The sequence below is a fragment of the Myodes glareolus genome, chromosome 5, assembly GCF_982192425.1.
Source record: "Myodes glareolus chromosome 5, mMyoGla1.1, whole genome shotgun sequence".
Classification (NCBI taxonomy): Eukaryota; Metazoa; Chordata; class Mammalia; order Rodentia; family Cricetidae; genus Myodes; species Myodes glareolus.
In genome coordinates, this window is record NC_142030.1 from 65,201,596 (window position 1) to 65,630,902 (window position 429,307).

The following is a 429,307-nucleotide window of genomic DNA, read 5'->3' on the forward strand; positions in this document are numbered from 1 at the left end:
AGAAGGTAACAGCTGATTAGTGCTACTGGAAAAGGAAAAAAGATTAGACTAAGAGGCAGCCTTTGAATTTGGTGACAGAGGAGTCAGCATTTATTTGTTATATTAAGTGTCTACTGAATGCCAAGTAGTATTTAAGGCAGTGGAGAAAAAGATACAAGGAAAAAGCATTTAGAATAAAATGCAATACATTTTTATGAGAGTCACAGCCATAGCGTTTCATAGGGAGAACTATCCTGACCCTATATTTTGAGGTGGGAAGGTGGGACCAAAACCTTCGGAGGTAATGATGCTGATGTAGAGTGTTTGAGTCTAAGAAGGAAGAATGAGTTTGCTTTGTGCAAAGCAATCAATATAGTGGATATATAGAATATGTAGTATAGAATTAAGTAGGAGAGACAGACAGGGACCAGATGAAGAAAATCTGGATCTCCAGCAGGCATTATGTTATGCACGAAGGAGATGACACAAACCTAAAGAGTACCAGAATGGAAGACATGGAAGGAAACCAAGTAAACTTTGGCTATTCGGTGGAAGATATGCTTGTTCATGTCACCTTGGTTTTTGTAGAATCCTGATCAAGGCCACGAGAAGTTGTTTTTGAATCCAAAGTTAGGAAATGGTTTTGTGAACAAAGGTCTCTCTGGACAATGGTTTTTTGGAAAGAGATCACAGGCAGAAAGCTCTGATAGATAAAATGGACATGGAGCCATAGATAACTATATGAGGTTCAAAGGCAGATATTTGTTCCAAACTTATTGGTATAAATTTAAAAATGTAGTATACAAAATATGAACAGGCTACCAGGAACATAATGAAATAATATAGTATAATATAACATATATATAATTAAGAACTTTGTTCTCGGATATGAAATATGTATTTGGCTGGCAAACCACAATGAATATCTTGCTTTAATTAATATAATACTTTAACCTTGCTTTACTAAATAGCAAATATTTTTATTTGATTCCCAATTTGTCACTGTTTTCCTATTTAAGTAAAAATGGTTCAGAAAGATAATTAGATTAAATTTACTCATGAGTTAATAGTAGCACAAAACTTTGAATCCAGACCTAATAAGTTGGAGTTCAACTGATCCTTTTTCTACCAAGAGAGATCCTGAAATAGTTTCCATCTTGGAAGACTTGGGAATTGAATCTAGTTTGAGATGGAGGTGTCAGAGCACAGTGCATACATCTACCACCAGAGGGTGCTCTTACCTCAAGAGAGATTTGATAATCCTTTTCCCCCAGTGAAGCTGCAGCTGGTTTCTTTCCCTGCGATTCTTCCCTCTGAGGCAGGAGGCAGCATGTTAAGAGCTGGGCTGTCTTAGACTAACGTCTGCAAAGCACGGTGACGACATAGCTCCACACAGCTGCGTCAGAGAGGCACATCGGAAATAATCTCAGATTATACTGGACGTAGGAAGAAAGAAAGAGATCCAAACAGCTCAGAAACAAGGTCTTTCAGATGTTCGGAGGTGGAATAAGAATTTCCTGTGATTCCAGCGAAAGCTGTAGTTCACAAAGCATAGGGATTGCCCAGAAATGATTGAGTTGTTTTGTTGGTGCTGCTCTTTATACATACATACATAGATACATACATAGATACATATATATATTACCTTGATAGAGCATAGCTTGTTTTTTTTTTTCTTCAAATTTATTAGCATAGCTTTTCTTTTCCTGAGCATGTTGATTCATTACTTCTCTCACACTTGTTTTGTTCCTTCTTTCCTGGCTTTCTTCTGTTAACAAAGTTATTTCCGCAAGGGACAAAGCCTCATTCACCTCGTGATTAAAGCGGCTCATATTGACCAATATTTAGAAACAATACTGATAACTGAGACAATTTTATCAACATATTCTAAAATAGTCTAAAATAGTTTCTGGAGGGACAAAAACCTGAGGCATATGGGCAGGTGATCATCAGCATATTAGTGACTGTCTCAGTTAGGGTTTCTATTGCTGTGATAAAACAACTTGGGGAGGAAAGGGTTTATTTGGCTTACACCTCCATATGACTGGTCACCAATAAAAGAAGTCAGGACAGGAACTCAAGTAGGGCAAGAACCTGGAGGCAGGAGCTGATGCAGAGGCCATGGAGGGGTGCAGCTTCCTGGCTTGTTCCTTTACGCTTTCTCAGCCTGCTTTCTTTTTTTCTTTTATAAAATATTTTTTATTATTGATTTTTATTGAGCTCCACATTTTTCTCTGCTCCCCTCCCTGCCCCCCCCCCCCCCGCTTCAACCCTCCCCCAAGGTCCCCATGCTCCCAATTTACTCAGGAGATCTTATCTTTTTCTACTTCCTCTGTAGATTAGATCTATGTAAGTCTCTCTTAGTGTCCTCATTGTTGTCTAAATTCTCTGGGATTGTGGTTTGTAGTCTGGTTTTCTTTGCTTTATGTTTAAAATCCACCTGTAAGTGAGTACATGTGATAATTGTCTTTCTGTGTCTGGGTTACCTCACTCAAAATGATGTTTTCTAGCTCCATCCGTTTGCCTGCAAAATTCAAGATGTTGGGTTTTTTTCCTGCTGTGTAGTACTCCATTGTGTAAATGTACCACATTTCCCTTCTGCATTCTTTGGTCGAAGTTGTTTCCAGGTTCTGTCAGCCTTCTGTCTTATAGAACTCAGGACTCCCAGCCCAGGGATGGAACCACCCATAACAGGCGAGGCCTTCCCCACCAATCAATAATCAAGAAAAAGCCGTATAGCTGGATCTGGGAGGCTTTTCTCAGTTGAGGTTCCCTCCTTTCAGATAACTCTAGTTTGTGTGTCAGTTGGTATAAGACTAGCACAGTGACATTAAAATTCACAATAGCACAGATCATCTAGCGATGGCATAAATCCAGGGGAAAAGCTCGAGTCAGAGCTCCAGGTGTGCAGCTTGCAGGACGCCTCGGTTCCTGGGAGCACCTTCACTGAAACAAAACTTTCGGCCTTAAGCCGAGGGGCTAGAATTCTTTCTAAAAGAATTTTAATAATTACTTAAAAATTTTAAAGTGTATTTTTGATCACATTCCTCCTCCCCCAACTCCTGGCATATCCATCCTTTCCCCCACTTACCTTCACCATTCAACTTTGAGCTTGCTTTCTTTTCCTTCCTTCCTTCCTTCCTTCCTTCCTTCCTTCCTTCCTTCCTTCCTTCCTTCCTCTCTCACTTTTTTCTTTCCTCCTCTTCTTCCTCCTCCTTTTTTGTCTCAAGTTTGTGTTGTCCAACTATTCTTGGGAGTGGGGTCTGTCCCGATCAACCTACCAGGGATTGCATCGCTAAGGAAAGCTGACTCTTCCTCTTTCAGCAGTTATAAAATGCCAATGGCACTTCAGATACTAGTGAAATTTTATATCTACCTCCATTGCTCTATGCTGGAGTTTGTCTATAATTAGCTTGCTCATGTCTTGTACAATCAAGCTGTCATAGTTGATGTGAGTTCATATGTACAGCTATCCCATTGCATTTAGAAAGCATTGTTTCCTTGAAGTCATATTTCAACTCTGGCTCTTACAGTCTTTCTTCCCTTTCCTCTGCGAAGTTCCTGGAGTCTCAAAAGGGACAAATATGATGCTTATATTCCATTTAGAGCTGAGTACTTCCTAGTCTCTTATTCTATGCATATTAAACAGTTAAGGATCTCTATATTATCTGTCATCTACTACAAGAAACTTGTGAGTTGAGAAATATTAAATACTACAGCTGTAGCATTAAGTCTTTATAGGTCACTTTATTGCTAAGTCCATATAGCAGAATAATAGTATTAGGTTCTCTTCTGGGGTCTATGACTTATCTAGCTTCATATTCTTGGCTGTTATGTTAACTTATATGTTAACATATATGTTAACAGTGTCAGGAATGGGTTCCATCTCATAAGGAGGTCTTAGATCCAATTATAAAATGGTTGGTAACTCACATAATGTTTGTGCCACCATTGCATTAGTGGGCATATCATGTCAGGCCAGTCGTTATGTAGTTTGCAACATTTACAGGTGGGTGAAAATCATAATTACTTTTCCCATCTAATAGTGAGGATATCATCTTCCAGCACAGTGAAAGCTAGCTGTTGGGGATGAGATGAATACCAGCTTGGCTTCTCTGTGTGCTGTGAGTCTGGTGTGTGGCATCCTCTCACTCGTGCCACAAGGACATGTGCTCAACTCTGTCATTGCCAGAACCTGGAAACAACCTAAATGCCCCTTGACTGAAGAATGGATAAGGAAAATGTGGTACATTTACACAATGGAGTACTACACAGCAGAAAAAAAAAACAATATCTTGAATTTTACAGGAATATGGATGGACCCAGAAAACATCATTTTGAGTGGGGTAACCCAGACACAGAAAGACAATTATCACATAAACTCTCTCATAAGTGGTTTTTAAACATAAAACAAAAAAAAAAAAACCAGCCCACAAATCACAAACCCAGAGAACCTAGACAACAATGAGAACCCTAGGAGAGATGTACATAGATCTAATCTACATAGGAAGTAGAAAAAGACAAGATCTCCTGAGTAAATTGGGAGCCTGGGGACCTTGGGGGAGGTTTGAAGGGGGGAAAAGAGAGGCAGGGAGGGGAGCAGAGAAAAATATAGAGCTCAATAAAAATCAACAAAAGAAACATAAAAATAATAAATTTAAAAAAAAAAACAATAAGAAATGGAGTCTTACCATTGAGTTCAGTAGGAAACTGAATGTATTGGCAGTAGCCTGTAATGCTTTATGGTCTAGCAGGTTCTATTGACCATCAACATACAAAGAGTTAACCCATTCCTGATGCTGAAGTTTTTATTTGACAACATTTGGCAGCTTGTTAGGTTGGGTGGAACGCCCAAGGTGACGGAGGACTTTTAGAGAGAGCAGACTTTTCTACCTGGAGTTTTGTAGAGTCATTTCTTACAAGCAGTCTTCTACATGGCCTCTGCTTTATCCTTGGAAACCTCACTTCAGTATCATTTGTTGTTTTGCAGGATACATGATTTGACCCAGAAATTTTTAAGAAGACGCTCTCCCTTGCTCTTGTCCCCCCCCCCCCAACTCCTTCCCACATGTTTATAGTCAGTTTCTGATACTACAACAGACAGCAGGATCATCTAGGACCGAATAACTGAGACAATTTGTAGCAGACGTTCTCTGTCCAGCTCCCAAATAATGATACAGAAATTTAGTTTTAATTATGAACATTTAGCCTTAATTTAGGCTTGTCCCACTAGCTCTTACAACTTATATTAACCTGTTCCTCTTCAACTATGTTTTTCCTCGGGGCTTTTTACCTTTCTTTAATTTTGTATATCCTGCTTTTCCATTTCCTCTGTGTCTGACTGGCCAGTGACTGCCTGCCTGGCCCCAGAAGTCTCCCTTGTTTTCTCCCTCTTTCTCTCTCCAGCCTGGATTCCCCTTCCTACTTATTCTCCCTGCCCACCAACCCTGTGTATCCCTCCTGTGCCTAGCTATTGGCCATTCAGATTTTTATTAGACCAATCAAGTAACTTAGTCAAACAAGGTGAAAAAGCAACACATCTTTACATAGTTAAACAAATGCAACACATCTTTACTTAGGTAAACAATTCTTCTGCAACACAGCAAATGTAACACATCTTTACTTAGTTAAACAAATATTCTATTCTACAGCAATAACTCTCTACTTTGCCTGCTGCTGCAGTAATGGCCTTGACTTTGGCTGCAGCAAAAGTGACCCTCTTCCAGTCAAGGCTCACTGTCTTTATGCTCTAACAGGACTCAGTCTGAGAGGACAGGCGAACATTGGAGACAGCACATTCACCACGTGTGCTTTTCAAGGGCTTCTCTCTCGAAGGTTTGCCTTAGCTTTTCACTAAAGGAGTAAAAAAAGCTTCAGATCATATACTTCGGATAAAAAGATGTTGTTGATATAAAGCTAGAGGCCTGTCACTATCTGCTGGGTGGACAGTAGATCGAGGTTTTAGTTTTGCTTGGTTAGAGTTGGGAGACATTGCCTCACTCTTCATTGAGTTCCTAACATACTTTTCTTTGGGTCTTGGGCCATAAGATCGATGCCATGGAATTAGATGTTTAACTAGTAGGTGGATTTGGGGCAAGTTCTGTTTTGTGGTTTAGTTCTTATGATTTGAATTCAAGAGGGGCTAGCAACCTTATTGAACAGACCTGAGATGGCATTCCCTTTTTCCGGTGATTCTTGTCCTTTATCTCTCCAATAGTAATTTCAGTAGCAAATCTCAAGGATGGTGTGACATAGAGCCACTGAAACGGGCACGTCCATTAAGTATATCTCTAAATGGCTCACTCCACTTTTGTAGTGTCATCTTTTTAGTATGAAGGATTTGGTTTGTTTTTCAGTCTTCAGGAACCATCTGCAGTAGTTCCAAGATATGTTCTACAAAGCCCCTTAATTTATAGTTAATAATTTAGCAGGGAACAAAGTCAGCAAAGTTTTTCTTTAGAGGATCTTCAGGTGTTAATTTACATATGAAGAAGCTAAGGACCAAAAGAAATTACAAAAACCAACTTAAGCTACATGTCTGGGGGAAAAAAACAGAATCATAACTACAATTGATCCCTTTAACTTGTAGACTTTCTTTTGTGTTATCTGCAAATGAGATTATTATGGGTGTAAAACTGAGAGGGGGAAAGGCCATAAAAGAAGAAATGAATGAAGTAGGTTGGCTATGCAACCTTTGTTTAGAAAATCTGTACTGAGGTAGATACTGAAGACTTAAAGACAAATGCAACATTGTATTCATTTTATAATCCCTGGGATCAAATACTTGACACAAACAGCTTAAAGGAGGAAGGATTTATTTGGGTTCCTGGCTTCACAAGTTTAGTTGCTTGGCCCTGTGTGTTTGGGGAAAGCATCATGGAAATGGGACTATGTGGAGGTAGAAGGCATTCAACTCATGAAGGGCAGGAGACAGAGTAGGGGGAAAAGAGTAATACACAAAAGAGCCAGAGCAAGATACAGCCTCGTGACACAACCCCAGGGGACCTACTCTTCTAACTAGGCCCCACCTCAAAAATTTTCCCAGTGCATCCCAAAATAGCACCAATATTTGGGGACCAATTTGCACCCATGATAGACATTGCATGTTTATGACACATAGTCACTATTCTAAGCTCACAGTCTAGAGGTTGTGATAACAAATCAACAATTAGAGTATGATGACAGAAATAAGAGCCATGGGAAGCTTTGGGAGGAAGGTCTACTGTCAAGATTTTTTTGATTTCAAATGGCAGAAGATTTAAGCCATGTCACTCAGAGAGAGAATTCACTGGTCAATATGACTCAGTTTAGAAGTCATTTCTGGTTAAACAGAGCAGTATTTAGAGTTTCAACAAGTTTTTTCAATGGGGTAATATTCTTCATCTCTTCTTCCTTTGCCTTGATAGCTTATCCTTAACAAAGATTTAAGGCAAAGTCAAGCACCTGTGATTTTATACCTTATCAGTTTACCAACCCTAGTGTAAAGAGGTTTGTTTGTTTTGTTAACCAATCTCATTGGATTTATTGCAATCATTTGCCTAATCCTAAAGCAACTAGAGGAGATAGACTGGAACGGCCAGGATAGGGTCAAATGCTGACCCTGCAATTGAAGAAGAGATTAGTCACACTCACATGACATTGGCTAATTGTTGAGGAAGATTCTTATGGCAAAAATAACACGGAGAATTTTATAACAGCTGTAGGAGAGGTAGTCAGTAGGAATCAGGGAGTCTAGTTACGAGACTCAAGGTAAAGGATGGATCTTTTGACAAATATTTGTATTAATTCTTTGAGAATTTCATGCAATGTTAATTTTATTCATCCTCAACTCTTCACAGACACCCATGTCTCTTACCCTTCTCTACTTCATGCCTTTAAAAAGATAACTTAACTGGTATGAATTTGTGTTGATCATATAACCTCGTTGTGAGCCCATTCTCTGGAGTATGGTTAAAGTATGACCAACTCTCAGAAGCCACACCCTTAAAGAAAACTCAGAACCCATCTACTGTCCATAGAACCTCAGTTAGGGGTAGGAACTCATGAAGCCCCTCCCTCTCCATGCCGAATGCTGACTGGCTGGATCTTGTGCAGATCTGTTATGCAGGTAACTATAGCTGCTGCGGGTTCATGTGGCTCTGGTATGTCCAGAAGATACTGCTTTGCCCCAATTGGACTTTTGGTTCTTACCTTTTCTTTTGTCTTTTTGTTTTATTGTTGTTGCCTCTTGGCTGAGTCTTGAGGAGGGGTGCCATAGAGATGTCCCGTTTGTGGATAAGCACAGCACTAACTTACTCTCCGTACTTTAACTAGTTGTGACTTGCGCTAACCACCACTCACTGCATAAAGAAGTTTCTCTGATGAAGTCTGAGAGCTGCACTAAGTTATTAGCAGTCAGACACCAGCTCAGAGGGCAGTTTGGTACTATGTCCAGGTAGTAAAATGAGTGGTAGGTTCACCCTTGGGCATGGAAGTTTCCCATCTAAGACTGATCTCCTATGAGACTGCTTTTTCCTCAGGTTTACCTGTATTCTGTGGGTCCCCAGGTCATCTATACATCCATCCAAGTATCTATAAATTCTGGGGTCTCTACAATCCCTCAAGTTTGTTATTTTACTGAAACAACTTGAAAATTTATGAAAGTACTATATTTAGAATACTATATTATTATAAAGGGTGTGCTTGGGGGTAAACATTGGCTAGAAGTATCTGGTATCTGGTTCTGGTGGAGCAGTATATATTATCCTGAAACATTGTGATAGCAATCTTGACTGCCAACATGAACGGATTTAGTATTACTCTAGAACAATTTCTGGCAATGTCTTTGTAGGATAATCAAGACTAGGCTAATTGAGATGGGAAGACCCTATCCTAAATTTGGGAAGCACCATTTCATGGTCTGGATCCCAGACTGAATTTAAAGAAGAAAGCAAGCTAAGGACAAGCATTGACAGATCTCTGCTTTCTGGCCATGGATACAATAAGAGCCCCAGCCTCCTTCTCCTGCTGTGGTAACTTTCCTGCCAGGATTGAGTTTATCCTTTAGACTCGTGGGCCAAAATAAAACTTTAATTTCTTAAGTTGCTTTGTTTCAACAACTAGACAACTAACTAAAGCATGCCAGTAACAGAAGCTCTATGAACCTCTGAGTCCAGAGGTTTTTGTTTTGTTTTGTTTTATTTAATTAACTTTTTCTTTGACAATTCTGTTATTGTATACAATTCATGCTAATTGCTCTTATCACCCACTCACTCTCTTTTATCCACCCCATCTCCACTTATCTCTTTCTCACGACTCCCATCTTCCCCCTCCTCCTCATAATTTTTCTCCACATTCATGATTTTGTTTGTTGGTTTTGGTTTGGTTTTGCTTGTGATTCACTGAGTTTAACAAATACTGTCTGTATTTTCCTGGGTCTATAACTATGCTCTGGAGCTTGATGGGGTCGCCATTGGATATACAACTGAAGACAATGACCCTCCATCTCTCAGATTCTACCAGTAGCCAATAGGGTTTTTTTTTTTTAAATGAGATTTTGTGGACTTGACTCATTAAATCATCAGTGATGTGACTGAGCTTGAGCCCCAGTTCTGTTTCCCTTTTGGAAAGCCCACTGAATAAAAGCCCCAACTCCGTTTTCCTGGTCTTCCTCGTCAAGCAGAGATCCACTATGAATCATATCATTAGCGTAGCAAAGGCTTTCTTGTCAGAAAAATTCTAAGAACTCTCAGGTCTGTTTGCCAGAAGTCCAAGACCTGACAACATTTTCCTTTTAATACAGGGTCAAGAAGGCTTCCTAGGGAGGTGGTATTTAGGTGGAGGTTTTACATTGACCACGATCACATTTTTTTCTAAGAAATCACCAATAAACTTTTTAAACCAGTAGTTTTAAGAGACAATAAGTGCAACTCGTGATATAGGAGAGGAAGTTGTAAAGATCAGTGTGTGTCCCCAGCTGGCAATGCTTCACAGGTCTGCTTCCAGCTTGAACAAGCAACGGGGCAGCTACTGAAGCACCGGAATTTTAGCTTAAATCTTTGGTAGTGGTGTGGAGAATAATAGGCGTGTAAACAATACAGAATGAGGTGAGGGCAGTAAGGAGACAGCATTGAGGTTCCAGAAGTCCAGCAGCACCCCTAAGGTATTCTGCCAAGGACCGGCCTTTGTTTTGTGTATCCTAGGGTAGCTGGAACAGATTGCCATAACCAGAGGTTGTTACAGGTTTGGAGGCCAGAAGCTGAAAGTCAAGGTGGTGGATAGATTGGCTCTCCGTGTAAGAGTGTGTGCTCCAAGCCGGTCTCCCAGCTCCTCTGGTTGCCAGGAATTCTTGGCATTCCTTGGCGTTCAGATGCAACGTTCTAATCTCAGTGTTTGTCATCACACAGTGTTCTTGCGTGACTCCGTCTAAGTTTCCTCTTCTTATAAGGACAGCAGTTGCTGGATCAGGGCCCACATTAATCCAGAATGTCTTCGCCTTAATTTGGTTACATCTATGGAGGTGCTATTTTCAAACGAGGTCGTCAGATCCCGGGGACACAATTCAACTGAGTCACATGCCTTCCCGAGGGCAGACGACGAAGTGATGGGTTATCTGCAGTCTCATCGCTTTGCAGCTGCTCTCTTGGCTTCCTGAGCATGAAGCTCGTAGGCTCCAGCAGCACCTTGGGTGGAGCGGCTTTGGCTTTGGCTTTGGTAGTCGGGTTGAACTGAACTGTGGAACAAGGACCGCCTCTGCTACTTTGAAGAAGGAGATGATGGTTGCTTCTTTCTTCCACTTTTATTCAGTGTGGGGGAGGGGTGAAACTCGAGTACAGCCCCTCTCCCCACCCTGCACTAATCTGTAATTCGTGTAGCACTCCACATCTTTCTCTCTCTTGAGAGAGAGAATAAATAATGAATGACTTAAAACCCAATGACTGTTCATCTCTTCCTGGAAGAGGAATGGCTGTATGAGTAATTACAACTACAGTGCCTCTTTTCAACTTCTCTCCCTCCCTTCTCAATTAATACATTGGATGAGCTACCTCTGTCTGGTGTCTTCACTGTGTTGAGATTGTAATCTTCATAATAAAAGTGTTTCACTGATCATGTCTTATCCTAAACGTGTAGTTGTGTACTGGGAGTTGTAAAATTGCTTGTTCAGTATTTATTGAATCTATTTCCAATGTCTAAGCTATGTCCTGGGAATCACTTAAACACATTTAGGGAACCAATTTGTTAAATGGCATGCTATTGCCTTGACAAGACAGGGGCCTCTAGGCAGAAGCTGAGCAGTTGAGGTCATGAATGTTCGGGTGTTTAGCCAAGGGAGCTAACATTTCCTGTCTCTCTGGAGCCAGTGTTCTAAGGACAGACACCACTGACATCTCTGTAGTCTTTGAAAAAAGACTTTGTTCACTTCCTTCTATTGATTATGGATTAAGGCAAGAGGGTTAAAACTCTCAATACATTATTTTATAGTTGGGAGAAATGAAGTATATTTAGATGAAATTAATTTCCCATATTCATATCTTAAAGTAGTTTGTCCTGGGATTTCTTAGGTTTCAAATTAAGAATCCCAGCTCTTGAGGAGCCCCTCAGACACCATATACTTTAAAGAAGAACCCAGATTATTCACTGGCAAAGATTCAACCATGTGTCTTTCATATTTGCCATCTTGTTTCTTTTCTTCATTTTATAATATCCAAGATAAAATTTAACATATATCTTCCATCCAAAAGAATGTCAACTAAGAAATCATGTTTGCAAACAGTAGAGGGAGTTCCTCTAACCTGCAATGTTTGACTTTGTCTCATTAACATCCTGAGAGTTGCAGAGACCAAGGCAGGAGAAAAAGCGCAATGGAGATATAGGATGTGAGCTGAAAATGCTAATTACAGTTTAGGAGAAGTCTTCTGGCTCCTGGCTCTTCTCCAGCAGGCAAACAGCTCCCAAATTCCAGAGGAAACCCTGAGAAAGGAACTTTTTCAGGAGTAATTGCCATGTAAATTTCCCTGATGAGATCAAAGCAAGCATCCCAGGATGATGTTCTGTTCCATTTCCTTTCACCTCTGGGGAGCGTCCCACTGATGCAATTTACGGACTGTGATCAACCAAATACTTGTCATAATTTCATAGTCAAAGTGTATTTACACGCTTGTTGTTATGGTGACCATCAATAATATCAATAAAAGTCTGTCTAGTTGAAACAGATGAATGGAACATGTAAACACAGACAAGAATAATCACCTCGGATGTCAACATAGAAAAACATAAACACAATGGTGTGTTTGCTAGTTTTCACTTCTACTGCACCCAGGCTGCCGCATCTCTGCTCCGTTCCTGACTGAAATTCATTGACTTCTCTAGTGGCTGTACAAATAGGAAAGGAATGGGGGAAGGTTTCTTTTTACCTCAGAAATGAAGAAGAAAAAACCTTACCATGAGTTCAGTATTTGTCAAAACAAGGATCCCCTGTATGATATTAGTACATTGTTCACCAATTAAGGTCATCATGAGCTACATTGTCTACAAAGCTTGTTTTTTATTAAGCATTCATTTTGCACATGTTGATGTTTGAAACAGTCCTTGATTTCAGCTGGAGGGTAAATGGACACAAAGGCCTGGTGATCGCTGCTTTCAATCAGATTCCTTTTTAAAATGGATGACTACCTTAGGGACTGTCCTGGCAATCTAATGAGATAATGTAAGCAAAGTACAATGGTATTGTTAGGCCCAGATCACAGAGTCCCCCAAAACCAACTAGGAGACCGAGTCCTGTATATAAAAGTAGCCTTTACTCTTATTCAAGTTCACACTCGGACTCTCTGTGTGTCCAACATATTGGCGCAATTGGAGAGCTCCAAGCTCAGTTGGGGCCGGTCTTTATAACAGCAGAGGTTAGGGTGAGGGATTTCTAAGGTTCAGGACCCCAACTGGCTGACATTTGTCTAGGGGTGTCCTTCTGAAAAGCGATGGGTGTGTGCTGGCAGTTGATCCTATCTACAGTGGTTGTAACATTAGGAATTTCCTTTGGATGGTCTGTTCCTGGGTAGTGCCTGGGTGGTCTCAGTTTGTGGTCTTTCTGGGAACCAGGTATTGCCTTGGGGCAAACTATTGAGACTCTGGCCTCTACTGAGCTTGCCATGGTTGGGTCCTACAGTATCAGTTCTTAGCAAAAGAGATTCCATCAAAGTCTTTCTCGTCATGTAGTCATGGACTTTGAAGTTAGCGGAAAGGCATTGCTTTCCTCCTCCAGCTACGGAATACTTACAACACTTGCTTGGGCAAGTTTTGTAGCTATTTCTCAGCCTCAAATGAATTTCCTCTTCTGCAGACTGAAGAGATTAACAGTGTCCATGTTTTATGATGATTGTGAGGACTAAATGACACTGTGTACCTACGGTGCTGATCTCAGTCCTTGGCCTTGAACAGGCCTTCACTAAGATACAACAAGCAGTAGTGGTTGCTGCTATTGCTTGTAATGGAGGGTTATACTATCACTTTGGGGTGCTCAGGGTGTGGGAAAATAGGGTATAGTGAAGCATTGGGTGAGAAATGCTGTAGTGACATGTTCTGGTGCTGAACATGGTCGTGCAGCTAAGAAACGATGTACATGCGGCTTTCGCTCATTCAGCTTTAGTCTGCTGCCTCAGCAGATTCTCCGTTTGCAGGCACTAGTTCTTGGAAGGTCTCTCTAGTTCTTAAATCTCACTCTCAAAACGCCACACATGAATGAGTGTTAGAAGTAATCAGATGATCGTATTTGTTTATTTGCTGTGTTTTAATGAAAGCATTGCCTGTGTAGGGATCAGGGAATTTTGGGGTGCTGCTTCTCTTCTCCTATCTTGTTGAGGCTGGGTTTCTCATGTCTCTGTGTGCTCTCTCCATGCTGTGTGACCTGTAAGCTTCCCATTGACTGTCCTGTCTCCTCATCTTGCTGCAGGGGTACTAGGATGACAGTTGTCCCCGAGTGTGCCTGGCTTTTCATGTAGGTTATGGGACTGGAGCTCAAGCCATCCGGCTTGCACTGCAAATGCTGTCAGTCACTGGGTCATATCCTCAGACCTATCTAGCTCTTTGTGAATGAAGTTTTCTCTGAAACATCTCTAGTTTTTAATCGCCTCTTTTTTTTTGTTAAACCAAAGCTTTGCACTGTCTTCCATCAGCTTTGCTCTTTCCCTTTACACACGTCACTCGCTGGAGCCTTTGTTCTAGATGTGTGGCCTGTTTACCAGTCAGAAAACTTTCCTGCTGCAGAGGAGAATGAGATGCTATTCACCTGACAATGTCCAATCATAGTGTTCCATGGTGCGGAGACCTTGATGCTTAATCACCCTTTCTTCTACTTTTCTTTCCTTGATCAAGTAAGAAAACATGTTGGTTTTAAAGATAACCCACTGTTCCTAACTTCTTTTCCTTCTTTTTTTTGACTTCACCAGGAGGTTTATCCAAATCCAAATTTCTCCTAAAAATGCACTTAGAGTAATTTAGGCTTTCTCTTGTGGTCTTCCCAACTCTTTTGATCTCTATCCACTGCCCAGTTCCAAAGCCATTTCCAGATCCTAGGTATTTATTATAGTTAGCTGTATTAGCTATCTGCTCACAGAATTACTCCAGAACTTAATGACTTTGAATAACAAACACTACCATGATTTTTGTGGGTACAGAATCAAAGTGTTGCTTAGCTAGCTATCTCTGTTTCAAGGTCTCCCTCAAACCTGCCAACACATTTCTGGCTAGTGCCTCATCTAATCAGAAAGCTTAGTTGAGGCACAATCCATTCTCAAGCTCACTGTCCTTGTTGACAGAAATTCTTAATGGGCCACTGAACTGAGGGTCCAGTCAGTTTCTTGCTGTATAGGTGTTACCAATGGGTTCAAGTCATAGTATTGGAGCTGGTTTTAGTTCAATTAAATAAAAGAGAACATTGGCTGCAAGGCTCTTATTTTTACCCTATTCTTGAAAGGTATATATTATTATGGGATTTTTTTTCTGGGTTAGCTGTGAATTTCAGAGTCCATCACACACTTAATCCTCCAGATACAAGGAGCTACAACTTCATGAGTATGAAGATGTGGCAGTCCCTAGGTGTCATGTTGGTGTCTGGCTTCCACATACAGTCATCATCTGCTATGAGTCAGGTAGAGGGAATAAAACAGGGTCTACAGATACTTAGAGATAAGTCAACAGTATGCCTTGTTTCCTCGATATGTTTCCAAGACCTAACTGGGGGAGTCAAACGTATTGCTGGCCTCCAGCTTCCATAATACACTCTTACAATCTACGTAATAAATAATTTTTTTCTCTTAAGATATCTTGAATGATTTCTGTCTCCTGTCACTGGAAAAGCCTCAACTGAGGCAGGACTATGCCCATCAACACAAATCTAGGTCCATATTAGAGTCTTATGTAACATGTAGGCCGGCTTGTTGGGGTATCTGTTCCTGCCCGGTACCTCACAGCCGGCAAGTCCCAAACAAAATCAATCACACAGAGATCTCTATAAGTTATAAACTGATTGGCCCATTAGGTCAGGCTTCTTATTAGTCCTTGTAACTTATATTAATCCATTATCATTATCTACATTAGCCACACGGCTCAGTACCTTTCTCAGTGTGACAGCTCACATGTTGCCTCCTGGGTGATCTGGGCAGGAATGGCAGAGGGACTTCCTCCTTCCTGGAATACTCCTGTTCTCATCGCCCCGCCTCTACTTCGGTTGACCTGCCTACACTTCCTTCCTGGCCAATCAGCATTTTATTAAAATACATGATTGACAGAATACAGATAATTCTTCCACACCATTTTCCCTTCTTTTTTTTTTTTCAAAAAAAAAAAAACAAAGGAAAATATCCATAGTCCATTTTTTGGGAATGTGGGCGTAGTATTCCAGGCTACTTCCTGCTGGTTGGGGGCGCTGATTATCTTATGGAAATCTAAAGAAAATTTAGAGTTATATTCATGTCCTGATTGGAGTATCCTGTGAGTCTTGTTCATCTCAGGCAGCATCTTGAATCTGCTCTGGATGTAAAACTCAGACATCTGGGTCATCTTTTCCTGTCGCAGATTTCTTAAGGAGGTCTTCCTTTATCGAACCTGATTTTTCTTAACTCAGAATGAATCCACAGCCTCTCATTTTCTGTGGAAACAAAAGCAAAATCTCTTCTCCAAAGTAGCATACCTTTTGACATCAATTTTGAAGCCAAGGTATTTTCAAAATACCTATCTTGGGTTAGTTCAGCAGCATTTATAACAAAAGTTTTTAGCAGCTGTTGCTCCTTCCTCAGCAATCAAACAATTCAAAGAGATCATAATAGCATACAGTATCAAGATTCTCTGTATATTTTCCATCTTTATGTGGCTTTATTTTAACTTCTATTTCTTTTATTTTTACTTTTTGAGACAGGTTCTCTTTATATCTTTGTCCTGGAATAACTCTGTAGACCAGGCTGTCCTTGAACTCACAGAGATCCCTCTGTCTCTGCCTCCCCAGTGCTGGGATTAAAGGCGTGTGCTACCACACCTTGAACTCACAGAGACCTGTCTGTCTCTGCCTCCCAGGCATTAGGTTTAAAGGTGTGTGCTACCACACCTTGAAGTCACAGAGGTCAATCTACCTCTGCCTCCCAGGCATTGGGATTAAAGGCGTGTACCACCATATCCTACTTCTCTCTTTCTTTCTTTTTTATTTTTAAGAACTTTAACCTTTAGCCTGCATATATTTTTAACACACTGTAAACCATTTACAGGTTTTCTTTCTCTTTGAATCTCTCTTTACTGTATATCTCTCTTTCTGACTACATGAGTCTTTAATTTACTAAGCAATATGGAGAGCCGTGACTTTGACGGCTAGATCCAGCCCATTCCTTAGCTCTCCAGCCTCATGGTGGAGGAACCATCAGAGCCATTTTTGTTGTCACAACTCTACAGTGTTTCAAGGTCCCTGCCAGCAAGCAAGCTGCAGAATTATGCTCACAGACCACATTCAGTCGGACTGCCTGCCTAAAAGAGTCAGAGTTTGCCCTGGGAGGATAGCCCAGAAAGCCGGCATTTTAAAACAGCGTGACTGTTTTCCTGCTACTGCTGAAAACCGTAAAGCACACGTTTAGCTTTTCATCAACACCATTTAAGTATTTCATGGCAGGACCTCTTAATGAGCTGCAGGGTTTGCAGCTAAAGCTGAGTCAGGAAGCCTCTCTTAGATGAGAGCCTTGCTTGCCTCTAGCAAGCAGAGCAGACCTGAGAAATTGCTGCTACCAAGAAAGCATGATTTACTCTATTCCTTCCCAAGCTTTCTCAAGCTTTCTGTGGATTCAGTTATCTATGTGGGTGCCATCTGTAGCAAGGGGGCCTGTGTGTGATTTTCCTTGGGACTTACTGGCTTGTTGGGGTACTGGGCAGGACAGAAACCCCAACAAGCCGGCCCCTCATGTTACAGTCTCAATTATGGTTGAACTAATTTAAAAAATTCTTTTTTTTCTAGGATATTCTTAGGAAGCCAAGGATGGTGACACCTTAAATCTAAGTGAGCACCATCAGGAATAACTTCTGTTTCAATGCGTGGTATCAAGCATAGAATCAATGAAACCAAGAGGTTAGGTCAGACCAGAGGTTACGTTGTGTGAGTTCCTTATTGCTCTGTTTTTGTTCACTTCTCCAGTTTTTGTGTGAGGGAAGAGTAGCTGCTGTGAGCCTCTACATTCCATGCATAGACCACAGTGCTGGGGGAGATGCTGAGGCTGTAATAACCGGGGGAAAGAACAAGAAGCTGCCCACAAAACATTCCTTACTGCAAATAGTCTGAGGCTGAGGCAGGGGCCTTTATCATTTGTCTCAGTTTGGTCCGATGTGTTTGAGAGTTTCATTCTTTGACTTTTCACCACTCCTCCTGTGTTAGGATCTGGCTCTGTGGTCATGTGGACTGACTATGCAGTATTCAAACATTTCATGTTTTTGGCAACATGTGGAAATTCTTTTGAGTACCACTGCGGCTCGTTGTCAAAGATAATCCTTTCAGGAATTCCATGTCTGGCAAACATGGTCTTCAATGTTGGACTCTTGTGGTAAATTGGTATTGTTAAGGCATTCCAGGCCTGCAATTTTTATTGTAGTTATTCCCTTTAATGATATAGTCTCCATTACATTTTCTTCTAGATAAACAAACTGGTGCCAGTGTTCTGTAGTAGTCTGGTTCTAGAGTTTTGAGATGTAATTAATTGATATATATTATATTATTATAGTATGTACATCTTTCCAGTGAAGTTAGAAGTTTGCTGATGTGTTGGTCTATTTACTAATCAAACTGCTGAAATGTAAGAGTTGCCCATTGGTGGTAGCTAACACTCTTCCTTGAAGTGTGGCAGAGCTGGGACACTCCTAGAGAACAGGTCAGTCAGATTTCACCGATCCAGTTCTTGGACAGGATTTGTATTCCTGGCCCTCTACCACACTATTTTTAACTTCAGCTAGTCTCCTATTGTTAAACTGTAGAAGCCAAAAGAAGCGGAACTTAACTTTTCAATGAACATACAAGTACTCTCTTATTTCAACTAATATTTCATTTCCAAAAAAACCCCAAACAAAACAAAAACAAACAAGCCTCCAAAGATATTAAATTCACATTTCCTTAGAAACCAAATGTAACTTAATGTTCCCTAGTTCTCCAGACTAACCAGTCTTGGCATTTCTTTAGCATTTGAATGACAATGATTGGATTCCCTTGAGTTATGTGGCTGTAGGATGTTCAGTGCTTTAAATATTTCTGAGAATGTTTAGATTGCACTAGGAATGACTGGCTATCACATAGTTACTCATTTGCTCTCCCCCATAACACAGACATGCCAGCCAGACCCATTCCACTAGCCTTTCCACCAACAGTGTGATTTGCATTCTCTTTTCCTCCCCTTCGTGTGGTTACGTGACTAGCTAGATACATATTTAGGTTTTTAATTTCATTTTCTTTTTACATTTTTGGAAATGAGTTTTTGAAATTTCTTGCAACTATGTGCATGATCCCAAAGTTGAATCCATAAAACAAGACATATTTAGAGAAGTCCTGAATATCTCCATTCCACAGCATTCTTCCATGTAATTAATTCTGAAAACTATGATTTATCTCTCTGTTTTTCTGCTTGCTTTATGAATCGATGGGTGAGTCTGTTTTGCTATGTATTTTTTAAAGTTAGAATTTTATTATAATTATTGGTAAGTAAATTCATTTTTCATATTTCATTTCTAATGTGGACATGTTGTATTGTTTTCTTGTCGAACTGAAATGTTCAGGAATTCTAATATGAGGTTGCACCAAGTGGCGAGTGTTAAATTTCAAACCCAGGACAAAAAACTGAGGTACCTATGTAACATATCAAGGCAAACTTGTCTGCCTGTTCTTTCAATAGCCTCCGTTTTTATCTATCTGATACAGAGTATGAATCACAGCATCTCCTGCCCTCTACCCTGAATCCCCCAGCCCAGGGGCTGGGCTGCCTTTCCCCCAGAGCTCTTTCCTATATAACCCAGATGTTTGGTTCTTTAAGAGAATGAGGGAGGAAGAGAGGAAGGCTGACATCCTCGGGGCCAGCCAGGCAGACAACTGCCTGTCAGTCAGACATGGAGGAAGAAGGAAAGTAGGACAAACAGAAGGAGAGAAAGGTAAAAAACCCTGAGACAAAGGTAAATGAAGAGAAACCGGTAAATGAAGTTCTCAGAGCTAGGGGGACAAGCATAAGGTAACGGGGAGTATTCATAACTAATAGTAAGTCTCCATGTCATGATGGAGCTCAAGAAAGTGGGCTGACAGTTCGAGAAAGCCTGCTAAAATCTATCGGTAAAGGACATGAGCTGGAATTTCTTCAGTGAAACGATTTTAAGGTATAGATTAAATTTTTAAATTGGCAGCCAAGTGGTAGGGGCACACGCCTTTAATCCCAGGACTCAGGAGGCAGAGGCAGGAGGATTTCTATGAGTTTGAGGCCGGCCTGGGCTACAGAGTGAACAAGAACTGTTATACAGAGAAATCTTGTCTTGAAAAAAAAAGAAAGAAAGAAAGAAAGAAATTGGTTTGTCTTTTTAAAAAAATACCCATTAAGTCCTATTTTACCTGTCCTTGTGTTCTAGGAAGTGTGGCCATCGTAGGGTAGAGAAGAGGAGTGCATATTGGAGAAGTTTGAGCAGGGGTCGATATGATCAAAAATATTATAAAAATTCCCAAAGAATAAAATTATCTACAGTCATGGAGATGACTCTAAAAATAAACATGTATATCCAAATTTTTATTACTTAAGTGAACCTTAAGTTTGTACTTTCCAAGAAAGTACTCTGTAGATCTCTCTTGTGAAACTTTTTTTTAATTTTTTATTTACTTATTTTTTAAAATAATTTATTTACTCTTATTTTATATGCTTTGGTATTTTACCTTCATGTATGTTTGAGTGAGGGTATTGGATCCCCAAAAACCGAAGTCACAGACAGTTTTTAGCTGCCATTTGGGTGCTGGGAATTGAACCCAGGTCCTCTGGAAAATCCGTTAGTGCTCTTAACCACTGAGCCATCTCTCCAGCCCATATTCTGTGAGACTTAATGCTGCTAAGTTACTTATCACATTTCTAGCATCTCTGTGTCTACAGACTCTGTAGTGGTGCCGGCTGTCCCACTTCTAACACTAAGAAATTTTTCCACGTTACTCTTATTTTATTCAACAGTCTGACTAAATGTTTGTAAATTTTGCATATTATCTTGAGCTACTCTTTTATTTAATAATGACTTTTCTCTTATTTATTTCAGTAGTTTTCATTCCATTTTTAAATTATTTATGTTATTAGTCGAATGGGTTTGTTCTTTTCCTTACTGTATGACATGCTGGACTGGAAAATGAGATCATTTAATCTGAACTTTGATATTTTATAATGAAGGTACTCATTTCTATAAAAGTATTTCTGCTTGATTGCATCACATAGGCGTAAAGATTTTTTCCCACTATTACAAAGCTAAAAAACTTCTTAAGTCCTTTTTCAATGTCTTCTTTAGTTCATAGTTTGTTTAGATATATTTTCTGTTGTATAATTTTCCATTATATAGTTTTTGTGTTTCACTTCTAATTTAGTTCTGTTGTGGTTTTAAGCATATTTTGTAAGATTGTAAGCCTCTTAATTTCATTAAACCTATGTTAGTATGTATGTAATATCATATGTACCACTGGATATACATAGAACATATGTGGAGCTGTTTGAAGCATCTTCCCTTTTGAAAAAAACTTTTTGTATGCCCATGGGTCTTTCACCTGTATGTGTAGCTGTGCACTGCATGCATGTTTGGTTTCTGCAGAGGCCAGAAGGAAGTGTCAGAGACGATAACACTGGAGTTACCAAGGGTTGCAAGCTGCTGTGTAGGTTCTGGGAATAAAACCCAGTACTTCTCAAGGGCAGCGAATCCTCTCAACTACCGAGCCATCTCTCTAGCCATGACTGGAGCATCTTCTAAAGGTCAGTTAGGTCAAGTTGGCTCAAATTTTATTTGAGTCTAGTATAAAGTTGTAGATTTCCTTGCTGCATTTCAAATCCATTATTAATACTTGGGTGTTAAAATCTCTGTCTGGTTCATGGTTCTATAACTTTACCATGTCTACTTTAAAGCTGTGTTATTAACATAATCATTTAAACTGTTGTACCCATTTGATAAAATAATCTCTCAATGATTTAAATGAACTTTCTTCCTCTGAAAACAACATTGTGTGATATTAATGTAGCCAGCCATTCCAGCTTTCTTTGATCAGTATTAGTTTCTCCTATTTCCCCCTTTGATTCCTTTATTTTTAAATTTACTGGTGGTTGTGATCTTAAAGCAAATTCTTTTTGTTTGAATATTGGGTCTGATTTTTAAAATCAAATTGTTAATAATTTTCTCTGCTTTGAGTTACTTATACAGTTCACAATTATGATTACTAAGGTAGTTGGGTATGAACTGATGTTGTGTTGTATGGAAACAAAATTTGATTTTTGTTTCCTTTTCTGTCATCTTTTGCATCGGTTGTGGTTTATGATAATATTTAATCTTCCTTGGTAGGTTTTTATCCACAATATCACTTTTCTGATTCTTTTCTATTCTTTTTTCCCCTTTCCTCTTTTCTTCCCATCCCTTATCTTGTTTTGAGACTGGTTCATATTTACAGAACATTCTTTTGAGACTGGTTCACATTTATAGAACATACCTTTAAATTATAACTGTTTCCCTTCAAATGGAAGTATATCACAATTTACAGATTATAAGAACATCATAACTGTATATTTCTATCCCCTTCTAAAGAATTTTGCTATTATTTTACACATTTCATTTCTGTATATAAGTTTTTGGATATACTGCTTTTTTAAGCTTAAATCTTCAATGATGTTTTAAAGGAATTTAAATGAAGTTAAAGGTAACCTTTTATATTTACCCAAGTGCTTACCATTTCTATTATTTCAATTCTTTTAAAAATCTTTGAATTTTAGTTTATTTGTTTGTTTTTTGAGACCGGGTTTCTCTGTGTAGCCCTGGATGTTCTGGAACTCACTCTGTAGACCAGGCTAGCCTCTCATGTGCCTGTTTCTGCCTCCCAAGTGCTGGAATTAAAGGAGTACACTACCACTGCCCAAACAAAACTTTGCATTTTTATTAAATTTCCTTTTTTTACATTTATTTTTGGTTATTATTTTTATTATCTCATTATTATTCTTAGACCTTTTAATTCTTGAATTTTTTATATCACCTGGTTTTCAAACTATCCTTTTACTTTATACAGAACTCTAGATTGAAAGTTGTTCCAGTTCTTTAAACCTGTTGTTCTCCTATTGTTGAGCTTACGTTGTTCCGATGACGTTCCAGTCCTCTGGTTGGCTTTTTAAGGGTGTTTTAGGACTTTGACTCCTCATGGATTTAAGCAATTCCTTTAGCATGTACTTTCATTTAGTTTTCTTACTTTTTCATGTACTTGGAATCATTGGGACTCTGTTATATGTAGTTTTCATTTTTAGTAAATCTGGGCAAATTCTAGAAGATTATTCAAAAATATTTCTTTCATTTGTGTTAATTTCAAAAGTATTTCTTCCTTCTGTAGTTACCTGGAGGCTTTAATTACATGCATATTATGAAAAGAGCCTCTGAACCCTTGTCTGAAAATCTCTACTCTATGTGCTTTATTTTGGTTAATTTCTAGTGTTTGGTTTTCTAGCTCCCCTATGTTTCATTTGAAGTTCATTTTCAAATTCATCTGGTGTAGTCTTTAGCTCATATTCATCTCTAGAAGTTTTATAGTTTAGATTTTCTGCATCTCCACTTAACACATTCCATGATGCCTTTAGTTTCATGAACAAAGAATATCACAATTTTTAGTATGCTAGAAAATGTTTAAGGTCTCTCTTTCTGGAAAAAAAATAACCTTGACTTATCATATTTACTTCAGATGATCCATTGGTCAGTATTTTTAAACTACCAATGCGCCATCAGTAAATGTATATTGGGAAGACATGCACACTGGCAGCACAAATGATTATATAGAATCATCATCTTGTAATAGAATAACAATAAATAACCCCAGGAACACAGGTTACACGAAAATAAAGCAAAAAATAACCAGTAAATGATGAATCTTAGTATATAGTACCTTTCTTCTAAATATAAGCTAACTGTATGTTTATTTGATTTTTAAAAGATGACTATATTAAGAAATTGATTTGTAAACTTCTCAATAATTATGGATACCTGAACAATTGGCTGTATAAGGCTGTGTAGTATAATTCCAGTAGAGCCCTGGATAGTAATTACTTTAGTGTCCTTATTAATTCTCTATAATTGTTGGGTCAGGTTTACCTCATTCCTCCCTCCATCATGGGTTACATTTCTCTCTTGTATCTCCCTAGAAAATTTGAATGAATGGCAGATAGAGTGTTAAGATTACTTTGTTGTATGGTGGGTTTTTTTTAAATATAATTATAAGTAGTATTAACTCTAGTTTTGTGACTCAACTTAATTTCTTCAGAACAGTTTGATCTCATATCATTTTTATTTAATTACATTGTAGAAACAGAGCAACTTTTATTATAGAGTTGATTTTTCTCCAAGAGCATGACAAAAATCTTGTGAGTGCAATACTAAATCTCTGATGTGTTAAGCTCTCCGTGTTGACTGGTGAGACTCAGAGCCATGTCCCCAAAGTCCCAAGAACTATTCCCCCAAGAGGCTTCTACCCCTTTGGGGCCATCTTTGCTTTGGTTCCATGATTAATATGCAGATGAGAACTCATGGGGTACTTTCTGCCCATCTTGAGCTGTAGTAGCATTAATTACTGAAATTATAAATTCTTTTATTTCTAATCCTTTTCTGATTTCTATGTTCTCTTTTTTAAGGCCAGTAATTATGATATATGCTGTTCTCTTAATGCTGCCATTATTTTCTTAATTGATTTCTAGCTCATTTAGAAATATTAGGTTATAGTTTTCTTGTGTTTTATAGGCATGACCTTTTACAGAGCTTTTGTTGCTGGAAGGATTTTATTCTACTCTTTATTTCTTTTCTCTTTAAAAAAAAAAGTATAGCATTTTATGGAATTGGACCACAATCCTTGCTTGTGGCTCACTTTAGGAGAAATGAGTTTGGGGTATTTTCAGAATGGCGGGGCTGGGCTGAGTCGCCTTTTCCAACATCTTGGCTCACCAACTTCCTGTTCTGTTGTTTCCATAACGTGACTAATAGGTGGCCTTAGACTTTCTGAGCTCTTCCTCTTACGTCCGCAGCCCTCTGGTTCCACTTGAATAGGCTCTAAGCGGTGTCTCCTCTTTGTCAGGCATTCAGTTTTAGGAACCTTTCAGCTTCATGAGAACTGGTTTCTTCGTGCCCCGCCCTGGCCTGCTTGTGCTTACTGAGATGGCCTAGTTCAGCTGCTCTTCTCAAGGTGCTCCATTGCCGGAGAGTTTCTAGGGCTGGAATTGTGTGTGGGCCGCTTCTGGAGAGCTGTGCTCCTCGCTCTTAGATGCCATGCTGTTTTTCTCTGTCAGATCCTGCAAAGGCATGAAGGCTTTGCAGCGACTGCTGCTTTTACTCTGTCTCTGCTGCCTCCTTTTCTCTAACTTTGTGTTTGTGACTGTTGTTTTTTATCACTCAATTTTAAGATGTCCATGAGAATTTGTTTTGAGATGTGTGGTAGATAGAATAATATCCTCATTCCCCAATGTGTTCCCAGTCTAATTCCAGGAGCCTGTGCTTATATTACGTTACATGATAAAATGGACTTTGCAGATGCACCTAGAGGTCTTGACAGAAGTAGATTACACTGGATTGTAGTCACATTGTGGACAGAGCCCTCTGTTTCCTATCTCCACGTGGTATGCCCTCCTATACTGCCTTAATTCATTTTGTGCTGTGGCTGCAGAATGCCACAGATAGGCTAATGTATAATCATCAGAAAAATTTGCTTCTTCTAGTTCTGGATGTTGGAAGTTCAGGATCAAGGGGCAAGCATCTGGTGATGGCTTTCTTGTTGCACCATGCCATAATGGAAGTGGGAGGGAGGGGAAGGGAAGGATGCCATGAAGAGACATAAGGCATAGGGAAGGAGGGAGAGAGAGACAGGGAAAGACAGAGAGAGAAAAACAGAGACAAAGTGACAGACAGGGTCAGACAGGTAGAGAGAGAAAGTGAGCACCTGTTGTAATAACCCCTTTAGAGATAATAAATAAGTTCTTGTTTGCTGCTGCGGTGGCAATAATCTATTCACAATCTCATGGCCTAGTTGTTTCACAACCCTGTGCCCTGGAGATTAAGTTTACATATGTGTCTTTTGGAAACACACATTTGAACCGTATCACCCATTATTTACAGCCTCTTCAGAGTGGTACGTTTGCTATAATTGATGGACCTATATAGTATTGTATTGTTATCTCAAGTATTTAAATTAAGGCTCGCTCATGATGACATATATCCATCATGAAAGTGCTCTGATTGCCCATGTCTCTTCTTTTAGCCTATTCCATAGCAAATGTGGATTTGTTCTTACTGGAATGTCATGTGGCTAAAACCATGCAGTACGTAAGGTCTTCCCAGTCGCTCCTTTCACTTAGTAAAATACATTTGAAATTTATCTCATGTCTCTTCATGGCATCATATTTCATATTTTTAAGTACGAAATGATGTTCATATATGGATATTCCACAGTTTACTTACCCATTGTGCCTACTGGAGACCATATCTCACCAGACACATAATATTTCTTTTTATAAGAAACTGTAAAATACTCATGGTTTGACTTGTCTTTTCATTTTTTTTGGAAGTATTTTTTTTGCAGGGTATAAAAGTTAATTTTACATGACATCCAGTTTTTAATTCTTTCCTTCATCTGTAACCCATCACTGTATCTAAGTGGTCTGTTTCTTGCTATGTCATCTTGAGGCATTAAAGTTTAGTATTTTATACATAGGTCTGTGTTACCTTTTTGAGTTAATGCTTGTGTGATGTTTGTATTCAAATTCGTTTGATGTTTAGTTTGAGAGTTACTTACTCAAATACCATTTCTTTTAAAGACTTTCTTTTAAAATTTTCTTTGTTTGAGATGGGTTCTTAATCTGTAGCTAAGACCGATCTAGAGCTTAAATTATCCTTCAAGTGATGGGCACTCCCCACACCTCAGCTTCCTGGGTGGAGGTACTAGAGGCACGGGTCACTACAACTGGTTAAATAATCTATTAAAATATAATACTTTAAATTATCTATGAGTGCATGCAATAAATTTTGATTATATTGACCTTTCTCCAACTCCTCCCAGGTTCACTCCATACCTCTACCAATTTTGTGTCTTCCTTTTTTTTTTAAACCCACCAAGTCCAATCTGAGTCCTCCATACTCCTAAGCATGGGGCATTCATTGGAGAAAGATCAACCTAGTAGGGACCACATTCTTAAAGAAAACTGACTCTCTCAAACCCCCAAATCCAGCAACTGAAAGGCTATGTTTTGTAAATAATTTTTCTATCCTCTTTGCTAATGATCAGTTGACTGTAGTTATGTGGATCTATCTGATTTTTCTTCTGCCAATACTGCATTATCTCTATTACTATAACTTCATGGTAAATCTTGATTTGAGTGGTATCAGTCTTCTTTTTAATATTCTATTGGCTCTTTGAAGTCTTCTGCTCCTCCATCTAAATTTAGATCAGCCCTTCACACTGATATCTATAGAATAACTTGTTGTGATTTTTGAAGGGAGTGGTATTGAATTTGCAAATAAGGTAGGGCAGCCGTGACACCTTGATAATATTGAGTCCTTCTGTCCATGAATGTGCAATATCTTCTTGTGGCTTCATTCTTCACTAATTAGATTTTTGTAATGTTACACACACACACACACACACACACACACACACACACACACACATCCAGGGATTAAAATTTTTGGTTGATGATATAAATGGTATAGTGTTTTACACTTTGATGTTCAATACCAATCTTGCAATTTTGCTGTAATCACTCACTAGATCCAGCAGCAGCAACTACTCCTCCTTGTCAATTCTTTCTGATTTCTATATAGACTATAACGTCATTTGTAAAGAAAGATAGTTTAAGTTTTAAATTCCCAATCAATATACATTTAATTTTCTTTAACTATCTTTTTAGATAAGTCAGAACTTCTAGCATGATGGTGAAAAGCAGAGGTAAGTGGGTACATTTTGCCTTGTTCCCAGTGTAGCAGAAAAGTTATGAGGTTTTCACTATTAGGTTAGCATCAGCTCTAGGGCTTTGTTTTTCTTGTTATTGCTTTTTTCTAATCGTGTAGAAAACATTTGCCTCTATTATTAATTAGCTAGTGTATGTTTCTTTGGTTCCAACAAGCCACATATATTGCTTACTTTTCTCATTATTAAGATCAAATGCCCAACAAAAGCATCTTAGGAAAGGAAGGCTTCATTTGGCTTGCAGTTCTAGGGTATACAGTCCATCACAGGAGCGGTGGAATGGCATCAGGAGGAGGCTGATCACACTGTGCCCACAGTTAGGAAGCAAAGGAAAAGGGGAACACTGATGCTTAGGCCTGCTTTCTCCTTTTATTCTCAGCCTGGGATCTTGGCCCAGGGAATTGTACCACCTGCTCTTAGGCTGCGTCTTCCCTCTCAACCATGGCCAGAGATTTGTTTCTGCAGTATTTCTGGATTCCAGCGAACTGATGAAGATCGACTATTTTACCATCTATTTCAGCTCCCTAAAACTCAGGCTTGAAAGAAGGAAACATCATTTGATTGCTCAATAATGCTTTTGTGCTTTTAAACACTCAGGCTTTGAAATCCAGGTTCTTCTGTACAAATTTGAACTATGCCTAGTGAGTATTGAAAATGATGCTGGGTGTGGTGTCGCATGCCTTTGAGTGCAGCACTCTAGCAGAGGTAGGGGCCAGGGTGGGGCAGGGGACTGGGGGACAGGGGCATCAGTACATTCCAGACCAGCTTGGTCTTCATAGTGAGTTCCAGGGAACCTAATACCTTATTTTAGCTTCTACAGGCACTCATATATATGGGGCATAAATTCACACAAAGACATGCACATAAAAAGGGAAAAAAAAACCCAAAACCAAAAACAAAAAGCAATACAACCAGGCTGGAATGACACATGCCTTTAATTTCAGCACTTGGGAGGCAGAGGCAGGCAGATCTCTATCAATCTGAGGCTGGTCTGGTCTATGGAGTGAGTTCCAGGACAGCCAGGGTAACACAGAGAAACCCTGCCTTGAAAAAGAAAAAAAAAAAAGACATACAAACAACTAAATCTGAAAAAAAGAATCTGCTTACTTTCCTCAGAGTCTAATCATCTGTCATCAGACCCCACTTGATCCATCAGACCCCACTTGATCCATCACTACATTGTGGATCAAGTTTGCAGTCCATGAACTTTGGGGAATATTTTCAAACCATAGCACAGAGCATCGCCAAAACTCAAAGAAAGGCAATACTTCATTTTGTAATGGAAATAGAGATTTCACACATCAGAAACTCTAGTGATGATTCTCTTAGCTGACCAGGACAGGTCTGTCCATGCGCATGTTAAATCATGTAGGGTAAGACTCACCTGCCTCTTCAGAGGAGTGGGCGGAGCTTGTTCCTTAAGGGGCCTGCTGTGCCTGCATACAGAGTAGGGTAATACTTGCCATGTGCACAGCGGTGACACAGTCTGCCAGGTCCCCTAGGGGCAGAGCTAGGTGTGCCTGGATGCTAGCATTTTTCCTTTCTTTCTTTATTAAAAAGGTGAGGAGTTAGGCATGGCAAGTTAAGGGAGCGAGGGTGTTGAGATCTCGACACTGCTTCCTGCTGATCTGGGGGCATCAACCATCTTTGGGGGACCTGAGAAAGTTGGCCATATCCTGACTGTTTCACTGCTGTCCAGGCTATGTAGAACTGTCTGATGTCTCTTGGACCTGGTAAGATGTTGGCAGAGCAGAGGACAAGGTTAACTTTAGGGGAAAAAAAATCCTTTTTCTTAGGTTCTGATAATTGAAGGAGGGGAATGTCAGTACCAGGGAAAGGTGGGGTGGCTTAGGTGCTTAGGTCCCGGTAATTGGAGGGGTACATCTGACCTGTTCTAGGTGAGTCCAAGTTGACTTCCTGGAACTTACAAGAATTCTTTGAGTTTGCAAAAAGATAATTTTTAGACACATTAGCATTCCCACTGTTTATAATCTGTACTGCAATTTATATTGTAGAAATGGCAATATTCTCATGCCAGAAATGATTTTGGTTAAAAGCATTAACCATCTTTCTTGTATCTAAAAATCGGAGACAGCTGTTTTTAGCACAATGAAAAGCATCTTTGAAGTCTATAGTTGGGAAACAACCAAAGGGAATTTGAAATCTTGAGCTTGTGGCCATGATGTTAGTGGTAGTACTTTGCCAGAGCTAGATTAATAGTTTATCAGAACTTTATTGATTAATGTTAAGACAATGAACTTCTGGAGTCTTAATATAACAGTAGCATAATGAGAGAGAGAGAAATCTGGAACATGCTTCTTTCTTTTAAACGTCGCAAATTACTTTCTCTTTATCAGCACTCACGCCTTTCTCCTCAGACTTTATAACTTGTATTTACACACCTCAATATCTTGCATTTGTGTATCATTATGTTGTTCATCCTCGCTTAAAAAGTCATTGGATCTTTCTGCCTCACTCGTGGAAAACAAGCCGACAAAAAAAATAAGCCCATCCACTTCTCTGGGATAATTTTTAGAAAACCTGAAACCCTTACATTTAATGCCATGTGTAAAGGCTTCTAAACTCACTCGCCCCTGTACTAAAGTATGGCCCAAATGTCCCCGAGATAACAACTCAAATTGGCTCTCTAACAGCCCTTTAGAACTCGCTATTTCATGGGGCCTTCACAACTTCTGCCAGCGCTCCAATGGATGGAAAGGGACTCCCACTTTTCCTGTACTCACACTTTCAATTTTCTCTGCCCCAAGCTCCCTCTGTTCTTCCTCACTATCTTTTTTGCCCAAACTCGCTGTTCTCTTTGCCTGCCTGTGTCTGACTCTTGTTCCCTGCATCTTTCACTGGCGACTACACAGCTGCTTCAGTCTCCCGCTGCCTCCCACTGTGGCTAAGGTTTAGCCTGTCTTGTTCTTATGTTTATTCTGTCTCTATTTGCTCCTTCCTCCCTCCTTCCTGCTACCTCTGCCACAGCCACGCCAATACCCAGTGGGGGGGTCTCTCTTTCCTGCCTAGCAGCGCTGCTAATAAAGTTTGTCTACTCAGATATACCCCATAGACAATCTTTGAACGTTCAGAGATCTGCAGAATGTGATATTTAAAACGTTTAATTAAAAGGCTTTTTGTAATAGAGAGACATGCCAGCTCCTGGCACCACCCCCATTTCCTCCAAAGAGTACGGGTTGGTACTAAAGACCCTCCATCAGAGCTTGCTTCATTAGCGGCAGCGCTAGCCACTGGGCAAAACTACCTTTCTCCTCAATTGCTGCAAAACCCTCTTCAGACTGTGGACAACAGGACACTGGGGAATCGATTGCCTCAAGTTGCCTAAGACAAGGGTAAGCTGGTCCTCCCATGACTCCTTACTCTACCAAAGCTTGTGGATCTTCTAGGGCCTGGCAGGCTTACTTTTTCTAGCTGTAAGGTGGATGTTACACTGAGACCTCTGCCCTCAGTGACCATGGAGGACCTGGGGTGGCTGTCTAGGTAGCCAAGTAAGTAAGTCTCTATCATTTTTAAATTGTTAATTAAATTATTAAATTTATTTTATTTATTATTACTAAATAAATAAAATTTATTTTATTTATCTGGTAAAGTTTATCCTTCTCAGGATTCTGATGCTCTTTGATGACTAGTAGCTTTGCCAGCAAAACAGCAGGAACCAAGGCTTCAAATGCCTTCTCCGTTCTCTGTGTGAAAATTCAGGTCACAGGCCTCGCTCTCCTGGAGCTAACACTAAGCCCAGATACAAGCTACCTTGTTACCAGACTCAAAATAGAGTGAAACTCACGAAACAGAATTTTGGCGATGCCATGATCATGATCAAAGGAATAGGTGCTTTAAGGTTTGCTTATGTAAATATAGAAAAGCTTAAGATATGAGGATCTAAGAATGTTTTAGGGTCTAAGAAGGTGTTATGAGGTGTGTCTGGATGCTAACAGTAAGTGGTACCTTAACCTGTGGTAGTTCAGCCCCATCTCAGATCAACAGCAGATTTCCTTTAGTCCAGCAGAGGAAATATAGTTGTAACATTTTAGAATGTTTTATTAAACATTTAGAATGAATTATTAAACAAATAGCTTTAGGGGTTTCGAAAGTATGCTGTGGTTTGAAAGAAAATGCCCCCCACAGACCCATAGGGAGTGGTATTAGGAGGTGTGGCCTTGAAGGAGGTACGTCACTGAGAGTGGGCTTTGAGGTCTCAAAAATCATGCCATGCTCAGTGTCTCTATGCTTGATGTCTGTGGCTCAGTGTAGCATGAGGGCCGGCTTGTTGGGGTTTCTGTCCTGCCCGGTACCCCACAACCGGCAAGTCCCAGAGAATCAGTCACACAGAGATCTCTGTAAGTTATAAAGCTGATTGGCCCATTAGCTCAGGCATCTTGTTAACTCTTATAACTTTTGTTACCCCATTATCCTTATCTACTTTAGCCACACGGCTCAGTACCTTTCTCAGCTGGACAGGTTGCATGCTGCCTCTTCGGTGGTCTGCACAGGAATGGCAGAGGGAGCTTCCTGCTTTCCAAAATATTCCTGTTCTCATCACCCCGCCTCTACTTCCTGTCTGGTTGACCCACCTATACTTCCTGCCTGGCCAATCAGCGTTTTATTAAAATACGTGATTGACAGAATACAGACAATTCTCCCACACCAGTTCAGGATGTAAAGCTCTCAGCGGCTTCCTGAGCACCATGCTTGCCTGCCTGCTTGCCTGTCACCACACTCCCCATCATGATGCTAACAGGCAAACCCTCTGAAACTGTAAGCAAGCCCCTAATTACATGCCTTTCTTTGTAAATTGCCTTGGTCATGGTGTTTTTTCACAGCAACAGAACAGTAACCAAGACAGAAGTTGTTACCAGAAATAGGATACTGCTGTGACAGGCCTAACCATGCTGTTATTTGGAGTAATATGGAAGACTTTGGAATGCTGGGTTAGAACAGCGATTGAGCACTTTAAGCAGGACTTACTGGGGTGTCCTAGCAGCAGAACAGATGACAGTGGTGCTGAAGATAATGTGGATTGTAGGGGCTCAGGGCAAGAAATTTTGGAGGGAAAGAGTAAGGAACTGGCCTAGAGACCTTTCTTACGATATTTTGGCAAAGAATGTGGTACTTTTTGCCCTTGTTCTAAAAATTTGCCATTGGCTAAAGTAAAGATTTTTGGGTTAATGGTATTGACAGAGGAGATGTCAAGACAGCTTGGTATAGACTGACGCATAGCTATTTGTAATCATTCTTATGTAGATCTACAATGAAAACTAGCAAGCAGGGCAAAAAGAATACAAAATGTAGTTTGAGGAGAAAACACACTTCAGGAAATAGAATGGTGGAGTCAAGTCCTGTGCTCAAGGAGATAAAAGCTTAAAGAAAGCCCGATCTGAAATGAATAAAAGGAGCAGTGACCTCAGGGCAGGACATCACCCTGCTAATCCTACAAATCTGTGAAAGGAACAGCATGAGGAATTATCTTTGTTGATGGACAAGCCAAAGCTTATTCAAACAGAAGTCTTCAAGGGACAGGGCAGGTTCCCTCTCAAGCAGGTCAAAGAACTTGGCAGATTCTGCCAAGTGGTTCTGAATTCAGAATGTAGAAGAACACAGAAAAGGAGCTATGGAAGCTTCGTATGTAGTTAAGGAAAGTTGCTAAGGCTAACTTTTAAGCAGGGCAGTTCCTTCATGAAGGTCCAGAGAGGCCATTGTGTGAAGCTGTGAAGTTGAAACCTGGATTGCCTTGGAAAACCCCAAGATGTTGGAGATGCCAGAGGCTTGGGATAAACGCCAGGGAAAACTGCTAACAGGGTGTGGAACCAACCCAAGAGAGAGAAGTGGGTTTTAGTCAACAAAGCCTAAAGGAGTTAGAGATCTGGAGAGCACTTTGACATGGAGATGCAGAGTTCGGAGTTTGCTCTGCTGGGTTATGAACTTGCTTTGGTCCAGTATTTCCTCACTCTGTTCCTTCTCCTCCCTATTGGAATGGTAATGTATATTATGAGCCATTGTACAGTGGAAGTATGCAATCTGCTGCTTTTCACTTCTGATTTTATAGGGGGTTTCAGTTCAGGGAATTTGAGTCTCAGAAGAAACGTTTGTCTTTGGACTTCTAAACAGTGTTGAGACTGTGAAACTGGGCCTTTTGAAATCGGACTAAATGTAGTTTGCATTATGACATGGCTACAAGCCTTTGCGGACCAGAGAGTGGATGTGATGGTTTGAATTACAATGACTCCTATATGCTCAAATATTTGTGTACTTAGTCCCCAGTTAATGAACTGTTTGGAAAGGGTTTAGGTGGTGTGGCCTTGATGAAGGAGGTGTGTCACTGGGAGTGGGATTTGGGGTTTCAAAGACCATGCCAAGCCTGTCTATGTGTATGTCTATGTCTTTGCCTGCTGCCTGTAGACCAGAAAATAAAGCTCTCAGCTCTTTTTCAGCCCCATGCTGCCTACCTGCCTGCATGCTGCCACTAAGACGATAATGGGCCAGTCCTCTGATACTATAAGCAAGCCCCCTAATTAAATGACTTCCTTTTTAAATTGCCTTGATCATGGTATCCCTTCCCAGTAACAGGACAGTAACTAAGACAAACAGGCTTCATAGTTAATTGTGTACCTTTCTTCCTGGGAGGAATCAGAAAAATGTTTGATAAAGCATGTACTCCTATATGGATTTCCAACCCATTTTGATTGCTTACTTCATTATGGAGGAGACTAGTTTGATGTCTTAGCATCTGGGCCACATTTACTTATAGACATGTTATCATATAAAGTTTCCTTTATCAGATTAGTGAGTCAGACAGACAGACTTTCCCTTCAGATGGGGTGGGTCCTCCCAGCACCTGACAGTCTCTAGTTTAAAGGCATATATTGCAGGAACAAAATAGGGGCCCCAATTTGTATGGAACATAAACTGTATTCTCCAATTTAGCTTCGAGGACCTTTGCTCTGGGCGTTCCTGAAAGAATTCCATTAAATCCATGAAGAAGCTATTATGTGGAATAACATTTAACATGAAATTCTATTGCTAGATAGATAGATGTCTGAGCTAGAAGACAGATGAATCACATGTCCATTAATACATAATACAATTGTTGGCTTTTTTTTTATTCAGTAGTATCAGAGAACTAAGATTTGAACTCTAACAGAATCTATATGGCTTTTAGTTGGATTTGGACCATTAGCTCTTGAGTGTTATGGAGGCAGGATGCTCCAAAACCTCATCTATTTGTAGATTTTGTAATATTATTTTAATAACTTTTCTTCAGTCTGTTGATAGTTAATATTCATCTGTCCAATGATTGGATGTCACTCTTATCTTTACTTCATATGCTTTTAGGGAACCTCAGAAAAATATAGTTTCTCACATATAATTCAGAGTTGCTTTTATTTATTTATTTAGCAGATCATGGTCTACACTGTGGTACTCTGACTCCATCCTTCTTTGAGGACGAAAACCATCACTGTTCCAGTTGTTAGGAGTTGGAGGAGCTGTTTGTTTGTCCCGGCCACCCAGAACCAAAATAACCACACAGAAACTATATTAATTAAAACACTGCTTGGCCCATTAGCTCTAGCTTCTTATTGGCTAACTCTTATATTAACTTAACCCATTTCTATTAATCTGTATATCGCCACGTGGCAGTGACTTACTGGCAAAGATTTGGCATGTCTGACTCTGGCGGCTCCGTGGTGTCTCCCTCACTCTGCCTTCATCCTCTCAGCATTCAGTCCAGTCCCCCCCCCACCTCTGCCTACCTAAGTTCTGCCCTATCAACAGGCCAAGGCAGTTTCTTTTCATTAATGGTAATCACAGAAAACGGAGGGAACTCCCACATCAACCGATAGTGAGGTCCTGAATAGCATCTCAACCAAACTGACATGTCTTTCTTGGAGAGAGTCCAAGGGGGGCAAAGCTTATCCTCTTGTATTAACTTGTGACAGTTCTGGAGAAACATTGTAGTACCATATTTTTTTTTTATAAGATACGAACTTTGATGTGACTTGTCATAGACTAATCTCTCTGGTCTGTGTTGTTTATATTTGCATAAATTTGCATACACATAATGTCAGGTGGACTCCCCATGTTCAAGTTATCTAAGAAGTCTTGTTTTTATACACCTTGCGCATGCACACACACACACACACACACACACACTCTTTTCAAGTATAAAGCAAACTGTTTAGTGAATACAATATGACAGGGAGGAAAGCGCCTACAGTAAGGTAGCCTGTCTGTTCCAGCTACCATGCTTATGTGTTGAAACATGACACACATTCCCAGCTTTGCTTTGCTGTTGATCTCTCAGGACACTGCTGCCCTCTATTGTGGATGTATCTTCTGACTTCATATGGCTATAACACTAGTCACAACGTGTTGGTAGAGAGTGATGCTGTTTTTACCCTCCACCTGCATTGATAGGATTATTTTTCCTACTGTTCAAAGGCATTCTTCTCTCTCTGCCCATCCTTCTTTCTCTGGGGGTTTTGCTGGTGGGTGATCATGCTCCCCTTCTCTTGTCTTGTACCTGCAAAGGGATCTTAACCTAACAACTTGGCTCTTCGGTAGTAAAATCTTCCCTGGTTACCATTTGGCCCTTGTTGGAGGTCATTTTTCCTTCAGGAATGCAGGTATATTTGAGAGATTCATTTCTTTCATGTGTTTGTTTTTAAGCAGCTCTCTTCTGCCCTGAATACATAGACATCCCTGGAGACTGGTTGTGGTGTATGGGCAGTGTTTTAAAGAAAGACTCATACTATACCCAGAATAACTTCTCCCTTTCCTACAATCAGTCCTCAGCTCTAATTCTGTCCTTTCTGACTCCATCCCACTTAGAGCAACTTTTCCTTTGGTGGCTTGGTTGTAACTTTTTAGAGCATGGTTTCCCATGAGACTTCCCCAATCTGTCAGAAATGTCTGTATTTGTCTAGACTTCAATTATGGATGCAGTTCAAGTCCTTTCCCTGGGGGTCTCGGGCTCCATACCACTAAGGGGATGCTGTTAGATTCTTATCTAAGTGTCTACAAACATTCCACTGCAGTTACTCTGGATAGCATGGTACACACAGATGACCTCTGGACAGGAGGGTGCCTCATTCCACATGAAAATATATCTGAATCTTAGCCAGAAAGCACCATTTCTGCATACAACTTCCCAGTTCCATGAAGGATAGTGTGTAATGGAGAGGTGGGTGAACTTGCAGATAGGAGATCGAGAGACCGTCCTGTTAATGCTGAAAATAACCTGTAGCTTTATCTCTTAGACCCCAGTTTCCCCAGCTATAAACAGGAGAGTTAGACTAAAGTAGTTCTAACACTCCATGGTACTTTCTAACTAGCTACATTGTCTTTCTACACTCTTTATTACCATGACTTTAATTGGGTTTGGCATGAATTCCTCTGAGGGATGACATTTCCAAAAAAAGTTTGCTGTTGGAACGCAGATGATTCTTTTCCAGGGTTGAGACATATGCATTTCTTCGTATGACCTCTGAAAGCCAGTACAGAATTTTCCATCATTTGGATTAAACAAAATGCCTCACATCCTATTAGGATGTCCTCCCACCCCGCTGAAACAGTCTTAGTAGCAATTGTAAGGTTCACTTTGTGCCCAGAAAATATTGGGAGAATATAGTTGGTCTGTAGCACTATTTAATAGACTTACCACCTTGATAAACTAAACTTAATTCAGCATGTATCAAAGCGCAAAACACAGCAGTGAGTGTATTGTAAACCTATCAGGCATCTCACAAGGAATGTGGTGGTGTGAGTACTCATAAACTAATTTATAGCTCAAATGTCAGGCTATCTTGTGAGTGCTTTAAACAGAGTAGAAAGCCAATGATAGAAAGACTAAAAATAAAAAAAAATAAAAAAAGCCCTGTGTAGTGGCATCTGTGCCCCTCTCCCTATTATTATTATTATTATTATTATTATTATTATTTATAGTCTTCTGGAGGAAGTACTTTATCTTCTTGCTTGTAGTAATTGTTTAGCTAGGAAGTTACTACCACGGTTTCTATTCAAAGGTGATCTCAGAAAGACAACCAACCAGTACAGTAAAGACAGCCTTCTGTGGTGTCCATTATCTATGGCTCCAACCAGGGTTTTTGTTTTTTTTTTTTTTTTAATGTCACTCCAGTGCAGTCTGTTCCCTTTGCACACTTTGTCCGCCCTGGTTTAGAGTGTGAACTTCAGATCCTCATCATTTGTAATCTTCATCCCTATAGTTGTATGTTATTTTAGTAAGCTTCAGGTTAATGGTGCAGGTAGAAAAATGGGACCTAAAACAGTATCTAATATTTCTAGATTTTTGAAGTACATAGCCGAAGTTATTCTGTGAGTATGGAAGAAATGTTAGCCAGCAACTGTCCAATCAGCATGTAAAGGGGAGTTAGAATGGAAACTCATGCAGTGCTGGCTCTGCTAGGACCTTAGAACTATGAACGCTGTGAACTGTATTCCTGGAAGTCACATGTAGTTGAGAAGTAGGTGTGACTTTACCTGGGCCTTGATCAGAGGCTGTGACCCAAATTTGCTGCTGTCTTATGGTACCCTTTCTCCATCTTACTCCCAGTGTTTGGTGTGGCCCTGGGCTTGGGTTGTGCCATTCTGTCATGCTCCTCCATTGCAGATGCATAGGTGCTTTTTCTATTACCTTTTCAACCCACTCTTCTCACGGTTGCCAAAGTGAAGTCTTTCTAAATGCAAATCGTAATATTACTGCTACTCAGTCTACTTGAGTGGCTCCCTGCTGCTTCAAGCGTACAAACTTTGCATTGGTTTGTATAGCAACCTTCGCTGTTTACCCATTGTGGTAAACAATGCTTCCCCTCTGTGGTATCTCCGTGCCTTCATACCTGATGACATCTGGTAACTTACACTTGCTCACTTATCCAGATATACAGTTCCTTTCCTTATTTATGCAGGTTCTCACAGAATCTGGAGCTCGCCTCTGTTGTGACATTCATCACCGTGCATTGCAGCCACCTTTTTGTGTCTGTTCACTCACCTGCCAGGGAGCTTTCAGAGATCTCTGTTTAATTTCTGTTTCTTCTGCTCCGTCACTCAGAGTTCTTCAAAGTATCTGACAAACAGGTAGAGGACTCCCTAACAAGGAAGATTAGATTTGAGATGATTTTATTTTTTAATGAATACAAAATTTAGATATTCACACTCTTAAACTTATCTTAACAGATAGGTATTGGATTTTATGCTATATTGGATATATATATATATACATATATTATATACATAGATACATACATGTATGTATGTATATATATATATATATATATATATATATATATATATATTTGAAAGACGAGAGTCTTAGAAAATATCTCTTTTTATACAATATACATTTTTGTTTTGGGGTGCTATATTTGATAATTTTGATCCTTCTCATGGTTCAGCACAGATGAATCCTCCTTCCAAGATGTTCTAATAACTCAAACATTTTGCTGATATAATGATAATTTAGTTCTGCTATCTCTGTTTAAACAATTGGATCAAATTTATTGCTTCTTATAATTCCTATAGAATCCTAAACATTTCTTAAGTTTTGCTTTAGGAGTTAGCTATGCGTTGAGAAGACTTGCAACAAAGCTAATTCCAAGAATGAGCAGCTCTCAGGACCAGGGAATGTGAAAGGAGGACCAGGGTTTCCAAGGCTATGGAGCCGTCTGTCAGTGCCATGTGTGTCTACATCATAAACATGGTAAGTGTAGAGGGCCGCAACCACACTTTCCACCATAGATGGCGCTGCACCGTCAGGTGAGCTAGAAAGCTCACACGTGTTGGTATTTTTCCACTACTCCCAAGGTTTCACCTGGGACTGGGAGCAGTTGACCAATCCAGGAGAGACACGTCCAGAGCAGGATCTGTTTCCTTTATAAGGGATGGGTTCCATCTTATCTGGGTCTCCGCCATGTGGCTTATGCTCTAGCTCCCAAGAGACATAAAGCTTTTCTGCAGAAGGATCCTATGTGTACCGCGTGGTTCTTGCTGGCGAGACAGTAGCGCGGGACATCTGGTGCCGAAACCCGGGAAAAAGAAGAACTTTGCACCACCGGAGACCCCTTGGACACAAGGAGGATTCAGAACTGCAGGCATGCGTGCTCAGAGAGGTACGTTCTAAAGTCCAGAGAGCATATCAGAAACTGAGCAGCAGTGGGAGGTTGTGCGCGCACCCAGATAAGTTAAAAAGGACCCTCCGGTAAAGAATGGGGGAGACAGAAAAGAAAATAAGTTAAAAAGGACCCCCCAGTGATTTTAAAAGAGAGTGAGGATGGGGGAGAGGGCTGATTTGCAGGGTCAAAAGCTTTATGTTGTGTTGTTCATGTTGTCTTTTGTGTACTGGATGGGAGAGGGATATTTGAACTTGGAGACTGCTAAGGATATGATGTTTTGGGAGGGAGGTTCTGTTTTCGTCTCCATGGAGGGGGAGAGCCTAAGGGTGTACTTGGGATTTACGTGGTTTGAATCACCGAGACCTCCTGAAATGTTGTAGTGTATACCCCTAAGAATGCAACGGCCCAATAACAGCAGGAAGCAGCCAAAGAGACTAAACGACGCCCAAATTCCCTAAAAGATTAAATGAGGTCCTTGCAGAGCAGCAAGCCTGCTTCTCTGAGTTCCGCTTTGCTCCGTACACCGGTTTGGGCTCGGAGTGGGTGCAGCTGGGGCTGGAGGGCAGCTGGAGCGGAGCTTTGCTCTGTGGCTATGGTGGGAGGCATATTGCGCAGGCTCGGTTGGTGCCTGGCCTGGAGGATGTCACAGCAATGCCAAGAGTGAGAGCGGTGCCACAGGCAGCCGGGCCAGAGGGCTTACAATGTACCTGAAACTATGAGGGTCTCTGAGGCTAAAATGGCTCTGGTTCCATTTGGCTACGCTAAACGGTGCTAACTTCAGGCAGGACTGGTCGTATTTATCATAATAAAAGCGCAATTAAGGTTTAGACACAGTAAACAGGCAGTACCATATTACATCTACATAGTGCGACTTAAGTTTTTAAGAACTGCTTAACATTTTAAGAATTCAAGTCCTCCTGAAAGATTGCTGTGTATATGCTTGGCTTGTCTGGTGTTTCAGGATCCACAGGGAGGTAGATGCAAAAAGCCCTTAGATTTTTAAAGTGATTGGGTCGTTGGCTGGGTCTGTGAGAGTTTGTTTACAGCTGCTTTTGCTGTGGCACAGGTGTTGAGAGTTGGCTAGTAGGAAAGCGGCCCTGTTCGCCGCCTCTCCCATTGGCCCCTTGAGCCGCAGCGGCTCTGGCGCGGACCTTGAGATGTTGCCGGCCTGTGCCGCCACGGTCTGAGTGTCGGCTCCCGCCACACTCCCCCACCAACACAGCCGCCGTGGAGGACTAGGCTAGCCCCGCGGAAAAGGCTGGGGCACCTGGGGGTGGAGCCGCCACTTCCTGGCCTGGGACAGGCGGAGCCGCACAGTGGGACACGGGGAGCCGCGCAGCGAGCAGGCCCAGGGCCGCACACGCACACAGCCCTTGGATGGTGGGCGGACTCTGGAGCCCGAGGCCACCGTACCAGCAAGAAATACGGGAGCCAATAAATCTTAAACCTTATATCAACAAACAGGGCCTGGGTTTTTCCTAGGCGCCACTGGGACAGCACGGCCTATACCATGAAAAACAGAGACCCTCAATCAGTTATCTACCACAGTGGCTACAGCCCTGGATCAGCAGGCTACCATAGATACATCTATTAGAGGTGGAATAATGGTTCTTAATTAAAGAATTGACCTAATGCAAGAACAGGTGGATAGCTTATGACAGCTTGCCCAATTGGGCTGTGAATGGAAAACTCCAGCCTTATGTGTGACCAGTATACCATATGAGAACTTTATAAAAGTGGCTAACTTGTCCCGAGAATTGTCTTTGTATCTTGCAGGAGAATTTTGATGATTTGCTGTCCTCCTTGAGATGGTCCATCGTGACAATCAACTCCACGCGAGTGGACATAAGCCTGGCCAAAGGATTCCAGTCCTGGATCGTGTCCTTCATCCCCTACTTCAAAGAATGGGTGGGGGTGGGAGTGTTTTGGAACGGTCCTGCTATGGAATAGTGTTTCTCCTCTGGATGGTCTGCTGACTCTAATCCCAAAGCCATAGGGACAAAGTGGTTTTTACAAGCGCTGGCTGCCCTGGAACAGGGAGCTTCTACTGATATGTGGTTATTTATGTTAAAGCAGTAAGGTTTAAGCCAACCAGCTCCTGCACCCCTAGGACAATGGTCCATTGCACAGGGTGGAGTGCTTGGCTTAGCTAGCCCTGAAGGTTGTCGAGCTTAAAAGCATCGCACAGAGAATGACCCTCTCTGAGAGATAAGTCGCTCTGCTTAAGGGTTTCCTGCCATATATTCCCTTTCCCAGAAAATTGGCAGAGGGCAGGCCGGATAGGTTCCAGGTGTCATGAGCCTAGGGACAGATTCCGTGTAAGCCCATTTTAATGTTTTCATTTTGGGAAGTGCGACCTCTATCTTTACCTTCCTAGGGAGTTGCCTTTCTGCAAAGAAGTAAAATTAGGGGGAGATGTAGAGGGCCGCAACCACACTTTCCACCATAGATGGCGCTGCACCGTCAGGTGTTGGTATTTTTCCACTACTCCCAAGGTTTCACCTGGGACTGGGAGCAGTTGACCAATCCAGGAGAGACACGTCCAGAGCAGGATCTGTTTCCTTTATAAGGGATGGGTTCCATCTTATCTGGGTCTCCGCCATGTGGCTTATGCTCTAGCTCCCAAGAGACATAAAGCTTTTCTGCAGAAGGATCCTATGTGTACCACGTGGTTCTTGCTGGCGAGACGGTAGCGCGGGACAGGTAAGGAAGGGGGATAAATACACTCAAAGAGGGAAAAGTTCAGGAAAGTCAGATAGCACAGACTAGACATAACTGAGGGCCTAAGAACTCGGCAGAATTAAAAAGGGGATGGGAGGGAGAGAAGGGAAAAAAGATGATAGTGTGATGGTTAGTTCTGATCTACAAGGTTCACAGCCAGGATCATCTTAACAGAGGGTCTTGGTGAGGGATTGTGTAGAACATGATGGGCTATGGGCATATCTGTGGGATACGTTCTTCATTACTTTAATTGATGTAGGAACAGCTAGCCTACTAGCTTACTTGAGCCAATCTACTGTGAGAGATACAATTCTCTAGGTAGGGTACCCTAAAGGGTATGCAAATAAAAACACGCCAGCTGAATACTAACCATGCATGCATTTATTCTGTCTTGGCTATGCATGTGAGTGTCTTGGGTTACGATTGCTGTGATGAAACATTATGACCAAATTTCCTGCATTTACTTCCTCACCGTGATGGACTAGAACCTGGAATTTGAGCTAAAATAATTATTTCTTCCATGCATTGCTTTTCATCAGAATATTTTATCACAGCAATGAAACTAAAAAATGCAACTAAGAAAACCAGGCAGAAAATAAGTTAACCAAAGTCGGAGGGGCTAACAAATCATGGAAAGAAGGTTGGCTCTCTCAATATATATTTTTTAATAAAGACTTTTATTTTATTTATTTAACTATTAACATGATATACATGTATATATGTGTATCAGGTGCATATCTGGTGCCTGTGGAAGTCAGAAAAGGTCCTCGGATCTTTTGGAGCAAAGTTGTAGATGGTCAAGTCACCATATGGGTGCTGGGAACTAAACCAGGTCCTGTGCATGAGCAACAGATGCTCTTAACTGCTGAGCTATCACTCTAGCCCCCAAGAACATTGATTTTTTTTCTTTTAGAGTCTGACCTCTTAGAAGATTTTTGATGTTTTTCAAGCAAGTAGATATTAATGTCACTACTAATTCAGTCAAGACTTAAAAGTGATATTTTTTCACTTGGCTGGAGGCAACCTGATTATAGTAAATAAGAGCAAATCCCTATCAGAGTGCGCTGACATTTCTCACAATGCATTCACTTGTTTTATAGTTTCTCCCAAAGCTACCTAATATCTCCTATTAAATAAGTAAATTCCCTCAAAGGATGAGCTGTGGTTTCTATCTTAAACATCCCTGTTTCACTTTCTATATTACATATTTATCTATTTCTACCTGATAATTAAGTCACAAATACTAAACTAAATCAAAACAATGAGATTATAGTATTAATGTTCTCTGTATATAATTGGGAGATTATGTTTGATTGATTAGAAAATGTTTACTTAATTCATATGTAGATTTGTTTGTTTTTATTGTTAGTTGTTGATTGTTTTCTGGATAATTGAATATTTGAGGTCTGCGTAATCCTGGAAAATTTGACATTCTCTGAGGAGATGCCTTGATAGCTTTGATGAATCAAAAACAAAATGAGTTTTGCTGGTACAAGTGTCAGGGCCCGTAGCCCCAACAGAGAAACTATTTTTCCCTAACTGGACTGGTACGGAGGTGCCAGAAATAATAAGACACAGTTCACACCGCCATCTCAGAATGGCATCTCAGGCTTCATCCATCCTGAAGATCTACCCGCGTTTATTATGCGCAACACCTTTTATCAGGTAAACCAAGATGGATACTCATTAATATTCTCCTTCCAGGAGATGCGGGGCTCCTGACACACTTGCAACTTAAGTCACCAGCTTTGGAAACAACACCTCTCCCCAGGCGATCTACATTTTAACAAAGGAGAAGGAGCCATACATCCTGGCCTTTTTCAGGTGGCTAGCTTGTTTTGCAGGATTGCAGCTGCCTTGGAAATTAAGCATGGCCAGAGATCCTGCCTGTAAATATTTTGTATGAAATGTGGGCCCACAGACAAGTTTCTTGCAGAGTGTCTGCTTATTGGGTAAGAATATTAGATTGCATGTTCACAAATGGGTCACCACATGATATCAGTGAAATAATTTTAAGATTCAAATACAAATTCTCATATCAGAGCTAAGAAATCCAGTGCTGAGCACTGCTGAAGCCAATACCTTAGGTTAGTTTTCCCGGTAAAGTATTGCTTTGCCATCAATACTGTGCACCTCTGTAGCCAGTTGCAAATGCTAGAACAATGGTTCTCAACCTGTGGGTCACGGCCCCTTAGGATATGGAACAATCCTTTCACAGGGGTTGCCTAAGACCATTGGAAAGCACAGATATTTATTTACATCATGATTCATAACAGTAGCAAAATTACAGTTAGGAAGAAGCGGCGAATATAATTTTATGCTTGGGGATCGCCACAATATGAGGAACTGTATTAAAGAGTCAGAGCTGTTGGGGGCTGCAGACCCCTGGCCCCTTGACTTTCTTTGCCTGCCTCAGATCCTTTGCCTGCTGGAGTGAACTGAGCAAAACACCTGGGCCTGCAGCCGCTCTAAGCATGAGACCCTCATGAGCTCCTGATGGCAGGGGAGTAAATTCTGGTGGGTTTTACAGCTGGAAATCCCAAGAGCTGGGGCGTGGCTATCAGTTAAGGATCCCTATATAAGCTTCCCTGGAGCACAATAAAGTTGGCATTCAAGAATGACCAGTGTCCCTGTGTCTCTGTCTCTGTATGTGTATGTTTTTAAATCTACAGCCTAGTTCCCAGCTCTCATACCGTCCCACAGTGCAGGCACTACACACAGCATTAGGAAGGTTGAGAAGCACTGTTCTAGAGGGTATAGCCATAGTGGAAGCAATTGCACTTATAATTTAACATTAGATTCTGACAAATGAATTCCAGAACCTTCTAAGGTATACTCATGGTTTTATTTTTCTGAATTTATTTCCACACAAACTGAAATGAAAATATTTTTCTATTTGCTTGGTCTACTTACTTTTAAATTACTTTTAGTTGTTTTCTCTTCCTGCTAAGCCATGAGTGGCTAAAATCTATACTTTCCTAGGTTTGGCATGATATCCCTATATGAAGAGAGAGTTTGAAGCAAAGAAATCTATTTTCAAAAATAGCTTAATTCCATTTTCTTGAGGCTAGTGCTTCTGCTGACTTGCAAGGGGAATTTAATTGGCATGTGGTGGATTTTGATGGTTAACTTTATCCTCCCTCTTGTCAGCAAAATTTCACGTCAATGTGGAGCCTAAAATCATGGGCCAGAGTCCCAGTTGCACACTTCATTAGCTAGATGACTGTGGGGTTGGTTTTGTTATTAGTAAAATAAAAGTAACACCCCTGCTTTATGGAGATTAGAAGACAGACTGAGAGAGCAATCATTATTATTTGACATTTTTTTCTTTATAAACTCTTTGAAGCTTGGTGCCCAAACCACCTTACCTTTCTATGCACAGTCCTTGATGTTAGATGCCATCCACTGTAACGAAAGCCATTCAGAAAATAAAACTTGTCATCAACATTTTCAACACCACAGTACAAGGTATGTAGCAGGAGGGCCTGCGAGATGGATCAGTGGGTGGAAGCACTTGCTGCAAAAGTCTGGGGGTCTGAGGGAAACATAGGTTTGGCCTTCAAGCTACCAACCAAAAGGGTGTACAAGGAGTGGAGGGGATGTGTCAGCAAGGAGTGGGATGTTCAGCTACGTGTCTGCCCTTGTGTCTTCTAGTTCTAATATTCTCTTGTTTTAAACGTCTCTTTAAGAATTTCACAAGCCCATGGAAGTTAGATTACTAGCAGGTACAGTTCAACCATCACATAGCTTTGTCAGATGTCCTGTTTACAGTGATCTTTCTGTGATTGAAAAATCACCTGACAAAATTTTCATGGCCTGTTTCTGGCATCTCCCATCATGGGAGAAGCATGTAACTTCAGAAGGGATTATTTGATGCACTTGATCTAAGTTGTTCATATTTATCTCAGATTTATCTACAATAACAATGATCATCACTAATGTCACTAGTAATTATTCATCTTCATGTCCTTCACTAAAGCCATTTTAGAATTCCCCAGGGAGATTTAGGCATTTTTTCCCCCGTGGTACCCTTTCCTTACCTATTTCCCTTTTATTCTTTTCTTTCCTCCCATCCTTGCTCCCTCCTGACAATACTATTAATTTTCTGTTATCATGTCTTCTGCTTGCCAGTGAGTTCCTCCAGTGCCCAGTCTCCTATTTCTGTAAACACCCTGGCACTTCCTACATGGCTGGGCTCTGAGGAGACATTAAATACACATTCTTTAATTGAAAGAATGAATTTGATTATCTTTACTATAGGTCTTTGAACAATAGGGTTTTTTAAAATAATACTTTCTCATGACCATCCATCCACATTCTGCCTTTAGGTATTTGAGCTGTATTACTGTGTTGGAGGGCTGGTGGACGTTATACATCTGTTTATGTTTAAAGAATGGGACTCTAGCTGGATGCCATTGTACAGACTCTTAAATCTGGCTTCTTTTTGGAAAGGATTTCTTTCTCTTTCTTGAAAGAACCTATTGTCTCCACGACCTGAATTATCCAACTCCCACTTACCCTTCTCCACAGTTCGTTTTGCTTGTATATACACGATGTGGTGGATTTTTGTTTTTTGTTTTTGGACAGAACCTTTTTTGGAGGAGGAAACTGGACCCTTTTAGGTGACAATGAGGTAAAATAAGATCTTACTCTTTTTTTTCTTTCTATTTTGTTTTTCATGAAGACCTTCTGAGAGAGCCTGAATGAAAGGATCTGAATACTGAATTTGGCAGTATGGGATATCCAAGCAGTAGCGGGCAGGAAGAGTGGCTGTGGATATTTACAGAAGAGGTTTGGATCTAGACCCAGCTCTCACTCAGCAACTGACCAGATAGTTCTTTGGTTTCCCAGATGTATTCATGAAATTTGTATCTTTGAGAAAGTTTATTTTGTGTTGGTAGATGTCTAGGTTACTTTTCCATTGTGGTGCTAAAACACCAGGGCCAAGGTGGTTTATGGATGAAGGTTTATGAGGGTTCCTGGTTTCAGAGGGTGAGTCCCCGGCCATCACATCGGTGAGCCTGACAACAGGCTGGCAAGCACGACATTAGAGCAGGAACTGAAAGCTCACATCTCACTCCAGAAACACAAGGTAAAGAGCTAACTGGGAATGACGAAGCCCGCTCTCAGTGATACAGCTCCTCCAAAAAGGCCATAGCCCCTAATCCTTTCCAAATGTCCACACCAACTGGGGCCCAAGCATCCAAATAGAGGAGCCTTCGGATACCATGTTCATTCGAAGCACCTCAGTAGGAAGCATGCTTTATTTCACTGAGTTGAGCTTTTAGTGCTTTGTATTCACTTTCTTCGACACTCTTGCATTTTTCATCAGTCGCTATTTGAAGTATGGAAATACCAAAAAGCCTTCCTGGTTTAATGAGCAGATTCAAGGTTTTCAGAGCACACCAGCCTTACAGTTTCGATCCTTTATATCATGTGGATGTTTTAACTCCCGTAGAGATGAGGAAGCTGTTGTATCAGGTAATTTGCACAAGACCACAGATTAGCAAGTCACAAAGACAGGACATATGCCTTTTTCTTTAAGGATATTGTTCTCATTAGTATTTCAAAAAACACCTGATTCAGGATCGAGTTTCTTTGCTTGCATGCCATTAAACATGACCTCTGCTATTTACTCTATAGGAAATTCTCACAGCTTTACAATTTATACTTATGAATATAATATTTAACTCATATATCTAATGATAAAATTTCAGGTGTTATGCCAGGCTTATTTAATGAACACACCTATATATATTTATTTAATTCCCCACTAAAAATCATGGAAAATATCCCAACTAGGATCCAGAAGCCCAGCATGGTCTACATAGATTTGTTTCATCTCCTCCTTTACAAAACATCCTTGCTCTTGTTTCCCTTCCTCCTTGAAGCATTGTTGTGAGGTTCAAGAACTTACATTCTTTGGATGTCTTTATAAAGCATACATTGCAGTGGGTGCTATTATATTTTGTGGTAATATGGAATATTCATGGAATGTGCCTATTGCCTTAAAGAATTTTTGTTGAAAATAAAGAGTCTAGCTCAGGAGGGTTTGGTGACATGAGTTTTTGTTGTTCAGGTGGTTGGTTGGTCAACTTCCTTTACCTGATTGTGGCATTGTTTGCAAGAAAATGGAAATAATAAATGGCCGTTATGCCTTTAGTGCCAACAAAGAAGAGGAGCTGGAAAACTCTTTGAGGAAGGCTGTGCTGTGGAACTATAAAGACTCTTTCCAGGTTCTTCTTGGTATAAACAGCATGTTTATACCACATTTGAGTTTGAAGGAGAGCTTGGCATCCTCTTCATGATACTGGACAATGAGTTTAGTCCCTGTTCTCCAGGAGACCAGAAGACTCGGGACCTATGTTATGGAGGATGACTCACGAACAGGAACTACATACATGTAGAAGGTTGACATGGAGGCAACAGACTACTTGATTTTCAGACAAGATATGCGAGAAAATAAAATATATAAATGAGACAAAAGTACAAAGAAAATAAACTTAATTCAAGTAGAAGAAATGTTTAGGAGAGGAAATTGCAAAAAAAAAATGTTCTTGGGACTGAATAAAGAGTCTTCAAGTAAAGGAAGTCCCTTCTCACCCTGTGACCATAAGGAAAATGCTCACACAAAAAGGTTCTTTTCCCATTCATTGTTGGTGTCAAAAACAAAACCAAACAACAACAACAACAACAACAACAACAACAACAACAACAACAAAAACCAGACAGTAAAAGCAAAATGAAACGTTAATTCCATTCCAGAGAATGGGAAGTGGAGTCCAGGCTTGAAAATTAACTAACCAACTTTGCCACCTATTGGGTTGGCTGTTGGGGAATATTATTTTAAGGTGTGTGACTTTTGTTTATGCTATATTTGTTTAAATCTGTGAAGCTGTGTTACTGTGCCTGTCTAAAACACCTGATGGCCTAATAAAGAGATGAATGGCCAATAGCGAGGCAGGAGAAAAGGTAGGCAGGGTTTGCAGGCAGAGATGATAAATAGGAGAAAAACCGAGGAGAAGGAGGAGCAAGAGAACAAGGAGAGGAGGACATCAGGGGCCAATCATCCAGCTGTACAGTAAGCCATGGAGAAAGAAATAAAGGTATACAGAAATAGAGAAAGATAAAAGTCCAGAGGCAAAAGGTAGTCAGAATAATTTAAAGTTAAGAAAAGCAGACAAAAAACAAACCAAACTAAGGCCAGGCATTCATTACCAAGAATAAGTCTCTCTGTGTGTTTTACTTGGGAGCTGAGTGGTGGGTTCCTCAAAAACGCAAAAGAGTAAAACATCACTCAACACTAAGCCACAAATATAGAAGAAAGAAATGATGGGGTTGGGAAGAGAGAATGTAGTGACTAAGTGGAAGAATGGTCGTATATTTTCTAGGAATGGTTGGAGATTTTGAAAGAAATATGACGCTGTCTCTTTCTGGTTCCTTGTTGCTCTTCCTGGTTATAGGTCATGTCATGGCCTACCAACTGTCATGATGCTGAGGTGTGTGCCCCCTAGCCTCTAAATGGCATGAGAGTGAGATCTGTGGTCAATTTGAGGTCATGTAGGTGGCAGATTTTGTATTTAGCAGGTGTCCTCTGGTCTAGTCCCTAAGATCTGTGAGCTACAAACATTCTCTTCTTGCAGATAAACAAAGTTGGGGTGAGAAAGAGTTTAAGCAGGCCTTCTAATTATTGTTCCGGTTAACGACAGGGATGGCAAGGAGTTTAAATTAGTTTTGGGAGGCATGAGGAGCTGAGAAAGAGGTTAATTACATTAGCTTAATATAATAACAGAATAATAAGTATAATAAAATGCTGCTTGGTGAAGGGTGGAGGAGAGCAAGTGCGAAGTCTAGCTTATTTCTAGGAAGCTTCAGTTGGTGTTACTGTTTTGTGAAAAGGTGAGTTTTGCTGTCTGTCTGCTGTTTTGTTCTTTTTACTATTTCTTGTCTCCCTCTGCCTGTGAACAAAACTCCATTCAGAAAGTCACCCATAAACACCCCAGCCTGGCAAGTCTTAGGAGAACTGAAAAGGTGGCCCTAGAATAAAAATATTGTACATGTATTTTTTTTTAATTCAGACTAATGTAAAGGAAATGGTGGTGTTTTCAGAAGTGGCAGTTTTGATAGGTCAAAGGGTTGTCTCCCCCCACCCATTTTAACTCCATGTTCATGAGAAAACCAATCAAAATTTCGATGTAGGAATTTTGGGAGGGGCTTATTTAAGCCCAACACTTCCTGTTTCTCTGTCAAAAACCTCAGTTGTCGAACAGCTCTTCTTGTTTGCATTTCTAGGGAAGGCTTCCCCCTTAAGTTCTGCATAGGGTTGCTAGTTCTGGGCCATGGACACCTTGCTGAGGCCACGGGCAGGCCAGACTGTCCTCTTTCCTGCCTCCATAGCCCCTTAGAAGAATGCTGAGGTTTGGGGACTCCACCCTGAGGTACCCATCAGTAACTTCAAGGAGCTAACCAGTAAAGTACAGTTAAAAAGAATTCGTCCCAATGAGCTTGTTAAAAAACTAACCACAGCTTTGGCAAGGGCAGGAACCATTGTCTGGAACTTGTTTGTGGACTCGCAAAGTGTTCTAGGATTTCTCCATCCTTCACCCACCCCTCAGAACAGAGAGATTAGCAACAAAAGATAGATTTTTCAAAGCCCAGCAGAGCTGTGATTTACAGTCTACTTAGAGACTGTCAAGAAGGCTTCTTGGTAGGATGTAAGGGGTAACAGCCAATCGCTGTTCTAATGGTCCTCCTGGGACTTCTGCTGTGGTGTGTGTGGAAAGTGGGGTAGTACTGATCCAATCTCTATCTCTTGCAAAGGCCCTTTTGTAGTTGCTTTTGACTTTGTGGAAACCACCTCCTACCAAAACCAAAATCTGGGTTAACGTGCTATCAACCATCTATCATAGGTCCTAGATCACAGAGTAGAAATGCCCCAAATTGGCCTTTTGAAAAACCTCTCTGGAATGAAGATGATATGTTCAGAACATGTTCAGGAATGAAAGTACTTCTGGGGACCCCAGGAAATTAATGTGATTCAGGGACCTTCCGTCAGCAAAAGAATCGGGTGAAAGCAGGTAGTTCTCCATAAGTTTCTCATTAACACAACTAGGGTGGAGGGTGCAAAACCACAGGTAAAAAGTACAAGGGGCGGGGATCAGGTGTGAAAGTACTGAGGTGCTTGGATTTATCGACTGCAAATTTGAACTTCTAGATATCTACCTCAAAGGAACACAGCAAGCATGGGCACAAAAATGTTTATAATAATATTTTTCATAATAGCCAGATCCTGGAAACAACACTAATGCCCATTGACAGAAGAAAGGATAAATAAATCAGGGCGTTTTTACACAATGGAATAATATACAGCAATTAGAGTCAATGATTTACACCTAAATGCAATGACACGGATGAGTCTCAACAAATAAGGTTGCGCAAATGAAGCCAAGTACAAAAGAACTCACACAGTATGAGTCCATTCATTTAAAACACAAAAACAGGCTAAACTAATCTATGGTGTTAGAAGTCAGTAGAGTTTTAACTCTTGGACTGTGTGTGTGTATGTGCAGTTATTAGACAAGAATACTAAGAAGCCTCCTGCTGTGGCAATTAGACTCAGTTTGCTCATTTAGTTTGTGAAAATTCATTAAGCTTTACAGACTCAGGCATTTTTCTACAATTTCTATAATATATATATATATATTATACACTGGTAAAGAAGAAGCATAAACAAAGGACCGGTCAATTTCATCATATTATGTAATTGTTTTTCAAACTCCAACCTATGAAATGTTACCTAGGAAAGGTATTGCTGTTACTTGTTGGAGCTGGTGGCTAGCTCACAGTGAACCTATCTACACAATCCAAATTAAAAGAATCCAAACAGTATAAAAACTAAAGCTAAAAGTTTAAGCATTCCCATAAGTTAGTAACACCGCTGCTCCTCACTGGGTTATGCCCTTTTGCCCATGCGTGATTTTAGATAACTTTGTAATAAGTCCATTGAGTAGGAAGGTGGTGGACATTAATTTTTTTTTGTAATAATTTTTTTTAAAGTGGATTTTTAAGGAAGAATCGTGTGTAACCCAGACTGGCCTCAGACTTACTATGTAGCTAAGGACAGCCTTGAACTTTCGATCCTGTTATTCTAGTTCCTGAGTGTTGGGATTATAGACATGTGCCACCATATGTACCTTAAAAACAAAAATTAACCCTTTCTTATCGATGCATAATATATGGAAATTAATACTTCTCTTTTGTTAAAAACTGATAAACTGACACATAACACTTTCATCTACTTATGGAACATAGTATATATACAGTATATCACTGTAAGTATAAAATCTCCAATGATTAAGTTAGGATCATCAGCCAAAACAAAACAAGAACATAAAAACAGAAAAACGTAAAGCCATTCCTGTGTTCCATTTGCTTCTCTACTTTTGTTGCCTCTCTTTTTTCTTATGAATGCATACTTTTACATAAAAACTTCCCTGAAGCTCATTGTATCAAAGCAGAAGGTCATACCCTCTTTTGAAATCTCTTCACTGGTTCCCAACTTCCCTTTAGAACTTAGTCTTAACAATTTTCCAAGATCTAGACTTCAGCAGATCCTTTTAGAGGATTCTTTAAGGCTAAAGAAAATGTACTTTTCCAGCTAGAACATCAAATAATATGTATTACTCAAAAGCTATTTATTTGTTTTATTTTGGTTTTACCTGTGTGTGTGTGTGTGTGTGTGTGTGTATGCCACATGTCTGGGGTACTCATGGGGGTCAGAAAAGGGTACTGGATCCCCTGGACCTGGATATACTCACCTTCAACTTTGCTAATTCTTACTCATTTGTTTATTTTTATATAAAAATCATATTGCAACCTTTGTGATACCTTCCCTGCTCATCATGGACTAGGAAATGAACTCAAGGCCTTTGGAAGAGCACCTCAATTACTGGGCTATCTCTCCAGCCTTGGAATATATGCTCTTGTATATAGCAGTAATGTTGTTCTTAGGATTTACTTTTAGGAAACAGTAAGAGTTAGCAGACGGTATTACTAAAACCATTGCTATAGTAGCAGTCACACTTACAGCAAATGACATTTATTAAGAACCACTAACAAGGCCCGGTGTTGGTGGTGCATGCTTTTAATCCCAGGACTTGGGAGGCAGAGGCAGGCGGATCTCTGTGAGTTCGAGGCCGGCCTGATTTACAGGAGCTAGTTCCAAGACAGGCTCAAAGCTACAGAGAAACCCAGTCTCGAAAACAAACAAACAAATAAGCAAAGAACCACTAACAGCTGCCTATCATGAATGTGCCATGTTCTTTCTCAGCTCTGAGGCATCCCACTACCCAGTTCTCTGTCTGAAATCAAGTCCTTTTTAAAACATGCTCACCTTCAGCTTTGCTAATTCTTACTCATTTGTTTTATATAAAAAATATATTGCAACCTTTGGGATACCTTCCCTGCTCATCATGGATTAGATAAGTGTTGCAGTATACGTAACATTCTCTACCTCCTTAACCGTGCATTATGTTTATGGTTTAGTGTTATTGCTTCCCAAATAATTTCTACTTCCCGCAAGATTCTGAGAAATCTGAGAGAAGAGACCTTGCTTGCTTTGTTTCTTTAGAGTCCAAGCACCTTGCCTAGGCCACCACAGAAGCCTAACTGGTCCTCTTTGCTGCTATCATTCTCCTGCAGCACAGTCCCTGACACTGGCTGAAGTGTTTGTGTCTGAGACTGGGTGTCACTGTATTGCCCAGGCTGACTTAGAACTCACAATCCTGCCTCATGCTCCTTAGTACCTGGGACTTCAGGAATGAAGGCTGAGATCTTTAGATTCTTAATTTTTAATTATTATAACAATTCTACAAACTCTACAAATCCTCATGGGCTGGAATGAAATTGTGGCTCTCAGGCCTTCAATGAGGCTAATAGTTAATAAATATCAGGGTTAAGACAGGAACTAAGTCTGATAGACTCTAAAACTCCCAGTTTTTGATACCACTAGAGCAGGAGTTCAGGATATTGGAAAAGGTGGTAGAATTAACTCTTTTTTATGTTAATATGGCAGAGAAATTTTGACTCCATTTCTGAGATTGACGTCTGGGTTTATTAAATCCTAATGTAACAGATATGATGAAGTAGATATTTCTTTTTCTCTCTTTTCAAAATAAAATTATTTTTATTTTATGTGTCTTAGTATTTTGCCTTTGTGTGCATCGCATGCATACCTGACGCTCAGGAGGTCAGAGGAGGGTGTCAAATCTCCTGAATCTAGAGTTACAGAATGTGGGTCCTGGGAACCTAGTCTGGATCTACAAAAGCAGTGAGTGCTCTTAACAGCACAGCCATCTCTCCGGCCCCCCTTTTCCTTTTAAAATATGTATGTATGTCATGGGTGTGTTTCAATGTGTATATGGCTGTGTATGTGTGCTTGAATGTGCATATACACATGTGTGTTTGTGTGTGCATGTGGAAACACAAAGTTGACATCAGGTGTTTTTTCTAACTGCTCTCTGCTTTTATTGAAGCAGCGTCTCACTGAACTCAGAGTTTGTAAATTCTGGCTGGCTTAATTAGCCACTTTGGTGTGAGGATCCTCTATCTTCATGTCTAAAGTCTTGAGATTACAAGCAGCAGGTCTTTTTTAGAGTGGGTTTCTGAGATCCAAACTCTGGTCCTCATGCTTGCAAAATACATACTTTGTCCTCGGAGCCATCCCTGCAGCCTCTCTTTCCTCTTTTACTTTATGAAATCCAGCTCTAGTTGTGGACATCCTTACACCTCTTCCCTTAACCACACACAATAAGTGTTTCTTGAATGCCCTCTATATGACTGCATTGATTAGAAATGGGGGTACCAAAGAGTCATGCAATCTGCCCTCCTGGGGCTTTTTATTCTAGTGGGAGGACCCAGGTGGAAGTCAATAGTGCAGGGCCTTGTCACCAGTGGACAGCTTACTTACGCTGCATCTGCTCTCTCTTCTGGAGGTGGCAGTCCAAGTTTTCTCCCCAAGTGATTCCTTGGCCCTTAGTCTATGTCAGATGGGGACTGGCTGGTCAAGGATCAGGCAGACAAATCGACACAGGTCCTGCTAGGCAGAACCCTTTATCGGCTGGTCACTTGTATTGTCTCTGGAATGCTATGCTTCAGGACAGGACAAGGTAATAAGGTGGGATATGGGTCTGTATTTGAATCCAATACAAGAGCAGTAGCTTCCTTCTGTGTAGATTGTTAGAAAGTAAGATATTGTCGGAGACTTGTTCCGTGAGAACATCTGGGTGAGATGGACGCTGACCCTAAGGGAAGTAATCCCAAGAGGAGGGAAAGAGTCCATGGCATTAGTTGACTGCTTGCTGCTGCATTAGGGGTATTTTCTTACAATGCTTAGAGCTGGACTTCTTATTAAATTAAACACAAGAATAGTTGACACTAAGGGTTAGTGTGCATAAAGGGTTATTTAGGACCATACACGTGCAGGAGGGAAAGGAATAGAAGTCAGGTGGTCTCTCAAGGTCACAGAACTGTAATAAGTTACCCAGGGGTAATCCTGCAGTTCCTAAGGTTTAAAAAAAATGCCCTTGAACTGCTATGCCAAATTTTAAAAAGATGATGATTCAGGGAGAAGTCACTCTATCAGACAGAAAATCGTAACCACAAAACCACAAGCGCACACAGTAGCGAAAACTATGTAACACAAGAAGAATAAGGGAATTGTGTAAAAGAATTATATTCCATGTAATTGTGTAAAAGAATTAAAAGTAGACCATGTTTATCTATGGACCTCACCTCATACAAGATAGTGCTGTGCCACAAATACATGTCAATGGATTATTTGAATATTGCGTAGGAAAATTGGTATAATACAGAGAAAAAATAGATTCTTAGAAGAAACCAATAACATCCTAGCAGAATTAGACATGAATTAGACAGGAACATAAAAGCTCCTGGAAATTTGTGAGCTTGGGGTAAGTGAGGCTGTTTGAAGTACCATTCACACAGCAGCCAGCTCAGGTATTTAGTTACAGCCAAAAGGAGGATTTCTTTTCAGTAAAAGTAGATCAAGTCAATAGACTGACTATAAAACAGTAATTAGTGATTGATATCTCAATAAAATAATGACTGTGAGTGGGAATAAGAAATTTACAGAGGGATATTGAATGACCAGCAAGTACATGAAAATTCACTCAAACTAAGAAATTAAATGAAAATAACAGTGAAATATCGTTTGCACTCATTAGAATGGAAAAGGTTATAAATAGTAAGAGAAGGGCTGAGGACCTAATTCAGGTGCAGAGTGGTTGCTTTGTGTGCAAGACCCTACGTTTTATCTAATCTAAGACGTGGTAGTGAGAACTAGGAGGAATTAGAACTCTTGTCCTCTGCGGGCAAAACACACCTCAGTGTACCCATTCCAGAGAATAATCTGGCAGTAGCCAGCTAACGAGGTGTCTGTAGTAAGCACTATGGGAGCCCCAGGTACAAGAACATATCCTAGATGAATGTTTCACATGTAATCAGAAGGGACATATACATGGCTGATCACCGGAGCATTGTTCATGGAGGCAGGTAATTAGAGTCATGAATGTAGAAAGAAAGAGAGAAAAGAGAAGGAAGTAAAAAACAGAAAAGGAAGTTCACCATGGGATGCCCAGCCTGGTATCATTTCAGTCCATCAAAACATGAACACACACTGTATGATGATTTTTAATGGTAACTGTGTATACTCAGACACACATAAACATATCATACTAGTATGTCAGACACATTAATACAGCAGATGTGGATAGGAGGAAGGGGGATAAAGATAGAGAGACTGAGGGAAATAGAAGTGGAATCAGTTTAAAAGAGAACCCAATAATATGTACAATGACTACACACCAATAAAATGTTTCACTGAGCCTTGTGAAGCGTGATAGTGACAGTGGGTTATGAAACAAAGAGTATATGATCAACCCCACTCTCTACTTTAGTTTTAAAAAGCTACAATTGAGATGAAAGTTTTAAAAGTGCCCCTGAGAATCAAATTGTCAGGAATACAAGCAGTCTAGAACATGCTGATGTGATGTGTGTGGGAAAATCTTATGCATACTGTCAGTCTCCTTTTGCCTGGAAGAGGCATGAAACCCAAAGCTCCTGAACCTGACATGATGGTGCTTCTTCTGGCCTCTCTGTTGGAAGAAGAGTGAAAGTCTATCTCATTTATAATCCATCCTTGGAACAGTAAGGCAATGTGAGGCCGGCAGCTTTGCTTCTGGGGTCAGACAAGAAGCAATTTCTATTTTAGTTTATAAAGCAAACAAGTTGTTTGAAATCAGTTTTCTATTATCTAAAATTGTTGGCTTACAACCAGCGCTTCTGTCTTTGTCGTAACCTTCAGTTGGGAGTTCCTAAAATACTCAGGATTGTGCAAACTTGAGCTGTCTTCACTAGCTTACGCAGACTGTATTGAGTCTGCTTCCAGGTGTGACCTAAAGGGGTATTCCAATTATATCTAACACTTCTTTCTGGAGTTTGGACCCAAGTCAAATGTATTCTTAGAGGGCACAAAAGTCCCTACACAACACAGCTGCTAACATATGGTCTCTGTTCCACTGTGAAGTAAATTCTGCAAACATCCAAGTAGGATGAAGGTCAAAGATTTGAAAAATGTGATTGGAATATCCTAAGGACGTATTTAAGAAGGTGTTCACTGTTTCTCTACACATGTCTTCACACCTAAATCGTAGTGCTGTATAATTGAACACATGCGCACGCGCGCACACACACACACACACATACACACACACACACACACACACGCACACCCATGCTCACACATACAGACACTTTGTGGATCTGGAAGCTGAACCCAGGGCCTTACACATGCTAGACAAAGCCTCTGTCATTGAATTACGCCCCCAGCTTTCTTCCTTTAGTTGAATTAGACAGTCAAGCCAAGAGGGATGGCTGCTGTAATTCCAGCACTCAAAGGGCCAAGGCAAGAGGAGGATCTTGAATTCCAGACCAGCCTCAGCTAAATAGTGAAATCTTGTCTCAAAAACCCAACCCAGTCCAGACTAAACCAAAGCAAAACAAAAACTCCACATTACTAAAAACCAAAAACCATCTCTATCCAAAGAACCCCCATGAAAGTTCGCTGTATTATAATGTTTTTCACTAAAATGCCCTATGTACTAACATCAACGTATGACCTGCAAAAAGTGTAAGAGACAGAAAGAGCAAGAAAGACAGAGAGAGAGAGAGAGAGAGAAAGAGAGAGAGAGAGAGAGAGAGAGAGAGAGAGAGAGAGAGAATAACAAAGAATTAGCAGGGCAAACACAGGGGAGGGAGGCAGAAGAATAAGCCAGTAAACACGTTAGCACCAATAACACTGTTTGACACCTAATAGAGAAAAAGACATAGAGGGTGGGTCGGAAGGAAATGAGGGAACCACCATGCAGCTTGTGGATCCAAAGCTGTGGGCTTCAAGTGCAGCTCAGGGTTTTGAGGGCAGGGTGAGATGGTTGCTGGGAGAGCTGGCCTGGGAAAGAATCCCCCATAAAGTTTTGATGGGGGCACCAGATTCCGAACAAGTCTCAGTGAAGGCCTCCCTGTGCTAAGCAGATGCTAATGGGACGCTGCCACTTCTGTGTTGGAAGAGGCTGCAGGGAGAGCTTCTGTAGAAGCGTCCTGCGCAGAGTGGAAAACTCCATCCCAGACCCAAGGAGGCCAGAAGGATGCTCGTATATGTGAACGAGAAAATTGTGGCCAAAAAACCAATAATACAATGATGGAAATCCACAACCCTGCGTCCAGGGAAGCTTGGTTTAGCAATCATTGTGAGCGAGTGGAACCAGCTCAAACAGCGTCAGCAATTTGAAGACATCTGGTCTTTATTTTTGGACTTTTGTACACTGAAGAGGATTATGGTTATGTGATGGAGGGCCCATTTAGTTTTGTCAATCTACAGAATTTTTTTTTATAATGGAAATCCCTCACACTGAGAATAGAACCATTTTCTCCAGAGTCTCTTTGAGGCATTCAAACATTAACTCTTTATTCCCAACAGTGACTTTCTGACCTCAAGAGAGACTCTGTTAGGAGAGAAGTTGAGTCATTGAGGAGATATTTTTTTCCAAAGGGTAATCTAATAGTTGGTGGGGCCCCCAAGAACTTCCATGTCCATCAACTGCCAAAAGCAAATCTTCTGTTCTTCTTGCTAAACCCCTTGACCTTCATTTCTTTCCTCTTTGCTTTGTCTTCTCTTCTGGCCCCTGTTTTTCTTTAACTCCCTCTAATTGTGCATGTTCTAGGAGACAGTACTCATGGGGTAAAGACATCGGAGACGCAGTATTTCCTGCCCACTCCTGCCCTTCATGTTCTTTGGCTAACTACCTTATGTCTCTCCCTACTCCAGCTATGACCCCGTGTTTCCCCACTTCTTTCACCCTTGTGCTCCTCCATCATTATTGACCTTCCCTGTTTCTGTTATTAATACCTGTGTTAGATTCCATTGCCCAAGGCTCTGCTGGGTTCACTGACTATGTTAGACCACTTTTAGCAGGGCTGATAATGGCCTAAAAATGGTCCAGGAACTTCCCCTTGTCATATAATAATTTCTATTTCTTTCTGGGGTTTCAATGTCAAAGTAGTTCTTTAGGATTCTTGTACCTAAAAGGTGGTCTTTCCTAAGATTCCCTTCTCATCTTTCTGCCCACTGAATTCACTTTTATAGCATCCTGTATCAGGTCATGATTCTTACAGACTGGTTGGGATAATCTGTCTGTCTGTCTATCTGTCTGTCTCTCTCTCTCTCTCTCTCTCTCTCTCTCTCTCTCTCTCCCTCTCCCTCTCTCTCATACAGTTTAGGAGCAAAGGCACAAGAGAAGGCAGGTGACAAGAAAGGAAGGAATGTTGTAAACTGAACTGAGGTACTCGGTCTGTAGAAAGACCCACTGGGCACCAGTGATACTTCTGTGCATTATAGAAAATCCATAGACTTTTAAAAATGTATTTTTACCTTAATATATCAGGAGCAGTCACTTTGTTATGCAATTCCTGAGGCTTTATGGATGGCTGGGGTTAATGGTTTGAGGTGTTATTCTTTTCTATGCTTCATTAATCTCAGGAAGTGCTTATGTTGCGGTGGTTGTTTGGGCCACAGTCCTTGGGCCACAGTCACACCCACCCTTTTTACTCCAGCTCCAACATGGGTAACCAGGCCTGAGATGTGCCAGCTCTCAGCTCTTGCTTAGGATATACCACCTTTCTGGGTGCGTGAGCCTACATATGACAGGATGAGCTCTAGATACAATTTTACAACCTTTTGCTTCCTCTCTTGATCTGACTCCATGGCCTCTGTCTACTCATCACCCACAGTCACAAAAACTTTTGGAGGAAAAGATACAATTGGCTCTGTCTGAGAAGGGATGACAGCAATCTTCCTCATATGGTGAGTGACAGAAGAGCCCTTTAAGGGGCCAGAATCAGGAGAGATGGCATATTCACCCAGGAACACATGTGTTCTGATGATGAAAATGCATACTTTGTCAAGGGTGCTGGCCAACTTTCTGTAACTATCAAATTACTCCAGACAATTGACTTACAGAGAGGAGTTATTAATCTCATATTTTTGGAGACTCCCACTCATGATCAGTTGTCCCTGTTGTTTTAAAAGTTACTTATGAGGCAGCTCACTGTGGGAGTCTGCATAGTAGGGAAAAACTGTCTACCTTATGATGGAAGAAGGGAGAAAGAAAGAAAAAGAACCCCAATGGTGGCATTCTAGGGTACTCCCAGCATCCCAGTGACCCTCAGTAAGCACCAGCATATTCTAACCACAGCAGAGAGGAAAATCATGATTTGATTTCTAAAAGTGCAGTTAGACAATTGATGAAATATAGAAAGATATTCTATATTTCTAAAGAAAGATCTTTCTGGCCCACCTCCCTTCCTTCCATAAACAGCACTGGGTCTGCACTTCCCATGCCGCCTGTGTTCTGAAGACAAAGCTGAGAACAAGGGTTCCTCCAACTTTTCTGAGCTTATATTTGTGGCATCTTTGTGAGCAGGACAGACAAGCATCAAGACACAATTTTATATTTTTAGGTACAACTTTAATATCTGGTTTGCAGGACGACCCTATGGGCAGGGTGCACAGCTCAATGGTAGAGTGCTTGTCTCTTGTGTATGAGACCTTGAGTTCAATGCCCAGTATTAAAATTATGTGACTAGAAAACATCAAAATTAAGCAAAAATAAACAAAACAACCTTTTTATTCCACACAGAAACAGTTGGTTCTCCTCTTGTTTGAGCTAATGACGTTCTAGTTATTCTAACTGTGAATAGAAAAACGCTTCAGAGATTCATTCTTTAGAGCTGCCTTCATCTCTTCTTCCTTCCTGTTTACATCCCCATCTTTAGTGGACCACCATTACTTGGAAACTGTCAAAATCAAGCGTCAACCCCAGCAATGTACAATGAGCCGTTGGACCTAACTCAGGAAACTGTGTGTCTCATACCCAAGATTAGCTAAGATTCTGACCTTGGGTCAGTCATTCATTCTCCTAAAACATAAAGTGGAATTTTAATACTGTCCTGCCTTGTATTGTAAGTCCTTATGAGGGCCACAAAAGATGTGACACGTGGCAGAGGCTTAAAAGTAGCAAAACGCTCTGTGCAAGGGATTAGCATTACCACAATTACGGTGTGCCTGCCCATCGGGGAGATAGTAGGCTCTGCTAACTAGGCTGGTGTGAAGGGATATTAGAATTCTTGCATTCTTTCATCAGAATGTTTATAGGTAGCTCTGGCAACTCAGTCAGGCAACTTTCCTGGGCTTCATACTCCCCATCCAATACTCCTTAAAAACTGGTTCTCCAGACAAACATTGCAGCAAGCAAATCATCTTCTTTGCTTCATAATGACATTCCTCCTGCCTTATTCTTTAATGTTCTGGTGGCTTCTATGAGCAGGTAGACAGTTCTCCTGATCCTAGTCAGGCCTGAGCAGGAAATCTGGGAAGGGAGAAGGATGAGGTTATTCACCTCCTCTGCAGACACCTTCTTTTGCTCCATGTCTGCTTGGCTGGCATATACTGAGGATGGATGTGTGGGGGAGAGAGGGAAGAACAGGCAGGCAAAGGTCTACTGCTGAGCTTAGAGAGCTGTAAGAGGAGAAGTGGGTTGGGGAGGAAAGTCCAGAAGGGAGGATACCCTAGGCAGAGCCAACTGTCTTATTGGAACAGACAGAAAAGATCACATTTACATCTTATATGAGGAGATTGATCATGTTGTCCTGATCAGACGTAGAGACTGTGGATTTAACAGGTGTGTTTATGAGAATAACAGTGGCATACTATCTGAATAAAGTCTGGAAAATTCCTAGAAGTGTGATTTTGTTTTCATGCCCTCTTACTTCAAATCTTGTAAAATCTAGCTTGGCCAATAGACAAAATGGGGAAAGTTGTATTTGGTAACCTTCTACCTACTTACCCCTTCTTTCTGTGCAACAAATAAGTATTGAGTACTTCAGTGTGTGGGCTCAGTGCCAGCTCTGGGGATGCGGGGTTTCTCTTGTAGCGCAGGACTACATGTGGAAGAGGTCTGTGTTGGATAAGTCACGACTGTTACCATCTTGACATTTGTCATATGTCCAGAGCAAGGAATTCTGAATTTTCCTTCTACATTGGGTTCCACCAATTATGAACTCCACTCTGGGTTAGGTGCAAGAGTTACAAAGATGAAAAGACACAGCCTTTTCCTTAAATTTTTTATTTTTGTGTTTGATTTTTGTGTATATGTACGTTGTACAAGTGTGGATTTATGTATATGAGTTCAGAGCATATGAGGATGAAGACTTACATGGAGGCCAGAAGAAGGTATTGGATGCTTTGGAGCTGGAATTGCCAGCAGTGATGTGCTGTGCATAGTGGGCATTGTCAACAGAATTAGAATAGGACACATATTCTTAACTGCTGGTCCATCTCCCTGGCTCACCACAACAGTTTCCTAAAGAAAATCTTCTCTGACTTCTATCTGCCCCTTGCCTAAAAAATATCCCAGATGCTGGCGCTTGCTTTCTGTACAGTCTCTTAACTGGAGGCTTAGATGTTTCATTAGAACTAGTTCACTATAATGCATCACAAATAACACAGGTAACTTCCTTGTTTTGAAAATGCTAAAGAAAATTAGGAATATGTAGAAACACATGCATCTCTCACATGTGCCGCTCACATGCCTCACTCACACGCATGACTCACGTGTACCACTCAGTATCACTCACATTCATGATTCACATGTGCCACTCACATGCATGTCTCACATGTACCACTCACATGCAAGGCTAACTTGTGCCACTCATCTGCATCACTTGCATGTTCCACTCACATGCATGACTCACATGTACCACTCATCGGCATCACTGATATTCGGTGCTTAAATCAGCGTGGGGGGATCCAAAGTTGGTTTCAGTTTTCACTATTTATATTTACATTTTAAAACAAAATTAGAATGCTGTCTTAGTTTGGGTTTCTATTGCTGTGAAGAGACACCATGACCACGGCAACAACTTTTATCAGAAAAACATTTAATTGAGGGGGCTGGCTTACAGTTTCAGAGGTGGAGAGCATGGCAGTGTGCAAGCAGACGTGGTGCTGAGAGCCCCACATCTAGCAGGCAGCAGGAAGTCGACCGACTGTCACACTGAGGGAAGCTTGAGAAAAAGACTTCAAAGCCCACCCCCACAGTGACACACTTCCCCCAAGGCCACACCTCCTAATAGTGCTACTCCCTTTGGTGGCCATTTTTTCAAACCACCACAAATACAAATAAACAAGAATTTTCGTAATCTTGTCTTTTCACTTCAATTTACAAGAGTGTACCAAGATATGGTTTCTTATTTTCTTTCTTTTTGGTACAGTGCTTCATTCATCATTTTCTTTCTCTCTCTCTCTCTCTCTCTCTCTCTCTCTCTCTCTCTCTCTCTCTCTCTCTTTCTGAGACAGGGTTTCTTTGTAGTTTTGGAGCCTGTCCTGGAACTCACTCTAGACCAGGGTGCCCTCGAACTCACAGAGGCCACCTGTCTCTGCCTCCCGAGTACAGGGGTTAAAGGCGTGTGCCACCACTGCCTGGATTCTTTTTTATCATTTTCTTAAGATAAATTTCAACAGACAGAAGCAATTCAGACACTGCTTTCATTAGCAGTGAGAGGACTTTTTCATAAATCTCCATATTTGCATGGGACAATGAACAAATTATCTTGGTTATCACATCAAATGCCTTTGGAAGATGAGAGCAGTAGGAGTAATCTGTAAGTTATTCTTTTTTTTAAAAAAATATTTGTTTATTTATTATGTATGCAATAAATGTCTGTGTGTATGCCTGAAGGCCATAAGAGGGCACCAGACCTCATTACAGATGGTTGTGAGCCACCGTGTGGTTGCTGGGAATTGAACTCAAGACCTTTGGAAGAGCAGGCAATGCTCTTAACCGCTGAGCCATATCTCCAGCTCCCTGTAAGTTATTCTTAAACATGTAATATATGAAGTTTTATGCAACACAGAAATGTCCTCTGTGATCACCATGCTGTGTAATAAAACAGAATTTCCTCCTTCTAAATTTGACTTTGTGCATGTCTCCTGTTTTCATTAGTTTCTGCCTTCACCCTTAGCCTGGGATAACTACCATTCTAACTATGACTTTATTGGAGAATTATTTATTACATGGAAAGCTTTATATAAAAGCTTGGTGTGGCTCTCTTATTGGAACGATTTACTACAGAGTGTGCAAGTCCTGTGACCAGGATTGCCGCCACGACTAAAGCCGGCAGATGAGAGAAAGGGGCTTCATGTATTTGGAAAGAGGTTTAACTAACTGGGTAATGTCGATTTTGACTCTACTGCTCTGATGCTAGTGGTAAAATATCAAGTTAGATTGTGTGACGAGCTGAGGCTCTTGAAATGCTAGTCTACTCTGCACTACTTCTGGGTACATTCAGGAATTCCTAGGTCAAGTATGTTATCCCATTAATAGTGTGTTATGTGAAACCAAATGAGGTTAAGTTCCAACTGGTATGATGAAAAGGACCCTCATAACTTTCACAGGGTTCTCATAGGCGTAGAGAAGGAAGTTTATAGGGGTTGTACAAACCAGGAAAATGCTCAGAGATGAAGTGTGCCTCTGCTTGAGCCTCTGCACAGGAGAGGACCCTCGGGTTTTCTAAATACACACACCAACAATGAGCTTTGTGATTTGTGACTGGAAATGGCCCCACCTATTTGCTGCAGCACAGGCTAAGTTTCAAGTCAAGGCGAAGAGAACTAGTGATTTGGGGAAGCTCACAGTCCTTACATCACAGACAGAGAAGTAACTTGCAGAGCTAAGGGCAACTCTTGCTGGGGACTGTGCAGTGAAATTTTGGTGTTAGGCTCATCTGTTTTGTTTAGAAATCCTATATTGTGTTCTTCATTTCTGAGGCATTGCTGAGGTCCAGCCATCCTGGAGGCAACCCAAAAAGCTGTGGGTTTTCTCTTCTCCATTCTTGGTTGTTTCTCCCCAAGCTTTTATTCTATTTTATTTTTAATTGACATATAATTGTGTATATTTGTGGGGGAATTATGAGATGTTTTGATCTGTGTATATGTTAGAGAAAGATTCAGTCATGCTAATCAAAATATTCATCACTTCACCAATTTATCATTTTTATGTGGTATAAGTGTTAAAATATATTCTAGAAATTTTGAAATATATCATATTTCATTATTAACTGTGGTCACCACACAGTGCAATAGATAGCTAAAATCCAGTCTTCCAGTGTAACTGAAACATTGTAGCCTTTGATCAACAGCTTCCGTTTTTTCTACCAGTTTGCTGTTACTCAGCCTTGGAAAATGCTTTACTCATCTCTATTTCTTCAGGTTCAACTTTTTTTCAAATTAAACCTATACATGAGATCATGTAGCAAGTGTCTTTTTGCATCTGGCTTATTGCACTTAGCAAAATACTCTGCTGTTCCCTGAATATTGTTGAAAATGACCACTTCCTTGCTTTTTAAAGTTATATAATATTTCATTGTGCATCTCTATATACCTCTATCTGATTGTCCTTGGCCATACTTTTATTTTATCTTATGACAGCAAAATATTTGTGTAGTCCTGATTGTCCTGGAACTCACTCTGTAGACCAGGGTGGTATTGAACCCAGAGATCCACCTGCCTCTGCCTCCCTAGTGCTGGGATTAAAGGCATGTGCTACCACCATCCATAGATCATTCATATATTGATGGACACAGGATTATTTTATATCTATTTATATAGCTATTATGAGTAATGTTAAAATAAACACAAGACTGCACACTTCTACATTTTGATCTCAAACAGCAATGAAAAAATTGGAGAAGACATATAAAATTAAAGACTGCCATGCTTATGAACTGCAAGAATTAATGTTTAGAAGATGTTTGCACATCTCAAGGCTATCAACATATATAGTATAGTTCCAATCAAAATTCCAGTGTGACTTTTCATAGAAATAGTTTTACAATTTGTACAGAATTGGAGTCTATCCCAAATAGCTGAAATAATACTTAACAAAGCAAAGAATCACATTACTCGATTTCAAAATGTGTTATAAAACAATTGTAATCAAAGAAATATGATAGTAGCCTTAAAACAGGCACTCTCAAATCAGTCAAGAGAACAGGACAAAAAAATAAAAAATAAACCCAAATATTTACAATAAATTGATTTTCAACAAAGGATCCAAAAAATACATGATGAAGAAAGAATCTTTAATGAATCATTTTTAGAAAACTGAGTATCCATTTGAGAACTAGATAGATCCTTTTCTTATACTACATCCAAAAAAATCATCATGAATAGAAGCATTTCTAACTAGGGGGAAAGCCCTCGTCCCTACGGTGTGCAGACCTCCCAGCGTGGCCAGATTAAGATCACTTATGTTCCTTCCTGTATCCCTTCACCCACTGTTTGAAAGTAACCCTAATAAACTCATTGGTTCCCACAGATGAACTCTGGTGGAATTGAACTTTGTAGAGATTTAGATGTTGCCTAGTCCCTCTGGCCCCAGGTCAAAAACTCTTACAACAAAATGTCAGACTGGAAGCTATACAATTAGTAGAAGAAATCATAGGAAAAAACCTGATGGCACCGTTTCTGATAGTGACTTCCTATATAAGGATTTAGAAGTATAGACAATAATTGATACAACAGCAAAAATAGAAACACAGGATGACAGGGAACTGAAGGGCTCTGCACACCTAATCAAATGGAAAACTAAAGAGACAACCCATGGACAGGCAGAGTGTGTGCTGTGTACTGAACTCTGGTTCTCTGCAAGAGCAACAAGCACTTTTGCCACTGAGCTATCTCTCAGCTCCAGCTGTACTAGTTCTTGGGAACTGATCCAAATGCTAGTACTCATGAGGACATGCTTTAAACTAAAGCCCTGGATGTCTTTAACTAGTCACTCCTCTCAACTCCTGTATGCAGAAGAGCCCCAAGATAATTCACATGTCCCCAGATGTCCAAGTTTGTGATGGTTTGAATGTGAACAACAGGCTCATGTGTCTGAATATCTGATCTTTAGCTGTTTACACTGTTTTTGGAAATTGTAGAATCTTTGGGGTTTGAGGACCTTGATCTCATCTTGGGACTTAAGGGTAGGGTAAGAGGGCTGTATGTTCTGGTCCCACTTTTGGCCTGGGTCTCTCTTCTTGTAACTAGCTGTGCCATTCTTACCTACTGTAGCTATGAGCTGCTCCCAACCTGTGCCATGCTATCTGTGTTTTCTCAAACTATGAGCTGAGACAAACCTCTCCAAACTTAAGTTGCTTCTTGTGAGGTATTGTTGGGGACATGCGAGTCATGCATTCTTGTGTCAAGAGGGCATGGAATGGAACTGGTGTAGTTTTACAAGTGGAGGCCCTCAGTGAGATTGCCTTGGGAAAGGTGAGGGTGGATTAAAGAAGGGTATGTGTGTTGTGTATTTAAGTAAGTCTTTAAAGAGACAGAATATAGATAGTCAGATTATAAGCTACGAAAAGATGGAATGTGCACAAAGAATTTGGATTATGTATACTGTGTTTTCTTTCTTTCTTTCTTTCTTTTTTTCTTTTCTTTTTTTTTTGACTGGAGAAAGACATTTGATTCTGGGAACTGCTAAAAAAGGTATCTTGTCTTTAAAATATGGGTCTAAGGATACGTTGCTTTGGAAAAGAGGATGTGCTTCTGTTTCCACAGTAGATGAGAGCCTGTGGAATCATTTAAGGCTAACATGGTTTTATGAATCAAGACCCCCTGAAATATTGCTGTAAATACCCCCAAAGATACAGTGCTCCCAAATAACAAGAAGGAGTCTGGAGAGAGAGAGAGAGACATGCCCAAATTCCCTCGATGATTGCTTAAGTCGGGTTGTTTTCTATTGTGGGCCTGATGAGTGGCTTGCAGGATATAGGTGGCAAGCTTGGGTCCCTCTATGTTCCTGAGCATGAGCCTGCTTCCTGGAATTCCCATGATTGGAGAGGTGGTGGCTGGAGCAGAGCTTTGTGAGGGATGCAGCTGACTGCTGTAAGTGCACATGGAGAGGCCCAGAGGTGGCTGTGGTTCCCAGATCTGCAGTTCCTGGCTCTGCACACTCAAGGCATGCAAGCAGCAGGCTTTGGAAGGTGCATTGACCAATCCCAGTCAGTGTCTGGCCTGGTGGAGCCATCCTGGCAGAGACTATGGTATCACTGTTGGTGGCTGCTATTGTCACCACTGCAGCCTCCCTCATGACCACTCTGGATTGCCATCAGCCAGATGGCTACTGTGACTATCTTGTCTCTGGTACCAGCATTGAATACATAGAATGAGCATGGTCACTAGGGCATTTTCCAACTGATTGTTATCATATTTGTGCCATTCCCATAATTACATAGAAAAGGGGGATATGCTGGGAACTTTTGACCACCAGACCCTGAATTTCTTGTAAACAACTTGTTTTCCTCTGCTCTGAGCTGCCTGCAGCTGCTCTGAGCACAAGACCCTGAGGGCAGGGGAGTGAGTTCTGATGAGTCTGCAGCTGAAAGAGCCTGAGAGCTGGGGTGTGACCAGAGTCCTATATAAGCTGCCCCTGAGCACAATAAAGTGGGCATTCTCGGCACTCTTGTATCAAGGATGACTTGTGTTCCTGTGTATCTGTCTCTGTGTGTGTGTTTTGAAGTCTCTAGCTTAGTTTCCAGTTCACGTACCATCCCATAGTTCAGGTACCACAAGGTATTTTGTCACAATGATCAGAAAAGTAACTAATATGAGAGTGTCTGTAATCTGGGTTGCAATAGAAGCCTTTCCACAGCCTGCAGAATACATTGCAGGTGTGTGAGCACACAGCTCAATCTCTTCTGTTGTATGTTCATCCTTCTTACTTAGTTCTGTGAAGGAAGCTGACAACTACATGGTAGAAATGCCCCAGGTTTAATGAAATGCTACCCTGAAAACATGCTAGAACCTTTTCTGACATGAAACAAAGTTGAGATTTTAAATTCTGTCAAACAGATGTTAACTGAAATTCACAGTAGTGAGTAAATAATCACAATTTCCCTAACACCTATATCCTGGTTCAATATAGAGATCCGGCCTTGTCAGAAACCCCATACAATCACAGGATTAAGTGAGAAACCAGGAACTTGAGATTTACCAGCTTGTGCTGACTTTTCTCTTAGCCTGGGTGTACATATATTTCCATTCATTTTCTGCCAATGAAGCTACAATAAAGGCATGAAATGTCTCACCATTACCTTCCTTTCTTTAGAATCCCAGGGATGGTGTTTCTGTCCAACTACACTTTGTTCCTGCCCTTTCTATATAGATAATGCAGGAAGGCCGGAGGCATATACTCTACTTCAGGGCGTTTTTTTTTTAACCTAAGGTGGGGCTGTTTAGTATTCTTTGTGGGAGAATCTTCCAATGGTATCTTTTAATAGGCTAAAACTGCTTTTTTTTTTTAAAAAAAACTATACCTTTACAAGAACAGGATAGAGAAAAATTTGCCTTCATGGTGCCTACTTACTAATAATTCTCAGCCTGTTAAAAGATATCATCGGAAGATTCTCCCACTGTAACATGAAGGCCAGCTTGTTTGTGTTTTCTGTCCTGCCCGGTTCCTACAGCTGTTTAGCCCCAAAAGAAAATCACACAGAGATCTCTATAAGTTATAAAGCTGATTGACCATTAGCTCATGCTACTTATTTGCTCTTGTAGCTTATATTAACCCTTTGTTCTTATCTATGCTAACCACATGTTTCAGTGTCTTTCTCAGCAGGGAAGCTCACATCTTGCTTCCTCGGAATCTGGGCAGGAGTGGGAGGAATCAACTTCCTCTTTCCCAGAATTCTCCTGTTCTCTTTGCATCATTTCTATTTCCTGTCTGGTTTTCCCACCTATACTTTATGCCTGGCCAATCAGCATTTATTTAAAACATGATTGACAGATTACAGACAATTCTCCCTCACCACTTCCCCCTCTTTTTTTTTTAAAAAAAAAAAACAAAGAAAAATATCCATCGTCTATTTTTTTGGGAATGTGGGCATAGTATTCCAGGCTACTTCCAGCTGGTTGGGGACACTGATAATCTTATGGGGACCTAAAGAAAATTTAGAGTTATGATCAAGTACTGACTGAAGTATCCTGTGACTCTTGATCATCTCAGGCAGCAGTCTTGAACCTGTTCTGGATGAAGAACTCAGATATCTGGGCCATCTGTTTCTACTGGAGATTTTTAAGGTGGTCTTCCTTGATAAAATTGGATTTTTCTTAACTCTGAATAAATCCAGAGCCTCTCGTTTTCTGTGGAAACAAATGCAAAATCTCTTCTCCAAAGTAACATACCTTTTGATTTCAATTTTGAAGTCAAGGTATTTTCAAAATACCTATCTTGGATTAATTCTGCAACATTTATAAGCAAATATCTTTTAGCAGCTGTTGCTCCTTCCTCGGCATTCAAACAATTTAAAGAGAGCATAATAGCATACAGTATCAAGATTCTCTGTGTATTTTCCATCTTTATGCGGCTTTATTTTAACCTCTATTTCTTTTATTTTTACTTTTAACTTTTGGCTTTTTGAGACAGGTTCTCTGCATATCTTTGCCCTGGAACTCCCTCTGTAGACCAGGCTATCCCTGAACTCCCAGAGATCCGTCTGTCTCTGCCATCCCAGTGTTGGGATTAAAGGTGTCTGCCACCACACTTTGAGTTTACAGAAGTCTGTCTGCCTCTGCCTCCCAAGTCTTTGGATTAAAGGTGTGTACCACAACACCCAACGAATTTTCTTTCTTTCTTTCTTTCTTTCTTTCTTTCTTTCTTTCTTCCTTTCTTTCTTTCTCTCTTTCTTTCTTTCTTTTAACTTTGAGAACTTTAACCTTTAGCCTGTATATATTTTTAACAGACTATAAACCATTGAGAGGTTTTCTTCCTCTTTGAATCTCTCTTTACTGTATATCTCTCTTTTTCTGACCACATGGGTGTTTAATTTGCTAAGGAATATAGAGAAGTTTTTTGCCACAATTTTATGGCATTTCAGGGTCCCTGCCAGGAAGCAAGCTGCAACAATGTTTCCATAAACAACACTCAAAAGCTCCTATAGTGTTTCCTTGCCAGGAAGCAGTCTGCAACAGTGTGTCCATAACTCCATAGTCGGACCACCTGCTTGAAAGAGTCAAGAGTTTTCCCTGGCAGGACGGCCCAGAAAGCTGGCATTTTAAAACAGTGCAGCTTTTTTCCTGCTATGACTGAAAACCGAAATGCTTTACTCTAGTCTTTCCCAAGCTTTCTCAGGCTTTCTGTAGATGCAGTTATCCATGTGGGTGCCATTTTGTAACATGAAGGACGGCCTGCTTGTTGGGGATTTCTGTCCTCTTACCTGGTACCCCACAGCCGGCAAGCCCCAAAGAAAAATCACACAGAGGTCTCCATAAATTATAAACTGGCCCATTAGCTCTTGCCTCTTACTGGCTAACTCTCACATCTTGATTAACCCATTTTTCTGATCTATTTTAGCCATATGTCTTGGTACCTTTTTCAATGGGGCAGATCACATCCTGCTGCTTCAGTGATCTGGGCTCCCATCTTTTGTCAATATTTTGTGTAACAGCTATTAGACCTAATTCATAAATAGTTTCCTCAGTCTATAATTTACCATTATATGGATGATGTCTTATTGGCATATTCAGATACAAATACTTTAGAAAAAATGTTTGAATAAGTAAAGAAAAATTTGCCTTGCTAAGGATAACAAATTACTTCTGAAAAAAAAAACAAAAGAGGAGATTCTATTTTTTTAGGATAAAATATAGGTTTATAGAAACCACAACCACAGAAAATATACAAATCAGAAGAGATCAATTATGAACTCTAAATGATTTTTCAAAAATTGCTGGGAGATATTAATTGGCTATGGCCTGAAATTAGATTAACAACTAAAGAACTGAGTAATTTATTTCAAACTTTACAAGATGATAAGGACTTAAATAGTCCAAGAAAATTATCATCTGAGAGTGAGAGAGAATTGGCTCTGGTAGAAAAGAAATCATAGGATGCACATGTGGATCATTTAGATCCAAAGTTTGATTGTGTTTTAGTTGCTTTGCCTTCTACTCATTCTCCCATAGGAATTCTTATGTAGAGAGAAGATATCTTAAAATGAATATTTTTAACACATAAACAGAGTCAAAAATTAAAGACCTATATAGAGAAGTTTTCTGAATTGATTCTAAAAGTAAAATTGAGATTTTATCAGTTAACAAGAATTGATCCAGCAGAAATTGTGGTGCCTTTTATTTATGCCAAAACTGCCCTATTGTGAGCAGAAAATGAAAATTGGCAAGGAGCTTACAGTATTTTTTTTTGGGGGGGGAGAGATTGGTAGCAAATATCCCCAAAGCAAGAGACTTCTGTTTTAAATTAAAAAACAAAAAAATCTTTAGTTTTTTCATTTTATATACCAAGCCCAATTTCCACTACCTCCCTTCCTTCCATTTCCTCCACCTTCCCCCCACACCACTCTCTATTCACTCCTTGGAGAGGGTAAAGCATATTGCTCTGAGGAAGGACCAAGCCCCCTACCTACTATATCTAGGCTGAACAAGGTATTCCTCCAAAGAGAATAGGTTCCAAAAAGCCAATACAAGCATTAGGGATAAATCCTGGTCCCACTGCCAGTGGTTCCACAGTCTGCCCCAGCCATAAAACTGTTACCCACATCCAAGGGCCCAGTTTGGTCTTAGGTTGGTTCCTTCCATGCCTGACGAGAGTTAGTGAGCTTCCATTAGCTCAGGTAGACAGTTTCGGAGGGTATCAAGACTTCAATTTGTAAAAAGAGCTAATTAGATTCTCCCTCATATAATACAAACACCCCAGTTTCTGGAGCCCCTACAATCTATACCAGTTCAATGAATCAGCAAAAGTTGCTATAAATCAGGAAAAATAAGTAAAGTCGCTCAAAGTCCTTATGATTCAGTTCAGAAATCAGAATTATGTACTATTTTCATGGTACTATTAGATTTTCAGAGCCTCTTAATATAGTTACTGACTCTCAATATGCAGAAAGAGTTATTTTATATAACAAAACTACTGAACTTATTCCAGATGATTCAGAATTAACTTTGCTATTGACTCAATTACAACAAATAATCAGAAATAAAAATTATCTTTTGTATATAACACATATCAGATTCTATATGAGTCTACTAGGCCCTTTAGTAGAAGGTAATGATGAATTGATCAGCTATTGATAGGAAAGAAGTCTCATAATTTCAGAAGAAAAACCATGTTAACAGTAAAGGATTGAAGAAAGTTTTTTTTTTTCCACTTGTAACAAGCCAAGAAAATTATAAGGCAATATCTTACTTGTTCTTTGTGTGTAACCACACTCCAGTACATGAAGAAAGTTACCTGAAATGTACTTAAAGAAATGAATTTGACAAGTAGATGTGTTTCATTTTGCAAAGTTTGGGAAATTAAAATATGTGCAACATGCCATAGATGCATATTTCAGATTTCAATGGGTTACTGCTTTAAATTCTGAAAATGCTGGTTCTGTAACTACACATTTATTTGAAGTCGTGGCTGTCATGAGGATACCTATACAAATTAAGACTGATAGTTCTCCAGCATTTGTCTCTAGTAAAATGAACAGTTTTGAGTATATTAGAACGTAAAACATATTATAAATATATCACACAATCATCCAGGACAAGCAGTTATAAAAAGATCTAATTACACTTTAAAAGATATACTTAATAAACAGAAAGGGGTAACAAAGTCCCCTAGAGATAAATTATATAGTGCTTTATTGACTTTAAAAATTTTTAATGCTAATGAAAAAGGAACAACAGCTGCAGAAGGATGTTGAATAATAGAAAATATTGCTGAATTAAATAGGTCTAACAACAGCTGCAGAGGGACATTGAATAATAGCAAAAAAACTACTGAATTAAATAGGTCTATATATTTTAAAGATGTGTTAACCTCAGAACGGAAACCAGGATATGTATTTCGTTGGGGAAGAGTTTTTTCTTAGATACTGGCAAGATTGATAAAGATTCGATTTAAACCGAAGAGACCTCTTAATTAGGAGAAGCAACAGTTCATAAAACAGCATGGTTATTAAAATACCTTTTATTTGATTAGGTATGAAAAACAGCTTACTAATAAAAAACAATGCTTTTTCTATTGCTACAAAACATTTTGTCTTAGCAAATTGTATAATCTGACAGAAAAAGAACTCTTTAAAGTTAGGGTTGTGACATGGTTTTGTTTTTCCAGGAGAATGAAAGCATCCAATTAAGTAATATAAAAAACACTGGACAAATGAGACATGTGAAGAAGGACAAATTATTCCAAGAAAATGTCCCAAGAAAAAGAGTAAAATTGGCCTAATGGTATAGCACATTTCCAACAGGACAAAATCTCATTACCTCTCCCAAATAGTCTCTGTTGCTCTTTGCAAACATAAAAGTCAAATGGTATTTCTGTGGTTCCATTTCAATTAAAAGTCAAAGCTGGCTTTGGAATTGGACTGTGGCTCTCTCTGTCTCTAAACCTAAGCCTATTTGTTAGGAAAATCCAAAATCTCTGTATCTTGTCAGAAAAGCCACCTGGTATGAGACAGAAGAAAACCAAAAATTAGGAACTGTTCTATTGTCACTAATCTTTAAGGTATAAACATTAGCTCTACAATTATAAGAATATCCATGCATATATTTAAACTTTCTGTTGTGATGTTGATAGTCATACTAACTAATTCTAGATATAGACTTCATCTAGCTTCTTGTACATGATTTTAAATTTGAGTTTGAAGCAGATAACTAGGAATTCAGTTTGTGCACCTGGATATACTTAATGGATTGTGGTCCTTTAGAATTTCTGAGATCTGCTGCATATGACAATTACATTGTTTAAGTTTTTCTGAAGTAAACCGTAACTATTCTTAATATGGACCTTTGAAATCTCTGAAAAGATGATGGGGCCCCACAGTGATGATTCCGTTTAGATTTTGACAATGCTATTAAGCTGACAAACACCACCCAAAGATCAGTTTCAGACTAAAAACTTCTCAGAATAACTTAAAAAGCTATTAGATAGAGGGTCCAGCCTTACAAACCGTTCTAGTCATGGCTTCAGATAAGCCTTGCATTTTCCTATTATACAGAGACTGAACAGAAAATATTATAGCTAGTTTTCCTAGGACTTGACCATTATCTCAATTTTCTCAGGGTGTCCTAAAGTTCTGTCACCCCAGACAACAGGAAGTAATTTTAAGGAAATGATACCAACATTTCCAAGAGGTGGGGTGGGTGGTTCTTGGTCATTCAGTGGGTTATAGATGTTTTTCATCATTTGGGGGGGGTGTTGGTTACAAATTGTTATTGATCATAGTAAGGGAAGAAACTAAGCAAGGGAGATTAGTTTCATGGATCTTTTTCTAAAAAGAAATAGGTGGTATAGGAATAATAGAAAAAAGTATAGATTATTGAATATTAAACTAAAAAGTAACCATTAATCCCAAATATTTAATACCGGTATAAATTTTTGTATATTTATGCAAATTTAAGGTTATTTTTGTTAAAATATATATGTGTGTGTGTCTACTATTGTTTAAGGAACTTTCTGTATATTGATATAAATTTAAGGTTGTATTTGTTATAATACACTGTATATGTGTTTCTACTATTGTTTAAGGAATTTCACCTATGCAATTCATTTAAAAATGTAGGGCAAAGTTCTAGTCCTTGAAAATGATTATTATAAGCCATTTAGGATAATTAAGATATTCAGGTTAGTAGTTAGTCATATATAACAATCAACCTTTTTGTTATGTTAGGTATGTTTTCAAGATTATACAGAGATAAATTTTCAATAGATAGATGGTCTTCAAACACTTGAAAGACCTACAGAATATGACGTTTAAAATTTTTTTGTTAACAGGGATTTTCATGACAGTGAGATACATATGCTCCTGGCAGCACCAATCTACCTTATAAAAGGATGATGGGTATTGAAGAACCCATCAATATGCTTTCAATATAGCAAAACTGGCCATTAGGGCAAGAAACTGTCCTTGCCTCAACTGTTGATAGTATGCTGTACAAACTCGACAAGAAGGACGCAAAGGAAAGCAACTGCTGAAGTTTACCAAAACAAGGTGGGGCAGTCCTTAAAAATCCTTACTTCATAGAAAAGCCTGCCAGATATTCAAGGCCTGTAGGTCAAAGATGAATGTCTCAATGATGCAACTTGGGTGATTGCTCAGGCAGTGAGACATCTCTGTTGTTTCTATAGTTTTGGAAGTTGCTTGCTCTGCACTTTGTGTTTTCTCAGATAATAGTATATCCTTCTGGAGTCTCTGAAGAATTGAAGACAAGAGTTAAAGTTAGAGTTTTCTTTAGTTATAATAGAAGGTAATCTAGGTACAGAGCTTTCTACTCATCAAGATATGATAGATAGTAAAAAGTTTTTTTTGCCAAATTTGCCAAATGCAAAGGGACTGGATTATGTAAATATGACTCTTACTTGATAACTGTTCTTATTGCATATAGTTTTACTACTTTAAAGTTAAAACCTTTTTTATTTAGACAAAAGGGGGAAATGTTGTGGAAAATTTCTTTAACTAGGCAAACCTAGAAAGCCAGTTGCTACTCTAACTCTCTGAGCATGAAGGTTTTCACTCTAGCCTTTGACTCTCAACTTTTATTAGAATGCTAGAGATAAAGCTACCTTTAGTGGCAACAACAGAGTCATAGTCTGGGGAACAGAATCCCCAGGCTAGGGCCTAAATGGCTGGGCCACTGGTAGTTTAAAGTCCAACTACTGTGATGAAAGTAAAGCAGCACTACCCATTTGACTTGAGAACTTTTTTATATGACCCTAGGTACTTAGGTGCATAAAATAGTATGCAAATTAAATATTTACTGACAATAAATCATAGAAGAATTTATTTTAAACTTATTTTGGCATGCATATGATTCTTCCATTTATAGATGACAAATCAAGCACACTAATATGATGCATGCACATGATTATTTTATACAAATAATTTATAATAGTTTAATATTTGATACTACAAATCATAGCATCCTTGTAGGTTCACAGAGCTGGCCAATGCTTTTATTTTTATAATAATTAATTCTGAGAATTAAGTTTTTATTATTATATAGTGGAACATGGCATAAATGTGTTTAGAGTCATTTCAGAAATTGTTAGAAATTCTGTCCATGTCTAAGCCAAAATTCACTTAAGGAATTTTTTTTGTCTGTTTTTGTTTTTTGTTTTTCAAGACAGGGTTTCTCTGTGTAACAGTCCTGGCTGTCCTGCAACTCTCTTTCTAGTTCAGCCTGGCCTCAAACTCACTGAGATCTGCCTGCCTCTTGTAATCCCAAATGCTGGAATTATGGGATTAGGTGTGCATCACCACCACCCGGTCCACTTCAGGAACTTTTAATTAAACTCAAATCAGCAATTCCAACAGCAATTTAAAAAAAGTAAAATAGCCAACACAATATGATCCAAAGATATATTAACTTGACATAGGATAAGGGATGATGGTAGAAAAATATTTAAAATCCTTTCACAATTAAAATCCTATGTCTGTATAAGATTAGAAAACTGTATGCACAGTTTACTGCTGGGCAGTGATGACACACACCTTTAATCCCAGCACTCGGGAGTCAGAGGCAGGTGGATCTCCATGAGTTCAAGGCCAGCCTAGTCTACGGAGCGGGTTCCAGGACTGGCTCCGTAACTACTAAGAAGCCCTGTCTTGAAAAGCCAAAATAGACAAAAACAAAAACAAAAAAAAACCGCATAGTGAAAATACTGCCTTTCATAACAAGTAAGAGCCGCGTGTCTCTTTCAGGCAGGTTGTCTGGGGATGTGGGGAGTGTCTCTATGTACAGTGCAAAGAGTGAAGAGGGTACATTCGGAACCAAGGCTGCACAGGAGTCACATCATGGAACACGGGAGAGAATGTCCAGAAACAAGTATTTGATTTTGAATTAGCTCTTGGTTGTTGCATATTGTGAAATCGTCTGTTGCCAAAGCATTCACTACCAATGTTCAGTTACTATCGCAACTTAAGGCGGCAGAAGTCATCTTCTAAACAAGGTAAATGTGAGGCTGTCCCGTGAGAAAGGGAGGCTGACCCCAGGAGACACGGAGTCCTCTTGGAGAGAGCAAGTGGGTCTGCATTGAGTAAGCAGCACTTGCCTGAAGAAAGACTCCATGTCTCCAAAGAGAATGAAAAAGAAATTCAGAGCAATAGTCAACCCCTGATAAAAATGGACAAGAAGTAACAAAAATGCGAAATGAAAACATGATCATGTTTAAAACAACACAATTCCAAGAATGTTTTGCGCTTATCAGCCTTGCGCCAGCCTTCTCCGAGTGGCGTCTTCTCTAATCGAGGCTGGATCTAGTTTCTAATCTGGGGACCACTGCTTTGGGTCAGTTGATTTTTTTTTTAAACTTTGGATTGAAAGAGAGGAAGAGTTGACCCTGTGGTTGAGTTCGAAGTCCCGATGGGATTCCTGAGTTGTGTAGCACCCCCCGCAGAATATGAGGGGGCGCAAACTCTAGGGTCTAGGTCTTCAGCTTTTGCTGACAGATAGCTTGTGAATGTAGCACTCCTTTGGGGGCAGGGATTACAGCTTCACATGAAAAACATGAGAAAGGAAGTGACTGTTACTTGGCCCAGAGAGAACCTCTTTGAGCAGTGGGAAGTCAGTCAAATGGACGAAGGTAATGATGGATGTTGAACTTGATTGGCTTCGTGAGAGGCATTTAAGGTGCTCCCAAGCACTGGAGCCCAGCTTCTGTAGGGAGTATTCCCTTTGAATGAATTGATTTTCATTCCAACTCCCCTTTGCCCTCCCTTTTGAGATCCTGTTCAGGCTAAACCACTTCCTAAACCTTCTCCAATTCTCTCTGTCTCTCTATGTCTGTCTCTTTGTCTTCCTCCCTCCCTCCCTCCCTCCCTCCCTCCCTCCCTCCCTCCCTCCCTCCCTCCCTCCCTCCTTCCCTCCCTCTTTCACTCTTCCCCGTCTCCCTCTTTCTATCTCTCTTGTATGTTTAATTTTCTAGCCTCTTTAGATGCAATCACCCAGGATGTGACAGAGTTTATCAGGCAAGTAGGGAGCCCTCTGTGAACTTGGCTAACCCCTCGGTGAACCTGGTTGCATTTCAGTAGACCCCCCCCCCTTGGAAACTACTTTACTGATTCATGTAGAAGTCATTTCTATTTATTTTCCTGGAATGTAATTTGGTTTTGTCCATTCTTAAATCTTTGACATATCTTTACTTTAAGATCTCTTTAAACCTATAGTTTTTGCTCTATAATTTTTGTACTGTTTAGCTTGCAGAAGAATGGATTTGACATAACATTTTCTGTAGTCTGGTGTTGTTGACTGTCATGCCAGGCATGGTTCAACACATTCCCTGACACTGACACTCTTTATTTCTAGTGAACCAGTAGCAGGATTCTAGGCTAGAAGAGACTCAGGATCAGTCCTCTCACCTGACAGCAGGTAGATCACTGGGGAGCACACAATGATGTCTTCTTTCTCTGCAGTTGTGACAGCTGTTGGTACTCATTGCCTAGATCCACTTATTTCTTATGGACTGTAGAATACTATGACTCTAAAAAATTAAAATCTTACTTGTATATATGGTATATATATTTGTGTATATGTGTGCATGTTTGCATACATATGTGTATGCTGTTGGTTGCTTTTTACTCTTTTGACTCTTTGGGAGGCCTGCCACCCAGTAAATAAATACTTACACAGTGTCATTTTCTTTCTTATGGATGCCCGGTCTTAGCTTGACTTGTTTCTAGCCAGCTTTTTAAAAATTATCCTGTCTACCTTTTGCCTCTGGGTTTTTATCTTTCTCTATTTCTGTATACCTTTCTTTGCTCTTACTCCATGGTTTGCTGTGTGTCTGTGTGGCTGGCCCAGAGTGTCCTCCTCTCCTTTTTCTCTTGCTCCTCTATCTCCTCCTTCCAGATTTCTCCTCCTGTTTATTCTTTCTGCCTGCCAGTCCTGCCTATCCTTTCTCCTGCTTTGCTATTGACTGTTCTGCTCTTTATTAGACCATCAGGTGTTTTAGACAGGCACAGTAACACAGCTTCATGGAGTTAAACAAATGCAACATAAAAGAATGCAATACATCTTTGCATTTTTAAACAAATATTTCACTATGTAAACGAATGTAATATATCTTAAATTAATATTCCACAACAATGTATATGTACATGGAGAGGCCAGGGGTCAATGTTGGATGTCTTCTTTGTTTTTTGAGACAGAGTCTCTCACTGAATCTCAAGTTTGCTCATTGGGTTGCCTGGTCAGCAAGCCTCAGGGGTCCTCATGCCTCTGCATGCCCAGTGCTAGGGATGTAGACATGCATGACTATGTGGGTGTGTTGGATTGGGACTCAGGGCTGCACTTTACTGACTGAGACATCTCCTCCGTTCCTGGAACATTATAAAAATCTATATTAATAAATTTATTATTAGCCGAGAGTTTCTATCAAAAGATACTTCTCATCTGTTGTTCTATTAATCAGTGCATAAATTTTGAAAGGAAAGCCATGGTAAATCAAGATTCTTTTTATTATCAAAGTAATGAATATTTCTCATCATCCTTCACCAATTATTTTAGTTATTTTCTATCTTTGTATATACATATCTGTCCAACATGTTTGGTACATTTCAGGACATTGTGGTCACCACCATGCATCTTAATGTGTGTCATCCTGTACATAAGTGTGTGTGTGTGTGTGTGTGTGTGTGTGTGTGTGTGTGTGTGTGTGTATGTGTGTGTGTGTGTGGTGTATGTGTGTATGTGTGTGTGTGGTGTATGTATGGTATATTATGTATTCATGTGGTTGTGTGCATGTTCATGTATATGTTGCGATCAGAGTTTACCATCAGGTGTCTTTCCCTAGTCACTCTTATTTCTCTTTCTCTTTCTTTTCCTCCTTTCTCCCCTTCTTTCCTTCCATCTTTTTTTCTTTTCTTCCTCCTTCTCCTTCCTTCCTTCCTTCCTTCCTTCCTTCCTTCCTTCCTTCCTTCCTTCCTCCTAACTTTCTTTTTTTTCTGAGACACGGGTGACTCATTGAACCTGAAGTCAATTATGTTCAGCTAGGCTATCCAGGCATCTTCCTGTCTCCACCCTCCTAGGGCTGGGGTTACAGGTACCCCCTGCTACACTCTGCATTTTACATGGGTTCTGGAGATCCAAACTCGGGTCTTAGGCTTGTGTGGCAGGCACTTCACTGATCCATCTCCCTAGTATGTGTCTCCATCTTTGAGTCTCTTTCACTGGTGGCATGTGAATCCTTTTGATATGACTTGACATGTCTCTTATAGCTTTCTTACTGTCTGATATGACAACATTTGAGGCTTACCGTGTGTATTTCTTGCTCCACACCTATAATCTGCCATTTCTTCTCCAGGAATCAAATGGAAAACACTATTTTAAAACTACTATCTAGGGCTGGAGAAATGGCTCAGAGGTTAAGAGCACTGACTGCTCTTCCAGAAGTCCTGAGTTCAATTCTCAGCAACCACATGGTGGCTCACAACCATCTGTAATGAGATCTGGTGCCCTCTTCTGGTGTGCAGACACACATGCAGGCAGAACACTGCATGCAAACTAAATAAATTAAAAAAAACTACTATCTAGACACAAAGTGTATTTATAACTACTCTGTTGATTATTGTTTCTAAGGCTGCCAGGGCAGAGAGTTAGAAAATACCCCTCAATATTTAAAGAAAATATATCTCATGACCTCACTTTCATACTTCTAATGAAAAGCTTACATTACAGATTTCACATAACCACAACAGGCTTAGAAATATGCCAGCACTGGCATGCCAAGAGGGATTAATAACAGATTTGTTTTATTTTTTCAGACTCTTGCTCTGCGATCCACCTTTGGCTTTGAACTAGGCATCTTCTTGCCTCAGTCTCCACCCTCCACCCTGTGCTGGCAATACACACATGCTCTGCTACACTCAAGAGTAATTAACGCTAAACTTCTCAAGTTTGCTCTGGATTTGCCTCTGTTTTAAAGCAAACTTTATTTTTAGAGCAGTTTTAGATTTATAGCAATATTGAGTAGAAGGTACAAGATTCTCCATTCAATGCTTCCCTCACTATCAAGGAGCCTTCGCTGATGTGGCATTGTCAATCAGGGCATGCAGGTCTGTATAATCTCCAGGGATCGACAAATGCTTGGTATGTGTCTGCCATTACAGCATCATACAGAATAGTTTTCCTGATCTTCTGTAAACTATTCTAGCCACAGAATTCATCCCTTTTAGTTCTTAATTCCTGATATTTCACTGTCTCCATAGTTTTGCTTATATAAGAATGTTGGATTATAATAATGCAATATATAATTTTTTCCAGATTGGTTTATTTAACTTAACAACATAGATTTAACTCTCCTCTGTATGTTTTAGAGCCACACAGTATCCACTGTCTGGATGTACCACAGATGATATTTATCCATCTGCTTATTGAAATGCATTTTGGTTTTCTCTGAATTTCAGCAATAAGTGTGTGTGTGTGTGTGTGTGTGTGTGTGTGCATGCAGGCTTTTGTCTGGATATGTTTTCAATGCTTTTGAGTAAACACCATTTGCTACAATATAGCAAATATAGTTACTTTTATAAGAAACTGCCAAACTATTTTTTTAAAATAGCCATATCACTGAGTTCCCATTATCGACGAATGAGAGTCCCCATTGCCACAATCTTCTCCAGCACTTGGTGCTGTCTGTGTTTTATGTCTTGGCTATTCCAACAGACTGACAACTGGGTCTCACTGATGTTCTAGCCCGTGATTCCTTATATATAGGTACATAGTTAGCCTCTTTTCATGCACATTTCTACCGGTACAACTTCTTAGAAAGCATCTTTGGAGGACTTTTGCCCATCATTGCATCTCATTTTCTTTTCCCTACTTCTGATTATGTCCCATGTTTAACTGACTCAGTACGGACTGACTAGAAGGGGGAGATCAGTCAGCTAATTTAAACTTAAGCCGTGCCCACAATCTTCTTTTGGTATGTGATGGATTGGTGGACAGTTATCTAGAAAGCTGTTAGGATGTTTCTGGGAATAAATTCACGTACAAATGCTCCGAAAGAAGTAGAATGCATGTTTTTATGAACACGGTATTGAAGTAAATAGGAGTAGACATCTGACCGCTATAGGGAGCACTCTGAGCTGCCAATGCCATGCAAACCACTGTGCTGCCAAGACTCAAGATTTAATACTGGTAAACAACATGTTTTGTGTTGATAATTAGTAAAACAAGAAGGACAGAAAATCCTATGTGCAGTATGAACACATAGCTATAACTCTAAGCACAGAAGTATGAGAAAGAAAATGTGATCCAATGAAAATGAGAGTCATGCTTCTTTGATGGTAATAAAAGATATTTTGTTTTCTTTTTTATATTTTCTACATTGAAAACTCTAGTGGAATAAAATTATATAAAATGCAGTGCTTGAATAGCATGCTGCAGGGTTTTTCCCGAGGCACATGGCTCATTTAAAACATGCACAAGATGTTTCATATGGTGAGAAAGCCACACTGTCATTAGCTCTGGGCTGGCATCGAGTAGGTGCTCAATAAATATTTGTCGAATGAATGAATGATTACAGATGCATGTGTATGAGTTGGCTCAAAAATAACTAAAAGTCTAGTATAGGTGAGGAGTTTTTAATGGAGTGTTACTGAAAATGAAAAGCCCAGATTTTCAGTGCTTGGCCCAGCATCCGTTGTTACTGGCCTCAGAGCATCCTTACAGGAGAAAGATCGGTACTGCAGCGAGGTGCTTACTTCTTTAAGCAAGCAGAAAGAACCCATGTGTTGTCATGCTCCGTGGTCCCCCTGATATCCAGAAATAACCCTGGCTAGGGAGTTTCCTGTCCTTATGGTGTTCTTCAGAATGGAAACAGGGGACAAATTGGTCAGCTATATTTACTTTCTAAAAATCCCACCAGACAAGGTAAATGGTTGAAAAGAGCCATCCAATAATATCTTTATTTGGCTAAGAAAATAACCCAACATCTTTCCTTTCTTTTAATAGAGATCCACAATTTTAGTATGTTCTTTCATGTTGTGTTTTGGAGGATGGAAGAAGGATATGGGTTAGGGAGGATGGAAAGAGTCACAGCCACTTAATTTGGAAAGTTTGAACAATTAAATAAAATGTTAAAGGGCTGGGGTGGGGATGCATGCCTGCAAGTCCAGCACTCAGGAGGTGGATACAGGAGGATCAGGAGCTTAAGCACAGCTTTAACTACGTAGGATGTTTCAAGCCAGTCTGGGCAGCATGAGACCTTGTCTCAAAATCCAAGCAAACAAAATTTGAGATATCAAATTGGAACCCACAGTAGAAATGGTATAGAGAAATCAGATAAAATTTTTCAAAGTTAGTGGAATACTGGATTTTCTAAGGCACTGTGACTATTTGATGCTCCAACTTTAAAAGTTTCTAGAGTAAAACCTGCTCTAGAAAGCAAAGACCATTTCTCATGCTCATAGTATCTTTTCTAATAACTAGCCCAACACCCTAGATATAGAAAAGAAAATATTGAAAATCTAGCCTCAAGAAAGGCCTCTAACCAAGCCTGGTGATACAGCACTAAAGACACCACGACAAGAGGGTTACAACTTCAAGGGCTGCCTGGTTGGTTTAAGGTCAGGTCAAGATCAGCCAATTTGGATAATCTAGCTAAACTCTGTCTTAAAAGAAAAGGTATAAAAAGAAGCTGAGCATATAGGTCAGTGGTAGAGCACTTGTCCAGCACATAAAGGACTCTGGGCTCTATCCACAGAATTATAATATCCTCCCCTAAGGCATTTATGTTGATTTTCTCATTACTTCAATATCTGAATTACCTGGTGATAGCAAGTGAAATGTGGTATCAACAATTCTAGCATGCTGACTAGAAGACAGCTCAGATATTAAAGTGCTCACCTGGTGGGCATGTGACCCGAGTTTGACCCCTAAAACCTGCATGAAAAACCAGGCATCTTGAGGGCACTTGTAGTCTCCACCCTGGGAGTGGGAGTTGGAGACGGGCAGCTCCTGAGTGTTCATTGGCCAGCCAACGGAGAGTACTAGAGAAGCTCCAATCAGGAGTCAAGTAGCGCTCAGTTAATTACTAGTGTGTTCCCTCATGGTTTATATATAAGAGGTCTGTTCCCGGCTGATGTGTTTGAGCACAGTCCCCATTTGGTGGCACTCTTCTGGGACGTTGTGGTATCTGTGGAGGAAGGCCCTTCTGGGAGATGAGCCTGAGGTTTACATCCGGGTCCTGTTTCCTATTCCATCTCAGCCTTCCAGTCTGTGGAGATATGAGCCAGCAGCCACGTGTTCCTGCTGCTGATTGTTCCCCTCCACAGTGGACTGTCCTCTGAAATCACAAGCAGAACACATCTTCTCTCTTTCAGGTTGCGTCTTGTCAAGTATTTGGCCACAGTGATGAGAAAAGCAATTAGTGTTTGCTTTGGGTCAAGTTCCTTAACTTTGTGACTTCAGTTGCTTTATCAGGAAAATGTGGAGAAAAATACCAATAGGGATGTTATAAAGATGAAAGCAAAGAACATAAAGTCTTGGCTGGGATACACCCTTCCTGCCGCTTTCTGAGTCACCTTGAATCCCATATACAGATTCACACGGTGAACTTACACAGTGGACATGAAACCTGAGCTTAACCTCCAGGATCACTTCGGTGCCACGTGTGTGGACTGGCCATTCTCCCCAAGCTCGCATTGCCATTGGGGTTCAACGTAAAGAGTCATTTTGCTGAGTCTGTTGAATCAGTCCCTCTGCCCACCCCCCAAGCTGGTCTCAGAGGACCATGTCCTTTATTTGTGATTGCACATTTATATCACATCGTATACAAGCACTTTTATATGACCACTTCTTTATGTCACTGGAGTCGGGCTTCTCGGACCCTTTCTTTGATGGGGTGGGATTAAGTTGGGATGAGATGAGATCTAAAGATGAGGTCGTTACACTGGATGCTCCAATCATCTTCACATTTCTCAACTAATGAGGGTATTTTCTCAGTGAAGATTTGGAGAATTCTATTCAGCTTCATTTTGGAGCCATTAATAATGATAATTGCAGCACAGCATTTATTAGCTAACAACTGTAACTCTTACTATGTTTTGCAAAACATTTCAACATAACAACTCAATTATTATAGCAATCTATGGGAGAGTTCCTATTGTGTTCATTGTGCCTTATTTGAGGATAAGACGCATGAGACCCCCAAGAGGAGTAGTAATTTTCCACAGATCACACAGCTAGCAAACTAATTAAAACAATGCAGATCCTGGGACAGCAGCATTAGAACCACCTCGCTCGGAACCAGCTGGTTTGGGTGGAAAAGTGGTGTCGCGTAGCATCTTCTAAGGACTTAGCAGAGTCACCACAAAGGGAGGTGATGGTTATTCTTTGACCTTTGCAACTGTGGATGTAATCATACAGCAGACTCTGTCCTAGCAAACAAGAATCCTTCAGCATCGCTTGAGAAAAAGAGACGAGCAAATAGGAATTGATGTATTAACTGCTAGGAGCACTCCTAGGATTTCTCCTGAGTAGTTTGGGGTGGACTAGCTCAGCAAAGTATGACACATAGCCTCTTCTGTCCTCTTCATTCATTGCACTTTTTCATTTACCGTTGGTTAACTTAAGTTGTTTAAGACCCAATATGGCTAAGGGTTCTGTAGAGAAGGTCTGGATACCTGCCTGACTCTCCAGCACAGAAAGGTGCTTCCTTCTGCAAGTACAGCAGTCAGGAAGTCTCATCAAGCAAGATGAAATGCAATGTCCTGATAGACAGTCGGTGCTGTATCCCCTACATTTGTGGAACATCCCACTTAAAGCATAGAAAGTTAAAAATAACTTTCCTAAGTTTGGATGTGAAGATTTAGCCTGTAGAAGAGAAAAACTCAGGGTCGTGTCTGTGGCTAGGGACCTCTGTCCGTCTTCCCCTGGTCATAAGGTAGGATTTCCAGCAGACAGACAACCTCTGAGGCCTAACCTCTGGAGCTTGTGCCCACCAGTTCCCACTGGAGAGATGCCAACAGACGAGGGAGGAGCATGAAGTGGGCAGCTGTCTCCCCAGCCCTCCTGCCCACACCTACCTCTCTCAACCTGTAACTGGGCCTCCTTAGTTTCCAGCTTAGCTTGGCAGTACTGCCTTGGGCAATGTCTCCAAGAAGTCTCTATGCCTCCCAGGCTCCTGGGGCACCCAAAAGGGCAGACTGTACTTTGAGAACACAGAGCAGCCCTGGGGAGAGGGTTGCTGCATGGCTCCTGGGCGGGCAGACCTGGAATGAGTTGGCAGGCTTTATTTCAGTCCTGAGGGACTGGTACCCACATCAGGAAACCACTCTCTGAACTGGCCCCATTTTTGGCAGTCTGAACTGAGAGGCTGAAGAAGGGATGGAGAATGTAGAATTCTATCCCACCTTACAGGCGGGTCCCTGGATGATGGGCAGTGAAATGCAGGACCTTGAGGGGCCTGATGGGCCAGGGGACATTTGTGTAGCATTGGACCTGGGTCTGCCTCTGAGGACACTCGTCCTGCCCTCCTCACACCCTTGCAAAGAACACCCAGACAACAGAGAATGGATGAAGGAAAATATTTTTTCTCCAGAAGCAATTTCCTTCCATGACACTGGTTAGGACCTCCCCTTCTCCCTCTTCCTACCCCTCCCTCACGCTCTTGCCAGGAAGGAAAATCCTATGTACACACCTAGAATTGTAGAGCAGACGAAAACAGCAAGACAGTCCCTGGATGGGGCACACATTCTCAGATTTACTAGAGCAGCTGCACCACACGGCTCTCCTGGCTGGACCCGAGACTGTCTGGTCGAGCACCCGCCTCTGCACCGCACTACCCCCCCCCCCCCCTTCTCCTTGTTACCTCACATATACCACCATTTACCCCATTAATAGGGAAGGCTTACGAAATGGTGGAGGGTTGCTCAAAATAAATCTGAACCCTACATGATAAAGGGGAGGAGAAGCTTTCTGAGTATTGGATTAAGACTGGCTCCAAGAATATTGATATTCCCATAAGAAGGTCGTTAGCTTGCCCACTACTTTAGACCTCATAAATATTTCATTGGTTGATTTAAGCACTGAGATTTTAAAACACATGCACACACACACACACACACCCCACATTTGCAGCAACAGTCATGCCATCTTCCTGATTTGGGGGTTCACAAATTGTTCTGAGGTGATGGTATGTGGTGGCTTTGAGGCAGACTCCCTTTTCAGCTCACAGGGATCTAAATTTATATTGAAACAGGACCATCCAGTGTGGCCAGAGCAAGGTTTCCAGAAGGCAAATAAGGTTTTACATGTATTTGTGACTCACCAAAGAGGCTGACTTCCCCAGCTACCCAGTGCTGGAATCACTAGTGGTCCAATTAGCTTTTGGTTTTCAGCTGAGCTAAGGGAGGACAGATCAATTTTCATTATAGTACTTGGGGCCAAATGAGGAATTAAGATGGCGATTTAAGTTATTCAAACCCTGAACCAGGATGGATGTGTCTTTTCTGTTTTCCTAAGATTAGAATAAGGAGTTTTACTGTATGCACAACTGCCTGAGGGCTTAGAAGTTGTCTTTTCTTCGCTATTAATTCTCATGTCACATGGAAAAAGAAAAACCATTCAACACAATCCAGAAAACCCTTCTAGTCCCAATCCTTTCTTTCCTAAATTCCGTGAGACGACTTTAAGAAGTGATATGTACAGAGTCATAACAATGTGGCTATGTTCATCAGAGGAGGGTCAAACAGTGGAGGAGTTCTCACTCAGAGTTGGGAGGACTGGCACGGAGCTTGGTCATGGAGGCTTGGCAAGTCACGTAATTTGTCAATTATTTTACCCTTTATAGTCACCAAACGATGTGGTATTTTGCATCATGGTTGTAAGGGATGAACATTAAATTCTGATTGACATGAAAAGAAACAAAGAATTGATAACCCCAGGTTACTAAAGAGCCCAGAGACAGCTTCAGGCTAACCTAGCTCCAAGGGCTTACACAAATGTCACAAGACTCTCCATGATAGCAAGGTGACTGCCAGCATCGCCTCAGCTTTCTATCTGATAGGGAAGGATTTCCATTTCCTGAGGCCAGCAAATCTTAAGTGCAAATCTTATGGAGCCAATGTGTCCTATACGTTCAGCCTTGAAATCACAGGGACCAGGGGCTGTGCATTCTGGCCAAGCCTAGGTGTCACATAAAGCCCAGAGCTAAATCTCTCCAAATTCCACGTCATGGCAGAAGAGGATAGGCAACATATTAAGGAAACCAAGGCATCTCTACCAAGGTGCTGGGCCGTTATTGCTAACACATGACCTCCCAAGGCACCCGAATGTTCTCCGTATTGCTGAGTACATCAGTCACTTCTTCCTCTTCCTTTTTAAAGTCAGTCAAAGCCACTTGTCTCAGGGACCACTCCCCCTCTTCCTACAACAACACCCTTGCTGTGTGGATTGAATTCTTCCATACCTCTTTGCCTTTGTGCTCCGCTGACTGTCTTTTTGCTGCTGCTTTTTAACTCTCCCTGGTTGGATCAATTAAGGTCCAATCAGAAACCACAGCAGTGATTTGAACAGAAAACACACAATATGAAGAATTGTTTTATGCCAGTGCATTGTTCTTATTAGCACCCTTGTGCAATAGCAAAAAAGTGGTTAAGAGAGAGGGGGTAAAAGAGGACTCTAAAGGACGGAGAAGTAATAAATGAGCAAGCAGCTACATCCAGGGCTGAGGGGAATGAACAAGGAAGGAACCCTTCCCTGGCCCCAGCTGAGGTTTAGATCTCTCTGAAGGAGACCAGGCTGCCCCAGGCAAGGGAAGGCTGCCAGTGGTGGAGAAAATTGACAGACATGAGCAGGCGCTGGAGGATATGGGCTGCAGCTGGCCCAGGAGGGTTGCTGAGGCAAAGGCCTCCCACCCTGTCAGGCCTCAGCCGGTGGTGCCAAGCCAAGCTCACTTGTCAGTAACGGTAGCTCTACCTTGGTGGCTGCTCAGGCTGAAGCCCCAGAGTTGAGCTCTGGTCCCTACTCCACACGTCACTTGGCGGCGGTTACCTTGGTTCTACACAGACTGTGTGGTACCCAGAACTGTACATCGGCCGTGCTCCCCTTCCAGCTCTAAGCCACGGTTCCCTGTCACCGGAACTGTGGTGCTGTCTTGCACCACTTTGGCCCTTTGGTCTTCACACTGAAAGGCTTCACCCTACCATTTCACGGGTCCAGTTTCTTTGAAATGTTGGATGCAATTCCTGTACAGAAAACATTCTTTCCTCCAGCTTCTTTCAGGAATATTTAAAAAAAATTTCTTGATTTTCTGTAGTTTGTAAATGATACCCTTAACTCTAGCTTTTCTGGCTTTTATTCTGCTTAGTGTTTGTTTCCTGACCTTCCTCAATCTGTGGTTTGGCATCTGAAAGCAATTTGGAGACATTTTCAGTCTTATTTGATCAAATGAGTTTCCTGTTCCTCACTCTTTTCCCTCTATTCTGATATTCCCATTATGTACATCATACTTGTTGTTGTCCCATGTTTCTGGAATATTCTGTTAGTGTCTTCCAGTCTTTCCTTACCCATTCTCAAAAGTCCATCAAAGGTGCCCTTCATCCCTGTGACAGTGTTTATGATTGATATCTGGCATTTATTTTTTGATTTCTTAGGGAAGGTATATAGTTTTTATTGTTGATGATATTCTATTTTCTTGGAACTTCGGAGAAAGGTTAAAATCTAAAGATGGCTTAGGAGCTTATCTGCAAAGGGTGATCAGGTTTTGAGAGGTGACAGAGCAAAGGGAAACAGTTTGGGGATTGCAGGGGTGATGCACTGTGGGAAGTTAGTAGAAATGAGAGGGAAATCAATGGAAGTTATATATTATTTTAGAGAGGAGTATTTATGCAGATCCTTTTGAAGTGCATTCCCTTACCAGAGGGCTCCGGCCAACACTGGTAGAATTCAGAAAGCCTATAGCTTCCAAGTCTCTACCTCACCAACTCTCATTCCCAGGCTGCCTCATTACCACGTAGCCCTGACTTCTGAAAGAGCTGATGACTAAGCCAATGCCTCTAGAGCTGTACATTTTACCCATGATAGCCGTACCAGGTAGCCAGAATCTCAGAAGCAAGCTGGTGAGCTTCTAAAGCAAACATTATGAGCAAGGATTAGAAGTCTAGTTATGAGAAAACCTAGAAATGAGAATTGTTTATTATTGTTTCCAATTTTCAGTATCTGTTTTCAGTTTCTGTAACTCCAATTGTGTCAAAGCACAGAGAAGCATAAAGAAACAAGCAAGAAGCAACCCTTGGGGTGGCTGTGGCTAGGGCCAATAGTCCAGAATGAGCATAGCCAGCTCTATACTTCAGGAGCAGGCCTGGTGTGATGGTTAGGATGGGTTCTTTCCCCAGGAGTTCATCATTTCAGTTCTAATAAGCACTTAGAAAGTGGAAGTACATGGAAGGGCTGGTTCTAGGACCTGGTACAGATTGGGCTGCCAAAGGAATAAAATATTGTTCCTGCCCTCAAGGAGTTTCAGATCCAAGTGGGGATCAGATATATGTAATCAACACAGGGGGGTTATAAAAGAGAAAGAGGAGTGGGGATGAAATGTATGGGGACAAGAATGGTGGTGTACAGCCTCGATATTCCGAACTGAAAGAGTAGAGTCTACTTTGTGAGCTGGGGAGATGGTCAGTGTGTAAAGCTCATGCCACTCAAGTAGAGGCCTTGAGTTTGGATCCGAGAGCTCATGTTCAGCCAGGTACTGCAGAGTGTGTCTCGAAGCTAAACGTGTGAAAGGGGAGGAAAATGCAAGTCAGGTAATCCCAAGCTGACTCTGAAGTGGTGCATTCTAAGGCCTTTCTTTATTAAGGGGGAAAACTCATCGAACAGGAATGGGGGTCCAACCTGGAGCATGGACCATGGGGCGTGGAGCATGGGGAGAAGAGAGCGAAAGTTGGGCGGGCCTGCGGCTTTCTCTGGGTGCTCAAAAGTCACACCCCAACCTGGTCCAGCCTCTTAAAGGTCATTGGCTGAAGGAGATTCCCCATCACCTCCTCATCAGCGTATAGAATTTCAGTGCTCCTACAGTGAGTCTGAAGGAAGAGACAAGAGAATTCCCTGAGGCTTGCTGGCCAGCTAGCCTGGTATTGTAGTGGCAAAAAATAAAGAGATCTGGGCTCAAACGTGGAGGCAAAGATCAAAATCTGAGGTTGTCCTCTGCCCGCCATGCACTAACACACACACTAACACACACACACAGTCCACTTTTCAACAAAAGCGATGGAGTTAGTTTAGGCATATGTGTAGAAAAAGTGGACAGTGTTGCTCTTAACTCCTATCTTATAAATGACCATTAAAGGTATATTTGGAGGTATTAATTCCTTATGTTATTATTGCCTTTATTCTTTTCAGCACCATACCACAGTGCTCTTTCTCCAGCTATCATAAGTGAATATAAATATACCCAGGCCACCCTCATTTCTCAGTCAGTGAGCTCCATAGATCTTCTCTGATACTTAAATGGAACAGGAGAGAATGAATGATTACATTTGTGGTATCATAAATGCATAGTTTTATCCTATAATATGTGAATTGAAGTGTAGGGTATGTAAGCTAGAGCTTTTATATATATCACCTATCCATATATATACGCTATATAAGTAGTAGATATAGACACACATATTTGTATACATACTAGCATGCAAGATTTACAAAATTAACAAAAGTGCATATAGAGGAAACATGGTCAAACTATGGGAGCCTCTCGAATCAGAGGTATACCGAAGACTTTAAAGGAGTGATTTTTACAATAATTGAGGTCAAGTTTAACTCAACCCTTGAATAGCTTTGTGACTTTGAGTCATTACCTAATTCTGAGGTTGTTTCCTTGCCTGGATACTTGGGATGACAAGACTGTCTACTCTATACAAGGCAGAAGCATGAAGCTCCTAGCATGGTATAAGGTTCATGATAAACACTTCATAAATAGTTCCAACTATTTCTACTCTTGTAAATGGAACATGGTTGTTTTAGGTCAGGAGAGGTCTAGTAAGGCTGAAAAGGAGATGCCAAGGTTCATTTCCTCTATCCACTCTGCCTTGGTCAGTGTTCTATTTCTGTGAAGAGACACCATGACCATCGCAACTTTTATAAAAGAAAACATTTAATTGGGGCTTGCTTACAGATTCATAGGTTTAGTTCATTGTCACCCTGGTCGGAAGCAAGGTGGCAAGCAGGCAGTCATGGTGCTGGAGGAATAGCTGAGAGTTCTATGTCCAGATCTGCAGGCTTCAGGAAGAGAGAGGCACTGAGCCTGCCTTGGGCTTTTGAAACCTTAAAGCCTGCCACTGATGCGCTTCCTCCAACAAGGCCACACCTCCTAATCCTTCTCAAGTGGTACCCGATGATGAAGCATTTAAATATATGAGCCAATGGGGGCCATTTTTATTCAAACAACCACACACTCTCTCCCTGCCTCTCTTGCTTCCACCCTCTATCATTCCCTTCCTCCTCATGGGAGACCAGTGTGAATTATGCTAGGATTTGGTGGGAAATTTAGTTTTAGCTAAAACACCAGGTTCCAGTTTAACCCCAACACTAATAAACTGAATATATCTGGACAAGTACTTTTTACTTCTCGGGATCTCAATACTTTCCTCTGGACAAGATGGTGACATTTTACATTATGACCAGATGTGTTTGTGTGATGTCTGCACACGTAGAAACGCAACCATCCAGACTCACAAATGTAATGGAAACATCAGTTTCACAAAGCAATGGTCACCATCGCTGTGGGTAGTTTGTTTTAATATTTCTATTCGGTTCCATTTTAATCTCTATCATTAAAATAACATATCCATAGCAGGTTAATTGATTTCATGATCAGCCATGGGAAGGGATTTGAGTTCAAATAACATTGGTATTAACATCACCCCTTCTGGAACATATGGGATTCTAATGCATATTGATGCATCCCAAGGGCTGTCGTCTCCAGAGCCTTGAGCCAAATATCCTTTATGAATACTTTATAGAAAGTAGCTTTCACTCAGAATTAACATACTTTGGAGACGTTACCATATTGATCCCCTTGGATCTCTAGAAAGGCTGGTGACACATTTGGCAGGTAAATGCCTAAGATTGGCAGTGCTTCTACATCTTTTGGGGTCCCATGGCAGAAACTGCAGATGTGGGGGAAGGTCTCTCACTGTATGTATAAGCATTTCTGTCTATCCTCTCTACTGAGGGCAGATCATATAGTCATATTTTCTTTGTAGTTTAAATATATACCACTATTTAAAATATTTTTTGGGGGAGGAAAGGGTTTATTTGGCTTACACTTTTGCATTTAAAATATTTTTAATGTCAAAAGTTGGCCCAGCCTCAAGTCCATTGGTGCTCTATTTATAATCTGAGCCTTGCATTGATCATAGCATTTATGGCATTAAATGACCCATATCAGTTTGTATATATATTTTTTCTTCAACTAAACTACTAATTCCTTAAAAACAGTGACTGATTTTTCATTCAATCATGCATCTACAGATTGTATCAAGGGGTCTAACACACAGCATATATTCAACAAATATTTGCCAAAATTATTAAGTGAATTTATAAATGGTTTTAGGTGATAGCTCCCTCTTTGTCTTGCATCATGCTAACTGGACCATACTCTAGGAGAAAGGGCACACCTATTGTCAAAATAGGCACTGCTTAGGTTATATTGCTTTTAGAATAAATCCTTTGAGTGTCTGGTCCTTTTCCTTTGGTTCTCCTCTTCCACCGATGGTAATCTTTCCTCTGCTGTGATGTCAGGACAAAGGTTCCATCGTCTATCATGGAAAAGGTTTGAAAAATGCATTCATTTTAAGATGAATATGTTTGCCCTCACAAATCCTCTAGTAAAAAATGAGAAGCATCAACTCAGAGTGATAGACTTAATTCTAGCTCTTTAGATGTCAGATAGCTTGATGGTAGAGGAATCTGAGCTATGGCTGGGGAATGGAAAATGGTTTTCTGATTATAGGGAATTTTATAAAATGCCCCCATCATCTCAAACAAACTATCCCCAGTCATATTTTTATGGTACAGAGAGTCATAGTCAAGGTAACCCATTGTCTGTGTGACATAATTTGGTACTTGTTTTTTTGCTATGTATTTTTTCCAAATATTTCACATGTGTTCATGTTTTCTGTTCAGGGATGCAGAAAGTCTCTATTAGTCCTTCAGGATCCATGAATCATGAGGGTTTGTGTTTCTCTGAAGTTCCCAAAGCTCAGAGAAGCCTGTTAAGAGCAAGGAATCAGTGGCTCCATCATGGTTCAATGTTTGTTAGCAAGAACCCTGCACTACGATGGGACAAGTTTGAAGGAAGCAGACCACTGACTACCATGGTTCAGAGTCACTTCTTTGGCAGGACCCCATGGTCTACCCCAACGTCAGGGTTCTCAATATTTCAATTCATTGTTTTTGTTCTTGCTATTTTTAGATGAAAATAGACAGACACAGTGTGCACCTACTGCACACTTTTCTGCTTTTATTCCTTTGATTTTATTGAGGGAGGCAAATAAGATATAGAGATGAGATGACTTAGCAAAGCTTCCATGAGACAGTGATAGAACTGGAGAGGAGCAGAAGTCTTCTGTCCTCTCAATCTAGTACTTTCCTAAGACAGCTAAATAGAGAGTCTTCTTCACACAGGATGCTCTTGAACACCAATAATAGACCCTTGTATCAATGCCAGTTGGTCACATGACTGGGAAATTGCAAGGTGTAAGAATTTGCAAAGGAAGACTGTCTCTACAAGACAAGGGAGCAAGAGAGCAGAGGTGGTGATGCTTCAAGAACATTCCAGAACATTCAAGAACAGAGACTAGTACGATCTCCCGGGACCTCACATAGGTTTTGGCACAATCTTTCTTGTCTCTTCTCCCTCTTCTTAGCCTAGGCAGTATTTCTATTTCCCAATGGCACTACAGGTTCTCCAGGAAAAGTGACGACGTCTGTTTCCTTTTATATATGCAGAGACTGCAACAATAATAGTTGGTTTTGAAGACAATAGTGATGATATTCTGAGGCCGAGAGAAATTAATTAACTTTCCCCAAATCATATTCTCAGTGGCAAAGCTAAATCTGGGTTCCAGCTTCTATAACTCTGTGACATGTTATAATCATTACTTTCCCAGCAGTGCTAAGGTGTTCTCTGTTCAGAATTTGCTTATAAGCTTAACTAACCTCTGACCTCTGACCTCCCAGGTTGGTTGGAACCACTTTCTTTGATGTTGAAGAGCTGTATAGAACTGAACATTGGATGGCTTACATTTCTCATGACCTTGCAGTAGCAGTAATAAAACTAATCATGGCAACGAGATAAACATAGGTTGAGCCTTATGGTTTCCACAGCATTTTTTGCATGACCTCATTTACTACTACTTGGCTTGGTAGATAGAGTAGGTATTAAGGTTCCAGGGACTGAATTTCAGTTTGAAGTTTGAGTAGCATATTTGAAAACAATATAGATTTCAAAAATTTTTATGATGGCCCCACAATAGGAAGGATTTCCTATTGTAAGCCATAGCATATACCCTCTAATCTATTTTATCTTACTTATCAACATGTTTTATTAAGAAAAGTTGGTTATAAACCAGGCGGTTGTGGCGCATGCCTTCCCTCCTAGCACTCAGGAGGCAGAGGCAGACAGATCTCTGTGAGTTCGATGCCAGCCTGGTCTACAAAAGCTAATTCCAGGACATTTAGGACTCTTATACAGAGAAACCCTATCTCGAAACAAGCAAACAAAAATATTAGTTACACTAGATAAATTGATTTCATGACATAACAACCAATGGTTACTGTGAGTTGATAAGATACTGGATAAGAACCTCCTCTAACGTGTCTGGTTCCATAATACAATGAAGTGGGAAATTATGAATTGCTTAGTGACTATCAAAACAGGCTTAAACCATGAATTAGAGTGAGGAGAGTGACCCTCTGTCCTGCTCCATTGTACCTCCACTCCCTGTTTTCAAGGGCAACCACTTTTAAACCCTTCCCATTGGCTGTTAGTCTCTGTCTATTTCTAGATGCTCTCACACTGGCTTTTTATTGTTTGCTTTATTTTGTTTTGTTTTAATCTTCTTTCAAGAATAAGCTGATGATTTCTTGCCCAACCTCAAGTCATTACATTGTTGTGCTAATAGGTAGCAAGACATCCGTTTTATTGCTTCTAAAGCCCTCAGGATGGTGTAGATATAATGAATCCATGAATACTGATCTCCTGAACAAAATAGGTTCCCCAGGTCCCAGTTATGGGCAGAAAAGTTCTCCTTTTCCTGGGTAAAATCCATTGTGTAGAAGCAGAGGTGAATCCCTATTTTCTGAAGACTGGACCATACCCATAGAATGAGGAGGAATAGAGAAGGGCTAGATTCAACATATTTTGTTCTAATTTCCAAATTTACTGCTAATATAATCCACTTCTCCCTTAAGGGTAAGTGAGAAATGAGACCCATCTCAGCAGGCTCCAGCAGGCCTTGTCTCCTGTAGGGAGGCTGGCAGCATAAGTTACGATGAGGCATCCATCTGCTTACGCTCCAAACACCACGGAGATCGAGACCCAAAGCGGCAAAGTCTGAACAGCTGATTAAGGAACCAGAAACAAGATGTTTCATCTCAGCTGGGGTAGTACTTTTTCTTTTTTTCTTTGGCCTGACTCAATATTGCCATTGGCTTGTGTTTCCCTACTTGGACTCTCAGTACCAGATGCTCAGGTCTGGGAGACCCAAGTGTTAACATCATTGCCCAAAATGAAATTAGACTTTAGAAACTACACAAATATTAAGACAAAACTATGGATATGTCTGAGCATAAATTAGACAGGAACCGAAGCCAAGTACTATAAGAATACTAAGCCCCTTGATTTCATTACATCAACGTACCAATCATCTAAGCTGGGGTGTGGAGTCTGCTTGGCACCCTGAGCTTATGTTAACATCATTGTGAATGAATGTCCTTACTAGAAACAGATCTACAACTGACAAGAAATCAGAGTTGTGTGTTAGAATTGTATCTGAAGCTCCAGAATAAATCTTGGAATCACATTTGAAGATCTCTCTGCAATGGGAGGCCACACACAGCACACAGGCACAATAATGTTAAGGGCTTCCAAGTTAGGCTTGAGAAATTTGGTATTCACTTAATTATATGGCCTGTACAACAGATGAGATTGCCAACAGAACAGTATTCTGTTGCATTTCTTTCTAACCCTTGGGGATTTAACTTTGCAACCTGCATCAGCAAAGCGTTTGGCATTTAATTCTATTAAAATCAAAGAGCCAAATTTTTGCCTCCTGTTACATGGGCACAGTTCTTACTGACGTCAATGGAAGCTGTGCATGCATAGCTGAGGGCAGATTTTGGCCTGTGCTACGGACATATGAGAGCTGGCACAGGGCTCACGTCGGAGCTCAGTCCTACCGGCCTTCTGATAACATGACCTCCTCATTCTTAACTTTCTCGCTCCCCTTTGGGAACTCAACCTCAACCCCACACACAAATTAGAAATGCCAACTAATACAGAAACAGAAGACAGAAGCAAATTTATAGTAGATGTGCCCAAGCTACCTGAGTGGATAGCAGCAAATTTCAGATTTAGGGGTGTCTCCCTATAAAGCCGCCTCACTTTGTAATTTATACCCTTAATTAGACAGGTGAAGGAGATCTCCTTTGATTACTTCCTTTCGATTTGGACTTTGCTCTTGAGGATGCTCTGGCTGCATGACATCAGCTTCCTGCCACTGCTATAGTAAATACTGAAAGGATCCCATGTCTGGACAGAGGGAGCCATTTAGTGACGAATTACCGGGAAAAGGAATTCTGGAAGACAAGAGAGGACAGGTCTCAGTTACATAGCGCTCACCGCATGCAGGCACTGTCTGTTAAGTTAGGGCCCTTCCTGTGCACTTCTGCCAGGGCTTATTCTTTTGTAAATGAGATGATGAAGAAGTGAAGGCACTTACCAGCTGGAAGCTGTGGGTCTGGGGTTTGAATCCAGGCCATCTGGCTTGAGATGAGGAGCTGTTATTCACTCCACTAAACTGCCTCTTAGTTCAAATGTACCTATTATTTATCATTAATTAGTTGTAAGTTATAAGTTGAATACTATTTATTGATAGCTGGGCAATCGCACTGAGGCTTGCTGTAAGGTCCTGTGGAGAGCTGTTGGCATGGTCCTCATTGTCTGTGAGGTGCGTCCTCCAAGCCCCCTCTCCACCCCCAGCCAGGCAGATTTTTCTAACGCGGAAAATGGTATACTAACTTCCCAGACTAACCAAACATTTTACTATTGTCATTTTTCAGCACCGAGGGACATGAATTTTGAAGACTAATTTTATACATACCTCATTTAAATAAATTAACTGGGGTTACACTGACCGTTAATTGTCCTCTGCAGTGAACTTCTCTTTGGTCCTTGTTCTTTCCCTTCCTTTTCCTTTTATTTTATTTTTAAATTATAGTCAAGCTATGCATTGGTGGTTTTAGGGAGGTTTCCCAGCTGCTTGTTTGAGAGAGGGTCACTCTGTAGCCTAGGCTAACTTGGAATCCTGCTTCCTCCTCCTGAGTGCTGGGACCTAAACGGAAGTCATCAGTCACGTCTGCTTCAAAATTCTTTGTTATTATAGGTCTTGCTTGCCTTCCTCCTTATATGAATATGTCTGAAGTCATCACAGAGTTTGACAGATGCCTGTGATTAGATACAGAACTGTTGACTTCACTTGGAAGTTGAAGGACACATCTGTAACCAGAAGACGAAACCTTTTCTCTTTGTCCAAAGTCTTACAGACAACAAGGCAAAAAGATTGTCTTTGAGATGTATCTAGTCTCTGTAGAAAATTTCTGAGTTTTGGTTTGGTCTTCCTGTTGGCCAGGGAGGAGATCTTTAGAAGATTTCAGCCACAGACCTTACCTTATTCTGGGCACTTCATCACCTTAGATTTCAGCGGGAAGCCTTACTCCGTCCTTCTAAACCTGGATGGCACATGTTCTGCAGAGCTTCTTGCTCCCAATGCTATCTCACAGATCCCTGCTGGTGGTGGACAAATGAGCCTTCACTTAGAGGAAGGCAGACTTTATTGTTGGGCAGGATATGAAGAATTCAGGCAAGCAAGCATGAGAGGAAGGGAAGGTGCAAAAGGCTATGTTAATTCTTTTAAAGATAGGTTTCAATTCACCTTTCTGAATTTCCAAGGTGATTTAAGTTGTTTGTGGATTGAAGAATATAATCTCTCTTTGGTCACATGACTTGTGAATAACAACAAAGACCAGAGCTATGCTATGCTCACTTCATTCCAAAAAGAGTTAAACAAGGGTCATGAAACCCTCCACCCTGACCCTAGAGGAGATTTGGATTTGTGTCCATTAATATCTCATTCCATTGGCAGAACATGCAACATGTACACCTTGAACATGAACACCATATCTCCATGCCTGTACTTAGAAACAATGTGCTGCTTTAATTTCATTACTGTCAAAATTTCAATTATGTTTTACTGCTCTCATGTACCATCTTTTGCATTAGAAGATTTTTCAGAGCCTAGTATATATTGAGTTTCCTTCAAAAATTTCAGAGTCAGCAGGTATGTCTTCATTCTCTACAACAGCCCATAATGATAACTGTTGGCTTCTAGACTCTGTCTTCTAATGACAGCACACTCGCAATCTCAGAAAGCATCTACTAGATTATGACTGACGAGCTATAGTTATGTGTGCGCGTGCACACACACACACACACACACACACACACACACACACACACACACCCCAAGGGGTGGAAATGTGATCAAGAACTTGTGCTACCAGTTTCAGTTTTGTTTGAACAGAGATTTCAAACTGGGGCCCTATGGTGAGCCCTTCCAAAACTGTGTTTTACTTGGCCCATGTGGCATATTTTTTAAAAAAATTAATAAGGCAACATTGAAGAAACTCTGAGATTCTGCATAAAAGTAAGAGTTTGTGGCTCTCATTGAACAAGAGGATCTCAAAAAGCTGTACCAGGATTTTCACAGGGCAGCACTTAGTCAGTCCTGGGTGGGGCCGCTTCCTTTGCGTTCTCCAGAGACACGCACAACCCAGAGAGTTCCACATCCTGTGAATGAAGTGAATGAATGTCACTGGCCATCGGCTATCAGGCATGCAGGGTTGTTCTCCCGTCACCTGGCTGACTTCATTCCCTTATGTTACTTTCCGATGTCCTGTGTTTATGTTTGTACCCTAGAAGTCAGCGGTCTTGAACAAATATGCTTTATCTTTGACACAAAAAATTTTCATTACTTAAAATCTACCTTTTCTTCAGCTGTAATTCTTTTAAAGATAGGTTTCAATTCCTTCTAGTACTCTCTCTCTCCTCTGGACATTGTTAATATGTCTAGATCCCTTAGTTAATTGATTGGTCCATTTGTGTGCATGCATATGTGGAGGCCAGAAGAGGGCAGCAGATCCCTAGAAGCTGGAATTGTGTTTGTGGGATGATCACCTTGTAATGTCAGTGCTGGAGTCTGAACTCTGGTCCTCATGATTATTCAGCAAGCACTCTGAAACAATTAAGCAACTCCAGCCACTCCAAGTCTCTATTAAAACAACGTATTCAGAGTTGACAGAGAGTTGGAAGCATGGTCTTTCATTATTCCCTGGCAGTTCTTAAGTTCTATGGGTGCTTTTTGAATCTGGAGAACTATGGAAGTTGAGTGGAGAGGGTGGGCATTTTCTAGTCTGTCTGTTTAGCATGGTTCATTATTTCTGAGCATACCCCTTGCTTGCTGATTTGCCCTTCTCTAGGAGCTGTTTGTTGCTCTTGAGACCTTCTCTTCTTAACTACACTGATTCAATATAGAGTAAGTACCTGTCACAAGCCAAAACAATTAAGAGTCTTTCTTCCTTCCTTCCTTCCTTCCTTCCTTCCTTCCTTCCTTCCTTCCTTCCTTCCTTCCTTCCTTCCTTCCTCCTTCCCTCTCTCCCTCCCTCCCTCCCTTTTTAAAATCTTTTTAATGATTTATTTACTTCTACTTTATGTGTATGCTTGCTTTGCTTGCAAGTATGTATACATGTCCATGGAGGTGAGAAGAGGGTATCAGACTCTGTGGAACTGAACGTGGGTCCTTTAAACAAGCAACAATAATAGCTCTTGACCACTAAGCCATCTCTAAAGGTCCTGCCCATGACTTTTCTAATCAGAATGTGCAAGCTTTGTTTCTGATATGGGGAGGGTGTAAGACATAAATCTGAATTTGTGGGTGGTAATCCTTCCTGCTTGCTAGACTTGTCTGTCAGTGATAAATGTCACAAAGAGAGAAGTAGAATAGTCACAAGGAAACAGGACGAGTGGCATCTCTGAGTCCCCAGTGCCTCGCACATAGACTGAGCCCCTGCTTTAGTTAGAGGAGACATCACTCATGTCATATCCTTTTGTTTATTTTCCCCCTTTTCCCATTCCTTCCTTCCTCTCCACTTTTCTTCCTTGCCTTGCTCGCTCTTTTTTCTTTTTAATTTTTTTCTAGTGTTGCTATATATTGCCTTCATCCCAATAGCAGCCAGGAAAATCCTAGTAAGCATATGGGATGCTCTAAGGTGATGTGCCGGACAGGACAAATAACTGTGTAGCTCAATGGGAAACTTGCCCTCACTGGGGTAGGTCATGAGCTTCCTTTGGTTCCTAGTGCACAGTAATTAGTTCAGGGTTGAATAATTTTGGAAAACAGTTATATACTGAAGTGAATTCAATCATATTTTCCTAATCTTTGCTTTTAACGGACAGTAAGTTAGCAGCAAAAGATGGTTTAACTTAAGGGACCAGAGTTTTGGGGCAGGTTACTAGTCTGAAAGTAGATAACAATGGCTTCAATCTCTGTCTTTCAGGGTTCTGTATCAAACTTATTCTCAGAACCCTGAATAGTCTGAGTGGAAGTTCATTACATACATTATAAGTAAGGGGTTGAGAGCCCTGAGACCAGGAGACATTTAAATATGTTCTCACAATGAAAAGGACAGGCCTGTTCAATTGCTCCCATCTCCATTCCCATGGAGTGTGATCCCAAGGCTTGGCATATATCTCAGCTCTGCCGTGTCCTTTGAGAGGGAGGACAGTGGTAGACAGCAGCCACCATCAACTCTCTTGTAGGCGCACAAAGTGTTCTGAGGCTGGCCAAAAGACCTATCGTAAGGAATGAAGCTCACTGAAAGCTGGCCTTATCGTAGTCCACCCTTTCTGGACAATTGTCAACTCATGTTTTAATTTATTGTGTGGTCAGTGACCTTTTGGGTTTGTGAGAAGGTCACTGTCCCTCTCCTAGCTTGTGGTAACTGAACAACTGCTTGCAACATTTCCCTGGACCCGATTTTGTGATGGCTTTCACTGTGTATGTATGTATCTGGAGATCACCATGTTCTTTCAATAATAAATGAGAACACCCTGCTCTAGGTTTGAAATATTTACAGCTCTTTGCAATTTAATAAGAAACAAGACTCCTCAGTGAGTATTTGTATTTAGAGTCACATGAGCAAATAAACATGTTTATATCAAAGTAGAGGCGACACTTTTAAAAAATTTACATGTAGAAATACACAAACATATGTAGAAATTTGAACTTAATTAATCAAGTAAAAATAAATGTCTTCTAGTTATTTTGTTTCCTTTTCCATTCCTGAAATGTGATTTCTTTCCTACATATGTTCCATTTCCAGGTATTTATATTTCAAAAATAACAAAAGAACCTTCAATAGCAATAAAAAATTAGTAATTTTTGTGCCTAAGCAAAATAAAATAATAATGATTTTTTTTCAGTTTCTGATACAATTTATTTCTAAAACATTTTCAAAGATAATAGTTTTAAAAGTTAAATATCCATATATATATAAAATTTTTAAAACTCTCTATATATGTATATCTGGTTATAGTTATATATAACCAGTTAACACTTCATGTTTGATTTTTATGCTTTTTATTGTTTTAAGGTAGTAACTGCAATTAGGCCTCTTTATCACAAATCTCTTTTGACCAACAACACAAATTTACATTTCTGAACGAGTTTAAATGTACATTATATTGTCATCCAATTAAATTAACCATAGCAATTTCTTACCAGAATTAGTCTTTGTTAATGATTCAATATCATTTTCCCCAAGTCTATGTATGTGATAACAAACATAGTAAATCTACACATGGTTACTGTTAATGTCAGCCACACATGTCAGGCAAATGTCCAGCATATCTGCTTTGTATGTCTTTGAGTAATCATCCTAAATAGGCTCATTTCAAATACTTGTCTTATAGTCTGAGCAAATTGGTTTCCTTTAATACAGTAATACCCAGGATACAGCTGCGTTAGCATTAACTAGCTTTCATCAACTTCCCTTGCTTCCAATTGTAAACTACAACATGTACATATAAAGAACTTCACAAACACACTCAACCTCAGAGTTAAAAGCACAGAAATAGAAACTTGAAGGCAAATTCTCAGAGTTGGTGGAAATATTCTTAATTTTTTACTGACCGTTAAAATTTAGTGGCTGGTAGTAGGTGTCTTCCAACTTTTTTCATTGTCCTCCTTAATGTTCAATTCTTACAATTTTGAAAGGTAAATATAATTACACAATTTTTCAGTAAAAAAATTTATTATTACTATATAACTCCTCTTGGTGAAGTTGTCCCATCCCTCTCCATTCCCGTACCCATCCCTCAGTTTACTTTCTCACATACCCCAGATTCAAACTCTCTTCTCCACTCAGACTGATGAAGTAAAATCCATCACATTTCAAAATGGAAGGAAGCAGGCCAACAATGAGCTGCTCTGTCCCACAACCTTTACATCTCACTATTATCATTTTCCAGTGAAAAATGCAGGAAACCTTTCTCAAGGTTATGCCAGTGTGATGGGCCGGAGAAGAGCTGGGAGACGGCATGTCATTCTTTGCAACAGTCTTAGAAGAGTGATTGCTTCCTTGACTTTGTGGCCCTGATCCTCCCTTAAGTGGTTGAGTAAAAACCCACGATGTGTCTCCAGAGGAGAGCTTTCTAATGGGTTTCCTGTGGTCCATTGCCCTTGGGTGCTCCCATCCCAGCAGGTCGCCATGGTGATGCCGCACTCTTCAGCTACTCTCTGAACCTTTTGTGATGGTGACGCCAACATCTCATTTATAAAATTAATGTGTTGTGGTTCGACTCTAAAGTTGCTAATAAAAGACCATCTCCTGTGGATTCAGGAGGGAAAAAGTGACCAACCCAAACTAACGTAATAATGTAACTTCTAGGGTACTTCTCTGTTAAATCTTCATGCAGTTTTCTTAAAAGCAGGACTGTTGCTGATTATTGATTTTAGGGATGAACCATTAATAAAGAAGAAAAACCTTGGGAGTTTTATTTTTCAGGTTTTCCCAAGTTTCTGATTTTAAGACATGCTAGTTGTCTCTGTCATCCTTTCAGAAGTCAGTTTGTTCCCGGCCATTGGAACAGAGTGGAGATGCCTTAGACAGTGTTATAGACCACAGGCCTTTAAACTTAAGTGACATTAGTGGAGTCTCTATGTGGCATTTGATGCAGTGCAGCTGTTACATAGTCATGACAGTGGAGATGGGTTAGTTATATTTTCAGCCATTCTGAAGGACTATCTATCTAGACCCCTCTTCGCGGAAATAATTAATGAAATTGGAATGGCCAATTACAGCTTCATTTTTCTAAGGATCTGTGTTGTTGGATGGTGCCAACTAAGCTTATGTGCATTTTCCTTAAAAGTGTCTTTACTTCTCTAAAACAAATAATGTCTTTGGTCAAACTTGCAAGTGAAAGAGAATACTAGCATATATTTCAGGTGGTATCAGGGAAGTGGTAAGGTAATGTTCCCATCTTATCTGGTAAAGGTAGGTTAGTGATAGAATAGAAAGCTTGTATGTGGCTTTGCAAACTAAACTGATAATTTCTAAACCACTTACTTCATATTGAATCAAAACATTACCTATCGGTGGATCTCATGACGCTAGTTATGTGGCTTGGATGTTTCCCATATTTAACCGTTTTGAGGGAATGATCAGGTACGCGAGGGTTATTCTTTACTGTCAACACAATCTGATTTAGAGTCAGCTAGACGGCATCCACCCACCTGGGCATGTCTGTGGGGGAAATTCCAGAGAAGTTTAGCTGAGGAGGGAAGACTTTTCTTGAGTGGGACTGGTACCATCCAATGGCTGAGGACTGAGACTGTATCAAAAGGAAATCAAGAGAACCAAGCTAGAGACCAGGATTCATTGCTCGTTGATTTGGGGCAAGATGCATGGTGATCAATTGCTTCATATTCCTTCACACTCCTGCTTTGACAGCTACAGCCACTTTTGCAGCTGAGTCTTTCCTCACAATGATGGGCCCTCAAACCATTAGCCAAAGCAAACTGTCTTTCCTTGAGTGACTCTTCTCAGGTATTTTATCACAGCTGTGAGAAAAGTAACCAAAGACAGCTTTCTGTAGAGTCGATGCCACAAGCTTTTCTCCCAGGCCTCCTAATAGAAGGGATTTATGTCCTGAGCTTGAGACTCCACTGACTCCATTTGAGCTACACACTGGGGACTGAACTTACTGTGAACTCTGCTATTGCTGCTGAGGTCAGTTACTTTAAATTTAGTGAGTTATAGGAACCCAAAGTGTAACATGAGGGGCCGGCTTGTTGAGGTATCTGTCCAGCCCAGTACCCCAACAGCCGGCAAGCAACAAAGGAAATCACACACAGGACTCCATAAGGTTATAAACTGATTGGCTCATTAGGTCAGGCTTCTTGTTAACTCTTATAACTTATATTAACCCATTATTCTCATCTATGTTAGCCATAATGGCTCAGTACCTTTTCCAGCAGGGGCAGCTTACATGTTGCTTCTTCAGTGATCTGCGCAGGAAAGGCTGAGAGAGAGCTTCTGCTTCCAGAATACTCCCAGTCTCTTTGCTCCACCCCTACTTCCTGTCTGGCTTTCCCGCCTATACTGCCTGCCTGGCCAATCAGCGTTTTATTAAAATATGATTGACAGAATACAGACAATTCTCCCGCACCACCAAAGTTATTACATCATTATTCTATAGACCAGAAGTCCGACCCAGTTCTCACTGGTCTAACCTGGGTGAAAATTAAGATTTGGGTTGGCCATGCTACTTCTGGAGGCTTTGGGGAGAATTGGTGGCTTTAGCTATTCTAGCTTCTAGAGGCTGCTCCCATTCCTTGGCTGGCGTTCCTTGTCCAGTTTCCCGGCCAGCAGTGGCTAGTCAAGTCTGTCTCGGATTTCACCACCCTGACAGTGACTCCACTTCAGTCTCCCATTTCCACTTTAGAGAACACTTTGATGACACTGGGCTGCCTTGGCTATTTCAGGGGGGAATCTCTCCTTTCGGAGGTCAGCTAATCATTGATGCTAATTCCATTTGTGACTTTCATTCCCACATATCCTAATTTGCTTTTGTAATTTGTCCTATAACACACCACACGGGCAGACTTCAAGGGAAGGATGTGGGTATGTTTGGGTGGTCAATCTTTTGTCTCCCTTATTACCAGGAGTCTCAAGAGATGCTCAGTATCTATTAAAGATTTAAAACATACGTAGGCATAACTGAAACTTTCTGACCCTCAGAACTCAAGAACTCTTAGACAGTGTGTTCCGTGCTATGGGGTATGATTCAACTTAGTCTCCAGTAATGAGACTGCGACTTTGGTAGCATGGTGTACAAGTCTGGAGAAAGTAGTCTGCTTCGTTGTAAAGTTTGAACAAGAAATTGGCTTTTGGCATTCCAGAATGTTCTCTCTGCTTTCATGCACAGGGAGGAGATGCTATAGGATGCCTCTTTAGGATATAGAACCCTGTCTTTGAGGCAGTTTTGTTTTGTTTATTAAGGAATAGAGGTAGGGAATGGACACACTGCAGGGGAGGAATCACACATATAAATACTAAGCTTGGGAGCTAAGCTTCTCTATGTGAGATGAAAGCAAGTCAGTTCCAAGTTTCATTTCATACATTGCTTCACTGTTAGGTTGATGTCTGGAAACTGTGAAGGACTTCTGGATATGACTTTGAAGTGTTCACTATTGATTAAATCTCTAAATCTCTGGTATGCAGTGAAGCCCCGTGTTTACTCTATGACACACTGGCACATTGTTGGTAAAATGGTTGGTAGATAACCAAATTCTCCAGCAAAGTAACCTAAAGAATAGTCAGAGTGTAAATATATTTAACAAAATAGGCTCTTTTCATTGTGAACCAGGCTTCCAGTCGCCTTACTCCTTCTTTCTCAACTCATTAATTCAAACCTGTGGTGTATTTGCTTTATTGCTTACTGTGAACAGTGTCTCTCTTGGGCTGGTGGGTCTTGGGTGCTGTAAGAAAGCAGCTTGGGTGCTGTAAGAAAGCAGCTTGGGTACTGACCAAGCCTTCTGGAGCCAATCAGTAAGCAGCACTCCTCCATGGCTTCTGCTTCAGTTCCTAGCTCCATGTTCCTGTCCTTACTTCCATCCATGATGGATTATAAGCTTCCCCAAGTTCCCTTTGGTCATGGTGTTTTGTTGTAGCAACAGAAACACTAACTAAAATAAGCCCAAGGCACTGAAGTGGAAGGAACCAGGCATAAAGGAATTCACGCATTGTTATTTCATTTATAAGAATGTCAAGACCAGATAAAAATGCATCTATAACAAAAAAATATAGGTCATTGGTCATCTGGAAGAAGAGGTGGAGGGATTGCCTAAAATGAGCAAGAATAGTTTTTCAGGGTGATAAAAACTGTGTCACAGTGTTGACTACACTGGTATCTGTGTAGATGTGTAGACTTAAGGATCTTTTAACTCAAAATGCTTGGGCCCCCAGATATTTCAGAACTTCTTTTAAATTGAGGTTTTGGCATGTTTGTATGTACATGAGACATCTTGAGGTTGCACTCAAGTGTAATCATGCAAATTCATGATTGTTTCGTGTGTATCATATTCACTTAGTCAGAAGGTAATTTTATGGGATATGTTTACTGATTTGCATTTTAACTGTGACTGTCCTGTGAGGTCAGGCGTAGGGATTCTTATTGTTTGTTTTCCTGTTTCTACAAACTTTTATTGGAGCCAGGGTCAGAGTAGAGCTAAATGGATCACGCAAGCCCAGGGTAAGATCACTTTATGTAAAATGTTGACATTTGCTCATCACACATTACTTGCTGAATTAAACATTTTGATGTGCTGAAATATTGTTTATCTTGTTGGATGTTTTTGAGGTCCTCATAAAGTTTGTGCACAAAGGGACTGCTTCACTCGCATGAGGCCCCACCCTACATAAAATCATTCACTCCAGACTTTGCAGGAAGCATGCTCAGCTCCTGCCACATGGAGCCCATTTTTCTTGATGATGTTCTTCTTAGGCTCACTAAATGTGCTTCTGCTTTGACCTCCTTAATTCTAAACCTTCTGTCTGGTCCCACCGAGAATCTTACGCTGGACTCCAAAATGAGGCAGTGCCTTCTGAATTCTATACTGTCTTCTGAGCAGAGAGAACCTCTTGAAATTCTCCTGATGGTCTGAACATGGCCTTTGTCTTGTTCTTCCCTGCTCTGACGATGTGGCCAAGGCAGGGCCACACCCTAGTGTTAAGACCTTCAAGCCTGAACAGCTGAGCCCAGTGCTTTCCAGCACTTGTTAATGCTCCCAGGAAGCTGCTGAGAAGAAATAAGTCTGACTTTTCACTCTGTTCCTGTAACAGCCCTCTCCCTTCCGCATCACTTGTACCAGGTTAGTCTCCTCTCTTACACTCTTCCCACCTCCATGCCCCCCTTTTACTTTTCTGATTCCTATGACTACTCCAAGTTATCTACTCAAATTGGAAAATTTGGAACTATGAGCCACAGATACAAGAGAACATCTGGATCTCAATTATTCACTCCCCCACACATATTAGTGCCATTCATTTAGCTATAATCTGAGTAGTATTCCAGTGTATATATGTGACACAGTTTCATTGTCCATTCATTATTTGAAGGACACTTATGTTATTTTCACTTCCTAGCTACTGTGAGTAAAGCAAATATCTGTGGAGAACGTTGAATCCTTTGGGCAATGCCAAGGAGTAGTACAGCTGGGTCATATAGTAGATCTATTTTTACCTTTTGAAATTGTACACACTGATTTCCAGAGCAGTGGAAGTAGTTTGCAATCTCATGAGCAGTGAACGAGGGCCCAGTTTTCCCATGTCTTGGGCAGCCTTTGTTGTTGGTTATGTTGTTGATCTTAGTCATTCTGACTGGGGTAAGATAAAATCTCAACCTTGTTTTATTCTGGGTTTCTGTAATTATTAAGGGCTATGGACACCTTTTGAGCTATTTCTTAGCCATTTTTAATTCTTCATTTGAAAATTCTCTGTTCAGATTCGTAGACCACTTTAAAAATCAAAGCAGAACATTTGTTTCTTGAGTTCTTTATATATTCTAGATATTAACCCCCCATGAGAAGCATAGCTGACAAAGAATCTCTCCAGTTTTGTGGGGTCTTTTTCATTTGGCTCATTGTTTTCTTAGTTGTGAAGAAACTTTTCAGGTTTATGAGGACCCGTTTGTCAATATTTGGCCTTTAGTTCTGAACAAATGGAGTCCTGTTCAAAATGTCCTTTCCTAGGCTTGGGATTTTTATTTATTTATTTATTTATTTGCTTATGGTATGTGACTATTCAAAATGTTTCAGCTTTTGAGAAAATTCAGCTTTTAAGCTTTGAGATTCGGGACACTCAACCTGCATATAGTCTTCTAAAAAAATGTTAAATTATAATTGTAAAATGAGCAGAAATGTGTAGAAATCATTGTTCAGTAAGGCTAATTCAAATAATATCCCCATTTTTTGTGTGTGTGCTGGGAATCCAAACTAAGACTTTGTAGGTGCTAATATATAGTTTAACAGTGAGATATTCTGCAGCTGATTAAAGTGATTGGAAATATTTAAACATGTATTTAGTTATTCACCTTCCAGCATTTGGGTATCTTAACGAAAGGAATACAATAGGTACAATGACCAGTTCATAAAACAATGCTTTAGATTTTAGATTGAGTTTTGGTCTTACTAGATATTTTTCAAGAGATGGATGGATTTTGGCAAGAAGGCTCAACCTTTCTTTGGCAGTGACACATTAAGTGAAGGACAGAACCTTATACTGTTGTCTCTTTTGCTTCTCAGGATTTCAAATGCAGACTAGTGTATGTGATTGACCCTTGGGTGTGGTTTGCCTATACAGCTGTATGGCTGATTGACTCTGCCCCCCTCTGGTAGAGAACTCTGAACAAAACAGACTTTTCCCTCAATTATTTTCCTCACTTATCTTCTCTAGACTGTTGAATAACTTATTGACTATATCTTCAAAAATTTTTGAATAATATGATCATTTATTGTTCAATTTTAAAGCCTTTATCTGGTTCTTCCTTTTGTCTTACCCACCTCTTCTCTACCTCCCTCCTGCTCACTTAATGAGACAGGTATCAAAAAGTAAAATTCAGCTTTAGTGTTGAGACAGGAAATCACAATCTGATGGGCGGTGGAAGATCTGAGCTTCTACCACCTGATCCAGTTACTAATTCTGCCAACGTTTCCTTAATCTTCTCCCGGTTTCTTCACTTGGAAAACGAGAGTGTTCACTTACTATGCCTGTATAAAAATGGTCTTGTGTGACCCACTATCATGCATTTAAAAAAAATAAACAAAATGAAAAGGTTAAAATTCTCCAACCAGTTCCATTTATTCAATGGCTGCTGGCAAATATCATCATTATCTCTGTGATAGAAGCACTTGGGAACAGTAAAAATATAGGATCTAAGTAGGAGTTGTCAGTTCTGGCTAGGGTGACGGGGTAAATTTCCAGAAGGAAGGACGCTTGAACTGGCCTCAACGATGAGTGAGAATTTGTGAATTGGAAAATTAAAAGAGCATTCTGCTTGTCAACAATGCAGTCCCTATATGATCTCATGCAGGAAGACCAAATAGCCAGACTCTTCGAATTTCAAGAGCCTGAAGCTGACAATGGAGTCGCAGTAGAGAACGGTGGGAGGACTATGAAGCAGTGGCCGGTCCATTCACTTCCTGCTGAACCTGAGCGGATCCTGAGCCAGTGACTCATCGCCAGGACAAAGTACGCACCTGTCGCACAAATCCGGTGCTGGCTGGTGTATTTTTATCTTGCTTCTGTAAACTCTTTTTGTTCCATTATTAATACTCAGTGCACTCGGTGAGACAGGATTAGAGTCGTAAGAAAATCCATTTAGGCTCCCCCGCTCCCCCCCATACACTTGTTACTGGTTTTTGTGGCAAAGGAAGTGAATTCTATGTTATCCTGTATTCCTTTCTTTCTGAAAAATTCTCTCTCTTGAGATACAGACTAGCTGTGCCTTCTGCATTTTGTTCCACAGTAAGTGCACTTAGAGTTTATTGAACCTTGCTCTTCGAGGATTTGATTTAGTCCTTGCCAGCATCCTCTGAAGGAGGCTACTGAGTCCATTCTATGAATGAGACCCAAGGTTGCAATATAAGCTGACCAAAAATTGAACGAGTCTGGATGTGAGGGATTCTTTTTGGTGACTTTCTCGAATAATTCTAGTTTCCATGACAATGTGCTCTCAAGACACTTACACCTAGAAAGAAGCCTTCAGGGGGAAGCAGAGTCCTAAAGACTTTCCTTCTTTTCTCAGCTTAGAACCACAACCCTCAACAAGCTACTGAGTGTCAAGTATCTTTTTTTTTTAAAAGGATTCCCAGATTCCCATTTGTCCCTGGAACTCAAAGACAGCTCAGCTCTCCTGTTTGTAGCAGCCTGTCACACACATAAAGGCAGTTTAATTGAAGATGTCCTCGTCACTCTGCTCCCTCTCTCCTAGGTGTTTTGTTTTCTTCTTAGGGGAAAACATTTTCCATTTGGAGGCAGAGAATCAATGATTGATGTAGTGTCATTGTTTGTGTCTCTCCAAAATTCATATTAAAATCCCATCTTCAAACATTAGTATTAGGCACGAGCCGTTAGGTGGTTGGTGGCCCATGTCTGTAATCCCAGTATTAAGGAGACTGAGACTGAGGGATTGCCATGAGTTCCAAGCCAGCCTGGGCTACATAGTGAGTTTCAGGTTAAACTGGGCTACAGATTGAGTTCCTGTTTCGAAGAAGAAAACAAACAGCAAAGAAAGCAGTGGGATCTTTCCAGATGATGAGTTCCTGAGATCCTGATTTCATGAATGGAATTAGAAAGGGCTTGAAGGGGTCAGTTGGGCTCTACCGTCTTTTCGGCTATGTGAGGATGTTTGGCCACTCTAGGGGTTGGAGCAGCAAGGCACCATCATAGAAGCAGAGAGACAGCCTTACCAGGCACCAAGTCCAGATTTCCTAGCCTGAAGAACTGGAGTTATGTAGTAAGGAGCTGCGGGCAGGCCTGCTTTTCACCTCACCCAGCTCCCGCCCGGCTAGCTCAGTCGGTAGAGCATGAGACTCTTAATCTCAGGGTCGTGGGTTCGAGCCCCACGTTGGGCGCCATACGCCCACGTGGATAACTGCATCCACAGAAAGCCTGAGAAAGTTTGGAAAAGAATAGAGTAAAGCATGTTTTCTTGGTGGCAGCAATTTCTCGGGTCTGCTCTGCTTGCTAGAGACAAGCAAATGCTCTCATCTAAGAGAGGCTTCCTGACTCAGCTTTAGCTGCAAAACTTTGTAGCTCCTTTAAGAGGTCCTGCCGTGAAACACTTTAACAGTGTTGATGAAAAGCTGAACGCATGCTTTTCGGTTTTCAGCCGTAGCAGGAAAAAAGCTGCGCAGTTTTAAAATGCCGGTTTTCTGGGCCGTCCTGCCAGGGCAAACTCTGACTCTTTCAGGCAGGCAGTCCGACTGAGTGTGGTCTGTGAGCAGAATGCTGCAGCTTGCTTGCTGACAAGGACCTTGAAACGCCATAGAGTTGTGGCAGTGAACACAGCTCTGGCTGGTACCTCTACCATGAGTCTGGAAAGCTAAGAAATGGCCTAGATCCAGCTGTCAAAGCCACGGTTTTAGGCTCATGTGGTCAGAAAAAAGGAGAGATATACAGTAAAGAGAGATTCAAAGACGAACAAAACCTCTAAACGGTTTATAGTGTGTTACAAATAAATGCAGGATAAAAGTTAAAGTTCTTAAAGTAAAAAGAGAGTAGTTATGTGTGGTGGTACACACCTTTAATCCCAATGCCTGGGAGGCAGAGGGATATTAACCACTGTGACTTCAAGGGGTAGAGGTAGATTGACCTCTGTGACTTCAAGGTGTGGTAGCACACACCTTTAATCCCAATGCCTGGGAGGCAGAGCCAGAAGGATCTCTGAGTTCAAGGTGTGGTAGCACACGCCTTTAATCCCAGCACTGGGGAGCAGAGACAGACAGGTCTCTGTGAGTTCAAAGGCAGCCTGGTCTACAGTGTTATTCCAGGACAAAGATATACAAAGATCCTGTCTCAAAAAGTAAAAGTAAAAATAAAAGAAATAGAGGTTAAAATAAAGCCTCATAAAGATGGAAAATGCACAGAGAATCTTCATACTGTATGCTATTATGCTCTCTTTAAATTGTTTGATTGCTGAGGAAGGAGCAACAACTGCTAAAAGACTTTTGTTTATAAATGCTGCTGAACTAACCCAAGATAGGAATTTTGAAAATACCTTGGCTTCAAAATTGAAGTCAAAAGGTATGCTACTTTGGAGAAGAGATTCTGCTTTTGTTTCCACAGAAAACGAGAGGCTCTGGATTCATTCAGAGTTAAGAAAAATCACCTTTGACCAAGGGAGGCCACCTGAAAGATCTCCAACAGGAATAGATGGCCCAGATGTCTGAGTTCTTCATCCAGAACAGGTTCAAGACTGCTGCCTGAGATGATCAAGACTCACAGGATACTTCAGTCAGGACTTGATTATAACTCTAAATTTTCTTTAGGTCCCCTTAAGACTATCAGCGCCCCCAACCAGCAGGAAGTAGCCTGAAATACTACGCCCACATTCCCAACAAATGGATTATGGGTATTTTCCTTTGTTTAAAAAAAAAAAAAAGAGGGAAATGGTGCGGGAGAATTATCTGTATTCTGTCAATCATATTTTAATAAAACGCTGATTGGCCAGGCAGGCAGTATAGGCGGGAAAGCCAGACAGGAAGTAGGGGTGGAGCAAAGAGACTGGGAGTATTCTGGAAGCAGAAGCTCTCTCAGCCATTCCTGTACAGACCACCGAAGAGGCAGCATGTAACTTGCCCAGCAGAGAAAGGTACGGAGCCATTATGGCTAACATAGATGAGAATAATGGGATAATATAAGTTATAAGAGTTAACAAGAAGCCTGACCTAATGAGCCAATCAGTTTATAACCTTATGGAGTCTTGTGTGTGATTTTCTTTGTTGCTTGCCGGCTGTTGGGGTACTGGGAGGGACAGAAACCCCAACAAGCCAGCCCTCATGTTACAGAGTTAGTATATTTTTGTTCTTTCTCAGTTGGTATTCTGGTAGAACAATAGAAATGAGGAACAATGACCATGTGACCTAGCTCTAGAAATCAGATTGGTTTTCAAAGGTCCCTTGTAGGTGGATCACATTCATTCATGTGCATGATTTTTCTTAGATTCTGAATATGGACCCCTGCTACTGCTGCTTTCAGCTTTATTTCTTTAAAACATCTCTATTCCCTGCAGTTTCAAGTTTTTGTGCTGTGTTTTCAGCACAAGTACAACGTGAGAACTTCTTTAAGATTAGTACAACTTCAAAATGTGACTGATTTAAGCATTATTCTTCATTCAATTTCTCTAATCTTACTGAATCCCCATATGCATAGAGCCTCTTCCTCAACTGCTCTCAAAAACTAGGGAAAGATTTCCACTAGTTAAAATGTTCTTCTTTCATTAAAAAGACAGCGTTATGGTGGCATTTCTACTTTTTTCCCCTTCCTGCCTTGCTTTGACTGGTGGTGGCATTAATTGGGACATTAAAAGACAGCAAATAGGGAGAGGCAGGTGGAAGGAGCGAAGCATGAATATTAATTAGCTGAGATTCCAAACAGAAGCCTTTTTAATTATATTAAAATGCACAGGCCCGCAGGCAGTGAGATAGTTCCTACTATAAATCTGTCGACAGGCCATTACCTCAGCACCGTCAATGCCTTTTAATGAATGAATATATACATTTCAAATACATTTCAAGTGGAGGAGAGAAAAATACTTCTATGTTTATAAATATTAAAAGAAAACTACCAAAGGACGAGCTATCCATGACAGCTCTTCTTAGGCCAGAGGTGTTTGGGAATGGCTGACACAATTCATCTCCGACTGTGAAACTAAAGCTTGTGGCTAATATGAGGACTGATGCAATTACAAACAAATGACTGAGCCAGGCCAGGCCAGGGGCTCCCCTTCTCCAGGTTGGTGACTGAGGAAGCTGCATTGACTTTTCAGGTCACCTCAGAATCACTAACCATGGGAAACAAGGAAATCAGGTGCCTTTCTTTGGTACTTGTTACCACAAAGAAAACATTTAAAAGTTGAAGGGTGACTGCTCACCATGGTGGAAGGAGCTATAAACTGAGAAAAGCTGAGAATTCCAGGGTAGACCAAGAAAGAAAATAGAAGGACAGACCTTGGTAGGGTTACAGTAACCTTCAAATGACCCCTCGAGGGGAAGCCAGGGAGAGTGTGTAAGGTAGACGGTTGTGGACAGCTAGACTCAGAGAACAAAACGGAACTCAGTAACTAGCCTTACTCTTCTACTAGAGACATAGAAGTGGGGTAGGGGATTCTGATGTTCTGGTTAGCTTCATGACTACTCACCTATCCAAGTACCACACTTTTTTTTTTAAAATCAGGAAATCTGGGGTTTTTAATAAACTTGTGATTCGCAATCTGGAGGCTTTCCTAAGGTATCTGGCCACATTTCTAAGTTGATACATTCCTTGGAGGAAATTAGGAGCACCATGTAGTGTGAGCTGGATCAAAAGGTTCAGCTCAAGTGTGAAGAAGTGATAGTGCCCTTTGGATCAAAGGGAATTGTCAATAAGACTTCGATATCTTGTATGATCATCTTTAATTTTGGAAAATTTGTAAGATGGGAAAGGGAGAATCACCTGAAGACTCCAGAACATACCCTGTCCTTGAAGTTTGACACTGACAACTATAAAAAAAATATAAACAGGAAATTATTTTTTGTTCCAAATGACTTTTTTATATTTATTCATTTATTAAAAAGAAAACAAACTATCTTTTTTTCATTATACATACCAATCCAATTTCCTGCCCCCTCCCCTCCTCCCATTCTCTCCGCATACCCTCCCACCCCACCCCCATCCAATCCTCAGAGAGGCTAAGGCACACTGCTTTGTGGAATGCCCAAGGCCCTCCCTACTTTATCTAGGCTGAGCAAGGTATACATCCAAAGAGAATAGGTTCCCCAAAAGCCAATACATGCAGTAGGGATAAATCCTAGTGCCACCCCTTAGTCTGCCCCAGTCATGGAACTGTCAACCACATTCAGAGGGACTAGTTTGGTCCTATGCTTGTTCCTTCCCAGTCCTGCTGGAGTTGGTGAGCTCCCATTAGCTCAGGCAGACTGTTTCAGTGGGTGAACACATTATGGTCTTGACCTCTTTGCTCATATTCTCATTCCTCCCACTCTTCAACTGGACTTTGGGAGCCCAGTCCAGTGCTCTGATGCAGTTCTCTGCCTCTGTTTCCAACAATTGCTGGATGAAGGTTCTATGATGATATTTAAGATATTCATCAGTCTGAGTACAGGGCAAGTCAAAATTTGGTTCCCTCTCCTCTATTGCTTAGTGTCTTAGCTGAGGTCATCCTTCAGCTAAGGGAAATTTCTCTAGAGTCAGGTTTCTTGCTAATCCTATAATGACTCCCTCAATCAAGATATTTCTTTCTTTACTCTCATCTCTATCCTTCCTCCATCACGACTATCCCATTCCCTCAAGTTCTCCTCACCCCTCTCCTTCCCTCTCCTCTTCTTCTACTTTACTTTCTTTCCCCACCCCCATGCTCTCAATTTTGTCAGACAATCTTGTCCGTTTCAGGAAATCATCTTTTTAAGTGCACTTAAAATTAATTCTAAGCCTTTGATATATACCAGGGTATGTATGGTTTAGAAAAGCTCTGGTGGGGGTTTTCAAGACTAATAAGCTCAAAAATCATCAGTAATCTGGCACACTGTTTGCATTGTGTAGAAGTATGTACGTAAAGAATTAGTAAGGGGAAGGAATAAGTTCATCCCATCAAGCACTGAGACTAGGTTCCAGAATGGATACTCACTCAGTTCATAGACATCTGCCTCAGTAGATGATGTGGATGATTTGGATTTGCTAAAATTCCTTCCCAGAGGGAGATGGAAGCAGAGATTCTTCTTCCTTCTAAGGTTTCAATGGCAAACTGAGCTACAGTTTCACCACTCTGAGAAACCTGGAGAAAAACGAAGATGCTAAATAATACCATAGTATATTAATTATCCATTCAGTTCCATTCAGTGTAGACTCAGTGCCTTCCATGTGTCAGACACGATGCAAAGCAGCAAAAGATGGAAGTCTGTCCACTCAGCCTTTCATCTTGAGAGACACAAACACAAGTAACCTCAACATCATGGGGGAAGTACCACCTTCCAAGTACACAGGGAACAAATGGCCATCAGTGAGCTCTGGTGTCAGTGCAGACTTGTGGAGAAGAAGGAGCCTGAGCATGAATTGAACAAAAAGATTGGGACACGGAGAGGGACAGAAAAAAGGAGGCTGGTAAACATGGATTGTGTTTTTGTGTCTTCCAGAGGAAGGTCCAGGGTAGTTTGAACTAGAAACTGGCTTCTTCATGAGATGATAGGAAACCCCAATTTTAAAACAGCAACAACAACAAAACCCATTTAACAGTATATATACCATTCAGTGTCTTGAGTTTCTCTTGCTTCCGTACTGAGGTGTTTGTAAGATTTCCCTGCTGATAATCTCTGGAGAGTGGAAGAAACATGAATGCCCATCACCTGTCTGGATAATGAATTGCAATTAATCAATATAAGCCAAGATGATGATTTATCACAGGCCACTCTCACGTGCTGACTGATCTTTTCCTTTATAATATCCATAACCAGATAGCCAAGCTGACGGTCAATGGTTGGCTGAGAGCTGCAGCCGGGAGAGATTCTTTCCTTATCCCTTTGGCTCGTCTATAAAGAGTAGAAAGGAAGCTTGGCACCAGACAACTTTATCTTATCTCTCACTCAACTTGCTCAATCAATGACTACTCTTAGGCAGAGTCTCAGCAGCTAGTGAGGTTAGAATCTGGTCACTGGGAGAGGGGTCAGGAAGAAATTCATGCATTTGCATCCTAAATGGAGTCTGTCTTATGTAGACTAGGGCAAGGTGGAAATTAGAAATGTTTCATTCTTCTTCATCTAATTCCATCTCCTAATTGCTACATCTCTAGACCTATTGCTAGTCTTAGATACATATAAGACTTTTTCAGTCTGAAATTACATCTGGGGAAAAGGTTTTACTTTCTTATGTCTCAAGATTACCAGAAAATTCTAGAGCTGATTCAATTAAGTTCAGTTGGAAAACTCGACTCTCTGAAAACAATCTAAGAGTATTCCAAATTCACTTCATTAAGCTACACATCCCCAAACAGGACTGTTGAGCTAGGATTAGAACTGGACAGCTTTCAATAATATATGGTTATTCCTGACACTGAAGATCTCATCACATAGATCTCACTGTTGGAGAAGTAGCAGAGATGAGTCATAGCCTTTTGTCTAAAAGGGAACATTCTTACCTTTCTGCTTATGGTGAACTCATGCTTTTCAGAGTAAACCAATGAAGTCAGAGTTTCAAAGAGACACATGAGTGATAAATGGAATAGTCACAGGAAATGTGGGGAGTTGAAAAGAGAGTTTGGGAAGGAGACTGCTTGGCAGAGAAGGTTGATTTGGCGGGCTGGTCCTGTAACCAGACTCTCCTCAACTTGTTTTTAAGGTTTAGAGAGTTGCCAATGGAAACACACCCACTGGTTCTCATAAGATATTCTCTTTGCAAGGGACTGGCAGGAGAGATACACTCTGTAGCTCACTGTAAGAACACATGCATGCTGGCTGGGCCATAATGGCACATGTCTTTAATCCTAGCACTTGGAAGGCAGAGGCAGACTGATCTCTGTGAGTTCGAGGCCAGCCTGGTCTACAAGAACGAGTTCCAGGACAGGTTCCAAAGCTACATAAAAACCCTGTATTGAAAAAAAAAAACCCAAAATGGATGCATGCATACTTTCCTTTCTTTCCACTTCTCCCTTTCTTCTTCTTTTTTTTTTTCATTTTTCTCCCTTAAAGAAGTAGAGTTTTCTTTCCTTCCTCTGGGATTTTACCAACAGTCTGCAGCAAATAGTGTCATGTACCTCCAGGGGCCTGGCTTGAAGATCTTCACCTTTGATTTCATCTTTTTTGCAATGTTCCACCTGGGAACTTGGTTACCATATTGTGAGGAAGTCCAAGAAACTACACTGTGAAGTTCAAGCCAACAGCCCTGAGCTCACAGCTAACTAGTCAATACTGTCAACCACGTTAACCAAGGGCATGCTAATTCTTCTAGTGCCTTATTTAATATCCGTATTAATTGACAACATGACCACTCCACGGTATGGTTAAAGGGAAAGTTTTTATTTTAGACGAGAGAGAGAGAGAGAGAAAGAGAGAGAGAGAGCGAGAGCAGTCAGAGGCATCTGGAAGAGTCCGTAGCACAGAGTGAAAGAAATAGACTGAACATGGACAGCAGATTGGACATGACCAGGGCTGTCTATAAGAAAGGGAAGAACAGCAGAGGACAGAGAATAGAGAAAACATGGTGAGAGAAGCATGTGTGTGTGTGTGTGTGTGTGTGTGTGTGTGTGTGTGTGTGTGTGTTTGGGTGTGTGTGTGTGTGTGTGTGTGAGAGAGAGAGAGCTATGAGAAAGGGATGACAGAGAGATATGAGAGTGAGAGATAGAGAACATAGCAAGAACAGTAGGGTTATAAAGAAAATAGTAGTTGAGGGAGGAGGTGAGAAGGACTTGGAAGCTAGCATGAACTTTGAAGTGTATAACAGATATTTGTGATACCCCATGAGCTTTGATATGCTGATAGGCATCACAGGTAGCCATGTGTCTCTTCTGCCAGAGGTAAGGGAAATGGCTGCTTTTGGTAGAGGGGAGCAGGATTTGCAGATCCCTGATGAGTGCTAGGTTTCATCCAACCACTAGAATCCTCCTATAGGCCAGGCTGAGCTCATTCTAGTTATTTGGGCTGCTATTTGGAGTTTGGGGAATTGGAGTTTCTTTTGGACCTGACAATACCAAATAAAGAAACAGTCAACATAAAAGATCATTATTCACAATTGTCACTTTCAATAACTGTGTTTTGAGACATTTTGTTATACAGTGATAGATAATCAAAATGTCTAGAATCTTCACATTCTGGAACACATAATTTAGCTGGGCTGATACTTTGGACAGGGCATGGAGGCATCCTATGAAAACTATCCTTGAAGTAAGAATCTATTCAAGTGGCAATAACAAGGTCACTTTCACAGGGCAGATATAGAAGGAAGAAGACAGGACAGTCAAGCGGTGGTTGTTAGTTTATATTCTGGACTACAAGGAAGATCCCAGGAAATGTCAGAAAAGACATTTAAACACTTGGATGGGAGAGATAGTGAGACCCGGAGACACTATATTAATGAGCAGGCACGTGCTACAGCTGTCTGGCTCATGCGCATTGATGCTCCCAGCCTTGTATTGCCCTTAGGAGATGTATTTGAACCTCCAGTTTATATCCTGTGAAAGAATCCCCAAAATTTCCAGGTCTAGAGTAATTCTCTTCTCCTTATTGGCCCTAGATCCAAATTCTTACCTTCTACTTTTACAGATGGTCTCATTGTTTCAAATATCACTTTAAACACAGAACTGAAACCTTCCTTTACTTCCCACAAGTTCTGGATGTAAATGTAGTGATCCATGCAGTTAGGGGATTCAGTGAGGAAGTTTGGCCAAGATTTAAAATTATAGCAAAAATGAACTTCAGGTTGAACCTAAAACTATCCTCATTTTCAATGTTTCTAATTGCCTTGCTGCTGCAGCATTTTCATAAACAAGAACTCACCAGGTATCAACTGAGCCTCATCCTGTGTCATGGCTTTTCTCTCAGTAGTAAAGAAATAAATTTCTCTTTTTTTCTCCAAAGAACAACTGTCTATTTATTATGCTTAGTGTCTTTTATTCCATCTTAAACAGCATATGAGGCATGTTACTCATGACAGTTCCTGTCCAAGAACAATTAAACTGCTGCCTGATGCAGTAATAACATTGTAGTGTCTTAATTTTTGTTGCTGTTGTTGTTTGTTTTGTTTTTTCAAGACAGAGTTTCTCTGTGTAACAGCTCTGGCTATTCTTGAGCTTGATTTGTAACCAGGCTGGCCTCAAACTCACAAAGAACTACCTGCCTCTGCTTCCTAAGTGCTGGGATTAAAGGTGTGCACCACTACCACCTGGCGTGTCTTAATTTCTTCCCTACTCAAATCATTATAGGTTCTTACAGAGATGCCTAGAATGTCTCTGTCTGTATCCCCTTTCTCCCTCTCTCTCTCATGTGTGCCTGTATGTGCTGAGTGAGTAAAGAGCGGAATCAAAATCATTCACAACACATTTGGGCTTGACCTGACTTTGTATTGGGCCTGTTCTGTCTTCCATGAAGAATGTAAACATCCCTGCTAGGTGGTCTTGCATACGTAATTTCACACTAACTCCTGTCCCCAAGAGGAAGGGAGAGTGTTTGACTTTTCCAGCACAGGCTTCATCCCACATCAGTTACTTTTGCTAGATATGGAGACAGAGATTCTTTGAAGGTTCTGGCAAACTGGCGACATAGGTGGGCAGCTTCATAGGCTCAAGTGCAACATCATGTCTTGACAAGAAGTGTCTCTCTCTTTCACTATGCCCAACCCACTAGGCAAGACCTCCCATGTGTGAACTCCCTGTTCCTATGGCTATTCAGTTGTAATTGTAGCTGTCTCTCCATGAGTTGCTCTCAGTGAATCACCACTTCCAGATACCTTATTCAAGGCATAGGCAAATGAAACTGTTCCCGGGAGTTACTGAGTTGGCTGATGGTCCTTGGCAATGTTTTATGAAATCTAAGCCTAGCAGGATCTAACTGCTGCCGTTATCTTGACTAATGGCAGCCTCTTTCCACTCCCCCCATCCCTGTTTCCTCACTGTCAGAAGGTTTCTACTCTCTAGTCCAGACAGAACCACTCTCTTTCGTTGTTGCTATATATCTCTTAATTATTCATCACACAGAAAATTGAACCCATCTGGGAGTCTAGAGACAATTAGTTTATCTCTGCTCCTAATAAAATATTACAAACTTGAGACCGACAGGCTTGAGCCTCTTTATACATCTTAAGCTGGATTCAACACCAGTTGAATGCTATTTATCTTCTTTGGCAAGACCTTGACACTTGGGAAATTTCTAACAACAACAACAACAACAACAACAAAATGATCTGGGCTCAAACTGCTGATTTTTTTCCAATTCTAAGTGACAGGCAAGAGTTGGTGAGTTACTTTTTTATTTATAAATTCATCTATCTTTTTAATTTTGAGAGGGATGACTTTAATATGAACCCAAGATATTACAATGTAAATGAGACATGGACTCTTTTGTTAAAGGGGTTACAGTTCAGCAAGGGCAATAAGATAATCCCATCATTGGCAGCAATGCTCCCTTGTCTGGTGTCTTCTCAACCCCTTCGTGTCTGCAAGGAATCCCACTGGTCTGCCGATTTTTACCTCTATGACCATTTCCACATGAATGGTCTTAAGCCATTCTTAGCATTTTCACATTCAACATGAGCCAAATGTGCTGTCTATTTATTCTCAAAACTCCATTGCCATGTCCTCATAGGCACAGTTGCATTACCTTTACCAACATCTTTGTAGCTAGGCATGGCTACATGACTGGAACAGACCATGGAAAAAAGCGATCCCACATTGTCCTTCCCAGCGTAGTTTGTTAGGAAGTCCCCGTGTAATGTTTTATATGGTTCTTTCTCTCATCTACAGGATAAATATAGTAGATGAAAGAGACACACAAGATGGAAGATAAATATGGAATCAATTTGTCCGGAGTGAGAAGGTTTCTGAAGATTATATGGATATTTGTGAGACAGTCCTGTACTGAGAACTTACTGATTAAAAAGCTGAAATTTCTAGGTGATTTTCTGTAACAACAAGCCTCTGCTCGCCAATGAGGCCTATCTTTCGTTCACAGCTTCAGCATCTGTAATGCTTGCTTTGGATTTGAGAGCCACAAACCACTGGACAAAAAGAAGAAGTCTTTCACAGGAACCGGCAGGAGGGAAGACACAGGATACTCAATTCCAATGTGTTTACAGTCGGTATCAATGAGCCTGTTTCTCTCTGCCTCACTGTGTGACCTGACCCAATAGCTTCTCTTGCTAGAGATTCTTCCATTGTGAGATGGGAAAACATTTGAGAATCATAGCACATTTTTATTCTAAATGCTTTTCAGAAATGCAGTTAGAATGTAGCAAATGTTGAAGGAAGTTTCAAAGAGGAATGGTTTGTAGCTTTAAGTAATAAGTCCAAAAAGCTGGGAGATGCCACTCTGGCTACCTTGAGTCATGAACTCTGTGGTATGTTGTACGTGAGAGCCTTGATGCAGTCATTTGACATTGTAATTCTTTGATGTTTGAATCCTAACCCACACATTGGGCATTGAGGAAACTGAGTTTTATAAAGATTGTTTTTAACTGAGTAATTTTTAGCTTACTTATTTCTTGTTGCCTCTTTCAAAATAGGTAACCAACTCACTCAGTTAATCCCTGGGCCTTCCGGCTTTTTCATTTCATGTCAGAAGCATGAGATCTGAATGAACTTAGACAGTTGGTTACTCTACTACAATATCTGAAGAGCTACCATGAAAAAAATCAGAATTCTGTGCCTGGCCTGGAGGAAGCAGAAACGTTCACATTTGAATGTGAAGTTCAAAAATACTAAAATGTGAAAGAATTAGGTTATCCGAAGCAAACTAAGGAAGGGAGCCTGTACTTGTTAGCTTTGGTCAATGAGACACAAACTAAATCTACTTGGAAATAAGGGACCTTAACTGAATAATTGCTGCAGTCAGACTGGCCTGTGCGCATATCTGCGGGGCACTGTCTTAATTAATGACTGGCCTGGAAGAGCTCAATCCACTCTGGATGGTGCCACCCCTGGAAAGTGATCTTGAATGGTATAACAAAGCTGGGGCTGAGGACTGGAGAGACGGCTCGTGGTTAAGAGCATTGGCTGTTCTTCCAGAGGACTCAGGTTCAATACCCAATAGCCATATGATGGCTCACTGTATGTAACTACAGTTCCAGGGAATCTGACACGCTCTTTTGACCTCTGTGAGCACCAGGCATGTGTGTGGTGCGCAGATATACATGCATGAAAAAAGTATCCATACACATAAAATAGAAACATAATCTAAAAAGGGCAAGACGGCTGGCTGAGTATGTGCAGGAAAGCAAGGTAGTGTTCCCATGTGGTTGCTTCTTTCTGGAAGTCTTAAGTTCCTCCAGGGCCTCCTGTGATGCGGTCGCAGCAGAACCAGTTCTTTCTTTCCCCAGGTTGTTTTGGGTCATGGTGCTTATCACAGCAATGGGAACTAAGACAAAAACTCTTCCCACATCCACAGAACTGCAACACCTGACAAATCTGATCCCTTTTGTGGAGGAGAGCTCAGCCACTCGCCTCTTTCCCTTCGAAACCTAAAGCATCTTGCTTCTTGGTGATGCTCCAGAGCTAATCCACTTTGTTAAAAGAGGACAGTGGAACATTTCTTACACCCAAGGAGGTAAGCAGATTTTCTGTTAACTACTGCAGACTACCCCAGAGGTGCCCATCTAAATAAATCCAGGACTGTCTAGTATAGGTCTCTTTAGTCTAAATGTTAGTTTTTATTTCTCCTGGAAGGCACAATGAATTGAAAGGCAAATGATTGGTTGTTATAGGAGTAACCTATAACAACTTTTTGAATGGATTTAGGGCCACTCGGTGAGATGAAATCTGGCACTGCTAAAGTAACCAAGTATCTGAGACTAGATTAGTAATGAACCTAGGGGAAAACCTACTATAATATTGCTTTAAAAAATAGAAAAACCCCAAAACATTACAACAAAATAACTTCTCATGATGTACCCATAGGTCACTGCACTGCTCAACCCTCATCAGACTAGCTTTTTACAATAGATAAGAATTAACACAGAGACCCAGAATTGGGCAATGTGCAGAGAGTAAAGACTTTGAAGAACTCAGTCCTAAATGGGATGCTTTCATCAGACCCCTCCCTTCAAGGCTCAGGGAATTATGTGGAAGAAGCAGAAAGATTCTAAGAGCCAGAGGTAGCGGGTGACTCCAAGGAAACAGTGTCTTCCAGACACGCAGGACTGATGCACATGTGAACTCACAGAGACTGTGGCAGTACACACGGGACCTCCACAGGTTCAAACCATAGTCCCAGCCAGCTCTGAGAAGGAGAGGCAGACACCAAGTCTCATCCCTAACAAGCTTTTTGCAATAAATGCCTGCTGGCAAAGGGAAAATCAGAGTTCTACAGTGCCTTGTCTCTGGTGTACCAACCATAGTCCAGACCAGGTCCTATGCTCAGAAGTAGTTGGCCACCATATAGTGGACTCCGTGTTTTTTTTTTAATTTAATTTAGTTTTGTTTTGTGATTGTTTTATTATTATTTTTTCATTTGTTTGGTTTTTGTGTGTGCGTATGTGTGTGAGTGAGAGAGAGAGAGACAGAGAGAGACGGAGAGAGGGAGCATGAAGCTTGTTGGGTAGGGAAATGTGTAGGATCTACAAGAAGTTGAAGGATGGGAAATATAATAAAAATAGGCTTTATGAAAAGTTTTTACATAGAAATTAAAAAAGCAAAATGATTTGTCCATTTAGGTGTATTCAGACACTTTCTTCTTCATTATTTCATCTGATGAATTGAATTCATCTAGATTTAGTTTCTCTTCCCTCCAGACTGAAAGATTCAATATGACAAAGCCCTTTTGATTTCAGACTTAAATTTTATGATCTCCTTCATGTTTCCCAGTCTTCAGTCAAGTGGGGATACCTCACACGTTTCTACCTCTGCTGTTTCTCTCTGTCATTCTCTGTCCTCCATACACCCCACCAAGACAGCTTTGTTAGTCAGTGACTGTTCATGATAACAAATTACCTGACAAGGAACTCAAGGTGGATGTTTTAACTCATGCTTTCAGAAGGTTTAGTCCATGTTCATTTAGCCTGTTTCTGGCCCCAACATGAGACAGAATGTCATGCTGCTAGCACCATGTGGAAGGCACTTCTTACCTGACAAGTGATGGGAAGCAGAAGGATGAGAGAAGGCAGGAAGGATGCAGACATAGGATAGACCCTGTGAAGGTGATCTACTTCTTCTAATCAGGCCCTACCTCCACAGTTCCACTATATTCCAATAATCTATCAATAAACCATTGATTAGATAAGAGCTTCCATGAGCTAGGCTTCTTGGGAAAGGCCATCATGGATACACAGAGAGGTGCGCTGTACTGATCTCCTAGCTAAGTCTTGATCCAGTCAAATTGATAATTAAATTAACCATCCATCACATGTATCCCCCTTAAAGTCCTCACAATGTTTTCCTTGCTCCTTCCTTCTTCTGATTGGCTGAATGTAAACATATTCCATTTTCAGTTACTGCTACAGTAACTCAATTCTGTTTACTGGGTTTCTAGGTTCCTCAAGGGAGGAAACAGATCATACACACACTCCATGTTACAGCTTCGAAGTTAACCCAGCACAGGAAAATGCATAGTAGGTACTCTATAGATATTTGTTGATTTGCAGTGGAGGGGATTAAAGGATGAAAGAAGACTTTTGGCTTCTCTTCAGGCTGTGATTTGGAGACAAGGCAAAGGCTAATTTGTTGGCCTGTCTTTGAAGACTCATGATGGAAAACAGGCATAAAGGGCTTCAGCAAGCATGGGGAGTGTGCTTGAACATCTTAGGAGTCAGAGCCCAGACTGTCTTACCTTTAACCAGGTCACAGATCACTGTGGCTTAAGGGCTCCTTGTGGCTCTTTCCAGCCTCCTGGTAATGGATGGAGGCAGCCAGAGACCATGTTCTGGATCTGAACTCTCGGCTGCTCAGAATGACAGTTATGTAAGGTTGCACAGCACCTTCTTTCTTGGGTTGGAGGTGGGAATGATAGGAGGAGAAGTCCTACTGGTTCTGGAGAGGAGAGGCCATCTCTACCTCTCTACCATGTATACCCCTTCCAAATATGCTTCAATATGACATTATCCACCTAATAAAATACCTGGAGAAAAAGAGGTTTTGTGGCTAATTCTGTTTTCAGACTGTAGATCATTTCTTGGCAAGGTGATTCATAACCAGTTTTTTTCCCCTCCCAAATCCTTCAAGATGGATGCTTACTTTTCAAATCTGCATGTTTTATCCATGTTGCTTCTCCCTGCACCCCCATTCCAAGGTATTTTCACAGATTTCTGACATCTGTACCATATTTATTTAGTTTCTTCTCTAATATTTCCATTGATGTCAGGAAACGTAATACCAATGACCTGGAGCAATCCCAAAGCTAGATGCACAAGGACTGACTAAAATAACCTTAACCATATTACTTCACACATATTCTGGAAATTCTTTTTCATATTCTGCAAGAGGACATGAGGCATAGCCATAAATAAAGATAAGACTTAGATTTCAGTCCTACTCAGAGACTGCCTGTTTCTAAGACACGAATCGGATGCCTTATGGCTCCTGCTTCTTTGCCCCTTGTCATGGGAGGTACAAAACCTCTGGTGACTTGAAATGGCTAAGATTACCAACCACAATCTCAAGTAAAAGAAGTAAAATTTCATGTTTTCTTTGAACCTCAGACTCTGTCTGAATTCAGAAGCCATTGGATCTGTGAAGCTTCAGACCCATCTACAACTCAGGAAAGATACAGTATACTATCCATATTACCCACATAACATATTCAACAGGACAAGGCCCATAAGAAATACAGCAAGAGCTACAAAGAAACAAAACACTGAATACAAAAAAGAACAACTAAAGCTCACCGTCATATCGTCTTCAGATCCTGGTTTACAGACCTGGACCAGGAAACTGACATCAGTGTTTTGAAATCTAGTGGGGACTTAGGGTATAGTTCAGTGGTAGAATACATGAATTTGATCCCTAGCAACAAAAGAAAAAAAAAAGTGTAGATGTAGGATACCTAAAGAACACTTGAGTATACATTTAAAATTCTTGCTAAGTTGACAATAAAACAAGGCATCTTTTCTAAATCAGTGAATGCGTATTCACGTCTTGGAAAATATGTTGAAGACGCCCATTTACCCTTAGATTGTGTGGCAGAAAGAGACTGAGACTTGGAGAGTTCCAGGAAATGGATTTGCGGTCTTGAACAAGCCATTTCAACTTTCTGGTTCTTCATTTCTTTGTAAACTGTATGAGCTGAAAAATTACACTACTGCACATTAGAGACATGCATTTCGTGGGATTCTCACAGACTGGCATTGTAGTGATATGGAAAATGGACTAAGAACAAGGACTCGGCATTTTAATGGGCTAAGGAAGTGTGCACATTCTTCTCCGTTTTCTTGCCACTTTTGTACATTTATACTGGGAGACTCAGCTCTCTGACCACATGAAAATCCCATTAGGCCTAATATCTCAGGCTGCCTTGGTGGTTCATGAAGAACAACCAAAGTTTTAGCTTTGTCTACATGAGGCCTCCAGACAAAACTGGAACTAAATGTTCTAATTTGTATTGAATTGTTTGCCAAGCAAATATGGAGTTCTTTTGATACAAGCAAGGGTATTGACACCAACACAGTTCTTAGTAGTAGGCAGGAAAGAAGGTCTAATGTGGATTCTGCCTACTTCCAGTAGCTATGCATTAATCTTAATGTAAGGGCGTCCAACTGCCTCCTGTGGGGTGTTCAGTGCTTTTTGGTGTATGGTATCAAAGGCTGAGGCTGCCAGGCACATGATGCCCTCCAAAAGGGTACGATCTGAGAAAAGGCTGTCTGGGCACTGGGCTATTTAGAATATTTACCTGTCATAAAGAGGAGCACAATTCTGGAATTATCATCACAGAGTCAATCAATATTTATTGAAAACCTATTCTAGGCACAGTGCCAATATTTTCTGAGAATGGTATTTGCCCATTTCTAGGTTCACCACAATGTCTAGATTTCCAATTCGATTTCTCAAGGAAAATGGCCATTGCATAATGTTTGTAAGAGAGAGTAACTCAGCTCTTCCTAGCATTCGTGGGACCCCTTACGATGACGTGTTGAGGTCTCTGAGGCATAGTCATCAATCGATATCTGACTCTTGATGAAAGACTCTGTCAGCGTTCTCTTTAATCTCCAGATTGTCTTTCCCCAGTAAATCAGGACTAGTTCACAGATCAGTTCAAATGTATGAACAGGTCCAAACTGAACAGTTCTTACTACCTTGCCATAGAACTCATGTTGGGCTTGAGTTGACACCTGGCACCTTTGGGTCCTGGCTGATGGCCTCTCTTGCTGGTAGCAAATCTCTGTCTCAGGAATGGGGCTCCCTAGAGAATTCCTGTTCTCAAAGCTGCCTTGAGCTCCAGGTCTGGCCTGACATTTTGGCAGCAAAGCTGAAGAGAAGCTGTCTCTCACTCTGAGGTTTTTCAGTCCATAAAGCAGCAGCAATTTGGTTGTGGAAGACCCCGGCAGAAACACAAGAGAAAATTGAAAACACACAAGCACATTTGCTGGGTTTAATAGCCCTGCTCCTTCTTTCTACCTCCGGTACCTTAGGCATAAATTGCTGACCTCTATTTAATTTTCTGAACTGCAAGAATTATGGCCCCAAAGTTCAGTGAATTGGAAGAGGTAAGCTTTTATGCCTCTGAGCCAGCTTCCCCATAAGCATTAAGTCTACAAATAAAAGCAACATTTCTATTTATACTTCCTGGGGTTTGTGTATTAGGGAAGCCAAGCACGTCCCTGCATCTCTGCGAAGGTGACTGCATGGTCAAATCTGTGCCCAGGTAATGTGACGGAGCCTTCCAAACTGGGCCAGAGGAAACAACCAAAGCAGATGGACAAGAGATATTAAAAACAACACACGCAATTTCATTCGGGAAAGGGCACCTGCTCAAACAGGGTTTGTTTGATTCTCCTTCTGTTCATGGGTGACAAATGTGTACTAGAGGAAGTCCTACGTGCAGAGCCTGGCTACTCACCTCTAATCAGGGCAGGATCCCGAAAGGTCATCCAGCTTCCTCTACCCACATGGCAATGGATCCATGCAGCATTACCCACCTCATTCCAGACACAGCATGTACCAATGTAATCATTCAGTTCCACACACGGGAACAGCCCCTCTCTAGACGCAACTAGACTAGAAGCTTCTCTGCCAGGCTAGCATCCCCCAAGAAAAGGGCACATCCATGTAGATGGTCCTGGATGATGGGAAGTTCATGGTTTACTCTTTACTGTTATCCTCTCTCCTGCCCCTCCCTCTTGCCTACCCTTAGGCCTACGTCTGCTTTCTCCAGACATCCAACCTTCTGCTATTTCTGTCGAAACCTTCGTTTTCCACTCCATTCTTCCTGCATGTGTCCTACAAAGAAAATTTCAATATGGCGTGGGCAAGCCTGTATTAGTCACCCTCTCCAAGGACCAGCTTTGCATGTTTTCAGGGAAATATTTTCAGGAAATATTGCTTAGGTCCAAAGATATGAGTCAGATGGTGAGGACTTTATGTCCCTTGGCAGACTGCAAAGATGGGCAGCGGTTCTTTTTGAAACCTTCTCTGTGGCTCTGTCCAGAGCCTCTGCTTGGCGAAGGGCTAGGTCATAGCAACCCACGTCTTAGCACATTTTGTCAAATCTGAGCCCAAGGCATTGGTCTCTTCAGTCAGCTACTGGAGCAGAGCTGAGACAAGTGATGTTTCTTTAAACCATTCCATTTAGAGCAATTTGGTATTTGACTGTAATTCTGTTGCCTTTCTGTCTTTTTTATTTTTTCTATTTTATTTATTTTTGAGCCAACAGCTAAAGAAAAGTGAGGCCATTTTCCACCCTCTGGTGCCATTTCTGCAGTCAAGTTTACGCTTCCACCAACATTTGTCACTTGAACATCTCTCCCAAGGGTCCTCTGCTTTCACCTACCAGAGCCTGCCTCAAACTCGAATGTGCTCATTTCTTAAGCATCTTGTTAAAAATGAAGACTATGAGTCAGAGGATCTCCCTGAGATTTGACAAGTTCAACTAGATGCCAGGTGGGACTGATGGCACTGCTCTGTGGTCCATACCTGGTCCAGAAAACATCCAGTCTTGAGCTCTCTAGCATAGCTCTCCCTGCATGTAGCTACTGAGCTTGGAAACACAGCTAGTGCCAGTACAGGCTTCCTAAAAGTGTAAAACACACGCTAGATCCCACAGAATTAGCAGGTAAAAATGAATATACAAAATATCTCATGAGCCAGGGTGGTGGTGGAGTGCACCTTTAATCCCAGCTCTTGGGAGGCAGAGGCAGGCGGATCTCTGTGAGTTGGAGGCCAGCCTGGTTTACAGAGTGAGTTCCAGGACAGGTTGCAACACTACAGCAAAACCCTGTCTTGAAAAGTTAAAAAATAAAAAGAGGAAATCTTATGAATAATTAAAAAACACTAATAACATTTAGAAATGATGAAATCTTAAGATAACAGATTAGTTTATATAAAATTCCAATTATATGTTTCAGCTCATTAAATCTAGTACTTAGACTTATTTTACCAGTTTCTTTCTGCTTTGATGCCTGTGGGCTCTCTGCCTGTTTCCTTGGACCCGAATGTCAGACTCTAGGCTGACTGCTGATGTCTGAGTCCTCTCTGAGGCCAGTATGCTCACTCACTTCTACTGCTGATCTCTCTCTCTCCAGCTCTAGGATCCACACAGCCTCTCGTCCTCTTATCTAGACAGCAGCTTGGAGCTGCCAAGGTTGGAAGAGTCACTGAGATGCTGCTTAGAACTGAGAGGGAACAAAATGTGATTATCAAGTTGTCTAGAGATAAGAGAAAAAGGTTAGAAGCAAAACCTCACACATGAAATGGCTGATAATTTAAACAGTAAATTTACCTTGAGAAGGGCGTCATTTTACTGGGGGGAATACTAAGTTCAGGCTAGCCCATTTTAACATCAACCCAGAGTTATCTGAATTGTATATATAAGAGATCTGTGCCTGCACAAATCAGAGCTCCCCTTTTATAACCAGGCACACTGAACTGGTAAATGGAAACTTGTGAAAATTTGTTGTAGGCAAGTGATTGAACTGCAAACTTATCAACGTGTGGTATCCGGAGGGTTTAGAAAGAAAAGCAGAGATGCTGAGCAAATAGTTAGGATGGGAATCATGTGTTCTTTGATAATCACTAAATACCTTGCTAAGCTGGACACAAGAAGACGCCAATTGTGTCTTTCTCATGTCCCTCATGCTCCAGTCTCTATCAAGAATCAGAGGGCGATGTAATAGGAACCCAGAGTGTGGAGAGGAATCCATCAGCTAGCCACCGGGTAGAGAAGCCTCGGAAGGAGGAAATAAAGAACTGGAGAACAGTGAACGACAAAAGCGTTCACAAGTGAGAGAAGCATGGCTCCTTCCATTTCCCTCCTGGCTAAAACACGGGCGTGACTGCTGTGACTCAAGTATCCACCTGGAACTATGAGGCACAAGTATGGTAGGGGCAGAGCAACAAGAGAGAAAGAACAAGATCCCAAGACTGGGGAGCTGGATCTTTCAGTGAAGTGTTAGCTTTGCAAACATGAAGACGTTAACCCAATCCGCAGAACCCACACAGAAATACTGGGTGTGGGGCTGTGCTTCCAGTTCCAGTACTGATGTGGTATAGACAGGTGGCTCACTGGGGTTGTCTGGCCAGCCAGTTTAACCTAATTGGTAAGCTCCAGGCCAGAAAGAGACTCAAAAGATGTTACTAATTCCTAAAGATGACAGCTGAGATTGTCCTCATGTACACACACACACACACACACACACACACACACACACACACCACACACTATACCCAGGAAGCTCGTTTTTCTGCTAATTTTTCTAAATTCTTGATTTAATTCTTCCAAGGGCTAAATGAAAAAAAAAAATCCCAACCTGGTTTTATGTACTCTTCTTGACTTTCTTTCCCTTTACAGTTAAACTACTTCTAGGATATAGACACAGCAAGCAAGCAACCCAAGGAAAGAAACCCAGTGATCTAAAGAGGTGTAAGAGCTAGTATTGGGTTTCCTTGAAGAGCAAGCTTTGACAGGGAGTCTGGCTGAGCATGCCAGTTAGGAGTGAGAGGAAACAGCATCTGTAGCAGTTATGAGAATGTGTCACAGTGGTTTGGGATTTTAATCCCAGCTGTCATGGTACGAACCCATGGCTTGAGCAGAGTTTATGTTATTTCTCTGGGTTCTCTCATATGTTACTGAAAGCTAGTTTATGCCTTTCAGATTTTTTTCTTTTGCAATGCCAACATGCCAAGCAATACTTCAGCAATGCAGAACATGCCACAGTACCTGGCAGGGAGTAAATAGCCCCTGTTAATATTTGAAAGAAAAGGCAGGAAGCCCTGGGGACACATTCCTCCCCACATCTTTGATTTTGACAGGGTCTCCCATAAACGCTTTGTTCGGGGCTCATACCAAAAATCTCTGTGAAAACCCAGAAGTTGATGGGAGGATTCTTCACTAATTAAACTAATTAGCAATTCACTGTGACTGCCTGTGAGGTTACACTGTCATAGCACCACCAGTACAGGAAAAATAAAAGCATCATTAGCAACAATCTGTCAGAAAAACAAAGCAAAACTTTCTGAAGGATCACTTCCTTCCTTGCTTCTTCCCTTTCTCTGGGAAATGGATAGGTGGATGGCTAGCCCGAGCAAGCCTTTCTGTGTTTGCATTCAAAGGATGATTATAACTGTCATAATGACAACAATGACATCCATAAGAGCATTCCCCACAATCAAATGATACAATAAGGAAACTAATGCTACGCAAGGATTTCACCTCGAACAAATCCTTAATAGGAGTCATGGAACGAACACCTGGCTTTACTGATCTTGGCTAGACCAGTTCAAGATGCACAGGTTGGCCCAGTAACCCTGATGCTGTGGATGAGATTTACTAACTTGTTGGTGATTTGGTTAACACTAGCTGATCCAGAAAACCCTCAGCCACGGTGATTGCTATCACTCATCTAACCCTACTTCTCTTCCTAAAACAGTTTAAGCTGGGCATAGGACCAAAAGAAACAGTGCATAAGCCAGTAATTGCTTTCGTCAACAGACAGCAACAAGCAAACAGATCCTCCAGTGTACAGGCATACTGCTAACCTCTGTTCATGTCGTGTGTGCAGGCATACTGCTAACTTCTGTGCATGTCGTGTGTACAGGCATACTCCTAACCTCTGTTCATGTTGTGTGTACAGGCATACTGCTAACCTCTGTTCATGTCGTGTGTACAGGCATACTGCTAAACTCTGTTCATGTCACATAATCTGCTTTGTTCAAAACCCTGCAAGAGAATGATAGTAACCACTCTGTTTTCATAGATAGTGACAGACTTAGTGGGGACATATATTTAAAAAAAAGTGTGTGTGTGTGTGTGTGTGTGTGTGTGTGTGTGTGTGTGTATGCGTGTGTGCGTGTGCATGTGTGTGCTGGAAACCGGCTTCAGTGGGGGTTCACATCCCAAAGAGGATGTTTGGAATGTGTGTGTGGGGAGGTGTGGGGCAGACAAGGTCTGAGAATGAGCTGGGATGGCTGCTGTTAATCCCAACTGTGAGAATAAGACCATTGCCATAATTTGAGTCAAATTTGAAGTGAGCTTGATTTAATATTGGGATGTCCAGGGACTGACTCCTAAGTAGGTTAAAGAGAGCAGCCCCAAATCCACCCCCACTCCCCCCCTTTTATTTCTGAGACGGTGTTTCACTATGTAGCTCTGGTTGTCCGGAACTTACTCTGTAGACCAGGCTGGCCTGGAACTCACAGAGATTCATTTGCCTCTGATTAAAGGCGTGCACCACCACTGTCCAACTTTTTGGGGATCCTTTTTAAAGGAGTAAAATCACGAGTAGTTTTTCTAGAAAGGAGGCAATGGATCAATAAGGAAACACACAAAAAAAAAATCTTAAAAAAAATCATACGGTCACTATGTGATTAGGGAGAGGCCTGGGAGGGTTAGAGAGGGCTAGGAAGGGCAAGAATATTCTCAAAAACAAATCAAGGTTATGGGTTGGGGAATGCCAGGTTCCAGGAAACGGAGCAATTCAACTCTCCCAGTAAATAGAAACTTATTTTAAAAATATAGCATACTGGCTTTTCCTACATTGTGCTCATTTTATGGGCATGGTATCTTAAAGGCTATTGACTGAAGGAACTCCCACAGCACATTTGTGTATGTTTATGTTATGGTAGCAATAAAGATCCAATTAGAAAAAAAACTCATTCTGGTTAAGAGAATAGAATCTCTGGCCTAAATGGAGACCCAAGAGTCTAAATGAGCAGGATCAAGCACTTGGCTGAGAAAAGAAGGTTGGCTCACCTTAAGCTATACTAAAGAGATAGGCAGAAAAATTCTAATCAGTCATTGTACTTCTCCTTCCCAGAATCCTGCCTTACTGCAGTAGCTTACTGGGCCATAGACATGCGGCTTGGCAAGTCTAGCTGCTTTTCTGAATTATTTAGAATAACTTCTCCTTTTTTTCTTTCGATCTTCTTTCCCCTAAGCATGCTTTCCTTAGTTCTCCATGTTTCCCCAACATTTTGGGCTTCTGTAGTCTTTGCCTAAGGTCTTCTACCTGCTTGTGTGCTTGTGTCTACTAGTCAGCTTGAGTCTCTCCTCCATGTCATCCTGCTTCCCCTTCTCCATCCCATGCTCCTCCTTCAGGCAGCTCTGAACTTCTGTACAGTGTGCCCGATGTGGGATGCTTTCTTTCAAACTTTATTAAAATTATCCTTACACTTCCATCTGAGCCATTCTTAAATTGTTTTATTAGTGAGACTAAGAACCCCCAAGAAGGGACACTGATTTCCTCTGTACCACCTGAAGATCATGAAGGGACCCTCCCCCTCTCCAAATTACAGCATGTGCAAATCCAGGTGCCTCATATAAAGAAAAGTACACAGTATTTGTCTCAGAGAGATTGACTCAGTTTGCTAGTATGGTGATCACCAATTGCATTCATTTTTCTGTAAATGATATAACTTCATTCTTTTAAGAAAATGCATTCTCTAAAGACAGTATGGCATTGATACAAAATCAGGATAAAGATACATCAAAAAAGAAAACTACAGACCTATTTCATTGATAAACAGAGGCAAAACTCCAAATAAACGAAAACTTGCAAACTGAGTTCTAGATCACATTAGAAAAATCATACATTATGCCTTACAGAATTAGAAAACAAAAAAATCAAAAATTTTATTTACATACAAAATTCCATGAATAGACAAAGCAAGTCTAAGCAGAAAGCACAGCCAGAGAATTATGTTTTCTGGTCTCCTACTGTACCAAGCACAGCAGTGACCAAGTATAGTGCTGGCACAAAAAGAGATGTGTAGACCAATGGAATGCAACAGAGGCCCAGAAGTAAACACTGGTACGGCTACCCAACTGTTATAAGTGTTTTAGAAATATACACTGGAGAAAAGACAGCCTTTTCATTTAATTTTCCTGGCAAAACTGGATATCTCCCTGCAGAAGAATGGAGGTAGATATTTTACTCTTTACCCTATACAAAAGCCAATTTAAACTTGGTTAAAAACCTTAACTTAAAATGGAAAACACTGAAACTGCTAAAGGAAAATGTAGGAAAATACTTCTGGATATATGCATAGACAAATTCATAAGTAGAACCCCAAGTTTGCGGAATAGTCTCAGAAATTGACAGAATTATATGAAATTAAAAAACTCTTTCACAGCAGAAGAAACTATTATCAGAGTGAATACAAAGTCTATAGAGTGAGAGGAAATTTTACTCTACTTCAGACAAAGGGATAATATCTAGAATATATATATATATATTTATATATATATAAATTTTATACACCTCCAATCCCCTAAACTCTCAATCAATAAATGGTCCAATGAGCTGAACAGATGGTTATCAAAGGAATAAAAATAAATCACCAACAAATAGTTTAAAAAGTGTTCTATATATCTAGCCACCAGATAAATGCAAGTTAAAACTATTTTGAAATTTGATCTCCCTCCAGATAAAATGGCTACCGTAGAGAGAAGAAGTGACAAGTGTGCATGAGGATGTGGGGAAAGAGGACGCTTACCCCCTGTTGCTAGGTTAGTGCGGCAACTATGGAAGTCAGTATGGTAGCATCTCAGCATTATCTAGCTGTTATCACTCCTGGGCATACGCCCAAAGGACTCTAAATACTAGAGAGATACTTTCACACCCATGTTCATGACTGCTCTACTCACAAGAACAAGGAAATGAAACAGCCTAGATGTTCATCAATAAGATGAGTGGATGATGAAAATTCGGTATGTAACAATGAAATTTATTCATTTTTAAAGAAACCTTAAATTGGGAAATTTTCAGGAAAATGGGTGGAATTAGAAAACATATTAAGCAAGGCCAACCCAGGTTCAGAAAGGCAAATGTTATGTTTGCTTTGACAAGCAGGTTCTAGCTTCTAATTACTAAATACATGTACCTAGGTAGGTATAATTTGTAGATAAAAGCCAGAAAATTAGAAAGAGGGCCCTGAGACAGACAACAAAGAAACTCAAACAAACCTTTAAAGGACAGGCAGGGAGAAAATAGAACCATGAGATACTAGTCAAGAAGAAGGGATATTAGGGATCAAAGGGCTCCTCTGGCAAAGGGGTCAGGTAAATGGATAGAGTGAGGAAGAGGAGAAGAATAGACCAAAATGATGCATGGGTAAAAATGCCAAAAGGAAACATGTTACTTTAAAAACTAACTAAAAGGTAATTGAAAAAGTAATTTTGTTCTTATTTATGACTGAATAAAACTCCATTGTGCATACACGCCACATTTTCTTTTTTTTTTCAAAGTTTATTAAAATATAAAAGTTTCCATTTTCGCCCCTCCTCCCAACACCCTCCCACTCCTCCCACTCCCTCTCCTCTTCCCTCTCCCTCCCTAAGAGCAGTCAGGGTTTCCTGCCCTGTGGGTAGTTCAAGTTCCTCCCCGCTCCCTCCAGGACCAGGAAGGTGGGTATCTAATCAGACTGGATCCCCAAAAATCCAGAATATGCAGAGGAAACAAGTCCCAGAGTCATTGTCAATGGCTTTTTAGAAAGACTTCGGGCCAGCCACATTCAGAGAATCCAGCTTTCTCCAGAGAATCTGGTTGGATCAAGCGCTCCTTCAGTCCCAGTCAACTGGCCTTGGTGAACTCTCATTAGATCAGTCGCCTTGTATCAGTGGGTGATCGCTCCCCTTGCCGTTCTGATTTGCTTTTTCATGTTCTTCCTCCTTCTGCTCCTCCTTTGGACCTTGGGGGGCTCAGTCCGGTGCTCCAATGTGGGTCTCCGTCTGCATCGCCATCCATCGCCAGATGAAGGTTCCCTCTGATCTTGCCGTCCCTGCTCACGTTCTTCTTCCTGCTGCTTCTCGGTTGGACCTAGAGAGTTAAGTCCAGTGTTTCAACGTGGGACCCCATCTCTATCTCCATCTATTGCCAGATGAAGGATCTATGGTGATAAGCAAAATATTCATCAGTATGGTTATGGGCCAAGGCCAGTTCAGGCACCCTCTCCTCTGTCCAGAGAACAATCTGGGGATCTCTCCTTGGACCTGGGATCCCATTTACAATCAAGTCTCTAGTAAACCCTAAACTGACTTCCATAGTTGAGATATATTCTTCCCTGAACCCATATCTATCCTTCCTCCCTCCCCCCCTCCCAGTCCCCCGAGCATTTCCCATTCCTCCCCTGCTCCCTTCTCTCTAACCTCCTACCCTTCCAACTACCCTCCCAACCCCCCATGCACCCTTGGTTACCTGGAACTCTTGTCTATTTCCAATCTTCAGGAGGAAAACTACCTGAATTTTCTTCAGGTTCACCTTCTTATTTAGCTTCTCTAGGATCACAAATAATAGGCTCAAAGACCTTTAATTATGGCTAGAATCCACTTATGAGTGAATACATACCTTATTCCTCTTTTTGGGTCTGGCTTACCTGACTCAGTAAAGCGTTTTTCTTTTTTTTTTTTTTTATATTTTTCTTTTTATTTATTTATTTATTTATTTAATTTAATTTTTACTGGGAATCCCTCAAGAATCAAGTCTCTTGCAAACCCTAGAATGGCTCTCTTAGTTGCGATATAAACTTCCCTGCTCCCATAACCATCCTTCCTCCCTCCCCCCTCCCATTCCCCCAAGCCATCCCCAATTCTCACCCTCTCCCCTCACCCTAACCATCTTCACCAACCCCTCATCAGACAAAGGTCTGATCTCCAGAATATACAAAGAACTCAAGAAACTAGACACTAAAACTCTAATTAACCCAATTAAAAAATGGGGGTACTGATCTGAACAGAGAATTCACAACAGATGAACTTTGAATGGCCAGAAGACACTTAAGGTCATGTTCAACCTCCTTAGCGATCAGGGAAATGCAAATCAAAACCACTTTGAGATACCATCTTACACCTGTCAGAATAGCTAAAGTCAAAAACACCAATGATAGCCTATGCTGGAGAGGATGTGGAATGAGGGGAACACTCATCCATTGTTGGTGGGAATGCAAACGTGTGCAGCCACTGTGGAAATCAGTGTGGCGGTTTCTCAGGAAACTGGGAGTCAACGTCCCTCAGGACCCAGCAATTCCACTCTTGGGAATATACCCAAGAGATGCCCTATCATACTACAAAAGTATTTGTTCAACTATGTTCATAGCTGCACTATTTGTAATAACCAGAACCTGGAAACAACCTAGGTGCCCCTCAATAGAAGAATGGTTAAAGAAGGTGTGGAACATATATACATTAGAGTTTTACTCAGCGGTAAAGAACAATGACATCTTGAATTTTGCATGCAAATGGATGGAAATTGAAAACGCTTTACTGAGTGAGGTACCCCAGACCCAAAAAGAGGAATATGGTATGTACTCACTCATAAGTGGATTCTAGCCATAGTTAAAGGTCTTTGGGTCTATAATTAGTGATCCTAGAGAAGATAGATAAGAAGGTGAACCTGAAGAAAATTTATATAGTTATCCTCCTGGATAATAGAACTAGGCAAGATTGCCAAGCAAAGTCAGGTGCATGGGGGGTGGGGGGGTGGAAGTAACGCCACATTTTCTTTATCCATTTATGTTCTGATGGTCACATAGAACTTACCTGTAGCTTGGTTATTGTGGGTATTATAACAAACATGAATGCATACGTGGTTGTATGGTTGGCTGATATAGAATCATTTGGGTCTATTCCTAGGACTGATATATCGAGGTCATAAGATAGTTCTCTTTTTAATTTAATTTTTTTGAGGAAATTTCGCCCTGATTTCTGTAGTGGCTGTACTTGTGTACATTCCCAACAACAGTATAGTGATTTCTCACCCATCTACTGACCTCCAAAGGTTTTGTTTTATTGCAGTGTTTTTAAGACAACATTCATTCTGACTAGGGTATGTTGAAACCTATGAGTCCTTGACTGCTAAGAATGTTGAATATTTTTTCTGTGTATTTATTGGCCATTTCTGCTTTTGAGAAGTATCTGATCATTTAATCTATTTGTTCATTAGGTCATTTGGGGTTTCAGTGTTTAGTTCATTGAGTTAAGAGCCAATGCATTATAGATATCGATCCCCTGAAGATGCATAGTTGGCAAAGTTTTTGTCCTATTATAGGATGATAATTTCTTTGCTGCACACAATCTTTCAATTTCACTAATCCAGCTTTTTAGTTCTTGCCATGATTTTAGTTCCTGAGCCTTTGGAGTGCTTTTCAGCAGGAAAAAGCCCATGACTCCACCTTTGTTTATTTTCCTTTGGCAGTTTCACACTGTTAAGCTTTATATTACGGACTTTGATCCATCTTGAACTGAATTTTTATCTGGACACTAGGCGTCTACATTCATCCTTACACTCATCTCTAATAAGCTTTCCTAGCATCTTGTGTTGAAGAGTGTCTCTTCTACAAAGCTGTCTTTTATATATTTTTGGCACCTTTATCACAAATCAGTTGGATATTTATAGATTTGTGGACTTATTTCTGTGTTTTCTAGTCTATTCCATTGATCTACCTGAAGGTTTTTGTACAAATACAATACTGTGTTTGATACTATGTTCTATAATATAATTTGAAATCAAATATTGCAATACCTCTAGCGTTATTCTTGTTCATAATTGCTTTGGCTATTTGTGTTGTTTGTTTTTTTGTGTATGTGTAAATTGTGTACTTCTATAAGAAATTTAAAATGGGAATTTTGATGGAGATTGCACTGAACCTGAGATTATGTTAGTAGGGCCATTGTCACAACATTAATTCTGTCAAGCCATGAACATAGGAAATCTTTCTGTCTTCTACTGTCTTCTTCAATTTCTTTTCTGTGTTTTTAAGGTTTCATTGTAGAGGTTTATTTTGTTGTTGTTTTGTTCTATTTTGTTTTTAATACCTTAATTAAGTTCAGGTGTTCTAGTCCCCTGCTCTTAGGCTATGTGAATGAGATTGGTTCTCCGACTCTTTCTTAAAGTGTCTATCGTTATCTACAAAACCCATTAACTTTTGCATATTTGTTTTGTGTCATGTTACTTTGCTGAAAATGTTTATCAGAACTAACAGTTTACTGCTAGGTGCATTGGGGTCTTTTAAACATAAGGTCATATTATTTGTGAATAGGGATAATTTTACATATTCATTTCTTAGGTGTATCCGCTCTCTTTCTTTCTCTTGCTTTATTGTTGAGGCTAAAACTTGAAGCATCACATTGAACAAGAGGGGTAAGAATGGGCACCTTTGTCTCATTCCTAGTTTCTTTGAGGGTGTTTACTATAAAGGGACGGCTAAGATGAAGTGTAGCATCTGTTCTTATCAGTTTAATATCTGATACATCCTCTATCTGAGGACAATATATTAAATGGATTTTTGGAAATAGGAGTTGGATTAGGAGCTTGCTCCATCCACTTGACATATTGACCTGGTATTGCAGTACTTTCAGGAATGATACACCCCCTTGGGGAATACACACACACACACACACACACACACACACACACACACACACACGGTATATCTCCAATAGTATTAAGTTTATGAAACTAGATGTATAAACAGTTGGTGAATATATATTTATAAATATTATATTTTCTTGATGAACTGCTTCCTTTATTATTTTTCAGTAACCCTCTTTCCCCTTTGACTAATTTTGTATTGAAGTTTTGTCTGTCAGATATAAAAATGGTTATTGATTCTTTTTTCCTGCTTCAAATTCATTGGTATATATTATGCCATTCTTTGACTTTTAGTCTGTTTCTCTTCCAGTGAGATAAATCTTGCTATCAACAAATATCAGGATCTTATATTTTAATCCAATCAGCTAGTCCACCTCTTAAATATGTTATTTTTTTGAAAATAAAGTGTAACTATATAATTTCCCCCACCTCCTTTCTTCCTTTTCCTTCTGTCCTGGCTGGGTTTATTTATTTATTTATTTTTATTATTATTGGGTTGTTTTTTTTGAGTCAACTTGACTCAAGCTAGAGTCATGGGAGGAAGAAGCCTCTGCTGAGGAAATGCCTTGGTGAGATCCAGTTGTAAGGCATTTTCTCATTTAGCAATCACTGAGGGAAGCTCTAGTCCATGGTGGGTGGTGCCATCCCTGGGCTGCTGGTCCTGGGTTCTGTAAGAGAGTTGGTTGAGCAAGCCATGGGAAGCAAGCCAGTACAAGCTGCTTTTCTCCACGGCCTGGCCTCTACATCGTCTCCTACTTCCAGGATCCTGACCTGCTTGAGTCCTGTACTGACTTCCATCAGTGATGGACAGCAATGCTGAGCGTAAGTCAAGTAAACTCCTCCCCAACTTGCTTTTAGGTCAAGGTGTTTTGTCACAGCAATAGAAACCCTAACTAAGACACCTTCCTTCAATCCCTCCCATGTGCTCTCCTTGCTCTCTCTCAAATTCAAGGATAATTTTTCTTAAATTGTTGATACACACATATACACATTATATAATGCTACATACATAGTGAGATATATAAATTTGGCCTTCTCAGCCTTAATGTCACTTGTATGTATATTATTTCAGGGTTGACTGACTATTTGGTGTTGGATAATCAGTTGCTGCTCTCTTCCCTGGAGAAGACTGCTTCCCCACTCTCAGCGTTCCTTAGTTGTCTGTAGTTCTTTGTCTAGGGTTGAGTCCCTTTTAGTTGGGGATCTTAGACCATTAACATTTCAGACTATTTTAATATCAAGGCTAACATTTTCTAGTACTTAAAATTTTATTGATTGTTGTCCTTGTTTGTTCTCATACTCTATTTTTTTTTCTTTATCCTCTATTTATCATGAGATTCCTAACTTACTGGGTCAGACAGGTTTAATTCTTTCCTAGTTTTCATTTGTTAATCTATTCAGTTTTTGAGACTTACTCTTTTTCCTGCTGTTATGTTCTGATTATCTTTCCTTTCTGAGTAGCAATCCATCCTTAAGGCATCTTCTCCATACTGAATTAGTTTAGTTTATCCATAAATTAAAAAATAAATATTTCTTAGATGTAATGATCTTTTCTAGTAGTTATTTTTATTCAGAATTTAAATATATAATTTCATTCTTTTCCAACATTTATGGTATCACTGAGATATCTGTTGTCATATATAAATATCATTTAACAATGGATGTGTTGGAGAGGCTCTCTTTATGACATGTCTTTTTGAGGTTCTAAATGACTCTTGTATTTGTTCTTATTTTTATATAGACTTATGAGATTTTCTTCTATAATTTCATTGTTTTTTCTTTGTGTCTAATGGTTTATTTATTTATTTTGTTCCTTATCCCTTTCTTTCACTCCATGGATAATTTGGGTTTGTTTCTTCACTGTACTGCAGAATTATTGATTGTCAAGGTCGTGATTCATAATTTTTTTATTGCCGTCTAAATGCAATGGTTCTTGGTCTTGTCTCCCATAGCTGGTACACTTTAATCCACTTGATCCAGTATGTCATTCATGCTTCCAACGGTGCCTTTTACTTGGATGATTGGCTTTTGTTTCCATGATTTCTCTTTGTTTCTTTGTCAGAATGTCAATTTCCTTGCAGAATCCTTCCTCTGTGTTGCTGCATTTCTTCTTGATTCTGCTGACTTTTAAATAATCTAGATTCTAAATTGATTTCCTTATTGCATTTCGAGACTTGTTTCTGCCCTCTTTAAAGTTATTGACCGAAGTTAAAGCAGAACTTTGAATTTTTCTTTTGACATTTCAGGTATTTTATTACTTTTGTTTTCAGTTTTTGGAGAATTATGGAATTTGGGATGTGCTACAGCGACTTACTTGTTCATACCTTTTGTGTTTCTATGTTGTGTTTTTTTATGCATGTTAGGATGGATGTATCTTTCACTTTTATTTTTATAGTTTTCTCTTTGTTTTATTTTATATCAGTCCTTTAGTGGGTAGTCCTCACTTTGGCTTACGTTCCTTACTACTACTTAGAGCGGAGATGAAAGCAGCAGTAAACGACTGGACACACATCCAGCAAAGGAACTAAGATGCAATAAAAATAAATGGGCACTTTAATTACATCTCCAATAAGACTAGGGACAAAAGACCTTGGCTACTGTGATGATGAATGACATTTAAACAATATTAAAGATAAAGGCATTGCAATTAAGAATTTTCAAGGAGGAGGGAATGAGGAAAGGGAAAAGAAGAGTTGGAACGAGAGAAAAGTCCACGTGCTAAGGAAGGGAAGAAAATGAGAGAAGAGAATGGGAAATGACAGGAAAGTGGTAAATCATAAAACCTAATCAAGCCTAAGAACTAAACCAATAAAGCCATCATAAAACCTAAGCAAGCTTAAGACCTAAAAATAATGAAGATTAGTTACACAAAATAGTAAATAGAATAAAAGTGAAAAACTGTGCAACTTTTGCCAGTACTCCTTGCTTTTCTGAAATGAAAGTAAGTTCTGCTAGCAGAATTGGTTTTTGCAGCTAGCTTGGCAGATGAACAAGCTTCTTATCTTTCTAGAGTTCAATCCATCCAGTCCAGAGTAACTTGCATACAATCTGTCTTTCCCCTGTAATTGGATTCCTGAACAGCAGTGAGCTTTCTCTCTGCCCAGCACAGTGATGGTCTCTTCCGTGGTGCTAACCCTGCCAGCTCCTGTGTCCTGTGTGTGCTAGGCAGTCAGGCTTTGTAGCCAGGGATTTCAGTGTTGAAGGTTCTAAAGGTACCACATCCTTGCTTGCGTTTCATTTGGAAATTGGATATTAAAACCTTACTAGGACTCAGGCTGCTTTTCAGCCAGCACTTTACTGTCTGTGCCTGAAGATTGTTCTTGCATTCTGCCCCTATCAGCTCCTGTGCATCTCAGGATTGGTGCTTGTTTAGGCAAAGTAGGAAGAGTCTTTGGTGCTTTTAGATGGTAATACTGCCCACATTTTCTTTCTGCTCTTCCCAGTAAAGCTGTTTGATTGAAGCCCTTCTCTCACTGTTGATTCCCAGCTTTGTCCCACCCTTAATAGGTAAAGTGGTACAAGCCAAACTGTTTTTTTTTAAATTTACTTATTTATTTATTTATAAAAACTTCCACTTCCTCCCTTCCTCCCAATACCCTACCATTCCCCACACTCCCTCTCATCCTCCCTCTCCAGTCCTAAGAGCAGTCAGGGTTTCCTGCCCCGTGGGAAGTTCAAGTTTCTCCTCCCTCCCTTCAGGTCTAGGAAGGTGAGCATCCAAACAGACTAGGATCCCAAAAAGCCAGTACATGCAGATGAAACAAGACCCAGTGCCATTGTCAATGGCTTCTCAGTCAGCCCCCATGTCAGCCACATTCAGAGAATCCGATTTGATCACATGCTCGTTTAGTCCCAGTCCAGCTGGCCTTGGTGAGCTCTCATTAGATCAGTCCCCTTGTATCAGTGGGTGAACGCACCCCTCGCGGTCCTGACTTCTTTTTTCATGTTCTCCCTCCTTCTGCTCCTCATTTGGACCTTGGGGGCTCAGTCCAGTGCTCCAATGTGGGTCTCTGTCTCTATCTCTATCCATCGTCGGATGAAGGTTTCCTCTGATCCTGCCTTCCTTGCTCACATTCTCCCTCCTTCTACTTCTCATTTGGACCTAGGGAGTTAAGTCCAGTGTTCCAATATGTGTCTCTGTCTCTATCTCCATCCATTGCCAGATGAAGGTTCTATGGTGATATGCAAAATATTCATCAGTATGGTTATGGGCCAAGGTCAGTTTAGGCACCCTCTCCTCTGCTGCCCAGGGAACAAACTGGGGACCTCTCCTTGGGCCTGGGAGGCCCTCCAGAATCAAGTCTCTTGCAAACCCTAAAATGGCTCCCTTATTTGAGATATATACCTCCCTGCTCCATATCCATCTTTCCTTCCTCCCCCCATCCCATTCCCCCAAGCCATCCCCAATCCCCCCCTTCTCCCTTTTCTCTAACCATCTCCCCTTACTTCTACCCCCCCCACCCCCATGCACCCAAGTTTGCCTGGCAATCTTGTCTACTTCCAATATCCAGGAGGATAACTATATGATTTTCTTCAGGTTCACCTTCTTATTTAGCTTCTCTAGGATCACGAATTATAGGCTCAAAGACCGTTAATTATGGCTAGAATCCACTTATGAGTGAGTACATAACATATTTCTCTTTTTGGGTCTGAGTTACCTCACTCAGTAAAGTGTTTTCTATTTCCATCCATTTGCATGCAAAATTCAAGATGTCAATGTTTTTTTACCGTTGAGTAAAACTCTAATGTGTATATGTTCCACACCTTTTTTAACCATTCTTCTATTGAGGGACACCTAGATTGTTTCCAGGTTCTGGCTATTACAAATAGTGCAGCTATGAACATAGTTGAACAAATGCTTTTGTGGTATGATAGGGCATCTCCTGGGTATATTCCCAAGAGTGGAATTGCTGGGTCCTGAGGGACGTTGACTCCCAGTTTCCTGAGAAACCGCCACACTGATTTCCACAGTGGCTGCACACGTTTGCATTCCCACCAACAATGGATGAGTGTTCCCCTCACTCCACATCCTCTCCAGCATAGGCTATCATTGGTGTTTGTGAGTTTAGCTATTCTGACAGGTGTAAGATGGTATCTCAAAGTGGTTTTGATTTGCATTTCCCTGATCGCTAAGGAGGTTGAGCATGACCTTAAGTGTCTTCTGGCCATTCAAAGTTCATCTGTTGTGAATTCTCTGTTCAGTTCAGTACCCCATTTTTTAATTGGGTTGTTTAGAGTTTTAGTGTCTAGTTTCTTGAGTTCTTTGTATATTTTGGAGATCAGACCTTTGTCTGATGAGGGGTTGGTGAAGATCTTCTCCCAGTCAGAAGGCAGCCTTTTTGCCTTACTGACAGTGTCCTTTGCTTTACAGAAGCTTCTCAGTTTCAGTAGATCCCATTTATTCATTGATTCTCTTATTGTCTGTGCTGCTGGGGTTCTACTTAGGAAGTGGTCTCCTGTGCCTATATCTTGTAGACTACTTCCCACTTTCTCTTCTATCAGGTTCAAAGTGGTCAGATTAGTGTTGATGTCTTTAATCCATTTGGACTTGAGTTTTGTGCATGGTGATAGATATGGCTCTACTTTCATTCTTCTACAGGTTGACATCCAGTTATGTCAGCACCATTTGTTAAAGATGCTTTCCTACTTCCATTGTATACTTTTAGCTCCCTTGTCGAAAATCAGGTGTTCATAGGTTTGTGGGTTAATATCCGGGTCTTCTATTCGATTCCATAGGTCGACTTCTTTGTTCTTATGCCAATACCAAGCTGTTTTCAATACTGTAGCTCTGTAATAGAGTTTGAAGTCAGGGATGGTAATGCCTCCAGAAGTTCCTTTATTGTATAAGATTGTTTTGGCTATCCTGGTTTTTTTGTTTTTCCATATAAAGTTGATTATTGTTCTCTCAAGGTCTGTGAAGAAGTTTGATGGGATTTTGATGGGAATTGCATTGAATCTATAGATTGCTTTTGGTAGAATTGCCATTTTTACTATGTTGATCCCCCCAATCCATGAGCAAGGGAGATCTTTCTATTTTCTGGTATCTTCCTCAATTTCTTTCTTCAAAGACTTAAAGTTCTTGTCAAATAGGTCTTTCACTTCCTTGGTTAGAGTTACCCCAAGATATTTTATGCTATTTGTGGCTATTGTGAAAGGTGATGTTTCTCTGATTTCCCTCTCTGCTTCTTTATCCTTTGTGTATAGGAGGGCAACTGATTTTTTGGAGTTGATCTTGTATCCTGCCACATTACTAAAGATGTTTATCAGCTGTAGGAGTTCTTTGGTAGAGTTTTGGGGGTCGCTTATGTACACTATCATATCGTCTGCAAATAATGAAAGTTCAGCTTCATCCTTTCCAATTCGATTCCCCTTGATCCCCTTATGTTGTCTTATTGCTATTGCTAGAACTTCAAGCACTATATTGAAGAGGTATGGAGAGAGTGGACAGCCTTGTTGTGTTCCTGATTTTAGTGGAATGGCTTTGAGTTTCTCTCCATTCAATTTGATGTTAGCTGTCGGCTTGCTGTAGATAGCTTTTATTATATTTAGGTATGATCCTTGTATCCCCAATAGCTCCAACACCTATATCATAAAGGGGTGTTGAATTTTGTCAAATGCTTTTTTAGCATCCAATTAAATGATCATATGGTTTTTTTCTTTCAGTTTATTTATATGATGGATTACATTGATAGATTTGCATATGTTGAACCAGCCCTGCATCTCTAGGATGAAGCCTACTTGATCATAATGGATAATTTTTCTAATGTGTTCTTGCATTCGGTTTGCTAGTATTTTATTGAGAATTTTTGCGTCGATGTTCATGAGTGAGATTGGCCTGTAATTCTCTTTCTTGGTTGTGTCTTTGTGTGGTTTTGGTATCAGAGTAACTGTAGCTTCATAAAAGGAGTTTGGCAATGACTCTTTTGTTTCTATATTGTGAAATACATTAAGGAATATGGGCATTAGCTCTTCCTGGAAGTTCTGGTAGAATTCTGCATTGAAACCATCTGGTCCTGGACTTTTTTAGGTAGGGAGATTTTTGATAATAGCTTCTAATTCTTTGCGACTAACAGGTCTATTTAGATTGTTCACCTGTTCTTGGCTCAACTTTGGTATATGGTACTTATCTAAAAAAATGTCCATTTCTTTTACATTTTCCAATTTTGTGGCATACAGGCTTTTGTAGTAAGATCTAATGATTCTCTGAATTTCCTCTGTGTCTGTGGTTATGTTCCCCTTTTCATTTCTGATCTTATTAATTTGTATGTTCTCTCTCTGCCATTTGATTAGTTTGGATAGGGGTTTGTCGGTCTTGTTGATTTTCTCCAAGAACCAGCCTTTTGTTTCATTGATTCTTTGGATTGTTTTCTGTGTTTCTTTTTTGTTGATTTCAGTCCTCAGTCTGATTATTTCCAGTCTTCTACTCCTCCTGGGTGAATCTGCTTCTTTTTTTTCTAGAGCTTTCAGGTGTGCTGTTAAGTCTCCAATGTGTGTTTTCTCTGTTTTCTTTAATTGGGCACTTAGTGTTATGAACTTTCCTCTTAGCACTGCTTTCATAGTGTCCCATAGGTTTGAGTATGTTGTGTCTTTATTTTCATTAAATTCAAGAAAGACTTTAATTTCTTTCTTTATTTCTTCCTTGACCCGGGGGTGATTCAGTAGTTATCTGTTCAGCTTCCATGAGTTTGTTGGCTTCCTGGGGGTAGCATTGTTGTTGAATTCTAACTTTAATTCATGGTGATCTGATAAGACACAGGTGGTTACTAATATTTTTTTGTATCTGTGGAAGTTTGCTTTGTTACTGAGTCTGTGGTCAATTTTCGAGAAGGTTCCATGAGCTGCAGAGAAGAAGGTATATTCTTTCCTATTTGGATGGAATGTTCTATAGATGTCTGTTAAGTCCATTTGATTCAATACTTCCAATAATTCTCTTATTTCTCTGTTAGGTTTCTGTTTGATTGACCTGTCCATTGGTGAGAGAGGAGTGCTGAAGTCTCCTACTATTAGTGTGTGTGATTTGATGACTGCCTTGAGTTCTAGAAGTGTTTCTTTTACATAAGTGGGTGCCTTTATATTAGGGGCATGGATATTCAGGATTGAGACTTCCTCCTGATGAATTGTTCCTGTTATGAGTATGAAATGTCCATCTCCATCTCTTGTGATTGATTTTAGTTTGAAGTAAATTTTGTTGGATATTAGAATGGCCACACCCGCTTGTTTCTTAGGTCTGTTTGCTTGGAAAACCTTTTCCCAACCATTTACTCTGAGTGGGTGTCTGTCTTTGTGGTTGAGGTGTGTTTCTTGTAAACAGCAGAATGTTGGATCCTGCTTTCGTATCCAATCTCTAAGTCTGTGCCTTTTTTATAGGTGAATTGAGTCCATTGATATTAAGTGATATTAATGACCAGTGGTTGTTGACTCTGGATATTTTCCTTTTGGGGGGGGGCGGTAGTTGAGTGTGTGTTTCCCTTCTTTGAGTTGTGCTTGTGAAGGGTCGCTAGCTGTCTGAGTTATTGTAGGCAGTATTGGCAATGTTGGATTCCTTGGGTTGTGATTTTCCTTCTAATACTTTCTGTAAGGCTGGATTTGTGACTACATATTGTTTAAATTTGTTTTCTCCATTGATAGTGAATGATAGCTTGACTGGGTATAGTAGTCTGGGCTTGCATCCATGGTCTCTTAATTTCTGCGGTACCTCTATCCAGGACCTTCTGGCTTTCATGGTTTCCATAGAGAAGTCCGGTGTAAGTCTGATAGGTTTACCTTTATAAGTTACTTGACATTTTTCCTTTGCAGCTCTTAATATTCTTTCTTTAACCTGAATGTTTTGTGTTTTGATTATTATATGGCGAGGGGATTTTTTTTTTTGATCCAGTCTATTCGGTGTTCTGTAAGCTTCTTGAACCTTCATAGGGATATTGTTCTTTAGGTTGGGGAAGTTTTCTTCTATAATTTTGGTGAATGTATTTTCTTGGTCTTAATCTGCAATTCTCCTTCTACCCCTATTATTCTTATATTTGGTTTTTTTTTATTGTGTCCCACATTTGCTGAATGTTTTGTTATGAGAATTTGTTGGATCTGCTGTTTTCTTTCGTCAGAGCATTTATTTTCTCTATAGTGTCTTCAGAGTCTGAGATTCGTTCTTCTATCTCTTGTATTTTATTGGTTATGCTTGTTTCTGAAGTCTCTGTTCATTTGCCTAGATTTTCCATAGCCAGCCGGCCCTCGGTTTATGTTTTCTTCATTGCCTCCATTTCAGTTTTCAAATCTTGAACTGTTTCCATTACCTGTTTGATTGTTTTTTCTTGGTTTCCCAGGGTTTCATTTACGGATTCACTCATTTCTTCAAACTTTTTGTTATACTTCTCTTCCATTTCTTTACTCATTTCTTCAATCCTTTTGTTATACTTCTCTTCCATTTTTTATGGCAGATTTTCACCTTCTGTTTAAGTTCCTCTATTATTTTCATAAAGTTCCACTTAGAGTCGATTTCTTCTATTTCTTCTGGAGTATGGTGTTCAATTCTTCTAGTTTTGTGATCCCTGGATTCTGGTGAAGTCATGTTGCCTTTCAGGTTGTTGGAGGAATTCTTGCATTGGCGCCTGCCCATGTCTTCCTCTCTGGATGGAACTCCTCAGCACTGAAGTAGGGATAGTTGGTATTCCAAAAGCACAGGAGACAGAAGGGCGACCTTGGTGGCAGGGTAGGATGGAGTGGAACACTGAAGATCCTGCAGCATAAGATGAGGGGGGAGGCTGTGCTCTCTTCCGGGACAGTCTGCCCTGGATAGCCCAGACTCAACCCTCTGGATAGAACTTCTCAGCACTGAAATAGGGACAGTTGGTATTCCAAGGACACAGGAGACAAAGGGCAACAGTGGGGGCAGGGAAGAGTCCTGTGGAACACAGAAGACCCGGCCACAGAAGCTGAGTGGGGGGGCTCTGCTCTCTTCCTGGACAGTCTGCCCTGGATAGCCCAGACTCACCCCGAAACTGTTTTTTTTTTATCTGCTTCCCATAGTACACAGATCTAGCATATACAATTTTGGCATTTCACTGTTCCCCCCTCGATCACCTCTTCTCTTGTTTGCATCCCTAGTCAGGTGATACTGATTTTCTTCTTACTGTTTTTTTCGGTGCATTAACTGGAGTCTGTTGTTTTCTTTGTTTATGCAATGTCTCATATTTCTGAATTTGTTGTCATTTATCCACATTGTTTAGTGTGCCCCCCGCCTGCTTTTCCATGTTTTTTTATCCCTTTTGGCAGTCACAGATGGAGGCATAGGAGAGGGTCTCTTGGTGCTTCTCCACCAGCTTGAGAATCAATTCTGTACACAGTTTTGGTCGTGCCCACACCTCTAGCCTTGATGAAATGCTGCCTGCTCAGTCCCAATGAAGGAGTGCAGATATTTTCATTGGGGGTTTGTCTTAAAAAAGATATTTCTTTACAGGTTTGTTGTCATTGGCAATAATAGTGGTAAGCACACTGTAGAAACACAATTTTGTAATTGAATTGTTTCAATTACAATTAAAACAATTATATCATAGTATGGCCTGAGTGACCTCCGGGATCAGGCAAGCAAGGTCTGAGCCATCTCTCTGGGAGCAGGCAGGAAGGCCCCAGTGACCTCTGGGAGTGCTGAGCTTCCTCCAGGAGCTCTGAGCAACTAGAACCATGACCCTGATTCCACTTTGAAGAGTACCATCTGAGTCTTGGACCCACTGGCATCTGGAGGAATGATTACCAGAGACACAGCCCCAGCTAAACCAATTGGAGGAAAAAAAGGATAGATAATTAGGTAAGAACAACTCAAAAACACAAAGAGCAACATGGCACCACCAAAAACTAGTAGTTCTACAACAGCAAGACTTAAACACCCAACAGAGATGAAGCAGAAGAAAATGACCTTAAAAATAATCTTAGAAAAATGTTTGAGGCCTTTAAAGAGGAAATGAAAAATTCCTTCAAAGAAGTAGAGGGAAAGACAAACAAAAATTTAAAAAAATTAACAATTCCTTTAAAGAAATCCCCCTCCCGCCAAAGAAAACAATCAAACAAGTGAAAGAAACAATTCAAAACTCGAAAACTGAAATAGAGACAATAAATAAAACACAAACCAAGGGAATTCTAGAAACAGGAAATATCGGTAAACAATCAAGAACCACAAATGCAAGCATAAACAGTAGAATACAAGAGACTGAGGGAAAATCTCAGGCGTTGAAGACATGATAGAGGAGGGGCTGGAGAGATGGCTCAGAGGTTAAGAGCATTGCCTGCTCTTCCAAAGGTCCTGAGTTCAATTCCTAGCAACCACATGGTAGCTCACAACCATCTGTAATGGGGTCTGATGCTCTCTTCTGGCCTGCAGGCATACACACAGACAGAATATTGTATACATAATAAATAAATAAAAATGTCTTTATATAAAAAAAGACATGATAGAGGAAATAGGTTCATTGGTCAAAGAAAAAACAAAAGTTTAACACAAAATATCCAGGAAATATGGGACACCATAAAAAGACCAAACCTAAGAATAATAGGAATAGAAAAAAGAGAAGTCCATCTCCAATGCACAGAAAATTATATTTGACAAAATCATAGAAGAAAACTTTCTCAATCTAAAAAACTTTCATAGGACATGCCTATGAAAATAAAGAAACTTAAAGATCACCAAATATATTGGACAAAATAGTCTCCTCTCCACATAATAAGCAAAACACTAAATATACAGAATAAAAGAATATTAAGAGCTACAAAGGAAAAAGGCCAAGTAACATATAAAGGCAGACGTATCAGAATTACACCTGACTTCTCAATAAAAACAATGAAAGCCAAAAGGTCCTGATCAAGTGTTATACAGACATTAAGAGACCCCAGATGCCATCCCAGAATACTATGCCCAGCAAAACTTTCATTCACCATAGATGGGGGAAACAAGATATTCCATGACAGAACCAGATTTAAACAATACTTCAGCCACAAACTCAGCCACACATGAAGTACGCAAAGGAAAATCCATCCCAAGGAAATCGGTTACACCTACAAAAACACAGACAATAGATGATCCCACAGCCGTAAATTCCAAAGAAGGGAAAAGCAAACAGAGTCACATCACCACCACCACCAATAAAAAAACTAAAATACAGGAACTAGCAACCACTGGTCATTAATATCCCTTAATATAAATGGACTCAATTCACTTATAAAAAGACACAGGTTAACAGGTTGACTACATAGAAGAAACACACCTCAATGTCAAAGATAGACATCACCTCAGAGTAAAGGGTTGGAAAAAAAGTTTCCAATCAAATGGACTAAGAAACAAGCTGGTGTAGCTATCTTAATATCCAACAAAATAGACTTCAAACTAAAATCAATCGCAAGAGACAAGGACATTTCATATTTGTCACAAGAAAAGTTCATCAAGAGGAAATCTCAATTCTGAACATCTATGCCCCAAATACAAAATATATATGCACCCTCATATGTAAAAGAAACATTACTAAAGCTTCAATCACTCTCACCACTGAACAGATCTGCCAGACAGAAACTTAATGGAGAAATAAGGGAACCAACAGATGTTATGACTCAAATGGACTTAACAAACATCTATAGAAATACCATACAAACATAAAATACCTTCTTTTCAGCACCTCATGGAACCTTCTCAAAAACTGATCACATACTCGGTAACAAATCAAGCCTCAACAGATACAAAATAATTGGAATGATCCCATGTATCTTCCTTAGCAGATCACCATGACTTAAAGTTAGTATTCAACAGCAACACTAATTCCAGAAAGCCCACAAACACATGGAAATTAAACAATGCTCACCTGAATCACCAATGGGTCAAGGAAGAAATAAAGGAAAAAATTAAAAACTTCCTAAAATTCAGTGAAAATGACTGCACAACATACCCAAACTTATGAGACACAGTGAAAGCAGTGTTAAGAGGAAATTTCCTAGCACTAAAAACCTACATAGAGAAGCTTGAAAAATCCCACACTTGTGAGTTAACAGAACATTTGAAAGCTCTAGAACAAAAAGAAGGAAACTCACCCAGGAGGTCTAGATGACAGACAGTAATCAAATTGAGAGATGAAATCAGTAAAATAGAAACAAAGAAAGCAATATAAAGAATCAATGAGACAAAGAGTTGATTCTTCAAGAAAATCAACAAAATGGTAAACCTTTATCCAAACTAACCAAAAGGCAGAGAGAAAATATCCAAATTAACAAAATCAGAAATGAAAAAGAGGACATAAGAAGAGACATGGAAAAAATCCAGAGAATGAATCATCAGGTCAAATTTCAAAAACCTATACTTCACAAAATTGGAAAACGTAAAGATAATGGACAATTTTTTTGATAAATATCACTTACCAAAATTAAATCAAGACTAGATAGGTAAATTAAGTAGACCTATAACCACTAAGGAAATAGTAACAGTCATCAAAAGTCTCCCAACCAAAAAGAGCCCAGGCCTAGTTGGTTACAACTCAGAATTCTACAAGAACTAATACCAATAATCCTCAAATTGTTTCACGCAATAGAAACAGAAGGAGCATTCCCAACATTTTTTTCAAGGCTGCAGTTACCCTGAAACCCAAACCACACAAAGACACTACTAAAAATGAGAATTACAGACCAGTCTCAAGAACAGTGTTGTAGAAATACTTAAAATACACTTAAACTGAATCGAAGAACACATCAGAAAAATCATTCATCATGACCAAGTAGGCAAGGGATGGTTCAACATATGAAAATCTGTCAAAGAAGCCTATCATATATGTAGGTGAATGCAAATAGCATAGTCTCATACTAGCTAAGAATTGATTATTTGCATTCCCCTACACATATATACAAACTAAAAGAAAAGAAATACATGATCATCTAATGTCATTAGATGCTGAAAAAGCCTTCAACAAAATTCATCATCCCTTCATGGTAAAAGACTTGGAGGGAGCAGGAATACAAGTAACATATATAAACATAATAAGGCAATATACAACAAGCCAACAGCCAACATCAATCTAAATGGAGGAAAATTCAAAGCGATGGCATTGAAATCAGGAACAAGACAAGGTTGTCCACTCTCTCCATATCTATTCAATATAGTACTTGAAGTTTTAGCTAAAGCAATAAGAAATCAAAAGGAGATCAAGGGGATGCAAATAAAAAAATGAAATTCAGCTCTCACTATTTGAGAATGATATGACAATATATGTAAGTGACCCCAAAAATTCTACTAAGGAACTCCTATAACTGATAAGCACCTTCGGTAATGTAGCAGGATACAAGATTGACTAAAAGAAAATAGTAGCCCTCCTTTACACAGATGATAAATGGGCTGAGAAAGAAATCAGAGAGACATTATTCTTCACAATAGCCACAAATAACATAAAATATCGTGGGATAACTCTAGCCAAACAAGTGAAAGACCTGTATGACAAGAACTTTAAATCTTTGAAAAAAGAAATTGAAGAAGATACCAGCAAATGGAAAAATCTCCCATTCTCTTGGGTAGGTATAATTAACATAGTAAAAATGGCAATCTTACTAAACGCAACCCACAGATTCAATGCAATGACCATCAAAATCCCAGAAAATTTTTTCACAGACCTCAAATGAACAATACTCAACTTCATATGGAAAAACAAAAAACCCAGGTAGCCAAAACAATCCAGTACAATATAGAAACTTCTGAAAGCATCGCCATCCCTGACTTCATACCCTACTATAGAGCTTTAATAATGAAAACAGTCTGGTTTGGCATAATAACAGACAAGAAGAACAATGGAATTGAATTGAAGACCCAAATACCAATCTACACACCTATGAACACCTGATTTTTGACAAAAAAGTCAAAAATATAAAATGGAAAAAAAGAAAGCATATTTAACAAATGGTGCTGGCATAATTGGATATCAACATGTAGAAGAATGAAAATAGAAATATCTATCACCATGCACAAAACTCAAGTCTAAATGAATCAAAGGCCTCAACATAAACTAACTACGCTGAACCTAATAGAAAAGAAAGTAGGAAGTACACTTGAATGCACTGGCACAGGAGACCACTTTTTAAATATAATCCCAATAGTATAGACACGGAGATCAACACTTAATAAATGGGACCTCCTGAAACTGAAAAGCTTTTGTAAAGCAAAGGACATGGTCAACAAAACTAAACGGCAGCCTACAGACTGGGAAAAGATCTTCACTAATCCATGTTGGACAGAGGACTAATCTCCAAAATATACAAAGAACTCAAAAACTTGACATCCAAAGAACAAATAATCCAATAAAAATGGGGCATAGACCTACATAGAGAACTCTCAACAGACAAATCTCAAATAGCTGAAAGACACTTAAGAAAATGCTCAACATCCTTAGCTGTAGTGAGTTATGTCGGTATGATAAGTAACCAGGCTAGCTCAAGAGTAACAGGAATACTTTACTGGTTAAAGAGGGAAAACTTACACTATAAGAATGGGAGTTCCAAAATTCTATAGGTCCGGTGGGCATCGTGAAGAGAGAGCATGCATCTGCATACCCAGGTTTTTCTACCTGGGTTCTAGGTGGCCACACCCTAACCAGATGTGATTGATTGAAACTATCAGTTGATAGTTTCCCCATCACTTAGCCAATGGAGAAATACGAATCAAAACAACTCTGAGATTCCATCTTCCACCTGCCAGAATGACCAAGATAAAAAACACTGATGACAGCTTATGCTGGAGAGAATGTGGGGTAAGGAGAACACTCCTTCATTGCTGGCAGGAGTGCAAACTTGTCCAGCTGCTTTGGAAATCAGTGTGATGATTTCTCAGAAAATTATGAAACAATCTATCTTAAGACCCAGTAATACCAGTTTTGGGTGTATACCCAAAGAATTCTCAATCACACCACAAGGACATGTGATCAACTATATTCATAGCAACATTATTTGTAATAGCCAGAAACTGGAAATAACCTAGATGTTTCTCAACAGAAGAATGGATAAAGAAAATGTGGTACATTTATGCAATGGAGTACCACTCAGAGGTAAAAAATAATGACATCTTGAAATTTGCAGACAAATGGATGGATTAGAAAAAAGCATAATGAGTTAGGTAAAACAGACCCAGAAAGACAAATATGGTATGTAATCACTCGTAAGTGGATATTAGACATAAAGCAAAGGATAACCAGCCTGTAGTCCACAACTCCAGAGAACCCAGACAACAAAGAGAGCCCTAAGAGAGACATACATGGATCTACATAGGAAGTAGAAAAAGACAAGATCTCCAGAGTAAACTGGGAATATGGAGGTCATGGGAGAGGATTGAAGGAGAGAGGGGAGGGAGAGAGGGGAGCAAAAGAAAAATGTATAGTGAAATAAAAGCTATAAAAAAAGAGTAAAAAAAGCCCAATTGTATCTGAAATTGAATTCTTCCTTTACTCTGAATATTTTGGCCCCCTAGTACTGACTGACTGTGTTCCCATTGGCTAATTCTCCCATTCATTTCCTCTCTAAGGTAAGGGGCAAGTGAATGTACTTACGTGTTGTCATGAGTACCATATATCTTCTTCTTTTGTTAGTGGTTCCCTTGTGACTTGACTGACTCTTCAGTCATTTCATCTGGAATATATTTCATGTGAGTTACTTGAATACAGGAGGTGCTTAATAAATTCTATCTTCTGTTTTATTTAAAAATTCCTCTGTGTCTATTAGATACAGCAGATACTGGTATACTGACTGGATAAAGCCTCTTATCTTAACCATGTATCAAGTTTTTGTTTAGTGCTTAAGAGGTCATATCTTGGTATTTTGCAAACAAGACAAAGAAGTGTGTGTGTGTATGTGTGTATGTGTGTATATGTGTGTGTGTGTGTGTGTGTGTTTGCAATGCATGCATACAAGCTTGCACAATGCAAGTTCTTTCTCTGACACCAATAAATCAATAAGCAAAATTAATGTGGGAAGATGTAAGTACTTCATTTACTTTTCAGTGTAGAAGAAACTGCTCTCCAACTTCCCAGTGGAAGCAGGTCCTGAGAAGGCTTAACCAAGAGTTCTCTCTGCTGCTTTTAGCCACTGTACATTTGAGAAACTGGCCTGTTTGTAGAGCAAGCAGCCTTATCTTAGATGAGCTGTCTTTGATTGTTAATGCTGTGATATCTGAGACTTCAATCTTGTTGTAAACTCATAATTTTATCTGGTTCTTCCTGCCTTTTAACCTCTGGCTGGACCCCTCTGACTCCTTCTCTTCTTCCCAAGCCTGTATAATCTAACCCCAAGTGCTATGAGTTCTTCTGCCTGTCTGAGTTCCATGTCATGAGTTTCACAATTCTGCAGAGATTGATGTCTGCCTCTGTAGCAGGCCTTCTTGGACCACTAGCCCCCAAATCATGGAAGGGAGACTTATTATTAGTTATGAATGCTTAGACATAGTTTAGGCTTGTCTCACTAACACTTATAACTTATTTCATTCCTTTTCTCCTCACCTCGGGCCTCTTTGTCTTTCTTTTTCTTATGTCTCACTTCCTGCTTCCTCCTTATCTGGTTAGTTGGTGACTGCCTGGCTGGCTGACCGGCCCGTGGTGTCTTCCTCTTTCTCTCTCATTCTTTTTTAAGCTTAGATTCTTCCTCCTATTTATTTTCTCTGCCTGCTTGCCCTGCCTAACCCTATATGGCCTTGCTATTGGCCATTCAGCTTTTTATTAGATCAATCATGTGCTTTAGGCTGGCAAGGTGAAACAGCCTTTACATTGTTAAACAAATACAGGGCACCTTTACAAATTCAGAGAAAATGCTCCATTATCTATCCTATCTTGGTGAGTCCAAAGTTTTGCACCTAATTTTCTATTATAACTAAAGAAAACTGTAATTGTAGGTATCTAGTATTCAATTCCATCAAAGACCCTAGAAGGATATAATATTATCTGAGTAAACAAGAAGTGCAGTGTCAACCACTTCCAAAACTATAGAAATGACAGAGACATCTGACTTCTGTACAGTCACCCAAGGTTTTTCTGTAATGTTGGGACATCCATCTTTGGCCTACAGGCCTAGAATATCTGGCAGACTTTTCTATGAAGCAGAAATTTTGAATAACTGTCCTGCTTTATTTCTGCAAAGTTTGGCAGTCTTTTTTTTTGTATCCTGTAGAATATCTGGCAGACTTTTCTTTGAAGCAGGAATTTTGAATCACTCTCCTGCCTTGCTTTGGCAAAGTTCAATGGTCTTTTTCCTTTGTGTGCTGCATGTCCAGTTTGTACAGCTTACTGTCAGCAGTTGTGGCAAGGACAGATTCTTGCCCAAATGGCTAGCTTTGCCATAGTAGAAGCAAATTTCATATGAAGGGTTTTCAATGCCCATCATCCTTTTATGAAGTAGATTGGTGTTGCCAGGAGCAGACATGTCTCATGAAAAGCATTAGATATTAAACATCTTAAATGTTCTATTCTATAGTTCTCAGAAGCATTTGAAGATCGCCTATTTAAAATATATCAATTTAACCTTGAAAACATACTTAGTATAACTAAAAGTTTGATTATTATAGATGGTTAGCTACCAATCTATGTTTCCAAATCATACATCACATATTAAATGAGCTGCATAAAAGCACAATACTCCAAACAAAAGTAGGAACATATATACAGTATAACAAAAATGATTTTAAATTTGTATCAATATTGATACCAAAATCATATATATATATATATACCAAATATATACCAAAATCAATATGGATGTAAAATATTTGAGGTTGATAGTTGTCTTTTTGTCCTATATTCCTGTATCCCCCTAAATGATGACAAACTCTCATATCCCACTGAATGATAAAAAACCATCTACCCTACCTCTTGGGACTGTAGGCATTGTGTTCTCTAGACTGCTTTCTGTTGTCCAAGGTTGATCCCTCTGTGTGGGAAAAGTTCTGAGAGTGGACTAAAAATGTTACAACCACGGCCAAGTTCTGGGAATACTAGTTATACTGGTAAGGTTTCTATGGGTGTCTGTCTCCTTTGGCAATTGCATGGAGTCTCCCTGGTTCTGCCTACTTTCTCCCAACATTCAGTTTAGTTTTCCTGCCTAGTTCTATTCTGCCCTGTCATAGCCCCAAACAGCTTCTTTATTCACTAACCAATAGAAGCAACACATATACAGAAGGACTTCCTACATCATTAACCCATTTTTATTTATCTCTGTGCTGCCCCAAGGCTCATTCACCTCATCTGCATACTATTCATCCTGTTTTCCTGTTTTCTTCATGTCTGACTGGCTGGCTTCCTTTTTCTTTCTGCCTACCAGTCTTGACTCTGTCTAGCTATTGGCCATTCAGGGGTTTGTTTTTTTTTTTTTTTAAGACCAATTAGGTGTCTCGGGCAGACAAGGTGAAACAATAATACATCTTTACATAATTAACCAGATGTTACATAAACAAAAGCAACCACATCTTTACGTAGTTAAAGTAATATTCTGCAACATGCCTGTTTTCCTCCCTTTTTTGTTTTTCTTTATTTCTACCACCTTCTTTCTTCCCTTTCCTCCTAAAGCTTTGACAGAGACTTGTCTCAGTTCTTCACACTCACCATCCCACCTTTGTGACTCTAAGTGCTCCGGATCTTGTTTTGGTCTCAGCATTTCTGACCTCCCTCTCTTCTATTTAGACAAGCCAGAGTGGCAGAACTGCTTCTCTCACCCCACCCCACCTTGATTCACATATCCTTTAGAGCTGCAAGATCCCTAGAATCCACTACTTATATGGCACCAGTTGTGCTAAGTGTCCACAAGAACCTGGGCTTCTCACTCACGATGGGGGATTTCCCTCTGTATGTTGTGATTATCATTGATAAATAAAGAAGCTGCTTTGGGCTTGTTGATAGGGCAGAACTTAGGTAGGCGGGGAAAACTAAGCTGAATTCTGGGAGAAAGAAGGGCAGAAAGAGAGAGAAAGAAGCTATGTAACCCTGCCAGAGACAGATGCCAAAACTTTAGCCGGTAGGTCACAGCCACGTGGTGATATACAGATTAATAGAAATGAATTAAATTAATATGTAAGAGTTAGCCAGTAAGAAGCTAGAGCTAATGGGCCAAGCAGTGATTTAATCAATACAGTTTCTGTGTGATTATTTTGGGGCTAACAGACCGGGAACTAGTGACCTCCTTATTTCACACTCATCTTATTTAATCCTTTCCAAAGTGTGTGGGCCACTGATGAATATCTTGCATACCACTATAGAACCTTCATCTGGCGATGGATGGAGATAGAGACAGAGACCCACATTGGAGCACTGGACTTAGCTCCCAAGGTCCAAATGAGGAGCAAAAGGAGGGAGAACATGAGCAAGGAAGTCAGGACCACGAGGGGTGCGTCCACCCACTGAGACGGTGGGACTGATCTAAGGGAAGCTCACCAAGGCCAGCTGGACTGGGAGTGATGGAGCATGTGGTCAAACTGGACACTCTGAATGTGGCTGGCAATGAAGGCTGACTGAGAAGCCAAGGACAACAGCACTGGGTTTTGATTCTACTGCATGGACTGACTTTGTGGGAACCTGATTTGTTTGGATGCTCACCTTTATAGATCTGGATGGAGGAGGGGAGGACCTTGGACTTCCCACGGGGCAGGGAACCCTGACTGTTCTCAGGACTAGAAAGAAAATGGGAGGTGGGGAGGAGGTGGAAATTTTTAATAAATAAATAAATAAATAAATAAATAAATTTTTTAAAAAAAACAAAGTGTGTGAGCCCATACCATAAGAAGGTAGGGCCACAGTCACAGTGACAGTAAGTGGCAGAACTAGATGTGTCTCCCACACCCAGGCGTGTATTCAAACAATTTTTTTTTCTGAGACCAAAGCCATGTATATATCTCTCTGAACAAACCCTGGTTATTTCTCTTAGAGAGGAGAGGTGAAAAGAAGCTTACAGGCTTGCCACCTTCCTCTTGTGGATCACTTTGCTTTCCTCAGTATCATCCCTTGTGCTTTGCCACACATGGTGGCCTAAATACTCTCTACATAACCCACACTCAGGGCATCTCTTTCCAAAGTCCCTTAACCACACCACTGGACAACCTTTCACTAATTCCAGCCACCTATAAACCTTGTTGCCAGCTGTTCATTCACAGTTCTTTGAAAGGCAGAGTCATAAGAGAGGCCAACTGAGATTCTGGTACTAAAAGTCTCACAGCCTGTTTTTGCTTGGCCTCACAGGTTTAAAAACTTTGGTAAAATTACGACTGTGGACATAACCTTTATGGATTATCCCTCAGATTCTTGAGGCAACTTCAGACATCTTTGAGTCCTTTTCCTTTTCCTTCCATGTTAATGCTTTGGCTTGGGCACCAGACCCCTGTACTGAGTGCGACTGGAATTCAGGTTTGCCAGGTGTCCAGAAAGAGTCTGTCTCGTCCTTCTGAAAACTCTTCTCACAAAATCCTTTCAGATCCAATGCTGGGGTGCTCTTTCTACTAGGCAGGTGGAGATCATCCAGACTTTGGAATTTACATGGCTCATGCCTGTGTCACTTTAGCTGTCGTATGAATCTGCCAGGCTTTGTACAGAGTATAGTGATGGAGGAGGGTTATCTGTCTATTGTTACTTTTATTGGTTAATAAAGAGACTGCCTTGGCCTTTTTGATAGGCCAGCCCTTAGGTAGGTGGAGTAGACAGAACAGAATTATGGGAGAAAGAAAGCAGAGGCAGGCAGTCACCATGACTCTCCTCTCCGAGACAGCTGCAGGTTAGAGTCCTCCCGGTAAGCCACCACCTTGTGGTGCTACACAGATTATTAGAAATGGGTTAATCAAGATGTGAGAGTTAGCCAATAAGAGGCTGAAACTAATGGGCCAAGCAGTGTTTAAAAGAATACAGTTTCCCTGTAATTATTTCGGGTAAAGCTACTTGGGTGGCTAGATGCAGCCCGCTGCTCCTTTTACAGTATAGGGCATGAGTGGGGCTCAGTGCATTGTGCGGCAACCAAGTGGTAGTGAGATTGAGCTGAGAGTGAGCTTATAAGAAAAATAAAATGAAGCTCAGATCATGGTAGCTGGTTCTGTAGCACTGTTGATCTCTATCATGTAGAATCTAGGTATCTTCCGTTCTGTAAGAGCTTATGTCGCTTCTGCTTGATGCTCAAGGTCTGTATTAGGATTTAGGGACACAAAGATGAATGAGTAAGTTTCATGCATTCAAACAACTCACATTCATACACAAGGAAGATCTCTGGGAAGAGAGGACTCCGTAATAAAATGGACTAGTTGAAAGTCAGTGGGCTTTTCTTAACACTTAAAGATAATACACTTTGGACTTACTGAAAGGTTTGTACATCAGGATGTCAATGTTGCTGCTTCCCACAGTAACAATGAGAGGTTTTGAATATCAGATCTCTTGCCTGCCAATCTATTGAATTTCTGTCTAGGGCCCGTTCCATTGTCAAGAGTCCCATGCTGGGCAGGAAGTTACGGAACACTTTGGATGCGGCCATGTTTTTACAGGTCTCGGCTGTACCTGATGTTGGAAGGAGAAATGAAGAACAGATAACCATTTTGTATTTAAATAGTTGCTTTTTCTCTCTTCATAATTCTGCTGGGAAGCTGTGGGGAGTATCCCATGGTCTGTATGCCTGCCCTCAGACCCCGATTGCAGTCTGCAGGGAAAGGATCCAGTCTCTTCAACACGAAGACGAGCAAAGAGAAGGTGATTTGCTTTTCTTTAAAATTGTTTTGTCCCTATGAGAATATTTTCTCTGGTTCTATAACTGAACTTTCTGAGAATACATAGATACGAACAGTCTCTAACCTAGGCTGGCTTTCAGGGTCTCTGGGAAGACACTGTAATAAATGTCATCCTGAAGCCTGAGTAAAGTGGCATTCCTTCCTTATATATGCCTTTCTGTTGACGCCTCATAGATTTCATTAAAAACCTTATTCTCAGGGGAGTCCACGATCACCCCAAAACAATATACATTATTTCCTTTACCTTAGTTGCCTTCGAGAAGTTGGAGCTAAGTCCAGTTTTTGAAGATACCTCATGCTTTGTACATGGGACTCATGCTCAATCTGACCTGAAAATCTCTACCCTGAGGGCCCTCTCACAGTACTGGAAAGTGTCATGCAGGCTGCCAAGGAAGGACCGTAATCACTATTCCTAGCCAGCTGTGATGTCTATGAACCACAGCGATGACCATCATGGAAAGAGATCCTCAAATGTTCAATATTGTCACTTACATCTTGTTGACCAACAGCTCTCTAATGGACCTTAAGTTTCCTTAACAGGAGGGGAAGCATGGCTGGTGGTAGAAATAGTCAGCTACCAGTGCCTAGTCAGGTCATGGTTCTTAGAGGACAAACTCATACTGACACCGTCCCAAACCAGTATAATTCCCAATGGCAAACTAAATACTTACTCTTACACCAGCAGATTAGGTGTAGCTCTCAGTTCTTGTCAAAGAAGCTTCTCCTGGTTACAGACAGAGATCCTTACAGAAAGCCACAAGTGTCAAAATGTAGAGGACAGATGAATATGGGGTGTCCAGCTCCATGGGTATAACTCCAACACCTGAGGTTCATAGAACACCGTGGAAAGGGGGGCAGAAAGACTGTGAGAGTCTGATGATGAGGACATTTGCTGCTGTCTCCTAGAGATGACAAGGTAGCTACACACATGGCACTTCAACAGAACAATACCAACAGATATACTAACATGGAAGGGAAAGTCTCACAAGGCCTCATCCCTAGAGAAAAAGCTATAGAAAATTAGCAGCTGCTGAGAGAGGAGACATTAGTCTTTTCCAGAGCTGAATCCCTAATTGGTTGTCTAATACTGAGTGGCCAGCCCTGGAAAAATGTCTAGATAAGCAACACTATGGCTAACAAGGGGCCAGCCTCCAGTCAGAACCCAGGGTATGCAAAAACATCCATGAATGTGGTGAGAACTGAACTTTTCTCTCTAAATGGAAATAAACACAGGCTTTCTGATGGTAACATTCTCTTTACTTCATCTTGAACAATTCTCTCTGAAAAATCTCTCTTCACAGCTTCCTAATGAGCTCGCCATCCCTTCTCATTGCTCTACTCAGCAGCTTCTTCCTAACTCTCCACAGCCTCCACATCTTTCTCTCTCTACAGCACCACCCTCTGTACCCCATGGGTGCTGCTCTCATAGCCAAACTCTGCACATCTGTATATTTTCAAGGCCTGACCCATTCTTGTAACACATGATAAGTCACATAGTTTCTCTTAGGCTAGGAGTGTCACATTGACCAGTCATTGAGTTGGTCAGGCACATAGCTCTTTGCCAGACCAAGCTGAACCTTGAGTGGTAGGGCGTATGTGCAGAAGGTCTTGCTAGAAAATGGGTTGTGTCTAGTAGAGTTGCTTCAAGCTCTGACCTTGTATCAGCAAATCACCTGAGAATCTGTCTCTAGGGTCAAACAAATGTTTGCGTCCAGGAACAATCAGTTTGCTTTATCTTTGCTAATTGTGTAAAAGGCTCTTTTTGTAGGTGGGAATTCTATGTCAATCTGAGTTATGAAAAATATCCTATTATTATTTCTAGTCATCAAAATTATACAACTTCCAAGTTTGCATTCCTACTTTGCACAGCTGCTTCTGAAATCAGTATGACAGTTTTTCAGACAACTGGGAATCATTCTACCTCAAGACCCAGTAAAACTGCTCTTGGGCATATACTCAAAAGCTACACATTTACACCACAGGGACATTTGCTCAGTTATGTTCAGAGCAGCACTATTTGTAATAGCCAGAACCTGGAAACAACCTAGGTGCCCCTCAACCGAAGAATTGATAAAGAAAATGTGGTACATTTACACAATGGAGTACTACTCAGTGGTAAAAACCAATTATATAACTAAATTTACAGGCAAATGGATGGAACTATAAAAAACAGTATCGAGTGAGGTATCCCAGACCCAGAAAGACAAATATGGTATGTAATCACTCATAAGTGGATATTACACATAAAACAAAGGAAAACCAGCACTATAGAGTCCACAACCCCAGACAAACTAGGAGAGGCCTAAGAGAGACAACCATGGTTCCCCCTGGGAAGGGGAATTAGACAAGATCTTCTGAGAAAATTGGGAGTGTTGTTGGGGGGAGAAGGGAGGTGAAAAAGAAAGGGAAGGAGAGAAAGGGAAGGAAGAGGAGAACTTGTGGGAATGGGATTGTTGAGATGGGGGAAGGACAGAGAGCGAACGAGGAAAGAGATACCTTGATTGAGGGAGCCATTATGGGGCTAACAAGAAATGAGGCACTAGGGAAATTCTCAGGAATCTACAAGGATGACCCCTGCTAAGACCCTAAGCAATAGTGGAGAGGGTGCCTGAACTGGCCTTCCCCTGTAATCAGTTTGATGACTACCTTAATTGTCATCATAGAGCCTTCATCTAGCAACTGAGTGAAGCAGATGCAGAGATCCAAAGCTAAATACTGTGCCAAACTTCTAGAAACTAGTCTGAGAGAGGAAAGAGAGATAATATGAGCAAAGGGGTCATGATCATCATGGAGATACCCACATTAACAGCTGACCTGAGCTAGTGAGAGCTCACTGACTCTGGACTGATAACAGGGGAGCCTGCATAGGACCAAACTAGGCCCTTTGGATGTGGGTGATAGTTGTGTGACTTAGGCAATCTGTGCAGCCACTGGTAGTGTGACCAGGATTTATCACTAGTACTTGAACTGATATTTTGGAGACCATTCTATATAGAGGGATACCTTGCTTAGTCTAGATAGATTGGGAAGGGCCTCATTCCTGCCTCAAATTGATGTGTGAGACTTTGTTGACTCCCCTTGGGGACAAATTAACTTCTCTGAGGAGTGTATGGGGGGCTGGGGTGGGGAAGATAGAGGAAGCAAGAAGAGGGAGGAAGTAGGAATTGGGATAGATATGTAAAATGAGAAGAAATTGTTCAAAAATAAATTTAATAATATAAAAATAAAATAAAAAAGTATAGATTAAGCAGAAATCATCTTCCTGACCCACCACAGCTATATTATGTGCCTAATACATGGAAGATATGCATGAGATAAACACACAAGCCATGGGAAAACACCCATAGCAGTTCTTAGTGAAGAAATACAGTTTTTAAGGAAGAAATACGGTTCTTAGGGAAGAAATGAAGTGGCACATGAGAGAAATGACAGACAGAAAACAACCAGTTTCCACTGCCAGTAACCAGAACAGGGAATCTCTCCTCTGGTGGGTCAGCCTGTTGAACACCAGTTGTCACCTGTTGTATACCCCCATGGCAGCTCTCAGCATAGCACTAAATAGACTCAACAGGTTGTATTTATATATTTGCATATATATGTATATACACACACATATATGTAGATATATGCTTGTATATATGTCACAATAGTAATAAAACAAAAGAAAAGGCCATGGATCTTTGGGGGAGTTGGAGGGGAATGGAAGGGATTGGAGGTAAGAAAGGCAGCAAAACAATATATAGTCATGTTTTTAATTTTAACAATTTTCAAAAGGGAAGCATTGAGCAACAACAGCACCCTGTTCAAGATTGTTTGGTCTACCTGGGAAATCCCAATCACTGTGTGGAGTGTTTGCTGCTTTGTCCTTGGCATCTACTGCCAAGACTTTTCATCCAGACTTTTGAAGAGGCAATAGCAACCTTTTACAGTTCTTTTGTGTGCATAGCTTTCTCCCCAACATGTACACGAAACAGTCTGGGGGAGATTTTTTATGTCACCGCTCTACTCTGCTGCACTGAGAGTACCCAAACTGTCTGAGACTGGGTTGTGCTTTATTTCCTGGAGGAGAAGAAAGGTCATGGTATGGTCCAACTCTTCACTGAAGACCTAGATGAGAGGTCAAAACGTTGCTGAAATAGTAATTAAGATAGGCTCAACACATTCTCTGAAATCTGAGCCACATGTTCAGAGCAGCAGACTCATTCAGTGCAGGCCAAGGGAAGTGAGAACCCAAATAGCATCAACAGAGTGTATCTAGGGTTATATGGAAAAATACCTGTATCCAGCAGCAACTACTACCACCATGGCTTCTAAGGTCTTTCTGCTTAGCTTAGGAACTAACTGCTCAGTGCCTGTGTTAGCAATGGCTCTTTTAGTTGACCCTTTCCAATAAAAATATGAAACTACCCACTTGGCATGGGGTCTGACATGATTTGGATTTTGATAGCTGTAACTTATTTCTGTCCTGGTTGGGATTACTATTGCTGTGATGGAACTCTTTGACCAAAAGCAAATTGAGGGAGACAGAGTTTATTTTGCTAACACTTTCTCATCTGTCATCAAGGGAAGTTGGGACAGGATTTGAAAAAGGGCAGGGGTCTGAAGCCAGGAGCTGATGCACAGGATATAGAGGGTTGCTGCATACTGGCTTACTCCTCATGGCTTGCTTAGCCTCATTTTTAACAGATCCCAGTACTACCAGCCCAGGGATGGCACAATATACAATTGACTTGGCTTCCCCCATCAATCACTAATTAAGAAAATGCTCTAGAAGCATGCCTACAGTCAATGACAATGGAAGCTATTCAGAACAATATCTATCCAGAGGAAGTTTGGAGGAATGGAGTGAAACGCCACTTAATAAGAATGACACGTAGATAGATGTCCACTTGGTAGAAAGGTGTTCTCTGTACATATTTGTGGGTATACCAGACACACATAGTCCAGAAACTATTGGTCTTATGTAGTTCAGTTCTTCGACTCTAAACCATTGAAAGCATGACTAGAATCCTCATTATTTTCTGAATGTGGTTTTGGGCAGTACCTCAAGAACAGATACAGATATTTCCTTACTTACAAAGAGATAACAAAAAATACATTGAATATATCCATTCTAAGCCAACACAGTGGTCATGCTTATAATACCAACTTTTGGGAGATTGAGGCAGCAGGATTACAAGTTTAAAGCCCAGGTGGACTCCCTAGTAATAATTTCCTGCAAACAAAAACACACAGCAATCTAACATCATCTTTTTAAAGATAACTATAGAAAAAACTTTATTTGTCAATTCAGAAAAACCTTTTCTATTGTTGAAAGTCTGATTTAGTATAAACTCAGAGGTTACATACTTGGAGAAAGTGTACATAAAGTACAAATACAACAATGGCCCAGTAACTAAAACACATTATAAACTATCCAAAACCATCAAAAAATATAGTCAAATTATAACCCTACACCATCTTTTTAGCTACTTAGTCTTCTATAGGATGTTTGCTGTTTATCTTTGTAATTATGTTCGGAATATCACAGCCTGACATCAAGAGCAAGTTGTATATATCACTAATACTGTGTATCACTAGTCTAGAAAAAGAGCAAGCTTCACAATTTCAGACAAAATTGTTACTGAAACAACTACCAGTAGCCTTTGTACTGAAGTCTCAAAGAGTTGTGACTCAAACTGGTCTACAGACTGTCTTACAAAAATGAAAGTTCAACCAAAAAGACATGCATGACATTCTCTCTGTAGTTTAGCTGCATGGTTCTCCATGGAGAACCACCCCTAAGAATTTTTTAGAAATTAGTAAGGGATGCTTTGGTGTTACGGTCATTGGTAGTCTCTGTGGATGCGGTATATCCCTGTAGTTCATGGGTCATTCCATCAAATGTTTTCCTGTAATGCATCTTGAATATCCTTCCAGACACATGTGCAGGTATAAAACTCTTTTTTAATGGCTGTGCCTAGGTGCCAGTTCTATTCTAAATAGAAATTTCATGCAAAGTTTGTTTTTTGTTTTTCACATTTTTAGAATATTTGGTTACCATGTTATGAAAACAAAAGTCTCTTATGATTTGTTTACGGATTTTATCAAGAGTCATTTTCCATTTTGGAAAGTCGGACCATTGATGAAAATGTCCCTGGTATTTTAGTCATCCACACCACAGACTTCCAATAACTTACATTTTGAGAGTTTCTGGTTACGAGCTAAGTAATGCATGCTCAGATACTTTATTAACCCTTAAACGAAAGATCAATATTGTACAAAGAAAAATTCCCATACTACTCTTTGAATATTTTACACCTGTCTCTCTTCTTTTTTTCTGCTTTTCATTATGACACATTCCTACATGTAGATAATGTGTTTGGATCATAGTCACCTTGTTAATCTCTCTTTTCTGCTCCTACTCCCATGGATCCCTTCCCTCTTTCCAATCCTTCCTACTTTCATGTCTTTTAGATATTTTTGAGTAACCTAATGAGTTTCATTAGGGTGTTTTACAGGAACATTAGTGAAAGATTGTTTACAGTCGGATATGTCACCTCTGACCACAGCACTAAAGAAAATGCTTCTCCTTCCCTAACAGCCATTAACTGTGTATAAATCATCGAGGAGAGGTGGGGCTTTTGAACTCCTTCCCTATTTATGAAAGTATGCTTGTGTCTCCAATCTTGTGTGGGCAATTACAATTTGTGAGTTTGAGAGTGCAAAGAGCATGTCATGCCCAGAAGTCAGTGTTGTATACCATTTTCCTCTGACTCTTAATATTCTTTCTATCCCTTCTTCTGTGAAATCCCCTGAACCTTGGAAAGGGTAATGCTGCTGTCTCATTCATGACTGCCTTGAACCTCCATTTTGCAGACATGAGCCTCTGCAGTTACCATTACCCACTGCAAAAATGAACTTTCTGACAAAAGTTGACAACAACAGTGATTTATAGGCATAAATACAGTAGGAAATTTGACGGACACATCATACCCATTTAGCAAAACAACACTAAAAGCTTCCCTAATAAGGCCTATGACCTCTTATCCATTGAATTCCAACCAGTATTGTAAGGTTTACAGTATCATACCTGGATTATTTCCTCTTGTGAATTCACATGGTGAATCCAGTCAGAATGGGACTGGTTCCATTTATATCAACTATGTCACTATTCCTCCAGTGGACATTTCTTGTTTGGTCAGTCTGTCATTAATGTTACTCAGGGTCTATGGTCGAGTGAGACTGCTGCTGATAGTTTTCTCCCAGCAGCCTACATTGTCCTTTCTTGTAGCACGAATAATAAAAACCCAGAGACAGATATTGGGGTACAAACTGAAAATCAGGAAAGCAAAGCAGCGAAGCCATTAGAGAGCTCTTACCTCTAAGAAGTGATCAGATTGAAAGAGAACAAGTTCCTGTCTCATCCCACCTTTACATTCCTCTCAAGTGTTGGGGTTAAAGGTGTGTGACTCCCTAGTACTGGAATTAAAGGTCTGAGCTACCTCCACCTGGATTTGTTTCTGCATTGATCTTTTGTAGCCCAGGGTAGTCTTGAACTCACAGAGATCCATCTGCCTCTCTTTCCCAATTCCTGGGATTAAAGGTGTGTGGCACCACTACCTGGCCTCTAGTGGTTTAGTTTTACCTCTTGGTCTTCAGGCAAGCTTTATTTATAAAACATAAATAAAATATCACTATACCTTCCAGAACTATGAGGGTTAGCTAACAGGGAAGATGTGTCCACCCCAGGTTTAGCCTGATGCCCTGTGTCCAGAATATATATTCTGCAATAGGTTCTCTCCATCTAGTTCTTGTGGGTGACAAAAAGCAGTGCCACTAGCCTATATTTTTCTGGGATCCTCAGAGAGCTGCTTAAGTAGTCAATCATAGGAAGGTAGCCCACACCAGATGTTGGAATTTTTTATTTAATATATAATCCTCTGACATCTGAGAGCAGCTTATCTAAAAGTGCAGGGAACATTCATTTTATGTATTTTTAAATTTTTATATTTTAAAGTAGTTTATCAAGTACCAGATTTCCACATGGCATTTTATTACATTGTTAATTTTTATTGGGCTCCACTTTCCAACATTATCTGTGTTTCTTCTTTTTGGAAGCTTTCTGTGGACCCAGAATCTTTCTAACATTTTGATGTGTCTCAATTTTGACTTACTTGAGAAATTGTCTAAAGTCTATTGAACCTTGTGTCCAGTGAGGACTTCCTCTCCTTTCTCTTTCCATCTCCAGAGTCACATCTTGAGGAAATGGCAAGAAAGAGCATGTCTATCTTAGTAGACAAGGAAGGACAGAAATTTAAGTGTAAGAGTTAGCTAGTAATAAGCCTGAGCTATTGCCCAAGCATTTATAATTCATATTCAGCCTCTGAGTTGGTTATTTGGGATCTGGCTGGAGGGAGAACCAATATGGTGTACCAATGTGTGGTCAAAATTTCTACATAGGACCCAACAAAGCTTTAAACAAGGATTCTAAACACACAAAATGGAGTCAAACTCGGCTTCTTGTTACCTGCCTTTTTTCCCCAGTGGACTCTGTTTGCTAGCAGCTAGTAGAGGCAAATCTCCTTTAACAGAGATGGCTTCCTGACTAAGCACTATCAGCAAAACTGTAGAGTTCTTTTCAGAGGCCCTGCTACCAAACACTTAAATGGGGTTTATGAGTAGTGAATGGCACATTACTTGGTAGTATCATGGAACTAGAAACTCCCTACTCCCACTGCTACCTCCACCATGGCTCTCAGTACCAAGAAATGGGACAGATGCAGCTGCCAAATCTGCTGCTTTGGTACAAGCCATGCCACTTAGCAGTTAAAAACTCAAGTGGTCAGAAAAAGATGGAGATATGCAGTAAAGACAGATTCAGACAGAAAAAAATACCTCTAAGTGGGTTATAGAGAGTTTAAAAGCATAAATTGGCTAAGGAGAGAAAAGAAAAAGGGTAGAAAAAGTCCTTCAAAAAGAAATAAAGTAATAAAGATATAGTTACATAAAGATGGAAAATGCAGAGTTTAGACTATGTATGTTATTGTGTTGACTTTCAGTTTTGATTGTTAATGAAAAATAATAATTTCTGAGAGACATTTGATTATGAAAGCTGCTAGATTAAACCACCCTATATATTTTAAAACATCCTGACTTCAAAATTTAAGTCTAAAGAAATGTTCCTTTGGGAAGGAGATTCTGCTTTTATTTCCACAGGAAATGAAAGGCTCTGGACTCATTCTGGGTTAAGAAAAAATAGGTTTGATTGAGGAAGACCCCTGAAAATACTCTGATGGCAATGGATGGCCCACATGATCCACTGTTTCAGAACATCTCTGTTGCAGTTTCTTCTGAGTTCTCACTAAAAACAGCTTCAAGTCTTTTGGCTGCAATGATCCAGCTTCACAGAATACTCCAGTCAGGACTTGACCATAATCTTAAATTTTCTCAGGATCTCTCAAAGATTCTCAGTGCCCCTAACCAACAGAAAGTAGCTAGAGTACTACATCTGCATTACCCAAAATAAATTATAAATGTTTGTCATAGTTTAGGAAGGATTCGTTATAAGTTGTTATAAATAATGGTCAGACAAAAAGCTTACAAAGGAGATTAGAATCAGGAATCTTTTTCTGAAAAGAAAAAGGGAGATATAGAAGTGATAGGATAAAGGAATAGATTATTAAATTTACTTTAACCCAGAAAACAACTATCATTCTTACACATTTTACATTAGTATGGATTTTGGTTTAGTGATACAAATTTAAAGTTAATTTTGTTAAACTGTATGTATATTTCTACTCTTGTTTAGGGTATTATGTTTAAGAAGTTCACTTAAAACTAACAATAAAGAAATATAGATTAATATTAATCTATAATAGCAAATTATAGTCATGTTAGGTATGTTTTCAAGATCATACAGAGAGAGATATATTTCAGATAGATAGGCAATATTCAACAATCTTTAAACACTTCAAAGACCTATAGACTATGACATTTAAAATGTTTTAAGAACTTCAACTTTGCTTGACAGTGAGACATATCTGTTCCTGGCAGCACCAATTACTTCATAGAAGATGATAGGCATTGAAGAAACTCCATATGGAGTTTGCTTTCTTTATGGAAAAAGAAAGTTACATGGTCAAAGTAACTGCCATTGCCTTGATTACTGACAGTTACTGTTCAAACTGTACCAGCAGGATACAAGAAAGGCAACTGTTGAACTTTGCAAAGATAGGATAAGACAGTCCTTTAAAATACCCTGAATCACAGGAATGTTTATCAGATATGCTAGGCCTGCAGACCAGAGTTGGATACCGCAATGTTACAGATGGAACTGTGGGTGATTGTTCAGGCAGTGAGATATTCCTGTTGTTAGGCAATATTTCACCCTTCTGGCATCTTTTATGGAGTTTAAAACTGGATGTAGGTTTTCTTTAGTTATCATAAAAATAAATTAATTATAAAACTTCAGATTCACAAAGATAAGATCAATATTATTTTAATCTAATTTTGCCAAATACAAATAGACTAGAAAATGTACCTGTAACTCCTACTTGATTACTGCTTTTGTTGTATATCATATTACTATGTCAAAGTTAAAACCTTCCTTTTAAACTAGGCAAAAATGGGGAAATGTTGTAAAACAATCCTCCTGTATACTGTAAAGATTTGTTGCTTGATTTGGTTTAATAAAATGTTGATTAGTCAGTAGCCAGACAGGAAGTCTAGGCAGGGTGACCAAACTAAGGATAATGGAAGGAGAAGGGTAGAGAGAGTGTCACCAGCAAGATGCAGAGGTATCAGGAGATGAATGTGCCATGATAATAAAGGTACCACCACGAGGCAGAGTATAAATAGAAATATGGGTTAATTTAAGCATAAGAGTTAGCTAGTAATAAGTCTGATCTACTGGCTGAGCATTTATAATTTATATTTAGCCTCCAAGTCAGTTATTTAGGAGCTGATGGGCAGGAGAGAAACATCTGACTAAAGTCTCTGGTAACAAAAATGGAACTTGATAAATGTATCAATATCTTAGGATTTAGGTACAGTGCCAAATTAAACATTCCTCTTAAAAGTGTATGCGAGGGATACAGCCATCAAAGCTTCACCTGAGATTCTAACCTGAATCCTCTCCAGCCCTTAGGTTTACAAGTCTTGATGGGTGTTAGAGTTTATGGGAGGTAGAAAGTTGTTTGGAAGGGAATGGTGTAGCTTCTTTAGAGTCACCCATGCTCCTGTAACTAAACAGGATAAATTTGGTTTAGCATGGTGGACCTGGATGGAACTGGTACTTTATTCTATTGATGATCTGGGATGAGTAGATATTTGTTTATGTCTTGCAAGGAAAAGTTACCAAACAAGTACCTCAGCAGTTAGTTGATCGATTAAGTGAGATAATTTATGCAGGCTACATAGTAGATCTATAATGATGTTACATTGAGCAAGTAGCATATGCTCAGTAAATGCTGTTAGTCTTCATTTGAAAATAGAGATGGCAGCACTTACCTCACAACATTGTTGTGAAGATTAAATTAATTGACACATACACATAAATCCAAACAGTGCCTAATATATTTTAATAAGTTTTAGCTTTTATTATTGTTAATACTATTACCTTACATGTGAATTTATCAAAACTTTAAATTGAGGCACAGTACCAACTTAAAAAACCTTTCTTATTTAAATATTTTAATGACAAATACTCTCTTTTTAATATTTGATTTGGTAAATATGGAACAATGGCATATATGCACAGAACACCTTAAATAGCTAATCACTGAAACTCTCTACATACTATCTCTGTTTATACATATTAGTCTTTTAGTGCCATTATATTTGAATATGTATCTTTCTTTAAGAACTAAAATAAAGGCTGCAGGTGCTCACTGCTGATGTAACTTAGTTGGTATCTAAATAATTTTAGGAACTGGCCACTGACACACACACACACACACACACACACACAGAGAGAGAGAGAGAGAGAGAGAGAGAGAGAGAGAGAGAGAGAGAGAGAGAGAGAGAGAACTGGGGAGACAGAACCTTAGAAAAATATTGGATTGAAAAATTCTAGGATCTTAGGTGTGAGCTAATAGGGACTTCGTGGTCTTTTCCTTCAATCTCTTAATACAGATAGTTTCTAACTCATTAATGTGTCCAAGGTCAGGCAGCTACTATATGGCAGAGCAGGAGCATAGTCATTAGGTGGTGCTCATTTGGAATTTGGTTCTCTGGTTTACTGATTCTCTGGGTTGGTGAAGCTGTGACTGTAAGTCAGATATCTGTTCTAAGCAGTCTGCATTCACAGGGTCTCTGCAGAGTCTATGTCAGAATGTCAGGGGGAGTTGAGGCAAAGCAGGGCACCTGAGTGTGACTAAAGCGTGCCCCCCTTTTTTGGTCTTTGCCACCTGCAGGATGTTGAGAAAACATGGGTTCTACCACCGGCTCCATTTCCCCTCCCATTATTGAGGTGTAACTAAGATACATTAGCCTTTTCAGCGCACAAGCTCTGAGTTTTAATAAATGTATGCACTCAAGTCTCATCACTACATTCAAGATAGAGAAGAGGCCTTGACTCCCAACTGCTCTGCAGCCTTTGTATCCCTTTCTCCGTAACCCTCAGCTCCCAGCAACCACTTACCTCTTCTCTTTCTCCTGAGTCTTGCCTTCCAGAATCCTACAGTGTACATAGCCTGTTGAGTCTGGCTTCTTTCACTTGGCATAGTATAGTTGTGATTTGTCCTGAATGTGATTTTACAGTCAACATGTTTGTGTCTTAACCTTTTCATCCTCAGGGTCCTAATATGTAAAATGGGCACAAAGTGGGTAAGAAGAAAGAATACACACACATGTGGTTAGGTGGAAAAAGAAGCCACTTTTCAAATGTCATCACTTTTGTTTGGCTATCACCTGTTAAAGATGAAACGGTAGACCTATTGGCAGGACAAACCATGTAAAGCCTTTGTCTGGTGAGCTGAGAAGGACCCAACATTATTTTTGGAGTCTCCATCACCTAAGAGGCTCTAGACGCCAGTTCCAAGACTCAATTCCTATCAAAAGCACTTGCCCAATAGGAACTGTCACTGGAGGATATAGGCCTCTGGCATGCTGCCTCTGTCATACTACTTCCTGAGGATGCTGGAGAAGGTAACCTAAATGTGGAGTTCCTTGATCTATTTGCATGAAGGCAATTTTCAAAACAAAAATCATTTACATCACTGATACTTCATAAGTCATTGTATTGTGGGGGGGGGAAATAGGATTATTTAGTATACGGGGCACCTCACAGTTTTATGAGAAGATAGGGCTCAGAAGGTAAGGGAGGGAAGTGAGGTCTAGCTTAGCATTCCCATCTGAATGTTGTGGACTCTGAACTACAGAACAAGTATGGCTGAAAGACAATGCCTAGTTGCAAAAATTTGCCTAGATGTGAATGAAGCATGGCAGGGAGAAGTCGATCTTCAATTCTCCTGTCTGGTTTCATAACATTTGCCTGATAGACCAGTAAGACAGGCAAAGACAGGGGCACACACTGGGGGAAAAACAACAGCAGAGGAGGGTAAGGGGGCCAGGTGCTACTCTTGACCCTACTACTAATGTGCGCCTTTGCCTTATCTGTGAAAAAGAGGGCCTCCTAGCATGTCACCCCATCAGAAACCCCTGCTGCCCTATGAAGCATAGTGCCACTGACCCCCCAGCTTTGACCCCAGCTCTGAGTCTCGAAGTCAGAAGAGCAGAAAGCAACAATTTTCAACCTTCTAGTGAAGTCTTTCGGAGCCGCTCACTCTTTCCAGGACCAGCTGAAGAGGATTCCAATAAACATATTGCTGAAATGTTTGTTTCCGGGTGTCATTTTAGACTGCAAGTAGCTAAAACAGACCCAGCTCCTATATATAGACTCTGCATTTGGTTGTGCTCTAGGAGGCTTTTATTACTACGCTTCTTGGCCAGCTCCCAGCTGAGCCTTTCCCTCAGATTTTGGAATTAGGAAGTCAAAGAGGATCACTGACCATATTAAGGGTCTCTTTCTCTGTTAATGCTCCGGATGCCAGCTTAGATCGGCTCTTCTCTCTGCTCAGAGCCTCCTAGTATTAATGATGACACTGCTGATGGGAACAGACCAGCCCCACTGTGGCAGTGAATACAAGCTCCCCTGCCATCTGAAGGAAACAATTTGTGTCAAGATGAAGTATCGCACAGCCTAGTCTAGATAAGAGGACCCAGAACCCCTAGTGGATAGAACAAAGGGAGGGATTCCTAAAGGTGTTTTGTTTATTTTTCTTTTTTTTTTCCTATTTTTGTTTTGAGGGTGGGTATTGGAATTTTCCAGGGAGGGGGATTGGTATGCTAGGACCACAAAGGTGAAGAAAGGAAGCTGAGGTGGTGAAAAGCAAGGAGAAACTGTCAGCAGGAGTGGCATAGAAGGGCTTCTTTAAGGAGACAACATTGGACTCTGGTTTTTAAAAATGTGCCCTGTCCCTGAGACAGTCTCTCCACTGTGTGTCCTTTGTTTTCCCGGCCCCATTTTCCAGTGTCTTTCTTTACCTGCCTCTGGGGTCTTGCTGTGTTAATCCAGCATGGATCTAACTGCCTTTCTGGTCTCCATCTTTCATGTCCTCACCACCCCTCCCTCACTTTTCTCCTTCCCTGTTTCCTCCTTCCCTCTTGTGTTCCCCACTTCCCTCTCCCAGTCCTTCGTCCTCCCAGATTCCTCTTTTCCAACCCTCCTGCCCTCCCTCTTCCAGTTCACTTCTTTCTCCTTCTGCCCCCCCCTCCTCCTCACCTTCCCCCTTCCCTTTCCCCTTGCTTTCTTCTCTCCTTCCTTCTCCTCTTCTCTCTGGCCCCCTAACTGCCTTTCATTCTCTCTCCCCTCTCTCCTTCCCCATCTCCCCATCCCTTCTCCTTGCTCCTCTCCCTTCCCTTTCTTCCTCTTTCCCTGCTCTCCCTCTCTGTCCTCTCTCGTCCTCAAACATACAGCTCCAATTTCTTGCCTTCTAGATTTACCTGCAGAGCAAGACACCGCTCCTCTTGCAAGAACTGTTTAAGAAATCCATATCCTCTCCTTTCATTCCTTGGGCATTTCAGAAATGATATTCCTCCCCCAACTACCCCGTCAAAATAAAATGAATTCAGCCAGCCCCTGCTGTGTGTCCTTAGATTCATTCCCTGTAGCTTCGCTGGTTTGAAAGCCTGTACCCTAGAAGGGGCCTCCTGCATTTGCTGGCAACCCTGCTTGAGTCTGATCGCCACAGATAGTGCTTTGGAGTAAAAAAAAGGGGGGAAAAACCCTCTCGTTGGAGATTTCAAAACAGATTCTACCAGCTTTCAAATCTGTGCACTTTGCGGAGTGGCAGGGTTTGAGGGAGAGGGCTTGAAGACTTGGGGTGTGGGTGTCTTTCATAAACAAATAAGCAACAGAATTTATATATGTATAAATTTGGGCTTTCCTTTGGCATGTTTGGTGTCTGTCTCCCTGGCATCAAGGGTGGGTGCTGTGTAAGTCTGACTTCTCTCCCACTTTTGCTCCTGCTTGGGGTATGAGTGTCTGTGTGAGTGTGTGTGACGGAATTGAGGAGGGGGGTGGCTGTGTTTTTGATCCGATTCACTTGACAGATTATTTGAATCCAGCCCACCTTTCCGCACATGTCAAACAGATGGGATCATTGTTAAAAGCCTGGAGAGCCGGGCTGAGCGGTGGGTAAGGCAGGGAGGGGGAGGCAGGAGGGGCACCGAGGGGAAGGAGGGGGCACCTTCCAGGAGCTTTGTGTTTTCACACATTGGAACTGACAGGAGACCTTCTTCTTTGTGGGTGGGGGGGAGTGTTTGGGGGCATGGGGCTGATGAGGGGGGATGGAAAGGGAGAGAGGTGGGGTGTTGGTGGGCAGGGTTATGATGTCACAGCCAAAGTTACAACAGGAGGAAAACACAGAAATGGTTCAACATTTTTTTTTAAACTTTGGACTGCCAAGAGCTGAAGGAGAGTGGTGAGCAAAGGAATGGAGGGGGGAGAGAGAAACTGAACTGGAAGCTTGAGTTTTGTGTTGCCTCTTGAAACCTTATGAATGGATTACTAGCAGCTCAGAGCCAGGAGAGTCCTATAGGGGATGCAAGATCACCCACACACTCAAAGGGGGAGACAAGCAGGCGGAACCCTTCCCTGATGTGCTACCCCCCTTCCTGAAATGAATGGTAGGAGATGTTTTTCTGAGGATCCTTGGGGTGGCAAGGGGGGGATGACTCCTTTTCTTACCTGATTATCTTTTTTTCTCTTAAGCTAAGCTACCTCTTTCTGATATTCTCTCTCTCTCTCTCTCTCTCTCTCTCTCTCTCTCTCTCTCTCTCTGTCTCCCTTTCTCTCTGTGTGTCTCTGTCTCTTTTTCTTCCCTGGCTCCCTCCCTCCTCCTCTCCTCTGCTTTTCTGGCTTTCTTTATTCCCCGCCCCCAGTCTCAATTTCTATTCTTAATCTGCTTCAAGGGGGGAAAACTGAGTCAGGAAAGTGAAGGGAGATAGGGAAGTGATCTAGAAAAAGGGACAATTGAGGACCAAGGGGTATCTGCTCAGCAACATCCACGTGCCTGAACTGGGAGCTTCTTTGGGGACCAGCTTGGAGGCTCTATTCCATGCTACATGGGGAAGCAGGGTGCACAGGACCCCACATCTACAAAGCAGCTAGGTCAGTGCTCAGCTGGAGTAGAGGAGTTCAGAAAGATAAGGAGACGCAGGACGAAGGAAGCACCATGGTCTTACTCCAGAGCATGTGGACTGTGTGATTTAGATATGAGCAGCTGAAGCAGTGATTTTGAAAGTGTAAGTGATTTTTCTTCTTGCTTGAGAGAAAGATTCAGTGCCTATTGCTACCTATTTTATACTACCTGTGGGCCAGCATGCCTGTGTCTGGATTCCAGATCTGTTCTCTGCGTGCGTCCATGTGTCTGTCTGTGTGCTCTGTGCACGTGCATGTTCCTGTAGGGGATGGAAACCCTGTGGGAAAGCTGACATCTCACACCTAGGCAAACAACGCAGAGGTTAAACTCACAGTGTTCACTTCGCCTATCTTGCCCATTCATTTCAAATCAATTAAAAAAATAGCTGCCTCAGTTTAGCTGTTCATTTGTGTAAATTACTTATTTTGAGCACCTCATTTGTTTATTTGTTCACTCGGCATATGGTGACTTTTACTAACTTTAGGCTGAGAAACTTCCGAGAGAAAAAAAGACTGTCTCTATGCTAGGAGTGCATGGTGTTTCCATTTAATGCTTCTCACGGCAGGGTGATTGATTTCTCCTTTTCTCCAGTGTCCAATAGGAAGTGGATTCTGGTATTGTCCTTTTAAATCTGAAATGATAGAGTAAAATAAGAAAAAAAATATAGAAGGCTTGTGATAAATCAAAAGAAAGAGATGTGAATGGTCCCCAAAAGACTAGTGTGTGTTTATTGACCAGGTCCATTCAAAGTGTGTGTGTGTGTGTGTGTGTGTGTGTGCGTGAGAGAGAGAGAGAGAGAGAGAGAGAGAGAGAGAGAGAGAGAGAGAGAGAGAGAGGCTACACACAGAAAGGCACACTCCAAAACAGTATTGATTGTTTTCTATTGATTGTGTAGGCTGCGGCTGCTGAGAGAGAAAGCCCGAGATGTTTACTGGGGAAACCAAGAGGAGCATCTGTCCCCTGTGCCTCTGAGAGGTGGGGGTGGGGGAGCTCAGGAGGAAGGAGGGGACAGGGAGTAGGTGGAGTGATGCACCAAACTTATTAGCTTTGACATCATCATTGTCTTTAAATGAAAACAAAAAAGCAGGAAGATAATTACAGGCAGAGAGAGGGAGAGAGGGAGAGAAAGGGAGCAGGAGAGACAGGAGGGAACGGGTCCCTTGACCTATATGTGGTTCATGTTGCTCTTTTTATTCATCTTTCCAGGGACCCACCAGGCTCCCAGAAGGTGAAACCAAGAGTTCTCAGCCTCATTTGGTCAGGAGAGCAGCAGACTGGCAGCCAGAGAACTTTACAGAGACTTGCAGCATACCAACAAGTTGGACGGGGATAAAAACCTCTCTTCAATAGTCAACAACCCTGAGCGCCAAGCTGAGGGAGTGCTCACCTACCCAGGCAGGCTGGAAGCTGCATGAACACCTGGCTGAGGACATCTGAAGAGCGGAAGTTAAGTACCAGCATCGATTTTTATGCCCCCAGATTATTTTTGCATTTTTAGATAACGAGCATCAAATTGTGTCTCAATCTAAAAGTTATTTTTTGTTGTTGTTGTTTTGTTTTGTTTTGTTTACCTAGCAATTTGCTTTAAGTTGAATATGTTTTGGGCAATGGCCTCAAAAGGAGAATCTAACTCCTAGGGAAGGAAGCAGAGGCAGAAGAGAACATTATAGACTAAGATTATATTGAACAAGCAGTTAGGGTGCTGTGTTTTTGAGAGAATTTGGCTTACGTCATACATACTCTTGTAGTATTAGTGAGGAGGGGCGTGCCTGAAAGAAGAAAAGGAAGCCTGAGGTCTCTGGGAGGAATTTCAAAGTAAGAACAGTTAACTTCATTCTGAAGGACTGAAATCAAGCAAGAAGAGAGGTCAAGGGAGAAGGCAGGAGAAAACCCGGCAGGGCAGCCAGAGGGACAGAAGCCACAGCGGGCTGGCTGAATTCCCAGGACAGGTAGCCAGGTGGGATATATTTTTGGGGCTACTTGAAAAAGTTTGGTTTGTGAATAGTTTCCCTGGTGACTTCAAATCCACTGCTGGTTGTCTTTTTCCTCTTCTCCCCATCATTTTTGTGTGGGACCCAGAAGCTGACCTCTGGTTCTGAGGAGCCAGCTGAGGGAGCTATGATGTGTTGGAAGGTCCTGAGAGTCAGTCTGGTGGTCCTGGCTGGGTGGGCATTCAGTACCACCAACTCAGAGCTGGGCTGGACACGCAAAAAATTCCTGGCCCAGAGGGAACAACTGAACCAGGTGTTGGAAGAGGAACACTGTTGGCTGGGGACTAAGATTCGAAGGCCCAGAACTGCTCCTCAGCATCATCTCTTTGGGGTCTACCCAAGCCGACTCCAAAGCTACCCAAGGCCCTATGCTGTGGGGAAGAAGCAAACCCAGTATGGAGGATGGAGTCAACCAGGCATGGAGAGACAGGCATCAAGCGTGGTTCCCCGAGACCTGACTGAGAACCCAGCAGGAGTGAGGAGGGAGCCTGAGCCGCCTGCTGCCCTGTGGGTAGGGGATGGTCCTATTGGGCAATCAGAGCTGCTGAGAGATGATGACACTTATCTTGGCAACGGAGGATCCAAGGAGGCTCTAGGTGAGCCTGAGACTCGGGGAAGCTCAGAAACTGCTGCCTCCACCATCACCACCTTTGCGTACCAGAAAAGACCCACAGCAGAGACCCGGAGGAAGGGCCAGGCCAGGTCTAGGCTTCCTCGCCAACTGCTGAAGAGGCATGCAGAAGACAGGACCAGAGACCCCCAGAATGCCCCTCTAGATTTCCAGCTCTGGCCTAAGGACCCCCTCAAGCACGGAGTTAGTGACAGTCCATTGGAGGGCACCATCCAAAATGGTGGAGGGGTCTCTGCCTGGGGAGCAGAGACCTTTAACCCTCAAGAAGGACTGCCTGTACTGTACTTCTCTGGGAAGAGGGAGCGGCTGCTGCTGCGTCCAGAAGTGCTGGCTGAGATTCCCCGGGAGGCGTTCACAGTGGAAGCCTGGGTGAGACCAGAGGGAGGACAGAACAACCCAGCCATCATTGCAGGTAATGTCCCACTCTACTCCTGGGCTTTCTCAGGTCCTGGGGGTGTGTGGCCGGCTCCATTTCAGTTGCGGGTAGACATAGAGCACAAGAAGGGGAACAGGATAAAGCAGACAAGCTAGGAAGGCTTGGCCAGAGGGGCTGTGTGGGTGTGGGGTTTATTTATCAGAGCAGAAGTACCACAGGCACCATCAAAGGAAAGATGACTCCTACCCACGACATCATTACCGCTATCGATCTCTTGGAGTTCTATACATTGTGTTTGCACTTAGGAGACTTCAGCTTAGCTCGTCCCCCCCCCCTTTTTTTTAAAGGGAACCGACTTGTATTCTTTGTCAAGGAGAAAGGGGAGTCACACCCTGCTTCTCATAGTCTAGTATGGGATACTCAGGCACCTCTGGAAAGCAGGTGACAGAGCAAGGATGGCAGCAGTGAGTAATGCCCAGCTGGGTCCAAACAGCATTGGAAAAAAGGCTGCCACCCTGGAACTAGGGAGAAAGGCAGCACCTGTTCCACGTCCTGGGGTCCCCTTTGCTTCACCCCAACAGATCTACTGGGCAGATGGGCTCTTCCAGGCCAGGGTCCTGACTTCTATCCATGGTGGTTGTTACATGAAGACCTAACTCTGAAAGTGTTATTTATCATGTCCAATTCTATAATGTTAACCAGAGGCGCTGGCTTGGGCTTGTTACCTGTGTTTATTTTGAATAACAGAGAAACACCTAGAAGGACAAAGAAAAGAGCTTGGTTTGGAGTTCTTGCCGCGAGAGGTTGATTTCTGGCAAGGGGTGAGGGAGGGATTTAACTGTATATTTTATCCTTCGGTGTTTCTTTATTCTTTTAGATATTCCACCAAGGGAGAGTGGGGACAATAAGCACAAAATGTAATGATATGTATGCAAGGGAATGTGACAGTGTGACCAGTTCGTTCATACCCTAACTAAAAAACAATCCGATACTTATCCAAAAAAAAAAAAATAATAATGGCACTAATTTGGATTAGTCAAACCCCCTCTTCTGTCTGTCAGTTCCATTCCATTGATGGAGACACTGAGGCAAAGAGGTTCATGTCAGAGACAGGCTAGGGGGAAAAATGTCAGAATTCCTGAATTTCTAGCCTCTCAAAAAAGCAAAACAAACAAACAAACAAATCCCACTCAGGTTGCCGAGTGCCGCCAAATGAGTTGCAGACTAGGCAAAAAATCTGGAGGGCAGGAGCCTCCTCCAGTGGGGTGTCGCTGGAACATCCTTGTGGACACTCTGTCTCCCCCTCTTTGGCTGTGATTTCTTATTTGGAATCTGGGATTCCCAGACACTGAGCACTCTCCAGTCATGTGGCTTTGCTTTATTTTAGTTTTGGGTGGGAGAGGGGGTGAGAGAAGGGGCCAGGCTGTAACTAGGTGGGGGCAGAGAAAGAATAAGACGGAAATCCTTATTCTGGAGCCAAAATGGAAGAAATAATGAGATGATTATCTGATCGGAGCTGGCAGCTTCACAGTTTCCCCCAGATGACATCTTCCTGCTGCCTAGTCTGGCTTCCTAGTGCCCATCTGCCAGGGAGACTGCGTGCTTGCAGTCTAGATGGAGGCCCACGGCTCTGACTATGCTTCCTCCTGCAGCAGAAACATAGAGACCTGGAATCAGTTCCCTGGCTGGGAAGAGTAAGAGGATCCAAAAGGAATATATGTGGGAGGCTCTGAGGGGTTATTGCTCGGGGTTATTAAAGTCCAATCCTGGAAAACAGGAACACGGCACCCAATCTCTGCATTTACCTCTCTAGTCCTGGATCACATTCTCCAAGGAGAGTGATTTAAGATTTGACTCCAGGTTCAGGATTCTTTGCCTCCCCTCTGGCATGTATACCCTCATCTCCGTGTGCCTCCCTGCCTTGCCTGTCTATCACCAGCAACTGTCTCCATACCACCACAGAACACTTCCAGGTTCTGAGCCCCTCAGAACCCTCTTAGCCTCTAAGCATGCAAAATTGGGAAGGAAATCTTCTTCAGCAATTTGGCTTCCAAAGTTTCCTTTTCCTCAAATCTAACTGGCTCCTGTGACATTTGGGGACTTCCCTCTTAAGTCTGCTTCTAGAAGGTGGAGGGTAGAGCATAATCAGACCTGTCTGTCCCGTGTTCCACCCTCTGTCTTTCTGCAGACTTGTGCATGGTTCAAATTATCCTCGGAAGACTTAGGGTAAAAGGCTGTGGGAGGCAGGGGTTAATAACAGGGTCTCTATTCTTTGAGCCCAGCAAGAAAGTTGCTGAGAACTTAGCATCCAGGTCCACTCATTGTTTCAAATGCTGTTATTTCACCTGCGAACAGCACAGCTAATGACAACGAGGTTGCCAAATCAAATTCTCAGTAGTAAGAGTCTCTACTTTGCATGTGTTTACACACATCTCTCAACAATCCATTTTTTTCTTTCTTCCAATGGCATGAGGACTCAAGACAGTCACTATTTGCTCCTAGTATGGTAGAACTTGAGTTACACAGAGTGACAAGGTAGAATCAAATTTGTGGGAGATACACACACACACAAGCCTGTAGCTGAACTTCTGTTGCTCCTCTGAGGGTGGGCCAGCAAGCTGCAAGACTTGGCTCACACTCTGCCGACAGCTTTCAAACCTCAAGTTCCGCCTACTTAACTCAAACCAGCTTCTAAATCTTCTACCTTCAATGCTTGGGGTATTTTCTCCTCAGCAGAGACCTCAAATAATTCAGTCAACACCAGTCACGGCAGAAGAAGCCCCTACCCACAGCTGTGGAGCCTTAGGGAAGAGTTCCAACACAGAGCACTAGGTGGCAGTCTTGTCTCATGCTCAGGAGACTCGGAAGCCACAAAGTGGGGAATGTCTCTCATTTCCTTGAGGGTTGTCCTGTCCCAGCCTCTGGGCTGTAATTTAATCACCTTCTCCCAAAATGTTGTTGGTAGGCATCCCTCGGGGTCCACTTCATATAAGTCTTTTTTTTTTTTTTGAAAGGCCTGTCTGGAATAGCTTAAGAGCTTTCTTGAGAGTTGTGACTAACTTGTAGTTCTAGCAAGATGTGAAGAAAACAAAATCAGCTAGAATTACCCTCTCCCTGCACTCTAAGTTCCCGCATTCTTCTGAAACAAGTCAGACTCCAGAATGAGTTGCAAGAATGCTTTTCATGAGGGTTGAGGGCAAAGCAGGGCATGCAAACTTCCCGTGCTGAAGACCCCTCCTGGCCACCCTCTGGGCTTTCTTAAACTTCTGAAGTTGCCTGTTTCCCACAGCTGGAGCTGACCTGTGGCAGTGAAGAGAGGACTGCTCCATGGTGGGGTTCTTCACAAAGGTAGCCAGTTAAAGGTCTGGCACACTGACGCTCTGTGGCAAGCTAGAAGAAGCCTGAGGTTAGGAGCCCATTAGGTTGGGCCATTAGAATTTAGTGGTTGAATAAGCCATCTTCTGTCCTATCCTAGTGTGAATTCCTTAAGGTCCAGTACCTAACTCTGAAACCATCTGAGTCTTTCCCGCCCCTTCAACTTCCTTTCCTCTCCTTCAATCCCAACATACACAAAAGAGAACATTTTAATAGGTTCCTCCGCACCCATAATTGATTTCAAATGTTCCCTGAAGTCGCCCAGCTGAGTAACCACCTGCAGCTCTGAGCTACAGGACACTGAGTCATTAAGTCCATGGTAGGTTGGAGCCCAAGCCCAGAATTCTTAATCCAACAAATATTTATTGAGTGCCTTGCCATGAAAAGTGTGGCAAGTCATTGAGGGGGATACAGAGATGTCTGAGAAGCTGTCCTTGACATGAAGGCAAGTGTTGGTCCGCTGAGTGCCCAAACTTTACAACATGTCCCAGTGTAGAGCCTGGGGACATAGAGACTTGGAATTGAATTTGTCTTTGACACGAAACGGGACAATCCTCTCTGGCAATCCATCCAGCTTTTTTTTTCTTTCTGAGCTATTCTTTTCTCACGCTGAAAAATCAAAGGAAAAATAGAGTTACATATATATGATTCCATATATGATTCCATATGAAATGAAGTTGGAAAAAATTCCCAAACAAAAGACAAATAAGGAGACACCCTGAAGAGTGAAGTGTTTCCAGTAAGTTGTGTAGATAAACTTCCCGATGCAAGATTTGGCTGTGGGACTTGAATACTTACCAGAGACATGAAAGGTATTTAGCAGGAGACATCGAAATTAAGTTAATTTCTAATTTAATTCTAATTTTTTCTCAGCAGAGATATTAACATAATTTCCTTAGGAATTTAATTTTATAATCTATGAAACAGGAATGACTGTAAGTAGTTTATTCTTCACAACATGTCTCAAGATAAAAGTGGTATGTCAGGGACTGTAGGCTAAGAAGTCCAAAAGAATCAATTTATTTCATTAAAAACTTTCATCTGATTTTTATATTTGAGCAGCACTATTTCAAATCAGTTGGGCAATGGTGCTAAAATGTTTGTTTTTCTGAGCAATAAGCCTTATTGACTATCACATGAGATCTGAGCTTACTTAATAGAAAAAAAGTACACATTTATCAGAGTTTCCTGATAGCCAGAGACTGCTGACGTCATGTCCCTCTTCAGAGCCTATTGCTAGCCTTTCTGTGTGAGTGACATGTACGGGATGACGTTTTAGGGTAAAGAGTTCCTGATCATCGGGAGTGCAGGGCTTTGAAGAAGGCATGAGGGCATGGATGGAGGAGAATACAAGGAGGCCACGTTGATCCTGCGAACTGACACAGGCAAGGAGCAGGTCTGCTTCTTTCCCAGGGCTCCCCTAAAGACAGGGGTCTCTGCCCTGCCCTTTGATTGCTTTTCTGTAGGCAGCAATGGTCAAGTCAGAGTGTTTGTCCTCACTAGACCCTGGGGAACCACCTAGTTTCTCTCACATCCAACTTCTGGATCAGGACTCTGATTTCCAGGGAAATATGTAGTGACCCTTTTTCTCGCACCCGAGCAGTTCATGTGAGGGTCCATGGTTGTCTCCTGGGGTGGCCCTGCCCTCTCTAGTGACCGGGAGATGCATGAAGGAAGCATATGACTTGATGGTTGTGACTTAACATCCTTGCTTTAGAATTTTCATTGTGAGACTCTATGGCTCCTGGGGAGAAGCATGTGGATGTTGTTTGGTTTGAGTGGCAGCTCTGACCTCTCAAGATCACCTTTGACAGCTCACTCTGGTACCCTCATCCCTAGGAGCCTCGCTGCTGATACGTGTAGAGCGGCCTCTCTTTGTGTGTCTCTCCCTCTGTCTCATCTCCTTCTATAGATCTTCTTGAGTGCTTTCCTGGACTGCACACTCCTTCTTAGGCCTGGCTCTCATTCCTATCAACTGAACATCCCCGAGGAGCAATATGCATAGTCAACTAGTATTTGTCATCCCAAAACACCTACTGGGATGTTAGAATCAGATAATTCTAGAAATTATGTTTGTAGAGTAAACTTGGTTTAGACAATTGAATTCCCATTGGGATGAGAAGAACTTTCTGGAACTGGAGGCTTTTTTTATAGGGATCCAGGGCAATAGCTGTGCTGTTCTGCTATTGCTGCCTACAGAGTGTCTGAAGAGCAGCTGAAGGAAAGGGCTGAGCGCAAGGTTGCCCACTTGCCTTCAGTAGAGGTGCCTCTCTCATCTATCTCATATGAACAAAAGTTTGAATATTTTAAGGGAGTTTCATCCTCATCTATAGACCAAGGGCTGGCATATTATGGCCCTGTGAGCCACATCATCTCCAAAGTTGAAGCTGTTTTTATAAATGAAGTCTGATCAGGCACACCACGCTCATTTGATTATGTGTTCCTTGTGGCTGCTTCCATGGTGAATGGCAGAGTTTAGTGGTTGTGACAGAGACCGCACAGCCTGGAAAGCCTAAAATATGTATGGTCTGGCCCTTCATCACTGAAGTGGGAAGTGTGCCAGTAACTGATCTGGAGCATCGCTTCATGGACTTCAATGTGCACAGAGGCCGGCTGGGATACACCTAGAAGCAGATTCAGAGGGAGTATGTTTTTCAGGGATTCAACACAGGGAGCTCTTTGACCACAGATTGTGTTTGTATGGAGACCACCCCTCCCTGACATGGCAAGGATAAGGGAAGACCAGATCCTCCTACAGTTGATTCTGGCCCAGGTATCATCAAAGGCCTTCCAGAACACTCTTCGATTGCTTATTTCTTCTCTCCTCTTCCTAGGGTCAGACTAATACCATGGGCTGGTGGCTCTCCCAGCTTTCTCTAGCTCTTCCCATCTTTTCTTTCAGAGTTGTTTTTATCTAACAAAATCTTTGCATATTTAACCCCGTTTTGGCATCTGCTCTTATACTCTGCTCCCCAACTGCAGATTTGGGTTCTGTTTATTGGGGAAGACTGGGACTCTGAATGCCTCACAAGCTCCTTTAGGGCTGCTGCTGCTCATGGGGACTGGTAAACGACACTCCACATTTGTGAACAGAGGGTCGTGGGTGGCAGGCTTTTTCTGAAAAAGACCAGATGCTAAATAGTTCAGGCTTTGTAGGCCATACAGCTTATGATGCAACTCCTAAGCTCTGCTCCTAGTAAGTGCTCATCACCGCAGCTGATGCACAACCACACTGGTCGGCTGTGCTCCAATAAAACTTTATCAAAGCAAGTGTCATGCTGGGCTTTGCTCCTCAGTAATTGTTTGCAGAGCTTTGGTGTAGAGGGTTCTTCCGGAAGACCATGCTTCTTCTATATTTCTTCTGGCCTCGTTTTCTCATTCCACATGATCCATGCTAATCCATCACATTCTATTGTGTTCCACCTGGTGAACTCCAAACAACAGGCTTATAGAGAACATCAAGCCACCCAGGAATCACAGGGCATTAGATTCTGAAGCATCATAAAGGAGAGGAAACAGAAAGATAGAGCTGATAGGGCTCCCTTATAATACCATGACATTTCCCTGAGTGCTTGAGCCCAGTCTGGTTAGGGCTTGGCATAAAGTCTTGTAACTTTAGATCCAAGACTTTTGAATCATCTAATTGTCCAGTGTGGGGTCGTTGGCGATGGATTTCCTCTGAGCACGACAGGGTGATCATCCCATTGCTTCACTCCTTCTGCCTTAGTTGCCTTTCCTCTCTTCAGTCCTCCAACCTTGTTAAGGTTCAAGGCTCTTGCAGGACTGTTTGACCTCGGATGCACAATGCACTGAGTGAGGCTTCTGAATTCAGGTGGCATGGTGGGCTCTTGGTGCCTGTCCCTAAGGGGTTTGATCTCTCCCAGTACACAAGGACTAGATGGGAACCCCAGAGGCCTTTGGGTGTCCTTTCAAGCATGGAACACAGGTTGCTAAGAGTGACAAAGGCAGAGCTGTAAAGTGGAAATCACCTTTGGAAGAACAAGCAAATCTGTCTGTTTGCCTGTAACCAGCCACACGTTGTCCTTCCTTGCCTCTTACTTCCTTCCTTCTGTGCTTTTTCCTGTTCCTCTGGGACGGGCCTTCTGATTCATTCAGAATGTGTATGCCAGGAGGTCTGGCTCCCTCTCCTTCCTGTTTAAGTTCAGACCTTGCAGAGGCCAAATAAACACCTTATTTGGCATTTATTAAGGAGAAGGCAACACTTTCATTTGGATCTTGAGGCCATGCACCCTGCAGGTTCAGGAGCTTGAGTTCCTGATGTCACAAATAAGTACATAAATCTCATGCCTCTGCCCATGAGGGCATGGAGCTAGGCTTCTCCAGGGCCTCATTGGATTTGTTTCTGTTCGCATCACATACACCCTTACTCTTGTCCCTGCCAGAGAGCATATTTTATGGCCAAGTATGTGCCCCCCAAATAACAACATTCTTCCCTTCCTGTGTTTGCTACCTGCTTTAAAACAATCTTACTTAAAAAAGAAAGAAAACAGCCAGGAAATAAAACTCAGGGCAAACAAAAACAGTTTTCTCTATGACTCAGAAGTCACTGGTGGAGAAAAGTGGTTCTTCTCAAATATACAATAAAGCAACGGGAAGCCAAGGCTTCAGAGCATTTTGAAGTTGAACTGTTGCCCTGGCAACCAGTTGGGACAGCAAGGGCAGTAGTTGTGGCTCATTGCTAGTTTGGCAGTCCAGTTACCTGACCAGAGGTGAAGTCACAGAGCCTTGAAACACTGATCAGGCCTTCCATTCTTTAGGCACTAACTTAACATTTTCTCTCCTTCATCCAAGTGCTTGTTGTATATCCTGGGCAGGTTATAAAAGTACTTTCGTATTATACATGTTCATTCATTCATTTGCTCAACACTTATTAAGCTTCTATTCGGTGAAGTATCAGACATTATGCCCTCTGTTAGAAAATTAAGAATAACTAAGGGTTGTGCCTACAAGATGTTCACAGTCTGATTAGAGGCTTTTTATAAATGATTATAATCTTTATCAGGGGCATAACTAGCTGTGTGAGGATGAGCCATAAGCAGAGTCAGGTCTGGCTGGTGACAAACTAGGGCAAAAGTGAAAGACAGTGTCAGATGGCACAAGGTGCCAAGAAATCCACTAGGGTGGGGACTGGGACTCAGCAGGTAGGAGTCATAGACTATTTTAAGGAAAACTATTTCACTCCAGTTGGATAGAAGAAACATTCTATTTAGTAGAGTTATTGATAAGAGGAGGAGAATGAAGGATGTTAAGGAAGGTGATGTGGGATGTCCTTCTGTATATGTGTTGCTCTTATTGGTTAATGAATAATGCTGCTTTGGCCTATTGTGGGGAAGAATATAGCCAGGCTGCAAGAGATACATACTGAGAGTAGGCAGAGTCAAGGAGATGCCATGTAGCTGCCAAAGGAGGCAGATGCTATGTAGCCGCCCAAGAAGCAAGAGTTAACAAACCATGAACTTCATGGTAAAATTTAAAATAATAGGAATGGGTTAATTTAAGATGTAAGAGTTAGTTAATAAGAAGCCTGAGCTAATAGGCCAAACAGTGTTGTAATTGATATAGTTTCTGTGAGATTATTTGGGTATGGGCAGCTGGGAAACGAATGAGCAGTCTCCATTTACAGGAAGGATACTGTCAGGAGTAAAGACAAATTCAGGTTGATCTTATTTGTTGTTAACAGAGCTCCAAGACTCAGGGCAAAATGTTAAAGAGCTAGTGATCTCAAGTGAGAGACAGTATAAACATAGGGGAATAATAGGAGATGAATAAGCATAAATATAAAGTGTGCAAAGGTGGACTCAGTTATTGCAAGGGGTTATCACAGTGCTATTTCCTTGGCAACTTCCATAAGGCTGACTTTGTGTCATGCACTACAGTTTAGACTATGCAACTCGAGAGGTCTTCAGGACGGTGTGAATGGCAGAACGGACGGAAAGTGGAGAGCTCAGAAAGCAATAGGACATTGCCTGGGGTCATGTAGCTAGTGCACACTGAGCTGAGAATCTAGCCAGAGTACACAGAGCCAAGGTCACCCACCTGTGGTGGACAGAGCTGAAGTCTGACCTTGAGATCCTGCCTCAGGGGCAACCCCTCTTCTCTCTTTAACTTCTTACCCTCTTCCATTTTCTATGTCAGTGAAGGTCCCATCCACACGGACTGAGCTACTATGTGTGACATTGAAATCATTTTAATTTAATATAATGTAGAACCAGAGGCAGCTCCTAGCTCAGTTTATTTTTTTCGTTCACTCGCTCACTGCTTCATTTATTCAGCAGAAAGTAGGTATTCCATATTTTTTAAACCCCCTACGTCACACAGAACACGTATAAACATGAACCGTAGCAACCGTCTATCTTAGACAATGTTTATTTCAAGGCACATTAATAATTTGAAATAATTGTATAATAGAATATCCCTATAATCCTTATTATCCAGTCCATGGCATTGATCCTGAAGCTAGAGGTAATTTGGAGCAAGATCCTTCCTTGGGTGTGGTGGCCTTAATGGGTCCTTGGACAGAGCATCGGGTATGATTGGCCTGAACTCAACCAGGGGTAGGCCATGACCGAGGAGAGGCCTGAAATGGTAGCCTCACCCTCTTTGTCTCTTTGACTCTGTGCTTTCAGCATTTCTAGGAAATGAGCAGTGTTATATGGCAGTGTGTAGCTCAGACCCTGAAAAGGGAGGCAGCTGTTCCCTTCTGTTCTTGGCAGTTCTTCCAACATGCTCCTTCCTGACCCTGCCTTCTCCTAGCCTGCAACATTCCTCAGAGTTCCAAGTCATAGTCCCAGCAGGTCTACTCAGCAGGTGAGCCTTCTGGTCTCTCATTAGCAAATCCAGACATTTCTGGATCTCAGCTATTGCTGTGTCACCCAGCCTCTGGGCAGATCCTGGGAGAGAGTGGGTACCTTGTTTTAATGAATAGATAGAGAATATTCTGGACCTTGTAGACACAGAGCTTGGTTTCTTCTGACTACTCAATAGGAAGCATATCTCAGAGTTATGGACTATTTGGGAGTTCTTTCTTTCCTCTCCACGTGGTCTACCTGTTCCCTGTTTCTGTGTAAACTATTCCTCCTGTAAATGTACTGCCTATGATTCCTCCTCCAGTGAAGTTTATTACCTCTAACTGTTGAGAAGCTTCACCAACTCTGGGATTTGGACTTCTAGTTTTGAGTCCATTACTCACAATGTGTAATCCGTCACCTGCAAAATTGGAGCTACAGTAATTTTGCTCTAAGAATGCTGTGGGACAATGGTCTTGTACCCTGTAAAGATGTGGTACTTGTATTTTGATAAAATACTGATTGTCCAGTAGCAAGGCAGGAAGTGTACGTGGGTCAACCAGGCAGGAAGTATAGGCAGGATGATCAGAACAGGAGAATTCTGGGAATAGGAAAGACACAGTCTGCAGTCATCACCAGCTGCAGAGGAAGCGAAATGAGAATGCCTCACTGATAAAGGTACCAAACCACATGGCTAGCACAGATAAGATTATAAGCTAATTTAAGATGTAAAAATTAGTTAATAAGAAAGCTTGAGTTACTAGTTCAACCAGTTTATAATTAAGGTAGACCTTTGTGTGTTTCTTTGGGACTGAATGACTATGGGACTGGGTAGGACAGAAACCTCTGTCAATATAAGAATGGTGATTACATTGAACAAACCATGAGTTTGGTGTTATACTTACTTGGCAGGAAGTCCCTGAGTAGTGCTGGTGGCTGTTTCATCTTTGGTGGTGCAGAGAACTCTGCTAGCTAGGTTCTCTGGGTCTGCCTTCTTTGCTTCTCTTCCTCATGGCCTTCCTTACCCATGTTAGTATTTAAAAACTCCTTTGGCTTGAACACTTGCTGCCTGCACATCCACACAGTTCATGGACTTATTAGCAGTGGAACCTCAATTACCTGAGTCCTGGGCAAACAGTATCCTTAACCAGCTAATGGTTTGCCTACTCTGCCTTTTAGGTAAATAGAAGGATGCAATTGTAAGATGAGACTGAAAAAGAAATCTAGTCACTAAAACCCTTCATTAGAACATGGAACAACCTTTCCTCTTTCTATAGCTATATCCACACTCTCAGGTGTGAATAGAGAGAACCAGCTGGGACACTGAGAGATGAAGATTCTAGACATTTGTCTGGGCAAACAGCAGCCTAGTGAGGCACACACAGGGAAAGACATTTTTCCTAGAGTCAAACGGCGGCAGCTTCTAATTTGGTTTCATTTCAGCTCTTCCTGGATGCTTCTGTTTAATTTAAATTTCTCATTGAAAAGTAGAACAAAAGATTTTAGGAAGAATTTTTAGTGAGATATGATTTTCTCTTCTTTTCTATTTTTCAAATGGTTTTAGTCCTTATTTAACCCTAACTATCAGTTCATTAGATGATCACATATTTTTCCTTTGTCCTGTCTCCTCAGAGATCAAGCAGTCAGAGTAATTCCAGGCAGGGGTTTACTCAGAGGTCTGAACTAAGAGAATGCTCTTTGAACACAGGCCTCTGCAGACTCACCTGGGTTCAATTTGAGAACATAAGTCCTGGCTGTCTGACACAGTTGTACAGTTACACAAAACCACTGTGAAAATTTAGGTCTGACGGGCATAGCCTTCAAGTATGTGGTCTGTCTCTCAATGCTTTGTTCCTTGAAAGCAGAGGCCTCTTAGGTGACTTGTGACTACATGGCAGAGGTATGAACATGAACATTTAGGTATTACTAGGTAAATTCAAATAGTGGGTATAACTGAATGATTATAGTAGCCACTGGGCAAATGATTTATAGAGATTAATGTATCACTTTAAGAAATCTTGCTCTGCCGAGTCTATTGTCATCTGACCATAAGTGGTAGGTTATTTGCAAAGCAAAGTCTCTCCTTCAAGCTTGCTTTAATTTATGACTTCTGAATACTGCAGGACCACTGAGTATGCATGGACTATTATTTAAGTATACCTTAGGGTGGTATGGATTCTGTAAATTGACCCCACTAAAGGGCAATTCTAAACAAGTGTCTGAGAGGCTTCTCAAAGTCATTTATCTGATGGAGAAACGAAACAATAGGAAATTGGAATTGGAGCTGTTTCTCAGGTATTAGAGAAGAGTTCACGGGAGGTAGAGGTAGAAGATGGTGGAGAAAGGGGAATACGTGTTGCTGAGGGTACCACTGTGTGTCTATGTCTCTCTGAGGTTTAATGGGCTCTGGAGGTCATGGTATTATGTCAGGATGAATATTTGCCCTATTCTAGACTCTCTCTGGTGTATGACTTTGTCTCCCTCAGAATCTGCATTTCTTGCCTCCTGCATCTGGAGAAGAATTTATGCTGCACTACTGGCCTTCCCATTTTTGTTAAGGGGAGAGATTAGCTTGATTGGAAAGCAAGCTACAGACAGCTTTCAACCTTTGATGAGAAACAGCAGGCTGCTCCACCCCTCTCTCCACTAGAGATGCTCACTGTGCAAACCCTAGGCAGTCAACTTCAAGCTGTTGACTAGCTCTTAAGTGAATTCCTTAGTTACAGAATCACCGTAGCTCACTGAGGCTCAGGAACTTCCATACTGTTTGTTCTGAAAGGCAATTATAAAGGGCTCAAATGACATGTCAATAAATACGCAGATAAATAAATAAATAAATAAACAGAATTCCCCAGGTTTTAAATTGCTCAGACTTTCTTTCCCTTCTCCCCAAAACCCTTCTTGGTAGCAAAAACTACACATAAGAAACACTATGATACTTATTAAACTTCAGTTATTTGCTCAAGTGAGGAAAAACAATTCAGTATTGCTCAAATATACTGAGATGATGGGTGACATCTGGCAAAGCACTGAGTCTGGAGGAAGCTGCCCAGATGAGTTAGAGGGGACAAGGATGAGGAGGGCTCTTTACTCTCCCCTGTCCCCAGTAGTTAATGGAAGAGGAGGTGAGAGTCAACATGCCTCCTTATAGGCCCTGACTCTGGGGCAGAACCAGACTAGGTCAGCTGAGTAGCTACTTCCTCTGTGGGAGTGAGCTGTAGAGGGTGAAAGATTAAATACTATGTTTTAATTAGGGAAAACAGAGTTGTTGTGTGACATGTTTTCAGTTGGGAGGATGCCGTTGACAACTCTGCTAAAAACTTCCTGTGGATCCAAGCTAGTAATGACATTTATTCCTACCATGGGCAAGATTCAGGCCTTGATAAAATGGGAATTGGGGGAACTCTAAGGAAGGATCGTCAGTTCTCAGAGAGCTTGTAAGTTTCTTGAAGAAATGGACCTTCATGTGCTAAATAATGACCTTAGCCACGGGTACACCACAGACTGCTCAATGGGTGCTGATCATTCTTAATAGTTCTACAAGTGTTAGTTAGTGTTTTTCCATCTTCTCTCTCATGCTCTAAGTCAGTACTACTGTATTATCTCCATTTTATGGATCTGGAAGCTAAGGTAAGCAGGACCATCTCATGTTGCTCAGGGTTGTGGTGTTACTCTTTGTCTGATCCAGTTACTCTACTTCATAGTCTGCTTTTTCAAACACACACACAGACACACACACACACACACACACACACACACAATTGCTAAGCAACCTGATTTTTAGCTGACTGATGACCTGGCCTTTCTTGGTCATTTCTTGGTCTCCAAGGCTTGTTGGGAAGATGTAGGGCTCTTGGGATGGGGTAGGGATATCCTAGGGATGCCCTGGAAACTATGAAGGCACTGACCACTTTTCAGCAAGGCACATTACAACTGTAATTTGATTACTCTGATAGCAACTCTGGCCTCCATGGATTAGTGCTCACTTTCATTATATATGTATTATATTCACTTGATGAAATTTCAGCCCAATCAAAATTAATCAACACTTATTCTCCAAGAAACAGTTTGCTCTGACTGACTTGAAATCCTGCTAACTGGGGACTTGGGTGTAGCCTAGTGCGAGCCTGTGGCTTTAATATGTGCACTGTATATTTGATCCCTACTAACATTAGAACAAAACAGATGAAGCTAGAAGTATAGCTCAGTGGTAGAGCACCTACCTAGCACATGGCAGACCGTGATTCCACTTCGGATATGATAACGACAGGCACAACTCCTGTCCTCCTGGGGTCCTGCTACTCATCACATAGTGAGGTTCAACACCTCAGTTTCACTTGCAAGTCTGTCAGAAGGCATGACTTGCAAGGTATTTCTTGCAAGCATTTCTTGAGTTCTGCTGAGTCCAAATCTTTATGTCTCTAGATCAAGTTTCAGCCTGCTGATACCAGGTAGTATGCAGAAGCTGTGATTTGGTTCAGCTTCCTGTGTTACACCATCTCCACCCAGTCACAAGACCAATCCCAAGAGTAGCTAACCTGTACGGACACAGTGCCAGAACCCATGCTATCTACGTTCTCTAGGATCACATTTGAGCCCCCTTTTCTGAGGCTATGCCCCTCTTTAGGTTCTGATATTCCACACCATCATTATTTGCTTCTCCTGTCTGTGCAAGCCTGCCTGGTGGACACCCACTGTATGCCTGGGTGGCCTGTGGAGCGTCGGGGAAATCACCCTTCCTGGCTTCTCTCATCCATGTCTGTGATGAGAGCATGACTGAAATGGAAAGTGTTCTGTAAAGAGAGGCTGAAATGTTTGCTGGAAAGATGCTAGTGAGATGGTCCCCAGGGGACTTTCCCCAACTCTGTGCTGTAATTTGTAAAACGTCGGACTCAGAGATGAAAAGCTGTGCCTGAGCCTGTCTTGAAAGAAAGTTATCTAGAACAGCTGGAAAACACCTCCTCGGGCTCTCTCTGTTTTCCTTTCTACCCAGCTTCCTGCTCACATAGTCCTGTATCTGCCAGGTTGACTGCTCTTTGATGGATAGCCTTTTTCTTTGTTCTCCTTGTCCTTTTTGCCCTTCTTGAAGCTCTCTACTGTGTATGTGTGTGTGGTGAGGAGAGGGTGATGGGTGTTGAGTAAGTACTTCTGCAGAAGGCGTCATATACATGTGTGGGGTAGACCCAGGCATAATTCCCCGAGAAACAACCTTGCCTTCTATTAGGCTGATTTATGATCATGACCTAAACTGCCCCCACCCGTTCCCCCCCTGCTTTTTTCCGTTTCCCTCCTAAAAACAAACTTGCACCATCCGGCATGTTTTTGCAGTTCTCAGAGTTGATGACACTGTGCATGACTCTTCTGTGTTGTTGATCGAAGCCTTACCTTCCTGGAAGCTGATGAAGCTTCTCTGAGAAGCAGGACTCTCGATCCTGATTTTCATCCCCCAGAGGTGCCGAGCAAAAACGCTGCCATGGGGATTTCTTGGAAGTTAGGCTCCTCCGCTGAGTTCTTGCCAAGAGCATCATTTCTGCCCAGACGTCACCTTCCCTCCTGCCTCTCTAGCTTGTTGTTTAGTGAACTCCTCTCTGAGAATCTGTCATGGATGAAGTCTCCAGGGGAGGCTTTGCCTAAGAAAAGCTCTCAACAAATTTCCTCATATGTGCTGTCTTCCAACTGTGTAGGCTCTGAAAGAAAGCAGCTCGTTATAGAACGGCTCGGGAAAAGCACATCGAACATACTGGGGAAAGTCAACAACTAGTTGCACAGCAAGGGGCATGCCTGAGCTCTTTTGGTTCCCTCTGTTCATTCCTATGCACCACATGCAACTTCAGGGTTATTGGGACCGGGCGGGAATACTCTATGTACCAGTCAGTACTTCCACAGCCCAGTTAGATTTCAGAGCAGAACAGATAGGGTGAAGGAACAAAAACCCATCATTTCTTGACCCTATGGGAAATTCAGATATCTAATCTAAAACCCCCTTTTACCAGTGAAGTCCCAAATGACCTAGATGAATAGATTAAAAAAAAAAAAACAGCAGTACAACAAGACTTAGCTGGCTGCCCACTTCAGTGAGGATGGCCAAGATCGAAGACTTCCCATGCTAGATGAAACTTAAGGTAATTTTTGAAGGGCCTCTCAATAGATGGGCAATTTTCAGATAATGTGATGGATATAACATAGTTCGTGGTTCTGGGACCATAGTGGGAATGTTGTTAGGAAAATAGCATGTCTGTGAGGTATGCTTAACTGGGGAGATCCAGGAGAATGAACACAGCTCACCCTCAGCGTTGGGCCTATGTAGCCTCATCACAAGGAACACAAAATCTTCATTTGTCTCAACACTGAAAAAAATCGGCTTACTGTTCCAGAAATACAGACAGGTTTTCTGTTTTATGGAAGTAAAAGGCACAGGATGCCACCTTTACTATTGCTGTAAAATCAGAATTAGAAAGACAATGGCTTCCTGAATGTCAGCAGGTCAGTTTTCTATTTCTTTTCTTTTGTTTTTCATTGACATTTACAATTCCTAGATGATTGTTTTCTTCCTCATTGGGAGCCAGTGTGGAGTTTTCACCTCTGTCTGGTCTTAGTCAAAGCCAATGACAGACGATTCCTAGAGGGAGATGACAGATTGGGAGAGAAGGGAGACAACACTGAACTGGAGAGGTGGGGACAGCTCCTGGCGGGGGTGCTTCCTAGTTTCATTTTCTTCAAGTCTGGGCTCCTCTTTCATCATTACAGATTTAATTGTGAAATAATGGAAGCCACTGTGGTGAAGTCACTTTCCTGCCCTTTGCAATACCTTTCCTCGGCACCCTTCTCTGTGGCCACAGTTCTGGATTCAACAGAACGAGTATCCTTGCTCGGCCTTGGGTCCTTAAGACTTGGTAACTGTTTATCACAGACAAGCCTGTGGACCACCAAGAAATGTTATCAAATATTCAGCAAGTCTGCCTGTCAATGGGGGTTCTGGCTGATGACCTTGCTGGTCACTGACTTTCTCCTCCAAATTATTTCCAGGTGTGGATTTGGGCCTCTGCATTTTCCAGGCGGCACAGAAAAAAGGGCAACCTGTAAATCTATTAATGCCACATTTGTTAGCACATGTCCTTCTTTTTGCTTCCAAGCAATAACATTATTGAAAAAGATTTGAAGTATTTTACTGTAATCGAGAGAATATGGGTGTCTTGGTTGAAAAGACTTGGTTTCGATCTCTGCTTTTGGCACTTGCTAGATGAGAGACTGTGAATCGCTTTCCCCATCTTTCAGTGCTCAGTTTTTGGTCTTCAGGGAAGAATATTTCAATTCGGAGCCTACATTTGTGGAACATTAATAGGGATGGAATACGAACCATGGTTAGAACACAACAAAGCTTTAGTTAAAGGTAGCTCAAGTTTCTTTTATTTCATCTTGGCATAAGGAGCAGCTCTAAGCATAAAGAAAGGATTCACAACATTCAAAGAATCAGGGTAATGTCTATACAGGGACTGCGCTTAAAATTTCCTGACTAACCAGTTGCTCACGACACTCTATCTCTGAGGCTCACATTTTATTAGAATTGTTCATATTGCTCTGAGGATAATTTAGTTTGAAAGAAGGACAATTTTTTTCCCTAAGGGTAACTGATGCTATTAATTTCAAATGCTAGTAATTAATAGTAGTATAGAATTGAAAGCAATTTTTTTCTTGAAGACACTTGAGTGTATGACCTGTTAAGGTCACCACAGCTTCTAAATATATTGTTTTGAGAGTTCAGAACACAAACACAATGACCAAGATATAGATAAACTCCCCAAATTTATTTTATCCCCTTAAACACGCAGTTTAATACAACATAAGGTGTTTAGCCATGTGTAAATTTAGTAAACATCGATATATATATATATATATATATATATATATAACAGAGAGCAGCGGGAAGGGAGCACTGGAAAATTATTATCTAAGTTTTAAGAGGATGTGATTCAAATGTTTGGCTTCAATCCCACCGCCACCCTTTGAGTTACATCACTTGAACTGATTTTTCTAACCATGGGCTATCAGAGTTCATTTTGTTGCTGAGTGACTTCATAAATCATATTCACGATCTGGTCCCTTTGTTCTTCCCAAGAATGTGGCTTTGATGAATAAACACCAGTTATAATGTGTTTGTTTCTATCACATGTACATCCAAAGTTATAAAATCCCACTCTTGCACAAGCTCTGATTTTACCACGTATACTGTGTTGGCTCCCATCATGCTGGTTCTGCCATCCTCTGTGCTAGACTGAGAAGAGAGAGATGTGTCCTCAATATGGTGATTCTGTCATTTTTCTTCCCTGTGAAACAAAATTTAACATGTTTTTGCTTGGTGGGGTCAACTGAGAAGGGCTGAGAGTCTTTCCTAAGGGCACATGGGAAGCTGTGCCAGGCTGCCCCGCAGTTTCATCTTATAATTAAAGGGCCATAAAGAGAAGGCTTGGAATGGACAGATTTTATTCACAGGTACGACTGGTGCACAGGTAGACATCCAATCACTCAAGAACTGGATGGGTGGCAATACTTACCCCCTTCAAACGATGGAAAGTCACATCATCTGCAACACAGCTGAGTCTACTTCAGTCAGAGGGAATGAGAGGGAGACATTTGGCCGCTTAGATCCATGTTCCTTTTCCGTCTGGAGCTTTTGGAACTGTCTCCTACTGGTTCAGCAGAGCCAAGTGTGCACCTCTCTTCCCAATACCATGTGCAGTGACATCATATTAGCAGCCTAAAAGTAGCGCTGTGGGTGTAATTTGCACTACAGAAATTAGCAAACACTGAAAATTAGTAACTTGAGAACTTTATAGCTTCCGGTGAGACAACTAAGCAGAAATAATTTCTGCACTGTTGATCAAATAGCGTTCTGAGGATGGTCGACTAAAATTTTCAAAAAATTGCAACTGGATTAAATTAACAATTTATTAAAAATTATCTAACATATCAATGATCCAATCCTATACACATATCTGTGTGTGGAGCCTTTTGTAAAACAGTCTTTCAATTTTTTAAAAAAATAATCAGCATATAGCTGAGCTATCGGTGACTCTATGGTACTCATATTAAATAATGTGGCACTTTTATTCATAGGACAGAGATTGGACATAATTAAGGTAATACTGTACTTTTCAGAATGTAAAGTAGAAGAAAAGATGAAGCAGGGAACTTAGTATTGGTCATAGTAAGTTTGTCTTCTCTATGAAAATCCACCTGATGCAAGAATTTTTAAAGAAGTAGTTCTTAAACTCTCTTAATAGAAGAATAAAAGTAAAAAACAAAACCAGAAAATAAAGCAAAAAAAAAATCAAAAACCAATACTGCCAAATTGGAATTGCACTGTAGTTAGTCATTACCCATTCTTCAAAATTTAATTGTTATTCTTTACTATATTATATTATAATTACTATGCAATTATCATTCTTCAAAGTTTAACTATTCAGTTGACAAAGCACTATATTGTCTAAAATACATTTGTCCCTCAAATTTCAAGTTATTTTATGTCAGGGACAAGAGAAGATATTCTGCCATTTATGAGAACATAGCTATTTGCTTGCCATAAAAGTGGAAACCTTAACAAAAACATGCTCTCCCAATTTGGAATTGATGTTTTTTTTTTTTTTTCTCAATGAGGATACAAAGTTGGGCAGATGGAGAAGGGGTGTTCTGGGAGGAGTTGGAGGAAGGGATGCATATGATAAAAGTGATATTACATAAAATTCTCAAAGAATTAATCAAAAAGGAAAAAGAATGAGAAGTCTTTTGCTAATAAATCTATACCATCCATAAAAAATATTGTTGGCTTAGATTATACAGGAATTCAGGGAATAGATAAAATGATTGTCTAACAGTCCAGGGGAGAACAACACTCATTTTATTCTCAGGTACCAGATCCTAATACTCTCTATCAATCATTCATCAATGTAGATCATTTATCTTGCTGTGTGTTTCCATTGAAGTGTAATGCTTTCATTGTAGTTTATTAATAAAGATGCTCCTTAGAGTAGTGGTTCTCAATCTTCCACATCCTGTGATCCTTTAATATGTTGTGGTGACCCCCAACCGTAAGATTATTTTTGGTGCTCTTCATAATTGTAATTTGGCAATGATTATGAATTATAATGTAAATATTTTGGAGATAGAGGAGATAGAAGTTTGCCAAGACAGTCTTGACCCACAGGTTGAGAACCTTTGCCTTAGCATATGCAAGAAGCTACTAAGCAGGAGATGGGCATTAACCAGTGTCATGCTGGGGTTCAAGCACTCCCCTCTGCCTGAGGGTTCTTTTCCATCTGTGGCTCTACCACCATGTCCCTAAAATGCTCCTTGCTGCCCCCATTTTCAGAGTTAGTATCCACAGGTATTTTTGTTATTGTTTGTTCTAGTGAATTTATTGGTCTAGTCCTTATTCTGTGCTGGGTAGTGGGACAATGCATGCAAGGATCTCATTTAGTTGGGAAGTCCTGTTTGTGTTCTGTGAAAGAAATCACTGGATAGAAAATGGCATTCTCATAACCGACTTTCTCAATTTTGAGGCTGGGCCCATGGGACCAATGTTATTTTGTATTGTCTGAGAGATAGCTGTTCTTTGTTGCTGACTATTGTACTAGAGGAGCAGTGGGCTTGGAAAGATATTTGGACATTACAAGTGCCTTATTTTCCTCACAAGAAACGTCATTTCAATGTTTAAGAGAGAAAATGAGTGATGACCTTTTTGGTCTCAGAAACTGTGACTGTCCTCAGGGCGTCTGAGAAAGTGAAAAGATTCTAGTGCCAGCCTAGGGAAGGAGGCCCTCAGAGTACCTGAGCATGAAGGATAGTCACAGAGAAGGGTAACCATCATTTGTATTGGAAGTCTACCTCTTGGCTTCTACCTTGGTTATTTTAAAATACCAGAAAGAGCTAAATTGAATGGGATTGTCTTGTTTTTCTTTTTTGTTTGTTTGTTTTGGTGGACAGACACTCATAGTATCTGATGTGGGAGTATGAACAGGCAGCCAGTGTGGGGAACTGAAAACCTACGTTGTTGCTATTGACACGGACTTTCCTCTCCTTTTCTCACTCCCTTTGTATCTGGTCTTTCTCCCTACAACTCTTCCTTCTTTCCCAGGTGTATTTGATAACTGCTCCCACACAGCCAATGACAAGGGCTGGGCCCTGGGGATCCGCTCAGGGAAGGACAAGGAGAGGAGAGATGCTCGCTTCTTCTTTTCTCTCCGCACTGACCGGGTGAAGAAAGCAACAATTGTGACTGGCCACAGCCGCTACCAGCCAGGCACGTGGACTCACGTGGCAGCCACTTACGATGGACAGCATATAGCTCTGTATGTGGATGGCACTCGAGTGGCTAGCAGTCCTGACCAGTCTGGTCCACTGAACAGCCCTTTCATGGCATCCTGCCGCTCTCTTCTCCTGGGAGGGGACAGCTCGGAAGATGGGCATTATTTCCGTGGATATCTGGGTACACTGGTCATCTGGTCGACTGCTCTCTCACAAGCCCACCTCCAGCACAGTCCCCAGCACCCAAGTGGAGCAGATGAGTTGACCACCTTGATCCTGACAGCCACTTTCGACCCTCTGAAGGAACAGTGGGCCCCCTTCAGAGATGAGTCTTATCCCCGGCTTGAGGTTCTCCAGGACTCTGAGTCACAACCTGAGATTCTGTCACCTTTGCAGCCCCCACTTTGTGGGCAAACAGCTTGCGACAATGTGGAACTGATCTTCCAGTACAATAAGCACGGGCCCCTTCGGGGAGAGAAAGTGATTCGCTACCAGGTGGTGAACATCTGTGACGATGAGGGGCTCCATCCCACTGTGAGTGATGACCAGATCCGCCGGCAGCACGTGGCACTGAATGAGGCCTTTAGCCGCTACAACATCAGCTGGCAGCTGAGTGTCCACCGGGTCCACAACTCCACCCTGCGCCACCGGGTCGTGCTCGTTAACTGTGAGCCCAGCAAGATTGGCAATGACCACTGTGACTCCGAGTGTGAGCATCCACTCACCGGCTACGACGGGGGCGATTGCCGCCTTCAGGGCCGCTGCTACTCCTGGAATCGTAGAGATGGACTCTGTCACGTGGAGTGCAACAACATGCTGAATGATTTTGATGACGGGGACTGCTGCGATCCTGAAGTGACTGATGTCCGCAAGACTTGCTTTGACCCGGACTCACCCAAGAGGTAGGGAACTGGGGTTTGGGGTGCTCTTCTTACATTGTGCGTTTCTGAAGCGGCACTACTCTTTGGCTTCCTGGAGACAAAGAGGTTTCACACAGCGCCCAGATAAAATGTTCTTCCCTCCTAGACTCTATTGGGTTTTCAGGAAGCGCTAGGTGTGTGAGGTAGTTGAGGATTTGGAAGTGCCTAATGAGGTACAGCTCTCACAGAGCTCAAAGTCTGTGGAGTGGAGCCAAACACCCACAGAACTTGCCCAGGGTAGAGGAGGCACTGAGGAGCTGGAGAACTATCAGAGGAGCCCAAAGGATCCCCCAAAAGAAACCCAGGATTCCTCAGAGAGAAAGGGAAGTATTTCCCAGTCTCCTAGCTTTGTGAAAAAGCCACTATCTTGAGAGAGTGAGTTGGTGAGTTAGTCAATTCTTTTTTGTCAGTAAAATGATGTACTTGAAGTGAGCTTCTTTGGATTCACTCTTTGGATGCATCAGTTCCAGTCTAGGTAGGCCTGCTGGGCAAAGCAGCCCACGGTGGCAGGAGCAAACTGTTCGCTTTGTGTTTCAGGAAGCAAGAGAAGAGGAGGAAGAGGCCAGGGTCTTGCAGTCCCCACTAAGAGCTCATTCCTGGTGATTCAAGGACCTTCCACTAGACTTGAACTCCTACCTCCATTTCCTGTAGGACTACCTTGACCTTTGAAGGACTCGTTGGTCAGACTCTGTTTGTTGCTGTGACAGATACTTGAGGGAAGTGATTTAAAAGAGGAATCATACATTTCTTTTTTTTAACTTACAGTCTCAGAGGTTTCAGTTTATGTATCGAGACCTACGGTGAGACTCTCCACACAGCGGAGGAAAGCTGTTACTCCATGAAAGCCAGGAAGCAGAGAGAGGCTGAGAGGTGCTAGGAGGCAAGACAGGCACTTTAACAGTATGTGCTGGTGACTCACCCCCTCAGTAAACCCTGCCTTTGAAGTCTCTACGACCTCCCAATAAAGACAGTAAATGAGGAGTCTATTAGTCGATTAATCCATTCATGAGCTCAGGGCTCTCTTCTCAGGATCCATCACTTTCAAAAAGTCTATATATCAGTTAGCAACTAGTGCTTTACCATAGGAGACTTTGGGAGACAACATATCAGATCCAACCATACCAGGAACCCTCATCGAAGTCCCAGTTAACAGTCTTTTAAGGTGTCTGGACAACATTATCCAGAATGGTCCTTTAGCTTTATGCATTTTGGCTGCATTACTTTAGAACTTATTCCTCCACAGTCTCAGAGTTGCTATGGGAACATATCTCTTTCCATTTATTCTCCACACCTATGATGCCCACATACAATATCTGCCTTGTATAACTGCAGGAGATGTTTATACTCTTAGGAGTACAAGCATTAAATCCAGTGCCTTGATCATGCTAAGTACCAGCCCCGTCACGAAGCAAACCTACCAGCCTTGAATATTTGAACATTCTTGATTGTTAAAAATATTTAAATCACAGTGTGTGTGCATGTGACACAACTGTCATTCACACACAGAGGACCTGGTTTGGGCCTATGCAGGTTCCCTTGCTGCCAGTCTGGAGTCAGCGTGCTGTCACTAGCTCAGGTCAGCTATTTCTGTGGGTATCCTCATCATGGTCTTGACTCCTTGCTCATCTTATCGTTCCTCCCTCTCTTCCACTGTACTCTGGGATCTCAGCCCAGTTGTAGCTGTGGATCTCTGCATCTGCTTCCATCAGTTGCTGGATGAAGTTTCTATGTGCGAAGGGGAAATAGACAGGATCTCCAGAGGAAATTGGGAGCATGGGGGTGGGTAAAGGGATAGCAGAAAGGGAGGTGGTGGGGAGACAGGAAGGGGGGAGGAGAACATGAAGGAATGGGTTGACTGAGATGGGGGAAGGACAGAGAGGGAAAGCCAGGAATGAGATATCTTGATTGAGGGAGCCATTATGGGGCTAGTGAGAAACCCGACACTAGGGTAATTCCCAGGAATCCACAAAGATGACCCTAGCTAAGACCCTAAGCAAGAGTGGAGAGGGTACCTGAATTGTCCTTCCCCTGTAATCAGATTGATGACTTATTCTTTCTTATAAATGGCCACCCTTAGTTTGACTTGTTTCTAGCTGTCTTTTCTTTACTTAAATTATCCGGTCTATCGTTTGCCTCTGGTCTTTACCTTTGTCTATACTTTTCTTTACTTCTTACTCTGTGGCTTGCTATTTACCTGGGTGGCTAACCCCTGATATCCTCTTCTCCTTTCTTCTTTTTCCTAGGTCTTCTCATCCCAGAGTTCTCCTCCTATTTTTTCTCTCTGCCTGCCGGCCCCACCTATTCTTTTTCCCACTTATCTATTGGCCACTTAGCTCTTTATTAGACCAATCAGGTGTTTTAGACAGGCAAAGTAACACAGTCTCACAGAGTTAAACAAATGCAACAAAAAAGAATTCAACCCATCTTCACATCATTAAACAAATATTCCACAGCATAAACAAATGTAACATATCTTAATATTCCACAATATATGTTACACTTGATCTTTACTCAAAGAGAAGAAATCATCTTCTATTTCTAATTTTAATATATTTGCTTTATTTAAGATTTTTGTTGTTTAAAGATTTGGTTTTGTTATTTTAAATGTTGTTCTCTCTGTGTGTCTATGTGTGAGTATGTGTGTATATGTGCAGCTATGTGAGGAGGATAGAGGTATTGGATCTCCTGGAGCTAGAGCTAGAAGCAGTTGTGAACCACCAATATGAATTCTAGAAAACAAACTTGGGTCCAGTGGAAACATAGTGTGTTCTGCTACCACTGCACTATTGCTTTTAGCCAGCCATTTTTGTTTGAAGGTGTAAGGTTTTGTTTCTGTTTACTTGTCTCTCTTCTTCACGCTGGTGATTTGTTTCAAAAGTCTAGTGCTTGTTCTCACAGTAGGGAACATAATTTAAAATCTCTATTTATGTTCAATTGTTCCTAAATTTCCCCCTTTGAAAGATGAAACCCAAAATACGTAGTGACAGATAAGAATTTTTCTCTTTCAATCTGCTCATACTTATTCTATGTGTGAAAGTTTCCTTTATCTTCTATCTTATGCTCTTTGTGCTGAATATTTGTTATTAAAACATTGAAATATTTTTTATTGTTGCGGAAAAAGCGGGGACAGTGTCCTTTATCAGGTTCTTATAGAATATCAGAAGCATTAAACTAGGCAGAGGGACAAATAAAGGAATCCCTAAAGAAGAGTGCTAGCAACTTACTGGACAACTTAAAATTCATATCTAAATTCTCTGGATTTAAATACAGGCTGAAGCATGAAAAACAACAAGGCCTATAAATAGTGCCTTTCTGTGCCATGGCTTGGATCACTTGAAAGAACTTTGGATTCATAAGGGACCCTGATCTCTGGGTTTCTATGAGGTTCTTGGGGTTGGTAAAATGAGTGGCCACTTCTGAATTAAATTAGCCATGTACAACACTCTTGATATTACAATTAAATCACAGAGCTCAATCTCACAGTCCCATTATTTTCTGACTCTTAAAGGATCCAACTTCAACAAAGGCTTTGCCAGACACTTATTGAAGGAGTGATTATGTCAGGCACAGAGTCCATCTATTTAGGAATTCATAGTTTAGAGGCAGTAGTGGGAGAATGGGCTCAGATCTATAGATAGACTGCAGAGCAACATTCATTGGTAATTGATGATTGATGCTTGATGATTGCTCTTGCTTTCCAAATCCTATTAAACTTTCCCACCACTCCCATTGAGAAGTCAGAAATGTAGGCCAAAGTAGTTCCTTTCTCAAAGACTCTGGGAGGAGGAGCGAGCCCATGGAATCCAGCATCAAACATCTGTAGCCCAGATGGGGCTATCAAAGGGAAAGCGTTAATAAGGATTGGGACTGGTCAGAGGAGATATGAGTTATAGATATAATACCCAGCCAGTGGATCAGAATTAGTGAGATAGAGAAACTTGGCTGTGGCTAAGGAAGGCTGCCTAAGCCAGATATCCACTTCTGCTTCCTAATTGTCTTTAGGGAGTTCTCAAGAGGTGCAGGAGAGAAGGGGGTTGAGTGCCCACATCAGTACAATCATAATTATCACTGACCATTTACTTAGGGAGCTAAGCCAAGAACATCCCTGTGCCTGAAAGTAAACCTAAGTTTCCCTGGCCTTTTGACTCTTTCAGTGCCCTTTGGTCACTGCTTTCATCATCTTCCTTTCTAACATCGTTCCTCGGCTTCTGTACTTGCTTTCTAGCTATCTGATTTGCTCCTTTTCACAGGAGTTGGATTAAGTATCCAGTCCATTGTGGAACTGTGTACTTGTTTCCCCTTTTGATTCCGTGTCTCAGATTCTTAGTACTGTTGTTGAGGAGAATAATCATTAAATATAAGCAAATGGCTGAGTCCTGTTGAAACAAGAACTTGGTCACTTAGTGTTAGCCCTTGCTAGGGAGCAGGCAGTGGGAAACCAGCCATTTGTATTCTGAAGGCTGTGCTAGGCAAACACCCCTTTTGCTCCCAGCTCTGTTCTCTGCTCCATCCCCTGAGTTTTGTTCAAGGGCAGAAGACTGTACATGGAACGCTAGTATGCGGACCGAGAGGTGTCACCACGGTCAGGGCAAAACACATGTGGTATGTGCTTTGTACCAGGGGAATGGCGCATCTTGGGTCGGGAGGGCTATTGCATATGATATCAAAGGGGATGGGTGGAGAAACTGCTGCCACACTAGCTTGTAGGCCGGGGCTTCCCTGGGATTTGCTCACCCACACACTGTGGCTTTGGAGCCAAAGGAATGGTGGAGCTGGGCTCCTGCAGTGATGGGTCTGTTAAACATCAGCCAGCCTTCATTATACGTTTCTTTTGAAGTCAAGATTCAAAGTTCCCTGAATCAAAAAAAAAAAAAAATCAGGGGAAAATAAGTGTAAGGGGGTAGAAGAGGGCAGGGAGAGAAGAAACCAAGGGAAGGGCTTTAAAACTGAACAGAAAGAATAATCCCTCAATCTGACCACTCCACCACATTTGAACTGAACAGACTAAAGGGACACCCCAGCTTCTCCCGCTAGTGTCACCTGATGAGGAGAATTAGAGAAGAAAAGATAAGCGTGGGCAATTTACCTAGAAACAGAAACCTCTCCTGTTTATTCTCCAACAGGAGAATTTTCCACAGTTGCAATAAATATTATCTTAGAGTAAATAAAATCCAGCTTTTCTCTTCACCTGGCTAAGGACATTTTTCTCTCCAGGTGTGAGAAGAGAGACTGTTTTTCTCCCTTTGTGGTTATTTCTTGGCTCCATATACAGACTTGTGGATGAGCCATGTGGTCTGTCTGGGTTACAAATATTTCCTCTTAGGGAAAATGTTGAGAGACCCCAGTCTCCAACCACATCCAAGTTGTTCAAGGTAGTTGGGTGTTGTCCTAGGAGTTGGGGTGCAGCTCTGGTCCCTTGGCCAGCTGCCTCTTTCTCTCAGCTGATCTGATGTCATTTCAAGATCTCTTCTTGGAATTTAAGCATAAAGGATCTGAAAGACAGCTGCGTACTTACGTTGTCCTTTTTCCTGTTTTCTCTCTAGAAACCTTGTCTGTACCTTTCTTTAATGACTAAATACATATAAAATCTTGTTTTTCCCTAATCCAGACCCGTGTTCTCATGATGTCAGAGATATAGATTGTGGGTAGAACACAGAGTGACTTTCACTCCAGGGCTTTTTCTAAGGCTGTTTAAACTCAGTACCTTCCCCTGGAGGACAATTGCATTTTTGAGTTGCGTACTTTTTTCCCCTTGTCATCTAGGACTTCTTCTAACGGTTGTGGACCTGTTTTCTCAAGCTCAATACTTGGTTAACTAGTTCTAAGCTAGGCTTGACTTCTAAAGGGTACCACTTCTTCGTTCCTGGGAAGCTCCCTTGTCCTGGAACATGACCTTTTAATTGCACTTGTACTGCTTCTCATCTGCTCAGTCTTGACTACCATCTCCTGGCCAGGCCATGCTTTCCCATTGCGAAGGCTTCCCAACTGGTCCCGTGTTTTTTTGTTCTTGTTCTTCCTTCTAACTGAGGTCTATTTTTAATACAGCAGAGTATTTCTGAGATCATAATTCAGATTGTGTGATTCTTCCACAGTAGCCCCTCAGCTCACAAGGAGTCAAGGTTATGGAACAATGCCATTCTGCTCTATGGGACCTCCCTGATCTCCCACTGTCACATTAGGGGCTTCACTTCTTTCTGGACCTACCACCCAATTAAATCCTAGCAACATGGCCTTTCTCCCTGTACTTAGACCTACTGGTTACACTCCTTCAGCAGGGGCGTTCTGCTGGTTTTCACTCCTCTGGAATGCTCTCCTTCAGATTTATGTGTGGTTATCTTTCACCCTTTCCTTTTCTGGTGATTTTTCAATGTCATCTTCGGGTGAGGTCTTCTTTGGTGGCTCCGTATAAAACTTCATCTACTCCCTTGAGTTTTTCTTGTTTTGTTCCTGTTTGAGTTTTCTTTTTAGAATATATCACTAGCCTGTTACTTGGTTCATTCTCCTTAATGTCGATCTTCTCCAGTGGAAAGCAAATTCCATGATGAAGGAATTTTCACATGTTGGTTACTATCATACCCTAGAACCTAGAACAAAAAAAAGAATAAACTAAATATTCAATAAATAATTGCTGAAAAGTCATGTTCTTACTCTAGTACAGTGGTTGGCAAACTGTGATCAGTGAACTAAATTTGGCCAACTATGATTACATAAACAAAGTTTTATTGGAACACAGCCATACCCACTTGTTTGTGTATTATCTATGGGCTGCTTTCATGTGGTAGAGTTTTTTGGCTACAAAGAGACCAGATGGCCCACAATATCTAAAATATTTACTATAAATGTTTGTCCTACTATATATTCATCATAGTATACTATAATTATCCCTTGTTGCCTGTCTCTTACACAAGACTTTTGATTCTTTGTTCATAGTTCTTGGAACAAAAGAAGTACTTAGTTAGTATAGCAAAAACAAAATGATTATATATAAAATATATGCCACGTATATACATGTAACATATATATATTTATATACACATATACATAAAACCAGCATACACACATATACACACATACACACACACACACACACACATGAAAAGCCAATGTAGGGTAAATGACAGTGCAGTAGAGATTCAAAGGCAAAGAATATTATTCTGTGTTGATAAGAGTTTTATTAATTTCATTAATCTTTTCTATTTATCTCATCACAAGTAGAATTGCCACGTTTGGGACAAGCAAAATAACTTAAAAGATAGTTGTGGAGAGAATGGCTTGAAGCCATTTTGTTAACCAACTCAATATTTGGTGAACTGGAGTTCTAGCATGTTCTGAAGGCATGAGACATACATTTTAGGCAACAGAAAAATACTAGTCAACTACAGCATCAGGAAATGAGATGAATTCTCTTTGGAGGGGATGGCAAGTGAGAGCAGATTCCGAAAACTGATACAAGGCACTCAGCATACATAGCGCTGTTCTGAATAGAACGTCTTTGAAATGATGTCATAGATTAGCCAAGACTGTCTTTAAAAGTCTTAGGCTTTTGTGATTAAGCATCAGTGATATACTGAACCAAAGACACTAGATTTATTGAACAATTGCATAGGATTTTGGTGAGGAATACAGGTTCTGAGATGTCATGACTTGCAGCAGTAGCATTTTGCTCGGACAGTTCACCACTCTTGACACTTGTGTCTTGTTCGCAATCCACCAGACCACCATAGTTTCTGCTCCCTACAGCTTTATAAACATTTCTTCAGTTTGCTGTGGCTCCTGTTTCACCTATTTGGGCCTTTTCTTTTAAATTCATTTTTACTACTAATTGCTTCAATCTTTTTTGAAATATTTTGGTTCAAATTATTCAGATAGTCAATGAGAATTGACCTAACTCATTTTTGTGTGTGAGGTCAAAGGCATAGATTTCTGTCAGCGTTTATTTCTATCAACTGTGACCAAAAGACAAATAGTTGGGAAGGTTGCTTAGGGCTCCAGGACTTAGTCTTCTACCAATTGATTCAACATTCTGGGTAGAGTCAGCTGTTTTATTATCTTTTATTTTAGACAACCATAGTCATTTTTATTTTATTTTAGTTTTGCTTAGGTTTTCCTGGTTGTCTGTGATAACCATAGAACATTCATACCAGTTGTGTTCTCAAGACCCCATGATTTAGAATGCAAAATCACTAATTTTATTGTTGGAACAGAACTACATTTATAATGATTGTTGTATTTAATGATGACAGCAACATTTAAGAATTGAATATTTAAATTTCCTATGTTTTCTATGTAAAAATGAGATTTATACAGTGAAGCAACTATCATCATGAAGTGACAGAACAGGAACCTAGCTGACTTTAGAGACAATGCTATAATGGGGATCATGTCCCTAACAGCTAGAAATAATGAACATGCTTTAATTTTAATTATATAATCCTTACACAGAATGTATATGAGGAAATGAAGAAAAGGGAATGGAAATCACTATAGAAGGACTTTATGAAAGAAGCGAGTTTTTCAAGACATGAAGAGTAGAATATAGGAGATATTATGGAAGGGCTAAGATGTAAGTCAAGGCGCATATTGTCAGGTGTAAACATAATAAGGTCACTGTGAAAGGAGATGTTGGGAAGGGCAGTTGCATAGACAAGAGAGAGAAAGGCAAAAAGAGAAAAAGTTGTAGACCTAACAGTTGTTAGAAGTTTGGCTTTGGGAGTTGCACAAGACAGTTCGGTACCATAGAAAATGTATAGAGACAGAAACTTCTGTTTTATTATCTTTTTTTTCAGTAGTTACCATTTAGCTTGAGTTATAGATTTTCCTTTAGAGAAAATGTTTTTAAATATTATTCTATTTTAAATTTTTGTGTGTGCTATGTATGCACACATGCTATGGCACATGCCCATGTGGAGGCCAGAGGACAACTTGGTGGAGCTGATTCTCAACTCAGGTCATCAGCCTTATGCCACAAGCACCTCTACCCTTTGAGCCATCTTGATGCTGTGAGATCAGTTTTCTTATATCCAGAAAATATCATTAGAAATTTCTTTTATGAAGTATTTTCTAGCCTTAAGATTATTGTTTCCACAAAGCATCTTTATCAAACTTTTTCAAAGATATCTTTGTTAGGTGTAAACTGTCAGATTGACTGTTTACTCTTATTAAGGTAGCCCTTTCCAACTCCTAGTGATCTTACAATTTGACTAATTGTTATTGATTTGTGTTTATTATGCTTTTTCTCTTCAGCTGTGTTTTGAGAAAATGTGTCTCTTTGATACGGTATAATTTTATTATGATATATTTGTTGTGATCTTCACTTTTTAAAACTCCACTTGAGGTTTACTGTCATTGACTCTGAGCAATCAGGCCATCATCAACTCAGGAAGGTTATAAACCATAGTTATTCAAATACATCCTCCTCATTTTCCTGGACCTACTATTAAATATCAATTACTCTACTCACCCTCCCCTCCTCTAGCTCTTACCCACAATCTCTCTGTTTTCTCTCTCTAGGTCTTCCTTTTGTTTTTGAGACAAAGTCTCATTACGTGGCTCAGGCTAGCCTCCAGTTTACAATACTCTTGTGTCTTCCTGGATTATAGGCATGCATCCACATATTCAGTCTCTATGTCTGGATATCACAAATGTTTCAGTGTCTTTGCCTTTCTTTGTGAGATTCGAGTAAATGTTGTTGGGTATATTGTCTATTTGTTCCTTCCTTCGGGCTTGGCTAACTTGCTATCTTAAAAATATTATTTCTCTCTCTCTCTCTCTCTCTCTCTCTCTCTCTCTCTCTCTTTCTCTCTCTCTCTCTCTGTATGTATACCAGAGATATATTGGTGTGTATGTCAAAGCATCCAAGAGGGAGCCAGAGGATAACTTTGTGGAGGAGTTTCTCCCCTTTTACCCTTACCTCGATAGGTTCTAGGGATGGAATTCAGGCCCTTTGGTTGAGATTACTCTATGGTTTGTCAAGATGCTATTATCAATGGAACAGGGTGAAGTATATGCAGGATTGCTCTGTAATATAGCTTATATATGAATCTATATGTTATCCCAAAAGGTCCAATTAAAATATTACACCTATTTCTTTTAATTTTTATATAATCTGATTGGGTTCTTGTTGTTTCTGCTTATTCTTCTTCATGGATTTTGTTTCTTCACACTGCCTTGTGATTATTTTTGTTGTAAACCCATTTTCTTACATTGTAGCTATACCCATTTACTTTTGGCAGATGTATTATGGACCTGGCAATATAAAACCATTTTAAAATATATTAACACAGACTATACTTTTGAAAGGCTGTAGGGTATTAGGATTGAGATGAAAATCTCAGAGGATTAGTCTTTAGATACAAATTTTCAGGGGGTATTTTGTCTTTGTTTATTGGTTCACAACCAAGGAACATAAAATTTGTTTTGAGCTTCTTAATAAAGAAGGACTTTTATATTTTTAAAGACTCTATTGAAAATGTAATCTTTGTGAGTCCTGGCTTTTATGTGAGTCTCTCTTATCAAATGTCTTACTTTGAAAAACCCTACATTTTATTTTGCGTTGTATTCAAGGGTCCTATATTGTTATTAAATTGAACTTTGTGAGTACTTGAAATTCCAGGTCCCTTCAGTAAGTCAATAGGTCTTCCTTCCTTCCTTCCTTCCTTCCTTCCTTCCTTCCTTCCTTCCTTCCTTCCTTCTTTCCTTTCTTTGTTTATTGCATCCCACTTTTATTTTATTTCTTGGACATGCCCTTTAATTTCCTTCCATCTTGGCAAGACATTTAAAATTTAAATTGGTTTTGTTATTATTGACTAGTTGTGGCTTTTTTCAAAGTAGCTAATACTGAGGCTTTGGGTTTTCAAATACCCACCCATACCCCCATTTTTAAACCTGAAAGGGATGTCTCAAGTCACTGGTTATTTGAGTGTCTCTTCAGGAAATATACCCAGGGCAGCATGTAGGCTGAATGTGGTAGACTGGTGGGCTGAAGACACTAAGGTGCATTAGTCAGCTTCTGGCACCAAGTGTGACAGATTGAAAATGTCTAGGAAAATTATTGTGTCACAACAAGAACTGGAAAATCAGACATGAAAATATTTGACTCCCAGTCCTTACTCTCATCTGGACACACAATTGTCTGATCAACTGCTTTCCTATTAATTTGTGTCCGACAAATCTTTGTTGAATACCTCCTCTTGGTTGGGAAGGGTGGGTTTTCTAAAAAATCATGGATAATAAAGTCATCTTCCTTCTCAGAGCCTCTAGTCTAGTGTGAGGTGTGACCATCGGCAAATCAACAATTGTGTACATGGTATGTGTATATGTTAAGACCTGGGGCCAGATACTCAGGAGAACAAGAGAGACAGAGAATACTTGCTGTAGAAGAAGCATGGAGGGTGTTTCTGGGGTGACTGACTGAAAAGACAGTGTTTTGGCAAATGTTCAAAACATGCCAGGCTGTGAGCCTGGAGTCTCTGAGATTTATTCCAGGCAAAGGGAGAAGGAAGAAGCTAGTAGGACTGGAATAGAATTCATTGGTAGAGAGAGGCCAAGTAGTGCTGATGGGAACACAGAGTAGATTGTAGCTGTCTTCTCCAGTAGATGGGGGACCATTGATAGAGTTTAAGTGATAGTCCCTTAAAGCAGCAGAATATTAGAGGAGGGTGTAGAAAGAAGTACTTAACTGTTCTGTCTCATGCAAAGTAATATTGTGAAATTCAAGTAAAAAAATGCTTGTTAAGGATGTTCCATAAATTGCGATTATTTCACATATGAAAAATGTTCGGTGAAACATGCATGGTGAGGTTGGAGAGAGAGATATATCTTCAAAGAGACATCAACTGGGTAACTGAAAAATAAATATGAAGAAGCTATCCATCACAGTGTGGAATCTGCCATGGATCATGTCCTATGGGGTATTATAAAGCAGAAGTCAGAGTACCTTGCTCACCCCCAGCCATGGAGTATCCACACCCTACCTCTCTCCTCAAAGGCTGAATACTAAAGTGAAAAGCCAAGCACAATGAATATCTTCTTTCCACCATGGTTATAAAAATGTTACTGTTCAGGAAAGCCTTTGTGTGCGGTGTACTTGGCACAAGTAAGAATTTCCACATGAATATTGCCAAGTGTAGTAAGGGATGGAGGTCAGGACAATGAGAATGAAGGCAAGGAGAGGGATTCAGTTACTTTAAACCAATCAAACGGGCTCAACACAGCATCGTGGAGATGTACATGATGAACTTCAGAGCTTGGGCTATAAAAATATCTAAGTCAAGACAGCCGAGATCTATGTAGCCATGGATGTGGAAATAGCCGTCGGCATGTAAAAGCACGATGTGGCACTAAAACTACGCCGACAGTCCTAGGCTCCGTTAAGGGTAGAGTATCCAGATTACTGGAAGAAATGCTCCCTCTAGGCATCTCCTGGTCAGGGTCTGTCTGGAGCCTGTACCCAGTTCTGGGCAGCAGGTTTTATGAGGAACATCAACTTGAAACATACCCAAGGCTTGAGGGAGAGTGGTGATAATCAGGATGCCAAAATGACCCTGATCTCCTTCAACTATGGAGCTTAATGTCCTTCTTTCTAGTTTGGGGAGCCAATATAAAAGGGAATTTAAAAAGAGTACAATGGCCTCTTTTTTCACTTCTTTAATTTCATCTATCTCCCATTAATTCATTCAGTTTATGACAAACATTATGGAACGCCTACTATGATTTAGACATTAGAGCAGGCACTGCAGCTTCCCTGTTCCTATGGGACAGGCATAAATGCATCCAACTGCAGATCTGAGGAGAATAATGCCAGGGGCTCCCTCTGATTACCAGAGGGTTCTGTTTGAATTTCTATGGTAATTAATGATGCCTTTTGCTTCCCATCTCTCTTCAATCCCAATTTGACTCTAAACATGGTCATCACATTATCCATTCCGAGAATCATTTAATGATCAGTGTTTCCCAGCTGGAAAGAGTCACCTTGAAATGAGCTTTGGGTTGTTCTTGAACGATGAGTAGAGATCAGCAAAGGGAGTTGAAGGAGGAGCACAGGGGAGAGCCACAGTTAACAAACGCAGGCAGTGTGTAACCAAAAGATATAATCAAAATAACTGATGCACATCCAGTGGTGTAACCATCAGCTATGAAAGTGGGACAACACTATGTGGTATTCATAGTGTAACATTAGGACAACTGCTCAAACTGACTCTGTGTGCAACCTAGAATGTTTAGTTAAATGTGTTTTGTAGTTATATCTGATTATTCTGTTCAATAGTTTGATCTACTCCCTTTCGTAGATTTAAATGCAATGAAAGGCATCACCATTCCTAATTCTATTATTCTGCTCCTTTCTATATCATCATAGATCATTAGTCAGAAAATAGATAATGTCACCTACTCGTCTTTTAGGCAGCCTAAGTCACCATAGGTTGTTATGATAGGCATGCAGACTAAAGATGGTATTGCATTAGTGATATTCCTGGGCAGCTAGCACAGCACTTTAATGCAATGATATTGTGAATGATATTGTTTCAGTTGGCAGTAGTAAAATTTAAACTAAATCAGAAGGATCCCTCTAAGACACATGCTGGTGCGTATCTTCATTTTATCTTGTATTTTTGGAATTCCATGGTTTCAACTTTATGTATTTTACATGCGTATTTCTCAATAAGTGGCTCTCTGGAAGAAATTTTTATTCATCAGGTATCAGTTATATCACACTTTATTGCAGGTAGAACTTAAAGCAGTTTTTAAAATATTTTTATATGGTACCACATTTTAAAATAAGAATCATAAGGTCTGGGGATGTAGCTCTGTGATAGAGTTCTTGCCTGGCGTGTATGAGGCCCTGAATTTATGTTCTAGTACCCCCAAAGAAATAAACTAAGAAGCATGAGCAGAAAGAAGGGAACCGGGGGAAACAAGGACAGATTAAAAAGGAGTGACTCAGTGGTGAACGCAGGAAGCTAAATGGTTCACACACATCAGGATGCTAGACCTAGGCCGTAAGTTAGCTATGACTTTCTCAAAGCTTACACAGAGTGGAAGGCAGGATAAATTCACTGTTTTCCACGACTAAGAGATGAAAACACATGACTACTCAAGGGAATAGCTGGCATAGAGTACCACCTTGGGCAGAAATGTACCCTGATGCTACACAGAGAAAGCAATCCAGTATATTGGAGAGCATTTTCAAATAAAACCCTTGTTCGAAAATATTTAAAAAAAACAGTTTGTATTCTGCTTGTAAACACAACAAAAGAATACTCCATGTCCTTAACCTCTCAAAAACAGTTGGCATATTTTTATACTGGGAGAATTTTCAGGAAGAATTGATAATCAGGAGACTAGCCCATCTGTGGAGAGAGGTGGGAGGGGTTTCAACTTCAGGAATGACAGACATCATTCTGTGAAACTGGACAGAAGGACTGGGGTGGATGCAGATGTGTAAAGTGTTGGCAGGTGGATTTCACCTGATGCTTCTGATAAAAACAAGCAGTTACTCTGTGCATGTGCTGCTAGGCGTGGGGTTCCTCACGCGGTCGGAACTGAGGGAGGTCGCTTTCACCCACACTGTCTTCTTTCTAATTAGTCTTCCTGTGTACAGATGTCTGCTGTAAAAGAGCATGGTTCTGGAAACAGCTGCTAGAAACCTCTGAGGGCTAAACTCTGCAATTGCCAGGTGAGCCCTGGAAGAGCAAATAGCCTACTTGGATTGAGATAACTCTCACAGATGGGCCTTACAGCACGTCTTCTTTGCCCTTTTCATTTTCTTTTGTCAATCCTGAAGCTATCTCAAGACCCAGAGCTAGCTCTATAGACTTTTGCTGGTTTCTCTCCGTACCTAACCACGCAAGGTGTTAGGCCTGAGGCTAAATCCCTAGATGCAACTCTCTGCTTTAGTGTCTCAGTTTTATATGTGCCTCTGCTTCGCTCTACCATCTCAAAGCTATTTGTGAGACTTAGAAAAGTTGTGAACTATGGCTTTCTCAGCATCCACCTTGCCCCAAGTGTCATTCTGTTTCTCCAGTGTACCAATTTTACATACTGTAATTTTTAATGGAGTGTATGATACTGGAGAAGGAGAAAAAAAGCAGGACCATTAGAAGAACATATGAGGACTGATTCATAATAAGTGTAAAGCCCAGAACTGCCTGTCACCTTGGTTAACAAGAGTCCTGGGAAAGCTCAATCGGTGACTCTGGTGGCCATAGATGTGGCTCAGGAAGGAAGAGCTGGCTTGGGGACCAAACAGCATCTCTTTGTAGTGAGTACAGAAAGCACATACCCACCCTGATCGAGTCAATTTTGGCCAGTATGATATATAACTGAGTACAAGAAGATGGGTTGGCAAAACATTTTTTAAAAATAGTGGAATCTGTTGATCCCAACAGAGAGACACAGCCAGTGGATACTGAGACTTAATGACTATTCCCATGGAGTCATTTTATCTGACAAGTATCAGGTCATACAGCAGTCTCGTTCACTCAATGAAATGATTCCTGTTAGCCCTCACAACAGGGTGGACTTAACATATGTTCCTAGAAGATTTTTACTGCCATATTTATGAAAATGCTACTTTTGATAGGAAGTTACTCTTGGGAATGGATTTACCCACTTCATCTTTCAGAATTCAAGATAATGTCTGCCTTGTCAAGTTTCTTTAGGCAACAGAAGTCAGTGGGAGGACACTGGAAGGGAGATTCAATTTACAGAAGTTTACTCTATAAGCCAACATTCTTAGAAAAGACTGACTACGAATAGAATTCACATATATTGTCTTACGATAGCCGTTAACCTGATTTATCCTCTGTGTTTTCCCACTAAACTCAAAATAGCATCTTTATGTGCTCGACGGCAGAGGCGCCATCTGCCTCCAGATAGGGAAACACCAACGATGACAAGGTAGAGAGATTCCACAGTAGAGCTGCAGCTGGAAGGAGGCAGAGAGGCGAGGCGACAGTAACTCCAAAGTGGGAGAAAGAGGGGCTGGTGGAGGATGAGGGGATTCGGAGGCTCTTTGAACAGCAAAAAGCCTTGCTTCATAGAAATACTAGCAGCCCAATCTATGCTCTCATGTTAAGCACATCTGCTAATTTTTTGATTGAAAGCTATTTGAGGTCTTGCAAAATATCCTGACTGAGGAGCTGTTTTATTAGTTTAAAAAAAAAAAACTTAACAAGCTTGTGTCACAATGGATGAAGGCAAACCAAAGATCAAGAAAGGTGGTAGGTTCATTAAGGATCCAAGATGAGGCCTTGGGCACATTGATGGACACAGAGACACCCTGCCTAGTGGCCAGAACTGATGTTCTGAGGCATTCCCGTTTCCACTCCGCCTTCCTAACCTGATGTCTAGAATGACTGCCACTTCTCTTAGCTGTAACATGTACTCCACAGTTAAACATCAATCTTGCGAGTAATTTACCACACTGAGTCTTGTATTAAAAACAACCTGAAAAAAAGATGAGACACAATCCAGTATTTCTTGTTCTTGACAAGTGAATTTATTCGGAGTAAAGATTAAAATACTATTCAAAAGGCTGCGACGGACCAGTTGATGGCAATGATTTTTTTCCTTTGGCTCAGGCAGTTCCCATGAGGCACCTGCTCTATTACCAAGGAGTTGAGCCGGGTCAATGGGCTGTCTGTTGTAGTAACTGCCTCTAGTAAACACACCACCTCCTCACGCCAGGAAACTCCTCTCTTTTGCAGTCTTGTAAAGGATAATAATTAAGAGCTCCTTTCTACAAATTGTAAAGCGTGTTCAGCTAGAACTTCGTTCATGTTTACCATCACTGGACAACACCTTCATAGTGTTCTTGTTAGTCAGTTACACTTACACTTAAAGCACTCCATGGGTTTTCTTTTCTCTTATGCCTGAAGGGGTTGATAGAGTCAGGATGGAGCAAGCATCCTATTTATCATGGGGGAGAGAAAGCCCAGGGAATTAGGCTCACACTCAAGTTGAGGAAAGAGTGCCCACAAAGTCCATGAGGGTGGAGTAGCTACAGTTTACCTTCAATTTGTATTACTTCTGGGACACTAGCTGATTTTAGATATAGTACACCCCGATTCTCCTTAAGTACATACTCAGTTTACTACATAAAGTGTTCTAAAATATAAATGTAAATACTGTGATCTAAGGAGACTTAGAGTGACTTCTATTGTCTCTGTGGACCCGAGTGTGATTGGCTTAGGCCAGTAATTACTCACTTAACAGCTACTTCTCTTCAGGTATTTGAAGCAATTGCCATTATCACCATTATTATTAAGGTGATGTTAAGTCATAGAAAGACAAGATTTCATTAGTGGTTGGGATGTTGGCTCGAACACAGCTGAAGAGTTGGTCTAGCATGTTGATATGATTGGTATAATATATAGAGAACCCTGCTATTTTCATAACTTTCAGATATGCCAATTTAAGATGAAGAGAATTAAGATGAGGGAACGTGGCATCTTAGTCTGGTGGGGTTGTTAAAAAATAATAAAATAGACTTGAAAAATTAATAACTACCAGATACTTATTGCTCATAATGCTAGAGATCAGAGTGAGTAAGATCAAAATGCTGACATATTTAGTGTCTGGCCATGTTTCTCATATATGGTATCTTCTCTGCCCTCGGGTGTAGAGGGAACATGCAGATTATGAGCATCCTATTTAGAAGGGTGTCTATTGTATTCATGATAGAACACAGAGGAAGACAGAGCCCTTGTGACTCACTTTCCAAGAACCCCCATTTCTTCTTGCTATGACACCAGGGTGACATTTCAACATAGGAGTTTTGGAGGAACACAAATATTGAGATCAGAGTCAATGGTAAGGAAAGTCACTGAATAAATTATTATCTCTAAGTACTTTTCCCCTGAAACTATAACAATTCTACTTTCGTCCCAAGAATTACCATATTTCTTCTTACTTTCTGCCTCAATTATGTTTCTCCCTTTCACTCTATTCTGAACCGTTATTTCAGCTGGTTGAGTCAGCGTGCCTCTAATTCAGAGAGGTGAGCAGGTCTCTGCGTGTCTCTGATGATTCACTGTTGGCCACAGGGATTGCTGGGCAGTGAAGAGGTTTGGCAGTCAGGAGGCCATTGAAGTGAACATTGTAAACTTCAACAGTGCCAGGAAGGGCTCCAGCCAAACTTCATAATGGTTGGGCCAAAAACTCAGCCAGTCCTTATTTCACCTGGGACTGCCTGTGTTGAGGACCTCGCTCACTGACCAGCTGCCTTTTCTACAGCGGAAGGAGAGACATCTGTACTGAAATCAGAGAAACAGGAAGGAGCCCAAATAAGTCTGGGGAGTTTTCCCAAAGGATCTGTTTGTTTTGAATGCAAATTAAGTACATCCACTTGTCATCGCTGAGCAGCTCCCATAGTCTTTCCTTTTCTTTGTGATCTTTGCCCACCTAATCACTGTGCAGTTGGGCAAGCGCTTCACCTGCTCCGGCTCCCAAACAAGGCCATAGTGTGGCTGGTTTTGGTAGTGCTAAAGAACCTTAGAATTTCTTGAAACCAAGCCTTGTAAATTATGGGGGTGAATGAACCCACACTAATTCCCAAGTGGCGGAATGCGTAGCTTTGTTTCTGACTAGTTACTTCATCATTTTTATATCCAGAATACTTTAAAAGCTTGCCAACTTTGACACATTTTTATTAGTGAAGGATTTAGTCTCTGTGTCCCTCTTATCTGCTGCTCTGCTCTCATCTCTCAGCATCCATGGAATACACAAAACTCATTGTTTTCCCAATGTCTTCGGCTTTTTTTTTCTAATATTTATGCTTTCGAAGAAGTTGTTTCTTCTTGCTAACTCTCTTCCCTTCTCGGTAAATTAAGAAAATAGGTTGTAATGCTTCTTTCAACTCCCCTTTCGAAACTTCCTTTGCTGTTTTGTCTTTTCTCAATATGGGGGACTGAACCCAGGGCCTAACACATGCTTGGCAGGCACTCTACCACTGAGCAATAAACTTTTTTTTTTCCTTTAATAAGCGTTTGCGGGAGAGCCTCATTCTACAGCCCGGGCTGGAGCTACCCTCCTGATTTAAGCCTACCGCGTAGTCAAGGTTGTACCATGGGGCCTGGGTGTGTGTTTGCATCATTCTGTAGACATTTCTACTGTTCATATTTATTATAGTGCCATAATATGTATGATGAAGTTTTATTCAGCTGTAAAGAGAATGCAATTAATAATGAAATCATACAATTTGCCAGTGAATCAAAATTATTAAACTGAATGAGGTTACCCAGATCCAGAAAGATATGAACTCTGTGCTGTCTCTTATTTGGAAATTCTAGCTCAAAATTTGTTTCTCTGAGACAGTGTCTCTCTGTGTAACAGCCCTAGTTGTTGGACCTTGCTTTGTAGACCAGACTGACCTTGAACTCACAGAGATGCGCCTGCCTTTGGTTCCTGAGTGCTGGGATTAAAGACAATCTTTCAATGTGAATATATAATTTGTAGTAATTGCATAATTCAGGAAAGTACAAAGGGACCACGGGAAGAGAGGAAGGGAAGGAGCCCCAGGGAGAACAATAATAGGACACAGTCTCTTTGAAGCGGGAAATGGAAAAAAAGTGAGGTGATTTTAACTGGAGGGGAGCGAGAGCAACACATAGAGAGAGAACAAGGAGAGATAAACAGTGGTAAAGATGATTGGAAAAGCTATATTGAAACATTATTTTGTAATTTTACCTAAAATGCTTATTTAATAACCTTGTGTGTATGTGTACAGATGTGTTTGCTCACATGCATACCTTCCTCTATCTATTGAGACAAAATTTCTCACTGAAGTTGAAATCTACTAGATTATCTAGGCTGACTGATCCATGAACTTCAAGCATCTGCCCCCTCTGCCTCTCCACTCAGTGCATTCTTTCACAGGTATGCATCATGCCTGCCACTTGACTTTTCTTATGTGGTTCTAAGAGGAATCCAAACCCATGTCATCATGATTGTGCAGAAAGCCTGAGCCATCTTCCCATCCTGTTCAAAGTCAATTATTTGTTATATACTAGACCTTTTCTTATAAAGGAATACTCAAGATCTCTTTTGAAGCTGAAAACTGTCATTTTACAGTTTGATCAGCTTTGGGAGGAATTGCTGAGAGCTATCTTCAGCTACATGATAGAGCAGAGGTGCAGGCTACGACAGGAGCTGGCTTTAGAGACTGTCCAGTTCATTCGCAGAGCAGAAAAACAGAGTCGAGGCTCTTGTGTCTAGTGGGTCTGGAAGGTTGAGTCTAGTCATGAGGGTTTGTCTGAATGTTCCTCTCAGTTTCATTTCCTTGTGAAAGGGGCTTCCATGGTTAGTAGAGCTCAGGGCTGTGAGGGCGATGGAAGAACAAAATGGAACTGTGAAACGATCGTAAATGCAGATGAGAAACGAACTGACCTAGGGAAAGGAGGAAGATCTGGACAGTTAAGGGAGCTACTGAAGACTAAGAACCATGTGTTTAATTTGAGTCCAGACAGAATATTTATGTTTTGCTCTGGTCACCATAACCTACATGAGTGTGGACGGTCTTCAAACGAACTTGATTTAAGTAGATTTGGGCCTTTGCCGAGTGAGTAGAAAGAAAGAAGAGCAGAAAAACGTTGTGAGTCCATGTGAAAGAAAGGAAAGGAATAATGACAAATTCAGTGACTTGGTTATCTTCATGTCCTAGAGATTTCCCAGTTCAGAATTCACCTTGGGTGGACACATGGTGGACTGACTATGGAGACTCTGGAATGGATGGTGTTTAATTCATAGGGTATTATTGTCCTCATGTTTGCCATTTTCTCCTTGGAGCAGAGAGGCACTCGGAGTGATATTAAAGATATAGGATATGAATTCTACTCCAACTGATGCCACTGACTAATTGAATGTATGGAGAAATATGACAAAATAGGGAGCTCAATCCTTTTGTGTTTAGATGTTTTATTTTGCCACTATTTATGACTATAGCATTTTGCCATCTCTTAACCATAAGCAAGGACAGATTTATCCCTGGTTGATAAGCCAAGGCGAAATAGAAATGGATATGAAGGGTCTATGTAGGCTGAGCTTTAAGCTTTCTTTTAAAAATATATTTCTGCATTTGCCTTTTCATTTGGTTTATCATCCTGAGTTGAAACTGTCTCCTAGTGTTGAATAAAGATTTGCAATCTCCTATTTTTAAAGGGCTTTGCTTACAGATAAAATTCAATCTTCTTTTCTGTACCAAGACGTAGTACATCTGACAGGTCTTTCACGTTAAGAGCTGAATATGGAATCCCAGGCTGAAGCTGCAATTTATGTTGTCCATAAAACTTAAGGCCTTCACCAGCAAAGGAAAAAAAATCAATCAAGAACTGCTGTAAACAGTCCAACCCGACCCCCATCTGTTGGAGTTTAGTGCTCTTCCCAGAGAGAAGCACGCTCTTCAGTAACTCCCTCTGATGTTAACAGGAGGCTCTACACAGGATCACAGCCAGCTTCCTCTGGAGTAGGTGGGTATAGGCGTTCACACAGGTGGGATGGCTTCAGAGTTGTCAAGAACAGCTTAGTACGTCAAAAGGTGACTCCCCCATCAGATGGATAGCATCTGAAATTTCATGGTTAGAACATTGTTTTTCTAATTTCAGCAAGTTATAATTTTTGCACCCCTCAAAGAAAATATAACCTTTGTTATTTAGTGACAGATTGAGATATTAAATAATGGAGTATCATCCACGTGGGTGACCACAGTGACGTAGGAAAACTCTGGTGTCTAGAGATACCAAATGTACAGGTTGGTGGGTGGCAAAGGCAACAGATGGGTCTGTCAGAGCCTCAGACATCAAGATGGGTTTAGAATTTTGGAGCCTGAAGGAGTCTGTGTGTGAATTAGCCTGGGCTAGAATTCTGCTTAGACTCAGGGTATTCACTGGTGATGAAGAGAAGGAGCATATGGATAATGATGCAGGTACAAGGCCAGCGATCAAGTCTGTGGCATATGGTAGCCTTATAATAGAGGTTTTCATCAATTTATTCTCTAACCAAACAAGTGTGTATTGAACATCTATCATTTTCAATCATCAAAAAAAAAGCACTGGGACTAGCAGTAATTATTATTCGGTATGCCTGACATCATAACGTAATACGTAGTTTACATTGGGAAAGTGCCTGTATGGGTGTCAAGAGTACCACTACGAAGAAGAGAGATGACTTTGTGAGTAATGAAAGATGTAGAATTATCAAAACGTCTTCAAAGATAAAAGGTATGCTAACTAATGTGCGAGGCATTCAGGGACACAAGGTTCATTGGGAGGCAGGTTCTCCCATTGTCACTGATCTGTAGCTAGATTTTACAAATGAGAGGTGTGATAGACAGCAAAGTGAGGGAACTATTCAGTAGATAGTAAATGTTGAGCCATGAGGAGCTGTTTAGCAGTATTTTATATATTAGGCAGAAAGAGAAGCTTAGAGGTGCTAAGTGTCAGTCAAAAGGTGAAGCTGGAGCACGGGGCATATTTGGGGGAAAGTTAGTGACAACTCTAGAGGCTTAAACAATGATAATTAAGAACGTGAGGTGTTAGGCAGGTAAGGGAGGCACTGGAGATTATTTAACTGGATGATGTGATAAGATTAGCATTCTATAGAAAAGTGGAGAATAGGTTACAGGAGTTTATTGTAGAGATAATTTTGGTAATTAATGGAAGAAATGACAAGTGTTTAACAGAAAGCAGTAGCAAAAGAAGTGAAGAAATGGAGTCTGGTATTTGAAGAGCCTTGAGAACTGTCCAGGCTTAGGAGGCTGAGAGAAAATGGGTCAGTAAAGGAGGAGATTCCCAGGGGGTATGCTCTAGATAATGACATTTTAGACACAATTTCCCATAACTGTATGGAAGAGGGCAGTTGGCACATGAAAGAAATCACTTTGAAAGGCTCAGAAATACATCCAGTTTTAAAGGTCCGGAAGAAAGTTGAATGTGTGTTTCAAACATGCAGAATCCATATGTGGATTTGGAGTCACTGAGAACTTTTTAAGAACTGATATAGTAGATCTAAATGTGTTCTTCAGGGAAAACCCATTGAATGTTAAAATCAGACAGTTCAATGATGAGTTGGAAAAGAGATGTTTTGAAAAAAAATTGGAAAAAAGCAGATGTGGAAGAAAATCCATAGAACTGATCATTCCAGCAGCTTAGAAGCAAAGAATCTCTCAAAGGAGTACAGAGATAGAAAACAAAATATGATACAGGTGCAGTAGAATCTTATTCAGAGGCAAGCAACCAGGTGTGCAATGGATGAGGGAGGAACAGAGGCCTCTCTTCTAGCTGAATACCTATTGATATCTGATGGATGGCTTCTAGGGAAAGGAGAGCCATATTTCTTAGTGGGTGGTCCTTGTAGGTTGACCATGCCTGAGAAGATGTGTCATATTCATGCTTATATGGGAAGCACAAATAGGTTCTGTGGGCTACACACACACACACACACACACACACACACACACACACACACACACACATATATGCCTCTGTGTGTTTGTATGTGTGTGTGTGTGTGTGTGTGTGTACATGGTATGGAGAGTTAGGGTGATTTGAAATGCATTGAAGAGGGAGAGTGGGGTGAATATTATCAAAATACATACAATGCATATATGAAGGTTTCAAAGAACAAATAATATATTTAAAATGTGTGTAGTATACACACATCTCAAAACATGGATGAAATTTGTAAAACTTTTGTATTGGGCTTTTTCTTTTGGGCCACCAACCAGCTACTTAATCATAACATTGAGACTTATTATTATTATTTAAATTACCCTGTTTCTTTTTGTCTAGGGCTTTCTGCCTTTTCTTTCTGTATGTCCTACTTTCCTTGTTCCGTGTCCACTGGTTGGCTGGACCCAGGTGTGACCCTCTCTTCCTTGTTTGTTCTCCTTCTCTCTTTCTCCTTGAGCCTAATTTCTCCTCCTACTTCTTCTCTCTGCCTATCATCTCTGCCTATACTTCTCCTGCATAGGTATTGGCCGGTCAGTATTTTATTAGATCAAACAGGTGCCTTGGGATGGCAAGGTAAGACAAATGCAGCCCATCTTTATACAATTAACCTCACATCCTTACATCATTAAACAAATGCAGCATAAACAAATGTAACACATCTCGATATAGTCAAGGTAATATTCCACAGCATAAACAAACTCAACACACCTTTACATCGTTAAATATTCCACAGCAAACTTATACCAAATCCACATGACATGATTCTGTTTATATTAATGGCCAAAATGGGCAGATGAAAATTGAAAGTGGATTAGTAATTTCTTACAGCTGTATAGAATGAAGGAAATAAGTTAATAGTTGAAAGCAAAATGTTCCATGTTGTCTATGGGGATGACTGAACGGGTCATGAATATGTTAAAAATATTGATTTGTACCTTTGAAATGAGGGACTTTTTTATTATATGCCAATGTTCTCTGAAAACTGAAGGAAAAGAAGGCATGGGGCAAAATCACTTAGTGCAGTAGAGAGGTCTGTTCGAACATCTCTGTCAACACTTGGTAATATGGAGTAATCTTTTAAAATGCAGCAGGAATTTTATGCTGGTAGGAAGGTGAGATATGGATGTTCCAGGAGAGAAAATGTGATACAAACTTTCAAGACTCTTGTTTGGAAAGGGGTTGGGAGAGGGGGACGTTAAGGCCTAAGGTAGAGTTTTTTCACAATGAGGAAAGCCTCACCATGTTGATACAGGAAGAGAACCAAGAGGATTTGGAGTTAAAGATTTGTAGGACACAACATGCAATGAGAGCCAGAGACTTAAATACAAAGTTGTATTACTGACCCACATGGAAAGTGGTGTCAAAGGGGACAAAAGAGGAAAACCTACAGCATTGTTGTGGTTTACAGGTGGAAGAAATGGTTGTTTAAACATCATCATGTCAATAGAACTATTTTGCTTAGTGAATCAATTTTATACCCAACTCCCAAAGAAACAAGCAAAACTTTCTTGGTGGAGACAAGACAAGCGATCTGAAGACGTATCCCTCAGCCTGGCTTTTCCCTCCTGCAAAGCCCAAAGTTGCTTCACAGAGTCCGAGGGATATTTGCATAAAATTTAAGAACAACTGGTCTCTAGAAGATATAATAAGGTGGTATAAAAACAATATATGGAGGAAGGGGTGCTGGAGACAAGGCTTAGTGGTTATGCACTGGTTACTCTCCCAGAGAACCCAAGTTCAATTCCCAGCACAGACATGGTGACTCGCAAAGTTTGTCACCCCTTCTCTGGTGTTTTAATGCCCTGTTCTGGTCTCCTTGGACACTGCACATGCATAGTGCACACACATGCTGACAAAACACCCATTCACGTAAAAATAAAATAATTAAAAAAATATATGAGACTGCATGGCTGATACTAACCAATAAGATGAAGGTAGGGAAGAAGCAGATGAGAATCCATAGAAGACAAGATAAGAGATGATACAAGAAGGGGAAGAAGAAAAAGGAAGAAGACAAAGAAAGAAAACAAGGAGAGACGGCACTGTGTAGTCAGATTGTACTAGGTCTTGGCCTAAGTGTTTTACATTAATCTTCACAGTGCATTAAGAACACACAATCTCTATTTTTACACACAAAGGCACTGATAGAGAGAGAGGTGAGTCATTTGCCCCAGGTGTCTGGCTAGCCACCAGAGGACTCTTGGAGAACAGCAGTGACATTTGAAGTGAGTGAACTACTGGCAGAATCTTAGCGTTGGTCCAGAAATGGAAGCTGCAGAGGTGGCTCAGTCTTGAAATGAAATGGTGCCAGCTTTGGAGAGGATGGAGGGCAGAGAGGTTTGGGAGCATGTTGGATCTGATAAGATTAAAAGGGTGCAGTGAGTTACAGGGGCTCAAGAAAGATCCAGGATTGCAGAGTTATTAAAAGAATTTGGGTCCTAGAGAAGTATCACATCTTGGAGAAATTTGGGATTACGGTGAAGGATTTGGCTCCAGAGGGTAAGGAATTGTTAGTTGTCCTTAAATAACTTACAAGTATCAAGAACTATTATAGTAAATAGACATTGTGAAATTTGTTGTAAGATGACTCTGCGATTCACGCTTGAAGAGTGAAGAAACTGTAGATTTTGGAGATCACAAAAGCATTACATAGGAATCAGGCCACAGTGATTTTTGCTGTAGATACATTATTTTCAGAAATGCCAAGGAGCCATTCTCCTGCACACACACACAGCTGACAACAGGTGTTTGAGGCAGAAAAAGATTCAGTTCAGAGGTAGAAGTTTCCTATTTCTACTCAAGAACCAAGCTTTGAGACAATGTCATGTGTTAGAAGACAGTCGGAAAACAAGGAGTAATCTAAGAAGATAGGAGAATTTAAGAAGAAAACTTGTCCTTGGACACAAAAGCTTTCAATCTTAAAAAAAATCCAAACCCTTAGTTTTTTAAAAAAAAAAATTTTGATGTAAACACAGTGCGTGCGTATGTGCTTAAGGGTGTGGGTGACCCAGATGTTTCTGCAGACAATACATAACAGCTCATGATGCATGCTTGCACTTTATATGTTCTTTTCAAAAATACATGTTGCTTAGCAACCCACTAAATTTATTTCATAACTTAATTCTGAGTTAGACGCAGTGTTTGAAAACATTTCCCTATAGTTACCCTCAGAAATCCAGGGTGTCTAAGTGATGCCATGAGTTCTCAGGTTTGACTGGTTGGCTGAGAATAGCAGCAGATGTTAAAAATTCTCCATCGACAGTTTTCTACAACTCACAGAGAGAAATTCTAACAACAGCCCCATCTTCAAGGTTCTCTCTCTTTCCGTTTCCCTGACCCAATATTTGTTTTCTTCTCCCTTAATTTCCTGTTTTGCACTCAACTTTCCTTAGTCCCTTTGGTTTGGAAATTAATTCTTCCTGGGTTTGTTCTTCTTTTTATTGTTTTTTTCTAAATGAATTAAAATAATTTTAAGACTGACCTTTCCATGTCATTTCCAATCTTCCCTTGTGGTTGTTTTATGCCTAAGTATACTGCACCGCAGCATGAGAATGAACATTTTATTGTGTGGTACATAGTTTTCATTATATAATAATTTAATTATATGACAAATGAAGTTGCAAAACTGATGTTACTCACAGCACCTCTCGTGGTGCTGCCAAATGCCCCGAGTTAACCTAACACTACCAGGAATGAATCCTGGAGACCCAGAATCCATGGATCCTGGAATGCCAGATGAAGTTTGACATGAATTCTTAAACCAGAGAATCATATTAAATAATATGACACATCTATGTGTTAACTCTCTCTTGCCCCTCTGTGACATCTACATCCAATGGCTTCCTATGAGTGCATTGTATTATTAAACTTTTGAAATGAGCTCTATCAACAAAGCCCAGCAGTAAAATGACAGTCGTAAATTAACAGAGAATGTGTCTTGAAAGTTTTTCTTTTTATAGTGATTATTTGAGGATTCTAAGAAGTATTGACTTTGGGTTTGGATTTGCTACTGAATTGGAGAAACTGAGGTTTGTGAGTGAAGGTGGCTTAGATTAAGGTTGCCCAGCTACCAGTGCAGGGAGCCAGGACTAGATTTCAGCGTTGGACTTGGATAACCTCTAAATTGAAACATCTGTCAAATCTCTCTGAGCTAATGTTTTCTCAAAAGCGCTGGCGAAAATATGTCAGTCACTGTAGAGTAACCAATTGGATAGAAAGTCTGGGGTGGGAGTACTTTGGGAAAACAGTTTTGATTGTGTTAACATGGTTAGCTGATGGGAAATTCTGTTGAATTACTGAACTGATTTTTCACTTAAGGCTTGAGCCCGTTTGGGATCATTTAAGATCACCAAGTCAAGTTGTTTCCATCACAGTTTTGTGGATTCTTCCCTAGCAAGTTTCATTGTCAACCAGAATAGTTAGCAACCACATCAGCTTAAAAAATTCTTGTCTCTGAACTCTACTCAGATGTATTTTAACCATCTCAGAGATGCTTGTTTTGGAAATGTTGGAAATCTCTGGATTAATAAGTGGCATATTTCTGGCACAGAGAGAACTTGGTTCATTCACTTATAAAATAATAAAAATTTGGATTACAACCTTTTAACACTTTGCTTCTTTGTGGGAGACACAAAACAGTAGGACCTGCAGGTGATGAACTCACAGTGTAGTAGGGGAGTTAGTCCCTAGTGCTAACACAGAATAAGGTAAATATCATGTGTTTAACATGAAGTAAGTGACTTCACTGTAGGAATAGGTTACTGGAATGAGGAAGTAGAAATTAACTTACATTTCTTAAGGAGGTAAAAATCCATTAGTCAATTTGGTAAAGGCGGAGGTGCTCCAAGATGACAGGCGGTAAGAATTGCATGGATGAAACTTGAAGAAATTTTTCATAGGAAGTTATATTCATTAAATCAGAGCACTTGTTGAAGGTGGAAGAAAAGATCATTCATCGTAACATCAAGCTGAAGATTTTATGACTATTTAATGGGCAATAAAGACATGCATTTAAATTTTAAGATGATATTGACAAGACCAGCAATTAATTCTTAAAAAAAAATCTGCTGTAAAATGCATGATGGACTCAAGGGTCAAGCTGCATATGAGCTGTGATTCAGGCCTCAACCTCTGCCATGCTTGGGATCCTCCATTTTCACCAGTAGAGAAACCAACATCAAAAACCCAAAACCAAATATCTGTTCCTTCCCTGCCTTGACAGTCATTGAATCAGTGAGAAAGACTCCATGAGGTCATAGTGCTTACCATGAAGATAGTCCTGAGCCACGGTGAGTGCTAACATAGCTTCTTTGTGTGCTGTGTGCAGTGTGGGAGAACCAGGAGACTCTTATATTGTTAAGAAGATTCCAGTATGGTGCCACTCAACTGCAATCCCAGCACTCAGGAGGCAGAGACAGACAGGTCTCTATGAGTTTGAAGCAAGCTTGGTCAACACAGAGAAACGTAGGTTATCTAGGTTTGCATAGTGAGATCCTATCTCAAGAAAATTATATCAGAAGAAAAAACCATAGTGACAGCATTTATCTTTTTTTGAAGGAATTTGAGGAGGAGTGGGCTCTGATTCTGATTTCAGCTGTTTCTTCAACAAAGGTTAATAAGAATGGTCTTGGTAGACATTATTGTCTCGAGTCAGTAATTGATGGCTCTGTCTTACTGAGAACATTTTAATTTCTGTTCTTTTAGTATAATTTGATCCTTTTCTCAACTTACCTTCTGGTCCCCCCCTTTTTTATCTTTCCAGTTTTCTCCTTTTTTTCTCCTGAATCTTCAACCTCTGCTTTAGGTCTGCTCACAAAGGTCAACATGACCCTTTTTTTCTTGGGAAAAGAGAGGGTGTGGTAACTTGTTAATTATTTTTGGAGTGAATAACTTTTCTTTTTAGTTAAATATCTTAAAAATCTCAGTGTCTCCCCAAGTACCTTTCCCATTGCTAGAAAATAGTAAGTTCCCCTATTATTATTTTGAGAGAAATTGAAATGCAAATTCAAGCATGCTGTATCTTCAGTAATGGAGACTGACTCAACTTTTCAGAACACGCATCTTTTCAAATACATGATCCTACTTATTATAAAATACCATAATACTATAAATGTATGTCCCAACCTTTGAATTAAAAAAAATCTTTGCCATACTCAAGAAAGTTAAATACATATCTATACCCCATAGGTAATACATATTGAAGAGATAAGATTCTTTGGGTTTTTACACATACCTTTTGGAAAAAGCCAAAATGGGGGGGGGGAGAGAGAGAGACAGAGAGAGAGAGAGGGCGCACTTTCAGTGGCAGGGAACAGTCAGTAATAGGTAGAGATTTGGCAGGTTATTTTTTTAAGGTTCTCTGAAACAATTTTCGTTGGCAGGCCCCAGTAGAACCATTAGAGACATTAACGAAGGTATTGTTTTGAGATTTGGTTTTTTTTTTTTTTTGGCTCAATCTCCCCATTATTTAAGGAAAAAGAATTGTATTTTCACAGGGAAGAGAGAAGATTTCATGCCAGTGAACTTGAACCCTCCTCCATGGCACACTGCAGACAAACAGGCTGGAGAACTAAGAAACTGTAGACCCTGCAAATTCTGAGGTGCCAAGTGCTATGTTGGATCGAAACAAGATTCTTTTCTTTCTTCCTTTTTTTTGCTCTTTCTGGTTAAAAAGCAATAAGAACTTTCTGAAAATTCCTCTAATAAATAATACAACTGCCTTTTTATATCTGGCAAGGAAGCTGTTCTAGAAAGTCTTCTCAGAAGGAGAAAGCATTGATCTGGGACACCCAATCTTTTTAGCCTAAAAATAAACCTGGGTTCTAACAACGTGTGTGTGTGCGTGTGTGTGTGTGTGTGTGTGTGTGTGTGTGTGTGTGTGTGTGTAGGAGAGGCAAATAGAAATGCTGAATGTCAAAGATACTTAGCTAGTAGATCCTGGAGTTGGAAATGCTATGTCTTTTAATTTTTTTTAAATAAAGAACGAGTCTAAACAGGATTCAAGAGGACTCATCCACCCATCTGTTTACCTTGTCAAGAGTGTCTTTGGGAGAAGGGCCAGGTTAAAAAGTTAGGATGAACTCATTCGTCTTTTCTCCTGTATGCTGTTATTTTCTGTTAATTATTGTTTCTTGACCCCATATTTCATTCCAAATGCAGACAGAGCTAGAACAGTAGAAGACAACAAAGCCTAAATTTGGCCCCAGGACACCCCTTATACAGAAAACCATGGCCACAGCTTCACCGCAGGCCCATTGCCTCCATCTGCACATCTTAGCCCTTCGACTGTGGAGCTGCACAGTGAAGAGCAGGCATTACAACCCTAATCCAGTCATTGCTTTGTGATTAAAACAGAGAGAGTGGCTCTTCTCAAACAATGCGCTTTCCATCGCTTTTGCAAACAATGACCGGTTCAATCTTCTGTCTGCCTTTCCTTTCCTATTTTCCTCCATCCCCCGACAGTACCTGAAAAGAAGATGAGTTCACATTGTGAAAATACATTTCACGGGATGTTAAGTCACCATGAAGTAGCATTTCCTAGTGTGTTTGATGAGACTGATGAAGCAGTTGTTTTCTACGGATTTGGTGTTCTGTCATGTGCTCACTGTACATGATCGCATCTCATCTGTCAATTTTAGGAATTTGGCACTAGAATTACGCTTTTTATAGGCTTTTTATTGTGTTTTGTTTATTGTTTGGGGGGTATGGAGGGTGTCTGTGGGGATAGGAGGACATGTTTCGAGGCAGGCATGTGGAGGTTGTAGGACAAACTCGGGTCAACAGGCTTGGCAGCTGGTGCCTTTACCAGGGAATAGTCTCACTGCCTCCTTGATCACACCAACTATTTAAAATTATTTCATGTTCACTTCTCAAAAGAGAATCATGATCATTTAAGTAATCAGGAAACTGATTAGTTATATTATATATATATTATATAATTTTATATATAATAAAATTATATTATATAATTAGCTATTATATAATGTCCCCAAGTCATTAAAGGAGAAAATGGCGAAGCCCAGATAGACTTAAGTCATTTAAATTCAGAGCTAACATATTAATCACCATTCACATCATGCCCTTAGAAATCTAAACATATTTTAGGAATTTTTTTTCTTTTTTAGACAGGAGGTCCTAGAATTTGCAGTAATCTACATTTGTAATAAGTCAGGGGAGGTATCTTTTTCATCTGATTTTTTTCCAGGAGATGAGTCTTAAAAAACGTCTTTTTCATAAAACTGAGTAAACTCATCACTGTACTGGAGATTAGGTGTCTTGGTGATGGGAATCAGACTCACCTGGGCATCTGTAGCAGAACCTGGAAAGGTGTCGGAGGACCATGATGGAGACCCAGTTTTACATTGGAGCCAGCTCAAATGTTCCTCTAATTCCTAGAATTGCCTCTTGAAGCAGTAACCATATCAACATTGTTTTTCCCACAAGCAAATGTAGACAAAATTATGAAGTAGGAAGATTTCCTATCCCCAGAATTTCATTTCCTTCGCATTATAAATACTTTGTTTTCCTGGGAAGAACTTAAGTTACCCTTTCTTTTATAAGAATAGATCTGAGTGATTCTAGAAGACAAACCTTGCCTTAAAAAAGTAGATATTAGCCGGAGAGATGGCTCAGGGGGCAGAGCGCCCGACCGCTGCTCCCGAGGACCCGAGTTTGATTCCCGGCCGGTCACTGCATGTAGTTCCATATACCGTCAGTCAGCGCCGCCCTGCGGCCTGCAGAACGATCCCCACACACAACCTCCCACCGTCCACCGTAGATCCGCGTACAGTAGTAGGCAAAAAAAAAAAAAGGAGATATTGCTGGTTATGGTGGTGCACACCCTTAATTTCAGCACTTAGGAGCAGAGGCAGAGGCAGAGGCAGACAGATCTCTGAATTTGAGGTCAACTTGGTCTACATAGTGAACTCCAGACCAACTGGGATAAAATGAGAAACTGTATCAGAAAAAATAGTCCACAGAAGGTATGTTATAATTCTATGCTGTTTGGCTTGTTAAATGCTAATGATTAACATGGATAATTGATTATGTATTTGGTTGAGTTAAACATCTCATGTGAATAAGAAAATGGTAAAATACCAGCAAGTCTAGATTCAAAGAAATAACATGTCTAATCATATAAGTTACTCTGTGTAGTATAAAGTATAAACAATAGAAATAAATACCAAATGTCAGAAATAAGAATCTCCAAGGATTTAGAATGTGTGAATAAACATTAAAAAATTCTCTTGTGTATTCTAAATTGTTGATGATATACATGTAGAATTTTCAAAAGAAAAAGAGAAGGAGCTATGTAGGAAGGGCGACAGAAGTCAAGGGACAAAACTACTCAACAGCATAGTTGAGTTGGAGAGGCTGACTATAAACCACTTGATGTTTCTGGAAGCAGAAGCCCGAATGAGAGAGGGACAAGGGATATGGTTGTAAGCAAAACCCTACCTGGTCAGATTCAAGGCTTGGATGCATCATTTCTGCAGGTACCTGGTAATTGCCCGAGGAAGGTTAAACCATGGGCAAGAAGACAGGAGATCACTACTATAGACTGGGTAAGGGACAAGCATATCAGTGGCACTGGAGTAACGGAGATAGAGATGACATCAATAAATAGGTAAAGTAGGTGCGCTTCAGTTGGGGAGTCTGTATTAGTGGTGATCATGAATGTGGGAGGGAAAACATGGCTCCCATGTTGGAAAGAAAATTGCATTAGATGTGGTGAACAGCTCACACCTGTAATTTCAGTACTGGGGAGCAAGGTAGAAGGAATGCTATTACGATTAGACCAGTCTGGGTTAGATAGTGGGGTCCTGTCTCAATACCAAAACAAAATTTAAAACAGTGAAAAAAGAAAATTACTTTTGGTTAATCCTCTCACCATGACATTCTGGAACCTATACAAGAGCAATTTCTTACCTCTAACACAGAAAGGACCATGGCTATGGCACTCTCTCCCCTACCACAAGAAATACAATCACAGGGTAGTTAAAAGACTTGGCTTACCTACTGGTATGAAAATGCCTTGATTTTATGGGGTATTATGTTTTCTCATATACACACAAAAAGTGTATTAGACCTCACTCAATTAAAAATTAACAAAGACAGTTACTGTTTCCTCTGTCTTTCTTAGGTGCACACCAAGTACATTAAGTAGCATGCCATTTTGCTCACATCGTTCAGGTCTTAGTTATTATTTTGTGTGACAGTGACAGATGTATCAAGGTCACAGAGCTCAACATGGCAGAACTGAATTGTGAATCCTATCTGACTGAACCTAGATCCATGCTCAAAGACACATACCTCAGTATAGAGCCCAATTCTGTCATTTTCTTCTAAGTGGTTAGATAATAAATATTTAGGTTTTTGGGGCACATAAAGCATTTTCTTCTTTGTGTTTTCTTTTTTTATATACAACTTTAAAGAATATAAAACTCAATAGTAGTTTATAGGCCATACAAAAGGTAGCTGCAGGCTGCATTTGGTCCATAGATTTCACTCTCCTTGTCAAGACAAATACACACTCATGCACACACACACACACACACACACACACACACACACACACACCTCTTTTAGAGTACACTGGTGGTGAAAGGGTATGTGGCATGAAAAGAGAAAAATGGAGAAATAGCTTAGCCGTAGGTTTCCAGGGGAAAGGGAAATCCAGCTGGAATCGAATACCCATGGTAAACACAGCGAGACCGCAAGAGCCTGAGTCATCACAAGGCCGTAGTCTGTGTATGATCGCTCAGCCAGCAAATGATCCTCAGATGGCTTCCCAACACTCAAGTCAGGCAGAAGAGAGGAAAGGGCTGAAGAAGGAAATGTGCTCGCTGGTAGAGTGTGGACCCGGACCTTCTAGAAAAGGAAATAGAAAGAATGGCTAGAAGGTGTGCCTTTCTGGGGCCCAACTCTCAGAGGAGACACAAGTCAGGAAAAGGGAAGCGAGTGGGCAGGCTGCTGGGGTTGCTTCTGCGCTCGCCTGCAGAATCCTGACCACCATAACTCTTATAACGTTCGGATGGTTAGAGTTGTTCTGGTGGCTACCAGGCTCTAGAAAGGCTCTGGGAGAGTTGGAGTTTATAAATAGCAGTGTAAAAGGCCAATAGAAATTTTCCCTTCTACCAAGTAACATGGGAACTAAATGTCTCCATGGACTTCATGAATCTGTAAAATGTGTGCCGGAGGGTCCTCTGTCCCTTAACGACAGTGACAAATGAATGTCTGTTGTTGGTTCAAGAAACTTTCGGGGAGGTTGTAGGATCTATCAGAAAGCCCCCACAAGCCTTGAGTACCATGGCTTTGTGTTTTTCATCTCCTTATGCCTAAAAGAACTTGTGCCTATGTATCTGAATGCTGAATATCTTCTTAAATACCCAATTTCTCACTTTTGCACAAATTGTTCCTGCAAAGGGGATCAAATGTAGCTGCAAAATGACTACTTTCTGTATTATAGTCCATAGCATTACACTGGATCTATTGTAACCCCCTTTAAGGACTTATTGTTAAGAAATACATTGCCTATAATTAGGCAAGATGTCCTGTGTCTAGAGAGAGGTGTCTAGAGCCACCCATTCACTATGTAAGCATTGTTCTGGAGGGCAGTGTGCTCAGTGCTTATCAAGGGCTGTGATCAACTGTAGATGCAGACATTGGACTTGACGTCAAAGCAACTCTCCTGGAAAGCGATGATATCTGCACTAACTCTAAAGGAAAAACCAAAAACCCCACAAAACAAAAATCTTATCTTTCTATTTATTTATTATTTAACAGTATTTGTGTATGTGTGTGTGTTTGCATGTGCTCATGCACTTACGTGTGTGTGGTGGGTGTGCAAAGGACAGCTTATGTCAATCGGTTCTCTCTTTCTGTCATGTAGGTTCTGGGGACTGAGGTCAAGGCATTAGGATTGGCACCAAGGACCTTTACCTGGTGACCCATCCTTCCAGTCTTACACTAACTTTTGACAAACAAACAGAAGAAAAACCTCACCAAATGCCATCAATTTAGACATAGGACACGTGCGCTCAGTTTTATTGAATCAGGAGTGAACAGAGCATAGGAACTGAGCAGTAGAATGAGATGCAGAAGGAATAATGACCAGGGATGAAGCTAAACAGGTAGCTTGGGCTTAGATACTGCAAGGCCCTGACATTTCAAGTCATTTTACTTTGTCCCAATACTATCAGAAATATTTTAAGAATAAAAATGAGTTGATTATCTCTCCACATAGGAAATAGAAGAGCATAGGGAAAGGCTGGAAATGGGACAGAAGCAAACTTGTGGCAGTAGGTATGAGAGTTTGAAATAGTGGAGTGGATGGCTGGGGGTAGAAATGCTAGATTTGCTCAGAATGTAGAACTTACTGAATGTGGTGACTGGACGGGGAACTAAAGAAGAAGGAAAGAGCTTAGAACCATTCTCTTCTCGGGCTTGGAATTAGATGTTCATGAGAGTGATGGGGGGGTGGGTCTTTATGAGAGTAAATATTTTGTTCACAGCCTCAGTGAGGTTTCAGACCCTGTGGGGAGGAAGTGTGGTGGGACAGCTCTGATCATAGCAGCAGGAACTTAAGGCGGAGGGTGTTCATGGTCTGGACTAGAAAAGCAGAGAGCAGGCTAGCCCCAAAGGCTGGCATATCCTTCAAAGGCCTTTCCTTACTGACCTACTTCTGCCAGCCAGACCCCGTCTCCTGATTCCAAAGAGTTCCTCAAGCTGGGGACTGAGTGTTCAACACATGAGCCCACTGGGGATAATTTAAGTCATACCAGGGTTTAGTGGTAGCGAGTGTCTCAGAGTGGTACAGCTAGTAATGACACGGGTTCTCAGAGGCTTTCCAGCGGAATTTATAAACGGCTACGAGAGCATGGGGCTATTATCTACAAATCCACTCTGGTCTTAGCCATACTAAATGGCCCTGTGTCCTCTGCGAGCTATTTCCTCGACCTTATTCTCCTGGGTTTCATGCTTTTAAAAAATGGAGATCTCTATGCCTCTAACCTCACTCCTCATCCCTAGGAGATCCCTCACCTTCTACCCCATTAAGGATGCCGCAAAAACCAGAGGAATATTTCTTCTTAAAACCGTCTCCATCCACCACCTCTTTCCCTCCTCCTCTAGTGCATGGGCATGACACGTGTTCTTCTGTGTCCAACATGTGAAGCCTGAGTCAGGGCTTTGGGCTCATGTGATTTACTGAGAGGTTCTTTTTACCACACAGCAGTGAAGGCAGCAGGACAAGCCATGGCAAGGGCCCAGGCAAGGATGCAATTTCACTTGGGGTCTAACCTCGCCAATCTCGGTGAGTTCAGAAGCATGAGTTGCAACATGGATCGAGCCTAAGTCTGGGGCAAAGATCGGCTCTTTGTACCCTTTTGTTAGTGAGTCATTGGCTACAAGCTGCTTCTGGGAGGAGGCAAACATCACCCGTGTTCCAGTGGCTAGCTGCTTGGCTCGGGGAATTCGACAAAGACAGCGCAACTGTTAGTAATTGGCACTGAGAGCAACTGGGGATAGGGGCTTCCGGGTGTGTTGGGCACCAGCCTCACCCACCTGTGTGAGGTGGGTCTCGCTTCCTGGCTTCTGTGTCAAATCTTCTCGATTGTCTCTGCTCCTTTGTCGTTTTTCATCGCCAGGCTTTCTGGCTTCTTTCTCCCCAGGCAATGCCATCATGCCTAGGTCTATGAGAGCGACTTTCCATCCTCCCCTCCACCCTGGTTTATCTCTCCTTCCCTTCTTCAGCATCTTCCTTCAAGGTCAAGATTCTCATCTGTGCCAGCCACTTCCGTCACCATGTCCCCCGCCATCCCACTACTCTCTAACCAACTGCAGTCTGGATTTTGTCTCAGCTGTTGTTCCGAAATTACTTATGTCCAAGCTACCAATCTTCTCCTTATTTCTACTCCCGATAGACACTTTTCCGTTCTTCTTTTATTTCGACTGCCAGGAACATTTGGAATAATCTTCTTCCTCAACACTGAAGAAGCCAGCACTGCTGGATATCTCCCTGCCTCCTCTTTACTTAGCCTCAGGCCTCTCTGCCAGCTTCTACCAACTCTTGAAAATTCACTGTTCCACAGCAATCATCCTGCGTCTCTTCTGTTCATCCCATGTACCTTCCTTTCGGCCAGACTGGGCTCTTTTACGTTATTGAAAAGATTTCCCCTCTGCATTTCATAATGCGTGATTCAAAGGTTGAAAACAGAAACAGAAAAATTAGCATTGTTTCTTTATTGATTTTCAGATTACATGATTCAGAGATTTTTTTTGAGGTCGATCTCTCTCTCCTTCTTGTCTCTCTCTGCTTCAATCTCTGCCTCTCCTATTTCCCTAAACATATGCTGTACTGAGCATTTAGCCATTAGGAATGCAATGTTGGCTACCTCATTCATTTCATACCTTCATTAGAATTTAAATTTTTATGTTCTCCAAGTTCAGGAATATTTTAGAGATTCAGAACCATGTATATATTTCTCTAATACAGATTTCTAGTTTGGTCATCTCAGGGTCCTCAAATTGTCTCTAAATTTGGAACATCTGTGTGACAGAGCTATTTCAATATAAGCTCAGGGAGAAATGTTTTTTAACTAAGTCTCACTGTGTATCCGGGGCTGGCCATGAACTCAGATGCTCCTGACTCAGCTTCCTAGACGCTGGCAAACAGTGCCACCACATCCATCTTAAGGAATCCTTATAAACCTTACTTTCTCTGCCTCATCTAATCAGTTACCAATTTTCATTGGTTCTGTTATATAAATACACCTTAAAATCAATCATACCTTTCTCGTCATCTACATTGCTTCCTGTTTTGCATCTTTGAACTCATTCTCTACATTTTTTCTCAAGGGTGGTCTCTCTAAATAGAAATCTCAATTCTGTTTTATGGTCATCGGTGCTTTGCCTGCATGTACGCCTGTGCAAGGGTGTTAGAGCCTCAGAGGTGGAGTTACAGAGAGGTGTGAGCTGCCATGTGGGTGCTGGGAATTGAATCCAGGACCTCTGGAAGAGCAGCCAGTGCTCTTAACCACTGAGCCAGCTCTCCAGCCCCCTGAAGCAATAAACATTGTAACATGACATGCAAGACCTCCAGGACCTGAGGGCTGTCAGTCATTTTAACATCACCCTTTCCAGTTCCCCACAACTCCTATCAGCTAATTCCTCTCCATCCCAGGTTTTCAGACAATGGCTACCTGTTCTTCCCTTGGCACTTCCTACTATAAGACACCTATTTTCATTTGCTAGGTCAATCCCATGCAAGCATCGCTAATCCCCCAAACCCTATTTAGATGTTCCAGATCTTGGCATCCTACAGCATTTGTTATTTTTCCTAGTGGAGCGCTGCTAAACCCTCTTTCTTATTGGCTCTGTTGTCAGGGCCCAAGTTCTATGAAGGCAGACGTGCTGGCTGGGCTTGTTCAGCATTGAATCTCAGCTAGTGAGCATAACGCCTCATACACCATAGTTCAACAAATTCTTTCTGAATTAAGTGTGCTGCTTAATTTATAAAGTTAATGTATAAATTGGTTTTGGTTATTGGTTTTCTTAAAGAGCTCATTTGTTTCTGCTGTTTCAGTAAAAATGGAAGTTGAGAGTTTAATTTGACATGCTTGTATTTTAAAAAACATCTGACTTCCAGGAAGTGTATATGTGTCTGTGCGTAAGGGTGTGTGTGACGTACTTATAGAATAGTAGTTTACTAGAAAATAGGAATTGAAGAAACACTTTTCAGATGCTCTACAAAGAGGAATGAGCTTCAGGAAGAGAACAAAACGACACCATAACAAGTGACTGCATGCGTTTTCATCATTAGCTGGAATGCATTGTCCATGCTCCAGGTACCCACAAGGACTGCTTTTCCTGGGGGGAGCTTCATAGTTTTAAATCCAATGTGAGGTCTGTGCAATTATACTGCCCATTCCTGCCTAGACTCAAAAGTTGATCAGTGTAGAGTGTTCTCGCCCTTAGTCACCATAGAAACAGTTGTCAAAGACAGAAATGGGAGGTGGCTTTGCATGTACTTATCATTCGCTGTCTACCAGAGAGAGCAAATCCTGCTCTAAACGTTCAAACCTTTTGAAATTTGGCTGAATGCTGTGATTTTGAAGATATTTTATAGTGGACAATATCTGTGTGCTGGGGAGTGGGAGAAAGGATGAAGGATTCTCCATTTTTCATTTGAAGGTCATCTGCAGCATTGGTGCCATCAACTAGTACTTACACACCATTGGCCACTATTGAAAATAATTTTCTCTATTATTTCATTGAGAAAGGCAGGATGTTTGCCTTCTGAGAGCTCTGTCTAGGTAATAAAAAAATGCACACACATACAGCACATAAATGCACCAATATATATGTACATATACATGCATACACCAGTATACACACACACCCCATATACACAAATATACAATATTTTATTTATTTTTATTGCCTCATTTTGTTTGTTTTAGAGAAACTTTCAGAAAACTGCGCAACATCAAACAAAGAAAATACACAAGTGTGCAAAAAGTATTACTTCAAGTCTTCATTTCTATTTTATTTTCTTCTAGAAATATATTATGTACATTAGCATGCATGAGCACTTTTATTTAAATTGTGCAAATAATCTGTTTGTACTGCTAAACAAAATGCCCAGGACTGGGTAATTTACCAAAAGACGATAGAAAAAATTATTTTTCTCAGCTCTGGTATCTTGGAAGTTCACTTCCAAACACTGATATTATATTTCTTTTCCAATGAGGGGTTTTTAAGCTCCTAACATAGCACCTAGTTGCTTTATTCTCTGGGGGGAAAGGAAACTGCCTTCTTATAGGGTTGTCCCAATATTTGGTACAAGTGGTTATAAATCTATAATTATCCACATTTTCCTTCATTTTTATGCAGAGCTCATGAGACATTTATCAAATGCTGTCTTAGTCAAGGTTCTATAGCTGTGGCAAAACATGGTGACAAGAGTCAGGCAGTGGTGGCACACAAATTTAACCCCAGTTCTCAGGAGAAAAAGGCAAGTGGATCTCTGCGAGTTTGTGGCCAGCCTGGTCTACAGAGCACGTTCCAAAATAGTCAGAGTTTTGACACAGAGAAACTCTGTCTCTAAAAACCAACCAACCAACCAACCAACCAACCAACCAAAAACAAAACAAAACAAAACAAAACAAAACAAAGCAAAGCAAAGCAAAGCAAAGCAAAACAAAGCAAAACAAGAACAAAACCCATGGTGACGAAAAGCAACTTGGGACAGAAAATACTGATTTGCTTACACTTGTTTCCATACCATAGTCCTGGAAGTCATGGCAGGAACCCGGAGGCAGGAGTTGAAGCAGAAGCCAAGCTGGAGCGCTGTATAATGGCTTACCTCTCATGGTTGCTCAGCCTGCTTTCTTACAGCACTCAAGACCACCAGTCCAGTGGCGGCACTACCCACTGTGAGCTAGGCCCTCACCAATCAATATTCAATTAAGAAAATGTAGCATAGGCTTTCCCATAGGGCAATGTGGTGGCGGGATTTTCTCAGTTGAGATTCCTGCCACTAATTTATATTGGATTAACCAGCACAATGCCCTCATGGTTTAAGATCTAATAACTCCCAAAGAATTTGCTTGCTTTAGAAGATCTAACTTAATAATCAAAACAAACAAAGAAGTGAAAGAAACATGCAGATTGTTTTCCTGGCCAGCACAGGTATGTTCATCCCAGGAATCACTTTTCTCTTATGTAAGAAAACATACATATTTATCAATATTATGAAAACCTTTCTCAAAACTGACATTTTCTTCTCTGAATAGTAGTATTCAAGTCTTTCCTTTTCTGGCTACAGGAAGTGAAAACATTTTGCCGTCTTCTTCTCCATCAGCAATAAAGAGTAGTGGTGATTCCATAGTCATCAAAGTAGGTCTTTTTGAATTTGGGGAAATACTTTTTCATGGTTCTGGAAACTAACTCATTGAAATGTATCTTGAACTATTTCTTCAACTAACTAGAATTTCTAGTTTTCTTTAGTCATGTGACCATAGGACCTGAATATGTCTCCTTTGACCTTTCTACCTTGAGAGCAAATTAGCTGAAATATAATCTCTGAGTTAGTCAAGATTATAGAAATCAAAAACCACTGTAAGCATTGCAGCAACAGCAACAACAAGAAGGAATTAAATGCAAAAATTGTGTCACTTAAGACATTTTTGAGAAGCACGTGGTGCTGGAGTTCAGGTTGGGCATCAGGAATATGATCCATGGGAGCTGGTGTATGCTTAGGGCTGCAGCTCAGGACACAGATAAGGAGGGCACCCTGCATGCCTGTTAGTACTTGTTTCAAGGACACACTCTCCAGCGGCTGTGGAAAACTCAGAAAGATACTCTTGGCATCAACACGTCATGCTATGTCTACTAGATCCAGGCAGTAAAGTGTGTTTTAAAACTCGCACCTCAGGTACTACACTGTTGGTAGAGATGACAGAATACTATTGTCCTGAATATTTGCAGATAAAGAAATTAAGACAAGGCCTTCAACTCCCGCCTTTTTTCTAGCTCGAACAACGGTCATGGTGATTGGTAGAATCTGCACCCCTTTGATATACCTACATAAAAGCAAATCAGACAAGTACAAAATTTACCACTTATGATCTACAGGACAGTAGGACACACTAGAAGGTATAAACAGAAACTGTACTTTTGTTTCCCAGCCACTCACACACACACAAATCTATATTAATTACAACACTGGCCAACGGCTCAGGCATATTCCTAGATAGGTCTTTTTTTTTTTTTTGAGACAGGGTTTCTCTGTAGCTTTGGAGCTTGTCCTGGAATTAGCTCTTGTAGACCAGGCTGACCTCAAAATCACAGAGATCTGCCTGTTTCTGCCTCCCAAGTGCTGGGATTAAAGGCATGTGCCACCACCACCTGGCAAGCTATTATATTCTAAATTAACCCATTTCTATTAATCTGTGACTTACTGGTAAGGTTCTGGTATTTTTCTCCTTTAACAGCTACATGGCATCAGCCCGACTCTGCCTCTTTTCTCCGTGCATTCAGTTTAGTTTTCCTACCTGCCCTGCCATAGACTAAAACAACTTCTTTACTACCCAATGGTAGTAAAACATATTCACAGCATACAAAGTGGAAACTCATATCAAGAAGGAGATTGAGGAGACAAGCGCAAGCTAATTCATAACATGTACCACCCTCTACCATACTTTACCGACATCCCACTCTCCAAGCAAGGTTTACTTCATCCTCCATTCCTGGATGTAATTGTGTGTGCATGCTTATGATGGTGCCAAATACTGTGCATTATAGTGATTTGTTTACATGATTGTCATAATATATTAAGCTTCTTGAAAGTACAATATATAGTTCACATATCATATCATAATGTATTATATATATCATCATCAGGACCTGACACAGTGAGTGACTCACAGATAATAATAAAAAATTAAGATTATAAGAGAGCATGCTTTATAGTAAGAGATATTTGCAAATGTGTAGTTTTGGGGTAATATTAAATTTCCATAAGCCTTATCTTAATATATTTCTTATCTGTAAAGTGAAATGATTGTGCTAACCTCATAAAGTCACTGTGAGATTTACATGGGAAATTATGTAGAGAGTATATTACATATACTTGGGACAAAATTAATTATGATTACTGTTAGTTAAAAGCAAATAAATGGACGTCAGATTAATGGATTGTTGAATATAATTTAATAATTATTTACACTGATAACAAAGTATACTTTTAAGAGTTCAGGATTTTTGTGTTTTTGCTTTCTCATTATATTTTTGCATTTTGATTAATATTCTAAGAAATAAAAATTTTAAAATTTATCATGCTACATTTTTTCATGTTTGTACTAGTTGCTGGCTTTATTTTTTTGACCTTATTTTTTATGAACTCTTTCTTTCCAAAGTCTACATGTATTCTTATTAAATTTAGTCCAGGAGTTTCCTTCTAACACTTTTTCTCTTTTGATATTTTAATCTACTTTCTAGTTTTGTTAGGATGATCTAAGACTAAATTGATTCTTAAGATTTACCCTTCCACTTACATAGCGCTACTTTCTCCTGGAGAGTTCTCGGCTCTGAAGTCATACCTTATCTTCGGAAATGTACTAGAAATCCAGTCTATTGTTACCAGTCTTGGCTACTGAAAACATTGTCAGTTTCTTCCATCAGAGAATTGCAATCGTCCCGTGTTACCAGGTCTTTTTATTTAGCGCGAAAAACAGACAATCAAGTTATTATACCACTTGATGGTTTCTTAAATTTTAAAGTATTTTTATTATTCATTTGAGAATTTCATGCAAGTATGCAATTATTTATTTGTTTACTTTTATTTTATATATTACAACCTGACAGAAGTTTCTCCTTCTTCCTATCCTCCCAGCCCCCCCCCCCCACAAACCACCTCCTTTCTCCCCAAAATCTACTCTTCTTTCCTTTTCCTTCAGAAAGGGGCCGGCCTTTCAGGCATATCAATCAAAACATGGCATATCAAGTTGCAAGTATATTTTGATCATATACACACCCCATTCTTCCCCCATACCTCTCAACCTCCTAACCTGTAACTCTATGTTCTTTTTCTTTTTCTTTTTTTTCTTTATAACATGCTTGGTCCAAATTGTGCTGCTTATGTAGGCATGGGTATGGGGTCATTCACTGGAGCATGGAGACCTACCAGGGAAGGCATTTCTTTTTCTTTTTTTTTTTTTTTAGTAATTTTATTAAATTATAAAAAGTTTCCATTTACGCCCCTCCTTCCAACGCCCTCCCACTCCCCCCCTCCCTCTCCTCCTCCCTCTTTGTCCCCAAGGGAAGTCAGGGTCTCCTGCCCTGTGGGAAGTCCAAGTTCCTCCCCCCTCACTCCAGGTCCAGGAAGGTGAGCATCCAAACAGACTGGATCCCAAAAATCCAGTATATGCAGAGGAAACCAGTCCCAGTGTCATTGTCAATGGCTTCTCGGAAAGACTGCAGGCCAGCCACATTCAGAAAATCCGGCCACATTCAGAGAATCTGGTTGGATCACATGCTCGTTCAGTCACGGTCCATCTGGCCTTGGTAAACTCTCATTAGATCCGACCCCTTGTATCAGTGGGTGATAGTATCCCTCGCAGTCCTTCGTCATTTTCTTCCTCCTTTTGCTCCTCGTTTGGATCTTGGGGGGTACAGTTCGGTGCTCCAACGCGGGCCTCCATCTGTATCGTCATCCAACGCCAGATGAGGGATCTATGGTGATAAGCAAAATATTCATCAGTATGGTCACGGGCCAAGGCCGGTTCAGGCACCCCCTCCTCTGTCCAAAGAACAATCTGGGGATCTCTCCTTGGACCTGGGATCCCATATATAATCAAGTTTCCTGTAAACTCTAATATGACTCCCTTAGTTGAAATATATTCTTCCCTGATCCCACATTCATCCTTCCTCCCTTCCCCCCATCCCGGTCAACCGAGCTTTCTCCATTCCTCCCCTACTCCCTTCTCTCTAACCCTCTCCCCTTCCATCAACCCTCCCACCCCCCCCCCCATGCACCCAAGGTTACCTGGGACTCTTGATTATTTCCTACCTCCTGGCGGATAGGTAAATAATCTTCATCAGGTTCGTCTTCTTATTTAGCTTCTCTAGGATCACGAATAATAGGCTCAAAGACCTTTAATTATGGTTAGAATCCACTTATGAGTGAATACATACCTTGTTCCTCTTTTTGGGTCTGGCTTACCTCACTCAGTAAAGCGTTTTCTATGTCCATCCATTTGCATGCAAAATTCAAGATGTCATTATTTTTTACCGCTGAGTAAAACTCTAATGTGTATATGTTCCACACCTTTTTTAACCATTCTTCTATTGAGGGACACCTAGGCTGTTTCCAGGTTCTGGCTATTACAAATAGTGCTGCTATGAACATAGTTGAACAAACGCTTTTGTAGTATGTTTGGGCATCTCTAGGGTATATTCCCAAGAGAGGAATTGCTGGGTCCTGAGGGAGGTTGACTCCCAGTTTCCTGAGAAACCGCCACACTGATTTCCAAAGTGGCTGCACAAGTTTGCATTCCCACCAACAATGGATGAGTGTTCCCCTCATTCCACATCCCCTCCAGCATAGGTTATCATTGGTGTTTTTAACTTTAGCTATTCTGACAGGTGTAAGATGGTATCTCAAAGTGGTTTTGATTTGCATTCAGGGAAGGCATTTCTAAAGAAACCCAGCTAAGGCAGATTTTATCTACGAGCTCACTGTCAAGTGTGAAAATGCAGATTGTCTGTGGATGCCCCTTGTATGTGCATAGGTACAGACTGTCTCTATGAAGTCATTAGCATATTCACAGGGACAGACTATCTCTAAATGATTATTGCTATGTACCTACGCATCAGTGAGGTGATTCACATGCACACAGGAACAGACTGTCTCTATGAGATTACTCCAGTGTTAATAAACGTAGACTCTCTTTGTGCGGTCACTTACATGTGTATAGATACAGTCTGTCTCTATGTGTCAGGGTCTCATTTGCATATGGGTATGGACTGCTGTTTCTTTGCAGTTCCTGTGTGTATAAATCTGAAGACTTTATAGACATTAACATGTATACTGGCACAGACTGTCTCTATGTAGTCATTCATGCATGCACAGGTTCTAATTGTCTCTAATGTCATTCGGATGTCCACAGAAAAAAATAGCCTATTTCTACATAGTCATTTTCATGTTCACAAGTGCAGAGTGTCTCAATGAGGTCGTTCATGTGTGCACAAGTGTACATATTCTAGGAGTGGGTAGTAAGTGAATGGCAGTCTCTCACATGTGCACAGAACCAGAATCCTTCATGATGTTTCTCGTGTGTTGTATTAGTTACCTTTGTCTTTGCCGTGATCAAATGTCCAACAAGAACCAAGTTAAGAGAGAGCTTACTTTATTTATGGTTCCAGCAGGAAGACATGGTGGAAGGAACAAGAGCCTGACAGTCATAATGCATTGGTAATCTGGAAGCAGAGAGTGAGCAAGAAGCAGGGTTGAGCTATACACTTGAATTCCTGTCCCCAGTCCTCTAATTCTTACAAGACTCCACCTCCTAAAGGTTCCACAATTTCCCCAACAGCGCTTCACTCACACACGTGCCCCTATGGGAGCGTTTCACATCCAAGCCACATCATTTGTGCATAGATGTAGAGATATCTCTATTTGGTTACTGTGGGTGTGAAAATTCAGACTGTCTCTGCATGGCAATCTTGCACATGTGATCAGATACAGACTATCTATGTAGTCATTCCTGTTTGCACAGGTACACACTACCTGTGTGGTCACTTGAGCGTGTATGAGTTCAGATTGTCTTCCAAGGAGAGCAAATCGTTTGTGTTGATCTTTGCGGGGTTTGTCTTACAAACGCAGGGTGTGTAGTTTATGGTCTGGGCAGTGAGTATTACAACTAACGGTGACTTCCACCTCTAGGGACTGTCAAAGGATGTCAGTAACTGCCCTGGTATGTTTAAGCACTTGCCAGTGCTTACCCATTTTATGGGAGTTACTAAGACTCACTTGGATCTGTGGGTCAAAGCTTTCCACTGTGTGGAACGTGTCGTTCTGACTCCGGGTTTTTCACTTCTAGTTAGAGGTGTTCTTCATGGATTCAGATGGCAGTTCCATAACTCTTGCCACAGCTTCTCAGGCTGAGACCTGCAGGAAAGAATCTTCTCCTCTGGAGTTTCCTTGAAGCTGGCTGGGCAGTAATGTTTTAAAAATGGTTTGTTAGCCTGTTGATGTTGGATACTGAGGGAAGAAGAGCCTTTCCTAGTACCTATATAGCAAGTGAACTAAGATTCTTTTCTTGTGGAATGACAAATTCTACCAGGGATCCACCCTATACTGGTCACTGGTTTTGTGTGTGTGTGTGTGTGTGTGTGTGTGTCTATCTGTCTGTCTGTCTATTTTCTTTTTTGCTTTACCTTTGGTCTCTGCCTGCCCCATACCAGCACATGACACACTGCTTTCATTCACACTTGGACGTGTGCTTTTCACTCTATTAATTATTTGCTATTGAAAGTAGGGTAAGAATTTTAAGTCACTCTTAAGCCAGATTACCCATGTCTTTTATGTGTAACCAAAAATACAACTTTCTGGCAAATCCACACAGAGAGAAAAACTGTTATTAGATTTGCTAGATGTTCCACTAGTTCAGACGCATTTATTTCTTCTGCGCTATTAAAGGGTTACTTTCCACATTGATAGGCTGCTTCCAAGATGTCTGTGGATAAACTAAGGCTAGATGCGCACTTGCTAGAGGGATGCATTGCTCTGAACTTGGGAGGAAATATATGAGCAGCTAAGCAGATAATGTGGGAATCATCTTGACATTGGTGGTGCCTAAAAGCTTAAGAGTGTAGAGTTTCTAAGGATAACAGGGAGAGTGAATAAAGTATGGACAGAATAATTGGGAAGGGTTAGAAGCAGGCAGAGGAACCCACCATGGAGACAGAAAGGAGGTTGGTCAGAAAATAGGAGGAGGTAGAAGAAAATACTTGGCTATCAAGTAAAGGGAGTAGAGGACTTAAAGCAGAAGCAGTGATACAAAATGCAACAATGAGTTCCAATACCACAGTGGCTGGATTTATTTTCAGTGTTGTGGGGAGGAAATAAAGATGCCATTGACAACTCTAAATAAAGCAATCTGATAATGTGATATAGATGAGAGCCAGTTATAATTGGATTATGGGGTACATGGGTGAACAGAAGATGAATAAATACTTTTCTTAGGAAATTTGAATTTGGAAAGGAAGAAGGCAAAAGAAAGGGTGTTAGTTACAGTTGTTGGAGGAAGAGGCTACTTGTTGATTCCTGGCTGCTTAGCCCCGAAATAAGCACACAGATTCTGTATTAATTAAATCACTGCTTGGCCCATTAGCTCTAGCTTCTTATTGGCTAACTCTTACATCTTGAATTTAACCCATTTCTAGTAATCTATGTATTGTCAATTGGCTGTGGCTTACCGGGGAAAGTTCCATCCTGCTCCAGTGGGGCTACATGGCTTCTCTCTGACTCTGCCTCCTTTCTCCCAGCATTCACTTTAGTTTTCCCCACCTATCTCTTTTCGTCTATAGCTTTGCTATAGACCCAAAGCTGTTCCTTTATTGACCAATGATATTCACAGCATACAGAGGGGAATCCCACATCATATAGTTTACTCAGAAAGCCTCATCCTGTGTGATCAAAGTGAGTCAACATCAGTGAGGCAGAAAATGAGTTTAAGTGTGGGTGTGGTGTACGTGGGTGTGAAGGAGTTCATGAGTGGCCTCCATCCTATTATCAAAGGAAGAGGTATGATCAACTACTAAGTCTAATGAATAAAAGATTGGCTATATTAGGACAAGGTAGAGTATTAAAGATTACAAATAATCCTACAGAGGGAACATTTATAAACAAATGAAAGTATGGAGATATGAATGATCTATATGAGGCTAACATTTTTTTTAAAAAGTTAATCTAAATAAAGGAGGTATTGGGAAAGAATAACCAAAGGAGAATGGAGTGTATACCACGAGGGGAGAGGAAGTCAAGAATTATACCTTGTTTTCTGTGGATGTTTCATATAAACGTTGACATTCCCTAACATGAAGAGGAGCTGAGATGAAGGGAAGACTGATCCAGATGCTGTCCCCACCCCCAGATTGTAGAGTAGCAGGAGATGGGGTCATGAACAAATGAGAAAAAGATGTGGTTGCCATGATGGGTACGTAAGAACAGAAGAAACTTGACAGGACAGAAAACTCACTGTAATTGTGCTCATGTGCTGGGGAAATGCTAGTTGATACTTCAAGGGCCTAAATGTCCCAGGAGAAGACTGAATGACAGGAAGGTTTAGACTTACCTACATCCCCAAATCCAAGATTTACACAAGTTCTTTCTCAAGAGGATTTGTCTGAGAGTCCTTGGGACATTTGTGTTTTATTCCCAGATGGAGACTTTCTTCTATACTGTGTACAGTCCTCCTCTTCCAGAGAGATTCACGTTGACTGTGGGAAGAGAGGCTGTGAGTCCCATAGTGAACAGTGGTCTACTGTATCTTCATATTTTGCTTCTTAATATGCCAGTTTCTCATAATGTATGCAGCCCAGGCAGGCCTCAAACTTGAGATTCTCCTGCTTCTGCTTCTCAAGTGCTGGGATTACTGGCTTGAACTACCTCACCTATGAGATGTCTTTATCTAGATCGTGGAGAATGTAGGTAAAGGTAGATTCTGACAGAAACTAAACAAGTAAATGTAGTTCATCTTTTTTTTTTAACACACAGTTCAGATTGATTTATGAACTTTTTGTATTTTCTTATAATTATGTACATCATTTTACCTTCCTTTAAATATTAAATTCATTTATCTCCTTAAAATATATTTAATTACAGTATAATTGTATAACTGTATAACTTTCCTACCCCCCTTTCCTCCTTCCTAGCACTCTAATTTATCCCCCCTTTCAAATTCATGGCCGCTTTATCTTTAATTTTTGATATATAAATAAATAAATATTTACATGTATATACTCCTAATATACATGTTCCTATAATATATATTTCTAAATATATAAATAAAATGTGTTCTGTACAATATTACTTGTAGGTAAATGATTTCAGGGCTGACTATTTGGTATCAGATAGCCAGTGTATGTATGGGATGTTCCCCGGAAAAGGCTATTTCTCTGGCTTTCAGCATTCTGTTGTTGCCTCTAGTTCTTTGTCTAGGCTTGGGGCCCCATGGAATTTCCTCCTTCCATGTTAGTCTATTGGTATCATCCTTATTTAGATTTTGTTGAAGCAGCCATGATGATGTCTCTACATGGCTGTTGTTTCTCTGACATTTCTAGACACAATCTCAAAACCATTTTCCTGTGCCTCTGTGTCTTATAATCTTTCAGCCTCCTCTTCTGCTATGATCCCCAAACCTTAAGTGCAGGGGTTGTGGGCTGGGTACCACATGATCACTTTTTCTCTGCATTTTGGTTATTTGTGGTTTTCTGTAATGGTCTCCATCTGTTGCAAAAAGAAGATTCTTTGATGAAGTGTGAGGCCTATATTTATCTGTGGGTGTAAAAAGAAATATTTAAAATGTAGCTAGAAATTATGCTGTTTTAGAAAAGTGGTTGTTGTAGGTTTTCCTCCAAGAACCCTGACCACTAGCCCCAGGGAGTTGTCTAGGTTTCTTATACCAGACAAGATTTTCCTCTTGTTGAGTGAGCCTTAAGTCCAATTGAAGAACTGTTGGTTACCACCAAGGTACTCATGCCACTATTGCACCCTTAGGGATATTGTGATTTGCTGGTCATTTTTGCAACTCATAAGCTTATCACTGGGTAAAACCATTGGTCTTCTCTTCTTCCTTTGATGTTTACATGGCACCTTCTAGTACTGTGAAGTTAGTCCTAGCAAAGTAGGCTTTTAGGTCACATTCAGCATGGATCATCTGGGTCCTGGGTTGGAAGTAAATGACCTTGTATCTTCAACCTCTGGGAGGCAACCAAAGACAACAGCAATAGTTGATAATGTTGTAGGAGCCTCTTGAATAACCCTGACCACAAATATCATCTATCTCTTAGCAAATCATTTCTGTAGTAAAAAGTTCAGCTTTGAATTTATGAACTACATCCAGTGATGTATCCTTAAATCTGAGCCAAGTTCTGAGCACATTAGTTAGTCCAGAAGCTAAGACATTTATCTTTGTTAGTTCTGAGTAACTTTTAAATTGTTGTGTATGCTATAGAAATCAAGCCATCATACATAGAAAACAGGCACACTGACTTCCACAGTTTGACTCTCTTTGATTTAGATATAGATTAGGACAACAGTCTTTCTCAGCAAAGTAAGTGTGTTTCTCTTATCAGTTCAATTAGGGGCTGTTTCCAACTGTTTCTAGATTTTTAAAAATTTATTAACCTTTAGACTTACTGACCTCTATCTATATTTCTGTGGCGTGCGGGAATCTGAGTAACCACACCCCACTTGCCGTTAGCATGACATCAGCATTCTCATCTGGAAGAGTAATTTATGACTGGGAAAGAATTAGGCAAGAAAGAAAGGGAGATGAGAACAACCAACCCCTGATGCTGTTGCTGGAGGGGAAAGAGGCCTTTTGGAGGATGCTCAGGAGTAATGAATAGAACTGTTGGGTTGTGCTAGGACAGATGGGTAGTGGCCAGGACTGGCAAATGAAAGACAGAGAAGCCAGTAACACACAGATAGCTCAAGGAATTCATGCCAGGAACAAGGGAATTTAGGCAAAGTGAATAAGAAAAGAAAGAGCTAATTGTTCAAGTATCATGTCTCAGTTTTGATGGGAAACCCAAAAGGGGCTCAGAGCAAGAGCTTATCCTGGGTACCCTGTTCTTTTCGTAGGTTGTCTTTAATCCTACCCTTCCCACTCCTTCTCTAGTTTCTTCTCTTCTTCCACAACCCCCACTTACTGAAATATTTCCACATGAAAGGTTTATATGATGTCATCATCACCTCAACCATCAGTAAAAACATAATGCAATTATTTTAATAAACAAGAAAAACAAAGGAAATATGACTAAGTCCAGGGAAAACCAGGCAAGAGCCCAAAACATTGTGTCTCCAGGAAAGCAGCTAAAGGAATATCCCTCTGATCACATCCAACACCACCTCATGGAGCCTGGATGATGTCTTGTAGCTGAAAACTATTTTTCCAAGATATTGCAAGGGAGTGAAAGCACTATTAAAAAAAACCCATTCTCCAAAGCATCTTAAGGTCTACAGCAAGACCTTTTTTTTTATTTCTTTGCTTTCATTCCTTGCTTTAGTTCTGTTCCAAGAAATACAAAAAATTATCTATTGGGATTTCCATTTTCTGAGTGTTTCTTGCCAGCACATTCTACACATGGGTTAAATAAATGGTGTGAGGAGCATGGCTGAGAAGCATTACAAACAATAGAAGAAGGGACATGCTGTCCTAATGTGAGTTGGGAGTTTCTAATGCCTATGGGCTTGTCTAGTAGAACAGCAGCCATGAAACATAATCCTAAAGAAAATTCAAAACCTGTGTCTGCCTGACTTTAGCTGTGAAAAGTTGGCTTTAGTTCTTTCTCTTTGGGGGATGGCACAACATGACCACTGTAGGAAGTCCACATTAAGTTTAAGGACTACTGAGTTCTGGCTTAGTTTCTCCTCTTTAAATTACATAATTACAACATGCTCATTTTGTATAATGTTGCTGTATGTATGTTTTCAGGTCTGACCATTTGGTATTATGTTGGTGTGCTCTTCCCCAGGGAAGACTATTTCTCTTGCTCTCAGCCATCCTAATTTGCTTGTTTTTGCCTACCCTATCCCTCATCCCTGACCCCTGTACATGTTGACATGCCCATTCTTGTCATCCTTGTTCCAGTCATGTTTAATCAGTCATATTGATAAGTCTTTATGTGTGTAACTTCTCTGACATTCCTAGGAGACACACTATCACAATAACTCCTTTGCCTCTGCCTCTTAAAGTCTTTCCATTCCTCTCTTCTGTAATGTCCCTTGATCTCTAAATGCAGGAGTTGTGATGTACATGCATGCCCTAGAACTGGCCCACGCCACACATTAATCCCTGCCTTGTGATCACCTGTGGTTTGGGGAATGGCCTCCATTCACTGTAACGAGGAGCTGCTTTGACAAAAATGGTAGCTACACTTATCTATGGGCATAAGGATAAGATTTAGGATGCCATAAGGAGTTTTGATGAGCTAGAACATGGTGGTAGTAGATTCTTTTCTAAGATCTATGAACTTACCAGCCCCAGGGAAGCTCGCTAAATTTCTAGTACCAAGGATAATTTCCCTCTGGAAGTCCAATTAGACAGCTGTTGATTGCCAATGATATTTAAGTGGCTCTTCTTCTGCCATTTTGTATATCTTGCCAGGCTGGTAGTGGCTGCAATGTTGTAGCTTGGTAGGGCTATTTAATTCAGTGACTCTCAACTTGTGTGTCATGTTCCCATGGGGGTTGAATGAGCCTTTCACAGGGATCACTCAAGACCATCAGAAAGCATAGATATTACATTACAATTAATAACAGTAACAAAATTGCGGTTATGAAGTAGCAACAAAAATAATTTTATGGTTGGGGATCACCACAATATGAACTGTATTAAATTGTCACAGCATTAGGAAGGTCAAGAACCATTGGTTTAATTGCTTTATTTCCTTGGCAGCTTGCATAGTATTCTGGAACCATGGAAGTTAGATCAGAAGGAAGAGGCTTTCAGTACAGATTCAACTTGACTCTTCCAAGTTGTATATCATAGGTGAAGTTCCCTTCATGAATAGGTAACTACATTCTACCCCTGAGTAACAACTAAGGGCTACATCAATAATCTATGATGTCTGGGGAGTCAAGTTTTAACAGACCTTCAATTTGGTGTGCAAGTATATATATAATATTGTTTAGTGATTTGAAGGCAGTGTTTTAGTTAGGGTTTTTATTGCTGTGATGAAACACCATTACCAAAAGCAACTTGGGGAGGAAAGGATTTAGTTTGCTCACACTTTCGTATCACAACTCATCGTCACATGCAGCAGGGCAGGAACTCAAAGCAGGAACCTGGAGGCAGGAGCTGATGCAGAAGCCATGGAGGAGTGCTGCTTATTAGCTTGCTCCTCATGATTCACTCAGCCCACTTATAGAACTCAGAACTGTGAGCCCAGAGGTTGCACCACCCACAGTGGCCTGGCACCATTCCCTTCTATTACTAATTAAAAAAATACTCTACAGTCTTGCCTACAGTTGGATCTTACAGAGTCATTTTATAGACTTTCTTTATAGAGGTTCTTTCCAGTATTTTTTTTTGTCAGATTGACATAAAAATGTCTAGGATGGGCATCAGTCAGATAACCCATATTATCATAAAGATATAGGAGTAGAGAGGGGGATTTTCTATGGATTAAGGGACACAAAAGAGAAATTAATACACACTATCATTTACAGGATCTTTACTATGTCTTCTATCCTCAAAACTCCTTTAACTTTTACTTCTTTTATTAAAATTGTTAATTGATTTTTATTGAGCTCTACGTTTAAACTTGTTTCCTAGCTACCTTTTCACCTTCTCTTTTAAAAATTTGTGGTTGTGATAGATATATGATGAAACATACATAACTGAACTTCCTGCCATCATGAGGACCAGGCAGCCTGGAGACACCTATGAAAAGCTCAGAGGTTCAAAGATTTCTTCACCATTCAGGGCATAACTCTCAAAGCAAAGAACTATCTGCATCAGTGGCTTTATCTTGAAGAAATAGTTCCAGTGAAATTGAAGAAACGAGAATAACATCAACATAGAGGCTTAATGCAAATAGTGTATGTTTTCAAAGCAGTAGGATGTTACTTAATGGCAAAGGTATCTCAAATGTATACTGGTGTCCTTTTGGCAACTGGAAACACCATGATAATACTAAAATCAGTCCCTGCCATTCTTTGCCCTTTGGTGTGACATTCTCTCTTTGTGCTTGCTCTCCAGAGCATACATGAGTGTGAAGGAGCTGAAGGAGGCCTTGCAGCTCAACAGTACTCATTTCCTCAATGTCTACTTCGCCAGCTCAGTTCGGGAGGAACTTGCAGGTGCTGCCACATGGCCTTGGGACAAAGAAGCCGTCAGTCACTTGGGTAAGTGACATGAACTATGATGGATAAAAGCAAGGATATTTGAGAAGGGTGCGTGAAAGTGAGTTGTGGGGGCAAGAAATACGTAGTCAGTGAATGAACGGCTTTATGTTGAGAATGACAGTTGGGTGAGTCTATAGAAATATTTCAAAGCAAAAACTAAGAGGTGATAGATCAAATACCCAGAATGCTCTAAACTGACTCTGTAATCTAGAGGCAGGCCATTCCTGATGGCATGGGCCTTTAATAGTAACTAGTAAGGATATTGGTTCAAAATGATCACATTTCAAGGGCAAACCTGGGCTACTTACAGAGCTTGTATCACCAAATAAAAAGTAAAATGAAAGATCACAATGCATTCATGAACTTTCAGACACTACTCACGACTGCATTGAGTCTGAATAAGAATGGGCTCACAACAGTCATACAAGTCTAGAAGAAGGAATCAGGGGGCTCTATCTTTCACTCTTAGATAGATTCATAGATAGGTGAGTCATTGCCTTCAGTTGTATATTTACTGGTGACACAACCAGGCTCCAATAGGTAGTCACAATCCAATGGTCATGTAGGTAACCATGGTTAAGATAAATGGGTCACAAAACAGTCATAAGTCTGGGATAGGGACAGGTAGTTGGTGGGGCTATTAAGGATCTGAGGGACTTTAGAAAGAGTATGGGGAGTAAGTAGCTAGGATGTAGCATGCACAGGTATAGAATTGCCAAAGAGCTAACTTCATATATTTAAAAAATGAGGGCTTGTTGTCATGATTCATGTGTATGATGCCAGGCATGGATGGTTGAGACAAAAAGTATGAAATATCACTACTTCAATTTTACCTTGGACTACAGGGTGAGATCCATACTCAAAAAACAAATAAAATTTTAAAAAAATCTAAAAACTAAACTGCAGCCACAAAACCCTGCATGCAAATAAATTGCTCAGGTAAGGTCCAATTTGCTGGATCCATTTTTAGTCTTAGATGGGCCTAAAAGGAAAAATACCACTAAGGTGTTCAAACTGTAAAACATGTTTGGTAGTGCTGTGTCAGGAAGCAGACAGGTCTCTTGCTTAGCTCAGACTCTCAAGGAGACTCTAGGAAATTCAGACAGGTTTCAGTCACATTTCCAGGATGGCTAAATAAACTGGAGGGACCCTGTGTTCTTCATGAAAGCCAGTGTGAATTATTGTAACCTTCCTGGTAACAGTGAATGTAGAGTGGATTGTCCTAGTCAAATAATCTAATCAATAGTGAGTTGGAGTGATTTGAATTGCTTCATCTAAAGAACAGTAGCAGAGCGGCCACAGAGCACTGTCACTGTTTTGAGAGATGTGTGAAGGGCTCTAGCAGCAAGGTACACTCAACAGGCTCTGGCTCTCAATCTCAAACCTCAAAAAGTGATTCTTCTGGTCTGTATGGGAATAAATCTGCTCATTTGACAAGAGTTGTTGGGATGGAGTAGATTATTGGTTATCTTTTAATTTTATTAGATATGAAAACAGAGTTAAGATTCATTCAATAATGCAAAAGTAGATAAGCTAACTTAAACATTAACTGCTTGATGACATCAGACCTGGAGTTTGCTTCAGACTCACCAGAAAGACAGAATTCAGGCCCAAGACCCAGGAAAACGGAAAGCTCAGAAGTGGGCCTGATGTCTTATTCATGATTTTTCTCTCAGAATATTTGCTAATTATTTAAGTATGCCTTCTTGGAGCCAAAATCTAGAAACTAAGTTCAAAATAACTTCTAAGAGATTAAAAAGTAGAACAGTGGTTTCAAAAGTCCCATAACAGAAGGAAAAGGAAATGAAGTTGCTGTTCTATCAAGGAGAAGGAGCTGTGAAGATTCTGTACACTGGGATAGAGGGGCCTGGTTATACTGGACTTAAAGTCCAACCAGAAACACTCTCAACTGATGTTTACAGCAAACTCTCCTGCCTATATACTTATTGCCCAACCAAAAGAAAGTATCTTCTGAGGAAGACAATATTATCAGGAGCACCTTATACAATTTTATGTATAATATCCAGCAGTCAATATAAAATCATTTGATTATCTTCAGGAAATGCAGTCAAATGACAGAAAATAAAATCAATTCAACAACAAAAACAAGACAATATGACCCATAGATTATTTAGGTATTAGAGATTTTAGACACTGGACTACTGCTTACACACATAACATAGATATGTGTGTACATATATATGTAATGTATATATATATTATTATATATATATATAATTGGCTAATATGTAAAAATACACAAAAGCTAGGGAGCTGGTTAGGAGATCTGGAATCTAGAGAAAATCATCAAGTGAAAAATTTAGAGCTGGTTTGGGGGAATTGTTTGTATTCTGTCAATCATGTTTTGAATAAATACTGATTGGCCAGGTAGGAAGTATAGGCAGATCAACCAGACAGGAAGTAGAGGTAGGTCAATGAGAACAGAATTCTGGGAAGGAGGAAGCCCATTCCTCCCAGTCCAGCCCAGATCACCGAAGAAGCAAAATGTAATCTGCCTGGATGAAAAAGGTACCGAGCCATGTGGCTAATTTAGATAAGAACAATGGGTTAATATAAGCTACAAAGGCTAATAAGTAGCCAGAGTTAAGGGGCCAATCAGTTTATAACCTATGTAGACCTGTGTGTGATTTTCTTTGGGGCTTGCTGGTTGTGGGAAACTGGATAAGACATAAACCCCAACAAACAGGCCCCCTCATGTCACATAGAGCTAAAAAGTAGCACTTAGTAATTCAAACTTAAAAATTAGTAGAAGGCTAATGATAAAGAATTAAAGACCTAAAAGAAAATTCTATAAATCGAAACTTAGAGAAGAAAATGATAAAAAGATAATAATTAGATTATTTAATTAAAAATTGCTAGAACTAGTGTTCAAAGAGATAATGGTTGACTACTTTCCAAACAGACAAAAGTTATCAATTTGCAGATCAAATATATTTTATAAATTCCCAGCAAAATAGGTTCAAAGAAGATTATGTCTAGGCCATGGAAAAACGATGAAAACCAGAGACAACGAGAAAAACCTTAAAATAAAAGAGTGGAAAAAGATTTGTTAATGAAAGGTATGATAATAAGATGTAATAGCTCATCAGCAAAAATTACATGACAAGAAATGCTGTGTATTATGAGGTCATTTAAATGTTAAGGAAAATAATTAACTTAAAATTCTAAATTTGACAGAAATATCATTTGAAATGAAAAAAATGTAAAATATTTTTAGACAAATAAAATCAGAGCTAACTTATACCAGTGCTGAAAGACATCCTGAAAAAGTTTAGGAAGCAATAGGAAAACAAGTTTGCTTAGAGACAGAGAGATGTAGAAAGTAATGGATGATATTAAAGAAAATAAAATTATCATAAGCATACAGCAATGCCTTTACCTTTATATACATGTAGAATTAAAATATAACAAAAATATTACAAAGGACAAGAAAAGCAGTACAGGAAATTAAGACATTTAAAGACCCCCATTTTTCTTTGTTCAGAAAAAGCACTGATTTTCACACATCATTTTAGGTATAACGCTGAGACCCATGTTGTAATGTATAGATTTTTTTCTGTCTAAAGATTGGTTGATTAGTAAGATAACAATGAATGAACAAAGTGAGGCTGGAGTCATGGCTCAGAGGTTAATAATGCAGACTGCTCCACTGCAGAGCACCCAGGTCCAGTTTCTAGCACTCACGTCCAGTACTATCAACAACCTGTAACTCCAGCTCCTGGGACTCTGACACCCTATTCTGGACTCTGTGGGTACCCACATTCATTTGCAAATAACTACACACACACACACACACACACACACACACACACACACACACACTCTTTCTTTTATCTAAAAGAAAGAAACTTCCTCTGCATATACTGGATTTTTGGGATCCAGTCTGTTTGGATACTCACCTGCCTGGACCTGGAGGGAGGGGGGAGGAACTTGAACTTCCCACAGGGCAGGAAACCCTGACTGTCCTAAGGGACGAAGAGGGAGGAGGAGAGGGAGTGGGGGGAGTGGGAGGGTGTTGGGAAGAGGGGCGGAAATGGAAACTTTTATAATTTAATAAAATTTACTCTAAAAAAAAAAAGAAAGAAACCTCTGAAAAAGAAAACCAAATATAGTGACTACATTAAACATTGAATGGACTTTAGGCTCAAGTTCAGACTAAAAGGTTGTCAGACTCACAATAAACCCTATCACCTGATGTTCCAAAGAAAGAGACAAATGTTAAATATAAGAACACAAATAGTTAAAGTGAAAGTATAGGGAAGTAAAATAAATTCCATGCAAATACCCAAAGGAAAACAGTATTCTGACATCAGATGAAGTGCACTGTTAGATGGTAGTATCAGAAATAAATAAGGCTAGTTTTATGAAGGAGTAAATTCAATTAGAAGAAGTAATTGTGATGGATTTGGATTTGACCATTAACATGCCGTGAAAAAATATTCATCTATATAAACAGACAAATCTACAGTCCTAGCTAGTGGTTTTAAGTAATTTTCTCAGAAAAGATATAACAAATAAATATTCAGTAGACTTAAAGAGATTTGACAGATATAATTAAAACTTTGATTGAATTATCAGAATCAGACTGTGTATTTACACAGAGCATAACACATGATCTTTTCATATGCCGTGGAAAACTTATCAAAGGAGTTCATGACCACAGGGTAATTTCAGAGGATGGAAGTCATAAAACTTTCCTTTCTCATCTCATTGTAAATAAGCTAGAACTTAAATAATAAGGCAATAAAAATGAGGAACCTTCCTGAGTATTTAGAAATTAAGCAATGTACTTCTAATTAAACATAGGCCAAATTATAGTGCTAACAGGAAGCTATTTTAAATGAAATGATTATAACAACATGCTATACAAAATTGCGCATATGGAGACATAAGCAAGGGAAGCTTACAGCTTTGTTTATTAGAAAAGAAGAAAGTCTGCATAACAAGACAGCAAAATGTAGCAAATTCATCTCAAAGAAGGAAGGCATAGGGAAGTATTAAAATCAAGAGAAGAAATAAATTTACTATTTCCAATTGAAAAGAAATTTCTATTTCCATTAGAAAAAAATTAATAGAGCAAAAGGTTTAGAAAAGAAAAAACAAGTCACAGGAGAAGTGGATTAATAAGTTCCTTAAAAGAGGAACTTGTCATTAAAAACAATGACAGAAAGGGAATTTATTGTATCATAAAAAAAAGAAAGTGATGGGCTGGGTGTGATGGTGCACAGAACACTCAGGGAGCAAAGCAAGGCAGATAGATCACTGTGAATTTGAGGCCAGCCCGGCCTACGGAGTAAGTTCCAGGGCAGCTAGAACTGCATATAGCTTTAATAGACAATAATTGTTTTCAATTATTGGAGCAGTTGTCTACCCACAGGGAACCGAAAATGAACCTTAGTCTGAACTTTGTAACTAGGAGAGAAATTAAGTCAAGGTAGAGTGTAAACTTAAGAGTAGAAAGTATAGAACACCTAGTAGAAAATATAGGCAAAAATCACTGTGACAGGGCTAAGCAAAAAGTGCATATATTAGATACTAAAAGCATGGTTTAAAAAAATAAAAACTCACCAGTTAGATTCCAGCAATATAAAAAAAAATTTGGCTGACAAAGAGTCTGCTAATATGCATAGAGAAACACAGGTTTGTATAAAATAATAAAAAACACATCTGGAAAATAACTTCTATTTAGAACACACATATCTCAAAACTCAATAGTAAGATAAAAAAAAGACATGGTATAAGGGATATGCAGAGATAAAGAATAATCACAAGAAATAAAATTTCACCTCTTTAATGAGTAGGGAAATGCAAGTTAAGACTATAATGAGGTATTACTACACAACTTTCTAAAGAACTAAAATGAAAACTTACCATAGTAATACTACATGCTAGTGAGGCTCTAGGAATGATGGGTCTGCCATACTTGCTAGTGGAAAACTGAGAATGACACAGCCATCTTGAATAATTTGCAAATTTCTTATGATTATAAGACTGCTAGGTGGTAGCGCACACCTTTAACACCGACACTTGGGAGGTGGAGGCAGGTGGATCTCTGAGTTTGAGACCAATCTGACTTACAGAAAAAGTTCGTGGTGCTGGGATTAAAGGCATGTGCTACCATGCCCACCAAGGAGGAGGGTTTTAATGGTGCTGGGTCTGTATTTTGAATGTGGTAGTGGTTATATGATTGTATACATGTGATGAGCTTACAGAGAACTGCACATACACACGTACACACACAGGTGTAATAATTTGTCTGTAACATCTACACATAAGGAGAAAACTGGGCATACAGGATGTGTTCTGTGGATGCTACAGGCAGAGGGACAGATAGATAAGTTAGTGGGGAATGGCATTTCAGTGTAGTGACATCAGAAATGTTTGTAATTTAGTGCCTGAAATTTTGACTCACAAGGGATTGCAAAAGCAGCTATGGATATTTCTATTTTGTTCCTAAACCTTGGAGGAACAAGAGTGCTTTCCTGAAATATGGTTTTTCCAATGTGCATTTCAGGACATGGGCTGACTAGTTCACAGCTCTGATTGAGTCTAAATTGTTTGTGTATTTTTTTATGGTTTCCCATTCAATCGTAATTGTGATTTAAAAAGAAAACACCAATGCAGACAGCTGCTATGACCATGGTCAAGGAAGACATTGCAGATTTTCTGAACAGTTTTCCCAAGAGTCTAGGTTGGGTTATGTTCGTGTCAGTGTGCAACAGTGTTGAAGGTGATCGCAGTGACCTACACATTAGCACACCAGCCTTAAAGTTGAAAAACCAAATGCAGTTTCTGACGACCAACTCTTTCATGTACCATCCACCTGTACTACGGGATGGTATGCGAACTGGGAACTAGGCTGGAATTTAAAAACATACACACACACAGACAGAGACACGAGGATATGGGTCATCTTTGAAACAAGAATGCCAGGAATGCCAACTTTATTGTGTTCAGAGGTAGCATATACAATGCTCTGGCCATGCCCCAGCTCTCAGGATCTTTCAGCGGCAGTCACCAGAATTCATTCCCCTGTCTTGTGCTCATATTAGTTGCAAACACAGGAAAACAAGTTGTTTTTCTCAGGGCAACTGCAAGCAAGTTGTTTACAGGAAATTCAGGGATCTGGGGGTCCATAGCCCCCAAACACTTCCACTCTGTGGGAAACCTCAAGGTTCATCCAGCTTTACCATCACCACCAGTTCGACAGTCTACTCAGACTGTCATATCTGAGTATCCCTCAGAGAAAAACTGTGAGGTGTCTTGATGGACAGCTGGCAAATCCTGGCCATACTTAGAAGAGGTGGGATGAACTCTACCTGGCTCCGGCAGTGCTTTCAAAACTTATCTTTTCTTTTTGTGCCCCACAAAGATTTCCAGAAATTTCTGTGCTTCGTCACATGTTCTTAGAGCTACATGAAAAAATTTAATCCACATCCAATTAGTAGCAAGCAGCACAGCACTGATAACTCACTTTAATTATGAAGTGCTGGGTATTTTTTTCAGTCTAATTGCTATTTCAAATGGTTACTTTCTATAATTAGACAAAAATTGCATTGTTTGATCATTAGTGATACAAATACACAGAAAAATATATTTCAGTGAGATAAGTGTGGTTCCATACACCAAGATTAGCTCTTCTGTATGTGGGTAGGTAGTCAATATGACTATAATTTAACATGTTAAATTATCAGTTGTACTGCTTGGTTTATTTACCTTGGCATACTGAGAAATCTTTTCTATAAAGTCCCACTGTTATGGCTGCCCGGATGTGAACTGAACAAGGATGACACCAATGAACATGCCAGAGTGGATGGGGAGAGACCTCGGGGGTGTCAACACTACACAAAGATCTCTAGTGACTGAGGAGAGCTAGGAGTGGATGACGTGTTCTTCCACAGGGAAGAGCACACCAGCTGGTCATCCAGTGCCAAATGACCAGCCCTGAAAACATGCATTATGTACTAGTAACAGAACACAGACTAAACAGGTTAATTTAGGAATATGTATATATGTGTGTGTGTATATTTATGTTTGTGAGTGTATGTACAATAACAATCAGCAAAAAAGAGGTTATTATTTAAAGGACTGCAGCGAGGGATAGATGTGAGAGTTTAGACAGGAAGAAATGTAATTATATTATAATCACAATAAATAAATAAATAAAAGAAATAGACGAGGAAGCAGAAGTTCTGTTTGACTTTGTGAATGGTTGTGTCAAGGCAGAAACTATAGCAAAATCTGCATCAGATAGGAAGCCAGATCAGTTTGGGATGCATTGATTTTGGGGTTTCTCCAAACCTGCCTCCACAAAGGAGGAAGGATACCTTAGGAACGTGTAAGAAAGCAAAGGAGAGAGAGAGTCTTTCTGAGAAGCCACTGTGGTTAACACGCACTCCCACTGCTGAGAGGCAATGTTTGAGTAGCATTCTTGCCCTGTTAGGGGGAGTCTGCCACTGTGTCATAGGCTTCAGAGGGCTGTGTGCCAGTGTCTTCTATAGAACATTCTGAGATTACCAGCGACATACTCCAACGTGAGTGAGGCCCAAGTACCTTGCACCTAGATCATGAGAGTTTCAACAGTAGAGATTTCAAATGAGCCCAGACACTGTGACCTGTAGGAAAAGATGTTTTGAGTGATGAAGGGGGCTTCGACTTCATGGACAAGAAAGCTTCCTTCTATTTATAGGTTTCCTTGTATATAAAATGTGGTAATAACTGAAAAATTACCTAGCCTTTCAAAATAAAATTTTGAAAAATTTAGTAATCAAATTTAAATTTGATAAAATTTAGTGCTCACGGTCAGAGTGGATGTTTCAAATACTGTGTCTGTGGTTGTTTTTATGGTTGTTCCCTAGCTTTTCTACCTCACCTTTAACTGAGATGTCTTTAATGTCCTGGAAAGATGTTTGCTCTTTTTTTAAACAACAAAGTATGTTTGTAGAGGTCCAGCTACTTACAATGGGAGAGCTGTGTATGAGATCAAAGGTAGCTTCCTTCCTAAGTCACAGAACAGGGAAAACGATACAGGAAAGTTTGAGAGAGATGGCTCCTGCCTGGGACATAATGAGAACAAAAGATGTTGGATAGATTTTTCCTCGTACTTCATACCCTGATATTCAAGGGCCCTAAGAGTTTATATGTGTGTGGAATATATGATCATCTTTTCTTCCTTTATTGAAAATAGATTCATTTCTCATGCAATATATCCTGATTAGTTTTCCCTCCCTCTAATCTTCCCAGTTCTTCCCCACATCCCCTCCTATCCAGATCTACTCCCTTTCTAATAAGAAAAGAACAGAATTCTCTGAGATAACAACAAAATATAACAAAATAAAACATAATATGACAAAACGAAAACCATCTCATTGAAGTTGGGCAAGGCAAACCAAAGGAAGGAAAAGAAACCAAGAGAAAGCACAAGAGACAGAGACCCACTTGTTCAAATACTCCGAAGTCTCAAAGACACTAAACTGAAAGCCATAATATATACACAGAGAACCTGATGCAGACCGGTGGAGGCCTCATGATTGCTTCTTCTGTCTCTGTGAGTTCATATGAGGTTTTCTCAGTTGATTTAGAGGTCTTGTTTTCCTGGTGTCCTCCAACCACTCTGGCTCTTACATTCTTTCTGCTTCTTTTCTATAAGGTTCCCTAAGCTTTGAGGGGAAGGATTTGATAGAGGCATCCCATTTTCCCATTTAGAGTTGAGCGTTCCAATCTCTCTCTCTCTCCCTCTCTCTGATGTCAGGTGAGATGACTCATCTGTTAAAGGCTAGGCTCCACAATGAAAAAATATTAATAATCATTTTTAGTGTAAAGTCTTGAAAGGTATTCTCTTTTAAAACATATCTTTGCAATTGTTGAGTCCTTGACTAAAACACACACAAAATGTCTGGCAGAGAAATGATGCTCAGTGCATGCTTAGTGTTTTGCAAGGGAAAGCTTGTTATCCTCCAGTCCCCTGCAAACAACATCTGCAATCTAGACTCATCACATTATTTTTCTCCCGTGAATGCAGAAGTATTTCATAGCCCCCAGTCCATGACAGCTGGGGATAGATAGGTGTAGCAGAAAGGGCATGCAGACAAGTAAAAAATGACGCCACATTCTGTATTGTCTTCACCTACATCTTAAACACACAGTGTTTAAGTCATGTCTGGAACAAAGACTTCTATCCAATGAGAATACAAGCTGCAGAACCAAGACGTCACTACAAGTCTGAGAGATGTGTAGCACCTCACTGGTACTGTAAAGGTCGATGTCTCTTTCTAGATCCCATTGCATTCTTCTCTGGTCCCAGAGTCCCCATTCAGTTCTCCCCCTTTGTCTACCCGCCCACTCTTGTCATTTTCTTCCCCCACCTTTTCCCCAGAACACTGCTTCTTTGTACTCAAAGGCACATTTTTGCAAATTTCTTCCTTTGTTGTGGAGAGTATGTTTGGTGGAAGTGTATGGTAGCCAGTAACTGGAAATGATTATATAGATATCTACGGAGCAGCCCTGATCGCTCTGATTTATAAGCATATAACATCCAGGACTAAAAGTTTTACAGAACCATTTAAAAGCCATTTCAACCAGTGCCCTTTACTTCAATTGCTAAATTTCTTTTTAAATGAAATGGCTTTAGGAGTTCTTTTTTTACCATGAGCTCCTTCGGCGGTCTAGTTTTGGGTCTGGGGAAAACCAGTGAGAACTTGGGAACATAACATCACTCCGGAAGCCTGACTTTCCATGGCTGAGATTTGTCTTTTCATCAGCAACTTCTCTCTCCCTTTTCTCCTTCTGCAACATCCCCGAGACCACACAACAGCTCTGCCTTATTGTTTTAGCTTGTTCCCCATAATCAAAGCTGAAAGGCCTTTCTAGTAGGCACATCTGTATTCCTCCTGTGAGCCCATAAAGGAACAGCTGTGCCACACATGCTCACCAGTTGCTAAATGCAGAGAGCTCCATTCATTCTGTGCCACATTTCCAAGTTTGATTGTACCAGCCCTGCACTGAGTTCAGTTCTCAGTGCACGCATGCAAACATGCAGCACATATAAATGTAATCCAAGATCAGCCTTAATTTCTCTTTTGCACACTTAGTGAAAAGGAGGAATTTACTCAGTTGAGTCTCATTTCGCCTGGAGCTTCATACATTCTGACTGCAGAGGTACCATGGTCTATTTTGTCCTTAGTCACCAGGTGTTGATCACCTGAGATAGCCTCCTCATTCTCCTCACAGGGTCACAGGCTTGCAGACACTCGAGTGACTTAGGTGTCATTTTGTCTCTTTGTGTTACCCCTGCTTCCATTTAGCCTCACTTCCTTTCTATCCAGCCACTCTTCTCTAGGACACTTACTCAGAAATTCACCTCTAGAAAAGGGAAAATCCATCCATCTGCTATCAGATTGCATAAACCTTTCTTCAGTTTTGATACTCAAAAGATAGGGTGATCAGCTTTATTGAAGCCACTGCCTTCTACACATTCTCAACACTTACCTTTTATCTTCTTGCCTTAACTTGTGGGTCTTCTCTAGGCTAATGTGGTGGTGGCAATGTTGGCACTGTGAAGGTCAAGATGATGGTCTTTAGTTAATTTGTCATACTGGTGAGACCATAGTCCCTTCAAGACTTAGGTGACACAGACCCAGGGAAGCCGCACCCAGGAAAGTTTCTTCTACTTCTTTGCTCTCAAAATTCTGTTGTTTACCTCCTTGTAAGCTAAAATATGCAGGAGACTTTGGCATTCTATAATGATAGCAACTGAAAGAAAAATAATGAAGACTTAGGCAAAAATGTTAATGCTTTTAAAACTTTTCTCATCCATTCATACTGTGGTTTCAGTTTTTCCTGGGTCCTGGCATTTATTGGACTCGTTGCCATCTACATCATTCCAATACTTACCCTTTACAGAGTATGGCAAAAGAAAGGCAGGGTTGCATTGCCAGAACACTGGTCATCTGATGTGGGATCTCTTTCTGTATATGTGTTGCTTTTATTGGTTGATAAATAAAGTTGTTTTGACCAATGACTGTTTAGCAGAGTAAAACCAAGCAAGAAATTCTAACACACACACACACACACACACACACACACACACACACACACACACGAGAGTAGGTGGAGTCAAAGAGATGCCATGTAGCTGCATGGAAAAAGACGCTACCAGAACCTTCCCATTAAGTCACAGCTTCCTAGCGATGTACAGATTAATAGGAATGGATATCTTAAGAATGAATATCTTATATCTTAAGATATAAGAGCTAGATAGGAATACACTTAAGCTTTTGGCTAAGCAGTGTTGTAATATAGTTTCTGTGTGATTATTGGGTCTGGGCAGTCGGAAACAAATGAGCAGTCTCTGCTTACAGCCATCTCTAGGAGAAAATCAGTACAGAGAAGACATTACTGTTGGGGACAAAACTAGTCTTGAAATTACACTAAGACATGATCCCAGGGCCAGTCTGAGACTGTATCAAAGGATGACTCTCAACCCCGGAAGGCTGACCCAGGTCTCTTGATATTCTTTTTCTCAGGTACTAGAGACTATACTTAGTCTCGTCTGACAATTTTGAGGTCTAAAGAATGAAGCCAAGTCAAGTGTTTTAGTGATGGGAAAAGGAGGGAAGCAGGGAGTGACCTTTAATAAAGATGGCAGGTAGAAGTTAGGCCACTCAACAATCTTCTTATTTAAATCCAATTCAGAGTGATTTCCTGTTCTCTGAAACACCTGCCTTGGTGTCCTAGAGATATGGGGTGGGGTGAGTGGGAAGTATTGCTAGCTTCATGAGAGTAGGAGAGCTGAATGTAGAAGCAACATTCTTCAAAAAATGTAATATTTTAATAATTCTTTGAGAATCTCACATAATGTATTTTTATCATATTTATTCCCTACCATGCTCCTCCTTCGACCTCCTCCCAGATACAATCTCTATCTTACACTCCTCTTTTTTGTTTTTCTATATATATACACATACATACATACATACATACATACATACATGCATACATATAAAAACATAATTTAACCATCTGACTTCATTTATTGTTGTTCCTATGTATATGTTATCAGAGTTAAATAGTTAGTTTTGAATAGTCAATCAGAAGACTCGTCCCTGAGAAAGATGGATTCTCACTCTCTAAGAAGTTACCAATTGCCTGTACCTTTCCATCTAGGGGTGAAGCTCCATAAAATTTCCCCCACCAGTATTGGCATGTCAACTGGTGTTATCATTTTGCAGGTCTTGTTTAGGCAACCATAATGTTGAGATTTCATGGCTGCAGCTCCCCTGGCTTTTGAAGAAGACACTATATCGCAGCAGCTGTTCAGGTCCTCTGGCTCTTACAGTTTTTCTGCTCTTTCTTTCAAGATGTCCCCTGAGCCTTAGGTATTGCTGTAGATATTTCACATGAGGTTGAGTACTTCATGGTCAGTTTTTCTCTACATTTATGGACAGTTGAGGACAAATAATTATTTCAAATCATTTGTTCAACAGCTAAAGTACATCAAACATTTTTATTTTATTTGCTGTGTATATGTCCACATTCATGTGTAGAAGCCAGAGATTGATGTTGATGTCTTCCTCAATCATTCTTTACCTAAGGTTTTGGGGCAGAATATCTTATCTAACCTGAAACTCACTTCTGCTAGACTAGTTGGCCAACAAACCTTGAGGATTTCCCATCTCTACCTCCCTAACACTGTGCTGCCGCACCAATCTTATTCTCTCTTATGGGTGATGGGGACCCAAATGTAGACCCTCATACTTACAGATCAGACATTTACTGACCGAGTCATAGCCACAGCTCCCAAACACTTCTAAAGCACACCGATGTTAGTGTTATTACCCCTGCTTTACAGAGAGTGAAGCTGAGTTCTGGGAGACCAGATGGCTAATGACAGCTAGAATATAGAAGAGCTCGGTACCTCTCTGGCTGCTTCTCCCTGGATCCCAACTTCATGAGTTTCTGCTGATAATAATGACTCTCTTCCCCAGCTTTTAAAAACTCTACTCCAAAATATTTATATTTATTTTTTGAGGTTAGCATTTATAACTTTATTTTTCACTTCTCAGGGTGATTTAATGTACACCAAGAGCTGAGAATCTTGTCCCTCTCACACAGATATTTCTGGTAACTGGGTCTATAATGACCCATGACAGATATTAGAGAAATGTTTACTAATTAGTTCTGCCGGTATCCATAGAAAGAGGGAAGAACGCTGTTGGATACCACCAAGTCAGTTACAGACTTTTTGTAGAGGCTGAGATGGACTATTTGGGATTTTTGTCAAAGAATAACTAAGGAGGCTGCCATTCATCTCTTTCTCAAAGATGTTTTCCAACCTTCCATTTCAGGTGGTGTTGTCCTCAACCCAGCCTATTACGGCATGCCGGGCCACACCAACACCATGATCCATGAGGTGGGACATGTCCTGGGACTCTACCATGTATTCAAAGGAGTCAGTGAAAAAGAATCCTGTGATGATCCCTGTAGAGAGACAGTGCCATCCATGGAGACAGGAGACCTCTGTGCTGATACTGCTCCTACACCCAAGAGTAGACTGTGTCGGGACCCAGAGCCAGCTAACGACATCTGCGGTCTTACCCACTTCCCAGGGGCTCCATTCAGTAACTACATGAGCTACACAGGTATTAACACAGACTTTATGCTTTGTTTTGTCTTAAGGTCACGTAAGTGTCATTAGGAATTGGGAGGGTGTGTGTAGTTAAAGGGAGTCAGGGAGGTTCATGTCCCAGAAGGATATTTTGTGTTGGATAGTCCTTTATTTTCCATGTGTTTGAAGGATTTGACAAAAATGTTGAGGTATTGTGGTCTTGTTGAGTGGACTCTCTTCCATTAGAGTTTGAAAGTGAAACACATTTGTATCATGCATAGTTAAAATGGGACCAAGTCAAAACAATCCCCTTGAGATCTCTTCCAGGCTTTACAATGTGATCACTTTCATGAAGGCATTTCCCTGAAGACTGTCTAGTCTGACAGTGGTAAGTGACAGGTCTTTGGGTGTAGATGTCCCTTCAGCACTTTTACAGATAGTTAACAAATTGACTTGATTAACTGAGGTGCTTAAAACCTTTTATCTTACACTGTGAAAAAAAATCAGATCCTCTTTTACCAGCACAACATTGAATTCTAGCTTACCCTTCATGTACTTTAACCCAAAATGATTTTTTTTAAAAAAAAATGGGTACATTGTTGGTCCTGAGGAAAACTGTATTGTGTGGTCTTGTCCTTTTTGGGGAATGTCTCCTGGATCATCCACCTTACCAGTGTATCTATCAGACCTTCCTTATTTCTGGCAAAAAGTAACACTAAGTATTCTTCTAATAATGGGCATAATTATAATTAAAATTGACAACTAATTTGATTTGATCACCTATGCCAAGGATGAAGGAATGTTAATTTTTAGTTCCATGCTTTACTAAAAGGCAAATACCAGCCCTGCTCATGACTTTGCAGGTAAGAGAGAACAATGAGCTAGCTGGGTCTCCCTGTGGCCTCTTAAGATGTTTCCCTCCAAATTTCATTGTTGTGAACAATAAATTGAGTTCATCAGCATCAACAGCTCTTTTGCCCTTAGCCAGGACTACGTGGCCTTGGAGATGCAGCGTCTAGGAGCAGAGCCTCCTTAAGTTCCACCTTTAAGTGTGGCAGAGACAGTGTTGAGAAGCAGATGCAGGGTTTTTGGTCTACTCAAAATAGAAAAACATATGAAATAAAGATCACTCCTGTTCAACTTCATGGCTTGAATAATGAATACACTGATTTTGCTAACTCTGAAAGAAAGACTGGAGCCATCATTCCCATCCCTGAAGTTTCCTTGACGGTTCGGCTGCTGCTCCGGAGCAGCTCCAGTGAATATTCCTACGGCATGATGACAGGGTGAAGAGACCCTCTGCTGAAAACTGCCATCTTGTGGTAGACTCAAGACACCTCAAGTGACAAAGCACACTGCAGCTGTCAGTCTGGAACAGTGGCTCTCCAACTGTGGGGTGGTCATATATCAGATACCTTGCCTATCAGTTCTTTACATTATTATTCAAATCAGTAGTAAAAATTACAGTTATACAGTAGCAAAGAAAACAATTTATGGTTGGGGTCCCCACAACATGAGGAACTGTATGAAAGGGTTGTGACATTAGGAAGGTTGAGAACCACTGTCTTCAGACAATCCTATGACTTTATGAGCAGAGTCTCATCCTAGGATAAGCCGAGAATATAGTAATGAGATTGCTTCAGAAAAAAGCAAGTTCTATGTCTCTGCTATTCCTCTCCCTCACCTGACTTTCTAGAGAAGAAAGAATTTCTTTACCGAGTGTAATAAATGCAAAATGTGGGGCACTAGGAATAATGAGAATGGAGTGAGATGTTTGCCTTGCCTTGAGACCCTGGTACAGGTTCAGCCTTTGCATCTTCTTTTGTCTCCACAGATGATGAGTGTACCGACAGCTTCACCCCTAACCAGGTGGCCCGGATGCATTGCTATTTGGACCTTGTATACCAGCAATGGAGCGAAAGCAGAAAGCCCACCCCCATTCCTATCCCACCCATGGTTATTGGGCAAAACCACACGTCCCTCACTATCCACTGGCTGCCTCCTATTAGTGGGGTGGTCTATGACAGGTGAGAGGGGTGCTCCATTGTCTTGGAATCATTGCCAAACAGGGAAAAAAAACTATAAAATGAGGGGAATGCCTATTGGGATGTAAACATGTACAGGGCTGTCCAGGGACACCTCCTGAGCCTGCTCTGGGCTCAGCTCCTTAGCAATGCGCTAAGGGTGTCTCATGGGAGCCAGAGGCTCGTCATGTGTGTTTATACCACACAAGGATGGCCTGGCAGAATTGGCAAAGCATGGTCCATCTGTCTTAACCAGGTGTTCCTCTGCAGGGTAAGGCTTGCTTCTTGGACACTGGTGACTGGGGAAAGGGAAGCAGATCATGTTTCTTCGGTCAGTTCTTGGGTGAAAAGAGAAAGTGTGGGTGTATACAAACTCAACTCAGCATTTCTAATGCTGAATCTGCCTCCAGCTGAACCCTGTGGTCAGCCTGAGGGCCACTGTCTAGAGTGGTTACTCTCTGCTCTTACTTGCCCCCTCTACTGGCAACTAGTGCTTTTGTATTTTCCCCTCTGGGACTGCCATAGTAGACACTTAATACATACTCACCGAAGAAAATCACAGCACCTGAAGCCAGCTGTCATTCTTCTTCTGTTTACTTATAGAACTAAATCTCTGGAATTCTTTATTAGAGAGAGAGAGAGAGAGAGAGAGAGAGAGAGAGAGAGAGAGAGAGAGAGAGAGAGGATGCTGACAATGAGGCATATGGTTGAACTGAAAAGGTTCCTTTGACCCATGTAGATGTGGCTCTATGGAAGCCTATACCCAGATGCTAACTAACAGGAGAGCATCTTTCCCCTGTTACACGGGGACACTGTGAGACATCTGGCTTCACCTGCCTTGTGTAGTCCTCACAAGTGAGTGAGAAACTCCTTTCAAGACCCCACAACAGGTGTTTCTGGGGGAAATCCAGAAATGAGGAACACAGACAGATGAATGTTTGACTTTTATGCTTTCTTTCCCATTTAGCAGGTAAACATCTACTCTTTAATTTTTCTCAATTTAGTGCCTTTACTAATTATTTTAAAATAACCCATTAGGTCCAGTTAGTATTGTCCACATACTCACAAGTGTAGGGCCATAGGACAGTGACTCTTCTTCGTACAACAGTTCACTATGACTATCTGGGTCCAGCGAAGGAACGAATGGCCCTGGAGCATGTCCTCACACACTTTGGATTTAATGAAAGCCTGGGGTTGGGGCAGATAAGGAGAGATGAGGACACAGCGGGTTATTTTTCAAAGTGAGAGTCACAGTTTCTTGAAAGCTTCATTCCGTGACTCGCACTTAGTCATGACATCATTTCTCACTCCCAACACTGCAGAATAGTTTGCACCGTTATCAGCACCCAGGTTCCCGTGGGCCCCCGTCAGTGACTCGGCACGCATCTACGCAATGTGTCTGAGAGTCATCTTCCTGCAAGTGTGACCTTGTGCAGCTCTGGCAGGACCGTCCTGTGTGGGTACATGCAAACCCGAGTTTTACATCAGTTTATGTAACACGTGTAAACAATTTAATCTTTCAATTCTCTCTCTGGTACAAGCCTTACGATAAAGCAGACATCAGAACTGGCTTGCTGAGAGTCTGCTGGCAGCAAAGAGTGCACTTTGCTCCCTTTTCCCACCTAGGTGGGCTAGTTTTGAGGCCTCCTAGCACGTGTGTTGGAGAGACTCACGTCACATGCCCAGCAATTTGTGTCATGCCTAGAGTTATGTTTACTCCACCCTTGTAGGTATTTGGAATCCTTATGTCAGAGAAGAGCCCCAGCTACGCACTCTGCAGCTGCCCCGGAAGGGCAAGTGCATCAGGAAAATGTGGTTTGGAACTGTGTTCACGCTAGAAAAAGTACTGATGGGATCAAAGGGTGGGTCTTAACTCCACCCTTTAGTTGCCAAAATACTGAACACTAACGAGATGCTATTTGGAAACTTGCTCAAAGGGATAAAGCAGCCTGTGACTTTGGGCAACTGACCTCAAGGTTTCTGAGCTCCAGTCTTCTCATTTGTAAGCATGGTGTCCTCACAAGGGTTAGGAAGAAGTTGTGAAAAACACAAGGCCGGGTTATGTAAGGTGCTTCCTGTCAGTATTATTGCCATTGGGTAATAAGATGGTTTTAGTAGTGTATTGTAAGATACTAACCTGCTATTCATATGTTCTGTTGGGATACTGCCTTGATTTTAGGTTAGCATTTCAGATATGCTGTTCACAAGGGGGCTTCTGAAAACATTCCAAGTATGAGAGAGAGAGAGAGAGAGAGAGAGAGAGAGAGAGAGAGAGAGAGAGAGAGAGAGAATGCTCAGAAAGCAGTTGGCCTTGTTACTCAGTATAGTTATCTCTACATAGTCTGGTTACTCCATGTGTGATGCTTGTAAAACCTCTTCATAGACTGAATCATCTCATAGACATCTCCAGAGGGATTGCTGAAGCCAGTCATGTTCTCATTCTTATGGACACAATAAGAATTGAGCAGGCAGGCCCAGATACACTCACAGACCCGGGAGTCGAAAGAGGATGGCTGTCAATTTGCAGCATGACATAGCAGTGTCCTGAGAAAGAGGACAACTATAGGGGTGTGTCTAGAGAAGCAGGGGCCAGAGTCTCAGAGGAGCAAAGGTAGACACCCCGGCAAAAGCCACATCTGAATGTGTAAAGTAGGAGTTTGCAAAGCAAGGATGTTTGAAAAGCCCATTGGATCGTTGAAAGAACACGTGTGCTGTGGAGTTATGTGAAGAGCATGGAGAATTTGAATCATAGTGTGTTGGAACTTGTGCTAGAAATATAAAGTGTATGAAGAAACTGCAGGATGTAAGGCTGGAGCTACTCTGTGATGCCACCCAGTGCTGGTAAGAATTACCATCCATTGCTATGGGCAATGGAGAATCAAGGGGTATTACCCGCCACACTCTACTTTATGCCTGTAAGTAAAAGTAGGGGATTAAAAGATCCAGAACACATAGATAGTGAATTCATCCTGACACCCATTGTTTTATTAGGCAGGTATATTTATTCTGTACCTTTCTTACCATAGAAAGGGGGTTTATATGGTTCAGGAAAATAAGCTTGTTTTTTGGTTAATGATTCTGGGACAAGAGGTCCCTTGCATCTCAGAGGTTTCTTCATGACCCTGTTCAACTTTCTTCTTTTCTGACCTTGAACTTTCTTATGGCTTGTCTAAAAGAAGAACATGAATTGCAATGATAATTGTGCTCTGTTGTCCCCCTGGGTCTGATTCACCAGTGACACCTTTCTTCTCCAGAGTCTTCCTGGTTTCTTTTCCCTAGTTCAACAGAAGAACACTCCCTTCTTCATGCTTCCTCTTCCCAGGGCCCCTGGCAGTACATGTGATGCCTGTACTGAAGATGGGACATTTCATCAGTATGTATACAAGGCTTCCTCGGGGCGGGTGTGTGACTCTTCAGGTTACTGGACTCCAGAGGAGGCTGTAGGTAAAGTACCATGGATTTTTGCATAAATATCTTTGTGTCCACTGAGCATGGGTATTGGATAAATCAATGGTTTATGTTTGTGTGTTTTTGTACATGGGTGAAAGAGGGTTTGCTGAAGATTTCCAAGGTCTTGGAAACACTGCTGGTGCTTCTGCATGCTGAGTGTCCTCTATTGGTATAATATGAACGTCCCATGGCTGTAAGGAATGGAAGACTTAACACAGAAGGACTGAGAAGTCAGTCCTTCTCAAGAGTAACCTCAGGGTGAACTAGGGCCAGAAATGTTGTATGTGTCTCCTAGTCCCCGAAGCAGCTTTGGTGCATGATGCTGCAAGCTAAGTGCTTACTCCTCTTTATCAGAGAGTAATAGAGAACACATTGCAGAGCACACTCATGAGCTGGCTGAGCAAGTCTGGGTGGGGGCAGGGTGGACTAGGTGTTCCACACGGATCGTTCTCATCTACGCTATTTTATGAGTCTATTAATCACTGGTACTGGTTGTGCTGTGAATGTGATCTAAGCTAAGCTCTAGAAGGGAGAAGATGTTTTTCGTTATTTCATTTCCTGTCCCTCCCCTAAATTCTCGAACAGTCACATACTCACTCACATACGTATATCAGGATCCAGAAGACAAATTCCAACAGCAGGCTTTTCCATACCAGTGCAGAAAATGCTATGGACATGGCTTCTAGCCTTTCTCAAGAAAGGCCTTGACTTTTGCCTTCCCCTGTTTTTGTTTGTTTGGTTGATGGATGGGTTTGTTCTGTTGCTGCTGTTTGTTGTTATAGTTAATTTTTTCAAGACAGGGTTTCTTTGTGTAGCCTTGGCTGTCCTAGAAATAGTTCTGTAGGCCATCATGACCTTGAACTCAGGGATCCACCTGCTTATGCCTCCCAAGTTCTGGAATTTAAAAAGAGTGTTTATTATGCCTAACTCCTCAACATCATTTTTGATGCATACCTAATCATAATCTTCTGGTCATCCTCCCCCCCGTAGGTATTAAGATCCACAAAACTGCTGAGAAATGTGTATTAGAAACAGTCGATTTGAATTAACTTTAGTCCTGATTGTGACAAGAAAAACAACAATAATGATATATGAATCTGTAATGATCACCTAATGTCACCTTGGGCTTATAGTCAGTTATTCAAGTGATAGACCCTCAAGGAGAAAGCCAGGTAGAAGTGATTGACAAGACTGGTTATAAATGAATCTTTTCAAAAGAGAGCACTTAAGAGAAAATCCACAAAGTGATGAGCTTTCTGTTAGAATTCTGAAGTCTCCTTCATCCTCTGACTGCTGAGATGGACTGTTCTTTTTCACTCTTTTAATGGTTGTTCCTGACATAACTTTTCTCTCATCTCCCTAGGGCCTCCTGATGTGGATCAACCCTGTGAGCCTAGCTTGCAGGCTTGGAGTCCTGAGCTCCACCTGTACCACATGAATATGACTGTGCCCTGCCCAGCAGAAGGCTGCAGCTTGGAGCTGCTTTTCCAACACCCGGTCCAAGCTGATACCCTCACACTCTGGGTCACTTACCTCTCCATGAACTCTTCCCAGGCACTCTTTGACATAGAGATCTTGCTAGAACTCAAGGAATCTGTACACCTTGGTCCCTTGAACACTTTTTGTGACACGCCGCTCACCATCAAACTCCACGTGGATGGGAAGGTCTTGGGAGTGAAAGTCTACACGTTTGATGAACGAATGGAAATTGATGCTGCTCTCCTGACTTCTCAGCCCCATAGCTCCCTGTGCTCTGGATGCAGGCCTGTGAGTTATCAGGTACTCCGAGAGCCTCCTTTTTCCAGTGGCCTGCCCATGGTGGTGACACACCCACACAGGAAGTTCACAGACATGTAAGTTGGGCAGCAGAATCTCCCAAACCATGGGACTTCCAGGATCTTGTCTTCAATTTGGCTATCTCTTCTTCTGCTCTTTAATATTCTGATATGTATGCTTTTAGAGAAAATATTTCACAGAAAAGGGAAAGCAAGTACTACGACTGCTAAAGTCGTCATTATGCTGATGGAGAAGCTAGTGCGTGAGGGCTTTCAGTTGACCTATTGCTATTGATACTAAAGTTGATCAGAATGACACATTTCTGTCTTGAAGCAATTCTATTCTAGATTCCTTCTTGTAGCTTTCCAATAATATAGCGTAGCTCTCATAATTTCTAAGTTATAGCCAGTTCTTCCATAGCTTCACTAAAAGGTCACAGGTCTCTCAGATGCTAAACACAGCTTCATGATTTATCCATATGTATGTCCACATTTCCTTCCTTTTCTTATTCTCCTTCTCCCTTTCTTCTTTCTTTTGTTTCTAGTTTTCACTTAATTTATTTGACATCTTTCCTTCAACATTTGTTGAGTTCTGCTGTACTCCTGGCACAGTGTGCTTGGTGTTGAAGACACAGTCTAATGTAAAAATTGGGTGCCTGTCTTAGATGCTGGTATAACCAAAGGCAAATCCCCCTACTTCATAGTCTTCTTAGAGACTTCCTAGAGGGCACAACAGGGTACAATAAAGTTTTATCAGAGGAGATCCTATTAGGTGATTTTTCCATCTTAGAAATGATCAGATTACAATAAAAATCTTGATTGCATTGTTCTATGCATGGGCTGGGTAATGTCCTCTTGATTGTTTGCTTAATCCCAGGATGACATCATACATGTACTGGGGTCCTTGTGGAGGCAGTTGACATGACTGGGAATGTGAGGATCCTTTCCCTCACACTCAGTCCTGACCCTGGGCTTCTCATAGATGAAAGGCTATTTCCAGGAGTGTTCCTTGAAACAGGGAGGGCAAATTCCACATCATTTGTCGTTTTCAAGTCTCTGCTGGAAACGACTCTTGGTAATGTTCTGTAAAGTTGCATGAAAAGTTTCAGACTCAAATAATGAACTCTCTTTCTTCAAAAGGAGAGATAGCCATCACACAGACCCTAGATGTATGCATCCTGGCTGAGGTAGACATTCAGCAACCCTCCACTGCTATAAAACCTAGAAAGCTTCCAAATGTCCAGTTCACGCCCCAGTGCATTTTTCTTTTCATGATTGTTTGCATCTTTGCCATCAGAAGATTGAAAAGTGGTTAAAAATAAATGTAAGTTGAAAGCAATAATGAGACAGATTAAAAAGAAAAGCAAAGCATGGTTTCACATCTATAGCCGGGCAGTTGATATGGTGCTTGGAATATAGTTATAGCCACACACAAATGTTTAAGGTCAATAATATCCTGTTTTGTAGACAGAAAATTAAAGCTTGCCCTACCCTTAGTTAGGGAGCTAGTAGATGTAAGTCCCAGGGTTCAAACTCCATTTTCAACTGACTTCATCTTCAGAACACTACCTTTCACAGACTCAGGGCATGGGAGGCCTGGGGTACTTGCTGCCATGTTCTCCCCATAAGAAGAGTAAATGCCCAATAATATTTCCATCCAATCCTTTTCCCAGCCACAGAGATGCGTAAGACGTTTAAGTATGGTTGGACAAGAAGAAACCACCCAAAAAAGGAAACCAACTGCCAGTATTGATTGGGATAAAATTGGGTTTGCTTTAGAAACAGCAGTTGGCATTCTGCAGAGAGGGTTCCTTTCTCAAAAGGGAAAACTAATTTGGAAATTTAATAGTCTTTAATATTTAGGTGTTTTTCCTATTAAAATGCCTAAAAGCCAATATAAATGATTTGAAAGGTATTTTGGAAACCCCAAGACATTTCCTATTTGCTGGTTGCTGCATCAGATTGTGGGGTGGTGACTCTGTGGTTGTTTTAAAGAGTCTGTTAAAGAAAAGAGAGTCTTGGCAGGAGATTCACACTGGCCACTCATGGCAGCCTCAATAATTATTTGAGATCGTGTCATCCTAAATACTTGTTTCCTATCTTGACTTGGGGGATACTTTTCCAATCAGGACAAGCACTGGACAAAATTAAGATGAGGCAGAATTTATCTTTGAAATCAGCAGCTCCATTCACGAGCCCCTTTCCTACTACTGGTCTGTATTAAGTGTATGATAAATTCCTTCCATCTCTCAGGTCAACTGTACCAACTCCATTCTTGGTATTTGGAGATAAAGTTCAGTTTAATGTGTCTCTGACTGGGAATTTTTACCCCTTCCATGAGCAATGAGCTGTATCTTGTGTTCTTCTATGAAATTCTTGGTGCAGCATCTTCAACGCAAGAGTTCTCATTTAAGAAAAGTGGGATGGGCAAGTCTGAGAAGAAACTTGACAGAGCCCACACACTGTAATTCTCAACTTCACTTAGTTTGGTTACTTTAAAAATATAGATTACTGGCTTTTCAAAAATTGCTCTATGTTACCATGGTTGAAAACACTACATGCCATCCTCCTAGGTTCTCATGAACAACTACCTTAAATGTTAACTCACCAAACAATTACGAATACATTTGCTAACTTAGAACATATGGGGCAATAGAAATGAGTATCTATGCAAACATGGGGCTGCTCATAGGATTGAACCCTGATCTTTGTTTCAGGCAATTGGCATGTCTCACATTTTGTTTCTCATACTAGTTTCCTTAAACTCACGTGAACTAACTACGAAGGACACAGGGCATGCCACTTTGCAGATATGATTGTCACAAACCCTTTGGTTTCTACAGGGAGGTCACACCTGGGCAGATGTATCAGTACCAAGTACAAGCTGAAGCTGGAGGGGAAATTGGAGAAGCTTCACCTCCTCTGAGGCATGTTCACGGAGGCCCTTACTGTGGAGATGGGAAGGTGACAAGGTGAGTCCTGTGAGCTGGGTTGTACTCAGCTGCTCAAAGAAGCTCCGCCCTCCATTTGATACAGGCAGCAGGGAACTGTGTGAGTCACATGGAGAAATCCCCAAATCTGGAATCTCTGCATAGTTTGAAGGGTACCCAGTTTTATTCAGCACTGGTCCCCAGAGTGTTGAGCTATTAGGACTGATTCTCTGGGGCCCCCTTAAGGCACCAGTGAGGAACTTCAGGGCAGTGAGGTAGGGAAGGAATTAATATAGATGATAGTTAAATAATGCTGAAGGAGGATAGAATTTAGATCAATGTCTGTTTGCTCAGTTTTACAAAGTGGGTGTGATTGGTGGGCAGGGTGACACACCACCCACTGTGCAAATTTCTGTAAACATCACCAAAGGAAGTGTGGAATGATTCCTTTGGTTCCTTAAACATCCTGGGATCCCTTTTCTATTGACCTATGTTATCAGACGAGGAAACTGGTTTGTCTGGAATTTGTCCAAGTTCAGCACTGATATATATCCAGTCCCAGGAAACCCAGGACAGCTGGTCAATTCTTATCTAGCTACCCTTATATAAAGGTTCTGAAAAGTGGGAATTTGGGAGGCAAAGTATGATGCATTGACAAATTCTGCATCTTCTTAAGATGACCCATTTTTTAGTGACCAGGAAAATATATGCTCAATTCTGTATCCTTTTGTGGGACTCCATCTGACTAGTGATCACCGAACATTGTTTATCTTTGTCTTCTGAGATCCTGAAGCTACGGGATAGTTGTGTCCCATCACACACACTAAAGTGTAAACCCTAAATATTCTTTCCCATATGAACACAGCAGAAGTCACCTAAATATGGAAATCTCATTCATGTGTCCTCACTCCTCCCTAATCATCCTCAGCGTGATAGCTCTCTTCTTATCCCACTCTCCAACTATGGCTACCACAAGGCCTTGTGGTAACATTTGCCTTGGCATATGTAGCAGAGTGTAGTTCAGGGCCATCTTCCTAATCGGCAGACATGTTACTGCTGTCCCTTGAAGCAGCCTAGCTAGAGGCAGCAGTTCTCTGTCACTGGGTCTCACAAAATTCCACGCCAAACTGTACTGCTCAAGCTTCCGTTTGTATTCCTGACTGTCTCATCAGTGCTGTTGCCCAAGGGTAGACATTTCTGAACCCCAGCTATGCTTCAGTGTGGGGCACCCCAAAACGCAAGACAAATAGGAGTCAGGCAAATTGTTTAACCCACTTGGTTCCAGACAGAAGACTATCAGGCTAAGCATGGGGGAAGGCCCTAAGATTTTGAGCAATGCCCATTCAGAAGTTGACTTTCTCAAGACCTGCTGTCCACCTACCGTCTGAACCACGCAGCACTCGAGACTTCAAAACATGGTGAATGCGAATAAGAGGTGCAATGATTATTTTAATGTAATTTAAGGCAATTCAGTTTTCAAACTGAAACTCAATTTAGTTGCTGGAAACCCTTGAAGTACAGTTTGAAAGTTTGGAACAACTTAGATAGATGAATTGACTTTTTTGACTATGAATACAAAATTGAAGTAAAGGTCAAGTATTTGAAGTGAGATTGAAGTGAAAATGAATTTTAAATGCAGTAGATTTCGGGTGTTTGGGATACAAAAGGAATATTACATGTCTCATCAATCATTTTCCATTGATTAAAAATTCAAATGGTAATGTTCTAAGTACCCTCAGTTGAATGAAATAGTTATTGTAGCTACTTTTATCTGTTTCTTTTACTTTTTAAGTGACCATTAGAAATTTCAAAATTTGTATGGATGACTCTCATTAGATTTCTTTTGGGCTGCACTGCACAAAATGATATGTAATCTGCTTATGTTACTTGCTTAAATTTTCTTCAAAATAAAATTGTCAAGTTGTCTCTTTCTAAGACTATGTCCTAAAAGCCAGACAGGGAAACACCAGTGTAGACCAGTGGTTCTCAACCCAGAAAGGGAAATATCAGTGTAGACCAGGGGTTCTCCACCCAGAAAGGGAAGAATCAATGTAGACCAGGGGTTCTCAACAAAGACAAGGAAACATCAGTGTAGACCAGGGGTTCTCCACCTTCCTAATGCTGTGGCCCTTTAATACAATTCCTCGTGGTGTGTTGACCCTCAACCATAAAATTATTTTTGTTGCTACTTAATAAGTGTAATTTTGCTACTATAATGAATCTTAATGTAAATATCCGTGTTTCCTGATGGTCTTAGACAACTCCTGTGAAAGGATTGTTAGATGCCCAAAGAGGTGTGGCCCAGAGGTTGAGAACTGCTCGTGTAGACCAATCCTCTATCCACACACGAGGAAACCTAAGAATTGTATTTTGAAATACTTCCCGAATATCACACAATAGATTAGACACCTAAGATGAACCATATTGCCTTTGTATGAAAAGATTGTAAAGGGGCTAGAGAAATGGCTCAGTGGTTAAGAGTACTAAATCCTCCTTCAAAGGACCTGGTTCAAGTCCCAGAATCCATAAACTGGCTTACAGCTGTTCCTAACTTCAGTTCCAGGGTATCTGACTCTCTGTTTAGGCCTCTGTGGGTATTAGGTGCACAGACATAGATCCTGGCAAAACATGCATGTAAGTTAGAAATAAATACATCTTAAAAAGATTATTCAAAAATCTATGACATATATGTATGTATAGTGTAGTTTGGGGAGAAAAGGAATGTGAAATTTTTTAATTTTCCAGTTCTGAGGATTGAAAAGAGGCATTCCATAAATTGGGCTAGTCTTCCATCACTCAACCACACTACCATCCCCTCATAATTTCTTCAACTATGTTTCCTATGTTTTTATTCCTGTCTCCAGTTTCATCTGACAACTTAAAATATAATTACTATGTTTTTGCATCTGCACCATAGTTTTAGTTTATTTATAAACATTCTCATGTCTAACTCATTCTTAATCCATCCGCATAGTTACCTTTGAATAATGATTGGAGCTATTTGTGATATCCTGGGTCTGACAACCTTTTAGAAATCCAAATTTCTCTGTATATGGAGCAATTGAACATATTGAAAAGTAAAGGAGAAAAATTGCAAGTCGTAACCACTTTATAGTAGCCAAATCTTAATTTTTTCATGGGAGTTTCAACTGCAAGGGTTTTATTTGTTTCCATAACAGGCTTTATGAAAGAAATCCCATTGTAGACTTACTTAGGTACTTCATCCTACATTTACTCATCAACTAAGGATCAAAAATGACATTTGGAATTGATATGTAAAATAAAAAAGACTGTTTTTAAAAAATGACATTTTTCCTTTTCCCTGTAATATATGGTGTTTGCCACTAGATGGTGGTAGGAAATAAGAACCATAACTTGAACCCTGGTCGAGCCATTGACAAGCCGTGCTTCTTGAAGCTCTTAGTTTTATGTAAACAGGAGATTCAACTCCACAAAATTCTGACTTTTATAACTTCATCTGCATAAAGGTAAATGATTAAATGAAAAAAACGATAAAATGAATAGAAAATAAAATGACGCAGATGAGCAGGCCTTCCTTCTTACTGATGAACGTTTCCTGTTTTGTCGGCTTTGTTTTATGAGAGGGGGTCTGACTCGGGATGTTCTATGTGTCTCTAGAGTATTGTGCTCCTCTGTGCTCAGAAAAATCAGCTCCTGTTTAAAATCGCCAGTGGTTTTTATTTAAATGTATTAAATTCTTTTATGTTAAAACAGTTAAAATTGCACACAATCCCATGTGATGTTTTTGTTACATTGTATGATATTTAAACAGATTAAACATATCCATCTCTTCATATATCATACTCTTCCAGTAAAAACATTTCAAATTCTCTTTTCTGGCTCCTTGAATTTTTTCCACGTTTGTTTTAGTCAGTCCATTGAGTGAAAGCACGCCAGGGCTTGCTCCTATATAATTATAATTCAGAACACATCAACAAACCTTTCCTTGTCACTCCCTTTTCTCTGCTCTCCTCAATTTCTGTTAGCCACCATTCTACTTTCAATGTGTGTGAGATCAACTTTATGTATCCACAATATGAATGAGGTCACAGGATACCTCTCTTTGTGTGGCTACTTAATTTTACTCAACATAATGATTTCCAGTTCTACACATGCTGTCCCAAATAACTGAATTTCAATTTCCTTTGAGGCAGGATAATATTCTACAATATATATGCTGCCTTATTTCTCTCCATCCATCAGGTGACTGACACTTAGGTGATTTCCATTTCTTAGCTATTTTGAATAATGCTGCAATGAACATTGTAGTACCTATGTCTTTTTGATTTACTAATTAGATTTCTTTTGGATATAACCAGGAGTGGGATTTCAAGATTACATACTAACCCTTTGTGTGTGTGTGTGTATGTATGTTTGTGTATGTTGTCCTACTCTATTTCTTTCATCCATGTTTTATAATTTGCATTGTAAATGGATCATTTTTTGATTTCTATTTCCTATAATTAGTTATTACCATATTGTAATGCTACTGTTTTGGTAAATTACTAGAGCTAATAAATAAATTAAGCAAAATTGATAGCTACAAACTATTTTTAAGCCCCCACTTGTCACAGGTCTGATGAAGATCCTGGCCAGGCACATTCTTGAGTCTCCCACAAGATTCCCCCAGATATTCCCGTGCCACAATACACTTGATTTCTAGGAATTCCTACAACCCACTGACCTAGCTAATCTACCATTTTGCTAAACTCCCATCTACCTTAAATATTTATTTTTTAATATTTTCTGTAAATTATTAAGCATTTGCTTTTTGTACAACTTTCGATTTTTAAAGCACAGTGAAAAACTTAAATGGATTAATGATATCCGAGAGAGAAAAGTCACTTTATATGTGCCTAAATGTATATTTCTAGGAGTATTGGAGAAATGTGTGACGATGGAGACCTGTTGAATGGAGACGGGTGCTCCCGAGTGTGTGCACTGGAGGAAGGCTTCAACTGCGTGGGTGAGTCCAGGGGGAATGTGTTTTATGTTTAGAAATATATCAATGTATTGTTGTGTGAATTCTTAGTGTCTTGTGGCTTACTGATAAAGCCATAACACCAAATACTACATATATAGTCACTAATTTCTCACTTTAACCAAGAAGAAACTAACTGAAGGCACAAAAGGATTAAGTGATTTCTTTTCATTTATTTACCTGAAAGTGCTAGGTAGAATTTGAGTCAAAGAAGCACAGATCTAGAATTTCATGCTTAACAGATTGTATTGCTCCCTAGCTTGATATTACCAGGACATTCTCTCGAGTCCTCACACATATGCCAACATGCTAGATAAACAAGCAATAATGCAGAGTCTACATAGAAATTAGGGTCAGGAAATAATCTAAGCCTGAGTAGAAAAAAGATATCTTTTGATATCTGTGTTTAACAGGTGAGATCATAGAGGCCAGCAGGGGGTCCTGGTGTTTTCTGTCCTGGGGAATGAGTGGTTATCAGTTAGAATTAGATGACTTCATATCTAAACCCTTGGCATTGAGAGGTAGCACACAAGGCTCACCCTAGTTGTGATGAACGCATCCGTGAACAGGTGCTTCAGAGGTAGACTACTTCTCTTCCTGTGCATTGAGAGTAGAGAACCCACACCAAAGTTGTTTTAAGTAGCAGTAACAACTTCAGGGGCCTTAATTCTTAAGATACTATAGTGTATCACAGTGCATAAAACTTTTTATGGTGTCAACTACTACATAAAACATACAGATGCTTCTGCTCTTCACAGCCAAAAGTGAAACACAAAATCTTAGTATCACCTATCTGTCCGTCTGTCTAGCTATCCACCCATCCAAACACCAATCTGCTGTGTATCATATATTAAGTAGTATCACATTTTATATTTAGTATTTATGGAATACTGACATCTGCTAGATTTTCCCCCAGGTGTACAGGACAGTCCAGTTTTGCTTTTAGAGATGTCTCTTCTACCCAGTCCTGAGATATGGGCATGCAGCTTTGCTTACATAATTCCGGCAATGAAAAATGTACTTGAAACATACAATTCTATTTAACAATGGTCTTACCTGTTAAAATGTTCTTTCTCCCAGTTTTCAGTTTGTAAAGTGAGTCTCAGACCATCTTAGTGACTCATCTAGAGGCATACAAGGCCCCTGCCAAGCCGGTCCTGAAACTTCACTTTCCTTCTATTCAATCAAGTGAGGTTTTCTTACTCCGGCGCTTCAGAGGATACATTCTTTCCTGTTTTATTTGACTCCCATTCAGATATTTGAAATGCCTCTTCACTATTCTTCTTTCCAATCCAAACATCCCCGCATGTGATTAGGTTTCCAGACCTTTCCTACTTACCCCAACCTGGCACGCTTTGTTTGGTCGATGCCCAGAAAGGAATCCAATCCCCCAGATGTGGTCTGGCTGTGCGGAGTTCACCGAACCAATCGACCCCCTCTTTTGTGCACAAATATTTGTTAATGCCACCTCTGTTTGTATCATTTCTTCTCGGTAGCCACACAGTGGTCACACACTGAAAATAAACACACAGTCTCCGAACACCGTACCATCTCTAATGCAGCTCAAGTAGCCTTTCACGTAAGAACAGCATTCCCGCTGTTCCTATCACATTTGATCCTTCGACTCATTTTTCTCAGCCTCTAACACCAGTAAGACTATATCTCAATTACTTTAACTATACTTAAGTACTATATTTAAGCTTATGTTTAAGTTACTGACTGGGTTAAATTGATGTGGTATATTTCACTATTAGACATCTTTTTCGATGAATACCTTTATCGTATGCTAAGTGTATGATTTTACCCCATTGCTTTTCAAAATATTAGATTGGAAGGAATCACTGGAAGTGCGATTTTAAATTGTTCTATTATTTTCTTATGGAATTGCAAAAATACATAATGTTTTTTTGTTCTGTGGCTAAAGGAAAAAAAAAAACAAGAAATAAGATGGAGCAGTCCCTGAGTTATAGATAGAAAATATATTATCTATGCATATAATTGTCATAAATAATAACAAAGGCAGAAAGAGAGAGAGCTTGCTCTTCTGGGAATGTTGTTTCAAATGCACACATGATGAGAGGGTGCCATAAATTTGATAGACTACAGATGAAAGTCTTAAATGAGCTTAGAACCATGTTCTATAGCGGGTGGCTTACACTGGCATGAAAGTAAATTTACCATGGAAGGGTCTTACATATGAGACAGTTATAAAGGAAAATAATAAGGATATTGGTGAACAGCTGACAAACTACCAGGATATCTTTGTGGGGTTTCTGTGAAGAAGAAAAAATGAAAAAGCATGCTATAAGAACAATAAATCTTAGAAATGGTTTTACTGAGTCAGTGCTGGATAGTGTGGATTTGTTTTGAATCATGATTCTATTTCAGTGTCCTATTTCTTTAAGTAGAAATGAGAAATTGGGTTGTGCTATTAACACTAATTATTCTACACTTTGGTAGAATTTCATAGATAGTTTTATTAGTGTACCTAAGCTCTCTACACTGAAGGAAACCAGTCACAAAGGAGCAATGCTGTTCACCTAGTAGGAACTGCCCTGTGTGGACGGATGGGACTTGCCCAGTGTATCCAAACTCATCTTCCACCTCCAATAGTTGCCCGCAAATATTCCTGTTTTGTTTGTCTTCTCTGTTTCAGTATAGGTGGTACAGGGTACAAGGCTGAAAGAGGCGCGGGCCTAGATTGTCTAAGTCTCGCTCAAACCAAGCCCTATAGTTTGTGAGGGTCACTTCTCAAGTCACACAAACTCATTTAGACTTGCCTATCTCATTTATAAAACAGGCAACAATAATAACAAGAAAGCTACAAACCTCATGGTTGCTGTTAGCTGAAAGAACTGATGCCTATAGACCTGGAGTCTTTGCAGCACAGTTTCTTACAGTTTCTGAGCAGTTATGTGCTCAGAGAAAAATGTCTCAGTGGTAAGAGTAATTTTTTAAAAATCATAATTTGGTGAAGAACCCCCTTAAACAATTGAACATTAAGAAAACCCATGAAGGGGATTCAAATATATCTATATTATATTATTTATTTAAATTCTATTTTTGTAGGCTGGGCGGTGGTGGCGCACACCTTTAATCCCAGCACTCGGGAGGCAGAGGCAGGTGGATCTCTGTAAGTTCAAGGCCAGCCTGGTCTACAAGAGCTAGTTCCAGGACAGGCACCAAAAACTACAGAGAAACCCTGTCTCGAAAATCCAAAAAAAAAAAATCTATTTTTGTTTTTTTCTATGCTTCTCATATTTCTAACATATTCCATGTTTAGTTCAACATTCCCTCAAATACCTTGGCTGGGCATGGTAGCACATGCCTATAATTCTAACACTCAAGAGACAAGAGAATCAGGAGTTCAGTGTCAGCCTGGGCTCCCCAAGACTTTGTCTTATTAAAATAAAACAGCACAAATAAGATGGAATCAACTTTCTTCCTACGACCAGTTCATAGTGTACTTCTCTCTTTATCCTTCTCTCCCAAGTCCAATATTTCCTATGACTTCATTAGATTTTGCTTCTTCTCCAAGAGTATGGTGGTTGATGTTTTGGTGAGTACTGTGCGTCCTGGTCATTACAGGATTGTCTTTAGTGGACTGGAGAATAATTGGGTGGAACAACCATACTACATTTCTCCAAAGACATATTAAAAAAAATCCCTCAAATGTTATACATATTTCTTGGCAGGAGAGCCAAGCCTTTGCTACAGGTATGAGGGAGATGGGATTTGTGAGCCTTTTGAGAAGGAAACCAGCATCATAGACTGTGGCCTCCATACTCCTGAAGGACACTTGGACCAGTGGGCTACCCAGGCATATTCCTACCATGAAGACAAGAAGAAGTGTCCTGCTTCTCTGGTAACAGGAGAACCTCATTCGATGGTAAGTGAAGACAGATGAATGGCATCCCAGCTGGCCCTCAGTGTTTAGGGATCTTACATTCTAGTCAAGATGTTAGCATTCAATTTTGCCATCACTGAGATCAGAACATGTTGTGGGATGTTTTACTCTTTTGACTTTTTTGGGGGGTGCCCACCACCCAGCTTCCAAATAAATCACACACGGAGGCTTATTATTACTTACGAATGCCCAGTCTTAATGTGGCTTGTTTCTTGCCAGCTTTTCTTGTCTTAAATTATCCCAATTAACTTTTGCCTCTGGATTTTTATCTTTTTCTATTTCTGTAGACCTTTTCCCCTTCTTTCTCCATGGCTTGCTGTGTAGCTGAGTGGCTGGCCCCTGACATCGTCCTCTCCTCATTCTGTGGCTCTTCTTTCTCGCCTTGTTTTTCCTTTTATACTCTCTGCCTACTAGCCCCACCTAACCTTCCTTCTGCCTCGCTATTGGCTGTTCATCTCTTTATTAGACCGTCAAGTGTTTAAAGACAGGCAAAGAATCACAGCTTCACAGTTATTCAAATGCAACATAAACAAAAGTCACACACATGAAAATAATATTTCCCAACAAGAACAAGATAGTGTTAGCTGAAAACCTAGATTAATCATAAAATCCTGTAATTCACATGCACACTGCTTGATCTCAACAACTTTTATTCAATAACTCAGGGCATATGCAAGCATTTCAAAGTTTAGCATAGTCTTGGAGCTGTTACAAACTATATTTGGGCTCTATGTGTTGGATGATTTAGTGTAAAATGATCAAAAGCACCAACTAGAAATCAGAAAGTTTGAATTGGACAGCTGGCTACACTAGTATTACTGTTATTACATGACTATGGACAAGTCCCTTAACCACTATGGATTTTTATTTGTTACTGTCTTTTATATTTAACAGGCAAATGTAGAGTTAATTGAAATTTTAAATATATATAAAATGTAAAAGTGTGACTTGATTTAAATTAGTATTGAAGGAATGCCAAAGTTAGTAGTTAGAAAATCAGGTGACTCTTTTTCCCTGACCATCTGCCAACATAGTGAGAGATCTTGGGAAGATTCGAAGAGGCTATACTAATAACATTGTTGAACTGAGGTTGAACACTAAAGACAAGATAAAGGGCAGTTGGTTCTTTGGGTACCATTCCAGATGCTTTCATTGCCAAATAGACTCTTCCATCCGTTGTAACAATGGGCAAGATGTCTACAGAAGTAAAAGCTAGCAGCCCTCTGAGTATTGTAGGCCAGGATGAAATATATAAGTGTATTTTAAACTCCTGCTTTGAGGAGTAAAGGAAGCTAATCAAGATGCCTGTCTCAGGTGTCTTATCAAAGATGCAAGTATCCAGATTCCAGCACTTCCATTCTTTGTTTGTAGTTTTCTTTTTCTTGCTGTGAACACAGCTGTTGCCTCTGTAAACATGAAGTCAGCAGTGTGTGTGTGTGTGTATGTGTGTATGTGTGTGTGTGTGTGTGTGTGTGTGTGTGTGTGTGTGCGTGTATGTGTGTGTGTGTTAGTGGCATTTCAGAGCCTTGCAGTCAGCAAATGTTCTGTCACTGAGTTAGGCTCCCAGAATCTTTTAACCAGCTTTTAAGAGAAGAAGAAGAAAGCAGGTTAAAGGGAAGTTGGTGTGTGCCAGCTGAGTGTTTGCTCATGTTTATTGTGAAAAAAAAAGCAAATTTTCTGGAAGCTCCATACTGTAGATTTTCATCTATCTTATGGTCTTCTTAATCAGCCTTATTTGTGGCAAACCTTGAGGAAATGAACATTTACATAACTGGATAACTTTGAACAAAGTTGGCGTTCGTTATTAAAAAGGTGATGGGCAAGATACAATGAGGCAGCTAACCTCTTGGGCCACACTCTCTTTGCCAAGTCTTGGCTTCTTTCTCCTTAGAGTTCTGGTGCCCAGTGACAAAAAGCCAGGAAAGTTGGCGATTCTGAGTTCACGACAGCTCTCTGAAGTGGCTTTTAGTCTAGCCTAAATGTCTTCTCTAAGTGAAGGAGGAGACATTTCCTGAAGTTCTGCTTCTTGGGGTTTCTACCCGGCCAAGTACTCCCAGTCTGCCTGACTCAGTAGCCTTCTGCTTAGGCCAGTTGATGCTGATTGATAAGGACCTAACCATCACCCTAAAAAGACTTGCAAAGTGAATTATTGGATCAGTCCCCTGAAGTGCACCAGAATAATTCTTTGGGCAAGACTCCATGCTGATGGTGGGCAGAGAGTTGTCCTGTGTGTTTTCTACCCTAGAAAGATACATTTTTTTTAAAAAAATGATTTTTATTGAGCTCTACATTTTTCTCTGCCCCCTCCCTCTCTCTATCCTCCCCTTCAACCTTCTCCAAAGATACATCTTGAGGGTTACAGCATTGAGAAATTCTTCTACATGAATTGGGGGTTTTCCCCATTCTAACATCCGCATTCTGTATCTAACAGTGTGGTCATTAGGCAGAAAAGTTGGCTCTGTGCTTGAGAGTGTCCGACTTTATTTGCCTCCTGCACTCCAGACTTAATTTGGGACTGAAATTGCTTTTCAGAATTGTACTACGCATCATCCAGACTCATCCCCCCACCATCTTCTTCCTGGATGGTTTCCCTGTGTCTTCAGTTTGAAGAGAGCCCAGAATGAAGGCAGTGAGCAGTCTGAAGACAGCCTGCAGAAAGACAACGAGATTTGGCTCGAAGTAAGTGAGCCAAATGTTTATTTGGAAAACCTGTAAATAGGGATATACTTGTGTGCACATGTATAGGTAAAATGGGACATTTGACTGACTTATTAGAGTTTTTCTTTCTGTTACCTCAAAGTATTTATATCTTAAATTTATTTAAAATTGACTTTCTTTGAAGTTTGGTCTTCCATATGGGTAATCACTCTAGGGAAATAACGTGCACCATGACATGTAAAATTAGAAATACCATAATTGCCATAGAAATCAAGGAATAAGGCTTTTAATATCACTGTCACAAGACTTTTTTGTGTGTTGTATCACAAACATATCTTGTAGTTTTGCTTCTATTGACACAGATTCCTTTTGCGAAATTGTTGTCTGTTTTTGTTACTTGAGATAGCGTCTCATGCAGCCCAGGTTGTCCTCAGACTCTGACCCTGAGCTCCTGATCCTCCTACTCCACCTCCCGAGTGTTGGGATGACAGGTGTGCACCACCACAAACAGCTTATGAGGTGCTGGTAAGGGATATCAAGGTTTCACACGCATCGTGTGAGGTAGATTCACAGTTTCTGCCCCATGGGTGTTCAGTAGATCCAGAACCAATCTAATCCATCTTAGATCCTCTTTGCTGTACGTCATTTTTGTCAGAACCCAGCTGCAGTATGCATGTGTTGGCTTGTGTGTTGACTCTATCTTTTATTTATTAATTCTGCATTTTGCTCTATTAGATCATATGTTTTGGGGAATATTAGTACACTTTTCAGAACTAAACATTTTATTCAATCTTAAAATTACATAGTGTAAGTCTTAAAGATTCTCCATTTTCTTTAAGAATATATTGGCTATCTCGATATTATACTTTACATTTTATTTGAATTTTATAATCAGCTATTAGTGTTTTAGTCTTACTAGGGTTTATCATTTCCTATAATTTTTTCCTTATCTTTTCATAAAACAAATCAAAGAACTGTAAAGTTTAATTTTTCATTATTTTCTTCATTTTTATTGTTTGTTTTCATGGTTGTGAATATTCTAGACAAGTGTTCAACCATTGAGCTACAGCCATGCTTTTAACTTGTGTTTCCTTTTCTGGTAACTTAAAATGATGTTTTGATAATTGACTTTTGTCCTCTCTACCCACCCTCACACAGAGATAGTCCTCACTTTATGTAGTCTTGTGAGATCACACAATGATTATACAAAGTGAGCAATAATCAATAAGGAGATTATGGTTGCTTCATGACCCTTAAAATATTTTTATTTTTACTTCAAATGCTCTTCCATTTTAGTTATGCATTTGTGGGAAAATAAAAGTAATAGAGCTGCCTTTTGTCTCTGGTTCACTACTACTTAGAACATTGGCGATATAGAAGATCAATGTGTTACACTTCTTTGCAAAAGCTGCAAAGATACCAAGGTAGTTTTACCCTTGCTTGCCTTTTTTTTATGTGACTTCTATGACAGAGCTGGTGTGTTTTTATGACTTGGTGAGTTTTTTATGCCTTGCTTATACCGCTAACCATAGACCAGTTCCTGAAAAGTATTCCTCACTCTTCGATGACATAAAATATTCCGGTGAAGTTCTTTAGCATGAACTTTTTTCTTGATAATGGCTCCTCTAGGAAGTCTTGTTTTTTTGATCAAAGCTACATTCCCTACTGTGGGGGCACAACTTCACTCCACTGCAGTCCTCTGCCTGCGAGTCTGCACTCTTGAACCCCCACCATTCTTAGAGCTGGTTACTCCTTCCACAACACCATTGTCCACTGGTCAGGTTTTGCTTCCAGCATTATCATGTTTCTGTGCTGCATTTTCATCTTGTTGACTTCTTCTTTTGATTATCTATCCTGGCAGATTTTCACATGGGTTTGTCACTGAGGAAAACGTTGAAATCCCATGTGTATTGTGTGTGTAACCCAAATCAAAGCTTCATTCAGGCAGTGAGTGTAAAGAGGAAATGTTTCATCAATATGAAATAGTTCTAGTCACTAAGAGATTACATTATTAAGCCACATTAAAGTCATGACTTTAGCAATGATGGGATTAGTCTATTGGTCAGAATTCAAACATATTACTGGTGTGGAGTTTTTTTGGTTGTTGTTACAAGATTGGCAGTGAAATGTTTATTCAGTTGCTATTAATATATTGTATCAACTTGACTTGAATCACATTGGTGAGTCAGTAGTTTTAGTTAAACTAATTTAATGACCATCATTTGTAGTATGCACATTGGAAATTGCCATGATATTACTACAAATTCCTGTATCTTTCTTCTAAATTATCTTCTTACCTAAAAAGTGTGTTTTTTCTCTCTAGTAATGTTTATTCAATCCTTATATATTTCTATGTTCTTTGATGTACTCCTTCTTACAGTATATTTTAAAACATACTTATCACAATCACTTTAATGTGTAGTTGATACCATCAGTCTCTTTAGTGACGCGAACTGTTGTATGCAGGCGATCTTTTCTCTCCTCACTCACTGGCTTCTCTCTTCTATCACAATGAGTGAAGTCTTAACTGAACATCAGACGCTGAACACCTTGGAGAGATATTGGCTGACACTCTCTTTATTTTGAGATAGCTTTATTGGAATATGTACAAAGATTCATGAAATATTACCTCAATTAAGTAAACAATTTGAAAGACTAGTCTCTGTTCTTATTTCTGTGAGTCCCAATCTAATTTCTTCAGTTTTTTTCCTTTGTTCTAAGAAATTCCCCTTGCAAAACTTAAACTGGGCCCTCTACTTTGAAAGTCTCTAACTTCCATGGCCTCAGCAGTATATGTCTGCCAAGGACCCCTGCAGGGTTTGAGCCTGTCTCTGGACAGTCTTTGCTTCATTTATACTCTTATTTTGCACTGCTTTGGATATTATAACTATTTCTGAGACACAGAATGTCTGATTTCATTTAATGTGATTTATTTCCTTTGGAGTTCTTGAGTCTTGAGTCCTGAAAGATTTGCTTGTTCTCAAACATCATCTTCATCTCACTTAATTTGTATTTTTAAAGTCATCCTGCTAGAGAAATCTCAGCCTGAAACTGTTAATACCCATCAGTTAGCTGCCTCTTGTAGTTTAGGTTTGTAGCCTAGTCCAGCTCAACAGCTAATCTAGAAGAAGAACCTTCATATTACACAACAAAATCAAATCAGAGGTTATATTAGTGTGTAAAGTGTGCTAGTAAAATTTGATTTCATGAACCCATATGGTACCAAGTAATTTAGGAAGAGTATTTTGAAAATAAGCTACATTAAACAAAACATTTTCCAAGCACGGCAGAATTTCTGGCCCTTTACTCTTCATTTTAGTATAATTTAATCTTGATTTGATACACAGATATGATTTGTATGCAGTGAATCAGAGACAAATTTATTGCATAAGTGAAAAACAACAGTACTGGAAAACATTAGTTTTGAAAACTGATTTCCAAAATCTTTCATTCACTTACATGCTACTTGCCAAAATAAAAGTTCTGTCATTTTAGCCAGTTTTACTGAGGTAATATTCTCTTGCTTTTCTTTATTCTAATCTTCAGCCAAAAGAGCAAGAACAGAAGAATTTTTTTACAGAGTATATAATATAAGCCTTTATTGTTTACAATGAGAAGCACATATTAAAGTCATCTATGGCTTATACAATGTATATTCTTCTGCTTTTTTCTGGTATCCTTGCAAATCTTTATGAGTAACAGGAGAGATGTTTTTCTATTTCACAGATGAAGAAAGCATCCACGATTTGAAGTGCTTTTTCTACACCACTAAAGGATAAAATGGTAGTTAGGAAACCATATGCTTACATCTTGACAAAAATCTCATGAATACCCCCCCACACACACACCAAACGCTGTTGCTCATTCAATCAGCATTTATTAAGCACCGGTAGTATGCCAAACCCAGAATTGAGCACTGGTGATGCATAGAGCAGAGCAGAGCAGCAATAGGAAGAGAGCAAGAACACAAGTGGAGACAAGCAAAAGGTGCCCTTCCTTGTTTGGTTGCAGTTCTTCTAAAGTTTTGAAAGACTGCATCAGTGAATCTAGGTGAGAGGATAAATTTTTGTAAACTTACATGCAGGAGCAGGTGAGTTCCAGAAAGTGTGGTTTCTTTAAGAAAGTGCTTTGAATCTAAGTAATGTAGAAAACAAATGCAACTATTTGAGATGCAGACACTCCATAGACACGTGTTTGGTTCCTAGGGAGCTAGTCACCATATGCAAAATCGTATGTTCATGTTTGTTTCTGTGGTTATAAACTGTCTCTAGTTTGAAATGATCTCACTTAGGCTGGACTGGTTAGCAATCCTAACAGAAACCATCGCATGTTCACAGTATTTTAAAAACCAGAGTCCCCACATCAGTTATAAACCATGGATCACTGCCTGGAAATCCTTTCTGCACAAGCCTAAAGCCTGTTCACCATAATTTATCTCCTTTCTTTGTTTGGTATCAACTAGCTAAACACTGAACATCAGTCTCTAGGAACATGCAATGTGTATTAAATTGGTTAGATTTCAAATGAGTACCCCTAACACCATGCAAACAGGGAAAAACACACTTGTTGAACTGTAATCTGTTCCACATAGTTTTTATTATACACACTTTAAAATGATTATTTTAAAATTCAGAGATGCTAAGCATTTAAATGGTGTAACTGGTAAGTATAGATAGGATTATAATTCAAATCCAGTATATACCAAAGACTGTGGTCCTCTGTTTCCATAGCAGGAGTTGGGAATATTTTCTATGAAGAACCAGTTATAAAATACTTCAGGTTTATTGACCACACAACCCATATCATAACTGCTTAACATGGTTATTAGCATGAAGATAGAAAGTATAAATTGTCTTTTTAAAAACAGAACTTCTAATTTTACATACTTTTCATATTATATTTATTTTCATTTTCAGCTATTTGAAAAATATGTGTCTTAGATCACAGCCATATAGAAATAGGAATTGGGTCAGGATTGGCCCACAGACTGCTCTACATCACATTTCTAAGTTACTACTAAAGATATCCATGACTGTTTATCTTATTTCAGCACTGCGTTATTCAAGCTTTTGCTACTGTGACAAAATGCTTGATGTAAACAGTTAATGGAAAAAGAGTTCATTTTGGATATGGATTCAGAGGTTTTGATCCATCTTGGAGTGGACGGAGGGGGTGGTAGAACAGTTCACACACAATCAGGAAGCAGAGGGAGAATGTCTATGGCGCCATCCTCCTCCTGCTTTGGCTTTTAGATTCTCAGTGCTCCAGCACATGGGATGATGTAATTTCAATTCAGGGCAACTCTTCTTCTCAGTCAGCCCTCAGTGGAAGGATCCTCACAGACAAATGCAGTGGCCTGCTTTAATCTAAGTTCCTCAATCCAAGCAAGCTGCCAATCAAGGCTAAAAGTCTTACACATGACAAAATGCACATGTGTGTCTCTGTGTGTATACATGCCTATGTGTATGCTCATTATTTAAGTGCACATACATACATGTGCTTATGTGTGTGGAGACCATATGTTGATTGGTGTCAGCATGTTCTCCTCAGTCCCTCTTCACATCAATTTTTTAATATAGAGTCCCTAACTAGACCTGAGCTCACCAGTTCAACTAGGCTTCTTACTAGCCAGTGAGGTCCAGGGATTCTCCTGTCTCTCTTTCCCCGTGATTGAACTACAGATGAACACCCAGGTCTTCACATAGGTACTGGAGATCCAAACTCAAGTCCTCATGTTTGTGCCGCAAACACTTTCATAACTGAGCCATATTTCCCATCCCAACATCTACTTTTGGGTCTACACAATAAACTGCCACATATTAACAACATATTTGTATTTTGAGAGAACTAGAGAATGAATAAATTACCATTTTCGGCCTGTAGTTACATATATGGCAGTGGTAGCATTTGCACTCATATTGTGGAAACAGAGTATCCTAAAACATGTGCTACAAATTCAATAAAATACAACAAGAACTTAAAATGTCCTGATTAAACGTAAGGCATTTAGCTTAGTTTTATCATAAGCATTAGTTTGTGGTACAGAGCTCATGAGCTTTATCTCTTAAGCTGAATTTTCCTATTTATCTCACCTTCCATATCTCTCCATACACATGACACACAGCTTTACTCTTTTTGGTTGTAACAGAATGCTTTCAGTATAGGAACTTGCCAGAATTTTCATATATCTATAACTTCCAGACCGAAGGTTTATAATTTTCCTTCTCTGGTAATGCCTCCTCTTCTTTGTCTCCCCAATAAAAACACAATTCCTTCCGAATATTTAACTCAAAAATTGTTTTCATTACAAATTGGAGTCTTTCATGAATTTTGCTCCCAATCCCTAGATACCACAGTCACTTTCTCCTTAGTGCACCCATCTTCCATAATGTCTGCATACTTCACTGTTCTATTTAACGATTTGTCTGTCTTGTGAACTATCCAGAGCTTTTGAGAGAAGCAATGTGTACTCCTGAACTTATGTCCCAAGCTGGAGGAAAAAAAGCCTCCTTTGCTGTTCAAAAACGTTTGGCGATGGAGCGTTAGAGCTCACCATTTGGGAGCATACTCAGGACACAGGACAAAAGTGGACAAGGATTGTGACTTGTGATGTGCTGGAAAAGAAGAGATGACAGAGGCCAGAGATTGAGGCAAGCACTTCATCTTGCAGAGACTGAAAAGACTGACTGGCTAGAGTCTGAGTGAAACTCACATCAAAGGAGGTTTCCAATGGTGGAAAAAAAAATCCACAGCTATTCTTTGATTTGCCATATGGACTCTCTAGAAAGCAAATGCCAAGACAGAATTCAGTATTCAGGAGATTTATTAAACAGTGGCTTAGAAATCAGCTTCTGTGGGACAGCAGGGAAGGAAAAATGAGTGGATAAAAAGAGAAACTATATATCACTGATAAGGTCATAGGAACACTCCATATTATCCCACAGGACTAAGCCATGGTGAATACAAAATCCTGCTACATTAACCTTGAGATAGTGATGTTTTTGAGTAAAGACTGAAGCCAGTTAGATATGTACCTTACAATCTTTAGAGCAACCATGAAAGTACACATATATACAAGTAGTTGTAGGTAAAATGTCAAAAGATGAAATGGAATAAAAATTACTTAATTCTCCAACAAGAAGGCAGAGAAAGAGAAATCAAGAACCAACAAGATTTACCCAAGAGGAAAACAAAAGCCAAGATGGTGTGCTTAAATCCAACTAAGTAATTTGTTTTATTAAGTAGAATTGTTTCAGAAAGTCATGAAAATACAGATTATAATTTTTAGATTATATACTGTTTATAATACACACACTTTAAATATAAAAACAAGGAGATGAAAATTAAAAGCGTTAAAAATTATGTGCTATGGAAATTATAAGCACAAAGTAATTATGTATTGTGATATTAAAACGATAAGTGTTCAATTTATGAAGAAGACTGGCAATTTGAAAAAAAAATAAGTACTTAATATTTTATCCTCAAAATAAGTGAACTGAGAATTTGACATACCTGATGGAGACACTGCCATACTTATATAATTATAGCTGAAATTTTCATCACCTCCTTAATAATTTATGTAATAAGTAGATTAAAAACAAATTAGGACAAATGCATAAGATTTCAAAATAATTATCCAATATTGTAATCTAATTGATATTTTTAGAAACATTGCACTCAATAACTGAAAATAATACATAGTATTCTCCAAACTAGAACACTATAAAACAAGTCTCAATATATTTATGATTAAAATCATACAGTGTAGGCTTTTTTAACCTCAATAACACTAAACTAAATGGGAATAACAAATTATCTTAAAGATCCACAGTTGTTTTTTCAATTCAATAATATTACTAAATAATCTGTGGGTCAGCCAGATATGTTGTCTCTGTCTCTTGAGTGTTGGGATTATTGGTTAAGACAGCATGTCTCAGCTTGGTGTCAGGCCATTTTAATGGAGATTCTGTTGCAATAAACAAAAACAAAACAAAACCAAAATCATTTTTAAAAAAACTCAATCCATAGGTCTTTATGATGGAGATTAGTAAACCTTTGAGTGGAATGCTACTGGCAACTGTGTGAGGGTTTGAAAGTTAAAGCATGCTTGCAGGGAAATTTCTATCTTTATAAATCTATACAATATTTTAAAAAGATATAAAATTAGTAATAATCAAAGTTCCTCCCTTATGTCATTAGAGAAATGACAAAATAAACAAAAATAAAAATTAAGAAGAACAGAAAAAATTAAGTGGACTAGAAAATAATCCAGTATTTTCTATTAAATTGTTATTAGTTTCTTTTCTCTAGACATGAATTCAGTGAAGTTAGACACTTCCTTTATGCTTTATGAGATATGAAAGAAGCTAAATGTAAATCATGGAAAAGAAAATTTCATTTTCTCACAGATTTAATAAACACACAAGAACAACCTAAAAATCATTTCATGTGACACTGGTTTTTAAGAGATTAAGAAGATATGAGTGTGTTTCTGAATTTCAACAGCTACCAATAAAATGTATAACTGAAGAAAACATCTAATTTACTTTTGAAGTGAAAGTGACAAAATAATTAGTAGGGAACATGAAAAGAAATAGGGAAGAACTCTGTGAAGAAGAGCACTAGATACACGGTGAGAGAGCTTGAGTACATGGGTGTGGACTTGTCCTGCAGAGAGAGAGAATCTCATGCGATTCTCACACTAAATCTTGAAAGTTCATGTAATCTCCATTTAAAAACCCAAAGATCTCCAGTGAAGAACTACGATGCTGAATTTCATTTTTTTTCAAATAGCAAAACACATTAATTATAGTGTGTTGTCGGGGTTTCTGTCCTGTCCGGTTCCCACAATCGTTAAGTTGCAAAGAAATCACACAGAGGTCTACATTAACTATAAACTGTTTGGCCCATTAGTTCAGGCTTTTTATTATATCTCGTAACTTATATTAGCCCATTATTATAGTATATGCTAGCCACATAGCTCAGTACCTTTTTCAGTGGGGCAGTCACATCTTGCTTCTTCTGTGTCTGGGCCAGGACTGTGTCCTCTTCCCAGAATTCTCCTGTTCTCATTGACCCACTTCCTGTCTGATTGTCCTGTCTATACTCCTGCCTGCCTACTGGCCCATCAGCATTTACTTAAAATATAGTTGACAGGATATAGACCAATGTCCCACGGCAATAGTGATTTATAAATGAAGAGTGTAGATAGTTGAATGGGCCAGGTGTTTGGGGAATGTGCATACGGATGTTAGCAAACGTGCAAACACAGGCTTCATCTCTACAGGAGGAGGCCACTTGTTGTCCCGGCTGCCCAGAATCAAAATATCCACACAGAAACTATATGAATTATAACACTGCTTGGCCCATTAGCTCTAGCTTCTTTTTGGCTAACTCCTACATCTTTTTTTTGATTTTCAAGACAGGATTTCCCTGTAGTTTTTTGGTGCCTGTCCTGGAACTAGCTCTTAATTTAACCCATTCCTATTAATCTGTATATCACCACAGGGTTGTGGCCTACCAGCAAAGTTTCAGCACCTCTATCTCTGGAGTCGGATCATGATGTCTCTCTCCATCTTCCTTCTCCCAGCATTCAGTCTAGTTTCCCCCGCCCTACCTAAGTTCTGCCCTATCAACAGGACAAGGCAGTTTCTTTATTCATTTATGGTAATCACAGCACACAGAGGAAACTCCCACATCACATCTCTGCTGAGCAATTACCAGACAGTATAAACGAGTCCTGTGGCCCCAGGTTAGTCCACCCCAAGTGGAATAAACAAATTTCTTACTTTTGCCGCTTTTTAAGTTTTTTTCCTTACTATCGTGAAGTACACCGTCCCATTATACAATAATTGCTGATCCTTTAGTGTTTTCTCTTTAGGTCACAGTATGGGTGAATTCTTTCATTTTTCACCCTCTGGTTAGAATAATATTTTTCATTTTCTTCTGTTAGAGTTTTAGTTTTGCCTTTCAGACTGTCACCTTTTAGCATACTTGTTTTTTTGCATATACTGTATGATTTATACTACTTTTAAAGAAATGTGACAAGCCAATTTCTCTAATGGTATTCATTGAAGTGTTCATTCTTGTCTTGTTTTATAGCATGGCACCAGGTGTATACCCACTCCTAGGTCTGTTTTGTACTTTTACATTGCATTTAATTGGTCTGTTTTCCTGTTCATTATACCAACTCACTGCCTGCATTATTATGAATTTAGTTTGGCTGTACATATTCTCCTTAGTCATTTTTTGCACATTTGTCTTAAAAATTGAAGTTCATTACTCATAAAACATTTCTTTTTTCTGTATAAAATTCAAAATGTAGCCTTGTGATTCTGCCCTTTGTGTCACTGTTCTGTTGAACCAAACAGACAATGTTTGAGACACCAAAACGTTTTTTTCCTTGTGAAGGGATCTTAGATGTTGGTTTTACATGACATTTTATTGACAGGTTTTATTTTTGACGTTTATATTTACATTTGTATATGGAATTCATTTATATATTTCCTTTTGAATATTCAGTTTGCTAATGCCTCATGATTTTTTTCCCTATATTTTATGTTTGGAAACTGTGTAAAACTAGGATTACTTCTTCCCTCAAAAATTCACCAGAACACACCTAAAAACAAAAACAAAAACTAACAAAAGAATCTCAGTTCAGGGCTTATTGGGTGGAAGATTTTTAATTATGATTTGATTTTTTTAATTTAAAAATATGTTCCATGTTTCATTTCTTTTCCATCTTTGGGTTTTTGGATGTTTCTGGGAAATTGCTGATTTATTCTACATATTCAAATGTTGTTCTGATTCCTGTTCCTACTGTGCTTTTATTACTTTTCCACTTCTAGCCATACTTACTGTGCCTTTAGAGATACATGGTTTGGGGCATTGCATAATTACATGTGATATTTGCCCACCCTTCTGGAGTCTTCAGGGACAGTCTTCTGTCTCGCTCAACTTGCTTCTTATACTTCTTTTGTCAACTTCATTGACTTCATTTTTTATTGCTATCCCTTGTTTTTGCCTTGGTTCTCTGGATTTACACTGATGTTCTGACTTTAGGTTTCTGATGCCTAGCTTGGTTATTTTATTTTTGGTGGTGGGTAATTTTTCTTTATATTTATAATTACTACTTTAATTGTGTCTCATAAATCTTGATGTATAGACCTTTTGTTCCCATTTGATTCTAAGAATTTTGTAATACTTTATGACTTGTTTTTATAACCTTAGACATTTTTATAATTGTATTTGTTTACATCATTGATTTTTCAGAGCATAAGAACTTTTTATTGTGCCAGCTGGGATATTAATAGAGGGTGTTTTTTCTCCTCCCTTTGGCCCTATGTTTTATTAGTAAACCCTTAAATTTCAAGTTTTTATTCATTTAGGAATTAAGAGCCAATCCATAATAAGAATTCTTACTCTGCATTAATTTGTCAAAAAATGTCAATTATTCTTAGTTTTCTCTCTCTAGCTACACACATATCTACAAAATTTGTTCATCCTTCTCACTTTGGTTTTGTGTTCCTGATTACTTGTTCTTTTTCTCTTTATTTTTTGTTCTGCTTATAGTACAGTCTTTAATTTCCATTTGATAAATTCTTGCTTTTAAGTTACTGTCAAATACAGTTTGATTATACTCACAGAATACCCTGAAATATTTTGATGCACTATGAAACAGTTACCACAGACAAGCCTAGTTAAGGGCATTTATGTTCCTGACACTGAGCTGGAGAAAAAAATGAACTTTCTAGTTGGATTTAGATTTTAGATAAGCAGCAACTAATATTTAACATCAATATTTTCATGTATTGTTTGGGCATATGAAAACAAAAAAATTATTGTGGGTCAGATATTTAAAGTTAAGCATACATCCTGTATCCTTGTTGGTTGGTTTTGTGACATATGACAAATTTTCAGCCTTTTTAAAAAGCCAGTCAGATGTTAATTTGTTATTTAGAAATTATTTCAACTATCCTGGATGCTGTGCATATATCATTGTTTGACCAAAAGTAAAAAGTACATGTATATAAGGCACTGGGGCTGAATACTACTTTGAATATTTGGTTAAACTAAAGCTCATATGATTCTAAGTGAGTATGTGGGAACATTTACCGTTGATCTGGCTTTTCAGTCTACACTAGAGATAGAACAATAGATTAGTAGTCTACACTAGAGATAGAACAATAGATTAGTAGTCTACACTAGAGATAGAACAATAGATTAGTAGTCTACACTAGAGATAGAACAATAGATTAGTAGTCTACACTAGAGATAGAACAATAGATTAGTAGTCTACACTAGAGATAGAACAATAGATTAGTAGTCTACACTAGAGATAGAACAATAGATTAGTGGTCTACACTGGAGATAGAACAATAGATTAGTGGTCTACACTGGAGATAGAACAATAGATTAGTGGTCTACACTGGAGATAGAACAATAGATTAGTGGTCTACACTGGAGATAGAACAATAGATTAGTGGTCTACACTGGAGATAGAACAATAGATTAGTGGTCTACACTGGAGATAGAACAATAGATTAGTAGTCTACACTGGAGATAGAACAATAGATTAGTAGGTGCTTTGGAAATTGGAAGAAGACTGAGTACTACAGAGAATGAATGGTAACCTCTGCTATTACTCCAACAAGTAACTTCTAGAAACATGCTATCTCTCTGGGCATCAGGTTTCTTTTGGAATTTCCTTTAAAAGAGGTATTTACATGATTGCTTCCAACTTTGCACATACATATAAACTTGATAGTGAATTTTTTAAAAGGAGGTAAGTAAATAGGGTGAATGATAGTCTAGGCCTGGGCTGCTAATGGCCAAGGCTGAGGGCAAAGCCTGCAGAGGGTCTCATCAAAGCCTCAGCCCAGGAAGTATGCTTGTTCCCAGAAACCTCGTTTGAAAGGTGGAGCCTCAGTTCTACTACCTGAGAATTTGCCTTGTGGCCAGTTTCTCGGCAGCTTGCATGCATGTTGTTTGCATTGTAGCCAGGTCCTCGGCAGCTTGCATGCACGTTGAAGTCTGAAAATCGCTGCTAAAGAGGATTGTTATCTCAACAGTGAAACAGTTGATGATCAGGATGGTTCATATCTACTCCCAGTTCTTCAAGTGGAAACTCACTTACAGGATTTTATGCTTAATAGGACAGAGTTTCCTGAAGTGCATTGGAATTACTTTTCTGTATATAGTGGAAATTTATGAAAAATAATTGTCTTTAGAAGAAACTTTTCAGTTGTGTGGATTCCTGCATGCCTTAGGGATCCCAAAAGAACAAAGATGACTGTGTGTATATAATTTTCACTTCCTTCGAAAGCTAAGCTAGTGCTGTAACAGGGCAGGCCCACCTTCCTGTTTATTTCTAGAGGGCAAAACTTTATTTCCCCTTTTCTATTTGTTTGTTGCTAATCTAGAATTCAACTGGTTTCATATGAAAACATTTGCTTGTCGCAATCAGGGTTACTTCACAAACTCTAAGCTCCGTAAATATCTGTTTCTAATGAAGAATGAACACTTACCACCTGGTCCATGCTCCCATCTCTTCCCTCGTTTCGGTTTGAAAGAGGACTATTTCTATCTGCATTCCATAAGAACTGTTTCTATCTGTATCCTGTGACCCCTTTCCTTGCGTTCAGACTTTACCTTTGGTGGGATGTTCCCTGGGATTCAGGGTCTGAGATGAAAATCTATATGCAGAAAGTCTGCTGAGGATTCTTGTTAGTGTCAGTGTGTTGGGGAGTATAGGAACTAGGATTTGTCCATGGGAGTGGCCTGAAAACAGTGTCAGAATCATGTCAAAGCTGGGAAGACCATTCAGAGCAATCTCACTCTATTACACAGTATTAGCAAATGTTGCTTGACATGAGCTTCCTGCCCTTCCCACTCATTCTCCAAGAAAGCAGCATGACCCTGTATGAGGAGGTCACCAAAGGGGTGGTTTCAAGAGAGACATTACTTTGTAGTGAGTGTCACAGTCATAAAGGAGGTGATGTGGGAGCCACACCACGGCAGCAACTGCTACAGATGTGATTCTGTCCCTTCCTGCTCCTCCACTGAAGCCCCATCAGTCCGTGTAGCCCAGTCTTCACAGACTTGGCCTTGTCTAAAATGAACTTGAGGAGTCAATCTAGATGGATTTGTGCTGGCCATCTGAGCAGATTTTTGCTTCTTCCACAGACTCACCAAAGCTTACATTTTTGAAAGTTTAACTAAGAATTGTGGGAGCCTTGAGAGCAATTGTACATAATGATAAGCTATTCCAGCTCTTATAAAAGCAGCAGTATATAAATTCACAGTGGTTAGAGTCTATAGCTCCATAGAGGAATAAAGCTGGACCTCATCTAGAGTGTGACCAATACCAAGAAGAACAGGAGCCTAGACATGAGGAGGAGTGTAACGGGCAAAAGTGTAAAACTCACTGTCTGGAGTTTAGTCGTCAACTAAGCCCCTTCCTCGATTAGGCACAAGCTTCGGGAAAAATCATTTGCAACTCGAAGCTAATCTCTGCCTTGTCAAAGCTTCTGATGACAAAATCCTTAGATTGACTCACCTGGAGTCATGAGCGTTTGACAATTTTCACCTACAAAAGCACACATGGTTTCAGCCAATAGTAGAATAATTGTATTCTGAGTTTGGGTGGGCCCTTGTTAAACTGCAAGTGACTTTTAAAGGCACCTCTCTGGTCCCTAAAACTGTAGGAAGCCTTGATGTTTTCATGTTCATTTGACTCCATAGATGGAGAGGGAGTCCTAAAAATCCGTTTGGGGAAGGATCTATAATCCCCACGTATCTAAAACTAGAAGTGCTATAGATTAGAATATTGGGAAAGCGGCCGTCCTCCTGTGTACAATTCCTGGGGAAAAAACTTGGTTTGCATTCCACAAGCAAACTTTTATGTACTGAAGATATCCTATTAAAAATCCTCTGTAAGCATAAAAGTCAGCTGAGTTTGGTGAGGGCTCCAAGAAAACGTGTTCTCATGCTGTACAAATAGTAGGCGGTACCTGCCTGCTTTCTTCTGACCCACGACATCCATTTTCCCTTTGGAGAAGTGCCATAGAGGAGTAGAGATGAAATGGTGTGGGGAAAAGCCAGGAGTTAGCCAGAAGCATTTTAAATGTTCTTCTTAAGTCTTCTTAAGTTTCAGGGTCTACTGTTCAGCGACCACCACAAAGAGTTACCTGTACATTGAAGTATTTGAGTGTACATTACATCCATGCCTAGTAGGCATGGAGATGGGGGTCTACAATTCTTTTTTTTTTTTTTTTTTTTTTTTTTTTTGAGACAGGGTTTCTCTGTAGCTTTGGCGCCTGTCCTGGAACTAGCTCTTGTAGATCAGGCTGGCCTCGAACTCACAGAGATCTGCCTGCTTCTGCCTCCCGAGTGCTGGGACTAAAGGCGTGTGCTACCAACGCCCAGCGGGTTCTACAGTTCTAATTAGAAATAGTGTCTCTCGATCTTAACTCTTCTTCAGTGGCCAGTGATTAGGTTAAATTTGGGAGTTCGTATGCAGTCTCTGAGTAAAAAGCATCTATGCTGCCTCTCTGTCTCCTGTTTCTGTCTGTCCCTCCCTCTCATCAGTACCGGCCTATATCCATCTGTCATCAACCTGTCTCAGTCTTCTGCCCCCTCTACCACCTCTCTCTGCACTATTTATCTTCCATCTACTTACCTCACGTCATCCCTCTTCCCGCCTTTCTGTCGTGATCACATCTGCCTGCGAACCTGCTGATACTCTCTCTCCTTTGTCTTCTCGTTGTTTCAATGTTCTTTGTGACAAATTCTTTTCCCAATCCTCTGCTTTGAAAGTGATCTTTACATTTCAAAGTTGTTCATATTTCTGAAAGATGTTAGCTTCTTTCTGGAATTTAGCTGTTGCTTTTCATCTTTGCAAGAGCCAAGTTCAACTAGTTTTATAGAACTCCTGCAAGGCATGCGATCTATGCAGACTCTATCAAGAACTCAAACATTGAGAACACCTATGGAACCCAAACAAACATGGAGAACCAGTTCATATTCCTGCGGGTCAGTTTTATTTTTGGATTGTACATTTATAAGAGCGTAATTTTCTGTGTAATATATATTTAACTTTAAATTTTTATTCCTTCTGTTTTTGTGCCATTGCATAAACTGAATGAGGTGTATTTCTTTGGGGGAAATAAGAATGGATGAACTTTGAGTCCTTAATGTTCATAGGTGTTATCTTGTCTGCTTTTGTTTGATATCCCTTGCTCTACCTTGTATCCATATGATATAAGTAATCTCTCTATTACTATCTTTGGGAATGAAGAACCCCAGCTTCAGACAGAGGCAGACTGCTTATGTTTACATAGCTAGCAAAGACGTATCTAAGAGGCAAACACAGGGCATCTGCCAGGTTCTCTTTCTCATCAGAGAAACTCAGTCTCTCTCCATGTCTCCGTCTCATCTCACTTTATCTCTCCAGACAGTGAATCCTGCTTTCTCCTTATGTGAACTCAGATTGATACTTCTTATATGTAGAGATTCAAACTGATCTCTGCTATTGATGTGCAAATAGTTGTGAGGTAAAACATGTGCTTTCTATGCCTGTAGTTGCTGCTGTACTTGGATTGTAGTTGGATATACTCGGACTCCATTTGGGAATTAAGCTCACCTGTCTTTCCTGTGTCTCTGTGAGGGGGAATGTCCAAGATGCAGCCTCTCAGGAACCAATCACCGCCAGTCTCTCTGTCTGTGTAATCCAAAGTTTTCTGCCTGTGTGCCCTTTATAAGTCTCACCTGTGGTTTTCCTGCTTAAGCTGTGGCCTGGAAATGCTGCTGTAACCTCCCCCTACAGAGCATGGCACGGAGGCGCTGCCATTGGAACAGGCTTGAAGTTTCACAGTGACATGGTATTCAAACTGCCACAGAACAGAAGTCTATGTTGTTAAGAGATGCAAACGGCGTTAGAAGGTTTGGGTATGGACCCTCGGGACAGAAAAGCCCACACCCACTATAAATCCTACCTCTGCTACCTAATTTGGGATGGGTGGAAGACTGAGATGCTCTGTGTTTTGATGAAGCCACCCCACTCTCGAGTTCTGAGGCCTTCTTGTTCCTGGCTGAGGAAATGAGCTGTCTTCCAGTCTCAGGTCTCTGTTGTGGTACATGGAAAGGAAGAGGCTATGGGGAGGTCCCAGGAGGCTTTGATGTCATTTGCTACTGGGGTCAAGAGCTCTGAGTTAGACTCTTGGTTTCCTTGGGATGGTTTTATGTCTAGCCCTTGGCCATCCAGGGATAGAAGACTTCATTTTCATTTTAGAAGCTGTAACTTGTGCGACTGGATGTTTTTGAAGTTGTGAAGGAATATTTATTACTTCAAAGAAGGGAAATGAAGAAAGAGTAGGGGAGACACTGTGTAAAGGGAGTGGGGCTGGAATTTCCCGCAAAGGTGGGAAGGACGAAGGGAGAGCTGTGCTGCCTGGACCACTGAAAATCGTTAAATCACTCTAATTAAGACAGCAATGCTAGTGAGCACTGGAAGCGTGCTGCCAGGACTCAGGAAACCCGAGTCTGTGGACAAAAAGAATTCTTGTTAAAATGGAAAACATGTTTTTAGTCTTTTCCCCACTCCAGAGGAGGTCCCTGCCAATTAGATGTACTATGGTCTATACTGGAACGGCATCACGCTCAGAACCCAAGGAAAAGCCACAGCGGAAATCCCTGAAGACATACATACAAGGAACATTACACAGACTGAGCACGTCGAGCACGCACACCCTGCTACACATGCATATACATATATATATATACATACACACACACACACACACACACACACACACACACATATATATATATATAAATATATATATCACATTTCATATATTTCACAGTGTCACCTTTTCTCCAACAACGCCACACCTCCCTAGCCGGTAAATAAGCATCCAAATATATGAGCCTGTGAGGCCATTTTCATTCAAACCGTTACAGCCTCTCTCCCAGCGTCATAGTTTTCCTGGTAAATGAGAGGATCTGAGAATAGAGAGAGGAGGTGGGGAGACTGGGAGGATAACTGATACCTAGTCTCATCTTGGGACAGATCAGAAGAAGCTAGCTTTTGTACAGATGTTGATTCATTAGTCATTCTGTCTATTTCTCGCCCTTTAACGTAGAAGGGGTATTGATTAGTTTATAGAGGATTATTACCTCTACCAGTGGTCTCTTGAGAAATTAAAAATGACAACTTCAGGCCAGGCACGATATTTCACGCTTGTAATCCCAGTACTTGAAGTGTGGAGGCAGGATAATCAGGAGTTCTGTGTCATCTTTGGGAAAATAGTGATTTCGAGTGTGGCCTTATCTACATGAGAATTTGTCTCGAAAACCAAGCAAACAAACAAGCACAAACGGTAATGAATAGAACAGCAGGAAGGATGCTCAGTCATCTTTATCTCAGGGATCGCATTTTGATGTTTGCTGTCACCTTGGTTGCTGCTGTGTTCACTCCATGTTTTCCATTGCAACGGAGAACAAGGTGCTTATGTTCAAAGAAGAAGTGCTCAAGAATGACAGAGATAAGATGGGCATATCCCTCGATTGCCTGCGGAAGCCTATTGCTCATGGTGCATGTGCTTATACCTAGGTGTGTTTTGCTAGACCAGGAGTTGCAGCAGCACTTTTCCTTTTCTTGGCATCTGATGGCCTGGCCCCTGGGAAGCATCAGCAGCCAACAGTGACCGTCTACCTGGTTGATGTCAGTGGAAGCAACCACTCGCTTGGTGAGTTGAGAATTATTTCTTTAGAGTCCTTCAGGGTTATTTCAGTAGACGTAGGAATCAATCTGATGTTGACCTCTGAAATGTTTGTGGTCTTGTATGCTACATAGAGAAAGGATAAACAGGTGCTAAATGGTTCTAAGATAATGGCTCAGCACAGTGTTTATCGTCTTATTTCTCCGCAGGAACCTATGAACTGTCATGTCAACATAATCCACTGGTTGTCAATGTGAGCCACCATGCGAGTATCTACCCCCACCACACCTCGTCCGTGCTGCTGAATTTGTCATCCCCCTTGGTGGGGATCTCAGCAGTGGCTCTAAGGACATCCTCCCACACCAGTTCTTCAGCTCCCAGTAACTGCAACCCAGAGCAAAACCATCAGGGACAAAGGTACCGAGCTAGCTTCTAACATCTCCCTTTCTCCCGATTCCCTATGAATATAACATACTGCTACTATTTAGGTTTATAGTGCTGTACAGCAGTTGCTTAATCATTAACAGAAAAGGATTTAAGAACTACCAAAAAAAAGACTTAAGAATCAAGCAAAAAATAATGTAGAAGTCAGATTTGGGTTTTCAAATTTTTTTTTTCTTTCCTTAGTTGACTATAACATTTTCTTTTTGGTAAATATTAACATCTTTACACAGTCTTAACATCTTTTTTACATATAAAGGCACTGACTTCAAATCAACATTGTTATATAAACTGCCAAAAGTTTTGTGCCAAAAACTCAATGTTCCTCAAGCAATCTATATTTATCCACTTGTTCCCACCTGGACAGTGTATACAGAAAATTTAAGAAGTACTTGCTAAGGCGGCACATCACATAATCATTTAGAGTCACATATGGACGTTGGGAATCTATGAACTGTATGTACCTTTCTGCAGACATTTGTGATTTTCATCATCGAGACAGATGAGTGTCCCTGGATCCTTTTCAGCAGCTAGGAGAAGGGCTATACTTCAAAGTATTCCTACCTATTCAAAGTAACACTTTGAATTAAACAATCTGTGCTGCAGTTTGGATATAATGATTTTATCAGTAGTCTAATAGATTAGTGGAACCAAAGGGTAACAGATGTGTTTCCTCGGAGAGAGATGTGGAACCACCTGCTAGGTTACTCAGAACCCAATCACAAAAGCTGGAGTTCCAAGCAATGTTCCATCATCTTCTACAGTACCTATAAGGGAGGTTATCCCCCCAAGAGTTGGTACAGGACACATCCAGACATCAAGTCCTCAGCACAAAAGATATTTATTAGCCCCCCCGGGGGGGGACAAGTAGGGTGGGGGAGATGTAAAGGCAGACAGCAACAGCAGCAGTAAGAGCAGGCATTTTTTTAAAATTGTTCTCAGGAGTGGATTTTTAAGGAGAAAATTGAGAAGTCTGTGCTACAGTGAGATGGTAAATCCTCATTGGATGCGTCAGCCAAATACTGAGATTTGATTGTTGGACCTTGGTGTTTTGTCTTGGGAATGAATCAGTGGCCAAATAAGAGAATGGACCTTGGGGACTAGCTTTCAGAATGTAATCTAATGATTTTTAGCAAGAGACAGAAGGGTAAAATACAAAACCTGTTGGTGCCACTTTTGCCATTCTTAGGTCTGTGTTTACCATGTTTTGGCCTATTAGAGAGCCCTTCAGTACCTCCATATCCCTTCCAGGTATACTACAAGCCATACCTGAGATCATTGCAGAGTAGATAATACCAGTAGAATACACTGTTTTTCTATTGTTGGATAGCAAACCATACCAAAATGTAGTGAATCAACATTTTGATATGACACAGTTTTGTGGGTGATAAATCTAGATGCACTTCAAAGAGGTGTTTTAGGCTTAGGCTCTCTTCAGAGAGGATAATTGAGCAGTTGGCCAAGGCTACAGTTACCTGAAGGTTCAAAGGAAGTTGAGGGATTCACTTCAAAGTCCATTGCTGTGACAACTGGTAGTCTCAGAAGATATAACCCCAATAGATATGAACAGTGGGCAATATCCCATGCTACGGTGAGCCAATTTGCTTCATGTAAGACTCCCCATAAACTGTTAGAGTGTCTTAGACATGGTAGCTAATGATCCAAAAGAAAAAGAGGCCCAGAAATGGTAAGCATTACAGAAATTTCCCAAGAGGGAAGCCACATCATTTTTATAACCTAATAATGGGAGGGATATCTCACTACTTCTTACATATTTTATGAACCAAAAATTAGTCAACAAGTCTAGCTGGTAATCAAGGAGAGAGTTTGTATAAAGATACAAATCCCTGGGGACATCTGAGAGTCTATGTACTATTTGCGGTGATTATGGCTAGCATTAGTTGAGCATTAACTAGATTCCAGATACCATGTTAAGTGTCAGAAAGCAGAATACAGCAAGAGACAATCTAGGTGTTGGACATTATGTCATTAGCTCACTCATCCATGATTTTTATGTCTTCTTAGTGAGAAGATACCTTCAATCCTCAACACAAGATGTATACAATTCAAATATAGTCTCTCATAATCCTCAACCCTTCCTTGTGTATTTTCAAATTATCTTCTGGATTGGCTCTATGTCTGCCCTGAAGCCACATAGCATTTCTTTCAGGTCTTCGAATCATGTGTTCTCAATGAGTCTGTGCACACAATGTTCCTACTCTTTTGAATACTGTCCAGCCCTTGTCATCTCAAACTTAGTCATCAGGAGGCCCGTTCTGTCCAACTCTTCACTGTTTCCATAGGTCATAATATATAACATGAGCTGTACAAATGGGACTACCACATTACATGGGAACAATCTGTTTACTGGGTAATCTTTCACACTGAACTTGGGGCTCCTTGCAATGAAAGTCCTTCTGAGTATTGTTAGTCCCTAGCAGAAGGCTCCATACACAGGAGGTAGCAGAAACTTATGTTACACAGCGTTTGGTTTGTCATGCTGTGGAACAGAATTGAACAAGAAAAGCTACAGAGCAGAAGTTGCAGTCTCTGTAAACATGAAGGACCAGAATTGCCCTCAGCATCATAGCTGTGAAAGTTCAAGAAGGAAGTTAATTAATTGTGATCACTGAGGCTCGTTCTCCATGTATTTTCATGTGGCACTGTGAGAAAAACAAGTTTTATATGCGTGCACGCAAGCCAGTGGAAATACGATATGATTCTCTAGTTTACACTGAGTACATCTGGAATGCATAAACATTTCCAAACCACATGTGACTGACAGGAGCCATGGAAATTGGCTTTTCCTTCGCAGCCAGTACGATATAGTAAATTTTTATACACAAGAAACCTAAAGAGTCTCATGTATTTTTTATCATGAATATATTTTAAATTTTTATGCACTTATAAAATAGCAGCCTTTGGTGGCAGAATTACATCAATCATTGCTGTATGTGTAGATACCCCATCACATGAAACCCTCAAATTCTAGCTATCATGAAAGGAATTTCTAGCTACCTTCTTCTTACTCCTTATGACTCAAATTCCATTAATACTTACATGGATAGGGGAGAGCTGATAGATGCCTAGAATATAAGATGTGTCACCCACTTTGTATTTGACTATTAATGATCCATAACCTGTCTCTCCTTCACTATAACTCTATTCAACTTGATTGATGCATCAAATCTCAGTTGAAATCCTGAAATCCAAAGTCTGGCTCAATGGTGACATTTAATATTTTTTCTATGTACAGAGAAAATTTTTTCTTCTGTATCCCACTGAAAAACCAACAGTACAGAAAAACAAACCATAAAAACTCTTATCAAAATGAAAACCTGAGTTTAACACTAAGAATCTAATGCCAAATGTGTAGTGGAGTTAAATTAAGAAATGACATTGGAAAGCAAAGCAAATACTTGTTACATTTTTCAAGAATCAACAACAGGGTGAATGTGGAATATAGTTTTCCTGATATAGTGCTGGCCTAGCATCAATAAGTCCAAGTTTTATCTCTAGCACTCTATATACAGGGCATGGTAGCACAGGCCTGTAGTTCCAGAAGTGGGAAGGTGGGGGCAGAAGAATGAATATTTGAAATGAAGACATATGGGCTACTTTGGTTTTCTTCTATGTGAACGGTCATATTGTTTGTTTGGAATAGAAGTCAAGGTCATAGACAAAGTTGGTAAAAGACCTTGAGATTTTATAGTTGGATCAAGTTAAGTCTACAAAGCATTCAAGTTAAAAAAAAATAAACCACTGTAAAGCTGTCCACATGAATCCAGGATGAGATATAATATAGTGAAAATGTAATGAAGAATTAAAGCATTGGGAATGCTTTAGGTAATGCAAAGGTTTAGAAAGAAAGAAAGGAAGGAAGGAAGCTACAACGGTAGGGAGAGGGAGCGCCTGATGGCTTGATGTCTCTTAGTCTCATTTTGCATTATGATGGCTGCCCAGACTCTCTTCCATCTTCCTCTATGGATCCAGAGCCCATAAATCTTTGGGCTATGAACTGTCCGTAAGCACTCAAACCATTCTTGTTCTCCTACTCTTTCCAGCTCTATTTTAGAGAAAAGTCTCATGTAGCCTGTCACATGCATGGAAATCAGATGGACCCCAAGTCTTTCATTTGGACTGTGTAGATGACGTTGGGAAACAAAACCATCTTTATGTTCATATAAAGGGATTTGGCATTGTTCTGCTGTCTATGTGAGTGGATTAAAATGTTGAGGATCAGAACTTTAGAAATTCACAAGGTGAGCACTAGGAGAATTTATCAATAAGCAGGAATTGCTGTTGAGCATGGTACTTCCCCTACACTGGACGTTTGTTCTTCCAGTAACATGGATACAGTAGAAAAATTGATTGCAACCCCTCTGATCCTGCATGACAGCATATCCTCAGTATCCCCCGTGCTGAACTTCTGGAGATAAAACATACTATATCATTTCTAAAGCCATGGACTGACATTGATGACAGCATTGAAAACCTTGATTATCTCTCTGCAGCTTGGACTCCCCTTCTGCTTGCCTAGGCTTCTCTCTCTGCTTGTCCTACATTAGGTGACAAGTTAGTACAAATCTTCCAAACAACTGCTCTTCTTTCTGTTTTCCTTGACTTTCCAGCAGTGTTTGCTCACTCTTATTTGATGTTTCATAATTAGGTGTGTGGCTTCTTAGGACCGTTTGGTCTTTGTTAAGCCCCTACCTCCTGCCAAACCTTTTGGTTCTCCTGCTTTTGGCCTTGAAATCTACTTTGTCTGGAATTAAAATTTCCGTTCCTGTTTTCACTCTGTTTGCATTTGTTTGATAAATATTTGTCTCTCTTTCATTTTCAACCTTTCTTTATCTTCACTGCCAATAAGCCCAGGGCTCATTGCTTCATTGTACTGTTTACAAAGACAGTAGTACTATGTCAAGGCATGCCAAGATTTTATTCTGAAAATCATCTACTGAACTTAAGCCTCGAATTGCCTTTAGGAAGCTATAGCATCTTGCCTTTAGACCATTTATTTCCCAGCATTCAAAGGCATCTGCCAGTGGTTTAGTGCCTCCGCTTACTCTGAAATGTTTGAACTTCCATACCTGGAGGATTGACCTACGCAAATAGAGGGTGGTGTTGATGTGTACGATGGGCAAAGAACAGATCTCTGATCAATAGAAAGCAGCACTCAGTTGTCTTGTCTTTAGGGCAGGGCAGGTAAGAAAGAAAAGATGACTTGTTTAACTCTTTTAACCTCTATGGTTTCTTTTGCATGTTTTTGTGGCCTTTGACATTGAACCAGAGCCTAGCTCATGCTAGGCAAGTGCTCTGCCATTGCTCTGTATCCTTAGCTCTCTTCACCTCTTTTGGTAGAGAAGAAAATACAAAAGAATTTTAAAAAATGTGTTTTTTTCCTTTAATACAGTTCTTATCCACTCTCTCCCTAAAAAACAAAGCATAGCAAAACAACAACAAAACAACAAGTATACGCTTTAACTGCCAGTGATGTTTCCGCATTGAATTCCAGCTTGTTCTTTGACTGAGAGGAAATGCCCAATGACTCTAGTTTATTAACAAGACTTTCACATTTTCCTGTGTTGTTGCTATTTCAACAGGAAGCTTGGACAATGCTTTTTAGTATTTTGTTGCATGACTGAAAGCAAGGTTGATAGAGTTTGTAGGACATGGTGACACCAAGTTGGAGCAGCACCCATGGAAGCTGTCTCAGTATTTCCTACCTTTATTTTTATTTATTTTGTGTCATTATCATCTTTGGAGGTATGGTAGTTTCCAAATCTGTTGGTTCTCCTGTCTATAATTACTCTCACTGCTTACACTGTAGAACCACATCTGGATTTTGTTAGTATTTGTCCTTTGATAGATAGCACCATGTTTTCTGAGCGTGTGAGGGAGGGGTTTCTCCTTCTGACTTCTCCATGCCCTCTTTTTTTTCTGTTGTGACATGCCTAGTCACAGGTACCTAAGATTCATACATAGAACATCCACTTAGGTCCTTAAAGCACCAGTTTGGACTGGACAATGGTGGCACACACCTTTAATCCCAGCACTCAGGAGGCAGAGACAGGCAGATCTCTTTGATTTTAAGGAAAGCCTGGTCTACAAGAGCTAGTTCCAGGACAGGCACCAAAGTTACACAGAGAAACCATGTCTCGAAAAACCAAAAACCAACCAACCAACCAAACAAACAAACAAACAAAACCACCAGCTTGGTTTTTTTTTTTTTTTAACCACAATGAAGCCTTGGTATACTGTGATGCCATTCCATGCCATGGGGAGTTGGTGCAGGAGAATTGCCTGTATTCTGTCAATCATACTTTAAATAAATGCTGATTGGCCAGGCAGGAGGTGTAGGTGGGAAAACCAGACAGGAACTAGAAGTGGAGCAAAGAGAATGGGAGTATTCTGGGAAGCAGGAAGCTCCCTCCACCATTCCTGCCCAGACCACTGAAGAAGTAACATGTGAACTGACAGCTGAAAAAGGTACCAAGTCATATGACTAACATAGATAAGAATAATGGGTTAATATAAGCTGTAAGAGTTAACAAGAAGCCTGAGCTAATGGGCCAATCAGTTTATAATCTTATGGAGTCCTCTCTGTAATTTTCTTTGGGACTTGCTGGTTGTGGGGTACTGGGCGGGACAGATACCCCAACAAGCAGGCCCTTTCATGTTACAGGGAATAAATTAGTTACTTATTGCTTGCTGTGGTAAAACACCATGGACAAGAAAAAAATAGGAGATGGGTTTTGCTGTTGTTGCTGTTGTTGTTGGCCAATGGTTCCAGAAATTTCAAAGTCTATGATGGTGGATTAGAAGCGTGGCAGCAAGTGGCAATCGTGGCAATAAGAGCAGGGTGCTGGGATCTCGTATCTTGACCCATAAACATGAAATGGAAGAATGAACTACAAGTGGTGTGAGCCTTTAAAAAAAGGCTCATTCCTACTGACATACTTCCTTCAGTAAGACCACACCATCTTAAGCTCCCCAAGAAGTGTCACCAATAGGAGAGCAAGTGTTCAAATGCATGAACCTGTGTGGGACATCAGCATTCAAACCATTACATTGTATTCCTGTTGACAAGATGGTCAGCATGGCCCTGGAGTCCAGGAAAACAACAAAATCATTTGATGCCTAAGCTGCATGTTTGTGGATTTGTCTTCTAGTATCATTACTGAAATCATTCTGTGTCAGTTAGGGTCCATCCATGTTGTAGTGATTAAAACAGGGACAGTTTAACATAGTTACTAAGTCCTGAGGGACAAGGAGAACTCTGGATAAATGAGGCAGTTTTATGACTGGCGGCAGGATACCTAAGGAAGTAACGAATTTGAGAAAGGGTCCCCATTCAAAGCTGAGGTTTGTTTGTCATGGCAGAAGATAGAGCTGTAGCACAAAGGATTCAGAGAAACTGGCTAAAATTCTACAGGATGGATCTGAAAACCAGAGACTTCCTTAGATTGCATACTAGTGCCAGGGAAGGTAGTCTGTTACTAAAGTGCATCCTGAGGATTTGCTAAGACTTGTTGGAAAGATACCATCAAGATTCTTTTGGATTCTGGAAGGTTACCCTTAGGAAATGACAGATCTTAATGGGAAGCCCCCATAGGGGTCCATGGAAAGTTGAAAGAAGCTAGCTGAGGTGCGCAGAGTATTAACGTAACTTCCTGAGTGGTGAGTACTCTGGGCTGTCCCCCACATTGCTACCCCTAGAGTGCAGAGGAATTAGAGAAAGGATATCGTATAATAGGGAAGAGGTAAGTCCCTTCATTCAGAACTATGTTTTTTAGTGTTCTCTACTAAAGAAAACATCATGTTTTTGCGTGCTAGCAAAAGAGAATATTCATAGTCCAGGTCTGCTATCACAAACTAAGGCAATGAAGCATTGCTTTGCAGCTGAGCAGTGAAGCAATAACTATTGACAGGAAAAGTCAACAAAGAACCACAAATACAACAACAATAACAGCAACAGCAAAAAAAAAGCCAAAGTAAAAAATGAAAATTCTCTTTACTTTTCATTTGAGACTCAATTCCCTTCAGGTTACTGACTTTAATATGATGACAATTTTCAATGCAACTTCTAAGTAGATTGAACTAACTAGAACTGTATATTTTAATCTTTTGATGCTTTCAATATAAATCCAAGTCAAATATAAATGATTAAAACCTCATTAACTTATTTAGTAATAAAAGTACACATTCTGAGTCTGGCAGTTGTGGTGCACACCTTTAATCCCAGCATTTAGGAGGCAAAGGTAGGTGGAGCTCCAAGTTCAAAGCCAGTCTGGTCTACAGAGGCAATTCCAGGAGAGGCAATTCCAGGAAAGCCAGGGGTACACAGTGAAACTCTGTCTCAAAAAGAAAAAAAAGTACACATTCTGAGTGAGATAGAAAACAAGTAATAGATACTGACAAAATGATAGTGAACTCAAACTTTCATTTATCAAGAACAAATATTCTAATATAAAATTGAATCAGGTCATTATTTTTTCAAATAAATATGAATGTGGGAACCTGAGTTATTTTGTCTATTTCTTGTCTACTCAGCATATGAATTATAGATAGATAAGTAATGGATAAAATTATTAATGTTTTCATCCTTTTATCATTTTAAAAACTGGAAATTGTTTTCTGTAACAGTTCAGGACTGACCCATTGAATACATGTATACGTGCATGTATATGTGTACGTATATGTGTATGTATATGTGCACGTATATGTGTATGTATATGTGCACGTATATGTGTATGTATATGTGCATGTATATGTGTACTTATATGTGTATGTATATGTGTACGTATATGTCTATTTCCACACGCCAATTAAAAGAAGAACTATTGCTTCAAGCAGCTCTCTGAGAATCTTAATGTGAATCAAGCTGCAAATTGAGTTCCTTTTTATGGTGAGCATAGCTGTTCACTCCGGGACATATGCATGTCTATACATGTATGGATGGATAAAGAGATGGAATACTCATCTTCCAGAATATTTTAGGTGTCAAAATATGCCAGAAATCATTTTTCCATTGAAAATTGAAGTATATGCCTTACAAAGACCTTATTTCAAATCAGTAAAACTAAGACTAGGATCTATGTAATTCATTTCTAATCAGGAAAGATTTACAAAGAGGAATGATGACCAATTATTTTTACTAATTTTCAGAAAATCTGATCCCTATTGAAAGCATATTTGATTTAATGTAATTCTCAGGGGCCTCAGAATAATCAGAGAGGACCCATCCTTGGGGTGCACTGACATAACTGGGCATGTTGTTTTGAGGATGTGATATAATTCCAATGACGGCTCCACACAATGCAAGTAGCTGGAAATGTTTGGAGGACCAGGCCACTAAGAAGGAGCTATAAAGATTCTTTGGGCTTCAAGGGATGTCTAGTGACTGCATAATCCAGATCAGAAAAATTTTACAGATAACATGAAGGGGATTGAAGGTTACTGGGAAAAGAGAAGTTTTGACCCAGGCCCTATAGAATTCTAGCCCAATCAAAAAGAACCTACCTTCTTGAAGAAGAGAAAAGTCTGATAAAGAATACCCCACTCTTAGCTATAAAATTTGCAGGAATGTGGAAAGAGGAAGTGTAGTTTCAAAAGCCTAGTTTTTGCGTCAGTTTCCTATCGCTGTCTAAGGTATTAATACCATAGTTTATACCAGTATGTTGTTAACCTCACAGTCTCTGTGAGTTAGATGGCCACACCACGCTTAGATAATTCCTCGTGGAGGCTGTGATGAGGTATCAGCCAGAAATAGGTTCTTATCAGTTGACTTGACAGGGAAAGATGATACCCGTGCTTCCCATTGTTGGCAGCTGATTCCAGAACACTATCTGATGGGGGCCTCCATGTGGTCTACTTCCTTGCCACAAAGTCATGTGTGTGGTTCAAATAGTAAAAACCCAGAGACAGATACTGGGGTTTATGCTGAAGATCAGAAAAGCAAAGCAACCAGCCACTGGCTCTTACCTGTACATCAGACTGAAATGGGCGATCCTGCCTCCATGAATGCTCAGACTGAGACTGAGCTGAGACCTGTCTCCTCCTGCCTTATATTCCTTTCTAGTGCTGGGATTAAGGTCATGTACCACCACTGCCCAGCTTCTATGGTTAACTAGTGTGGTTGCTGGGATTAAAGGTGTGTGCCACCATTGTTTGGCCTGTATAACTGACTAGTGTGGCTACTTTGCATTCTGATCTTCAGGAAAGCTTTATTTATTAAAACACAAATACTATACCATTATTTTGTATAAAATAAAAAGGAAGGCTATAAATATTATAGGAAACACTATATACAATAAGTACAATAACTATATACAAGCAATAAACACATCAGCAATATTAATATATTTGCTTTTGACAAATTCGGATAAAATAGTCCATATCTATCCTATCTTATGAGTCCAAAAGGTTGTACCTAATTCATTTTCTATTCTAATTTGCATTATCAAATTATCTTTTTTGTTGTCTCTCAAGCTTTTACACTTTATACCTCTTTAGTGAGTATTTTTTCTGAGTCTGGTAAACAAGGAAAACTGTAACTATAACTGTGTAGCCTCCAGTTCCCTCAGAGATCCAAGAAGGAAATAATATTAACTGAGTAAGCAGAAAGTACAAGCAAGTGACTTTCAAAAAATGTGAGAAATTACAGAAACATCCCCTGCCTGGACACTTAAGCAAAGTTCCTCTGCAATGTTTGGGCATATATCTTCAGCCTACAGGCAAGAATATTCAAAAGAATTTTCTGTAAAGCAGGATATTCTGAAGGGCTATCCCACTTTGTCTTGACAATGTTTGACAGTCACTTTCTTTTGTGTCCTACTTGTCCAATTAGGACAGTATTCTATCAGCAGTTAAGTCAGGGGCATTATTTGTCCAGTGCCTTACTTCTATACAAAGAAAGTAAACTCCATGTGGAGTTTTTAGATGCCCATCTTCTTTGAAGTAGATTAGTGTTACCAGGAGCAGATATGTCTCATTGTCATAAATAAAGAACCTATGTTATTAAAACATCTTAAATGCCATATTCTGTAGATCTCTGAAGTGTTTGAAGATGACCTATCTATTTAAAATATATCTCTGTTTGACCTTGAAAACATACCTAATGTGGCTACAAGTCTGATTGTAATAGATGACTAATTACTAACCTGCATTTCTTTATTATCCTAAATAGTTGGTAATTATAACTTTTAATAGATAGAAATTTGTATTACATTGCTAAATGAGTTGTATAGGTACAATACCTTGAACAATATTAGAAATGCATATATAGTATGTTTTAACAAAATTGATCTCAAAATTTGTATACAGTATACAAAAATCCAATCCAATATAAAATATTTAAAATTAGTAGTTTCTTTTTAAAAGTAGATTCAATACTCTACCTTTTTATTTCATTGTATCTATAGTCTCCCTTTTTTCTTTTCAGGGTAGATTCAATAATCTACCCTTTTATCCTATCATATCTGTATCCCCATTTTTCTTTTCAAAACAAGAATTCTGAATCTACTCTCCTTTGTTCAACTTTCCTCCTGGCCAAAAACAATAGCAACTTGTAACCAGCTCCCCTAAAGAATGACAAATATCCATAACATAATGAATGACCCAAAACTACCACTGTACCTCTTGGGAATGTGGGTATTATATTCTTAAATTTTCTTACTGGTGTCTGAAGCAACAGCATCTTTAGGGAATTCTGAAAAGAAAAATTTGGGTTAATTGTCAAGTCCTGGGAGAGGTAGCTTTATCATTTGTTGTCCAGTCTCTGTGTGATGAGAAAATACAGGGCTTTTCTCAAGTCCTGGTTAAAGTAGTCTCTGAGACTGAATCATCGAAATTGTTCTCAACTAGCCACTTCGAAATGGTTCTGAGCAGTTTGTAGTTCAAATGCAGATCTTTAGGTGGTGTTTTTCAGTTTAGTGGTGTTATCACAGTCCTAGAGGGATCATTGTTGTGGGGTCCTATCTTCCTTTTGGAGACTTCAAAGGTCTCTGTTAGGCATGCCATGGTTCACTACAGAAAACTGATAGAGACTCAAACCCAAAACCATGTACAAAAAGGTAGATGAAACTTTTTTCTAAAATTAAAAAATTTAACAGATTAATAAAATCTGCTAAAGAGTTAATATAAAACCAAAGGATTATGATATTAATGGCAACAAAGTAGTCCTTAAATATATGTTTTTCTTCTGTTCCATATTAGGCAAATCTTCTATACTGAGACAGAGATTTTGGATTTTACTTCAATAAACATGCTTGGGTTTAGAGAAGGAAAGCACCACCTCCAACTCCAAAGCCAGCTTTAATCTTTAACTGAACTGGGACTACAAAAAGGCCATTTGCATTATATGTCTGTAGAGAACAGCAGAAGCAAACATTAGGGAAAATTTGTGAAATTTTATTCCGTTGGAAACATAATATACCAATAGGCCAATTCATTCTTTTTCTTGAGACTTTTTTTTCTGGATGATTTGTCCTTTTTCTTCAGATGTATCATTTGCCCAATGGTTTTCAGATTCCTTAGCTGGAAAACTTTATCCTTCTAAAAAGACAGAAGCAGAACCTTTCCCCAACCTTAATTTTGTAGAGATTTTTCTTTTGAAAAGTTATAACTGATCAAATAAAAAGCATTTGTTAGTTTTATATGTTAGCTTTGATTAAACAGTCATGCTGTTTGATGAACTATCATCTCTTCTAATTAAGATATGTCTCTTTTCAAATTGAATCTTTATCAATTTTGATGGTATCCATAGTTTTTCTTCTGTGGAACCACTGCAATTATACCACTACATTCATGTGTGGCACTTCAGGGGGCAGCTCATACCTGGCATCCATTTCTTCAAATCTAGTGTGAGATAAAGTGTCAGTAATAAGACCTTAAATGGCTTGGGATGTGTTTCAGTATGTAAGAGAGCTTGCTAGGAAATCACAAGGACCCAAGTTTGAATCCCCAGCACCCATATAAAATGTCAGGTATGAATTCGTGTGCCTGCAACATCAACATTGTAGATAAGGACATTGGATGTGGATCTCAAGAGTTTCTTGGACAGTCAGCATAGACAAAATGGTAAGATTATGATTCAGTGGAAGAATCTGTATTAGGCAACAAGACAGAGAATGATAGAGGATGACAACAAAAACTACCCCTTACTTCCTAATATGCACACACACTCAGGTGTGCATACCTGAACATTTATGTTCATGCAGTGCACACACACACACACACACACACAGAGAGAGAGAGAGAGAGAGGGGTGTGAGAGGGAGGGAAGGAGAGGGATAAAAGACAGGGAAATGGAGGGAGAGAGCTGAAGGGCTCCATGAGGAATTAGCATGCAGGAAGAAAGAGAGGGAACATTTTGGAAGAGCAGTGTCTTGAGAAGAGAGTTCTTGCCATAGTTCAGCCCTAGTGACTGGCAGGAAGGTGGATTGTCTGAGCTGCCCACTCATTGGTATGTTTCTCTCAACTCTGCTGGCTGATAATAACAGATCCATTTTATAAATGGCCCCTGTCCAGAATTTATTTACAGGCTCACTTCTCTCTATTTCTCAACCTGCTCCAGAGCCACCTTCTCTGTGGCTCGAATGGAAGTGTTAACATATTCATCAAAGTGAAATTGAATCAGTGATATCGGGCATTTTTTTTCCTAGAAAATAATGAAGTTATATAAAAATTCAAACATGGAAAAGGTTTTTGGTTATTTTTAAATTATATCTTTGCTTTTATTCTTTTCATAATGATGGATGAGAGTGTTTCACATTTATGCAAAGCAATCTTTCAGAAAAGGTTAATGTAATGTGCATTGAACTATAAAACTAATTTTAAAATGATTTAACTGTTTAAATAATTGTGCCTTTCAGAAGAGCATTGATAATATTAAAAAGATATTTTAGATTAGTTTTAGGTTCTTAACAAAGTTGAAAGACAAGTACAAAGATTTCTAGTATGTCCCTAGCCCCCACATAGGCATAATAGTACCCATTATCCCCAGCGAGCATCAGAATAGTCCATTTGCTGAAACTGATGAACTCATATTGCAACAGCGCCATCACCCAGATGCTGCATTTTATATTGGTGTTTATTCTTTCTAAAATTTTTAATTGACTCTCTCTCTCTCTCTTTCATGTGTGTGTGTGTGTTAGTATGTGAATGTATGATGGTGGGAACATGTACTTAGGTGAGTGCTTGGAGGCCAGAGAAGGGTGTTGGATGGCCTCCCTCCTATTCCTTGTTTACTTCCAGCTGTTGGCAGTTATGAAGCAAGCTGCTCTAAGTACCTACTACCTGCTTTTGTGTGGCTGTAAGTCTTTAATTCCTTTGTGTATTTACCAAGGCAGGCAATTTCTGGACTATATGTCCAAACATATGATTAATTTTGTAAACATATGTATTAGTTTTTAATCACCAATAAATATTGTTGGAAAGACCAATATCACCCCTTTTCCAATTCATTTTTACTATAAATCAATAATTTTTATTAAAGCAAATTGGGATTGAATTTAGAACATTTGGGTTGAGGAAATAATGCAGATATTACACAGGTGTGTGATTCTTCCTCAAGTACACAAGTCTTATACTGTGAATTTATCTTCTACATTAAAACATTTTTATTATGTTTGTATGTTCATATCAATTGGAGTCAAATATCTAAATAATGAATATTTATTGTGAAAATGTTCATGTGCAAAACCTTGCCACACTTTCCTAAGCATGCTTATGTAACAGAGAGAATCAGATTTTTCAGGAAATATTTTGTTTTTTTTATTTCATATGTGTTTTGATAGCATTTACTCTCCACCCCTGACTCTTTTCAAATCCACTGCCTCTTTCTACCCAAGCAATTTTGTGTCCTTTTGTTTTAAACCCCATCAAGACCAATCTGTACTGCCTAGATATTCTTGAATATGTGGCTTTTTACTGGAGTATGATCAACTTACTGGAGACTATATTCTTAGAGAATCCTGTCTCTCCCTCTCCTAGAAGCTAACATTGACAACAGTTTCCTGATTAGTGGTGAGACCTCATGTCCACTTCCATTCTCTGTGCTGAGGTTTGGTTTGTGTTGTACATGCATATATGTCTTGTGTATGCTATCACAGTAGCTGTGTGTTCCTGTGCAGCTGCCTTAGTGTACCCAGAAGATACTGTTTGCCTGTAGTTCCCCCACCACTTCTGGCTCTTACATTCTTTTCACCCCCTCTTCTGTAATGATCTCTGAACCATAGAAGGAGGAGGTGTGGTAGATAGGGTTGACCATTCTACAGTCTTTTGAGAGTCAGATAGTTTTAAAGAAAAGACTAATGAGGGAATAATACATATATGATTGGTTTGATTATCTCAGGATCCAACTAGAAACCTACTAGTGTATGTACACATACACTACGTAAGCCCCCTTCGTTACTTTTATGTAGTCTTGTACCTTCGGGTTTTTTGTCTCTTAAGGTAGGGTCTGTAAGATAAAGAATCAAGGAGATAAAGTAACAATCACCCACTACCAAATCACACAGCTTTCTGTTTGTGTTCACAAACTCTGGAAACATGGAGAATTAACACTCTTGCCAGTACATTCACTGGTTGCCCTGCCTCTTCAGATCCCCTTTTAGCGTCCTCTCTGTGATCATGACACGAAAGATACCTTAGCCTAAAAAGCTCTTCTCAGAAAGATTGGCCTGCTGATTGCAGTCATATAAGTCACATAAGGATTAATCTATGTGTCACTGTCCCCTTTTATTGCAGAATGCACCACAGACACGGGATATGGGATGAGAATAAAAAGATCAGAAGGAAAGAAGGCAGTTTTTCTATGACTTCAGTGATCCAAAGAGAATGTTTAGGAGAAGTGGCTGTTTTCTGTTTAGGACATGTAGAGGCTCAGTGATTACTGGTAGGACAGTGGCGAATTCCTAGGGTCTCTGCATCATAATCCAAGGCTGGACAGCCCAAGTTGAGCTCAGCACCTTCACATTCAGTGTTCGGTCTCAACAGGATCCCTCTAGCTCTATCATCCATCAGGCTGCTCCATGCTTCCTTGTCCCCTGGAACCCTCCCTGCTCCTATCAGTCTCCGCCGTCCATTTTGGGAGCTGAGATTTGAAACCCCAGCCTTTGCCCTTCCTCCTTAGGCTGCATCGGATCCTGAGACACCACCTCTGCCCATCTCTGCAGAAACTGCATATTCCCTCTCTCTTGATAGCTGCACGGAACAGAGGGTTCCTCTTTCCCCCTTTGCTTGGGGGCTGAAGCTAAATTGTTTGCTTATTCCTTGGCTCCTCATCTTTTAGTCTTAGCAGAGGCTTCCCTTTTAGTGCTCCAGGGTGATGGGAAATGCTCCCCTTTCCTGCTGGGAAAGGCACTATAGAAATGAAATATGGATCGCATTTCTACTCATTTGATTATCTCCTTCCCCAAAGCAGTTTAGCAAATTAACGTTGAATTTGTTTTTGTTTCTGCCCAGTTTCTTTTGAGCAAGGAAAGAATTATATCCACTCAATTGTTCCCTAGATTTCTTGCCCAACTTTCTTTTCCCAGAATGATTTGCCCATAAAATAAGAGGGAAGGATGAGAACCCACTAGAGAAAATTCTGGGTCCCCTGGACAATGAGAAATGGCTGGGTGGACAACAGTCCGTACTGGGAGCCGCAGCAAGCGATTTGAATCTTTTTGACTGCCTTTTCTAATGGAATTATAGAGGAAAAAGTAAAAGGTCATGTACGTGGTTCTCAGTTGGGAGCTTCTTAGCATGTAGAGAAGACTATTTTTTAATAGTTTTTATTGCAATTAACACACAACTGTGTAGGAGATTGTTGGTGGTGGGGTATTTTCTAAGGATCATTTAGGTGACAGCTTTCAGTGGAAAGCTAAGATATGATCTGCGTGTATCTTGCAGCAAAGAGATAGCAAGGCTGGATTCAAACACTAAAATGAGACTGACGTCGAAGCAGTGCCTTTGAGACGAAGTTCGTAGTGGTTCATCATGGTGTCTGAGAGTCAGCCACTAGGAATTATTTTCATGAAGTTCTAACAATCCCCAATGGTCTCTATAAAACAGAAATCAACTATGTATCAGAAGTGAGCATGTTTTATACAACACACATTCTCTTTCGGAGAATGCAAAATATTGAGAGGAGCCCTGCTGGAACATCATTTAGTGGAGGCATTTGTTAAGTTCTGCTGAAAGATGAAAAGAATTGAAAGAGTGTGGGAAAGCAGGGAGTGAACTGAAAATCTTTCCAATGCCTCAGCGCTTTACCCAGCACTAGTCTTGTTAGTATGGCTGGGTTTCATGGCAGCTGTGGAGAAAGGTACAGAGAACAAACGCAAGCCAACATTTCTAGAGTTCTGTACCATTTAGGCAGACCCTGTTGACACGTTCGTGCATAAGTCTTGTTTGAAATGATCCTCTGGCCGGGTGTAGAATTTTGCTCAGCCAGAATCACAGAGGTCTAGAAAGTCTGAATGTGGAAGTGGCAGCTAATCCAAGGTGTACAGGCGGAGATCTTTTAAGTTGGGCTGCATCACCTAGTTTTACAACATCACCCCATCTTTACAGATCACCCCAATCTGTCTTTACCTCCCCACACAAGTGAGTTATTAATATTGCAAAGCTCAACCATTTTACACATTAAAAATCAGAAAATAATAGTACAAGTGTGATGTCAGTTTAAGACTAGCAGGTTCTGAGCTAACATAGGAAGCGTCTGTTGTAGACTCTGGGAAGTGTGGAGTGGAAGAGCAGGAGTCCTGAAGGGCTCAGCCTGTGTTTTGTGTTCCGTGTCTTGTTGAGGACCCATTTAAGGCTTTAGGCCTCCATTTGCCCATCGTTTATACATAGGCCACAGCCAAGCTAAGCTGATTGTGTCTTCTTGCTTTGTAGGTTTCTTTCTACTAGTGACACGGTCAACATTGTTCCTCACTTAGTGTCACATGTGTCACAGTGCCCAGGCTTGGCCTGCGAATATGGCTGGGTGGCTGTCACTCCTGGTTTAATAGTTTAATTGCTATCCAAGGGCAGATTGTGGGCAGGGAAGTCATCAACAAAGCAATCACTTGCAGAGCGCCAGTAAGTCATTCCTCATTAGGAAATGCCCCCTGCAGAGAGAGCGACAGCCTTTGGAAATTGTTAGGGAATGGAGCTAGAAATCCTGTGGCTACTTCAGATAAGCAGGTGCTGGGGTGCAGTCTGCCTATTAGTCGGTAATTAGATTATTTTGACTCCTTCTTTGGTATTCTTCATATTTTATAATCCACATGAAAATCATGAATTTTGAAACTTGGTGAGACAGGGCTTTTGAAAGGGAGCACTTTTGGCCGTTTGATGCAAATCTGTTTCTTTTTAGAAGGACAGGGGCATTTGGATGGGACTTCTGGTGTTACGGCCAGACATGGTAAAATCTGTGCCCAGAATTAGAAATGAATAAAATGAATTACCAAGTGCTGGGGCCACCGGAGTCTACTTCTAATCTTACAAATAGGTCACATTCTAGGAAGCAATGACTCGGCCTGGCGGGACCAGTGGACTGAAACGGAGAGCCAGAGTCAGTGTTGAGACTTGAGGGGTCACAGGCAAACTTCTCTTTCTCAGAATGCAGGGCTGGGGAAGTCTGCTGGGTGCAGTAACTAGTCATTTTTCTGTCATGTGGCTGAGAAGCTAGAACTGCTACCAAGACTGCTATTTCGCTCAGATGAGAATCTTCAGGGACCAGAAACTTTGAATCAATTTCCCCTTTCCAGTTGGTATGATCCTGCCATAAAATACTTCAAAGTAGCAGAAGGAGGTTTCCCGAGAAGGCTGTTAGAAATATACTCTGCGTTTAACCTGGTTCCTATCCCGGAAAGCAAATGAAGCCAGAGGTGAGAAGGACATAGGTTGGGAACTCACATACTCTCTAAGAATGGCTGCTATTGTTGCGTTTGTTTTTGCAGACGGCAGTGAGTAGATGAATGAAGACTCTGTCTCCACGAGTCCTTTTCACACACTCTCCTCCTGTTTGCTGCCAAATGCCAAGTATACATTCCTTTTTAGCCTACACCCTCTTATTCCAATAAGAATCAATAAAGCAAAGTGGGGGAGGGGCATCTGATCCTCCCTTTCTGTTTAACCTTAAATGAGGCCCTCTAGGGAGTGCTCTAGGTTTGCTAATTAGTCGATAGCATCACTTCTTGGGTAGCTGCATTGCACTAGGTTTTTTAACTAAACAACAAAAAAAGTGGGATGGGACTTAAACACAAGATTTCTTCTGGGCAAGAAAGATTATGACAAGTTCTTTCTTGCATTCCCTACCACATCCTGTCTGTTCCTGAGTTTTCTGGTCTCCCACCCCAATACCACCATCACCTCATCTGTGAAATTAAATACCATGCTAACGCTGGCAGGGCCTTCAGTGGAACCTATTTCAACCCTGTTATTTTACAAATTTGCCGATGGAAAGCCAGAATGGCTAAGAGATTTACCCAGGGTCATAGATGTCAGCGGGGCAAACCAAGCTCAGAACGCAGATGACAGGGTCTACTGCTTCCTCTACCATCCGGGGCTCTTTCTCAAAGAGTGTGATATGGGTATCAGACAGTTTCTTTGAGTATCGATTCTAGGAAAAGAGAAATATTGTGGTCCGCTCTTCTGGATGCCTCAGTGAGGGTAGGATATTGACTTTAGGAAAATTCATGAGCTGAGGTCAGTCTGATTTTGAGTTTAGATAAAAATTAATGAGCTTTTTTTTGTTCTTCTTTTATGATACAAGGACCGCAGGAAGTCCTTCCTGGAGTATCACACACCATTCCTTTTGAGTTCAGTTTCTCCATCTCTACAATTGAGGGATTTGGGTTGATTTATCTTTCAGATCCATTTCAGTTTTAGCAAAACCTAGTTCTCTAGTAACTGGTATATGCCACCCCACAGTTAGCACACAAACTTTCCTCAGCTCAATATGCGGGAACCGGGTTTTCAGTACTGCTTTTGATTGGCTCCTTCAAGGTGAGCCAGTACTGGACATTGGACCAATGCTGTTTATTAACTGACAATCATGACTCCTCATCTACCGGAACTCTTTGACTTTCATAATGTGAACATCACCTGGAAAAGAGGGCAACATCCCTACAGTGCCCTGAACAACTGAAAAACTAACAAGCAGTGTCTGCCTTGGTATTCTATAGTTCATGGCAAGCTTGTTTGTGGGTCTGGCTACTCTAACTGCAGAGAATGATATCCATCCTCTGGCCTCAATCTCAACCTGTTTGTCACTCACCAATGAAAGAGCTTCCCTCTAAAACTGTCTTCAGGGACAGATATTGATTCCTTTTAACACAGAGATTTCTCTATGTGCTGGTCAGAATGGAAGAGATCCAGACACACTGAGTGTTGTTCACACTGTACAGTGACAGCAGAAATCATGATTTCCTCCATGCTTTCTTCACGGTGCTCCATTTTGCTGTCTATAAAGCCTCAGAAGTAACTCCCCAGGACATGTATTTAGTCCTTCTAAATCTTAGTCATTCCTTAAAGTCAAATCAATGTAATGGTAAAATTATCTCTGAAGGAGCCTTGAATTCATAATGAATAGCTCATGATTCATTTTCCCTCTTCAAACGTATTCATTTTTTTTTTGTCAGAACTGGAGGATATGTTTTTGGCCTACTCTGAGGCTTCTTTGTGATAATCACTAAAGCATAATGATTCAGCAGTGAAATCTATTTATCTTTTTGGAGTCAGTTTTGATTTCATTCAGTCTAGGCCTCTAGAATTTATCAAACTTTCCATTAGACTATAAGTATCCAGACCTTTCCCGGAATAGGACTGACTCCTGGTGGGTAGTAAAAATGGAAGCAGCTGCTCATAGTGGTACATACTTGTAATCCTAGCATAGAGATGAAGATGCAGGAGGCTCAGAAAAATTTTAACTCAAATCCTGCCTGGACTACAGAGTGAGACCCTGCCTCAGAAACCGAAACAAAACAAATAACCATTTGAAAACCACCAGAAAAAATAAAAATCACTCCAGTGATCAGGGGTGGAAATAAACATGGATTAAAAGCTACATGAGCCTGTGACGCAGGTACAATGAGAGCCTGCATCACAGAGCAGAGGACCAATCTTTTGTGGGATCATGGTAGCAGAGGTTTCTCACCCCTGGGCATCATTTGCATGTCAAGTCACTTGAGGAGAAGTGATATAGTGAGAGATTGTTAGGACTGAGTGTGGAGGGCTTCGGAGTTAATTCTATATAACAAGAAAATAGACTGGGGTAAAAATGGTTCCTTTAACTGGGATTCCTGAATTCAATATCTTAGTTTCAGTCCCTTCTACATAATGGTTTTTAGAATCAGAACCAAATAAAAGATGTAGTGGCTTTTCAGAAAAGGGAGAGAGAGAAAGAGAGAAAGGGAGAGAGAGAGAGAGAGAGAGAGAGAGAGAGAGAGAGAGAGAGAGAGAGAGAGAGAGAGAGAGGACAATAAAATAAAGCTAGAATAATGGGTAGATGGCCATGTTCATGGTGTGATTTCTAAGGACCCATTAGCTTGAAATTCAATTTTGAAAAATTCAATCCTCTGACTTAAAACTTAAAACTTACATTTGGCTGTTCTCATCATATTCCTGCCTGAGAAGACATTGTGATGAGGGATAGAGAGATCTGAAAAAGTAGCTGGGAGAGAAAAGAGACACTGCCAACGGGGAAGCATACTCAGGGGATTTTTACAGATAGCACCTGGCCAAACACTGTTGTCTTGGTTTACCACATTTGAAAAACTACTGTTCAAAACTCAAATGAACTAATAAATATTCTATGCATCCCTCTTATTACCCTACTAAGGAACCCTTTGGTTCATGTAGTCAGTGCTGCTCTTTCCTGATTGGACAGAAAATAGCAGGAGAGCAACCCCATTCCTAAAGCCTCGTGGTCTAAGTTGGCCTAGGAAGGAGGCCCAGGGGGTGAAGATTTTCCTCTGACTCTATGTGTGGCCTCTAGCCAGTCTCCAAATAGCTTTAGTTTCCTTGTATGTCAAACCAAGATAAATATCTTCTCTTGCCTTCCCAGCCTCACTTCATTGCAAAGCATCACTTTTGCCACCTTCATCAACCTTTTCCAGAGACCAACAGAAGAAAGCATTTGAGAATTTTTAAGATGAGCTATTTAAGCTATTAGCACTGTCTTCATACTACGGGAACCAAGGTCACATTAGGAGAAAGGAGAATGTAACAAGGTGCGATAATAGTGAACACAACACACTTACTCGGAAGGCAATGTTTGTAGTGGAAGAGAAACCCCCAAAAGGGTTTGGGATTGGGGTGCAAGGGAGACAAGTCCACAATTGGTACCAGATGCCATCAGAAGCTAACGACCTGACAAACACCACCCTCATAAAACAAATTTTTTTAAAAGGAAGTAAATGGAAATATAAGCTAGTGAAGAAATTTGCAGCAGCTGCCACGAAACCGTTTCTCACTTCATAAACAGGTTTGGGTTTGCTCCCCCCCACTCATGGTCTTACTTCATGACACCTTTCCCTTTTGTGTATTCCTTGTCTTATGTTCTTCTCTGCTGAAAATGCTGGATACACTCCTGGTGCTAGATGCTCATAACACCAATAAGAAATGTGGTCCTAGCCTTATCGATGGATAGATGCTCATGCATGGTGCTAACTTTTGGTGCTAGTCCTTCATGATGATGTGGGCTCATCCCATAAAGTCACTTTAATAGTGTGTGTCCTTTCATACAAGTCCCTTGGCAATCAGCTGACATGACCCAGAGAGTTTTCTTTTCTTGCCCTTCCTGCTCAACATGCTGAGGAAGATACAGTGGTTTGGAGATGAATAACATGTAGCGTTTATGGATTGAAAGTTCTTTGATATTACAGAGGAAGTATTCTGAGCTCATCCCATAGACAGTCAAGTTTTGACTACCTTATCCAAATGTTAGGTAAAGACTCAGACACAGCCTCATTCTTTATATCACATACTCTCTGGTCAGCATGGGATTTGGGAAATTCACATAGATTCATTAATGATCCTGATTTCCTCAGCTTATGTTTTCCTTTATTTCTTCGGGTGGTATGGACGTTACATCATCTAGAGAATAACTATGGGATAAGACAGCAAAAAGATCCCTTCCCATCATGCATCTCCACTTCTTCCACCATCTCAGGCATACGTAAAAGAAATTAGAGTGTCAATGAAATAGTGTTTAAACCCCATTCATCAGGGACATCTTTTTATCACAGTCAGATCAAATCTGCCCCTTTTACGGGCTACTACTGCTTTTGGAACCAAGTCTCAAATACAGTTGGACCTATGTACATATTTAATGGCACGCTGCTTCCTACATTCTTATACTTTTATCTAGTCATTTGATAAAGTCATCAACTACTAATATAAACCAAGGACAAGTAGAGCTCATTGTTGGGGATGATGCTAGCTACTTTCTCTAATGATTGTCACCGCTGGCAAGAACATCAAGAGTAAGAAAACACATTGTTAGTCTCTCTCACTAGATTGAGTTCCTTAAAGACACTATCTTTGTTAAACCACCAGTGCTCAGTCCAATGTCTCAAAAAGCATAGTCTTTGTTGTTGTTGTTGTTGTTGTGAGATAATTCCACTGGAGCACAGATACTCTTGCTGAATAGAAAGTCTGTTTTACCATCTGTTGGCTGCATGGGGAACTTGCTCAAATCATGCAGCCCTGATCTTATTATTCTTTGTCTTTTATGTACAAAAGCCACATCATAGTTGACACACTTTTGTTAGCAAGAAACTAAGTGAGAAGTAAAACTATAGAAGTCAAAAAGTAAGGTCAGTCCATTTAGGAACTTTTCTAGATCCTGGTATATGGACTAGGTCTTGAATGGATTAGGTCTTTATCACTGTTGGAGCAGGTGTTAGGGGTCTACATGCTGGTCAGAATGGTTCCTCTGTCATGGCATCAGTTATGCTAAGGTCTTGGGAAATATTATACTTTATGTTTATTGGTGAATGAGTGATTGGGTGTTTGGGGCAGAATGGTTGAATCATAGCAGGATAATTTTCTTTTATGTCATTTAATACATTTCAGTAACACTGATTAGCTTTACTATCTGAAATAGGAACAAATTTAATTAAGTAAGTTTTCATTGTGGTTGCTATAGTCAAGAATATGGTTATTTAAAATTGGGCAAGAATAAGTATTGCTCTTCAAGAACTTCAAAGTCCAGTTGTGAGATCAAGGACACAACAGATAATTGTCTTGTGGGTAAATGGATAAGTAACTCAGCAATTTAAGAACAAGAAAGTGCATATATAACAAGATCAAATAAATTATTAGAAGGCAGTTATTTTTATACTTTCACTAAGAGATTTGAAGGAAGAAAGTAAATGGGGGAGGGTTGCTTCTTGGAAAAAGAAGGCCTTTTAGAAATCTCATTAAACTGAAAAAAGTGTGGAAGTGAGAGAAATGAAAAAGAAGGGAGCCTGATAAGAAACAGATACTGAGATGGGATCGGCCCTTTGGCAGTAGGACAGCAAAAGGGATTGATTTGGGAACAGTATCAACCTTGTAAAGTGTGTACCCTATAAATCTTCTCCTATAAGGGAAGAAACTGAAACATCAGAGTGTGAATTCCTCACTCCATATTATTCAAGTATTAAATTCTAGAGCCAGGACTGAATTCTGGAACTAATGTTTTAGTTAAACATATTTCCTCGATGTCTGGAGGCTATACTCTTCTTGTCCCACTGCCTCTTGTGTCATTGCTTCTATTAGAGTCCAGGTTCTATCATCTCCTTGAGCCCTAGAGAGTTTATGTATCTCTCTGGCTTCTGTTTTAATAAGCAATTCTCTGCTAAGGAGAGTGTCTGGCATGTGATGGGGATTCAATTCATACTGGTCGGTTTCCTTAGCCTATGCCACTCTTCAGTGGTACGTACCCATAGTAAAAATGTTTCAAGTTCATCAGTCTGGGATCTCAGATACTCAACCTCGTCACAAGGCACTCTGGGACTTTCTTGTGATCAGTTATCTAAAGAACCAATGCCTGATGAAACCAGGGGTCTCCAGGATCTATTTTTGAGATTTGTTCTGGGTTTATTCTGATTGCTTGGGACCTAGAAATGTTGCTATTTAATGTTTCGAGCATCATTCTTAGGTCAATTAGTTTCTGAGAGTATCTAGAACCTTGGGAACCCATTGTCTACCTTACCCCATTATCACTGTCTCTCCTAGAAGGGTCACAGAAAGTTAGCTGTCCTGTTTTAAGTTTATCATGCCTCATAATTCATAGGGAGATGGAAGAAAGTGATGAGTCACACTTAGACTATGAAGAAAATCATTCTGCTCTGTAGGTGTATTGTTCAGATATGTATACTGTTGTCATTTAGCTTTACCCTAAGATGCTTCCATTTTTGTTGTCTCCAGCTGTGCCCAACGACCATGTGGAGAACAGGGAAGATGTGCACCATTGCAGCTTGACCATGCAGACATGGTAAATTGTACCTCCAGTGGCCCAGGTCACATGAAGTGTGCCATCACTTGTCAAAGGGGGTATGTACTTCAGAGCAGCAGTGGGCAGTACTTCAGGCACATGAAGGTGAGTTGAAAACTGAGGATCGGAAGGAAAGAGTTTCTAGGGCGGGAAACTCCCTATCTTCTTCTTTCTCACTAGACTAGGAAGGGTGGGAATTCTTAAATCCTCAAGAACAAAAACTGTGATCTCCATGAAAGCAAAGGAAACATGGCAATACCACATTTTAAGGTGTTCAAACGTATGAAACTGAGCCCTTAGGGTGTTAATGTATTCACTGTGTGGACAGTAGGATTTGAGGGCTTATTCAGTGTTCCCTCAATTTGTCTTCTTCACAGATGACAATGTCTCAAAGTAGACTTTCTCATAATTTATAGCAAAACAGATTGCTGTCAACTTGTCTGAGGTTCAGTGTCAGCCTCCTGCTCTCCTGATTCCCTTTCAGGATTGTTGGAGGAATATAACAAAATTGCACCCCAAACCATTAAATCTGCAACCAAGGCAGGATTGTATCATGGTACTGAGTTTTTATATACCCCACTCCTCATTTCAACTGCACCATTTTCAGGATTTTGGGTTGCCTGGAGATAGTAGAATGTATTAGTGAAGAGCATGGTTCAAGAGACAGACCTAGACAAATTTTTTGCCTCCATGATCTTTTAGATGTACAACAGTTAGAAAAAAACAAAATAAAATAATCCCTTTAAATTTGCTTCTGCACTTGTAACTATTCCAAACAGAAGTACTGAACTTGTTGAGTTATTACAATGGATGATGAACATTATTTTAAGCTTCAGGTGAAATGATAGACATTGGGTGCTCTCATAGCTAAGCTTCAAGTATTAAGACTAAGATAACCTCTCTCTAACTTGGGCTTAGTTTCACATCTCCCCTTGAGAAAGCTTGCAGGACTCAACAGGGGAGTTTTAAGTATAAACGAACCATTGGGAAGCAGGATCACACTATGAGATAGTGGAAGTATATACAAGGTAAACTGCAATTAGCTTGAAAGGAGAGACAGAAATATGCATGATAGTGGAAAAAGAATAGGTACACCATTGCTAGTCAGGCATTAATTGTTTGTGAAATGGTAATGTTTCGGTTTTCTGCCAATTGATTCCTTAACAGTTTGTGAACCCATGGAAGAATTTCACTTTCTTAGACATGGTCAGAATTTAAAGGCACTATTATGAATTTGAGAAATTCTCATGAAATCACCTAGACAGAGACCGTTTTAATAAAGCTTGAGGCATCAAATTCCTTATTTAGAAAGATCTTCTATCACCTGTTTTTAACTCAGGCAAAGATACTTTATGCTGAGAACACAGCAGAAATAACTCAACAAGTTAGGAATAAATACATGTATGTGGTACGTCAAGAAGAGCAGAGAATAAAGGCTGTGTTTGTCATGCATTAAAGTTGGACAAATTTAAAACAAAATGGGCAATACTCAAAAAGCCAAGAGAAAAGCCAGGCATTACACATGGAGTTTAGAGACAGTCTTTAAATGATTAGTGGTTTGCTACAGTTTGAACCAGACCTCCCAACTGTGCTAAGTGTGAGAAGAACCTGGTTAGAAGGAGGATGGGAGATCGTATTTGCCAAACACATGGCAGAGTAGCAATGGCACCCTGCAGCTGACCAGCCACTGTCACCCGACTCTGGCCCCATGCAGGAAATTGTACAATCCAGGCTCATGATCACAAGACAGTGAGGATATTTGCTTTCTGTTGACATGAGAACTGAAGTTAAATAGAAAAAATGTGTCTGGCTTTAACTTGGATCCTTCTGACTGGCAACAGGAACACACTGGAAAGCAGAGAAAAGCCCTAAGCTGAGATGTAGTGTCAGGGGTGATAGGTGCCTTCAGCCGTCATTGGACCTTTGGCTCGTGTGCCAGTGTGGTCACCTGATGGGATGACTGCAGTTTCATCATAGAAACTCTTCTGCTGTCTTTGATCTTTATCCCCACAGCCAGATGCTTGTTTTTTCCAAATAAGCCACGAGTTTCACAGTCACTAAGTGCCTGCTCATCTCATACCTGGCTGGATGCCTTCTCCCACCTCCCCTAAGCGGTCCAAAAGTCCTGATACTCTTTCAAGTCCTGTACCCATGTCAAGGGTTTTGTTGTTGTTGTTTTGGTTTGTTTGGTTGGTTGGATTTTTTTTTCCGCCTGAGGGTGGCTGTCCCTCTTCCTGGCTCCTTGGGTACTGCCCTCCCCACTCCTGCAATACCTGATGATAAGCTTTCATTTCTCTAGTGTTACTGCTTTCTTCTGGAATCTTTTCTATTTCTCTCATTTCTAATTTATTTTCTTTATGTTGTATTCTCTCTAATCATTAGGGAAGGCTGTCAGACTATATTAGACCAAATTAAAATGCATTGCTAGCATCTATGAGCTTCTCTTTTCCTTTTTGTTGTTAGTCACTGACTCAGTGATTTGCCCCACTCTTAGACTTTCAGCCTCTGGAAAGTATCTTGTTAGTGCAGGACCAGGCCCTTCTGGGTACTCCATGCATCTTTTCTCATTTATATAAAGGCAATGCACTCTAGGCCTGCCCACTGAAATGGAAAGTTTGGGAACAAGGCTAGACGTACTCCCACTTACCACAGGTTGGATAGAAGCACCTGTGTGTATTAACTCTCTTAGGTACCGTTCACTTTTCTTGACACAGGTAGTTATTTTTAGTATCAATCAGTGTGTTTATTAGTAAGGGTGCCAGTAGGAAACAGTTGCTGTCTAACTTCTTTGCATGGTAATGAGCAATCTAGTCAACATCCATGTGTTCTAGTGTTTGTATCCAAAATGGAAAGGATTATTTTGGGTATGAAAGTTAAACAATGTACTAAAAGTATTTTTGTCAGTTATGAAACTCAGTGCATATACTAGGCAAGGTGTTGCCCTTTTTTTCTTATTAGTTTACTTTGAGTTTTTGAGAGAAGATCTTACTCCTTAGCCCAGTCTAGTGCTGGATTCATGGTACCTTGCTCCAAAGTAGGTAACAGAAGAGAAGTTTATTATCAGATGGCTTTAAAAGACGTAGGCAGGAAATAAGGATATGCTGTGCCATGTGCAATAGCCCAGAGTGATGGGCTCTGCTCTCACCCTTAAGCCTGAAAAGTTGGGTCTGTGCAATGGCAGATCTCACAGGATCAAAGACTAGAACAAGGTAGAGAAGACAGCCGCTGGATGAATCAGTCTGCAGCCAAGCCAACCCTTCAGGGGGGCACAGGGAGAATAAGCACCTAGGACTTTCTTTTCTCTTGTCCTCTTCAGTTTGTCTCCAGGTTCTAGGGCAAGCATTCAAGCACCAGTAAAAAGCTTGAGAGCCTGGATCTAGAGCAGGTTGGATAGAGAGTGAAAATAGATAGATCAGAGCGAGGAATGGGCAACTCAAATACATGGCTTGGAAGAGCCATGCCCCAGTGACTTCCCGGTACAAACTGGCTCTCTCCATCAGCATCTCCACCCCTCCCCCCAAGCAGTGAGTCAGGAAAGGACAAAGGCAGAATGGTCGCACAAATGACCACTGGGACTCTTCCAAAGGCAGGAAGCAAATCTGATTGATAGTCATTCTATGTAATTTTGACAGAAGGAATCTCTGTTTCTAGAAAGGGATTCTCCTCACTTGTTCCTCTGGCCACTGGGACAAGGATGTGATCTGCATGCGCATTGACTGTGGTGTCCCCGAAGCATCCTTGGTGAACTATGCAAACTTCTCCTGCTTGGAGGGTACTGACTTCCTGAAACGCTGTTCCATCTCGTGTGTCCCACCAGCCAAACTCCAAGGTATCGTTGTGCCAGCCAGGGAACTAAATGTGAGCCCCTTGCATTCCCTCGCTCTGTAGGGGGACTTTTGTACTGTTTTTACACTCACGTTTGCTTCGAAATTGCTATTCTCTGATATCCTCTTCAGATGACACAGAATCCCCTCAGATACCACTATTTTTTTGTTGTTCCTGAAATGTGTAGAGATGGCCTGGATTTGGGTGTCATTAATAATGAATGAAATTTAATCTTTGTTTCTTGATTTTATGTGCATTCTCAGAATAAAGTCAATAAGCATAATTGTTCTCATAACATTAACAATGGAGATACATGCTGTTAAGTTTTAATACCCACAGACATTCTGTAGTAGATATGCTTTCTTTTATTTTGTAAGTTAGGAGAACACAGTAACACGATGTATCCCGGTTGTGGCTGTGGCTACTTGAGATGAAGAGGTGCTGGACCAGGCTCTAGCTAACCACCACATCTTACTCTTTGTCTAGACCTCTCAGCCTTCAGTATGCCACACAATGGCTCATGGCCTAGGTGGATCCTCAGTCTTACTCTCAGATGTGGTTCAGTAGGTTGGCAGGCTAGTGATGCTAACTCTGGCCGTTCTAGTTTACCGTGGGAGAAACCAGATTGTAGAGAGTCACGTGGCAGGGTATTCAAGCTCAGAACTCTATACCAAGACCCTCTCTCTCAAAACCAGACTGCTTTTGAACAGACACCATTTCCTTATCTCCCTGGTAGGGGATAGCCAAAATCTATTTGATAGGGTTGTTTGCTGTTTGGAATTTACATGAATTCACACAAGCAGAACCCTTAGAATAGTGCCTGGTATTTAATCACCATTAAAGTGCCAACTATCACTGTTTTAATACCACCCATATTACTATTATTGCTGTGCATTTGCTACTTATAGGTAGGAAGAGAGGCAATGATTTGATGGGCAGCTCTTCTTCCATTGAGACTAGGGTATCTTTATGCGGTGCTATGGTATGTGAGACCTCACTAAGAGCTGTAAAGTAAGAACAGACGGGGTCAGCATTTGCTGGGAGGTTTTAGAGACACTGCTCAACAAAGACTAATCGGACTTGAAAGTCAGTGCATCTGTTCGTTACCTAGGTTTCTGTTCTTTGTCAATGTGTTTTCTGTTCGGAGCATCACGTGATTCTCTTTCCTGGAGTCAGGACTGAGCCCATGGCTGACCTGTCTGGAAGATGGACTCTGGTCTCTCCCTGAAGTCTACTGCAAGTTGGAATGTGATGCTCCTCCAGTTATTCCAAATGCCAATTTGCTTCTGCCACATTGCCTAGAGGGCAGCCACGATGTGGGCACCATCTGCAGATATGAGTGCAAGCCGGGCTACTACGTGATGGAGAGTGCAGGGAGCCAAGGACGGAAGTAAGTGTCATGTATTTGATTGCATGGTTTCCTTGCCTTGCGCCGTGCGCTGTTCCCTCAAGGCAAATTGCAGATCCTTTCTTTCTGGGATACCCACTGTTTATTGTGTTTGTTTTTTTTTTCTGTGTAATTTTTCTATACCTACACAGACACACTCTTCCATCAAGGCAGACTGGGGTCCAGGTGTTTCCTATAAAGTTACTGTCTCCCATGAGATATTCCATAGGCTCATGGAGGTGCTTTAGTGGGGGAACATGGTGTACTGGTCATTTTCCTTAGAGTTAAAATAATGAGCCTCCTGAATATTATTTAGGCTATCTGAGCCCAGCTCAATGCCTGTACAATTTTATAGGATAACTTAAAACTGAGGCTCATGGAGACAAACCTAGCTGAGGCCTGGGGTGTTTATTATATATGTCGTGTGTGGAACGTTTCTTTCTCTGCCTCAATTATCTTAACTGGAAAATGGGATAATAAACAACTACCTACAGAATTGATGAAGGGGCTTCTTGAATGAGTACACATTAAACGAGACTTAGTAAGTTTTTTTTTTTTTTAACAGAATGCAACACCTTTAGCTATCTCATTGCTATTCCCATAGTTCTGCTCCTTCTTCCATGAGCTCTGTGTGAGGATGGCAGGGAAGTGGCAGGACAAAGTGGTCAGGAATAACTGACAAGTGGAGAGATGGCTGACATGCATGGTGGAAAAAAAAGAACAGAACATTTGAGAATGAGAGAGTTAAAGGTAGAGAGGTGACAGCCATTTCTCTGAGCTCCTAGCTAAGCTTTATGTTGTGAAAATGAGGTTTCCATGGGGGATTCTGGGTTTTCTGCCTCCCACATTCCTGTCCCTGGGCAGGGGTACTTGAGACGCATCTGTGGGCACAGCTTTCCTGGCTGAGAAAGTGGACACTTAGACCAGAACGTCACCATCAATTTGGTCTTGAACATTTACGTTTGCAAGCACCCTGCTAAGGAGAGATTAAATTATTTACCATGCTGTGTAAACTGATTAAATCTTAGTTTACACCTGTTTATATAGCAGGCGACGAATTGGTAATCAGAAGTTTGCAAGGTGAGCATAAATCACTGTTGCCTGCCACTTGTGTTTACCCAGTGAACTATGTCCGCCTTGTTTTTTACTTGTGTGGAAGAAGCCCAAAGCTGGACAGATGGGGCCCTAAAGTTCTTCTTAGGACGTACACTTCAGAAGAAAAGGAACTGAGAAAGGCAGACAGGAAACACAATTCCAAGAAAATACGCACAGGGTGATTTTACGTAGTTGTATGAAGTAATGTCGGGGTAGGGCAGGGGCAGTTGGGCACAGCTGCTTGAGGACTCAGGTTTGCAACCTATTTGCATGGTAATGAGCAATCTAGTATATCCACACGTCTTCAGTTTTGTATTCACAATGGGAAGGGGACACGTTATTTCTGTGACCTTGTTTGGACAATGTACTGAAAATATTCTATATGTTATGAAGCTCAATGCATACACTGTGCTAGCTGTTGCTTCATATTTCATATTCATTTATTTATTTTGCTTTGGGTTTTTGAGACTGGGTCATACTTTGTAGCCCAGGCTTACTTTGAACTCAGAGCAATCCTTCTGCCTCAGTCTCCCAAGTACTGATCTATTATTTTTTTAAAAAAGAAAGAAACAACTATATAAATTTCAGCTGAATGTATTTCCTTCTTGCTTGTGTGAGATATATTCTTACAAAAGAAACACAGCCAAGGGCTGACTCCGGCTTCTGGACTCCCCCTCTGCTATAGTTTCACTCCGTTCTGCTCGCCCTGTGCCTTGTTATTTAATAACAAAGACCCAGGCACCATACCCAGGCAGTGACACCTCAAAGACTGAATCAAAAGCCATGGATAGTAGCCCTTTCCTGAAATCTCCAGTACTTGTGAGGTGAAGGCCAGATGATCAGGAGTTCAAAACCATCTTTAGCTACATAGCAAGATCAAGGGCATCCTGAGCAGCATTACATTAGTTCTACAAAAAGCAAAGAAAAATAAGTCAAAAGACCAAAATAAAAACAAAAGCAACACACAAAAATTATTAAACACTTCTAAAGATTAAGCAGGCTTCATGTTAGGACACAATAGCCACACACTGTTTCCTGAAACCCTTCCTTTTCAGCTCCATTGACCTCCTGCCCCAATTTTTTTCTTCCTTCTTTCTTTCTTTCTTTCTTTCTTTCTTTCTTTCTTTCTTTCTTTCTTTCTTTCTGTCTCTTCTCAGTTTCCTTCCCAAGTTTCTTCCCTCTGACTGGTCCTCCAATGACCTAGCTGCATAAAGGACAGTATACAATAAATCATTTGGAATCTGCACATCTCTCGGCCCTGTGTGATGCTGATGGACCCTGAACCCTGCACAGCATACAGAACAGGACTCTGTGGTGTCTTGTGCTGTCTAGTTAGTCAATTGACAGCAAGTTATTAACAATTTGCCTCCACGCAAATGAAGGCATATATATATATATATATATATATATATATATATATATATATATATACCAGAATTTCTGGGTGTGTGATCTAGGCACTAGCATTTTGAAATTTTCCTTGATTTCATTTGGCATCCATTGTGCACTGACCTACAAAAAACTTTGCCCTTGTTAGAACAATTTGCGCAGTGGAATTTTGGTAATAAATAAGTAGATGAACAACCCATATCTTTAAAAAAAAGTATTGTCTTTTGACATGGAGGACTTTTGCATATAATTTTGTATATTACTTATCTTTAAAGATAATAGAGAAAATATAAACAGAATTGTAACCCCATGAGTCAATAATGATTACAAAGTTTTAGGACTTATCACCCTTTTGCATTTTATTCTCTTTTCATCTTTGTCTCGCCATTTCTTCCACCTGCATACCACCATTAATCACTGCTCTGCTATTTCATTAACGTGACTTCCAGGAAAGCTAAAATAAATGTGTCTGCATTATATTTTAACCAAAGACCATATTATAGTCTCCATTCTCTTTTACTCCCATGGGTGCTTTTTTCTCATTACACGTTATCCTTCTGTGTGAAGGTTAGGTTAACCTCATTAGAGGTCCTAATTAACTTAATTTTAGATCATTCTGGCCTTCTAACTTTGCTTGACAGTCTCTCCTATCCATCATTCATCAGCATACCATTCATAAGGTAGTGTAGAAGTCAGATCTTCTCAGAGGAGTAGTAAATAGCCAACCGAAATGAGGATTTCTCATGATTTCAACTTTTCCAAAGTGCACACACACACACACACACACACACACACACACACACACACACGTTCTATAAATGCAACTGAAGATCGAGACTGCAGGCCTCACATTGTGATTGCTTACATTGGATGGTAGTGAACACCTTCAGTGGTACTTTGTCCAGTCTGACTTGTGGGAAGAACCTAAGGGGAGGTAGAAATTAGGTTTGTATTTGAGCCTTCTCTATATTTGAAGATGGACCACTTGGTATAGCAGCAAGTCCAGAGTATTCTCCTTTCGTTTGGATAAGAACCATGGAGGTGATGATTATTTCTTGCTTTGTGCTATAAGAACTAAGAATTTTGGCTACTTCACTCCATATATTTCTCATGACAATGATATGTTTTATTATGAAATGCTAGTACAATATCTTATGTTAAAGTAGTATATAAATTGATATATATATGCATCAGATATATTACATATTATTATCTATTATATGTGTATGTTGTATATTATTATCTCCCATTACAAAAGCAAAACAGACTGAAAGTTATATGATCATTTGGCCAATAAATGGCCATGTTGAGATTAAAGCTATCTTAACATTGAAGACTATGCTCTGGCCCGATAATATTTTTAATCATGAGCAAAGACCTTCATTTTTCTGGTCTATTTTTCATGTTTGTAAAATAAACTTCAAAATTATTTCTAGTGCTAAAAGTTTGCAATCTGTTTCCTGTCAATAGAACAAATATGACAGTCTAAGACCTTGGTATACTACCATCAAAAAAAGTAACGTATAGTTTGTTAATACCAAAAATCAAGGTTTATTATAAACACAAGTACTGTACGACTTGAATTTAGTAGAAAATACTTTGGGTAATCTTACAGTAATTCCCAAAGAACTTAGTCTGAATGAACAGCCAAAGCTTATAGTGGCTTCTTTATTAACCAGTGTAATACAACATATTTACAGCATACAGAGGGGAATCCCACATCAGATCACTGTTAGCTGGGTTTGGATGGTCATTCCTCATTCACAACCCACAGGACTGAATGCAGATGTCATTTGAAAATGGAATGCTAGAATATTGTCCTCTTTAGATTTGTAGACTTGTAAGAACCCTCAGAATGTTAAAGATCATTGAGCCAAATCTACTAAAAGATGTTTCTGCAGCCAAGTTTTACCTCATGACAGGGCGTGAGCCTAGTGAGACTTAATCTTGAATGGCAACTCTGCTTGCTTTTTTTTTTTTGACTTGAACAGGGTACCACGCTACTATTGTTAGAGTAGACTATTCTAAATCACAAGATAGAATCAAGAGGAGCATTGGAAAGTCTTGCAAAGATGAAATGATTAAAAGCTGACACAGTTTCTGGTTATATTTTCTTGGCTTAGCAATGCCTGCCGCTGTTTGCATTCATCATCACTACTCCCACAGCGTCTCTGTTACCATGGTCACCACTGGATCAACTATTGCCACCATCGTTACAGCCACCATCATAACCACCACCACTCTTGTCACTATCACGACTACCATCATGACTGTCATCTCCACCGCCATCATTATTTCTATCACCTATCATCATCACTGTCATCACTACGACCACCAACATCCTGGTTTCCCTAACACAGTAATTCTTGTTAAGTAAGGCACCCTGCTGAGGTGTTAAATGAGAATGCTATTTTTTAACAAGGAATTTTTTTAGATGCCTTTTGTTTTTGTTTTGTTTGGTTTAACCAGTGACCATTCTTTTCCTTCTATAGTTCCTATATCCGCCCCCCCCCCCCAAGAGCCTAGAGGCTAAAAAGATTGGAATTGTCTTTCAAGAGACAGTTCTTCAGTTTCCAGGAGGGAAGGTGCATTTTCCTGTCTTTATAAGAAACACACACCGAGGGCTGGAGAGATGGCTCAGAGGTTAAGAGCATTGCCTGCTCTTCCAAAGGTCCTGAGTTCAATTCCCAGCAACCATATGGTGGCTCACAACCATCTGTAATGGGGTCTGGTTCCCTCTTCTGGCCTGCAGGCATACACACAGACAGAATATTGTATATGTAATAAATAAATAAATATTAAAAAAGAAAAAAAAAGAAACACACACCGAAACAAAGTTTGTTGAGCTAAAACGATCCATTTCCCTCCCCTAACCTGAACCTTCTCTGCAGGCCTCATGCCGTCCCTCTTCACCAAACTGACATGAAAGTGAAGCATGAAACAATAAAACTGCATGTGGGAGAAAGTAAGTGGAAATAAAATAGTAATAGAGTGCAGGTCAGACTTCAAAATTAGTGTAGCATAAAATCAGTCTGGCCTGGAGGAAGAGGGGCCATGGCATGGCATGGAGGTCTCACCTTGAGTTTTATTTAACTTTCTACATCTTTCTGAGCCAGTAGCTTGAGCTTCAGCAAATTTTATTCTACCATGAGATGCGATAGGAAAACTTGACCAATAAACTGCCAATGTGAAGAGAAACAATATTAAAATTCCTTAAATATGCTAGATTTACGACTTTTCAAAACAGTAATATATCTGATATATAAACAAAATGTCATAACATTGCATGTACACGAGAATAGGTTATCTCTTTCTCTCTCTCTCTCTCTCTCTCTCTCTCTGTGTGTGTGTGTGTGTGTGTGTGTGTGTGTGTGTGCACGCACGGGTGCTAGCTGTTCGTAGCACTGTAATCTCTGTGTACACTCATGCATCTGTAAGACATAGAAATTTGTTTTCTTTCCATTAAGTCTCTGTCTGGCTTTATAATTAGTGTTTATAGTAAATACATTCAAAGTTTATCCTTAGAATCCTCAATTCTCTTGCCATTGTAGTATCATGTGAACCTTAAACTAATTTATTACAGCTTCTTTTGGCTTCAAAGTGACTGAACCTCTGCTGTAAGCTTTGGCCACTCGTGGGCCAACTCCTGCCTCAGGATTTACAGGACTGGCAGCTGATGCTTTGGCTTTTGCTTAGAAGAATACTTGCTAGACTTGTAAATGTCCCTGTGACCTTCAGTCCCAAGCAAGGGGCGTCTTACTGTAAAGTTTGCTGTTCTGTATCAACTGCCAATTTTTCTATTAATTGCAAAAAATAAGTATAAACAATGCTTAATTTTAACAGATAAAGCAGTGAGACTTTCAGCAACATACAACTTCATACCCCAGTGTTGTTTCTCATCTGCCTTTGGCTTGTCCTGATTGATTTTCTGGCCCTACTAACTCTTACTTTGGGTGGGTGAGCATTTTGGTAGTGACCTTGCCTTGTTCTCTAACAACTGGGGTCAGGGCAGGCCAGACTGATTCATGAATGGTCCCCTAGGGGATTCTGGGTGGGACAGTAATATGAAGAATTAAGTATAGTTAGAATACTGAGTGGATTGTGGACATATACACACACTTAGGTCATTAGCACTTGCTAGTCATTTGGGCCACTTAGCAGATACTCCTCATTGTGTTACGTGGTTTCTTAGAATAATGGGAGAAATGTGTGATCTCCATTTTTTCAAACAGGAAAACTGAGAACAAAAGAGGCAAAGTAATTGATTTCAGGTCAGAGGCTTATTAAGGACCAAAGTTGCAGTTTTAACACTAGTTATCTGCTTCCACAGCCTCTGTTTTGAGTCACTCTGTCACACTTAATGATAGTGATCACTCAGTGCAGCCTCCAAATATATCCTGGAGGCCACTGTGACTGAACTGTCCACCTCTTGCCTTTTTAAAAAAAAAATTTCTCTCAAATATTACAACCTGATAACTTTCACCTCCCTGCTCTCCTCCCGGTCCCTTTCCCTCTCCTCCAGACCTACACCCCTCTGTTTCCTTTCAGAAAAGAGAAGGCATCCCAGGGATAGCAAGTTACAATGAGACTAAGCTCATGCCCTCCTATCAAGGCTGTGTGAGGCAGTCCAGTAGGAGGTAAAGGGTTCCAAGAGCAGTCAAAAGAGTCAGAGACAAGACCACTCCAGCTGTTAGGATTCCCACAAGAAAACTCAGCTATATAGCCGTAATGTATAAGCAGAAGACCTAGCCCAGACCCATATAGAATCACTGATTGTCCCTTCAAGCTATGTAAGCCCCTATGATCCTCACTTAGTTGATTCTGTGGGTCATGTTCTTATCATGTCCTTGACCCCTCTGGCTTCTATAGTCATTCCTCCCTTTCTTCCTTGGTTCTGCCTAATGTTTGGATGTGGGCCTTTGCATCTGTCCCCATCAGTTGTTGGATAAAGCCTCTCTGAAGATGACTGGGTTAGGCTCTGGTCTATGAATATAGCAGAATATCATTAAGAACCATTTCATTGACTTTCTCTTTTTCTCTCAGTCATGTTTGATTCAATCCTAGGCCTCTGGGCTGTCCAGCCTTTGGTTCCTGGGCATCTACACAATGTCAGGCATGGTCTTCCTCTCATGGCATAGGGCTCACGTTGACCCAGTCATTGGTTGGTCACTCCCACAAGTTCTGTGCTACCCAGAACATCCTGCAGACAGGACAAAGGTCAAAGGTTGTGTGGCTGGGTTGATGTCCCAATTCCTGCACTAGAAATCTTGCCTGGTTACAGAAGATGGCAGGTTCAGGCTCCATATCCCCCAATATCAGGAATCTACATTACGGTCAACCTTATAGTTTCTAGTGAGTGTTCATTGCACTAGACTTTTACATTGTCCCCCAAATACCCCTCTAATTACTAATTCCACTAATCTCTTTCAGTCCTCTCTCCCTCCATCCCCGTCCCTCCTGCTTCCATTCCACCTGCGAAATAAATTCTATTTACCCTTCACAGGGAGATCCATGAGTCCCCCCCCCCCCCGATCTCAAATTGTTATTTAGCCTCTCTGGGTCTGTGAATTGTAGCATGATTATTCTTTATTTAACTGCTAATACCCACTTATAGGTGAGAACATGCCATATTTGTCTTTCCAGGACTGCAGTATCTCACTTAGGATGATTTTTTTTCTAGCTCCACCCATGTACCTTTAAACTTTGTGATGTCTTTTTTTTTTAAACAGCTGAGTAATTGTGTACATCTACCACGTTTTCTTTATTCATTCTTTGGTTGAAGGACTTACAGGTTGTTTTCAGTTGCCGGCTTGTAGAGTGAATTCTCCTCAGTTCAGTTAGAATTCATGCTACACTGGCTGTTATAAATAAAGTTGCTCTGGACATAGATCATATCTTTTAGTAGGATGCAGCATCTTTTGGTTATATGCCCAGGAGTGGTGTAGATCTTGAGGCCCATCCAGTTTCAATTTTCTGAGGAATCTCCATATTGATTTCCAAAGTAGCTGTACAATTTTGCACTCCCACCAGCAATGGAGGGGTGTTCCCCTTACTCCACATCCTCACCAGCATGAACTGTCACTTATATTTTTGATCTTAGCCATTCTGACAGGCGTAAGATGGAATCTCAAAGACATTTTGATTTGCATTTCCCTGATGGCTAAGGATGTTGAGCATTTCTTTAGAGTTTCTCAGCCATGTGAGATTCCTCTATTGAGAATTCTCTGTTTAAATTGATACCCTATTTTTAAAATTGGATTATTTGGTTTGTTGGTGTCTAGTGTTTTGAGTTCTTTACATATTTTCAATATTAGCCCTATGTCAGATGTGGAGTTGGTGAAAATCTTTTCCCATTCTGTAGGGTGCCATCCGTTTTGTACTATTGTTGATGTCCTTTGCCTTACAGAAGATTTTCAGTTTCATGAATTTCATGAATTGTCAACCTTAGTGCCTGTGCTATTGCCGTTCTGTTCAGGAAGTTGTCTCCTATCTCAATGCATTCCAACTCTTGCTTTTTACATGGAAAGAATCTGACACAGAGGGTGTTAACTAGCTCTCTCCTCTCATCCATATCCAGGCATGATGGACCAGGCAAGTGGCATGCGTAGGTATTCCTATCCACCTTCCAATACACAGGTTCCTATGGCTTCCCAGATGCTCACATTACACATTAGTAACTCAGATCTTATTGCTGCTATGGCTTCTCGACAAGGGATTGTCAAAAGCCCTTTACTTCTGAAGGAGCTAGAGTGACAGAAAGTGGCTCATCAGGTAAAGCCCCAGGCAAAAGTGAGGCCATGTTTTGAAATTACCTACTTATTATGAGTACTTACTGTCACCCCTGTCTGTAGTTGAACAGACAGACTGACAGAGGCAGGGCTATAGAGATGCCAGGAGGAGTCTGAGGATTTCATACTGAAACTTTTGAAGATAAGAAGATAATTAGTAAAAAATGAGATAAACTTCAAAAATGAGTATATGCAGTTTTTTATCATTATTAAAAAAAATTATTCTTGGACTCACAGCAGGCTTTCCCCATTATCTGAGTCCTCACTACTATAGGAGAAAAAGAGAAAGATACTTTTCTATATGTATGTATACATGTATATATGTATGGATGGATGGATTGATAGATGGAGGGGGGAGGGAGAGAGAGAGAAGAAAGAGGGAGGCATGCTTCTCTTATAACTAGCCAAGATCACTAACAATTCATCTTTATACCTGTGGGGTTTTTTACTTTGCAATAACTTAATTGTATTTCTTCCTTCCCTTTCCTCCCTCTAAATATGCTTCACTTTCTTTTTCAAATTTATGGCTTATTTTTTCACTAACTGTTATTGCACACATATATACCACATACACAACACACACACACACACACACACACACACACACACACACACACACATACCACACTCATGAAGAGAATCTGATCAGTCTCTGTAATACTACCTATATATGTTTTCAGGGCTAACCATTAGGTACTGGGCAACTAATAGATGTACTCTTTGCTCTTCCCTGGGAAAGGCCACTTTTCCCATTCCCAGCCTTCCTCCATTGCCTGCAGTTCTCTATGTAGGGTTCATGCCTCATGGACTTCTCTCTGTCCCATTTGGCACGCTCTGGTTGTTCAGTTCATATTGGAGCAGTCATGCTAGTGAGAGTTTATGTGTGTAGCTTCTGATACAACTAGAAGACCCAATCTCACAGCAAATTCCCTGTTCCTCTGGCTCCTACTCTTTCTTTCTCTCTTCTGCAATGCTCCCTAAATGTTAGGGATGAGATAGTGGGTTCTACAACTTTGTATTTTGCTTAGTTGTGGTTTTCTATTTGGTGCAAAGGAAATTTCCTTGATGATGTGTGGAGACTATGCTTGTCTGTTTATATATTGTTGCTAGGAGTTATGCTGGTTTGGTAAATTAGTGGTTGTAGATTCTCTCCATCAATACCTCTTGGGTCTTTCATGCATGTTCCTTTAGTCTACCTATTCTTCTCTTTCTGGACCAAGCAAACCTACCTCAAAGCATCTCTTTCTTTATATACTTCATGTCTTCTGGTAGCTTCCTCTTAGGGCTGTTAGTTTGAATAATAATGGCACCTGTGGGCTCATATATTTGAATGATTATTCACCAGGGAGTGGAACTCTTTTATAGAATTTGAAAGATTAGGAGGTGTGGCTTTGTTGGAGGAAGTGTGTCACTGGGTGGGGGGGGGCTTTGAGGTTTCAAAAACCCACATAAAGTTTAGTCTCTCTTTCTCTCTCTCTGCCTATGAACCAACATGTGAAGGTCTCAGTTACTGCTCCAATGCCTGTCTGTGTGCTTGTACACTGCCGTGCTTCCTATGATGATGGTAATGGACTAAGCCTCTGAGACTGTAGGCAAGCATCCAATTAAATGATTCTTTTCGTAAGAGTTGCCTTGGTCATGGTGTCTCTTCACAGCAATAGAACAGTGAACAAGACAGGGCTCCTCTAAATTAGTATTCTGGCATTATTACCATACCAAACTGTGGGACCCAATGTAATACACACACGCACACACACACACACACACACACACAATATATATATATATATATATATATATATATATATATATATATATATATATATTGATGCTCAATGAATAATTGTCCAATGAATGTGGAAATGAACATATGAATATACAGGTAGATGATGCAAAAATGGTAAAGACCAGAGGTTCCTACTAAATGTCTCCATGTTTTAGGTTTCATTAATCCTTGCCTCTCAGTGTGATTTCTAGTTCTTCAGACATGCACCAATGGGAACAGATATGAGGAATCTGAATAAGTGCAATAATTGTGTGCATTTAGATTTACATCACATAAGACATCTCAGGTTTGGGGAAATAACTCAAGCATGTTCTACATAAAGAATACCGTCAGATGTATTGAAGTGGGCCAGAAACATAAAAAAAAAGATTAAATGTCATTGAACTTAAAAATTATAAATGCTGAGGGATCTAGTGAGAAAGGATGGAGAAGTTATTATAAGCTTGAAGATGTTCTGGCTCAGAGAGAGGGTGTTGCTGCACCTACCAGCCTGGGGACCTAAGCTATTAGTAAAGACGGAAGCACAGCATCAGGCCTTGACACAGAATAAATAGTTCATTCATGTGTAGGCTTTACTAGGATCTTTATGCTGACAGAGGCCCCACTTTACCTAGGATTACTTAATAAAAGACACTCTTGTTTGTTTCTTACTCCGAGAAGAAACTTTTGCCAAAGCCAATACCTCTAAGTGGATACTAGTGGTTCTATTTCTTCTCTGGGACAGGACATCTGGAGGTCTGATATTACACAGGACAGAGCAACTGTGATCAGCTGTGAACTGGTCACAGCTGAAGTCTTTCTGCTCCCCTTTAAGGATATTGGCTTGAGAAACCAGGCCTGCAGTCTGTTAAAATGAAAACTGGTGTAGAGTTTGGAATTGCTATAATATTCTTTGGGGTGGGGTTGAAGACTGTGTCTCTCAAAGTGGCCTTGATCTTTCCTTCTCCAACTTTAAAATGCATGGGAATAGTTGGGGAACTTAAGATTCTTATTGAGTCAATCTGGGATATATCCTTGTATTTATTACTAACAAGCTTCCATATTCTGATTGTAATACTGCTGTTCTAGGTACCACTCTGTGGGTAGTAAGGACCCAGAGTATTCTGAAGAGAAAATCTAGTCTATGTAATTCAGTTTGAAAACTGAGCGTGTGTCATGTAACAAAATTGAACCAATTAATACTTTGGGTTGTTGTTCTGTAATAGAAACAATGTAATTGCTTTCTCTGTTTACATTTTCTATTTAGCATAGGTCAATGGCAAATGCAAAAGTAAAAAATTAATTCCTTTATCTGCTCCTTTGCAGGACCATAGGTCCTTTCAGATTGCAATATGGGCATTAGTGTTCGGTCAACACAATACATTGATCAATGTGATAATACCAATTTAATTAATGGAATTTCTAATGGTATTTCAGATATAAAGTAAATATTCGCACATCTCCTGAACAAAAACCTATTAACACCTAATATGAACCAGACATAATGCTGAGTATTGAAGATATCATGGCAAATAAGGCCCAGGTAGGAGTAAACAGACATCACAGAAGCAAGTATATTAATAAACAGATAGAAAATAAACAAGATAATTACAGAGCATGCACTCTGTGAACGCAGCAAGGATGCTGGCTCTTAAGGTGACAGAGGGCTCTCTTGGTGATAAAACTGTTCATAGATAGGAAGTGAGGGATTCAGTAGGAAGAATAGCACCACAAACCGGAAGAGTGGCATCCGAGTCCCCATGGTAGGGACAATCTTAAGCTGCACTTGTAATTCTCACCCCAGAGTAGATGAGTACATTTAAAAACATGACTAGTGGGGTGCATGGTATCAAAGAGAATGCAGTAATGTAATACAGGACTTTGCAGGCTAATAGGAAGCATTTGGACTTTAATGAATTCAAATATTTTGTTTTGCGGACAGAAACAAATGAAATGCTTTGCACAGGAAATGATACAACATAATTTATTCACTTTTATGAAAATTTCCTCTAATTAGTCCTCGCTGACAGGGTATGAAAGGGTCCAGGAAAGGGGAACATCTAGCTGAAATATAAGAGAGTGGCTTTGGGTCTGCAGAGATGCTGAGGAACTGGGCCAAGCTCCAGGAATACCTGCGTGAAGGACCTCACAGGGCTTGCTGATGGATTGTGTGAGACCAGATGGGGTTGGGGAAAATAGAAGATTGAGAGACTGCAACCAACGATGTCTCCTGTGTTTCAAGTTGGAGCAACAAAGTAGATAGTGATGTCATTCATTGTGTGGAGGAAGTCTGAGTACATGCAGAGATGTGGTAACCAAGAACTAAGGAATAAGAGTCCTTACCACGCACGGACTAGTTTCTCACTCTTCCATATCTCTTTCTGTTGATATTATTTCTGAGGGACTCCCCACTGTACACAACAGATGCCCTGGATTGGCAAAGATGTGATAATTCTTTTGGACCCAGAAACCATACTCTTACTTTTCTCCAAGGGAACATAAATATGACTTTTGAACAAGCCTTCAGTGGTGGTAAAAAAATGGAGTAGACTCGTGTGTGCCTCGAGTAACATCAATCAAATGTGCGGCCAAGTTTTGATTACAGGCTCTTTATTTCTGGCAGGAGTGTAAGAAGGAGAAAAGGCACAGCTGGGGTTTCGACAGTAGGTGGGTACCACACGCTCTGGAAATTGGGAAAAGGCACCTTTCAGCCTGGAAATTGTGGTGATTTGTCTGGGGAAGTTAGAAAGAAAATAAATACAAACCTTAGCCTATCCCCAACTCCTCATGATGTCATTTACAAAGTAAGGGACAGAGAGCAAGATCACCTGGCTAACAACCCTTGCCAAAAAGCTGGATGCTCAGCCAAGACCAGATGGGAGGGCTGCTGCAGGCTCCTTAGGTGAATGATGTTACTCTCCTTTTCTTGTATTTATGGCTTACTTTTACTAGCATGGGAAGGAGAAGAAATTGTAAGCATTTGCCAACCTCATTGCATTTAAAAAAACTATAGGCAGGATTTTAAAATACAGAGTTCAGACGGAGAGATCTAGTTCAATGATAGAGTTCTTGCTTAATATACAGAAGGCTCTGTGTTTGATTCAAAGCACTACAGAAAAAAAGGGAAGAGGGAACTGAAGCAAGAGGGAGAATAGGGAGAGAAGGAAGTTATTGTCCTCAGCTAGTTCCAGGAAGTTTAGTTCAGATGGCCAGGTAATCTGGGTTTTCAAAAGAACTCTTACTTGATTGTGATAAGTTTTCCTACAAATTTCATCTGAAACCCATTTGTCTAACGGTTGGGGTGTTGTCTTAGAGCTTGAAAACCTCAGAATCTACTCTGTCTTTAGCTGGTAACTCTCTTACTCTAGGGACATCAGGAAAGTCACCAACTTGTCACTAGTATTAATTTCCTATAAAAGACAACGCCTTTCCCTTACTTTACCCACTGGCATGAAGATACTACAGAGAGGGGATAGACGTGAGCAGATGTTCTGCAGAAAGGAGTGGAAGGAGGTTTCCAGCAAGCCTTGGATCCTGTCTTGACAAGGACTTGTCTGCATGATTTGGTTCAGTGCTGACAGTTATCCTTCCTTGAAATGCAAATCCATTCCTACCATGACTTCAAAGAGTTTCTTGGCTCCTGGTTTGCACTTATTGCCTGAAGGAAGTGGACCATTAGGAGTAACGCCTTCCCCTGCCCCCCAGGAATAATCCTATTAGAGTGAGAGGTCAGTATGCGATATCCCCATGTCAGGAGATACGCAGAAGCAGTTATCCAGATCATGCCACAGAGGTGCTATGGTCTTGGGAGTCGCAGAAACAGTACGGTAGACTGAGTATCTCAACTGACCGGCATTCATGCCTCGCAGTTCTTGATGACAGAATTTGGTAGATGTCTTCTCGGAAAACATGTTTCCCTGTATGCAAACGCTCTCCTTTCTGCTGTGTCCTCATAGGGAAGAGCGTAGACAAGGCAGGGAAGCGTTTGTGCCCCTTTGTCTAAGGACACTAGTCCCGTCCTGAGGGTGCCATCTTATGCCTTAATTATCCCCCCCAATGCCCTCCCTCCTAGTGTAATCACACTGAGGATGAAAGTTTTGACATAAACTGGGGAGTTGGAGAAAGAACAATCATTTTGTGTACAATAGTAACTGAATAAAGGAGACTAGGAGGAATGTTTTAAGTTTCAGCCCCCCTCAGACAGGCCTTAGAAAGAAGCCAAGTTTTATGGAGCTAGAACTAATCCAAGGAATTCTTATTTTCTGATATAATCATGGTGTCCTTGGAATGTAACAAAACGGCCAGAAGGGCCCCATGGCACACAAGCTCCATACCATGACGCTGAAGACTCAGGCCATTAACTGTGAATCCACACGTAAGCATGATCAACAGATTGAAGCATCTCATACCACTAGGCCACTGGGAACCTGGTGAATGCTTTGGAAGTGGTCTGAAGGTGGGGCCTTAACAATATCATCTGATGTAGAGGTACAGGACCTGAAAAACAAACAAACAGAAACCCAGGAGATGGCTGTAGCAATGGTTCACTTGTGTGGTCTCTTTGGTTGGATTAAGAAGCACATAGAGCATTAATGAGGCACAGCTTTGCATATATCTGAGTATTTTCAGAGAAATTTAACTGAGGAGAGGCTTGAAAGAAAGACACTCCTCAAATGTGTATGGCACCATGCCCCGGGGTGGAGACCAGGATGAATAAAAAGAGGAAAAGGGAAAAGTCAGCAGAGAGCCAATATTCCTCTTTCTTGCTTCCTGATCTTTGGCAATATATGCACCATGGACAGTCTTGGTCCTATGCCTACACCTTCCCTGCCATGGCAGACTATACTCCTCTGGACTAACAGTCAGAATCTTCCTCCTTCAAGTTGCTCTCTGTCAGGTGCTTGGTCACAGCCATGAGAAAAGGAACTAACACAGCTACGTAAAATCATCTACTTTCCAAAGGAAAAGAAGCATGAGGAAGGAGAATTCATGAAACTGGGAGAAGTGTAGGAAAGGACTGTTATGAACGGACCCTGGTTGCCTAGGCAACAACGATGCTCCCACCCCCCATGCTTGCCCAGTTCAGGGGCTGCGCTCTCAATTGTGTTTCTTCTCTTGCTACCACACATCAGTCCTCGTCTCTTGCTGTTGCCGGTTTGCAGCCCAGGTCCTGTCATAGTGTGTGGGTACAACCCCAATACCCAAACTCACTCTTCCCCATGCAAGTTTAATCTGTCTACTCTCACCTCTGAGGTTATTAAACTGGCAAAGAAATGCATGAACTCGACATTCTTGAATAATTCCTCACTCTGGGCAAGGAAAGGGGAGACTGTTTCCATGGTTAAACTATTTCAAACCAATTCAGAGAAAAAGAAAAATACCACATGAAGTAAAAATATTATCATCCTAGCCAAGCAAGGGTTTTCCTTTGCAACCGTGCTGACAGGCAAGGATTGTACAGCTTTGCTTCCCTCTTGGTGTCAGTGGTGTTGCTGACTCTCTCCTTTTGGGAAATGTCATTCGGCAGAGCCATGGGAAGGGTCTCAACTGTGGAAGGGGGAGGGTTCTCCTGGAGGACTTAAAATCTGCAGAGCAAAGGAAGAGAAAATGCTGAATTTAAGGGAGATTTCAAAGGAGCCTCATTAGAGCAAAATGAGCGCAAACTCTTTGCTAGAAAACAATTTTCGAAGCCATCTTTAAGTATCATCTTTGTGAGGGAAGAATCCTTGTACTAAATAATACATAGCGTGTTCTTTCATTAGCATAGAGTTTCACAATTGACACCTCTAACCTATGCTAGTGAGATCCTGGTGCAACACACACCCTTCTAAGGAGATAGTATTAAAAACATGCTATCCAAATTGTTTGAAAGCAAATGCATCCTGTGGTAAAAGATCCTGGGAAAAGGACTTAACATCACGGTGGGTTCTTTTTCTATATAATTGAGACAAAAGCAGAGTTTTATTCTTAGAGCTATGATGAGTCGATTGATTTGTTTGTTATGAGTCTTGCAATGTACCTGATGTTGTTCATTGCAAATCAGTGGTTTAAAAATAAAGTATTTATTTTCTTAGTTCTAAATATAGGCTAAATACTGCATCCTAAAAATTGAAAACAAGAAAATGAAACAGCTGGTGCCTTCTGCAAGTTTCCAACCCAGTGGAAAAACCTGACTTCTGCATGTACCAGGGAGGTCTATGTTTCTCTGGTAGAAAATGGAAGAATATTACAAGCACAGAAAAGGCATTTTATGATGTTGGTTAAAAGCATATATAGGATGATGCACATATTTTAAGTGTTAAAATGATATCATGACACTAGAAAACATCATTTTAATGTTCTGGGCATGTAGCATAAGCCTGTAAGCCCAGGCAGTTGGGAAATATTGGTAAGAAGATCCATTAGTTTAGGGTCACCCTCAGATGCTAAGAGGCCAGCTTGGATTACATGAGACCCTGCCTCAAAACATACTTGCACGTGCGTGCACACACACACACACACACACACACACACACACACACACAAACACACACTCACTCACTCACAAGCGAAAGCAAGCAAGTTAAAACCACCAGCTACATGGTGGAGAGAGCCAGTGGCCAAAGGATTATTTATACTTTCAATGACAAGCTTATCTGTAACCGCGAGTTTTGTGAATCAGAAGAAGGTATGCGAAAACAGCCAAACTGGAAAGCACCTCCTGACTGCAGTGAGTCAGCGGGGAGTGGAATGGAATCGGCAGTACCAAGAACTCTGGTGTTTTTGTTCCTGTCCCTCTCGAGCACAATCTCTGCTCAGGGGCCATGTCTGGACATGAGATGGAGGGCCAGTTCTTCCAGGCTGTACTGAGTCACATCAGCTCACGGATCTGATGAAAGCTATGAACATATTCCAAGAAAAAGTGAACTTGTAAACAAACAAAGCAGCCATAGTGATGTCAGTGGAGAGACTGTCCTTTGAAGGTCTGGTGGACCTTTGTTCTAGACCAATACATAGCTGGACTCTTTCTCCTCAAAGAGCTAATGACAATGAGCATTACTAATTTCAGCAACTATATCACCACAGGACAGGTGATCTTCACGTTGTATCTGGTGCGCCCTGAGTGTCTGACAGCTCTGCTGTACTCTGACTGTACAGCATCTCTCACTAGGCACAGATGTGAGACTGTGCCCATCAACAGTCCAGTTGCTATGCTATTTATCAGCTCTCTTGGGAGTAATAAGGCAAATGTGCAAGACCTCCCACCACTGTCAGTCCATAAACACCACTAGTTTTGGCTTAATGAGCCACAATGGGACATTTGGCTAAATAGAACCAATTGCCCTACCCTTTTTTATTTCCAGTGTGTGTGTGTGTGTGTGTGTGTGTGTGCATGATGTGTGGTCCCATACATATGACATGGCCTGTGTGGGGGTCATAGGACAACTTTGGAAGTCATTTCTCTCCTTCCAGCATGTAGGTTCCAGGGATTCAACTCAGGTTTGGCAAGTTTGCCCGCTGAGCATGTCCCCATTCCCCTTTGCTAATATTTATCATATCTTTCTGAGGGTTCAGTCTTCTCTGATGGACTGTTCGGTTTTGTGTCTCATTAGTAAGTTCCTGAAGATCCAATGCCTGGATGATGGAACCTGGGAACAGAGGAGCTGCAGCCCAGTGGTGTGCGAGCCTCCTTCTCCTGTCTTTGAAGGCATGTATGAGTGTACCGATGGCTTCAAACTGGACAGCCAATGTGTACTCAACTGCAACCAGGAAACGGAAACGGTAAGGAAGATTCTGTGAACTTCATTGTGGTGTGACTCTGCTTTCTTCTCCATGATCATGGCCATGACATGAATACTGGGAAGAAGTGAGCTGAAAGAAACACAGCAGGCAGGTCCTTACACAGCTGGGTTCTAATGAGAGGCATTGATAGTATTCCATAGAGAGTTCCGAAGAGAACTGGTGTTTTGGAGCATTCCCTTCCAAATTCAGTTTCCTTTGGGATAAGGAGAAGACACTAGTGAGTAGGGTACCAGGGCCCTTTTCATGCCAGTCTAGGATGCAGATTTGGCAATGCAGTCAGCTCTCATGAGTGCACTGACCTAACGAGTAGGAATGCAGGAGTCGTGAACTTCTTTTATAGTAGAACAAAGCCCCAAACAAAACCACGAATTATTCAGCAAAGCTTATTAAAGTGCTGTTTGACTAGTCCCCTCCCTAGGATTCTGGCACAAGTCTGAACTAAAAACCACAGTCTTATCATGCTTGTATGACTAAACTCAAGTTTTGTTTGAGATGCTTTTTCAAGTATCCCAGACACATACATGAGACAGGAAGTCAAGCAGACTTTGGTGACAAAGATCAGTGGCCTTTCCTGCTCCCTCGGCATAACTTGAACTTAGTGTCCAGTATTCAAAGTAATATTGCAGAACCAATGTGGAAGGAATGGGACACAAAATGAGATCGGAAGAGGTCAGACATGCTTGTGTGAACTGACTAGTTAAGAAAACACAGAGTTTGCCAGACAAAGGCGGAGTTATTGTCTCCCCTTGGGGTTTATAGCTATTAATTTTCTCTTTGTTCCATCCAGGTAGAGTATACATTGATGGGGGGGGGGTGAGCCAAGAGTTATACCGGGCAGCAGACATATGGAGAAAGGGAACAGACTTCAAGCAGGGTGAAGGCAGCAATAATGTGAGTGTTTCAGTAGAGAGGAAAAGCATACCTTTAGGAAAATTGTTAATTGCTTTTGCTATACAAAACCCGCCTGGGAAAAAAATCCACATTTGCTACAAGCAACATTGGTGTAATAATATGTACAAATCTTGGTCAAAGCCACACCATCTGTGGGACTTTTCTCAAAATTGATCAGAATATATGGTTCTGGTCAGTTTATTGTATCCTCGTTGCTGAAGGAGAATGTAATGGTAATAAGCTTCACGAATGGACAAGTTGTTCCTGATTCCTTCATGTGGCAAAAGAAGACATTGTCTTGAGTTGTACTGTTAGTTCTTCATTCCTTCCTCCAGTCCTTTCTTTTCTCCTCTTCTTCCTCCTCCTTCTTTTGCCATTTTTTACTCAACTTACTGCTTTAATCCTCGTTTAGCCCGAGTTCCAGAAGTTAAGGGGTATTGTCACTAACCAGACCACTTTCCCCCTTCTTACCATGAAGTTAACAAAATAACAATAGTGGTGTTTCTTACCTTTGATGTTCTAGACTCCCATCCTCTGCACTAAAGAAGGGCTGTGGACCCAGGAATTCAAGTTGTGTGAAAACCTGCAAGGGGAATGCCCGCCACCCCCTTCAGAGCTGAATTCTGTGGAGTACAAGTGTGGACAGGGATACGGGATTGGTAAGAACGGGACATCTGCTCATATTGCCTACTTTGCTTTGAGACTAAGCATGTACCTGTGGCTGGATTGTAGCTCTGAACGGAATGATCAGCTGCATCCCACCCCATGCTGGGCTCCTGTATTACCTCTGTTGGTGTGGGCAAGATTGTTTGAGGCGGCACCGCTCACGTCGTTCTTCAAACTTTCTCTACACAGGACTGGGTTCCAGAGCCCGTGGGCAAGCACTTAAGTAATTGCAGTTAAGTTGTTTGGGGTCAGAGCCCCTTAGAGTAAGGTTGAGCCAACTTTGTCTAAACTGGCCCTACACATCACAGAAAAGATTTGTAATGTGAAACCTTATGAGATTGTATCTAAATTCTGAATTACATAGACCTGAAAATTTCTTGGGAGAGTCTAACCCATGTGATGGAAATGTGCGTAATATGAATTAATTGGAAAGCCAGTCATTTCTGAATTGATTCTTCACTGTGTTCTAAGTATTATTTGTATTATAATGTCTTGTGCTGATCAAAGCACACAAAGATCTGGATTATCAGGAATCTCAGAGGTCTCTTCAGTGGTGTTCCATGAGCAAATTCTCACCCTCAAAATTTCTGATTTCTACATAAAATATTATACATGTATGTTGGCTCCTAAAAGCACTGTATTATTTATCTAAAAACACAGACAATAAGAAATGAAAAGAAAATTAGAGACTACTTACATTGTAGGAAAGAGATCCCCAAGAATGAGTTTCATTTGACTAGGCTTTGAGGAAGAGGCACTTGGGTCTGCCATGTAAGCAAACAGAACAAGATTTTTCTTTGAGAGACCAAAATCTTTGCTTCTTATTTGGCTGTTCCCTCCCTTACTCAAATAAGTTTCTTGGTTGTGTTTGTAATAATCTTCAGCATGCCAACTGGCCGAATAGGACAATCCCTGGGGTAGTATAATAACCTCTATACCATTTCCTCCTTGTATTGAAGCTACAAGGTAACAGGAGCTATCAATATAAGCTATTGGGAGATCAGAATGATTAAATATACTAACAAGGCATCTGTCAATCAATACAGAGTTTGACTAGCTAGAGCTCTGATTTGGGGATGTGGCAATCTGCTAAATCAGAAATCAATCTTTTTGTTTAATGGCTCAGAGATGTATCAATTCCTGAGGAGAGAATATAGTGGACCAGGCAGAGGAGGCGACACATGGAGAAAGGAGAGAGTTAGTTGGTCACACTGGCTCTTTATGACCTTATGTAACAGTACCCTACAAGTACGCAAGGGGCAGAAGTCAGTCCTGCCTATAACTGCCATGATGTTATAATTGATAGTATAGACTTCTCAGTGTAGACTAAGCAAGCATTGAGAACGAGTGTGATCTGGGAGGTCCATGGCTCTGCTATACACTTCCATCCTTCAGGTGCGGTGTGTTCTCCATTATGCGTCATCCCCCCTAGTGATCCTGTGATGCTGCCAGAGAACGTGACTACTGACACTCTGGAGCACTGGATGGAACCTGTCAAAGTCCAGGTGAGGAAAGGGTCAGTTTTGTGTATCGTAAGTACAGAGGCTGCCAACTAAGACTCAATTGGCAGGACATTCCCTGAAGGAATGATAGATGCTCTCCAAATATCCTGCTATCAAACATCCCTGCGAATGATTCCCATGATCAAGGACAAGCGATCAAATAAGAAAGGAAGAAAAGTAACTGGAGGAACATTCATTTAAAGCTAGATGGTGGTGGCGCACGCCTTTAATCAAAGCACTTGGGAGGCAGAGGCAGGCGGATCTCTGTGAGTTCGAGACCAGCCTGGTCTACAAGAGCTAGTTCCAGGACAGAGAAACCCTGTCTCAAAAACGTGGGGGTGGGGAGGATGGAAGCTAGAAATAAGGCTCAGAGACATAAACAATGGGGAAGAAAGTGAATAATAAAAACAAGACAGGAAATGTGAGGATAAACTGAGGGAACATACGATGGTAAGAGGAGGAAGGAGGAAGGCTATATTAGAAAAGGTTTTGATTTTGTTTTGTTGTGAAAGCTGCTGATTTGGCATTCAGAAACATTGTATAATGCAGTGCGAGGAATGGTTTGGTTTATGACAGAAGGTCTTTGGGAACACCTGAGAAGCAGCGACTGTTTGGTATCATTGTCCTCCAGAAGACACCCAGGAAACTATTACAGAAACAGACTCTTTCCAGAGTAGAGAACCATTTGCTCTCTCTTAATGAAGCCTCCCTTTCCTCCTCTGTCCTTTAGGAGGGCCATTATTTACTTAGAGTGGTCCTAATGCATTTTGTTCATGTTTGGGTGCCTGATGCCCTGTTCAGTACCTGGTGCTCTCAAGCATCTTAAGAGCATTGGCTGTATGAGTAAAGAATTGTTAGAATACCACTTTCTACTTGAGAAACAAATATTTTCTCCTCACACAAGCCAAATCTGAGCAGCTTCTTGCTGCTATGGGTAAACACATCCTTGCTAATGTGGGGTTAACTCTGGTCAAGAAAATGCAGAACATTCATCTCCTCTTAAGCCAACACATTGAACAGCATCATCCTTTTTTTTTTTTTTTTTGCATTTGCCATGATTATAGCCTGATTAGTAAATTTTTAGTTTTGGACACAAGTTGTTTATATGTGATATTTAAGCAACAATGAAACCCTGCAGTCTAGGCATTAAAAACATATAGTTTTTAAAGATGTGTTTTGCATTCATGTGCATATGTATATATGTATGCTAGGTGTGTAAGAGTGCATACAGGACCTGGAACACAACATTGGGTCCCCTGGAACTAGAAGTATACGTGGTTGTGAGCTGTCAGGGGTGGGAGCTTGGAACTGACTGATGATTCTCTGTAAGATCAGAAAACATTCTTAACTGTTGAGCTATCCAGCCCTGAAAATGTTTTTGTTTCTCGTAAGGCTGAACGAACTCCCATGAATTCTGCTAGTCACCAGGAGAATGGCCTCAGACAATCTGCTCATTGTTCTGGGTTTCTATTTCTTCAAGTAAATGAAGATCAAAGACATCTTCATGGGTTATCTCAGAATCAGAGGACAGCCATATGAATAGAGTTTAAATTGATTGGTCCCTAATAGTCTTTCTCAATCAGTTGCCAAGCAAGGAAGCTTCATTTGCTCATGCCCATTCCTTATCATCTGCTGTGACACTTCCCTGTCTTTATGATTAGGGGATATGTGTCCCATCACAGTGTTCTGGGACACAGATGCAGTAGCGGAAATCTTGAGATGGGTGTCGTGATGCTGTGGAAAACAAAATAAAGTAAATTAGATCCTCCCAACAATCTAAGGGAAGAACTGAGATGATTTGAAAAGTGTATAGTATAAGACCAATTTACTTTGCCTTGTAAGAATAATTTATTCTCAGAAAATAACCCAGGAGTTAGAGTTTCACAAGTTAAAAGCATAATAAACAATATTCTATGTGTTTCTGAACTCCAAATCAGCATCTTTCACACCAAAATAAAATCAAAACCAAATAGCAATCTAATAGTTAATAGTAAATATCCCAGTGGGGCAAAGCAAGGCATTACCTAGGCTCTTTATTTGATTTGATATTTGATTATCAGTTCTTCCATTGATGTCATATTAGGGAGTATTGCTTGCAAAACACAAAAGGATGCCCTGCATGTAGGATATCAGAACTGTATTGTAAAAGATGAATAAGAGAAGTCAATGGAAGTAATGAAAATGATGAGATGATTGACGTATTGTCTCTGAAGTTATCTATTATGAAACTATGTTCTAGCCACTGATGAGCTCATGAAGACTATCATTTTGGGGCAACCAAGGGACCATAGGGGGTGTAAAATATAACCTTCTATTCATAAATAAGAAGAAATATCTTATAAACCTAACCAACTATCTTAGAAAAGCTCCATATTTTAAGTAAAATCCTGTAACTCAAACTATCTTGGAGGCTGTTCTGTACTACATCCAGTCTTCAGTTGGGTGTCTCTTTGTATCACTTGGGCAGTATAAAAGAATAAGAGACATTGCATCCTCCTAAAAGCTAGGATGCTTGGAATGCATAAGGATGTGTCTTACACATATCCCAGCTAGCTCACTGAACGCTTCAAGTCTAATAAGTCATTACACTTACAGGTAATTGCAGTGTAAATATTAAAAGTTCAAGAACACCTATTTTAAGTATAGTTCAATTGTTTGATAAATAATTCTCATCTCTGTAATGGAAATCTCTGCTGTCTATCATATTTCAAATCGTTTTGTACCCAGTGAGAACACAGAGTGAAGAACCAAATTATATTCTTCTAAATTCTGCTTCAAATGACTTCATTCTCTGTAACAAGAGTGATAGCTTTTATCACTCTTTGAATAATACTTTGTTTCCAAACTCCTGTGTATGTTCACTACCACCACCACTACTGCTACTATTACTACACACACACATATATACATATATATGATTCAGATTATATATGTAACTACATATATGCAATTATGTATATAAATATGTTTTCTATATATGATCTGAATCTCATCACAAATTAATAAACTTAGAAAGACTTTATCTCTACTTTACATATACATAGGCATTGCTTGATAATCTGCCCAAAATTCCACAGTTGTCAAGAAGTCAAGTGAAGAAAATGTCTAAGCAATCTTCTTCTTTTTCTTCTTCTTCTTCTTCTTCTTCTTCTTCGTCTTCGTCTTCGTCTTCGTCTCTGTCTTCGTCTCCGTCTCCGTCTCCTTCTCCTTCCTCCTCCTCCTCTTCTACTTTTGTTTTCTGTTTTTTGTTTTTTCCAAGATAGGATCTCTCTGTGTAACAGTCCTGGCTATCCTGGAACTCACTTTGTAGACCACACTTAAACAAGGTCCTTGACTCTAAATTGTGTGCCAATGCCTGTATCACCACAACCACAGGAGTCTTTCCCCCTCTAGCTGTCTGCTTGGGATAGTTTTCCCATGAAACAGAAAATAGGCTATTCTTTTGAACCATGAAAAATACCAGTCTCCACCTTTCCTTCCCTTACCATAAAACCTGGAGAAAGATCATTGAAAGAGATTTCCCTCTAACACTGCTTTTCTTTCTGTGGGATAGAATTTGGAGTTTGGTTTTGCTCTTAAAGATCAGTGAGATATGCTTTCAGATGGCTATTTACTCTTCTCTAGAGTTTATTTACCCTTCTCTAGATGGCCAGTTGGTTTGTATTCCTGCAAATGATGGCTGAGATTCAGAATACTATGCATTTTATTAAAAAAAAAACAATTTCCTAAAATCTAGATTGTCCGTGGGTTTTGATGAAAAATACCCCTAAGAAACAACTGAGAGAAAGAAAGGTGGTTTGCACTCAGAGCTTCTGGGCGTTCCCCTTCAAGGCGAAGGAAATACTACTTCTCCTGCAGTATTCTTATGAAAGTTAAAAAAAAAAAACACCCAGCACACATAAGAAACACCCAGCCCAGTTTCCATCATATAAATCTTAAGTTTAAGTGATATTTTAATTTATTTAGTATAAATTTATCCTTTTAAAATCTCCTCCACCTCTGTGAAGATTGTGCCACTTAGCTCCATAGAACAAGAAAGCATTGTTTCATGGTTTGCTTGTGTGTGTATGTATAGATAAATATCTGGATCATTTGCTCTTCTTTCTTTATCCTTTTACAAACATGGCTTGAAAAACTAGAGAATCAATACTTCAATAGGAAGTACAATACTTCCTATTGTACCAACTTTGACTAAGAAGGCCATTTCTTAAAACCTCTTGTGATGCATAGGATAGAGTGATAACACCACCACCCCCGACACACACACTCACACACACACACACACACACACACACACACACACACATACACACACTATTCTGCTTCAGTTTTACAAGAACATGTTTCCTGTGGGAGACAGTAGGCCAGAGTACAAAATTCCCAGGTAAACATTGTGGATCTTTGACATGATGACCGGGCAGTGGGATCTGACAATAAGGAGAGTTAGGGTGCTTTGTGCTGAGTCAGTGTTGATACCATAGTTCACATCCTTACTCTCTGGAACCACTGCTGCTGTCTCCTGACATCTGCCTTTATTTCCTAAGAGTTCAGCATCTCCACGCTGCTGAGAGTGTGGGATACACTTCTCCAGACCAGGAGTATGATGTGATTTTCAAGTCTCCATGTTTTATTCTCTTGATTTCTTTCTTTTTCTTTCATTTGACATGCTATCCCAACTTCATACTGAGCAGAAAGGTCCTCAAAGTAGGTAGACACCTCACCCTTCATCCAAGTGTCATATCCTGTATGATCATAGAATGAACATAGTGTAGGAAAGCAGAGAACCTGCAAGATGGAAGCCTCTACTGAGACACTTCTCAAAGCTTTGTTTTTCTAAAATCCTATGTCGGGGTGAGGTGAACTGTTTATGGTTATCGTCACCTGCCCCTTCCTGAGGTTGGCTTGTGATAGCTTGACTTTAAAATGGGGAAATATATATTTTAAGGTGGAAAGATGTGGAACCTTTTTTATGAGCTGGTTTGTTTTTTTAACACAATGCAGCAGTTGTTTGACTGGAACTACATTTCCCTAAATTGTATTTGAAAGTGATTCCTTCCGAAGCACGAGGCATCTACCATTGCCTCTCATTCTCCAACACACTCCCATTATTCTGCCTCATAGATTCCTACTTCACAGACTGCACAATGCTTTCCCCTCTGTCTTTAAAGAATGATCATAATTATGAATTAGGCAGGTGCGAGCTAGTGAGGCTTCCCCAAGGGATGGATTTGGAAGGACCATTTGTAAGACTATCTGTGAACTCCCCAGCTCTTCAGTAGCATAGTGACGTCAAAGCTTTTTATCTTTATTTTGATTTGCTTTCTCAAATTAATCATGAAAGAACTAGTGGTACTTTTAGTAAACAGAATAGTTTAAAGGAAAAGAGAAAGAAGGGGAAATAAAGAGGTCTTACTGTGTGGGAGCTGTGACTTCTCAGTATGTGGTCTCATCCTCCTTTCTCGCTCGCATTTGCTCCTTCCTATTTAACCTAATACAAGTCGAAAATCAATTCTGTTATTTCATTCCTTTTGCTATAACTAAGTATATGTAAAATCCTTTCGTATGTGCAAATGTAAGATAAATCCATCATAGTGATACTGACAATACTCACTGACCTTTAAATGCTAACTCAGTTTTCAGAGTAGTTCAGACTACCATACCTTGTTAATCTGTGTAAGTTGCTAAAAGTGCATAGTATGTCTGTTTTACCCATCCTAGATGCCAAATCCTTGAGAAAAAGACCCGGTCTTCCTGTACTATTCTTTATGTCACCTTTCAGGCAGGTGACATTACCAGCACTGGACAACTGCTAAATGCAATGCTGGGTCCCCAGGCTTCTCCTGAATCTTCCGGCTTATGACAGCCATCCACCCATAAACACAGCACTTACCTCTAAGGACGTGGTGAGGTGAAGCTACTGGTCCCTGATAAAAAGACAATTGCAAGTGTTCCTCAGAAACTGCAAGAAGGAAGTGAACTGTGGTGAGGGTGGGGGCAGTGAGCCAGACAGATCAGTGGGAGCGCCTGGTGAGAAGTGAATTTGATTCTCTTCTAGGCCTAGGGGCCTAGCATCACCTTTAGCAGTTGTCCACTGTTTATAATGTGTCAGCTGCCTGAAACTTGACATAAAGAATAAGTTGGGGAGACCGGCCCTTTTCTTTTCAAGGATTTGGCATCTACAACAGACATACCTGTAACATGAGGGCCGGCTTGTTGGGGTTTCTGTCCAGCCCAGTACCCCAACAGCCGGCAAGCAACAAAGAAAATAACACAGAGTCTACATTAGGTTATAAACTGATTGGCCCATTGGGTCAGGCTTCTTATTAGTCCTTGTAACTTATATTAATCCATTATCATTATCTATGTTAGCCATAATGGCTCAGTACCTTTTCCAGAGGGGGCAGCTTACATGTTGCTTCTTCAGTGATCTGCGCAGGAGTGGCAGAGGAACTTCCCTGCTTCCCAGAATTCTCCTGTTCTCATTGCTCCACCCCTACTTCCTGTCTGGCTTTCCTGACTATACTGCCTGCCTGGCCAATCAGCATTTTATTAAAATATGATTGACAGAATACAGACAATTCTCCCACACCACATACCACCCACTTTTAGCAATTTACACAGTTTAAGGAGAAATGGCAGTCTGAACGACTCTGAAAACTGAATTTGCATTTAAAGATCAGTGAGTATTGTCAATCTTACTATGATGAATTTATCTTACACTTGCACATATGAAAGGATTTTGCATATACATAGTAAAAAGGATGAAAATAACAAAATTGGCTATCCATATGGGCTAGGTCAAATAAGTTAAAAGTGCACGCAAGCAGTGGTGTGCTTATTATCACCAGTTCCACAATTTTGAGCCGCATTCGAAGCAAACTTTAATTAAATACTGACCAGGATGAACTCTAGTCAGGTTCATTCTGGGATTTCCAGGCAATGGTCATAAGTCACATTTTGTGGGACTTTAAAAAGGCAAAACCCGTAATTCATTGCATTTTCCATGAGGTCCAATCAGGGGCAAACATACATCTCAATGTATTTCCTGTCTATACACTTCCCACCTATATGTGATCGAGCACATCTGTTAGTCATTCAAACAGATTTGTTGAGGGCAGTGAACATGAGGCTAGATATTCCTCAAGAATTGCAGCTCTCTGCCTTCTGGAAACTTATCTTGTCCTTGGGCAGGTGGGGCTTAAAGGTTTAGCTTTGGCTCTTAAAGTGCTATGCATTCAAGAATCCTAGGAAAGAGAATTTTTTTAAGTCATGGCTCTTCAGACACAGCCATGTACTAATTTCTTAGAAATTACTTACAATTTTAGTATTCTTCCTATGAACGGATCACACTCATTGTGTTGTGATTGCCTTTTCAAATACTCCCTTCAGCACTCTGAAAGGTCTGATACCTTAGGGAAGGAACAAGAAGATGAAGGCGGCACCAAGTTCCCACTTGGAGAGTTTCTTCTGCCTTCACACTACCCAGCAGGGTTAGTGGCTTCCGTGAGAAAGACCAGGTGCTTGCCAGGCACATGGAGAGGAGGCTTGCCTTCAAAGCACCAGAGTTGGCTGTGGGGCAAACACGGAACTGACCATGTCTCCCATAGACCTAATGTCTCTGTTTCCCGTGTTTCTGTTGTAGAGCATCGTGTGTACTGGCCGGCGCAAGTGGCACCCAGACCCCTCCCTGGTCCATTGTATTCCATCATGTGAGGTATGACGTGAGTTCCTCCAGTTCAAGGCCCTGTTTTTCCTGATCTCTCTTTCCTTCCTTTAGTTGTTTCTTAAATGTACCTACCTCCTAATCTCAGATTTACAGAATTTAGGATTTCTGAAGTCAGTTTTATTTTAGTAAAATCTTCAGTCATTTAAAAAAGCAAGCCAGAATTATTTATGGTTTTTAGGATTCTGTAACTAGGCCTTGGTTGAAATTAGTTAAATAAGATTTTACTGTAGACAATTTTGTTCAGCCGGCACAGTGTTTAAGATCAACTTTGGTGTGTGTGTGTATGTGTGTGTGTGTGTGTATAAAATTGAGTTTGTGTGTGTGTGTGTGTGTGTGTGTGTGTGTGTCTGTGTGTCTGTGTCTGTGTGCATTTATGCAGACAGAGTATTACACTGTAGTCACAATAGCCCAGACTAGGCCTTGCAGTAATCTTTTCGCCTCAGCCTCCTGAGTGGCAGAATTATTCATAGGTAAGGGCCACCAGGCTTGGTTTAAAATTGAGATTCATATGTACTTATATAATATCACACACATACATATTACAAATTAAAACAAATACAAAATTATTGTGCAAAACTTTTTTTTCTTACAAAACAAGAATATCTGGAAGTTAGGGCCATAATTAGGGACCTTGAATAACAGGTATAATCTCAAAGCAAGTATTACTCAAGTGAGCATGTGGTTCACTTCTTCCCTGTGGTCACTTTTCTGAGGCTCCCTCCTTTGCATCAACTGCAAAGTCAAACAGGTGTCCAAGCAACCTTCTAGGTAGATGTATATTGCATCATGGAGTGGTCTGACCTAGATATTTACTATATCAAGAAATCCTGTCATCCTCCCTCCATAGTGGATTTCCCTTTCAGTGGTCACTGCTGGTACGATGACTTTTTAACCTGACAAAGAGGAGACTAGGCTGAATCAGAGCATTGCCTAGAGAGTTGACGTAAGAACTGTTGACACCGAGAAGGATGATACATATGCAGCCCATTTATGCAAGCCCTCCAATCCTGGGAACAGTAGGTAACAAATACATATATTCTAATCTAGGCACTGTCCTGCGCAGTATGGCTGACTCTAGGGAAAGTCCTGACTGAGGTTGGAGAAAGCATGAAGAAAAGACAGACAGACGACAGATAGCCAGGCAGGCAGATACATGGAGGCACAAAAAAAAAAAAATGGCATCAGATGGGTGAGGATCTGTGTGGAGATCCTGCGGCACACAGAGCGACTTTGTGTGTTTCTTATATAGAGTTAGTTATATAACAAAGAGGCGGGGTTATTGCAACTGTACAAGGCTGAGTTGATGATAAACAGTTGGATCAAGGGAACAGGTTTAGCTAATCCTAGTAGGAGCAGTCTCTGTAAGGGAGCAATCTGCAGGCTCTAGATATCAGGGGAGAGAAAGCTAGGGTGAACATTTCCTATAGACAGTCAACACCCTACTTTGTCTGCCCTGAAAGGGTTTGCTACCCCTGTCAGTGGCCATGGCCGTGTCCACAGCACCCATTCTCTCGGGACTCCTCTTACTCGTGGTTTCTCCACGTCCCACAAGCCACTGCAGATTTCTTCATCCAAACCTCTCTTTGGAAGCTAATACGCCACTTTGTAGCACTGCCCAGATATTTTTGGCTCTTTGGAGTGTGCTAAAGAGAGCGCCTTTAACGGCCATTGATTTCCAACAATCTCTTCAAGCACACCCAACCTGCAGGCAGGCATGCGTGTTAATCTCCTATTCGGTACCTCAGAGTCACTTGAGCTAGTTCTGGGAAACTGGGATCCACATGAGACCAGAGAAAGGGTGGGGTTTAAGAGAAAAGAGAAATCTTAGCGGGGAAAAGATACCCATAAAACAGCATTCTGAGGATGCATGAGGGCTAATGCTAGCGTGGAGTGTGCTGGGTTATGGTGCGGGGCCAACAGAACAGCTCATCTTCTGCCATCATTAGAAAAACAGATGGTAGTGGGGTGGGGTGGGGTGGGGAAGCAAGGGGAGGCAGTGAATCATCCACTGGGCAGGGGGTGATGGGGAGAGAGGAGGCCAGGGAAAGAGGGAGATAAACAGACAGAGGGCTTAGGGAGCTGGACAGAGATCAAACAGATCCTGAGAGTTCCCTTCTGCTGCTTCTATGCATCATCATAAGTACAAGGGTGGATGTCAGGGTTTGGGGCTGGCTTTCCAGAAGGTTACGATACAGAGCTTTCCACGCTTGTCCTTTCCTCTGCCCTGCACCCAAGCCTACCCTCCAGACTGACCTATTAGTCAGAGCTTCCTAGGTAGCTTTGTTCTCTTTGAGGATGCCACCAGAAGCAAAGCGCTCTCCTCGCTGGTTGCTTCCCTTCTCCCACTGCTATCGTGCACAATCAAACCCAGACCATCTGACTGACAGTTCAGTGGCTCTGTGTGGCCCCTGACTAGTGTCTTTGTTATTACTTGGGGACTCAGTAGATCACACCTTCTTAGGATAACCCTACACCCATTGTGTTAGAAAGTGCACAAGGGGGCAGCAATCTATTTTATCCAGCAAGGGATTCTGAAGGTCTCGGTGGAAGTCTAAGACCCACTATCCCAACCCCTGGGAGGAAAGTAAAAAGTTACTTGTCTGGGCTTCTCCATGTTGAATCTTTCTTTATTCAGAAATAATTACATTCTCCCTCCTCTACCCAGCTCTGTGCATGTGTGTGTGTGTGTGTGTGTGTGTGTGTGTGTGTGTGTGTTGAAGAGTAGTATATGTGTGTATTCGTGTGCATCTGGCTACACAAACAGATGCAGGACAGAGAGTAGTATTGAATGTCTTCCTCAGTAACTTTGCACTTTACTTTTGGAGACAGGGTCTCTCACTGAACCTCAAGCTAGCTGATTATGCTGTCTGGCCAACCCACTTCAGCTATTCTCCTCTCTCTGCCTCCTAGATGCCAGAATTACAGGTGCCACACATGGTTTTTTTTTAATGGGTGCCAGGGATCTGAACTCAGGTGTTCACACATACATAGAAATCTCTGACTAAGCCATCTCAGCCTCAGACGTAATTCTATACAGCATTATTTACATTCTGATTGTCATACACTACTATGTGAAGTCTATACTGTTATTTCTAGGTTCTCTGGGTTAGGAGAGGTCTTTGGTTTCTGCTCTTTTGAAAAAAGCAAGGGAGAAGAAAGTCCATCTAAAGAGAGGAGGGAAAAGCAGAGATAAGCAGAGTCGGCAGCACCCACAGGAAGGATACAGCACAGGAAAGGAAAGAAAATGTCCTTGAAGACACGAGCAGTGAGAATTGCAGAGAGGGAAGATGGGGACCAGGAAAAAAGAAGATGGTGAAACTGGCAAGTTCTTGATGCGACTTGGCCAGTTCTTAATACTTTCCTGGAAAAGACTAAACATGATAGCATCAAAGGCAGATAGAAGGAAAACAGACCCAGAGGCACGAAACAGAGGGCCTGCTGGGTGAGAAATTTTGCAAAGCACAGTGTATAATCTGTACTGAAATTAAATGCATTGTGACCCATAATCTAGATGGACTTCCATTTTGCAATCCAGTACTAAATATTTGTCTCGACTGTTCCCTGGAGCCACTCAGCCTTGGGCAAGTGTGCCTTGTGCATTATTTCTCCTAGTGACTCAAGGCAGTAGCCTCATTCCACTGCCTCATTGTCTCCAGCCTGCCTTGCATCAGTGCTAACAAAGTAACTTACTAGCATCATTTCTCTCTCCTGTACCACTCTTGTCATCCATCCTCTACCATTCTCTGCATCTCAGATTCTTAAGAGGCACCTTCAGGAATTCCTGTAAAACAACCAAGCCATTGGCGAAACCTCTCAAAGCAACTCCTCCTCCTTGTGACCTATACTGACACTATCTCCAACGGAAGGCAGGTACACTGCAGATCTGTAGCCCAGGTTTGTTCATCTTCAAATTCTATTATTCTAGTTGCTTCTTGCACTTGGTCTTTTTGACCTAAGTTTTTTTTTTGTATTTTTCTATTTTATTTCATGAGTCATAAATGAACGAGAAATGGCAAGCTGGTTAAAGGAAAAGGAGGCAGACAACTCAGGATTCAATTTCTGGTCAGCTAGTGGTATGAACTTGAGAGTCTTGATCTGAAGTAGCAAGTGACCGACAAAACTATTTCAAGGTCTTGTTGACGACTCATAAAATACTGTATGTTGTGTCTGACCGGCCCATAATGCATTTTTATGGTAGTGTCATTGTTTGTAATGTATTCGCTACCCCGTTAATACTTGTCCAATGAGCAAAGCCTAAACCAGGGGCAATGCTGTTTCTATGATCTTTACACAATTAGGTATGAACCCTGAAGCTGGGGAAAAGGTAAGCAAGGGAAAACAGGAAGTTCCCACGAAGATTCATTGAGATGTGTACATCACAGATCACTTGGAGACAGTTGGCTATTGTATCCAATCAGTCACTAGATCAGCTTGTCGTCAGATCATTCTGTGGGTCACTCTATTTCTTTAGTCTTCATCTTGTCCTCTTAGCTGGAGTCTAGCCAGTTTTCTCAAATGGGTTGCTATCATAGATTCCTCATTGTTCTTCTGCCTCCCAGACCTGTGCCAAACAACCGCCTTCACACCCTCCACTGCTACTATGGTATTAGTTTAGTGTTCATTTTTTCCCTAAATCATTCTAGAAAGTCCCTGGCTTTTCCACACTTCTGTCTATAATGAGTGGGTCTATAGTAAACAGGCCTTTCTCTTGCAGACCTGTGTCTGTTCTAGTCCCTATGTTGTGCCCCGACATGAAAAGCTTTATGTCATTTGGTATTCTAAGATGTGCATGGGCTTCGCACTCTGACTTCAATTTTAGGATTGGAAACCTGTTCTGCTTGCTGGGTGACTCTGGACAAACACTGTTACCTTTACTACCCTCAATTGAGGCTTAATAGGATTTTTCAGAAGAGTTTTCATGTAACATCTATCATACAGTTGTTGTGAAGATAAATGAGAGGCCATGGGTGGTGAAGTCAGTCAATGCCTTATGCATAATAAACCCTACTCACGCCAGGTGTGGTGGCACATGCCTTTAATCCCAGTTCTTGAGAGCAAAAGCAGAAGGATCTCTGTAAGTTCAAGATCTACATAGGGAACTCTAGGACAGTCAAGACTACATAGAGAGATCCTGTCACACACACACATACACACACGAACAAACGACCAACCAGTCAATTAATCAAACAAACAAAAATCCTCCCCATTTTTCATCTTCAGATGTAGCAGTGTTGTCCCATATTATTTCATACCTGGTCCTTTCATTTATATTTAATTGTGTTCCTGATCCAGCTTATGTTTCCCCAAGGCAGGGATTTTGAGCTGAGATCAATCTTATACCCCACACTTCATCATTTGGCAATGCCCAAGACAGTTTTGGTTTCACAGATAGGTGAGTGGAGGGAGCTACTGGTATCTAATGGGTAGAAGCCCAAGATGCTGCTAACCTTCTCACAGACTTAGGACAGACCACAGTGGGATCCACTGCTGCCCTGCCTGTCAACAGGACCATTGAGATGAGGCTGTACATTATGCTAATACAGATCCTTCAGTGTGTTTCCCAGACATTTCTTCTACATGGATTATTTAATGCCCAGCTCCTACCTAATACCCCCATTCCCTAATCTCAGATAAGGTGTATACCTTCTCTGATACCTCTTTTTCCACTTATCACCTTAGGAGAAATGCTGGTTGTCTGGGGTCTTGCACATTGTGGCTACCTGCAAGTTAAAAACATTGTTTTTTGCATTGTCATGCATTAGCTACTCAACATAGTATCTGGAGTATCTGGAACTCAAATTATTGATTGAAAGTATGAATCAATTTATTTACTTCTTGTCAGATCACTCCATACAAATTTTCTATAATATATATGTAGGAAAATAATGTTTATTCTGTTAAGTCCTTATTCAATAAAATTCCATGTAGTATAAAGAAAGAATGGAGAGAGAAGTGAGTGGTTGGAGCAAGAGAGAGAGAAGCAGAATGATAAAAATATTTTTCTCTCATTGTATAGTAATAAATCGAAATGATTCTTTATTATAGCCTTGAATTTTGTGATATCAGACACTATAAATATCTTTAAAACAAATCCCCTTCCTCTTTCCTTTCATCCCTTCCTCCCTCCATCTCCCCTTTACCTCTCTCTCTCTCTTTCCCTCCCCATCTCTTTTCCTGGTCATTCTTTTACCTATTTCTTTCTTTTTTTTTTCCTAAAGATCTATTTTTCAGTTCTGTCCAAGTTCGCAGTTCTACGTCCACTTAAAAAAGTAGTTTTCAACCTCCCTAATGCTGTGATCCTTTAATAGAGTTCCTCATGTTGTGGTGACCCCCCAAACCATAAAATTCTATCATTTCTACATCATAAATGTATTTTTCTCTGGTTATAAATTGTCATGTAAATGTCTCATATGCAGGATATCTGATATGCAACCCCCATGAAAGGGTCATTCAAACCCCCAAAGGGGTAGTGACCCACAGAATGAGAGCCTGTGACTTAAATGAAGAACAACTCTCTGGGAATGCATGGAGGGAATAAGGACCCATATTTATCTATCGCTTTCCGACATGTTCTTTATTAAACTTGATTTAGTGAATTCACCATTATTTCAGCTTATTAAACTTGACCTGCTGCTTGGCTTTGCATTTGCTGTGGCCATGTGTCTGTGTTAGTTCATCCCATTCTTCCTTCAGTTTCCAGGTTGGAATAGTGTCTGATCTTTAAGTCTTCACTGCCTCCTGTAGAGTGGTTCCTTTTTTGTTTTCTTTTTGTTTTGAAGAATCAGGTGTGGGGCTGAGGAGTTGGTTCATTGGGTAAGCATTTGTCATGTGAATGTGAAGATCCAAGTTCCAGTCCCCAGAACCCATATAAAGCAGGGCGTGAAAACATACATTAGGAATTCCAGTGTTCCTATGGTGTTGAAAGCCAGAGGAAGAAAACTTTCTGGAAACTCGTGTGTCCTCTATCCTGGTATGTGCAATTGTGAACAACAAATAGACCCTGCTTCAAGCCAGGGCAAGGCAAGAACCAACACTGTAGGTTGTCCTCTGACCTTAACATGTGTGCCAGGAAAACACACACACACACACACACACACACACACACACACAAATTAAATGTACATTCTGACTACACCTGTTAGCTATGTGCAGAACCTATCCAGCTCTTTCAGGTGAAATGACTAATGGTAAAGAATTGTATAAACTGCCAAAATGATGTTAGTAGTGATTCCCTGAGGAATGATACTATAGGCAACTAGGGGTAACTATGCTCAATTAATATTCTTGGGAGCATTCTAAAGCCTTCAAAAGGTGCTTGGTGTCACAAAACATCTCTCTGAACCTTAACTGGCCTTTCTTCTATAAATTCTTATTCTTGCCCTTATAAATGCCCACCGTGCCACTTAGCAAATGATTTCATGCTTGGCCAGTAGGTCTAAGTTTCAAGCCATCTCCAAATCCCCATGTTTGAAGAAGTGTGCTCTGATCAGTTTCATGCTGTCTTTTATGTACACCAACCTAGTATAGTATCATCATTACTCTTCTGAAGAAGGGAGTGGAGGAATGGAGGTAAAGCCTAGACCTGGGAATCTTAAATTGAAAATCATTGAATCAGCCCTCTGTGAGACCACCCAGTGAACAGGAAGGTTGAACTGGAGCAGACAGGGAAGGAAAGAATGCAAACTACATGAGGAGTGGAATCTGAAGGCTCTGGAACTGTAGGAAGATGCATGGCATAGGAGGAAGGGGCTGTCTGGGAGGCAGAGGCAAGCTTGGTTCTAGCCTTTGTCACTGATTTTTTTGGGTAATTCCATTAACTTCTCTAAATTTAAGTTCCCATGGTTTTGAAATTAGACAGATAAAATGTATAACCAATAGTTGTCAGAATCAAGATTCAGAAGAACAATGGAGACACATCCTTGCAAATATATATCGGGGCTCACCTCAGCAGAACCACTCAAGAGTAACAACAAAGCCACTTTTGGGGTGCATTTTACATATTACATACATAGATCTGGGTCCTCGTTGCAGCTACCAATGGTTGTCTCCTGCAGATTTGAGGCCCTCTTGGTTTTTCTTGACTTCTTATTTATAAGGTGTTTTTTATTACATATGACAACTTTTAGATCCTGCCCTTCCTTGCCATAAGTTCAAAGAGAGCTATAGGTTTTATCTAATGTTTCTATCCTGGCATTGAGTTACAAGAGAAAACTTAGTCTATGACATCATGATATGAGAGTTGGAAAATAAAAAAAGAATCTTTATGAACCTACTGAGTGTTTGTTAGTAAGCAATATATGTTAAGGACTGACCAAACTTCATTTATTACTAGCACCGACCAGCTTCTGCCATTCAGTGTGATAGTTGTGCTTTTTCAAACTATTATTTTCACAAGGTGGTAAGGGGTAGCATCTATGAACCAAGCACATATATATTGAGATGGGAGAAATCTAGCCAGGATGAAAGATAAGGAACATAATCTCCTTGGCTGATGTCACATTGCACGACAAAGCAATTGGCCAGAGAGACAAAGAAGCCCTTTTTCGATTTAGCAGCCACGTTGCTTCAGTCTACGAGGTGTATCATGCATCATCACTGGAAACTCTGCTGAAAGGGGGGCCCAAGCAGCGCAACAGGCAGGATGAGCAGCCACGCCTCCAGCAGACACTTCCCAGGCAATGCTTTACCTGGGACCTCCTTTAAAAGCGGTCTTAGGAGTACATGGCAGTAATTGTTTTAAAATGGAGACTATAGGGTTCTTTTTTTTCTTTTTTTTAAATTTTATATCAGTCTTGGCAAGCTGTTCAAGCATTTGTTTTTTGACAAAGTACCCCAGGTACTTCTCCTTCAGATGGTCTTCAGCTCCAGGTAGAAAGCACAGGGTCAGGCTCGTTCATTCACGAGCAGATGGTTGTAGACATCATAGTTAGCTCACATCTTGGAATAAAAGGATGTGCCTTCTGGGAGTTCTCGAACCAATGAAGAAATTACTCATAATATAGTTGAAAAAGGTCAGGGTTAGAACTTAAAAACATTGACAGAGAATGTCAAGGTTACAATATTTCTAAGACAGAAACACTGGCATAGAGTGTCAAGGTTACAATGCTTATAATACAGAAAGGGTTCAATTGCTGGAAAATAATAATTGTCTTAAAACAAAGATAAATCCCTCCAAAACTGTCATTTATTTTAGAGTAGAGAGCAAGATGCCTCTATTCTTTTTATTACTTAAAAAAATACCAATCCAAATTCCCACTTCCTCCCCTCCTCCCACTCCCCTCCCTCTCTGTCCACAGACCCTCCCCCACCCCTCCAACCCTAAGGGAGTGCCATGCACTCTGCTCTGTGGAAAGTCCAAGGCCCACCCTACTACATCTAGGTTGAGCAAGGTTTACATCCAAAAAGAATAGGATCCCATGAAGCCAGTATATGCAAGTACAGACACATCCCAGTGTCACTACCAGTGGCCCCTCAGTCAGCCCCAGCTGTCAACCCCCTTCAGAGGGACTTGGTTATTCCTATGTTCGTTCACTCCAAGTCCAGATAGAGTTGGTGAGCTCCCATTAGAAGATGCCTCTATTCTTAAAGCCACCATTCAAACAAGTGTGAGTGAAAGCAAGACACTTGGGAGTTTTCTTATTTTATCACTTTCTTACCATTGATCTGATCCTATTTTCTCTTTGGGTATAGCCTTCAGAGATATCAGACAATGCAGATCACAAGGGTAACAAGAATGGCATAAAAATCTAGCTATTGATACCTTTTGGGGGAAATCCAAATAAATGGGTTATCATTAAGCATAGACTGAGGAGGAAAATGGCTCAAGTAATAAATACTTTTATTCATTAAATATTTCATAGAAAAATTAAGATTCACCCTCACGAGAGCCTAACGGAACAGAAATAATGGACATAAATACTGAGTGAACTATTTAAAGTAAAGATGTCCAGGAATAAACTGGAAGTGTTAACCTTTATACAAGGTTATAAAGAGAAGTGTTTAAAAGGCATGCTAGTCTTTCCAGAGTTTTAAAGGCCTGTATTTCTCCTCTTTTTGACAGGGTGAAATATTTTCTCCTGTCTCAAACACCAAAGATGGCTTGGTATTCTATTCCTCTGTAAATCTAGCACTTTGTGCCTTAAATGTAAATATATCTATGATTTTTTTAAAGTAGCCAGTGAGATATTTTTTTTCTGTCACTGCCCTAAATTTATTCTCTATAGGAATTATGTAAAAGGGAATTAGGAGTGGAAAAACAAGACCCTGGGGACAAATTGAGTTTCATCAGAGTGGCTGCATTTCTGAAATGTAGGTAGGACGTGGTAGTGCTTTTATACCCCTAGTAGTGAATACCAACAATGCTTCCATCATTAACTCATTCCATTTTCCAACCCGTTCCTTAGATTCTTTCTCCCCCATTGTCTTGGACTTTGTTCTTCTTCTCTTTTATTATTTATATCTCAGATGGTACTCCTGTTAGCTGCGCCTGCTATTTGTGCCTTTTGATCCCTCTCAGGCACTGTGTGTAACTCCATGGGACAAATGGGCCAATGAGGAAGAAAATAAAGGCATGAAAACTCAATTTTATTGCACAATTGTTTTCCTTGCAAAGGAAGGAAGCATAAAAGGATCTGCTATCATGAAAGGTAGAGGGTAGCTGAAATTTGACTTATAAGCACAAATTTGGGGGCTGAGTTTTATTTGAGAAAACACAATGCCTGTATACAGACACGGATGGACACTCAGAAGAGAGAGAAAGGGGAAACACAGGTTAGCCTGTCCGAGATGAATCATGGGCTTTTCCATCCAGTGGACTCTTTTGCTAGGAAGGTTGTTTACCTTGTTAGACTGCTATTTTCCTATTTTCCAGGATGGGATGAAGCATATACATGTGTGTGTGTGTGTGCGTGTGTGGTATGTGCATGTGTGTGTGCGTGTGTGTGTGTGTGTCTATGTTTCAATTCTTCCTGTTTGAACATATGAGGAGCCACTGTGGGTAGCTAAAACCTCATTCTCAGTGCAGTTGTAAATGTGAAGACACTGTTCTAAAAGTTGTGAGTGCCCAGGGCTGTAGTGAGGGCTCACATTCCTTAAGGCAGTAGAAGTAGAAGCAGGCTTATACTCATCTCCAGGAAAGCAAGAAGGGAGTTTTCTCTCTAGATTAGCAGTTCTTGACCTCTTGGTCAAGACCTCTTTGGGGACTGAATATCAGGTATTCTGCATATCAGATATTTACGCTCAGTTTCAAAACAGTAGCAAAAAAGCAGTTATGAATTAGCAGCAAAAATTTTATGGCTTTGAGAGGAACTGTGTTAATAGGTCACAGCATTAGGAAGGTTGAGAACCACTTATCTAGATGAAAAACTCCAAGAGGCACAGGGAATGTGTTGACAGCAGCCTTAGCTGGGAGCCTGTTAGTGTCTCAGGAAGCCTCCTTCCACTCAGTGATTGGAGCCAAGGTCCAGTAGTCACTCCTACCAAATACTCTAGGGGGGTTTGCATGCTCAGATCTAAGGTCCTCTGGTATAGCATGGAAAAAATAAGGGTAAAACCGTGGCAGCTTAGAGAATATATTAGTGCTAAGTACACTTCTATAGTAAAAAAACAAAAAACAAAAAACAAAAAAACTTGCTCACTTCTATTCCTCTGTTCAACTGTTTCCCCATCTCAAGCATTCTTATCTCTAAGATTTATCCCTATTACTGTTCTTCAGTAATGTGCTTTTCATCACCAGTAGCACAATTACTTGTAACAAATGCCAAAGGCTTGTTAGTATTAAAACAGTCCAGTAGGGACTTAGAAAAAGATGCATGGAATTGCTCCTGATCTTTTGTAGAGCACTCTCACTAGAGTCTGTCCTGATGAATTCCTCATTAAAAAGAGAAAAGTAAATCGTGTTTATGATACAAGATCGGGCACTTTCTTCCATCTTTAGGACAGCTCCGCCGCATGGTAATGAAGTTAGCATCTCTAATCTCCCCTTTATTTACATGTTGTTATTTAACTAATAGCCAGCAATCAAAATTTCTCTTTGCCATTTTTTTTTTTCCGCGGTTGGAAACCAGGTATGCTAATCGTCCCCTTTTCTCTGAAGACACATCCTTCAGGCTTCACTTGAGTTGTTGCTAAGTCTGGTAGGATCCATGGGAGGAAGAGAATTATGAAACGATCGTTTGGGTAGAGACGGCAGTGTCCTGGAAGCCGGCGACAGCCACTACTTTCTGGTTGGAATACTGTCGGTCCTCGCAGCTCTAAATCTAAAGATGTGTTAGACGTGTTAAAATCCAGAGAGGAATTGGAAATTAGCTTAAGCTGGAGCTGTCTTCCAGGCTTACTAGCTGCCAAATTCCAATCCCCTCAAGAGATTTGTTTGTGAGTTTCTCCGCCAGTTTTGTGCAATCTCTGTACCAGCCTGGAAATCCAGGCATGTCTTTGGGCTTGTCCAGAGTCCCATTCGGTTCAGGGCTCAACTTCAGAGTCCCCAGCTGGAATCGCCGAAACTCAGACTCCAAATGTTAATTAGGACTAGGTTTTCACTTTGTAAGCTAAAACCATTGTTGTTGTTGTTGTTCTCCCTGCCTTTTAGAAGAGCAAAACATTCAAAGCACAACCTTGCAAATTGTAAAACCTCATTTAGGGTAACATCACGCACGAGAGTTTACGCTTGTCTAAAACTCTCCCAGATCTGCGCTCTGCCAGCCTGGTGGGCTTTCAATCCGGCTGTGTTTTGCTTCTTTTGTCTCTGGGCCTCCTGGGTGGGCCCCTTTCCCACTCAGCTCATTCTCTTTACAGCGTGGATTTCCCTTCTTTCTGTCTCTCACTTGCCCTTTGTCTAATGTCCTCTATACTTTTCCTCCATGGCAGATGATTGACAGTCCTCATCTATAAAATGGCAATCAACAGAAGTGAGTCTTCTTTTCTTTCACCTGCCACAGCTTTCCTCTGCTTCTGGTCTCAGAATTAGCAGGAAGCAGCTCTACTCTCTCTTGTTTTCACTGAGACTTTGCTATGTCAAGATCTGTGCCTTAAAATGTCTTTTAATGCATCCCAACTAAGACACAAACACAGTCATTGAAACGATCCTATGAGACATTGATCATTTCAAATTTCAAAATCTACTTTCATTGTAATTGTCATAACCCTTTAAGTTAATGATCATATGTATGTTTTCCCAGAAAATTCATGTAACTGAATTTCTAGCTCATCCTAATAAAATCGACTTCTTTATACTGAACATTCTATTAAGTGTTGATTTTAATAGATAATTCTACCTGGAAGCCTATTAAATTTCCTATACTTTATTTTAAATATATAAATTATTTTAAGCATATAAATTCCATATAATTATACATGTGTTTATATATCTTCTCTTTTGACTAATCCAGCAATGAAGTGAAGACAAAAAAAAAGAAAGAAAAAAAAAAAATAAAGCTGACACTCCTAAGCTGATAACATATTTACAAATTGCAAAAAAATAGCATTTGTAGTTATATATTTCAAATTTTAACTAATATGTTTCAATCTTAGCCCCAGTCATATTAATTATACATATTTCTCACATTTTGACTAATTTTAATTTTACAGAAGAAATAATGTAGTAAGTTGGAAAAGCCGTTAGTGCTCCCAGGCTGATTGAGCAGGCTACTGATGCCTGGTCCCCTGACTCCCACCTCTCCCTGAGCTTTCCCCATCATGATTTTTCCTCCTGTTTCTCATTAACTTCTTCTGCACATACTCAAAGTCCACTTCTTCTCTTACGAAGTTTGATTATTTGACTTAACCCAGTGCAGAGTTCGTATTAAAAGAAGGCAGTTAGGTCGGACACCATCACATGTACGTGTGATCATGCACAGAAATGTCCCTGCTCCCACAGGCTGCGAACATACACAAGCCTGTATCTGCCAGACAAGCACCTGAACCTTCTGGACTCATGGCATTCTGAGCACTCGGCTTTCTGCTTTCTTGAACCTGCTGTTAGCCATGTGTTTCTTTTCCGGTTTCCTAAGTATTAAGTTTGCTATCACCTGCCAATGTCTTTGTAGTTTTTTTTTTTTCCTTGAGTATTTGCACTTTGTTATTCCTGTACTATCATTTTAGTGAAACTTCTGGAAGGAACAAATTTAAAAATGATTTTAGTAATTCTCAAATTTTCAGTTCTAAGCCTTGATATAGCAGACGCTTAGTGACCACTACACTGTAACTCTTCCCTTCAGAAGAGCTGATGCCCATGGGGGGAAGAGGAGGCAGCAGGCAGAGAGAGGGCCTAGAGTTTGACATTCTTCTTCTCTCTTTTACTGCTAAATTCTTATTTCTGCCTAGAATCAAGCAGAAATCTGTTCAAGTTGAGTAACTCCAGAATTAAGTTTAAATAAGGAGCGCCAGTGACTCAAGGGAAATAGACTGTGTAGGGCATTAGACCTTAAAGACATAATGATAGATAAGTCAAGGCCCTACTTACTCAAAATCACTGCTCATCCTGATGCCAAAGTAGGTCCAAAGTTCCCCAGAGTGGGGAGAAAATGTTGCTGTAGTTGTGGATCAAGCCAGAAGCAGGTTCTTGGGAAAGGATTTCTTAGCAATTGCCACTTACATGGCGCTTGGAAGGGCAGGATATTTTCTCCAGTAGGAGACAAAACACAAAGCCCACAGGCAGCAGAAGGATACGAGAGGGAAGCACTGGGGTCTGAAAACTCCATGAGATAGATAGTCATAGATTTACTAGACTATGTACAAATAGAGGCTCGGGCACAACCAAGAGACGGGGGAGGGGCAAGTTAGGAAGGGTCATGAGATAGAGACTTTCTTCTAAAAACGTAGTAGAGTCTTACACATTTCCCCCACCAAGAAGTGACAAGATCAGATGATACACTGTTAGCTATAAAGGAGGGGCGACAGAAGGTGGAAAGCTCATGAGAGTAGGAGGGGGACAAGGGTAACACATAAAATGGTTAGGAGACTCTTTCAAGAGATAGATGATGAGAGTCAAGATTGGACATCAGAAATGCAGACAGAAAGAAACAGTACAACTCTCAGGCACATGGAGGACTAATGCTATTAAACTCTATAAAGAAAAGGAAGCAGAAGAGAGTGGCTTGATTTCAGAATGAGTTCAGGAAAACTCGAAATAAAAATCTGAAGTTAAGAACACAGTGACTTGTTCTGAGAGATCCAGAAAGTGAGGATGACAAATGACAGTAAGTAGATAGAGGATGAGTTCATGCAGGGGAATATGAATGAAGAGGGGAGGGAGGAGGAGGCTGGAGGGCGGGGCAGGCAAAGCCAATGCAAAGGAAGAATGTAGGAAGTAAAACATCAAAAGTAACACATGAAATGGTTAAGAGAGTATTTTTGGACAGGTGGTCTTCATAAAAAAAAAAAGGAGGGGAGGAAGGTTTGGGGCATCATACATGGGGCTGGTGTCAAATGCAGCAGAACGGATAAACAAATTGAATGTTAGCAAGAGTCCCTTAGGTTTATGCATTACCTGAAGCCTCAGTGAGTCTGCTAACAGCAGAGTTTGGGAAAAGCAATGAATTGGCAAATAAAAAACAGAACGAAGCAAATAAAAAGCATTACTTCCCAAAACACGAGTGGTGGTGATCTGAATGAAAAGTGGCCTCTGTGGGAAGACTTCCCACAGAAGAGACCTGGGATATTAAGACTTGGATGGCGGTGTGGATGTAAAGAGCGAGCAGGTAGGAGGAGTTGCAATACCATTGCCTCTGAGCCAAGTGGGAAGAAAGTTAAGACAACTACAAGCAAGGTTTGTAGGGTTTCAGATAGTTCCCAAGAACTCATGGTATTTTTCTGTGTAGTTTCCTATTTCCGTTCATGGCAAGTTCTTCTATCTAGTTGCTCCCAACAAAATCTTCATGTTACTTTAATTCTTCTCCTTCTGTCACATACAGTTCTTTCAGTCACCCTATTAATACTTTAATTATTATACTAATACATCCACAAAATAGCCCTCTCACTCTCACCACCTCTACCACCCTGGTGTAAACCATCATCATCGTCTTCATCAGTGCAACATTTCATGGCTGGGCTCACTCCTACATCTGCCACACAACAGTGTGTTTTAATCAGTCTCCCGAACATATTACTAAAATACAAACCGTTTCACAGCTGATCCCACTACTGTTTGAGTTTGTTTTCTATTGCCGTGATAACGCCATACCCAGAAGCAGCTTAGAGGGGAAAGGGTTTATTTTGCTTACACTTTCAGGTCACAGCCCATTATGGAAGGAAATCAAAAGCCATTATGGAGGGAAATCAATGAAGGAACTCAAACAGCAGTGCAAGCAAGAACCATAGAGAAACGCTGCTTCCTGGCATGTTCTCTGGCTTGTGCTCTGTTCTCATTGTTATAGAGCCCAAGCCCACCAGTCTAAGGATGGTACCACCTGCAGCGGGCTGCCCCACCATCCATCCATCAATCATTGATCAAGACAGTCTTTCACAGACATGGCTATAAGCAGATTGCTGGAAGCAGTTCTTTAAATGGGGGTTCTTTCCCAAGATACCTCTGGGTTGTGTCGTTAGTAGTAAAAATTAACTCCAAGGTCTTCACATCACCAGAGGAAAATTGGGAGTCTTTATCGTCTTTATAGCAGCTTGCATTTTCTCCTCCAAATATTGTCTCTCTGATCATTTGATTGAAAGTCACAATTTTCCTCCTTCTGTCTTTAACTACCCATTCCCTACCATATAGCACTCTTGATTTCTTTACACGGACACTATTTCTTAGTAGAATTTTTGTTTCCTCATTTACTATATATTTATGTTTTTCTATCTTCCTTTCTCCACTAGAAACTCCTGGGAGTACCTATTTATTGTATTTGCTACCAAACCCTGAGTTCTTAGGACAGTGACCCAGAGAATGGTAGACAGTTCACACTCATCACTGTTCAGCTAATGAGTTAAGTAAGAAGTTAAGAGTATCACGGATTGAAGAGAGAAGTAGCGGCTGGATAAGGATAAAAACATGGTTTGACAATTTTGGTAAAAGGAACACATTACTCACACATGAATGAGAAAATTACCAGGAATCCCTCAACTTTATGACTCATTTGAGAGAGCCTTCTACACAATTCCTTTTTTGTTAAGCCTATGGTCAGTATCTGCCTGTACTGTGACTTTGGGGGTAGGTGAAATTTGGACTCCTAGTATTCTGTCATCCCTTGGAAGACTCTGTGCACTAGAGAAAGAAGACTAAGCGTCTCATAACGCCTTTCTTTTCCTGGCCTCATAAAGTTATTGAGTGCAGAAAGAGGACAAAAAAAATCTCCCTTGCTTGATGCATAAAACCCTTTTTGACCCTTAAATGAAATATCACTTTGTGAAGGTGTTCGTAAATATTAAACTACTGCACCTGTGTAGAAGATTGTTATATTAGCCACCACCCATGTGGGAAAAGCCTTCTGATGCAAGCTCGGGCGGAGAGGCAGAGCAGCTCTGCAGGTGACGTATATTCCATGTGCTACCAAGTGGTGGGTACCACCAAGAAAGCAGGGTGCGTGTTTTGAAACGGGAGACATGCCCCACGGAGCTCCTCTAACTCAGTCTGGTTTCTTTCAGGCCAGCAGCTTTGCCTTACTCATGTATGTCTTTGGCTGTACCCCTCATGTTTAGGCACACAGTTGAACATTAGATCCTTGATTAAGGACCGAAACCACCCAATCCTGAAGCTTTTCAGCAGCCTTCCAACACCAGGGCAGCAGTTAGAGGTTACCTTCCTTCAGCAGCGCCCTAGAAGAGTGCCTCCGTCTGCAGAGGATCCCTGCCCTTTGCTTTGCCTGCACTTCCCCAAATAGAGTAATCAGAAGAGGAGCACAAGGCTCTAAAAGCTCTTCCAAACCCAAGAAAAACTATGTATCAAATTGGCAAACATAGACTTGTTGCCTGACACGTGGCAAAACCTCTAGCCTAGTGACCCTGAGTCATTATTTTCCCAGTCTGTCATCTGTTATCTCTTCAACCTTATACATCCTTTTCACTCCTATTTAAGATCAGCCCATACAAACTCAGCAGGGGAAAGAGTCTAAGGTGTCAGAAGGTCCCCGTGGGTTCTCTCAGGCTTGCTTTCCACAGCCCATCTTCGCATCCAATATACTTTGCAAGAATAAGTTGCCTGGAGAGCTAACCCATGGAGAGAGGCTGCCACAGAGACAACATTTCAGACTAGTAAGGCCGGAGCCAACAGCAGGTTTCCTACAGCACAGGGCTTAGTGTTTCCTTACACGTGCACATGTACACACATCTGCGCAGCCTGGGGATCCTCATCGAGAACAGATGTCACTACCCACAGTGCCAGCCACGTGGCACACATGGCATTTTCTTTATTTCAACTCCTGGCAACTATGGTTTTTCTTTCATCCCTCCTCCCTCTGCCCCACCCTCTTCCTCCACTCCCTACCTCCCACTACATTTATAAAATCTCCCCCAATTCGGACTGGGGCAGCTTGTGCTTTTATTGTTGTTGTTGTGCTTATTGTAAACATCCAATGCTTCCAATGCTGGGGAAAAAAAGAAAGAAAGAAAGAGAAAAGAAAAGAAAAGAAAAGAAAAGAAAAGAAAAGAAAAGAAAAGAAAGGAAGGAACCACAACAACTCCCAAAGAAAACATGTTCTAACCCAGGAATGTACAATGCTTCATGCATGGGAAGGATCTTCCCACTTCTCTAAGTTTAGCTACAGAAAGCAGGGCTCCAAATTCCAAAACACATACCAAAGATTTTTTTCTGCCTTTTTTTTTTTTTGTAAACCTCATACCATTTTACAGTGTCCAAGTTTTTGTCCCCCTTCTCAATGACAAAGATTTGCAGTACAGCATAGCTTCTTTCTGTGGTTACAAAACTATGGTCACCTCCTTCAAAAGCATTTATTAATTTCTTCCCTCAAAATGATATTTTATAAACACATGCTATGTGCTGAGATTACCAAGGAGGCCTACAAGTTCTCAGCACAGTGTATCCAGTAGAGATTTTTTGAAAATCAGATTGCTATCCTGAAGGTAGTGTTACAAAGAGATGAGACAAGGATAACGAATAAAGTAAAGAATTAACTCAGTTACTTGATGAAGGACTTACAGACAGAAACCATTTGAAATGGATCTGAAGGATACATTGGAACATATGAGAATTCAAAGAGATGACAGAAAATGACACGTAGACTTTTCCTGTTTAAAAAGTCGCATAGTAAGTAATCCACTAATATCTGTGTTTTAGTAACAAAATGCCATTGTTGTTTATGCTTCTGAAGGTTGGATAATGTGGCTTTGCCTTAGTTCCCTGCCTCAGGGACCCAGGCTTAGGGCTTCAGGCTCAGCAGCTACCTTCATATCTACCTGAAATATCTTGGGATAGAAAGGGAGCGCTGCTCACCCAGTTGGAACGTTTTGTTGAGTGCATTGTGTCGCATACATTCATCTCCCATTGCTTTAAATAAATTCTGTGCTTAGGCCGAAAGATCAGAGGAGGAATTAGACTTTTTTAACCATGGAGTCAGGACAAAGAAAAGGAAAATAAAAAGAACCATAGTCAATCTTTCTTGTCAAAATCGTTGATCATATTTTTCTACGCAGTGCGCTTCACCCCAAGACACAGTAGAAGTTGACCATCAAGTTTGAATTCTGAACCTGAATTTTATAGCAGGTTGTGATGTAACTTTCCTAATTCTGGAGTCTCACACAGTAAAATCACAGACTCTCTGTGTCTCACTCACCCTAGGCACAAAGTGGAGCAGAAAGAGACAAACGTAATAAACATTCCCATTCAAGGAGAGTAATGAGACTCACATAAAAGTCACTGATCCATAGCAACTCTGAAATCTGTCAAGCAGAAGTTACAAAAGCCTGTGCTGTGAGAGCAAGGATGGCTCCTTTGGTAGTAATTTGTGATCATTCCCTGGTGTAGCATCCAGTAGATGTGGATCGTTCTTCATGGTTCTTGGCTCCAGCATTTGCTGTCTTGGAAGCCTCTCCCTTCCCTTTATCCCCTTTGGTCACATAAAGGGAACATTGAAGAACATTTCTTTTGGGAAATCTAAGCCCCTTTTTTCAGTCTTCTTTCTCTTGGTAGAACTCAACCAGACCAAAGTTCTTTTCTAAGTTCTCCATATGTAAGTTTTGTTCTTCGTCCACACTGATAGTGACTTTTGACACCATGTTACTTGCAAGCTTTATGGTTTTGTATATATTTAAATCTGGTCCAATTGGTATGCTAAAAGCAAAACTCTCCAGTTGTTCATACACTTGACCAGGTCTGTAGGTCCATTCTGAACTAATGTGGCTTCTTTTTAGATGAAAGACTTAGTGTTATTTCTAGGATTAGTTTTGTTACCTGGAATCATCTCCTTCGTGTCATTTTAACTTGATTAAAGGTTATAATAATTAGTAAAAAGGTCTGTCTTTGACGTGTATGTCCCCCCTCCAGGTATTGTTTTACTTTCAGTCTTAGACAACCTTTCCTTTTTTTCTTCCTTCCTTCCTTCCTTCCTTCCTTCCTTTCTTTCTTTCTTTCTTTCTTTCTTTCTTTCAAAGATTTATTTATTATGTATACAGTGTCTGTCTGTACACCAGAAGAGGGCACTGGTTCTCATTTTAGAAGGTTGTGATCCACCATGTTATTGCTGGAAATTGAACTCAGGTCCTCTGGAAAAGCAACCAGTGCGCTTAACCTCTGAGTCATCTCACTAGCCCTTAGATGGCCTTTCTAATAAAACACTGCAGTTGATCATCCATACCCAGGAGCTTCAAAACATGTCTTCAACTAACGGTGCAGAGAAAATGCTTTACACAATACTTGATCTGTGATTATCACGTGCAGGCTCTTCCCGTGTCATGATTCACTGAACAATACAGCACAACTATTTATATATCACTTGCATTTTATTAGGAATTGTAAATAAGATATTGATGATTTAAAGGATATAAGAAAATATGTGCAGATGTGCAAATACTACATCATTTTACTAAAGAGAATTACGTGTCTGCAACAGTCATTATCTCTAGGCATTTTAGAGCCCGCACCACACAATACTGCAATACAGGCACTATTGCAATGGGATCTAACTTTTACTGGCTGAAGGAGAACAAAAAGTCCTGGCTCCTGTCTACTCAGTTGGAGATGTATGCTTTTTGTTGCTGTACCTATTTTGAACATCCAGGTAGTCCAGCTTCCAGAGGGTAAGAGGCAATGGATAATCTTTTATATTTGCAACAGAATGTAATATCAATTTTGATAGATGTTAATATTCACTTTTGGCTTAGTAATACCCATTTTAGCTAGTTTTTCTTGTCATCCTTTGATAAATTTCCCTACTTACTAAATGTGGAATTTTGGGTTGTGAACTAGAATTAGTACTTTATTTTTAGATTACAGAAACCTGATAGCAAATGAGTCTGCATCATGCAGACATGAAGAACCTTGAACCAACATAGATGAAGCCTATTCTCAGTGTCCTCTCCCTTGCTGCTGTAATGTTTAAGTTCAATTTTCATCTCTATTGCTCATTCCCCAAGTGACCTTGGAGCATGGACTTTGGTTTCATTTTCCCCATCAGTGGAATTTGGATGATCATATTAATCTGCCTCACCGGGTGATATGAGGACTAATTAAAAATGAGATTAGATTCAACCAAAGTCTTCTAATGTGGGAAATGTTAAACTTGGTGACGCATGACTGAAATGTTATTTGGTTTCCAAGAATCATCTCCATCTTTGGAGCCTCCTGTGACCTTGAGGATACTGTAGCTAAAATGTGAGTGCCTACACATTCCTGTGTTGTTCCTGTCTCATTTGCTCTGATATGGTGTACTCTGTGTCCATCATGATGGCCAGGCCTGTCCAGACAAACTTGGACCTGAATAGCAGAAGGCATGAGTCTTTTTACCCTCTGAGACTTTCTTCCTGTGTGTCTATTTTTCTCCTTCTCCCTCCTCCTCCTCTTCTTCTCTCTCTCTCTTTCTCTCTCTCCCCCCATGATATGCATATGGCATATCTTTAGCCACATGTGCATATGCTTGGAGACCAGAGGAAGTGTCAGTATCTTGGCCCTATTATTTTGCGCCTCATTTCTTTGTAACAGTGTTTCTCACTGAACATAAAAACTACCTGTCCAAAAGTTACTATAGGCAGGGAATTATTAGGAATACAAACAAGTCCAAGCCATCCTCCTGCCTCTGCACCTCATAACATGGGGCTTACAGGCTCTTGTGACCACACCTGGATTTCTTCCTGAGCACTGGGGATTCCAGCTCAGACCCTGTGCTCATGCAGCGAACAGTCTTAGCCACTGAGCCATCGTCCCTGTCCCCACCTTTCACACCTTTTCATGCATCTTCTCTTTAGAGAGAAGTGCTTTAAATATGAAAGGGCTGAAATCAGTAAAAACTTCAATAAATTGACTAAATAACATGCTTTAGTTCATGGTTACCCTCTTTCTCTGTCTTTCTCTCTCTCTCTCACACACACACATACAGGAGCAAGTTATGAATACGATTTCCAATTTTTAAAAAGAGCTTCAGCTCCACTGGGTTATTCTGAGAAGGTTTTGTTTGTTCTCATTTCTTCTGTAAATATTCATTTGTCAGTATAGATCATCTTATATTTTATTTAGTTGCAAATACCTTGTAGTCTTTGGTCTCCAGGGTGTCAGCTGCTTTCTGAAGGTTGAGCATATACAGATACTATGGTAGGATAATGAGGGTCTTCAGAGGGGTCAGTGCAGCATGAAGATAGGATGGGGGAAGAAACATTGAGTGGCTGGATAAATGCTGACACACTGGTGAGCATCTGCTCTCAACAGTAGAGTAAGCCAGCTATGAAACTGGGTATTTCAGATATTGTGGAGGTATCTTGCTAGTACTGAGGTAATTTCCTATATTGTTGTTCTATTGTACTGTTGCTAAGGTAAGATCCTGGGACTGCAGAATGTAAAGAGACAGAAAGAATAATAAATGATTGAGAAGCCACCCTAGCGGTGGGTGACTGTTCTCTACTTTCACAGACAGGGAACTAACTATCAGGATTCAGTTTTCAGGATTATCATGTGCTCAGGAAATAGCAACAAAGAAAGAGCTGTTCATCCCAAGTTATACAATAATGGCATTATTGATTACATTGCACGTCAGGTGCACTTATTTTTTTTATTTAGTCATTACTGTTTTATTAATGAGTAAATGGATGGCTGATTATGCATTTAGCTCCAAAGGTAGCAAATGTAGAACCAGTAAGTGAACTCATTCTTATTCTAACATAAACCAGTTGATAAGATTAAAATCAGCGACACAAATATATGACGTCAAGTAGGAAGAAGGGCACTAAAAGGCAAGCGTGAGTTGCTGACCACCACCTGTTAGGCCAGCTCCCTGGGCTTTGCAAGCACTGAGCCCAAGGAAGACTGGGCAGAGGAGGTATGTCAAGGAACTAGCAGTACTCAGAGATCAAAGAACATGGAGCGAAACAGATGCGATTGATCAGTGGATGAGTGGATAAGATACACAGACAAGCGTCCCGTAGATAAAGAGAATGTAAACAAGACACTTTTACAAAGAATAGGTTCCATACGGGGTGAAAGTGAAATGTGATAGACGGACCAACTAACAGAGAACAGAAGAGTCAGCTGACAACCAGGATGGCGTGACAGGTTCAGAATGAGAACCACAGCAATTAAGCACACAAATTGAATTGTTCAGAGACACAAGAACTTAGAAACTAGACTGAGCTAAAAGAAACAAGAGTGCTGGCAAGAAAGTATTCTAGAATAAACATGACCCATCCCTCTTGCCATTCCTCAACTTAACTGGACCTGGATATTCCCAGGAGGTCATAAAGTAGTTGTGTTTAAGTTGTGGAGAAAGGCTGGCAGAGATTGGACTGAACAGAAAGTGTCCTGGGCCCCTCTAGACCTGTGTTTACACAGGAAAGTAACATGTATACAGCTTCTTATTGTCAGTGAGGACAGGCTTGGCTGCCTGATTGGGCTGTGAGTCCCATGACTCAGTCCCTGGAGGGTGGCAAGGAGGATTCTTTCTAGCTGGGCTTTCAGTGAGCAAATTGTTTAAGAAAAACATATCGTGATTCAAATAGGCAGAATGTTATAAACCTTTATCTCCACCAATCTTCTCTTCAGATCTAAGCACTCAGCTATTATTGGCAATCTCCCTCCATCACACCACTTCTGCTTGCTTTTATCTATCTACATTACAAGCGGTTGGTCTGTCTCCCTCAGCCCAGGCTGTTAGAGCTGAACTTCTCCAGGCTCAGTGTGCCCCCAGTCCTCTCCCAAACACTCTGGGTACTGTCCTCAGATCCACCCTATAAAGGACAGCTCTTGTCATGCTCTTCTGCTCACAAAACCTTTCAGTTGTTCTCTGTTGTCTTCAGGATATGGACCAAATTCCTCTGGATAGAGATGTTGACACAGTTCCAAACTTGGATCATTAATTCTTGAAGCAGAAAACCACAGATACATCTTTTCTTTTCTTTTTTTCCATCTCAAATCTTGGCTGATCTTTAGTTTTCCTACTGGGATTCTTCTCTTTAGCTCTCTGCTCAAATCTTATCCATTCTCCAAAGGTTAAGTCTGAACCCATAGACTCCTTAAAGCTTTTCTAAACACAACATTTCCCACCTTTTCCCATGTTGACACTATAATTAGCGGTGCCATTGTTTGCTCAGGGAATTCTCTTCCTTTTCTTCCAATTTCTTTTCTGTTGTCTCAGATGATTCTGATATTCTTACTTACTATATGACCAAGCAACAGGAGCCTCTTTAAGGCAATAACTTTGTTATATGTAAAACATGCTATGATATCCAGTATACAGGAGATGCACAAGATGTATAAATTAGATGTGGCAGGATCCTAGCTCTGAGTCTTACACTTGGCTCATAATAAATGTTTCGGCATTCAGTGTCTCTTTAAAGTATAAAATTTGTATTTAGCATTGTATTTATGTGTATGTGTGTATACCTACCTGTTTATGCATGTACCTTGGTGTGTGCAGTGCCCAACTAGGCTAGAAGAGAACATCTGATTATCAAGGATTAGAGTTACAAGTTGTTGTAAGAATCCTGATGTAGGTGCTGGGAACCGAATCCAAGTCCTTTATAAGAGCAGGAAGTACTATTAACTGCTGAGTCATCCCTCCAACCAGACATTCAATAACTGATAAGATACATTTCTCATATATTTCCATGACATTGTTCTCTCCTGAAACAGAAGGGGGCTGCCAATACTGATGGCCTTGCTGAGGGACTGGACTAGATATGAAACAGTGAAGAGGGGAGTGAAGAATGCTTGAGCAAGGTGATCACAGTGTCGGAGGTGTTGTGAGCCTGACAGGCCTGCACCTCAGACAGTGGCTCTGTGCGCTGTTATCAGTCACATTCTCGGAAAGTTCAAGTCCTGAAAACTTTTTTATTTTAAAATATGTATAATAGTGCCATCAGTCATATTCAGTTACAGTAAGGATTTGTGTGCATACAGTTTAGCAGACACAGCAAGCACCACATGAAAGTTAGAAATAGCCATTAGTGCATAGAGAATAACTTTGTGTTTTATACAGATAGTTTGATCTTTAGGTTTGTTTACTTGTATCTGAGGTGTCTAGAGGAATTATACTGTGTGTATGGGTGCATACATTATATATCTATGTCATAATTTTGTGTTAGTAATTATATAGTATGTGTCTCACAGATGTGAGTGGGAATATCTGTGCTGTGTCATATATGTGTACCATAGATGGGTTTGTATATATGAGTACATGCACTTACATACACACATTCACTTACTCATGCACATACAGCATATATACACAAGAGTATATATGAGTACATGCACTTACATACACACATTCACTTACTCATGCACATACAGCATATATACACAAGAGAGAAAAATCTGTGGGTTCTGGTCCACAACTAGAAAAACTCAGAAAAAACTAACTGGGGTCCCATTCAGAGTGAACCACTGCCTTGACAAGTTTTTCTCACCTACTGTGGTTTTTCCCTAAACATCTTTATCTCTGGAGTCTTCACTGCCCTCTAACCTTTCTTCATGGGCTTAACTGCTGAGGAAAAGAGGGAGAGGAAGGGAGGAAGGGCAGAGGAGAAGAACAGAATGAGAGAAAATGGGAAATGAAAAAATTAGACACTCAGCAAACAGCAGGAGAGCCAAGAATAATATTTAATCCAAACAATGAATATTGTCATTTCCTCCCACAGTCTGCATTCCCAGTCATCTTCCATGGACCGTCTTGGATAGCCAAGAAATGCTGAGCTGCCTGGCATGAGTGCGTGCATTGTAGGGGGCAGGGATGAACATCCATGTTGGCACTGTGGTGTAACATTCTGGTGGCCAGCTCAGCCTGCCTCTACCTCCCATGAGCTGTAGACTAGCCAAGGAGCCAGAAACCAGATCCAGAGGGAGGAGCAAGCTCCAGGGCTGCACTGAACCCCAATAGCTTACCCAGACTCTCTAGGCCCTAGAGTCTAGGGTCATATCCTGTGCTTTCCTTTCTCATCTTTGCAGGATTTCTACCTCTGCCCCAGACCTGCTTCTTTTTATTTCCTGTCCTCACCTTCCACAAGAATGCAAGCTCCCAAAGACTGGAAACTGAGCATTAAATGTTCCATTTATAGAGAGAATGGCCTATCAGGGCAGCTGATGGAGACACAGAGAGGAGGAACTGAGAGAGTAATCACTTACTAAGGTGACCAGGGGAAGGCACTCCAAGGTCTCATCCCACTTAGCATGATGCTCAGATTGGTCTGAAATTCTGCTATTTTCCCTGAGCCATTTAGTCTGTTGTCTTAAAGACCCTATTGTGAGCATACCTATACCTAGAATGTTACATTAAGCCACCATGATAGCCAAGTCTTCTTTCCAGCCCCAAGATACCTCTTCATGACCCCATCCATTTAACTGTAAGAAAGACCTCAAGGCATATGAAGAATCCCTATCCAGATACACCAATCGTCTCTCCACCCAGTTTCTCCTCTTCATGCAAGGTGGTCCAATCTTGGGGCTCTTCCTTAGATAAAGTAGGAGGATCATAGTTGAGGATGGGAAAGACAGGAAAGGCATGGAGTACTCAGTCAGAGTACACATATATCTGTGCCAGAAAATAATTTCTTCAGCTCTGTAGTCAGAAGCTGCTCATTAGTTTCCCTGCTGCCCAGACCCAAAATAATCACATAGAAACATTATTAATTACACCACTGCTTGGCTATTAGCTTGGGCTTCTAATTAACTAACTCTTGCATCTTAAATTAAACCATTTCTAGTATTTTGTGCATCGCCACAAGGTTGTAGCCTACCAGCAAGGTTCCAAGTGGCAGCTGGTGTCTTTCTCCTCCAGCAGCTACACGGCTTATCTTTGACTCCACCTACTCTCTCCTCCTCTATCTGCTTGAAATTTCTGCCTTGCCCTATTCTGCACTGCAATACATCCAAGGCAGATTCTTTATTAACAATGGTATTCACAGCATACAGAAGGGAATTCCACATCACCTCCATGTTTCTGTCTAAATAAAAAGTAAGGTTTTTAACTTTAACATAGAAAAATTACATATAACAAAACAGTTATCAAGCAAGAATTATAGTTATTCTATTTAGTTCATTAACATTTGGCAAATTAAGGAAAATCCTCTATCATTTATCCTATCTTTGTGAGTCTAAAGTTTTATATCTAATCTATCTTTTATCATGACTAAGGAAAAGTATAACTATAACTATCTGTTCTTCAACTCCATCAAAGTCTCCAGAAGAATATATTACTTAAGTAAACAGGAAGTACATTGTAAGCAACTTCCAAAACTCTAGAATTGACAGACATATAGCCTACTGGACAGTCACCTAAAGTTCTTTTGTAACATTGGAGCATCCATCTTCAGCCTTCAGGCCCATAGTATCTGGCAGACTTTCCCATGAAGCAGGAACTTTGAAGATCTCTTTTGCCTTGCACTGACAAAGTTCAGCAGTTGCTTTTTTCTGTGTCCTGTAAAATGTCTGACAGTTCTTTCATGAAACAGGAACCCTGAAGGACGGTCTCACCTTCTTTAGGCAACTTTAGCGTCATTTTTCTGTGGGTCCTGCATATCCAGTTTATACCACAAAACATCAAGCAGTCTAGGCAAGAGCAATTTCCTTGTCCAAATGGCTAATAAGCTCAATCAGGAGCCTCTTTAATGGCCATCACCCTCTTGAAGTAGATTGGTGCTTCCAGGAACAGATTTGTCCCATTGTCAAGAAAAGTCCTAAGTTCTTAAAACATTCTAAATGCCATATTCTGTTGGTCTTTGAAAGGTTTGAAGAACACCTCTCTAATTGAAATATATCTCTATATATCTAGAAAACCTAACTAACATGACTACAAGCTTGAAGAATACCTAGCTATCTGAAATATATCTCTGTACATCTAGAAAACCTAGCTATTATGACTACAAGTTTGATTATTATATATACTACCTATTAACCTATATTTTCAAATTATACTTTACATTTTTAAATGAGCTGCACAAACACAATACCTTAATTAAGAGCAGAAGTATAATATAACAAAATTGACCTTAAATCTGTATCAATAAACCAAGATCCATACCAATGCAAAGAAGTCATCTCTATACCATATTCCTCTTTCAGTGTGAACAAACATTTATAAACAATATTAAGGAACTTGAGCATAGTTCTCTCTATACTGCTTCCTGCTATTTATTGGTTTAGGTAATTTTTAGGATTTTATGGTGACCTCTCAGGGGTCTTGGTCCATCAAACTATATTAGTCTGAAAGGAATCCACAGGTTCTCATCCTCTGTAGAAACAAAAGTGGAACCTTTTTTCCAAAGCAACATATCCTTAGACCCAAATTTTGAAGTCAAGATACCTTTAAAACATATATGTTGGTTTAGTTTAGAATCAAATATCTCTCTGTACTTAGCTCATTCACAGCCAAAAAATTCAAAGTAAACACAATAATATAGAAAATCCAGACTCTCTGTGTATATTCTGTCTTTACAAGGCTTATTTTTCTTTACTCCTTTAATTGTTGACTGTCTGTACTCTGTCTCTTTAAAGCCTTTGTTTTATTTTTTAAAACTATTTCCTTTTTATAACTGTCTATATTCTTTTTCTTCTTTCTCCCAAGCCTACGTACATTTATTTAACATTGTGGCCCATTTAGAGGTCTTTTTCATCTGAATCTGCCTTTATTGTGTATCTGTAATCTTTTTTTGTACAAGACTGCTTCTAAAAATGTTAAGCAGCATGGCTAAGACTAAGGCTGCTTTGCCTTTTGGCTCTGCCCAGTCCAACATGGCAGAGGTCCGTTCAGTGCCATCTCTGTGAGCTGTGCCCACAGCCCTATTTTCAGGCACACAGCAGTCTATGTTGCCATTAAGCAAGTTGTTGCACTCTACTCACAAACCCCATTCAAATGCTTGATCTTAAAGAGCTAGAGCTGTTTGTACAACTAGCACAAATGAGGAAGCCCTTTTACAGGAGCAGCTCAGTTTTGATTGCTACTGCTGAGTCAGGAAGCCTTCTCTTAGAGGAGCCACACCTCTGCTTGCAGCCAGCAGATAGAGCCTATCTGAAAAAAAAAATGTGGCCACCAAGAAACTGCTCTTAATCTGTTCTTTTGTGTCTAGAATTCCTTTCCAAGCCTTCTCAGGTTTTACATGGATGTAGCTGACCTCATTGGCACCAATTTGTAGGCGGAGGCTGTTCATTAGTTCTGATTGCCCAGACCTGAAATAATCACACAGAAACTAGGTTAATTGCAACACTGCTTGGCCTATTAGCTTAGGTTTCTTATTAACTAACTCTTACATCTTAAATTAACCCATTTCTATTATTTTGTGCATCACCAACAAGGTCATGACCTACAGACAAGGTTCTGGGTGGTGGCTGGCATCTTTCTCCACCAGCAGCTACATGGTGTATCTTGACTCTGCCTACTCTCTCTTTCTCTATCTGCTTGGAATTCCCACCTTGCCCTATTCTGTGCTGCAATAGGCCCAAAGCTGATTCCTTATTAACCAATAGTATTCACAGCATACAGAGAGGAATCCCACATCACATCTCCAACTGTCTCTAAGGTACAGACAGAGATGCATATCCCTCCATAAAATCCTGTCCAAGCCACAGCACTCCTGCAAACTTTCCATCCACATTTCTGTTGAGAGCCATGGTAGTGGCTACTGTTAGTTGGAGATAGAGGTAGGGGTGACTCTCTTCCCACCTACAGGCCTCACCTGAAGACAAAATATTCTGTGACTCTTATTTATCACCAAACTATGCGGCAAATACTTGCAGACTCTGGGAGTACTGAGTTCTTTACTTCAGTTCACTTTATGCCACCTGTACACTCCACCATCACTCAGAACTCCTCCTTGGGCAATCTAGGTATCTAAACCCAATTCCATGTCCTAAAACTATAAAAACTAACAAGTAAGTTTTTGCCCATCAACTCCTTGCCTTCCCTGTGACTTCCCTTTTTCTGGCGCATCTGTTCCCATGTAACCCACTAGTCTAGATTGTTATCAGGTATGCCCTGAAATCTGGTTGCACACCAACTGTGTCCTCCCTTCTTGATGCACACAACATCATGAATGCTATTTAGGGTTTTTTTTCCTCCTTTTGTTTTTGGAGTCAGGGTTACTCTGTGTAGCCCTGGCTGTGCTGGAGCTCACTCTGTTCCAGGCTGGCCTTAAATTCAGATTCGCCTGCCCTTGTCCACCTAGTGCTGGATTAAAGGCATATGCCATCACTACCTGGCCTAAAGATTTTTTTTTAATTTATGTATCTATGTATGTATGCACATGTGAATTTGAGGGATTTCCAAGAGCTACAGTGGAGGTGGGTACTGGGAAGTGAACTGCAAGCCGCAAACCTTGCTTGGGTCAAGAGTACTTATCTTAGTGATACAACCCAAGTCTGAGTTCAAAATTCTCCAAAAATGAATACTGAAACAGGCCCGGGTGGACCGACTGCTCCTGCTCATGGGGTTTCTTATTTTCACTCCTGGAGTGTGACAAGTGGCCTGCACAGTCTCCTGACAAACTTTGCTGCAGGGTATTTGGCTTTGTTCTTTAAAAGAGAAATGAGTTAGCAGCTGTTTGTTCAGGGACTTCCCAGTCCCCTCCTTAGTTCATTGGTGCCCACTCTGTCTCAAGGTCAGAAGTACACAGAAGAATCCAGTTCTGTGAGGATCATACAAGCAGGGGTACTTCCAGGTTACTCTCCTCTCTATCTTCCTCCAACTGGGTTTTTGGGGATCAAGCCAATGCGTCTAGGATGCTAAGTGATGGCTTCACTAGTGTGCTCTATCTGAGCTCTCTATTCTCTGACGCCATCAACCCGATGTCTAGTGAATCAGCACCTACGTATCAGACTAAGCTTATGTTTGCTGAATGCTGAGAGGTGACTCCCATGGCTGCTCATTTTGCCTTCCCTCTCAATTAAGATTGTCTTTCCGCCATTTTGTTCCTAGTTCCCAAGGCCTTCATTTTTACTGTCAGAGAAGAGGAGCCTGTGATAACTGAGATGCCCAGGTTACTGTTATGTTTGAAGGATTTTTAGAGCCAAGGCAGGCTTTCCTCTTTCAGTTTCACATATTCCAAACTCATTTCCCGTGTACCTGACCCTCACTCCACCACAACTCAGATCCTTCTGTATGTAATGAAGGTGAAAGTGCAGGAATTTGTTAAAGATAGGAACAACTGTGGTTTATCCCAAAGGCATTAGTAGTGGAATCTTGAGGTTTTGTTTACCAGGACCTTGATGCAGAAAACTCATTCGTGAGCCTCTGAGGCCTACATGGTGGTATCCTCTCCTGTATTCATGAAACTGAGTTGCTTGGTGTTTGCTGTGAGTCTAAAACTATCTTAATCACTCTGGTTCCATTGGTTCACCTATACTGTACAGTAATCTGTGAGTGGGCACTGGCATTATGTGTTCAAACAAGGGTGCTATGACTTATAGCAAAGTGACATGCGCAGAAGGTGGTGGGCTGGGGGGAGGGGTTAGCAAGGCATGGCTCTGAGCATTTATGTAACATGCTATCTGTGCTCGTAGTCCTCATGCAGGCTCCATGGTCTTTATGTTTTCTGAGACAGGATTGCTAGAGCTCTGGGTTCTTTGAAGGAGATGAGACATTGCAGAGAAGGAAAGAAGTCATGGGACCTTATTTTGCTTGTTTTCCTTCTTTTATTTCAATTTATTTAAACTACTTTTCTCAATGGATATTGATTTCTTAGGCATTTATTAGAAGTTGCTCCATTCCTGATGTCAGGTGTAAGTAAACAGATTATGTTAAGTCTTTCTTTCAGTCCTTGTAAAAGGGCATGTTTACCTTCTCTGTAGGTCTGGTAGATTGCACCAAAAGAACTTGGAGGTTCCTCTGCAGAGTCCATAAAACTGCGCACGAAACATCAATACTTTGTAGACTAGAAAACTAGATCCCAAGCCAGGCATGGTGGCACAGACAGACCTGTGATCTTAGTCATTGGGGGGGGGGCTGAAGAGGGCTACTGAGTAAGTTCAAGTACACCACTTAGCAAGACCGTCAGGAAAAAAGGCAGTGGGTACAGTTCAGTGGTAGAGTGATTTCCTAACATGTTGAAAGCCCTAGATCCACTCCCCAGGTCTGAAAAGACTAAAGACTAAACGACTAGAGCCTGTGTCAGCATCCTCTGACAGCCAATAGAATGTGTCTTTTCATGACTTTCTTACAACTGCTTCTTGCTTACTAATGATAGAATCGAGCCTTGGCTTTCAACGTGCTGTTCCTTTAAGCTGAAAAACTAGAGGTTCTTGGCATCTTAGTAATTCATGAATTTAGCAAAAGGTTGAGTTTGAGTTATGAAGACTTCAAAGCTAATAAGCAGAACCACACCCCAGGTCTTCCATGTAAGGCACCCTGTCTGTGCATTGTCAGCTATGGCTGTGACATTCTTTACACTCCTAGTGAGTACTCTTAGCAGAACATTGACAGTGTCTGTGATTCCTCCACACTTGGCAAAGGCCTGTGACCTCATCCCCTATTCCTACCCCACCTTGGTTCCTGATTTGCAGTCACTCCTAAGATGTTCATGATTTACTGTCTTTCTGTTGCAGTTTTCATTTTCTTTCTCTTTTGTTCCTTGGAGAATTTTTCTTCCTTTCTTAAAATCTTAGTTGTGAAACTGAGAGAATGTTTTTAATTTTCCTTTAATTTTTAATTAGTTATATTTTCTTACACACTTAAGTTTGGCTGCCCCTCCACATTTCCTTTCCCCTGTTCTCCTGCCTCACTCACACTTCCCACCCTTCCTAATTCCCCCCTCCATTTTCATTTTAGGTGGTTTATACATAGAGTTTACATATTCTTTATTTGACTTTTGCCTGCAGAAATTGATACATATAATTGCTAATATACAATAGAATTACTAGTACATTACAATATTAATATGCTAATATAATTGATGCATATCAATACTCTTAAAGATGTACTATGAATGTAAACTTGTGTAAGTGATGTGAATCTCATAAAGCAACATTTCTTTTTCATTTCCTTTTGCTTGAGACAGGGTTTTTCCGTGTAGTATTGGGGCTAAAGCAACTTCTCTACCAAATGTCCTCTCAGCGGAGGAATAGTGAAAAGGAAGGATCTGGTCATAAAGTAGGCAAATGAAGTTAGCCTCTCACTTTTAAACAGAGAGATCATATAAATTTATTTGTTGAGAAAGTACTGTGTCTAGATCAAACTAGAGGCTGGGAACTAGAAAGGTTATAAGATCCCAAGCCTTTGCTCAAACATCCAGAGTGTGAAGTTCCATGTCGTACATGCATAAAACATGCCATAGTAGCTCTAACTCAGGAAGAACTGGGGATTCAGAAAGCCAGCTAAGAGATTCCCGAGAAAGATGTATCTAAAAGCTTCTAAGATATTCATTTTAATATCCCATTTCCAGGAGTATTGTAATCCCACAGCTGTGACATGCCTTCTTTCACACTAAGGGGTGAGCACTGGAAGACAAGAGTGCCTTCCTTTCCTCATTGCCTCTGATGACCACAGGGTAACATCAAACTGTCTAGATTAGGCACCTGGAGCCCAGAATGCAATGCTTCTGTTGATATGATTGGAACACACCAGTACTTCCTCCTGTGGGGAGCTATCTTCAGGAAAAATGAACCAGCAAGCGTAAAGTCTCAAGGAAACTACAGTACTAGGGCACTTATTTGGGACAAACCTTAGTCTACAACTGAGAAACAGAATAGAGGCAAAGACATGGGAGCCCATGAAAACTTACAGCTATGACCATTTCTTCTTCTCTATGTGGGACACTGGGTTTATTTTATATCAGTGTACACCTCAGCTCCTTTTGTTGAGATACTAAAGGAAGCTAAATATGTGTGTACATACATGTGTGTGGGTACATGTACACATGTACTTGTGTGCAATTTCATCTGGAGGCCATCGATTAATGCTCAATGTCTTCCCCAATCACTCTCCAATTGTTTTGTGAGACACGGTCTCTTTCTGAGCCAAAAGCTCCTTAATTCAAGTAGACTGGCTGAACAACATAGATCCTTCTGTCTCTGTCTTCTTAGTGCTGCAATTACACTATGAGGCACCACTTGGCTTTTCCCATGGGTGCTGGTAACCAAACTCAGGTCCTGTGACTGCACAGCACGTACATTACTGACTAAGTCATCTCTCTAGAACACGGTTTACTTCTTAACTTAAGGCCCTATTTCATTTGTAAAGTGCACATTTTACACTAAGTAGTCTTTAAGCCTACATCTATCCCTGGGATTTCTTGTTTCTATGGCCCTTATTAAAAAAACAAAACTAAACTAAACTAAACAAAATTCAATTAAACTAAAACATTTTTCACCGTTCCTTTCAGTATGTACCCAACAGAGGAGTTGCTAGATTATATTAATTACAGGAACAACATACTTTTCTATAATTCCACTAATTCATGCCTTTACCTTTGGTCTTTATCATGGCCAATATATGGACTGATTATCTTATTGATAACCAAGTGGAGTTCTCACAATATACATGCATGAAAGGCATCAAAGGCCTTCTAAATTTTGTGTACAAGATCATAAGGGAAGATTTGGAATGGAACCTCCCATTTTCTGTCCTTTAAAGAGGTTTCGTGTAAAATTCAGGCCTTATGGATACAGAGGCCATAGCTGAGGTGTCTTGATTTATTTGTGCTGTTGAAAAAGACTACTTAAACCTGAATAATTTCTAATGAATATAAATCCATACTCCCATTTTTGGAGTCTAAAGACATTTAAGGTCAAATTTTCATCTGATGGTGAAAGGTAGGTTATAAATGAGGGAAGGAGAGAGACAGGGTAGCTACGGAAAGGGAAATAAGCCAAGCCAATCTCCCCTTTTACAACAAACTCTCTGCTGAGACACTAGCATTTATCCATTTGTGAGGACAGATCTCCCATGGCCCAATTCCATCTTAAAAGTCTCACATCTTAATATTGTTTAATAGCAATTGTAGATTTACTTGAGCTGGGAATATACAGGCATTGAAGCCATATAGTACAAGGTGAAGTTGAGAACAAGCAAAATGTCATTATTATTGAAAGCAAGTTGGTGGGGCAACTTGGTCCACAGATCAGTCTACTGTGTGGAGCTTCGTGTGGATGTCTTATCATAGCTTCTCTGGAAAGAGGCATCTTAGGAGTTCCAACACATCCTAGAGAGTGTTAGCGAATGGATGCTCTGATTTCTCATGTGAGTAACAGGAAAGCTTGTTCAGAAATGAGACAGAGAGAGAAAAGAGTGCTTGGCATGAGGCCAAGCTTGAATGTCTACTCCTGGTTTAAGTCATCCTTGTAATCAGACAGGAATTTATGCCCCAAGGTTCCCGGAGGGAAAGTCCCTTATGGTTGAGATTCCAACCTTTATATTAGCAGAGCAGGAGGATGGTGGTCGGAACTGCTTTCCCAGAACATAGTTGTGGTCTTAGGCTCTATTGGAAACTGCAGAAGAAAACAGTTCTTGATCTTGTTCATACAAGGTCTGGGTTGCTAGCCTATCAATCAAAGTTTTTGGCACTCTCTTGAGGGTGAACTCTGTAGCTAGCTGATAGGCCTCCTCTATTGTTGTCTTTCTTCTCCTTTCATAGTTCTTTCAGACTCTTCCTCACTGTAGAATCATCTAGTCCGACATTATTATCCATTAAGGATATAGCAGAAGCCCCCACAAGTAGATCCTCTCATCCCTAAATCTGAATCAAGTTATTTCTTGTCCACATTTTGATTTTGATTCTAGCACTGGGCTAGCCCATCAGACTGAGACTACTAACAGTGGCCTTCCCCAAGAGGGGGAGCCATGTTTTCACTACCTCTGTCTTACACACACACAGATACGCACATACACACGCACACATACATAAATGTATATGATATATATATAGTAGTTCTGCGATATAGGTACAGTTTATGTATACACATATGTGCATGTATGTATATATGTATATATATATGTATGTATAGAGAGATAGATAGACCCTTCATATATAGGTATAGAATCAAGAATGTTGACTGGTTGGCTAAATAACTACACTACAGCCACAGACAACAGAGCCACCATCTTTGTGGCTCAATCTTTAGGGGGAGGAGCTGCAAAACAATAATTATCTTGGACACAATGAGACTAATAACTCATTCTGTGTACAAGGAGCCTCCTATAATAATAGCACCAATGAAGAAGAAATTATACTTATTTTAGTGAAACATCCAAAGCTATACAGACAGACTAGACTGGTGTGTGTTACAAGTGCATTCTCATTTATGATTTATCTGGTCACCTCACCTTCTTACAATACAACTACCACTAAGAGGTCAGCAAGATAAACCTTTCTGTAACAATCAAAATGGATACCATAAAGTGGTGTGGGAAGTCATTTTGTATATGTGTTGCTTTTATTGGTTAATGAATAAAGAAGTTGGCTTGGCCTGTTGTGATAGGGCAAAGTAGAGGTAGGCAGGGAACACTAAGCTGAATATTGGAAGAAAGAAGGCAGAGTCAGGAGACACCATGTCGCCACCAGTGAGCCATCACTTGGAACCTTGCTGGTAGACAACAAGCCTCATGACAAAATAAAAACTAATAGAAATGGGTTAATTCTAGATGTAAGAGCTAGCAAGTAAAATGCTTATGCTATTGACCAAACAGTATTGCAAATAATAAATGTGGTTTTTTTCAGAGATGAGCTGTTGGGAACAGTCTCCTACAACAATAAAGGGAAAGCGTCATAAGAGGAGCAGCTCCAACAGTCTTCGATTAATGAGTTTACTTTGGCTATGCTCTGCAGGCTTGGATTTCTGTCTCAATGCTAAATAACAGCTGAAATGTGTGTGTGTGTGTGTGTGTGTGTGTGTGTGTGTGTGTGTACAATAGAAAGCATATTTAATAAGGAAATCAATTTTCCTGAACATTGAGAAGAACTAATGTTCATACTGAAGACTTTGTGTTGTATGTTGTATAAGTAGATTATTTTATAGATGTTTTTTCTTTGTCAGCATAGTTAAAATGAGAATCAAAAAGTGACCTCTATGAAATGAGCTTCAAGAGTTTAAAAAATGCACTTCTAGGGTACACCTTATGTTATAAATGAAGCACACACACAGGTGGGGAAACGTATCCTTGTGCACAGGACCGAAATCATCCTAACACCCTTTCTTGGGGAGTAGTCTTGAGAGAGGAGTGTACTGAGTCTGGCTTATGCAACTGCTGCCACTAAAGTCCACTCTGAGTCCAGTCTTTGAATGTTTTCAAACTTTGGATCAATTAGTCATTTTTCCGTCCCTGCTCTTTCCTTTTTAGCTTTGGCTTGAAACTGTCAAAATTCCCAGGCACATATTGCCATAGGAGATTCTGTTGGTTGAGGGAGGAGTGGTTGGCACATTAGGGAAAGAACAATTAATTCGAATAGGTAGATAGTATATTAAACCCATGAGTCTTTCCAAAATTTCTTTATATTTCTACCCTCTTTTTTAGAAATTCTTTCCTCTCCCCATGACCCTTTAGGAGTAAAATTCAAACAGCTTTTAGAAATAATTTGGAGATCATTGCAAGAGACACCCAGTGAGGCCTAGAGAAGGTCGCCTAGGCTGTGACTTCCTTATCATATATTATGCTCTTGAGATGAGAAACTATCCATGGTAAAGATGTTACAATTACCCAGGATTCTTTCCTAAAACTATTCGAAAATGTAGACTGAATCTGGGGAAATGGCTCTGTTTGTGATGTTCTTATCATACAAGCATAAGAACCTGAATCTGATCCCAAAACCCCTGTTAAGAACAAACAACAACAACAAAAGCTAACCTGGATTTTGTGTTACATCCTTCTAATCATAGTGCTGGGGAGGCAGAAATAGATAGCTCTCTAAGGTTCTCTGGCCTAGTCTACTCGGTGAGGTTTAGACCTCATCTCAAAACAACCAAAACCCAGTTGGAACCTGTGTAATGACACCTAAAGTTTGCCTCTCACCTCTACAAGCATGTACACACATGTACAGATGTACTGTCACACACACAAATACACATGCATGCACAAAATAGAAGCTTTATTTAGAAAGGGAAGCATCTTCAGCCTTACCATTCCCTCCATTCCAAAGAGCATGCAAATATATGCAAGGGAAGTAGAGCGATCTGCACATTTTTATAATCATAACAATTATATAGACAGTAAAAAGGGAGCTGACCAAGTGCGGCCAATTAATTAGGAAAGGTTGGAGGAAGAGTAACAAAGCTTAGTATTAGGTGAGTAAATTATCCTCTAAACACTTGAAAAAGGAAGAGGAGCCCAAGGGATCTAAAAAGATGGATCTGGTCCACTGTGCCTGCTCATATAGTCATCGCAAGCTTCCTGGAGCCAAAGCAACTGGCTCTCCTGTGAAAGACGAATGTTCACCTCTGGGTCCTTGTTTGTTCTCTCAGAGAGGTCCGTGCTGCAAACAGAATCCGTGTCCCTTGCTGCTCTCAGCTGGCATTGCTGTACAGCTGTGCAGCAGCTGTTGAGGTCTCCCCTACAAGTAACTCCTATCCAGTGGTTGGCAAACGGGTGTACATCTGGGATGAGATGTTCAAATGACCTCAGGACCCCATAGAATAAATCAAAACACTGAAGTAATGCCTTGGACGAACTTGTTCTGATGTAACTCAGTTGCCGAACTTTATTTCATGGTCATTACTGAGTTGAGTGATCTATTTTATCAAAGCATGGTGGAGTACGGAATAATCTTCATAGCTGACATTTAAGGAAGGTCGGAGAGAGGAAGCGATCTTCCCATGTCTCCGAACGCCAAAGTTCTGTCAATCAAAGAGCTTGACCATGACATGTTTCCTATGAGTTTACATTTGGGCATGAACCGGAGAGGATAAGCCAGTGTTTCAGAGCAGTTAGGCTGGCTGATAGACCCTCTTGGATGCTGTGCGGTTTATTTCCCTCAAGAGGTAACTATCTGGAGAAGCAATGCAGTGGTTGGCTGAAGTGTTTTTTTAACTACCGGTTGCTGTTCTTATCACACATTCCCTTTTGGGGTGAAACAGTCCATTAACTTTGGTTTAGTCTGGGCCCATTTCCCATTTTGGTTCCTGTTAACTGACAGCAGTAACAGGAGTGTATGGAAACAGTTGAACTCCCTGCTCAAACGCTGTGTCTAGCTGCAGTGCATCAGGTACCTAGCTGAACATGTGGGAATATTTTTTTGCGTCAACTATGGTATCCTTAACCTAGGACCACTTTCACCTTGGACAGACAACATAAATGCCATCACAGAAGTTGAGGATTTCTAGGGTCAATAAGTGCCAGGCTTTGAAGAAGGGCCTAAAAATGAAGGGAAGTAGCATAAAGGCAAGATATGTGGTAAATAAGGTCTAGCTCTACCTGACCCTGGTTATGTGATCTGGGAGATTCTTCTCTGTTTGTATTTCTGTCTTCTCACAGATAGAACCGACGTTGCTCAGAACACAGGTGATTTCTAACAAAAAGACAGAATGTGGAAGTATAATATAATACTATATATTACTAGAAAGCTAATGTATCTGAGCAGAAAGCTTAATGAGAGAAGCAGATCTTAGACTGGGCCAGAAACAGGTGCTAGACAGGAATGGAGACAGTGCTTTGGGCACAAAGCTCCTTTCTCAGGGCTTTTCAAATTCTTGAGAATGTCTTCTGCCTTTTGGGTGTTCATCGGCAGTCTCTTGGGTATTTTGTGAACTGGGTTGGAGCAGGTTAAGGGTGAGTTGAGGGGAGGGGAACTGGGGCCTTGGAGCTACACAGGACACTGACCCCATCTCTTCCCAGCCTTTCCAAGCAGACGGCTGGTGTGACACTATCAATAACCGGGCCTATTGCCGCTACGACGGGGGAGACTGCTGCTCGTCCACACTGTCCTCCAAGAAGGTGAGCGAGAGCACCTGGGGTGGGTGGAAAGGTCTTGTGGCTCCGGAAGTTAGTGTGGATCCGGCTAGCCCTCCTTCATGGTACAGTCGTTAAGAGGGAATGGCGATGAGTAAGGAGTATCTGGAGTGATGAGGAGATTAGCTGATTACAAGAAGGGGTGGTGAGTACATCTTACTGAATTACCAATACAGTGACCCACTGGGACAGCAATGGCTTTTGTTGCAGAAAGTCTCCTGCCAGCTTATCATTGCCCAGACCAGAGAAGGTCTTCCTTCTCTTAAAGGCTCCAGATGACCAGTGAAAAAACTTCCCGGTTATTACTTACCTTTGATCTATTATAAGTACATCATAGGGATATAATTACAGGAGCTACCTGAACCAGTCTCTTGAGAAGATCTGCAGCATCCCTTTGTCTGATACCCTTTATTTCTTTATTTCTTTATTTCTGTTATTCTTGGCTCTGTAAAATTAAGAGATAAGCTCCTTACATCTGTAAAGCTGAGTGAGCTGAAACTTTACAATGCTATGAGTAAAAAATGCAAGCGCTCTGTGATATTTGAAGCTAGTTGGCACATTCAATTGGAGATATCCTGGTGTTATTTCCTCCTCTGTATTATCTCCACAATAAAGCCACGATGGGCTATACATAGACTAGAGTACTGCAGACAGGTTCTGCCCCTTCTGTTCACTTACTATGTGCCAGGTACTATGTTCAGCATTACATATGAACGAGGTGACAACACGGAGTGCTTAGGGACTCAATACATCATCAAAACAATTGGCCTTTTTTTTCCTCTCACAACTAACCAGTCTTGAGCTAAGAGAAACAAATTATGAGCGCTGACCAGAAGGCAGAAATCGGGCCGGTTATTTTCTATTCTTACTTGTGGAAATAGCTGCTCAAGGAGTCTATCTATATTCAGGAAGGCATGGCCACCTTGGAAGAAGTTGTTTAACTCTCTCAGCTTCATTCTGTGCAAACCTGGGTCAGCATGCAGAAAAGCTGAGATTATCAAGGCACATCGCTTCACATCTCTGCTGAGTCCTACATCATATTTTATTTCATATGTACAAACAATCTTACCCTTTCTCCAATCTAGATGTGCAATCACTAAACCCACCCCTCAGTGTGTCTGCACTGATATGTGACATTAGTGGTTATCTCATTTAATCATGAGTACCCAAAAGGCATTTACCACTCTCGTGGCTCAGTAGTGGTCATTGTCTTTGATTCTAATTTGATTCTAATTAAAGGAATTGCTTATCTGTTGGCAACAGTACAAGCAGGAACAAAGGCAGCTTTTCTGTGTCATATCTGAAATGGGAGAGGGATAATTATAGAGAACTGAGCTAATAGTCTCACACACAGAGGGTAGGGAGTTGCGATGTCTCACCACCCCAGAGTATATCTTAGGCTCAAGAAAGGCAAATGGTCATGCATAGGAAGATTCCAGAGATTATCCCACTGCCCCAAGAGCACAAAGTCAGAGTGAAGTCAGCTGCGGTGGTCCTCACAAGGAGATGTGGTGACATTCATCTTTCCAGCTAGGAGGACTGCAACAGCAACAGAAACAATCAAACTAGACGTTGTCAGTAATGTTAGGAATTATGCCAACAACAGTTATAGGTGTGCAGCAAGGTATGAACATGTTCCACCATCCGTTTAGCCCAAGAATACAGATGTTTTCTGGAGGGTGGAGCTGATGTCTTCTCACCTTATAGATGAAGAAAGGGAAGCAGTGACGGATTCCATTGCCTAAAATGGCATGGTGTGTCATAAGAGGGCCCAGTGTTAATTGCTGATCTATGATACGAACCCCCCCCACACACACACACACTAATGATTTCAACTCCCTGTTCTTCCCCTAGGTCATTCCATTTGCTGCGGACTGTGACCAGGATGAGTGTACCTGCCGAGACCCTAAGGCAGAGGAAAATCAGTCACTCTAGGACCAGAGCCCAACCTCTCTGCCCTGGAGGCAGATTAAGAGAGAGAGGCTCCCACCGCAGGATGCAAAGGGTGAATGAACAATCCAGGTCCTACGGCTGAAGGAGCGCCTAGAATGGAGAGTCATTAAGACATGCAAGAGAATGTTTGTGGGTGCCAATTAATGCATTACATAGGCCAAGCAGGGAGGAATTAGAGGCAAAGGTGTCTGTAAAAGAAAACAGTTGATTAAAAAAGGAAGGAGAAAGGTGACAGACAGGATCCCTCTTCCCTGTTTGTCCTCTGCTTCACCCTTTTCTCAGCTCTCACTCTCTTCCCCACTCTGCACGCTGTCAGTGGCTCAGCCCCACCCACCGTGGAAAACAGCATCAGAATATTAGAAGATAAACTGCCAGGGACACTCTGTTAATCCCCATTTCAGATGGACTGTCATCTTTCAGGGCTCATCTACTCTAAACTGACCCTTTGCCTTTCTTTTGAGTAGTCTCTCTTAAGTAATGAAGTTAGCTACGTCTTTGTAAGTATTTAAACATAATTATATAAATATATTATATATTTTGCTGTTTACTAAGCTAAAAGTTATTCATTGTTCCACACATGCTGCTGTGAAGTTCATGTCCAGATGGATACTGAAGCTTCGAGGACAGAAAGGTCCTTTTGCCGTCCTTCTATTGATCGGGATTGGCAGTTTGGCAGGTAGAGGAAAGAGGAAATTCAATTCTGGATTCTGGCCTGTCAACTGAGCATCATTTTATGATCTGGGAGCTGGGCCTACTGAAGGGAGGTAGATTTGGCATGCTAAGAGCAAGAGGCATGGAAAGTTACAAATGGGAACCCATTTGGCAGCGGTCTAGTAGAACTAGACAATGGTTTCTAAGTATCAGCGAAAGGAACACACAAACCTCCCCTTCTCAGAATTCTATTAGAGCTGGTGAAGTCCAGGGTCTTTTCCACTCCTTCGTGCACCTAGTCCAAGTGTAGCTGCCAGCCAGTCAGTCCGGAAGTTTGTATTAGGGCTCATTCTCCGAACACCAGGCTTACAGGAACTTACACCCTCTTCATACTTGGCCAGTGGTTGGTGTTTCTCCTTGTTAGAAGTCCCAAAGTCTGGCCGTCATTCACAGCCACATCACCAGCTCTTGACTTTCTGAGAAAAGCAAAAACTTTGGAAACCCAGTAAGGGAAAGGTAACAAGCGATGAAAGAATTGAGAGGGATGGAGGCATCAAGACTGTCAGAGAGGCTGAGAGGTCAGGATTAAAGCAGGGTGGAGGATAAGAGGACAGAATGATTGAGGAAGTCCCTGTTCCAAGGCTCCAGAGGAAGCCAGAGTGATCCTCTGAGCGACAAGATAAATTGTATTCAAGTGGCAGCACCTAAAGTTTGCAGCAACCCAGCAAGGGAACCTGGGAAAATGTGGAGCGAGGGTGACACTCTGTGGGGAGAAAGAAGAATTTCAGCTATTTAGGGTCCATTTTGTTATCTTTATTATTTTCTTGTTCAGTAGCTGTATGGACTACACACAAATCAATCACATTCAATAGCTATCTGAACTACACACAAATCAATCACATTCAATAGCTATATGGACTACACACAAATAGATCACATTAAATAGCTATATGGACTACAAACAAATCAGTCACATTCAATAACTATACGGACTATACACAAATAAATCACATTCAATGCTATATGGACTACACACAAATCAGTCACATTAGCTCTTCTGTTTCCACCCATCTTGGGCTCACATTTCCCCATGAGATCTGACCTAGCTCTGTGTTCTTATAACAGTTTCTGTATCAGACCCAGAAAGTTAGTTTTTCCTGTTCAACATTGGTCTTGTCCTCTTTCAAAGGCTCTGAGCTCTGTCTCCCCCTAATTTTTTCTTCAGTGGAAACTGAGAGCAGACAAATTTTGAAGCCATCTCTGGAATCTCCACAGCCTCTCCTTGTGTTCTCCCTATTTTTTATTATCAGTGAAGTAACTGATCTATAAAAGGAGAAAGGCAACATTATTAACCATCATCAGCACATCACCCCTGCTGTACACAAGAAGAGCAATATTCTGCAATGACTGTGGATGCAGCAGTGTACACATGCTTACTTATGGGTGAATCAAATAAGGACAACAGAGTCACCGAGATAGAAAAGAACAGAGTTTATTAATCCAAAAATCCTTTATTGCCTCTATTTCTAATTACAAGGTACACAGTTGCTTAAATACTGTTCACTGTCTGGGTCACCCTTAATGCCCTCAGTCAGGAGAGACAACTCATGTATTTTTGGATCCTGATACATTTAAAACAGAAAGAATTATAGAAAAGTTAGATTCTCTATTAAATACACACACACGCGCGCGCGCATGCACGCACGCACGCACACACTATAAAATTGTTTTCTTGGAGAAACATCCAAATTCTAGGATGCCTTGGGCAATCATGACAGATGAGACAGAGGCAGAGACAGGATAATAGCTATCCTGGGCATAGCCCTGCCCAGAAAGGCTGTGGCCCTGTGAGTACAGATAAGCTCACAGTGCTCACCAATGTGTGTCCACACTCAGCCTCTTTGTTAAGCCATTAAGAGTAGCAGAGAGGGCATTTCCACTCCATCCTTCATTTGAAGATACTTTGTTTTTCCCTTGGCAACATTCGCCATGCCCTGGGAAGGCAAGAGGACTGTTTCTGTGGTGTATAAAAAGCTCCTCAGCCTGAAGGCCACTTAGCCATAATCAGCTAGAGACAGCAGCAGCAGTCTTGTCTAGACTTTGTCCCCAGGCTTCAGTGTTAGGAGCAACACAAATCCCTAATAAAGAAAATGATCATAGATCCCAGCGACAACTCACTCATGTCCCCATGTATGTGTCTGCATCTTGCTTCTCTTACACATCCACAGCGTCATCCAGGACTCGTCACAGAGGCTCCTCTGTCTGGATCTTTGTCCCAGAGTCACCTCTCCGTTTCTTCCTGTTCCTAATAACTAGAAGTCTGAGGTTCACATGGCCGAGGGGTGGCTGACTTCAATGGGTAACGTGGCAGTCTTCAATCCCAGAGATAGGGAAGAGGTCAGCAAGGACAATGTGGAGATTCAGGCAGAGAACGCAGTGAGTGAAGAGTCTCCTTGGTTCTTCCTTCCCTTTCCAACATTCAAAGGCATTGGTCTTGACAGTTCATCTATTCTGTGTAATTGATGTTGAGTGTGTCAGTTAGCACCCAAGGGGATGGTATGATTGGAGCACAGCGAAGGGAGCTGATCTACTGTATTGTAATGTAAAACAGCCACCACCCGTTATTTTATAAGATTATAAAATGTTCATTAAAAAAATCAGCACACAAAATATGAAGTGTGTTTGGTGTCTTATTCTTTGTTTAAACGATTTATTTCTGAGTCACTTTTCATTGGCCTCTACCAGATCCACAATTCCTTTATTGGCTGATCATACCCCTCAGTCACTTGAAAACTATGTGTTATATAAATAGGTTGTGAAAGAGAGATAAACACAAAAGCCCACAAGAAGAGATGACATTTACAAAGGTAGGGTGTGGGACAATGATGCCAAGTGCCTTGTGAGCTGTGAAATGCTGTTCAAGAATCATTTGCATTTCAGAAGTGACAAGCATCACCTCTGGGGACTAACAGGAGGTGACCTCTGAAGGATGCTTGGTAAAGGTTGCCTGTGATTTGATAGGCAGAAGCGAAGAAGTGAGCAGAGAAGAGAAGGAAAGATGCGGAGATAGTGACGGGAAAGACTGCCCCTTATTGGACATCAGTGAGGCATCCGGCTTAGCTGAAAGTTAGTACTAAATTAATGTGGACCAGGCATTTGGTTAACACAATCTTATTTAATTCTCATGGGGGGAAAGTCTGAAAATTACATATTCACGCTTCCCAGGTGAGAACATGATCTGTCAGTCTGGAGAAGAAAGTTCTTTCAGATCACATGACTAAACCAGCTTCAAGCCTAGTTTGGGGGATACAGGGGTGCAAGAAGGAAATAACTAGAGATCAATAAGAAAGGAAGAGGTGGTGAAGTGTCCGAGGTGTTACTGCGTCATCCCATGACACTGTCATCTCGGAGAGAAAGGGGAGTTAGGAAAGCAAATTTTGGAACAAGAGTTTTAATTTGCTCTGCTCTTTTTACACACTTTCCTTGACGGCCAGACGGATAATTAGCTTGAAATTTCGTATAAAACCTGTGTTTAGCAACCTGGAGGAGGCTTCTGCACCTGGGATCAAAAGGCTAAATTCTCTGCTTATGCTAGGCATAGCTGGGAAAGCCCATCCCACCTACCAAACACTAGGGAGGACGTGAGAAAAAGATAGCTGGAGACATAATCTTGGGTTGTGGGAAATAATAAAAGAAATTATTACCTGGAATTTTCTGTAATAACTTGCAAGGTGCCTTCATGTCATTTTTGCTAACTCTGGGTGAGAGGCTAGATCACTGTTGCTTTTGTTAGTTCACAAGTGAGGAAATTGCACGACAGAGAGATTATTAGAAATCTGAAGTGTGTATATTAAGCTCCACATTGGAATCAGACTCTAGTTTTTGCTTTGTTTCGGGCTTTGCTCTTAAATGTAAAGTGTTTTCTGTTATGCCATATGCAACTCAGTAGACTCAAGAGTGAGCCCAGACCCTACTGCAATGGGAAAGTTCACAGCTTTTCATCTGTTTGTACTTGAAGGTACTCACTGTGGTTTTCCTAGTCTTTCTTCTCTTCTGCTGTAGTCCATGTCAGATGGTAGGAAATCCTCCCTGAGTACCCTCCATCGACCCTCTTCTCGTGCCAGGCCCTGAGTGTAAGCAGATGCCCCTGAACATGCCAGTTTGGACAGCTGGACAGAAATAGCTGGCAAGGTTGCATTCTTCTTAATAGTTTCCCCAGGGAAAGTCCTGGACAGAAACTTTAGAGCTCTGGTTTGCATTGACTGACGAATTGAAATGACATGATAACTTATTCATAAGCTGAGAGACCTGAGCAAGAGACCTGCTTTTCTTTACCGGCCTTGCAGGTGATGAGATGCCCTAGGGATGGATAAGGTAAGCAGAAGAATGCTTTACACCTCAAAATTGCACCAATGAGTCTCTGGACCTGGTGTTCGGTCACGTGTGTGTGTGTGTGTGTGTGTGTGTGTGTGTGTGTGTGTATGTGTGCATGCACATGTATTCATGTATGTGAGTGCACATACATATATTACCATACATGTATATATGTGCATGTGGAGGCCAGAGGACTGCCTTGGATATTGTTCATCAAGCACTACCCACATTTTCCTTTTAAGACAGAGTGTCTCTCTGTCCAGGAACTTGTGCAATGGGTTAGGCTACTTTCTGCTCAGTGAGTCTGAGGGATCCACTATCTCCATCTCCCCAGTGCTGTGCACCACCATTCCCGGAGGATGGCTCCCAGGCCCTTGCACTTGCAATGTAAGTATTTAATACGCTGAGCTCTCTTCTCAGCTCCTGAATCACTTTTCTTTTTACATCACTTATTTGTTTTTTATATTTTGTGTGAGAGACAGAAAGACAGGGACAGAGAGAGATCAAGGGAGACAGAGAAAGGAGAAAGAGTACAGAGTCGGGTGAGTAGGAGTGAGGGATGACCACAATATATTGTATGAAAAACAATTTTAAAAAGAATACCACTGACTCCCACTCTCTGACAGTTTTTAAAGGATCATGTATTTGTAATGATCTGTGCCAATAAACTTTCTGTGTGTCTCTTGCACGTTACTCCTGCACACGAACAGCCTTGGTTTAGAGAGTCCATATTTACCCTCACATCTGTCAAGCTGGTGTTTTCCCGTGAGAATCCAGTCTGGTGATCATTGCATGGGTCTGCTTCATGCACTTCCTCATTGATGGTCATTTTTAGTTTTGTTTTTCCTGACCCTGCTACTCCATCTTAGGCAACATTGTTAAACATTCAGAAGAACTAGTGTGACAATGGTGGGATGCCTTCCCGAAAAAGAAAAACGTCTGTTACTATCTGTGTAACGTTACCAACAAATATGTTTTTAAAAAACTTCTAAGCTCTACAAGATAGTTCTGAGGAACTGCAATTTGCTAATGTTTTCCCAATCAAATTTTCTTCTAAGGATAATTTAATATAGTTGAGCTTCCTCTTCTTTGTCCTTGTTCACATAAAAGACATTTATTTGAATACAAATAAAAACAAATAAAGAGAGAGTGTTGACATTGTCATTACTACCCAACTACCCACAGTATATCAATCTGCTTTTTCTCTCCACTAGGTAACCTACATGGTTTTGCCTTTAAATGTTTGCAAACGTGTAAGTAACATATTTAAATCTCACAGAAACTCTGTCAAAACTAGAAAATGCCCTGATATCACAATCGATAGACAGCTCAGTGTTTTCTAGAGGGTAAGCCAAATTGTTAGGACACAAATGACTTCAAAGTATTTACTCTGCTGGTGATGAATCAATAGCCATACAAAACATCCAAATGGTCTTCACTGGGAAACACTGCTTGTATCTTCCCCACTTTAACTGGGATTCTGTTCTTGGGAATCTGGGCGGGGGAAGGATGATTTTCTTCTGTTCTGCAAAGATGGAAAGTCGAGCAAACAGTAATTTGAATTCTGACTCCAAGCCCCACTAGATAAACGTCTAGTTGCTGACTCTTTCTGAGCATCAGTTTACTGAATGCCCGATACTTGTGGTACCAGGCAAGCAGGGATTATGGAGCATGTGTTGGAGACAATGAGTGTAATCTACTGTCTCAGAATTTGGAA

At 40.6% G+C, this 429,307-nt stretch overlaps 1 protein-coding gene, 1 long non-coding RNA gene, 1 other non-coding gene and 1 pseudogene across 3 annotated transcripts; 3 read left to right on the forward strand and 1 right to left on the reverse strand.

Annotated features, from left to right (window-relative positions):
• The first annotated feature begins 114,605 nt into the window (after positions 1–114,605).
• Trnak-cuu (transfer RNA lysine (anticodon CUU)) lies at positions 114,606–114,678 on the forward strand. Its single transcript has one exon. It is a non-coding gene; the product is annotated as a tRNA-Lys (tRNA).
• A 29,578-nt stretch (positions 114,679–144,256) lies between these two features.
• Positions 144,257–144,463, forward strand: LOC125391976 (U2 spliceosomal RNA; annotated as a pseudogene).
• Positions 144,464–185,001: 40,538 nt separating this feature from the next.
• Pappa2 (pappalysin 2) lies at positions 185,002–425,886 on the forward strand. The gene is made up of 22 exons (XM_048421621.3): positions 185,002–186,911; positions 208,188–209,259; positions 264,212–264,357; positions 278,724–279,017; positions 280,818–281,010; positions 284,330–284,451; positions 285,821–286,310; positions 289,076–289,204; positions 294,058–294,149; positions 297,860–298,053; positions 300,604–300,750; positions 319,343–319,478; positions 319,661–319,868; positions 345,285–345,456; positions 349,003–349,180; positions 350,353–350,566; positions 369,193–369,361; positions 370,797–370,932; positions 372,335–372,444; positions 380,084–380,155; positions 420,499–420,597; positions 422,467–425,886. Exons 1-22 carry the CDS (start codon positions 185,996–185,998, stop codon positions 422,545–422,547), a joined length of 5,370 nt encoding a protein of 1,789 aa, XP_048277578.3. The 5' UTR covers positions 185,002–185,995; the 3' UTR covers positions 422,548–425,886.
• Positions 319,133–320,542, reverse strand: LOC125391929 (uncharacterized). The gene is made up of 2 exons (XR_007229322.3): positions 320,357–320,542; positions 319,133–319,577 (listed from the first exon to the last, which is right to left on the reverse strand). It is a non-coding gene; the product is annotated as an uncharacterized LOC125391929 (long non-coding RNA).
• Positions 425,887–429,307: the final 3,421 nt, after the last annotated feature.

What these genes read in the sequence shown, in the direction of transcription:
- Pappa2 (XM_048421621.3), top strand. Translation starts at nt 185,996, where the DNA reads ATGATGTGTTGGAAGGTCCTGAGAGTCAGTCTGGTGGTCCTGGCTGGG. An exon ending in GACCCGGACTCACCCAAGAG is followed by an intron (nt 209,260 to 264,211) that starts GTAGGGAACTGG and finishes CTTGCTCTCCAG; the next exon opens with AGCATACATGAGTGTGAAGG. An exon ending in GGAGATGGGAAGGTGACAAG is followed by an intron (nt 289,205 to 294,057) that starts GTGAGTCCTGTG and finishes GTATATTTCTAG; the next exon opens with GAGTATTGGAGAAATGTGTG.